The sequence below is a fragment of the Macaca fascicularis genome, chromosome 17 (assembly GCF_037993035.2).
Source record: "Macaca fascicularis isolate 582-1 chromosome 17, T2T-MFA8v1.1".
Taxonomy (NCBI): Eukaryota; Metazoa; Chordata; class Mammalia; order Primates; family Cercopithecidae; genus Macaca; species Macaca fascicularis.
The window spans coordinates 66,897,781-67,418,641 of NC_088391.1; the positions used below are offsets into that span (position 1 = coordinate 66,897,781).

General features: G+C 36.6%; 1 long non-coding RNA gene across 1 annotated transcript; it reads left to right on the top strand.

The window, feature by feature from the left end:
- The first annotated feature begins 7,682 nt into the window (after positions 1-7,682).
- LOC123569744 (uncharacterized) lies at positions 7,683-413,153 on the top strand. The gene is made up of 5 exons (XR_006693529.2): positions 7,683-7,764; positions 390,252-390,307; positions 393,306-393,361; positions 400,153-400,227; positions 412,316-413,153. It is a non-coding gene; the product is annotated as an uncharacterized lncRNA (long non-coding RNA).
- The last annotated feature ends 107,708 nt before the right edge of the window (positions 413,154-520,861 follow it).

Here is a 520,861-nt window from a genome sequence, read left to right on the forward strand (position 1 = left end):
TTGTCCAAACCACAGTCTGTGTCTTCTGGGTATGGAACACAATGTTACCCACATGGATCTGAAATTTTCAACATATTCTTTAAAAAACCCTAAGATCAACAAGGGAGTGCAAATAAAACTGTATGTAACTCATACTTTCAGTATTACTAGGAAAAAAACAACAAAAATCAAATGACCTGTAAGCAAAAAAAAAATAAATATCAAATCCCAACAGACGTACCAATAGAGCTTCAGTGGTGACTTCAGCTAGTGTATGCAGAGAGCAGAGTCTGAAGAGACTCCATAAAACTGATGAGAAAAACAGAGCACATGCATAAAGTACAAAATTCATTGCCAGGAAGAAAAAGTCTAACATTAATGCCTAAATACTGAACTCATATATTTGGGATTTGGCAGTTCACAGCACCAGCTATAAGGAAAGGGCTTGAAAGTGAATGAGGCCATAGGTGACAACCTGAAAGGGTCGTTGTTTTTGGAGAACAAGGAAAGGTAATGGAGAAAGGGTGGTGGCCCCTTAAAGATGTTGAAGAGGGTAAGAAATGAACTTAAAGGGGAAATTAAGGATCCTGTAGAAGGAAAGGAGAAGGATGCACCAACCTTTATTCTTCCCTAATCACCACCATCACTGATACTTCCACTTGAATAGCACCAAGGAGAAAAATTATGATTATCCCCATAGCTGTTGAAAAAGCCCTTGATGTAATTAAATACCTACATAATCCTAAAGCTACTTTCTTAATTAGAAGCAGGGAAAGAGAGGCATTTCCACTAATAACAGGAAAAAGCAAAGAATGTCCACTGTCTCCACTACTATTTACCATATTGGAGGTTGTACTTAATGCAATCAGGCAAAAGAAATCGATTAGAGCAGGGGTCCCCAACCCCAGGCCACAGACTGCTACCAGTCCATGGCCTATTAGGAACTGGGCTGCACAGCAGGAGGTAAGTGGAGGGCGAGCGAGCACTACTACCTGATATGGTTTGGCTGTGTCCCCACCCAAATCTTGTCTTGAATTCCTACATATTCTGGGAGGGACCTGGTAGGAGGTAATTAAGTCATAGGAGTAGGTCTTTCCCATGCTGTTCTCATGACAGTGAATATGTCTCGCAAGTTCTGATGGTTTCGTAAGTGTGAGTTTCCCTGCAGAAGTTCTCTTTTCTTGTCTGCTGCCATGTAAGACATGCCTTTAACCTTCTGCCATGATTGTAAGTCCTCCCTAGCCATGTGGAAATGTAAGTGCATTAAACCTCTTTCTTTGGTAAGTTGCCCAGTCTCGGGTATGAATTTATCAGCAGCATGAAAATGGACTAATATGGCACCTGAGTTCTGCTTCCTGTCAGATCAGCAGTGGTATTAGATTCTTATGGAAGTGAACCCTATTGTGAACTGTACAGGCAAGAGACCTAGGTTGTATGATCCTTATGAGAATTTAATGCTTGATGATCTGACGTAGAACAGTTTTATCCTGAAATCTTCCCCCCCAGCCATCCATGGAAAAATTGTCTTCTATAGAACTGGTCCCTCATGCCAAAAAGGTTGAGGACTACTGAATTAGAGGCATAGGATTGAAAAAAAAAAAAACCTACCAAAATTATCTCTATTTGAAGATGAAATAGTATACCTGAAAAACTTTGCAGAATCAAAATAGATCTAACTCAAACAATAAAAGAACTCAGCACAGTAGCTAGATATAAAATTAACAAGCAAAAATCAATAGCATACATGTACACAAACAACCAGAAGTTATAAAAAGAAAATTCCATTTATGATAGTGAAGAGGAAATAATATATGTAAGAATAAATTTAACAAGTGTTCATAACATCTATGAAATACTCCTGAATGTTTCAAAAGTAGGCTTGAACAAATGGAAAGACATCCTATGTTCTTGGTTAGGATGCCTTAATATTATTAAGATGTCAGTTCTCTCTAAAAGATTACTTATACATTATTGTAATCCCAATAAAAATGCCAGTAAGTTTTTCTTTCTTTCCTGGAGCTAGACATGTTGGTACTGAAGTTCTCCTGATGATTAACTTCGTGCCAACTTAACTGGGTTAAGGGATACCCAGACAGCTGGTAAAACATTTCTGGGTTTGTCAGTGAGGGTGTTTCCAGAAGAGATTAGAATTTGAATCAGTGGACTGAGTAAATAGCCCTCTTCCCCACCCACAATGTGGGCCAATATCAATCTGTTGAGGATCCAGACAGAACAAAAAAGCAGAGGAAAAATGATTTCACTTTCTCTTCTTAAGCTGGGACATCCGTCTTTTCCTGCTTTCAGACATTGGGGTTCCTGGTTCTTGGGTCTTTTGACTGCAGAAGTTACACCAAAGGCTCTCATTTCTCAGGCTTACAGACTCGAACTGAGTTACACATTTGGTTCCCCTGGTTCTCAGGACTTTGGACTCAGGCTGAATGACCCCGCCAGCTTTCCTGCTTCCCCAGCTTGCAGACAGCTGATTGTGGGACTTCTTTGGCCTCCATAATCTTGTTAGCCAATGTCCGTAATAAATCCCTTCTTATTTATGTATATATGTATATATCCTATTGGTTCTACTTCTTTGGAAACCCTAATACAGTTCATGTGAAAGTTAACACGAATAGGAAGACATTGAAAATTAAGATCTATAATTAAATCAGTATGTGGTATTGGCACATAAATAGACCAGTGGAATGCAACTCTGGAAATAAAACCAACCTCAGGTGAAAATTATTTGAAAAAGATGTATATCAAATCACTGGTACAAAAATGAACTTTAAAAATAACTGATGTTAAGACAAACAGATAACCACTTGAAAAAGAATAAATTTAGATTAATTTCTCATAACACATATGAGTATAACGTCAAAAGGTAAAGTTGAAAGAAGTAATTATTTTGCAGCCATTATACTAAAAACTGATTCAAATAAGAATTTTCAGTGAGTGTTAAAACTCGGGAGGAAAGTTTAATAAAGAGTAGGATATTTGCCTAGTCTCAGTTGTCTCCTCACAGAATGCCCATGTTGCAGCTATACTGTGCTGAAACTGGACAACAGATTGACTTGGTAATTAAAATTAACACTAATTAGTGGCAGATGGACATCCTGTGCCTCCAGATACATTGTTCTGAGAAGGATAAAACATAATCTATGGAGTATTCAAACTAAGGATGCTCCATTTACTCAGGAGGAAATAACAGTCAAACCCCAATTGAGTAACTCTCCATAAAATACTATATTCTTCAATAATGTCCATGTTGTGAAAGACAAAGGACAAGGAAATGTTCTGGATTGAAAGAGGCTAGAAAGACATGACAACAGATTTGATATGTGATCTTAAATTAGATTTTGTGCTGGAGGAAAAAAGTGTTATACATTATTGGATCAATGAATAAAATTGGAAAAAGGAATGTATATTAAAGTATTGCATAAATATAAAATTTTCTGAATTTGATAATCATCTGATGATGTAAGGTAATTTTCTTGTTTTTAGGAAATACATATTTAAGTATCAAGCTTAAAAAGGGGCATGATGTATGGATCACTTTCAAATGGTTTAGAAAAAGTAAATTATACACATAAATATTTATACTTTAGCTCTCAGTAAGAATGATAAAGCATGTGTGGCAAAATATTAAAATTTGGTAGATCTAGATAGGAGATAAACAGAAGTTCTCTTTACTACTCTTAAAACTTTTTTGTAAGTTTGAAATTATTTCAAAACAAAAAGTTAAAATACACACATGTAAAATTTTGAAAAAGTTTATTCCATGGGTATTCTATTGTATTCCACACGAGGTAGAAAATGAGACAGAAAAGGGAAGAAACTGTTACCCTCCAAGAATACGCTGGAGTTTCAGGAAGGAGCAGAGATAAGTGTGGATCCCAGCTGTCCTTTCAAATGTAAACCCTGAAACACCAAAATCCAACTAAAATGAAAGAAAAAGAAATGCAAAAGGCAATAATATAAAGACAAAGAGAAGAGAGAGGAAAGTACAGCATTAAGACTCTGAAAATTGGAAAGCACATAGTGCAGTGGTAACGGATTCAACAGACCAGAGAAAGCTGTCAGTGAGGGACTAAGATGCAAGTAGATTCTTGTGGCAGAGCCACAGAAATTCCCAGGAATTGAAGGAATGAGCCACCACTGAAAGTGGGGGTCATGGGGGCCACAGAGAGGCTATATACAGTAAGATTGGTTGAATGTCTGCATAAGAAGCATTTTAGAGACACAGGATTCCTATTTCACTCCTCAGAGCTGCCTGACTGCTTCTGCCTTACCCAAACAGAAGACTGAATGCTCTCTGGAGATGTTGTATAAGAGGAACTCAGGGACTGGGGACTCCCGGCGTACCTGAACTTTAGGTAGTCATACTAAAAGTAAAGGATATATTGAAAGTGTATACACTGAGTGATAATATCCCATTTAAGTTATTCCACTTGCCTCTGAGAAACCAGACAGCCATGTTTATATACTTAAGGCAGGACATTGGGATTTTCTTCTGGGGAAACTAGCTCAAGAAGACTTATAAGTACTGATAATAAGTGTGCCTGGAAATTGCTCCAGCCCAGTAATTTTGAAATTAGGATGACAGTTGATACGCTTGGACTATGCATCTACTTTTTAGGGCTTTATGAAGAGTTTTTAATACAAAAAAGTACAAAAGGAAAAGGTTTTAGAGGTAAAAGAGACGATATATAAAATGTAACAAAACTTCAAAAAATATCCTGAGATAGGGAAAAGAAGACGTTGTCTTCACGGAGTAAAGACTGGGTGCAATAAAAAGAAACAGAAAAAGGACTTTTGGAGACTGAAAATATGACAAATAAAAAGTTCAAAACATTTGGATAATAAAGTTGATACAATTTCCCCCAAAGAATAAGACAAACAGGTAGAAAATTGATAGAAGATGTAAAAGGTTAGTGGAAGAGGTCAAATATCCAGATAAAGAGAGTTTCAGAAAGACTGAGGAGGAAATAAGGTAGAAAATTGTCAAGAGAACAATTAACTTTTATTTCTAGAACCAAAGACATGAGTTTCCAGCCCGAGAAAATTACCTGAGTATTCAAGAGAATGAATGTCACCCCCTGCAAAGAAGGGAAAAATATACGTGTGCATTACCATGAAATTTCAGAGCATATGGAATAAAGAGAAGATTATAAACACTTTCAAATGTTAAAAATTGTGTTCAAGGGATGTAACTGAAAGCCATTGGATATCTGCATAATATCAGTCACAGGTAGAAGACAAGTCAGGTTTACCCTCTTTATTGTAAAGTGGGCATAAAATATTGTTTTGAGAATTAAATGAGAAAAACATGTAAAGTGTTAGTATACCTGCCATTACATGGGTTATTACTTCTAAAGGGTGATTAACATTTACATGTTAGAATCATGTCTTACCGGACTGCATGTTTTCCTCAGTGCCAACCAACATACAGGGCTTGGCACGTATTAATACTCACTATGCGTTGCATCCAGTAGGAAGCACCCAATTGCAATGGTGCAACTGATGGCTGTAGTGAATTTCCATAGAAGAGGTAGAAACACTCCTTCCTGGTTTTATGTGGTAGACTAAAGAGCCTTGGGCTGGAGCTCTGTTTATTTTGTGCGTAGTCCTGCTAGAAAAGTCGCAGTGGAGTCTCTGGTCAAAGAAGTAGTGGGAAGTGAATTTTTGAAACTCCATGCTGGTGGAGTTTTGCATTCTGGTGCTGCTATGCATGGAGTTGGCAAAGTTTGTCCTTTGGTGCTCCTAAAAAGAAAGTATATGTACATTCACAATAGCAAACAGATTTAAAGGTCAACTTATTTATTTGGACAATTTAATATAATCCTTCCTTTTAGTTTGTATACACATGCCATGATTAGTATTCAATATCTTCCGGGTACTTCCAGTCAACATAAAAAGGGAAGAAAAAGCAATAAGCTATATAAGGAAGAAATAGATTTTTATCACATATGACATGAAAATTAACTATTTTTATTAAGTTGATAAAATGACATTTTATTATAGATGACATGAAAAGGCCACTAGAAAGAGATTTTAATGGAGATACAAGATTAACGTGTAAAAACCAATAGCATTCTCTTACATCAGAAATAAATTATTAGAAAATATAATTACAAAATTCTAGCTCACAGTACAAAATGCTTGGCAATAATACTCCAAAAGTTCAAGATCTTTTGCTGGGGAAGTCTGTTAGGCTGCATGACCTGGTTCACTGCAGGAAAAAAAAAAACAACGAAGGTCATAGCAAATTGTAGTTCGGTTTCTGCAGAGGTTCTAGCAACTCTTCGAAGTTGAGCATTGACACCCAGGAGGCTTCCAGTTTCATACATGGACTGCTCCCTACAGTATTTTGAAACCGTAGTGCTCCCTTGCTGTGGAAAACTACTTAGTGGTATTAAGTGTCTGTAGCTCTCAAAATCCCACTTCAGAGAACCATGTATGAACCAGAGTCAGCCATCACCAGAACCCAACCATGCTGGCTGCGTGATCTTAGACTTCCAATCTAGAATTGTAAGAAATAGATTTTGATTGTTTATAAGCCATCTAGTCTATCATAAATTATTATAGCAGCTTAAATGAACTTAAAACACTTAACACCTGAGTGTTTGCTCAATTTCTGTAGTCAAAGAATGCAAATTAAAACACTGAGATACTACAATGTTTTACCTGTGGTACTGTCTAAATAAAGAATAGAAGAAAGTATGGAACAAGGCTCCCTCCACACTGTTGAATGGAATAGAAATGGGTACCACAGGTTTGGTAAGAAATCGGGCAAGAATATAGAAATTTAAAATGTGCTTATTTGTTGATCCTACAGTGACACTTCACACAAAAGTATATTTGTAAAAGGATAATTGCAGAATTATTTGAGTTCCATTTTGAGTTCATGTGAAATCAAAATAATATGTATATCAATAGGAAATTGTTTAAGTTATGGCATATATACATATATATGTATTTGTGCATATGTGTCTATATGTACATATGTCCCCAAAATAGTGCACAGCCGTTAATAAGAACATGGTTGCTCTGTATGTTCCTGTATAGAGATTGCCTTCAATGTACATGAAAGTAAAAAGTATTACTTATATGTAAAAATCATACATTTTAAAAACTTATATTTAAATAATTTACTTATAAATTATCAATAAAATGGAGTATTATGTAGAGAATTATCCAAATTTTCTAGTTTACAGTTCAGACAATGAGACAAAACTAACAAATGGAGAACAATCAACATGAAACTGTCAGAGGAGTAGCTCTTCATGTTTTTTTCCCATTCCTGGAGACATCAGGCTACATTAGAGGTAACAGTGTTTGAACTACATTTGAGTCCCAGGGCTAGCTGGAAAACCCTTTCTTCTCATAACTTATTTCACAGCTACTGTGTCATTGACCTTGCGTTAGAACCAGTAAATCAGAGAACGCCTTACGTGCTCCAAAGTTGCATTAAGATTAAGGCATTTAGCATATGGAAAGGTTGATGCAGCTGCAGATTTCTTCAGTACAAAGATGACACTGAAGGATGGCTGTGTCTCATTAGGTAGGATCTGAAGAACTTTACATTTTCTTTCAGGTCCAGGAATACAAATGCTGATATGATGCTATTCAGATCCTTAAGGCAAGGCAAAATTCTGATTGGAGCAGAACACTTCAGAAATATTTTTCAGCGTATACTGAGAAGTTGCTCTGTGACAGATGATATGCTGAGCAGCTGGGAAGCAAAGATGAGGAAGACATGACCCTGTCCTGGAAAAGCTTCTTGACTTGAAGGTAGGGAAAGATCTGACGGCATTTTTATATTTTCTGCATCTACTGCAGACAACAATGTCCTGTACATCTGGCCAAAGGCCAATCTCTAGTAGGCTAATTTCTCTATGCTGGTGAGATGAGCAAAACACATGAAATCTCAGTTGACAAATAATTCAAGCAGGTTAATCACTCCATGCTCATGTTACCCGACTTGGTCTCCTTGAAAGTCATTTCCTTGGGTTTGGGCTAAAGGCTGTTTGTTTTACTGACCTCAGTGACTCACTCTGGGATTGGCTAGTTTAGATTCTAAGAATGCTCAGTTTTCTTCTTTTCAAAACGAAATCTTCTCAATATCTATTAAAGAACTAAAATGTTATTTTAAGTGCGATAATCAATAAGCCTGAAGAATAATGTTTGGAGTGTTTATGATTGCTCTGAATGACTTGTATTTCCAAAATGTGCTCCTATGGAAAAAAATACTTTTAATTTGGATGCTTAATATTTACAAGCTGCAAAAGGATTCAGAATCATATTTCTACGGTAACTGATGAAAAACCCCATTGTAATAATGATTTGTTTAATTTCCATTCATAATTCAGCCACCATACTGTAATTCTACAGTTGCATTTATCTTCCCTGTGTACTCTTGCTCCAGTTTGTTTCTTCTCCTGTTTTCTACCCTACTGCTGCTAAAGGCATTATATGCTCTCCCTCTTATCAGCAAGAATGTGAACATTTGAAGCCTCTTTCTTTGGCTCCTCCCTTTCTTTTACCTCTATATCTGGTCATTATTCAAATCATATCTTGCCATTTGCCTTCACCAAATATATTATTTTATATTTTCTCAGTAAGAAAAACCAGTTTTAAATTATCTACATGACTTTGCAAATAAAGACTACATCTCCTAGTATTTCCATATAGCTAGACGTGTTTATGTGTTTTAGTTGTGAACAATGAGATGTAAGTGGAAATGCTATTCAGAAGCTTCCAGGAAGCTTCTTAGAAGACAGTGTGGGCACCATTTGCCATTGTCTTTTTCTACTACATGCTCCCTGACTGGAGCCAAAGCAGTCATTTTGAGACATGAGGCAACATGTTAATAAGCATAGTGGAACAGCAAGGTGGGAGAATGGTTGCTGGCCAGTGGAAAGCTGACATACCAGCCCCGAACTGCTGAATTCTGCATTTCTTTCATATGAGATATAAATACATTTGTCTTTAAAAATCAGTTTTAAGTTCTCTGTTACATGAATCAAATCTAGTCCTGATTAATACTCTTTCCTTATTCTTTTGTCCCATTCTTGCTGCTCTCACTGTCGTTATTAATGCCACAGGAAGTTGGAAAGCAGTGGAATGCAGGCGATATGATGAAGGCTTAGCAGCACAGGCTTTGGAGTAATTTCTTATTTCAGTCTTTGCTCTATGTGTAAGTTTACCTCTCTGTGCCTTAGTTTCCTCATTGCTAAATGGAGATGTCATACATTTATTGTCAGGAATAAATGGGATAATGCATATTAAAAAATAATATGTATAGTGCCTGGTGGTAAGAGCTCTATGAAGGGTAGCTCCCTTAATATTATCATCTTGTTTAGTTTGACTTAAGGGAGAGATAGTCGAACAAATGCCACTGAACACAATATACTGATTGAATGGTTTAGTAAATATTAACCTGCCCTTCACCCTCTTCTCAGCTTAATCATTTTTATAGTTATACTGAAATTTTATATTTGGCATGTTTATATTTACATTTAAACTAAGCTGTCCAAATTTATAGGCCATGCTAAATTATAGACTTGTACTAACCGTGCTGTACACATTATTGATGTGGCATATTTCTCAATCTTTTTCTGGGATGATCTTTTATACCATCTTCTTCTGCAGTGGAGCATCTTGTACCCAAGTCTTATATTATCTTCTATAATATTAACCATACATGGAGGTTTATTCTGCTTCTATAATATTTACCAAATCTGGAGGTTTATCCTCTACTTTTTCTTTATGTACATATAGGCCTGTGAAACAGAATGTTCTTCAGCAACAGCCTTATTCCCAGATTAAAATACTCAGCCCAACACTTATATCAGATCTCACACTTTCTCTTCTCTTTTCAAAGATCTTTTCAAAATTAAAAAAAAAACCTTTATCCCAATAGTGTTCATGACATAGCTGAAATATGCAACATTGCTGAACAGTCTAATTTTTTTTTTTTGGACACAGGGTCTTGCTCCATCACCCAGGCTGGAGTGCAGTGGTGCTTTCTCAGCTCACTGCAGCTTGATCTTCTGGGTTCAAACAATTCTCCCACCTCAGCCTCCCAGGTAGTGGGGACCATAGGTGTGTGCCACCTCAACTGGCTATTTTTTCTTTTTTCTTTTTTGTAGGGATAGGCTTTGTCATGTTGCCCAGGCTGGTCTTGAACTCCCGAGCTCAAGCAGTCCACCCGCTTTGGCCTCCCAAAGTGCTGGAATTACAGGCATGAGCCATTGTGCCCAGCCAATAGACTTATTCTTAACAGCAATTTATTAAAACTTATTCAATTATATTTTAAATATTATTTAAAATATGAAAGTCCCTGACAAAAATCTCTCCTCAAGAAACGATGTGCTGTAACTAAGCTCACAAATAGGCAAAGTTTTGTTTTTGTAAGGATTTAATTTAATTTTAAATTAAATTTATTTTAATTTAAATTTTGTTTAATAATAAATTTTACTTTAATTTAAATTTTGTTATCTTTTTATGGATTTATGGGATACAAATGTAGTTTTGTCACATGGATATATTGCATAGTAGTAAAGTCTGGGCTTTTAGTGTAACCATCACCTGAATAGTGTACGTTGTACCAATTAGGCAATTTCTCATCTCTCATCTCCATCTTGGTCTCTCACCTTTCAATCTCTAATGTCTATTATTCTACTTTCTATGCCCCCATGTGTACACATTATTCAGTTCCCACTTAGAACATGCAGTATTTGACTTTCTGTGTCCGAGTTATTTCCCTTAAGATAATGGTCTTGAGTTCCGTCTATGTTGTTGCAAAAGACATAATTTAGTTCTTTTTTATGGCTGAGTTATATTCCATGGTGTGTGTGTATATGGTGTGTGTGTGTGTATATATATATATACATATATACACACATATATATATATACATACATATATATATATACACACACACACACACATATATACACACACACACAACCAAATTTTCTTTTTATAATTGTTGATGGACATTTAGGTTAATTTCATATTATTTTTATTTTGAATTCAGCTATAACTCACAATTACAATGATCGGTGGCCCAACATCTGGAGTAGATTTCACCATTACTCTAGTCCAAGTGCTCTGCTTTTCTGCTTTTCTCATTTTACTTCCTAAGTCCTGCACATTGCTGTGAAGAACTTAAGTCATTCTCTTACTCAAAACTTTGGCTCACACAGTCGTCTTCTCCTTCGCTGTCTCTTTGTTATAGTCTTTATTCTTCCAGATAAATTGCATCAACAAACACCATTAAACCTGCCTGATACCTGCAGTCAAAAGTGATATTACAGTATTCCATAATATTTTCCTTGGGCAAAACACCAAAAGCCAATCTTTTAAAAATTATTATATTTTGCCCCCAAATTTTTAACATTCTTATTTATAATAGCTAAAACTGAACAGGAGTAGGCTGGGCCCCTTCCCAGGCCTCTGCTATGTTGAGTGTTTTGTTTTTGTTTTTCTTAAGTTAATAAGGAAAGTGGTGGGACAGGAGGTAAGAAAGCAAAGACCCAATGATTTGAGCAGAGGCAAAACCATGAACAAAAAAATTGGAGGAGTCAGAGAAAGAAATTGAAGTTGGAGTTGACCTAAAGTTTAACTCGTACTGGATTAGTGACTAAGTGAGTTAAACCAGCAAAGCTAAGGAAGTTGATGGTGGGTCTTAGGAAATCACTGATTTCTAGCCAAAGTTCATGGTTTTCTGTTATGGGCTGATGGGATCAGTGGAAACTGAATGGTGGAATTGCCGGGATGGGAGAAGTAGAAACACAATAGGATGGATTCAGTTTGTATTTTTAAGTGGCCTTTAAAATATTTTTCCATTTTTTTTAAAAGCAAGGTGGGTGGTATGACATTATTAGAAGGAGAGGCAGATGGTGTCACTAATTTGGATTGTTTCCCAAATGGTGCCTCTTGGCTCTGCTGCTTGGATTTTGGATCGTGTTCTGTGTGTCTTGGCTGGCCAGCAGCCTCTTCAGGTAATAAGGTGGAAGTGCGACTCAGCAGTGAGTTAGAAGTGGAAGCCCTTATTGCTGTGGAATAGGGGAAATATGCATCATTAGCATCCTGAAAGTGGGATTTGAGCCAAGCTAATTATGAGTTCTGCAAACTGCAAGTTCTGGATGTCCCTGCAGAGCTACGCTGTGTATTACATTAGGAAATTTTCATAGGCCAACTGAGTTTCTACTGAAGGCATAGCTAAAGGCTCTGTGGTAGACATCTTACCTCCTGGGAGCTCTTGCTTTCCTCTATTAGTATTGTGGTATCCTGGTGTATTCGTGTGTATGTGTGTGTGTATGTATGTATGTGTGTATGTAGCTCTTTTAATACAGGATTTCCTGTGTCAAAAGAATCCTTTCCCCTAAGTCTTCCTCATCTCCCACTGAGAATCTCATAATATTCTCCTAATTAATGTATTTCTAGTTCCGGCCTCACTTCTCTGCCTGAAAAACTTCCTTTGTTATATTCTGTGGAACAGTCCACTGGTGATAAATTATCTTAGTTTTAGTCTAATTTTTTTAAATGTCGTCTTTATTTTTTTATGTATAGAATTCCATGTTGGAAGTTTTAGCACTTTCTAGTTTCTATTGTTTTGTTTCAAAATCAGTCCTAGGGAATGAATTACTTCTCCTTTTAAGACAGTATGTCAATTTTCTTTTCCTGTGGCTGCTTTTAAGAATTCATCTTTGTCTTTGGTTTACAGCAGTTTTACAGGTATACACCTAGGTATGCTTCTCTTTGTGTTGATATAGTTTGTAGTTTGTAGGATTTCTTGAAACTGTGTCTTGGTTTTTAAAAATCGTTTCTATCCAGTTCTTCCTCTCCCCTCCCCTCCTTTTCTTTCTTGGACTTCAATACATACATGTTACACTTGTCCTGTAAGCTTTTCATTTATTGTATTATTTTTCTGTTCTTGTCTCTCAATGCTTCAAACTATGTGTTTTTATGTCTTATTTATTTTCCACTTGACTTATTCTCTTTTCAACTCTGTCTAATGTGCTATGAAACAATTCACTATCGTTATTAATTTAAAAATGCTAGCATTTTTATTTGTCTCTTATTTATTACTTTTAGTTTACCACCACCAACCTCAGTCTTTTTGAGACAGAGTCTTGCTCTGTTGCCAGGCTGGAGTGCAGTGGCGTGATCTCAGCTTACTGCAACCTCCACCTCCTGGTTCAAGCGATTCTCCTGCCTCAGCCCCCCAAGTAGCTGGGACTACAGATGTGTACCACCACACCCAGCTAATTTTTGTATTTTTAGTAGAGATAGGGTTTCACCATGTTGGACAGGCTGGTCTCGATCTCTTGACCTCATGATGTGCCCACCTTGGCCTCCCAAAATGCTGGGATTACAGGCATGAGACACCGTGCCCAGCCAGTCTTTTCTTTCCATTTTCTTTCTTTCTCTTTTTTTTTTTTTGGTAAAACAGGGTCTCACTTTGTCACCCAGGCTGGAGTGCAGTGGTGCAATCATTGCTCACCGTAGTCTTGACTTACTGGGCACAAGCTATCCTTTTACCTCAATCTCCCAAGTAGCTGGGACTATAGGTATACGCCACCACACCTGGCTAATTGTTTTTTCTTTTCATAGGGGCAATCTCCCTATGTGCCTAAACTGGTCTCGAACTCCTGGACTCAAGCTATCTTCCAGCCTTGGCCTCTCAAAATGCTGGGTTACAAGTGCCTCCCACCATGCCCAGCCAACATCAGTCTTGTTTTTTATTCTTTGACTGGGGTAACGATATTTAAAATCTATGTCTGATAGCTCCATTATTTGGGTCTTCTTTGAGTCTGTTCCTATTGTTTGTGTGAGTTTCTCTTAGTTTGCAGTCACATTGCTTTGTTTACTCATGGACCCGGCCATTTCTGATTGAATGCTGAATATTGTATCTATAATTTGTAATTAATTTTGAAATCTTAAATAATGGTATCATCCTCCAGAAATAACTTATATTTGTTTCTGAAAGAACACTAGAGTGCTTTAGCAACTTTCTTTCTTTCTTTCTTTCTTTTTTTTTTTTTTTGAGGTGGAGTCTCGCTCTGTTGCCCAGGCTGGAGTGTGGTGGCTCAGTCTCGGCTCACTGCAAGCTTCGCCCTTCAGGTTCAAGCAATTCTCCTGCCTCAGCCTCCCAAGTAGCTGGAATTACAGGCGCCCACCACCACGCCTAGCTAATTTTTGTATTTTTAGTAGAGATGAGGTTTCACCATATTGGCCAGGCTGATCTCGAACACCTGACCTCAGGTGATCCGCCTACCTTGGTCTCCCAAAGTGCTGGGATTACAGGCATGACCCACTGCGCCCAGCCAGTAACTTTACTTTCAGCACCTCTTCTCAAATCGGCCAATATGCTTGTAGATACCTGGCCTCAAATGCCAGGCTCAACAACCTGGGTTTATTTCTTTATCCAGATAGTCCTCACTAACTTAGCACTCTGATGCCTTTAAGCAATTTTTTGGTTTAATATTTCTGGTTGAGCAAGAGAGTTGGCCTACACTACTCAGTCTATCATTGCCAGAAGTAGATATATAAATGATTAATCAATTAATAAAATTATAAATTAATTACAAATTGCATTAAATTCATGAAAATTTCATTAAATACTAAAAAGGGGAGAACACAAACTTGTTATTGGTGAACAGGAAACATCAAGAAACATTTCTGGAATATTTCCAGCTCTACTTCTAATCTATTTCCAGCTCTAATCTAAACTATTATTTACCAATAGTTTATAGAGGGGTTACTAGTAATTTTGATTATTCTGAGAAGGTATATACATGATATTAATTATTGTATTTATCCATCCCCTTACGTGTTCTTTCTTGCTATATGTGATTTTCTTGATAAAACTGTGTCTCCAATCCTAATTACAAAAAAGTTTTTGATTACTTATTGACAACTTTCTGTCTCAAAGTAATATTTGTGAATTAAAATGACTTCATTAGTTATCGTCAATTATTAGAAGTACGGGGAGGGCATTTGGCTGAAATTTAAATAGACCCATGAAGTTAGTTATTATACTCTCTTAGAACTCCTCTTTCTACTCTGGGAGACAAGCCATTTAAATGACAAAGCGTTCTTGGAAGAAAAGCTCTAGACTGTTCCTAATTGGCTAGAGCCCTATATGTAGAGTTTAGAAATACGCAGACAAGACATTACCAACATGGCGGAGTAAGAGATACCAGCCATGGCTGAAGGATTCGGATAGGCCTGCTCAAAAATCCATGTTTCAAGGAGGTACAATATGATTCTTGAGAGAAAAATCACATGTGTGTACAGATAATTGCAGTAGAATGGACCAGAATAAACAATAATTCCAACTGTAGTGCAGGGCTGCACTTGACCACCCTCTGATGCAGCACCCCAGATTGCTCACCTCCTTATAGAAATGACAAGATCCTGATGGATGGGCATCCAAGTCTCTCTACTGTGGAATCCTCTTCAAGGCTGAATATTTGGAGAAGAAAGTGTTTCTTTATGACCGAGAACCTTGTGAAAACTGGAGGTCTGACAGCAGACGATGGAAAGTCCAAGGAATTGGCATTAGAAAGAGAAAATAATGCACATCCTGCACATATATCCCATAACTTAAATTTAAATAAGAAAGTGTGAGGTTCCTTTGTTCAGCTTTAATTATTTGAGGACTTTAGTTATGACCTGATACTGGGCAGAGCCTGGGGAATATTAGTGTTACAAGTGAACATCCCTGATGACATTCAGATACGGGGGAGGGTAATCCTTGGAGAAGTCTGGGCTTTTTGCAAACCAAATGAGTGGTGATTCAAAACATCTATGCATACTGGCCGAAGAAGCTTGAACCCTTTATAGTGCAGGAGAATATTAAAAACAAAATTATCCGTTTGAAAGATACTTCAGCCACTTTTAGCTTCTGCAAATGTGTCGAATACAGACAATTCACTATGATTTTCAACCTGTCTTTTATAAGCAGCTTCTTTAATTTCCATGAGCTGTTGTTTATTAGAGGAGGAGATTATTGACATTTGGAGTTTTCTCAAGGATCAGATTTTTGTTTGACTACTTAGATGCTATTTCTTCTGAGTAAAATGTATATTGGTAAACTTTGTGAGCTGAGAAATTTATGCAGTCCTTTTGGCAAGAAACTGCACATGTGGGTGTACGTTTGTTCTGTTTCCTCCAGTGGGTGTGAGGTCATAGCAAGTGACCAAAGGCCACTGGAATGGCTCATCCATAGGGTCAAAGGACTGAGGTCTATGCAGGAAGTAGTCTTCCTGGGATGTGGAAAGGAACCTATTACCTATTGGCTATCTGTAACCTATCTTGATCTTCTCGAATCCTGTTTTTATTATCAGTGACACAAGCAAATATTTATATAGAACACGACACAATTACAGTCATTTTGCAGGTAAAATTGGAACTCCCCTTTTTTTTTTTTTTTTTTTTTTTTTTTTTTTTTTTGAGACGGAGTCTTGCTCTGTCGCCCGGGCTGGAGTGCAGTGGCCGGATCTCAGCTCACTGCAAGCTCCGCCTCCCGGGTTTACGCCGTTCTCCTGCCTCAGCCTCCCGAGTAGCTGGGACTACAGGCGCCCGCCACCTCGCCCGGCTAGTTTTTTTGTATTTTTTAGTAGAGACGGGGTTTCACCGTGTTAGCCGGGATCGTCTCTCGATCTCCTGGCCTCGTGATCCGCCCGTCTCGGCCTCCCAAAGTGCTGGGATTACAGGCTTGAGCCACCGCGCCCGGCCGGAACTCCCCTTTTTATGCCTCAGAAAGTAAGTGTTGATACATCACTAACTTTATTCTTTAATTATAAAGAATATGCCTGAAACGTACAGTGCTTCAGCCCTAGATACAGAAGTCAGATAATGATACACTCATGGCAGATTTAAGGGGTAAAGCTGAGGAGTGAAACCACCAAGATGATGACCAGCAGCTTCCAGGGCACAACACCCATGGTGCCAGGAAGAGCAGTATGGAGAGCTGACAGTGAAATGCTAAAGAAGGGGTTGTGTTGTGTCCCACAAGGCTCTGGAGTTATCCGGGTCATAACCCCACTGCTCCTCCTTAAGAACTCATGCTTATTGCAAAACATTTCAATTCTGCAAGGCTTAGTTCCCTCATTTGCAATATTGGGATACTATGAGGACTTTTGTGTTATTATTAAATAATATATCCAAAGTGTTTATTGTCTACTACACAGAATAATTTATATAATAAAAATAGCAAATAATTAATTTGATTAACATAAAGACTTCCCTAAAAATTAATCTTCTAAGAAGGAAAGAGAAAATACAATCATCCTTAATTAAGTATCTCAGGATAAGGAGGAGGGAGAAAGAAATTGTGTGAGGGAAGTCAGTCTGGATAAGATCAATATGTCGATGTGTATTACATGATCTGTAAGGAATAGAATATCAGAATTTTTTGGTGGAATCTTGAGTCAGAACTAGAACCTGTTAACTTTAACTTCTTACAGACAATTAGTATCCTGGGAGAAAAATTATGGTGATAGAGATAAATAACATGAAGGCGGTGACCAAGAAGCACCTAGGGATGTGCCAAATTATTCCACTGTCTCAAATAAAAAATGGCAGATGTAATAGATGACCCCTGGTAAAAGCGGATGATCTGAAAATGCAATATGAAAGAATAAGATTTCCCCAAAAGTGCTAAGAATTAATGCTCTTGAATATTTTCTTTTCCTGATGCAACCATATTTGTAAATGTAAATAAGTTCTTATTTTGTAAAAAATGTGTTTACCGACAAACATTTGCATGAGGTGAGCTAGGGCTTTCAATGGAGGGCAGGATACAGCATCTGCTATGAAGAAACATGTAGGGAGCATAAGTCATTTTACACCCAACAGGGCATTTCTGTGGAGCTATACTTATCTGATAAAGCTATAAACATAACCAGATGAGGAATGCTATTTTCATGCATGGAAACACAATCTAACTTCATACTAATTCAAAGTTCGCATGTTATCTGTTTTCTGATTTAGAGTTTTGTCCAAAAGCAATACAATTTTGATCTGACCATATTTTAAAGGCATGAGAACATCCATCTGGGACAGTTTTTCTGATTTTCATCCTGCAACATGGAATAGAATGTCTGATAACAGAAGACACTATATAGATATGTGGTCATTTTGCTGTAAAAGACCATCTGCCTACCTCTGTACAACATGGTTGAAGAAGCATAAAATGAAGACTCAAATCCCTTTATACTCTTGAAGACCAGATGCCTTTATGACATGACTGATGGGTGGGGTAAATTCATCCCAGTTCCCATCCGGCGGGTAGACACTAGGTAATAGGCAAAAGAGCCAGCTGCCAAGAATCCAAAACACCATTGCGTTTTAGAATTTCTGCATAGCATTTTATTCAAATTCAGCAGGAAGCTGAAACTTTTTAGATAAATGATTTTATGAGGAACCGTAGAGAAATGTGACTGTCAGACAAAATGTAGTTGTTTGGTATGTTACACTAACTATGGCTACTCTTTAAAAATGCTATATTCTTGAATTTTGGAATAAGTTCAATGCTGCTTTTCTTGGAAAAGCATGGACTTGGTGTTAAATGTAATGCAGTGGACCAAGAGTTCAAGAGTGAACCACTTTAATCCTGCTTCCAGAGATGGTGTGCTCTGTAACCTTGGGCAATACATTTAACCTGCATAGAGAAAAGGAAAGTGTTCTAAAGCAGTTCCCTCCAAGACAGAATAATTTTACAATGCTTGACAGGGTGTTGGGTGCAATGAAAATTAATAATAACAATGATTGTTCTTCAAAGACATTGCTGAAGTGTTTTAATATCCTGTCCAATTAGAGAAAATATGAGAAATGAGTCTCTCTGATTCTCATGTTTGGCTGGAAATCTTGGCTGGCTGTTGGGACAATCTGTTACTGCTGGCTGTTGCTCTGGGGGTGGGTTAATGCCAGCCATTCAGATGCTCACTAAAATCTGTATTCTTGTGGAATGGTGATTTTCTGCTTCCAGTGATCAGCTTGTGACTCTTTGTAGCAAAGCAAAAAAGACTCATTTTCCACCCTTCAGCCTTGCTGGAGTCTCGGGCCTGCAGCTCAGACTCCCTGTACTTCTTCAAGCTCATTAGTCAGTTCATAGCCATATGTCTTTGTTCCATTAACCCACTCGATTGGACACTCCACAGTTATTTTCTGTGTTTGTTCTGGTAAATTATGTGCCACTGCTGTTATGCACTCTGAGGTACACGCTGTTCTAATGACAGCTCCTTCAGAAAAGATCTGGATGGAGAATACCTCTGTGTGAATCTGAAGCTGTGGCAATTTGGTCCTTGGCTGAGAGGGGCATGGAGGGAGGGTTTGAATAAGGGCAATCCTTGATTTTGCTATAGGATGAGTGTGACGATGGAAAAGTATCATTCTTCATTGACCAGTGGATCAGATGAGAATACAGGGAAGCATAAGAGAAAATCAAATGGAGGCTACAGCCATTTTCTGGCCTTGGAAGAAAAATAATTGCACAAACGAGAGTGGTAACTTGCGAATAGTTAGCAGTAAGAGTGTAAGTTTCCTCTCTTCCTTTTCTCTAACTTAATCTGTCCAGTCCACCTCATGGGTGAGCACCCTAAACGCTATGCATGCTGCTTGGATAGGATAAAAAGAAATTGATAAAACCAGCCTGTAGTTCCCTGGATGGCTTGATATGACTGGGGATGCTAGCAACCTTCCTAAGGAGAGAAGGCAGCCTACTTGGGGGCAGGGCTCTATTGGATTTTTCTGCTCATTCTCCAGACACTGTGGAAGACTTTTAGGAAGTGCTGGGGGATGAGAGTACCTGAAGGTAGTGCGTGCTGCCTCGAGACAGAGAAAGTGACAGTGGCTGGATGTGAAGAAGTGAAGAGATGTATACTCTCTCCTACTTATTTATGTATTCAGTTTTTTAATAAATATGCATTTATGGATATGTATTTTATTCTGTGGGTCTTAGTTCAATGTTACCATTTATTTTGCTGCTCTGATTTCTCTATTTTGACTATTAGGAGTCCCTTTAGATTGCTCGCTGTGTCTAGAATCGATTGTATTTTCTCTGCCCCAGTCCTGGGATCAACCACTTCTCTAAAACATCCTGATTTCTTTTATTAGAGAATGGTGTTTGGAAACCAAGATCTGAGGGCCAGGTATATTTGTTGCTGTTAAGATATCATTGCTTCTTTGTCCTTTCAGTGGACAAAACTAGGAAATATATATATGTATACTAAGTCATGCATACACATGCATCTGTATTTAGTTCTGTATCTGTCTGTACATGTATTGAAATTCATGTTTATACCTTTACCTCTCATCCCAATCCAACAAAATTGAGTCCTTTTTCCTTTTCTTATTTGTAACTTCCTTTCCTGTCAGTAAGAAATTTGACTAGCAGTGCTGATAATATACTTACTGATTTGTTCAATCCTAGTATACATATAAAGTAGTTTCAGAATTGCTAATTTATGCCTCTGTGAGAAACACATTTACTAACTAGATTACAGTATTTGTGTATAGGTTTTTTTTTGTCTTTTGGATCTAGACTTACTTTGATAAAACATTTGTTTCCTCTCAAATTTAGTTTTCAAGGTGACCTTCTCCAGTATCAGCTACAGTGAGATAATTATCGCATAGACTTTTGGTGGCACAGGTTATCACTGGCACACAGCAATGTGCACACTGGCTACAGATAACAAAGATACTTGTAATAGGAAGGAAAAAAGTTTCACCTATGTTTACTTTTTCTTAATTGGAAGTATATACTTTGTTATAACTTTGTGGGTTTTTTTTTTTTTGTCCAGTATCAGCTCATAAATCATATTTCTTTGAAGTCTCAGAGCAACATACTAAATTTTTACAGGAAGCCCATACTATCAACACACATTTTAGATTCCAATTATAAGATTAATAAAATGACCCAAAAATTCACTGCAACTACCCCTTTGAATGGAACTCAGCTCCTTGGGAGTGTTTCCTAATAGTGGATATTAATCTATACTATATCTCTACATCTATGTTATGTGATACCTCTTCCTACAAGTTATTTTTACAATTTAGAAACTATAAGACTGGTTTTTTCCTAAGCAGCATTTGTTTTTCAAATCCAAACAATATACAGGCAATTCTGGAAAATCTGTTAAAAAAATTGAAGAACACAATGACATTTATACCTATTAAGACAAATTTTAGGTAATAAGAATGAATAAAGGCAATTCACTTATTCAATATGTATTGAGTCCCTACTCTATGCTAGGTGCTGAGAAAAAAGTTGTAATTAAAATAGACAAAAATCTGTCTTCATGGTATTCGTATTCCAGTGGGAGAAAGATGGGCAATAACGAAGTATATAGCGTAGTGTTATTGGAAGGCAGTAAGTGATATAGAGCAAAGAAAGCAGGGAAGGTGGACAGGGAAAGCTAGGGCCTGGGTTGAGTTATGAACTTAATTAGGGTGGTCAGGGAAGTTATTGAAACAGTGACACTTGGGTATTTGAAAGATGGGAGGGAAGAAGCCATGGGGAATCTGGGCAAACAATCATCATAAACATCTCAAGGTAGGAATATGTCTCAATGAGCATCACAGAGGTCAGAGTGGCTGGAGTGGAATGAATTATAGGGAATATTAAGAGATGAAGTTGGAAATGCAGTGAGGTGAGGTGCAGGGGCAAATGATGAGAAGAAGGGTGAAGGGAATGTCTTGAAACCATTGCACAGCTGTCGCTTTTACTTTATTTGCAAAGGCAAGCCACTGGGGGGTTTTGATCAGATGCTAGATGTGATCAAGATCTTGTTATTGCCAAATAACTACAACTGTCCCACAAACTCAATTGCATGCATCTCACCGAATACTATCTCTTATTTTCCCGATTTACATTATCCAGAACCCCAACTTCGATGATCCTTTGATCCAACCAGGACCTCCAGTTCATTGATCTCAGTCTTTCCTTGTTCCTTATCCGTTGATGTCCTCTCCCTACTTGTTAGTTTGGTAAAATCCTATCGTCAGTCATTATGATCACTCAGTTGACTACATCTGAAAGTCTCTTACCCTTCTTTTTTATTTTTCTCTGTGTTTGCTTGGCAAAATCACAAGGCTGATTCAGTTCAAGTCTTCACATTCCACGCCTGCACTCGTGCAACTAAATGTAGCTGGAGGGAAAAACACATCTTCCTGGACTGGTCTGACTTTAAATTAGTAAGAATGAACCTCAAATGCACTCAATGTCACCAGGCATTTGTAAGAGGGTTTTTTGGGCTAGTCTGATTTTAAATCAGTGATAATGAACCTCAAATGCACTCAGTGTCACCAGGCATTTGTAAGAGGCTTTATACTCCCAGGAGTTATCATTCACCCTCCTCTTTTCCTAGATGATTTACTATCTTCTTGTTTTGCCTTAAACTTGAAACACATTACCCCCATCTTTCCCTCCTTGCTTTCCACCTTACTAAATTGATTAGAAAATCAGAAGAGACCCTCCATAGACTTTTGCATCCATCTATCCACCACCAGTATCTGCCACATCTTGTGTTCTTGCCTGTAGCCACAGGGAAACTTTAATGCCCCAGCCTAAAGTCAAAGCCAATCTGTCCACATTGTTGACTGGATCCCATTTTGCATCACTCCTTCCATCCCACAAAAATCAATCTTTTTACTCACACAACTGGATCATACTCATTAATATGCTATTGTTTCTTTCATTAAAAAATTTTATAAAACCACCTTCCTTCAACTTCTCTTCCCTCCCCAGTCCATTACTTCTCTCTGCTTTGCAGCACAATTCTATAAAAATTTGGTTCTGGCCAGGCCCGGTGGCTCACGCCTGTAATATCAGCACTTTGGGAGGCCAAGGCGGGTGGATCACCTGAGGTTTGGAGTTCAAGACCAGCCTGACCAACATGGAGAAACCCTGTTGCTACTGAAAATATAAAATTAGCTGGGCATGGTGGCACATGCCTATAATCCCAGCTACTCGGGAGGCTGAGGCAGGAGAATTGCTTGATCCCAGTAGGTGGAGGTTGCAGTGAGCTGAGATCAAACCATTGCACCCCAGCCTGGGCAACAAGAGTGAAACTCTGTCTGAAAAACAAACAAAACAAACAAAAAAACAAACAAAAAACCCTTGTCTCTGCTAATTGACCCCATATTCTCCCTTCCATTCCGTCTTGCATTTATCTCAATCAGGCCTTACATTTTTCTTAGTCATGCTATTAAAGTTGCTCTTGTCAAGGCCTTAAGGTCATATTATTTAATTCACTGCTGAATTCTCAGCTTCGTATTACTTGGCCTTTCAGCAGGATTGGTTAACAGTTGATCATTTACTCCTCTCTTCACTTGGCTTCCAGGACACCATACTCACCTGGTTGTTTTCTTATCTTTTTGATGGCTCTTCCTCAGGCTCCTTGGCTGATTCCTTCGCTTTCCCTCTACCCTAATAATAAAGACCCCTGAGGCTTAGTTCATGATTCTCTTATTTATTAATCGTTACTTTCTTGATCTCACCCATTTCATAGCCTTAAGTACTCTCTATATGTCAACGACTCCCAAATGTACATTTTGAACACATACCTTTCTCTCACATCTCACCTTCATCCATTAGAACATTATTTTGGCTCCACTTTCAGAATATATTCAGCATTTTCATTGCTAACTACTAATCACCACCCCTAGTACCATCACCTTGATCCGTAGCCATCAGCATCTCCCACCTGAATTACTGTAGCCTCAGAGTTGGTCTTTTTGATTCAATCCCCCTACACGTTCTGTCAGCTTAATGGACAGCAGATGAAATGAGAATAGACTCTAAGAGGTGGACAGGTAGAAGCAGAAAAATCTGAAGAGAGGTCAGATAAACGTGTTGAGTGAGGGTCAGATTCTGGAAACATTTTGACATTTTGAAGGCAGATTCAACAAGATTTGTGGATAAGAGAAGTCAAGAATGCCTTCGAGGTCTTTGGCTGAGCAATTGAAAGCATGGAATGTGGTGAAAGAGGTGGGATCCCACACTGCTAATTAATATTTAAATTTTATAATTTTTGAAAAGCATCATGAAAATCTGTATCATGAGCCTTTAAATATTCATACTTTTTGAACCACCGGTCCTATTTTGATGGTTTTCAAAAAATGCAAAAGACTTTCTTTACATTATGGTCATTACAATGTTTACAATAGTACAACAATAGCTTAAAAATATGTACAATATAACAGTAATTGAAAACAAAGTAATGATATCCTCATTATGATTAGAAAAATGCAAAATGTTTACAATTTTACAAGTGAATAAGTCAATCAGAATTTGCAAAACTAAAACAAACGTAAAAGCAATGAAAAAGCTATTTTTGAATAAAAATATTCATGTTTTGGAAAGCTTTTTTATATTTATGAGGAAATTATGTTTGAAGTATAATTGTGTCACCTTTATTCTAGACAATAGATGTATCCTTTAATGACACTTTTCTTATAAGACATTTACCTTTGTCAAGTCATGAAAAGTTTAACGATTTCTTATGTAGATTTTCAAAGATTTTTAATGGCATTTTATAAATAAGCTCCCGCAGACTTCTACTTAAGAGTTCTGTTTCACCTCAACACACTCATACATGAATGTAAAACCAAGGGATTAGACTTCAAAGCCCTGCTCTGTCACTCATTCCTTGTGTAGTTTTGGTTGAGGCAGGTAACTTAAGTCTCTGTTTTTTCCATTTGCAAAATGCAGATAGTGATCTCACTTCTTTCTACTTGACAAGGTGGTTGTGAATATAAAATACAATAATATGTCTGAAAATGCTTTGAAAACTATATATCACTACAGAAATGTGAGGGATTATGTTAATTTAGTTTGATATTATTTCTGCTTCGGCTTGAAGATGATATCCTTAGGTCTTTGTCATCATCTTCGGATTCTAAAAGTGATGCTTCCCTTTGAATACCAGTCAGTTATATTTAAAGAACTAAGCAATAGTAGAAAATGATCTTTTTAAAATCAGTGTGAAATTAAAAGAGGTTAATAAATCACATGCTTGTCTCATAAAGATTACTAAAAGATCATAATATGGGGCATAATAATCTTCTTATGTCTTTTCGAAGCACATTTTTAACTTGAAAAGATAAATTTAGCAAAAGTTAAATGAAAGTTTAAGAGCTTCAAAAAAAAAAAAAAAAAAGGGACATAGCAGGACATTCAGAGTCACCTTGCCTATTTTTTGAATAGGTCTTTCTGAGCAGGTGAAATATGAAATTAATTTATTAATAAAAGATGAGAAATAATCCATCTGGCCAGCAGTATATAGGAAAGTGTCCCATACATATAATCTCAGAGTAGATCTATCCAGGATAGGATCTTCTCATTAAGCCCCAGTACTTTTGTGAGGAGAAAGACTCATGAAAACAGTAATCCAGGTAGGATGGAAAAAATGAGTAAAATATCAGTTTTAAAATGAAAATAGCTGGGAGTATGGCTGTCCTAAGAGAAGTAGATTTATGCAGCACGTGTTCAACAATTACAAACAATAGCCAGATGAAAGAGTTTATTGGTCTGCAAGAAATCTTTGCATTCTCTCCAAAGCTGCATATATGTTATGGGTGATAAAATTCATCAGGATAAAAATAGAATGCATTGTAAATTGAGAGAAGCCAATTATTATTTTTGAAAGGATAACACAAATTTGCCCCAAATTTATAGCTACTGCTGCAAAAGCTATACAATAAAAGCAATGTGATTATACAGTAGTTTAGCTAAAAACAAATCATCTGATGCCAGAGTAAATGGGCAGAAATGAACTGCAAATGGGAATTGGATTTGGCCCAGAGCCAAACTGGTCTGTGAAAAAAGGGGAGGAAGGCATGCTTTAAGGAGTTTTTCTCCACTCCAGACTACAGCTCTTATTCCTTCCTTAATTATGTGCATCTAACTTTCTCTGCAATGGTTTCTGAGCAAACGAAATATATCTGCCAAGAAAGTAGGTGACTTGACCTCTTTGAATCTCACATATAAAATGAAAAAGTAGACGATATCAGAAATCCTTTCCAACTCTTAAAAAAGTTTTGTTTACTTCTAGCACTCTTGCCATCTAGCTTTATATACCAACTTTAGGAGGGCTGCCTTCCAGGATTTTTATTAGAGGCTGTTAAGTTGATAGTTCTGTGGGATTATTTATTGCCTTTTAATATTTTAGCTTTCTTCTTTATTATCTCTTGTGTTGGCTCATTTATGCCTCTTAGCCTAAATCTTCTTTTCCTTGGCCTAATCCCTCATTTTGCTGGGAAATATTCCTCAGCAGGGCCCTGGTGAAAAAAAAATGTGTGGAGGAAAAAACTGAGTTCTTGCATATCTGACAATGACTGTATTCACCCCTCATTCTGAGTTGATTAATTTCAGAAATCTAGGCTGAAATGCATTTGTCTGTCAGAGTTTTGAAAGCATTTCTTTGCAGTCTTTTCACTGCTCTATTGCCATCTGCTTCTTGTTTGCAAGCATTTTTTTTCTCTCTCAAAGCTTTCAAGATCTCTTTATCCCCAGAGTGCTACAGGGTGCTTTTTAAAAGTTTATTTATTTAGTTTTTTTTTTTTTTTTATTATTGTGCCTATTCAATCTGGACATTCATTCTCTTCAGTTCGTCGAAACTTATTATGTACCTTGCAACTTTCTCCCCACAGTTCTGTCTGGTCTCTCTGGAACACCTACAGATTAGGTGATAGGCCTCCTGGACTGATTCTCTAATTTTCCAATCTTCTGTCTTCCATTTCCCACCTCTGTTGCCTTGTTTTACTTTCTGGGATGTTCCCCTCAACTTTATTTTCCAAGTCTGCCATTGAATTCTTTATTTCTGCCATCTCTTTGTTCATATCCAAGAACTCTCTTTTGTTCTCTGAACGTTCTCTTTCAGAATCTCCTGTTTTTTCTTTTTTTCACAAATGCACTGTATCTTTTCATTTCTCTGAAGACCTCAATTTAATTTTTATATGCTGTATATTTTCTTCGTATTTTTTCTGTTCTTTTGAGCCTCTCATAACTATTCATTTGTCATGGTCCTTCTCGTTCATATTGGAGGCTTTCCTAAAGGGTCGAGGGAACCTTGGGTATCTGTTCCTATTTAAGACAGAGGCCTTCAAAACTGAGTGGAAGCTCTTTGTATATTTGGTGGAATTGATTAAGGGTTGTTTTGTGACTGCGTGGAACCGTTCATTCCCCTGAGGGATTAAAAATGGCCAGTTGGTGTGAGGACCCTCGCTTGACCAGCTGGCGGTTTCCTCAGGAGGAGTCTCTCTAACTTCTGATTGGGCATGGGGACAGGGTACACTGGGACAGATGTGGTGGCCGGCTGTCCCTCGGAGCTGAATCAGAGGAAGGAGGCTGGGTGGCAGGAAGGGCTCTCATTGTTCAAATCTGTTTGAAGAATGACGTTCCCCTCTCAGTTGCTCCTAGTATGTCCTGAGTCCCTGGGATTGACCCACAGTCCCTGCCTAAGTAAAAGAGGCAGCTGGACAGTGTCCGATGCTCTTTCCACAGATTTTCAATAAACTGTCTTCAATCTTTCTTCCATATCTATCTTCAAAAGCATCTTTTGTCTCTAATTCTTGAATTGTTTTTAATGCTTAATGGCGTGGATTTTCATGATAATTCTTCAGCTTGCTTAAGTCAGATGTTTTCCAAATCTTGTTGGCATCTCTTCACTTCTGTCATCTTCTCTTTTTTGTGTTTGTTTATTTTTCTATTTTCTATCATTTTTGTAGAGTGCTTTATGGGGCAACAGAGTAAATCTGCGTGTGTTTTCCTTTTATGTTGAAGCATAAATCACACAAATTCTAGATGATGAGACAAGTAAATAAACAATCTACCTCCTAGATCTCAGCAATTAGCTCAATAGAAGCAGATTTTTCTCTATGTAATTGCCTAAGTGGGTGTTCCTGCTTTTTGTACATCTTTCCTCTTTGTGAGAATCCAGGGACATGGTCACCTTCCACTTTATGGCTCATCTATCCCCTGGGGACTCCTGGTCTTTTGTATCAAGCTGGCTAAAGTAAAAGTAAACACTGGGAATCTATACTGGCTTCTTCAAAACCTCAGCCTGCAATCACAGGCATTGTTTCTTTTCCCACCCACTGATTAAAAACCGGTCACGTGGCCACATAAAAGGGAAATGTTGGCTGCAAGGGGAACACAGTGTTTTGCCTGCCAATTAACCATCTTCTTCAGAGCCTTCGCCTCTGGCTACCAAACATTTTTGGTACCTTTTTTTCTACATATAGCAGATTTACTTCCTTCTCTAGGAAGATTACCCCAATTTCCAATTTTCTTTTTTTATCTGTCTTATAATTCAGTATCTTTGACAATATCAATCACCTTCATCAGATCCAGAGGTGGCTCCCCAATACCTGATGTTACCTTATCTCCTAACACCACATTATATACTCACATATATAGCATGTACAGTGGCTGAGTGCAGCCACCTACTTCAGACAAGGGAGAACTGGTAAACACAGTAATTTCTGCAACAACAATGGGATCCTTTTGGGCAGGATTCAGCCAAAAGAGGAAGTTCCCGATTTAGGTACTCACCCTTAAGTTTGGGCAGAACTCTTGTTTATTCCTCTCCATGGCCACCAGCACCATCCTCTTGTGTATTATCTCCCAGGGCACTCTTGAAAATCAATATTGGTGAGCATACTATACTTTGTATTTGCTCAAGGCACCAGCCAGTTTCCAGTCATTCAAGTTTGAGTCGGCAGTGGGGGTAATGGTGGTGGTGGGGAATTCCCATAAGCTGTTTGAAAGCCTTAACAGTCTAAGGCTGTTTGATGATATGCTTGTGGTTTCTTTGACCAAGCATCCGCTTTTGTTTGTTTCTAAACAATTCCATTGCCAGGAATTCTCCCCACTTCCCTAAGTACTTTCCTCAATATAGCTCTGTAATACCCATTATTTCTTTGATTCTTAGGGCTTAAGCCTTTTTCACCTTGTAATGGTGGCTATCTGGAACCTGTCTGCAATGACAGTTTTGGATTACAAGGCAACACCCCTAATTAACTGTTTTTCATAAGGCTAAACTCTGTTCAATTGAAAAGTCTTAACAGGTTTTTGTTTTTCAAAGTCCTTTTAAATGTTATCTTCTGCCTTTTGAGGTTTGGAAGTTCTCAGTACTCAGATTTTATAAACTTCCCTGCCCCTTGCCTTCCAAAACAGCCAATTCTTGTCTGAACTCATCTCTTTCTTCCAACGACTTGCTAAATCCAGGGATTGTCATCCAACACAGTATCTGCTGTGTTGCTGCTTTTTAAACCTCTTTTGAAAGCAAATTCTGTGCTGGTTAAGCTATCTGCTGTGATAAAGGGACCTCCAAATTTTAGTGGCTTAACACAAGTAGAAATTCATTTCTCATTTATGAAATTGTTCTTGGCTGGTGATGACTTTTCTCCATGAGGTATTTAAGAATCCCTGGCTCCTTCCATTGGTTCAGCCCATTCTCTGGAGTCAGCCAGCAGACATGCAAGAGCACATGGAAAAGGCGCATCTGCTTCATAAATGTCTGTGAGAGAGCAACACACACATTTCCACTTACCCTCTGTTGGTAAGAACCAGAGATGAGGCCCCATGTAGATAGATGTGAGTGCTCCTGATAAATGGCTTTGCCCCTGCTTGTCTGCAGCAGCTCCATAATGTGGAAGGGTAGGGAAGATATTTGGTAAGTGGCTGGCTGTCTCTACCACATTCATGGAGAAGAAGCAGAGAAAAACTATCTGCCACATTGAGATATTTTTCTATCATTTGATTTCAGTTCTGGTATCAAAAAATTTCAATTTCAGAATTCTTTCTTTTTTAAAAAAATTTTTTTAAAATTATTATACTTTAAGTTCTAGGGTACATGTGCACAATGTGCAGGTTTGTTACATATGTATACTTGTGCCATGTTGCTGTGCTGCACCCATCCACTTGTCAGCACCCATCAACTCATCATTTACATCAGGTATAACTCCCAATGCAATTCTTCCCCCCTCCCCCCTTCCCATAATAGGCCCTGGTGTGTGATGTTCCCCTTCCCGAGTCCAAGTGGTCTCATTGTTCAGTTCCCACCTATGAATGAGAACATGCGGTGTTTGGTTTTCTGTTCTTGCGATAGTTTGCTGAGAATGATGGTTTCCAGCTGCATCCATGTCCCTACAAAGGATACAAACTCATCCTTTTTTATGGCTGCATAGTATTCCACGGCATATATGTGCCACATTTTCTTAATCCAGTCTGTCACTGATGGGCATTTGGGTTGTTGATTCCAAGTCTTTGCTATTGTGAATAGTGCCGCAATGAATATATGTGTGTATGTGTCTTTATAGCAGCATGATTTATAATTCTTTGGGTATACACCCAGTAATGGGATGGCTGGGTCATATGGTACATCTAGTTCTAGATCCTTGAGGAATTGCCATACTATTTTCCATAATGGTTGAACTAGTTTGGTGGTATAGTGGTGAGCATAGCTGCCTTGCAGAATTCTTTCTATCTTCAAAAGACTTCACACTTTACTGGCACCAAGAAAGATGTTTTCCTGTCTACACTGTCACCTCTGACTCTCTGGTTCAAGGGATTCTCCTGCCTCAGCCTCCTGAATGATTGGGATTACAGGCACGCACTACCACACCCAGCTAATTTTTGTATTTTTATTGATTTTTATTGGAGACGGGGTTTTGTCATGTTGGCCAGGATGGTCTCGATCTGCTGACCTCATTATCCTCCAGTCTCGGCATCCCAAAGTGCTGGGATTACAGGCGTGAGCCACAGCACCTGGCCTTTCCTTTCTATTAAAAAAAAATATATATATATTTGTGTTGCCTAACTCAATAAGAACTTTTGTTTTCTTTTTTTTCTCCTATTGTATTAGTTGTAAATGAAGTGATTTGTTTTAATGCTGGAAAACTCAGTCATAGATAGTGTTCTTCAGATCTTCAGCTCCTGATACTTCCTCCTTTCTTTGGGAATTGTTTCTATAATATATGATCTGACCTTTGACCTCAGTTAATTGAGCTAGGACTGGGATTTCATACAAACTGGGCCACATATTCTCTTTGAAAAGATGAAAATATAAAAACAGTGAGGCTTTGTGACTGATTCATTAGAGCTGAATCACTTTAGTGGTAGTTTTCTAGCAACAAACCTGTCCTTGAAATCCTGCACTGAGATTCCCAGAGGTACCTTAATTCCTTTTTTTCCTAAATCTTTTTTGTTCAATTTCTTCTGCAACATCTTGAGAAATTGCAGCATTCTTTCAATAGATTCTAACTACACTTCATCTAGGCAGAGTCAGTGTCTGTTGTCCAACTGCAACCAAAAGACACTTAATTAGTACCCCAGGGAAGGCAGATTTATTGTGTTATTTTCAATATCTCTTCAATATCCTTTGACGTTTTGAAGATTTTTTTCTCAATAATTATGTTAATGGCTTAGATTGAAGGCCTTATCCTCTGGCGTATAAGTCTTTTTAAAGTCCAAGAAATGATTTCTTAGACCTAGATAAACGTCGTCAGCCACTATAACCATTCAGTTGGTTATAAGCCAGGTTCTCCAGAAACACAAGCTGCTGCAAAGAGTAGCACTCTAGGAAGTGGCACTCTAGGAAGATGAAATGACCATTTCAGGCAAATGTGCCTCTCTTTCACAAGAGCCTCTTTCCATCTGACAAGCATGATGGTGCCTTTCAACCTAGACAAATCAGCAGTTTCCAGCATTGTCTACTTGATTTGTAGATGAGCTTGTTTGCATTTCATGAAACTCTGATTTGACTTGTCCTGTGAAGAAGAACAGGCATAGCACAGTGAGATGCAGAATGTGGGCAGGACTGCTTATCTGCCTTGGAGGTTCACAGTGGGGTGATGTTCTTTTGGGCTGCTTTCTTCTAAGTAGGGTGAAGCTCACTCATTTTCTGCCTTTTTGTCAATAACACAGTGGTCATAGGAAAATATATGTAACAACAGTTTTCCAGGATACTGGCATTATTGAGAATAAATATCTTACTCAAGGTCATGTAGTAGGTAAGTGATAGAAATGAAATTGTAATTCTCATCTGCAAGATTTCAGAGCTAAATTTTAAGATACCTCTATAGGCAACCTTTTTTTGTTTTTTGTTTTTTTTTTGTAAAGCTATTTTTTTTTTTTTTTTTGCAGAGATGGAATTTCACTGTGTTGACCATACTGGTCTTGAACTCTTGATCTCAAGCTGGTTTTTGATAGATGATGCCACCATTTTCTAAAATAAAAAATGTAGTAAGAGAAGCAGGATTTGTCAAGGAACATAAAGGGTTTGGGTATTTAAAGGTGATTTTGATAATCTTCTGCGTCATCCATTTGGACATAGTGTACAAACAATGACTTTACCAACTTGAAGTTCAGAGGTAAATTCAGAAATAGAGAAATCCTCATCTAGATATTGATAAGACAACGATGGTAGGCAAGATAATCCAAGATAAGTGTGTGCAGAAGACATAGTGGAATAAAGATAGAGGTCTGGGAAGTACAGTCTTGAAGGGGTAGATAGCACAATGTAGCTGACAATCAGAGATGGACAGAGTGAAGGACACGAGGAGGAAGAAATGCTACCAAAGGCAAAGAGAATCAATAGTTTCAATGAGAACATGGTAACTAGTGTAGAATACAACTGAGAGGATCAGTAAGATAGGACTGAGAAAAGTCTTCAGGATTTGGCAGTATGAAGGCCATAATACTAGGCACTGCAATTCAATGACATGAGTCTCAAAGAAATTAAGATTTTTACAGGAGAGTGAAAGAGCGTCATTAATGAGAGAGTGCCCCTGACCTTGAAAAATGTAAGATGTGCAAAATAAATTGTAGTTGAGAAGACTGGAGGCAAAATGGTAGAGAGAAGGAGAGTTTGTTTGCTTGGGAATAGAGATTCTAGGTGGCATAGGAGAAGTTTTGGTAGTGGGAACTTGGGAAAATTGATTATGGAAGAGCAAGCAGGCATTAGTATGGGGAAGAGATACGTAAAATATCAATGCCTGGAGGGGCTTACATCTCAGGGATCAATAATGTTAGGGATGTTTATCATCCTGGGATTAATGTTGCAAGGTTATTCACAGCAGTTTACTCTTGGGTTGGGTGAAGTAGAAGGTGGGGAAGGAAGTCTTACCTCTCTGGAATGTGTCAATTCTTTGAACTAGTACTACAAATGCCATCAAAATTTGATTTGTGCCTCATTTTCATTTCCTGGTTTTACTTTAAGCTTACAACAATAACTCCAGGAAGAGCAGGAATTACGTTTTTTGGTTGTTTTGATTTGTAGTCAGAAATACTGAAGTTCAGGGCAGTCAAATGCTTGATGTAAGGTCATGCAGCTTGGGCAAGAGCTGGGACATAATGTAAAGATTTGGACTCAGAGTACAGTGTTTTTCTCCTAGTGCAGCATGGAAGCTATTCCATGAATTGGATGTTAAAAGTAAAATCTCTACATCGTATATTCTGAGTGAGACTGGGAGGAAAAGGAGACTTTCCTACAAAGGGATCACAACATCATGTAGTAAAAGTTTCCTAAAAGGCAATTGGCCTTTATATGAAAACATGATTATTTACCCAGAACTTTTATTATCAGAGGTTTGTATGAAGATTTACATATAATCTTAATATAATGTCTATATAATGTACCATGTATATATAATGGAGATATATATGTATATAAATCTATATTTATATATATTTCTACTTTAAAATTTTTTCCACACAAGTTATTACATATAGTTTATATATATTTTTAAAATAGACTTCATACTTCAGAGAAATTTTAGGTTTACTGCAAATTTGAGCAGAAAGTACAGAGCATTCCCAGACACCACCTCCTCCCAACACATACAACTTCCCTCACAGTTAACATCCCACACCAGAGTGGCACATTTGTTACAATGAATGAACCAACATTGACAAATCATTATCACACAAAGTCACACAATGTTTATAACAATGTTAGGGTTCACTTTTGGTAATGAGCATTTTATGGGCTTTGATAAATGTGTAATGACATGCATCCATCATGATAGTATCATACAGAATAATTTCACTGTCCTCAATAATGGATATTTTAGTGCTATTTATCATAGGAAAAATTTTAAAACAATCTAAACATAGAACATTGGGTGATAGGGTACATATTTTATTATTTGACATAATATGCAGCCATTAAAAAGACAATTAACAGAATATCTGGTAACATGAGAACACATTTTAAATATGTTATTAAATGAAAAAGGAATCAGGTTGTGAAATAATTATATACAATATCAGTTTTTTTACACATACATACATACATACAAACATAGTTTAGACAAAAGACTGGAAATACATATATCAAAGTGGAAAAGACTATTATAATAAGTCTATAATAAATAGTTTCACTAAAAATGTTTTGATGTTTTGGATTATTTAAGAGAGAATCTAAAAGTGGGGTGACTGAGTTAAAGGGAATGACAACTTTATCCTTATGTTTATTTAGTATTTTTTATTTTCTTTCCAATTGGATTGTATATTCCTTGACAATAAGTCCAAATCTTATTCATGGATGAGTTATTTTCATCATTGAAAGAGTAGCTTATATGTAGTAGATATAAGGGCCATTGCTTCAATTTTCTCCAGGTTGGCTTCACTTCTCCATAGAGGTAATTGACAATTTACATCTGTATTATTGGTGTCTGGTCTATAATAGATGCTCAAAACCTGTTGAATGAATGAATGATCCTAGCTAAAGACTACGTTCAAGATATGTTTACTGTGATCAGGACCATGAGCCTATGACCCTTCTCTTCAACTTGATTGCTTCTAGGAGCCAGGTGGATATGTTGAGCCCGGTAAAACTTTAGGGGATGGGCTGTTTCTTTACATTTCCTCTCTTGATGTTTGCCTGAGTTAGCTGGTCATCGCCATGAATTCATTTACTATGGGGCTGGCCAAAAGATTTGAATTTAGACTTAGGAAAAAGTAAAGGTCCTGCATTAGATTCTGGGCTGGGCTGTGGTCACTAAGCCATCTTTTACCAGAAAGCTCTGTACAATTATGCTCCACAAAATGACCTTATGCACCTTATATGATGATGGTCCCATAAGTTTATAAGACCGTATTTTCACTGTACCTTTAATATGCTTAGATATGTTTAGATACATGAATACTTACCATTAAATCATTGCCTACAGTATTCAGGACAGTTACGTGCTTTATAGGTTTGCAGCCTAGGAGCAATAGGTTACACCATATAGCCTAGGGGTGAGGTAGACTATACCATCTAGGTTGGTGTAAGTATACTCTGATGTTTGCATAATGATGAAATCACCCAACAACACATTTCTCCAGATTTGTCCCTGTTGCTAGGTAACACATGCCTAAATTAGGGAATTAGGCTTTGACTCAAGTTATGACAAAATGGTATTTTTTTCACATTGGTCACTGCCTGTGTCTGTGTTTCTATATCTCTTAGGAAGCATGAGGAGAGAGTAGAGATTTTGTGGGTGCAAGATCAAGGCATTGTTGGGCATTGGTTGCAGTAGCATAAATCTCATTTCTAACAGAAATCATGGAAAAACACTATTGGATTTAATATATTTGAATACAGACAAATTTAGGATAGGAGTAAGTCAGACATCACTGTGAATCTGTTTGGAGGGTTATCTAGGGTATATGCAGACGTAAGCAAAATTTATTTTAGAACCAGTTTTGTTTTACCATGTTTTGGAGAATATCCAAGTTCGACAGAAAAACAAAATGCTGAACTAAATTAGTGCTGAAATTGAACAGTTTATATGTCAATTACCATCAAAATAATGCTTCAGCCTGTTTCCATTTTAATTCTTCCACTGGTGGCATAAAACTTGATGTCGTGGTTCTCCTCCAATGCACTCCTTTGAATATGGTCTTGCAAACTCTGGATGGCTTTGTCTTTTCATGAAATTTCACATACTACGGAGTTTGCTTCAGCATGGATTGCTTTGCTGTTTATTACATCAATAGTAAAAGAAAACATATTTCTCTTAGAAGGATTGCCACCTTTTTGCACTCTAGTTTATATAAAGAGTAGATTGGGAAAGATAAAAACAGGACGTGCCGCAGAGGATTGGCCTGTTTTACCTCCCGTGACTTCCCCTTCTGCTATCTGTAGCTTGGCTGGCCCCTCAATTTTAGTAGTGAAGAAGTGCAGTGTGTGCTAGGCAAGGGGACTTTGAAAGCAGATCTACAAGAGCTAAGAAATGAACTTGATCATGTGAGGAGGAGGACAAAGAGACTGAAGAAGGAAAAATGTGATGTTTTGAAGAAAATTGTGTTTTTCTCTCTGTCTCTCTCTCTGCTAAAGGTGTGAAAATATCCTTCTTATACTGAAGCTTCAAGAAGGGTATGGCAAAAAGGAAAATACTAGTGAGGTAATGTTCAATTTTGACTATTAAATTTAACGTTTTTGAAAATGTTATCAACACTGAAAATTCTGATCAAATTTCCTTTTTTTTGATACAGGAATTTTCTTGCTTCCACTTTTACAACAATGTTTAAGATGCTTATTGACCATTTCTCTTCAAAAGTATTGAGAGTTTTTTTTTTTTTTTTTTTTTTTACCAATAATCAACAATTAAAGATAGATTACATGTTTTTTTCTCTTAGATGCTGTTTTGGTATTACAACAAATTCTGAAATCTGTGATGGTTACCAAAGAAGGAACAGAGGAATTGTAATTGTTCCTTTGTTACACAATCCCCAGTGCATAAGAATTTTAGCATAAACATGCAGATACTGTTTTGATTATCTGTACATATTTAGAAGTGTACATATTTAGAAGACCATATAGAGTAAATCCAACTCTCTTCTGCAATATAAGCTAAGTGATATTTCTAAATGAATTTAATATATTTTAAAAATTGACACATTTCATTTTGTTCACTAATAAAGCACCAAGAGGAGCATATTTGTGTGTGACTCTGTGTGTGTGTGGGGGGTAGGGGAGAGGTTTTTCATAAGTGCAGAGTTAATGGATTTCTCTTTATTTTCAATTTAAATGCTAACTAGTTAAAAATCTAAATGAACCGAGAAAAAATTAGTACAATTAGACCCTGAGACAAAGTTTTATAGAATCCTCCTTCCTTTGCCACCAATATCTTTAGTTAATTAAATTTAACCCAGCAAACTTTTGCTGGGGCATAACATGTGCAATGTGCCTTGGCTAGAAGCTAAGCACAAAGCCAGCTTTCAATGTGTGCACTCTCAAATTAAGATTGCTGCCAGATTTGTATAAAATCAACTTTTCATTTGATTCATTGCTTCTGGAAGTCTTAAGTAGCATATCTCTATCTATTGGATCTACTGCCCAGGTTACAGTTAGAGTATAGTTAGAATATAATACATAACAAAAACTAAACATTTCTTATTTAATAATTTGGATTGACTCGGTTAGTAATTTGGAATTTCCATTGTAAAGTGAAGTATTATATCTTCCAAAAGAAAGGAAAGAAAGCCTAAAATAATCTGTGTCAACCTCTTGGCTCAATCATTCTGACTGATGAAAAAAATATTTTGACTACTTACTTCAGTGAAAGTCATCTAGTAACTTGACATTTGTGTATTAAACAAGTATTTTTGAACATTTACTAAGTACATAATAATGCTGGACACTGCAGATAAAATTAGAAATGGTATCAACAGAACCTTGAGGAAGTATTTAATCACGAAAACTTGCTTGAAATTCATATTAAATTTGCCAAGTATCAGTGAGATTCTAATAATAAACAATGCTCTAAAACATTTATGTAGTTTTGTAAATTAGTCCTTTTACATGAGTCTAGCCTAAGAATAGCTATTGCCTACGTTTGAAAATTGAGGAATTCTTCAGATATCTCTTTGTATATATCTGTGATTGTCTTACCAAGAATCATAGTCCACTATTAAAACCAGATTACTTCTCACTATTAGTTTAATTTCACAAATATGTACTGGACACCAATTATTTACCAGCCACTGTGTTAGACATCAGGGTACTCAGGAATTACTTAAGAGTCCAAGAAAATTATTGAATTTTGAGAGTCCTTAAATTGATCATATGCCCCATGAGAGGATATAATTACTTTCATTTGAGAGCAAGAAGGAGGTAGGGGTTCTGCCATGGTTGTTAGGAGGATAACAGAAAGCCAGAGAGGGAGTTTTTAGATCCCAAAGGAAATGTGGCAAAGTCTCCCATTTTGTTTAATACAGTGACTTCATATGCGATATTTATGAGTCCAATAATCTGCAAATTAAAGAACCTGTAAACAAAAAAAACCTTCTCCTACCTTTGGCAGTTCTGATATGGATTATAAACTTTTTATATCAACTAATTTAAAAAAAGCAATATAATTGACTATTATCAAAAAGCTCAATAACAATGACAATTGCCTCTTAACATTATACCATCACTAAATTTTATCTGTAATAATAGACTACTAGAGGTAAAATTATTCATATATAGACTATTAGAGGTAAAATTAATCATATTCATTACATTTGACTTTGAATTTATAGTTGATTTGTAACAGTAAGGTCATTTTTACATCATTTCCATTTGTTTCTTCAAACTCTGTTGCATAACTTCCAATTCATCAGTTCCAATTCATAACTTCCAAGACATCAGTTCCATATATATAAAAAATGGAAAGTCATGCATTTTTCAATAGCAATGCAGCTATATTAGGTATTCTGACTTTGGTTGTTTACATTCTAAGAAAACTTATCAATTTCTCTGAATTGTCTCAGCCAAATTGAAAAGTCTTAAAGTATTAAAAACAAGACACCAAAAAAAAAAAAAATAAATAATCCCGTCTTATATTGAAGCTTCAGGTTTCAAACTAATATGTTTGGGCTTCTTTTCTTTTCTTTTTCCCCAGAATTTTATTTAATTATTTATTTTTTTAATTATACTTTAAGTTCTAGGGTACATGTGCACAACGTGCAGGTTTGTTACATATGTATACATGTGCCATGTTGGTGTGCTGCTGCACTCATTAACTCATCAATTACATTAGGTATATCTCCTAATGCTATTCCTCCCCCCTCCCCCCTCCCCACTCCCCACAATAGGCCCCGGTGTGTGATGTTCCCCTTCCTGAGTCCGAGTGATCTCATTATTCAATTCCCACCTCTGAGTGAGAACATGCAGTGTTTGGTTTTCTGTTCTTGTGATAGTTTGCTGAGAATGATGGTTTCCAGCTGCATCCATGTCCCTACAAAGGGCACAAACTCATCCCTTTTTATGGCTGCATAGTATTCCATGGTGTATATGTGCCACATTTTCTTAATCCAGTCTGTCACTGATGGACATTTGGGTTGATTCCAAGTCTTTGCTATTGTGAATAGTGCTGCAATAAACATACGTGTGCATGTGTCTTTATAGCAGTTTGACTTGTAATCCTTTGGGTATATACCCAGTAATGGGATGGCTGGGTCAAATGGTATTTCTAGTTCTAGATCTTTGAGGGATCGTCACACTTTTTTCCACAATGGTTGAACTAGTTTACAGTCCCACCAACGGTGTAAAAGTGTTCCTATTTCTCCACATCCTCTCCAGCACCTGTTGTTTCCTGACTTTTTAATGATTGCCATTCTAACTGGTGTGAGATGGCATCTCATTGTGGTTTTGATTTGCATTTCTCTGATGGCAAATGATGATGAGCATTTTTTCACGTGTCTGTTGGCTGTATAAATGTCTTCTTTTGAGAAATGTCTGTTCATATTCTTTGCCCACTTTTTGATGAGGTTGTTTGTTTTTTTCTTGTACATCTGAGTTCTTTGTAGGTTCTGGATATTAGCCCTTTGTCAGATGAGTAGATTGCAAAAATGTTCTTCCATTCTGTAGGTTGCCTGTTCACTCTGATGGTAGTTTCTTTTGCTGTGCAGAAGCTCTTTAGTTTAATTAGATCCCATTTGTCAGTTTTGGCTTTTGTTGCCATTGCTTTTGGTGTTTTAGACATGAAGACCTTGCCCATGCCTATGTCCTGAATGGTATTACCTAGGTTTTCTTCTAGGGTTTTTATGGTTTTAGGTCTAACATTTAAGTCTCTAATCCATCTTGAATTAATTTTCATATAAGGAGTAAGGAAAGGATCCAGTTTCAACTTTCTACTTATGGCTAGCCAATTTTCCCAGCACCATTTATTAAATAGGGAATCCTTTCCCCATTTCTTGTTTTTCTCAGGTTTGTCAAAGATCAGATGGCTGTAGATGTGTGGTATTATTTCTGAGGGCTCTGTTCTGTTCCATTGGTCTATATCTCTGTTTTGGTACCAGTACCATGCTGTTTTGGTTACTATAGCCTTGTAATATAGTTTGAAGTCAGGTAGCGTGATGCCTCCAGCTTTGTTCTTTTGACTTAGGATTGTCTTGGCAATGCAGGATCTTTTTTGGTTCCATATGAACTTTAAAGCAGTTTTTTCCAATTCTGTGAAGAAACACATTGGTAGCTTGATGGGGATGGCACTGAATCTAGAAATCACCTTGAGCAGTATGGCCATTTTCACGATATTGATTCTTCCTGTTGATGAGCATGGTATGTTCTTCCATTTGTTTGTGCCCTCTTTTATTTCACTGAGCAGTGGTTTGTAGTTCTCCTTGAAGGGTTCCTTTACATCCCTTGTAAGTTGGATTCCTAGGTATTTTATTCTCTTTGAAGCCACTGTGAATGGGAGTTCATTCCTGATTTGGCTCTCTGTTTGTCTGTTACTGGTGTATAAGAATGCTTGTGATTTTTGCACATTAATTTTGTATGCTGAGACTTTGCTGAAGTTACTTATCAGCTTAAGGAGATTTTGGGCTGAGACAATGGGGTTTTCTAAATATACAATCATGTCATCTGCAAAGTGGACAATTTGACTTCCTCTTTTCCTAATTGAATACCCTTTATTTATTTCTCTTGCCTGATTGCCCTAGCCAGAACTTCCAACACTATGTTGAATAGGAGTGGTGAGAGAGGGCATCCCTGTCTTGTGCCAGTTTTCAAAGGGAATGCTTCCAGTTTTGCCCATTCAGTATGATATTGGCTGTGGGTTTGTCATAAATAGCTCTTATTATTTTGAGATACGTTCCATCAATACCGAATTTACTGAGAATTTTTAGCATGAAGGGCTGTTGAATTATGTCAAAGGCCTTTTCTGCATCTATTGAGATAATCATGTGGGTTTTGTCTTTGGGTCTGGGTTTATATGCTGGATTACATTTATTGATTTGCATATGGTGAACTGGCCGTACATCCCAGGGATGAAGCCCATTTGATCATGGTGGATAAGATTTTTGATGTGCTGCTGGATTCGGTTTGCTAGTATTTTGTTGAGGCTTTTTGCTTCGATGTTCATCAGGGATATTGGTCTAAAATTCTCTTTTTTTGTTGTATCTCTGCCAGGCTTTGGTATCAGGATGATGTTGGCCTCATAAAATGAGTTAGGGAGGATTCCCTCTTTTTCTATTGATTGGAATAGTTTCAGAAGGAATGGTACCAGCTCCTCCTTGTAACTCTGGTAGAATTTGGCTCTGAATCCGTTGGGTCCTGGACTTTTTTTTTGTTCGTAGGCTATTAATTATTGCCTCAATTTCAGAGCCTGCTATTTGTCTATTCAGGGATTCAACTTCTCCCTGGTTTAGTCTTGGGAGAGGGTATGTGTCCAGGAAATTATCCATTTCTTTTAGGTTTTCTAGTTTATTTGCATAGAGGTGTTTATAGTATTCTCTGATGGTAGTTTGTATTTCTGTGGGATCGGTGGTGATGTCTCCTTTATCATTTTTTATTTGGTCTATTTGATTCTTCTCTCTTTTCTTCTTTGTTAGTCTTGCTAGTGGTCTATCAATTTTGTTGATCTTTTCAAAAAACCAGCTCCTGGATTCATTGATTTTTTGGAGGGTTTTTTGTGTCTCTATCTCCTTTAGTTCTGCTCTGATCTTAGTTATTTCTTGCCTTCTGCTAGCTTTCGAATGTGTTTGCTCTTGCTTCTCTAGTTCTTTTAATTGTGATGTTAGGGTGTCAATTTTAGGTCTTTCCTGCTTTCTCTTGTGGGCATTTAGTGCTATAAATTTCCCTCTACACACTGCTTTAAATGTGTCCCAGAGATTCTGGTATGTTGTATCTTTGTTCTCATTGGTTTCAAAGAACATCTTTATTTCTGCCTTCATTTTGTTATGTGCCCAGTAGTCATTCAGGAGCAAGTTGTTCAGTTTCCATGTAGTTGAGTGATCTTGATTGAGTTTCTTAGTCCTGAGTTCTAGTTTGATTGCACTGTGGTCTGAGAGACAGTTTGTTATAATTTCTGTTCTTGTACATTTGCTGAGGAGTGCTTTACTTCCAATTATGTGGTCAATTTTGGAATAAGTGTGATGTGGTGCTGAGAAGAATGTATATTCTGTTGATTTGGGGTGGAGAGTTCTGTAGATGTCTATTAGGTCTTCTTGGTGCAGAGTTCAATTCCTGGATATCCTTGTTAACTTTCTGTCTTGTTGTTTTGTCTAATGTTGAAGTGGGGTGTTGAAGTCTCCCATTATTATTGTATGGGAGTCTAAGTCTCTTTGTAAGTCTCTAAGGACTTGCTTTATGTATCTGGGTGCTCCTGTATTGGGTGTATATATATTTAGGATAGTTAGTTCTTGTTGAATTGATCCCTTCACCATTATGTAATGGCCTTCTTTGTCTCTTTTGATCTTTGATGGTTTAAAGTCTGTTTTATCAGAGACTAGGATTGCAACCCCTGCCTTTTTGTGTTTTCCGTTTGCTTGGTAGATCTTCCTCCATCCCCTTATTTTGAGCCTATGTGTGTCTCTGCATGTGAGATGGGTCTCCTGAATACAGCAAACTGAGGGGTCTTGACTCTATCCAATTTGCCACTCTGGGTCTTTTAATTGGACTATTTAGTCCATTTACATTTAAGGTTAGTATTGTTGTGTGTGAACTTGATCCTGTCATTATGATATTAGCTGGTTATTTTGCTCACTAGTTGATGCAGTTTCTTCCTAGCTTAAATCGTCTTTACATTTTGGCATGTTTTTGCAATGGCTGGTACTCGTTGTTCCTTTCCATGTTTAGTGCTTCCTTCAGGATCTCTTCTAGGGCAGGCCTGGTGGTGACAAAATCTCTCAGCATTTACTTGTCTGTAAAGGATTTTATCTCTCCTTCACTTATGAAACTTAGTTTGGCTGGATATGAAATTCTAGGTTGAAAATTCTTTCCTTTAAGAATGTTGAATATTGGCCCCCACTCTGTTCTGGCTTGTAGTGTTTCTGCCGAGAGATCTGCTGTTAGTCTGATGGGCTTCCCTTTGTGGGTAACCCGACCTTTCTCTCTGGCTGCCCTTAAGATTTTTTCCTTCATTTCAACTTTGGTGAATCTGGCAATTATGTGTCTTGGAGTTGCTCTTCTCGAGGAGTATCTTTGTGGCATTCTCTGTATTTCCTGAATTTGAATGTTGGCCTGCCTTGCTAGATTGGGGAAGTTCTCCTGGATAATATTCTGCAGGGTGTTTTCCAAGTTGGTTCCATTCTCCTCGTCACTTTCAGGCACACCGATCAGATGTAGATTTGGTCTTTTCACATGATCCCATATTTCTTGGAGGCTTTGTTCATTTCTTTTTACTCTTTTTTCTCTACACTTCTCTTCTCGCTTCATTTCATTTATTTGATCTTCAATCACTGATACTCTTTCTTCCAGTTGATCGAGTCAGTTACTGAAGCTTGTATATTTGTCATGTAGTTCTTGTGTCATGGTTTTCATCTCTATCAGTTCGTTTATGGACTTCACTGCATTGGTTATTCTAGGTATCCATTCTTCCATTCTGTTTTCAAGGTTTTTAGTTTCTTTGAGCTGGTTACGTAGTTCCCTCTTTAGCTCTGAGAAGTTTGATCGACCGAAGTCGTCTTCTCTCAACTCATCAAAGTCATTCTCCATCCAGCTTTGTTCCATTGCTGGTGATGAGCTGTGTTCCTTTGGAGCGGGAGATGTCCTCTGATTTTTTGAATTTCCAGCTTCTCTAAACTGCTTTTTCCCCATCTTTGTGGTTTTATCTGCCTTTGGTCTTTGATGATGGTGACATACTGATGGGGTTTTGGTGTGGGTGTCCTTTCTGTTTGTTAGTTTTCCTTCTACCAGTCAGGACCCTCAGCTGCAGGTCTCTTGGAGATTGCTTGAGGTCCACTCCAGACCCTGTTTGCCTGGGTATCAGCAGCAGAGGCTGCAGAAGACAGAATATTGCTGAACAGAGAGTGTTGCTGTCTGATTCTTGCTCTGAAAGCGTTGTCTCAGAGGTACCCAGCCATGTGAGGTGTGAGGTGTCGGTCTGCACCTAGTAGGGGATGTCTCCCAGTTAGTCTACTCAGGGGTCAGGGACCCACTTGAGCAGGCAGTCTGTCTGTTCTCAGATCTCATCCTCCATGCTGGGAGAACCACTGCTCTTTCACAGCTGTCAGACAGGGACATTTACATCTGCAGAGGTTTCTGTTGCTTTTTGTTTAGCTATGCCCTGTCCCTAGAGGTGGAGTCTACAGAGGCAGGGAGGCCTCCTTGAGCTGGCTTTTCTTAAAAGAAAAATAAATCTGGACATATATGTGTGAGACCACCACACGTAAGTTTTTCTCCTATTGGGTGACTAACATGCATTTTATTTGCTCATTAAATATGAATTTGCATTGTAGATGTTAATGATTCTGAGGAAGTTGTTAAGACCTAACAGGTCAATGATCCATAATTCTTAAATTTCTTAAACACGTATTTGCATAATTTACCTTTCAAAAATTTCATAAATGAATATTTATAGGATAGACTAGGGTTTCATGTTTTATTGCCAATTCTATGCTTCATAGTATAGAAGCCACATTAATTTATCAGTTCTTGCATATAGCTCTGGGGACGTTTGTGACTGTAGTAAATTTTTCATTAGTCAGAAGTCAGCTAGCTGGAAAACTTCAAATATTTAGATTCTCCAACTTATGGGCATGTTGTACATAATAATTTTATAAGAGGTGAGTCAATAAATATGTATTTTATACCTAGTTACCTGATATGTGCTAAGCACTGTGTTGGAAACTGTAGATGCAAAATAAATAAGGCGTTGACTCTCCCTTTGCCAAACTGTCATTTAGTTGGCAAGTACAATAGATGAACTGATAATTATAATACAGTTTTATTTTCTAAAATCTATTTAGGAGAAAAGCGCATATCTTAAGTAAATATATTAAAATAAGATCTTTATTTAAAAATTGGTTTCTAAGGTATGTTCTAACATCACAAAAGCTTTTGCCCTTTTCTGGACACTTATGTATGTCCAACTATCATACTCCATTGTGAAAATTGCCGTTCAGAGCAGTGACCTGAAATTGCAGTAGAAGTCTGACACAATGTGTATTCTCTTTCATTGATTGTTGTGAGCATGCTCACTTTTTTTTTTCATACTTTTTTCACGTGTCTTCAGAGTTTAAAGCATAGCTTAATTGCTGTGGTGTTTAGATCAAATCACTTAAATTCAATTCAACAGAGTATAGTGTGGTTCTGATTAACTTAGTTCAACTTCCCGTGGTCTACAGTAGGCAGCATTTGTCTTCAGTTCTTTGTCAGTTTCTTATTTTATGAATTGTCCTCATAATACGTTTATGTTTAATTTAGGCAACCATTGACCTTGTTATTCTTTACAAATGTTCAGTTTTTGTGGAATTTTCTTTATTAAGACAGTGTTCTAGAAATTCTTTTTATAACCCTACATCTTTCTTAAAACTATATACTCATATTCCTGTATACCTTTAAATATATGTAAATGTGAATGTACTCTATTTATTAATATGTTCATATAACTGTTAAGATTATATTGATATAATTTTGAAGGATAAGTATGCAAATATGTGTTTAAATATATTTCTATATATGTATGAATATGTTTATAGTAGATTATACATATATATATATATCAGAGACTTTGAAGAGACCACATTATGGTCAACATAATTTAAAATTATTCATTGGTTTCTTGATAATCCAACAATTTTACTTACTTACAAATACAGAACTTCTTTGTCCTGTTTCCTCCCTACCTTCACTCTATTTTCAAATTCTAGTTCTAAGCAGTGGAATCTTCCAGTGTCTTAATTTGATGATGGATAATTTCCTGTTTAACAAATGCTATTGTAATAACTTTAATTTCAAACCATGTTAAGTAGGTACTGTTCAATACACCTCAGCAAATGTTGTTCTATTGTCCTTCCTTTAGTAAGCAAAGTACCATAGATGTGGGGTTTTTAAATGTAATTTAGGTGAGTAAGCCTCTGTGTCTTTATCTGTGAATATATGTAAAGAAAGACACCCTAGGAAGCTCCAGGAAATGTGCTGATATTCCCTTTCTCCATTCCAGAATTTTAAATTCTGTGTCTGCACATTTTTGACTTATAAGTGACAGGTTGAAAACATCAGGATTGAGAAGACTCTCAAGAGGAATAAGGCACTGATGTGAAGGTGTCATCAGAAGATTTAAATTATAAATCCATGCTCCTCTCCTGGTTTCCAACAACTTAGAGAGAGAATGTGTTAGATGGTGGAATTATCAGTAGAGGGCAGAACTGAGGAGTTTCCTGAGTGGGACTGGGAGTACGGGGTATAAAACCCAAGTTTTAACTGGTGTGAGATGGTATCTCATTGTGGTTTTGATTTGCATTTCTCTGATGGCCAGTGATGATGAGCATTTTTTCATGTGTCTGTTGGCTGTATGAATGTCTTCTTTTGAGAAATGTCTGTTCATATCCTTTGCCCACTTTTTGATGGGGTTGTTTGTTTTTTTCTTGTAAATTTATTTGAGTTCTTTGTAGGTTCTGGATATTAGCCCTTTGTCAGATGAGTAGATTGCAAAAATTTTCTCCCATTCTGTAGGTTGCCTGTTCACTCTGATAGAATGGCAATCATTAAAAAGTCAGGAAACAACAGGTGCTGGAGAGGATGTGGAGAAATAGGAACACTTTTACACTGTTGGTGGGATTGTAAACTAGTTCAACCATTATGGAAAACAGTATGGCGATTCCTCAAGGATCTAGAACTAGATGTACCATATGACCCAGCCATCCCATTACTGGGTATATACCCAAAGGATTATAAATTATGCTGCTATAAAGACACATGCACACGTATGTTTATTGCAGCACTATTCACAATAGCAAAGACTTGGAATCAACCCAAATGTCCATCAGTGACAGATTGGATTAAGAAAATGTGGCACATATACACCATGGAATACTATGCAGCCATAAAAAAGGATGAGTTTGAGTCCTTTGTAGGGACTTGGATGCAGCTGGAATCCATCATTCTTAGCAAACTATCACAAGAACAGAAAACCAAACACCGCATGTTCTCACTCAGGTGGGAACTGAACAATGAGATCACTCGGACTCAGGAAGGGGAACATCACACACCGGGTCCTATAATGGGGAGGGGTGAGGGGGGAGGGATTGCACTGGGAGTTATACCTGATGTAAATGACGAGTTGATGGGTGCAGCACAGCAACATGGCACAAGTATACATATGTAACAAACCTGCACGTTATGCACATGTACCCTACAACTTAAAGTATAATAATAATAAATAAATTAAAAAAAAAAAAAAGAATAAACAATGAACATAAAAAAAAAAAAAAACCCAAGTTTTATGACTAGCCAAGGCCAGGTTAGATTTTTGACATCTGCCTCCTTCATTTTCCTGACTGTCCAGAGATATTATGAAAAGCATTGCTGTTTTCTATGAAAAATTCACACAGACCTGCTGCCTGAGATTTTCTTTCTTATTGCATCCTGCAATATTTACCTCCATTTTTTCCTATTACTTTCACATTCTAATCTAGAGATGATGAGACTTTGGCAGTGGCTTCAGTGACACCTTCTAATCTTCTTTTGTCACTCTTGAAGCTGTTATTTCAAGATTATTTTATTCACCTGCCATTCACCCTCTCATCTAAATTTCAATTTGTTTCCGTGTTTTTAGTGCACCATTTTTTGGGAAAGCGTTTATGAGAGATCTCAAATACTCAGTATATGAAATTTCCTTTGGATTAAAAACTTTTAGGTTGTTTACGTATTCCTCACCCCATCCTCCCAAAACCATCATGACCAAGAAGGCACGTGACAACAAAAGAATAAGCCTAAGAAGTAAAAACAACCATGACCCAGGATCTAACTGAAGATCACTTATTGCATTTCATTATCATGTCTCTTTATTCTCCTTCTATTTGAAATAGTTCCTTTGTCTTTTTTTTTTTTTTTTTTTTTTTTTTTTTACGACTGTGACATTTTTAACGAATACAACTGTTCTGTAGCATATACCTGAAACTGGGTTTGTCTGATTTTTCTTCACAATTATACTTAGGTTATACATTTTAATTTGTCGGCGGCGGGGGGACAGGGATAACACAGAAGTGATGTTGTCTTTCTCAAGGCATTAGGCACATGACGTTGCTACATTTCACTTTGGATGATAATGTTGTTAAGATGATTTCTGCCAAGTTTCTCCACTGTAAAGTTACTATTTTTCTCTGTATAATTTTACAGTATTTTGTAGAGCATACATTGTCTATGTAAATATCCTGTTTGTCATTAAACTTTCACCTACTGATTTGAGTGCCCAAGTGGATAACCTTAGAATCAAGACTATTCATTAGATAATGTTATTGTAATGTTCATTTTCTGATGTTGATAAGTTGTACTGATTTATCTGAGAGAATGTCCTTTTTAAGGAAATAATGAAACATTTAGAATCAAATGTACAAATGTATGATTACTAATTGTATTAGACTAAAAGAGGCAAACAGGTTACAGTGATGGAGGATCATGAGAAAAATCCACTTATATAGAGTTCTCATGAAAAGTCTTCCTAAGAAGGTGATATGTAAGCCAAGTTCAGCAAGAGACTGAACAATTTAGCCAAATACAAGAGAGTTGAAGGAGGATGTGTGGAGACCTTATAAGAAAGTGATCTTGGTGGGCTCAAGAAAGCAAAAACCATGAACATTACTGAGGGAGGCCACAAAGGGGAGGCAAGGGGCAAGTCATGAAGGACTGTGTAGGCTTCAGTAAGGAATTCGGATTTTATTCTAAGTGCAACAGAAAGGTGATGAAGCAGGGGAATGTCCTCATCTAATTTCCGTTTTATGAAATTTTTTATTTTATGCAAAATAGATTTGAGGAGACATAGTACTAGGGAGACTGGCAGAAAACTGTTTTGGAGATAGAAGACATTGTTTTGGAATGAAATGTGGACTTGAAGATGAAGACAACTGAGTGGATTCAAGACATATTTTGGGGGTAGGACTATGAGAAATTTATTAATGTATATCTCAGTTTAGGGAACTGGTGAAGGGGAAAGAAAATAACTCCCAGATTTCCGATTTAACAATGGTAGAGAACAGAGACATTTTATGAAATGGTGCAGACTGAGAGTGGAAAAGCTGAAGTTTGATTTTGTGCATATTAAATATGAGATGTCATGAGAGAGTCAAATGGAGAAATAGGCACTGAAATATGTGACTTTGGAGTTCAGAATATAGTGTTGGCAAGGGAGTCAATGGCAATGGTGATGGTATCTAAAGACATTGAAATAGAAGAACGGTGAGATAAAGAGAATCAAGGCTTTGAAGATCCCTGCATTTGGTGGGAGGTCTAATAGAAGAGGAGGAGACTGCAAAGAGACAAAAAAAAAAAAAAAAAAAAAAAGGAGAGAAAGATGGGATGCCATTCACATAGCTAGTGAATCCAAAGAGGAGAGTGTGCCAAGAAAAAGAAATTCAATTGTTTTGAAATGTATGGATAATTTGAACAAGAGAAGATTTAAAATGTGATTGGCCAAATGGAAGTCACTGGTGATCTTGGCAAAAATAAAATAGAGGAATGTGTAGATAATTCATTTATCTGTAAGTCAAGCATACTATGGGAAGTGAAAAAGTGGAGACAGCATGTGCAGACTAATATTTTTAGGTATTTGACAGTAATGGGAAAAAAGGAATAGAATTAGAATTGTGTGTGTTATAGATAGCATTATATCAGGTTTGCGTATTGATATGAACAATCCATTGGGAATGGTGAAAATGATGAGGTAGAAAAGAGAAGGAAGGTCTGAAGCTTTTGAGATGATTAGAAGTATTGGGATCGCTGGCACTGGTATTTGATAGGGTGAGGAGCACTTCCTAGAATTTAAAACCTAGATTATACCCAGGGAAGAGCCTGGCAATTTGAAGCTAGTAAAGAATATACAAAACATTCTTGAACTAATGGGATAGTAAGCCAACTAGAGAAATTTGTTCTTTGTGATCACCATTTCCAAAGGAAATCTGTGTACTATAATTTTTCTATGTTCTGCTTTTCAGATATCATGTATTGAAGTCAAATAGTTTAGAACAACAATTTAAAGTGTATATGTGGATCAGGAGTATTGATATCATCTAGAAGCTTGTTAGAAGTATATACTCTCAATCAGATTCTGCATATTAATATATGAATAGACGTTCAAATTTTAGAAGCAATTTTCAACATCTCCTAGTGTTGTGGTTTTCTCCAGAGAGTTGAGCAGGTGTGTCTCATCATACTTTGGATTTATTACATACTTGCTTTAACCTTGGGTAGGCTGCTTAATTTCTCTGTGTTACATTTCTTATATGGCAAATAGGGCTAATGATCGTTGGGTAGTTCCTACCTGATAATATTGCTGTGAAATTAAGTTAGATAACATGGAAAACAATGACTGCCATGAAGAAAATTCTGAAATAATGACTATCAGCATCATTGTTATCATGCAGCTAGGTGACTCTGGTGGTTTATGCAGAAAGCTCATCGGCAGTAAGAGGAAAGGCAGCAAACAGGACAGAGGTTTAATGGATTATTTGTATGAGTGTTGAATTTTCCATGAATGGCAAAGGGAGTTGAGGTGTGTAGAGCTAATACAAGAAGTAAACCAGAGGATAGTGCATAGTTGACAGCATGATGGAGAAAGGATCACATATGCAGATTGTGTGAACTGAAAGGAGCAGTGGGAAACATCACAAATCAAGAAATAAGTGTCTGGACATATCATTTGGAGAGCAGCAATGAGGGCCCCCTTCCCATCTATGAGCCCAGAGGAGTTTGGGTCCTTGCACTGCCTCTTACCAGGCATGATGATGTTACGTCTGTCACTGAAGTTCTTTGAACTTCGGTACTTTAACCTGTGGATGCTATGGTGAATATCCTCCATTTTCAAGGTAGGCTGGCTCCCACAGTGCTCTGTTAATACCATGAGTATAACATTGATTGTGAGATATGTAATTATGTTTTCTTATCTGTCTCTAGAACAAGAGCTCCTGAAAAACAAAAATCTATTTCATACTAATTGCTAATAATTGAGTACTCAAGTTTCTTAACAGCACCAAGCCTCAAAAATGCAAGCTAATGCTGAGTATTGAAAAAGATAGAAACTTGACTAATTCATTAAATGAAACAAATATTTGATTAAGGTAGCACATCCACAAAAGAGCTGATTAAACCAATATAGTGTAAATAATATTTACTGAATTTAACAGCATATTTAAAAATATTCACTACAAAAGATTTATTCTGAATGCAATGATAGTTTTACATCAGGAAATCTATTAATATAATTCATAATATCACTATCCCCACTAAAAACAAAGCAGTTTATGTAAGAGCTATAACTGTAAATAAAAAAGCAAATTAGAATTTGAACCAAAATGACTATACGTAATTGGAAATTTCAAGAGAGTACATTCTTAGCAATAAGGAAGGAATGCAAGATAATAGACACAAAATAATATAAAAAATACACCATTTAGAAATAATATTCAGTTAAAAGGTAAAATAGAAAACATGTCCATGGCAATAACAATGAAAAATCTTAAATAACTAAAAATAACTCTGATGAGAAATGTGCAGGAGCCATTGAAGTAAACTATAAAATTTTATTAAGAAAGATAAAAATTTAAGTAAATGGAGAAACATGATTTTCTGAATAGGAAAAAATGTTATTAATTCTTTCAAATACTTTATAGTTGTAAATGATTCTAATAAGAATTATAAAAGGGTTTTAAAGTTTTTAAAATAATTATTATTATACATATGCGGGAGAGAGTATGATGAAAGCATAGCTTAGGAAAACTGGGGGGAATAACTTATTTCTGACCCATGTCAACATTTTCTGCTTCTGAAAGAGTTCTGACATAGTGGTTTGGTATGAGAATCAGAAAATAAATAAATGGAATAAACTTTATAGCTTTAAACAAATGATAGCATATAAATAAGGGAGACTATATTCGTAGTGGCTGGTTTATGCAATGCTAACATTAACCCTAAAACCCGATGGCTTAAGACAAATAGGTTTATTACTTCCTCAGCTATGTTTCCTGAGGGACAACAGGGAGCTCTGCTCCACACAGTCACTCAGGATTCCAGTTTGATGTAGGTTCCACCAATCTGTGACTGTATGATCTGAAATATCCCCAGTCACTTATAGAGTGGAGAGAAGAACAGGAGGGTCCCACTGTAGCTCCTGAACACTTATATTCAGAAGTAAAATGTGTGACTTCCACTTCAACCAGTCACATGCCCTCACCACATTGCACAAGAGTGAAAAAGAAGAGCAGAATAAGAGATTAGTGAGAATGAGTAATTTCTACTCCACCTGCATTGTCATAATAATATAAGTACTAACTATTGGCTTAACCAGCACATATGATAGCAGAAGTGTGGGTGGCGCAAAGCTGGGGAAGTGCAGAAATGCTCAATTCTCATTTACTGTAATAAGAGGCCAATAAAATGAATACATCAAGTAATAGCAGTTATAAGCACATTATTTTTGAAAAATGGGGACAAATATCAGAAGAAACTATTAAAAGTTGAAAGTGATTGCCTATGGGGATAAGGTAAAATGAGTAGACGGCATGAAGCAGGGGATGGCTGTAGAGATTTTGTGTTAAAAATTATTTGAATTTTGATTATGTGCATGCATCACTTGGATAAAACTAAAAATTAAAGTGAGAAAGGGATAGAGTTATTCAGAGTTGGGAGTATGATAAACACATTTTGATTCTAATGTCATATATTACATTAAGTAAATTCCAGTGAGGTTTGAGTTAAATGTAAAATATATAACTATCAATGTAAAGGAAAATAAGTATTAAATGGATCCTGCAATGAGGAGAAGCATTCAGACATAAAACTTTGAGCAAAATAATAAATGAAAAGACAGATAATCCTGACTATAGAAAATTGTACAAAAACACAGTAATTTAAAGACAAAAATCGAGAATGTATTTACAATATATTTATGTAAATATATTTCTTATTATATAATTTTAAAAATCATTATGAAGGATAAACATCCCTTCAGAAAAATGTTCAGGGATCTCAAATAGGTAAATTTAAGGAGAAGACATATTAACAAGACATGTATGAAAAATTTGAAACTCACTTGTAAATAATGAATATTAAAATAAGATACTATTTTGACCACTCAAATTGAAAAACATTGACAAGACTGCTTAATGCTAGCACAAATGTAGTGAGATAAGAACTTTCATATATGCAAAAATTTTCTCCCATTCTGTCGGTTGCCTGTTCACTCTGATGGTAGTTTCTTTTGCTGTGCAGAAGCTCTTTAGTTTAATGAGATCCCATTTGTCAATTTTGGCTTTTGCTGCCGTTGCTTTTGGTGTTTTAGACATGAAGTCTTTGCCCATGCCTATGTCCTGAATGGTACTACCTAGGTTTTCCTCTAGGGTTTTATGGTATTAGGTCTAACATTTAAGTCTCTAATCCATCTTGAATTAATTTTCATATAAGGAGTAAGGAAAGGATCCAGTTTCAACTTTCTACTTATGGCTAGCCAATTTTCCCAGCACCATTTATTAAATAGGGAATCCTTTCCCCATTTCTTGTTTCTCTCAGGTTTGTCAAAGATCAGATGGCTGTAGATGTGTGGTATTATTTCTGAGGACTCTGTTCTGTTCCATTGGTCTATATCTCTGTTTTGGTACCAGTACCATGCTGTTTTGGTTACTGTAGCCTTGTAGTATAGTTTGAAGACAGGTAGCGTGAAGCCTCTGACAAAGGGCTAATATCCAGAACCTACAAAGAACTCAAACAAATTTACAAGAAAAAAACAACCCCATCAAAAAGTGGGCAAAGGATATGAACAGACATTTCTCAAAAGAAGACATTCAGACAGCCAACAGACACATGAAAAAATGCTCATCATCACTGGCCATCAGAGAAATGCAAATCAAAACCACAATGAGATGCCATCTCACACCAGTTAGAATGGCAATCATTAAAAAGTCAGGAAACAACAGGTGCTGGAGAGGATGTGGAGAAATAGGAACACTTTTACACTGTTGGTGGGATTGTAAACTAGTTTCACCATTATGGAAAACAGTATGGCGATTCCTCAAGGATCTAGAACTAGATGTACCATATGACCCAGCCATCCCATTACTGGGTATATACCCAAAGGATTATAAATCATGCTGCTATAAAGACACATTGCACACGTATGTTTATTGCAGCACTATTCACAATAGCAAAGACTTGGAATCAACCGAAATGTCCATCAGTGACAGACTGGATTAAGAAAATGTGGCACATATACACCATGGAATACTATGCAGCCATAAAAAGGGATGAGTTTGTGTCCTTTGTAGGGACATGGATGCAGCTGGAAACCATCATTCTTAGCAAACTATCACAAGAACAGAAAACCAAACACCTCATGTTCTCACTCATAGGTGGGAACTGAACAATGAGATCACTTGGACTCGGGAAGGGGAACATCACACACCGGGGACTATCATGGGGAGGGGGAAGAGGGGAGGGATTGCATTGGGAGTTATACCTGATGTAAATGACGAGTTGACGGGGCTGACAAGTTGATGGGTGCAGCACAGCAACATGGCACAAGTATACATATGTAACAAACCTGCACATTATGCACATGTACCCTAGAACTTAAAGTATAAAAAAAAAAAAGAAAAAACTTTCATATATGATTGCTGAGTGAAAACTGGAATTTTTTTTTTTGGGGAACATTATCAGCATTTATCAAGAGCCTTAAAATAATTTACTTCAAAGATTATGGTTAAAGATAGTGGAATAAGGCTGAATAACAATATCTCTTTTTGTACTTTCAGGCAAAACTCAGAGAAAAGTTTGCCTATAGCAGCAATACATGTAAAAAGATACTTTGTTAACCACCATTCTACTCTATACGTCTATGAGTTTGACTTTATAGATTTCACTTATATGTGAAAATTTATCTCTAGTTAACAGGGGCTGGAAGGTGGAGGGTAGTTGAGGAAAGGGGATGCAGTTAGGTAGAAGGAATCAGTTCTGGTAATCAATTCCATAGCATGGTGACTATAGTTAATAATAATGTATTATATACTTCAGAATAGCTGACGAAGGGATTTTAAATGTTATCAACACAAAGAAATAATAAATATTTAAGGTTATATATATATATGTTAATTAGCCTACTTTGATTATTCCACAAAGTATACTTGTATCAAAACATCACATTGTACCTCCCATATATATACACACACACACACTCATTATTTGTCAATTAAAAATAAAACAATGCTTTTTGTACTAAGCTTTGAAATAGATGAATCTAAATGATTGTAGCATAGCTTGGGGAAACTCTTACTAACACCCTGCCCTCAAATAGGCACACAGTTTCAGAATGGGAATATAAAAATAGACAAAATCTTAAGAATTTTCAAGGATATAACTGAATTTGGAGAAAAGTAGGCCATAAATACAAACAAATTATCAACAGATGTTTAGTCCTCTAAACAAACAACAAACAACCCCAACTAGAATAACATGAATCAGTTCAATAAAATGAGACTATTAAGACAAAGCAACACATTATTAAATGAGATGAAAATGTTCATTGAATGGGATGAAAATGTATGTCAAAGAGTCCAGGAAATAAAATGATAACCAAACTGATACTAGTACCATAAACAAAATAGAAAAAGTGAGAAACTAATGGACAATATACGTTGAATAAATAGACAATTGGATACTGGCTGATGTAGGGGAAGTCTGAAGATAATCACAGTGAATACAGAGAAAAATGCCAAAACCATTATGTTAACTAGAGAAGATGGTGGCAAGAGGACACACAAATATCCATTGTGAAAATAAATGACTTATTTCTAAAGTAGAGAACTGTAAGAATGCATTCCTAGACATATAAGTTCCCTGAAATGAAGGAAGAATTGGATCTACATGTCATTTACACCTTCATTTAGAAAAACTTTAAAGACTTTTGTTTAAGCTATTGAACTTCAAGAATAAGCAATAATATTTTAGGATTAAAAAAATCCCAAAAAATGGGAGCAAGAATTGAACTGGTTTCTGTTTCTACATATCAACACTCAGTGGTGAAAGATAACGTGGGAATGTCCACAGCATTCCAAAGGAAAGAAAGTTAGACCTAAAAAAGTTGCATTATATGCAAATGTTTTTCAATTTCAAGGAAACTTAAAGCTAATCTTAAAAATGAATGAGTCAATAACTCAAATTCCAGCCACTTATCTTGAAGTAATTGGAGTTATTCATAATCTCATAGGGTAATTTACAGCAGAGATAAAGTTTAGATGTGGTTGGCAGTTAATATTATTGAAACACAAAAGTCATTTTAAAACACAGGTAAAAGGTAGGAGACTAAAGCATACGTCTCGGATGATCCCAGGTTTACAAAATATTTTTATGAAGTCTGGAGTGAAATATTGCAAATACTAGTGGTTATGTCTGCTGGAATGGGAAGTGAAGCTTAGTATGGTGATTTCAAAATTTCTTCATTAGTGTATTTTCATTTTGAAATGTCTATGATGAATATGGCTTAAAATTATAGAAATTCAAATATTCAATTAAAATTTGGATGCAAGTAGTCCTATTTGCATATTCAAGATGTAACACTAGATTACAAATTCAAAGGTTGGGATGGGTGACTCCCCAATGATTTTAAACTTCAACAAATATGTACTACATATCTCTAGTCCTGTGGTAGGTTCTAGGCCTATAAGATGGATCCTTTCTCTTTAGTGTGCTTCATTTGAGGAGGAGCACATGTATAAATAGTAATTACCAGAAAATGTAGTAAATACATAATAGAAGGTATGAGGTGCGGTCGGTTACCAGAGAGAGGGCTGCTGTGCCCTCTGGTCACTCTCCATTACACCATGTGTCATATGATCAAACCTAGACCCTCCCCGTGGCTCTCTATCCTCTTGATGACTCTTCTGGTCTAGGTTACCATCATAGTTCATCTAGATGACCAGCCTGCTCCTGGCTTGCAACTCATCAGTTTTCCTCTACAAATCATGGAGGAAGATCTTTCAAAATTGCAAAATATTCATGTAACTTCTCTGTTTAAACTTTAGCTATTTCTGATTAAAGCTTGAAAATGCCTTCCTACTGAATAAGACCCTCTGTAATCTCCGCTCCCTATAAACCTCTCCATGCATCTCTCTTGCCTGTTGTTTCTCACTCAGACTGTACTCTAGCATATTGTCTGCTTTTTTTTGTTTTTTGGTTCCCCGAATGTGCCCATAGTGGGTTGAATAGTGACACCCTCCTGTAGCCCTGCAGCTGCCAAAACAACAAAACAAAACAAAAACAGATAAGTGCACCTGACCTTATTTGGAAAAAAGCCTTTACAGATGTAATTAAGAATCTTAAGAGGAGATCATCCTGGGTGAGGACGGACAATAAATCCAATGAGAAGTGGTCTTAGAAAGGAAGGGAAGAAGACATAAGAGGAGAAGGTGATGTGAAGATGGAGGGTAGAAATTGAAGTGATACATTTGCAAGAAAAGAAACGCCAGGAATTGCCAGCAGTCACCAGAAGCTACAAGATGCATGGAAGGAATTCTCCCTCGGAGCCTCTAGAAGGAACACACACTTCTGACACCTTGATTTCTGACTTCTGGCCTCCATAATTATGAGGGGATACATTTCTATCATTTTTTTTTTTTTTTTTGAGACGGAGTCTCGCTCTGTGGCCCAGGCTGGAGCGAGCGGCATCATCTTAAGCCACTAAGTTTGTTATAATTTGTTGTGGGAGCCCTAAGAAACAAATACAGCGCTGCTACGTCATTTTGCCTCAGGGGAAAAGGACACACTTAGTTTCCTTCTCATTATCCTTTGCTTAGTTAAACTCTCATCTTTCATGTATCAGCTTGTTATTTCTTCTGGAAAACCTTCCCTATATCCCAGACTGTTACATCTTCCATGGTATCCTATAGCTCTTTTGTAATGAAACTCACTCATTTTATATAATTATTTTGATGCCTCGCCTTGTGTGTATATGTTCCTTGTTTATTTCAGTATCCTGTAGAAACTAGTAAAGTGCTTGGCACATAGCCACTTAATAAATATTCATTGCTTAACAGAGGAGGAGAGGGGATGGCATTTGAAAAAGTTAGTAGGATTTAGCTAGAAGCAAAACGGGATTTTATAGAAGAAAGGGATCTTGCAAAGATATGCAGGAATGAAAACTTATGGTCCAATGAGGAAGTGAGTTTAGAATAAACTATCTGGAGAGTTGGGGGACGACAAGAATATAACATTCATTCGGGTTAGAGTATGAAGGGTTGGGTCTCCCACGCTAAAGCAATAGCACTTTATCTTCTTTTGTTTGAGACGGAGTCTCGCTCTTTTGTCAGGCTGGAGTGCAGTGGCGCGATCTTGGCTCACTGCAACCTCCACCTCCAGGGTTCAAGAGGTTCTCCTGCCTCAGCCTCCCAAGTGGCTGGGACTATAGGCATGCGCCACCGCACCCAGCTAATTTTTGTATTTTTAGTAGAGGCGGGGTTTCACCATGTCGGCCAGGATAGTCTTGATCTCTTGACTTCGTGATCCGCCTGCCTCGGTCTCCCAAAGTGAGCACTTTGTCTTTAAGGCCAGGACTTAGGAACTTGAGTTCTTATAGGTGCTATTAAAGAGTGAAGTGTACAAAGTACTTCATTTTCTTCTTAATTATGCTCTGAGAACAAACAACCATAATAAACACCATAATAAATAGCATCTGACTGGGAGGACAAAAGACAGTCATGGAAAGTGTGGTAACCCAGGGAGCATGTGCTCTGTTTATAGGCAGCAGGGTTTTCAGTTTCTGCCTATTGTTTCTATGTGGGAATGTCGGCACAGTGTTGTCAGATATTATAATTTTTTTTGCAAAAGAATCCACAAACCTAAAATTTTATATAAAAAGAACTGGCTTGTAAATTTGGACAACCATTTCATTTTTAAAAAAGAGTGTGCATACCAATGCTGAGAGGACCTAACAAAATGTATCTGTAAACTGAATATAATTTGAGGAACAAAAGTTTGTGACCCCTTTTAATCAATTGGAAGAATAAATATCTATGAGGAAACTGCACTAATATTCTCTGTCTGGGTCTATGTAGGTCTGGCCACTCATCAAAGGGTAGGAAAGCAATGACAAGTGATTAATAACAAAATTGTTATATAATGTGAACGACATTCTATCTTTGATGATTCAGGAGGCATTTTAGGGTCTTGTGAGGCTCCAGAGTTATAACGATGATAACCAATTTTGGTTGTGTTATAGAACAGAAGTGCTCTTGCCCTCAGTATAAAATGTGAATTAACAGAATGTGATAACATTAATTTTTTATTCACTAATTCAAAAATATATTTATTGAGTGCATTCTGAATGCCAAGCACAGGAGAGAGCACTGATAAATACAGCAAAAATCTCTGCCCTCAAACGACCTTCATTTGATAACACTTTTCTAAATGTATGGAGTCATCATTTCTATATACTTCACCACACAGTCACATGCTTTAAAATAACATTGGTTCCTTCAAGTGCTCCTGTTTAGAAGGATAATTGCATTCTACTGGTCTTTCATTAGCTTTCTCTAATGGTGTTCTTGTTTCCTGTGCTCAATTTATTGGCTTGTGTTGATTAGAATTCCAGAAATATCCTTGAATATACTACAATTTTATAAATAAAATTATTGGTTGCATTTTTATTTATTTTTCATTCATTCAACACATATTTATTGAGTATCTACTACATGCCAGGACTTAGGTACATGGAATCCTAGAAATTTCACAGTCAACAAAATAGACATGGTCCTTATAAGGCTTTCCATTTAATATGGGAGATGGATATTCAATGGATAATTATACAGTTAGACATTTTGTTACAATTTTATTTATCTTTAAGTGCTCAGGAAGTATTTTATTATTTCCACAGGTTTTTGGGGAACGGGTGGTATTTTGTTACATGAGTAAGTTCTTCAGTGATTTGTGGGATTTTGGTGCACCCATCATCTAAGCAGTATACACTGAACCCAATTTGTAGTCTTATCCCTTACCCCCCTCTTACCCTCTCCCCCGAGTCCCCAAAGTCCATTGTAATTTATGAATAGCTTTTGTGAGGTGGACTATAGCTACATGTGACTGTTGGAATTTTTTTACTCTATTTGACAAGCTATTAATGCCAAATTGACTTATAAAACCTTCGAATTAAAAAGGAAGTAATAAATACTTTACATAAACGTTTTCTTTAATAGGTCTAAAATGAAATAATTATTACTGGGGGCATAATCGGACAAAATAGTGAACATGGGGCAGGAATAATGGATATATTCTTTATCTGTTTATAGAAACTTCAGGTTTAAAGAAAATTTTTCAAATCAGTTAAAGGGAGAAATTCTCTAGAATTATTTCAACATCCTTATATAGTTTGTTCAGTCTTTAGAGGATAAATATGAACAAAAAGTAATGCTCATAACTCTGTAAGATATATAAATAATCAAGAAATGTCAAGAGATGACATGGTGACTAGGTAAACTGAATTCAGAAACAGTTTGGATAGCTTGGATCAGCAGGTGTATAAATGGGTAAATATCTCCATCAAGTTCTCCGTAGTATCTGATAAAAAGACAAGGGAGTTAGCTAAGAAGGCAGGCCTGGAGCTAGTGTGGTGGCAAGAGATAAGGAAAGAAGCAAGACAAAAGAAAGTAATAGAAGACACATTCCAAAATGTCATGTGGAAATGAGAAGCACCAGGTCCTTGCCTCACCTCTTCCCACTCCTTCCCAGAAGCAATTATTCTAAATGCTTAGCTGTTTTTGCTAACATTACTGCCAATACTTATTAACAGTAAACTCACTTCTGTTTATTGATTTATCAGTTTTAGATAATAGCTAATATTTTTTATTTTGGCAGGTGAGAAACTTGGTTTCTTATCCAACTTCTCTCCTCCCATCCCATATACATATTTGGTTAAATTAGTAGCTGGTGTTTATATTATGGATGGTTCAGTTTATTATTGAGCCAGTTGGTTTGCTGTGATCTTCTGTTTTCTTTTCCTGAGAGTTAATATTTGAATTTTTCATTTGTATATGTTTCAGTGTTCTCTGGTATTAATCTATCTCCTACTCAAAAAATTTGATAAAACCAAACATAAAATTGTCAGTTGTGTTTTTTTTTTTTTTCTTGACAATCCCTCTAGAGTCTGCTAGCTTCCTGCCTCAATCTTGGTAACCAATCTCTTTGTCTCTTGGTCTACTGCCCAGATAGTATCTTAGTATTTCTGTTTATTGTTTCCTGGATCTCATGTCTTTTTTTCTTAGATTTTTACCCTTGTTTTGCTGGAACACATCCTCTTGTAACTTCCAAAAAAGTCAGACAGTTGATGGAAACTTTTGGTTTAAAGGATATGGAATAATCTCTTCATTTATTAATTCAGCAATATTTTTGAGCACTAGCACTGTGCCTGGTATTCAATCATTTCTCAGAAAAACTGATCTTATTAAGACATAAAGTAGATCATGCCACTGCTTTGCTTAAAACCCTTCAGATTTTTCCTTTTTTCCTTATCAATAAATTCCAAGCTGGTTCCCAATGTCCTGCATGACTTGCCTCCACTTCCCTGGCCACTCTTATTTTATGCCACTCTCTTTCGCTTTCATCCCATGCTCTAGTCACTCTGGACATCTTTTGGTTCCAGGAGCATACCTGTCTCTTTAGTACAACAGGGCCTTTTCCATTGCCTGAGTGGCTCTTTTCCTGGATCTTTGCATGATTGGGTCCTCATTATATAAGATTTGGCTTAAATGTTATCTTCTAACAAAGGCCTTCTCTAAATGCCCTCTCTAAAAAGTCTCTCGCCTTTTTTAATCTCTATCAGAGTATCTTATTTATTTCCTTTCTGGCAATAATAAGTATTTTCATAAATACCTTGATTTATTTACTTTAGTATTGCTATCTCTCCTGTTAGAATGTAAACTTGATGAGTCTTCTCCCTGATGCATTCCATGAGGCCAGCACCATCCTGATACCAAAACTTGGCAGAGACACAACAAAAAAGGAAAACTTCACGCTAATTCCCTTGATGAACATACATGCAAAAATCCTCAAAGAATGCTAGCCACCTGAGTCCAGCAGCACATTAAAAAGGCAATCCATCATGATCAAATAGACTTTATTACTGGGATGTAAGGTTAGTTCAACATACACAAGCAATAAATGTTATTAATTGCATAAACAGAACTAAAGACAAAAACTCACATGATCATCTCAATGGATGCAGAAAAGGCTTTCAATAAAATTCAACATTTCTTCATGTTAAAAACTCTTAAAGAACTAGGCATTGACGGAACACACTTCGAAATATGGGAGCCATCTCTGGCAAACCCACTACCAACATCATACCAAATGGGCAAAAGATGAAAGCATCTTCCTTGAGAACTGACACAAGACAAAGATACCCTCTCTCACTACTTCTATTTAACATAGTACTGGAAGTCCTAACCAGAGCAATCAGGCAAGGGAACGAAATAAAAAAAAGCATCCAAATAGGAAGAGAGAAACTCAAACTATTTCTGTGTCTAGATGACATGATTCGATAGTTAAAAAACCCCATAGTCTATGCCCAAAAGCTCCTAGATCTGATAAACAACTTCAGCAAAGTTTCAGGTACAAAATTAATGCACAAACTAGTAACATTTCTACACACCAAAAATGTCCAAGCTGAAAACCAAATCAAGAACTTAATCCCATTCACAATAGCCACAAAAAGAATAAAATACACAGGAATACAGCTAACCAGGGAGGTGAAAGATCTCTACAGCAGTACTTACAAAATACTGCTTAAAGAAATCAGAGATTACACAAATGGAAAAACATTCCATTCTCATGGACAGGAAGACTCAATATTGTTAAAATGGCCATATTATTGTTCAAAACAATTTGCACATTCAATACTATTCCTGTAAAACTACCAATGACATTCTTCACAGAGTCAGAAAAAACTAGCTGAAAATTCACATGGCACCAAAAAGACTGAGTAGCCATGGCAATCCTAAGCAAAAAGAGCTAAGTGGAGGCATCACTTTATCCAGACTATACTATAGGACTATAATAACCAAAACAGCATGGTACTGGTACAAAAATAGATACATAGACCAATGGAAGAGACTACAGAGCCCAGAAATAATGCTGCACAACTATGACCATGTGATCTTCGACAAAGCTGAAAAAACAAGCAATGGGAAAAGGACTCTCTTCAATAAATGGTGCTGGGATAACTGGCTGATCACATATGGAAGATTGAAACTGGACCCTTACACCATATAAAAAATCAACTCAAGATGGTTAGATGAAAAACTTAAAAGTAAAACCTAAAGCTATAAAAACTCTGGAAGATAACCAAGGAAATAGCATTCTGGACATAAGCCCTAGCAAAGGTATCATGACAAAGATGCCAAAAATAGTTGCAACAAAAACAAAAATTGACAAATGGGATCTAATTAAATGGGATCTAATTAAACTAAAGAGCTTCTGCACAGCAAAAAAACTATCAACAGAGTAAACAGACAACAGAATGGGAGAAAGTAGTTTCAAATCACACATCTAGCAAAGGTCTAATATCTGGAATCTATAAGGAACTTAAACAATTGAACAAGCCAAAAACAATCCCATTAAAAAGTGGACAAAGGACATGAAGACACACTTTTCAAAGGAGACATACACGCAGCCAACAAGCATATGAAAAAATGTTCAGCATCACTAATCATCATAGAAATGCAAGTTGAAACCACAATGAGATACCATCTCACACTGGTCCGAATGGCTGTTATTAAAAAGTTAAAAAAAAAATAACAGATACTGGTGATATTGTGGAGAAAAGGGAATGGTTATAAATTACTAGCGGGAATGTAAATTAGTTCAGTCATTGTGGAAAGAAGTTTGGTGATTTTTTAAAGGACTTAGAGCTACCATTCAACGCAGCAATCCCATTATTGAGTATTCACCCAAAGGAATATAAATCATTCTACCATAAAGACACATGCATGCATATGTTCATCACAGCACAATAGCAAAGACATGGAGTCAACCTAGATGCCCATCAATAGTAGACTAGATAAAGAAAATGTGGTACATATACATCATGGAACACTACATAGCCATAAAAAAGAACAAGATTATGTCCTTTGCAGCAGTTTGGATGGACCTGGAGGCCATTATCCAAAGCAAACTAACACAGGAACAGAAAACCAAATACTACATGGTCTCACTTATAAGTGGGAGCTAAACATTGAGTATATATGGACACAAAGAAGGGAACAAGAGACACTGGGCCTACTTGAGGGCAGAGAGTGGGAGGAGGGCGAGGATTGAAAAACTACCTATTGGGTACTATGCTTATTACATGGATGATGAAATCTGTACACCAAAACCCTGTGACACACATTTTAACTATATAAGAACCTGAACATGTACCCCCTCAACCTAAAATAAAAGTTAAATAAATAAATAAATAAAAACTATCACCTTTTCTTTGCACTATTTTTAAAAAATTAATTCTGGTTATGGTAACAATGTGGATTGTTCCTGAACTTTATTCTATGCAAATGATATATTTGTTTATCCTTGTATCCTTGCATTAATACCATATTGTCTTGGTTATTAGTGTTTTATATAAGCCTTGCTATTTTGTGATTTAAGTTTAATTTTCTTCTCATTCTCCTCCCCATTTTCTTCCCATCTCTCCTCCTTCTTCTCCTTAGCCTTTTTTCCTTCATGTTCCTCTTTCAAGATTATCATGGCTATTCCTGACTCATTGCATTTCTACATAAATTTTATAATCTCATCAGTTTCCACCAAAATTTCTGGAAATTTTATTGGAACGATCGAATTTGTAAAACAATTTGGAAATAACGGCTTTATAAAATAAAGTCTCTAGGTCTATTGATGTGGGATATCCCTCTGTTCATGTAGGTCTAATTTTTCTTATGTATGTCTTTAATGTTTTATGGTTTTCTGAATGTATGTTTTGCATAATTTTCTTCTGTGTATTCCAGATAATCTCATGTTGGATGCCATTGTAAACAGTTTTTAACATTTAATTTAAAAATTAAAAAATTTAAATATATTTTAAAGTTTAATTTTTAAATATCTAATTATCACTATATAATTTATTTGTTTCTTTTAACTATCATGTACTATATTTGCTGGCTCTTTCTACTGGCTAGAAGGTACCCTCCTTACGTTCTAACTATATAACTACAATAAAGTAAGAGACTATTTGTCTGTTTTGGTTTACTCATGTATCCCAGTGCATAAAATAGTGCCCCATGTTTAGTAAGCAGTCAACACATATTTTTTGAATAAATAATAAATTATTGAATAGATAAATCAATGAATAGTGTATTTAGCAGTTAGGAGCGCAGATTGTGGAGTCTAACTGGATTCAAATCTGGCCATTATCCTTACTAAATTAACTGAGTATGCAAACACACACACACATAAATTTATATTTATAATTGTATCTGACACATCTCAAGCACCTGGCAACAATCTTTTGAGATAAGTATTATCTTTGTTGACATTTTATGATGAGTAGATTGAAACTTACAGTGTTGAATTGGTAAGAGGCACACAGTAAATGGCAGAGCTGGGATACAAATTCAGTTCCATTTGACAATAAATTTAATGCTCATACTTTTCTTCATGCTTTATGATACTTTGAAATTTTATTTTCTTATTTCTCTTATGTTTGCTTTAAATCTTGTTACATTGACCAGAAATTTCAGCTCTAATGACAATGGTAATGAGGCACCCCTGATTACTATAGGGAGTTTGGGCTATTCAAGCAAAAACCTCAAATGTCATTGTTAATTACTATGTTGATTTGAAGCATTCATTCTTCATAAGATTTCAGGCCTATCTTCTTCCAGAATTTTAATTAAATCAACAAAGTTTAATTTTACTAACTATATTATTTAAATGATCTTAGAAGGATAAATAAGGTAGTCAATGTGAATACCTGTTTAATCTTATGAAGAAAACTGCTCATAAATTGTAGGTACCGTAATATAGTGATGATCTGAGGTGTGCCTATTGCTATAATATCAGGGATACTTTGATGTAAACTTCAGTTTTAACTATATACAGTAATTCCCAAATGCTATTTGCATTTCCATTTTTGTTGATAGTACCCTGAAGTGCAATGGATTCTGTACAGTCATTGGCTCTATTAATCTTGCTTCATTCAATGATTATTTCTGAAAGTTACCTGTAGATGCTCTGAATTTTCTCTTTAAACTATCTGTAAACAATGACAGTTTTATGTTTCCTTTCTAATTCTTTGTACTTCTCATTCCTTTCTCTTGCTTTACTGTATTGACTAGGGCAGTGGTTCCCAACCTTTTTGGCAACAGGGATGAGCTTCATGGAAGACAGTTTTTCCACTGACTGGTGTTGGGAGATGGTCTCGATATGATTCAACTGCATTGCATTTATTGTACACTTTATCTCTATTGTTATTACATTGTAATACATGATGAAATATTTATACAACTCATAATGTAGAATCAGTGGGAGTTCTGAGCTTGTTTTCCTGTAAGTAGCCAGTCCCATCTGGGGTGATGGGAGATAGTGACACCCGAAGTGTGTTGCTTATGTCCAGTCTACTCCATAATCTCATTTTGGTTGCTGTCACTGCCAAAAACCCTGCATCACAAACACAGGATGTTGGAAATTGAAGCAGAGTTTTCAGTGCTTTTGTGACAATCTCACAATATTCCGCCTTGACTTTCATCCAGAACGTATGGAGATTTGAAGTTGTCTCAAACATACTTTTAAGGTTACCATCATTTGTGATCTCAAGCAGTTAATCCTCTGCTAGTACAGACAAAGTCGATTCACCTGGATTAGTCACAAATTGATTGTGGATCCCTTCCCTCTCAGTTCAGGGGTCTTTGGTGGTTGGCAAGTAATGCTCAAACTCTTTTGAAAACTGAGACAGGTGATCATGCACCAGCTGTGGGAAAGAAGGCCCTGGGTCCATCTCTTTCAAAATCTCTGCTAATGTTTGAAACATGTCAGAAATCCCAATATTCACTTGTCGCTTCCATAATCCCAGTTTGGTTTTGAATGCAGCCACTTTATCTGCCAACTTGAACACAATTGTCATTCTCCCCTGAAGTGACAGGTTGAGTTTCTTGAGCAGGTTGAATATATCACGCAAGTAAGCAAATTTTGTGACTCATTCTTTGCCACTAAAATCTGCTGCCAGTAGTGACTGTTTTTCTAAAAGAAATCTCTGGAGTTGCTCTTGTAACTAAAAGACTCTGCCCAATGATTTACCTTTAGAAAACTATCTCACTTCTGTGTATAAGAGAAAACATGTGTGCTCTGTGTCCATTTCCTCACAGAGCTGAGTGAACGGATGTGAGTTAAGGGCGTGTACTTTAATGTGGTTGATAGTTTAATCACATCCTGCAAAATGTTAAGTTCAGATGATGTTTTTGGCTAGCCAGCATTTCTCTATGGATCACACAGTAGGTAGAGTCACATTCAGAAGCCATCTCTTTGACCCAAGTAGTGAAACCAGAAAGCCCTCTAGTTATGGCAGCCTCTCCGTGTATGCATATACTCACACAAATTGACCAGTTCAGTTTTCCTGATATGTCATTCAAAGACTGGAATAGTTCAGCTGTGGTGTTGGTTGGCAACAAAAGCGCACATAACATATCCTCATGCACACCCTCCTGAAAAATATATTGCAGAAAACAAGCATTGTTGCCTTGTCAACATCAGTAGACTCATCAACCTGGATTGCATACCATGGTGGCTCATTAATCCTCTTTACTGACGGTGCCTCAATATCCTCTGCTACTTCATCAGTTTGTCTAGTTATGGTACTAGCCAAAAGGGGAAGGCGTGTCACTTTTGAAGGGCATCCTCTCCTAGAAATTCACGACAAATGTTCTTAGCAGCAGGCAGGATCAACTCTTCACTAATGCTAAAGGGCTTCTTAGCTTAGCAGTGTGGTTAGCCACTAAGAATGATGGTTTCAGTGTAGACACATTTGATGAAGTGGTGGCCTTCAATAATTGTTTCTGTTCTTTGTGTTCACTTTTCTTTACTTAAACAAACAAACAAAAAACTCCAAAGGCTTGTGTTTTAATGCAGGGTGATTGGTCTCCACGTGGCAAAGCAGTTTTGAAGATTTCATGGCTTTGTTGGATAGCCGGTCACTACATATTAGACAAAGTGAGCTTGGAGAATGTGAACACTTGTTGCAGTGAACACATAATTCAAGTAGGACTCTTGGTATTTTCTGTTAAATGCAGATTTGCTTGGATTGGCAGTCTCAGAGTCTTCTGCTGGCTCATCATTGGGTCTTTCCCCGTTTTTAAAGAAGCTCTCCAGGGCGTTTTGTCCTCATTTTGGTAAGCTTGTGGGCTTACCAAAACTGTGACTGAGACAAGTGTGCAGTGTGGGAAAGAGGTGTGAATGGAAGTGGTAAATAAAATAATGTGCGGGCTGCATGCAGACTAAAATAAGTGCTGGATTCTGATTTAAAGCCTGTGACCAGATGCAGCTGTACAATTGACGTACATCAACTCACTTTCCACCATAAAGCCTGCTACAACTTCACCTCTACCTCAGATCATCAGGCATTAGATTCTCATGAGTGCACAACGTGGATTCCTTGCATGTGTAGTGCAATAGGGTTTGCACTCCTGCGATAATCAAATGCCGCCACTGATCTGATAAGGAGGAGTCAGAGCTCAGGTGGTAATGTGAGCAATGGGGAGCAGCTGTGCATACAGATGAAACTTCCCTTGCTCATCCACTGCTCACCTCTTGCTATGTGGCCTGGTTCTGGTAGTGGCTGCTACCAATCTGTGGCCCAGGGGTTGGGGTCTCCTGAACTAGGATGTCCAGAACAGTGTTAAGTAGAAGTGGTAACAGATTGTTTTCTCTGTCTCAGGGGAATAATATTCAATTGAATATAAACTTTGCTTAATATTTTAAAACTAGTTTGCTGAGTATTTATAATAAATGAGAAGTTAATGTTATCAGTGTTATTTTCAGCCTCTATAAAGATATTTTTCTCTTGATTTTATTAATGTGAATTATACTAATTGATTTTAAATGATTAAATCAAATCATACTTGTTCGTAACACATTATCATTTTTCTATATATCATTGTATTTAGAATACTAAGCTTTTGTTAAGAGATTGTATCTTCATGGGGGATATTGATCTTTTTCTTATTTTTTCATTTCAAGGAGTAATGCTAGAAAAGAAAGAGAATAAAGGGAAAGATAGAGAAAGCAGTTGAGGTATACTTTATAAATAAACAGAAGGAGCCACTCAGGGGAGTATTAACTGCCTATCATTCAGGCAAGGAAAAGTCCATTCCACGCCCTAGCTGTCGTTAGTCCATCACTGGTCCTCTGGTACCTTCTGGCCAAACAAGAATATGAGGCTGGATGAAAAAGATAAAATACTTCTCCTTTTCAAAAAATCTTTTTTCTACCCATGATGTTTAGGGGTATTGGAACAACTCTTACAAATCAAGGTCACATCCAAACCCCATAATTAGGTCGTTTTCTTCTTCCATCCTTAAATAGCTATGTTGAGAAGAAATTTAAATTTTTACATATTTAAATTTAATTTACATGTACTCAAAGGGTAATTTTGTTATATATGTAACACCCTTACTCTTAAATTTCTGAGACATTCATTAGCATTTTCAATAACTTATTCTTAGAAAGTCTTGTTTTGCCAAAAGTTGGAATTTATTTCAAAAGGTTTCAGTGTATTTTAGAAGTTTTACCTACAGGAGCTGAGTATGTCATAAACATGGTAAACATGCCACTCCCCATTCCTACACAGTGCTGTAGTGATGTATTGCCAATCAAGTTGTCATGTGCAACTCTTGAGACATGTTGTATATTATGTCCACTTTGTGGATGAGCATGTAGCCAAACAGATTTGAGTTAACACCATATAGAGTCACCCCTTTCCATTGCTGCAAAGAAGAGTTAAGCAAAGCTGAGAACCAGGAGCCTCTGTTTGAGCAGTTGCCAAATCTTGTCTTCTATGTATATTTTTAAGATTCTAAACTCTTTTATTAAAGAGTCATTAATTTTTTTCAATTTAAAATTACCCTCTTTATTTTACTAATTCTGGCCTTCAATAACAGGATGAAAATAACATCAAAGAAAACTGTAATGACCTGAGCAAAAAATTAAAAAAAAATTTCCTTCTTTTAATGACATTTTTTAAAGCAGTGAATAATGCTATTTTTTGTGTCACCAAGGGCACAGAAAACTCAAGTAATGGGCTGTATTTTCACCTAAGCAAAGTTCTTTTCTTCCTTCCCAGAGGGTACTTCATTGTTCCAAATAAAGTAAACATAGAATAAAGTTGTTATTGATTTATTTCATTTTCTTAGGGAAGCAAACAATCTGAAACTCTGCTACCTTGAAAAAATGACTGTAACTTGTGATCAGAAGTTATCACAATTTTTAACACCAGTGACCACAAATTAGGAAACTTGGGCAGCCTGTTAGGCTGACTGGGGTTTTGCCAGCCACCTGCAGCCTCACAGAATACCGGAACTCCTGGTCAGTATCTTTCTCTCCTTTGTTCTCAAAGTCTACTCCCATTCCCCTGACACCACAATAAACATTTGATGTTGAAAGTGTATCAAGGTTTGCAGAATATGTACTATTGTTTTGAGTAACTGTATTTTCAATGGACTTGATTGAAATTGTATTTTTTATTTATAAAAAAGATTGTTTTATGATGCCATACGGAAACCTACTTCACTACTTTTAACAGCTCCCTTAAGATGTTTTTGAACCAGGTTGCTTCCAATTCTTTGCTACCACAAATAGTACCACAATGAACATCCTGGTACCTGAGGCCTTATGGAGTTCTGTGATAATTTCTTTAGAACATATGCACTCAGAACTGAAAAGACTGGTTAAAGTATGCTTAAAATGATTAAAGTGGTGCCACTTTGTTCTCTAGAAGGGCCATACTTTACAATGCTATGATGTACTCATAAAGGTTCCCATATCCCACATCCTTGGCTAAATTTGGCTTTATCAAGCCAATATAATTATGCCAGCACAATAGGCATAAAATGTTTTTTCACTATTGCATTTCTCTTATTTATTTGCATTTCTCTGATTAATAATAATTCTGAGCACCTCTTTACATGCTTATTTTCTGTCCTCTATTGTGTTTATTTTCTTTGCATGTTTTTCTAAAGTTCTCAGTAAATTTGCAGGAGTTCTTCCTATCTCTCATAAGATATCACCAATATTTTCTCCCATTTCAATAACATTATTAACACAGTGACCAACAAACAGAATATGTGGTTTAAATAAATTATGGTAAAATACACAGAAAAATTTGGCCATCTTAACCACTTTTGTGTGTACAGTTCAGTAGTGTGAAGCACATTCACATTGTTGTACACCAATTTCCAGAACGTTTTTCATCTTTCAAACCTGAAACTTTATACCAGAAAACAGCAATTCTCTCTTTTCCCTTCCCTCTAGCTCCTGGCAACCACCATTTTACTTTCTATGCTTTGATCTTGGTACCTCATATAAGCAAAATCACATAGTATATGTATTTTTGTGGCTGGTCACAGAAAGCTTTAACAATCAAATCAGTGCATTTGGCCTTAGTGATTGTATATTTGAAATTTTAAGAGGCCCTTTCTCTTTCTTAGGTCACAAAGATTCTCCAACATCTGTTCTGAAATAATAAAAGCTACATCTATGACAATTTTACAAAGATACCTTATAGTTTGACATTACTCATTTAGATCTTTATTTCATCTACAGTCTATCTTCAAATGCTGTATGTGTGGTTTTACTCAGGCATCCAGTTTTATTTTATCCAAATAGTGAGCCAGTTTTCCCAATATTATCTATTGAACAATCCTTTCTTTTACTATTATTTGTGATCCTACCTATATTACTTCCATATCCATTGTCTTATCCGTAACTTGCATTTTGTTCCATTGGTCTATCCATCTGTTCCTGCAACAAAACTATGTTGCTTTATTTAAAAAAAAGACTATTCATGTACCTTTATTGTTCCAAATAAATCTCATAGTAAGTTTACCAAGTTTCTCAAAACATTTAATTAGAATTTTGCTTAGGGTTGCTTTAAATGTGTAAGTGAATTTCAGTCATTGTATTCAAGTGTGTGAGATGTCTTTTCATTAATCAGCTGATCTTCTATACCTTACCGTTTGCTAGCATTTTAACATTTTCTCCATATTGCCATAGTCCATTTGGGCTACTATAACAAAATACCAAAAGCTGGGTAGCTTATAAGTAATAGAAGTTTGTTTCTCACAGTTTTGGAGGCAGGGAAGTCCGAGATCAAGATGGTGGCAGGTATGGCATTTGTGGAGCGCCTGCCCTCTGGTTTAAAGATGGTGTCTTTATACTGTAACCTGAACTGACGGCAGGAGCTAGGGATCTCTCCGGGACTTCTTTTATAAGGGTACCATTTCTATCTATGAGGGTTCTGCCCTCATGACCTAATCACCTCCAAAATGTCCCACCTAATAATGCTATTACCTTGAGGATTAGGATTTTAATGCATGCATTTTGCAGGGACACAAACATTCAGATCACAGCAGGGATTTTTATAAATTCTTGTTAAAATTCTTAAATACATTGTAGATTTTATTGCAAGAGTCGGTATTCAATTTTAAATGTTCTTTTCTATTTGATTATTACAGGTGTTTAGAAAATTAGTTTTTGTATGTTCCACTAACCCCTCTGTATTGAACCTGTTGTGTGTATTGTAGCTGGACACTACCTGAAAGACTTAGTGACCAATCGGACTAAATGAAGGGATTAAATTGATCTGAGTGTCTCAAGGTATAGATGGTACTGGATGCCTCCTGTGTACTGCTGCACATGTTTTCTGCCTCATTTCTGATTCCAGCCAATAGTTCTAGATAGAGTTAGACCAATTTCATGTTGACAACATGTCCATTTCTAGTCATTTGTTTCCTGCCCTGGAACATCTCTGACTTAGGGGATGAGATGACTATGATAACTCACCTAACACTCACAATGGGCAACTCAGAGCTGCTGGAGGACAATTTTGAGGTACATTTGATGGCTCCACAGTTGACTGAACACCAGTTATCCACATTGGTTAGCAATTTAGTAACACATCGTTGTATAGGCTTGTCCCTCTTCTCTTTTTCACCTTTTGTTGTAGACAGGGTTCTTTAGAGAAATACAATCAATAGGAGATAAGATAAATATTATAATATGTGTATACATATACCTACATATATATCATACGTATATATATACATGATATGCATCTTATGTGTATATAAATTTAACTCCTATTATATATGATATAAATATATGATACTATATATCATATGCTGTATATCATATATCTATATCATATATAATATGTCTAATATTGTATATATGCACAAGGTGTACATTTGGTGGCTTCACAGTTGGAGCCATCAATGGTGGAGCCACCAAGTGTACCTCAAAATTGTCTTAATAATATATTGTGTGTGTGTGTGTATATATGTATGTGTGTGTGTGTATATATATATATATATATATGAAATTGTCTCATGCAGTTATGGAGTCGAACAAATCCCAGGGCGAGGCAGCAAGCTGAAGACCTAGAAGAGCTGAAGGCTGGCAGGTTTGAGACCCAGGAAAAGCTGATATTTCTGAGTCTAAAGGCAGGAAAAGCTGCTGTCCCAGTTCAAGACAGTCAAGCGGGAGGGATTCTCTCTTACCTGTGAAAGTGTCAGCCCTTTTCTTCTACTCAGGCCTTCAACTGTTTGGATGAGACTCATTCACATTAGGGAGGGCAACCTGCTTTACTCAGTCTACTGAATTAAGTGTTAATCTCATCAAAAACATCCTCATAGAAATGCACATATTTGACCAAATATCTGGGTACCTCATGGTCCAGTCAAGTTGACAATAAAAGTAACCTCCTTGGTCCTTCACTTCTTCTTGGCATCACCTATGAAGTAATTCACCTGCATGCCATCCTTGTTTGAGGCTCTAGCTTTCAAGCAGCATTTGAACTCAAGACATCCATACAGTATTTAATATGCAAAGTAAGGCTTTGATTACATGGATGCTAATACTGGGCTCTGCAAGAGATGTTTATGATTGTCAAAATTACTGAGTCATTGAGCAATAATAAAATAATGTTGTATATGCATATATATATATTTTTTTTCCTACTTTTCTTCCAACATCCTTTTAGATATTGCTGTATGTGAAATAAAATTCTTGCATTTTCTAGTCATCAAACCCATGGATACCCTTTTTTAAAGGAAAAGGTAACACCCAAGAACATTTCCAATTTCTGCAATCACCCCTTTTGCAAAACAAAAAACATTGGAGAAGTCATTATAATGTGAGGAGAGGAAGAAAACATCAAATTCTTTGCTCTAAGTTGACATGCTGAGCTTGGCTAAATTTATCCTAAGAATAGCTGCAAAATGCTGGTTGCTAATAGGACCCATCATTACCATTAATGGTCGGAACAGTCACATTTGCTTTTATTAACTGAATGAAAGAAAGACTGTTAACATTTTTGAATAACTCAACTTGGTCTAAAGATTAAAAGCACTGTACTATTTAACATGTTTGCAATAGATAAAAGTTTATTTTTCCTAATTAACAGTAACTGTATATACATTGTTTTACCTTCATAGGAATTTTAAAAAGAAACATAATTTTCTGATCTTGTATTGCCCCATTACTTCAAGACTGCTAACAAGTGATATTTATCATATGGTGAAAATACTGCAATACATGGAAAAAGGATTACATTTTGCTCTTGCATACACTTGACCTTTTAAGCTGCCTATCAATTGGAGAGATTTTTAGCTCTTAGCAATACTGACAGCCCTTTTTGTAGCTGACTGCTGGGAGATGTAGCAATCATTGACACCAGTTAACCTCTGACATTTCCTTTATATCATGCAGTGTTATTGTCTGTTGGTTGAAGGCAATTTATTTCCACTTCCAGACTCTTGGTTTTACTCAATCATGCTTATACAGTGGTATTTAGAATGAAAAGAAGGAAGCTGTGCTAGGTTCTGCTAAAGTTTAGATTTGCCTTGAAAATTTCTGAAGATGCCATGTACAAATTGATGTTTTTATGCCACTGAATAGTTTACTCAAAGATGAGATAGTAGGAGCACCTTTAGTGTTAACCAGAGGGTGATAGCCAGTTGCCACTTTCTTTTGCTCTGGTGTCTCTGAGGTGTAGTGGATTTTTTTTTTTCCTAGTAGAAGTTTCTAAGAATGGCTAACAAATCTCTGAAATTAAATTTTATTCTGTAAATGATCAGAAACTCATTGAGATGATATCAGGCCCAAGTTGCATTCTTCACAGATAATGGAAAACGAAATAAATCTTTAAAGTGATGAAACCCCCCCTAGGCCAGTCTTGTTGAAAGCCTATTTAAATCTAATTTAGATTTGATTAAAAGTAAAAGCAAGCAGTGTGACTCCTAAAAATTTAGTCTAAACCTACTATCATTTGATTCATTAGTAGTTGTCTGTTATACAGTTGCTAATTATTAAATGTTGTCAAGAATTTTTATGTTTGCAATTTTTATGAGCAGTTTTTGAAGATGAATGATAAAAGGGGTAGTAGGAAACATACAGGTTCTTGGGTCAAATCTGGATTGAAGTTTTGACCCTGTAATTTATCATCGGTGTGAACTGGGGTATATGATTTAATTTTTTTTTTTTTTTTGAGACGTAGTTTCGCTCTTGTTGCCCAGGCTGAAGTGCAATGGCACAATCTCGGCTCACCGCAACCTCTGCCTCTCGGGATTTAATTTTTTACGGTCTCACCATGTTGCCCAGGCTGATCTTGAGCTCCTGGCCTCAAGCAATCTTCCCGCCTCAGCCTCCCAAATCAAGAGGATTGCAGGTGCAAGCCACCATGCCCAGCTAATGATTTAAAAAACTAAGTAAAAATTACTAAAAGTCATTGCATATTTATGATTACTCTTTAAAAACTTTTATAAACTTACAAAAGTAAGCAGAATGTTGTTTATGGGTATATCAGTATACAGTAAAACTATAATATGGTTTTAGTTTCTACCTCTGTAGAAAGGGTATTAAAATACATATTTTACAGGATCTCTGTCAAGATAATTTATGGAAAATAGCTGGCACAAAGTAGTTACCCAAGTATTAGTAGCCATTCTTAGATTTATCATTTCAAGTTAACCAGATCCTATGTGTCTTGGGGGCCCTGCAGAGCTGAGTGAGAGGCAGAATGATCTCCCTGTTGCATTTTTGTCATGGATGCCAATTCTATAATTACTTGTATTCTCCCTACTCAGGGTCATTTCTCTACTTAGATGAAGGATATCCACACTTTCAGACAGTAATCTGGACTAAAGCACCATAAACCAAGTTCATAGGCATCATTCTAGCAAGTGTAAAATTCTTTAATGTTTGGTTTATAGCATCAAAAAAAGATTTGAATATTTTTAGCTGCTATCTTTGTAAATGATCTCTTTATATATTAGTCATTATGAAGCTCTCTCTACTTTTTCATTTTTAAATAATTTATGTGTTTATTCTTTGTGTAATGGCTCTTACCAGCAAGAGTATAAAGAATGATCATGAAACATACACTTATGTAGCTATCATGGAGCTTAAAAAATATAAAACAGTAACAATGTATCTGAAGTTTCCTGTGTTATTCCTCAGTCTCTCATTCTTCAAGTTTACTTTGGTTCTAATTTTTGGGTGGATGATTATTGTGCCTTTATAAAAATAGTTTTACTATATACTGATATACCCATAAACAACATTCTGCTTACTTTTGTAAGTTTATAAAAGTTTTTAAAAAGTAATCATATGCAATGACTTTTAGCAATTTTTATTTATTTTTTAAATCATTAGCTGGGCATGGTGGCTTGTACCTGCAATCCTCTTGATTTGGGAAGCTGAGGATTGTTTCAGGCAGGAGTTCAAGACCAGCCTGGGTAATATACACCCTATCACTGAAAGATTAAAAATAAATAAATACAATCATTGAAATAGTTAAGATAATTTTTTAATCTTTTAATTTGATGAATTACATTAAGTGATTTTTTAATGTTAATCCAAACTTGCAGATACTTACATAAATGCAATTGATGCATGATATATTATCTTCTATGTGAATTGTTGGGTTTGATTTGCTCATATTTTGTTTAGAATTTTTATTTTAATATTAATGGCTTATGTTGACTCAAATTTTCTTTCTTACACACTTCTTGTCTGTTTTCAAAATCAAAGATGTATATTGCCCTCTTCAAAGGAGACAGAGAGTGCTGCCACTTTTTCTCTTCTCTGGAACCGTTTGTATAAATTGGATTTACTTTTCATTAAGGTTTGATTGAATTCCCCTGCAAAACCATGTTTTATTTGCGGAAGATATTTAATGACTGCTTCAATTGATGTAATAAATATAGACCTTTTCAGGTGGACCTAATTTTTATAAAGATATTTTCATAATATTTTCTAGGAATTTGTCTATTTTATCTAAGCTTTCAAATTTACTGTCATAAAGTCATTAATAATATTTTCTTATGTTTAACCTGCTTAATCTATAGCTCTAGTTACTTTCTTATTTCTAATACTTATTTAAAATTATATTTATCTTTTACCAAAGTTAAGCCAGTTTATGACTTCATTGAGGCTGTCTTTAAGTTTTTGTCTTCTGCTTTTATTAATGTTGGCCTTTATCATTTTTATTTCATTCCTTCACCTATTTGGGTTCAATCTATATTCTTTTTCTGATTTTTTAGGTTTGATATTTATTTCATTAATTTGTAGCATGTCTTGTTTTCTATTTTAAGTAACTAAGGCTATGAATTTTCCTTTATATGCCATTCTTCAAACTTATATATGCAGTATATTTTGCTTATAAGTATTTTCTAATATCTATATTCTTTTTTTAACCCACAAGCTATTAAGAGGTATGCTTTTTCTACCCTTAACGTAGGAAATTTTGAGGTTGTGTTTTGTTGGTCTCTAACGTAACTACATTGAGGTCAGAAAACATGCTCTGTATATGAGTAATTCTTAGAATGTCTTCGAGAATTGGTTTATGGCACATGGAGTTTTCCTAATGTCCTAGGTATGATGAAAAGTATGTGATTTTTCCAATTTTACAATACAGTATTCTGCCTTTGTCCCTTGAATTAAGCTTAATTGTGTAAAAAGTTTTGCTTTTTTTTTTTTTCCTGCTTAATCTATTAGTGACTGAATGAGGTAAGTAAAATTATTCCATTTTTATACTGGACTTGTTATGTTTTCTTTGTAGTTTGCTCACTTTGTGCTTAATACATTTTGAAGCTAGGTTTATATACTCATGAGTTTAGAACTGTTATATATTTTTGGAAGATAAATTTGTATTAATATGTAATGATCCTTTTAATCACTAGCAATATCCACATTTTAAATGTCTATTTTGTCTCATCTTAATATAGCTTTAGCAGTTTTTGTATGACTAATGTTGGTTAGGCATTTTTTTAAGTTTGCTTTCAATCTTGCTGTATATTTATGTTTTAGGTTGGTGGCATACAAATAACATATTGGGCTTGATAATCTCTACATTTTAACTTGAAATTTTAATCCATATATATTGATTTGGATTACTTATTGTAATTATCAGATTAATTATTACTTATTACACTCCTTTTGACATTTTTTCCCCCGAATTATTTATTTGGTTTTATTTATTTTGTTATTCTCCTCTCCTTGCTCCACCAACACTAACTAATGTGGATATTACTTTATTTCCAATCTTTAAATAGATACTCTAAAAATTTTAACATGCATTTTAAACAGCTCTATTGAGATATAACTTGCGTATCATCCAATTCATCCTATAAAACGTACAATGGTTTTTAGTATACTCACGGAATTATGCAACCATCACAACCATCATGTTTACACTATTTTCATCACCCTCCAAAGAAACCCTACATCCATTTTAGTTAGTAGTCACTCTGCCCCCACCAGCAGTAAGCCAAAACTAAGATAGACTTGATTATTCTGGACATTTTAAATGGAATACAATATGGTTTCTTTCAAGACTGACTCCTTTCACTTTGTGTAATACTTACAAGGTTTATCCATGTTGTAGCTTTTATCAGTATTTCGTCACGTCTTATGACTGAATAATGTTCCATTGTATGATTATGCTATGTGCCATTTTTCCATTCATCAGTACCTGGACATTTGGGTTGTTTATGTTTTAGCTATTATTAATAGCGCTGTCATGTACTAGTATTTGTGTGGACTTATGTCTTCATTTCTCATGTGTATGTATATATATATATGAGAAGAATTGCAAATCATATGGTAATTATTTAACTTGTTGAGAACTGTCAAACTGTTTTTTAGGTTAGCATTTTTTTCAATGACTAATGATGTTAGGCATCTTTTTACATGCTTATTGGCCATTTGTATATTGTCTTTGGAACAATGTCTATTCAGATCTTTCACTCATTTTAAAATTGGGCTATTTGTCTTTTTATTTTTGAGTCATAAAAGTTCTTTATATATTCTGAATACAAGCTCCTTGTCACATAAATGTTTGCAAACACATTTTCCTATTGTAGGTTTTCTTTTCACCTACTTGATGGTGTCCTTTAATGCATAAAAGTTTTATTTTGATTGAGTTCAATTTATCTAAATTTTCTTTTGAAGCATAGAGGTGGTATCTTACAACTGTAATAGTTGTTAGTTTAGGATCTGGGAATTTAGTATTCTGGACATATTCCTTTTGTTCAAGACACAACAATTATTAGGAATAAAACCAAATAAATAAATCATGCTCCCTGTGTCTTAGTAGTTTACAACCCACCTAGGTAGAAATATATTTGGAGTTAAAACATTAAATAAGATGTACACATATTTAACCTTTTAGTATTGGCTTCAGAATCTTGAAAGTTACTTATTAAAGTCCTTACCACCACCAGTCCTAATTAATAGTTTATTTACATCTAGTTCTGGACCTGCCTGAATGTTTTTCAGAGTTATGTTACCTAATTAAAAAACATCTACTTTAGCTTTTTGATAGTAAAAGAAATGGCAGATTATATTTGCATTACCAAGAAGTTCACAGTATCAAGCTTTGAATTTTATGACTTGGTTAAAACAACAGCAAAATTGGCTGATTTTATTTTCACCGTTTTCTAATTTCAAAATTCATTTCTGATAGCATTCTAATGTCAAACAAGATGCTGAAGCGTAGGAGTAGCCAAAAGATAAAGATTCAGAGAAGTGCCTAATCTGGAGAGATAATTTTTATCTAAACAGGCCCAGGGATATTTTTGGAGAGCTGAAAAGAATAGCTTCATAGGATAGTTCTGCCAAGCCTGAATGGAGATATTTCCTTTTGCCACTCTGTGTGTTTGTGCGTGTGTGTGTGTGTGTGTGTGTGCTTCCAAATTAAATGATTTCCAAAGCTAGGCTGGCCCTTGGGAAGATAATCAGCCCCTGCTAGCCCAGAGTTGGAGGAACATGGGACAGTTGGGTGCAGTTCCACCCAGCAAGAGTTATTAGATATGCTAGAAACCAGGGGCATGGAGATAAAAAAAGAAAACACATTTTTCTTCCTCTAAGCTGAATTAGTAGAGTAGAAAAAAGAGGCACTCAAAAACCCCCAACTTTACTGCTTTGATAAGTGCTGCAGAATCTTCCTCTGGTTTGCTAAGACAGCCTTATAGAAAATAACATAATCATGAGAGTGGCATCCTGTCATATCTGACGGACTGTGTTGGTTAGATGCAAGTCTTAGGCTCTGCCTGAACACAAGGAGAGGAGATTATACAAGGGCATGGCTCATTGGGGTGTGTCCACCCCAGTGGGAAATGCAGTTTCTGGTTGCTTAGGCTCTGTGATGCACATATTGGAAGAATTGTTAAGAGAGCCTATCTGTTGTGCCTCCACCCTTGTGTTTCAGGATAGGCTAGTGATCCAGTGTGGCTGAAGCCTATGACCTCTAGGGATGTTTCACTATGAATAAAGCTGGAGAGGTAGGTAGGAGCCCAAATACAAATAAAGTGTCTGGTATATCACAGTAAGGAGTAAGGGGAGCCTGTGAACTCTTAAAGCAAGGAAACCACGAAAACTCGAATTTTGGAAATATTTGGAAAGAAAGTGTATTGGGTTTTTAGTGCTATGCAGTAAGTTACCCTGTACTTAGCAGTGTAAAACAATGAACATTTAATAGCTCACAGTTCTGTAGATCAGAAGTTTATATGGGGTCCTCATTCTACCCATTGGAGCCTTAAGTAACAGACTGGTTACTAAATGGCCTTTGAAGTTCATGTATTAGCATATCCTGATATCTGAAGGGGATTTTAAGAAGACAATAAAAACATTTTTGTATACTACTGAGCTCAGGCTCCATATGGGCAATCACATACAACTTTCTACAAATGGTATGCAGTATATATCTATATTAGTTCTAAGTCTGTGTCACTAAGTAGTTGGTGTTTACCTCTAATCTCGGTAGCTGAGAAGCAGTCTTTGATCTCCTAAATTGAGTTCCCCCCTGCTTCCCTGCTCTTCCTTTCAGCTGTTAGTACTGGAAAGTCAGATTCTTGGTTCCTGGCCCTCATTCCCGAGTTATGATCTTTACTTCTGCATTTGCTCAAAACACCATCTTTAACCACCAAGTCTAACGGGTTCCTTTGCTACGTCCAGTGTGTTTTGCAAAGTCATAGCTCCCACTTTATGTCTAAAGACCATTTTCCTTTTTTGTTACACTCTGTAACTCAATAGTGATGGTTTTTGCTTTTAAACTAAGGAACATTGGCTATACCTGGAAACACACTCCATAAAGTGAAATGAACTTGACAATTGAGACAAGGAATAGAAAAATGATTTCGACAAATATATATTGTTTTACTTATTTCTAGAAGTCCTTTTTATTCTCAGTCTGCTTATTTCACATAGCCTCTTTTTGTGTGCTCATCTTTGTGATAACAAAGGAAATACCTTTATTTATTTGTATGTCATACATGGCCCTTCTGCAAATCTATTGTTCCTACCAACCGTTACCTACAATGGCTTGCGCTGTGACCTTAGATTTATCTGTGAACATATTGGTTCTGGGGCTCTAACTCAAGCTAGCTGTTGTTTAAATTGTATGTGCTTCTGCTGTTACAGATGGCTACCAACTTGTAACTGCATTTGTCTGCTTTGAGGATATTGGCTCAGTAGGTGAGAACCAGGCTGTGTTCCTCATCTGTCTGCTAGTCCAAGATTCTGAATTCCAACAGGGTCTCTACTTTGCCTTAGTTCAGATCCTTGTTCACTTTCTTTTCTTTTCTTTTTTTTTTTTTTTTTGGTGGTGGTGGGGGGTGTATTTCTGGTGAAAGCTATGATTCTTGTGCAGTGAGAGGGGTCCTTTAGTATCTCGATGGACATAACGCTGTATCGGAATCAGGCCTTGGATCACGCAGACCCAAAGCAATGATTACATTTCATTTGTGATACTATTAAAGATTTTTTCCTGGCTGCAATAACTCAAAATATTTTACTTATTTCCCACTTCATGCACATTGATTTTTTTGGGTAATGGTAGCAGAAAATACGTGATTACCAGAGGAACGTCGATTAAGGCATTGAGGTTAGTGAAGCTTCTGAAAGTAGAAGGAGGAATGTACATTTTATTTTACTTTTATAAGACATAGGCTAGTAGTGCAGAACAGGAACACTTCCTATTCATTGGTAACAACAAAGGCCTTTTATTTATGGCAAATTACATTCCTAGAAAAGTGTTTTAATGGAATTATTTTGACTCTGATTTTCTGTAATAATGCTATATGAAAAATAATACCTCAGATTTGATATTTAAAAATGTCCTTCAATAATGTATTGATAGGCATCTAATAGAGTGAGGATAGAATTTGTTTTCTCCTCTATTGTGATTTTCTGAACATCTTGTATATTCTTAAAGTAATTGTGTACAAGAATTAGTCTCTGAGGGCACAAACTATATTTTATTCATTTTTATATCTTTATATGCTTTGTATTCCTTGATCCAGTGCCTGGCATACAATAGTTATGCAATAATTATTTGCTAAATAAAAAGCCAAAGAAATATCTGGTTAGAAAAACTTTCTGCAAAAATAAAGCTTATGATTAAAAAGGAGGGAATTAGCACTAAGACATTTTTCTTAAGCAACAAAATTATCATTACATTACTCCTTTTGTATCTTTAGTCATTGTAGCTTTGATTATGAATAGAAAATGAATCTCAAATTGAATTATGAGTGACTAGAAATGTTCTTAGGGAGAAGTAGAAAAAGTTTTTAAAATTCAACCAGAGCTGTACAAATAAATAATTCATTATATAAAAACAGAAAAAAAGAATGTTGAGACACTTTCTTAACATAAATTTAAGTTATCTCATTAAAAAGTTTTGGTCAGTGGAGAGAGAACTGAGAGCTGAACCAAATATTAGTTGTGGAGCTTTAATCATATCTCAGAAATCAAGAATTTTGTTTGTGTAATTATTAGGGACCTGTGAAGCATTTTTGAAATTCCTGGGGTGTTCATAGTCTTGTTATTTTCTTGTTTTGTGTCAGTGGAAAGGTCTTTGAAATTTTCTGCTGTGAAGAAAATTGACTCAATTGCTGTCAGTTTTCTGTATTTTTGCCTCTCATATTCACCTACACACACTGAAGCACACAATCTGTTAACAAAGTGCCCCCTCGAGTCCCTATGTTGTGTGTTTTCAGAACGTGCTTTCTGCACAAAGAATGTAATTTCTTAGACTACTTCTTTGAAGGGAAGAATAATGATGCCCGGTGTGGGGAAACATGGTTAAATGTGGTTTTCTTTTTGAAGATAAATGTGTTACTAGACAGGTACATAGCTGCTGCTGGAATTAAGTCGCTGGACCAATAAGGATGATTATTAATTCTTATTTTCTTAAACAATTCTTAAAAATTGAGTTCTTGATGTTTTGCTGATGTGATGTGAGGTGGTTAGAACTGTGTACAATTCTTGTACAAAATTCACATTCACTCTATCTGAACTTAGATACCACCCCCTGAAATTCTTGAAGATTCCATCTTGCAAGAATGTGGCCATGTTAATTTTATTTTCCAAGATTAATATACTCTGCTAAATAAGTTATCTTGGTCAAATATTATTTATTTTTTGTGCCTCTTTAAGCTCTTTCATCATTTTTCACCTTCAATTCATAGAATCTAAGAGTTGGAAGGAATATAGATCACATAATCCAGATTCCCAGAAAATGCAACCCTGGCTCCATCACAACTCTGACAACTTCTGCTTTACACAGTAACAAAAATACTCAGTCCATTCAATGGAAAGTTAGTATTAGTAATTTAAAAATATAACTAAGCTTGAACTTTAACCTGCCCTTCCTCCACTGCCGCCTCTTTATTCTGGTTGTGCTTTGTGTTCTGAGTCTGTTAGTCAAATTCTTAGCTTTATATAATCATCGAATTCTATTACTCATACCCATATATTCACATATTGTTGGTTCTACTGACTTTCAGTTTTCATAAAATAATGTAAGTCAAGGTGTTCTATAAAGTGTAAAGTGATCATTTAATGTAAGTTATTGTTTAACTTATCAATATAGAATAAGCTATCACCCTTGTTTAAACCTAGGTTTATCCTTTTTATGAGTTTTGGGTTTCCGTGCTCTCTATCCTCTTAGTTTCTTGAAACAGATGAGTAATTATTACTTTTGCTGTTTGTCCTTTAGATCAAAGGACTCCAATTCTTGTCAGTAGTATGTGAAGGAATTAAATGAGTCAATAGGGTTTTGGTTTACTGATAGATTTAGTCTCCGAATCTAAGTCACATTTATCAAGATATAAGCATAGTATTAATATATTGTCCATTTTTTTGCCCCATTTTTTCCCAATTATTTATTTGAATTCTAAAAATAGAAAAAGGAAGATTTGGAAAAAATACTATAGTTTAATTCTCAAAATCTTTGAGTCAGGCGCGGTGGCTCACGCCTGTAATCCCAGCACTTTGGGAGGCTGAGGTGGGTGGATCACCTGAGGTCAGGAGTTCAAGACCAGCCTGGCCAACATGATGAACCCCTGTCTCTACTAAAAGTACAAAAATTATCTGGGCATCGTGGCAGGCACTTGTAATCCCAGCTACTCGGGATGCTGAGGCATGAGAATCACTTGAACCCGGGAGGCAGATGTTGCAGTGAGCAGAGATCGTGCCACTAAACTCCAGCCTAGGGGATAGAGCGAGACTCTGTCTCCAAAAACAAAACAAAACAAAACACCCAAAAAGAAACTTTGTTACGTAGGTATTTTTATTTCCATTTCACAGATGAGGAAACTAACTTTCAGAGAAGCTTCTAAATTTGCCCAAGTTCACATGTCTAAAAAGTGGACTATAAAAATATCTTGACAAATAAAAAAGGAATAGTAATATACCTAGAAAGTCTATGAAACAACCAAAACATAAAAGGAAATGTAACCAAGTCTCATATTTTAATCTATCCTTGGTAAAAAAGCAAGGCTATAAAGATTATAAAGCTATGAGTGATTCTTCATTTAAATACCAACTTGATAATTATATCCAGAAGAGTCCTGAAAATAAGTGAGAAGAGGTAGAAGAATGCCGTCTTCAACGCTGAACTCCATAAAGGCTTCAGGACACAGAGAAAATAATGATAATAATACTCATTAAATCATAAAACTGTACAGTACTAACAAATACTAATACAAATAAATATTTGTGTTTTTATAATTTACAAATTTATTTTTAATATATTCATTTACTTATCAAATTAACCATGCTACAGAAATATGAGAAATTAAGATAGATGAATCAAAACTCATCAAATATTGCATGTGTGATTCTTTTGGTTTGTTTTTCTGAGATACGATCTCACTCTGTCTTTCAGGCTAGAGTGCAGTGGGCATGATCAAGGCTCACTGCAGCCTCAACTTCCTGGGCTCAAGCAACACTCCCGCCTCAGCTCCCCTAGTAGCTGAGACTACAGATGCATGCCACCATGCTCAGCTAATATATTTTTTTAATTTTAGTAGAGATTAGATCTTGCTATATTGCCCAGGCTGGGCATTTGTGTGTCTTGATATAGAAATGCATGTTCACAGTCATATTCCCACAGCCTATAGGGAAGACATTCTAGTGACTGTTAGCAAGGGTACATGTTGGGAAGAGCTAGAAAATAATTCAAGATGATTTTCAAACAAATTTCAGGGAGTCTGATAGACTATCTTCATTCTTTATAATAAAAATATGTGTATATTATATCATAGCAATAGGAAGAACCTGCTCATTTTAGTAGAATGAGTGAATTTGAAGTCAGGAGGTTTGGTTTCTGATCTTAACTCATTCTTTAAGTGACAGACAGTTCAATTCTTTGGTCATTATTTTTTCATCTGTAAAATAAGGGTTTGGGTAAGATCAGTGGTTCTTAGCTGGGAGTGCACTGCCCTTCTCAAGGTGTGTTAGGAACTTTGGCTGTGTTTTTCTGTGAAGACACTCAAGAAGTTTGTCTGTGGCTTGGGGAACATTGACTTTTGGTGTCAAATGCCATGTAGAGCTTTCTGTGTGACTTAATGCTAATCATGTCCACTTGTTCAGGGGCTACTTGTCTTCATTAATTTACTTACTGAAGGAGGAAACTACAGAACAGATTTTAATTAGGAAAATGCTATTTTTTTTCTATCTAACTTTAAAGGTAGGCAGATTTCTTTACAGTAATGCCTGAAAACTCAAATGCCTGAAAAGGGAAGGAAAGACATCGTGTGCCTACACCGTAGGGCATTCCAGTGACTCATAAGAAAAGAGCTAAAGCAAACAGGTCCAAATTCCTAAAATTAGTGCTGCCTGGATAATCTCAAGAGACCAAGATACCAGGTCCTCCCATCACGTTAGACCTAAATGATCAACTCTCTGTTCTTATTTTGTTTTGTGAATAAACCAAACTATTCAGCCTTCATATAACCTCCCTTTGGAGAAATTCAAAAGTATCTTCAAGCATCATTAACTTTCACTTGGGTTTGCCAAGCAAAATTGTTTACCAAGAATTACACATTCGACTTATACTCTTAATGGACGGTTTAAGCTTCACCTGAAGATGCTGTAAAATTTTCAGGAAGTGAGACAAGGTGCACTTCATAAAATGAGATATTTTTCTCCACTTTGTGATTATTGCTGGAGTTCACAAATCCTAATGGTATCTGAGTTTGGAATGTTTCTTGTGCTTTCAGTTCTTTCTGAAGTACATCAAACAGAAATAATAAAGGCACTCCAGCATTGCCCTGGCTTGCTGGAATATTTCTTAAGAAATTTTGGTTGTTAAACATTGCTTCCCCAACTTTGGAGAAGAAAAAGTGATTTAGGATAAGTCAAACATCTACCCTAGGTAGAAATTTGTGTGAACCAAAACATCAACTTCTAGGAACCTTACCCTTTGCTAGTTATATCATTTTAGGTCTCAGATGCCTACTGGATCAATATAACTCAGTGGAGAAGTGGCCATTTTGCCTGTGAGAGTTGAGAAAATAAAATTTCACAGACTTAAAATGATTGGTCAGGGATAGAGTGTAAAATACCTAAAAGGGAAAGTGAAATTCTAAAAACCCTGTACCCTATTAGGTTTTGTATAATGCAGATAAAGAGCAATAGACAATCACGGTGTCATTGGTTTTACTTTTAGATAACTTGAAATGCAAGTAGGAAAATCAGATTTCTCTTTAGTTTTAGAAGTGAGTGTTTCTTGCAATGACTTGAAGAGGTTTCTTATAGGTTTTCTGAAATTATACCTGAAAAATAGGATGAAAACAATGATTTAGCAGTAATGGTTTCTCTCAGTTGTATCTATACTCAATCATATGCAACATAGAATGCCCTGGTACCCAGGAAAGTACCATCCATTTGTCACCACAGTGGAAGGTGAACAGGGCAGTCCTTGGGCAAAAATAGTAGAGCACAGACAGTAAGATTTTTAAAAAGGCATCTTAAACTTCGCTTCATATATTGGGAGGATTTTGCTTAAAACTCACATTCTCTGCATTGTGGAAGCTCACTCATCTTCTATAAGAATACCCAGAGGTGTCCCTACACATGTGCTCCTAATTGGTTATTTTCAATTTAATGTGAAGGAGTGAGAGTTAACATATTTCTTTTTTCTGTAGGGCATTTGTATTTGTAACTTTCTCAAAACCTTGGTTCTAACATTAGGATGTGAACACCATTGAAGCAGGGGATATTTCTTAGGTTTTGTTCTCAGTCTGCCTCAGAGCTCTGCATGTAGCTGGTGCTCAAAAGCACTTGCTGAGTGATCTTGAATTTGAGATTAAATTATTCAGAGATCGAACCTCTGTCTCTCAGTAATCTGGTTTAGCCGCCTTAGGAATTGAGTGAAGAACAGAAAAGTTGAGGTGGACCATTTTAAATGACTTTGCAACTAGATAAGGTGAAATCAGTTCTATAAATTGTAAGTTAAATTTCTATTTGTTGTGCCACACTGTGTTTTATTGAGATAGGGAAGAAAAGTGGGTGCTGACTGCTGGTGAATGTCCCTCCACGCCTGTAATCCCAGCACTTTGGGAGGCTGAGGTGGGCAGATAACTTGAAGTCAGGAGTATGAGACCAGCCTGGCCAACATGGTGAAGCCCCGTCTCTATTAAAAATACAAAAACTTAGCCAGGCACAGTGGTGTGTGTCTGTAGTCCCAGCTACTCAGGAGGCTGAGGCATGAGAATCACTTGAACCCAGGAGGTGGAGGCTGTAGAGAGCCAAGATCAGGCCACTGCATCACAGCCTGGGCGAAAGTGAGACCCTGTCTCAAAAAATAAAATAAAATACAACAAAATACAACAAAATAAAAGAAAGAATATTCCTCCAGTCTCAGTGCTTCTTGATCTTGTGCCAGAGAGCCTATGCTATGGGCAGATAGAGAGCACAGTGCTGAGATATCCCACATCTAATCTGTTGTGTGGGTCACTGACATTCCACCCCACTCTGGAAACCTGCAGATGTCCTAGGTGAGAAACTCCCCTCTGCTGCTTATTCTTGGCGTCTCCCTCGCACCTCTTAGCATGTTCTCCCTTTTCATCCACAGTCTCTTACTTCTCTGCTCTTGTGAGGCTCAGGCCTTCCCTCCTAATGTCTCCCTTTCCTTTCTTCTGCTCAAGTTCCCAGGGCTGGGAAACAAGAACATGATCTCATTGCCAAGTATATATCATATGTTCTGTATCTCTCTATCTCACCATAGACTGCAAAACTTTTGGCACTAATTATCTCATTTGGATATTATATTATGGTAATTTCAATTCCTTGAACACTGACTTTCAGAGAAATTTATGAATTTTCATCCTCATATCACAAACTTGCAAGATCAGGAATTTTATTAATTATTGAGGAAATCTGGACAGAGAAGGGTTGCTGGTTAAACCCCCAATCCCTTAGATGTTACATGATTATTCAGTTATTTTTAGCCCACAGACTTTGCTCCTCCCTTAGACTAAATAGAAGAGGCATTGTTGAGAACATTAAAAAGAAAGATATGAGGAAATTGGTTCTGTTTCTAGCAAAGAGTTTTATTCTGCAGATCAAAGGAATGGAATTAATTGATTTTTAATCTGAGTTACTTAAATTGTGCTAGATAAGTTCAGAATGTTTATAAAAAGCAGAAATGTTTTCTCTTCAGAAACTTGCCATTAATTATAAGGAAAAGTGACTGAGTGGTCTGTCTCTCAGTTCACATTTTGTTTCCTCTTCCTTCCTTCATGCTCCGTGCCAGCTCATCTGGTCGGTGAGGCAGGGTTTCTGTGTCCGCATCACATTGCCCTGGTGTCACCTTCCTAGTTCTCTCATGCTCACTCATCCTCCCACAGTTACGTGATCCCACAGAGGCCCTGTTGAGTTAATGGAAACCAAAGACTCCCAGGAAACTGGAAGCCATGGGGTTCATCTGACCTTGCATGTGTTTTGTTTAGCCCACATATCACATTATTTAAAAATCATGAGCCAGTACTTAAATACTAAGAGAGTTTCCATAGAAGTCCTGATTTCTAGATGGTTTTTAAAAAACGGTGCGCACTGGTAACAGAGCTGGAAATGAGTATCTACTGACTACTTTATTCTAGACACATTCTTTCCAATTGGCCATAGTCTCTACCGTATTTTGTTTCTGACTCTGAGACTAAGCATCCATTTGCAGTATGGCAAGTGAGTAAGATGACACTGGAATATTAGAATTCTACTAGATCCACTCCACTCTACCCGTTACCCTATTGAGATCAAAGTCCGCAAACTCTGCCATAACAATCTCTACCTCTGGGAAAAAACAGTTGATTGGTGCTGTCATATATTTGCCTAAGAAGAACCTCTGAAATGTTGTTTCATTCTCAGGTAACACAGTAATTTGGTGTATTAGTCTCTTTTGCATTGCTATAAAGAGATACCCGGAGCTGGGTAATTTACAAGGAAAAGAGGTTTATTTGTCACATGATTCTGCAGACTGTACAAGAAGCATGGTGCTGGCAACTGCCTGGCCTCTGGTTAGGCCTCAAGAAGCTTTGACTCATAGCAGAGGCTGGGGACCCTGTGTGCCACACAGTAAGAGAGGGAGCAAGAGAGAGAGGAGGAGGTGCTAGGCTCTTTTTAAACAACCAATTATCACATGAATGAATACAGCCAGAACGTACTTATTGCAAGGACAGTACCAAGACCATGGGATCCACGCCTAAGACCAAAACATCTCCCACTAGGCCTGCCTCCAGCATTGGAGATCACATTTCAACTTGAGATTCGGAGGGGTAAAAATACAAACTATATTGCCTGGTGAACTTCACTAACAGAAAAGTCATTTTTCAGGAAAAGTTTTTTTTTTTTTTTGATTTGGAGTCTCACTCTGTCCCCCAGGCTGGAGTGCATTGGTACAATCTCACCTCACTGCAACCTCTGCCCCTTGGGTTCAGGTGATTCTCCTGCCTTAACTTCTCTAGTAGCTGGGATTACAGCTGCATGCCACCACATCCAGCTAGTTTTTGTATTTTCAGTAGAGATGAAGTTTAACCATGTTGGCCAGGCTGGTCTCGAACTCCTGACCTCAAGTGATCAACCTGCCTCGGCCTCCCAAAGTGCTGGGATTACAAGTGTGAGCCATGGCACCCAGCCACGAATAGTATTTGATGCCACTCTGTATGTTAATGATGCAAGATCAAATCTCTAAAGAGCAAGGTTTGCCTCAGAGATGCGTATTCCATCTGTTTCCCACAACCTCTAAATTTCCGAAACCTCTGTAGCGGCCCAGGAAGGGATTTGAGGATCCTCCTCACATTTATGGTTAAGAACCTGGCTCAAAGTGACACAGTTGCCAAGAGGCCAAACCAGTATTTAAACTCAGGCATTGAGGCTCTAAATCACTATGCTTGGAGTTCCATAGATACTTGTTAAATGGATAAATAAATCTGTAAAATGAGGCCTCATACTATCTATTTCATATGGCTATAAAGATTAAGTTAGAACACCAGACATTTGAGACTCACCCTGATTTTTTTCTCCTTGTCACTCATCAGTAATCAATTTTGCTTTCATGATATACCTCAGACCTCACCATTCCCTCCACTAGCACAGTGGCCACCTGAGTCCAAGCTGTTACCACTTCTCCTATTGGACTGACCAATAGCATCTTAACTTGTCTCCCTGCCTCCACTTTTGTGCCCTCTACAGTCTGCTTTCCACATTGCAGCCATAGTGCCCTTTTACTGACATCTTATAAATAAGATCTTCTCCTTCCTCTGCTAAAAAACCTTCACTCCTTTCTTAGTGCCCTGAGGACAAATAACTGTGAGCAGCGTGGACTTGGCCTGCCATTGCTGGTGTCCATGCTTGCACAGCTCTGTGCTCCCTGAACCCACAATCCCAACCACGCTGGCCCTTCACTTCTTCCATAGCTGCCCTTTCTGTTTCAGGGACTTCTCAAGTATTGCTTGGAATATTCTTACTGTTACCCTTTCTTTGGCTTACTTAAATTGATCTTTTTCAAATTTCCTTAGAGAGATTTTTCATCATCCTTAATTTAGTTTTTTGGTTTTCCTTCATGTGACATTTCACTCTTTATAGCTGTATAATTATTTATGCCACTATTTTGTTGTTAACCTTCTGAACAGAGACATATCTCTGTTGCTAACTATTAGTGCCCAGCATTAAGCATGTACTGTGTCCATCATAAGTATTTGTTCAGTTGAATTGTCTAAGATATGTGCAAGGAAAGAAGAGCAGAAAGCATAGATGTGGGTAAGGGACCGCTGCACAGACTCAGATGTTTTCCTTCAGATGGAGATGTAGTCTTGCTAATTCTGATTTCGGTTCAAGGTTCGAGAGTGCCCCAGAATGATATGAGCTCTGACTAGAAAAGATTGTGGCATAGCAGAATTGGGTAATTTCTTGGGCTGTGCACATGTCCTTGCAAATGCAGGGAAGTAGTTACTTTTGAGGAAATACAGCTGAGTTCCTGTGGGATGAGATGGAGAGGCTGAGAGTGCTAAATCAAGGCTGACTCTTGTTTCTGGGTTTTCTCACTCATTCTTCATAATTCCTTGACATAGGCAATATTATCCTCATTTTATATTTTGGGCTACATGTGCAGCATTTCCGGCAGCTTTGTTCTCCGCTAGAGAATCTACAGCTAGAGAAGGGCTTACTGATCTGGACTGTCTTTTTGTGTGTTCACCTCACTTCTGAGAAGTGTGTGTTCCTCCAGCTAATTACTATGAGAACTCAACCTGCAGGGTGTAGGAGGGAGCAAAGGAGAAGAGTAGGACTGTCTCTTCCAGCTATTTTGTAACCCATGTGAAACATTAAAGTATATTTTAAAAAATCTAAAAACTGTTATCTGAGATATAGTAAAAGTTTAAAAGGTAGTTATAAGTACCAGGTTGTACACTTGCCAGAGTAATGGTACCCTAGTCTTAGAGAAAGCACTTACTAAAATATGTGTCATAAAATTGCTTTTCATTTTCCTGGTACATAGAGCTGAGAGGCATTAGGTGTCTCTGAACCTTGACGTTTCCTCTCTGTTCTTGTGGCACATTATAATTTATCCTGTCAGCATGCCCCAGATTATTGCTGACTGATTTTGGTTGCATGCATACAATAGATGGAGTGGAAATTTGAAGCTTAGTCTCTTCAGAATTATGGACTCCATGACTCCTACAAGGCTCCTAGTAAGTTTCTTGAGTTGTCTGAAAGTCTTTCAAAGTGAATGGGTAGATTTCGTTAAGAAAACAACATACAATGTCAAGAACAGTAGAAGACACTATTGTTTACTGATAAAAAGAAACTAGCTTCAGCAGCAGTTAAAGGAACAGGTTCAGAAACAGTTATGTGACCATGAAAGATAAATACAACTACTAAGATTTAAGTTGTGTGAAATCTAAGAAAGTTCATAATAAAATGAGTGATTCTTCAATGGTGATAAAAGTTCATAATAAAATGAGTGATTCTTCAATCATGAAAGATTCATGATTCTTTCAATGGTATTTATGAGTGAAACAGAAGTTTCCAGTCTCACTATTTTTCTATGCATGTGAAATTTTTGAAATGATCATTTTCATATGCTATAGCTCCTTAAATTGGTTTGGATATATGTGTGTACACATGGGCACACACACACCCACACATATAAAATGTGGTTTCCACATCCATGATTCTGCCAGCTGTTGATGAAAAATATTAGGGAAGAAAACAATACAAATAATAAAAAAATAAAAAATGATATAAATTTAAAAATGCAATATAACAACTATTTACATAGCATTTGTATTGTATTAAGTATCAAAAGTAATCTAGAGGTGACTTAAAGTATACAAGTGGATGCGTTTAAATTATATGCAAATACCATGCCATTTTATACCAAGGACTTGAGCACTGAGGATTTTGGTATCTCGTGGGTCCTAGAACCAATCCCCTCCCTAATAGATACTGAGGGATAACTGTATGTATATGTATATGTACACACGTAATAACTGATTTCTGTCCAGACATCTTACACATATGATGACACAATCTGAATGTAAATCTTCAATGGACTTCGTTACCCTTGCTTTCTTTGTTCACTGAGCAGAATGCAATAAGCCAATATGTATAAATAGCACCAGCGTAGTCTTCATTTAGTCATCTAGGTGAAATGGGAAAAGTTCCCCATCCCCCTTTCAGGGTGTTTGACGGGGTGTGGCTCGCTTCTTCAGTGCCATGCTGCTCATACTTCTAGAGGGAGCCTGCAGATGGGCAGGTTGTGGGGCTCCGACTCCACAGCACTATCTAGTGGCGAATGTTTTACAGCCGAAGCCCCAGTGGGCCGGTGTTACAGTGTGCTCTTTCAGTTCTGCCGTCTGCGCGCGGCTTGTGTTAGCTCAGTTAGACCCTTTGCCTCACCGCAAGGATAGAGGGCTTTCTGTATCCCGGGTTCTTGACTCTGACTCGGTGTGGCTTGGAGAATGAATGTCAATTATTGACAGTGGAAACTCTCAGCAGATGGATGGGGACCCAGAAGGGGGATGGAGCGGGAAGGTGGTTTTCCTCTGGAGTTGGCCGCTGAGCAGCTGGACTCTCCTCTGACCGACTCAGCCAGATTCCAGTCCTTGTTCCACAGGTCAAAGGCCTGCCGGCATCTGCTGGTGCCTGTCCGTGTGTTCTTCCGGTCTTCTCCACCTCCAGCCGCCTGTGTGCTCTTCTGCCAGTGTCTTCCTCTCAACGACCCGCTGCTTGTGTTTCTGCCTGCTAGGGTGTTGGAATTTTATGGGCACAGGATGGGTGCATGGCGGGCCAGGGTGGTCTTGGAAAATGCAACATCTGGACAGGAAAACAGAAATGCCTGTCCTCACCTAGGTCCCTGAGCACAGGCCCGGGGGGTGGAGCTCTAGCCAGGGACCTGCCTTTCTGTACCCAGCACTTCCCTGCCCTCCCTCTCATATTATAGGGACATCTTTATATACTGTTTATGAATATTCAGCATGCAAATTTCTTCATGATTCTTAAAAAATATTATGAAAGATAATAAAACCTAGGTGAGGGAGAAATGAAAGACGTTTTGTTTTTCAAAGAGATTCCTTTGCACAGTAACAAAATTGACTCAATCTTGATGTATTTTTTTCCTCACTGAATGCTTCTGTTAGTAAAGGGATTTCCAGGTTTTAAGTGATGTTCTTGGAAATCCGCAGTCTTCTTGGGAAATTATAAAAATGATAATAGGCTGAAATTAAAAGTTCAAAATAATTACGTGAGAAGGAAATATAGGAAAACAGAAGAATATGACAATCACATGTGGTTCTGAATAGTGTTATTCTCTGTCTACTTATCAAAAGGGCTTTTGTTATATTGAATAACACTTTACTCATGGGTCCATCTAAATTCTGACTAAGTTCAGGGAAAAAGTGAACTTTTATGCAGTACCCTTTATGGTGCACTATTTTGCTTTAGAGTTGTTACGAAAACAACTCTAAAACCCAGTTGTATCTTTTGAATTTTAACCTTATTCCCACTGAACCTGTAGCTTGTCCAGGCTTTGGCCAGCTGAGAATTGGAACTGGGTGTGGTGATATGTGAGTCCAGTTGTGCTGAACATGCTGTGGAAGATAGAAAAGAAATGAGGTGTGCTTCTTGCTCTGAAGAATCTCAAGATTTGATCATGAGAAATTTGTCTCATCTTTGTGCACACATGCCCTTGAGCTATCCTTGAAACAGGAATTATTTAGTTAGTGTTCACTAGGGAAGAAAGAACTGTGTTTCCATATTCTGAAAATCTCACAAATCATGAACTTATAGAATGTCAGAGCAGGAAGGGACATTATGAATCATTCTAATCTATCCCTTGAAGTGCCAATTAGGACAATAATTTCTTTGAAACATTATGAAGGAAAATTTTACAATTTTTTTGAAAAGGAAATTAGCAAGTTATCTAGGGTATTAATTTATTTTATGTGAGCCATTTTGAAGCAACCAAAATATGCAGGCCAATCTGAGTGGCAAGTACAGGTAGAGATTTTAATCAGAGGAAGTTGAGTCCTTGCCCCTGTTTTGTTGATTGTACAGGAAAGGAAAGTAGAGACTTAATCTTAGAGTGATATGAGTGTGAATTACATCTGTACATTTTCCAGAAAATTGTAGTCCATGAAATTTGACTAAAGGAATGGCATAATTGGTACATTAAATTAGGAAATTATAAGAGAAGTTGCATTTTATGTTATACACAAATTTAGAATCATCGCATTTTCCTGGAGCGAGAACTTTTAGCAAATCCAGGGTTGTGCTGTGCATAAGAATCTTATAATGTGGTGTTATTATCATTGTGCTGATAAGGAAAAGACATCTCAGAGAGGTTAAATAATTGTCAAGCTTGGAACTTCTAACGGACAGAGCCACCGTTTGAAAATAAATCTGCCTGATCTTCAAAGTCAGGGCTCAGCCCACTGACTAGAGTGAGTGCATTCCTAGCATCTAAAGGACAACATCTGGAAATAGCCTTTAGTGTGGCTGAAGACTCCCTACTTGCCCATTTTAGGGCTTCTAATTGCCCTGAAGCCCCTCAATCTTCTGAATGCCAGAGGGAAAAGATGACTTACTCACTACAGGTTTGATGGTAGTTTGAACTCTGATCTTCCTTACTGATCCGCCTGTTATTATTTTCTTTTTTAGAATCCTCAAACCCTTGTTCTAATTATGTTGCTATAGCCACACTCAATGGGAAAGATAAGATGGAGTGTGCTTACTCCATCGTACTCAGAAACAGATCTCCTGAATTTAAATATATTTATAAACAATAGAAGGAGGGAGAAATTGGGAAATGATCTGATCCAAATGTCTGCCTTTAGGTGGTAGCGTCCCAAGCCTTCCAGGCCACAGGCTTCTTTCTTCATAGAAATCTCTAGGGGAGGTGTTTTCATATCCTTCTTTCCTGTTTCCTTCCAGTGTTGAACCACCCTGATGGTCAGGAAATTATGTAAATGAGGGTAAAACCTGTTTCATGTATTGGGAAAGGAAATTCTCATTTAGTGACGTGTATTTCTTTCAATATATGTCACTGAATTTTGAGTCTCAATGTAGTTGAGAAACCAACATTTTGAAGAAGGGAGGAACATTCTGGTGGTTGACCTCGCCCTGCCCCCTGCACTGCCACATAGATGGCTCCAGTTCTTTCTCAATGTCAAGATGGCCAAGTTGATTTGGCTTGTCTTCGAAGATATTTGTAGTGATGCTCCAGTGACCTACTCTCTTAAAGAAATTTTCCTCACCCTGTTTTCAGTACCTAGCAGGGCAGAGGTCCAGAATGTGCTTCTAAACTTTAGATTAATTGTTTCAAGGCTACAGCCTTGATAAATGTGACACTTAATTTCAAGAAAGCTGGGAAATAACATTTTTAAAGAAAGAACACATGGACTTATGGAGGCTTCTTCAATGTCCTTTCAGATACAGACTCCATTCTAGAAACTTTGCCTGTTCTTTGGAAGTATCCTTACTCCAATTTTTCTGAATGCATAATGCATTATGTGTTTTCCTATTTCATTACAAATGTGTCCTTTGGACACTACATTTCTACTATTGGGGAAATCCATTGGTAGACCGAACTTATTTAATTTTCAGCTACTCTTATACCTCTGTATAGTTTCAGGTTCTTTCCTTCTCCTAGTTTAGTAATGCTTAGCAATTCCAGGGTTAATCATGTCAGTCGAAGCTGACTTGTCAACATGAAGAGAGTGATGGGGAAACAAATAGAAATGTGATTTGGTGTGACCACATGTGGAAATAACTTTAGCTTCAAGTGATGCACTGGTTACAATTTAATCTAATCTCCCAGCTTTGCTCTCTTCTTTGTCCTTATTCATTTTCACATCTTTCATCTTTTTGTTTGAGGGGAGTATTATCTACTATCTATGTATATGTGGGAAGGTGCTTATGCTTCTACAGTATCTGATTATTTTAATGATCAAGGCAAAAGCATGCATGATATTCTTTAGTTGTGCAGTGTAAAAGTAAGCATAAAAATAGTACATATCACAGAAAGGCAGTCCCTGTTGAACTGCTGCTTGTGAGCCTTTTCAAGAACAATGCGTACAAGCTGGAAATTGCCTGTCAAGTTATTTGTTCTGCTTGGACACTGCATGGAGTGATTAATATTTAAAACCTACTTTTGCTCACTTCTGTTTAATCTGAAGAGAGTGGACCTATGGAAAAATGAGGTTAAAACAAAATTTTGTTTTAGATCTCTACGGATAAGGAAGCATTTCTTCATTAAAGGGGGGCCAGAAAAGTCAGCCACTGATGGTGATGATGAAAATTTATTTCTTAAGATATTAAACCAAATTTCATATTTGCATGTGAAAAAGCTTTCTCCTTTCTGCACAGTGAGAGAAGTGGGGGAGGGGAAAGCTACTTGAACTGCTAAGTAGTATTTAGTCACTTGGTTCATTTACCAATCTTGAAAGCTAAATTGGGGGTGGAAGAGAAAACTCTTACATCTCATTACTAGGTAGCAGACGTTTTGAAACACTGTATAATTATAGCACTCAGGCCAAAAATATTCCTCAAAGGTGTCCTGAAGTATGTTGCCTCAAGTTAAGTAGTCTAGTTACAGACATAGTGATTGCTATACATTTTATGAGCAAGCCTCATACCTTGCTTAGGAACGAGTAGTTCCTTAGGAATGTGTAGATTCCTTAGGAACGTGTAGATGCTTGGTTTGGCACAGAAGAGTGGAGAAATGTACACAATGTGAAAGCTCATAACAAGATAGTATCTGACAGTCCACATCTCTTAGAAATGATACAGTGTTCATTTCTGCTTAATTGCATGAGAAAATGAGTGTCAAGTGTTGGATGTTGTGTTTCACCCAAGTTCATATGTTGAAGCTCTGCCCCTGTGTGATGGTATTTTGTGGTGAGCCCTTTGGGAGGTAATTAGGGCCAGATGAGATAATAAGGGTGGGGCCTCATTATGGGATTAGTGCCTTTATAAGACACTGAGAGATCAGAGCTTTCTCTCTTCCTGCCATGTGAGGATGCAGGAAGAAGGTGGGCATCTTCCCAAGCCAGGAAGAGAAACCTCACCAGGAATGGAATCTGCTTGCAACTTGATCTTGAATTTTCTCACCTCTAGAACTGTGAGATATAAATTTCTGTTGCTTAAGTCACTCAGTCTATGGTATTTGTTATGGCAACCAGATCTGACTACTGCAGTGAGTACAAAAGTGAAAATATAATAAAAATGTTTAAAATTACTACACCTTTGTTAGTTTCTGGCTTGACTGGAGTGTTACATATAAAGAAAGAAAATTGTAAGCTTTTAAAGCTGCTTAAATGAAACCTTAAAAATTCAGAGAAAACTAATTGATAGATGTTGAATTGTACATGATTGGAGACAACTGTTAAGCTTTTAACTTTCAAATAATATATCTGATAGTATAAAACCTCAAAGCAGTGTAGCATAAATTAATTTTCAAATTTAATTTTTTTCCTCAGAGTTTTGTATGAGATTTTTTATGGCATTTGATAACTTCCAATTACTTCACTAAAGACTGTTAAAAAAACTCTTACATTATTTCAACTGAAAGTGAAAGGGGAGAATGCCAGTCTTGAAATGTTTTATTTATATGAAATGATAGCAATGTATTTTACATATGTATAAAGAATGGATGGAAAGATGTATGGAATCAGAAACCGACAAATATCCTTTAAATCAACTTTCTATAGCAGCTTTACATTGCATTCATAATTGAAAAATGAAAGATTTTCAAGAAAAAATTAAAACATTTCTCAAGTCAATATTGACCCCCAAACTCAGTTTCATGTGCTCAAAGATATTTCCCTCCATTTTTTTAAAATGTGAAATCTTCTAAAGCTTCCAAACATTGCATCGAATTTTAATTCAGCTCAGATAACAGTGCATAGGGAGTATGATATGAGTTCTGTGTGAGTATTTTTTTATGGGCTCAGAAACAACCAATTTGAAGGACTTTTTTTCTGAAAGTTGAGTGATTCCCCAACAGATCACCTGATTTAATTATTGAGAAATATGAGCCAGACACTGACTTCTGGGGTGTGTGGGTGTGGGGGTGTGTGTGTGTGTGTGTAATTTCCAAATATGTGGGCACCTTATGTAGGTACACATAAGACTCAACAAGGCATCTTATTTTAAAAATCACTCAAAAATAAAATAACTTTATACAAAGTTGGAATATCAATCAAAAGCAAATACACAACAGAAGAACTATTCTGCTCCTATGTAAAGCCAAATGACCCTCCCATGCTCTGAATTTTATTCCATGTTTGCTGACTTGACTGCTATAATTTTAATTTCTCTGTCTTGCATCATCAACTTCTTTCTCTCTAATGAAACATTTCTATTAGCTTAAAAATGACATATTTCCTATCTTTGAAGAAAGTTCTTCCTGTTCTTCCTCTTTAGCTATTGATTAATTTCTCTGTTCTTTATGGAAAAGTTCCTTGAAGGAGCTTCATAAACCTACCACCTTGACTCCCTTATTTTCTTCTCTCTCTTTATTGTATTCCACTTAGACTTCTGCCTTCATCACTCTAACCATATTCATTATTGCTATCCATGGTTAATTCTAAATTCTTTTTTTTTTTAATTTTTTTAACTTTTTTTATTTTTATTTTTATTTTATTATTATTATTATTATACTTTAAGTTCTAGGGTACATGTGCATAACATGCAGGTTTGTTACATATGTATACTTGTGCCATGTTGCTGTGCTGCACCCATCAACTCGTCAGCACCCATCAACTCGTCATTTACATCAGGTATAACTCCCAATGCAATCCCTCCCCCCTCCCCCCTCCCCATGATAGGCCCGGTGTGTGATGTTCCCCTTCCCGAGTCCAAGTGATCTCATTGTTCAGTTCCCACCTATGAGTGAGAACATGCGGTGTTTGGTTTTCTGTTCTTGTGATAGTTTGCTAAGAATGATGGTTTCCAGCTGCATCCATGTCCCTACATTCTTAATTGATTTCTCAGAAACTTTTTTCTTTCTCCTAATTAGCATGTAAATTCTTTTTTCCAGCTTTATTGAGACATAATTGATAAATATTTATATTTAAAGTGTACTACTTGATGTTTTGATAGTCATATGCATAGCCAAATGACATCTCAATCAAGCAATTATAATTACCATTTTCTTTCCCTCTCTTTGTTTTTCTCTCTCTTTCTTCTTTCTTTCCCGAGAACACACAAAATCAACCCTTTTGGTAAATTTCAGGTGTGCAATACAGTATGGCTACCTATAGTTACCTTGTTATATATTAGATCTCAGATCTCCAGAACTTATTTATCTAGCATAACTAAAACTTGGTATCCTTCAACCAATAATACTGGTTATCTCCCCATTTCCCCTCTCCCCAAGGTCCTGGCAAGTTCCATTCTACTCTCTCTCAGAGGCTTCTGACATAATTATGTTTTTCTTCTTGAAAAATTATTCAGTTGGCTTCTAGGATAAGATCTCCTGAATTCCTTTTCTTTCACTCCTATGCTGGTCCTTTCTACTATTCCCATCTCTAACTGATGGAATGCCTCAGGGTTTAGTCCTTGACCAATTTTTTAAACTATTCTCACTTCCTAGGCAATTTCATCTACTCCGTGGCTTTAAATAATATCCATATGTTTCTGACTTCCACATTTTTATTTACAGATCTGATTTTTCCACAGAGCTTAGATTTATATATTTGACTTGCTATTCTACACCTCTATTTGGAGGTCAAACAGGAACATCAATCTTAATTTGCCTGAAACTAAGACCTTATATTCCCTCTCCAGACTGCTTCTCCTGTAGTCTTTCCCAAATCAAAATTTAGTATTTTATTTTTCTGTTGCTCAGGCAAAAAACATTGGGGACATCTTGACTGCTCCTCATTTCCCAAATATTTTCAAAACCTGTTGACTCCATTTTGAAAATACATCCTGACCCAAATCTGTTTCAGTCATTTGTTGTATGACACTAACTTAAGTCATTCAGATATTTATCTATAATTTGTTGTTTTTCCCAAAAAATATTTTATTTTTTAAAGCAGTTTTAGATTAACAGAAAAATTGACCAGAAACTATAGAAATTTCCCATATATTTTGTTCTTCTTTTTTTTTTTTATCTTTTCCATTTAGTTTAGGTCTTTGATACTTCTGAAATTTATTTTTGTACATGGTGTGAGGTTGAATTTTAATTTTTTTCTTTTGTCTTTTATATTTAGCAAGTTTTCAGTTGCCTTCAATCTGCCGCCAAGGCACTCATCTGTAACCAGTTTTTGAATGGTATTTTAGTGCTCTCATTACGTGATGATACTGCAAACATTAGGAATCCAGTCACAGAGCTAGCAGCTGGCTTGTTTCAGTTTCTGGTTGTGAGGCTGTATCTTTGTTACCCTGTCGCCTGAGGCATGAGTGAACATGAGTCTTGTCCCCTATCTTATGCAAAACCCTTTTAGTCCTCATTGATCCCTAGGAATGCAATCCCCATAACCACCATTGACAGCAGGACATGAAACCTGGACATGAGGTCCACTATTCTTGTTTTGTATCCAATCTGCTGAAATGTCCAATTTTGTCTCCTCCTTTTTAATCTCTTTTTATTTTATCTATTTTTGTTGCTTGTTGCAAGCAGAAAAGTTGGGTGAAGTCAGGAACTCAGAGCTATCTAGATTGAAAGTCAAAGATGATCCTTTGGCAATGGCCTTTGACAACAATGCTTTAATCTAACAATTAGTTTCAAAGATGACGTTTCCAGTACCTAAGGTAGACTGATAATGTATTGTGAGCCAGAAATAAACTTACATGTCTTGGAGAGATGTAGACAGCATCTCTCCAATCTCATCAAGAGTGCTTGAGAGTACTTGGCTGATTTGAGAGAGAGAAAGAAGGTAACATTTTCTTCTACAACTAGTGTTTTCATATATGTCCTTGAAAATGTTCTTAATGATATAAAAATGACCTCGGGATAAATGACTTTGGATTGAATCTTAGTGCATTACTTCTGTGACACAATAGCAGTGGCAGGGTTTTGATCCCTAATAATTTTATTTCTAAAATATCAGTTAAAATGTATGGAACAGCAGCTCTGTGTGGTAGATGTTTTCAAATGTTACATATTTCATCCTCCTTTTGTAGGGGAATTTCAAAGAATTATGTTACTTTCTCAGTTTGGAGTAGTCTGGATTTGACCTACAAATTTCCCTTTATTTCACCTTACTGTATTTTCATAGATGAGAACAAAAAGCAGTGGGCTCTACAACAAAGGATGCCTAATTAGGCTGATAGTAATTTCTTTTCCATTTGATTTAGTGTTCACTTATAAATCTTGGCTGTTAACATTCCAATGTTTTCATTCATATGAATGAATAGTGCTGAGTGTCTGCACTATACTAGACATGGGGCTACGAGGTCAATTAAGACATGGTAATTTACAGTAAATTAGACAATCATTCTTCCCTTTGAACATGGCTAATAAGAGTGAAATGTTTTATATCTGGCAGTAAAATGTATACATGTTTTCATCCTTGGACCATTTACAAGATATATTTACCTACTATTTTATATATAATTGGCTAATGGCTTAGTGAACAGATAAAAACCCTTTAAGGCCTATACTTCCCACTGGACATCATTTTCAAGAAAATAGAAAACAAGTTTTTAGGTGACATGAAAGGTCTATATTAAGAATATTTTTGTAATCTTGTCAGAACAAAATTCTGCACTTGCAAATAAGATGCTACAACCAGCACCCAAAATGCTCTATAGCCATATATATATATATACACACACACACACACATATATATAAAATATATAAATATATATTTATGTATATGATGCATCTTAAATACTAAAACAAATAGCATACAGAGTCATAATTTTCCCCTTTCTACTTGTGAGTGCCTTTGAGGTACAGAGTATGCCTTACTTGTCTTTTTTTTTTTTTTTTAACTGGACCTTGGCACCTGGTTGATACTCAAAACATATGTATAGAATTTTTTGAATGGATATTTAATGTCATTGGTTGAATGGATTAACTGGAAGGAAGATGGGTGAATAAATTGATGTCTGTATTCACATACAACCCTTTATAAGATATCTAACACTTCACTGTGTGTCTTTAGGGCGGGGGGCGGGGAAAAACAACCCTGACAGTTTCTTTGGGGCATGTACTTTATATCTGGCTTCTTTTGTCCTCAGGTTGTGGAAGTGTGGAGCCACAGATAAATGCCAACTTCCTCTTTTGTATCTGGCTGCCAGGCAATTTCTATTACAATTTGAAAGGATCTTCCAAAGTTCATATTTTTCTGGATTTATCTGCTTAACTCATTGCTTAGATAAATAGGTTGTCAACTAGAGCTTGAAGCTATTTTCTTGGACATACCACTGCAGTGGTACTTGCTATAACATGAACTACATGCTATAGAGTGAGTTTTTCTTAAATTGTTCGATGAATATACATGATAAAGGGTTGTGTAACTTTCCACCTATGAGGAATTTTTTCATTGTATTTGTACATATTACTTAAACCTCAAAATAATCTGAAAAGAAGCTGGTTTCATTTTAAGTTTTCGATACGAAAATGAAACTCAGAGAGGTGAGGTGATGTGTTTACTGCCATTTATTTCACCAGTCATGCCAGACACTCTCCTGGGTGGGAAGGATTCAGTAATAATAGAGAAAATCATTGCCTTCAAGGAGTTTATAATTTTGGGGGGTGGGGAGGACAAGTGAAAAAGTGATTACTACTACAATAATCGGCACTATATTTAATGGATAAACAGAGTACCTTGAAAACACATAGAATGCACATTTCTATAAACAGATGGAAGTCAGTGGAACTTGAACCAAGTTTATGGTTTCAAGTCCAAAGCTTTTTCTACTGTAACAAGCCTTTTTCTCTTTTATCTCTGATTTTTTCTTACACACGTTGGAAGCCGGTTAACAAAGATTAGTATGTGAGAAATTCAACTTAAAATGAAGAGAAGAGCTGGGTCTTCACAATTCTCAACTTTTGGTATTAGAGACTTCTAGAGAGGCTTACAGAATGGAATGCAAGAGTTGGTTATGAGTGATTAGAGAGAGGGACCTCCTAGCAGCAATACTAACAATTGATTCCCAACTCCAGGCTTCCGCTGTCCCAAGCACTTGCTTAGGAAAACTTATCCAATCTTTCAACACACATACTAAATAGACACACAGATTTCATGATTAAGAAAGGGTGAGGTGCCTACTTCTAGCTCCTTAAATGTGGATAGCTGATTCTGATTCTTCCTATTTCTTAATTCACATCAACTTCTGATTAAACGAGGAAGACTTTTGATTTCTAGGATCTGTTGAATGGAAATAAAAAGTGAACGTACTGTGGAGTTTTTTGGTAACGAGTTTCAAAAATAGAATTTTAACTGGGGATTAATATTAGAACATTCCTGCATAACATTTGACCTTTGTGGCTTGGAGCACCAGAGCTTCTTTCTCGTGCATATTTCCATTTCTAATATCCTGAAGCTATTTCCTGTGTTTGTATTTCATAGTTCCCCCACTGTTTAGCTGTTTTGTCCATATACTCCCTCAAATGTGTGTTCTTTCATTATCACTTAGCAAACCAGAATCAAAGTCAGTTGCAGGGTAACTTAAATTCCAGTGATCAGTTCTCTAGTTTCCTGACCTCCAGACTTTTCCTCCTCAGTTTCCTCTATGTCTTCACTTTGTTTTCTGGAGTAGCTAATACTGTCTTCATAGATAAATATTCCCAGCTCCACTCATTTTATCTTCTACCCAATTCCCTGTATGCAGCTGTTGCAGTGATTTCTTCTCTTTCTATGATCTTCCCTTAAGTCATGCTCAAGTTTTTGTCATGTCTTAAGAATATGAACTGTTACCAAAATTGATAAATACTATAAAAGATTTTCAACTTTAATCAAATATGTATTACTTCACTTCTGAGTCTGTGGATTTTTTTTTACATAATATAAAAGTTACCTGATGTCATCCTTATCAAAGCTAAAATTTCACCATCAGTTTGTCAAAATCAATATAACATACAACAATTACTTGGTTTTTAGGGACAATTGTTTAAAACCAAGGCTATTTATTTAATAGTCTATGTATTTTTTATAACTTTATTGAGGTATAAGTTACATACTGTGAGACACATGTGTTAATAATAAAGTCAATGAGTTTTGGCAAATATGTAAATCCATTCAACTACCACAATAGTCAAGGGTTAGAACATCTTTATCACCTCCAGAGGACAGACTCGTGTCCCTTCACAGTCAAACATCATATTCTGAACCTCTGGTCAACTCTTTTTGCTGTAGTTTTATTTTTTCTAAAATATCATATAACTGGGATCATACAGTATGTGTCCTGTCGACTTCTTTCAGTTAGCATAATACTTTTGAGGTTTAATCGTGTATAGCAGTACTTTTCTCTTTATCGCTTATTTAGATTTCCTTGTTGGGCTTTTAGACATTGCGTTTATCCGTTCACCAGTTGATGAACATTTGGATTGTTTCATTCTTTACCTATTAGGAATAATGCTGCTATAAATATCTGTATAAAGGTCTTTTTGTGGATAAATGCTCTAATTTCTTTTGGGCAAATATCTATGAGTGGAATTACTAGTTCATATAGTAGATTTACATTTAACTTTGAAGAAATTGCCAAACTGATTTCCAAAGTGGCTATAACATTTTGCATTCCCACCAGCAATTTATAAGAGTTTCTGTTGCTTTACCTTGTCAACATTTGATACTGTCAGTCGACATAATTTTAGCTTTTTAGCTATATGTGCAGTGGTAGCTTATTGTGATTTTAAGTGGCATTTCCTTTACAATCAGTGATGTTGAGCATCTTTTCACTGGTGTTTTTGCCATTCATGTCTCTCTCTCTCTCTCTCTGTCAGTCTCTCTCTCTCTCTCTCTCTGTCAGTCTCTCTCTCTCTCTCTCTGAGGTATCCATTCAAATCATTTGCTCATTTTATTGAATTTCTTCCTTATTATTAAGTGTTCTTTCTATGTTCTGGATACATTTTGTCAGATATATGTTTTGTAAATATTTTCTACCAATCTGTATCTTTCTTAATAGTGCCTCTAGGTGAACAAAAGTTTTGATGAAGTCTACTTGATAATTTTTTTTCTTTTGTTGTTCAGGCTTTTAAAATTTTATCCAAAATGTGTTTGCGTATCTCAGGATAATAAAAACTATGTTTTATGTCTGCCTTTAGAAGTGTCACAGTGGTAATTGTTACATATGTGTCTCTTTCTCAATGTCTGTTGAGATTACCATACTGGTTTTTCATTTTATTTTGTTAACATTGTCTATTACGTGAATTGATTTTCAGATATAATCACTAATTTAATTTAATGCCCTTGCTTATAGAGGTCTAGTTTGATTTTTAATTTCTTCTTGAGACAGTTTTGGTAATTTTGTGCCTTTTAAGAAATTAAGAAAATAAACTTTTTGGTATAATTTGTTCATAATTTTCCCTTTTCATTCTGTTGATGTCTGTAGGATCTGCTATGAAGATTCCTCTTTCATTCTTGATTCTGATAATTTATATCTTCTCCCCTGTGGGGAGGAGCAATCTATAGGTGTCAATTACATCAAATTAGCTGACAGTGTTTTTCAAGTCTTCTATATCCTTACTGATATTTATTTTCCTCTCAACTTTATTGAAGTATAATTGACAAATGGAAATTGCATATATTCAAGCTGTGTACAATGGGATGATTTGATGTATATGTACATTGTGAAATAATTATCACAATCAGTACATTCATCATCACAAATAGTTATCTCTTTTTTTGTATGTGTTTGGTGAGGATACTTAAGATCTATATTTTAGCAAATTTCAAATAAACAATACAGTTGATTATTAACAGTAATTATTAACTATAGTCACCATGCTGTACATTATATCTGTTGATCTTTGGTATGTTTAAAAATTATTTACTGAGAAGTATTAAAATCTCTACATATAATTGCTGATTTATTTTTTCAATTTTGTCAGTTTTTACTTTATATGTTAAATGCTTATGCATTTAAAGTTGTTAAACCTTACTGCTGTTTCTTGTAGACAGCATATACTGATATTGCTTTACAATTCAATATCCAGTGTATCTGATACTGCTTTTTTGTTTTACTACTTCTATTTTTTGTTTTGTAGCTTTCTTTATAGTTATAAACACATCTTCTCAGTAATTATACACGCACATACACGCACACATGTGGAAATAGGGGCAATATTAACCCACACATATAATTGATTTATTTTAGAACAGTCTTGCAAATCATTTCAGCAAAGGGTGGTGGTGCAAAGCATTGTTCTAGTATTTTAAAGAATAAAAATAGTAAAAAACACAGTATTAGTCCTTAGAAAATTTTCTGTATAAACATAATTATTCAGGAAAAAAATGTGGTAGGTATAAAAAAGGAGTACAAAGAAAGCATATTGGATACTCAGCAGATATAGTAGGAATTTGAGATATAGGTAAGGATTTCATTAAAGTGATGGCTTTTGAATAGCTAGGCTATGATGGGTGGATAAAAGTTTGAGGGGTGAAGATGGAGGCGATTGACTTGCCAGCCAGAGAAAACAACATGAGAAAAGCCAGACAGGAAGAAAAAAACAGATAACACTGTGTAGAGAAGCTTGCTTCAATAAATATTTGTTGAGTGAATAAAATTTTAATGTCCAATTTATAAAGTGAGTGTTAATAAGGCAAGTATTTTAAGTGGATTTGTAGTTAGACTGTTAAGAAGAAGTTTGAAAAAAAATAATACCCTAGAAGAAATAAACATGTTCCTCAGCATGGAAGTTTTAAGGAATTTTGTAGTTTGCTTTATAGTTAGAAACATGTCTTTTCAGTAATTACATGGTGACTAATTTTATTTTAAAGCTCAACACTTCACTTGAAATGTATTTGATTCTGCAGATCGAGTATAGACTGAGAAGTGTTGGATAGAAAGCTAAGTATGAGTTATAACAATAAGCAAATAATGAAATCTACTTGGAGTTCTTTCCTTTTATTTAAACAAATAATCAGCCTGTATGATTTTAGTGGCATTCATTCCTCTTTCTTCTTTCCTTTCAAAAGCATTTACTTAAACGAGACTTTTCCCTCATCTCTCCCTTGATCACCTTGGAGACTCAAGCTAACACACTGACTCTTCACAAACATGGCCTGTTTCTTCTTCCTGTCGTTAATAATACCGGGTGGAGTGTATTATAATAAATACAACCGAGGGCCAGGCGCGGTGGCTCATGCCTGTAATCCCAGCACTGTGGGAGGCCGAGGAGGGCGATCATCTGAGGTCAGGAGTTCAAGACCAGCCTGGCCAACATGATGAAACCCCATCTCTAATAAAAATACAATAAAGTAACTGGGTGTGGTGGCGGGTGCCTGTAATCCTAGCTACTCAGGAGGCTGAGGCAGGAGAATCACTTGAACCCGGGAGGCGGAGGTTGCAGTGAGCCGAGATCACGTCATTGCACTCTAGCCTGGGCAATAAGAGTGAAACTCGGTCTCAAAAAAAAAGTTAAAATAAATATAAACATACATACATACAACAGAAAGAATCTCAAATCGCTACCTGCTCATGCAGCTCCTTGCCTGTCTGAAGGGCCTCCCTGATCCACTCCTCCTTTCTTGCCTCATAACTGCTTTATATCTTTCAAGGTTGAGTTTATCTTCTTGGAAAGCTTTCCTTGGCATCCCACCTCAATCAGAATTAGATATCCCTTCTTTGTGCCTTTTATTATAGTGCTTATATGGAAAATGTTGAATTATGTATTTAGTTTCCACCATTAAATTGTGAGAAACTCAAGGGCAGAAATGTAGTTTTACTTGTCTCTGCATAACTTGTTCTTGGATCTCCTAGGTGCTTAATACAATTTGGTTAAAATAATAAAACATAGCAAACTTATTGCATTGATAATTTTCTTTCTTGCCTTTTATGTTATTCTTCCTTTCAGTCCAGTAGCACACATTATAATGCCATATCTGCTTCTGGAAACTGAGGTTCCATACGTATTTCACAACCCTGTGTTTGTGCCTTTATATATCAGCCCGTGATGACCTTATCCTACATCTCCAAAGACCTAAAGCTAAACATCCTTCTAGCTCAAGTGCAGAGGATTTCTTTATCAGAAATACTTCTCTGAAATCCCCAACAAAGTAGTTTTACTTTTCTGAATTTCCATGATGATTTTTCTATACAACTTTCATGATATCTTCCATTTCCTGGATCCTATGTAGAGGCAGAATTTATATTTCATATACTTTGTATTCCCAAAGAGATATGAGGTATCCTTGCAAGGAACACCTACTCAAGATGCATTCCATGGTCTTTTATTGAGCAATGACTATTTGTCAGGCACTGTGTTGACTGTAAACTATTCAATAAATATTTACTCAACAAATGGTTCACTCATCAGTTCCTTTGGAGGAAAACTTCAGAGTAACATGATGTGGATGAAAATGTATTTGGAGGCAGAAAAATAAAAGGAAATGAGTCATAAATATATCTTCTGGTAAATTACAGAATTTCATGAAACCATTTGTAACCTTGCTTTGTTTATGAAAATCTCCACAAAATCCTAGCCAGCAGTTAGATTCTAAAAGCAGTTTGAAAAAATGATACCCTAGAAGGAATGAATGTTTTCCTCAGCATGGAAGGAGTTTTAAAGGGTTTTGTAGTTCGCTCTATAGTTATAAACATGTCTTTTCAGTAATTACACAGTGACTAATTTTATATTAAAGCTGAACACTTAACTTGAAATGTATTTGGTTCTTCAGATCAAGTATAGACTAGGAAGCTTTGAATGGAAAGCTAAGTGTGAGTTGTAACAATAAAAAATGAAATCTGGTTGGAGTTCTTTCCTTTTATTTAAACAAATAATCTGTATGGTTTTAGTCATATTCACTCCCTTTTTCTTATTTCCTTTCAAAAGCATTTACTTAAATCAAACCTTTCCCTCATCTCTCCCTCGGTCACCTTGGAGACTCAAACTCACACACTAACTCTTACTTTCATAAACTCTTTCTGGTTCTTATTCCTGGCAAAGCAGAATGCATTTGACCAACTTAACAAGGCGCATCCATATGGGCTCTGTTTCCACAGCAAAGGGCTTTCATGTTAATTTTCACCAGGATATTTGAAGTGTGCAGCTCTACTCACCCTCCAAGGTAACTGCTAGGGCATCTGAGTCCAATCTACTTCCAGGCTGAACAAGCAAGGCTCTAGAGAAAATGATCATTTGGAGGTCAATTTACTTTGGTATACCAATAATGATGCTCTTACCAGTAGTTGTTGAAGGAATGGTGGTATACTGGCTGGCACAAGTCTTCACTTACTGACTTTATCCTTGTTTTCAAGGAGAGACTATAAAAGCACTTTCTGTATAGTGCAATGCTTCTCCAGGTACAGTGAATAGACACTTTACTGTTTTCCTATTTACTTGTCTAATATTTAGCTAATGTGTACTTCTTCTGTTTTCTCCACTGAGGCTTCTTTCTTCTAACATTCCCCTCAAAAATGAAATAAATATCCTATATCAAGTATCTACTGTTTTCCTTTTGGCTGATTGCTGGTTTTCTCTACTTGGAAGCTAATTTTAAAGAGGCAGGGAGCATGGATGAAATGTTCTCTGAGCTTTTCAGTGCTGACAAAATAGGGGTGCCAGCACCTTGTTGATAGTTTTATCTCCTATACATCTGAAAAACTCCATTGTCAGGTAAGTGAACTACAAAGTAAAATAACTGCTTCAGTGCTGCATGAGGAGGCCACCTGATGCAAACGGAAACCTTCACAAAGAGAATGTAAGTCCAGAACAGGGGGCTTGTGCAGAGAAAGTGTTCAGTGAATGTTTGCTGAATAAATGAATAAATAATGAGAGAATGAGAGCTAACACTGCTGAATACACACGATGGCCATTCATATTTTATAACAGAATCCAGGACTGTAAATATCATTAACATCTGGTAGACTGTATCCTGCTTAGGTTAATATGGTCTCAGCCACAGTGGTTTGGAGAAATAACTTGTTCCAAACATGTGGCCAACTGGGAATATGATTCTCAGGAAAAAGCTAGTCTGTGACTTTGGATCTCCTTTAAAATTTTCTTTAAAAATGATTCTATGTTATGTTTATTATTGTAAACATCTCTTATTTTTTTTCACAAGCAGATGAGAAATATAATTAATTACATGATGTAAAGAAACACTGCCTTCCAAGGTTGGCCCCAGAGAATCTTGTCGTAGGGATGTGAGCTTCACACAAAGCTCTCGCCACCCCTCTGGGCATTGTTTGCTATCCCCATTACAGTTTCCAGGGGTGCAGCTTGTTCTCCAACCTGCTGGTCCAACTTTTATTCTTGTTTTACTGGAGTTTAACTGAGGTTGAGTGCTTTTCTATATTGATTCCAAAAAATCAGGAATAAAAAGGAAAACAATCATAGGAAATACAAGAAGTTTGGATAATCCAGAAGATTTGCATCTTGCTGTTTGCATTGCATATTGGCAAACTTTTTCTATAAAGGGGCAGGTAGTAAGTATTTCAGGCTTGTGGACCATACCGTCTCTTTCACCACTGCTCAACTTTGTAGTGGTAGTGTGAAAGCAGCCATAGATAATATGCAGATAAGCCACTGAATTCCAGTAAAGCTTTAGAAAGACAGGCAGAGCCAAATCTGGCCTGCAGGCCAATAGTTTGCCCACCCCTGCTCTAGTCTGACAGACCTAATCTATTCCCCTCAGGTAAAATATATTCATGACAAGTTCCTTCCCTTACTAACACCGTCATCTGAGCATGCCCCTTTGGACACTTGCCTCTCTCAACCTCCAGACGGATGAGAGAGGTTAAGGATGATGATACCTTGAACGTTTTTTTTGGTCTGCGGTCCTACCTCTTCCTTCTCTTTGTTAAGTCCAAAATATTATAATATGGTCAGTTATAATGCAATAATTGCAACATCATCATAAGATGCAAACTCATCTAATTACTAACCAGAGACTCATTTCCTCATGAAATTTTTAGAAACATAATAAAATTATTCTTGTTTCTATTGGGACTGTTGTTTATTCACAGCAGAGAAGGCACATAGGGGCCTATGTTTGCTTTGTGTTTCCCAGTGAATCCTGCATAATGCAGAAACAGTTTCCTGCTCATGTCAAAGGCATGTATTGGTACAAAGTCCTGAAAGGAGCTCAATGAAGGATGGGAGAATGGAGTTATCTACATCACCTCCACAAATATTCTACCTACATTCCCACATCAGCTGTTACTGGGACGTTTGTACAAAATATTACTCCTAAAAAGATCTCTCCTTCAGCAGAATAAATCGCAAAGCCCATTTTGCTTCTGCTATCATTCCAAATGAAGATTCTGGGTCAATTTGGATGAGGTCCTTCTTATTCCTCCCTGTGGTTTTTGAAGTTCAGAGTATAACTGGACCGCGGTGATGCTCAGATAACTTGTAGGATAGTTCCTGCAGCTGGTTCATGTATACTGATCTAATTCCAGACAGGCAGTCATTGGGTTAGCTCATAAGATGATGCTCTTCATCAATGGCATGCCCTAACAGGGCAGCCTTTGATCTGCCCTCCTGACATTGTCTCTTGGATCTGTATATCATACATTATCTCTTAAATATGCATGTCTGATGTTCCCTATGTCCCATTGAGAAATCTCCTTCATTGTCATTTTTGGGGGTACTTCCTCACTCTGCCACTAACAGTGCTCCAGGTTCATCTTTTATATTTACTGCCCCCCAATCCTAGAAGTGACCATTTCTACAAAGAACAATGGCTTCTTTTATTTGACAATGTGGCTGTATTTCACAAGCTCTGGATGCAAGATGTGACAAATAGCATTTTTCATATAAGATTACAAGAAGGCGGACTCTCTTTTAAGATCTTCTGTTGAGCAATGTCTTTTCGACACCTTTCTTCAGCATCCAGGGAGTGTTGGGAGGAAGCTGTGCATTCACAAATTTTAAGGAGTTTCACAGGAAGCACCATCATTGTTGAGACAGGGCCCTTGCCAATGGAACACTTCTCACAGCTGCTTATGAATAAAACCAAAGGAAGGACTGTAAGCTTGGATTCTCTGCAAGCTGCTTCTACCATTGGCCTCAGCATTTAGCATGGTCACAGGTATGACAGCTGGTGGTGAGAGCTGCTTTACGAGACAACTTAGAATTGGAGTCTTTACTCACCTGACAAAGGGCTAATATCCAGAACCTACAAAGAACTCAAACAAATTTACCAGAAAAAAAAAAAAACCATCAAAAAGTGGGCAAAGGATATGAACAGACAGTTCTCAAAAGAAGACATTTAAGCAGTCAACAGACAAATGTTTATCATCACTAGCCATCAGAGAAATGCAAATCAAAACCACAATGAGGTACCATCTCACACCAGTTAGAATGGCAATCATTAAAAAGTCAGGAAACAACAGGTGCTGGAGAGGATGTGGAGAAATAGGAAAACTTTTACACTGTCGGTGGGACTGTAAACTAGTTCAACCATTGTGGAAGACAGTGTGGAGATTCCTCAAGGATCTAGAACTAGAAATACGATTTGACCCAGCCATCCCATTACTGGGTATATACCCAAAGGATTGTAAATCATGCTGCTGTAAAGACACGTGCACATGTGTGTTTATTGCAGCACTATTCACAATAGCAAAGACTTGGAACCAACCCAAATGTCCATCAATGACAGACTGGATTAAGAAAATGTGGCACATATATACCACAGAATACTATGCAGCCATAAAAAAGGGTGAGTTCGTATCCTTTGTAGGGACATGGATGCAGCTGGAAACTATCGTTCTCAGCAAACTATCACAAGGACAGAAAACCAAACACTGCATGTTCTCACTGATAGGTAGGAATTGAACAATGAGAACACTTGGACACAGGAAGGGGAACATCATACACCGGGGCCTGTTGTGGGATGGGGGAAGGGGGGAGGGATAGCATTAGGAGAAATACCTAATGTAAACGACGAGTTAATGGGTGCAGGACACCAATATGGCACATGTATATGTATGCAACAAACCTGCACATTGTGCACATGTACCCTAGAACTTAAAGTATATATATAAAAAAGAATTGGATTCTTTAAATTGAAGTGCTAAGTGAGCCTGCATTTTATATACCTATTGCCTATTTTGAGCTTTTTGTAACCTAGAAAGGATAGAACTTATGATTGAATTCAGCCTCCTGATTTGGTGGTTACTATGGTGATTAGGGTGGGGCTGCAGGAATGAAAGAAATGATCAGTATAATATGAAGAAGACTTGGGGACTTATTACATATAGGATAAATGGGAAAGGAAAGAATAAAAAACAAGAGGTTTCTTGTTAAAAGTGGTTAGTGATACTGTAATAAAAATAGGGACATTGGATATTGATGCAGGTGCCTACCAGAAGGTTGGAAATGTGCATCAGAAACTCAGAAAAGAAAATCTGGGTGAATGGATTCAGGAGCCATTTTCACAGACATCATAATGAATTATTTTCTTCCATGGGTCTGACACGTGCCTTGAAAATTGTAGTATGTGTGCTGTGAATACTAATATATGGATGCAGTTTTCTTCAAAAAGGGATAATGGGTTGAATATGAAGTTACCTCTAAAGAATCCAACTCAGTTTATTCACTCATGTTCTTTTAGGATATATGAATGTTAAAATCAAGATCTAAATAACAACAAAAAAAGACTAGTTTGATAAACTGCCAGACTACAAAGTTATGAGCATGTGCTCTATGCTAATATGAGAATCGTTGTGATTATAGGAACTCTTAGTAAATTGCATGTTTTAAAAAATATAAATTTCTATTCCTTGAGAAATGTGAAAGTTATTTTAAGGTTATATTTGTATATCACTTATAAACTATTTTCCCTGAATGATGTAATTCATATTTTGGGTTACGTTTTCATTTTATTTAAGAGATAGCAGTAGTTAACACTTTATAACTGCAACCATCAGTGTTTCTGGTACAATGAATGAATTAAGGGCTGTAGTTACAACTGTGCTAATTGTTCATGTAAGTTACAATCACTACGAACTGTGGAGAACCCAGTAAAGTCTTTTCTGTATCATATGTTTGAAATGTTGGAGGGCAGTTTTAATATGAGTATACAAAGGGAGATAACTGAAAATTGAAGTTAGGAATTTTACTTCTTTAAAGGACATTAACAATTAGGTCCTATATTCATGGGAAGGAAGTTTCAAGACGGCTTTTATTTTTCTGTAAGGCATCCCTGAACAGGAACATGAATGTGGTTTAATTAAGTCTATTGAACCCACAATATAGAGAAACTAATAGATCTCTATTCTTTTTGTGCCCATAATCACTATCTCTGTCATGTCACTTTCTGCCTATTGGTGATGGCACAGAGATGTGAAAAATATTTGACTGTTGCTTCCTTTTCTGGATCTATGGTAGACATAGTCAAATGCTCATTGGAATTCTGATGGTCCCTGTTGTGGATTCAGAATTCTTCTCGACACAATGATCTAAATGATTGTAATTGAAATATACAATATAACCTATAACTCTCTTGTGCAAGAAGAAACAGAAACCTGTAGGAATATTGACTATTTCTACTCTGTAGAAAACTTTGTAGATTCGGAAACTTTCAGTTAGACCCATCAAAGACAGGAATGTTTAAGAAACAGGTGGGTTCTCAGTGCAAACATTTGTTGATTGCACTTTGGTTCAATTATGGTAATTTATCTTTGTGCTACTGAGTACTCCTCTTTAAATATCAGCACATTAGAATTGGTAGTTTAATGGGTTTTTGAAAAAAAATCTTGTTAATCAGCTTTGTATCATTGCCATTTTTGGCAGAGTCCTATTCACATCAGTTTTTGTCATGCTGCCTTCCGGTGCAATGAGTTGGCCTTAAATAAGACCATATCTTCAACCCAGGACAAAATCAGTCAGAATTTCTCAGTACATTAATTACAGTTTGCACATCAATGAAATAGTAAACTGTAAGAAAAGTAGGGAAGAAAAAATAGTAACTTGGTGGTGTTCTCCACTGTATAGACTCAACACCTTTTCTTCTCCACCTCAAACCAAGGATGGACTCTGGCTTTGACTGGGACAGACCTGAGGCACAGTGCCAACAGGATCTAGGAGATTCTGTCTTTCCAAATGTGAATCAGTGTAAACCTGTGGTCAGATGACCTGGGCTTCAGCTCTAGTCTTGATCTTACTATTAACAAGCTTTTACATGCTTCAATTCCATTATCTATAAAATAAAAGTTATATAAATTATTATCTAGAATAGGTAATTCTACTTCTGAGTTCCTCTTGCCTTTTTTCTGCTATTTTCTCTTGGATGGTCCCTAAGCTCTGAAGTGTGGAGAGCTCCCCAGGCCTGAAACTGAAGGATGATATGAAGCTTTTCCCTGCCCTTCCTTCATATTCAATACAACATAACTGACATGTTATGTTTCCTTTTCCACCTGAAAGCCATGGGAAAGATAAATGTCAATAGAGAAAAGACAAACATGAAAGAGCAAATTTCCGAAAACTGAGAAATAAGCATGAACAAAAAATTTATAGAAGAAGAAGTATATGTGAGCATACATGTGGGATTGTGTCGAAGCTCACTAGCCATCAAGGTAATACCAATTTATAATCAATATCATTGATAAAGCACCTCAGTGATGTGTATTTTTTAAAATGTTAGTAATACTTAATGCTTCCAGGGTAAAAATTGTTAGAATCTTTTTATGAAAAATAATTTAGCAACATGTACCAAGAACCCCTTGAACACATTGTTTTCCCCTTTAAGATTTATTTCAAGAATCTATTTAGAAAGTTGAATATTTCTGTAAAAATGTGTTATTAGTAAGAGTGGAAAACTGGAAGCAACATAAATATGAAACAGACAGTTAAATACATTATTGCACATCAATGGAATGCCAAGATTATTGCACACCAATGGAATGCCATATGATATGGTCATTTACCATGAGCTATTAAATAATAATAAGTATTAACTTACAAAATAATTGTGTAATATCTACCAGAAGCATATTGTCATTTCAGTTATGTAAGAGTGTGTGTGTGTGTGTGTGTGTGCATGCATATGTGCATGTGTGTGTATATGGAACATCATGTACCTGTGTATGTAAGTACATGTACATGTGTATGTAAGTATGTGTGTGTGCGTGCATATGTGCATGTGTGTACATAAACATCAATCACTGTTAAGGAATTAAAAGTTCTCTCCTGAAAACTATAACATTTATATTATAAACAGTTTATAAATTAATATTTATAATTTCTAAGTAAAATTTTTATTTTTAAATTGGTAATATATCAAATTATGATGTGCTAAAGAATTTCAGTAAACATATTTTGTCAGATGTTTTTCTAATTTCAAACCATTCTAGCATAAATTGCAGTTTGTTACTACCAGTGATGAATTAAGAAAGATATTAAGGAGAAGGGAGGACATCTAAAATGTAAATAAAAATTTATATTTCTGCCTGACAAAAAAAGTAAAGATCACAAAAAGATACTCTTCATATTTTCCACTCTGGTTTTCTCTCTGGGAGTGAATCATTTTGCCAGCAACATTCAACAGTCAATTGCAATGTCCTTTAGTTGTTAAAGTAGCATACAGTATGCCTGGCATAATCATTTAGAAGGATTAATATTCTCTCACATAGTTTCTTTGGAGGAACATAAATATTACTTTAAGCGTGTCGACTTTCCCTTAATTTCTAATATGAATATTTAAAATTAAAAGTATTAATACTTTTCAGTCAAAACTACCCTAATATTGGAAAATTTCATAACTAGTTAAATTCTTAAAAGCAAATGTTTGTTACTTTGTGTTGATTTCTAATTGAGCTTGCATTTGAAACTTAGATGTCTTTGACAACATGCTCCTATTAACTCCTATTACAAGTCAATTGGATGTCTTCACCCCATACCATTTTCAATTGTATGGATTTGCTTATTCTGAGTTTACAGTGACTCATTTTTAACTCCAGACCAAACAAAACAAAGAACACTGTAGATCTAAACTATAGTAACCCAATCTTGAAAATATTAAAAATACACAAACCAGATGGCAACCCTCCAGGGTACATTATCTGCCACAGATATCAGGGTAGAAATTCCCTTTCATAAGCAGACTGTTTAATAACACGCATTTTCTAGACCTCCACAGAAACGCCTGCATTTCAGTGAAATTGACTCGAGGCCAATTATGAAGGGTCCTGACCCAAACCATAGGAAATTAAAAATGGATTAGCCAATCTGTAACAAACAGAAGAGCTCATTAAATTAATATTAGTATAAAAACTATACACAGTACCATCCATGAAATACGTATTGCCTTATGAAGACATCATTTACCTCATTGTCATTTTAATAACAGTGTGTTTTGAACAGTTGATACATATTGGATGTGAATGTTTTAGTCTAATAAGAAACTTATTAAAGAACCCAGGTGCTGCAATAAATCCATAAGGTAGCTAGAGGATATTTCAAGACTTTTGGGCTCTCTTTAAGCAGGTGAAGTTTTCTCTTCCCCATTTGTTAGTGTCTAAAACAAGATTACATGCTGAGTCTCTTGCAAAATTCAAACAGGGAGTGGCATGAAATTTTGCCTCCTGATTGAATTTTTTTTCAGACACACCAAATTACCTCAACTAGATCTCAAGTTCCTCTTTGTGAGTGAGCAGCAGTCTTGTAAGTCAGTGAGCCCTGGATGCTATCTGAGGATTATTTGTTCTACCAGTGTTTGTTAGTTTGCTTCCTTTTGTGGGTCTGTAGTTATTCATTGGGTTTCTGTTTGCTGTGATATAAAGGACTGTAACATAAAACTACTCATCCTGTCTGTTGGTGCAATTCAAACACAATGGGAAAATGCAACCTCCCTTTACTCTGCTGAAATATTTTTAAAAAATCAATTTGTACTACATCAGCAATATGATGTTCACATATATTTATAAGAAAGCAAGGCTTGTTCAAATTTCTTTTATTTTTACAATAGGCTATGAATATATCTTTTGGTAATTCAGTAATTGTTTCTTTAATATTTTATGTAATGAATGTTTATTGTAACAAGCTTAAAAGAAGAAAAAATTCCGAATGTCTTTCTGTTTTCCTGCCTTGCAATATATAATGAGCATTTTCACACCTTTTAAATAGTTTTGTGCTGCCGGGCGCGGTGGCTCACGCCTGTAATCCCAGCACTTTGGGAGGCCGAGGCGGGCGGATCACAAGGTCAGGAGATCGAGACCACGGTGAAACCCCGTCTCTATTAAAAAATACAAAAAATTAGCCGGGCGTGGTGGCGGGCGCCTGTAGTCCCAGCTACTCGGGAGGCTGAGGCAGGAGAATCGCGTGAACCCGGGAGGCGGAGCTTGCAGTGAGCTGAGATCGCGCCACTGCACTCCAGCCTGGCCACAGAGCGAGACTCCATCTCAAAAAAAAAAAAAAAAAAAAACAAAAGCTAGTTTTGTGACAGTACCATTGATGCTGCATAGTATTGTATAGTATGTGTGTTCTTTATTTTATTTAGACATTTCTCTGTTAATAAATATGTAGGTTGTTTGTATTTATTTTTGGAATTATTAAATAAAATTTTGGTACTTATATCGTTCTTTGTTTCTATTTTAAATTCCTAAAGGAGATATTTATGGGTTAAAAGCTCTGAAAATTTCAACATTTAAAAAACTGCTGGGTTTATGGAAAGGCTCTGGAAACTTATACTATCATCACAGTATGTTAAGAGTGACAGCCATACCATTTCCATGCCAAAATTGTATATGCTATTAAAATATTACTAGTATTTATTAATAACTTTTGCTTAATTTTTGCAATTTTTTTGATTTATAAGAGTTTATATTCTATTAGCATAGTTATGGTGACCATTTTTCTCCTTGGTTTTCCCTGGAATATTATGTTAGCTTTTTATATGTTTAAATTAATTTTTTAGTAGTTAAATCTATTTATTTTTTGTATTTGTTTGTTTTTGTAGAATAATTTTATGACTTGAAAGCTCTGAACTCTTCAGATACCACTTTTTCATGATTTTAATATTTGATTATCTCTTTAATACATATGCAATTTATTCTGATGTGTTTTATGATGTCGGTAGAATATTGTTTTTTTTCAATAGTAAATTTTCCTAACATTCCTAACACCTTTTGCTGAATAGTCCATGTTATGTTTTTTACTCAAAACTTTTAAATAATTATTGAACAATTTTAATCATTTTTCTGTAAACTAAGTTGAATGTTTCTGAGTAGTCTGATGAAACCTGATGCCAGATAGAAGAAAACAAAAATACTGTAACTTAAAGAACTGTGTAAGTTGGCACTCCATAGGTTACCTTTGTCTTTTCCTATGTTTATTCTTCTGCTACTTAATGTATTTATTGATAAATCTAATTTTTAGGTAACTTTAAAATTAAGAACCTTCAGTATATTTACTTTTCTTGAGAGAAAACAAACTTCTCCTTAAATCATTTCTAATTGTTGACTCTTTTCTCCCAGATATAAAAACACTCAATTGTGTACTTTTAGCCTTATTCTTTTTGTCTTTGTGACATATTTGATCAATACCACTTGCAAAGGCCTTTACTATGTGTACATCCAGTTAATCCAACCAGCCATTTGAGGAGTTGCTCTAGAGATGATTTTATAGATTTGAAAGAATTCCTTCTTTTAACCTATTCTGCGATTAGATGGATATCAGAAATGGTGCTTCCAGTAAAACATCATCCTTAAACAGCATGACAATCAGGGATTTTTTTAAAATGACAGAATACATATTGTTTTTAAAATACATATTTTTGTTTATTAATAAGCTATTTTGGACCATTTTCATGCAACCCCTTTTTTCTTTTTGAACTGAGAATTTAATAGAGGTGAAGGAGCAATTGTCTATCAAGTTATAGTTTTTCTTTGCATAGAACTCTGAAAAGCAGAAAAAGTCAAATCACTGATTAGGAATAGTGTGAGGCGAAAAGAGTAAGCATTTTAGGAAGCAATTGAAGTCAAAAGATTGAAAAACTATAAATTAGAAGAAAGCCTGAGGGTGATTAGGTCAGTATTCTTGTCATAGGGACATAGTTTTCTTCGTTGTCTTTAATAAAATGTTTCTCAGTGATTCGAAATGAGACAAAAAAATAGGGCTATGAAATTTTTCTAATTTTTTATTCCTCTTTAAAATATGGAGTTTGAAAGGTTTAGAAAGGAAAGTTTTAAAAACTGGTAGGTAGAAATAACATGGAGGTTTTTGCCTATGATATTTTCCCCTCAATAGTGCTGAATTTAGAGATAGGCACCACTTAAGCAATGCACATTTGACTGAAGCAATTCAACCCATTTGACCTATTTTAGAAGGTAGTTCTGGAATCTGTGGATTATCACATTTTCCTCTTGTCAAGGTTGAGATTTCAGTTAGATTCAACTAATGCTTTCTGTTGGGCATAAGAACAAGTAAAGAGAGGACACTTAAGAGCAAAGATGTCTGGTTTCTTGGACTCCTTACGTAAATAACAACAACATTCATTGAATGTTTATTATGTACCAGGAACCATTCTAACTATGCATGTTTATACATGTATATATAATTATAAACAGTTTATAATTAAACTGTATATATAATTTATATAAAAATTCAGTTAATATTTATCACTGTCCTATGAAGTAGATACTATTAATATCTCCATCTAACATGTGAGAAAAGGAGGCTTACAGAGTTAAGTAACTTGTCCAGGGTAATGCAGCTGACAGTGTTATTTGATTAAACAAAAGCTGCAGCCTTCCAATAAAATATATGAACAGTAAAAGGAGAAACGAACTGTATTGAGAAAATAGGTTTTGAATAAAATATTTGTAAGAACTCCCAGTTAGTCAACTTTATGTCTCTGATTATAATTCTTAGTGAATACTGATTTTAGGGGTGGGATACGTGGGAATGAAATGACCAGTGAGAGACCTTAAAGCTCTCAATATTTCTAGGTGAATATTCTCTCAGTGAATAGGAATTCCATCATCAAGCCTGAAAAAGTAAATTTTAATATGTTATTGAAACAATAACTTTTGAAATTCAGTGTTTTAAATATCTATTTTATTTTAGTTTGTATTTCCTCAACATCCTACATTGCTGTTAGTTTCATTAGGACCTGAAACAACTGCACTGTCTTTTATAATGATGCTCTGTTTTTGTAATGATGCTCAAGAGGAAATATATGTCTTCAGCTATTGACATTTGGTCATTGCCAAGGTTCATATCTGCATTTCAGACATCATCCTTTTCTCTGTCTCCTTTTGATATTTTAGAAAAATTGCATTTACCCACATCTCCACATTTTGACCAAAAAGAAAAGGAGAGACAAATATAAAATGTGTATCAAGGTCAAGTTTGGGGGAAGGAATTTTACTTATTAGAGGTAAACAGAAAGATTTTCTTCACTAGCTAGTATTACATAGAGCAATATTGTCCTATAAAAGACTTGGAAATATATTGATAATGGGGCTTTTACTTACTTTTTTAGCATAAAACTATAGATTTTTAAAAAACAAGAGTTATCTTCAATGGAACCTCATTTTTCTGTTTACTTTTTCTTTCTTTCTTTTTTTTTCCTGGTAACAAGGATTTGCTTGTTCTTCAGAAATTGAGCCAGAAGAGCAGTTTTCAGTTAATTGGATCTTAAGCCCCTACCACCAAGCTTAGCAATAATACATCCTTGATATTCTGAATATAAATATGCCACTTGACATATGTTGTCAATTCTATGGCAGCAAATAAAATGATATAATAATTATTGTTGGTATCTTTTCAATTTTACAATTATGATATATGATTAATAAAGTAAAATGTGAATTAATGTTGTATAGTTACATAAGACCAAAATAGATACATCAACCAAAATAGATACTGACTTTTTTATTCTATATACTTCTATATTTAAATATAAACTGTTAAATAAATTCAAACAATACATATACACTAAAAATATAGTTTTATTTTACTCATCCCCTTCACGTTATCCATTCATTGCCTAGCAGGGCTACTATAAAAGAATACCAATAGACCAGATGTCTTAAACAATAAACATTTATTTCTCACTGTTTTGGAGGCCAGAAGCCTGAAATCATGGTGCCAGCATGGATGGGTTCTGGTGAAGGCACTATTTCAGGTTTCTCATTGTATCCTCACATGGAGGAAAGAGGGTGAGAGAGCTCTCTGGGATTTCTTTAATAAGGACACTAATCCCATTAACGGGAGCTCTATCCTCATAACCTCATCATCTTCTAAGGCTCTTCTCCATAATACCATTCTCTTGGGGGTTAGGATTGCAACATACGAATTTGGGGGTGACACATTCAGTCCATAACAGAATGTACCTTTCTAGAACGTTTTCATGGCATAAACATATAGATAGAGATGTAAATATAAATATGTTTAATAGCTCTATAGATCTTGTATTAAGAAAACACAAGATCATACTGTATTTTTCTGCAAATTGTTTTTTATTACTTAAAAATTATCTTGATAATTGAGAATATACATATATATTTCAAGTGCTAGCTTTTCTTTTTATAGATTGACATTGTTAATTAAAGTTTTCCTTTCTGTCGTGGACATCTCCATATGCACAGACCCTATGAGAATTTGGGAGAATTCTCTGTTCTCACAGATCCTGTGGAGAAGCATAAATGAAAATGGAAGCTGGAGCAGAATCAGTGCTACAGAGGACTAAAGAGATGGTGAAGCACAGATTTTGTAGAGATGCACTCTCGTTTCATACTTTAGCAACTGTTATTCCTTTCTCTTCATATGCTGTTAAATCATAACCTGTCTCCTGCTCTAGTTTCTTCCAGACACGTTCCATAAAATAGTTGGTCAATTATTATAGGCTGCAGTAATTTTAATAATGCTTCTCGTTTGTCAGAGGACTGCCACAAATCCCAAATCATCTGTTAGTCTTTACCCTTTAACATTCTTTAACATTTCCCAGAAGGCAACTCAAGCTATGATAAGCCTTGCATTTTAACATTCAACCTGATGCATTTTCTTTTTTTCCCCTTTGAAAGAGGTCCAACATTATTACTTCCATGCTTTTCATATCTGTTAGTGTCAATATTGTTTGCCAGAAACAAAGTAAATGGCAGAAAGAGAGGTCACAGCTGAGTAAACAACACTTGTTACAGAATATACTGAACACTGGATAAAATGGTAGAGTAGTCTGGCTGAGGCATTTAGAGCTTTGGCTGAGATTTTCAATAGAATGTGCTTTGCCAAGTTCTCATTGACTAGGAACTCAAGGCATAGAGAAAATATAAATGCACGTTTGTTGACAGAGACATATTGTTTGTTGTAAAGGATTGTGATACATGTCATATGCCTGTGTTTATATATTATGTATTAGTAAAATACTTCAGAGATAAAATAAGTGTTGTGTGGGCATGGCCAGTGGATTATATATTCATACATATCTTTGTGTGCACATGTAGACATGTGTGTAGCACAGACTTCTAAGACTGGAAATGCTGGGGAAGAGATGTTGAAGGACTTACCAAACCAGAACTTCAAATAGAAACTAATCTTTTCAATGCTCACTTCATTACATCTATGTAACATACCAACAATATTCTGATGAAATCATCCAACATTTCAGGGAATGTATAGAAGTGTACAGTTTAAATCTTAACCTTCAAAGATATTATCCTTTAAATGCGGAAGATAAACACTTTACATTTAAAAACTTTAGATAAAAAAATAAGTATTTTTAGGTGGCATTGACTATGAAATTATAAATGTAAGAGTATGAAAAGTCAAAGGCTCTGAAATCAAACAAATTTTCTCTAAAATTTTAAATTTACAGAGGAGGTGGGGCTAGCTTGTTACAGACCAGCTCTACAAGAGACTATCCAGAAAATCTAGACAAAATTAAAAAATGTCTGTCAAAAAGGATTAGAGAGCTACCAAGAAGGATTGAGGAGCCAAGAGCTCCAAAGAAGAAAGGGGTAAAATTAAACTGACATTTGGTACCACTTTTTCTCGTCAAAGCACCTGCCCATTCTAAAGGAGGTTACTGAGATGATTAGAAGCTGAGCAAAACTGTTAGTCTCAGAAGGTTACAGGGTCAGAAACTAGAGTCCAAGGACTACCACAAAGGAGGGCCTAATATACTCTCAAGGCTTCCACTTGGTATTCCTGGAGGACTATACCCTTGGAGTAAGAGTGACCATCTTGGTCTGTTCAGGCTGCTATAACAAAATACCACAGATTGGGCAGCTTATAAACAACAAAAATTTATTTGTTATGCCCTGGAGGCTGGGAAGTGCAGGATCAAGGGTGCCGATAGAGCAGTGTCTCCTGAGGGCATGCTTCCTGGTTCACAGCCGTTTTGCTGTGTCCTCACATGGTGGAAGGGGGTAGAGATCTTTAGGGTTTCTTTTATAAGGGCACTAACCCGCCTCATGAGGGCTCTGCCCTCATCCTCTAATCACTTTCCAAAGTCTCACCTCTTAATACTATCACCTTGGCAATTAGGATTTCAACATATGACATTTTGGGGACACAAAATTTTGACTATAGTAGTCACCTTTCACAAAGAGCAGCTTTCACAAAGCATGAAGCTTTGCTTTGAAGCAACTCAGTAATAGATTAATTATGTTTTGACCATAACAGCCTTCCAGATATCTCATCTAGAGACTCAAATTAACTCTACGATATTTCATATAAAATCCTGACTTTCAAATTACCAAGAATGGAAGGAAATGACATTGCATAGCTAAAATGTAAGGGAAAATAGATGGAAAATAGACACAGATCTACAGGACATCCAGACATTCACAAAAATGAACAAGGACTTTAAGATGATTGTGAGCTCCAGTTATTGCAATCACCACCATTTAATACGGTACAGATATTTGCTTTCTTGGCTACTTTCACAAGTTCCTATTACTTGCCTGGATGCTTTTAAGCTATTTCAGTTTACTTCCCTTGCTTAATTTAGGTGTTCTTTCTGTTTTGAACTGCTCTTCTTTGTACCTTTTGTATGCATGTTGATAAATCGGTAAACCTCATATGAAGATACCTTTCTGTGAACTGCCAGTTTATCTCCCTTGCTCAATTCTTCATTTCTCAGGACTCTCAGATAACTCTTCCTTCTGAACTTATAATCCTCCTTCCCTCCATTAAAAGTAAGAGTGGCAGGAACCTAAAGGAAGATATATAACTCAACCATTTAAGTTGGAAAGTGTCTAGGACATTTTCTGCTGAATTCGGGTGTCATACATAAAACTACACAAAAGTGGAAATTGGGGATCTCAGACCCTTCATCAATTTGGCATTTCTTGGTAATAACCTTGTCTTATTTGGACACTGAACTCCAGCCCCTTTACACAGCTGGGAATTAAGGCAGGTGATCTTCTCCTGCAGGCCATGGCCTGGCACACCTTCTCTGTTCTTCTGAATTCATCTCCAGTGAGAACTGTGGGGATTTAGTTGAGGACCTATGGTGCCTGCTCGTGAATGGCTGAAATCATCTCCTCAAGGAGAGCAACATGCTGCTCCTACTTATATAAGAATTATAGGTAACTGAGGCTTATTTTAAAATGTCCACGAACCAGAGATAACTTATTATTTAGAGATCTACTGGCTAGAAGGGGATATCCAAAGTCACCTTTGTAAGAGAAAACATGAAGTTGACATATTTTTACTGTTTATCTAACATGCTTTTCTCTTTTAGTATAGTATTAGCCATGCCCCACCCTCATTTCTATCCCCTTACCACTGTAGAGAAGGGGTCAATGAAGATACCTTGTCTTTATGGTCAAAGGAGTAGGCATCTAATTCAGGGTGGGCCAAAACTGAGCCAGTTAGAGACTCCTTTATAGATACATCCATCCATCCTCTTTTCTCCTCTACCCATGCCCCCCACCTCCTCCCCCCCACCGCCCCCACCTAACACACCCCACTGAAACAGGGAGAGGTAACAGTGAGTTTCTTTTCTTTGTTCTGGGACTGATAAGTAAAATTGTCTATGGTAATACATTGCCCTCTATTCATCTTATGGAAGTGATCAAAACTCACAGATAGAGAATAAATGCCAAAACTCATATATAAACACCAAATGAAGAGATAGGCATGTTAATTTGCTTGACTGTAGTAATCATTGACTTTGTATACCAAAACATCATGTTATACACTTCAAATTTATAAAAAATTTATGAGAAAAGGTTACAAAGATACAAAGAACTGTAGTAATCGTTGCTTGACTGTAGTAATCATTGACTGTGTATATCAAAACATCATGTTATACACTTCAAATTTATAAAAAATTTATGAGAAAATGTTACAAAGATACAAAGAAAACCTAAAACATATATAGATACAAGGAGAGAGAGAGACCATTTCGTCATTTCACCTCTGAATCTAGGCTTGACTCTTTAGTCATGTCAGGTTTTAGTTGCCTTTTTGTCACTTGCACTGAGAGAGTACTTAGCCCAAATATAAGAGTGGATGGCAATTATCCAAAATGGAGAGGCTCCTTGAATATTTGCAACATTTAAAAAGCTAATGAAATGTGAAGCAGCTCTAACACAGCTTCATGGAGAGTTGGATTTTAGGATTTTATCATGATCCTGCTAACTTAGAATATATGATGCTTATAAAATATGATGTATATTCTTTACAAGTAAAATCTTAAAATTATTTTTCTTGTTCCTTTTAACGAAGGAGAATTCAGAATAAAAATGGAACTCAAGAAATACATTCTTTCAGCATGCCTTAGAATTAGGTATCAAACAATGAATTTATGTTAGGAGGGTTTTATGATTGAAAAAAAAACACATAATAGGGATTATTTTAAATATTTTTGAAGCATTAATATTTATTTGTATTCTATTATACTTAATATTTAAGACAAATGAAGCTGAATTTCTTTAGAAATATTGTACAGTTGAAAAGTTTACCATCACACTGGACTTTTTCTCATTATTTGGAAATAGTGGAATTCTACTTTAATATATTTCAATACTTTTCTTTGCTTCTGAGGTGGAATGTTTTAATATCCCACAGATCTTATGTATATGGTATTTGAAAATGCAATCTTGACTGAAACGACTATCTGAAACTATGCAAGGTAATATTTATTCATTTATTTTGTAAGTTCAAGAAATGTCATGCTAGAGGTGGAGTAAGATGGACGAATAGAAGACTCCACAGGTAATCCTACCCTCCTCCCGCAACCTGCAGGGACACCAAATTTCACAACTACCTACACAAAAAAGCACCCTCATAAGAATGAACAACCAGACCACCAATGTGATACCATTGAGTCTGCAAGAACCGCAGCATAACTGGGCTTGGAGTGTCTCCTAAAGCAGACATGGCTTAAATCATAACACATAAGTCCTTCCAAATATCTGGAAAGCTTTCCCAAGAAGGACAGGTACAAACATGCCCAAGCTGCAAAGACTGCGATAAATACCTAACTCTTCATTGCCCAGACATTGATGAACATACACAAGCACCAGGAAACATGACTGCACCCAATACACTAAATAAGGCAGCAGAGAACAATCCTGGAGAAACAGATATGTAATATTTTAGATAGAGAATTGAATATAGCTGTTTGAAGAAACTCAATGAAATTTGATATAACACAGAGCAGGAATTCAGAATTCTATCAGATAAATTTAATAAAGAGATTGAAATAATTAAAAAGAATCAAGCAGAAATTCTGGAATTGAAAAATGCTGTTGAACATAATGAAGAATGCATCAGAGTCTCTTAATAGTAGAATTGATCAAGCAGAAGAAAGAAAGAATGAGCTTGAAGACAGGCTGATGATTGACAGTACTCAGAGGAGACAAGAAAAAAGATTAAAAAGCAATGAAGCATGCCTACAAGATCTAGGAAATAGCCTCAGAAGAGTAAATCTAAGAGTTACTGGCTTTACTGAGGAGATAGAGAAAGAGATAGGGATAGAAAGTTTATTAAAAGAGTTAATAACAGAGAATTTCCCAAACCTAGAGAAAGGTATCAATATGCAATTACAAGAAGACTATAGAAAACCAAGCAGATTTATCCCAAAGAAGAATGCCTCAAGGCATTTAATAATGAAACTCCCAAGGGTCAAGGATAAAGTAAAGATCATAAAAGCGGCAAGAGAAAGGAAACAAATAACATACAATGGAGTTCCAGTACATCTGGCAGCAGACTTTTCAGTAAACCCTATAGGCCAGGAGAGAGTGGTGTGACATAAAGTGCTGAAGAAAAAAACAAAAAAACTTTTACTCTAGTACATTCAGAAAAGAAAAAAAAAAAATCTCTCAAACATGAAGGGAAAATAATGACGGTCCCAGACATACAAAAGCTGAGAGATTTCATCAACACCAGAACTGTACTACAAGAAATGTAGTTGCATCAGAAAGAAAAAAAAACATTATCGAGCAATAAGACACCATCAGAAGTTTAAAAACTTACTGGTGATAGTACACAGAAAAAAGTTCCAGAATATTCTAACACTGTGTTATGTAAACTACTCTCATCTTAAGTAGAAAGTTAAATGATAAATGAATGAAAATAATTACAACATTTCAAGACATAGACAATACAATAAATGGAAATTGAAACAAAAAAGTTAAAAACTAGGAGGATGAAGTTAAAGTTTAGGGGTTGGCCGGGCGCGGTGGCTCAAGCCTGTAATCCCAGCACTTTGGGAGGCTGAGACGGGCGGATCACGAGGTCAGGAGATCGAGACCATCCTGGCTAACATGGTGAAACCCTGTCTCTACTAAAAATACAAAAAACTAGCCGGGCGAGGTGGCGGGCGCCTGTAGTCCCAGCTACTTGGGAGGCTGAGGCAGGAGAATGGCGTAAACCCGGGAGGCGGAGCTTACAGCGAGCTGAGATCCAGCCACTGCACTCCAGCCTGGGCGACAGAGCGAGACTCTGTCTCAAAAAAAAAAAAAAAAAATAAATAAATAAATAAAAAAATAAAGTTTAGGGGTTTCATTAGCTATCATTTTGCTTGTTTGTTTGTTTATGCAAGCAGTGTTTAGTTGTTATCAGCTTAAGATAATGAGTTATAAGATAGTATTTGCAAGCCTCATGGCAACCTCAAATCAAAAAATTGATACACAAAAAAATTATATAATATATATATTTAATATATATAATAAATTATGCCACCAGAGAAAATCACCTTCACTAAAAGAAGATAGAGAGGAAGGAAAGTAGGAAGAGAAGACCACAAAATAACCAGAAAACAAAGAAAATGGCAGGAGTTAGTCCTAACTTATCACTAATAACACTGAATGTAAATGTACTAAATTCTCCAATTGGAAGATTCAGAGTGGTACAATGGATAAAAAACAAGACCCAATAATCTATAAGAAACACACTGCACCTAAAAGACACACAAAGATGGAAATAAAAGGTTGGAAGAAGATATTCCATACAAATGGAAACCAAAAAGGAGCAGGAGTAATCATACTTATATCACACAAAATAGATTTTTAGAAAAAAACTACAAAAAGGGACAAAGTTATTATAGAGGGATCAATTCAGCAAGATGGTATAACACTGATAAATATATATGTACCCAATACTGAGCACCTAGATATATAAAGCAAATATTAATGCTAAAGAGAGACCCCCAATATAATAAGTGCTGGAGACTTCAACAGCCCACTTTCAGAATTGGACAGATCTCCCAGACAGGAAATCAACAAAGAAATATTAGACTTATTTTACAGTATAAACCAAATTGAACAAATATATGTTTACAAAGCATTTTGTTGAATAGCTGCAGAATATGCATTCCTCTCCTCAGCACATGGATCATTCTAAAGGATAGAACATATGTTAGATCACAAAATGAGTCTTAAAACATTTAAAAAATTGAAATAATATCAAGCACCTATCTTTTTTTTTCATTTTTTTTTTAAATTATTATACTTTGAGTTCTAGGGTACATGTGCATAACGTGCAGGTTTGTTACATATGTATACTTGTGCCATGTTGGTGTGCTGCAGCCATCAACTCGTCAGCACCCATCAACTCTTCATTCACATCAGGTATAACTCCCAATGCAATCCCTCCCCCCTCCCCCTCCCCCCTCCCCCCTTCCCATGATAGGCCCCAGTGTGTGATGTTCCCCTTCCCGAGTCCAAGTGATCTCATTGTTCAGTTCCCACCTATAAGTGAGAACATGCGGTGTTTGGTTTTCTGTTCTTGTGATAGTTTGCTAAGAATGATGGTTTCCAGCTGCATCCATGTCCCTACAAAGGACAAAAACTCATCCTTTTTTCTGGCTGCATAGTATTCCATGGTGTATATGTGCCACATTTTCTTAATCCAGTGTGTCACTGATGGACATTTGGGTTGATTCCAAGTCTTTGCTATTGTGAATAGTGCTGCAATAAACATACGTGTGCATGTGTCTTTATAGCAGCATGGTTTATAATCCTTTGGGTATATACCCAGTAATGGGATGGCTGGGTCATATGGTACATCTAGTTCTAGATCCTTGAGAAATCGCCATACTGTTTTCCATAATGGTTGAACTAGTTTACAATCCCACCAACAGTGTAAAAGTCAAGCACCTATCTTAACCACAATGGAATAAAACTACAGATCAGTAATAGTAACAATTTTGGAAAATGTACAGACATGTGCAAATTAAACAATATGCTTCTGAATGACCTGTGAGCCAATGAAAAAATTGAGAAAAAAATTTTAAAAATTTCTTGAAATAAATGGTAGTGAAAACACAAGATACCAAAATCTACGGGATGCAGCAAAAGCAGTACTAAGAGGGAGGTTTATAGCTATAAGCACCTCCATCAAAAAAGAAGAAAAATTTCGGCCGGGCGCGGTGGCTCAAGCCTGTAATCCCAGCACTTTGGGAGGCCGAGGCGGGCGGATCACAAGGTCAGGAGATCGAGACCACAGTGAAACCCCGTCTCTACTAAAAATACAAAAAATTAGCCGGGCGTGGTGGCGGGCACCTGTAGTCCTAGCTACTCAGGAGGCTGAGGCAGGAGAATGGCGTGAACCCAGGAGGCGGAGCTTGCAGTGAGCCGAGATCGCGCCACTGCACTCCAGCCTGGGCAACAGCGTGAGACTCTGTCTCAAAAAAAAAAAAAAAAAAAAAAAAAAAAAAAAAAAAAAAAAGAAGAAAAATTTCAAACAAACAACCTAACCATATATCTTAAATAACTAGGAAACCAAAACCAAAATTAGCAAAAGAAAGAAATGATAGTGAAAAGAAATACATGAAATTGAAAGGAAGAAAACAATACAAAAGATGAATGGAAAAACAAGGTGGGTTTTTTAAAAGTTAAAAACATTGACTAACCTTTAGTTAGGTTAAGAAAAAAAAAAAAAAAAAAAGCTGGGCGCAGTGGCTCACGCCTGTAATCCCCAGCACTTTGGGAGGCCGAGGCCGGCAGATCACGGGGTCAGGAGATCGAGACCATTCTGGCTAACACGATGAAACCCCATCTCTAGTAAAAATACAAAGAAATTAGCCAGGCGTGGTGGCGGACGCCTGTAGTCCCAGCTACTCCGGAGGCTGAGGCAGGAGAATGACGTGAACCTGGGAGGCAGAGCTTGCGGTGACCCGAGACCATGCCACTGCACTCCAGCCTGGGTGACAAAGCCAGACTCTGTCTCAAAAAAAAAAAAAAAAAAAAAAAAAAAACAGTGAAGACCCAAATATATAAAGGTGGGCCGGGCATGGTGGCTCAAGCCTGTAATCTCAGCACTTTGGGAGGCCGAGCTGGGTGGATCACGAGGTCAGGAGATCGAGACCATGCTGGCTAACATGGTGAAACCCTGTCTCTACTGAAAAAAAAAAAAAATACAAAAAACTAGCCGGGCGAGGTGGTGGGCGCCTGTAGTCCCAGCTACTCGGGAGGCTGAGGCAGGAGAATGGCCTAAACCCAGGAGACGGAGCTTTCAATGAGCTGAGATCCAGCCACTGCACTCCAGCCTGGGCGACAGAGCGAGACTCCATCTCAAAAAAAAAAAAACGCTCAATAAATTCGGTATTGATGGAACATATCTCAAAATAATAAGAGCTATTTATGACAAACCCACAGCCAATATCATAATGAATGGGCAAAAACTGGAAAAATTCCCTTTGAAAACTGGCACAAGACAGGGATGCCCTCTCTCACCACTCCTATTCAACATAGTGTTGGAAGTTCTGGCCAGGGCAACAGGCAAAAGAAAGAAATCAAGGGTATTCAGTTAGGAAAAGAAGAAGTCAAATTGTCCCTGTTTGCAGATGACATGATTGTATATTTAGAAAACCCCATTGTCTCAGCCCAAAATCTCCTTAAGCTGATAAGCAACTTCAGCAAAGTCTCAGGATACAAAATTAATGTGCAAAAATCACAAGCATTTTATACACCAGTAACAGACAAACAGAGAGCCAAATCAGGAATGAACTTCCATTCACAATTGCTTCAAAGAGAATCAAATACCTAGGAATCCAACTGACAAGGGATGTAAAGGACCTCTTCAAGGAGAACTACAAACCACTGCTCAGTGAAATCAAAGAGGACACAAACAAATGGAAGAACATACCATGCTCATGGATAGGAAGAATCAATATCGTGAAAATGGCCATACTGCCCAAGGTAATTTATAGATTCAATGCCATCCCCATCAAGCTACCAATGAGTTTCTTCACACAATTGGAAAAAACTGCTTTAAAGTTCATATGGAACCAAAAAAGAGCCCACATCTCCAAGACAATCCTAAGTCAATAGAACAAAGCTGGAGGCATCACGCTACCTGACTTCAAACTATACTACAAGGCTACAGTAACCAAAACACAGCATGGTACTGGTACCAAAACAGAGATATAGACCAATGGAACAGAACAGAGTCCTCAGAAATAATACCACACATCTACAGCCATCTGATCTTTGACAAACCTGAGAGAAACAAGAAATGGGGAAAGGATTCCCTATTTAATAAATGGTGCTGGGAAAATTGGCTAGCCATAAGTAGAAAGCTGAAACTGGATCCTTTCCTTACTCCTTATACGAAAATTAATTCAAGATGGATTAGAGACTTAAATGTTAGACCTAATACCATAAAAATCCTAGAGGAAAACCTAGGTAATACCATTCAGGACATAGGCATGGGCAAAGACTTCATGTCTAAAACACCAAAAGCAACGGCAGCAAAAGCCAAAATTGACAAATGGGATCTCATTAAATTAAAGAGCTTCTGCACAGCAAAACAAACTACTATCAGAGTGAACAGGCAACCTACAGAATGGGAGAAAATTTTTGCAATCTACTCATCTGACAAAGGGCTAATATCCAGAACCTACAAAGAACTCAAACAAATTTACAAGAAAAAAACAAACAACCCCATCAAAAAGTGGGCAAAGGATATGAACAGACATTTCTCAAAAGAAGACATTCATACAGCCAACAGACACATGAAAAAATGCTCATCATCACTGGCCATCAGAGAAATGCAAATCAAAACCACAATGAGATACCATCTCACACCAGTTAGAATGGCGATCATTAAAAAGTCAGGAAACAACAGGTGCTGGAGAGGATGTGGAGAAATAGGAACACTTTTACACTGTTGGTGGGATTGTAAACTAGTTCAACCATTATGGAAAACAGTATGGCGATTCCTCAAGGATCTAGAACTAGATGTACCATATGACCCAGCCATCCCATTACTGGGTATATACCCAAAGGATTATAAATTATGCTGCTATAAAGACACATGCACACGTATGTTTATTGCGGCACTATTCACAATAGCAAAGACTTGGAATCAACCCAAATGTCCATCAGTGACAGATTGGATTAAGAAAATGTGGCACATATACACCATGGAATACTATGCAGCCATCAAAAAGGATGAGTTTGCGTCCTTTGTAGGGACATGGATGCAGCTGGAAACCATCATTCTTAGCAAACTATCACAAGAACAGAAAACCAAACACCGCATGTTCTCACTCATAGGTGGGAACTGAACAATGAGATCACTTGGACTCAGGAAGGGGAACATCACACACAGGGGCCTATCATGGGGAGGGGGGAGGGGGGAGGGATTGCATTGGGAGTTATACCTGATGTAAATGATGAGTTGATGGGTGCAGCACAGCAACATGGCACAAGTATACATATGTAACAAACCTGCACGTTATGCACATGTACCCTACAACTTAAAGTATAATAATAATAAATAAAAAAACAAAAACAAAAACAAAAACAAAAAAAAAACAGAGGTGAAAAAGGAGACATTACAACTGATACTGCAGAAATTCAAAGGATCATTAGTGGCTACTATGAACAGCTATATACCAATAAATTAGAAAAATCTAGAAGAAATGGATAAATTCCTAGAACATACAACCTACCAAGTCTGAACCATAAAGAAATCTGAAGCCTGAACAGATCAATAACAAATAATGAGACCAAAACCATAATAAAAATTCTCTAGTAAAGAAAAGCCCAGGACCTGATAGCTTCACTGATTAATTCTACCAAACATTTAAATAACAAATACCAAATCCTACTCAAACTATTTCAAAAAATAGAGGAAGAGGGGATACTTTGAAACACATTCTATGAGGCCAGTATTACCCTGATACCAAAACCAAATAAGGACACAGCAAAACACGAAAACGAAGGCCAATGTCTCTGATGAATACTGATTAATATTTTCTATTCTTAACATAATGGAGAACCCAGAAGTAAATCCATACATCTACAAGTGAGGTCATTTTTGACAAAGGTACCAAGAACAATCACTGGGGAAAGGACAGTCTCTTCAATAAATGTTGCTAGGTAAACTGGATATCTATGTGCAGAAGAATGACACTAGACCCCCATCTGCAGCACATACAAAAATCAATTAAAATGGATTAAAGACCGAAATCTTAAACCTTGAACTATAAAACTAGTAAAAGAAAGGGTTGGGAAAAATTTCCAGGACATTGACCTGGGCAAAGATTTCTTTTTTCTTTTCTTTTTTTTTTTTTTTGAGACGGAGTCTTGCTCTGTCCCCCAGGCTGGAGCGCAGTGGCCGGATCTCAGCTCACTGCAAGCTCCGCCTCCCGGGTTCAGGCCATTCTCCTGCCTCAGCCTCCCGAGTAGCTGGGACTACAGGCGCCCGCCGCCTCACCCGGCTAGTTTTTTGTATTTTTTAGTAGAGACGGGGTTTCACCGTTTTAGCCAGGATGGTCTCGATCTCCTGACCTCGTGATCCGCCCGTCTCGGCCTCCCAAAGTGCTAGGATTACAGGCTTGAGCCACCACGCCCGGCCAGATTTCTTTAATAATATGCCACAAGTGACCAGGTGCAGTGCTCACACCTGTAATTCCAGCACTTTGGGAGGCCGAGGCAGGCAGATCCCAAGGTCAGGAGATTAAGATCATCCTGGCTAACACAGCAAAAACCCATCTCTACTAAAAAGTACAAAAAGTTAGCTGGGCCTGGTGGCGGGTGCCTGTAGTCCCAGCTACTTGGGAGGCTGAAGCAGGAGAATGGCGTGAACCTGGGAGGCGGTGCTTGGTGAGGCGAAGATCACCACTGCACTCCAGCCTGGGAGACAGAGTGAGACTCTGACTCAAAAAAATAAACAACAACAACAAACAAACAACAAAAAACAAAACAAAACACAGGCAATCCAAGTAAAAATGGACAAATAGAATCACATCAAGTTAAAAACCTCTGTACAGCAAAAGAAACAACAAAATGAAGAGAAAACCCACACAGTGGAAGAAAATATTTGCAGGCTATTCATCTGACAAGAGATTAATATCCATAATACATATGAATCTCAATGCTATAGAAAAAAATCTAATAATTAAAAATGGACAAAAAACCTGAATAGACATTTCTCAAAAAGGACATATAAATGTCAAACACGTATATGAAAAGGTGCTCAGCATCATTGATCATGAGAGAAATGTACCTCAAAACTGCAGTGAGGTAACATTTTACTGCAGTTAAAATGGCTTATATCTAAAAGGCAATAATAAATGCTGACGAGGATGTGTAGAACAGGGAACCTCCACCCGTAGCAGCACAACCACTATGAAGAACAGTTTGAAGGTTCCTCAGAAAACTAAAAATAGAGCGACCGTATTATCCAGCAATGAAACTGCCAAGTACATACCTAAAATAAAGGAAATCAGTATATCACAGAGATATCTACACTCCTGTATTTATTGCAAAACTGTTCACAATAGCCAAGATTTGGAAGCAATATAAATATCAATCAACAGATGTGTGGATAAAGAAAATGTGGTACATATACACAATGGAATACTATTCAGCTATAAGAAAGAATGAGATTCTGCCATTTGCAACAACATGGATGGAAATGTAGGTCATTATGTTAAGCGAAATAAGCCAGGCACAGAAAGATAAACTTCACATGTTCTCACTTATTTTTGGGAGCTAAAAATTAAAACGATTGAACTCATGGAGATAGTAAAAGGATGATTACCAGAGGCTGGGAAAGGTAGTTGGAGGGATTGGGGGGTTGGGGGGAAGTCTAATGGTTAATGTGTACAAAAAATAGAATGAATGAGACCTAGTATTTTCTAGCACAACAGAGTGACTATAGTTAAAAATAATTTAATTGTACATTTTAAAAACTAAAAGATTATGATTAGATTGTTTGTAACACAAAGGACAAATGCTTGGTTTGATGCATACCCCAATTACACTGATGTGATTATTACACATTGTATACCTGTATCAAAATATCTCATGTAACCCATAAGTATATACAACTACTCTGTACTCACAAAAATTATAAATTAAAGAAATGGCATATTAATTTATTTAGAACTCAGGTAAAAATCCCTATAGATACTAAAACAAGTTTGGGGAGTTCCTTACCAAGTTTGGAGGATATGTTTCCAAAATTAATTATATGTAATAATCCTATTATAAGGAATAGTTTGAACTTGAATATATGAGTTTTGGTTCACCATGAACATAATGGTAAATACTAATGCTCTTGACTTATAATGGGGCTATATCACAATAATCCATCATAAACTGAAAATATTTTTGACTTAAAATTTTTCTTTTTACTTACAATGTGTTTGCCTGCACATACTCATTGTAAGTTGAAGAGTTTACTAAATGGCATATTACTTTTGCATAGTCGTAAAGTCAAAAAATTATAAGTCAAACGATAAGTCAGGGACCATCTGTATCAGTTATTGTGTAATAGGTCGATGATCTCTATTGCTCTTCAGATGTATAAGTTTATTTATCTCCATTTTAAATTTCACACTGGTCTGTTTTTGAGGTGTTTACTTTTATAATTTTCTGTCTTCTTCCTCTTTTGCAAAATCTCATCTTCACTTCTTACTGCTGTCAGTATGCTAGCTTTTAGTTATCTCTCATTTCCCTCTTCTTGTCTCTCTTCTTTGCCTTCTTTCTCTCCTCCCATTATTCTGTAGGTATCACATAAACTTGCTAATATCTATTTTTGCTACTCATTTTAGTCTTTTTGGGTAACTTGCTGATTCTGTAAATTGAGACTCACAGATAATGATCCCTGAATAAATGAAGGGGCCACTTTACTTTTAATAATGAAAAATCCTGTTACCTGTTTTCAGATAGCTATAACTGTCATTAGAAGACTCAGATAATGTTGAAAAATCTATTCAGATCAGTCAAAAAAGAGTATTTCAGCACAATATACAAATAGAAGACATTCTCAGTATTTATTAAATAAAGGAAGACTTTTGGAAAGTTTTTTTTCTCTTTCTTTTTACTTTTGGTTTGAAAGGACCTAAAAGTAAGGACTTGTTTATTACATTTGTTTTTAAAACGCTAAGAGCACATGAACATTTTCCCTAAGCGGAATGATGAATAATTCAACAACAAAGGAGAGAGGTTTATAGAATTTATAAAATTGCAAAGCCAAAGGATAACATAATCTAGAAATACACCAAGGGAAAACTAAAATGACAAATTTGGTTCATCACCACCTTGCAAATGTAAAGTTTTAGTGAATATTTGACTTCATTTTTCTAAAATACAAATAGTGTTTTAGTTAGCTGAAGACATTGACATATGGAAGGTGTTTGAGAATTTATGCCAGTTGAATAATTATTTAATAAATCAATGAACAAGTTATTGTTGGACATTCACTATGTGCACAGCATGTCCCAGGTGGTGTGGGGGAAGTGTTTATCAAGTCATATCATGCTGTTGCTATACTCATGGGATATTCTAATATCAGATTACAACTGTTTTCTGCCCAAAAAAAAGTACCTTGTGTTAAAATGACTTCCATGTATTTTTTTTCCCTCAATTTCTAAATGGGCTACTAGAGATAGTTGTAGGAAACAGGAAGGTGGTAAGGCAATGTAGCAAAAGACAAATATTTTTTCTAAAATGTGTCTGATAAAGAGAGGCCTCAGCTGGGCATGGTGGCTCATGTCTGTAATCCCAACACTTTGGGAAGCTGAGGCGGGTGAATTACCTGAGGTCGGGAGTTCAAGACCAGTCTGACAAACATGGAGAAACCCCATCTCTACTAAAAATACAAAAATTAGCTGGCTGTGGTAGCACATGCCTGTAATCCCAGCTACTTGGGAGGCTGAGGCTGGAGAATCACTTGAACCAGAGAGGCAGAGGTTGTGGTGAGCAGAGATCATGCCATTGCACTCCAGCCTGGGCAACAAGAGTGAAACTGTCTCAAAAAAAAAAAAAAAAAAAAAAAAATTCTCTGTAGAACAAGAGGTTGAACTACAGATGGTCAGAGAGAACCTAGAGGATTTTTGGATTTGCCTTAAGGGGATTCAAACTGGTAAATGTCTTATTCTTTGTAACATTAGGGAAATGGTGATGGCAGATGGTTTGAATGTGTCCCTCAACGTTGAAGGAAACTTAATCACTAATGCAACAGTGTTGGGAAGTGGGAACCAATAAGAGGTGATTAGGTCATGAGGGCTCTGCCCTTGTGAATGGATTAATGTTGTCATTGCAGGACTGGGTTAGTTATCATGAGAGTGGCTTTCTTATAAAAGTGAATTTATCCTTCTCTTCTTCATTCATTCTTGCTTTCTTTTGCTCTTCTACCTTCCACCATGGGATGACACAGCACAAAGGCCCTTGGCAGATGCCAGTACCATATTCTGGAACTTTCCAGCCTCTATAACCATGAGCAACTAAATTTCTGTTCATTGTAAATTACCCAGTTTGTGGTATCCTGTTACAGCAACACAAAGTGCACCAAGACAGCAGGATTACAAAAATAAACAAAAGAAATTATTTTACATCTGCTCTCTTTTTGTTCCTGATTGTATTTGCTTGGCCTCTCAAATGAAGGCACATACTTGTAGTCAGAAGAAGAAGGGGAGTTCTCTGCAAGAACAACCTGTACTGATCAATACAGGTTCAAAGAGTTTGATGTTCTTATAGGCTCTTCCAGGTAGCAAAAAAATGTGATTAATAATAAGTATAGGAAAATGATATTTGGTTATGTTTCCAGCAATATCAAATAGATTAAATATCCTAAAATAGTCTTGATGCAGAATAAATGGAAATGTTGAATGAAATATAATCTGCCTTCTTTAAATACATAACTCGGCTAGGAAGAACTATGGGAGATTAATAGTATATACGATAAAGAGCAACTTGCTACTCTACACGGAAACTGAATCTAGACTGTTCTGTGGGATTTGGGGAAGTATGGTAGATTTTAGCAACCAAAGTAAATGGTTGTAATGAGTAGTAATGGCTACATGGGAGTGTCTATTAGTCCATTTTCATGCTGCTGATAAAGACATACCTGAGACTGGGAAATTTATAAAAGAAAGAGGTTTAATTGGACTTAACAGTTCCACATGGCTGGGGAAGCCTCACGATAACGAAGGCAAGGAGGAGCAAATCATGTCTTACATGGATGTCAGCAGCAAAGAGACAACTTGTGCAGGGGAACTCCTCTTTTTAAAACCACCAGATTTTGAGACTTATTCACTATCACGAGAACAGCATGGGAAAGACCTCCCTCCATGATTCCATTACCTCCCACCAGGTCCCTCTGACAACACATGGGAATTCAAGATGAGATTTGGGTGGGATTACAACCAAACCATATCAGAGTGGGAGGGAGATAAGGTTTTGAATTCTTATAAAAATGAGAGTTCAAATTGAGATCTTCAAAAATGCTAGGATCCTTAAGAAACAACATCTTTTATACAAAACATCTTCTGACACTGGCTAAGGAAGATGACAGTCAAGTTTGCCTGTTTTGACTGAGATGACTGTTTGACTTGCCTGCTTTGACTCATGTGAATTTGAACTTGGAACTTTTGTATCCCGGTGATCTTATCAAAAGATAAAAATTAAAAATGATTCTTAAATTGCCATACTCATGGGACCCCTAGCAGAAGCAAATGCAAAAGAAATCTGAAGAACTCACTTCAACTCAGGCCCTGCAAGTTTTATGTACAAAATTTCATCAAACATGAGTTTACAGACCAAAATTAAAAAATACAAAAGGAAACAGGGATCCATTAGCCATAGCAATTATATACTGCAGATAGCATGTTTAGAACATCAAGGATTTCAAATAATGGGTATTATTAGATATCAATTATAAACTATGTTTAAAATAATAAAAATGAACATAGATTTAATAAAAGCAAAATATGAAACAAACAAAATACCAGCAGAACACCTCCAGATTTCAAAAATAATAATGTAGCCTCATAGGAATATCGACACCATTTTTATAGTATAATCAAATGTGCGTATATTGACTTCTGTGTCTAACAATTAAGGAATAGACACATTTTTGTTATGTTGATATGATGTATCACATTGATTGATTTACATATGTTTAACCATCCTTGTATCCCTGAGATAAATCCAACTTAGTAATCATGAATGATTTTTGGAATGTTGTGTTGAAGTTAGTTTGCTAGTATTTTGTTTAGGATTTTTGCATCAATATTGCTCATATATATTGGCCTTAGTTTTCTTGTTTTGCTGTGTCATTGTTTGGTTTTGGCATCAGGGTAACATTGGCTTTATAGAATGTTTTTGGACATATCTACTCCTCCTCTATTTGGGGGAATAGTGTGAGTAGGATTGGTTTCAGTTATTTAAATGTTTGGTAGAATTCAGCAGTGAGGCTGTCATGTGCCACACTTTTGTTGTTGTTGGGATACATTTTTTAAGGGCTTTATCTCATTACTTGATACTGATCTGTTCAGGTTTTGCATTTCTTTATGGTTCAATCTTGGTAGGTTGTATGTGTATAGAAATTTATTCATTTCTTCTAGAATTTCCGATTCTTTGGCATGTAATTTCTCATATTAGTCTCTAACAATCCTTTGAATTTTTGTGGTAGTGTTTGTAATGTCTCCTTCTTCATCTCTGATTTTATTTATTTGGGTTGTCTCTCTTTTTTTTAAGTTAGTCTGGCTAAAGTATTCACAATTTGGTTTACCTTTTCAAAAATCAACTTTTCATTTCATTATATTTTTCTGCTTCCAATTTCATTTCTTTTTGCTCTGACCTTTATTGTTTCTTTTTTTCTACTAATTTTGGGTTTGGTGTGCTCTTGCTCTTCCAGTTCTTTAAGACGTATCATCAAGTTGTTTGTTTAATTTTTTTTTCTTTTTTGATGTAGATGCTTATTGCTGTATGTATTCCTCTTGGTGTTGCTTTTGCCGTATGCCATTGGTTTTGGTATGTTTTGGTTTCATTATCATTAGTTTCAATAAATTTTAAAATTTTATGATTTCTTCATTGATCAGCTGGTCATTCAGGAGTGTATTGTTTAATTTCCATGTGTTTGTATAGTTTTCAACAATACTTTTACTTTTCTTCATAGTTTTATTGCATTGTGGTAAAAGAAGACATTTGATATAACTTCAATATTCTTTGGATTTTTTATGACTTGTTTTGTAACCTAACATATGGTCTATCCTTGAGAATGATCTATATGTTAAGAAAAAACACGTGTGTTCTGTAGCTGTTGGATGAAATTTTCTGTAAGTATCTATTAGGTCCATTTGGCTTATATTGCAGATTAAGTCTAATATTTCACTGTTGATTTTCTGTCTGAATGTTTTGTCCAATGCTGCCAGTGGGGTGTTGAAGTCCCCAGCTCTTACTGTATTGGAGTCTATTTCTCTTTTTAACTCTAATAATATTTGATTTGTATACCTGAGTGCTCCAGTATTGGGTGCATATATACCTACAATTGCTTTATTTTCTTGCTGAATTGACCCTTTTATTATTATATGATAATCTTTGTGGCTTTTTTAACAGTTTATGTCTTGAAATCTATTTTGTCTTCTACGGTATTTTGGCTTCCATTTGCATGGACTTTTCCCATCCTTTTATTTTTAATTTATGCATATCTACAGGTGAATTGTATTTCTCATAGGTAACAGATTGTTAGCTCGTTTTTTTGAAAAATCTATTCATCTACTCTGTGTATTTTTGTTGATTAGTTTAGTACATTTACATTCAATTATATTATTTTCCAGTTGTTTTGTTGTCTTCTTTATTTTCTTGTCTTCCTTTTAGTGAACATTATTTTCTGTGGTGGTATTTTTAAATTTCTTGCTGTTTTTTTTTTCTTGTATATTTATTTTCAGTTTATTTTTCTTTCCAACTTTTATTTTAGGTCCAAGGGATACATGTGTAGGTTTCTTGTATGGGTAAATTGCATGTCACAGGTGTTTGATGTACAGATTATTTCATCATCCAAGTAATAAGCATAGTACCCAATAGGAAGTTTTTTTTATTCTCACCCTTCTCCCATGCTCTTTACTCTCCTGTGTACTCACATTAAGTGGAGGAAAGGAGTCTCTCCTAGAGCTGTAATCTTCACTGCCTGGGGTTGGAGGAGAGGTGACATAAGCACTTCCTTGGCTGATCCAACTGGTTTCTCACTAGGTTGTAGTCCTTGTAGCCTAGCCAGCCTTCATTGTTATTTAGGACCCCAGAGCATTTCAGCACAGGACAGCTGGGCTTGTCAGAACACAGGCGCTGACCATTGATGGGTTTGATTATTTGTCCTGGCTAGGGCAGGTCTAACTGCTCCCTCTGAGGGTGCCAGTCAGTTTCTGCCCCATGTTGCTTTCTGCTGTGACAGGCAGGACTGAGTTCTAATGCAAAGGTCCACAAACTGCACTCTCCATCCCCACCACTGTCGTTGCTGGGGGATGGAGAAGGGGTGGTGTCGGCAATTCAAGGGTGTCTTCTTCCCCTTTCCGTGCCTCTTTCCTTGATCGAGGTTTAAATCAATGTACTGTCATCACTTAAATTCGGGTTCTTACAAAGGCACTTTCATGTGTGGATGGTTGCTCAGTTTGGTGTTCCTGCCATAGAGCAATAACTGGAGGGTTCTATTCAGCCATCTTGCTCTATCTCCTCTGGTTTTTTTTTCTGATTTATCAATTTAATAATGCTTCTATTGAAACAATTTTAGGAATAGTTGTTTCAATAATGCCTCAGTTTGTTCATCTGTTTTCTTTTTATTTCTACTTAGTATTTATTTATTTATTTATTTATTTTTAGATGAAGTCTCGCTATGTAGCCCAGGCTAGAGTGCATCAGTGTGATCTCGGTTAACTGCGGCCCCCACCTCCCAGATTCAAGTGATTCTCCTGCCTCGGCCTCCTGAGTAGCTAGAATTAGCCACTGCACTAAACTAATTTTTTGTATTTTTTTACATAGTTTCACCATATTGGTTAGGCTGGTCTTGAACTCCTGACCTCAAGAGCAATTTATTCTTTAGTAAATCATTTAACATTATCACAATGGTACTTTTAAAACATTTTATTTTTGTCATGTACCGTTATAAGATTGGTCCATAGATTTGGTTTACTACTTGAAAGATTTGCTTATAGTTTCAGAATTTCATTAAATGCTCAAAGAGCTAGCTCTTAGACTTATTAATTTTGCTATGTAATATGTATATTTCTGTTGTAGTTTTAGCAATTATTTCTCCTGTTTTATATTAGGATTGACTATAGTAGATACACAAAAGATTAAAAGTCAGGAATCAAAGCATAATACTTGAGAACATCACCTAGTAACAAAGGAAGACAGTAAGAGAGGAAGAAAGGAAGAAAGGGTCTACAATCAACTAGAAAACAAGGAACAAAATGGCAGTCATAAGACCTAGCCTATCAAGAATTACTTTGAATGAAATTGGATTAAATTCTCTAATCAAAAGACATAGACAAGTTGAATGGATACTGATATGGTTTAGCTTTGTGACCCCACCCAAATCTCATCTTGTAGCTCCCATACTTCCCACATGTTGTGGTATCCAGTGGGAGATGATTGAATCTTGGGGATGGGTGTTTTCTTTTTTTTTTGTTTTCTGATTATAAAAATCATGTTTATTATTATTATTATTTTTTCTATTATACTTTAAGTTCTAGGGTACATGTGCATAATGTGCAGGTTTGTTACATATGTATACTTGTGCCATGTTGCTGTGCTGCACCCATCAACTCATCAGCACCCATCAACTCGTCATTTACATCAGGTATAACTCCCAATGCCATCCCTCCCCGCTCCCCCCACATAATAGGCCCTGGTGTGTGATGTTTCCCTTCCTGAGTCCAAGTGATCTCATTGTTCAATTCCCACCTATGAGTGAGAACATGCAGCGTTTGGTTTTCTGTTCTTGTGATAGTTTGCTGAGAATGATGGTTTCTAGCTGCATCCATGTCCCTACAAAGGATACAAACTCATCCTTTTTCATGGCTGCATAGTATTCCATGGTGTATATGTGCCACATTTTCTTAATCCAGTCTGTCACTGATGGACATTTGGGTTGATTCCAAGTCTTTGCTGTTGTGAATAGTGCTGCAATGAACATATGTGTGCATGTGTCTTTATAGCAGCATGATTTATAATCCTTTGGGTATATACCCAGTAATGGGATGGCTGGGTCATATTCATATTCTAGTTCTAGATCCTTGAGGAATTGCCATACTGTTTTCCATAATGGTTGAACTAGTTTACAATCCCACCAACAGTGCAAAAGTGTTCTTATTTCTCCACCAGGGGATGGGTGTTTTCTGTGCTGTTCTCGTGATAGTGAATGGGTCTCATGAGATCTGTGGTTTTTAAGAGCAGGAGTTTCTCTGCACAAGCTCTTTCTTTGCCTGCTGCCATCCACATAAGACCTGATTTGCTCCTCCTTGCCTTCCACCATGATTGTGAGGCCTCTCCAGTCATGTGGAACTGTAAGTCTATTAAACTTCTTTCTTTTGTAAATTGCCCAATCTCAGGTACGTCTTTATCAGCGGTGTGAAAATGGACATATAGTAAATTGGTACCAGGATAGTGGGGTGTTGCTAAAAGATACTTGAAAATGTGGAAATGATCTTGGAACTGGGTAAGTGGCAGAGGTTGGAACAGTTTGGAGGGCTCAAAAGAAGACAGGAAAATGTGGGAAAGTTTGGACCTTCCTAAAGACTTGTTGAATGACTCTGCTGAAAATGCTGATAGTGATAGGGACAATAAAGTCTAGGCAGAGGTGGTCTCAGATGAAAATGAGAAACTTGTTGGGAACTGGAGCAAAGGTGACTCTTGTTATGTTTTAGTAAAGAAACTGGCAGCATTTTGCCCCTGCCCTAGAGATTTGTGGAATTTTGAACTTGAAAGAGATGATTTAGAATATCTGGTAGAAGAAATTTCTAAGTGGCAAAGCATTCAAGAGATGACCTGGGTGCTGTTAAAGGCATTCAGTTTTATCAGGAAAGCAGAACATAAAATTTGGAAAATTTGGAGCCTGACAATGCAGTAGAAAATAAAATACCATTTTCTGAGGAGAAATCAAGCTGGCTGCAGAAATTTGCAGAAGTAATGAGGAGCCAAATGTTAATCCTCAAGACGATGAGGAAAATGTCTCCTGGGCATGCCGGAAGTCTTCATGGCAACCCCTCCCATCACAGGCCCAGAGGCCTAGGAGGAAAAAATAGTTTCATGGTCCAGGCCCAGGGACTCTGCACTGTGTGCAGTCTAGGGACTTGATGCCCTGTGTCCCAGATGCTCCAGCTGTGACTAAAAGGGGCCAAGGTACAGCTCGGGCTGTGGCTTCAGAGGGTGCAAGCCCAAAGCCTTGGCAGCTTCCAGGTTGTGTTGAGCTGCAGGTGCACAGAAGTCAAGAACTAAGGTTTGGGAACCTCCATCTAGATTTCAGAGGATAAATGGAAATGCCTATATGTCCAGGCAAAAGTATGCTGCAGAGGCAGGGTCCTCATGGAGAATCTCTGCTATGGCAGTGCAGAAGGAAAATGTGGGCTAGAAGCCCCAACACAGAGTCCCTACTGGGGTACCACCTAGCAGAGCTGTGAGAAGAGGACCACCATCCTTCAGACCCCAGAATGGTAGACCCACTGACACCTTGCACCATGCACCTGGAAAAGCCACAGACACTCAATGCCAGCCCATGAAGGCAGCTGAGAGGGAGGTGGTACCCTGCAAGCCACAGGGGCACAGATGCCCAAAACTATGGAAACCTGCCTCTTGCATCAGCATGACCTGGATGTGTGAGACATGGAGTCAAAGGAGATCATTTTGGAGCTTTAAGATTTGACTGCCCTGCTGGATTCTGGACTTGTGTGGGACGTGTATACCCTTTGTTTTGGCCAATCTCTCCCATTTGGAATGGCTGCATTTACCCAATGACTGTACCTCCATTGTATCTAGGAAGTAAGTAACTTGCTTTTGATTTTACAGGCTTATAGGCAGAAGGGACTTGCCTTGTCTAAGATGAGACTTTGGACTGTAGACTTCTGAATTAATTCTGAAATGAGTTAAGACTTTGGGAGACTGTTGGAAAGGCATGATTCATTTTGAAATGTGAAGATATGAGATTTGGGAGGAGCCAGGATGGAATGATATGGTTTGGCTCTGTGTCCCCACACAAATCTCATCTTGTAGCTCCCATAATTCCCAAGTGTTGTGTGAGGGACCCCATGGGAGATGACTGAATCATGGGGGTGGGTTTTTCCCATGCTCTTTTGTAATAGTGAACGGGTCTCACAAGATCTGATGGTTTTAAAAACAGGAGTTTCTGTGCACAAGCTTTCTTTGCCTGCTGCCATCCATGTAAGATGTGACTTGCTTCCTTCTTTCCTTCCACCACGATTGTTAGGCCTTCTAGCCATGTGGAATGCTAAGTCCAGTAAACCTCTTTCTCTTGTAAATTGCACAGTCTTGGGTATGTCTTTTATCAGCAGCATGAAAATGGACCAATACAGATATTTTTTAAAAGATCCAGGCTTCTTAAAAGAGACTTCAACTGTGAGGATGCTCATAGAATGAAAGTGAAGAAATGCAAAAATATATTCCATGCAAATAGAAACCGAAAGACAGCATGGGTAGCTATACTTAGATAAAGTAGAATTTACATCAAAAACTGTAAAAAGAGACACAAAAAGGTTAGTACATGATGATAAAGTTGTCAATTCCTCAGGAAGATATAACAATTATAAGTTTTATATAAAATTATAAATGGAATAGATAATAATTCTCCCAGTACCTAACATTGGAGCACCTAAGTACATAAACCAATATTACTAGGTCTAAAGTAAAATATAGTCTGTAATACAATAATAGCAAGGAACTTTAAAATCTTACTTTTAGCTATGGACAGATTATCAAGACAGAAAATCAATAAGGAAACATTGAACTTAAACTATACTTTTGAAATGGACCTAACAGAGATTTACAGAACATTCCATCTAACAGTACCAGAACCCATATTCTTTTCAAGAGCAGATGAATTATTCTCCAGGATATATCATATGCTAGGCCACAAAACAAATCTTAACACATTTAATAAGTTTAAAATCATATCAAGTATTTTTTCAAAATACAATTATATAGATTCAGGTCAATAACAAGAGTAATTTCAAAAAATTCACAAATACATGCAAATTAAACAACATGCTCCCAAACAACCAATGGATCAAAGAATAAATTAAAAGGGAAATTATATTATTTAATGTAACTGAATATCCTGAACACTGGGTCGGGTGTGTGAGAGGAAAAAAGACCCCATTATCTCTTGTCAAAGTCATGGTGCTAGGACTGCCTCTCTTATACAAAGATAGCACCTTGTTCCAGGGGTCTGAAGACTACCTGTGACCTCTATCAGGGCTTGTGCTTACATTGGCATGCAGGCCTCCCTGGTCTGGCTCCACCCAGCTTCCCCACTCCCTCCTATGCAAAAGGTAGGACCCAGGCCCTTGAGTACTCTAGGGCACAACCCACTACCAGGAACCCTGGAGGACTTCTTGAGGTATGAACAAAGATAAAGTATAAACCCTATTGCTACTCCATCAGGTGACTCTTAGCTGCAAGCGCCACCTACGTAACCCAACACAAAATCTGCTGACACAAGTGCAGAGCACTTGGGAGTGAGATAGGCTTCTTGAGAACTCTGCTACCACCACTGCCCACACAACTCTGGCTTCTTAGAAGGTAGTGAGCCCACTCACTTTCCAGTATACTACTACTACTACTGCAACTGACATTTGAGAAAGCCACCACACTAACCATGAAACCTATACAGAGTTTTTACTACTGAATACAACCAGAAGCAAAACCAAATGGCTCTATCCAACATATATCATTATCACATCCTTAAGAAAAAAGTCCCACCCTGCGTTGGTCCATTTGTGTGGTTATAAAGGAATATCTGAGACTGGGTGATTTATTCAGAAAATAGGTTTTCTTTGCCTTACAGTTCTAAAGGCTGTACAGAAGTGCAGTCTTGGCAAATGCTTCTGGTGAGGGCCTCAGGAATCTTTCACAAATATTGGTAGGTAAAGGGAGCAGGAACATCATATGACAAGAGAGGGAGCAAGGTGTGGGGAGGTGCCACATTCTTTTAAACAACAAGCTGTTATGTGGATTACCACAGTGAGAACTCACTTATCACTGGGATGGCACCAAGCCATTCTTAAGAGATCCACCTTATGACCTGGACATCTCCTACTCTCCATCCCCTCCAACATTGGCAGTCACATTTCAACATGAGATTTGAAAGAGACACATATTCAAACTATATCACACCCCGATAAATTAAGCTGACTGTTTCTTCAGATGTGAAGAAATAAGCATAATAATTCTGAACACATGAAAAAGCAAGGTGTTATGAAATCCCCAAAGGAAGACAATAATCTCTAGCAATGGATCCTACTAAAAAGAAATGTTTGAAATGTTATGTAGGGAATTCAAAATATTAATTTTAAAGAAGCTCAATGAGAGATAAATCTGAAAAAATAATACAAAGTCAGAAAATCAGTTCAGGATATGAATGAGAAATTTACCAAGGAGATAGATATCTTTAAAAGCTAAAATAATAAACAGAACTTTTGGAAATAAAAAAAATTGATTGGAAGAATTACAATATACTGCTGAAAGCTTCAACAATAACCTAGACCAAGTGGAAGAGAGTATCTGAAACATCGAATATATGTCTTTTAAATGTATTCAGTCAGACGATTTTTTTTTTTGAGATGGAGTCTCGCTCTGTTGCCCAGGTTGGAGAGCAATGGAAAGATCTTGGCTCACTGCAAGCTCCACCTCCATGCCATTCTCCTGCCTCAGCCTCCCGAGTAACTGGGACTACAGGTGTCCACCACCACCCCTGGCTAAATTTTTGTATTTTTAGTAGAGATGGGGTTTCACTGTGTTAGCCAGGATGATCTTGATCTCCTGACCTCGTGATCTGCCCACCTCAGCCTCCCAAAGTGCTGGGATTACAGGCGTGAACCATCACGCCTGGCCCCAAAATTATTTTAAAAGAATAAAAAAGAATGAACAAAGCCTTAGAGAAGTATGGGACTGCATAAAGCAATGTAACTTACGAATCATTGGTATTCTCAAGGGAGAAGAGAAAGCAAAATGTTTAGAAAATCTGTTTAAGGAAATAATTGACAAAAGATTTCACTGGTCTAGCAAGGTATTTGAATATCTAGATACAAAAGGCCCAACAAATATTAGGAAAATACATTGCAAGATGAAATTCACCATTACATATAGTCATAGACTTTCTAAAATCGAAAGAAAAAGCCCCTTAAAATCAGCAAGAGAAAAGCATTTAGTTCCTATAAAGGAAACCAAATTAAGCTAACATTGTGATTCTCAGCAGAAGCCTTAGAAGCCAGAAGAGAGTTGTGCCCTATTTTCAAGGTGCTTAAGGAAAAACAAAAACAAAAACAAAACCCAAACAACTGGCAATCACAATTTTTATATCTTGCCAGAGTAACTTTCATAAATGAAAGAGAAATAGTCTTTTTCAGACAAGCAAACATTGAAGGAATTTGTCATCCCTAGTGTGGCTCTACAAGAAATGTTCCAAGGAGTTCTAAACATGGGAACAAAACGTTAGTATTCTCCATGCTAAAAATACATGAGAGTACAAAACTCACAGGTCTTACAAAACTACTATACAAGGGACGAACAGAAAAAAATATCAAATGGCAACAAGACAGAACTCCACCAAACCATAAAGACAAGCAAGCAGAGAGAAAAAAGAAAAAAAAAATCAAGAATCTAAGAATCCACAAAACAACTAGATAGCAACGAACATTATGATGCATACAAAACCTCACATATCAATATTAAGGTTGAACATAAATGGATTAAACGCTCCACTTAAAGTATAGATTGGCAGAATGAATAACAAGTGAACCAACTGTATGCTGCTGTGGTGTTATATGTATATGTACAGGTTTTTGTCCACAGTTCATGGCTCATAACTCCCATAACCCTTGTTTCAATCTTTTGTTATAATGCTGGGTGTGTTAAGCTTCTGGGTTAGGCTTCAGGAAATAGTATCTCTCTTTTTCCTGTCTGACTTTACCTGCTGCAAGACAGGACTCCATTCTTCCCTTGCCTTTCTGATTGTGGGTCATAAGACCCACCTCAGAAGGTTCCCACCCTATACCTAGGTAAGGAATGCTGATGTCATGAAGCTTCTATAAAAACCCAAGATTACTGGGTTGGAGAGTTTTCAGAGAAGTGGAGATGTGGAATTTCCTGGAGGGTGGCACATCCAGAGGGGGCATGGATCCCTTTCCTCATACTTTGTCCTGTGTATCTTATATATGTATCATTTATAATATTCTTTAAAATGAACTGCTAAACATAAATAAGTGTTCCCCTGAGTTCTGTGAGATGATTCACCAAATTAATTAAACCCAAAGAGGGAATCATGGAAGTCCCAATTTGAAACTAATCAGTTAGAAATTCTGGAGGACTGGACTTGTGAGTGGTGTTGGTGGAAAGGGGCAGTTTCAGGAACTGAGCCCTTACTCTGTGGGATCTGGCACTCTCTCCAGGTACATTATGCAAGAATTGAATTTGTGGAAAACCAGCTGGTGTCTGCTTCTTGGTGGTTGCAGGAAAACCCTCACACATTTGGTCACTGAAATCTTAGGGTTTATGATTCTTGTTGCTGTGGTGTGAGAGCAGTGGGAAAACATGCTTTGAGAGAGTTTTCCTTAAACAGCTGCTTACAAAAAACTCACAATGACACTTACAGGCTGAAGGTGAAGGGTTGAAAAAAATATTCCACACAAATGGAAATAAAAAGTGAACAGGAATAACTACAATCAGATCAAACAGACTTTAAAACAACAAAATTAACAGTAAAACAATAAAAAGAAGGTCATTATATAATGATGGTCAGTACGAGAGGATATAACAATTATAAATCTATATGCACCCAACACTGTAGCACCTAGATTTATAAAACAAATATTACTAGAGCTAAATAAATGGACACCAATAAAATAATAGTGGAGAACTTTAATACCCTAATCTGTACATTAGACAGATCATTGAGAGAGAAAATCAGCAAAGAACCTTGAGACTTAACTTGAATTCTAGACCCAATAGACCTAACAGATATTTACAAAACATTATATTGAAGAAATAAAGAAAATATATTCTTCTCATCAATGCATGGAACATTATCCAAGGTAGATCACATGTTAGGCCACAAAACATGACTCAATAAATTTTTAAAAATAAAAATTATATCAAATATCTTCTCAGACCACAGCAGAATAAAACTAGAAATTAATGCCAATATAATCTCTTGAAACTATACAAATACCTGGAAATTAACACGCTCCTGAATGATCTTTGGATCAATGATGAATTTAAGGTGAAAATGTCAATGTCTTTTGAAATGAGGCTGAGCACGGTGGCTCACGCGGATCACGAGGTCAGGAGATCGAGACCATCCTGGCTAATACGGTGAAACACCATCTCCCCATCTCTACTAAAAATACAAAAAATTAGCCAGGCATGGTGGCAGGTGCCTGTAGTCCCAGCTACTCGGAAGGCTGAGGCAGAAGAATGGCTTGAACCTGGGAGGTGGAGCTTGCAGTGAGCCGAGATCATGCCACTGCACTCCATCCAGCCTGGGTGACAGAGTGAGACTCCATCTCAAAAAAAAAAAAAAAAAAAAAAAAACTTTTGAAATGAATATAATTGGAGACACAACATATCAAAACCTCTAGACACCATAAAGGCAGTGAAAGAGGGAAGTTTATAACATTAAATGTTAACTTCAAAAAAGAGAACTATTATAAATTAACAACCTAATGTCACACCTCAATGAACTAGAAAAACAAGAACAAACTAAACCCAAATCTAGCAGAAGAAAATAAATAACATATATTAGAGCAGAACTAAATGACATTGAGCCAAAAAATACAAAAGATCAATGAATGAAAAGATGGTTATTTGAAAAAACGAAATTGATAAACTGCTACCTAGACTAACCAAGGAAAGAAGAGAGGAGATCCAAATAAAAATAATCAGAAGTGAAAAAGGAGACATTACAACGAATCCCACAGAAATTAAAAAAAACCCAAAAAACAAAAACCAGATACTACTATGAAGAACTATGCACTCATAAACTAGAATACCTAGAGAATATAGATAAATTTCTGGAAACATACAACCTCCCAAGATTGAACCGATATAAATTGAAATCCTGAACATACCAACAATGAACAGTGAAAGTGAATTAGTAATAAAAAAAAATTTTCCCCAAAAAAAGCACAGGACCTGAGAGATTCACAGCCAAATTCTACCAAACCTATAAAAAGGAACTGTACCAATTCTCCTGAAACTGTTCCAAAAAAAATGAGGAGGGAACCCTCCCTAAATCATTCTACAAAGCCAGGATCCCACAATATGGCCTCTACATACCAATATTTCTGATGAACATTGATGCAAAAATCCTCAACAAAATACTAGCATATTGAATCCAATAGCACATAAAAAAGACTAAATCATGATAAATGAGTTTGATTCCAGGGATGAAAGGATGGTTCAGTATGGGAAAATCAATAAATTTTACTTATTACGTAGAGGATTATAGCAACCATATGAATATCTCAATGGATGTGGAAAAAGCATTTCATAAAATTCAGCATTGCATCATGATAATCCTCAATAAACCAGGCATAGAAGGAACATATTTCAAAATAATAAAGTTCATATATGAGAAACCAAAACCTTCATGCAGAATGGGGAAAAGCTGAAAGTAATCCCCCTTAAAAAGAAATGGAACAAGACAAGAATGTTCACTCTCCCTTTTCCTATTCAACAGAGTACTGGAAGTCCTAACCACAGCAATCAGTCAAGAGAGAGGAATAAATGGCATCTAAATTGAAAAAGAGGAAGTCAAATTATCTCTATTCATCAATTTTATGATCTAGAAAACCCTAAAGACTCCTCTATAAATCTCTTACATTTGATAAATGGATTCAGTAAAGTTTCAGGATACAAAATCAGTGTACAAAAATAAGTAGCATTTCTCTTTACCAATAGCCATCAAGCTGGGAACCAAATCGAGAAGGCAATCCTATTTACAATAGTGATCAGAAAAATAGAATATCTAGGAATACATTTAACCAAGGAAATGAAAGTCCTCTATAAGGAAAACTGCAAAACATTGAATAAAGAAATTGTTGATAACACGAATGGAAAACATACCACATTTATGGATCAGGAGGATTAATATTGTTAAAATGACCATACTACCTAGAGCAGTCTACAGGTTCAATGCAATTCCTATCAAAATACCAATGTCATTCTTCCCAGAAATGGAAAAACCAATCCTAAAATTTACATGGAACCAAATGAATAGCCAAAGCAATCCTATGCAAAAAGAACAAAACTGGAAGTATCCCATTACCTGACTTCAAATTATATTACAAAGCTACAATAACTAAAACATCATGGTATTGGTATAAAAATAGACATGTAGATCAATGGAACAGAACAGAGAACCCAGAAATGAAGGTACATATTTACAGCCAACTGATTTTTGACGAAGTTGACAAAAATACACAACAGGAAAGGACACACTTTTCAATAAATGGTGCTGTGTAAATTGGATTGCTATATGCAGACAAAAATGAAATTGAACTATCTCTGAGCATATACAAAAATCAACTTAAGATGGATGAAAGGCTTAAATGTAAGACCTGTAACTACTAAAATACTAGAAGTAAACCTAGAGAAAACTTCTGGGCATTGTTATAGACAAAGAATTTATGACTAAGATGTCAAAAGTACAAATGACAAAAAACAAAAATAGACAAATGGTATTTAATTAAACTAAAAATCTGCATTGCTGAAAGAAATAATAGAAATGATGAGTTTTAAATAATAGAAAAGAAATAACAGAGTTTGAAGTGGGTAACACGATGCCTCCAGCTTTGTTCTTTTGCTTAGGATTGTCTTGGCTATTTGGGCTTCTTTTTGGGTCCATATCAATATTAAAATAGATTTTTCTAATTCTGTGAAGAATGTCAATGTTAGTTTAATGGGAATAGCATTGAATCTACAAATTACTTTGGGCAGATAACCTGCAGAATGGAAGAAAATATTTGCAAATGATGCGTCCAACACGGGACTGATATCCCGAATTTATAAGAAATTCAAACAACAAAAACAACCCCATTAAAAAATGGGCAAAGAACATGAACAGACTTTTTTTTTGAAAGAAGACATATGAATGCCAAAAAAGCATATAAAAATGCTCAACATCACTAATCATCAGAGAAGCACAAATTAAAATAACAATGAAATATTATCTTATGCCAGTCCGAATGGCTACTACCAAAAAGTGAAAAAGGAACAGATGCTAACATTGATGCACAGAAAAAAGAATGCTTATCCACTTTTTGTGAGAATGTAAACTAGTCCAACTTCTGTGTAAAATCTTATGGAGATTTCTCAAGTGAATATAGAACTATCATTCAATCAAGTAATTTCACCACTGTATACCTACCTAAAGGGAAGAAAATTATTACATAAAAAATATACTTGGATTTGCATGTTTATTGGAGAACTATTCACAATAGCAAAGACATAAAGTCAGCTGTGTCCAACAACGGATGATTGTATAACGAAAATATGGTACCTGTACTATGCTAATTTGGTTACTGTAGCCTTGTAGTATAGTTTGAAGCTGGGTAGTGTGATGCCTCCAGCTTTGTTCTTTTTGTTTAGGATTGTCTGGCTATTTAGGCTCCATTTTGGTTCCATATGAATTTAAAATATGTTTTTCTAATTCTGTGAAGAATGTCAATGGTAGTTTAACGGGAATACAATCGAATCTTTAAATTACTTGGAGCAGTATGTTCATCTTCACGATATTGATTCTTCCTATCCATGAGTATGGAATTTTTTTTATTGGTTTGCGTCCTCTTCTTCTTTGATTCCTTTGAGCAGTGATTTGTATTTCTCCTTGAAGGGTCCTTCACATCCCTTGTTCGCTGTATTCCTAGGTATTTTATTCTTTTGTAGCAATTGTGAATGGGAGTTCACTCGTGATTTGGCTCTCTGCTTGCCTGTTGTTGTAAAGGAATGCTTCTGATTCTTGAACATTGATTTTGTATCCTGAGGCTTTGCTGAAGTTGCTTATCAGCTTAAGAAGCTTTTTGGCTGAGACAACGGTTTATATATATATATATATATATAGGATCATATCATCTGCAAACAAAGATAGTTTGATTTTCTCTCTTCTTATTTAAAAATGCTTTATTTCCTTCTCTTGCCTAATTGCCCTGGCCAGAACATCTAATATTATGTTGAATAGGAGTGATGAGCACAAGAGCCTTGTGCCAGATTCCAAGGGGAATGCTTCTAGCTTTTGTTCATTCATTATGATATTGGCGGTAGGTTTGTTATAAATGGCTCTTGTTTTGAGGTATGTTCCTTCAATACCTAGTTTATTGGGAGTTTTTAAGATGAATGGATGGTGAATTTTATCAAAGGTCTTTTCTACATCTATTCAGATAATCATATGATGTTTCTCTTTGGGTCTGGTACAAGAACAGACACATAGACCAATGGAAAAGAATAGAGAACTCAGAAATAAGATAGCACACCTACAACCATCTGATCTTGGACAAAACTGACAAGAATAAGCAATGAGGAAAGGATTCCCTATTTAATAAATGGTGCTGGGAAAACTGGCTGGCCATAGGCAGAAAACTGAAACTGGACCCCTTCTTTACATCTTATACAAAAATAAACTCAAGATGGCTTAAAGACTTAAATGTAAAACCCAAAGCCATGAAAACCCTAGAAGAAAACCTAAGCAATACCATTCAGGACATAGGCATGGACAAAGATTTCATGATGAAAATGCCAAAAGCAATTGCAAGAAAAGCTAAAATTGACAAATGAGATATAATTAAAGAGCTGATGCACAGCAAAATAAAATATTGATGTTCATCAGGGATATTGGTCTAAAATTCTCTTTTTTTGTTGTGTCTCTGCCAGGCTTTGGTATCAGGATGATGTGGGCGTCATAAAATGAGTTAGGGAGGATTCCCTCTTTTTCTATTGATTGGAATAGTTTCAGAAGGAATGGTACCAGCTCCTCCTTGTACCTCTGGTAGAATTCAGCTGTGAATCCATCTGGTCCTGGACTTTTTTTGGTTGGTAGGCTATTAATTATTGCCTCAATTTCAGAGCCTGCTATTGGTCTATTCAGGGATTCAACTTCTTCCTGGTTTAGTCTTGGAAGAGTGTAAGTGTCCAGGAAATTATCCATTTCTTCTAGATTTTCCAGTTTATTTGCGTAGAGGTGTTTATAGTATTCTCTGATGGTAGTTTGTATTTCTGTGGGGTCAGTGGTGATATCCCCTTTATCATTTTTTATTGCGTCAATTTGATTCTTCTCTTTTTCTTCTTTATTAGTCTTGCTAGCGGTCTGTCAATTTTGTTGATCTTTTCAAAAAACCAACTCCTGGATTCATTGATTTTTTGGAGGGTTTTTTGTGTCTCTATCTCCTTAAGTTCTGCTCTGATCTTAGTTATTTCTTGCCTTCTGCTAAAATCCTCAATAAAATACTGGCAAACCGGATTCAGCAACACATCAAAAAGCTTATACACCATGATCAAGTGGGCTTCATCCCTGGGATGCAGGCTGGTTCAACATTCGCAAATCAATAAACATAATCCAGCATATAAACAGAACCAAAGACAAGAACCACATGATTATCTCAATTGATGCAGAAAAGGCTTTTGACAAAATTCAACAGCCCTTCATGCTAAAAATGCTCAATAAATTCGGTATTGATGGAACGTACATCAAAATAATAAGAGCTATTTATGAAAAACCCACAGCCAATATCATACTGAATGGGCAAAAACTGGAAACATTCCCTTTGAAAACTGGCACAAGACAGGGATGCCCTCTCTCACCACTCCTATTCAACATAGTGTTGGAAGTTCTGGCTAGGGCAATCAGGCAAGAGAAAGAAATCAAGGGTATTCAGTTAGGAAAAGAAGAAGTCAAATTGTCCCTGTTTGCAGATGACATGATTGTATATTTAGAAAACCCCATTGTTTCAGCCCAAAATCTCCTTAAGCTGATAAGCAACTTCAGCAAAGTCTCAGGATACAAAATTAATGTGCAAAAATCACAAGCATTCTTATACACCAGTAACAGACAAACAGAGAGCCAAATCAGGAATGAACTTCCATTCACAATTGCTTCAAAGAGAATCAAATACCTAGGAATCCAACTTACAAGGGATGTAAAGGACCTCTTCAAGGAGAACTACAAACCACTGCTCAGTGAAATCAAAGAGGACACAAACAAATGGAAGAACATACCATGCTCATGGATAGGAAGAATCAATATTGTGAAAATGGCCATACTGCCCAAGGTAATTTATAGATTCAATGCCATCCCCATCAAGCTACCAACGAGTTTCTTCACAGAATTGGAAAAAACTGCTTTAAAGTTCATATGGAACCAAAAAAGAGCCTGCATCTCCAAGACAATCCTAAGTCAAAAGAACAAAGCTGGAGGCATCACGCTACCTGACTTCATACTATACTACAAGGCTACAGTAACCAAAACAGCATGGTACCGGTACCAAAACAGAGATATAGACCAATGGAACAGAACAGAGTCCTCAGAAATAATACCACACATCTACAGCCATGTGATCTTTGACAAACCTGAGAGAAACAAGAAATGGGGAAAAGATTCCCTATTTAATAAATGGTGTTGGGAAAACTGGCTAGCCATTAGTAGAAAGCTGAAACTGGATCCTTTCCTTACTCCTTATACGAAAATTAATTCAAGATGGATTAGAGACTTAAATGTTAGACCTAATACCATAAAAATCCTAGAGGAAAACCTAGGTAGTACCATTCAGGACATAGGCATGGGCAAAGACTTCATGTCTAAAACACCAAAAGCAATGGCAGCAAAAGCCAAAATTGACAAATGGGATCTCATTAAATTAAAGAGCTTCTGCACAGCAAAAGAAACTACCATCAGAGTGAACAGGCAACCTACAGAATGGGAGAAAATTCTTGCAGTCTACTCATCTGACAAAGGGCTAATATCCAGAACCTACAAAGAACTCAAACAAATTTACATGAAAAAAACAACCCCATCAAAAAGTGGGCAAAGGATATGAACAGACATTTCTCAAAAGAAGACATTCATACAGCCAACAGGCACATGAAAAAATGCTCATCATCACTGGCCATCAGAGAAATGCAAATCAAAACCACAATGAGATACCATCTCACACCAGTTAGAATGGCCATCATTAAAAAGTCAGGAAACAACAGGTGCTGGAGAGGATGTGGAGAAATAGGAACACTTTTACACTGTTGGTGGGATTGTAAACTAGTTCAACCATTATGGAAAACAGTATGGCGATTCCTCAAGGATCTAGAACTAGATGTACCATATGACCCAGCCATCCCATTACTGGGGATATACCCAAAGGATTATAAATCATGCTGCTATAAAGACACATGCACACGTATGTTTATTGCAGCACTATTCACAATAGCAAAGACTTGGAATCAACCCAAATGTCCATCAGTGACAGACTGGATTAAGAAAATGTGGCACATATACACCATGGAATACTATGCAGCCATCAAAAAGGATGAGTTTGTGTCCTTTGTAGGGACATGGATGCAGCTGGAAACCATCATTCTTAGCAAACTATCACAAGAACAGAAAACCAAACACCGCCATGTTCTCACTTATAGGTGGGAACTGAACAATGAGATCACTTGGACTCGGGAAGGGGAACATCACACACTGGGGCCTATCATGGGGAGGGGGGAGGGTGGAGGGATTGCATTGGGAGTTATACCTGATGTAAATGACGAGTTGATGGGTGCTGACGAGTTGATGGTTGCAGCACACCAACATGGCACAAGTATACATATGTAACAAACCTGCACGTTATGCACATGTACCCTAGAACTCAAAGTATAATAATAAAAAAAAGGAAAAAAGATATCATCAGAGTGAACAGGAAACCTCACAATGGGAGAAAATTTTTGCAATCTACCCATCTGAAAAAGGTCTAATATCCAGAATCTACAAGGAACTTAAATTTCCAAAAACAACAACAACAACAACAACAACAACAACAAAACCATCAAAAAGTGAGTAAAGTGTATGAACAGACACTTCTCAAAAGAATACATTTATGCAGCCAACAAACACATGAAAAAATGCTCAACATTTTTTCATTAGAGAAATGCAAATCAAAACCACAATGAGATACCAGCTCACGCCAGTCAGAATGGTGATAATTAAAAAGTCAAGAAGCAACAAATGCTGGTGAGATTGTGGAGAAATAGGAAAGCTTTTACACTATTGGTGGGAATGTAAATGACACGGTTTGACTGTGTCCCCAAACAAATCTCAACTTGAATTGTATCTCCAAAAATCCCCAGGCATTGTGGGAGGGACCAAGGGGGAGGTAATTGAATCATGGGGGCCAGTCTTTCCCGTGCCATTCTTGTGATAGTGAATACGTCTCATGTGATCTGATGGGTTTATCAAGGGTTTCCACTTTTGCTTCTTCCTCATTTTCTCTTGCTGCCACCATGTAAGAAGTGCCTTTTCCCTCCCATTATGATTCTGAGGCCTCCCCAGCCATGTGGAACTGTAAATACAATTAAACCTTTTTTTCTTTCCCATCTCAGGAATGTCTTTATCAACAGCATGAAAACGGACTATTACAGTAAATTAGTTTAACCATTGTGGAATACAGTGTGGCAATTCCTCAAGGACCTAGAACCAGAAATACCATTTGTCCCAGCAACCCCATTACTGTATATATACCCTAAGTAATATTAATCATTCTATGAAGACACATGCACATATGTTTGTTGTAGCATTGTTTACAACAGCAAAGACATGGAACTAACCCAAATTTCCATTAATAATAGACTGGATAATAGAAAATGTGATACATATACACCATGGAATACTATGCAGCCATAAAAAGGAATGAGATGATGTCCTTTGCAGCGGCATGGATAAAACTGGAAGCCATCATCATCAGCAAACTAACACAGGAACGGAAAACAAAACACCTCATGTTTTCATAAGAGGGAGTTGAACAATGAGAACACATGGACACAGGATGGCGAACAACACTCACTGGGGCCTGTCAGCGTTGGGGCGCAAGGGGAAGGAGAGCACCAGGACAAACAGCTAATGTATGTAGGCTTATAACCTAAATGACAAGTTGACAGGTGGAGCAAACCACCATGGCACGCATATACCTATGTAACAAACCTGCACGTTCTGCATATGTACCGCAGAACTTAAAATAAAAATTTAAAAAAGACATACATGTGGCCAACAAATGTTAAAAAACTCTCAATATCACAGACCATTAGAGAAATGCAAATCAAAACTACCTGTGATACTGTTGCATCCCAGTCAAAGTGGTTATTAAAAAGTTAAAATACAACAGATGCTGGTGAGGTTGCAGAGAAAAGGAACACCTTTACACTGCTAGTGGGAGTGCAAATTAGTTCAACCATTGTGGAAGACAGTGTGACAATTCCTCAAAGATCTGGAAACAGAAATACCATGTGACACAGCAATCTCATTACTGGGTATATACCCACAGGAATATAAATCATTTATAAAGATACCTGGACATGTATGTTAATTGCAGCACTATTTACAATAGGAAAGACACGGAATCAATCTAAATGCTCATCGATGATACACTGGATAAGGAAAACGTGGTACATACATACCATGGAATACTATGCAGCTATAAAAAGGAATGAGATAATGTCCTTTGCAGGGACATGGATGGAGTTAGAAGTCATTGTCCCCAGCAAACTAACACAGGAACAGAAAAACACTGGACGTTCTCACTTATAAGTGGGAGCTGAATGATGAGAACACATGGAAAGATGGGGTGGGGGAAAACACACTCTGGGTCCTATCAGGGTTTTGGGGACAGGGAGAGCATCAGGAAGAATAGCTAATTGATGCTATCTTAATACCTAGTTGAGGGGATGATCAGTGCAGCAGAGCCACATGCCACACATTTACCTATGTATCAAACCCACACATCCTGCACATGTACCCCTGAATTGAAAAGTTGAAGAAAAAAAAAAAGAAAATATGGCATATAAACAATGGAATACTATTCAGCACTAAAAAATAAATCATGCCATTTGCAGCAACACAGACGGAATTGGAAGCCGTTAACTTAAGTGAAACAACTCAGAAACATAAAGTCCAGTATCACATGTTCTACTTATAAGTAGGAGCTAAAAAAAAAAAGTGTACACATGGACATAGAGTGTGGACTGATAGACGTTGGAGACTCAGAAGGGTGGGAGAGTAGAAGAAAGTTGAAGGATGGGAAATTACTTAATGGGTGCAATGTACATTGTTTGGGTGATGGCTACTCTGAAAGCCCAGACTTCACCACTAGGCAATCTATGCATTGTGCAAAACTGTATTTGTACACCTCATATTTATACCAATGAAAGATGGGATATTGCTTTTCCACCTCTAACGAAAAAAGAATGAAAAAGCAAAACAAAAGGAAATGAGTAGAAGAAGTAAGAAAAATGTTGAGAGATTTGGTTTTCCCTACATATAGGGTGGGGTAAGCTATTTTAATAGAAATAAATATCAACAGTAATATTCACTTAATATAAATTTGTGTTTAGCATTGAATATTAAAGGGAAGAGCCTATATGAATTGTGAATACCAAGGCAACTGAAATTTGGGGTATCGGTATTACAAAGTAGCAAGAGTGACTCATTGCATGTAGTTTGAAAACTTCCATAAAGGTAATATAATACTAAGGAATGAATTTCAGTTGTGTTTGAATATTGGCAGCATTGTTGGGATAACTTTCCAAGGTTAGCAGTTCCAAATTGCAGATCATTAGTTCTGAGGGACAATAGCCAGTTAAGTCAGGCAAAACATTCCCGAATATACTCCCAGCACTTTGATGTGTAGTTCTTTGTTTGATATTTAGTTGCATATCTATTCTTCCCAACTGAATACTGAACAAAGTTGGGGTTTCTAATTTCTTCATATATTTGCCCATTGCCAGATACAGAGTAGATACTAAAATATAAATTTCTATTGAGTCATGGAAACATTTTTGATTATAGACTGGGCAGCCTGTGGAAGGGGACATATCCATGTAGGGAACTGTTTCATTCTTTTGCCTATAGCTTGAGTGGATCTGTCATTGTAAGAATTTATATTTTTGAATGGAAAGGAAGGAGAGCTCTGAATTTTGAAAGTGGAAAACCACTAGCCTGTTTATTGGTGCTTACATTAAAACTGACGTTTATCTTAAGAGTTTGAAAATTATTTTAATGGGTATCAGAATATTATTTTAACCATTAAAGAAATACTCTGAAGTGATTATATTTAAGCCAGGAAAGAAATCCAGACTCTAAAGCAATCATAAATTCACTTGAAGTTCACTGATAACTTAGATGGACAAAATGCTCGTGGAGAGATGTGAAGCTAAAAATGATATGATCCAAGCCTTCCAAGTTCTCACAAAGGAGTGGCAGGAATATACATGTAAGTGAATCCTCATGAAAATATGGGATAAGTTTAATAACATACAACGCAAGAGCGGTAGATGCATGAAGGAAACAATATCTATATGCTAGAATAATTATAGTCCCTTACCTTTGAATTATAATTTTATTGCATCATAAATATACTTTTTGTATATATACTTTTTACCAGTAAGGGCAACCAGGTGAACAATTTAAAGGCATCTTTTTCTTCTAGTAATGCACTGTCCACATGCATTATGCTTATAACTAGGCTCATAAAATTATTACTGATTAAACTTGTTATATGAATGTGTAACATTATATAAAATGTTTGGAAATAGAAAATTATTTTTATAATACATTTTTGGATGTTCTGTTAGAAATTCTACAGTTAGCTAAATAACTGCTTAATATTGTAAACCCTTTCATGTAATTTAACATTCTGCATTTTCCTGTGGTGATTCATTTCAAATTTTACCGTTTAGTCATGATCAGGTTACCTTGGATACCTAACATTAATTGAAAAGTGTGTCACTTTAGTATTGTCATTTTACCGAAGGTTCTTTTTTTATCTTCATTTGTACTGCAGTTTGAAATAGAACACAATAACTTATAAATTATTTACAAATGAACCCTAGGATTTCCTGGCCTTTAGAGATTGTAATAGTTGCCTGGAATCTGTAATCAGAGGGATTAAATCACAGTCCTTTTTCTTTGTTGTTAGACCATAAATGCTTTCCATTGTGTTGAATAATGTATGACTTGCTTTCATTTTCTGATGTTTATTTTTCTCTGTGAGAAATTTAGAGATTTTTAGTATAATTTTCAGTTTCCAGATGGAATTCTGTTAATATTTTTTTCTGGAAATTTAAAAAAGCTGAACTACTTAATTATGAGGCACTTGGCTACCTTCTTACCTGAAATTGCACTAGCTGCCATAAACATTGACAAAACTCAATTTCATATTTAAAGGAAAGTGGCTTGTAGTATTCCATACTTACAATGTTTGTGTTTTCCCACAAGAGAGCTCATATTCTAGTACAAAGTATTTTAAAAGTTTTTTGGCAGACGTGTGTGCGTGTGTATTTTATGATGAGGAATTCAATTATCAGGCAAACTATTTAATATTACATTCTTTAAAAGTAGGAACCATTTTAGACAAAAATTTTATATGACTTCTCATCCTAAATGATTTTCAGTGCTTGTTTCTTAGTCATTTAGTGAAGAAAAGAAGAAACACATAAATATCCTTTTAATTAGCTCTATTAAAGATAGTAAGAGTAATGAGCTTTATTTGTTGGATTATGAAATACTGAGGCTTTAAAAATTATTTAAGAAAAAAATTTAGGAGGGGGCGGAGCAAGATGGCCGAATAGGAACAGCTCCAGTCTCCAACTCCCAGCGCGAGCGACACAGAAGACCGGTGATTTCTGCATTTTCAACTGAGCCTCTGCTGCTGATACCCAGGCAAACAGGGTCTGGAGTGGACCTCAAGCAATCTCCAACAGACCTACAGCTGAGGGTCCTGACTGTTAGAAGGAAAACTATCAAACAGGAAGGACACCTACACCAAAACCCCATCAGTACATCACCATCATCAAAGACCAGAGGCAGATAAAACCACAAAGATGGGGAAAAAGCAGGGCAGCAAAGCTGGAAATTCAAAAAATAAGAGCGCATCTCCCCCGGCAAAGGAGCGCAGCTCATCGCCAGCAACGGATCAAAGCTGGACGGAGAATGACTTTGACGAGATGAGAGAAGAAGGCTTCAGTCCATCAAATTTCTCAGAGCTAAAGGAGGAATTACGTACCCAGCGCAAAGAAACTAAAAATCTTGAAAAAAAAGTGGAAGAATTGATGGCTAGAGTAATTAATGCAGAGAAGGTCCTAAACGAAATGAAAGAGATGAAAACCATGACACGAGAAATACGTGACAAATGCACAAGCTTCAGTAACCGACTCGATCAACTGGAAGAAAGAGTATCAGCGATTGAGGATCAAATGAATGAAATGAAGCGAGAAGAGAAACCAAAAGAACAAAGAAGAAAAAGAAATGAACAAAGCCTGCAAGAAGTATGGGATTATGTAAAAAGACCAAATCTACGTCTGATTGGGGTGCCTGAAAGTGAGGGGGAAAATGGAACCAAGTTGGAAAACACTCTTCAGGATATCATCCAGGAGAACTTCCCCAACCTAGTAGGGCAGGCCAACATTCAAATCCAGGAAATACAGAGAACGCCACAAAGATACTCCTCGAGAAGAGCAACTCCAAGACACATAATTGCCAGATTCACCAAAGTTGAAATGAAGGAAAAAATCTTAAGGGCAGCCAGAGAGAAAGGTCGGGTTACCCACAAAGGGAAGCCCATCAGACTAACAGCAGATCTATTGGCAGAAACTCTCCAAGCCAGAAGAGAGTGGGGGCCAATATTCAACATTCTTAAAGAATTTTAAACCCAGAATTTCATATCCAGCCAAACTAAGTTTCATAAGTGAAGGAGAAATACAATCCTTTACAGATAAGCAAATGCTTAGAGATTTTGTCACCACTAGGCCTGCCTTACAAGAGACCCTGAAGGAAGCACTCAACATGGAAAGGAACAACCGGTACCAGCCATTGCAAAAACATGCCAAAATGTAAAGACCATCGAGGCTAGGAAGAAACTGCATCAACTAACGAGCAAAATAACCAGTTAATATCATAATGGCAGGATCAAGTTCACACATAACAATCTTAACCTTAAATGTAAATGGACTAAATGCTCCAATTAAAAGACACAGACTGGCAAACTGGATCAAGAGTCAAGACCCATCAGTCTGCTGTATTCAGGAGACCCATCTCACACGCAGAGACATACATAGGCTCAAAATAAAGGGATGGAGGAAGATTTACCAAGCAAATGGAGAACAAAAAAAAGCGGGGGTTGCAATACTAGTCTCTGATAAAACAGACTTTAAACCATCAAAGATCAAAAGAGACAAAGAAGGCCATTACATAATGGTAAAGGGATCAATTCAACAGGAAGAGCTAACTATCCTAAATATATATGCACCCAATACAGGAGCACCCAGATTCATAAAGCAAGTCCTTAGAGACTTACAAAGAGACTTAGACTCCTATGCAATAATAATGGGAGACTTCAACACTCCACTGTCAACATTAGACAGATCAACGAGACAGAAAGTTAACAAGGATATCCAGGAATTGAACTCATCTCTGCAGCAAGCAGACCTAATAGACATCTATAGAACTCTCCACCCCAAATCAACAGAATATACATTCTTCTCAGCACCACATCGTACTTACTCCAAAATCGACCACGTAATTGGAAGTAAAGCACTCCTCAGCAAATGTACAAGAACAGAAATTATAACAAACTGTCTCTCAGACCACAGTGCAATCAAACTAGAACTCAGGACTAAGAAACTCAATCAAAACCGCTCAACTACATGGAAACTGAACAACCTGCTCCTGAATGACTACTGGGTACATAACGAAATGAAGGCAGAAATAAAGATGTTCTTTGAAACCAATGAGAACAAAGATACAACATACCAGAATCTCTGGGACACATTTAAAGCAGTGTGTAGAGGGAAATTTATAGCACTAAATGCCCACAAGAGAAAGCAGGAAAGATCTAAAATTGACACTCCAACATCGCAATTAAAAGAACTAGAGAAGCAAGAGCAAACACATTCAAAAGCTAGCAGAAGGCTAGAAATAACTAAGATCAGAGCAGAACTGAAGGAGATAGAGACACAAAAAACTCTCCAAAAAATCAATGAATCCAGGAGTTGGTTTTTTGAAAAGATCAACAAAATTGACAGACCACTAGCAAGACTAATAAAGAAGAAAAGAGAGAAGAATCAAATCGACGCAATTAAAAATGATAAAGGGATAAATTAAAATGCAGGGATAAATTAAAAGGGATAAACGCAATTAAAAATGATAAAGAATCAAATCGACGCAATTAAAAATGTTGCGTAAACACCTCTACGCAAATAAACTGGAAAATCTAGAAGAAATGGATAATTTCCTGGACACTTACACTCTTCCAAGACTAAACCAGGAAGAAGTTGAATCCCTGAATAGACCAATAGCAGGCTCTGAAATTGAGACAATAATTAATAGCCTACCAACCAAAAAAAGTCCAGGACCAGATGGATTCACAGCTGAATTCTACCAGAGGTACAAGGAGGAGTTGGTACCATTCCTTCTGAAACTATTCCAATCAATAGAAAAAGAGGGAATCCTCCCTAACTCATTTTATGAGGCCAACATCATCCTGATACCAAAGCCTGGCAGAGACATAACAAAAAAAGAGAATTTTAGACCAATATCCCTGATGAACATCGATGCAAAAATCCTCAATAAAATACTGGCAAACCGGATTCAGCAACACATCAAAAAGCTTATCCACCATGATCAAGTGGGCTTCATCCCTGGGATGCAAGGCTGGTTCAACATTCGCAAATCAATAAACATAATCCAGCATATAAACAGAACCAAAGACAAGAACCACATGATTATCTCAATTGATGCAGAAAAGGCTTTTGACAAAATTCAACAGCCCTTCATGCTAAAAATGCTCAATAAATTCGGTATTGATGGAACATACCTCAAAATAATAAGAGCTATTTATGACAAACCCACAGGCAATATCATACTGAATGGGCAAAAACTGGAAACATTCCCTTTGAAAACTGGCACAAGACAGGGATGCCCTCTCTCACCACTCCTATTCAACATAGTGTTGGAAGTTCTGGCTAGGGCAATTAGGCAAGAGAAAGAAATCAAGGGTATTCAGTTAGGAAAAGAAGAAGTCAAACTGTCCCTGTTTGCAGATGACATGATTGTATATTTAGAAAACCCCATTGTCTCAGCCCAAAATCTCCTTAAGCTGATAAGCAACTTCAGCAAAGTCTCAGGATACAAAATTAATGTGCAAAAATCACAAGCATTCTTATACACCAGTAACAGACAAACAGAGAGCCAAATCAGGAATGAACTTCCATTCACAATTGCTTCAAAGAGAATCAAATACCTAGGAATCCAACTTACAAGGGATGTAAAGGACCTCTTCAAGGAGAACTACAAACCACTGCTCAGTGAAATCAAAGAGGACACAAACAAATGGAAGAACATACCATGCTCATGGATAGGAAGAATCAATATTGTGAAAATGGCCATACTGCCCAAGGTAATTTATAGATTCAGTGCCATCCCCATCAAGCTACCAATGAGTTTCTTCACAGAATTGGAAAAAACTGCTTTAAAGTTCATGTGGAACCAAAAAAGAGCCCGCATCTCCAAGACAATCCTAAGTCAAAAGAACAAAGCTGGAGGCATCACGCTACCTGACTTCAAACTATACTACAAGGCTACAGTAACCAAAACAGCATGGTACTGGTACCAAAACAGAGATATAGACCAATGGAACAGAACAGAGTCCTCAGAAATAATACCACACATCTACAGCCATCTGATCTTTGACAAACCTGAGAGAAACAAGAAATGGGGAAAGGATTCCCTATTTAATAAATGGTGCTGGGACAATTGGCTAGCCATAAGTAGAAAGCTGAAACTGGATCCTTTCCTTACTCCTTATACGAAAATTAATTCAAGATGGATTAGAGACTTAAATGTTAGACCTAATACCATAAAAATCCTAGAGGAAAACCTAGGTAGTACCATTCAGGACATAGGCATGGGCAAAGACTTCATGTCTAAAACACCAAAAGCAATGGCAGCAAAAGCCAAAATTGACAAATGGGATCTCATTAAATTAAAGAGCTTCTGCACAGCAAAAGAAACTACCATCAGAGTGAACAGGCAACCTACAGAATGGGAGAAAATTTTTGCAATCTACTCATCTAACAAAGGGCTAATCTCCCGAACCTACAAAGAACTCAAACAAATTTACAAGGAAAAAACAAACAACCCCATCAAAAAGTGGGCAAAGGATATGAACAGACATTTCTCAAAAGAAGACATTCATACAGCCAACAGACACATGAAAAAATGCTCATCATCACTGGCCATCAGAGAAATGCAAATCAAAACCACAATGAGATACCATCTCACACCAGTTAGAATGGCGATCATTTAAAAGTCAGGAAACAACAGGTGCTGGAGAGGATGTGGAGAAATAGGAACACTTTTACACTGTTGGTGGGATTGTAAACTAGTTCAACCATTATGGAAAACAGTATGGCGATTCCTCAAGGATCTAGAACTAGATGTACCATATGACCCAGCCATCCCATTACTGGGTATATACCCAAAGGATTATAAATCATGCTGCTATAAAGACACATGCACACGTATGTTTATTGCAGCACTATTCACAATAGCAAAGACTTGGAATCAACCCAAATGTCCATCAGTGACAGATTGGATTAAGAAAATGTGGCACATATACACCATGGAATACTATGCAGCCATAAAAAAGGATGAGTTTGCGTCCTTTGTAGGGACATGGATGCAGCTGGAAACCATCATTCTTAGCAAACTATCACAAGAACAGAAAACCAAACACCGCATGTTCTCACTCATAGGTGGGAACTGAACAATAAGATCACTTGGACTCAGGAAGGGGAACATCACACACAGGGGCCTATCATGGGATGGCGGGAGGGGGGAGGGATTGCATTGGGAGTTATACCTGATGTAAATGATGAGTTGATGGGTGCAGCACAGCAACATGGCACAAGTATACATATGTGACAAACCTGCACGTTATGCACCTGTACCCTACAACTTAAAGTATAATAATAATAAATAAGTTAAAAAAAAAAAAAGAAAAAAATTTAGGTCATTTAAGAAGTATCTACAATAGCATCACCCCCAATATTTTCCAAATAGGCTTATAAATCCAAGATTTTTATTATGTTACCACTAAGCAAAACTCATCAGCAATACCTGGGAGTTTGTGAGAAATGTAGAACGTCAGGTCAGATCCCAGATCTATTGATTTACAAGATACACTTGAACAATATTTCCAGGTAATCTGCATGCACGTTAATGTTTGAGAAGCATTGATTTATTTGGTAGTATTACATAAGACACATCCCTGAAAGAGAAAGCAAAATCTATAAAGGCCAGCCTCTTATGTAATACATATACATACTTGTTTTTTATATTATTTATTTATACTTGTTTTACATTAAAACAATAATTTTTTAAAGTCTTGGAAAATGAAAACACATTTATAGGTAGATGATTTAGAATCTTTGTCTATAATTTGAACATTTGGGTCATCTTAATACTGACATCCCTATTTTATTTTTTTAATTAAAATTAAAGTATACAGTGTGATGTTTTAATATACACATATAGACTGAAATAATTAGTAAAGTCAAGTGAATTAACATGTTTATCTCTTTATGTAGTTTTTTGTGGTAAAAGCACTTAATATCTACTCTCAGCAAATTTGATGTGTATAATAAAATATTATCTATACTACCCAGGCTGTACATTAGATTGTTAGAATTTATTCTACATAACTTAAACTTTTTACCCTTTGCCAACATCTCCCTATTTACCTCAACCCCTTAGCTCTGATAATCACCATTCTAATATCTGCTTCTATTAATTTGACTGTTTTTAGATTCCATTTACAAATAAGATCACACCATATTTTTCTTTTGTATCTGGCTTATTTCACTTAGCATAATGTCTTTTGGGTTCATCCATATTGTTGCAAATAGGATTTTCTTATTTTTTAAGGTTTATATAATTTCATATATATTAAAATTATATGTATCACATTTTCTTTATGCATTCATTTGTTGATAAACACATAGGTTGTTTCCATAATTTGGGTATTGTGAATAATGCTTCAATAAACATGGGAGTGCAGGTATCCTTTTGACATACTGACTTCATTTCCTTTGGTTATATACCCCGAAATGGAATTGCTGAATCATATGGTAGTTCTTTTATCAATTTTTGAAGGAGATGATTCTGTACTATTTTCCAGAATGGCTATACCAATAAACATATCCACCAATGGTGCACAAGTTTTCCCTTTTCTCCACATCCTCACCAACACTTATCTTTTTTAATTTTAATAATAACCTATCACATGTGATATCTTACTATAGTTTGATTTGCATTATCCTGATGATTGGTGGTGTTGAGCAGCTTTTCCTAAACCTATTGGCCATCTTTGTGTCTTCTTTGGATAAATATCTATTTAAGTCTGTTGCCCATATTCAAATTGAGTTCTTTGTTGTTTTGCTATTGAGTTGTATGTGTTACTTATATGTTTTAAATGTTAACCCCTTATCAGATAAATGGTTCGCAAATATTTTTCCAGCCCATAGGTTGCCTTTACATTGTGCTTATTGTTTCATTCATTGTGAAGAAGCTTTTAAATTTGGTATAGTTTCATGTATTTATTTTTGTTTTTGTCACCTGTGCTTTTGGTGTCATACCCCCAAAATTATTGCTAAGACCGATGCCAAGGAGCTTGTTCCCTGTGTTTTCTTTTAGGCATTTTACAGTTCAGGTCTTTAATACCTTTTGAGTTGATTTTTGTGTATGGCATATGATCAGGATCCAATTTCATTATTTTATGGTGAATGTCTAGTTTTCCCAGTACCATTTATTGAAGAGACAATCCTTTCCCCACTGTGTTCTTGGAATTTTGTTGAAAATTATTTGACTGTACATGCATGGTTTTGGGTTTGCTTTTTCTGTTTCATTGGTCTATGTGTCAATTTTAACCTCAATACCATGGTGTTTTGTATGTTATACCTTTGTGACATCATTGGAAATCAGGAAGTGTGATGCCTCCAGCTTTGCTAATCTTGCTAAAAATTGCTTTGGCTATTTAAGTCTTTTGTGGTTCTACATAAATTTTGGCACTTTTAAAATCTATTTTCATGAAACATGCCATTGGAATTTTGATAAGGATTGCACTGAATCTGTAGACTGCCTGGTGTATTAGTCAGTTTTCACACTGCTATAAAGAACTACCTGAGACTGGGTAATTAATAAATAAAAGAGGTTTAATTGACTGCAGGCTTAACAGGAGGTTAATTTTCCCAGAAACTGGGAATTTTCCCCAGAAACTGGGAGGTCTCAGGAAACTTACAATCATGGTGGAATGCGAAGGGGAATCAAAGACCTTCTTCACGTGGTGGCAGGACACAATGTGAAGGGGGGAACTGCTGCACAGTTTTAAACCCTGAGATCTCATGAGAACTCATTATCATGAGAACCCCTATAGTCCAATCACCTCCCACAAAGTCCTTCCCTTGACAGATGGGGATTACAATTCTAGAAGAGATTTGGGTGGAGACACATTCTGACCCTGAACCCTCCCAAATCTCATATCCTTCTCACGTTTCAAAACACAATCATGACTTCCCAACAGTTCCTGAAAGTCTGAACTCATTTTAGCATTACCCCAAAAGTACAAGTCCAAAGTCTCATCTGAGACAAGGCAAGTCCCTTCTACATATGAGCCTGTAAAATAAAGCACAAGTTAGTTACTTTTAAGATACAATGAGGGTACAGGCATTGGGTAAATGTTCTCATTCCATGGGGGATAGATTGGCCAAAACAAATAGGCTGCAGGTCCCATGCAAGTCCAAAACCTGACAGGGCACTCATTAAATCTTAAAGATCCAAAATAATCTCCTTTGAATCTGTGTCTCACATCCAGGGCATGCTGATGCAAGAAGGAGACTCCCAAGGCCTTGGGCAGCTCCACCCCTTTGCCTCTGTAGGGTACAGCCCCATGGCAGCTTTCATGGGGTGGCATTGATTGCCTACAGCTTTTCCAGGTACATGGTGCAAGCTGTGGGTGGATCTATTATTCTGGGGTCTAGAGGATGGCAGTCCTCTTTTCACAGCTCCACCAGGCAGTGCCCCAGTGAATACTCTGTGTGGGGGCTCCGACTCCACATTTCCCTTCCACACTGTCCTAGCACAGGTTCTCCACGAGGGCTCTGCCCCTGCAGCAAACTTCTGTGTGGACATCCAGATGTTTTCATACATCCTATGAAATCTAGGTGGAGGCTTCCAAAGCTCAACTTTTATATTCTCGGCACCTGGAGGTCCAACACCACATGGAAGCTGCCAAGGTTTTGGGCTTGCTCCCTCTGGAGTAACTGCATGTGCTGTAACCTGGGCCCTTTTAGCAATGGCTGGAGCTGGAGTGTCTGGGATGAAAGGCATCATGTTCTGAGGCTGCACAGAGCAGTGGGGGCACAGGGCCCTACCCATGAAACCATTAGTCCCTCCTAGGTCTCTCAGCCTGTGATGAGAGGGGTGCCTCCAAGATCTATGACATGCCCTGAAGACATTTTCCCCATTGTCTTGGTGATTAACATTTGGTTCCTCATTACTTCGGCAAATTTCTGTAGCCAGCTTGAATTTTCCCCAGAAAATAAGATTTTCTTTTCTACCACATGGTCAGGTTGTGAATTTTCCAAATTTTTATGCTCTGTTTCCCTTTTAAACATACGTTCCAATTTCAGGCCGTCTCTTTGTGAAAACATACAACCGTAGGCTTTCAGAAAAAGCCAAGTCAAATCTCGAATGCTTTGCTGCTTAGAAATTTCTTCTGCCAGATACCCCAAATCATTTCCCTCAAGTTCGAAGTTCCACAGATATCTTGGGCAGGGGCAAAATGATGCCAGTCTCTTTGCTAAAGCAGAACAAGAGTTACCTGTGCTCTAGTTCCCAAGAAGTTCCTCATCTCCATCTGAGATCATCTCAGCCTGGACTTCATTGTCCATCACTATTAGCATTTTGGTCAAAACCATTAAACAAATCTCTAGGAAGTTCCAAACTTTCCCACGTCTTCCTGTCTTTTTTTAAGTCCTCCAACCTATTGCAATCTCTCTCTGTTTCCCAGTTCCAAAGCTGCTTCCACATTTTCAGGTATCTTTATAGTAGTGCCCCACTTCTGTTGGTAACAATTTTCTGGATTAGTCAATTTTTACACTGCTATAAAGAACTACCTGAGACTGGGCAATTTAAAAAGAAATGAGGTTTAATTGACTCACAGTTATGCATGGCTGGCAAGGCCTCGGGAAACTTACAATAATGGTGGAAGGTGAAGGGGAAGCAAGGCATGTTTTACATGGTGGCAGGGGACAAACAGTCAGAGTGAAATTGCCGTACACTTTTAAACCATTAGATCTTGTAGAACTCACTCACTATTGTGAGAATAGCATGGGGGGAGCTGCCCTCATGATCCATTCACCTGCCACCAGGTCCCTCCCTTGACATGTGGGGATTACAATTTGAGATGAGATTTGGGTGGGGAAACAGCCAAACCATATCACCTGGATATTTTGGATATTTTAACAATAATAGTTATGATATTGACATGTTTTTATTGTCATTTTTCTCAAGAATTGGTCATATTGTCTTGGATCTTTGTATGTGCAACACATTTTAATTACATTTTAAATATTTTGCTGTGAGACTCTGGGTTGTGTTAAAAATCCTTTGGAGGACATGTGTGTGTGAGAGAGTGTGTGGGTATGTTGTGTTTTATTAGATAATCTACCAGGTCAGGTTTAGTATGTAAATTCTGTTTAGTCTTCTGTGGCCAATGGTTCCAATATAGTTTAAAGACTTTGTTATTTTGTTTTGGTCTATCCTGGACCTCAGGGTTTAGGGTGAGACTTGGGCATTGTTTTATATTATACATTATTTTAAAAAGATTTTTTATGCTAATTTGCATCTGTTCTGCATAAACAGTATGAGGGTTAGCCCAGAACTTGAGCCAGTTCACAGACGTAAGTAGAGAATCCTCTTCTCCAGTTATTCCTCCCCAGGAGTTTCTCTGTGGGTACATTTCTCCTGTCCTCTGGCTAAAAAGCTGACATTTCACTCAGAATTTTAGTTTCCTACACTTTCCTGTAGTTTGGTATGGCTTTAACCTTCAGGAAAAAATGGCAAGAAAAAAGAAAAATGTAGGAGGAATCCCCCCCTGCCCTACCCCTTTGGAACACAGGGCCTCTTGGTTCCTCTGGCCAAAAATGATCTTGGATTTTGATGTTGTTGCTGTTTTGGGTGTTCATGTTGCTCCAACAGCAGTGCAGCTTTGTGAGTAGGTAAGGCTTCCAATAGAGCTGGCAGAAAGAAGAATACAAAACAAACAAAAACACATGGTAGATTATCCCTACCCTTTGGTCCACAGAGGGCCTATTTCCCAAAGAAGAATTTATTTCAGAATTTTTATAATTTGTACCTGCTGTGCACTTTTGTACCCTATGCAGCCCTCCAAAAGATAAAGAGAGAAAAAAACAAAAATACTGTAACCTCACCTCCATACTGGTTGTTCTTTAAGTTTTGAACTACTTTTCAATTCTTTTGCTATTGTTGACTTTTCAGAGTCCTCATATAGTTGCTTTCCATATATTGCCTAGAGATCTTAGTTGTAATCATAGGAGGAGATGATTCAGTAGACTTACTTCATCTTGACAGAAACCAGAGGTCTGTGGGAATGTTTAAAATTTTTGAATAATTTTCTTAATACATATAAGGGAATATATATTTTCTATTTCTGTAACTTTGTTGATAGTTATTCCAGTGTTTTTGAACTTCTGAAATTTTTGTTGGGATGTCAATTGTAAGAATTTTTATTGTTCTGTTTTTTAAAAAATGTGTCCTTTATTTGGAACTTCTAAGATTTTCTCATTGGCTGGGCGTGGTGGCTCATGCCTGTAATCTCAGCACTTTGGGAGGCCAAGGCAGGTAAATCACTTGAGGTTAGGAGTTCCAGACCAGCCTGGCTAACATGGAGAAACCCAGTCTCTACTAAAAAATCATATAAAATTAACTAGGTGTGGTGACACATACCTGTAATACTAGCTACTTGGGAGGCCGAGGCAGTTTAATCAGTTGAACCTGGGAGGTGGAGGTTGCAGTGAGCCGAGATTATACCACTGTAGTCTAGCCTGGGTGATAGAGTAAGACTCTGTCTCAAAAAAAAAAAAAAAAAAAAGAAAGAAAAAAAAAGATTTTTCTCATTGTACCTTTTCCACAACAGTTCCATTGTTATATACTATATTTTTCTTTGTTATTAAGCTGTTTGGATTACATAGTATATCTCACATCTGTGGCCCTTTTTATTTTTTATTTTTGCGAAATTCTCAGAAATTACCTCTTCAACGGCTTTTGGTGTATACTCTATTTCCTCTCTTTTTTTCTGGATGTCAATTTCACATAGGTTAGACTATTTGCATTATATTATATGACTTTTAAGCTCTTTCTTTTCTTTTGTTTTTGTATCTGTTCTTTCTCTGAGTTTCAGACTGGATTTTTTCTAGGGACCTATCTTAAAGATTACCACTCCTTTTTTTGATAGTGTCACATCTGCTATGAAACTCATCGATTGAGTTCTAATTTTCAGCTGTTGTATTTTTATGTTTAAGAATTTTGATATAATTATTTTATGAATTACAGTTCTTTAGTAAAATTTTCCATGCTCTTTTTTGAATATATTTATTGTAGTTATTTGAATGTCTAATATTTAATAACTCTAAAAACTGAATAACTTCTTGGACCATTCTATTTTCTTTTTTCCATTTTATCAGATAATATGGTTTTATGGTAATTTTTAATTAAATACCAGTCACATGTATAGAAATTGTAAATTATCTGGATCATGCTATCTCTTCCTATAGATTATTTCGTTTAGAATTTTGATGGCTAAGAAATGGATCACCATTCTATATTTAGAATTGAATTGATTCAATCTTGACTTTCTGTATTTGTAGGTTCTGGTATCGGTATGTTTCTGATTCATAAATACTATAGTAGGGTGTTTTCCTTAATCCTTTCTTCCCCTCCCTCCCTCCCTCCCTCCCTCCCTCCCTCCCTCCCTCCCTCCCTCCCTCCCTCCCTTCCTTCCTTCCTTCCTTCCTTCCTTCCTTCCTTCCTTCCTTCCTTCCTTCCGAGTTTTGCTCTGTCACCCAGGCTGGAATGCAGTGATGCAATCTTGGCTCATTGAAACCTCCACCCCCTGGGCTCAAGCAATTCTCCTGCCTCAGCCTCCCCAGTAGCTGGGATTATAGGTGCTGGCCACCACATCCAGCTAATTTCTGTATTTTTAGTAGAGATGGGGTTCTCTATTTTTAGTAGCAATGGAGTTTCACCACGTTGGCCAGGCTGGTCTCAAACTCCTGACCTCAAGTGATCCACTAACCTTGGCCTCCCAAAGTGCTAGGATTACAGGCATGAGTCACCATGCCTGGTGTTCCTTTGTAATTTCTAACTTAAAGATGGAGTATTTAATTACATCATCTCACCTCGTTGGGCTCTGATTGCCAATACTTTTCCTTCCCAACCTACAGCCATACCTATAGCTCTGCTTATTTTTCAGCTTCTCAATTTCTGCTTTTGCAGTGAGAAGAAAAATAATATGGAACATCATTCTTTCAGTGAGTTTCCCTTTTCTTTTTAGCTGAGTTCTCCAGGTGCTGACTGCCATCATGGCTTCCTAATGTCTTCAAGGAGATAATTTTATATTTGATCCACCTCTCTTTTTCCTTGATGTGAGAATTCATCTACCATAAATTAGTCTGTCTCCTCCAGACACGGAAATTTTAGACAGGATTTTGCTCTTATACTTCTATTCTTATGTATTGCTCTATAGCAAACACATTGATGTGAACATACATATAATGGCAGATTTATGTCTATGGATATGTATGTGTATGTGTCATTGACATATTTTATGTTCTGATGCCAAAATTGGTTAGCTTACCTTTAACTTTTTATATATACTTTACACTTCACGAATCTAAAGCAATCAATGTCAAAACACTTGTCCTTTCAGCAGTTCTCCCTCAGCGGTCTCACGATCACATTTTTCCACATGAGCTTGGCAATAGGCTTAAAGACACACAGGCTTTAGGACACAATGGAGAAACTAATGCTCCAAAACTATTCACATGAGAGATACTATTCATCAAAAGTACTTTGATTTTGCATAGTGAAAATACCCAATATTTTTCACTTTAAATGATTCTATAAGTGCTAGTTGTTTTTTTTTTTAAATTATTATTTCTTAGACCTCTTCTTTGCTCATCACTTTCTGGTGATTGATGTGTAAGAAACAAGGACTTGCCTCTATAACATTCCATAGTTCTTTCTTGAGCAGAATATTTTAGGCCTAAAAAAAATGTGCTGGGGCTGGGTGTGGTGGCCCATGCCTGTAATCCCAGCACTTTGGAAGGCTGAGTCAGGCCGATCACCTGAGGTTGGGAGTTTGAGACCAGCCCGACCAACATGGAGAAACCCCGTTTCTACTAAAAGTACAAAATTAGCCAGGTGTGGTGGCGCATGCCTGTAATCCCAGCTACCTGGGAGGCTGAGGCAGGAGAATCACTTGAATTCGGGAGGTGGAGGTTGCAGTGAGCCAAGATGGGGGCATTGCATTCCAGCCTGGGCAGCAAGAGCAAACTCCATCACACACACACACACACACACACACACACACACAATTGTTGGAGCATCCATTCTGTACCTTTTCAATTTTGACCTTCCTGGCCCTGCACCGTACTGCAGTTACCAAACATTCTGGCATTCTATTTTATTTGTAATTTAATCAATCACAAACTCTATATGACACCCAAATCAGACATGAATTGTGCCCAGGAAAATGCCACATACCTGGACGTCATTGCATTTAGTCAGATGTTCTTTAAGCATTTAATTCAATCATTTGTCCCTAAAAATGTTGATGTTAAGAGATATGGGGAGTAAAGAGTCACACCCATGTTTTAGAATAAAGCAATGGTGTATCATTAGTCCTATTACAATTTCAACAGATTCTCCCAACTTTTTGTTTACATTAGATAAAATTGAATTGGAGAAATGAACATAATGGTAGTGTAGTGTTTGAGCATTACGCATCATATACTGGAAAAAATGCATTAAGTATTTTTGAAAGCATACCAAATATAAAAAATGAGTAACAACTTGTTTAAATATATTTGTCAGAGTAACTTTTTTAATATGCGTATCCTTTATGGGTATTTTCTCCAATGGTTATTTTTGATTTTATGTCTCCTACTCATAGCTGTGTCACTGTCAATTGGAATCAGTACATAAATTTAGTGTAAAGTTGTGCTTGTGTTGACAGAATACGTCTCTCATCAAAGTTTATGTTGTTAGGAAAATGCCACTTTTCTCACTGTTGAGAATTACACATAAGGATCTACATGCTACTTTGTTTTGAGGGTCACTGTGGAGAAAATATGTTTAGTGACATTTATTGTAGCAATAAAAAATTTCAAAGTGATGTACATATTTTGTATCAACTAGACTGGTTTAAGCATTGAAGAATCACTAGAAAGAGGGACAAAAGACTAGTAGAAGAAGGGTATTCTAGGAAAGTAGTGGAATTTGGAGGACAGAATTATGTTGTCAATAATTGATCTTCTGGCAAGACCAATCTTTCAGTTTGATCTATGCATGAAGGGGAGAGAGGAACTGTAATTAGACACTGAAAGAATGGTTGGTATGTATAAGCCTTGTGAAAATTACAAGTGCAAGAGTGCATTTTGTGAAAGTGTGAAAGTTAAGTGACTAAAAGAGAATTCTAGAAGAAATTCTCAAGTCATCAGGCAGCTTCCATGCCATGAGATTCGGTCACATACTTCAAGAGAGCAGCCTCCATGGTGGAAAATAGTACAATAGTAAAGAATGCCTTCAATTAATTTCAAGGACAATATGAAGAGAATGAGGCTGGAACAAAAATGAGGAAAAATAGTAGACCACTTGTGGTTTCTGGCATCTACAGTCTTGAACTCATTACCCTGTAGATTGTTTCTAGCCAGAACAATTTCAGCTGCAAGTGTAAAAACTATATCTGAATTAGTTCAAGGAAAAGTAGAAAAGTTCCTGGCTCACACAAGTGCAGGAAGGCAGGGTGTTTGGTTTCCAGTGAGCTCTCAAGAGACCTCTGTATCCAGGAACTGAAAAAGTTCCTGCTTTTCTACCCCTGTACACCCTTCTTCACCCTTGTCCCTACTTTCATATATTTACTATGATTGTTTTACATTTAGAAAATAATCTGTGAATGTTTTCTTAAATTTAGTGTGCATGTGCACACATACACTTCTTGTCCTTAGAAATCCCACTTTTGTGAAGCTATGCTACAGAAATAAATCAGTAGATAACAAAGAATATATAAATATATTCTTTAGATAGATAGGTAGATAGATAGATAGTACATTATAAGATGAGAGTATATGTATGCATGCTTTCATATGCCTAAAAACATCCCAGAAAGTTATGTGTAAAACTGTTAATAGAGCTACTCTGGGAAAGCAATGACTTGGTGTGGGGAAGAGGAGTATGTTTCTTTTTTATGTTCTATAGTCCTGCTTTGCTTAATTGTATTAAAACAAAAAGTATTTTTTTCTATCTTCTTGTGTAATTTTAAATTATAGCCTTTTACAAATGTGTAATGAAATTTTGAATTCCCTGTGTAATTAAAAATTGTATAAAAGAGGTCTAACAGAAAACATAAGAAAAGTAGTTTAAGATTTGAGCAGAATTTATAATTCAAAAACCTCATTGCATGAACATTTTTAGGTCAGTTTTTCACCAAATACATACAGTAAAAATGTCGATGTGTATTAAATAGCCTCACTGGTTGTCATGGTGACATTATCTAATTTGTTTCATATTTTCTGTTTAATCACTAATGCTACAGGAGACTTTCCTGTAGCTTGTTTGGCCTCTGGAAAGTGACTGACAAATTCATGGAGAGACAAACATATACACAAATAAAATATGACTGCTACTCCCTATTTTCTCTTCTTCCTTTTAGTCATTTTTGAAGCACTAGCTCGGTTCACAACCGACTGAAACATCAATAGCTTCCAAAAGTCTACTTTAGCATATCTTTTTTAAAGTGGGAAGCATACCATCTGGGCATTAGATGACTTGGTTTCTAGTCACAGTTCTTATACTTACACGGTGCCTATTATTTTATCATTTACCTGGAACTTGAGAGTCTACAAACTACTTTCAAGTAAACTATTATATTTAATCCTCATAAAAGCTCCGAGATTCATGATTCTATCACCCCCATTTTAAAGATAAGAGATCTCCAACAAGAAAGGTTAAATTACTTGCCCAAGGTGAGAGCAATTTATAACTGGAATTGCAAGAGAAATGACACAAACTTAGGTTTGTAGACTTCAAGCCCAAAGCTTGTTTCAAGATGTTATTGCCCAGTAGACCATCCCTTTTACAAACAACACTTAATATAACATATTAAAAAGTAATAGGGTGAGGCTGGGCACGGTGGCTCATGCCTGTAATCCCAGCACTTTGGGAGGCTGAGGTGGGCAGATCACCTGAGGTCAGGAGTTCAAGATGAGCCTGGCCAACATGGCGAAACCCCGTCTCTACTAAAAAATACAAAAAGTTAGCTGGGTGTGGTGGTGGGTACCTATAATCTCCTACTTGGGAGGCTGAGGCAAGGAGAATTGCTTGAACCCAGAGGGTGGAGGTTGTAGTGAGCTGAGATTGTGCCACTGCACTCCAGCCTGGGTGACAGAGCAAGATTCTCGTAATAGGGTGGATATGTACAATATTAATATAGATACTAAATAAGATAAAGATACAGATCAAGGTAGGTCAAGACAAGTATATCAAAAAGTACAGAGAATAATAAGGCACTGAAAGCACAAGCCCTGAGCTAGCTTCCTTTCCTTTTTCCTTTCCTTTCCCTTTTTTCTCTCTTTTCTTCTCTCTTCTCTTCTCTTTTCTTTTTTTGAGACAGAGTCTCCCTCTTCCACCCAGGCTGGAGTGCAGTGGCACGATCTCAGCTCACTGCCACCTCCGCCTCCCGAGTTCAAGCAGTACTGCCTCAGCTTCCCAAGTAGCTGGGACAACAAGGCACCTTCCACCATGCCCAGGTAATTTGTGTAATTTTAGTAGAGACAGAGTTTCACCATGTTGGCCAGACTTTCTTTTCTTTTCTTCTATTTTCCTCTTTTCTTTTCTTTCTTTCCCTCCCTTTCTTCTTTCCTTTCCTTTCCTTTCTCTTCTCTTTCTTTTTCCTTCCTTCTTCCCTCCCTCCCTCCCTTCCTTTCTTCCCTTTTTCTTCCCTTCCCTTTCCTTCTTTCCTTTCTCTCTCTCTCTTTCTTTTTAAATAAATATCAATATTTGAATAAAGAAAGGTTCTTTATTCAGGAATAGAAGGCTGTTTTCTTAACGTGAGAATATCTAAAACAAGAAGCTATGATTGCATTTAAAATTAAACAGTGAAACCATTCTCATTAAACTCTCATAGAAGACAAGTGTTTCTGTTATTGCTATTGTTGTCTAACATTGCCCTGGAAGATCTTGACCAGTGATTCTTAATTTCCTTGACCAATGATTCTCAGTTTTCTGGCATTGTGCATTCTAATAATATAGAACTTTTATAAATACAGTTATGCACTGCATAACAATGTTTTGGGCAACAAACCACATACACGATAGAGCTGAAAAACTCTGATTACCTAGTGATGTTGTAGTCATGCTAACATCATAGTACAGTGCATTACTCATGTAATGATAAATTGATAAGTTGTCAGTACAGTTGCAGGATACAAAATCAACATAGAAAATCAGTAATGTTTCTATGTACTAATAATTACTGGAAAAGAAAATTAAGAAAATCCCATTTTAAAAAGCAATAAAAAACTCAATACTCAAGTGTAAATTTAACCAAGGGGCTAAAAGACTTGTTTACTGAAAACTATAAAACACTGATGAAAGAAATTGAAGAAAACACAAATAAATGGAAAGATACCCTATGTTCAGGGATTGAAAGAATATTGTAAAAATGTTCATACTACCTAGCATGATCTACAGATTTAATGCAATCCCTATCAGAATTTTAAAGTATTTTTCAGAGAAATAGAAAATAATCCTATACAAAAAACTTGTATAAAACAGAAAAAGACGTTAAATAGTCAAAGCAATCTTGAGCAAATGAACAAACCTGGAGGCATTACAATACCTGACATCAAATATTCTACAAAACATAAAAACACACACATAGACCAATGGAAGAGACTATAGAGCCCAGAAATAAATTCATGTATTAATGATCAATTGGTTTTCAACAAAGAACTCATAATGGGGAGAAGGCAGTTTCTTCAATAAATAGCATTGAGACAACTGGATATCTACATGTAGAAGAAGGAAATTTAGACACTTGTCTCACCTTATATACAAAAATCAACTCAAACTGGACTAAAGACTTAAACATAATATCTGAAATTGTAAAAGTACCAGAAAAAAACTTAGAAGAAAAGCTCTGTGACATTCAGGCACTGATTTTTTTGAATGTGAACCCAAAGCACACTCAACGAAAGCAAAAACAGACAAATTGTAGAGCATCAAACTGAAAAGCTTCTGCAGAGCAAATAAGACAACTTACAAAATGAAGCAACAACTCACAGCATAGAAGATATTTGCAAACCATATATCTGACATGGGGTTAAGATCCAAAATATATAAGTAACTCAAATAACTCAATAGTAAGAAAACAACTTGATTAAAACATAGGCTAAAAGACTTAAACAGTAATTTCTTCAAAGAAGACATACAAATGGCCAATACATATGTGAAAAGATGCTTAGCATAACTAATTAGGGAAATGTAAATTAAACCACAATGACATGTAACCTCAGAGGCTTTTATCAAAAGCCAGGCTAATTTTTTTTTTTGTATTTTTAGTAGAGACAGTATTTCACCGTGTTAGCCAGGATGGTCTCGATCTCCTGACCTTGTGATCTGCCGCCTTGGCCTCCCAAAGTGCTGGGACTACAGGTGTGAGCCACCGCACCCGTCTGGGAACTCTTATATACTATAGATGAGAATGTGAATTAGTACAGCCCTTATGGAAAACAACACAGAGGCTTCTGAAAAAACTAAAAATAGAACTACCATGCAACTCATTTTTCATACTTCTAGGGATATGTCAAAAGGAACTGAAATTAATATGTAGAAGGGATATCTGCATTTCCATGTTAATTGCAGCAACATTCACAATAGCCAAATTATGGAAACAAACTAGGCGTCCATCAACAGATAAAACAGACAAAGAAAATGTGGTATATATACACAATGGAATAATAATTCAGCCTTAAAAAAATAGAGCAATCCTGTCATTTGCAACAATATGGATAAATCTGGAGGACATTATGCTAAATAAAATAAGCCAGGGACAGAAAGGCAAATACATGATCTCACTTATATGTGAAATGAAATAGAGATTAAAATGATGGTTATGAAGGGCTGGGCGAGTGGAAAGGTAGGGAACCCACAGTTGTTGATCAAAGATGACAAAGTTTCAGATACATGAGCAATAAATTTTGAGATCTATTACTTAGCAGGGTGGCTATAGTCAATAATAGCATGCAGTCCACCCTTCCCCTTCGTATATGTGGGTTCTGCATTCCTGGATTCAAACAACTGAGGATCAAACATATTCTGTAAAATATTGCATCTGTATTAAATAGGTTCAGACTTTTTTCTTTTCATTATTTCCTAAATGACACAATACAACAATTATTTACATAGAATTTACATTGTATTAGGTATTATAAGTAATATAGAGATGATTTAAAGTATATGGTAAGTACATAGGTTGTATGTAAATACTATACCTTTTACATTCTGGACTTGAGCATTTGTAAATTTTGATGTCTCTGAGAGGTTCTAGAACCAATCTCCCAAGGATATGGAGGGACAACTGTATTATATATTTCAAAATAACAAATAACTAAAAGGGTAAATTTCGAATGTCTCACCATAATAAAATGATAGGTAAGTGAGGCAATATGTTGAAAGTTGGGTGTAATCATGCCAATTTATATGCATATATCAAAAAATTTCATTGTACTTTATAAATCTATAGAATTATGATTTTTCAATCAAAATGATAACAAATTTTTTAAAGTAGGAGCACAGTGTTAGACTACCAGAAATATACAGAATAATAAAAAAAGACACTGGGTGAAATAATTTCAAAAATTTGTACACAATAATGCCTTGTTGCTATTAAATAGGATTTATTTTTCAAATAGAGCCTCAATTTCTAATACAGTATATACCAGTAATGAAGAGAATCAATGTGATTCAAGCAGAGACATTAAAATATTAAATTTTGAGAATAATGATTTACATAGCTTTGAAAATGGTGATTTCTAGTTTCTGAGGTTGAAGAACCTAGATGCCTCTATGTTGGATATACTTTTACATTTTTACCTTTGTGTTATGTAGTGATATTTTATTGAAATAGCAGTATATATTAGAGTTCATTCATTTTGCATGTATTGCTGCTATGTATTAATATTAAAAATGAAATATGTGCTTTTAGGGCATGCTATAGCATAAATTAGAAATCCTTCTAACTTATTATGTCTTGTATTATGTCTTGTATTTCATAGCTACCTATATAGAAATTAACTCAAATCTTGACTTCTTACTAAAATGTGGTACTCTATTTTATTTTTACAGGACCCTGAGTATGTTATGAATTTTTATTTACAAGAAAATTGTTGTTTTTTTATGTACCAATATTTACTGATATCTATGTGTTTTAATACACAGTCGATTCTCATTATTTGGGGAGTTATGTTCAACAAAGTCAGCTCAAACACTGAATTCATGAATACTGAAACAATGCTCCTAAGGGAAAAACAAGGCTAGGTGACTGTGAGCCTTTTGTCACAACATTCTCAGCAACAGGTCAATTCATAACTTTGTTGTATGTGTGTGTTTTTTTTTAAAGATACCTTATTAATATACATTGTTGATTCATTACCATTGAACTCATGGCCAACAGCACTATAACTCAAGCCTGAAGGAAGCGTATCTAACCCAGGTATTTTCTCAGTAAGGCATATCACAGCTTTCTTGCACTTAAGATGCTAGACAGCATTTCAGCATCATGCTTGGGATTATTTTAAACAGTGAAATAACCAATGAAAAGCACAAAAGTCCAAAAAGTAGGACTCAAGATAGACTGAGAAATTGATACTTGTTTACAGAATGAGAACTGGAACAAGAAAGTAGAACACCACTTTGCTCAAATTTAGCCGGTAACGTCCATATCCGGCAACTGAGACTTTTTGCTATTCTGTGCATGTCTGTTAAGACCAAGAAATCTACATGAATATTGATTTTAGTGTTAAAATAAATTTTAGCAAGTAGGCAAATTTGCAAATATGGAATCTGCAAATGAGGAGGATCAACTGTATTTCATTAAAGTATTTAGTGAAACATTACTGCATATTCAGAACACACCAACAACAAATTCATTCTTTCTTAAAAACGGAGGTGAAATTCTCAAAACATAAAATTAATCATTTAAAATTCAGGGGCATTTAGTACATTCACAGTGTTGTGCAACCATTGCCTTTATGTAGACCCCAAACATTTTCATCATCACAAAATAAAGCACTTTACTCATTAAGACTTCACTTCCCATTCCTCCCTTCCCCCAACTGTTGGCAACTAGTAATCTGCTTTTTCTATGAATTTACCAATTCTGGATGTTTCATACACATGGAATCATGTAGCATGTGGCCTTTTGTGTCTGACTGTTTTCATTTAGCATATTGTTTTTGAGGTTTATCCCATCTGTAGCATGTATCAGTACTCCGTTCCTTTTCATGGCTAATACCCTTCCATTGTAACAAATCCACTCTTAACTATCAATACATTATGCTAAAATATATTCATTTTTTTCAAAAAATTACTTTCCATTTATCAAAAACTCTTAGGATTCCATAAGAAAATGTGAATTTTTTTGAATTTAATTAATAGGACCTAGAAGAATAAGACATTAGTCAGAAGATTCCAGGTAGAAAAATCCTTTTAAAGAACAGAAGTTTTCAAAAACAGAAAAAAATATGTTTTGTGAGCAGTAATCCTCTGGAATTCTGTCCATTTTTCTTTCTTATTGGGAATTTTTAGTTGCTTAGTATTTTTTTCCCCATTTTGCTTTTTGGCTGCTTGGATGTGTGTGTGTTTTTTTTTCCCCCTAGGATTTTTATAGCTGATCTTCTAGCTTTACTGTCTTCAGTGTTTAAGTAATGTGACTTTTGAACTTTATCTGAAGTTCTACATGCTGAAATTATAAAACCAAAGGCCACACAAAAATTAAAAAGTGATTTCTAAAATTAAGGCTTTCGCATTAAATTTAATGGCCAAGTTTTTTTTTTTTCTAACAACTATTGGGTATCATGCTCACTGTCTGGGTAAAGGGATCATTCATACACCAAATCCCTATGACATGCAATTTACCCACACAACAAACCTGCACATGTACCCCTCATACCTAAAATAAAAGTTGAAAAAATATTTGGAGGTCAATTTATGTATAGTAAAATGTGTCTGTTTAAAATATACAGATTGATAAGCAATGACACAATTGAACAATGGTGCAAATATGTTTATGTAACCACCTCATTAATTAAGAGGCAAAACTTTCCATCACCTGAAAATGTTCCTTTGTAGCCAGCCTTACCTGCTCCCTCGCCCTCAATGTAAACTAATAAATAAAAGCCAAATTAAACAAGGCCAAAACATTTGGAAAACTACAAGTTCAAAGTAGAGATATATCATGGAGAAATGCTATGCTTTTACTTACATCTATAAAATTAACTGTTAGGAGAAATAGCAGTTTCAGTTATTAATGGTGGTATAAAATAGATATTTCTCCTCAAAAGTTTAGTAGGTTTTGTTGAACTTACAGTGATATTTCGAGAATAGGAATCAGCCAAGTATAATCACTAAAATTACTTGACTCAAACATCTGATCTATGAAATTGAATTCCTCTGCCATACACGAAGGTTAATATTAATGGATCACACATGGCTATATGTATAAATGGTGCCCCCTTCCTTACAACACACAAAAGAAAAGTAGATAAATTCCCTAATATAAGTTTGCCTCTTTGACTTGTTCAAGCAATGACCTGTCTGGGGTAAAAGTGATTAGTGAGGAAATAAGGAGAGGAACCTAAAAATTTATACCCAGTTTCATCCTCTGCGTGAAGAATAGCATAGATATTTTCCGATAGTTTGAATCACTACCCTCACATATACATCTATCCTGATTGTTCCCCCCCAGAAAAACTTTAAAAATATGTCACATTTCAAAATTTCTCATAAGTGGTTGGTTTTTTCTTGATGCAACATTGCTAAACATTTTGATGAGATTTTATAGAAATTCTCAGTGCTATAAATCAAACATTGCCTATGCTTTATTTATGTCCATGTATATGATATATATGGGCATATAATAAGCAATCAACAGACATTTCCAACAGCTGACTTTAATTGCAATATGCTACATGTCAGCAGCATTTGGAAAAATGCATTTTATCAAAGATAACTTGTTTAAAGACATCTTGAAAATGACAAAAACCATCCATCAAATTTCAGAAGCTGTGAATGTGAGTAATATTAATGGGGACTAGTGTTGACTCCTTCTCTTTTCCAGTAATCATTCTGCCATGCTTTTAGATAATTATTTGACATGAGGAGCATGAAAGAGATTTGGAGGACAGGTAATTGACACTGGTTATGAAGAGAGAAAAACCAAGCAAAAAGCCTATCTATGTGTGAGTGTTTGCACACATATATTCCTTGGTAGAACTGGGAAACAGACTAGTCTTACAAAATTCAAAATAACTTTTATACACTATTTAAAATGTAATAATGGCATGTTGAGTATAAGGTAGTTCAGATTCCATAATAGTGTGATTTCCTTTTTATAATATCCTTGAAAATCATCATTGACTCTCTCCTTGGACTATCAACTGAAGAAGGGAGAATCAACATGCTAAATGAACCCACTCCATCACTGGACAGTTTCAAACGTTAGAAGGTTCATTAGGTTTTTCTGTCTTTTAGACTTCATTTTGATTATCAGAGCAGTAAAACCAGATAGTCTCTTGTTTGACATCATTTTAAATATCTGACATAATTATTATAGCTCCCTTTGGGCTTCTTTTCTGCCCAATATGGTTCCCAGTTTCTTCAGTTGTTTCTCTTAAATAAAAATTCCCATATCCTTAATCTGGAGAGAATTTCTCAGAACATATTGTACTTTATGTCTTATAATAGGGTATTCAGAATTGAAAACGACGCTCTTATATGATGTAAACAGTTCAGAGAAGAGTGAAAGTCTTATCTACCATGATGTAGACACTACAGTTCGATCCATGTAGCCTAAAATTAAAGCAGCATTGTAGCAGCCATTACACTGTTGACTCATATAAACTTATGGTCAGCAAGACTTAGTTGAAGTGCCGGGAAACCAAGTAGCTTCCCTCTTTCCCTATACACTTAAAAGTGTATCCTGTTTTACACCCCTTAGATGGCTACTATCTAAAGAATGGAAAATAACAAATATAGCAAGGATGTGGAGAAATAGAAAATGTGTTATATACATTCAATGGAGTATTATCCAGCATTAAAAAGAAAGTGTTCTGACACATCCTACAACATGGATGAACCTTGAGGATGTTATGCTAAGTGAAATAAACCAGTCACAAGAAGACAAATCAGACTCAGAGAAGAGAAAGGAGAATTGTGGTTGGCAAGGGATGGCAGGATAAGGAAAGAAGAGTTAGTGTTTCAAGGGTATAGAGTTTCAGTTTTGCTAGATGAAACAGTTATAGAGCTATTTTACAACTATGTGAATATATTTAACACTATAGAACTCTACACATAAAAATGACTGTTAGGTGTTTTTTTACCATAGCAAAAAAGAAAATATTTATCTTGTTTCAGTATGTTTCAGATTGTTTAACTAATTTCCATAGCATTTATTGTATTACATATTCCTCCAAACATAATTCTTATTTTATAAATAATTTTTATGTCATAATAATTCATGAAAAAATTAGATAATAGAACAGAGACAGGGAGACTATCCTGTAGCATTCCATTGTAGGTATTCTGTCAGATTAAAACTAAGTAATTAATCAACAACCTTTGGGTATTATTCTTTAACAAATCAGGGCTCTACATATCAAATGCATCTTTTAAACCCATAATTTGCCATCTACAGTGATACCTGAGAAGACTTTATAAAATATTAGCTGAAGTTAAGGTAGCTTGACTTACCAATTTAATATAATGAAATGTTCATCAAAATATTCTCTAAAATATTGATACTACATCTGTTTAATCTTTTTAAAACTGACAGGAATTGAAAATAAGCTATAAGTTTAAATTGAGGGTCTAATTTTTAAAAGTTCCCATTGTTGCCTATCATCTATTGCCTATTGCTGCATAACAAATGACCCCAAAGTTTTGGAGGCTTTTAAAAGTAATTATTTCATTATATGTACCAACTTTGGACTCTGGAATTTGAGCAGAAGTTTGCTGGTGGTCCTTCTGTTCCATGTGGCATGGAGAGAGGTCATTCCATGAAATTTAGCTTGTCTAAAGGGTCCAAGAAGGCTTTACTCCCATAACTGGGACCTTGATGAGTAAGTCTGAACTTAGTTGGAACTGCTGACCAGAGTGCCAACACAGTCAATTTGTTGCTTGGTGTCCAGGGAAGTCAAATTTCTTACTTCTTCTTATGTGGCTCAGTGCTCCAGAGCAAGTATTTCAGTAAATTCCTTCTGCAATTAATTCATGCAACAACTGTTTATTAAGTACCCAGTATGTAGCAGGTATTGTGTTAGATACTGTAGGATGCAGAAACAAATACGATACACATAGTCCCTGCATACATGGAGCTTATAGTGAAGTGGGAAATAAGGTCATTCAACGAATAATGGAAGTTGGAAAAAAGGTTGGAAAGCATTGTAATAAAATATGTGCATATATGAAAATTGCTTCCAGCGGGTAGCTTCTTCCCCAGAACAAGTAAGGTTAGTATTAAAGAATAACATTCTATCAGACAAAATGTGTTTTATTCTTCTAACTGAGGTATAAGTGAGATACATTTGAAACTCACTTTTTGGTTATCTCTGGGAGATAAAAACAAATAGTAAAATATCTAAATACATTTTATATACTAATGATTGGTTTAAAATGACTTATTCTTTAATGTTTCCTCACAGTGCAATCCATTTTGCATTGCCCTTTTACTTATTTTTCAATTTTCCATTCTGATATTTCTTTTAAAGAGAAATATCAGATTGTTCAAAATCCTTAAATATAAACAGAACAACATAGCTCACCATAGTAAATGTAAAATTCCATAAGTAGATTAATATGATTATATATTGCAGACTCTTTTCAGCCTTTACATAATTTCATTTTTCATATGAATTTGTTTTTAACAAATAATTTGAAGCCAGTTTCAGGAAGGATGAAAGGTTGTAAAGAAAAATGTCAGACACTTAAGCTTCCTCCTTTCTTCATGCTGAGGCTGGTCTATCTTTCACTTCAGTCTATACATTGCCACACCTCTCATTGAAATAAAGAGCAAGATTAGAAGAGCTAATTTATTATTTGCTTGAGAGTAGTCTAGGATGGGAAGTGGAAAATTAGATACAGTTAATTTTCATTATCAGAAAGCCTAAAACATTAAACTTACTGTTGGTCTAGAAGAGGTATATACTATTAAGAAGTGGGTGACTTACTTAAAAGGGAAAAAAAAACTGCAAAGTCCTACATAAAAGGAAATAACACATCAAACATACATTTTCTTGATCTTGCTATATTTAGAAGTTAGTTTCTAGGCGGTTTTAAGGGTGTATATAAGATGCTCAATTTACAATAATATGTCATGTTCTAACTCTTCATTCCAAATGTTTCCTTTTATTAACAAACAGAGCTTTAACTTTTTATTTTGATATGTTTATAGGGCTAATTTTCTAGGAATTTAATGAAATATTACTATTGCAATTATTACTAATTATTAATATTGTGATAATTATTAGTAATGTAATAATACTATTATAACTATCTGCTTAGACAAAAATGTAACTTCTTTATCTAAGGGAGATAAGGAGAGTCAGAACCAAAGATCGGGTAAGTAGGTTATCTTTATAACATTTACCTAACAGAGGAGTTGCTTATTAACAATGTCTGGTTAAAGATACATTTTTTTTTCTCCCAGTCTGCAGATTTTTAGATAGCTGAAATTAAAACCTAGAGTTTTTAGAAAGTTTGACTTTTGCAGATTTTTTTCCTGGCAAATTCACTTAGGAACCATAGATCACCATGATAACTTAATACATAACATCTTTCTAATTTGCTAAGTCAAATCACTTGAATTATGTAAACCATTATGTTAATATAGTCAGAATGAGACTTCCCATACACAGGGAATAGTCAAAGCAGTTGCGAGTTAGTATAGCTCTCTTTAGCTCTTAAACTTTAACACTGGGGAAGTAGAATGAATTACATTATTCTCCATTAGGTAGTATAGCCTTGACCTCTCTATTATACAAAATGTTGATATAAATTCAGTAAGTTCATACTTAGCTTCCATAATCTATATTTAGTTATTAAAGAAAACATGAAATTTATAATGTAGGATGATGATATGAAGGTTGCAATTAAAAGATGTTATTTATTTTTAAAATTTATTTTTACTGTATTTTTTCATTTATTGATTGATTTTTACATTGACAAAATTGTATGTAATTCTTATAAACATGATGTTTTGAAGAATATATATATTGTGGAATGGCTAATTCTAGCTAATTGACATATACATTACTTCACACGGATATTATTTTTGTGGTGAGAATATTTAATCTACTTTCTTAGCATGTTTCAAGAATGCAGTATATTGTTATTAACTATGGTCACCATGTTGTACAAGTACTGTTGAATTTTTATAACATTTCAAGATAATATTTTAAATAAGTCAAAGAGAATACAGAGAATGTGATGGAAGCTCTCCTTCATAAATTCTACCTGCCAAGCTACTGGCTTGTAGACAATGACAGTGACTAGTGAGTCAATATTAATAAACACTAAATACTTCCTTGATGATTTCAATACTAGCTCATTAACTGAACTTTATGATATAATGGGAAGGGCACTTGAATTTTCTTTCAGTTCTTAAATGTCGAAGTGTGAGTCTGATGTTAAATACCCTTGGCACTTGTTATACATTCCTGCTAAAATATGACTTGAAAGTTGTTTGTAAATATAAATGCCATGTAAAATTATTTGGAGAGACTAATCCATCAAATGACCCAAAAATTACTGTGGAAGATTAACACATCAAAAACTAGCAACAAATATGTACCTTTTCCTTGATATCTGAATGGACATCTAGTAGAACTGTGAAATGGGCCACTTGTTTTTTAAGCACTCTGGTTTTCCCAGTCTCTGTTCGTGTTTAATTCTTAATGGAATCCACATACCTTTTCTACCCACTTGAAATTCTCTTTGCTATGTCAAAACTTGCTTTCACATAGCTCACAAACTTAGGCAGTCTCTGATTTTAATTGGAAGGAAAACCTCAAGTTAAATAAAATGAAATTAAAATCAGTACGTAAATAAGGATTTGGAGGAGTCTTTTATATGCTCTAAAATATTTCCGTGGAGGCAATGGTCTAATCTAATTTGCTGAAAGATGAAATATCCAGAAAAGACTTTATAGTGCAATATTGTCCCAGAAAGTACAGACGCCAACTACAACATTCAAGAACCAAGGAGATGACGTATAATATATATCACAAGCCTAGGTTTTCTGAAGAAGTTCTGGTTACACATATTCTTTTACTTTATTCCCTTAAGCACACTTCATCTTATAAGAATTTCATAAGGAACTGTGTTGTAATTTTAGTTTTTCATTTTGAAGGATATGTTCACTACTCACTTTGCTAAGTGGTTAGTTGGTCTTGATATCAAACAGTACCCAGAGGCCAAATGGCGACCCAATCCCATTCTAATAAAGAAAGTCTTTACAAACATACTTTTGTAATTACTTTTCACCTAATTAGCTATATCAAAGTAGCTGGCCATCATGGTCTAACAAGCTTCTTGCTGTATGACTGAATAACATCAGCTATAGTGAAGTAGATTACAATCAGTCATCACAATTTATACTGAATGTACTTAATTATAAACATTTTATCTATTCACGTTTTGTTATAGTAAACTTACCAGGTGAAAATTGAACTTTATGAATATTTGCTTAAGAAGATAAGAAGTATTATCTTTATTTTTACTTGACTTAGATTGAATGATATTCAACAGTCTTAGGCTACATGTGTGATGTATCATAAATTATTATTTTCAATGAAACATGTGGGCCCTCTAAAATATGGGTTATGATATCTAAAATATTTGATATTCTTACTATAAATTAATAAGAGGTATGCTTTAGAAGATTGCTCTCATTGCAATATATATCTCATATATGAAGGACAATATGCTGACCTATTAAGTGAAAATTTTTAAAAATTCTTGGATAAATAGCATTTCACTAGAACTTTTGATTAAAATTTTCAAAAGTGATCCTAAATAAAATGATGTATTCTATGTATACATTTTATCAATTAGAAGGATTGATTTAAGATGTATCAAAGATAGATTTAGTCAGTTTAATAATAGATGATTAACCAACAGAATCAATAAAGTTTATAAGGTAAAGTGAAGTCACTTTAGGTGAGTTGAGATATCTCTCTCCATGGTCTTAGGAGCATTTCACCTGGCTATGCATTGTTAAGTACAAAATTACAGAAGGACTCTCAGCAAAATGTAGTGATGAATAACTCATGATTAATGACGGTTTATGCTGCTAGATGGTCATTGGTAGGGTAAGACAAGGAATTTGGTAAAACTCCATATTTTCCATTATTTTGGTTAATAATATATAGAATGAAAGCCCAAGATAGTATTGAAATCTTTGTGAACCTAAGCTATGGACAATTTTTTTTTTCTACCTAGGGAATATTTGGCAGTGTATAAAGATAATTTTGGTTGTCACAACTGAGGGGAATGCAACCAGCATCTAGTAGGTAGATGCCAGGAATGCAGCTATGCTGGGACAGCTCCCTCGCAACATAGAATTATCCAGCCCCACGTCATTAGCACTGAGATTGAGAATCTCTGCTTTAGAGCTAACAGAGCCTTTTTAGAATGAGCAGAGAAACGAAAAAAGAAAATGAAACTAGGTGTCAAGATAGGAGTTTTCAGGAAAATCTGACTTTAAAGTACTGCATTTACAAAGTGAACCACTAGGGAGGATAGGCAGAGACGCTGAATTGCTGTCAGATATTAAATAGCCACTAGCAATGGAAATTCAAAGTCAATTGGAGAGGATAGATAGATACCAAGTAAAATCAAATTTGCCTTGAATATAAAATAATCACAAACTGTAAGATAGGGAAGTTCATAATTACATCTTGTCAGGGAAAAATAAAGTGCTTTGAAATTTTTTTTTGAAGAGAGACCTGTTTTTGTCATAGAGTTTAGAGGCAGAGACGTTTTGCCCTCACAAAAACCTAAGTAGAAGCATGACTTTATCTTACTATATTATTATTTTTTTAAATTATCATACTTTAAGATCTGGGATACATGTGCAGAACATGCAAGTTTGTTACATAGGTATACATGTGCCACAGTGGTTTGTTGCACCCATCAACCCGTCATCTACATTACGTATTTCTCCTAATGCTATCCTTCCCCTAGCCCTCCAACCACTGACAGGCCCCGGTGTCCCCTCCCTGTGTCCATGTGTTCTCATTGTTCAACTCCCACTTATGAGTGAGAACATGTGGTGTTTGGTTTTCTGTTCTTCTGTTAGTTTGCTGAGAATGGGGGTTTCCTGCTTCATTCATGTCCCTGCCAAGGACATGAACTTATCCTTTTATATGGCTGCATAGTATTCCATGGTATATATGTGCCACATTTTCTTTATCCAGTCTGTCATTGATGGGCATTTTGGTTGGTTCCAAGTCTTTGCTATTGTGAATAGTGCCACAATAAATATAAGTGTGCATGTGTCTTTATAGTAGAATGATTTATAATCCTTTGGGTATATACCCAGTAATGGGATTGCTGGGTCAAATGGTATCTCTGGTTCTAGATCTTTGAGGAATTGCCACACTGTCTTCCACAATAGTTGAACTAATTTACACTCTCACCAACAGTGTAAAAGCATTCCTACTTCTCCATATCCTCTCCAGCACCTATTGTTTCCTGACTTTTTAATGATCACCATTTTAACTGGTGTGAGATGTTATATCACTGTGATTTTGATTTGCATTTCTCTAATGACCAGTGATGATGAGCTTTTTTCCACATGTGTGTTGGCTGCATAAATATCTTTTTTTGAGAAGTATGTGTTCATATTCTTTGCTCACTTTATGATGGGGCTGGTTTTTTGTAAATTTGTTTATGTTCTTTGTAAATTCTGGATATTAGCCCTTTGTCAGATGGATAGATTGCAAACATTTTCTCCCATTCTGTAGGTTGCCTGTTAACTCTGATGATAGTTTCTTTTGCTGTGCAGAAGCTCTTTAGTTTAATTGATCCCACTTGTCAATTTTGGCTTTTGTTGCCATTGCTTTTGCTGTTTTAGTCATGAAGTCTTTGCCCATGCCTATGTCCTGAATGGTGTTGTCTAGGTTTTCTTCTAGGATTTTTATGACTTTAAGTCTTATGTTTAAGTCTTTAATCCACCTTAAGTTGATTTTTGTATAAGGTGTAAGGTTTGTTTTCTGCATATAGCTAGCTAGTTTTCCCAACACCATGTATTAAAATAGGGAATCTTTTCCCCATTGCTTGTTTTTGTTAGGTTTGTCCAAGATCAGATGGTTGTAGACATATTATTTCTGAGGCCTCTGTTATGTTCCCTTGGTCTATATATCTGTTTTGGTACCAGTACCATGCTGTTGTGGTTACTGTAGCCTTGTGGTATAGTTTGAAGTCAGGCAGCGTGATGTCTTAAGCTTTGTTCTTTTTGCGTAGGATTGTCTTGGCTCTGTAGGCTCTTTTTTGGTTCCATATGAAATTTAAAGTTTTTTTCTAATTCTGTGAAGAAAGTCAATGGTAGTTTGATGGGGTTTGCATTGAATATATAAATTATTTTGGGCAGCGTGGCCATTTTCATGATATTGATTCTTCCTATCCATGAGCATGAAATGTTTTGCCATTTGTTTCTGTCCTCTCTTATTTCCTTGAGCAGTATTGGTAGTTCTCCTTGAAGAGGTCCTTCACATCCCCTGTGAGTTGTATTCCTAGGTATTTTATTCTCTTTATAGCAATTGTGAATGGGAATTTACTCATGATTTGGCTCTCTATTATTGGTGTATAGCAATGCTTGTGATTTTTGCACATTGATTTTATATCCTGAGACTTTGCTGAAGTTGCTTATCAGCTTAAGGAGATTTTGAGCTGAGACAATGGGGTTTTCTTTCTTTTTTTTTTTTTTCCAAAGCAAGATAAGCACAATTTAATATGTATTTTTTCCAAAACTTCCCAAAATTACATGTAATATAGTATACCTAAACAATGGATAAAATAAAATTTTTAGTAACATCTGTTTACTAATTTTTCACATTATGGGTCTCCAGAATCTTTTTTTTTAATTCTTTTTTTTTTATTATTATTATACTTTAAGTTCTAGGGTACATGTGCATAACGTGCACGTTTGTTACATATGTATACTTGTGCCATGTTGCTGTGCTGCACCCATCAACTCGTCAGCACCCAACAACTCGTCATTTACATCAGGTATAACTCCCAATGCAATCCCTCCCCCCTCCCCCCTCCCCCTCCCCCCTCCCCATGATAGGCCCCGGTGTGTGATGTCCCCCTTCCCGAGTCCAAGTGATCTCATTGTTCAGTTCCCACCTATGAGTGAGAACATGCGGTGTTTGGTTTTCTGTTCTTGTGATAGTTTGCTAAGAATGATGGTTTCCAGCTGCATCTATGTCCCTACAAAGGACACAAACTCATCCTTTTTTATGGCTGCATAGTATTCCGTGGTGTATATGTGCCACATTTTCTTAATCCAGTCTGTCACTGATGGACATTTGGGTTGATTCCAAGTTTTTGCTATTGTGAATAGTGCTGTAATGAACATATGTGTGCATGTGTCTTTATAGCAGGGATGCCCTCTCTCACCACTCCTATTCAACATAGTGTTGGAAGTTCTGGCTAGGGCAATCAGGCAAGAGAAAGAAATCAAGGGTATTCAGTTAGGAAAAGAAGAAGTCAAATTGTCCCTCTTTGCAGATGACATGATTGTATATTTAGAAAACCCCATTGTCTCAGCCCAAAATCTCCTTAAGCTGATAAGCAACTTCAGCAAAGTCTCAGGATACAAAATTAATGTGCAAAAATCACAAGCATTCTTATACACCAGTAACAGACAAACGGACAATGGGGTTTTCTAAATATACAATCATGTCATCTGCAAACAGGACATATTGGTTGCTTCCAAGTTTTGTGAATTATTAACGAAGGTGCTATTAAACTTTGTGGTTATGCAACACGTGCAGACATACTTTTTCAATTCATTTCGGCAAATATCAAGGAGTATTTTTGCTGAATTGTACAGTTAGAGTATGTGTAGTCTTATAAGAAACTGCCAACTTATCATCCAAGTTGGCTGAACCACTTTGCATTCCCTTTAGCAATGAATGAGAGTTTCTATTGTTCCACATCCTCACCAGCATTTGGTATTATCTGTGTTTTGGATTTTAGCCATTTTAATAAGTGTGTAGTAGTATCTTGTTTTAAGTCATAATTCCTTAATGATGTATGATATTGAACATCTTTTCCATATGCTTACTTGATATTTGTATATCTTTGCTGAGTTGTATGCTATTTTAAAATTTATGTTCTTTGTTTTCATAATGCTGAGTTTTAAGTGATCTTTGTAGGTTTTGGGCAGTCCTTTATCATATAAGATTTTGGCAAATATCTTCTCTCAGTCTGTGACTTGTCCTCTCATTCTCTTGACATTGTCTATTACAAAGCAGAAGTTTTTAATTTTAATGAAATTCATTAATTTTTTCTTTTATGGATCATTCCATTGGTGTAAATCTAAAAAGTCATCAGCATACCCAAGATCAACTAGTTTTTCTCCTGTTATTTTCCAGGTATTTATGTTTTATAGTTTTGCATTTCATATTCAGGTATCTGTCCCATTTTGAGTTAATTTTTTGTGAAGAGTACAAGGTCTGTATCTAAATTCATTTTTTAACATGTGGATGTCTAGTTGTTCTAGCAACATTGGTTGAAAACTGTCTTTATTCCATTATATTGTCAAAAATCTGTATGCTCCATTGTCAGAAATCAGTTAACTAGAAAACTTGCAGTTCAAAAATGGCAGTATAGAGAAGCAAGCTGGTTTCACTCCCTCACATGAAAAACAAAAAACAATACACAGAACTGAAATTATCACCAGTAATATCCCGTAAGTCAAATATTAGGAGGAGACAGTTCTTAGGGCCACAGAGAAATGAAAAAACCTCAAGCAGATAATAAAAGAATTGCATATCCGTAACTGCAGTGCCCCCATCATAATCTGTCCAGCAACATATACGTGAAAAAGTTTCCCCCTAGTCATAGTTTCTACACTGGAAAAATGAGATTTAGGTGAATAGCCAGCTTTCTCACCACATTGGGATCCCTTGCAGGAGACTGTTTCTGTCTCAACTCATAGGAAGCCTTGGGAGTACCTGAAAGGAGAAATATACCTAAGGATAGTCAGAGATAAAGAGGGGAGTTAGAATTACCATCCTCAGCCCCACTCTGCTCTGTAACTCACATGAAGGAGATGCCAAATCAGTGGCTGTTCGGCAGCAGCATGCAATACAAAGTGTTCCATGGGGCCCCTGCACATGAACCCATTGCCAGCCTTCTCACACTACTGGATTAAACCCTTTTGGACTTCCCCTATTCCAAAGAGATGGCACTTTGATTTTTAACTACAACTGAGGCAAACCTGGGAATATGGCACCTTTTAGTGCCTAAAAGGAGGCAGGATCTTAGTGGGCGGGGGGGAAACTCTAAGGAAACATACCCAATAAAAACCAATATAAGCCAGATGAAGAAGACTGGAACAGACATCTATTTTTTCAATGCAAATATATAGCTGTATATACACAAAAAACAACAGCAAACACAGAACCATGACCTTCATAAATGGACAAAGCAAGGAACCAGTGACTGACTTCTAAGGAGACCATGATATGTAAACTTTCTGACCAAAAATTTGAACTAGCAGTTTTAAAGAAATTCAGTGATCTCCAAAATAACACAGAAAGCCATTTGGAAATTTATCAGAGAAACTTAACAAAGAGATTGAAATAATTAAAAAATCAAAAAGAAATATTTGAGCTGAGAAATATATATGCTGAACTGAAAAAATCATTAGAGGCCCTCAAAGCAGAATGGAATCAGTGAGGTCAAAGGCAGGCTGTTGGAAAGCACACAAAGGATAAAAATAGAACAAAAAGCAAAGGAATAAAGATTATAAGGTATAACAAATTACCTCAAAAGATCAAATCTGAGTATTATTAGTGTTCAAGAGGGCATTCAGCAGTAGTAAGGGGCATGGAGCTTATTCAAATAAATAATAACAGAAAACATTTCAAAACTTGAGAGAGGTAAATCCAGATACAGGAAGATCAGATAACACCAAACACATTTGACTCAAATAAGACTACTGCAAGACATATAACAGTTGAACTCTTAAAGTTCAAGGACAAAGAGAGAATCCTGAAAGGGGCAAGAGAAAAGAAACAAAGAACATATATTAAAAAAATACTCCATGCCTCAAGCCTGTAATCCCAGCACTTTGGGAGGCCGAGACGGGCGGATCACGAGGTCGGTAGATCGAGACCATCCTGGCTAACACGGTGAAACCCCGTCTCTACTAAAAAAATACAAAAAACTAGCCTGGCGAGGTGGCGGGCGCCTGTAGTCCCAGCTACTCGGGAGGCTGAGGCAGGAGAATGGCGTCAACCCGGGAGGCGGAGCTTGCAGTGAGCTGAGATCCGGCCACTGCACTCCAGCCTGGGCGGCAGAGCGAGACTCCATCTCAAAAGAAAAAAACAAAAAACAAAACAAAAAAATACTCCAGTTAGGCTGGCAACTGACTTCTTTACAGAAAACATATAGCCCAGGAGACAGTATGACATTTCCAAAGTCCTGAAAGAAAAAAGCTTGCCATTCAACAATACTGTATCCAGCAAAGCTATCCTTCAAATATAGAGATGAAGTCTTTCCCAGAAAAACAAGAGTTCGAGAATTTGCCACCACTGAACCTGTCTTATAATAAAGGTTCTTTGAATCTGAAACAAAAAAACACTAATATGCAAACATAAAACAACCGAAGGTATAAAACCTACTAGTAAAAGCAAGCATGTGGACAAATTGAGAATAATCTGTAATCGTGATGTGCAATCCACTCATAACATGTATGAAGCCCCAAAGACAAATCTATTATAAACAATAATAGCCACAGCAATCTGTTAAGAGATAGGCAATATAAAAATATGTAAATTGAAACAGCATAAAGTCAAAATGTGAGGAGATGGTATTAAAATATAGAGATTTTTGTGATTGGAGGTTGTCCACTGGATTCTACCTTGGTGCTGGTGCTTATGCCTGCCACTGTGGGATCTGTAGGTGAACCTTCCTGGTCTGACCCTGTCTGTCTTGCCACCCACCCCCTGAGAGAGGAGGGAGCTCAGACCACTGTGCACTCCACAAATCAGCCCATTCATGAGGCAACAGGGAGTATCTCCCAGTAAGCAAAGATCAAGTATGTACCCAGTTGTGTTGGCCACAGCTGGGTTTTACCTGTAAGCACTATTTACTGGCTTGTAGGTCAAACTGCACAGCCTAATACAAAGCTTGCTGACAGAAGTGCATAGGGCTATAGAGGCAAAGCCAAAAGACCCTACCCAACATTCTCTATAGCCACACACCTGAGGAAAGGAGGAGGGAAAGAAGGGAAAAAAAACCCTTGTAATATTATAGGGAAATAAAAAGAAAAACATCCTACTCACACATAAATAATTAGAAAAATTAGAAGTGCCAACATCTCCAGATAAGAAGAGACCAGCACAAGGATTCTGGCACCATGAAAAATCTGAGTGTAATGACATCACCAAAGGATCACACTCACTCCCCAGCAATGGGCCTTAGCCAAAATGGAAACTCAAATGATACAGATAAAGACTTCAAAATATGGATTGCAAGGAAGCTCAATGAGATCCAAGAAAATACTGAAAATAAACACAAAGAAACTTCTAAAGCAATCCTGGATATGAAGAGATAAATATCTTAAAAAGTAACCAGAACTTATGGAATTGAAAAACTCAAGGAATTTCAAAGCACAATGGAAAGCTTTATCAATGCACACTGGATCAAGCAGAAGAATTTCAGAGCTTAAAGACTGGTCTTTCAAACTAAGTCAGTCAAAAGCAAAAAAAATAAATAAATAATTTAAAAAAAATGAACAAAGTCTTTAATAAATATGGGATTATCTAAAGTGACAAAACCTGTGAATTATTGGCATTGATGAGAGAGAGGGAGAAACGGAAAACCCAGAAAACATGAGGGGATAATTCAAGAAAATTTTACCTAATCTCTCTACAGAGGTAGGCATCCAGATACAGGAACTCCAGATAACACCAGGGAAATACTATAAAAAAAATCACCAAGGAATATAGTCACCAGACCATCCAAGGTCAATGTCAAAGAAAAAATCTCAAAGGCAGCTAGAGAAAGGTCAGATCATGTACAAAGGGAATCCCTTAGGCTAACAGTGGATTTCTCAGGAGAATCCTTAAAAGCTAGGAAAGACTGAGGTTCTATTTTCAGCATTCTTAAGGAAAATAAATTCCAACCAAGAATTTCACATTCCATCAAACCAAGTTTCATAAGCAAAGAGAAATAAAATATTTTCCAGATAAGTATATGCTAAGGGAATCCACTACCACTAGACAAACCTTACAATAGAACATTGAGGGAGTTCTAAACATGGAAATGAAAGAATGCTACCTGCTACCACAAAAACACATGTAAGTGCATAGCCCACAGACGCTATAAAGCATCCACACAATAGAAGCTACTAAGCAACAAACCAACCATTTCATAAGATCAAAACCTCATATATTGATATTAGCCTTAAAAGTAAGTGGTCTACACACCCCCATTTGAAAGGCACAAAGTGACAAGTTAGGTTACAAAAATAAGAACCATCTGTCTGCTCTAAGAGACCCAGATCATACATAATGACACTTACAAGGCAATAAATAATGATAAAAGTTTCAATTCAACAAGGAGAATTAACTATTCTAAATATATATGTACCCAACATTGGAACACCCAGATTAATAAAACAAGTACTAGTAGACCTATGAAAAGACTTAGACACCTACACAATAAAATTGGGAGCCTTCAATATCCCACTGAAAGCATTTGACAGATCATTGAGGCGGAAAGCTAACAAAGAAATTATGGACTTACACTCCACTTTTGAGCAAATGAATCTAATGAATGTCTACAGAATACTCCACCCATCAAATACAGAATATATGTTTTTCTTCATCTGCACACAGAATATACTCAAATATTGACCACATGCTAGGCCATACAGTAAGCCTCAATAAATTCAGAATAATGAAAATTATACTAACCATTCTCTTAGGACACAGTGAAATAAAAATAGAAATCAATAGCAAGACGATCTCTCAAAAACACACAATTATATGGAAATTAAACAGCTTGCTCCTGAATGACTTTTGGGTAAATAATGAAATTAAGAGAGCCATAAAAATTTTCAATTAAAACAAAGACACAACATACTACAATCTCTGGGATGCAAAAAACCCAGTGTTAAGGGAATATTTATAGAGCTAAAAGCCTACTTGAGAAGTTATAAAGATCTAAAATTAATGATATGACATCACATCTAGAGGAACTAGGTTTCTAAATTTTGGAATTAATTCTGAAATTAAATTAGTAACAAAACCAGCCAACCAAAAAAAGCCCAGGCCAGATAGAATCACAGCCAAATTCTACCAGATGTAAAAAGAAAACCTAGTACCAATCCTACTGAAACTATTCAAAACATCCAAGGAGGAAGGACTCCATCGTAACTAATTCTGTGAAACCAACATCACCCTGATAACAAAACCTGGCAAAGAAACTATGAACAACAACAACAACAACAACAACTATAGGCCAATATCCCTGATGAACAAAAATGGAAAATTTCCCAACAATATACTAGCAAAACAAATCCAGTGGCACATTAAAAAGTTATTTTATCATGACCAACTAATCTTCATCCCTTGGATGCAAGATTGGTTCAACATACACCAATCAATAAATGTGATTCACCACATAAACAGTATTCTAAAACCATATGATAATCTCAGTTATGTGGAAAAAGTTTTGATGAAATCCAATATCCCTTCATGGAAAAAAAAAAAAAAAAACCTCTCAAGAAACGAGACATCAAAGGAACGTACCTCAAAAATAAAAGTCACCTATGACAAACCCACAGCCAACATCATATTGAATGGGCAAAAACTAGAACCATTTCCCATGGAGAACTGGAAGAAAACAAGGATGTCCATTCTCATAATGCCTATTCAATATGGTTTTGGAAGACTTTCCCAGAGCAATCAGGAAAAAAAAAAAAAAAAAAAAAAAAAAAAAAGGAAAAGTTGTCCAAATAGCAAAAGGAAGAGAAATATCTCTTTTTGCTGATGATATGATCCTGAACCCAGAAAACCCTAGAGACCTCACCAAAAGACTCCTGGAACTGATAAAGGACTTCAGAAAAGTTTTAGAATACAAAATCAGTGAACAAAAATCAGTAGCAATTTTGTACACCAATAACATTTAAGCTGAGAGCCAAATCAGGAACACAACCCCATTTACAACAGCCACAGCCACAGCCACAGCCACACATAGACATACAGAGACACACACACGATACCTAGAAATACATCTAACAAAGCAAAGAAAGATCTCACAAGGAGAACTGCAAACAAATACATCTAACAAAGCAAAGAAAGATCTCACAAGGAGAACTGCAAACACTGCTGAAAGAAATCATAGATGACACAAACAAATGTAAAAATATTTCATGCTTATGGATAGGAAGAATCAATATCCTTAAAATGGCTATACAGTCCAAATCAATCTACAGATTCAATGCTATTTCTATCAAGTTACCAATGTTGTCATGTTGGCAGAACTAAAAATTCTAAAATGCATATGGAACCAAAAAATAAAGACAAAGCAACCCTAAGCAAAACAAAGCCAGAGGCATCATATTACCTGACTTGAAACTATACTATAAGGCTACAGTAACCAAAACAGTATGGGATTGGTATAGAAACAGACACATAGACCAATGGAACAGAGTAGAAACTCAGAAATAAAGTTTCACATCTACAGCCATCTTATTTTTTGACAAAGTTGACAAAAATAATCAATGGGGGAAAAACTCTATTCAATAAATGGTGCTGGGATAGCTTGCTAGCCATATGTGGAAGAATGAAATTAGTTTACTACCTCTCACCATATATAAAAATTAACTCAAGATGGATTAAAGATTTGAATATAAACCTCAGTCTATAAGACTCCTAGAATGAAGCCTAGGAAACACCATTCTGGATATCAGCCTTGGGAAATAATTTATGATTAAGTCCTGAAAAACAATTACATTAAAAACAAAATTGAAAAGTGAAACCTGGTTAAATCAAAGAGCTTCTGCACATTAAAAGACACTATCAACAGAGCATATAGAAAATCTACAGAAAGGGAGAAAATATTTTCAAATTGTGCATCCAACAAAGGTCTAATATCCAGAATCTATAAGAAACTTAAACAATTGCATAAACAAAAACACATAACTACATTAAATGTGGGCAAAGTACATGAACAGAAACTTCCCAAAAGAAAACACACAAGTTGCCAACAAACATGAAAGAAATGCTCACCATCACAAATCATTAAACAAATGTAAATCAAAACCACAGTGAGATACCATCTCATCTAATAATAACCAGTCAGAATGGTTATTATTAAAGTAAAAAAAAAAAACAAATGTTGACGTGGATATGGAGAAAAGGGAATGCTTATACACTGTTGGTAGGAATGTAAATTAGTGGAGCCACTATGGAAATCAGTTTGGAGGTTTATAAAAGAACTTAATACAGAGCTACCATTTGACCCGACAATCCCATTACTGAGTACATATCAAGAAGAAAATGAATAACTCCATCAAAAAAACACATGCACTCATATGTTTATCACAGCAAAGATGGGGAATCAATGTAAGTGTTCATCAATGGTGGACCAGATAAAATGTGGCACATGTAAAGCATGGAATACTATACAACTATAAAAAGAATGAAATCGGGAGCAAGATGGCTGAATAGGAGCAGCTCCAGTCTCCAACTCCCAGCGCGAGCGACACAGAAGAAAGGTGATTTCTGCATTTTCAACTGAGGTACTGGGTTCATCTCACTGGGGAGTGCCGGACGATCGGTGCTGGTCAGCTGCTGCAGCCCAACCAGCAAGAGCTGAAGCAGGGCGAGGCACTGCCTCACCTGGGAAGCGCAAGGGGGAAGGGAGTCCCTTTTCCTAGCCAGGGGAACTGAGACACACAACACCTGGAAAATCGGGTAACTCCCACCCCAATACTGCGCTTTAAGCAAACAGGCACACCAGGAGATCATATCCCACACCTGGCCGGGAGGGTCCCACACCCACGGAGCCTCCCTCATTGCTAGCACAGCAGTCAGTGATCTACCAGCAAGGCAGCAGCGAGGCTGGGGGAGGGGCGCCCATCATTGCTGAGGCTTAAGTAGCTAAACAAAGCTGCTGGGAAGCTCGAACTGGGTGGAGCTCACAGCAGCTCAAGGAAACCTGCCTGTCTCTGTAGACTCCACCTCTGGGGACAGGGCACAGTAAACTAAACAAACGCAGCAGACACCTCTGCAGACGCAAACGACTCTGTCTGACAGCTTTGAAGAGAGCAGTGGATCTCCCAACACGGAGGTTGAGATCTGAGAAGGGACAGACTCCCTGCTCAAGTGGGTCCCTGACCCCTGAGTAGCCTAACTGGGAGACATCCCCCACTAGGGGCAGTCTGACACCCCACACCTCACAGGGAGGAGTACACCCCTGAGAGGAAGCTTCCAAAGCAAGAATCAGACAGGTACACTCGCTGTTCAGAAATATTCTATCTTCTGCAGCCTCTGCTGCTGATACCCAGGCAAACAGGGTCTGGAGTGGACCTCAAGCAATCTCCAACAGACCTACAGCTGAGGGTCCTGACTGTTAGAAGGAAAACTATCAAACAGGAAGGACACCTACACCAAAACCCCATCAGTACATCACCATCATCAAAGACCAGAGGCAGATAAAACCACAAAGATGGGGAAAAAGCAGGGCAGAAAAGCTGGAAATTCAAAAAAAAGAGCGCATCTCCCCCGGCAAAGGAGCGCAGCTCATTGCCAGCAACGGATCAAAGCTGGACGGAGAATGACTTTGACGAGATGAGAGAAGAAGGCTTCAGTCCATCAAATTTCTCAGAGCTAAAGGAAGAATTACGTACCCAGCGCAAAGAAACTAAAAATCTTGAAAAAAAAGTGGAAGAATTGATGGCTAGAGTAATTAATGCAGAGAAGGTCCTAAACGAAATGAAAGAGATGAAAACCATGACACGAGAAATACGTGACAAATGCACAAGCTTCAGTAACCGACTCGATCAACTGGAAGAAAGAGTATCTGCGATTGAGGATCAAATGAATGAAATGAAGCGAGAAGAGAAACCAAAAGAACAAAGAAGAAAAAGAAATGAACAAAGCCTGCAAGAAGTATGGGATTATGTAAAAAGACCAAATCTACGTCTGATTGGGGTGCCTGAAAGTGAGGGGGAAAATGGAACCAAGTTGGAAAACACTCTTCAGGATATCATCCAGGAGAACTTCCCCAACCTAGTAGGGCAGGCCAACATTCAAATCCAGGAAATACAGAGAACGCCACAAAGATACTCCTCGAGAAGAGCAACTCCAAGACACATAATTGCCAGATTCACCAAAGTTGAAATGAAGGAAAAAATCTTAAGGGCAGCCAGAGAGAAAGGTCGGGTTACCCACAAAGGGAAGCCCATCAGACTAACAGCAGATCTCTCGGCAGAAACTCTACAAGCCAGAAGAGAGTGGGGGCCAATATTCAACATTCTTAAAGAAAAGAATTTTAAACTCAGAATTTCATATCCAGCCAAACTAAGTTTCATAAGTGAAGGAGAAATACAATCCTTTACAGATAAGCAAATGCTTAGAGATTTTGTCACCACTAGGCCTGCCTTACAAGAGACCCTGAAGGAAGCACTAAACATGGAAAGGAACAACTGGTACCAGCCATTGCAAAAACATGCCAAAATGTAAAGACCATCGAGGCTAGGAAGAAACTGCATCAACTAACGAGCAAAATAACCAGTTAATATCATAATGGCAGGATCAAGTTCACACATAACAATGTTAACCTTAAATGTAAATGGACTAAATGCTCCAATTAAAAGACACAGACTGGCAAACTGGATCAAGAGTCAAGACCCATCAGTCTGCTGTATTCAGGAGACCCATCTCACACGCAGAGACATACATAGGCTCAAAATAAAGGGATGGAGGAAGATTTACCAAGCAAATGGAGAACAAAAAAAAGCAGGGGTTGCAATACTAGTCTCTGATAAAACAGACTTTAAACCACCAAAGATCAAAAGAGACAAAGAAGGCCATTACATAATGGTAAAGGGATCAATTCAACAGGAAGAGCTAACTATCCTAAATATATATGCACCCAATACAGGAGCACCCAGATTCATAAAGCAAGTCCTTAGAGACTTACAAAGAGACTTAGACTCCCATACAATAATAATGGGAGACTTCAACACTCCACTGTCAATATTAGACAGATCAACGAGACAGAAAGTTAACAAGGATATCCAGGAATTGAACTCATCTCTGCAGCAAGCAGACCTAATAGACATCTATAGAACTCTTCACCCCAAATCAACAGAATATACATTCTTCTCAGCACCACATCATACTTACTCCAAAATCGACCACGTAATTGGAAGTAAAGCACTCCTCAGCAAATGTACAAGAACAGAAATTATAACAAACTGTCTCTCAGACCACAGTGCAATCAAACTAGAACTCAGGACTAAGAAACTCAATCAAAACCGCTCAACTACATGGAAACTGAACAACCTGCTCCTGAATGACTACTGGGTACATAACGAAATGAAGGCAGAAATAAAGATGTTCTTTGAAACCAATGAGAACAAAGATACAACATACCAGAATCTCTGGGACACATTTAAAGCAGTGTGTAGAGGGAAATTTATAGCACTAAATGCCCACAAGAGAAAGCAGGAAAGATCTAAAATTGATACTCTAACATCGCAATTAAAAGAACTAGAGAAGCAAGAGCAAACACATTCGAAAGCTAGCAGAAGGCTAGAAATAACTAAGATCAGAGCAGAACTGAAGGAGATAGAGACACAAAAAACCCTCCAAAAAATCAATGAATCCAGGAGTTGGTTTTTTGAAAAGATCAACAAAATTGACAGACCACTAGCCAGACTAATAAAGAAGAAAAGAGAGAAGAATCAAATCGTCGCAATTAAAAATGATAAAGGGGATCTCACCACCGACCCCACAGAAATACAAACTACCATCAGAGAATACTATAAACACCTCTACGCAAATAAACTGGAAAATCTAGAAGAAATGGATAATTTCCTGGACACTTACACTCTTCCAAGACTAAACCAGGAAGAAGTTGAATCCCTGAATAGACCAATAGTAGGCTCTGAAATTGAGGCAATAATTAATAGCCTACCAACCAAAAAAAGTCCAGGACCAGATGGATTCACAGCTGAATTCTACCAGAGGTACAAGGAGGAGTGGTACCATTCCTTCTGAAACTATTCCAATCAATAGAAAAAGAGGGAATCCTCCCTAACTCATTTTATGAGGCCAACATCATCCTGATACCAAAGCCTGGCAAGGACACAACAAAAAAAGAGAATTTTAGACCAATATCCCTGATGAACATCGATGCAAAAATCCTCAATAAAATACTGGCAAACCGGATTCAGCAACACATCAAAAAGCTTATCCACCATGATCAAGTGGGCTTCATCCCTGGGATGCAAGGCTGGTTCAACATTCGCAAATCAATAAACATAATCCAGCATATAAACAGAACCAAAGACAAGAACCACATGATTATCTCAATTGATGCAGAAAAGGCTTTTGACAAAATTCAACAGCCCTTCATGCTAAAAACGCTCAATAAATTCGGTATTGATGGAACGTACCTCAAAATAATAAGAGCTATTTATGACAAACCCACAGCCAATATCATACTGAATGGGCAAAAACTGGAAAAATTCCCTTTGAAAACTGGCACAAGACAGGGATGCCCTCTCTCACCACTCCTATTCAACATAGTGTTGGAAGTTCTGGCTAGGGCAATTAGGCAAGAGAAAGAAATCAAGGGTATTCAGTTAGGAAAAGAAGAAGTCAAATTGTCCCTGTTTGCAGATGACATGATTGTATATTTAGAAAACCCCATTGTCTCAGCCCAAAATCTCCTTAAGCTGATAAGCAACTTCAGCAAAGTCTCAGGATACAAAATTAATGTGCAAAAATCACAAGCATTCTTATACACCAGTAACAGACAAACAGAGAGCCAAATCAGGAATGAACTTCCATCCACAATTGCTTCAAAGAGAATCAAATACCTAGGAATCCAACTTACAAGGGATGTAAAGGACCTCTTCAAGGAGAACTACAAACCACTGCTCAGTGAAATAAAAGAGGACACAAACAAATGGAAGAACATACCATGCTCATGGATAGGAAGAATCAATATCGTGAAAATGGCCATACTGCCCAAGGTAATTTATAGATTCAATGCCATCCCCATCAAGCTACCAATGAGTTTCTTCACAGAATTGGAAAAAACTGCTTTAAAGTTCATATGGAACCAAAAAAGAGCCCACATCTCCAAGACAATCCTAAGTCAAAAGAACAAAGCCGGAGGCATCACGCTACCTGACTTCAAACTATACTACAAGGCTACAGTAACCAAAACAGCATGGTACTGGTACCAAAACAGACATATAGACCAATGGAACAGAACAGAGTCCTCAGAAATAATACCACTCATCTACAGCCATGTGATCTTTGACAAACCTGAGAGAAACAAGAAATGGGGAAAGGATTCCCTATTTAATAAATGGTGCTGGGATAATTGGCTAGCCATAAGTAGAAAGCTGAAACTGGATCCTTTCCTTACTCCTTATACGAAAATTAATTCAAGATGGATTAGAGACTTAAATGTTAGACCTAATACCATAAAAATCCTAGAGGAAAACCTAGGTAGTACCATTCAGGACATAGGCATGGGCAAAGATTTCATGTCTAAAACACCAAAAGCAATGGCAGCAAAAGCCAAAATTGACAAATGGGATCTCATTAAACTAAAGAGCTTCTGCACAGCAAAAGAAACTACCATCAGAGTGAACAGGCAACCTACAGAATGGTAGAAAATTTTTGCAATCTACTCATCTGACAAAGGGCTAATATCCAGAACCTACAAAGAACTCAAACAAATTACAAGAAAAAAACAAACAACCCCATCAAAAAGTGGGCAAAGGATATGAACAGACATTTCTCAAAAGAAGACATTCATACAGCCAACAGACACATGAAAAAATGCTCATCATCACTGGCCATCAGAGAAATGCAAATCAAAACCACAATGAGATACCATCTCACACCAGTTAGAATGCCAATCATTAAAAAGTCAGGAAACAACAGGTGCTGGAGAGGATGTAGAGAAATAGGAACACTTTTACACTGTTGGTGGGATTGTAAACTAGTTCAACCATTATGGAAAACAGTATGGCGATTCCTTAAGGATCTAGAACTAGATGTACCATATGACCCAGCCATCCCATTACTGGGTATATACCCAAAGGATTATAAATCATGCTGCTATAAAGACACATGCACACGTATGTTTATTGCAGCACTATTCACAATAGCAAAGACTTGGAATCAACCCAAATGTCCATCAGTGACGGATTGGATTAAGAAAATGTGGCACATATACACCATGGAATACTATGCAGCCATCAAAAAGGATGAGTTTGAGTCCTTTGTAGGGACTTGGATGCAGCTGGAATCCATCATTCTTAGCAAACTATCACAAGAACAGAAAACCAAACACCGCATGTTCTCACTCATAGGTGGGAACTGAACAATGAGATCACTCGGACTCAGGAAGGGGAACATCACACACCGGGGCCTATCATGGGGAGGGGGGAGGGGGGAGGGATTGCATTGGGAGTTATACCTGATGTAAATGACGAGTTGATGGGTGCAGCACAGCAACATGGCACAAGTATACATATGTAACAAACCTGCACGTTATGCACATGTACCCTACAACTTAAAGTATAATAATAATAAATAAATTTAAAAAAAAAATAAATCATGTCCTTTGTGGCAACATGGATGAAGCTGAAGGCCATTATCCTAAGCAATTAACACAGAAACAGAAAACCAAATACTGCAATATATGGCTTGGCCATCACCTTATCCGAAATCTCATCTTGAATTGTATTTCCCATAATCCCCACGTGTCAAGTGTGGGTCCAGGTGAAGATAAGTGAATCATGTGGGTGGTTCCCTCATATTGTTCTCATGATAGTGAGTTCTCATGAGATCTGATGGTTTATAAGGGGTTTCCCCTTCACTTGGCTCTCATTATCTCTTGCCTGCTGCCATGTAAGATGTGCCTTTGCTCCTCCTTCACCCTCCACCATGATTGTGAGGACTCCCCAGTCATGTAGAACTGTGAGTTCATTAAATCTATTTTTCTTGATAAATTACCCGGTCTTGGGTATTTTCTTCATAGCAGCATGAGGATGAACTCATGCAGTGAATTGGTACCAGGAGTAGGGTGCTAATGTAAAGACACCTGAAAATGTGAAAGCAACTTTGGAACTGGGTAACACACAGAAGTTGGAACAGTTTGGAGGGCTCAGAAGAAGACAGAAAATATGTAGGAAAGTTTGGAAATTCCTAGAGACCTGTTGAATGGTTTTGACCTAAGTGCTGATAGTGATATGAGCAATGAATGTTGAGGTGGTCTCGGATGGCTTTGAGAAACTGGTTGGGACTGGAGCAAAGGTGACTCTTGCTATGCTTTAGCAAAGAGACTGGTGGCACTTTGCCCCTGCCCTAGCGATTTGTGGAACTTTGAACTTGAAAGAGATGATTTAGGGCATCTGGTGGAAACAAGCAGCAAAGTGTTCCAGACATGACTTGGGTGCTCTTAAAAGCATTCAGTTTTATTAACTCACAAAGATAAGGTTTGGAATTGGAACTTATGTTTAAAAGGGAAGCAGAACATAAAAGTTTGGAAAATGTGTAGTCTGATGATGCAATAGAAAAGAAAACTCATTTCTGAGGAGCAATTCAAGCAGGCTGCATAAATTTGCATAAGCCATGGGAAGCCAAATGTTAATTACCAAAACAATGGGGAAAGTGTCTCCAGGACATGTCATATACCTTCGTGGCAGCCCCTCACATCTCAGGCCCAGAGGCCTAGGAGGAAATAATGGTTTTGTGGACTGAGCCCAGGGCCCTTCTGCTATGTGTAGCCTAGGAACTTGGTGCCTTGCATCCCAGCCATTCCAGTCATGGATAAAAGGGGCCAAAGCAAGCTTGGGCCATGGCCTCAGAGGGTGCAAGCCCCAAGCCTTGACAACTTCCATGTGGTGTTCAGCCTGCAGGTGCACAAAAGTCAAGAAATGAGGTTTGGAAGCCTCTGCCTAGATTTCAGAAGATGAATGGAAATGCCTGGGTGTCCAGGAAGAAGTTTGTTGCAGGGGCAGGGCCCCTGATCCTGCCCTTAACATGTGGAAATTATTACAATTCAATATGAGATTTTTGTGGGGGCCCCTCACAAATCTCATGTCCTCCCATTTCAGAACACATTCATGCCTTTTCAATGGTCCCTCAAATCTTAACTCATTCCAGCATTAATCCCAAAGGTTAAGTCTAAAGTCTCATCTGAGACAGGGCAAGTCCCTTCTGCCTATGAGCCTGTAAAATCAAAAGCAAGTTAGTTACTTCCTCGATACAATGGGGGTACAGGTATTGGGTAAATACACCCATTCCAACTGGGAGAAATTGACCAAAACAAAGGGGCTACCAGCCTTATGCAAATCTGAAGTCCAGTGGGGCAGTCAAATCTTAAAGCTCCAAAATGATTATTTTTGACTCCATGTCTCACATCCAGGTCACACTGATGTAAGAGGTGGACTCCCATGGCCTTGGGTAGCTCTGCCCCTGTGGCTTTTCAGGGTACAGCCCTGCTCCTGGCTGCATTCATGGGCTGGTGCTGAGTGTTCCAGTCGGGACTCTACATAGGAACCCTCACCCCACATTTTCCTTCTGCACCGCCGTAGCATAGGTTCTTCAGGAAGCGAGGGAGCAAGAGTTTGAAAACTAACTTTTGAGTAGTGTGCTTAGTTCTTGGGTGATGGGATTAATCATAACCCCAAACCTCAGCAGCATGAAATTTATCCATGTAACAAAGTTGCACAGACACTCGCTGAATCTAAAACAAAAGTTGAAATTATAAAATAAAGAAAAAATATAAATAAATTTGGAATGGATTGCTTCAAAAAAGAAAACTGTCTCCTTAGAGAAGTTGCCATGACTGAAAAATATTACTAACTTCTTATTTATTCCACCAATTCACATATGATTGGATTGTAGGGACTTCCATAATGACTGTAAAACTGACTTATGCCAGCCTGATTCTAAAATGTTGATGTTATGTGAATCATACATGAGGGAGAGCTGGCGTACTTGCCATTTCAAAGACATTTATAAGGATTCTGAAAAGGAATGCTGTTCGCTACTGTACTGTTCATAATTTTTCTCTGCTTTGCAGGTTTTCACAGATGATTCGGTTAAAGTTTGTTGTGTATCAAATGAACTGAATGGATTAGCTTTTCTTGCTCCCAGAGTGGAAGATCATTATTTTCCATAGATAATTCAGTCATTAACCACCAGAATTGAAGGTTTTGCAACATTTCTGCTCCTCTCCATTGTTTTCTGGTTGAATAAATCATGATCATGACAAAAAAGAAAAATCTGAATAGATGTTTTTCAAAAGAAGACATACAAATGGCCAACTGATATAAAAAAGTTCCACATCTCTAATCATCAGTAAATCAAAACACAATGAGATGCCATCTCACCCCAATTTAAATGGCTTTTATCAAAAGGACAAGGACTAACAGATGCTGGCAAGGATGTGGAGAAGGGGGAATCCTTGTATACTGTTGGTGGGAATGTAAATTAGTAGAGCCACTATAGAAAACTGTATGGAGGTTCCTTAAAAAACCTAGAAATAAACTACCATGTCATCCAGCAATTCCATTAATATACCCCCCAAATTAATATATTGCATATGTAACTGCACTCCCATGTTTATGGCAGCACTATTCCTAATAGCCAAATAAGGAATCAGCCTACGTGCCTGTCAATAGATGAATGAATGAAGAAAATGTATATATACACAATGAAATACTATTCAGTTATAAAAAATAAAGTCCTATTATTTGCCACAAAAGTTAAAGGAACTGAAAGTCATTATGTTAATCAAAGTAAGCCAAGCACAGAAAGAAAAATATTGGACATTCTAATTCATATGTGGGAGCTAAATAAGTGAGTCTCATGAACATAGAGAAAATAGATCAGTGGTTACCAGAGATCAGGAAGATTAGGGGGAAGGGAGGATGAGGAGATGTTGATTAATGGGTACAAACATATACGTTCATAGAAGAAATTAGACCTAGTGTTTGATACATCAGTTGGGTGACTATAGTTTACGATAATCTATTGTATATTTTAAAAATATTTGAAAAGAATAATTTGAGTTTTTCTTGCATAAAGAAAATATGAATAATGAAGGTGATAAATACCCCAATTATACTGATCTTTACAAATTATATGAATATACTAAATTCACATATGCCCTGAAAATGTGTACATCTATTATGTATCAATTTAAAAATAAAGAGAAAAGTAGTGGACTATATTTATGTGGATCTATTTCTGGTCTTTCTGTTCTGTTCCATTGATCTGTTTGTTTGTTCTTTCACCAATGCCATACTCTCATGGTTACTGCAGCTTTATAGTAATTCTTAAAGTTTGGCAGTGCTATCCAATCTATAGATCAAGTTGAGAAGAATTGATATCTTAACAATGTTGAGTCTTTGTGTCCATGAAAATGGAATATCTCTCTATTTATTTAGTTTTATAATTTTCCTCGTATAGATCCTCACATATATCCATATTTTGTTAGCTTTATATCTATTTCATTTTATAAAGGTGCTAATGTACATTTAATTTCAAATTCCTCATTAGTTGATGTTATATGGGATACAGATTGACTTTTGTATACCAACCTTATATCCTGCAGCCTTGCTATAGTTGCTTATTAGATCCACGAGGGTTTTTTGGTTTTGTTTTGCAGCTTTTTTTGGGGGGGGGGTCAATTCTTTTTTAATATTTATTTATTTATTTATTTATTTATTTATTTATTTGAGACCTAGTCTTGCTCTATCACCCAGTCTGGAGTGCAGTGGAGCAATCTCTGCTCACTGCAACCTTCACCTCCTGGGTTCAAGTGATTCTCCTGCCTCAGCCTTCCGAGTAGTTGAGAGTACAGGTGCCCGCCCCATGCCTGGCTAATTTTTGTAGTTTAAGTAGAGACGGGGTTTCACCACACTGGCCAGGCTGGTCTCGAACTCCTGACCATGTGATCTGCCCGCCTTAGCCTCCCAAAATGTTGGGATTACAGGCGTGAGCCACTGTGCCCAGCCCTTTTTTGGTCCATTCTTTAGGACCTTCTACAGAAGAGATCCAAGAATGTTACTGATTTTTTAATTTTTTAGTTTGTTCAGCTTTTTACTTGCTGTTAGGATGGAGTCATTGTCATTTTTTTCCTTAAATGTTAAACTGATCAAACAGCTATTAGAGATATAATATTGCCATAAAATACAGATATTAGAATCAAATAAGAATAGAGCAGAAGGCCTAAGAGTTACTTAATAATTCGTACTTTCTTTTTTTCTTACTTTTCCCCCAAAGCCGTGTGTATGGATGGGCAATGTCAACTTGAATTGATGCAGGTGACAGGGAGCCAAGAGGGAGAAATGAAGGTGGAAATAGTATATGATTATTATGTTCATTAAAAAAACAGAGATTAGGTAGTGAATATTAGAAGACTGTTGCTAATAGAAAGTAAAACACTGTAGTTAAAAGACATTTATGCCATTCTAAGCAAAAATTGAACTGCAGAAAATAAGGAAGGGGCCTCTCTGATGTGCTGGCTAGGGGCCCAACAGAATATGCCTAACACTGGTAATGGAGCAACTGCAGCTTCAGGAAAAACAGAGTATTTTGCTATAGTCCAGGCCCCAGTCTTTCTGAGAGAGAGACACTAGATGACTTAGACATTAAGGAGACATAAACTTAGTTTTTAAGAAGGTTATCTTGTTAGAATCTGGAAAATTGATAAAATGTGAATTATTCACTCTGATTTATCAGGGACAGAACACTGTAAATCAAGACAGGAAACACTGGTAGGTTTAGTTTTTGAGTTTTGTGGGTATTTTTTTCTTATTTGTTGAAATACCATTCATTTAACAATGGATCCTTGCTGTTGCTGACCACTTTTTGTTTTTGCTATATTTCAGTAAATCAGTATAACCTCCAAGTATTGCCTTAACCAAAATTTAGTAGATTAAGTGAAAGTACCCGTGTCGTAACTTGTTCTAATCTTACATATTTGAGAACGAAAAATAATAAATACTAATGGATTTCTACTCAAAACTAAATATTGGTGTTATATACCTTATGGATACAATTTAACCTTTGAATTCAAAAGATATTTTGGGTTCATATTTTTAAAAGAAATTTTAAATAATCACCCAATTACATTTAAAGTCAGAAATGTACAGTGGTCAAGAGTTTGCTTTATGAGGTTGGATGGATATGGGCTTGAATCCCGATTCATGTTCTACTTTGCTTGAAGTCAGTAAGGCCATTGAATCATTCCAAGGCTCTGTTTTTTATTCTATACAATAGACATTGTATACGTGAAATAATTTTATTATTAGGGTTAAATGTAGTATATCATACAAAGTATTTAGTATGATTTCTTAATCATAGTAAGTTTTTAATAAATGGTATCTACCATCAGTAGTGATATCATTATAAGCATCATAATTAACAACATGACAATAATGAAGCTTAAGACTGACAATAATTAAGGTGATTCACACTGATTTCACGTCTACACATACATGTCATTCCAGCAAGCACCGGGGTTATGCATGTATGATCTGTCCATGTTGATGTTCAAATAATACAAAACTGTGCCACATTAAATTGCTTGGTAAATTCTCAAAAGACAAATTATAGCTGTAAAGAACAAAATATCTAGCAGCTACTTTAAGAAATGCAAATCTAATCATATTTACACTAATCAGGTTTACTGTCCTCTCATGACTTCTCACTGCACTTGAATAAAATCGAGACTCTTTAAAGTGCTCTTCAGTGTGCTACAAGATTTGGCTCCAGCCTCTCTTGGCTTTACTTCTTCCCTTTCCTCTTCTTCCTTCACTCACTCTGTTTACCAGACATACTCCTCTTTTGCTTGTTTCTTTGTTCTGGAAAATGCCCAGAGTTACCTTCATCAGGTCATTATTTGATTTTTTTCCTGGCACTTATGACTACTCAACACTGTCTTGCATGTGTGTGTGTTTGTGAATTTGTTTGTTTATTGTTGGTTTTCACCTGACTTGTGTAGTGGGAGCTTTACAAAACCAAAGGCAGTTGACATAATTCATACATGTTTGTGTAGAGGCTGAGAACATTGTCACATGGTAGAGCTCAATAAATAGTTTATGAATAATAAGTAAATGTATACATAATTATGCTGAGATGTGGTCAATTCATTTATACCTAATTTGGGTCCTAACCCAAAGAGATTTTCTCCCTTTTATTTTTAATCAAAACAACAACAAAAATAATAAAACAACCCTAAAGTCATAATTTATAAGCAGATTTATTTTTCTTTTCTATAACATTTTCTGTTTGGAACTTTATTTTAACATGCAAAGGAATTGCAAGATTATTGTAGGATAAAACCTACTTTATACATATTTCTTCATGCTTTTAAACTCAAATACCAAATATCTAAAAGTTAATCATGATGCCTTTTGTCAAGTCCAAATTGTTATGCATGGAAGCCTGGGGACAGGTCCTAACATAATTTTTCATAAAAGTAATCTCACAATAGTTTAAAAATGCAAAGCTTGAACCCTATTATGTTTTTTTCTCTTTAAAATACATGCAATTTTATACTAGATATAGTTGAGAGCATAGCAGCAGAACAAGTATTTCCATAAACTGGTCCACTTGAGGGGATTTTAGAGCTTGCTTTTCTACCTTTTCTATGTTGCTGGTTTCAGAGGGTCAAAAGATTCAGGGTTCAAAACAGTGATCTCCTGAGATTATGGATTTGTCACCATGGCAACAAGCAAACTAAATCAGTAAGCAAGGACAGGAGGAAAGATTGTCTCTCATTATTCACAGCAAGAAAGTTCAATAAAACTGTGCTCTTTTAGGCAGATTTATAATCCTATTGTAAAGGTGACTAATATTAGTTGTGAATTTCCTAATTTCTGATAGTTTCTGACCCTGACCTAAAAATGGAAATGTTTAGGTGCTAGAATATAAGTTTTGAGAAGGACTATTCGTCAACTGTTCTAAATTTCAATGTCACCCATTAATACCTATTTCTAACCTTAATATACAAATCATTCAGGATCAGAGTAAGTCTAATTGGAGGTTAATTACTATTCACCTATGTGAGTTGAAATATAAGAAGTGGAAGAGACATTTAAATTTGCAAACAAAAAACATCAGAAGTCAGAACAGTGTCTGACAAAACCTGCACTTTGAGGACTGAGTGAAGAACGCCCAGAAGTATAGTCACCTGTTTGGAGAATGTTTACTTACCTGAAACTAGGAGCAAAACAACTAGACTAGGATCTGGGAATTCTGCCTTCTCTTCATTACGAAGCCACCTGCTGGTTGATGTCAGGTCTGGGCTGCCTCATCAGGCACACAAGGAAGCAGAGTTGAGGTTGTGACATGGATGAAGTAGGAATACATACTGGTATCAGAGCTTTTAGGAGAGCATCTGTCACATTGTACTGTATGGCTATCTACATTTTGTCACCCAAGTCTTGATTGTGAGGTCCATGTGGGAGGAAATCAGGTATCATCTTTTTAATATTAAATAACTATTCACAATGCCTAGTACTTAAAAGTTGTTAAACAAATACATATTATGGACTAAATGAATAAATAAATTCCATCCTGGATTCAACCTTCTGTCCACTTCTGCCTAGTCTTTTGTCTTTGATAACCACATCCAGTAACAAGTTATTGAAGGATATGGATTGGCCTTTAATGAACCTAGTTCACAATGGATTGTTAAAACCGTTATTTTTCTTAACCCCCCCTTTCTGAATCTTACATACATAAGTTAATAATTATTTGAGGTGACAGTTGCCAAAGACGAATTGCACTAGGAAGTTAAACAGGCAAGGGAGACTTTATTCAAGACTATATAATAAGGGAGAGGGATTGAATTAAACTCTGCTGAAACAAAAGACAGAGAGTTGTTAAGAATGGGGATGAGCTGGTAGGAAAGAAATGGAGGATGTTAGGCGGCTGACTGGTTAATGTCATTAGGTCATCTGCATTTGTTCTTTGGCACCTATTAAAGTTAGATTCCTACTCTCCCACAGAGACTGGGAGATAGGGACACTATCTTTCTTGATGATTACACTCTAAATAGATGGTTCCCTGGTCCTTGAGAAAGGCATTCCTGGGTTGTAAAACTGGTAAGAGGTTGGGAGAAGCTTTATGTCTGAAAGGGGCAGAGGAAGAAATTACAGTAGTGTGTTTTCTAAAGTATATCCTCTAAGAAAAGGGAGGTCAGCGTCTATAGTTAAAAAAAAAATGTTTAAAGCTTAGTAAAGCTAAGTGGAATACCGACAGCACCTTGGTCACAGTGTAGATTATATTTTACTGCAGAATTTAGCCACACATCAAGAATTTCATTTCATTCATCTTGATTTTATTATTTTTTAAGTTACAAAGGATTTTGAAAAGTAACAATATGCTGAAATTTATTGTACGTACTTGAGTTCAGTTAGCATATACTCTCTTGCATTTTTATAGTTTTGTCTTTCCAACCTTTTTATTTTGTTGTTTCTCATTTTTAAAGAATTTCACCTTCTTCCAAAAGCAAAATCTTGATTACTGTTATTGTTTTTACCTGTAACTTCTTCAGCTTTGGTACACTGTTTTAGGAGCAGCAGGAGACAAATGACACTCAAAATTCCAGATACAGTTGCACCAAAATCTTATTCATGAGTTTGAATAATTCATTATGCATTAATTTAGAAACTTTCTGTTGAGAAATATATACATTCAAGACATTGTCTAAAGTGCCATGGGAAGTAAGAAGAGAGGCTTTATTACTCACTCCCTAGGACATTTCAACTTGGAAGATGATAAGGTGGCTCATGCCTGTAGTCCCAGCTACTCAAAAGGCTGATGCAGGAGGATTACTTGAGACCAGAATTTTGGGCTGTAACTTGCAATGCCGATTGGGTGTTTGCACTAAGTTCAGCATCAACATGGTAACTTCCCAGGTGTGGAGGACGACCAGGTTGCCTGGGGAGGGGTGAACTGACTCAGTTGGCGAATGGAGCGGTCAAAAGTCCTGTGATCAGTAGTTGGATTGTGCCTGTGAATAGCCACCGCACTGTAGCCTGGGAAGCTCAACAAAAGACTGACAGGTTTGTTCTGGAAGGAACTTGTTCCAGGTGTAGCAAATGTGTTAGGAGCAGGTATAGAGTAAGGAAAGTGCAGAACATTTTTGATATTTGCCAAGATTGTAAGTACAAAAGAAAATGTATTTAACCCCTTCGTTATGTTTTTTCAGCAATAAAAAGTTGAGATGTTATATGACATCAGTAAAAGTATCTTCTGTTAGTCTGTCAGACATGTAGACAGTCTTGAAGATGATTTGAAATAGGTCTTTATTTTTTCCCTCAAGGTGCCAATTGAGCCCATTTCAGATGGATACTGAATTTCTTTTTTCTTCTATATTCTATGTGTCTCCTGTGTCTCGGTTTTTAACTGATATCTTCCACCAAGTTGATGGTTCTTTTTTCTCTCAGGCTGTGTCCAGGTTTGTGCTGGGTCAACCTAGGATTATCTTTAAACCAGTAGAAATATTTGAGATAGGAAACAAAACTGGGGATGGGAAGAGTCATTACAGCTCATGTGAGAAGTAGACTTGGTTGAACAAAAAGTGTCACTTTTTGATTCTAGCCAAATGAAGAATTTACAGCCTAAAATTTTTGTTACTAAGATTGGCAATCTCTTAACGTGTAGTCTGTAATTCCAGGTCAGTATCTTAAGGTAAATGGACCTATCTTTACTTATTTCCCTTCCTCTGCTTATCTAAGCTTAGTTCAGATGAGAATTTCAGAAAAGGGCCATGCTATGCTTAACCTCAAGATGAGGATGGATATATAGGGAGGGGTCAGGGTAGGAGGAAGAAAAACGTTTCATAAGGAATTAGTATAACAACCAGCTGAGAAGACAGGTTGAGGGCAGCTGGTGGAGATCTCTGGCAGATCACATTTTCCTAAAATGACCACAATATTATTTGCAGTCTCCATGTTTCTAGAACCTTGCAATTTCCCATAAAGATGTGAATTCTACTTTCTATAGAATTTGGGTGGGTTCAAAACTGCTCCAGCTCATAGTGCAATACTGTGTAAGTGATGCTCTGTGATTTCTGAGGCTAGGTCATCAAAAGGCTAGAGCTTCTGTTTGACTGCCTTTTGATGGGGACTCTTGCCCTTGTAAGTCAGCCTCCATGCTGTGAGGAAGCCCAAACTAGCCCATGCAGAAAAACTACATAAAAAGGCCCATGTGGGAAGGACTAACCAACATCAGTTGCTAGACATGTGAGTAACTGAGCCTTCAGACACATATAGCGCCAAGCTTTCAAGTCTTCCAGATAAGATGAGACCCTTGGCACTGTGGAGCAAGACAAGTTATCTGCACTATGCCCTGTTCAAATTCCTGACCCAGGAATGCCTGAACATAATAAATGTTTTTTCACTGGCACTAAGTTTTGGGGGTAATCTGCTATGCACACAAACTAGGTCTATGAATGGCATATTAAGTCTGAACATTATTTGAAGTATTAAAAGTTTTGGAGACCAAGTGTGATGGCTTTTGCCTGTAATTCCAGCACTTTGGGAGACCGTGGTGGGCAGACTGCCTGAATTCAGGAGTTTGAAACTAACTGGGGCAACATAGTGAGAGCCTGTCTATACAAAAAAATCCTAGCTGGGCGTGGTGGTGCATGCCTGTAGTGCACCAGTTACTCAGGAGGCTGAGTCAGGAGGATCACTTGACCCAGGGAGGTCAAGGCTGCAGTCAGCCATGGTAGTGCCACTGCACTCCAAGTTTTTAGTAGAGGAAACATAACCTGAGTTATACTTAAGGATGTTAACTCTGATGACAAGACAACAGATACATTGAATGGGAAGGGAATGGAAAAGACTATGTTAGTAAAGGCCTAAAATTGAGTAGTGGCAGCAGTGAGAAATAAGAAGAAGTGGATGTGAATAATACTGTGAAATACAATCCACTATGTTTGAGTGCTAAATGAAAAAGGATTTATGAAACGGAAAAAAAGTCAAAGATAATTGAAATGTTTTGAAGATTCTTAAGGGAAGGTCCAGTTTGAATAAGCATAAGTATCTTGTTTAAGTATACTTCATTTAGTGTGTCAGTGCCACATCCAAGAGGCCTTCAGCAGCCATTGGAAATACGTAGTTGGACATACTTGACATGGAGCCAGTAAATGAAGATTATAGAAATAGATGAATAGAATGTCAAAAAGAAAGTTAATGAATAAAGGTGAAAGACACAATTAAAGGGGAAAAGGAAAAAAGGAAGTGGGAATTAAAATTGAAGGAAAAATACCTAAAATGTAGAAAGAATGAGTTGGAAGGCAATTTTTCATGATGCCAAGGAGAAATTTTTTTTTTCTTCTATGAAAAGTGGTCAGTCAATAGTGCTTAAGATGAGAATAAGGATTTCAAATTTGTGTGTAAACTTATAGGGTACATGTGTAATTTTGTTACATGGATAGATTTCATAGTAGTAAAGTCTGGACCTCTAGTGTATCCATCACCCAAATAATATACATTGTACCTATTATGTAATTTCTCATCCCTCACCCTCCTCCTATTCTCCTACCCTTCCGAATCCCCAATTTCTATAATTCCACTCACTTATATGTAGGAGCTAAACAATGTCCATATATACACATTTTTTATCTTCCACTTATATGTGAGAACATGATTTGTCTTTCTGTGTCTGCAACTTGTTTCACTTAAGATAATGGTCTCCAGCTCCATCCATGTTGCTGCAAAATACATGGTTTCATTATCTTTTATGATTGCATAGTATTCCATGATGTATATATACCACATGTTCTTTATCCAGTCATATATTGATGCACACTTAAGTTGATTCCATATCTTTGCTATTGTGAATAGTCCTGTGATAAACATGTGAGTGCAGGTGTCCTTTCGATGTAATGATTTCTTTCCCTTTGTATGGCTACTCAGTAGACGGATTGCTGAATAAAATGATAGTTCTATGTTTAGCTCCTTGAGAAGTCTTCATACTTTTAGGTTGTACTAATTTATATTCCCATCAACAGTATGTAAGTGTTCTATTTTTCTCTATATCCTTGCTGATATCTTTTATTTTTGTCTTTTTAATAACCATTCTGACTGATGTAAGATAATATCTCATTGTGGTTTTCATTTGTATTTCTCTGATAATTAGTGATTTTGAGCATTTTTTTTCACATGCTTATTGGCCATTTGTATGTCATCTTTGAAATCTGTCTATTCATGTCCTTTCCCCAGTTTGTAATGCGGTTATTTGGGTTTCATTTGTTGAATTCTTTGCGTTCCTTATAAATTCTGGTTATTAGTCCCTTGTCGGATGCATAGTTGCAAATATTTTCTCCCATTATACAGGATGTCTATCCACTTTGTAAATTATTTCTTTTGCTGTGCAGAAGCTTTTTAGTTTAATTATGTTCCATTAGTCTATTTTTGTTTCCATTGCCCATGCTTTTGATGTCTTAGGCATGAATTCTTTGCCTAGACCACTGTCCAGTAGAGTTTTCCTTAGGTTTTCTTCTAGTATTTTCAGAGTTTCAGGTCTTATATTCTAATATTTAATTCATCCTGAGTTGATTTTTGTACATGACAAGAGATGGGGTCCAGTTTTATTCTTCTGCATATGTTAATCCAATTTTCACAGCACAATTTACTAAAATAGTGTCCTTTCTTCTGTGTTTGTTCTTATCAATTTTGTCAAAAATCAGTTAGCTGTAAATATGTGGTTTTGTTTCAGGGTTCTCTCTTCTGTTCCATTAATCTACCATGCTATTTTGGTTACTATAGACTTTAATATAATTTGAAGTCAGGTAATGTGATACTGTCAGCTTTGTTCTTTTTGGTTAGGATAGCTTTGGCTAGAAAATGAAGATTTAGAAAGCCACTGCATTTTATTATTATTGGAAGACTTTATGGAGAGTAGCTTCAGGTAGGAACTTGGCAAAAAAGCAATCTTCAGGGATAGTGAGTGTTGTATAAAACTGGAAGGAGAAAAAATAGGCCCAGTGAAATTCCTTAGCAAAATAAAAAATAAAGGCAAATAATTGCTCAAAGATTGAAGGAATTCGAGCATTTTGAAGCAAAAACAGAAACAATACTGGGTTATTCTTTTTCAGGAGTTAGGAAGGAACCATATGAAGAGAATACATGGAGGGATATTCTTAAATGGAGAGGGGACACTTCTTTCTATTGAGTCAAAAAGAAAGCAGAAAAAAAGTAAGATAAATCTGAAAATCAAGAGTATATTTTTCTACGTTGTTCCTGACAGTATCAATATTGAATCCTTTTACTGGGAAATAATAACCTTGTCACTGAAGATGCATGAAATGTTCATTTGCCAGAGCAAAGGCTGTGACCTGCAGATTTGTGCAAATAAATAATAAATGGAGGACTCAATTTTAAGGATTTCTCTTTAGCCTTCCCCAAACTGTTCACTATTGTTGGTAGTTACTGTTGTTGTTGTTGTTGTTGTTGTTGTTGGTTTTGTTTTGCTTTTTGCTAAGGAGATGAGGGTCTCATTCTGTTGCACGGGCTGGAGTACAGTGGTGCAATTATGGCTCACTGAACCCTTGAACTTCTGGGCTGAGGCGATACTTCTGCCTTAGCCTCTCAAGCACTCAGGACTACATGTATGCACCACCATGCTCAGATAAGTTTTTTAATTTTTAAAACAGTTTTGGCCAGGCATGGTGGCTCACGCCTGTAATCCCAGCACTTTCAGAGGCCGAGACAAGCGGATAGCTTTGAGCTATTGAGTTTGAGACCAACCCGGACAACATGGCGAAATCCTGTCTCTACATAAAATACAAAAAGTAGCTGGGTGCTGGTGACTCACGCCTGTGGTCCCAGCTACTTGGAAGGCTGAGGCTGGAGAATGGCTTGAGCCCGGGAAGTGGAGGTTGCAACGAGCCAAGATAGCGCCACTGCACTCCAGCTTCGGCGACAGAGGGACACCCTGTGTCAAAACAACACAAAAATAAGTGGAGACAGGATTTTGCAATGTTGCCCAGGCTGGTCTCAAACTCCTAGCCTCAAGTGATTCTCCTGCCCTGGCCTCCCAAATTCTTGGGATTACAGACATGAGCCACAGTGCCCAGCCAGTGGTTATTGTTTTTTGACGTATTGTCACATTCGGTCAAGCATTGTATTTCAGCCTGGATTTGACAAAGTAATCATCTATGTGAGATAATTAAGGAAAACATTTGTATAATTTAAAAATATAAACACTTAAGAACTTCTGAAAAGTGCCTGATTGTGTTTGGCTTGTACTTCCCATATATCCATGAATCTCTCTGTGGCTATATATCTAACGACTCTGTGTGTGTCTCTGTCTCTGTCATCGCTGTTTGTCTCTATTTCCATCTCTGTCTCTATCTTTTTATCATTACTTCTTTGTAGGTTTGGAGCTGGTTCAGTTTCCAGTCTGCATTTAAGCCCTATTTAAAACTCCTTTTATTGAAAAAGTACTTGGATTAGCTAACAGTACAGATCTGACCCTATTTGTCTCCTGAGAAAGTCCCTTATTTGGAGGTCATTGGGAAATTCAATCAAAAATGTCATGGTTAAATTTTAATAGAAGGACACCAATCCCTATATATAACCCATCCATACAGCCATATATATATATGACTATTGTGACATTCCCCAAAGCAGGAAAATGGAGGCTTTAAGAAGAATAATGTTATGAATTTTTTATTCTTTTAATAAACTTATTAAAATGAAGTTTTAGTTTTTTTCTGTCCTTTTAAGATATCTATGAATGGAAGATGTTTACATAGTATATTGATAAAAAGCTTATCAAAAACAAAAATTAGGGATGAAAAATTCCAGGAGGCTGGAGTTCTAGAGTTCACATACAATTTGCAGTTATTACCCTTGTGGCAACTATACATAAAGATACAAATTGGGTTTCAAAAGTTCATAGGAAGTATTTATGAAGCCAAGATCAATTCTCTTGTTGCAGTTCCTGATTTACACAAGTGCACTTCAGAACAGCAGACAAGAGCACTTGTATTTTCCAATCATTTAAAGATCACTTTGTGAGCCCATATCCATGTAATACAGTGCTCCTGGTTATTAAATATCTGTACTGTCATTTGACCATATTTGTTAAACAGTTTTTAACTACTGTTTTCTTTTCCTACTTAAATAGTAGACTTTGTAAAGGAAAAGAAAATCTAGCATTTTTCCCTTTTGCATTGCAAATTAAAAATGAAAATGGTGACCCTGCTCTGAGCAATCACATTATTTTTCTTTCATCATGTCATTTCCTTCACTTTTTGAAAGTGTCAACTACCACTTGACTCTTCATGAAATCATCCGTGTACCTGTTATCTTGGAGTAAAAGGCTAAATATAAAATTTTATTTATTTCCTCCACAAATATTTTTAAAAGATGAAGAGCTTGATTTTGGCATTGTCCAAAATTGAATTTAATAATATCTGTGGAGATTTTTAAAACTCAAATTTAAAAATTGAGATTAAAAAAAAAAAACCAAAGACAATCATATTGGTGAAGATATGGGGAAACTAGAACTCTTGCACACTATTGGAGGAAATGCAAAATGGTGCAGCTGTTATTGAAAATAGTAATGAGTTTTTCTCAAAAATCTAAAAACACAACTGTCATGTGATCCAGTTCTTCCATTTATTGGTATATATCAAAACAAAAAGAAACCAATATATTAAAAAGATATTTGCATTTCCACGTTCATTGCAACACTCTTCACAATAGCCAAGATGTAGAAACAAGCTAAGTGTCCATCGACAGATAAATGGATAAAGAAAATGTGGTAATACATACAATGGAATACTCTTCTGTCTTTAAAAATAAGAAAATTCTGTAATACAAGACAACATGGATGAATACTGAGGATTTTTATGCTCTTTGTGAAATAAGTTGGTCACAAAAAGACAAATACTGCATGCTTCCACTGACGTAAGAGATCTAAAATAGTCAAATTTGTAGAATAAAAAAGTGGAATGGTAGTTACTAGGGGCTGGGTGGAGAGAAAAATTGGGAGTTACTAAATCAAGCATAAAGTTTCAGTTAAGATGAATAAGCCCTTGAGAGTTAAAAATAATGTATTGTACACTTAAAATTTTGTTGAAAGGGTAGATCTCATGTTAAGTGTTATCACGCTAAAATTTAAAACACAAAGTGAATAAAATATTTCACTCTCACTCTGGCTTTGAGGGTTCATACATGGAAACCAACGTGGATTCATTTTCACTATTCCAATTTCACATGTTTGTTGGTTCTTTGTAGTAACCTTAGCTTTGGAGGGGCAATTACATAGAATTGAATTTTTCTTTTTTTTTTTCATTATACTTTAAGTTCTAGGGTACATGTGCACAATGTGCAGGTTTGTTACATATGTATACATGTGCCATGTTGGTGTGCTGCACCCATTAACTCGTCATTTACATTAGCTATCTCTCCTAATGCTACCCCCGACTTCCCCCACCCCATGATAGGCCCTGGTGCATGATATTCCCCTTCCTGTGTCCCAGTGTTCTCATTGTTCAATTCCCACCTATGAGTGAGAACATGTAGTGTTTGGTTTTCTGTCCTTATGATAGTTTGCTCAGAATGATGGTTTCCAGCTGCATCCATGTCCCTACAAACGACATGAACTCATCCTTTTTTATGGCTGCATAGTATTCCATGGTGTATATATGTGCCACATTTTCTTAATCCAGTCTATCATTAATGGACATTTGGGTTGGTTCCAAGTCTTTGCTATTGTGAATAGTGCTGTATAAACATATGTGTGCATGTGTCCTTATAGTAGCGTAATTTATAATCCTTTGGGTATATACCCAGTAATGGGATGGCTGGGTCAAATGGTATTTCTAGTTCTAGATCCTTGAGGAATCGCCACACTGTCTTTCACAATGGTTGAAGTAGTTTATAGTGCCACCAACAGTGTAAAAGTGTTCCTATTTCTCCATGTCCTCTCCAGCACCTGTTGTTTCCTAACTTTTTAATGATCATCATCATTGGCCATCAGAGAAATGCAAATCAAAACCACAATGAGATACCATCTCACACCAGTTAGAATGGCGATCACTAGAATTGAATTTTTCTTTGTCATTAAACTGTCATTTCTCTTAAAGACTAATTTAAACAGAATCCTGACACTTTCAACCATAATTTAAACATTCATCTTGGAAACACTGAGCACCTGCTGCAAGGTAGGCTTTCAGCTAGGTATTGGGTATAAAGTGGAGAGCCCAACAGATGAGTTTCCCTCCCCCCTGTGTTCCTGCTATGAAGGAGGACACTGGCAATGGCCAAATAAACATGTAATTATATAATTACCACCTGCAATAAATACTACAAAGGGGAACAGCAGTGAATAATAGAAAATAATACTAGGCCACTTACTTATCCATAGGATAATGGCATAAAGTCTCTTCATAGAATCAGCGGAGACCTAAATGAAGAGTGAGTGAGGTGAAGAGGGAGAAGTGTGATATTCCAGGCAGAGTGAGCTGTGTCCCTGTGGACCTTGAGGTGGGAAACAGAACACCGTGTAGTTCTGGCACTAACAGGGTCCCAGTACAATGGACGAGAAGAGGGGAAGATGAGTTGGAAAAGCTGAGTTGGTAGGCAGAGGTCGAATGATGCAGGGGTTGGTAGTCCATGATACAGAGTCTGTTTGTTTTTGAAGTATAATGAGATAGTATTGGGAAAATGTGAATAGTGAAGTAGTATGATATAATTTATTTCTTTAAATGATTAGTTTGTAGGAGATAAGTGCTTTGAAGACAGAGGTAGGGAGTGCAGGAAAGCTTTCCTATTGAGCAGATAAGTCAGAAAGTATATCTTAGTTGTAATAAATATGGTTTGATTTGAGGAGCTATGAATATTGTATATATCAGCACTTTTGTTTTTTTGTGGATGTCATTTAAGTGACTTATATTTTGCTAGTTTTAAAATTTTGTGTTTAGTATCCATAAGGAGACTTATTTCCCATTTTCAGTTTATCTGAAAATCTGTAATTATAATGCCGTATATATACCTTAATCTGCTCCTAGAATAAATATTTATTAAGCACACACTATGTGCTAAGAATTGTGCAAAGATGAAGACATTTATAACTGCCATCCTCTCTCACTCTATCCCTATCTCATAACTTTGTCATTTTTGCCTTTGTGGGTCACTAAGCTATAAAATCACTAATCATTCATTATATACCTTCTTTATATATCTTATTCAAAAACATCTACTAAGGTAGAGTGTTCTTTAAGCTGCTGGGCTTGAGCTAATGTTATAAAAGAAAATACATGTTATTTCATACCTTATTTATTACAACCCAGAGTATTAAACAACAAGAAAACTGGAAAATAATTCTTAAAAGTTAAAAATCAGCATCTATATTTGCTGATTTCTAACTACATATAGCTGTATATATCTATATATATACACACACACACATATGTATCTATATCTAACATTACTATGTGTATATATTAAAAATATATATTGAGAGAGTGGTAGAGAGAAGGAACCCAATACACATATCCAAAAATGGTGTAAGTCCAATGTAATTCTTGAAATGGACAGAGTCTCTAAAATTAGTGTGCAGTTGTGCATCCTTAATGTTTTGATAGATTTCTATGCAAATTAGTTTCTTTTCTAATTTTGGAGATGCATGCACAAATATCTAGTTTACCATTTTTTATTTTGCATTGTCACAGATTATACAAGCTCTCATTAAAGTTCTATCCCTTTGTCCATTCAAAGAGCACATACAGTAACTCTTTAAAAAATGATTTTTTGAGGTTATTGCTCACAGTCTTGTTAAATGATGAAAATTCCCCACAGTAGTTACCAAGCACTTGAATTCTACAAGCAACCTTCTGAGTTTCTGAGATGATCTCTCTTCACTCTTCCCTCAATATTTCTAGATTCTCTCTGTTGCAAGTGCTGAAATCTATTATTTAGCAAAACAGAATAAATTGCTTGCATAAAATTATTTGTTCTTATGAAAGTTTTGTGTTGAATTTAGAAAAATCAGTCAGATAAAAGCAGTAAATATTGAGAACTTGTGATTAAAGATCTAGTCATATATTTAAATATTTGTCATAGTTATGAAAATGCCAGTGTTCCATTAGAGATATAGATGAACATTTTTCCCTATCTAGATGCAAATATGATCAATTTTAAAAATAAACCTATATAATATTGACAGTAAATATGTTACTTGCTTGAAAGTGAATTGATAATATATATATCCCTTTCATTAAGATAATGTTTCTTCATTGTTGAAAACACAGATAATGTATTATTAGTATTTATAGAATGGAAGGGGCTTAATAAAAGCTAAAACTAAAAGTATGTTATTCACATTTATTTTATCAAATATATAAATATCACTCCATTTTTCTGAATATGGTCCAGGGGAAAAATAATATAATACAACATGTGTTCTTGGTATGCTAGCATATTAATCTGAGAAGTGGTTCCTTTAAGTTATATAAATAAGGAAAGAAACTTATAACCAAATAAACAATACACAATTAAAAGTCACTTGCGGGGGGCGGAGCAAGATGGCCGAATAGGAACAGCTCCAGTCTCCAACTCCCAGCGCGAGCGACACAGAAGACCTGTGATTTCTGCATTTTCAACTGAGGTACTGGGTTCATCTCACTGGGGAGTGCCGGACGATCGGTGCTGGTCAGCTGCTGCAGCCCGACCAGCGAGAGCTGAAGCAGGGCGAGGCATTGCCTCACCTGGGAAGCGCAAGGGGGAAGGGAATCCCTTTTCCTAGCCAGGGGAACTGAGACATACAACACCTGGAAAATCGGGTAACTCCCACCCCAATACTGTGCTTTAAGCAAACAGGCACACCAGGAGATCATATCCCACACCTGGCCGGGAGGGTCCCACACCCACGGAGCCTCCCTCATTGCTAGCACAGCAGTCTGTGATCTACCAGCAAGGCAGCAGCGAGGCTGGGGGAGGGGCGCCCGCCATTGCTGAGGCTTAAGTAAGTAAACAAAGCTGCTGGGAAGCTCGAACTGGGTGGAGCTCACAGCAGCTCAAGGAAACCTGCCTGTCTCTGTAGACTCCACCTCTGGGGACAGGGCAATAACAAACACAGCCGAAACCTCTGCAGACGCAAACGACTCTGTCTGACAGCTTTGAAGAGAGCAGTGGATCTCCCAACACGGAGGTTGAGATCTGAGAAGGGACAGACTCCCTGCTCAAGTGGGTCCCTGACCCCTGAGTAGCCTAACTGGGAGACATCCCCCACTAGGGGCAGTCTGACACCCCACACCTCACAGGGTGGAGTACACCCCTGAGAGGAAGCTTCCAAAGCAAGAATCAGACAGGTACACTCGCTGTTCAGAAATATTCTATCTTCTGCAGCCTCTGCTGCTGATACCCAGGCAAACAGGGTCTGGAGTGGACCTCAAGCAATCTCCAACAGACCTACAGCTGAGGGTCCTGACTGTTAGAAGGAAAACTATCAAACAGGAAGGACACCTACACCAAAACCCCATCAGTACATCACCATCATCAAGACCAGAGGCAGATAAAACCACAAAGATGGGGAAAAAGCAGGGCAGAAAAGCTGGAAATTCAAAAAATAAGAGCGCATCTCCCCCTGCAAAGGAGCGCAGCTCATCGCCAGCAACGGATGAAAGCTGGACAGAGAATGACTTTGACGAGATGAGAGAAGAAGGCTTCAGTCCATCAAATTTCTCAGAGCTAAAGGAGGAATTACGTACCCAGCGCAAAGAAACTAAAAATCTTGAAAAAAAAGTGGAAGAATTGATGGCTAGAGTAATTATTGCAGAGAAGGTCCTAAACGAAATGAAAGAGATGAAAACCATGACACGAGAAATACGTGACAAATGCACAAGCTTCAGTAACCGATTCGATCAACTGGAAGAAAGAGTATCTGCGATTGAGGATCAAATGAATGAAATGAAGCGAGAAGAGAAACCAAAAGAACAAAGAAAAAGAAATGAACAAAGCCTGCAAGAAGTATGGGATTATGTAAAAAGACCAAATCTACGTCTGATTGGGGTGCCTGAAAGTGAGGGGGAAAATGGAACCAAGTTGGAAAACACTCTTCAGGATATCATCCAGGAGAACTTCCCCAACCTAGTAGGGCAGGCCAACATTCAAATCCAGGAAATACAGAGAACACCACAAAGATACTCCTCGAGAAGAGCAACTCCAAGACACATAATTGCCAGATTCACCAAAGTTGAAATGAAGGAAAAAAATCTTAAGGGCAGCCAGAGAGAAAGGTCGGGTTACCCACAAAGGGAAGCCCATCAGACTAACAGCAGATCTCTCGGCAGAAACTCTCCAAGCCAGAAGAGAGTGGGGGCCAATATTCAACATTCTTAAAGAAAAGAATTTTCAACCCAGAATTTCATATCCAGCCAAACTAAGTTTCATAAGTGAAGGAGAAATAAAATCCTTTACAGATAAGCAAATGCTTAGAGATTTTGTCACCACTAGGCCTGCCTTACAAGAGACCCTGAAGGAAGCACTAAACATGGAAAGGAACAACCAGTACCACACATTGCAAAAACATGCCAAAATGTAAAGACCATCGAGGCTAGGAAGAAACTGCATCAACTAACGAGCAAAATAACCAGTTAATATCATAATGGCAGGATCAAGTTCACACATAACAATCTTAACCTTAAATGTAAATGGACTAAATGCTCCAATTAAAAGACACAGACTGGCAAACTGGATCAAGAGTCAAGACCCATCAGTCTGCTGTATTCAGGAGACCCATCTCACACGCAGAGACATACATAGGCTCAAAATAAAGGGATGGAGGAAGATTTACCAAGCAAATGGAGAGCAAAAAAAAGCGGGGGTTGCAATACTAGTCTCTGATAAAACAGACTTTAAACCATCAAAGATCAAAAGAGACAAAGAAGGCCATTACATAATGGTAAAGGGATCAATTCAACAGGAAGAGCTAACTATCCTAAATATATATGCACCCAACACAGGAGCACCCAGATTCATAAAGCAAGTCCTTAGAGACTTACAAAGAGACTTAGACTCCCATACAATAATAATGGGAGACTTCAACACTCCACTGTCAACATTAGACAGATCAACGAGACAGAAAGTTAACAAGGATATCCAGGAATTGAACTCATCTCTGCAGCAAGCAGACCTAATAGACATCTATAGAACTCTCCACCCCAAATCAACAGAATATACATTCTTCTCAGCACCACATCGTACTTACTCCAAAATCGACCACGTAATTGGAAGTAAAGCACTCCTCAGCAAATGTACAAGAACAGAAATTATAACAAACTGTCTCTCAGACCACAGTGCAATCAAACTAGAACTCAGGACTAAGAAACTCAATCAAAACCACTCAACTACATGGAAACTGAACAACCGCTCCTGAATGACTACTGGGTACATAACGAAATGAAGGCAGAAATAAAGATGTTCTTTGAAACCAATGAGAACAAAGATACAACATACCAGAATCTCTGGGACACATTTAAAGCAGTGTGTAGAGGGAAATTTATAGCACTAAATGCCCACAAGAGAAAGCAGGAAAGATCTAAAATTGACACTCTAACATCGCAATTAAAAGAACTAGAGAAGCAAGAGCAAACACATTCGAAAGCTAGCACAAGGCAAGAAATAACTAAGATCAGAGCAGAACTGAAGGAGATAGAGACACAAAACCTCTCCAAAAAATCAATGAATCCAGGAGTTGGTTTTTTGAAAAGATCAACAAAATTGACAGACCACTAGCAAGACTAATAAAGAAGAAAAGAGAGAAGAATCAAATCGACGCAATTAAAAATGATAAAGGGGATATCACCACCGACCCCACAGAAATACAAACTACCATCAGAGAATACTATAAACACCTCTACGCAAATAAACTGGAAAATCTAGAAGAAATGGATAATTTCCTGGACACGTACACTCTTCCAAGACTAAACCAGGAAGAAGTTGAATCCCTGAATAGACCAATAGTAGGCTCTTAAATTGAGGCAATAATTAATAGCCTACCAACCAAAAAAAGTCCAGGACCAGATGGATTCACAGCTGAATTCTACCAGAGGTACAAGGAGGAGTTGGTACCATTCCTTCTGAAACTATTCCAATCAATAGAAAAAGAGGGAATCCTCCCTAACTCATTTTATGAGGCCAACATCATCCTGATACCAAAGCCTGGCAGAGACACAACAAAAAAAGAGAATTTTAGACCAATATCCCTGATGAACATCTATGCAAAAATCCTCAATAAAATACTGGCAAACCGGATTCAGCAACACATCAAAAAGCTTATCCACCATGATCAAGTGGGCTTCATCCCTGGGATGCAAGGCTGGTTCAACATTCGCAAATCAATAAACATAATCCAGCATATAAACAGAACCAAAGACAAGAATCACATGATTATCTCAATTGATGCAGAAAAGGCTTTTGACAAAATTCAACAGCCCTTCATGCTAAAAACGCTCAATAAATTCAGTATTGATGGAACGTACCTCAAAATAATAAGAGCTATTTATGACAAACCCACAGCCAATATCATACTGAATGGGCAAAAACTGGAAAAATTCCCTTTGAAAACTGGCACAAGACAGGGATGCCCTCTCTCACCACTCCTATTCAACATAGTGCTGGAAGTTCTGGCTAGGGCAATTAGGCAAGAGAAAGAAATCAAGGGTATTCAGTTAGGAAAAGAAGAAGTCAAACTGTCCCTGTTTGCAGATGACATGATTGTATATTTAGAAAACCCCATTGTCTCAGCCCAAAATCTCCTTAAGCTGATAAGCAACTTCAGCAAAGTCTCAGGATACAAAATTAATGTGCAAAAATCACAAGCATTCTTATACACCAGTAACAGACAAACAGAGAGCCAAATCAGGAATGAACTTCCATTCACAATTGCTTCAAAGAGAATAAAATACCTAGGAATCCAACTGACAAGGGATGTAAAGGACCTCTTCAAGGAGAACTACAAACCACTGCTCAGTGAAATCAAAGAGGACACAAACAAATGGAAGAACATACCATGCTCATGGATAGGAAGAATCAATATCGTGAAAATGGCCATACTGCCCAAGGTAATTTATAGATTCAGTGCCATCCCCATCAAGCTACCAATGAGTTTCTTCACAGAATTGGAGAAAACTGCTTTAAAGTTTATATGGAACCAAAAAAGAGCCCGCATCTCCAAGACAATCCTAAGTCAAAAGAACAAAGCTGGAGGCATCACGCTACCTGACTTCAAACTATACTACAAGGCTACAGTAACCAAAACAGCATGGTAACAGTACCAAAACAGAGATATAGACCAATGGAACAGAACAGAGTCCTCAGAAATAATACCACACATCTACAGCCATGTGATCTTTGACAAACCTGAGAGAAACAAGAAATGGGGAAAGGATTCCCTATTTAATAAATGGTGCTGGGAAAATTGGCTAGCCATAAGTAGAAAGCTGAAACTGGATCCTTTTCTTACTCCTTATACGAAAATTAATTCAAGATGGATTAGAGACTTAAATGTTAGACCTAATACCATAAAAATCCTAGAGGAAAACCTAGGTAGCACCATTCAGGACATAGGCATGGGCAAAGACTTCATGTCTAAAACACCAAAAGCAACGGCAGCAAAAGCCAAAATTGACAAATGGGATCTCATTAAACTAAAGAGCTTCTGCACAGCAAAAGAAACTACCATCAGAGTGAACAGGCAACCTACAGAATGGGAGAAAATTTTTGCAATCTACTCATCTGACAAAGGGCTAATATCCAGAACCTACAAAGAACTCAAAGAAAGTTACAAGAAAAAAACAAACAACCCCATCAAAAAGTGGGCAAAGTATATGAACAGACATTTCTCAAAAGAAGACATTCATACAGCCAACAGACACATGAGAAAATGCTCATCATCACTGGCCATCAGAGAAATGCAAATCAAAACCACAATGAGATACCATCTCACACCAGTTAGAATGGCGATCATTAAAAAGTCAGGAAACAACAGGTGCTGGAGAGGATGTGGAGAAATAGGAACACTTTTACACTGTTGGTGGGATTGTAAACTAGTTCAACCATTATGGAAAACAGTATGGCGATTCCTCAAGGATCTAGAACTAGATGTACCATATGACCCAGCCATCCCATTACTGGGTATATACCCAAAGGCTTCTAAATTATGCTGCTATAAAGACACATGCACACGTATGTTTATTGCAGCACTATTCACAATAGCAAAGACTTGGAATCAACCCAAATGTCCATCAGTGACAGATTGGATTAAGAAAATGTGGCACATATACACCATGGAATACTATGCAGCCATCAAAAAGGATGAGTTTGTGTCCTTTGTAGGGACATGGATGCAGCTGGAAACCATCATTCTTAGCAAACTATCACAAGAACAGAAAACCAAACACCGCATGTTCTCACTCATAGGTGGGAACTGAACAATGAGATCACTTGGACTCAGGAAGGGGAACATCACACACAGGGGCCTATCATGGGAAGGGGGGAGGGGGGAGGGATTGCATTGGGAGTTATACCTGATGTAAATGACGAGTTGATGGGTACAGCACACCAACATGGCACAAGTATACATATGTAACAAACCTGCACGTTATGCACATGTACCCTACAACTTAAAGTATAATAATAATAAATAAATTTAAAAAAAAAAGTCACTTGCCCATTGTTGTCATATGCATCAATTCAGTCATTAGTTTTACAAATACAAATATTAAAGACTGGATACTAATGAATATATGTAAAATTGACAATCCTATTGATTTCAAAACCAGGGAAAATATTTTTATTTGACAGAAGGGCTTACATTTGTTTAAATAAGTTAAGTTGCCTAACATAATTTGACTTCATGAAGTTAGTAAAATTTGAGCACCCACTGTGTACTGTCCTTTACAACAGATGTTACAGTTTTATCCCCTCTCACTTTCTGTCTCCTTCAGAGGCATTTTCCCAGGCACTACATACATTATTACCTCTGAAAATGTTGGTGGAAAGCGAAAAACTAGCAATCATGAGTGTAAGCACCGTGGTTCCTCTTTATCTGAAGAGTGCATCAAAGGGTTGTTTTTTCCTGATTATGCTGTAAAAGTTTAACACGTTTATTATTGATAATGAGGACAGTAGTAAAAATGCTTAGTGTTTGATCTATCATCTCAAAGTGATGCTTTCTAGATAATTGTAACTGCAATCTAGTGAATTAGTTCTTATGACAACCAAGGAACCTTTTATTATGCTTAGCCCCTCACTACTGCGTGCCACCTAATTAGCGGAATGTTTGAGGGTAACTTGCCCAGTCGGCAGCTGTCGGTGGATGATGCTGACAGGATCAGGTTGAAGAGCTAAACACTGAAGACCCGTCAGTGTAAAGGTCAGTGATTCCCAATGCTGGCTGCACGTGGGTACTTTTTACTCATACTGATGTTCAGGTTGGAAGCTCAGATTAATTCAAACGGAATGTGGGGCAGAGGGAGCCAGGACACAGGTGTTTCTAAAACTTCTCACAGGGGTTCCTAATGTGTAGACAGTGTTGAGAAGCTAGAGAGTGACTCTCTTTTAGGCAGAAAGAGAATTGTGTCACTGATTTCACTTGTGCTGTGGGCAGATTTTAGTTACAGGGCCTTTGACTTGAAGTACTTTCTTTCATTATGTCCTCAGTTCTTAAAGTGATTGGGAAACCAGCAGCATCAGCATCTGGGAACTAGATAGAAATGCAAGTTTTCCAGCCTGACACTGAACCTATTAAAACAGAAACTCTGGGGTTGGATCCCAGAATTCTGTGTTTTTAAAAAGGCTTCCAGGCAATTCTAATGTACATTAAAGTTTGAGAAACATTTTAGGCAAAGCCTAGGCTATTATGGATACATGGAATCTAACAATTATAGCTCTTCCCATTCATCATCCAGTTACATAGACGGCACCTTGTCAAGCAATCCAAGGCACGTGTTCCATGAACTTCTGTTCCTTCCTTGCCAGAATGAAGCAGTTGACTTAGAAGGCATTTAGAATAATAAAAGTGTTATCTAAGAATAATAAGTGACATGTCGTAAATATCCACATCCAAAAAATAAATGATCTTCGAAAGAATGTTCAGGAAATATGTATATCTATTCCTTTGTTATTATAATCACTGAAACAGAACGACCTCTCCCAAAGTCCTGAGTAGATTTACATAAGAAACTGCTTCTCTGTTAGTCAAAGTTAAACAGAGTAATAGATTTCCAGGTTTTCCTTTCCTGTCTGAGGGACAAAATTGGGATTAAGAAAACATATTTTATACTCAGCTATTGAATTAAATAAGACTTTCTAGAGCTGTAAGAATAATTAGATTTCCTATCACTACTAGATTTTGTCTTTCTCCCACTACTTAATCTGTTCCAGGAAACTGTAATTTATAATTTCTCTCTCCTCTGGAAGTTTGTGGTATTCTTCCAAAATTACTCTCATATCTGGTTGCTTTTCTTATATGAAATTTTTTTCCCAACACATTTCTACTGTCAACTCTTAATTTTCATGCAGGGTAGAACTCTCTTCTACTAAGTTTTGTTTTATCTTTTTGGTAAGCTATGGCCTTTCGTTGTTGTAGATCACAAGTCCCATCTCATCAAGTTTCAATAATATGTTTCTGTTCACGTGCACTTAAAGATCTTAATAGACATTTCTCAAGACAGACAAATGACCCACAGGTATATGAAAAAAATGCACATCACTAATCATCAGGGAAACACAAATCAAAACCACAAAAAGATACCATCTCTTCTCCGTTAAAGTAACTATTATCAAAAAAGTAGAAAAGAACATGTTGACAAGTATGCAAAGAGAAAGTGGAATGCTTGTACACTGTTATGGGAATGTAAATTAATACAGCCACTATGGAAAATAGTATGTAGTTCCTTAAAAAAAAACATAAAATAGAACTACCATATGATCCAGAAATCCCACTGCTAGGTATATATCCAAAAGAAAGAAAATCAGTGTATCAAAGAGATAGCTGCACTTCCATGTTTATTATAGCACTATTTACAAGAGCCAAGATATGGAATCAGCCTAAGTGTCCGTCAATGGATGAATGAATAAAGAAAATGTGGTACATATACACAATGGAATATCATGTAGCCAAAAAAGAGAATGAAATCCTATCATTTGCAGCAACATGGATGGAACTGGAGGAGACTGTGTTAAGTGAAATAAGTCAAGCACAGAAAGACAAGTATTGCATGTTCTCACTCATGTGGGAGCTAAAATAACAATCTCACGGAGGTAGAAAGTAGGATGGTTATCAGAGTTTGGGAAGAGTAAGGGCTAGGAGGGATGAAGAAAGATTGGTTAATATGCACCAAATACAGTTAGATTGAAGGAATAAGCTCTAGTGTTCAATAGCACAGTAGGGTGACTGTATAGTATGTATACATACTCTCTGTAATATACAGTTATATATAATAAAAATTTATAGTATATTTCAAAATAGATGGGAAAATTTGGAATGTTCCCAACACAAATAAATGATACATGCTTGATGTGATGGATATCCTAATTACCCTGATTTGATTATTGCAAGTTGTATGTATGTATCAAAAATATTTGTACCCCATAAATGTATAGAACTATGATGTATCAAAAAAACTACCATTTACATTAAAAAATTCACAATAAAATAAAGTAGAGACCAAAAATTTAGCTTGGGATTCAAATATTTGAATATAGACATCTGAATCTAAATACTAAAGAGTTAAATACCAAAGAGTTAAAAGTCTTATTCTGCTAGTGGAATCCAGAAATACAGGACTGGAAGGGACTTTGATTTCAGGTAGTACTGAAAACTATCTGTTTTGTGGCTTTTCTTTTCATGTAACTATCATTATTTTACCTAGCTTCATCACCATTCATCACCCAGTTACATAGAAGGCACCTGGTCAATTACTGATAAATTTTACACTAGTTATTTTTGTCTCTGTCCTTCAAACCACAGTTTAAATACCTTTCTCTCAAGGTGCTAATTATCCTTCCAGAAGTACATTGTTGGCAATACAATCCAGAATCTGAAAAGATGTGTTTGTCAATAAAAACAAGGTACACCTCTGTTCTCTCTCTACATCTATTATTAGGAAGAATCTTATCCTTCAAGTGGAGTGATAACATTACCAAATTTCCATCCTTTCTAAGTTTGACTTTTGAATTTTGGATGCTTGCCAAACTTCAGCTGGGCATCAGAGTCACCTGGAGGGCTTGTTAAACTTGGATTTGAACTTGGATCTATCTGAAAAACACAGATTGCTAGACTCACACCCAGAGTTTCTGATTCAGTAGGTTTACACAGGGGCTCAAGGAATTGCAGATCTAACAGATTCTCAGCTGATGCTGCTGACCACATTTTCAGTACCATTGTTAAGTTGTTCTGTCCTAATGAGATGAAAAACTAATGGTCTTCAAATATCAAAATTGCTCTCAAATCCACCCACTGTTGACCATTTCCATTTTCCACCTCCTGTCACTTATCCCCATTGTAGTCAGGCTGATTATCTTAAAATATGAACTATAAAGGATTTTTGAGCTTGGTTGTCCCTCTGCCCAAAACCTATTAGAATCGTTCCTTTGCTGCTAAGGTAAAAATCCATTTCCTCCCAACCCTCCAACATGGTCTGCCAGGCACAGCATAATCTACCTGCCATACTGTCCTCATTTCAAGCCCCAACCCCTATCTCTGGTCCTTTTAACTGAGCTCTTTCCATCTTGGGCCTTATCCAGTTGCTCATTTTCCAGGAATGCTTCTGTTAAAGCTGAGGCTGCTCAACTCCTACTCTTCAGGCTGCTCACCTCTGTCAGGGCTCCCACCCTAGTTCTGTGGTGAGTAATTCTCCTGGTTTGCCCATGACTGAGGGAGTTTTAGAAAGTGAGACATTCAGTGCTAAAATCAGGATGGCGTTGGGCAAACCAGGAAGATCGAGCATACTATCTATCTCCTAGCTTTCAATTTTATGTTTTCTTTACAGCACTTACATAATTTATAATTGTATATTTACTTGTGTGATTTTTTTGAGCGCTTGCCATCCTTATTACACTACAACTCCATAAGTGAAAATATGGAATCTATTTTTTCAACTCTTCTGTCTTCAGAGCCTAGCATTACATTTATCACAAAATACCTACTCAGTATTTACTGCTTTTGAAAAAGCTACATGTGTCATTGGTTACCTCTGCTACAAAGGGAAGTGGAGAATGCTGAATGTGAGTCATAAAACAATCTGCAATATTTGTCTTACCTTATAAAACATCTGTTATCAGAATATCTTGGAAATAACATTGTATACATTTCTCTCTTCCCATTGATCCCTAGACATTGCTAATGCGATTTGGTTGGCTTGAGCCCACCAATTCCATTTATGTCCCAAACTTTTCAGTTAAGAGAGGCTACAGCTAAAGTAAATACCCATTTCTCTGATCTAGTAAGTTGATACCCAATGACCTTTCTTAATAAAAATTAAAAATTAATAGTAAGTAGCATTGAGTGCTTATTATATATACCAAGTTCTGGGGCAAGCACTATACCTATGCCATCTCTTAAAAATGTACATCCAACTGGGTGCAGTGGCTCACGCCTGTAATCCCAGCACTTTGGGAGGCTGAGGCAGGCAGATCACCTGAGATCACAAGTTCAAGATCAGCCTGGCCAACGTGGTGAAACCCGGTCTCTACTAAAAATACAAAAATTAGCCGGGCCTCGTGGCACATGCCTGTTATCCCAGCTACTCAAGAGGCTGAGGCGGGAGAATCGCTTGAGTCCGGGAGGCAGAGGTTGTGGTGAGCCGAGATCGCGCCACTTCACTCCATCCTGGGTGAAAGAGTGAAACTCCATCTCAAAAAAAAAAATGTACCTCCTATGAAATCGGTATGTTTATTATCCTCATTTTGGCAAAAAAGAGAGAAAATAAGCATTATACCCAAATATATTAAGTGGTTAAGTCAGGATTCTAACTTGGACCTGTCTAATTCAAACAATTTCAGGCTTTTATGTATTCCTTTAACAGAAAATGGACAGGACTGACACCTTCTTTTTTATTTCCCTTTGTGTGTGTGTGTGTGTGTGTGTGTGTGTGTGTGTGTGTGTGTGTGTGTGTGTGTGTGTGTGTACTGACTCTTACCAATGGGATTTCCTTGTCTGGATTAGGGTAACTGAATAACTGGTCCGGATTAACTGTTACTGTCTTGAAAATTAACTGTACTATAGAAATTACCTTATTTAATCATCACAAATGAATTTTCCACCATTTACCTAATAATTTGTGATATTTTCCACTTTTTATCTCTGAAAGAATGAGGCAGAAAAAAAAGATAAGAAAATTTTCATAAGTTTTCCTAAAATTTTCGTACAGTTTTTAAATGATGAAGTCAGGATTGACATCAAGACTATTTGATTCCTAAAATATATGTGTAATTTACATCCTTTTTCTCAAATTCCCAAACTGACCATGAATTAAAGGTTCGTAGAAATATTTTTCAGGTGTCTTTTGCTTATTTTCTTATTACTTCACACAGCTGGATGCCAGTGTCTATGAAATATTTCCTCTTGTGAAAACCTAGAAATGTTGTTAGTAAAGACACCTCAGAGTATTCATTTTTACATACCACTTTCTCAGGCAGGATATTAACAAAGCTTGTAATGTTTTTATTCCTCTGGAGAAAAATCAACAGAACCTTTCCTCTTCCAAATGTCTCATAGTCAGAAAAATGTAACTGGAATTTGAGAAAGAGGTTGGTACTTCATCTTCAAGTATATATGACAGCCTTCTAGATAATAAGCATATCTTTACTATGTTTTATATCCCAAATGTATACAGGATTAGTTAATTAACTTTAATGGATGGGTTGAAATATACAATTGTCTCAGTCCCATGTTGTTACCTGAGACCAGATCTTGGTTATGTTCTCTTCTTACCCCTTACAAATTTGTAAAACTTCCTCCAGCTCTAACATGAATTTATTTGTATTTGCTTGTGGCTGTGAACTGTAGATTAAGATACTTTAGAAATACTTGGAAAAAATTTTTTTTCTAAAAAGGTAGAAAAGTAATGTGTGTGTATTTTCAGTTGTTTCTTATATCTTTATTGTATGAAGAACAGAAACTCTGGGATTTTAAAAATGATACAAATGTGTAATTCATCTAAATTAAATAAAATTCATCAAATAAAATATTCATTTAGCTAAAATTATCGATTTGATGTAATGACACATTAATTTTATGCTACCCCCATTTTCAGTATTTTTTTTCATTCACTTTCTTTTTCTCTGGACAAGTATTTAGAAAGTGATGTGAAGCAAATAAATGTTGCCAGTGTTTACAGTTGCAATCAAAATTCCAGAAAGAAAGAGGACTCTTTTTAACACATGGAAAGAGTGATCACATATGCCTGGGCTCAGGTGCACTTTCATTAAAGTCAGAGTTTCTTGCAAAGAGAGTGCTCTGCAATCTCAAATTGGGAGAAAACACTCTCCCTAGTAAGCAGTTCCTCTTAGTCACTGGCATGAGATTAAATAAAATAAACTTCTTCTTCCTTGTTCAGGGAAGGGAAACAAGAGTGAGACATATAGACAGTCAAAATTAAGTCATTTAGAAATAATTAGTTTTCTCACCTGGCATTTAGGCAATATTTTCAGTACTTAGTATTTAGGGTAATATTACCATCAAGGAAAAAAATGGCTAACTCTTACCACGGAAATTGCTCAAATATAGAATAGATGTTTAAATAACAAAGCATTTTTTTTCCAGTAGAAATTCCATTTGGCTATCGATTAGTCAGCAAAACTGCTTCTAGTTTTGACAGAAGTCATAAATGGTTGACTTTCATCTGGGTCTAACTGAGAATAGCTAATGTTGAAAAAGGAGGAGTCAAGGATTCAAATGAGCCTGGATTTACTTCAGCTTAAGGTTCGAATACTTCATCATTATAGAAAATTCAGAAAGAAGATGGATATTAAAGTCACTGCAGTTTGGATTGGGTATGGATATCTATGCTGCATTGGGATCTATTGCAAGAAGGATTACTCTCTCACATTGGCTAAGAATCAAATTAAGGAGTTAATATAAAATGATCTGCAGTTCAGAGAAAAGTTGGAGACAGAAAATAGAAATATTTTGATAAGTCTTACTGTAACTATTACTTGTGGAAACATGAGAGTATTTGCTCAAACATAAAGATATTTGCTCAAACATAAAGGTATTTGCTACACATTATTTTCTGACTAAAAGCAATTGCTTCTTAATAAAAATAGTGATATTTTAGAAACTTACTCTATTTTTTCTTTTATACTAGAAAATAACATTAAATAAAAATGTTAAATAACATTAAATAAAAATGTTAAACATTTTTATGTTAACTACCTATTGGTTTCTTAAAGCTGCATAACAAAGTACCAAAAACTGGCTGTCTTATAACAATAGAAAGGTATTGTATCACAGTTCTGGAAGCTAGATGTTCAAAATTAAGGTATCACTAGGGTTGGTTCCTTCAAAGGGTGGTGAAGGAGAATCTGTTCCATGCCTCTCTCCCAGCTTCTGGTGGTTTGCTGGCAATCCTGGACTTGTAGATGTATCACAAGGCAATCTATGCCCTCATCTTCGTTTAGCATTCTCCCTGTGTCTCTTTTACATCATCTTCCCTCTATGCATGTCTGTCTCTATGTCCAAACCTCCTCTCTTTATAATGACAACAATTGTATGGGATTAGGACTCATCCTAATTACCTCATTTTAAATTATTTCTGTAATGAGACTCTTTCCGAATAAAGTCACATTCTGAAGTACTAGGGATGAGAACTTCAGTGTTACCTTTTTCTTAAAGGGAACACAATTCAACTCATAGTGTATTACCAAGAAATTCATGTTTTAAGGAAAAGTGATTCCTAATGTTTTACATGGCCAGAAAAATTGGTTTGCAAATCTTATGCACTGAAACAATGCAAGTTCTTTACTTAGTGGGAGCTTTCTGAAACGATAAGCCCATGACACCTGAAATCTGCTGAAGTATAGTCATTAGTGATGCCGTGTACTTTGTTGACAGTGAAAATATTTCATTTCCTGAATAGTGTCTTTTCAAAAAGAGAGAGAAGCTGTAGAAACTCCATCACTACAGAAAACAAAATAGGCTTTTCCTCCTCTTACTTGTCTAAATTCAAAGACAGCAGGAAAGGGACTTCTTGCTCCCCAGTGCTGCTCCCTGCATTGCATTATTTTAGCCCTGCTCTCAACTACCTAACAAAAGACTTACTTGTTTGAAGTTCATACCTAAACTATCCTTTATTTTGCTATCCTCCATGGCCAGTGTTCATGTACCTCAATTATAACTACTATTAGCTCATAGTATTTTTTTCCACTCCCTTCCTGTTCTTGATACTAGAACTGTATTTGCTGGAACTATCAGACCTATGCACAATTCACTGTTCTTTCTACTCACCCTGCCCTACTTACACACATATTGGACCACATATATATATACCAATAGAGATATAACTGCTCATTCATGTATGTGGTCAGTATTCAACAAGTGTCAATTTCTTGCTCGAGATGATACTGGAAGGGTAGTTTGGAGATACCCTTGGGAAGTACCTTTGTACTGACTCGCTGTTTAATTCTGTCAGTGCTGTGAAACCAATAAAAAGGTTTTCAATCAAGTTACTAATTGAAACTTACAAATGTTAAACTGGAAGCAAGACATTGGAAGGATGGGAAGGAGACAAAAGCTAAAAGAAGTAGACAAATTAGGAAGGTATTGAAACGTCTAAAAGATAAATAAAGCACACCAAGGCAAGAGTGATGTCAGGAAAAATGCAAGGAACAAAATGGATTGTGAAATCCTTCAAGGTAAAAAATATAACGCAAAACATAGGACCTGGAAGTTAACTGGATATGTAAAGAAAATTATGAGGAGGAATCAACCTTGGCTTCTTATATGCTAGAGCAATAACATGCACACACACATCAAGAAAAGGGTCTGGCTTGGGGCACAGAAGGGACAATAAGTTCTGCTTTGGACTCTTGAAGTTTTAGGGACCTGTAGGTGAATGTTCAAATGGTAGACATATATTTGGGAATCAATCATGCAGAGGTGAAGCTCTGGAAATGGAAAGGCACATGATTAAAATACTACAAGCAGAAAAAGAATTTCAAGGGCAGAACCTTGAAGAATACATAATGTTTAGGATGGCAAGAAAAAACAAAATAACTGAAGAGTTTTTAAAAAGGTCGTTAGGAGAATGAAGCCAAATATAAGAAAATCTAGTGTGGAGGGATTCATGGCAAGGTGGCCAAGCATTTTTAAATTGACCAGGGACTGTTTCATTTTCATATTTACAGCACCCGGCAGAGCTTGAAAATAAGTATTCAACACATTCCTATTGAATCAACTATTTGGGGAAAGGAACTTGATAAAACTCTTAATATCTAAACATTGCAAGTCGCATGTAATCTGTATTATTCTGTCATCCAGTATTAGATTTAAAAATGATAATATTGCTGTCTTCTACTTCTTCCTTGGAAGCCACAATAATAGAGAGATCATTACATAGCTGGTAACCGCCAGTCCTTACGGCTGTGGTGCAATGTAGGGACTACATAGCCTGTTTTACACTCAAGGAGTTAGAGCTCAGGTACAGGCAGTGGGTAGTGAAACCAGGATTCCACTGGGTGCATCTGATACCAGAACCTGACTTCTTTGTTCATGCCATGTTATCAGCCCTAGAGTTAGAGAAAACCAACCTGTTCCTGTAACTATCTTTGAATAGTTGGACACCTTAGTCGTCTATTGTTCAAGCAAATCTTTTCCAGTAATTTAAAATATTCTCTGAAAATTTTGGTACAAAAAATTGGCACTATTATTGTTATCCTCATACATAAGCAACTTTTTAGAAAAACTGGGTGAAGAGTGTGAAAGTAATTTGATTTAATAATAATAGAAGATAACACTTATATCTTGTTTACTGTATGTCTAGTACCATCCTAAATGCTTTGCATATATCAATTGTAATAAAAATCTAATGAGATAAATATTATCTTTTCCATCTTGATGAAATTGATAGGTTAAGTAATTTGCTCAAAGTTACTCAGCTAGTTAGTGTCAAACAATCGTTTTGTGATGCAAATTAGTTTGAAAGACATTTAGGCAAATCTATGTAAACATGATTAATAAAAACAACGAACCAGAAAACCTTTACTAAAAATTAATTTGCTCTAAGTCTTTTCATATGTAAGTAATTATAAATTTCAAATGAATACATGAATGAAAGTATCAGTGTATCTTTGGAGATCAACAGATTCATTGAGTCATCAATGCATTCAATATCTAGTATAGCATTTGATCTCACGGGGACCTCAGTAGATATGGAAAGATAAGGTAGTATATCAGAGTTCACCCAGAAAAGCAGAACGATTAGGATGTCTACTTATCCCATCTCTATTGCTGTCTCCACCATCTCTATTCCATGTGTTTATATCTATATTTACATCTCCATCCATCCATCTATCTGCATCTATTACAAAGAACTGACTTATGCAATTATGACAGCTAAGTAAAGCAAGCTGAAACTCTGCATAGCGGGTGCTCGAGAAGGGAGGTCATGAGCAGGCTGGAACCCAGGGGCACAAGCTGACATTTGTTGTACACAGGCAAGAGTCTCAACCCAGGCAAGGCCTAAGTCCTCTTTGAAAGACCTTCCAAGTGAGTAAGCCTGGCTCACCTAGATTATCCAGGACAATTTATCTTCTGATAAAATGAAAGTCAACAATTTATCTTTTTGATAAAATGAAAGTCAACTGATTAGACATTTTCATCTCATCTTCAAAATCTGATCACAGCAGCACCTAGATTAGTGTTTGATTGAGTAACCAGGAGAAAGGATGTGCATGTTACAGAATGGCTTCTATTCCCTTTTTTTTCCTCCAACTCGGGAATGAATGTCTCTTGCAGCTCACCTTAACTGAAAATGACCTAAAAGGGAATTCTGGGAATTGCTGTTTAACTTAGCTAAGAGGACACATCAAAAGCCATCATAGGCAGGTGAGGTTGTCAGCATTATGGTCCATATTTTTCACATTTTGTTGCCTGGTGAAATTATTTAAAGAATAATCTATACAAAATATGGCTGATCAAACAAAAACATAAGAGTGACAAGATAAAGGTATAAAGGAGATTATAATTATAACATTTGACGTATTTTTCAGTATAAATAAAATAGTTCGATATGTTAGACATATATAATGACAAATAAGATATTTTGTACTATAATGAAAACAGTTCATATCTTAAACCTCAGTTCTTTTAAACAGAAGATATTGAGCTATCTCTTTCTGCTGTATATATCAAATTCATATTAACTGAAAAGAAAACTTCAATTAGTTAGCACGCTCTTTGAAACATTAAAACTTGCTTAGTAAAATTTGGGTTGACGGAGATTATAAGTGTGATTTTGGAAGGAGAAAATAAGATACAGATTAAGATAATTTTAATAAATACTATTTATTGCCAGTCCAACTATGCACCAGGAACTTATATTCATTATCATCAACCTTCATACCAACTAAAAGGTCTCTTAGCTGAGAAGTGGCTTATCTTGGATTTAACTCAGTTCTGACCCATTCTGTACTGTACATGCTGTAACTAGACTATATGCCTCTAAAAGTTATTTTTAGAAATCCATGTCACTTACCTATTGGTTACGTGTTTTGTTTTGTTTGTTTCCCTCTCACTTCTCTTAATACTTTTAAGGTGAACTTAATACTGTCTTACAGGATAGTTGATATTTTATGTCTTTTTCCTGACTGTGGAACATAAAGATTTTCTTTTCCTGGTCTAGGCCTCTTGGTCATTGGTGAATGAACAGGCAGAGGGCAGTTTGAGGGCAAGCGCTTCCTTCCAAGTGCCCCCAGATCCACTGTGTGTCCACCCCTAAGTCACCCACACTCTTTTCTCGGGGACTTGATTTTGATACTAAGTAATTTGCTCATTTGCTTTCTTAAACTGTTTAAGAGATATCTTGACATCCTTAACTGGTTAATTTATAAAATTACTAACTCCCAAGTTGAGTTATAACAATATTCTCACCCATAAATGTTACTCCAAGAAAATTTAAAAGCCTGACTACCCTCGTCTTAAAAAATAGCTCTATAAAATTATATATGACATTTAATTCCATTTCACACAATGCCTGTATTGAGAAAATGTGGTCTTCTAGATTAGCTGACTTTTTTATTAAATTTAAAACAAACGGAAAGGAATTTAATCAGCATTAATAAGTAGACTTTGAAAGAAAATGGGCATATGATTTGATTTGGAGTATAAGAGAAGACAAAAAAAAAAAAAAAAAAAACAATTAAACCCTAAAGTTAGAGTTGAAAATTTGTAGCAAATTACTAGATGTCAGAAAATTTATGATAGTATGAGAAGTGACCTACAGTGGTGGGGGCCAAGAGGAGAAGAAACCCAATAGGATATCCTGCCAGCATCCAGAGGCGCAAGAGGTTTATTACACATATTTGAAAGCCCTCTTACTCCCGTCTTTGACTTAACTACACTCTAAGCAATCAGCAGCCAGGTTTTATCTTGTTATTTATGATTTATGGGTATTCTTATATCCTTGAAATAATAAAGATTTCCAAGACCCAGGTTCTTTTCCCTGCCATGTCACCCATTCCTCTGTGTCCTTTGTCAGTCAATTCCCTTTGTCATTTCTGCATTTTCTCATTTAGAAGTGTGGAGACATGGTTGTTATATCCTCTTTCAGCATGATGATTAATGGGGTAATATGTTTAAAATCTGTTGGGCTCCTTGGAAACAAGGTACTACATATGCACAACATTTTATCTTTATTTATTTCCAGTTTGAGGGGAAATGAGGTGAAATGAACACAGCTGGGGCTTGGGTTGGAGTAAGAGTCGGGGTTGAAACTATCATTTGAAACTCTTACTTTGGTACAGAGTTTCTTTTCAAAGACCATGACAATGAGATCCTGAACATTTTTCTTCCCTAATTGATTATCTGTATGTGGTGATTTGCCCTGAAGCTCATTGTCATCTTGTAGTTTCCTTGTAGCATGTTAAGTTTGTGCTTTTCTTAGCAACTTACAGAAACTTTCTTATAGAAAATGGAAAACTATTATAAGTAAAAAGTGGCAAGATAAAGTATGCAAGATAGTTTTTATGAAAAACAATGGGAAAAAGTAGCTCTCATCAATCTATTCTTTCAAGGAATAACATTCAGATGTTAATGTCTGGACTTTTGAATTTGTAGATGTACCTAACAACACCAAAACAATTCCATTTCTGAGAATAGAGCCTAGGGGATGTTTCTACATGAATTACTGGTGTCAACAAAGATAGAGAATTTATAGGGAGGCCCCTCAAGACTGTCACCTTCAGCCCCAAGTGCTGGGGGACCTTTAGCAAACTTTAGAGCTAATGTTTTATTGAATGCTTACTATGTTCCCCACATTTACATGTATTATTTAATATTCACAACAATTCCTATTCCTTTATTTCCTTCATTTCCAACAATAGGTTAAATAACTTGCCTGATTTTTTACAACTATCAAGCAGAAGCCTGGATTGAAAGTTATCTGGTATAAATCCGTGCCTATCATTGTTACGTTTTACCATTTTTGAGAAGGAATTCAAAAGTTGATCCTATATTCAGTGAGCATATTTTCTTCATATGGTTATGTTACTAATTCCTCCACTAGGCTCCAAATTATTTTGAGGGCATTGAATGTAGCTTATTCTTCTTTGTGGGAAACTCAATCTCAAGCCCAATGTCAGTACATAGGAAGGATGTCTTCAATATACATCTGCAAAGGCGATATTGTTATCTCCTTGATGTAGGTGAGAATACTGAGGCTTTAAGATGTTAAGCAATGTGCCCACAGTTCTGTTGCAGCAAAGCCTCCTTCTGATTTCAGTCCCTAGCTCTTCCCAGGATGCTGCAGCCTCCTCTACTCTTTTTCCCTTTCTGTTGCAGGTTTCTAATTTTAGTTTTTGATCATACTGTAAGCTCTTTGCAGGGAAATTGAGGAAGGTGCAATGTTCTTTGAACCAATAGACATTTCTGGACTTCAACAAAGCACTAAGTAGGGATTTATTGAGTTACTACAAGGTACCAGGCATATTGCTAGATGAATTACCAACCTCATATAATCTAATCTTATTATTCCATGATGTGGTGACTATGGTACAATTTTATGGATGAAAAACCTAAGTCTGAGAGAAGTTAAATTACTCATCTAAGGTCAGGCAACCATTTAAACCCAGGTCAGCCTGATCCTGAAACCCACATTCATTCAACTACACCAAAAAAGGTGACACAGTATAGTCTCTCGCAAAGCTTTAATCTCATTTTATAATGAATGACTAAAACTATTTCTATTTTCCTTAAGAGAGAGAATGAGATTTTGCTGGATCCTTTTGTTGTTGTGAACGCTATTGTCAAAACAACACCTTCACTGAGATATTTTAATGTTATCACTACTTGTTAAAGAACTGAAGTGGAAAAGTCATTTTGAGCTTGTAATAGTAACAGTGGTTATTCAGAGAGGGCCAGAATTCTTGGTCTGCATTCTTTTGCCTTCTGCCAGGCTGCTATGACCATTCACACAGAGGACTTGTCAGGTCTATCATTAAGTCCCACCTTCTCACCAGCATCAGATAATAACTGGTTTTCATGTTTCTACCCACTGGCCTTCCTATTGCAAATCACTGACATTCTTCCTTTCAACAAGAGCCAGTAACTCCAGTCCCTTTCTGCCCTCTGCTTCATCTTTCTTTTCGTTTTATATAGAGAGACTTACCAACCGCAGTTAAAGAGAAACCTCCTGTCAGGATGTAAGCAGATGCCAACTCTGCTGCTGCTGCTGGCCAAAGGCTTAGGCCAGTGACAGTTGGGCTAGAATGAGATTCCAGGCACACCTGGGAGAGAAGCATGTTAGGGCACAGGGGTGATGATGACAAATTAAAATTACTGCTGAAGCAGAATGGAATAGCAGCTGGTTCATGGAATATGTCATTAATGTTCTAAAAAGAATCTAAAAGTATGCTTCAAAAATGTAATCTATTAAAACTTACACACTGAGAATTTATTTTTACGGTTGTCTTGCTGCAGAAGCAAGAGATGAGATGTCATGTTATCTGCCAGGTTGTGATAAACTTTCAAAATTTTGAATGTTTGCTTCCTTGATTTTGGATGTGGATTTGGGGTGTCAAACTTTATAAGTCAGAAAATAAAGAACCATTCTCACCTCTCAAAATGAATGCTCAAAGCTTCTTGTGCCAGACTCCAGGATCCCCACATATTCACCAGTGTTGGGGTAGGAGTTGGGTGGAGATGAGGAAACAGTTCTAACTCCTGCATCCCCTTATGACACAGCACTCAGAGCGTGCCTCCTGAGCCTGTATAAAGCCATAACTGCCCCCAGAGTCTGGCCAGGAACAGCTTCCCAGGTTGCTGGGTCTCCTGGCTAGGGACCTGGATTTGAGACTACTCTACAGAAAGTCTAGTAGGACTTTACTACTTGCTTAAGCTGGAGGGCTCTGGGGTGAGAAGAAGAAAAGTAATCCATCTCAGTTCTCCAGTGCTATATTTGGTCACACACCATGCCAAAACTGAACTGGGGTCTCTTATATGGAGTTCTTTTAAATCCTTCTTTCTGTCTAGAATGAAGAAGTGTCTGTTGAAACCAAGCCACGTTTTCTTGCCAATTCAATATAGCTAAAGCCAAATCATCTTCTCTTGTCCCCAACTTATGTGTTATGGGAAGTTTTCTCTGTCTTAGCTGTTCATCTGTAGAGATAATTCTATTTCCTAGTGCTTCACTCAGTCAAAAAATGTCATGCTAAGCCAGCCAGGTTTACACATATTCACAGCTATTCTAATGCCTTAGCACTAGCAGCCCGTCTCCAGAGAACCAGTTGGCCTTACTCCATGACTGACTCCAGACATGTGTTGGCGTCCAATTGCCTCCTCAACCCAGACATTTGGTGTGATGTTAAGAAGGCAGCCTCTAGAATTAACTGGCTGGTTTCAAATGCTACCCTGCCATTTACTAGTTGTGTGACTTTAGTAAAGTTACTTAAATTACCCTGGCACTTACTAGTTGTGTGACTTTAGTATAGTTACTTAAATTTTCTGAGCCCAGTCTCTCCAGTTTGAAAACAAAGATAATAATTTTCATCCCATAGGTCTTGGTGGTGGAGTGTGTTAGTCACTGTTGGGTACGATTGGTAGTACTCTGAATAGCAAACTGAACCCTGGCAGCCTGGGCTCCACCCTGCCAGGCATGTGTTATCTAAATAGCTGTTAAATTTTACCTTCAACAGCTTTATGACACTGAGCTGGGCAGATAAGAGAAAATGAGGCCAGCATACATCTTAACCAGGAGGACTTGTCAAGGGCTCATAAAAAACCCTAGCTATATGTATTAGTCCATTTTTGTGTCACTATGCCTGAAACTGGGTAATTTAGAAAGAAAGTAGGTTTAATTGGCTCATTGTTCTGCAGGATATAAAGGAAACATGGTGCCAGCATCTGCTTAGCTTCTGGTGAGGGTCTCAGGAAGCTCCCAATCATGGTGGAAGGCAAAGGGAGAGCAGGCAAGTCACATGGCAAGAGTGAGAGCAACAGAGAAGGGGTAGGTGAAACACTTTTTAAACAACCGGATCTTGTGTAAAGTCACTGAGCGGGAACTCACTGATTATTGAGGGGATGGTGCTAAGCCATTCATGAGGGATCCTCTTGACTCAAACACTTCCCACCAGGTCCCACCTCCAACACTGGGGATTACATGTCAACATGAGATTTGAAGGGGACAAACATTCAAACTATATCACTATGTCTACTCAATCAATCCAACATCCCATTCCTGAAAACATTTGGGAGAAATTACAGCCGCAAGGAGGATGTAGTACAAGGAGGATGTAGTACAAATGGGGATGTAGTACAAATGGGGATGAAGGAGGATGTAGTACAAATGGGGAGGATGTAGTACAAGGAGGATGTAGTACAAATAGGGATGAAGCTGAATAAATACTGTATTGCGACTATTACTAATGCTAGCTATTCTGCTTTATACACCCAGGTACCCAAGGCTGTTGCAGCCTTTGAAGCCCCGGTTCCATATTTATGCAGTTCAGCCTGTCCTCGGTCATTCAATGTACAGCCATTTATTTCCATAGAGTTCCTTTAAGATGGAAAGATGAAACTGTTAAGTCGACCATATGATTTCCAAGAATCAACAGTACATAATAGGCTCTTCTATTTAGTGTTACTGCCTCCCTCTAACATTTTCATGTTCACAACTGTGATTGGTTCATATTGAAATTTAAGGAGAATGAAGAATCAGTAAATTCAAATAGACAACTAAGTCCAGATCTTCTAAATTCAAATTGTATTTTGGGTCATCTGTGACATGTCTTTGACTTGTTTTTGTTTCTATAGCTGTAAATGGATAATCTACAATCAACTCTATAATTTTAAGGAATATAAACAAAGGACTATAAAGTGCTTTTAAAATTAAATTCTTTCCCACTTTAATTTTCAGGTTTCAGCACAATGTTGACACAAATAAGGCATTTAAATGGTTTGCTTCGTGAGTAAAATAATATCATGTGGGGTATGTAGTTTTTGGCTTACTCAGGAATTTCTAAGCGGAACAGAAAGAACCATTAATTGGGAGTCAGGAAACCTGGATTCTAGTCCCAGAATGACCTTGTGCTAATTGGAGACTTTCCTTTTTGGAGCTTTACTTTTCTTATTTTCCAATTGAAGGAGCTCATGCTCTCTAGTTACCCTTGTATTGCCAACACATTAATGATTTTATTTAATCAATTATGTAGCAGGATGATAGTATCGACAGTTCTCCCCAGAGATCTAGTAGAGGTTGAGTGTTTCAGAAGGCAGGAAGGGAAGGAAAAAAGGAGGAGGAGGGAGGAGAAAATGTGGAAGAAGAGGAGAAAACAGATATGAAGAGGGAGAAAGAAAAGGAAGGTTCCATTAAATGTCATGGGGCAGTGCCAACCCAAGTGTAATTCTGAAATAAGTAGGGCTTGTCTTGATAATTCTCACCATTTTTTTTATTCATCTAGTTCCCAGCTTCCATGTTTCTCTCTTTAGAGGTCTAGATGAGCAAAGCCTAGCTGATGATCTAATCTTCCCACCCTTTCAATATCTACTCTGACTCCAAAGTCTCCGTACTCTAAAATAAACTCTCTCTCTACTTTCCCAATCTAACCACCAATGCATCTGAACTCAGCTGCAAATTTGGAGAAACATAACGAATTAAAACCTAAATAAGAATGATTTAATTTTCAACCTCCCTTCAGATAGTCAGTTATGCTTTTTAAAAAAAGAGTTCTTGCAAACAGCATGTTAGGCAGAGAACAAAGTGAAGAGCAAAATCTAGGAGGTTTGGAGCAGAGTTACGTGACTACCACAACAGCCACCCAGGTCCCCTGAGATCCTGTTCCCCATGGCCATTTCCCAGAAGCTCCTCTGGCTTTCCTTAGCCTCTTCTCATCCTTCATAATCTGAACACAAAGGAGCTAGGAAGTCAGGATCTTATTACAACAGTGGTGTGTTGCCCTTGGGAAACCACAAATTCATCATGAACTAAATCAGTATATAAATAACCAAACATAACCCAACAGATGAATAAATAATGAACAGCTTCCATGGTGATGACACTAGGGGCTGTGCCTATGGTAGTGGAGGGAGCAGAGTGTGTGGCTTCTTTGCAAGTCAAGGAATACTTGGATGCATCAAACTGAGAGAAAAGAAGGCAACCAAAATTACCTGAAGTGGGGAGTAACACAAGTGATTTCTTGGACTATCTACTTTTAATCCAACGCCTATTTATTCTCAACTAGGTATTCAACTTCAGAGTGAGAAACAGGGAACCAGTGTTTTCTTACTTTATCATGCAGCTTTCCCTACAATTTCCAAATCCATCTCAGTAGGGGTGACTTAGGCCAGAATTGCTGTCAATGCTGCAACCATAAAACATGGACCCCAGCTCCCAGGCTACATTAGAGGGAAGATCTCTCCTTCTGTGCCCCTCCAAACCAATGACGAATACAGTAGCAGAGTTTTGCTGGAGACCAGGATTTTCCGGGACACTTGACTATTACCATAAGGCTTACGCAACAGACCTTGGTTACACAGGGGAAGTGTTGGTGCATCTTTAATGATTCAGCTAAAAGCCAACAACTTGAGGGCTGTGTTCTTCCAGAGCCTGAACATCCCCATCTGCTGTTCCAGAATGCAACTGGCTAAGTGGGACACCACATGCTGTTGTCTCTGTGAGTGTTCCCAGAGATGTTATTCCAGAAGCCTTTGTGTGTGTGCTGCCTGGTCATGTCCCTTGTCTATACAACAGGATATAAAACAAATAGTTCATCATCTAGTTTACTACTCTTAAAGTTTTTTAAACTCCCAAGAAAAATGTCCACTTACTGTTACAGAAAATCTCACAAACAATTTCCAGAAGTTTATGGCTGAAGATGGGTTCAATGGATCCTAGGACAAGAACCCTGATACAGTGAGCCATCCTTGCTTGAGACAGGCAGTGCTAGAGGTATCAGATGCCTCCATTGGAAGAACGTGTGGTGCTGAAGCAGGCACAATCTAGAGGGGTTACAAATACCATGAACATTCCATTGGCTTTGTCTTCTCATACCCTATCTAAAATAATACCTCTCTCTCTCCTTACAATTCCCTATTCTTTCACTATTTATTTGCTCTTCAAAACACTTACTACTACATGATAGGAAGGGCCTACAAAAAGTTGGAAAACCAGGGCTACATTTATTTTTTAAAGCATGTTGGCTATATCGTGTGATATTCTTAGTATGTTTTTCTCCAGTTCTTAAACACGTTTTCAGGTGATGTTTCTCTAAATGTAAAGCAACGGACCCATTTGCTCATTTTTAAAAGTACAATGAAATATTTTTCTCTATGTTTCTAGACTTTGGGGGGCAGTCTTTGGCATGTTTATTGTGTTGTTAGGTAATCCTTAGAACATCTCAGCAAGAGAAGAGAGATTAAAAAGTACATTAGTATGAATGCATGTCTATTTGATGTGATCATTAACATTAGTTATTACCTTCACAGATATGATTGGAATATACAATCTCAAGTCCCTTTAAGTCTTATTCTGCTAATCCCAGCAGGCTCTTGTGTCAACTAATACACAAAGGTCATTGTTCTCATTTTTAGAAGACTAACAGACTATAAAAACACAACACTGATTATGCTGCTAGGTCTGGAAAGACACAGCAGGAACAAAATCTTCTGCTTCATGAGAAGGGAGTAGGCTCTTTGCAACCATGTCTCTGCACCACTAGAATTTACTGAAGTTGCAGAGAAGCCAATCAAAATACCTTTGGATAGAAAACATTGTTGTGAATGCACATTCAGCTGTCTGTGGAATCCCCAAGATCCTCTCAAAGATGGTGGCCCAGTATTCCATCTCAGCTGAGAAATGACTCAGTCAACAAACTATTGATCACATATCTTGCTATTAGCAATGTGTTGGTGGAGTAACAGATAGGGAGGAACTGCTCTTCTTTCAGAGGTTAACTCTGAAAGTAGAGACAAGCTACTTCATTATAATATCAGCTAGAGGGTAATACAAACCAAAAAAGAATTCAGGCTAGTTTCTATTGCAATATAGAAGAGGGGAAGAAGAGTAAAGGAATACTAGCTGGAGAGGATACAGGAAGAGCTTGCTAATATCTAGCAGTATAATAAATACACAGAATATCTCAAATACGAAACAAATGACCAAATCCCTTGCTGCTAAGAGAAACCTTTAAATTGAACATTGAAAATGAGAAGAATTTGAATATGCAGTGATGGAGGAAAGTGTATTCTAGCTCCTGAGCAAAGCCATAATACAGACGATCCCCAGAGCTGTCAAGCACCATGTTCGTTTATTCACCAGTAAGCTGCTTGTCATTTCTGCTGTCCTGATTCTGCTTCAGACATCTCTCTCATAGGTTGGCCCCAGCTTGGCAATGGCAGCAGAGACCAAGGGAAATTCTTCATTAATGCAGTATGATGCTTCTAACTACTTTGCGGATAAATGGGGAAATAACAGGTTGATGAAGGCTCTACACTATCAAAGAAGCATAGCTTAGAATACTCTTCAGTGTAACATTTAGTTCTGGAGAAAATCTTGGAAACTCTGTGGTCAGGTAGGGAAATTAGCCACAACTAAAGCTGGTTTGCCTTTCAAGTGCTGGAATAAAGTAAGTAATGATTGAACTAGTCAGATGGAGATGACAGTTTCTCTGAAAAATGACTCTGGGATATTTGAATAAAAGCCAGTTTTCATCCACTGATGCTAAAGTGCAAAGAAGATTTCACAGGAAGAGCTCATACATGAAAAAAATTGACATGTTCAGGGAGTTCAGTTTCCAGAGATTATACTTTGAACACCAGAAGAAACAGAATGGGTTTCTGAAGGGGTGATAAACTGAAAAATAATCCAGAGTTTTGCTTTCTCTTAATCTTATTTGAAATTCAATATTACTCTTTTTTTTTGGAGGAAATATTTTATTATTATTATTTTTATCTTTCACTGCTGTTTATTCTTTTTATTATTATTATTATACTTTAAGTTCTAGGGTACACGTACACAATGTGCAGGTTTGTTACATATGTATACATGTGCCATGTTGGTGTACTACACCCATCAACTCATCAGCACCCATCAACTCGTCATTTACATCAGGTATAATTCCCAGTGCCATCCCTCCCCACTGCCTCCTCCCCATAATAGGCCCCAGTGTCTGATGTTCCCCTTCCCGTGTACAAGTGATCTCATTGTTCAATTCCCACCTATGAGTGAGAACATGTGGTGTTTGGTTTTCTGTTCTTGCCATAGTTTGCTGAGAATGATGGTTTCCAGCTGCATCCATGTCCCTACGAAGGACACGAACTCATCTTTTTTTACGGCTGCATAGTATTCCATGGTGTATATGTGCCACATTTTCCTAATCCAATCTGTCACTGATGGGCATTTGGGTTGATTCCAAGTCTTTGCTATTGTGAATAGTGCCACAATAAACATACATGTGCATGTGTCTTTATAGCAGCATGATTTATAATCCTTTGGGTATATACCCAGTAATGGAATGGCTGGGTCATATAGTATTTCTAGTTCTAGATCCTAGAGGAATCCCCACACTGTTTTCCACAATGGTTGAACCAGTTTACAGTCCCACCAACAGTGTAAAAGTGTTCCTATTTCTCCACATCCTCTCCAGCACCTGTTGTTTCCTGACTTTTTAATGATTGCCATTCTAACTGGTGTGGGATGGTATCTCATTGTGGTTTTGATTTGCATTTCTCTGATGGCCAGTGATGATAAGCATTTTTTCATGTGTCTGTTGGCTGTATGCATGTCTTCTTTTGAGAAATGTCTGTTCATATCCTTTGCCCACTTTTTGATGGGGTTGTTTGTTTTTTTCTTGTAAATTTGTTTGAGTTCTTTGTAGGTTCTGGATATTAGCCCTTTGTCAGATAAGTACATTGGAAAAATTTTCTCCCATTCTGTAGGTTGCCTATTCACTCTGATGGTAGTTTCTTTTGCTGTGCAGAAGCTCTTTAGTATAATTAGATCCCATTTGTCAATTTTGGCTTTTGTTGCTGTTGCTTTTGGTGTTTTAGACATGAAGTCCTTGCCCATGCCTATGTCCTGAATGGTATTACCTAGGTTTTCTTCTAGGGTTTTTATGGTATTAGGTCTAACATTTAAGTCTCTAATCCATCTTGAATTAATTTTCGTATAAGGAGTAAGGAAAGGATCCAGTTTCAGCTTTCTACTTATGGCTAGCCAATTTTCCCAGCACCATTTATTAAATAGGGAATCCTTTCCCCATTTCTTGTTTCTGTCAGGTTTGTCAAAGATCAGATGGCTGTAGATGTGTGGTATTATTTCTGAGGGCTCTGTTCTGTTTCATTGGTCTATATCTCTGTTTTGGTACCAGTACCATGCTGTTTTGGTTACTGTAGCCTTGCAGTATAGTTTGAAGTCAGGTGGCGTGATGCCTCCAGCTTTGTTCTTTTCACTTGGGATTTTCTTGGCAATGTGGGCTCTTTTTTGGTTCCATATGAACTTTAAAGCAGTTTTTCCAATTCTGTGAAGAAACTCATTGGTAGCTTCATGGAGATGGCATTTAATCTATGAATTACCTTGGGCAGTATGGCCATTTACACGATATTGATTCTTCCTATTGATGAGAATGGTATGTTCTTCCATTTGTTTGTGTCCTCTTTTATTTCACTGAGCAGTGGTTTGTAGTTCTCCTTGAAGAGGTCCTTTACATGCCTTGTAAGTTGGATTCCTAGGTATTTTATTCTCTTTGAAGCCATTGTGAATGGGAGTTCACTCATGATTTGGCTCTCTGTTTGTCTGTTATTGGTATATAAGAATGCTTGTGATTTTTGCACATTGATTTTGTATCCTGAGATTTTGCTGAAGTTGCTTATCAGCTTAAGGAGATTTTGGGCTGAGATGACGGGGTTTTGTAAATATACAATCATGTCATCTGCAAACAGGGACAATTTGACTTCTTTTCCTAACTGAATACCTTTATTTCTTTCTCTTGCCTGATTGCCCTGGCCAGAACTTCCAACACTATGTTGAATAGGAGTGGTGATAGAGGGCATCCCTGTCTTGTGCCAGTTATCAAAGGGAATGCTTCCAGTTTTTGCCCATTCAGTATTATATTGGCTGTGGGTTTGTCATAAATAGCTCTTATGATTTTGAGATACATTCCATCAATACCGAATTTATTGAGAGTTTTTAGCATGAAGGGCTGTTGAATTTTGTCAAAGGCCTTTTCTGCATCTATTGAGATAATCATGTGGTTTTTGTCTTTGGTTCTGTTTATATCCTGGATTACGTTTATTGATTTGCATATGTTGAACCAGCCTTGCATCCCAGGGATGAAGCCCACTTGATCATGGTGGATAAGCTTTTTGATGTGCTGCTGGATTCGGTTTACCAGTATTTTATTGAGGATTTTTGCATAGATGTTCATCAGGGATATTGGTCTAAAATTCCCTTTTTTTGTTGTGTCTCTGCCAGGCTTTGGTATCAGGATGATGTTGGCCTCATAAAACGAGTTAGGGAGGATTCCCTCTTTTTCTTTTTCTTTTTTTTTTTTTTTAAATTTATTTATTATTATTATACTTTAAGTTGTAGGGTACATGTGCATAATGTGCAGGTTTGTTACATATGTATACTTGTGCCATGTTGGTGTGCTGCACCCATCAACTCGTCATTTACATCAGGTATAACTCCCAATGCAATCCCTCCCCCCTCCCCCTCCCCCCTCCCCCCTCCCCATGATAGGCCCCGGTGTGTGATGTTCCCCTTCCTGAGTCCAAGTGATCTCATTGTTCAGTTCCCACCTATGAGTGAGAACATGCGGTGTTTGGTTTTCTGTTCTTGTGATAGTTTGCTAAGAATGATGGTTTCCAGCTGCATCCATGTCCCTACAAAGGACACAAACTCATCCTTTTTGATGGCTGCATAGTATTCCATGGTGTATATGTGCCACATTTTCTTAATCCAATCTGTCACTGATGGACATTTGGGTTGATTCCAAGTCTTTGCTATTGTGAATAGTGCTGCAATAAACATACGTGTGCATGTGTCTTTATAGCAGCATAATTTATAATCCTTTGGGTATATACCCAGTAATGGGATGGCTGGGTCATATGGTACATCTAGTTCTAGATCCTTGAGGAATCGCCATACTGTTTTCCATAATGGTTGAAGTAGTTTACAGTCCCACCAACAGTGTAAAAGTGTTCCTATTTCTCCACATCCTCTCCAGCACCTGTTGTTTCCTGACTTTTTAATGATCGCCATTCTAACTGGTGTGAGATGGTATCTCATTGTGGTTTTGATTTGCATTTCTCTGATGGCCAGTGATGATGAGCATTTTTTCATGTGTCTGTTGGCTGTCTGAATGTCTTCTTTTGAGAAATGTCTGTTCATATCCTTTTCCCACTTTTTGATGGGGTTGTTTGTTTTTTTCTTGTAAATTTGTTTGAGTTCTTTGTAGGTTCTGGATATTAGCCCTTTGTCAGATGAGTAGATTGCAAAAATTTTCTCCCATTCTGTAGGTTGCCTGTTCACTCTGATGGTAGTTTCTTTTGCTGTGCAGAAGCTCTTTAGTTTAATGAGACCCCATTTGTCAATTTTGGCTTTTGCTGCCGTTGCTTTTGGTGTTTTAGACATGAAGTCTTTGCCCATGCCTATGTCCTGAGTGGTACTACCTAGGTTTTCCTCTAGGGTTTTATGGTATTAGGTCTAACATTTAAGTCTCTAATCCATCTTGAATTAATTTTCGTATAAGGAGTAAGGAAAGGATCCAGTTTCAGCTTTCTACTTATGGCTAGCCAATTTTCCCAGCACCATTTATTAAATAGGGAATCCTTTCCCCATTTCTTGTTTCTCTCAGGTTTGTCAAAGATCAGATGGCTGTAGATGTGTGGTATTATTTCTGAGGACTCTGTTCTGTTCCATTGGTCTATATCTCTGTTTTGGTACCAGTACCATTCTGTTTTGGTTACTGTAGCCTTGTAGTATAGTTTGAAGTCAGGTAGCGTGATGCCTCCAGCTTTGTTCTTTTGACTTAGGGTTGTCTTGGAGATGCGGGCTCTTTTTTGGTTCCATATGAACTTTAAAGCTGTTTTTTCCAATTCTGTGAAGAAACTCATTGGTAGCTTGATGGGGATGGCATTGAATCTATAAATTACCTTGGGCAGTATGGCCATTTTCACGATATTGATTCTTCCTATCCATGAGCATGGTATGTTCTTCCATTTGTTTGTGTCCTCTTTTATTTCACTGAGCTGTGGTTTGTAGTTCTCCTTGAAGAGGTCCTTTACATGCCTTGTAAGTTGGATTCCTAGGTATTTTATTCTCTTTGAAGCAATTGTGAATGGAAGTTCATTCATGATTTGGCTCTCTGTTTGTCTGTTACTGGTGTATAAGAATGCTTGTGATTTTTGCACATTAATTTTGTATCCTGAGAATTTGCTGAAGTTGCTTATCAGCTTAAGGAGATTTTGGGCTGAGACAATGGGGTTTTCTAAATATACAATCCTGTCATCTGCAAACAGGGACAATTTGACTTCTTCTTTTCCTAACTGAATACCCTTGATTTCTTTCTCTTGCCTAATTGCCCTAGCCAGAACTTCCAACACTATTTTGAATAGGAGTGGTGAGAGAGGGCATCCCTGTCTTGTGCCAGTTTTCAAAGGGAATTTTTCCAGTTTTTGCCCATTCAGTATGATATTGGCTGTGGGTTTGTCATAAATAGCTCATTATTTTGAGGTACATTCCATCAATACCGAATTTATTGAGCGTTTTTAGCATGAAGGGCTGTTGAATTTTGTCAAAAGCCTTTTCTGCATCTATTGAGATAATTATGTGGTTCTTGTCTTTGGTTCTGTTTATATGCTGGATTATGTTTATTGATTTGCGAATGTTGAACCAGCCTTGCATCCCAGGGATGAAGCCCACTTGATCATGGTGGATAAGCTTTTTGATGTGTTGCTGAATCCGGTTTGCCAGTTTTTTATTGAGGATTTTTGCATCGATGTTCATCAGGGATATTGGTCTAAAATTCTCTTTTTTTGTTGTGTCTCTGCCAGGCTTTGGTATCAGGATGATGTTGGCCTCATAAAATGAGTTAGGGAGGATTTCCTCTTTTTCTATTGATTGGAATAGTTTCAGAAGGAATGGTACCAGCTCCTCCTTGTACCTGTGGTAGAATTCGGCTGTGAATCCACCTGGTCCCGGACTTTTTTTGGTTGGTAGGCTATTAATTATTGCCTCAATTTCAGGGCCTGCCATTGGTCTATTCAGCGATTCAACTTCTTCCTGGTTTAATCTTGAGAGAGTGTAAGTGTCCAGGAAATTATCCATTTCTTCTAGGTTTTCTAGTTTATTTGCATAGAGGTGTTTATAGTATTCTCTGATGGTAGTTTGTATTTCTGTGGGGTCGGTGGTGATATACCTTTTATCATTTTTTATTGCGTCTATTTGATTATTCTCTCTTTTCCTCTTTATTAGTCTTGCTATTGGTCTATCAATTTTGTTGGTCTTTTCAAAAAGTCAGCTCCTGGATTCATTGATTTTTTTGGAGGGTTTTTTTGTGTCTCTATCTCCTTCAGTTCTGCTCTGATCTTAGTTATTTCTTGCCTTCTGCTAGCTTTTGAATGTGTTTGCTCTTGCTTCTCTAGTTCTTTTAATTGTGATGTTAGGATGTCAATTTTAGATCTCTCCAGCTTTCTCTTGTGGGCATTTAGTGCTATATATTTCCCTCTATACATGCTTTAACTGTGTTCCAGAGATTCTGGTATGTAGTATCTTTGTTTTCATTGGTTTCAAAGAGCATCTTTATTTCTGCCTTCATTTCATTATATATCCAGTAGTCATTCAGGAGCAGGTTGTTCAGTTTCCATGTAGTTGAGCGGTTTTGATTGAGTTTCTTAGTCCTGAGTTCTAGTTTGATTGCACTGTGGTCTGAGAGACAGTTTGTTATAATTTCTGTTCTTTTACATTTGCTGAAGAGTGCTTTACTTCCAACTATGTGGTCGATTTTGGAATAAGTGTGATGGGGTGCTGAGAAGAATGTATATTCTGTTGATTTGGGGTGGAGAGTTCTTTAGATGTCTATTAGGTCCACTTAGTGCAGAGTTGAGTTCAATTCCTGGATATCCTTGTTAACTTTCTGTCTTATTGATCTGTCTAATGTTGACAGTGGGGTGTTGAAGTCTCCCATTATTATTGTATGGGAGTCTAAGTCTCTTTGTAAGTCTCTAAGGACTTGCTTTATGAATCTGGGTGCTCCTGTATTGGGTGCATATATATTTCGGATAGTTAGCTCTTCCTGTTGAATTGATCTCTTTACCATTATGTAATGTCCTTCTTTGTGTCTTTTGATCTTTGATGGTTTAAAGTCTGTTTTATCAGAGACTAGGATTGCAACCCCTGCTTTTTTTTGTTCTCCATTTGCTTGGTAGATCTTCCTCCATCCCTTTATTTTGAGCCTATGTATGTCTCTGCATGTGAGATGGGCTTCCTGAATACAGCAGACTGATGGGTCTTGACTCTTGATCCAATTTGCCAATCTGTGTCTTTTAATTGGACCATTTAGTCCATTTACATTTAAGATTAATATCGTTATGTGTGAACTTGATCTTGTCATTGTGATATTAGCTGGTTATTTTGCTTGTTAGTTGATGCAGTTTCTTCCTAGCCTAATTGGTCTTTACATTTTGGCATGTTTTTGCAATGGCTGGTACCGGTTGTTCCTTTCTATGTTTAGTGTTTCCTTCAGGGTTTCTTGTAGGGCAGGCCTGGTGGTGACAAAATCTCTAAGCATTTGCTTGTCTGTAAAGGATTTTATTTCTCCTTCACTTATGAAACTTAGTTTGGCTGGATATAAAATTCTGGGTTGAAAATTCTTTTCTTTAAGAATGTTGAATATTGGCCCCCACTCTCTTCTGGCTTGTAGAGTTTCTGCCGAGAGATCTGCTGTTAGTCTGAGGGGTTCCCTTTGTGGATAACCCGACCTTTCTCTCTGGCTGCCCTTAACATTTTTTCCTTCATTTCAACTTTGGTGAATCTGACAATTGTGTGTCTTGGAGTTGCTCTTTTCGAGAAGTATCTTTATGGCATTCTCTGTATTTCCTGAATTTGAATGTTGGCCTGCCTTGCTAGATTGGGGAAGTTCTCCTGGATAATATCCTGCAGAGTGTTTTCCAACTTGGTTCCATTTTCCCCCTTACTTTCAGGCACACTGATCAGGTGTAGATTTGGTCTTTTCACAAAATCCCATATTTCTTGGAGGCTTTGTTCATTTCTTTTTCCTCTTTTTTCTCTAGACTTTTCTTCTCACTTCATTTCATTCATTTGATCTTCTATCATTGATTCTCTTTCTTCCAGTTGATCAAGTCAGTTACTGAAGCTTGTGCATTTGTCATGTAGTTCTCGTGTCATGGTTTTCATCTCTATCAGTTCGTTTATGGCCTTCTCTGCATTGATTATTGTATTTATCCATTCTTCCATTCTTTTTTCAAGATTTTTAGTTTCTTTGCGCTGGGTACGTAATTCCTCCTTTAGCTCTGAGAAGTTTGGTCGACTGAAGCCTTCTTCTCTCAACTCATCAAAGTCATTCCCCGTCCAGCCTTGAGCCGTTGCTGGCAATGAGCTGCACTCCTTTGGAGGGGGAGATGTGCTCTGATTTTTAGAATTTCCAGCTTTTCTGCCCTGCTTTTCCCCCATCTTTATGGTTTTATCTGCCTTTGGTCTTTGATGATGGTGACATACTGATGGGGTTTTGGTGTGGGTGTCCTTTCTGTTTGTTAGTTTTCCTTCTACCAGTCAGGACCCTCAGCTGCAGGTCTGTTGGAGTTTGCTTGAGGTCCACTCCAGACCCTGTTTGCCTGGGTATCAGCAGCGGAGGCTGCAGAAGATAGAATATTGCTTAACAGTGAGTGTTGCTGTCTGATTCCTGCTCTGGAAACTTCGTCTCAGAGGTGTGCCCAGCCGTGTGAGGTGTGAGGTGTTGGTCTGCACCTCAGTTGAAAATGCAGAAATCACCCATCTTCTGTGTCGCTTGCACTGGGAACTGGAGGCTGGAGCTGTTCCTATTCGGCCATCTTGCTCAGGATCCAATATTACTCTTATTAAATGTGCTTGTGCTTTTAAACCTTCCAAAAAAACCCCCCAATTTCTATATAACTATATTTCAAGTGCACTTTCAGAAAAATGTAAACTTATATATGCATTCATAAATTTAATTACTGCATATGCATTTTTTTAAAGTGCAGGGTTATTTTGTTTTGTTTTGTTTTTGAGATGGAGTCTCGTCCTGTCACCTAGGCTGCAGTGCAATGGCCTGATATTGGCTCACTGCAACCTCCGCCCCCCAGTTCAAGCCATTCTCTTGCCTCCTCCTGAGTAGTTGGAATTACGGGCATGAGCCACCACGCCTTGCTAATTTTTTGTATCTTTAGTTAGAGATGGGGTTTCACCATGTTGGCCAGGCTGATCTCAAACTCCTGAGCTTGTGATCTGCCCCCCTTGGCCTACCAAAGTGCTAGGATTACAGATGTGACCCACTATGGCCGGCTGTTTTTCTTTCTCTCTGGATTTCACTATTACTTCATCTTCCTTCCATCCACATAACCCTCTACTCAAAGGAATCCTTGTGAATACCCACTATTTGTTATTCCATATTTTCTGCAAGCTCATGTTATAATTACATGTGTGCAAATGTACATGTACAGGAAGTTTTGCAATAGTTTGTTAAACATAAAAACCAGTATCATACCATTATACTTCTTTATACTATTTTTCCACTCACCTTTTCTTTGTGGAAGTCACTCCAAAACAAATGGTTTACCTCTCATTCATTGTTTTTAATGACTGCATTATGTTTTGTGATGTTGATATAAAATTCTAGGTTATCAGATTTTTGCTTTATTCTTTGAGGGAAAGTTTTTAAATATCACTGAATTAATTACTTTTTAAATGCCATCAAAATAATTATATTTCAAATGCAAACAAGGTAGGCTCATAAAAGCATGTTTTCACATCAACCATAAATACTGAAAACCTAATTAGACCTGTGGACATTATGAGAAGCCTGAGATTTCACTGCTCATACCCTTCCTCCTCCTATATAAGTAATTGAAGCCTTCAACTTCACCATCTGTGCAGGGGAAACTGAAAGATAAAGACTCTCTTTTAAATTAGCTATTCCCAATGAAACTGGATTTCAGCTGGCTGCCATTACATACTTATTCAATAAGAAAATTCTGTGTACTTGGCACTTACTTTTGAATACTGACAATTTTTGCCTCCAGCCTACTTACAACATTCTGTTCTCCTCATGTCTCTGTATTATACAAAGTGCAAAACCTCTTTTTTGTCCTCTTTTCCTGTCTAAGTTGACTTGGGCTGCTATGACAAGTTGTTATAGACTGTGTGGCACAAACAACAAATATTTATTTCTCACTGATTTGGAGGCTGGGAAGTTCAAGATCAAGGTGTCTGCAGATCCAGAGTCTGTTGAGGGCTTGTTTCCTGGTTTGTAAGTGGCTGTTATCTGGTTGCTTCTCACATGGCAGAGAGGAGAGAGCAAAAGCAAGGTCTTGTGCTGTTTCTCATAAGGGCACTGATCACACTCATGAGGGTTCCACCCTTGTGACCTGATTACCTTCCAAAGGCCCATCTCAAAACATCATTACATTGGGGATTAAGCTGCAGTATATGAATTTTAGAGGGACATAAACTTTTAATCCCTCGCACCTTCTATATTTCCATGTACTTTCAATCATTCCCCATCACTGAACTAATCCTCTCTCTCTGTACCATGCTTCCTGCAATTCCCTTTAATCCCATGCTTCCCAAATGTTCCCTGTCCCTTCATCTCACTTTCTCTGGCTCCTACTCCTCACCACAGGTTCCAACAGAAACCGCCTTTCTGAGTTTTATGCAGTTATTAAGTTGGAATTGTTAGGATAGAAATTTACTTGCTTTCCTTTTTTATGAGTTTACCAAATGTTTACATGCACTGTCTGTATTGTCTTACTCATCTGTGTGGACCCAGACCCAGCACAACAACAGGAGAGGTGGGGAGTGGGGATGGCTAATAAATATAAAAATATAGTTAGAATGAATAAGATCTAGTATTTGATAGTACAACAGGGTGACTAAATCAACCATAATTTATCATACATTTAAAAATAACTAAAGGAGCTCAAGCCTGTAATCCTAGCACTTTGGGGGCTGATGCAAGTGGATCACTTAAGCCCAGGAGTTCAAGACCAGCCTAGGTAACATGGTGAATCCCCATCTCTATAAAAAATAAACTAAAGTATAATTTGAATGTTTGTAACACAAATAAATGATAAATGCTTTAGGTGATGGATACCATATTTACCCTGAAGTGATTGTTACACATATGTGCCTGTATCAAAATATCTAATATACCCCATAAATACTACCTACTCATAAAAATTTAAAATTAAAAAAAAGCAAACAACAGTATCATTTCACAGAGAATATCCTGAGATGTGCTTTTGAAATCTTTGAAGTTCTGTTCTTTCACTCTTATTTTTACAAGGAAAATTCTGGCAATTAACAAAGTGTTCCATAGATTCTGGAATAGGAAAAGCTATTAAATCTTCTTGAGTGACTATTTCTCATAGCTTAAAATACAAGTCAGTGTGTGATTAGTTCCTATCACAGGAACAACTGCTCAAGCATACCCAGAGTATTTGAAAGGGCCCAAGAAAAGAAGATGGTACAACTTGCCTTGATAGTTATATTCTTTAATTAAACCTAATTAAAGGATTTGAGAAATAGTCTTATATTCTTTGTTTGGAAGACCAGAATATACCCTTGGCATAATTGGTACTATGGTTTCTCCTGGATCAGAAAGCAAGGGACTTTTCTTTCTTCTCATTATTTAATACCTATTATTGTTTGCCTTTCATGGCATCTCATCTTATTTTGAGCACAAACAAGCAAAAAAACAAAAGAACACAAAAACCCCAGAACAATCCTCTTTACAAGGAACAATCTTCTATATACTTTACTGAACTGTAAAGATGCAATTATCGTGTAAAAATGCCAGTATTACATTATCAGACTCTGGATTACCAGACTAAAAATCTGAATTAAAATGCAACTACAGAACAAGATTAAAATTTATATTAAGCATATACAAAGTTATTACATGTTTAGATCACATTTAATCACATGTTCAAGAACATTTTTATTGCAGAATGAGGTTTAGTGAACGTTGCCTTGATTTTTAATTGCTTTTTATTCAAATGCTGTTATTAGAAAATGATTGATTGCAAAGATAATTAGATATGTAAAATTCTTGGATGTTTTCTATTAATGGCTATTTTGACTGGTGATAGATTAGGGACCCTGGAGATAAGAATTCAGGCTTACCTTTGCCCTTACACTTTGTGATCTGAGGTCTCACATTCCTCAGATGCACGTATGAACATCTGTCAGTCTATTCTAGTTTTTCTAGGAATGTATAAGAAAAAGAACTCAACCAGGGATGTGACTTTCTGATAATCCATGATGCCCTTCTCTTCTCCTAAGCACTATCAATAAACATATCACACCTATTATGTGTTGAATAGCAGGGACTTGTCAGATCTCACTAGGGGTTAAACTCCATTCTCATGATTTTAGAAAAGCTGAGAATATGATATCGCTTATAATGATCTTTCCTGAGTACAGCTTCATGGCTGGTAACAGGTTCATGTCCTAAGACAGGCACAGTTCCACATGGAAAAGTTTAACAACTAGAGCTGTGAATGAACTTTATACTAACTGAGGGCAGTTCTACTCTGCAAATCAGGAATCAAACAGTCCCACTATCCCTGATATTAGGTACATATGGCAAGTCTCAATTTGAGGAAACATTTTCTTCAAAGTCTGTGACATTGGGGATGTTTTTTATTACATAGTTTTGAATTACTGTGATATATTGTTCAACACCCCCCCCCAAGCAAATACATAATTATTTATAAGGGTTTTATTTATATTTGAATTTTGCTACATTTTGGCTACTAAGCTTATAAGTAACGAGAGTTTGTATTTACCCACTACTAAAGAGTTGGATTGTAACTATATTAGTCCATTCCCACACTGCTAATAAAGACACGCCCAAGACAGGGTAATTCATAAAGAAAAATAGTTTCAATTGACTCACACTTCAGCGTGGCTGGGGAGACTTGAGAAAACTTACAATCATGCTGGAAGGGAAAGCAAACATGTCCCTCTTCACATGGTGGCAGCAAGAAGAAGTGCTGAGGAAAAGGGGAAAATCCCCTTATAAAACCATCAGATCTCATGAGAACTAACTCACTATCATGAGAAAACCATGAGGATAACTGCATAATTCAATTACCTCCTACTGGGTTCCTCCCATGACATGTGGGGATTATGGGAACTATAATTCAAGTTGGGATTTGGGTGAGGACACAGACAAACCATATCATTCCACCCCGGCCCCTCCCACATCTCATGTCCTCACATTTCAAAACACAATTATGCCCTTCCAAAAGTCCACCAAAGTCTTAACTCATTTCAGCATTAACCAAAAAGTCCAAGCCCGAAGTCTCATCTGAGACAAAGCAAGTCCCTTTTGCCTATGAGCCTGTTAAATCAAAAGCAAGTTAGTTACTTCCTAGATACAATGCGGGTGCAGGCATTGGGCAAATACACCCATTCCAAATGGGAGAAATTGGCCAAAACAAAGGGGCTATAGGCCCCAGGCAAGTCTGAAATCCAATAAGGCAGTCATTAAACCTTCAAGTTCCAAAATGATCTCCTTTGACATCATGTCTCACATCCAGGTCATGCTGATGCAAGAGGTAGACTCTCATGGCCTTGGAAAGTTCGACCCCTGTGGCTTTACAAGGTACAGTCCCCCTCCAAGCTGGTTTCACAACTGGCATTGAGTGTCTGTGGTTTTTCCGGGTGCACAGTGCAGGCTGTTAGTAGATATACCTTTCTGGGGTCTAGAAGACCGTGGCCCTATTCTCATAGCTCCACTATGCAGTGCCCCAGTGAGGACTCTGTGTGGAGGTTGCAACCCCACATTTGCCTTTCACACAGCCCTAGGAGAGGTTCTCCACGACGGCTTTGCCCCTGTAGCAGACCTCTGCCTGGACCTCCAGGCCTTTCCATACATCCTGTGAATTCTAGACAGAGGTTTCCAAACCTCATTTCTTGACTTCTGTGTACCTGCAGGCCCAGCATCACATGTAAGCCACCAAGGCCTGGGGCTTGTACCCTCTGAAGCAATGGCCTGAGCTGTACATTGGCCCCTGTTAGCCAAGGCTGGAGCTGAAGCAGCTGGGATGCAGGGCACCATGTCTGCAGGTTCCACAGATCTCCAGGGCAGGGGCAAAATGCTGCCAGTCTCTTTGCATAGCAAGAGTGATCTTTACTCCAGTTCCCAACAAGTTCCTCATCTCTACCTGAGACCACCTCAGTCTGGACTTCATTGTCTATATCACTATCGACATTTTGGTCAAAGTCATTCAACAAGTCTTTAGGAAGTTCTAAAGTTTCGCACGTTTTCCTGTCTTCTGAGCCCTCCAAATTGTTTCTTCCTCTGCCTGTTACCCAGTTCCAAAGTTGCTTCTACATTTTCAGGTACTCTTATAGCAGCATCCCAATCTACTGGTGCCAGTTTATTATATTTACTGTATCAATCCATTCTCAGGCTGCTAATAAAGACACCTGAGACTAGGTAATTTATAAAAGAAATAGGTTTAATTGACCCACAGTTCAGCATCACTGTGGAGGCCTCAGAAAACTTACAATCATTGAGGAAACTTACAATCATTGGGGTGTGTGTGTGTGTGTGTGTGTGTATGGTGTGTATATATATGGTATATATAGGGTATGTGAGATATAGATACACACTACATATATACACTATATATATACACACACTGTATATATACACACACACTATATATACACACACACTCATATATATACACACACACACATATATATACACACGCACACACACACACCATGTCTTTCTTCACAGGGTGGCAGGACAGAGAGGTATAAGCAAAACGGGGGGAAGCCCCTTATAAAACCATCAGATCTCATGAGAACTCACTCAGTGTCAGGAGAGCAGCATGAGGGTAACTGCTCCCATGATTCAGTTACCTCCCACTGAGTCCTTCCCACGACATATGGGAATTATGGGAACTACAATTCAAGATGAGATTTGGCTGGGGACACAACCAAATCATATCAGTAGCTCAAATTAATAGAAGCATGACTGCTGAAAAACTAGGCTGGGTCTCATACAACAGGCACCTCGTGCACTCTTTGCTCTTTTGATTCTTTAAAATGTCACTACTACCAGAGAAAGTTTTAAAATAGTTTCTATATAATCTACCTTTCTTGAGACAGTTCAACAATTAGCTTCAGTTCCAAATTTTACACCATAAAGATAAGCTAATAACTAAAAAATCAAACAACTCATAAATAAAAGTTGTGCTCCCTCTCACTACCATACTATATCACCTCCTTCTATAAATAATGCTTCTTTATTTTTTGCTCTGACGTGGGGCTGCTTCTCAGACCATTTTACTGTTTCCAACCCTCTTTCAGTTCATCCTTAGGTGCTAATTAAAATGGCAGGTGTTAAATTGATCATTAGCATGTTTCAGCTACTGTTCTGAGCAGAGAAGTCCCTCCAGTGATTCTTTGTTTCTCCCAACATAATCCCTCTTTCTCCAGACATTTTCTCTTCTTCTTTTCCCTGTAGTTTTAACTGCTTCTTACAGAAAAAGCAGATAACCTAGCATGCCTGCCCCAGCTGTTGTTCATTTATTTCTCAGGCTTATTCCCTCTGAGTAAATAATACAGTCAGATATTTTTCTTTTAGTAATGGACCAACATCTTATTTATTTTAAGTATTTTTGGGAAAAACAAAACAGAACAAACCTTTGTTAAATGTATGTTAAATGTATGTCACATACTCCTCATTCAAACTTCATAATATTCAAGTAGATAGCACACCCATGATAGATCTACTTAATTTTTTAAAAATATAATTACTTTTTTATTGTGGTAAGAACATTTAACTTGAGGCCTGCACTCTTAACAAATTTTTAAGTGCATGATACATTATTGTTAAGTACAGGCGCAGAGTTGTATAACAGATCCACAGAACTTATTCATTCTGTGTATTTGAAACTTTATACCAGTTGAATAGCAACCCCACATTTTCCCCTCCCTCTAGCCCCTAGGAGCCACCATTCTGTTCTCTGTTTCTATGAGTTTGACTATTTTAGGTAACTCATAAGTAAAATCATGCTGTTTTGTCCTTCTGTGTCTGGTTTAGTTCATTTAACATAATGTCTTCCAGTTCATCCATGTTGTAGAATGTGGCAGGATTTGCTTTTCTTAAGGCCGAATAATATTTCATTGTGATTGTGTATGTGTATGTATGTATATATGTGTGTGTGTATATATATGCACACACACACATATATATACACATATATACACATATATACATGTAGAACAGATTCATAGAACTTATTCATTCACATATATACATGTGTGTGTATATATACACACACATATACACACATAAATACACACACACATATATACACACACACATAAATGTATATATATACCACGCTTCTTTAATTAATCCATCTGTTGATGGACATTTAGATTGTTTCCATATCTTGACTACTGTGAATAATGCTGCAATGAACACTGGAGTGCAAATATCTCTTCAATATACTGGTTTCATCTCCTTTGGATATATATACCCCCAAAATGGGGTTACAGGGCAACATGATCGTTCTATTTTTCTTTTTTTTTTTTCTTTGATGGAATTCTACACTGTTTTCTCTCTCCACACTCATGCACTAGATGCTGCCAACCCACTTTCCACCTGTACTGTGTAAGGAGAAGTTGGTTTCAGTCTAGACAGAGAAGTTGGTTCCAGTCTATATAGACTGGGTTTGTCTGGCCACTGAAGGAGACAGGTGAATGGAGGTAAGAAATTGGAGAAAAAGAAAGAAATTGAAGGTCCTCTTCCTGCAGCTGATAAAGTAGATGGCTAAGGCATTCAATGTTTAACTACTCCTGTACTTCAAAGGACAAAATATTTTTCATGTTTGAATGATATTTCTGATTATCTTAGGGTAATGTCTCTCAAACTTCCCCACACATTGGAATTCCTCTGGGGTGTTCAAAATTTAGTGATGACATGTTTCACCTCCAGAGACTCTGACTTCATTTGGGACAAAATATTTTTCATGTTTGAATGATATTTCTGATTATCTTAGGGTAATGTCTCTCAAACTTCCCCACACATTGGAATTCCTCTGGGGTGTTCAAAATTTAGTGATGACGTGTTTCACCTCCAGAGACTCTGACTTCATTTGGGGTATGGTGTGGATTTTGGAATTCTTAAAGGTCTTTGGGAGAATCTAATCCGAAGCAAATGTTGAGAATTGTAGTTTGATCTCAGTTTTCCCTGCCACCCATGTGGAGCAGGAATCAGAACCAAAAATAAGACTTTGGCAGCTACTATCCCAGTGAGTTTCACATTGTACCTGGGTGTTGAAGGTCAAAGAGAGAGGTTCCAATTTCAGACTCTGCTATTAAGATGCAGTGACTCTGAGCCATGTCTAAATGTGATCCAATTGTTGTTTGGGTCTGACCAATCCGTTTTAGGAACAACACCTCCTCATATGGAGAGGAGCCCTAGGATGTAGAAAGGGCTCCGAAGTGCTCCTCCAACATCCTCTTGTGAGTTGGGAGTAAATGCAAGGTCCCATTCCTTAGGACCAAGACAGAAATCTGAGGAGAATAGCAATAGAAAGAGCATCTTCCCTCCCCTCAGTAGTCCTACTTCATGCATCAAATTTATTCATCAAACAAGCACATGTATGAGACCTATTAGTTAAGTAGTCCCATAGGCTATTTGCAGAGTGAAAGCAAGCTAAACGTACTACTAAAAGATGGATTCTTTCTTTCTGGACAGTCAGGGTAACTTGGATTATTTGAAGTAAGCAAGAAGTTTAGGCAATCCTTTCAGGATGGAAAAAGCCTTCTGTCTGTATCAAATGAGTTAGATTTGGGTAGCAATTTCATTGTCAACTAGTGTACTCCTTTCTTTAACAAATGTTAATTGAGCATGTCTTTCTGATGAGATACAGAGTTAGGAGTCCAGTCCTTGGAGCATCTACTGTCTTGTAGGTTGAGTAAATAATGTGGGGACATGTTGCAGATGCTGTGAAAGGTATTGAGGGGACATAAAGGAGGAAGGAATCACATTTAATAATAATTAACATATAGGGAATTATCATTTATTGAATATTATCATATCATGAAGCTGATGATCTTTCCATTCATATTTACAGAATAGAAAATTGAGATACAAAGAGTGTAGAAAACTTAAAGGAGTGGCACACAGCTTACTGTCACTGTAAATAAACCAAGGCTATTGTGCCCTCGAGCTGAGTTTATTCTTCAGCATTAGACTTCAGTGCCTGATCACGTATATATGGGCAAGTCTTCACGATGAGATAGTTCTTTTCCCCAGAAAAAAATAGGTGACAAGGGCAATCCAGGAAGAGAAAACTTCATGAGAAATACACAAGAGAGTCAAATAACTTTTTTGGGGATTGTCTGCAAGCAGTTATATATCAATTAAGTGGAGAGTTCCAGGTTGACGGCGTAGCAAGAAAATACAGCCAAGGGCCAGTTCATGATTATAAACAGTATATCATGCTACTAAAATTAGATTTAAACCTGTAGGTAATACAGATACCTTGAATAAATCTAACTAGGACAGAGCTTAATCCATTTTCTGTCATGCAACGATGAACTGCAGGGAGTTGAACATGGCAGCAGACAAATCAATAAGCACATTCCCGAATTAAGCTAGATTGTGAGGAGAGGCACTGAATTAAACTAGGAATAGTGGAGAGAAAGAGTGAAGATGGATAGAATATGTTAAAAAAATTAGAGTTTATGACTTAGACAATTCGTGACAAATCAGGTATGGGAGTAGAAAAAAGACAGGAGTTTAAAATTATTGAGTGGATGGCAGTGGTATTTACTCATTCATACATTCAGTGACATAACAAGTATTTTTCAAATGTTTTCATGTGACAGACACTGTACAAAGTGTTGGGATATGACACTGAACAGCCAAAGAAATCTCTGCCTTTAGGAGCTTCCATCCTAGAGAAGTGAAATAGCATATAACAAATAAATAGCTCAACTAGATGACAGTGACAAGTGCAATTAAACAACCAAATGGACTGATAAGAAAGTAAAAGGGATGTTATTTTAGTTGAGAAGGCAGAGATGAAGAAGGCCTATTTTGGAAAGGGATATTGGATTTGAAAAATGGGTAATAAGAACTCAGCCCTGTGAAGACACAGTGGAAGGGAATTGAAACAAAGGAAAGAGCAAAGACAAAAGCTTTGAGGTGGGACAGATGTCTTGGTACAGAAATAGAATTTATTTGAGAATGTTAAAGTATAGAAGAGAAAAGAAGGTAGAACATGATGAAGCTAGGTATGTATACAGGATCCAGATTATGCAGTCATCATGTAGCCAAAAATAAGTTTGGATTTTACTCTAATGACAATGAGAAAACTTTGGAGGTTTTTAAGCTGGGTAGTGACATGTTCCAATTTAAGAGAGCAGAGGGAGAGGAGATGCTAATTCTTGTCATGTTAGTTTAAATTAGTCACTAAGACATTCAGGAAGATATGCTTAATAGACAGTGGGGATTATGAGCCTGGGACAAGGGAGATTGGCCTGGACTATGGTATCAAATTTGGGAGTGATCACATAGATGCCAAAGAACCACGAATAGAATGAGAACAGAGCCAATAATGAGTCCTGGGGACACTGACATTTTGAGTGGATAGAGGGAGAGGTTATCTTGGGGAAGAATGCTGGCTCCCTACACAGTACTTGATCCAGATTAGACAGATAACTCAAAAGGGATTAATCAGAATTCTGTTCTAAGGTTGATATATTAAATTTTGTTATCTTCATTGATTTTATCATGTTAGAAAAATGTACGGCTTAAGCTGATGGCAGCTACAGTGTCTACATTTTAATCGTAACTTGCATGTCTAATAAAACCATGGATACATAAACAGAACTAAGAGATTGAGAAAAAGAACCTCAATGAAATTGTTTGACTATGAGATCCAGAAAAACCAAAGAAGGCCTAAATAAATGGAGACATATTTTGTATTTATATTTGAAAATTTCAGTATTATTAAGAAGTCTACTCTCTCCAAATCGATCTACGGATTCAATTAAACCCCAATCAAATTTCCACCAGACTTTTAAAAAAATACATAGATTAGCACATTGATTCTAAAATAGAAAGGACCTGGAATAACTAAGACAACTAGAAAAGAAGAGTAAAGTTGGAGGACCATTACAACTTAATTTCAAGAGTTATACTAAGTTACACTGATCACACAGTTTAGTATTGGAATAGAAACACACAAACACATAGACAGAATGAGAGCTTCACACATATAGATTCTCAACAAAAGTGTAAAAGTGAGGCAGGAGACTGGCAGGACTTGTTTTCTGGTTCATAACCCTGCCGACCAAAGGAAGATCTGGTCCAGATGAGATAAGGTGAAGAAAATAGGCAAAACGTGCGGATGGTAATGAGGGGGATCCCTGGCTACCCTCATTGCTCATTAGCATGGGACACTCCCACCAGCAACATGGCAGTTTACAGATATCATGGCAATGACCTGCAAGTTAAAACTACTTTCAATGGCAATAACCCAGAAATTGCTGCCACTTTCCTAGAAAGTTCTAAATGACTTTCCCCTCAATTTGCATTAATCTGCCCCTTAATTTACATGTAATTGAAAGTATGTATAAGTGAGCATAAAGACAGTTGCTAAGAGCCCATATGTTGCTGACTCTGGGGGCACTATTTATGTGTTAACCCTGCTCCACAAGTTTCAGTACTGTTAAATTAAAGATTCCTGTCCAACACTACTGGCTCACCCTTGAATTCTTTCCTGGGTGAAACAATTAATCTTTCCAGGCTAAGCCCCAGTTTGGGGGTTGCTTGTCCTGAATCAAAAGTGTTAAATGGAGAAAAGACAGTCTTTTCAAAGTCCATGATAGAATCATTGGAAAGCAATGCGCAGAAAAATGAACTTTGATATCTACCTTGAACTGTATGCTTATAGAGCTAAAGTTAAAACCTAAAACTTAACTACAATTATAAAATTTCCAGAAGACTCAGAGAAAACTCTTTTTGACTATAGGTTAGGCAAAAATTTCTTTAACAATTTCAACTTTTATTTTAGATTCAGGGAATACATGTGCAGATTTGTTACATGTTTTGCATGATGCTGGGGTTTGGGTATCCCGTCACCCACAGAGTGGGTATAGTACCTTATAGGTAGTTTTTCACCTCATGCCCCCTCCCTCTCTCTCAAGTGGTGAGAGAGGGTACCTTGTCTTGTTCCAGCTCCCAAGAGGAACGGCTTCAGCTTTTGCCCATTCGGCGTGATGCTGACTGTGGTTTTGTCATAGATGGCTCTTATTATTTTGAGGTATATTCCTTTGATGCCGAGTTTCTTGAGGATTTTTATCATGAAGCAATGTTAGATTTTATCAAAAGCATTTACTACATCTACTGAGATAATCATACGGTTTTTCCTTTTCATTCTGTTATATGGTGAATCACATTTAGTTTTTTGCATATGTTAAACCAGACTTGCAATGCAGGAATAAAACCTACTTGATCATAGTGTGTTAACTTTTTGATGTCCCACTAGATTCAGTTTGCTAGTATTTTGCTGACGATTTTCGCATCTGTGTTCATCAGGGATATTGACCTGAAGTCGTCTTTTTTGTGTGTGTCTCTGCCAGATTTTGCTATTATGTGGACCCTGGCTTTGTACAATGGGTTAAGGAGGAGCCCCTCCTCCTTAATTTTTTGGAATAGTTTCAGTAGGATTGGTACCAGTTCTTCTTTGTACATCTGGTAGAATCTGGCTGCGAATCCAACTGGTCCAGGGCTCTTTTTTTTAGGTGATAGATTTTTATTACGGATTCGTTTTTACAAAGTGTTACATTTTCTGTAGATTTTCTAGTTTGTATGCATACAAGTGCTTGTAATAGTCTCTGAGGACCTTTTGTATTTCTATAGGATTGATTGTAAAGTCATCTTTGTCATTTCTGGTTGTATTTATTTGGGTATTCTTATTTTCTTTGTTGGTCTAGCAAGATGTCCATCAGTCTTGTTTATTATTTTGAAGAACAAACTCTTGGTTTCACTGATAATTTGTATAAATTTTTGCATCTCAATTTCTTTTATTTTGTCTCTGATTTTAGTTATTGTTTTTTTCTTCTGCTAGCTTTGGGTTTGTTCTTTTTTTTCCTGGTTCCTCTAGATGAAATGTTATTTGAGATCTAAGTTCTTTATGAAGGTGTTTAGTACTACAAACATTCCCTCTAACACTACTTTAGGTGTATCCAAAATATTTTGGTAAGTTGTGTCTCTATTTTCATTAATTTCAAAAAATTTTGGATTTTGCCTGAATTTCCTTGTCGACCCAAGAGTTATTCAGGAGCAAGTTGTTTAATTTTAATATATTTGTGTAGTTTTGAGAGATCTTGTTATTTGCTTCTATTTTTATTGCACTGTGATCCAAGAGTTTGCTTAGTTTTTTTATTTTGATTTTTTTCTAATTTATTGAGACTTGCTTTATGACATAGCATGAGGTCAAGCTTCGAATATGTTCCTTGTGCAGATGAGAAGAAAGTATATTCTTTGGTTGTTGGGTGAAATAGTTTGTAGATATCCACTAGGTCCAACTGTACAATCCATCAAAACGTTAATCTCCATAAAAATAAAAAATCCTGCTTTGTTATAAAAAGACAAGTCAAAAATAGGGAGAAAAAATATTTGCAGACCATATATCTTATAAAGATATTTTTAATCCAGTCTACACAAATGGTTCTCAAAGCTCAACCATATGAAGTTCTTTTTAAAGATTTAAGCAGACATTCTACTCATTATAAATTAGTGTTTATTACTAGTCATCAAGAAAATGCAATTGAAAACAAATATAAGATGCTACTATATAAAAATTAGATTGGCTAAAATTAAAAAGACTAACGATAGTATTATTGATGAGGATGTGGGGCAATTTGAACTTTCATTCATTCATAATGGGAACAAAAAATGGTATAGCCACTATGGGAAATAGTTGCTAGTTTCCTAAAATATTTAAATATTTATCCACCATAAAAATCAGTCAGTTATCTCCTAAGCATTTACCCAAGAGAAGAGAAAGCATATATTCATAAAAAAGACTTGTATAAATAGTAGCTTTATTTGTAATAGCTCCAAACTGAGAAGAACCTAAAGATCCTTCAAGGGGTAAAAGGACAAAGAAATTATATCGACTTGGAAATAAAATGAATTAAATTATTGCTATAGATAACCTGGATAAATCTTAATATAATTATTATGATTTTTAAGAAACCAGAGAAAAAGGAATACATATTACGTGATACTAAATATAGGAAATGTAAACTAATCTATCATTCCAGAAAGCAGGTCAGTGGTTACCTGAGCACAAAGAAGAGAGGACAAAGGGAAGGAAGGGAAGAGAAGGATTAAAGAAAGACACGAAGAAGCTTTTGGGAGGTAATGGATGTTATTTTGATTATCGTTCAGTTTCATAGGTGCATTAGTCGGTTTTCATGCTGTTGATAAAGACATACCTGAGCCTGGGTAATTTATAGAAGAAAAGAGGTTTAATGGACTCACAGTTTCACATGGCTGGGGAGGCCTCACAATCATGGTGGAAGGTGGAAGGTGAAAGGCGCGTCTTACATGATGGCAGACAAGAGAGAATGCGAGCCAAGCAAATGGGGTTTCCCCTTACAAAACTGTCAGATCACATGAGACTTATTCACTACTATGAGAGAGAACAGTATGGGGGAGACTGCCCTCATGAGTCATTGCTCTCCCATCAGTTTCCTCCCACAACATGTGAGAATTATGGGAGCTACAATTCAAGATGAGATTTGGGTGGGGACACAACCAAATCATATGAATAGGTATATACATATGTAAAAGCTTATCAAATTAGACACCTTACATATGTGCAGTTGATATGTCAATTATCTCTCAATAAACCCATACTAATGATAATAATGTACTAATAAAGAATATTATGTTTTAATAATATTAATAGAGAGGCCATAAATCCTAACAAGAAGTAAATGAATTATATACTCTTTTTCAAAACAAGGTTTAAATTATATGTAATTTTAGGGGGATATATCAGAGTGTAAAAAATCACCTAAAAAGCAGCAATCTTGTCATATAGTTGAACCAAAAATCAATTGCTTGATAAATCTATAACCTCAGGTATTATGAAAAGGTTTTCTTTTTCTTAGGGTCTAGTAATATTCTGAAACCCTAGTATGGTATCAAAATAATATTTTTGAAACCCAGTCATAGAAGATAAAATAAAACTCTAAAGACATCCTCCCCCACCTACTTATAATAGAGAAAGGCAGGAAGGAAAAGAGTCAAGATGATAATGGTTGAAGTGTATCCTCATCAATTCAAGATCACCTGGTCCCCAGTTTTTCCCATGCTGTTGGAGAGCAGATAGGAAAAAGGTGACTATAAGGAGGTGGACACAACAAAGCTGTTCTTCATTTTCTCACCAGTTGCTCTACATAGTTATTAGCAAAGAGAGGAAGGTGAACGGGGTTATGTCAAGGAATATATGTTGTATTGGGTCAAATTTAACATCTCATATATTATGGTACTCATCTGCAAGTCTCTTGCTAACTTCAGGAAAGCTACTTTAATTTTTACTTGAAATGAAGTACCATTCAAATAAACTATGTTGGTTATCTAAAACAATTATACATCTTTTTAAGAATAGTTTTACTGGAAAAATGGTAAAAAGGAGAATGCAAAGAGTGCATACAACCATTTTGACCACAAAAGAACAACTAGAATTTCATTACTTGTAGGCTGCACAAATTCAGGGGAGTGAAAGGAATTATGTGGACTCATGTAATGACAAGATGGAAGTAAACTCAGGTGGAAACAAATAGACCAAGAGAAGAAGGAAATTTCCAGAGACTTCCAACAAGTCCCACAAGAAGTTAGGATGTTAGCAGGGAAATAAAGGAGACTGAAAGAATAAAAAGTTGTCTTTAGAGAATGGGATATTGAAGGTTAGGATTTCAAAGACGAAGAGGTTGTTGGGGTGAAATTGTCTGGAGAGTGGTTATGGCAATATGGTGCTGAAAAAGATAATAATGATAATGTTTATATTGCATTGTTCAGAGCACGACTCCAAGTTATTCACATACATCAACCCATCTAACCCTTCCAACAAACTTAGAAAGTAAGTACTGTTATCTTCTCTATCTTATCAATTAGCAGTAGATTTGCATACTTTACTGTTTTTTCTGAAGTTTTGAAAGTCAGTTTCCATTTGATGATACTCTGTGTGAGGACATGAGGAGAGTTTGGAAAGATGGAAATCTCAACTTTGTCTGTATCAACTTGTTCTCCAGTCTAGTCAAATGTCCTCAGTCCAGAAAAATCTTACCACACTCAGTTCTATCCCATTTTTTGGGAGGAAGCCATGAAGGAGAAATTTTAAAAATGAGAAGTTGGATATATCTTTATCCTACTGCAGTCATATTTTCACTTTGACATTAGTGGTCATAGATTTCATGCCCTTCTTGAAAGCTGATGTTTGCTCTTCTTGAAAACTGATGTTTGCTGTAATATGCTTGCCCTTCTGTTATGGCTATATTGTGCTGGGTATTATGGAAAACTTGAGGCTCTGTCTTTGAAACAATTAAATATTCTGTTGGTAGCAGATACGGCAGGATGAGTGCATGAAATATCCAGGGAAAATTCACAAATAAACAATGCATACCCTTGTTGCTACAGTTCCTTGACCAGCTTTTCCAACTATAAAATCTATTTTCTTACACAGAATAGCAATTTTGTGAATACATTCATTTTAGCATGCAAGAAACTCGAATCTTTCAAAATCTCTAGCTAAGCTTACAATTTTTGCACTTAAATGGTAATCTAACACTGCAGCTATACCACTAACAATACTTTGCATCATTTTAGGTTTGCATCGTCTCTTTCTAGTTCCAATTTACCTTCCCAGTCTGGCCTTCATTCTTCTGCTGTAGAAACAAAAACTGGTCTAGTTTTTTGCACCTGAAATTTCCAGCCTTTATATCTTAAACACTCTGAGCTGCATCTCGTTCAAATCTTACCCAGCCTTTCTGCTCAAATACCACAACCTCCTTAACTCTTCGTGGCTTATAATACCATTGGGAAGTGACCACTTCTCTGAATTTGGTCATTTATTTGTTCAAAAAACATTTAGTAAGTTATGTCACATACATTATATTAGAAATAAGCACAAATTACTACAGGAAATCTAAAAATTGTTTCTCTTAGGACTTGATGTAGGATAAAGCAGAGAGTGGATGAAGATAAGACTAGAAATGTAGAAATAAACAATATCATAAAGGATCTTATGCTCTCTGCTAAGGAATTTACATTTTTATCTTGTGTACTATTGCTGTAAAAATTTGTATTTTCAAAGGACTATGCTGTCTCATATTAAAATTACTGGAGTTTATGCCTTATTTTCCTCCTGAATTATAAGGTCCTTAAGGACAGAAACTGGGTCTTATTCATCATTATGTGTTCTACATGACTTTCAAAGCCCACCTAGATCATGCATTTTGTCAAATGGAGCACTACATCATATATTGAAATCCATAGAGACAACAGAGATCTATCTCCCTTGAGAATCTCACTGAAGCTTTGGCGAGCTAATGGGAACAATGGTTACGTAAACACTTGAAACTAATACATCCAAATGTGTGCGCATAGATTCTATGTAAATTTTGCTTAATGTCAAAACAAGGAAGTCCAGCAAACATGATTGGTACAAGTTTCCTTAGCAATGTGAACTTACCCATGTCACATATGCATAGGGTTTCCAACATTAGTGTACTAAAACGAGCCCTTAATAAGATAGTATTCAACCTAATGTTGCCATGAGAACTTGCCTTTCAAATTTTTGTAAATGTAGTTTTATCACAGAATCATTTACTGAAAGTTAAATTATTATTTTTCATAATACTTGCATATGGGGAGGGTATTTTCGAATTGTCATATAAACAGAACATCACTTACTCTCATAGTAACATCTAGAACAGAAATTAGAAGATTGACATTTTCTTTCTGTTTGGAAAATAAGGGGTAACGAAGTCATTATTAGAGTGGGAAAACTTCTGTCTCCATCTGTGCCTGGGACATGTGGTCTAAGCCTGAAGAGTGCATATTAATAATACCAGTCCTGATAGAAAGAACACTGCAAAAGAACAAAGTAATGTACAAAACCCTGTGCTCTTGTCTGTGTGGTGGAAGACACGTAGTAGGCTGGGTCAAACATTCACCAAGCACTTTGACTGAGTCTACTAGATAGGCTTATAATTATAGAGAAGTCTTAACTAGACACTGATGCTTGGGAGGGCATGAAAGATGAATTTTGGCAATGACTTCAGGATCCAACCTGCAATTAAACACTGTAGTCTGTGATTTCCTTGAGATACAGGAGTTTGGCTTCACACTACTTCCTCTGGGTGTATCTGCATCATTCAAAATGAAGTATTCTTTAAAAGGGCATAAAGAAAAACCACCAGGATAATAATTTCACACTTTTTTTTTGAAATAACTGATTACTGTGTTCAGTATAGGGAACTTCAAGTTAAAACAAATGTTGCACCTGAAGCCAATTAGAAACAAGACATAATCATTTTCTTACTATTTAAATGTAATTTTGAAAACCACAAAGGGGATATTTAGATGGCAATAAATGCGTCGTAAACTCTTTCCCTGAATACAAAGCAATCTGTTGTGTTAGAAGCAGGACTAGCAAAACAATTGAGATGCTGACAAGAGTAGCAGGCAAAATAAGGGCTTGTTTAGAGCAGAATATCTAAATCAATATTGTGTTTTAATCTAATTAACACATACTTTGATATTGTCAGGTAGGATTTATTAGTACAAAGCATAATAATTCTATCGGTCAAATTTGTAAGTAATGTTAAATAAAGGGCAGGTGAGCCTTGATAGTTACATGTACCTTTCTGTGGATTTGCCAAGTTCTCAAAAATTCAATGGTATCATATTGAATATTAAAAACAATGCCAGTTTGATAAGATACTAAAATAATGCTGTCCTCAAAAACTGATTGGCAAAAATGGACTTTATTTTCTAGTATCAGTGTGAATTAGGATGAGCTCATTCCTAGCCTACAGCTGGGAGTAACCTAGCCAAACCTTGGAAATGGACCACAATTGTCTACCAGGAGATTGTTAGAGGACCCCAAACCTGGCCAGAGAAGATGAACAAGGGCAGGTTCAGAGCCATAACTAAGCAGGGTTAGTGTGAGGTTCTCATACAAGGAAAGAGAGCCCATGGAAAGCTCTTGTTCCAATGGGAGTTTACAGGATGCCAACCAAGTAAACACAGCCTGTCCTAGTTTGGGTGCTATTTTAAAAAGCTTTGCTTACCTAGCTAGGGCACCAAGATAAGGACTCAATGTCCAGATTGGGCCCATCTGGTTAATATGACTACTTTAATTCTACCTAAAGGGAGTTCTTTTCATGTTAAATTTCATAGAGACACATATGAAAATAATTTAAAGAACCCAATCCATATTATGTAATATATTTATTTTTGTTTATATTTACATACAATATTCCCCTAAAACCTTGAGCTTTTTCCAGATACTTTAATGTAATATCCAGTTAACTACAGTGCAATTAGGTATCCCTAAGTCAGGAAGAAAGGGCAATAGTTAGATTTTTGAAGGCTCCTGAAAGACTGGGAGCTTTCATATTTACATTTCCTATTCTCAGCTTCAGGAGCTCCGTGCTAATAAAAGAGAGATGGGTAACTCTATTTCCAGGACCACTGTTGTTTCTGTTACTAATGATAGTTACACAAATCACCACAATCCTGAAAACAGGGAGAGACTCAGCTGCATAACTTCTGTGAGAATGGGTCCTCCTCTAAAAGTAGTGGGATTCATTTTAGAAGTATGACACTTATAAATTTGGGCTTATTATTCTGTGTTCCAATGAAGCTCAAATGTACTTGACCCTTCCTTCTATGAAAGCCCTTTCCTCTAAGGACACAGAGCTGCCTGATTGGAGATTCTAATGATCTCTTCTATCTGGGTAAGTTTTCCATGTTGAGCAGTTTAATGCCCACTCTATGTCCTTCCCCTCCCCCTATTCCCTAAAGGGAGTACCCTTGCTTGCTGGGCTTGGAACCACTAATGAGATATTGGTCAATATAATTAATTACGAAGCATAGAACTTAATTGCATTCTAACTAATCAGTGGGAATGCTTGCTATATATGTATATATGTGTATATATATGTATATATGTATATAAATACACACATTCAGACCCAGAGCAAGATACATACATATATATATATATGTATGTGTGTGTGTATATATATGTATGTATCTTGCTCTGGGTCTGAATATGTATATCAACATGGCATAGATATATGCTCATAATCAAATATTTTTTGTCTCTAAATATGCATCAAATGTTCTCAAGCTATAATGCCATTTATTTTATTAAAATGATTATTAGATAATACCTTATGAATAATAAGATTTTTATCAAGCAATATACTGTGAACTCTTGCTAGAGGCACAAGCATTGAATCCAGACTGACATCTAAAATATGACATGGCTAAATTACAGGCTCTTGAGAAATGGGGTGCAGGGTTTCATGCATAGCCTTGTTCTTATATCCTCTCCTTTGTCCCATTCAACTCTTTCTTTACAGTTTTTGCTCAGCTTGTCTTGTTTTTCAACATTTTGTTTGCTCAGGGTTGTCCCTAGGTAGAAATGTGAATTTAACCTTTTCCTTTGGCCCCCTTTTCCCTCCATTCTTACCTTCAATCAGTTCATCTGGATAACCTTAGTTCTCAGGCTGCCTTCACTGTAAGATCACCCAAGCTTGGTATATTGGAGCTCTGGCTATTGTCCAAGGCAACTGCTAATCTATTAAAAGTCACCCATTCTAGGCCAGGTGTGGTGGCTCATGTCTATAATCTCAACACTTTGGGAGGTTGAAGCTGGAGGATTACTTGAGCCCATGAGCTTGAGACCAGCCTAGATAACACAGGGAGACCCTCTCCCTATTTAAAAAAAAAAGAAGGCACCCATTCTAAATCCTATTCTCTCAGGGATCTGAATTCCTAGCAATCTGTGCTTCTGTGTCCTTGAGGACTTCTTTAATAGAAGCTTTCAGAAGAGCATGCCCTCAGTAAAAGAACTGAACTAAACAGTGAGAAGGACATGTAGGCAGAAATTTTTGTGTGTCATAAATACATATAACTAGCTGCATTTTTAAATAAGTAGCTCCCAGATGCCCTTCTGTCTCATCCATACAAAAATTGCTGCTCCTCTTTAAAGAATGTTTTAAAAATTGGTGCTTATTATTTTTTAAACCCCAAATTTATTTTTAAAATCTGTTTGTATTCCACAAAGCCCCTCTAGACCTCAGTTCCTTCCATGTGCTGAATGAAGAAAAGAACAAGGAAGCTGCTTAAAGGAATTATTTAGTCAATGAAAACCAATTCCACAGAATTTTGCACCTTGTGAACCTCCAAGCTGTTGTGCAGAGCACATAAAGATAATTCCTATTGAATTGCCATGTGTTTATGAATTTTTAGGTAACTTCTAGCCAGGCAAAAGAAAACCAGTGATGTGGGGGTGACATCACAACCTCCAAAAGCTCCAAACCAAACGATATTAAACTCTCCTTGGGCATGCTTACCATGACTCCACACTCCTGCCAATATATTGTCATCTTGATGATCTAATTAGTGGTTACAGTTTTTAGAAGAAATATCCAGTATCTATCAGAGCTACTTTAAATGAATTATTATGGTATATTCATATTTTATCCTAAGCACCATATTAACTGAAATTTATACGATAACTATATAGAATGGAGTTTTCATGTAACTATTATTATAGTATTAAAACAAAGATTTTCCGGCCAGGTGCACTGGCTCACGCCTATAATCCCAGCACTTTGAGAGGCCATGGTGGGTGGATCACGAGGTCAGGAGATCAAGACCATCCTGGCTAACACAGTGAAACTCCGTCTCTACTAAAAATAGAAATTAATTAGCCAGGCATGGTGGCGGGTGCCAGTAGTCCCAGCTACATGGGAGGCTGAGGTAGGAGAATGGCGTGAACCCGGGAGGCGGAGCTTGCAGTGAGCCCAGATTGCGCCACAGCACTCCAGCCTGGGCGACAGAGCAAGACTCTGACTAAAAAAAAAAAATGTTCTTTGCACCAAAGAATTGACTCTAGTAATATTTTAAAGCTGTCAGTGTTTGTTGATGGCAGTATGTTTTAATCACAACTCCAGAAATTTTATTACCTTTAATTTAGAAATTAGAATATGTATCTTTTGTTTGTGGATTGTATCAGTTGCTTATGTTTTAAGAACATAATTGCTGACTTAAAAAACTAATGAAAATGTGGAAACCTATCAACAGAATGCTTCTTCAAGCTATTGGTGCACATAAAGCAATAATCACATAAATAAAAAGAATCAAGCTGCTTTTTGAGAGTTAAATTCCTAACAAACATCTCTGGGGTATGATTAGTCATCTCCAGGAATAGACCAAAGTGTGTCTATAAATACGTGACTGAAAAGATTGGGAACCCAAAATTTCAATCAAGAGGATTAGGAATAGCAATCTTTGGGAGGCAAAACTTCATTGTGTCTTCAATTTGTTAAGTAGAAAACTAGTCAATATCACTGTGGAATTTGAAGAAAGACTTTCTGATCAGAAATAGGGTGGTCAATATAGCTGATAAAACAGGAACCTTGCTAAAGGCATAACGAGTATCAACTCATAGTAGTTGAAGCTCTTTCATGAAGGAAATCATTCAGGCTACATCAACTTAAGTCATGTAAATATTCAAATACCATAACTAACCCTTCTTCCTCTCATTCTACCTATTTTATTTTCCATATATCTTATTAATGCTCTAAACGCCAAGACAAGAATTTTTTCTTTCATTTATTCATCCTATGCAACAAATATTTATTGCCAAACTCTTCCATATTCTTTTCTGGATTACGAAAATAACCTCTACTTCATTTATCAGAATCTCTTTTTTCCATGATTTTGGCTTAGAGGCTACCAATGAGACAGATACTCATGTGATTTGGAAAAGGTAGAGAGGAAGAAGTCATTATTCTCCAGTGGCAGCAGTTTCCAGGAGCCTCACAGGTGCAGGGCAGAAGTAAAGTTCACAGGTGAGCTAGTAAGAGTGAGCCACTTTGGTGCTGCAGGCAGCCGATGCTGTTGTCAGTGACTTTACTAACCCCCACCCCCTCCAGCTCTTCTAATGTTGTATGCACTCTAATTTCTGTATTAAAATACTTCCTCTTTAGAATTTTTAGGGCAGCTTCTATGTTCTCTACCAAATCCTTACTGATATGAGTATGGTTTAAATTTTTTGGCTTTAAATGTATTATTTTTCAGGGAAAATTATATTAGTCTGGATGAATACTGCATATAACTAGGGCAGATTTTTCTCCCTAAAATACTCTCACTTTTAACAGTTGCTATAAAAACAAAGCTATATGTTGAAGAAAAGCAGACAAAAGTCTTTTTTATTTATTTTTTGTTTGTGGCTTTTACAAATCCCAGTTGATAAAGAATCATGTTATCTACAAATGGATAGTTTAACTTCCTCTCTTCCTATTTGAATGCCTTCATTTCTTTCTCTTGCCTAATTGCTCTGGCCAGGACTTCCAATACAATGTTAAATAGGAGTGGTGAGAGAGGGTACCTTGTCTTGTGGCAGTTTTCAAGGAGAATGCTTCCAGCTTTTGCCTATCCAACATGATGTTGTCCGTGGGTTTGTCAAAGATGGCTATTATTATTTTGAAGTACGTGCCTTCGATCCCTAGTTTACTGAGTGTTTTTAACATAAAGGAATGTTGAATTTTATCAAAAGCCTTTTCTGCATCTATTGAGATAATCATGTGGTTTTTGGTTTTAGTTCTGTTTATGTGACGAATCACATTTACTGATTTGTGTATGTTGATCCAACCTTGCATCCCAGGGATGAAGCCTACTTGATCATGGTGAATCAGCTTTTTGATGTACTAATGGATTCAGTTTGCTAGTATTTTGTTGAGGATTTTTGCATCTATGTTCATCAAGGGTTTGTCCGAAGTTTTCTTTTTTGTTGTATCTTTGCCAGGTTTTGTTATCAGCATGAGCTTGCCTCATAGAATGAGTTGGGGAGGAGTCCTTCCTCTTCAATTTTTTTTTTTTTTTTTGACAGAGTCTTGCTCTGTCACCCAGGCTGGAGTGCAATGGTGCAATCACAGCTCACTGCAACCTCCACTTCCTGGGTTCAAGTGATTCTCCTGCCTTAGCCTCCTGAGTAGCTGGGATTGCAGGTGTCTGTCAACACGCCTGGCTAATTTTTGTATTTTTAGTAGGGACAGGGTTTTACCATGTTGGTCAGGCTGGTCTCGAACTCCTGACCTCAGGTGATGCACCCACCTTGGCCTCCCAAAGTGCTGGGATTACAGGCGTGAGCCACCATGCCCAGCCCATTCTCTTCAATTTTATAGTAGTTTCAGTAGCAGTGGTACCAGTTCTTCTTTGTACATCTGGTAGAATGCAGTAGTTAATCCATCTGGTACTGGGCTTTATTTGCTTAGCAGGTTTTTGGGCTTTTTATTACTGATTCAATTTCTTAAGTGGTTATTGGCCTCTTCAGGGATTCAATTTCCTCCCTGGCTCAGTCTTTGGAGATTGCATGTGTCCAGAAATTTATCCATTTCTTCTAGATTTTATAATCTGTGTGCATAGACGTGTTCATAGTAGTCTCTGATTTTGTTTTTTTTTTTGTATTTCTGTGTGGTCAATAGTAATGTGTGTTTTTCATTTCTAATTGTGTTTATTTCTATTGTCTTTCTCTTTTTATTATTCTAGCTAGCAGTCTATCTTACCAACTCTTTAAAAACCTCCTGGATTCATTGATCTTTTGTATGGTTTTTGTGTCTCAATCTCCTTCATTTCAGCACTGATTTTGGTTATTTCTTGTCTTCTGCTTGCTTTGAGGTTAGTTTGCTCTTGCTTTCTCTAACTCTTCTAGTTGGGATGTTCAGTTGTTAATTTAAGATCTTTCTAAGTTTTTGATGTGAGTGTTTAGTGTTCTAAATTTCCCTCTTAACACTGCCTTAGCTGTGTCCCAGAGATTCTGGTATGTTGTATCTTTGTTCTCATTAGTTTCAAGGAATTTGTTGATTTCTACCTTAATTTCTTTATTTACCCAAAAGTCATTCAGGAGCAAGTTGTTTAATTTCCATGTAATTGTATGGTTTTGAGCCATTTTCTTAGTATTGATTTCTATTTTTATTGTGCTCTGGTCTGAGAGTATGGTTGGTATGATTTCAGTTTTTTGAATTTGCTGAGTATTGTTTTATGTTTAATTGTGTGTTGATTTTAGAGTGTGTGACATGTAGCAATGAGAAGAATGTATATTCTGTTGTTTTGGGGTGAAGAGTTCTATAGATATCTATTAGGTCTGTTTGGTCAAGTGTTGAGTTCAGGTCCTGAAAATCTTTGTCAATTTTCTGTCTCAATGATCCATCTAATACTGTCAGTGGGATGTTAAAGTCTTCCACTATTACCCCACAGTCTCTGCCCAAAAGCTACTTAATCTGATAAACAACTGTAGCAAAGTTTCAGGATGCATAGTTGATGTACAAAAAACACTAGAATTCCTATACACCAACAACATCCAAGCTGAGAGCCAAATCAGGAGCACAATACCATTCATAATTGCCACAAAAAGAATAAAATATCTACATGTAAATCTAACTAAGGAAGTGAAATATCTCTACAATGAGAATTACAAAACAATACTCAAAGAAGTCAGAGAGAATATAAACAAATAGAAAAACATTCCATTTTCATGGATAGGAAGAATCAATATCATTAAAATGACCATACTGCCCAAAGCAATTTACAGGTTCAATGCCATTTCTACAAAACCACCAAAAACATTCTTCACAGTACTAGAAAAAACTATTTTTAAATTCATATGGAACGAAAGATGAGCCCAAATAGCCATGACAATCTAAAGTTAAAAGAACAAAGCTGGAGGCATCAGGTTACCCAACTTGAAACTATGTTCTACAAATAGCGTGGTACTGGTACAGAAACAGACACATAGACCAATGGAACAGAATAGAGAGCCCAGTTATAATGCTGCATACCTACAAACATCTGACCTTTGACAAAGCTGACAAAAACAAGCAATGGAGAAAGCAGTATTCAATAAATGGTGCTGGGATAACTGGCTAGCCATTTGCAGAAGATTGATACTGGACCCCTTCCCTACACTATAAAGAAAAATGAACTCAAGATGGATTAAAGACTTAAATGTAAAACCTCAGACTATACCAACATTGGTTTGCATTTCTCTAATGACCAGTGATGATGAGCATTTTTTCATGTTTGTTGGTTGAATAAATGTCTTCTTTTGAGAAGTGTCTGTTCATGTCCTTTAATTTAGAAAAAAACATTCTGGACATAGCACCTTGCAAAGATTTCATGACAAAGACAACAAAAGTAATTGCAACAAAAACAAAGATTGACAAATGGGATCTAATTAAACTTAAGAGCTTCTGCAGAGCAAAAAGAAACTATCAACAGTAAATAGTTTTCCTACAGAATGGGAGAAAATATTTGCAAACTATGCATCCAACAAAGGTATAATATCCAGATTGGATAAGTAATGTAAACAAATTTATAAGCAAAAAACAAGCAACCTCACTAAAAAGTGGGCAAAGGACATGAACAAACATTTTCAAAAGATATACATGCAGCCAACAGGCATAAAAAATTATCAACATCACTAATCATTAGAGAAATGCAAATCAAAACCACAATGAGATGCCATCTCATAACAGTCAGAATTACTATTATTAAATAGTCAAAAAATAACAGATGTTGGTCAGGTTGCAGAGAAAAAGGAACACTTATACACTGCTGGTGGGAGTGTAAATTAGTTCATCCATTGTGCAAATTACTGTGGTGATTCCTCAAAGAACTTAGAATTGCCATTCAACCCAGCAATCCCATTATTGGGTATATAGCCAAAGTAATATAAATTGTTCTACCATAAAGACACGTGCCTGCGTACATTCAGCACAGCACTATTCGTAATAGCAAAGACAAGGAATTAACCTAAATGTTCATCAATGGTAGACAGGACAAATAAAATGTGATACCATACACACCATGGAATATTATGCAGCCAGCAAATGAATGAGATCTCATCCTTTACAGCAACCTGGATAGAGCCAAAGGCCATCCTCCTAAGCAAACAAATGCAGTAACACCAAAGCAAATGTGACATGTTCTCACAAGTAAGAGCTAAACAACGGGAACACATGAACAATATGAGGTGAACAATAGACACTGGGTCCTACTTGGAGTGGAGGGTGGGAGGAGGGAGAGGACCAGAAAAAGTACCTACCAGGTACTATGCTTGTTATCTGGGTGATGAAATAGTCTGTACACCAAACCCCGGGCCATGTAGTGTACCAATATAACAAACCTGCACATGTACCCCTGAACTGAAAATAAAAGTTAAAAATAAATAGATAGATACATACATAAAACCATACCAATTGAATCAAATTCATTCATGATGCTTAAAGGTTAGGGCAGATAAGGATACATTAAATTTAAAATGGTGTTTATTATACCCTCACCCATTTTTGTTTTAAAAAATTCTTTTAAAAGAAGTGAGAATATTCCCTTAAGTATGTTACTTGTGTAATTCTCTGCCACAAGTTACAGAGAAGTTTCTAGCATTCCAGAAATAATTTAATGGCTTCTCTTAAGAGTCCAGAATTCTCTATCAGGTATTTTTATCCTAAGCATGTCTTTATAATTTCAAGCTGTAAGTTGACTTTTTTTCCCATCACGTTCTAGGATTTGTCTATCCAGCTTGGAGGATTTTTTTGGTTTGTTTGTTTGTTTTGTTTTGGGGTGGGGGAGAGAAGTTTGAAATTTCAGTCTTTTTTTTTTTTTCCCCAGGGAAAATGGCAACATAATCAGACATCATTATTACTCTAGACTCATTTCCCATATTTAGAGATACCATAGATGGGATTAATGATGATCATTTAGGAAGAAAGGTTGAAGTAGACAAGATCTGATGAGGATGTGGTAATCAGAGTGTGCAGATGGGTAGAAATTCTACGGGAGAAAACGCCCCATTAGCAGCTTAGCAATTAAATTCATTTCTCTTAAGAGCAGATGTGGAACATTCCTTATTGCATATAGTGCATGTTTGAAAGAACATGTAGGGACAAGCAGTTGGGGACAGTTATTTTCTAAGTCATATATGAAAATAAACTAATTAATTGTGGAAGATCTATTTTGGATTTTTCATTTTGTTCAGAGAAGGCTTTAACTTTCATTCTCTTATAGCAGAGCTCTTGGGGTTGTTTTTTTAGCTTTCTCACTAAGATTAAAATCAGTTCTACCATTAAAGCCCTTTCCCCATCTGAACATACAAAGAAAGTAAGGAGCACAACCTTGCTGGTGTGGTTGACCAGATTATAAAGAAGGGGACCACAGGTCAGGAAAAGTCTTTGCTTATCATCAAAAGTCTCTTACTTTTTATTTCCGAGCTCTTTGAAAATGCTAAGTCAAAGTGTTAGGTTCATGCGACTTCCAAAATGTGTTGTGCTGAGATGAGCCAAGAACTCTTCCTGCTGTCATGTATATTCTCCAAACCAATCACTTGTCAGGTGTGTTGCCTACCATTTATTATGGCTCTCCATTATCACTTCTCTTCAGATGACTAAAAACAGCACCATTACTTACAGGCTCTCACATCCAGCTGGCCTCTATTCCAATTTAATGCTCCTGTTGGTCTGGATTTTAAACAGTCTTGTTTGTGATTTCTGAAGTCTATCAGTCTGAGGAGGAAAACTGTGACTGACGTGCAAATTGTGTACTGCATTATGCTTTGCATTATTCATTTTCATTATTCACACCATGGTGCATTTCTTGGCAGAAGCAGAGAATTTTGAAAAAGTACATTCCCAGTGGTGTGGGTGCTATTTGAAACATACAGTGATTTTCCTACTTTGATTTCATTAGGGTTCATCTAATTTATTTCCGGTTTGTGGTCCTGTTGACCTATGTGGGTTTACATAGCTAATAGTAAATATAAGGGGAAAAGAAAAAGAAAAAACTTTTTAGTGAATCTCAAAAAATAAGGAACTAGTTTCGAGACCACAGTGTGTTGTGACATGAGTTCCTTTCATTGATGAAAATAACATTGACTCCGGTACTCCAGTACTCAGTTAGTATTAGAGAATGGTTGACCAAAGGTCTGAGGTGTGAGAATGTTACATTGTGAGCAACTTTGCCTTCCTTGTGAGTTGTGGAATAATTTGGGGGCTAACCAATTTCCACGTGGAAATGTTCAAGCTTTCTGTTTTGCATTTCTTAACACCATTCTTCTGCTCTTCATTTTTGTGAAAATATTTTAGTTACAGACAAATTTCTTTTGGTTAAATGCTACAGATACCTTACCTGAATCAGTACCAGACACTAATTAAGGTGCAGAAGAATCAATGCTACACTTCTTTCTTCTGTTGCGGAATTTTATCTTGATGATTATTTCAGGATTGCCGTGGCCTCAAATCATCTATCTTTTTGTAGTTCCTTTTGATGTTTTAGCTTCAGTACAGAAAAGATCAATTTTCTGTCTTTGAGGGCTCATGTTTTCCTGGAGGTCACCTTAAACCACCTTTGGCTTTCACTTTAATCACAGCATACTTTCCTCTGTTCCTGGATTGCTTGTCCCTCTTTCCGCGAATATTTATCATCTGTCATATTATTGCCGAATTTTGTCTAGCTCATCATGTTTTCTCTTTGCCAAAAAAAGAGTATATCTGTATCCTCAATGGAAGGTACTGCACACAAGCATGTTTTCCACAGAAATCCAGATAGAAAATAAATGAGAGAAAATAAGTATTTCATTGAAGAAAACTAGCCTTACACGACTACCTTATGGGAGGTGATTTCATCAATGTAATGAAGATATTTTTGGTATGAACTATGAGCCTGGCATTGTGTTAGGTGCTGAAAAGCAGAGATAACTAAGGCACTATTTCTGCCATCATAGAGCATCGGATCACTGTGGTTCAACTTTTATGCAACAAAGGTTTGAGTCGCTTTTCAGTTGCCATGGTCCATCAGAATGAAGTTCCCCTAAGCTGAGAATGCTCAGTTGAGCCAAGTATGCAAACCACAGGTGGAACCTATGTGCTCAGACCAGGAATGGGATTGATTTAGGAAGTAGACACTATGTGATGGGTTATAAAGACCAATCAGATTCAGCCCTGGAGTCATCTTTTGGCAAGATCTAGTCAGAGTATGCCTCCTGGTATCACCCAATGGCAATATCCAATCAGGCTATGCCTCATTACCCACTGTTATAAAACCTGCCCCAACCACCAGCTTGGGGAGACGGGTTTGAACATTCCCTCCTATTTCCTTGCCACTCAGCTCACAATAAACTTTTCTTGCTGCAAAACCCCCATGCTTTGGTGTTTGGCTTTCTGCTGTGCATGGGCAAACAACAGACCCAGTCTTGTGTGCTAACTAAAGGAGAAAAACACCGAAATGGAGCAATCATGGAATATAATAGTTCTGCAGTAATATGTGTACTGAGAATAGAGTCTACTCTGTCTGACATCCCTTTAAGTGGATGGCCAATGGTAGTTTGAGACAATCACACCATAATTAGCCTAAAATATGAATATCCAAGGCCACATAAAATAACTACTCAGTTTCAGGTATAAATGACCTATGTACAACCTCTTTGCTTTTAATGACTATGAGGCATATTGGCATGTGATTTTTTTTTTTTTTTTTGTAGATGGAGTTGTGCTGTTTTTTGCCCAGGCTGGAGTGCAATGGCATGATCTTGGCTCACTGCAACCTCCACCTTCCAGGTTTAAGTGCGTCTCCTGCCTCAGCCTCCCAAGTAGCTGGGATTACAGGCACTTGCCACCATGCCCGGCTTTTTTTTTTTTTTTTTTTTTTTTTTTTTTAGTAGAGATGGGGTTTCACTGTGTTGGCCAGGCTGGTCTCAAACTCCTAACCTCAGGTAATCTGCCTGCCTCAACCTCCCAAAGTGCTGGAATTACAGGCGTGAGCCACTGCACCTGGCCCGGCATGTGATTTTTAAAATGACACTCTTCTTAAAAAGTTCATGGATTTAAACAAATTGATATTCTCATCTCTAAAGACTAACAGGTAAGAAACACTAATTGCATGTAATTGGAAGCGGAAAAAAAAAAAAAGTGGGCTATGAGAAGTGTTGAAGACCCAAGAAAATGAAGGCATGAAAGAGGCATTTCATTGTTTATCCTGTAAAGTGTATTGGCATAACATTTTTTTTTTTAAACTGCAACAACAAAACAGTGTCCACATTAGATCCTTTACTGACAGTAGATTTACATGAATGTGGCAGCTGAGATAGGAGGAAAAGAGAGGCTACAAAATTAAATAGATCTTTGTCTATTTTACAATTTTGCCTAGGGCCAACCCTGTTTCATAAATATAAATGACTTGGACTTCACTTCTTGTTGATTGAAAAAATTGCATTGTAATGTGACATTATTTACAAAATGGTGTAAATAGAGTAAGTGTTTATATAGTTGATAAAATTTCAACCTTACATGTGATATAAAACACACGTGTCATAAAAATAAATGCACAAAGTGATTCTGAGAAGGTAATTCTCCAAAATGCAGCAGTGATTACTTTTTATGTTTGGGATGGGGAGCTTTTTATTTTCTTCATTCAACTTTTATTTTCCTTGAATTCAAAAAAATTCATTCAGATGCAACATTATATACTAGGCATTGGCACTATTATCTGAATATATAAAATAAAGCCAAAGCATATGTAATTTTTCCCTCACCAACATATATCATTGTTTTTATTTCTTCCAAAAAGAAAAAAAAGGGGATACATGTGCAGAACATGCAGGTTTTTAACACAGGCATACGTGTGCCATGGTCGTTTGCTGCACCTACTGACCTGTCCTCTAAGTTCCCTCCCCTCACCTCCCACCCCAAAAAAGGAGTGTGTTGTTCCCCTCTCTGTCCATGTATTCTCAATGTTCAACTCCCACTTATGAGAACATGCAGTGTTTGGTTTATGTTCCTGTGTTAGTTTGCTAAGGATGATGACTTCCATCTCCATCCATGTCCCTGCAAAGGACACGATCTCCTTGCTTTTTGTAGCTGCATAGCATTCCATGGTGTATATGGACCACATTTTCTTTATCCAGTCTATCATTAATGGGCATTTGGGTTGGTTACAAGTCTTTGCTATTGTGAACAGTGCTGCAATAAACATATGTGTGCATGTGTCTTTATAGTAGAATGATTTATATTCCTTTGGTTATATACTCAGTAATGGGATTGCTGGGTCAAATGGTATTTCTTGTTTTAGATCCTTGAGGAATGGCCACACTGTCTTCCACAAAGGTTGAACTAATTTACATTCCCACCAACAGTGTAAAAGCGTTCCCATTTCTCCATAGCCTTGCCAGTTTCTACTGCTTCCCAACTTTTTAATAATCGCCATTCAGGTGTGAAATGGTATCTCATTGTGGTTTTGATTTGCATTTCTCTGATGATCAGTGATATTGAGCTTTTTTCTATATGACAAACATATATCATTTTTAACAACCAAGAATAACAATATAATTTGATAGATGGAAAAATAGAGCAATAATAATTTTTTTAAACTCAAAGAGATTTAATATAATCTGGGGACACTTAATAAATATTTGAAGGAGATCGAGACCATCCTGGCTAACACGGTGAAACCCTGTTTCTACTAAAAATACAAAAAATTAGCTGGGCGTGGTGGCGGCACCTGTAGTCCCAGCTACTCAGGAGGTTGAGGCAGGAGAATGGCGTGAACCCGGGAGGCGGAGCTTGCAGTGAGCTGAGATCGTGCCACTGCACTCCAGCCTGGGCGACAGAGGGAGACTCCGTCTCAAAAAAGGAAAAAAAAAAAAAAAAAAAAAAAAAAAAAATTGAGAGGCATTAGTCTGCCAGATGTTTAAAAACAGTCTCATATTGCATGGATATTGAACCCCTAGGAAATTAGAGTGAGTCTTTTAACGTGATAAACTCATTTCCCAATATTTTACCTATTTGTTTAGGTTGGAAATTCTTCTGTGATTAAACTATATTTCTATTTTCTTACGGGTATATACTGTCTCTTTTTCTCAGTTTTGCACTTCAGTTGGAAGTGGGAGGTAGGGGGCCTTGATAAATAGAGGTGAGCTGGAGAAAGTTCACATATATGACAAATTTTGTGAAGCAATTTATAAGGTTAATTTGAGTAATAGAAAACACAGGAGGAGGATTGAGTTGCATGTTACAACATGGCTGATAATGCAAAGATTAAATTAAAAAAACAGAACACTAGAAGCATGTTTAAAAATAAATTGTATATTAGAATTATTTCCCCAGGGAAGATATGTAGCTGTCAGTGCTAACAAACACTTTGAGAAACACCATAAAATAAATTTTTTAGTACGTTCTTCAGCAAAGTGTGTGTGTGTTGTGTGTGTATGTGATCACTTCAGATAAAAATCACAAAATTATGTGTTCAAGAATTTGTTTAACTCCTAGCATTACCAACTTTGTTAATATCAAATGTTTTGGAGTTATATGTTTCTTTCATTAAATGATAATGTGTGAATGAAGAAAAATGCATGGAATGATAAGCAGTGATAAGGAAATTTGCACTCAGCATCTAAGAAAGCAGTTCACTAATAAATTCAGGTTCAGCCTGAATATTTTTCTTACAAAATCTTTCCTGTAGTGAATACTTTGTAATCATCTAAAGCCATCACTTTTTGAAAATAAAGTGGACCAAGATTTTGGTTACAGAATGTCTTCTTCCTCTAAAGAACTTAGTTTTTATTTAAATTATTATTTTTAAATTATGTATTATTTGGTTTATTAATAAACATACATGTAGATCCTATGGATGTTGCCAGTAATGCTGTAGCAGCTTATAAACATACACACACAAACAAAATAGTAGTTTGTCTTTAGAGGACTTGTGGCTAGATTAATCTTATTTATGTACCGCTTCTTGGAGTAGAAATACTTTAAGCAAATTTCTGATATTCTACTACCACACAGGAATGCCTTTCCCTCTAAATTGAGTGGCAATCACATTTCTAAAGTTTACACTAACAATCAAGGCTCACAAGATACAACCAGAATATAATTTCTCCCCTATTACCAATTAAAACTACCCTGGGGGACTGTTTCTTAAAATTTTGGGGTGGTTCCATGACTTTTGGGATCTCTTGAAAAATCAGAGCTTATTACTTCAGTCACAGAAAAAGGAAAAAAAACTCAATTTAGTAATTAACATATATATTCCAGTGTGATAATTGAAACTCTGAACTTCACTGCAAGCTCAATTTTTACCCTGTTCTGAGCTAGAGCTTGTTTGAGTTGAACTGTTGCAAGGGAGAAAGAGGGCATGAGAAGTTTCTCTTCTAGGTTCTTTTATATTGCTCCTGACCCTACTTGTCCACTGTCTCAATGCCTCTAACTCCTTCGTGGTTGAAGGCTGGCAATAACAGATTTTACATGACCATGAATTTGGCACTGGATGTATTTGACCATGATTGATGTTTAAACTGAACCTTGTCCTTGTTGGTGGGCTTCTTGAGATTTCTCTCTTGGGCATCTCTGACTTCTGTGCTCTTGATATGTATAATGCCCTTTCTTTAGCAGGCATCCTGAGACCCCCTGAATCTTAATATTAAGCCAGTTTTTGCTGAGGTCTTCTTATCCTGCACAGGAAGTCCTACAAGTTACACATCTGGTTCGTGGATCTGTCCTTTGTGGAGATGCACATCTGGTCCTGGACCTGTCCTTGGTGGGGATACAATCATTCTCCACGTGGACTCCTCTGCTCCCATGCCACATATCTCTTCAGCCATCATCTCACCATAATCCAGACATCCATCCAGTACATCCTCAAAATTCAGGCAACACATCCCACATACTCAAGTGATTTCTTTGAAGACCACCTCACACTGTGTGAGATGAGAGAAAAGTTCTTTTAACTCTTCCCAATGGAGGTAGGCTGTGAATGCAAAACCCTTACAACTGTCTCCAAAATAAAACTTTCCTTAGTTTCCATCATCTTGTACTCCTCTGCTTTAGTTCTTTAATAGCCTTAAAGTGACTATAAGGGGCCATGATCAGAAAATTATTTTACAATCTCTTTTGAATGTCTTGTTTAAGGTGGCCTAGCATAGGAAGTTGTTGGTAGCTATTATCTTAAGGCCTCATTAACTGAGTCAGAAAGTTTTGAGTTTTGATATCCTGTTATGAATATATTTATACATATCATTATGTTATGAGCACATACATGTGTTATGTGTATGTGTGTATATGCTCTGTCTTTCACACATACACACAATTTGTGTTTGTATTAATACATTCTATTGTACAGGCATTTATGAAGATGCCTCTCAGTGTAAACCCTGTTAGGAACTGGTTATACAAAATGACTAAGACTTCTTAAGAATTACAGGCTGGCAGGATGATAAACATAAAAGCAGATAAATACATTACAAAGTGAGAAATACTGCTGGAAAGTTCTGTAACTACTTGAAGGACAAAGATTAGCCATGATGCATGGAGGATATGATAAAACAAGCATCATTAAACCAGTAACAGGTCAAGGTAAGGATCTTCAAGTTAATGGGCAGTAATTACAGCTCCACTCTCTAATAGCAGAGCATTCCTGGAACTACTAAAGAAGTGCACATGGAATCACTTTTGTTACTTTTGTGTCATTATATTGATCCAAAACTTAGGGTTTCCTGCTTGTATATCCTTCTTCTACCCAATTTAACTGTGCAATACACTGAGACTGTCTCTCTTGTTGTCTCTTACCAAAGAGAAGCCTGGCTTTAAGAAACCAGCCTAATCAGACAGCTGTATATGTTAATCAAGAATAATATTGTTCTCTAGAATACAATTTTTAGTAAAACTGTATTGTCGAGACAGCTTAGTTGAAGTCTCCACATAAAAACGTTTTGTTTTTCATCAAAATTCAGTAAAAAGGAAATCTGAATTGAGTGTCTTGTGACTTTGCAGATGAAAATCTGCAGACTCCAAGAAATTTACTCTTGAAAAATCAGTTCAATTGTAAGGAAAATGCTTACATATTGAGAATCTACTCAGAAACTGAGCAAAATTCAGGGTCAAATAATTCTCTTGAGTGAAGAAAACAGTGATTAAAAAAAGGGAGAGAAATATTGCTCAGTTTCTATTTGTTAATGAAAATGAGTTCATTTGTTTTTTTCAGATGCTTAAAAACATTGCTTTCCAGGAGTTTAAAAGAGAAATATTTTTCATTAACTGTACTACTTTAAGAAATATTGTACTTATCAAGTATAAATGCCACTGACTCTCTGAATTGTTTCTACATGCACATGTGTTGACTAATATTAACATTTTAATGTATGGTATTAATCTTTCATTAAGGATGTTAATACATTAACAATAAAAGTTAATGATTTTTATTGGGAAGGCAATTACCCTGGTTTAGATGGTAAAGACATGACGAATTTTCAGGCCATGTTTTCTTTTTAATTTTAAGAATAAATTTAGCATAATTAGTATCCTAACTTGAACTTGAACTAATGTGATGTCTGGAGACTTGATGGAGAACTCATAGGATTTTTCCAGATATTTTAAGGTTGACTGCAAATTAAAACCATATTTGTTTATGTAACCTAAAACTACCTCTTAATAGGAATTCCAAGAGGACAGTTTTAATAAACTTGAAATATGTGAGAGTTTAAGATACAAATATGAAACTTGAGAAACATGGGGCTTACAAACTTGGAACAAGCTGTTTTTAGCATCTTAACCTCTAACAGTATCTGCATGCCTTCATTAAAATGTCATACATCAGCATTTATACAGTTGTATACACAACTGAAACTAAGTCTATCAGGTTTTAATTTACAATTGAAAACATATTACAGCATATGAAATTTCTTTTCTCTATTAAATAAGAAATGCAGCAGAAAGTGATTACTGTGATACTTCATCATCTGCTCGTGCTGACCTGTCAGAGTCCTTTGTGCAGATTCTTAAAAAAAATTTTTTTATTATACTTTAAGTTTTGGGTTAAATGTGCAGAACATACAGTTTTGTTACATAGGTATGCACATGCCATGGTGGTGTGCTGCACCCATCAACCTGTCACCTACATTAGGTATTTCTCCTAATGTTATCCCTCCCCTAGTTCCCCACCCCCAACAGGCCCTGGTGTGTGATGTTCCCCTCCCTGTGTCTATGTGTTCTCACTGTTCAACTCCCACTTATGAATGAGAACACGCGGTGTTTGGTTTTCTGATCTTGTGATAGTTTGCTGAGAATGATAGTTTCCAGCTTCATCCATGTCCCTGCAAAGGACATGAACTCATCATTTTTTTTATGGCTGCATAGTATTCTATGGTGTATTTGTGCCACATTTTCTTAACCCAGTCTATCATTGATGGACACTTCTCAAAAGAAGACATTTATGCAGTCAAGAGACATATGAAAAAATGTTCATCATCATTGGTCATTAGAGAAATGCAAATCAAAACCACAATGAGATCCCATCTAACGCCAGTTAGATCATTAAAATGTCAGGAAACAACAGGTGCTGGAGAGGCTGTGGAAAAACAGGAATGCTTTTACACTGTTGGTGGGAGTGTAAATTAGTTCAACCATTGTGGAAGATAGTGTGGTGATTCCTCAAGTATCTAGAACTAGAAGATTCTTAAGGTAGCACACACTAAAGTGCTGTCCTCTGCTGTAGATGATGACATCATTGTTTGCTAAAGTGATATGATCTGATAAAATTCAACACAGCACTGATAGACCACCATAAAGAAATCTACCCCATCTCTAAGTGGAACAAGCCATGGCTACAATGATAAGGGAAAAGGCCACCCTTATCACTTGCCTACCATTGGCTGATAATTTAGCTTTTTTGTCTTAACTCTCTTTCTTTCTTTCTTTCTTTTTTATAATTAACTTTTTGTAAAGAAAAATTCAGAAAAAAAGATGGTAAGATTCTTTCAAATTATTTATCCACTTATTATTTGGTTATTTCTAAGTACTTAAAAGTTTCCTTATCCTCTCAAACTTACCTTAGCCTTTTAGTTTTGTATCATCTACCAAAAAGCCAAGTGTTAATTTTTATTCTCTTTTGATAGTTCTCCTACCACTGATCATTTTTGTGACTTTTTTCTCTTCTTTTGCGTACCATTGAAATGTCCATGTCATTCAGCATTCTTCCTTTAGTTCTTCCCTCCACCTCCACAGTTCTCTATATTTTCCCATATTGACTTTCTTTATCCTCATAACTACAACAGCTATGTCTATGCTATGGATATCCAAATATATTTTGCTATCATAACTATCTCTGCTGAATTCCAGTCCTTTTTATCTAACTGCCTATGAGACACCTCCATATTGGATATCCCATAGTCGCCTCATTAGAACAAATGTTAGGATGAAATATTTTTCTCTGTACTTGCTGTATGTGTATTGCCATTGTCCTTTAAGAGAGAACAAAGCTTCCTCCAGCCTGAGAACCACCATCCCTTTGATTAAGAAGGGATCCACTGAACCTTGAGTGCTCTTGTCAGTTCCTCCTCTGTCCCAACACTGACATCCTCCTTTACACTAATGATTCCTCTAATACATTGACTTCCATGTCTTTGACACTTTCCTCCAAAGATCTTGTCCTCTGTTCTGAGACATCCACTCCCATGATTAGTCTAGACCTTACCATCTATAATACGTCTCATGCTTCTAACTTTCTTTAGGACCCCAACTCCAAGGACTTCTCAAATCCTCCAGGATCTTTCCATAAACTATTGCTCCTGCTCCACTTTTCATTGCCTCCCCACCCTCCTCAAAAGTTCACTTCCCAGCTTACTCAGTTTAAGTTCCATGGGCAGTCATAACAATCATTTCTCATGTATACCCTCAACTTCTTCCTTTCCTTCCATGGTGTATTGGCAAACACAAACCCACACAAAAATATATGACCTTTAGCCGTGCGCCACCAACCCTCGCTAATTTTTTGTATTTTTAGTAGAGACAAGGTTTTGCCATGTTGGTCAGGCTGGTCTCAAACTCTTGACCACAGGTGATCCACCCGCCTCGGCCTCCCAAAGTGCTGGGATTACAGATGCGAGCCACTGCGCCTGGCCTGTGTGTACAGATTTTTAAACCCATGATGTCTAACCTCAAATATGCCTCCAGTGTTGCCTAAAAATTCCTCTCCATTTCCCCATAGTAGTCATACTCCCACTCTTAGAGATGAATAGTGCTTACCTTTTCTCTTTTTCTTTAAGCTTCACCACATTCTCCTCATTCTCGTTTTCAGCTGATAACTGCTTATTTAACAGAGAAAATACACGTGACCAGACAAAAATCTCTACTTTTTCTTTCAAACAAATCTAGAAACTTACCTGCATTTGTAACCAAATACTGAATATTTTTGGTTCTATTTCCACTTCACCAGCACCCAACTTCCTCACTGAATTCCTATTCCTACTTCTAGATATTGTGAGGTCTCAATCCTAATATCTCATTGCCTTACTAAGAGAAACAACATAGTGTTCTATATTATTCAGAGATGTGTGTTGTAATCATTCTGTCATCTGTTGAATTTTAGTCTTGAGAATATAAGTAATTATGAAAAACTACATTTGTTAGAATGTTTCTTTTTGAAAGAAGTGTTTGTTCAGTTAAAGTTGTAAACCCATGGTGGTGGAGTTAAAATATATGCACATATTCTTAGTTACTCCTCCTTTCAACAGGTGGAACTTGATTATTTCCCTTTGAGTGTGGGCTGTGCTTACTGACTTACATTTAATGAATAAAATGTGGCAGAAATGGCAGTGTAGTTCTGAAGACTGGATCATACAAGGCACTGTGGTTGTGGCTTTTCTCTCTCTGTTTCTCTGTCTGTCTCTCGCTCCTTCTCTCTTGGTTTACTTGCTATAAGGGAAGTTAGGTGCCAAGTCATGAGGATCTTTCTTACCATCAAAGGTCCACATGATAAGAAACTGGGGCCTTTGGTCAACATCTAGCAAAGAATTGAGGCTTCCAGCCACAGTGAGTGAGCATTCTTGGGACAGAGAATGAGTATTCTAGGGAAGCAGATTCTCCAGCTCCAGTCAAGCCTTCAGATGACTGCAGTCTTGGCCACCATCTTGACTCTATATTAATGTGAAACTCTACACCATAAATACTCATCTAATTCCTGGATCCCTGACTCTCAGAAACTGTGTGAGACAATAAATGTTTAATATTTTAATCTGCTACATTTTGAAGTAATTCCTAATGCAAAAAATAGATAAATAATACACCACATTATTTTTGTCATAGAGGTTTGATTGTGATTATAACCAGTGTAAAAATGTATCTCTTTACTACCATCTTACTGATCTCATAAAAAGTCAAACAGTAAAAAGATTATATATATTACCTTACATTTGAGAATATGTATAAAGCATTATTCTTTGCAAAATTATTTTATCAATAAAACAGACAATTTTTAATTGTCTGTTATAAAATGCCTTACAGAGTCTCTTCTATAGGGGTGAAAATATGAGGGAAAGACAAGAAGTGAAAATGAACATTATGCTTGCTGGGTAGGGTAGATGTCAGCCTCTCTAGAGTAAAAGGCAAAAAAAGAAGAAAAAGTCAAATAATTTGCCTTTAAGCAATTAGTTACTCAGAATTTTTTTAAAAAATACTACTTATAAGTTTACTTCATAGTTCACCTTAGATTACTTATAATTTCAATTGAATTCAAATCAAGATTTACTATTTTCCAGGAACTGGGCTAAAGATTTAAAGATAAGCAAGACTTGGACCATTTCCTGGAAGAGTCTAGTAGGGGAATGACAGCATCAGAATATAACGAATAAATGTATTCTATACTGTATATATGGCCAACTGGAGGCATCTTTATGATATATGCAGGCTAATTCTGGGCCATTACAATAGGCAACGCAACTGACAGGATAGAAAGCATATCTAAAAAGCAACTTGAAAGTCGATTCAGTGTCCTCCTGTTAAACTCATAGGAAATGATTCTTGTGGTTTCAAGGATATTATGAGGTTGCCCCTGGTGCCTTAAATATCAGTAATAATTCTCCCTTTAAACTCTTGGCATTCCATTCTTCATCCACAAAAACAGCTGAAGATGTGGTAGCAGAGAACAACAAATTGTCCTGTTGGCTCCTGTCATCACCTGATGACAGAAGAAGACCTGTCATATCGTGTTTATAAGCACTATTGATTCCTGCTGGTCATGCTGTTGTAGGACCATCTGAGTCCCCCCAAGGGAAAAAGTTTTTGAGGCCATCTCCTAGCAACAAGAAATGGAATAATTTAATACCAAGCATTTACTTTCTTTGCCTAAAATTCAACTTCATTATATCAGAAGAGAAACATGAGGGAAAGAAGGGGCAATGAAACAAAGTGAATGGAGAAGGAAAAGACAGTAAAAAGGAGGACTGGAAAGAAGTTTGCAGATGCTTGGGTTCAATATATAGGACAATTAGGGAAACATTTGAAATCTATTTCCTTAGGTAAATAACTCTTTCAGCCTCAACCAGAGCCAATTGGTGAAACCTTTGCCTTCCCTGAGACAGTTCTCTTCCCAGCAGTTCTTAGGGGGGCTCAGAAATTGTCCCTGAGGCAGGTGTCAACTGTGTCAGCTGCTTTCTTCATAGCTGTGAGCTGATAGTTCCACATCCTCCTGTTTCCACCACACAACTCTTTTCCAACCTACAGTTTTCTTTCCCTTTTGGAACTGCTAATGAAGCAGAGAAAGAGAAGCTGATGCTCAATGCTTCCCCTTGCAGAGCCTGTTTTAGGTACTGTGGTCTCTGTCACTGTGACCTGGGCAAAAGATATGAGGCTGCACCATATAGGACAGAGGATTCTATAGGAGCTTTGTGGCAGGCCCATTCTTATATGGCACTTGCACCCACTATGCTGCATGGAGGCCAAGAGAGGCATTGAGGTATAATTCCTTCATGCCGTTGTTCTGGTATGGTGGTCAGATTTGTCTGCTACAGCCTAACCTAGCTGTTCTCAAACTGGAACATATATTAGAATTACCTTCAGGGTTTGTTAGTACACAGACAGGTGGGTCCTGATCTCAGAGTTTCTGATTCAGTAGATCTGGGGCAGGCTCAGGAATCTGCATTTCTAAACAACTGCCTATGCAATGTTGATACTGTTTCTCTAGGCCTTTCTATAGAATCTCTCTCCTTAATAATCACTGGCCTAAGCCATAGTAATGAGCTTGCCATTGTCTAAGCTTCTGTTTAGTGACACTGCTGTTTTCTTCTATTTTCTTTCTACCAGAGGCCGAGACGTCCAGGGAATACTCCTATATTCTTCTTGGGACTTTTAATCTGTGTCGATGATGATTGCAATAATGGTGATAGTAATAAAACTTGCATTTGCTTGTTATGTGCTTATTTATTGATATGTGCCAGGCACTGTGGTAAAAGCCATATACACATACTATTTAGTTTTCACAGGAAAGCAAAAATAGAAATGGTTTTATTTTCTCCATATTATGGATGTTGAAACCAAGACTTAGAAAGGTTAGTACTTCTTAAGGTCAAAAAAAAAAAAAAAAAAAAAAACCCAACAAAAATTAGAGCAAGAAATTGAATACAGACCTGGCTTCAAAACTGTTTACAACGATCCTTAAAGATATGTTTATTTCTCTCTCTGGACAGTTAGGAGAATTCCCTTCTCTTATTCTATTTCCCTGTCCAGTCAATTAGTTAGCAAATATGTTCTAGGCACTGAGTTTGTTTCAGATGCTTTTCCAGTGCTGACAGCCTGGAACCAAACCAAGTGAATACAATTTTATGTACGATTAATGTTATGTAGAAAATAAGCAAGGCAGTCATAAGTGATGAAGGATCTACATAACTAGGTTGGTAAGTGAGCACCATCCTAAGGAATTCTGTCTGCAGCAGGCACTGAATTAATGAGAAGAAGGCAACAATGGGAAGTTCAGTGGTTAAGTCTTCCAAGCCAAAGGAAGAGCAAGTGTAAGAAGGCTGAGAAGGAAACGAGATTAGTGTGAACAAGGAACTCAGTGAACAATGGGGAGTGTGGAAGGAGATGAGGTTGGAAAGGCAAACACAGGCTAGATGATGCAGGATCTCATAGTCTAGAAGAAATAGTTTAGAAGTTTCCATTTTATTCTCCTTGCTATTAGTTATCAAAGAAGCTTCAGCAGGGTCTGATGTAATCTGATATATGTTTTGGGAAGATACTATATGGACAATGAACCATAGTCATGCTGGGGGGAGAAGGAGAAGAGAGAACAGTTGTGTGGCTGTTTCAGTTATCCAAGGCAACAGATGTTGGCAGTAGGAAAAATGAGAAGTGGTCAAAATCCTGGATATAATTTAGAGGTAGTTCCCAAAGGATTTATTGGTGAATTGAATGATGGAGTAGAAGGAGAATGAGAAATTACAGATAATTCTTAGGGGTTGGGCCTGAGCAACGGGTAAATGATGTTATTTGCTGAGATGGGGAAGGTAAGATAGAGAGCAGATTGGGGGTTGCAGGGGATTCTCAGAAGGGAGTGGAGGATAGTGTTTTGATATTTAGTTTGAGATATCCATTCAATGTCATAGTGGAGATCTCAAGTAAGGGGTGAATATGTGAATCTTGAACATGGGGAACAGATATAAAGGCTAGGGCCAACAGAAGCCAAATGAGATTAATGCCATGGTTAGGAAGGGATGTGTAGATGTAGGAGGATGAGGACTAAGGCACTCTGACCACTGTGCCCTTTGGCTTCATTATTTCATGCAAACTCCTACTATGCTTCTATTTTAGATGAAAAACAGAGACCTCAGAAAAAGAGGTAGCTTGACCTACAGTTTGTAATTGGCAGAGTAAGGATCTGAGCTTTGATGTTCAAAAATGCAGGTGGCTATGGTCTTAGCCACTGTTGTACAGTAGGAAGTATCATGAATGTGATGTCTAAGTACTAAATTTAAAACCTTTTTAAAATCATAAAATAAATATATTGTGTTTTAATATATTTAAAAATATATTTGGAAAAATGTACTAATGTTCTAAACAGTGAATACAGCATATTTTAATGTATTTTCACTTGATCCTTGATAAATCTAAGCAGGAATAAGAATTATATCATTTGGATCTCTAAGGATTTATCTTAAGAATTTGATAAACATCAAAGCCATGATTGCCGTTATCTTAAAATAACTTACTCAATTAGATTTAAGTGTGTGCAGAGGGGGCAGGGTATAGAAATGGGATCACTCTGCATGAATGATGCATAGCTTGGCTTGCTAACAAGAGCTATAAAGTAGGAATGGAGGGTGTCAGCATGCACACACACCATCACACAGCTGCTGCTTGCAAATTGGAAAGAAAAATATTACCAGGCGAGCATTAGCAAAGCTAAACCAGAATTTCAACATTGCCAAAACCCCAAAGAATCATCAGAGGGAAAAGGAGGAAATGAACCAAGAATGAAATATTTGAATATTTGAATGCAGCATTCTGTGCAAAAGACTGAATTCTTTAAAAGATTTATTTAAAATACCTAAAAATTGGAAACAAAATATTTTTATGAAATGCTCAGTTTAACCATGAAAGGCGTCTCTTTGCCTCAGGCAAAAATTCAAATTCTGTACATGTTCCATTATCACATAGTTTTTTCCTGGCCAAAATTGTTCATAAAAGCAGGGGTAGACAGATTTCTACAGTAATCACATTTTACTATTTAATATATTCAGAATGTCCCCCTAAGGCGCGGTCAGGAGAGAGGAAAATTTTCTGTCACTCGTGCATTTATTCCAAACAGACATCCTGAGTTCCAGTCCCCATTCTTCGTGACCAGCTGTGTAGACTTGAATAAAATCATTAACCAATCATTGGTTTCCCCATGTGAAAGGGGATAATAGTAACACCCATCTCATTGGCTTGTTAGGAGGATGAAGGTAAATAATTCCAGTGATTTGCTTTGTACCATGACTAGTACATAGTGACCACTCAACAAATGATGGCTATTGTTATTAGCCAGGGATCCTGCCCTCAAAGATACATGATCAAGTAGGAAAAGATAGTAAAATTCACATCCAATGCAGAGTAAAATAAGATAAAAGTATAAACAATGACGAAATTCAGAAAAGGAAGCAATCTCATTTATAATGGCAGGTGGATGAGGACATAATGAAGAATGTTGCAAAGAGAATGGAGAAGACAGCAAAAGATAGAGTGGAAAGAACATGTTCATCCTTGTCTGCCCATTGTAGTTGGACAGGGGTGGTGATTTGACTCAGCCATTGAGACCAAACAACTCCTAGAAGTTGGAACTCTAGTGTTCTCAGCATTCAAAATCCTGCAGCAGGACTAGAATGGAGAGAAAGTAATTCACCTGCTGTTTGATCTGAGAAGGCTTTTGCAAAGTTTGCTAGTTGGTATCATATCAGTGTTTTAATAAAATCATAGTATTTGTTTGTCAGGAAAGGGAGCAGGATTTCCTTCCCAGTTCTGTAAAATTATTCCCTTTTGGAGCACTGTTTCCTATGATCTTTTTTGAGATTTTTCTTTTGAAAATGACTTCATGTATTTATGAACTATCCTAGTTAATATCTTTAATCTTTAAGAGAAGATTTATTTTTTTCTTAATGAAATCCATCTGAACCAAATATTGATCATATCAACCACTATGATATTTTTGGTTAAAAATTGTTTTTCTAATAAACTGTGATCTTCTTTTTCTTTTTTTTTTTTTTTTACAACTTGCACATTATCTCTCAAGTCATTATGTTTGTTTGGACCGTGCATACTTTAGTATGCTAATTAACTCACCTAATACCATTACTTTATTGTCTTATTTTTAACATATTCCTATGGTGAGAAATTGATAGACATGACATAATTATCAGAGAATTAATATATGTAGAATGATACATCTCATGATTGTTACATGGGACTTCTTTGTGTTTCAGAAAATTTTTGCCAAAACCATGAAAGATCCCCTACTTGCTGCAAAGAGATCAGAGAATTAATATATGTAGAATGATACATCTCATGATTGTTACATGGGACTTCTTTGTGTTTCAGAAAATTTTTGCCAAAACCATGAAAGATCCCCTACTTGCTGCAAAGAGATAATGACCAGATTTTATCACGGCCAATTTGACCCAGTATCTGCATCTTCTATGCACCTTCTCATTGTTCCTGTTCTGTCCATTTCAGCTGGCTCCTTACAGACTATAGGACAGCTATAGTCCATAAGTCCCCTGACAGCTCCCCACAACTCACCAAAACATTTGTCTCTGTTCCAATCATCAGTTTCTAGTCTTAATGTGTTAATGTGGTAATGTATGTGACATACTGAATTTAGAATTAAAGATTTTAATATAAGAAAAGATGTGACACCACAATCACATTCAATTCCTTCAACAACCAACAAATCTATTACCATATTTTAAAGCAACAGAAGGTTAAAATTAGAAAAAGTTGAGTAAATCCTAAAGTGAGCAAGAATACTTTTGTCTGGGCTAGACTGATGAATGTTTTGTTCACATCTTTTAATCTAGCTTAGTGAGTCTCAGATTTCTAGAGTATGAGAATCACTATATATTATGGGTCATTTAAAGGATTTCCTAGGGTGATTTGAAGTAGATTTTATTTTGGTCTCATCTCTGATTTTAGAACTAATGTTCCCCTGCTTATCCCTCCCCCCAACTCTGCCCCCACACGCAATGTTTATCTCCACCTTGACTTCAAGTCTTTATAATGATATGCCTTAGAAGTGGGTCACATTCCTGAATCCTTCCCCCAAAGCTCTCTTTCCATTTACCACACTGTGAAACTGGTAACTTCTCATGCCAGTAACAACCCTCCTTGTCTCCTTTCATTTCCTTTCCCTGTTTATCACCTGCGACCTGGTCCGGGCCTCCGTTAAGTAGCCAGAGCCCTGCATCGATTTGCCTGTCAGTCTTTTTTCCCTGGGCCTGTATCATTGACCTCATCACCTGAGAGCTTCTCGTCTGACTCCCGATAAGGAAATACCACAACTCTTTGCCATGATCCACCTCTAGTAATTTTCTGAACCAACACGGTCTTGCCTACCCTTTCATTATTGTTAACACCAACAGATGTAGCACTGGAGCCAGTTTTGTCTGCTGAGTTTCAATAGCCCTACTGCTTTTGTCTTAACTGAGAATCCAATTTCCTACCTCTGTCTTATGGGCTTTTTGAAAGGAAAAAAAAAAAAAACGTGTATTACCCAATATGTGGATTAAATATAGTTAAGTTCTGAGTAATGAAAACTTCTTTGAGTGGTGCGGTAAAGAAGACACTGATTTTGGGTTCTAATTTAGACTTCAGATTATAACTTCACCACTGATTAGATTTGTGATTTTGGCAAGTAACCTAACTTGTTTCCACCTCGATGTCCTCATCTGTCAAGGGGTTATTGTGATGATTAAGTATGATCATGCATGCACGGTGCCTAGCAGTGCTTAGGGTTGCATGGTTTTATTTTCCAGTGTCTGTCAATAAATCTTAGGTCCCCTTCCCTCATTTCAGGATATGAAAAAAGAGGGGAAGTGATGCCACTTTCTTCTTGGGATCAGAATTCTCTTAATAAGTATGGATTTCAACTTGGAGTAGAATATGAACCTTTTTAGATCCCAGTTAGATTCCAATTAGGATAATTCAAATTTTCTTTTTGGTATCTAGAAGTATTTTCTCCAATAGTATATTCATCCCATCTTCTGAGTATAAAAGAGAATAGAAGCATAGTAACCACAAACAAGAAAAGCGTAGGCAAATATAATTAATAGGGTAGCGGAGAGCCAATGAGTTGGCTGAGAAAAAAGGCAAACATTTAGAGTTCATTTTCAAATTAACTATTATTTTCATACAAAAAGAGATAAGAAGTGTAATTCACAGGTAATTTGTAAAGTCAAGTCAGATTTTTAAGACACACCGGAAGTGGCAGTATGACTTTTATTGACTTTTTATTTTTCTTCCTTTTAGGAGATTTTATTTATTTGTGCTTCAGTAACTCAACAACTTATGTCCTGACTGCTTATATATTATGCATGGAATTGATTATATAGATTTACATATTAAGTAATATTCCATACGTAGGGAGAAAGGTTAAAAAGCCTATTGTGCACTGAAACTTATTTTTAAATTTGCAAATTAAATTATTAGTTTATCCTTATTCTTGTGAAGTCAATAAACATAATGAGAAAAGTACGTAAATAGACATATAGCAAGTTGCCGTTAGTCACACAGAATAACATAACAGAGCTGGAATCAAAACACGCATTTCTTAACGAAGGCAATGTAGGCAGCTGCCTACAGGGTGTAATTTGCTGATGAGACTTTTCTTCCTCAAAATATCTCTACTAAAATTTTATCACTTCTTTTGGTTAACAAATTAATCTTGAAAAATGTAAATATTCTAGAAGGGTTATGACAGCAAGCAAGCTAACAGGCATTAGAAAGGCAGAATCATAGAAGTAGAGGAGCTGAGAGTTGGGAGGGTTCTCTTACAGCATTTTCAATTCCTTACCCCATTTTTACAGCCCCTCTTTCTTATCTTGGAGAGGTGATCTTTCAGGTAAAATGCTCTCAGCAGGTCCCCTTCATTGGAGAGCAGACCACTCCACTGGTGGCCATCTCCTATGAGGCACAGTGACAAACTGCAAAATGCAGGTCCTTCAGTGTTGGAGAGACATGACTATTTATCTTGGTTCTATCCCATTCTGGCATGTAAACTTGAGCACGTATGACAAATTTTTAAGGCTTTAAATCATTCTTCTATAAAAAGACGATGAAATGCCAACCTCATGAAACTGTCGGGGCTAGTTGATTGAAACAATGTATACAATTGTCTGGTAAGACAACTGGTAAGGAGTCAAAACCAACATGCTTTTCCCTTCTCTCTTCATTTATCCAACGTGTCCCTCATAGTAACTTTACTAATTAGTTTCATTTCTGTCTTTGGAGCCTCAAAGAATAGGTTTAGTTCCTTCCTCTCTTTCTCTCACCTCTTTTTCTTCTGTTCTTTCCTTCTTTAAATTTTTTTTCCTTACTTGTATTTAACAAAGATATTGCTAATCTTTTTATTTGATCTATCAGTACCATAATGATAATAAAAAATAACACAGTAATTTTGACATAACTTGTTTTTGCAGAACCAATATTAATGCCCCTGATGACCAACATATTCTTAATAGCCACAATTCATCTGAAGATCATAGGTGATTTATATCAGAATTTGGCCTGATGTTAAAATGAGTTATTTTTTTTAGAAAATTTCCTTTCCTCTTTTACAAAATAGGGAGAGAACTTATATTTTTCCATTCATTTCATTATTTCATTTGACATAATTATTTAAATATCTAGATAGTTTTGCCTTTTATTGCTCTTTTCTTCATTCTATTTTATTACTTTATTGTTTCCAATGGGAAGATTTTTTTTTTCTCTTAGGTAGAGAAAAGTACAATTGTTTTGTCATCTTTTTATCATCTGCTAGCAGTAGACCATCTGTTCAAAACAGAGGTTTCTCCTTTTTAATTAATTTTATCGAAAACAGAGTTAAAATAAAGCTCTTTTAGCTTCTGCTAGTATTTTCAAGTCTTAGTTCATTCCAGATTTTAATATTGTGAGAGTGAACTCAGAGTATCACAACACTCCTGTGTATTCATTCTTGGGTATGGACTTCCCTTTTCCTCTTCTGTACTTGCATTTAAAGCATAATCCACATAAGCGAATGTCCTCTGTGCTACTTTGGCTTTCTCAGATACTACATCCATTTTTCCTCATATGCATTTGTATACTCAATAGTTAATAAGAAAAATTAACTTTAAATTCTCTCTTTAGAATTACAGCATCTTTCTGGGATCTAAACATGGGATCGTTTCTTCCTCTGATAGGCACCGAATTGTATAAATTAAGTTCTAGGTATGGTCATTTTGTTTAAGTCTCTTTCTCAAACTGGACTCTAATTCCATGAGGGCAGAAAACAAGACTCTTTTTCTTACCATAGTTTTCTCAGAAATCACACAGGGTCTAGCATACGAAAGATATTCAGTGAGAATTCATTGAATGTACTTGTTGAATAAATATTAGCTTTGTGTGTTTGCTTGCCCTGAGCTCGGGTGTTTGAGTCTTCTGCACACTGACAGCACTACACAGTAGATGGTTTCTTTGGTATGAATCAGAGAAAGGTTCAACAAACTGGCACCACAATTGTTTTCTTTCCCTCATTCTTCTCTTGCTAAATCTCTGTTTTCTTAAACCTCTACTCTCAGGACAAGGTCAAACTACACCTCTGTTTTACTTACATATTTATTTTCTCAACCCATGAATCATGTATCTCCAACCAAGCCCAAAGCAGCAAAATACAAAGCACATTCTCAGCTCATGTTTGACCAAAGGATTTCAGCCAAGGTCCAGTAATATAGTCCACCAGCCTCTGGGAATTTTTCAGAATGATGCAAATGTCACTGACAAAAGAATGCATCTGCAGCAGGCTGGACAGAGGAGAATAGGTGGCACTACCATGAGTGATTGACTTGGATGGACCACGTAAGGTTCTCTTGTTATTTTTTCCAGATTATTTTGAACCAGGAATAGTTTTAAAATGAATGAGGCACAAGTGAAGAAAAGTACTGCTGAATATAATTTTAAAGTTATTTCAATAGATTTCAAATAACTTTACTCATGTAGAAGAAATTGACATTTAATGCAGAAGAATTGGAGATGAAGTGAAGATTAAGCTGTTAACTTTTGAACTACATGTATTGTATTTAGGGTGTGGTTTGAACTTAAGACTATATTCAAGGATTGTCAAAAATAGTGAGATGAGCTTCCCATCATAAACATTATATTGACTGAAAACCCCCAAAATTACACAGTCGAGTTCCAATAAAAATATATCCTATGACCCAGGGGTAACAAGAAACTGGTGACTCCAAGGTCAGGGTCAAGAGGTTCTCAGCTGTGTTGAAGGCCCAGAGGCCAACTGAGGGACTGGTTTTGGGCTCCGTTAGCCCATGAAGGCCACTCTCCATGGTATACTCTCCTTATCCCTAAATCTTCAGGAAGATGTCTTCAAAAGTTACACATTTACCTTTGCTCTGCTACAGAGAATAGGGAAAACAATGCCTCCTCTCTGAGGGAAAGGCAGAACTATGGGGCTGTCTCCAGCAGAGGACAGTGTAGCACTGGGGTCAGCTGAACTATGACCGCCTTAGTAGACTGAAAACTGAGATGCAGCCACAGAGAAGACAAACTCACAGGTGACCATGGGCAGAGTGCAAGGCACCTTGAAAGGAGGATATATTCTCATAATTTTGCCATGTAGAGTTCATGCCATATTAGTAAAGAATGGAAGAAAGTTATTTCTTTATTTTGAAGTCACAAACAAGTGACACTTTTAACATGGGAGTCATATAACCCACAATGCTATACTAGAAAGAACCTCAGCATCCTTCTGCTTTATAGAGAGTGAACCTAAGTACCACAATGCTTCCTGTATGTGATCCAAAAGCAAATGCCATGACCCAGTGGTATGGTATGGCTGTATCCCCACCCAAATCTCTCATCTTGAATTGTGGCTCCCATAATTCCCATGTGTTGTGTGAGGTACCCGGTGGGAGATCATTGAATCATGGGGGTGCTTTCCCGCATAATATTCTCATGGTAGTAAGTTTCACGATATCTGATGATTTTAAAAGGGGAAACCCCTTTCTCCTAGTTCTCATTCTCTCTTGCCCAATGCCATGTAGGAAGTCCCTTTGCTCTTCCTTCATCTTCCACCATGAGTATGAGGCCTCCCCAGCATGTGGAACTGTGAGTCAATTAAACCTCTTTCCTTTCTAAATTACCCAGTCTTGGGTATGTCTTTATTAGCAGCATGAGAACAGACTAATACACCCAGGATTCTAGCTTCATGTCCAAAGTCATTTCTCCACATTGTGGGTTCTTCGAAACTAAATGTTTGATTGCAGGGATTCTATGGGGACTCAGTATAGCACATGAAGACACAGCGAGGCTTTGGGGCCAGCTAGCCTTAACTTAAATCCAGGACCTGCCCCTTGCTAAAAGTGACCCTGTGCCTCAGTTTCCTCATCTGTAAAAAGGGGGATAATCAATAATACCAAAGTCATATGGATATGGAAAAGGTTAAATGAGCTGATACATGTACAGTACTTAGATATGATAATATTTAGCATTTTCTGAACACATGATATTCATGAGTCATGATTTGGCTCCACCACAGCTTTCCTACCTCACTTCCCACTGTTTTCTCCCCCTACCACTCAGTGCTTTGCCAAGTTGAACTTCTTGTCATTTCCAGAAAACCTAGCTTTTTCATGCTCACGTGTCTTAATGCATGCTGTTTTCTCTGCTGGAAATGACTTTCTGCTTCCTTGTGCATATCTTATTCCTGAGGTAAAGTCCAGCTGGGTCCATCTTTACTTCATAGCCTTCCTCTAACCCTGTCTCCCACCCCCAATATCACAGTTAGGTGCTCTGGTCCACCCGTTCCTAGCCTCACCTCATAAACTCTCCATCAAGCACGTTCCAGATCAGATGGGGATGATGATGTTGTGTTTTTGGTTCAAAGGACTGTGATCTCCTTGAAGGTACGAACTATGTGTTAATCATTCTTGAAGAATTAGTATCTTGTTCTTCATTGTTTCCCAATAAACGCTTATTTTGTAAATGATAAATAAAGGCTGCCCAGAACACCTTTTCTAAATTGGTAACATTGAATCCACACACCTAAACACACACACGTGCGTGCATGCACACTGCCCCGTCCTTGCCTGAATTTTCTGCTCAGGATTGATTAGCATTTAACATATTATTATTTCTTCATCTTGTTTATTACAGTGACATATGTTTAAACTTAGAACTCTAATGGCAAGCAACACTTAAATTTTTCTTGTTGTTATTAATATCATTAGTTGCTCTGTCATTTTGAATGATGACAGTATTTGTTGTATTCACTGTCCTTGTAATTGTTATTACTATTATTATCATAATTATTATCACTGTGCTCTTGTTATTCTATATGATCAAAAGAGAGAAGATCATTCCTTGCTTTATGAAGTCCTGTTCTATGGAAGTACAATTGGTATATTTTGTTTGTAAATATCATTAACCTATTACTTTTTTACATATAGATTTCTCACTTTCAAGTGTATGATTTGGAAGAATGTGAGACTAGGAACCATATAACCCAGATTTTGCCAGCTATGTGACCTGGAGCAAGCTCCTTCGCTTATCTTTAAAATAAATGGTAGGGAAAATCCAGAGAATCTTTTGTGTGTTGACTCCTCTGTCCTGCTCCAAAGGCAGCTGTTGCTGTTACTACTGAGGCTGGCTGCAGCTGCAGTGTCCTTGTCATACTCTTACAGAGCAGCAAGTTTCCACTGGCCAGAGTTAGCATGCAAGCTGTAACCTACCAGTCGTTCTGGAATGACCCCTGATCCCTTCCTGTTTCGTCACTTGCTTTTTACAGATGAAGAACACAGAGACGTGTGTCCTTGTTTCCACTGTGCACAGAGGCTTCTCCTCACAAGTTCTCATTGGATTCTCCTAAAATATATTTTAGCTCAGTCATCACCCTAAAGCTGCCTGTATAGAACTTACCAGTCAGTGTGCTGCAGGACCGAAGGGCAATTTCACATGTATCTCCACTTCTGGTATATTACTCACTACAGGAAAAGAGTTTTCTGTTCTTGTTTTTATAGACCCAGAGGCATATCAGCTCCCTCATGGGCCATCGTGTGGTCAAGACAGTTTTCCTTATGGAAAAGCAATACGTGTGTGTGTTTCATCTTTCTCTACAAAGTCAGGGAAGATACTGGTTTTTGAAAAATCAAGCCTGTGTCATGGAGGTGAGAAGATGAGTGAGCTAATGCTTATGAAGTACTTTCCTTTGCCTTGGAAAAAAAATCAAAAGAATAACTCACTGAAACTCCTTCAATTGAGTAGACCTGTTCTGACCCACTCATCAGAGCTCAACCCCAGTACAGAGGTTCTTGAAAGCTTATTAAACAACTTACAATTTACCAGGGATTTGTCTCCATATTTGAAAATAGGGAATAGTGAGTTTTCTCTTTAGTTCTAAATGTGCATCCTTACAAGATTTCTTACTGTTTGGTGCAAATAATGAACGATAAGCGGAAATGGGAGGTATGGTATGGTCAGCCTGCAAGCCAGGAACATTAGCTGCCACCACCACCAACAAAACAATAAGCAAATATTTTACTTAACTTTCTTTCATGACAGAATAACTGTTTACTTCATGAGTCCAGAAAAATACAGCAAGGAAAGCTTCTCTTAAAAAAAACTTTGGGTAGCTTTGTAAAAATCTCTTACTGAGTCATAAACTGTTTACTGAATTCAATGAATCCTCACTTTTCCCTCAAATTAAATTTAGTGGGCACATCTGTGACATAATGTATTGTGATTACGCCTGACTGTGGAAATTATTTACAGAAAGCTTTTCACATCTCCTGGAGAGGCTGCCTCATGGAGAAACTATGTGAATTAGTTACAGCTTATAGATGCTAGAGGAGCACTAACTTATGAGTGTGATCATCATAGCTCTGGAGTTGGATGCTTGAAGCTCTGATGAGAAAAGTTCCCAAAGGGAGTTGTGGTCCCAGAGGAAACCCAATCTAAGATAGTTTTTGTCCTGTTCTACTTTATCCAGCTGAGTCACATGTAACTTCCTGGGTCTTCCTTCTACCATATTCCCCTTTCCAGTGTAAATAATTACAAACACAATTACTTGACTGTCAAAAGGCATTGTGATATTTACAATAAAGAGTCAAAAATTCCTGGAGGAAAAACTATCATCTCTCTCTCACACACACACACACACACACACAGCTCTATGCCTTATAATGACATTTTGGTCAATGACAGAATATATCTGATGGCAGTCCCATAACATTATAATGTAGCTGAAAAATTCCTATTACCTAGTAAGGTAAAAGCAATTGTAATGTGACGGCAACATATTACTGACATGTTTGAGGTGATATTGGTATAAACAAACCTACTGCACTGCTACTCCTATAAAAGTATAGCAGGTACAATTATGTAGAGTACATAATACTTGATAATAAATAGCTGTGTTACTGGTTAATGTACTTTATATATATATATGTAATATATATATATACACACACACATATACATACATACAAGTTTTTATTTTTTTATGGTGTATTCCTACTTATAAAGAAAAAGTTAACGGAGTAAGTTTATCCATCCAATGGTTTGCAGAGAAAGGAGAAGGAACACAGGTGGATAACTAGCAATAAAGGGTAACATGCTTGCAATTAGAGAACAAAGGCCTCTGAGTGCACAAGAGAAGGATAGATGCTGTTTTCATTTGAAAAAAAGAAAGAGGGAAGTTTAATAAAAAAGGTTACACTTGAGCTGGACCTTGGATAAAGAGTAGAATGCAATGGTAGAAATGGAATCAGGATTCTTTTTGCAGTGAACAGCAAGGATAAAGGTATGGAGACAGAAAACCTTCTATACATTGCGAACTTGTTCGGGTGAAATATAAGAATATTTGGAAATAAGACAGAATCATTGTTTTTAAAACTACCTTCATGTTTCCTTCCTGTAAGTTGGGGATAAAGATAATTGTGCCTAAGTCTCTTTGTAGATCTCTAAGGACTTGCTTTATGAATCTGGGTGCTCCTGTATTGGGTGCATATATATTTAGGATTGTTAGCTCTTCCTGTTGAACTGATCCCTTTACCGTTATGTAATGGCCTTCTTTGTCACTTCTGATCTTTGTTGGTTTAAAGCCTGTTTTATCAGAGACTAGGATTGCAACCTGGGCTTTATTATGCTTTCCATTTGCTTGGTAGATCTTCCTCCCTCCCTTTACTTTGAGCCTATGTGTATCTCTGCACGTGAGATGCAGGGTCTCCTGAATACAGCACACTAATGGGTCTTGACTCTTTATCCAATTTGCCAGTCTGTGTCTTTTAATTGGAGCATTTAGCCCATTTACATTTAAGTTTAATATTGTTATGTGTGAATTTGATCCTGTCGTTATGATATTAGCTGGTTATTTTGCTCGTTAGTTGATGCAGTTTTTTCCTAGTATCAATGGTCTTTACAATTTGGCATGTTTTTGCAGTGGCTGGTACCAGTTGGTCCTTTCCATGTTTATTGCTTCCTTCAGGAGCTCTTGTAAGGCAGGCCTGTTGGTGACCAAATCTCTCAGCATTTGCTTATCTGTAAAGGATTTTATTTCTTCTTCACTTATGAAATTTAGTTTGGCTGGATATGAAATTCTGGGTTGAAAATTCTTTTCTTTAAGAATGTTGAATACTGGTCCCCACTCTCTTCTGGCTTGTAGAGTTTCTACTGAGAGATCCGCTGTTAGTCTGATGGGCTTCCCTTTGTGGGTAACCCGACCTTTCTCTCTGGCTGCCCTTAACATTTTTCCTTCAATTCAACTTTGGTGAATCTGAAAATTACGTGTCTTGGACTTGTTCTTCTAGAGCAGTATCTTTGTGGCACTCTCTGTATTTCCTGAAAATTAATGTTGGCCTGCCTTGCTAGGTTGGGGAAGTTCTCCTGGGTGATATCCTGAAGAGTGTTTTCCAACTTGGTTCCATTCTCCCCGTCACTTTCAGGTACACCAATCAGACGTAGATTTGGTCTTTTCACATAATCCCATATTTCTTAGAGGCTTTGTTTGTTTCTTTTTACTCCTTTTTCTCTAAACTTCTCTTCTCATTTCATTTTCAATCAATCACTGATACTCTTTCTTCCAGTTGATCGAATCAGCTACTGAAGCTTCTGCATGAGTCACACAGTTCTCATGCCACGGTTTTCAGCTCTATCAGGTCATTTACGGTCTTTTCTATGCTGTTTATTCTAGACTCCCGCACAATAATAATGGGAAATTTTTAACACCTCACTGTCAAGATTAGACCAACGAGACAGAAAGTTAACAAGGATATCCAGGAATTAAACTCAGCTCTGCACCAAACAGACCTAATAGAGACCTACAGAACTCTCCACCCCAAATCAACAGAATATACAGTCTTCTCAACACCACATCACACTTCTTTCAAAATTGACCACATACTTGGAAGTAAAGCACTCCTCAGCAAATGTAAAAGAACAGAAACTATAATAAACTCTCTCAGACCACAGTGCAACCCAACTAGAACTCAGGATTAAGAAACTCATTCAAAACCACTCGACTACATGGAAATTGAACAACCTGCTCCTGAATGACTACTGGGTACATAACGAAATGAAACCAATGAGAACAAAGATACAACATACTAGAGTCTCTTGGACACATTTAAAGCCGTGTGTAGGGGGAAACTTATAGCACTAAATGCCCACAAGAGAAAGCAGGAAAGATCTAAATTTGACACCCTAACATCACAATTAAAAGAACTAGAGAAGCAAGAGCAAACACATTCAAAAGCTAGAAGAAGAGAAGAAATAACTAAGATCAGAGCCAAACTGAAGGAGATGGAGACACACACACACAAAAAAAGCCCTTCAAAAAATCAATGAATCCAGGAGCTGGTTTTTTGAAAAGATCAACAAAATTGATAGACCAGTAGCAAGACTAATAAAGAAGAAAAGAGAGAAGAATCAAATAGATGCAATAAAAAATGATAAAGGGGATATCACCACCGACCCCACAGAAATACAAACTACCATCAGAGAATACTATAAGCACCTCTACGCAAATAAACTAGAAAATCTAGAAGAAATGGATAAATTCCTGGACACATACACCCTCCCAAGACTAAACCAGGAAGAAGTTGAATCCCTGAATAGACCAATAATAGGCTCTGAAATTGAGGCAATAATTAATAGCCTACCAACCAAAAAAAGTCCAGGACCAGACAGATTCACAGCCGAAATCTACCAGAGGTACAAAGAGGAGCTGGTACCGTTCCTTCTGAAACTATTCCAATCAATAGAAAAAGAGGGCATCCTCCTTAACTCATTTTATGAGGCCAGCATCATCCTGATACCAAAGCCTGGCAGAGACACAACAAAAAAAGAGAATTTTAGACTAATATCCCTGATGAACATCAATGCAAAAATCCTCAATAAAATACTGGCAAACCGAATCCAGCAGTACATCAAAAGCTTATCCACCACGATCAAGTGGGCTTTATCCTGGGATGCAAGGCTGGTTCAACATATGCAAATCAACAAACGTAATCCAGCATATAAACAGAACCAAAAACAAAAGTCACATGATTATCTCAATAGATGCAGAAAAGTCCTTTGACAAAATCCAACAGCCTTCATGCTAACAACTCTCAATAAATTCGGTATTGATGGAACGTATCTCAAAATAATAAGAGCTATTTATGACAAACCCACAGCCAGTATCATACTGAATGGGCAAAAACTGGAAGCATTCCCTTTGAAAACTGGCACAAGACAGGGATGCCTTCTCTCACCAATTCTATTCAACATAGTGTTGGAAGTTCTGGCTTGGGCAATCAGGCAAGAGAAAGAAATAAAGGGTATTCAATTAGGAAAAGAAGAAGTCAAATTGTCCTTGTTTGCACATGACATGATTGTATATTTAAAATACCCCATTGTATCAGCCCAAAGTCTCCTTAAGCTGATAAGCAACTTCAGCAAAGTCTCAGGATATAAAATCAATGTGCAAAAATCACAAGCATTCTTATATACCAATAACAGACAAACAGAAAGTCAAATCATGAGTGAACTCCCATTCACAATAGCTTCAAAGAGAATAAAATACTTAGGAATCCAACTTACAAGGGATGTGAAGGACCTCTTCAAGGAGAACTACAAACCACTGCTCAGTGAAATAAAAGAGGACACAACAAATGGAAGAAGAATCAATATCATGAAAATGGCCATACTGCCCAAGGTAATTTGCAGATTCAATGCCATCCTCATCAAGCTACCAATGACTTTCTTCACAGAATTGGAAAAAACTACTTTAAAGTTCATATGGAACCAAAAAAGAGCCCGCATTGCCAAGACAATCCTAAGTAAAAAGAACAAAGCTGAAGGCATTGCACTACCTGACTTGAAACTATACTACAAGGCTACAGTAACCAAAACAGCATGGTACTGGTACCAAAACAGAGAGATAGACCAATGGAACAGAACAGAGTCCTCAGAAATAATACCACACATCTACAGCCATCTGATCTTTGACAAACCTGACAAAAACAAGACATAGGAAAGGATTCCCTATTTAATAAATGGTGCTGGGAAAACTGGCTAGCCACATGTAGAAAGCTGAAACTGGATCCCTTCCTTACTCCTTATATAAAAATTAATTCAAGATGGATTAAAGACTTAAATGGTACACCTAAAATGATAAAAACCCTAGAAGAAAACCTAGGCAATACCATTGAGGACATAGGCATGGACAAGTCTTCATGACTAAAACACCAAAAGCAATGACAACAAAAGCCAAAATTGACAAATGGGATCTAATTAAACCAAAGAGCTTCTGCACAGCAAAAGAAACTACCATCAGAGTGAACAGGCAACCTACAGAATGGGAGAAAATTTTTGCAATCTACTCATCTGACAAAGGGCTAATATCCAGAATCTACAAAGAACTTAAACATATTTACAAGAAAAAAATCAAACAACCCTATCAAAAAGTGGGTGAAGGATATGAACAGACACTTCTCAAAGGAAGACATTTATGCAGCCAACAGACACATAAAAAAATGCTCATCATCATTGGCCATGAGGGAAATGTAAATCAAAACCACAATGAGATACCATCTCACACCAGTTAGAATGGCAATCATTAAAATGTCAGGAAACAACAGGTGCTAGACAGGATATGGAGAAATAGGAACACTTTTACACTGTTGGTGGGACTGTAAACTAGTTCAATCATTGCAGAAGACAGTGTGGAGATTCCTCAAGGATCTAGAACTAGAAATACCATTTGACTCAGCTATCCCATTACTGGGCATATACCCAAAGGATTATAAATCATGCTGCTATAAAGACACATGCACACGTATGTTTATTGAGGCACTATTCACAAGAGCAAAGACTTGGAACCAACCCAAATGTCCATCAATGATAGACTTGATTAAGCAAATGTGGCACATATACACCATGGAATACCGTGCAGTCAGAAAAAGGGATGAGTTCATGTCCTTTGTAGGGACATGGATGCAGCTGGAAACCATCATTCTCAGCAAACTATTGCAAGGACAGAAAACCAAACACTGTATGTTCTCACTCATAGGTGGGAATTGAACAATGAGAACACTTGGACACAGGATGGGGAACATCACACACTGGGGCCTGTCTTGGGGTAGGAGGATGGGGAAGGGACAGCATTAGGAGATATGCCTAATGCAAATGATCAGTTAATGGGTGCAGCACACCAACATGGCACACGTATACATATGTAACAAACCTGCACATTGTGCACATGTACCCTAGAACTTAAAGTATAATAATAAAAAAAGATAATTGTGCCTATGTCATAAGGTTGTTATGAGGATCAAATGAGTTGATGCATGTAAATTGTTTGATTTCAAACACATACAAGCACTCAACAAATGAAAATAACATGAGGCTTTCTAAAGCCCTCCACTGCTACTGCATTGTTAATTTTTGTAACTCTTCCACAAAACTTGAAAGTACTTTCTCTGTTTATATGGAATTATAGTCAATCCACATCAATTAGATAACTCTTACTATGTTATTTTGTTCTGCTCTGTGTTTACTTAGTTGATCAATTGTGGTCTAGAACAGGAGTTGGCAGACAACAAAGAGTAGGTGAACACACCTGAAGCCTGTTTTTGTAAAGTTTTATTGGTACCCAGATATAAATGTTTATTTATATAATATCTCTGATAGAGTTGTATGTCTGTGACAGAAACTATATGGACATCAAAGTCTAAAATCTTTACTATCTGGCCTTTTATGGAAAAGTTTCCTGACCCCTGGTCTGGAGAGAAACAAAATTAAGTTTCTTGTTACTATTTATTTCAATCAATTTGTTTTTGTACTTACAGCAATTTTCAGTACTTGTATTTTGGTTCTATATTATCTCATGCTTAAAAATTCATTGTGACATTCACTTTTGATCATTTTTAAATGACAGTATTTATCCAAGTTATTTATATTTTGCAATAATATTTAACTTTGCCTGATGTCTGCATTGTCAATTGATTTCTTTGTTTGCATCTCTCAAGATGTATCTTCACTTGTACTTTTAGAGTCAACTTGTTATGGTTGCATCTTTTTCCATACCCTTTTTAAAATTTAATGTTATATAAGGTGAATTTATATCCTATTTACTTATAAATACTCTTCTTAATCTTAAGGTCTTCATTTTATTTTATGTTTTTCTTTGTAACTATCTTTTCCTCTATAAGATGCGTGTGCATGTATCTGTGTGTGACAGAGAGAGAGAAAGAATGTTAGGCTATAGCTGCAGACTGCAGAAACCACTCTAGATAGTTCAAATAGAAGGGGATTTACTACAAGCTTGTTCAATGGTTTGTGAAATTGTTGGTAGGGCTGGAAGAGCAGGCTTTGGGCAGAGTTCCTTGCTCCTAGGATTGCACTCAGCCATGATTGTGATTGAGAAACCTGTGATGATTTCTGCAGAGAAATACTGAAACACAAAGATGTGACCATGGCACTCACTTTGTCACAGTCAGGAAAACTGCCATTCCCATTGTGGCCAATGGTTTTTCCTGGGCCACATTGCTTCCACTGTGATCTCTATCTGAAAATGGATGCTTTGCACTCCACTTCCTTCTTACTCACTTCCACATTTCTCAATGAATGCATATGTTTAGTAGATTCTAAAACACCTCTGAAACCCTTGTACATGGAAGTCTGGGAAATGAAGATTTTAGCTGTTTTTTCTCTGCAATCAAGGGAGGCATCTAAAATAAATAAACGTTTAGCAAACCAATCCACCATATCCATCACTTTGTGTTCTTCCCTATTTTAAATAACATGCATGGCTTTGAATAATATATCTCATTTTAAATAGCACACATACGTATCTATTTCTTGACTTATAAATATTAATAGGAATCTATTATCCCTCAAGTATGAAACATTAAGTATGTCACTCACTCTATTTTCTCCAAAATAGAAAAAGATGAGGTAATGAGCTTACTTCCATTTTCCTGTTTCCCCCATTTTCTCATAATTTATATTAATCATATCACTATTTTTGAATGATCAAGGTTTATAGCACTTAAATTCTATAACTATAATTCACCCAGTGATTGGTATGAGTCATACATTTTTACAGATTTAATTATACTGACAGTCTTTCCATACTATGGCTTTTCCACCTCTGACTTTAATTGCAGATATCCTTGTTTGGCTGTATGTAATTAACAAATACGCCTACCTTGTGGCATATTTGTAAAAATTTAAAATAATGTATTAAATGTCTCATGTATGATAGGTGCTCAATAAAAGGCCATTTTATATGGCCTTACTCTTATTAATAAAAATAAAATGACAAAATTAATGTAAATAATATAAAGATACAATAGTATTCATAGCACATGGAAAATAATGAATTTTGTACTTAATTTTCTTTGAGCATTAATAATGTTAGATTTGAGGAGGAGGCAGAGCAAAATGGTAGAATAGAAGGCTGCACTGATCATTCCCTCTTGCATGGACAGCAATTTAACACCTATATACTAAAAGCACCTTCATAAGACCTCAAAATCAGGTAAGCACTCACAGTATCTGGTTTTAACTTCATATCACTGAAAGAGGCACTGAAGAGGTAGAAAAAACAGTCTCGAATTGCTGATGCCATCCCTCTCCCACCTCCAGCAGCAGTGGCATGGTGCAGAGTATTTCTGTGGTCTCGGGGAGGGAGAGTGCAGCAAATGGGAGGCAGTGAACTCAGTGCTGTTCTGTTATAACAGGAAGGAAAACCAGAACAAACTTAGCTGATGCCCATCCATGAAGAGAATATTTAAACCAGTCCTAGCCAGAGTGGAATCACTGATCACAGAGGTGGGAACCTGACTTCCCTCAAACCTCGCCACCACAGGCTAAAGTGCTCTGGGGCTGTAAATAAACTTGAAAGGCAGAGTAGGCCACAAGGACTGCAACTTTTAGGAGAGTCCTAGTGCTGAACTGGGCACAGAGACAGTAGACAGGGGTTAGGGGGTGGGCATGCTGAGACATCAGCCAGGACAGCCAAAGGAGTGCTGCCATCACCACGCCCCTAACTGTAGGAGGAACAGCTCACAGCTCTAAGAGATGTCCCTTCTTTCCGCTTGAGGATAGAAGAGGGAAGAGTGGAGAGGACATTTATCTTAAACATGGATAGTAGCTCAGCCACATCAGGATAGGACACTGGTCAGAATTAGGAGGCCCTCTTTCCAGCCCTAACTCTTTTGTGACATTACTAGACACATCCCCCTGGGCCAGAAGGGAACCTACTGCCTTGAAGGGAATGATCTAGTCCTGGCAGCATTTATCACCTGCTAACTGAAGAGCCCTTGGACCCCGAATAACCAGCAGCAATACTCAGGTACTGTGTTGAAGGCCTTGGGCGAGACTCGAGATTTGCTGGCATCAGAGGAGGCTCAGCAATTCCCAGCTGGCGTGGCTGCAGGAAGACACTCCTTCTGCTTGAGAAAAACACATGGAAGAGTAAAAGGAACTTTGTCTTGCACCTTAGGTACCAGCTCAGCCACAGGGAGTAAAACACCAAGCAAGTTCTTTGGGTCCCCAATTCTAGGACTTGGCCCTTGGATGGCATTTCTGGACCTGCTCTGGGCAGAGGGGAGCCCACTGCCCTGAAGGATGGGTTCCAGGCCAAGCAGCATTCACCATAAGCTGACAAAACAACCCTCATGCTTTAAGGGAAAATTGGCAGTAGTCTGGAAGTACCCTCCATGGGCCTGTGGTGGTGATGGCCACAAGGTGAGGCTCCTCTGCCTTTGGAAAGAGGAGGGAAGAGTGGGAAGGACTGTGTCTTCTGGTTTGAGTGCCAGCTCAACCACAGTACCTTAGCACAACAGGTATACTTCTAAGGTTTCTAACTCTAGTCTCTGGCTCCCGGACAGCACCCGTGGACCTGCCCAGGGCCTGGGGAACTTGCCACTCTGAAGGAAAGAATACAGGCCTGGCTGGCTTTGTCACCTAGTGAGTTTAGAGCCCCAGGGCCTTGAATGAACATAGGCAATGGCCAGGGAGTAGTTACACCAGGCCTTGGACAAGGTCCAGGGCTTTGCTTGCTTCAGGTCTGACCCAGCACAGACATAGAAGTGGTGGTCACAGGAGTGCTTGTGTCACTTAACTCTCAGCTTCTGATGACGCAGGACAGAGAGAGACCCCATTTGTTCGGGACAGAGTAAGGAAAGAGAACAAGAGTCTCTGCCTGGTAATCCAGTGAGGAGAGAAAGAGACAGGGGTGGAAAGTTTATTAAAAGGGATAATAACAGAATTTCCCAAATCTGCAGGAAGATATCAATATCCAAGTACAAGAAGGTTATAGAATACCAAGCAGATTTAACCCAAAGAAGACTATCTTAAGGCATTTAATAATCAAACTCCAAAGGTCAGGGATAAATAAAGAATCCGAAAAGCACCAAGAGAAAAGAAACAAAAAATATAAAATGGAGCTTCACTGGACTGGCAGCAGACTTCTCAGTGGCAACCTTACTGGCTAGGACAGAGTGGCATGATACATCAAAAGTGCTGAATAACAAAACAAAACAAAACAAAACATTTACCCTAGAATAGTATACCTGGCCAAAATACCCCTCAAACAAGGAAAAATAAAGACTCAAACAAAACCTGAGGGATTTCATCAACACCAGACCTGATCTACAAGAAATGCTAAAGAGAGTACTTCAATCAGAAAGAAAAGGATGTTAGTGAGCAATAAGTAGTCATCTGCAGCTACAAAATTCACTGATAATAGTAAGTATACAGAAAAAGAGAATATTGTAACACTGTAAGGGTAGTGTGTAAACTACTCTTATTCTAAGAAGAAAGACTAAACAATGAACCCATCAAAAATAATAATTATAATAAATTTTTGAGATATAGACAGCACAATACAACATAAATAGAAACAACAAAATGCTTAAAAGCCAGGTGAGGAAGTTAAGGCTTAGAGTTTTTGTCTTCTTTTTGCTTGTTTGTTTATACAGTGTTAAGTTGTTAGCAGCTTAAAATAATGGTATTTGCAAGCCTCATGGTAACCTCAAACCAAAAAACATATAACAGGCACATCAAAAATAAAAAGTGAGAAATATGCACATCACCAGACAAAATCACCTTCACTGAAAGGAAGACAGCAAGGAAAGAAAGAAGGAAAAGAAGACCATAAAACAACCAGAAAACAAAGAACAAAATGGCAGGAGTAAGTCTTTACTTATCAACAACAACAATGAGTGTAAATAGGCTAATCTCTCCAATCAAAAGCCACAGAAAGGCTGAATGGATTAAAAAACAGGACCCAGCGATCTGCTGTGTGCAAAAAACACATTTTACCTATAAAGACACACATAGACTGAATATAAAAGTATGGAAAAAGATATTCCATACCAATGGAATACAAAAAAAAAAAAAAGCAGGAGTAGCTATACTTATATCAGACAAAATATATTTCAAGACAAAAACCATAAGAAGAGACAAAGGTCCCTACAGAATGATAAAAGGGTCAATTCAGTAAGATAATATATAAGAATTTTAAATATATATGCACCCAACACTGGAGCACCCAGATATACACAAAGCAAATATTAGAGCAAAAGAGAGAGAGGTCCCAATAAAATAACTGGAGACTTCAACACCCCACGTTTAGCATTAAACAGATCATCTAGACAGAAAATCAAGAAGTAAACATCAGACTTTATCTGCACTATAGACCAAATGGAAATAATAGCTATTTACAGAACATCCCATCCAATGGCTACAGAATACACTTAATTTACTGCAGCACCTGGATCATTCTCAAGGATAGACCATATGTTAGGTCACAAAGTAAGTCTTAAAACATTCCAAAAAATTGCAATAATATCTTCTCCGATCACAGTGGAATAAAACTAGAGAGCAATAATGAGGAATTGTGGAAGCGATACAAATACATGGAAATTAAAGAATATGCTTCTGAATAACCAGTGTGTCAATGAAGAAATTAAGAAGGAAATTGAAACATTTCTTGAAACCAATGATAATGGAAACATAGCACACCAAAACCTAAGGGATACAGCAAAAGCAGTACTAAGAGGGAATTTTATAACTCTGAAAACCTACATCAAAAAAGAAGAAGAACTTCAAATAATCTTACAATGTATTTTAAAGAACTAGAAAAGCAAGAGCAACCCAAACAAAAATTTAGAAGAAAAGAAATAATCAAGGTCAGAGCAGAAATAAATAAATTTGAAATGAAAAGCCAAAAAATCAATAAAAATGTCTCTTCTTGGCCAGGCATGGGGACTCACACCTGTAATCCCAGAACTTTGGGAGGCCGAGGTGGGCATATCAAGAGGTCAGGAGATTAAGACCATTCTGACTAACATGGTGAAACCCCATCTCTACTAAAAAGTGAAAAATTAGCCAGTGTGGTGGCATGCACCTGTAATCCCAGCTAGTCGGGAGGCAAAGGCAGGAGAATCAAAAAAAAAAAAAAAGTCTCTTCTTGTCCTTTACCCACTTTTTAATGGGGTTGCTTGGTTTATTTTCATGTGAATTTGTTTATGGTCCTTATAGATGTTGGACATTAGACTTGTGTCCGATGCATAGTTTGCAAAATTTTTCTCCCATTCTGTAGGTTGTCTGTTTATCAATAGTTTCTTTTGCTGTGCAGAAGCTCTTTAAATTAGATCCCATTTGTCAGTTTTTGCTTTTGTTGCAATTGCTTTTGTTATCTTTGTCATATAATCTTTGCCAGGTCCTATGTCTAGGATAGTATTGCCTAGATTGTCTTCTAGGGTTTTTTTTTTTTAGTTTGGGGTTGTACATTTAAGTCTTTAATCCATCTTGAGTTAATTTTTGTATATGGAGTAAGGAAGGGGTTCAGTTTCAATCTTCTGCATATGGCTAGCCAGTTATCCCAGTATCATATATTGAATAGGAAGTATTTTCCCCATTGCTTGTTTTTGTCAGCTCTGTTGAAGATCAGATAGTTGTAGGTGTGTGGCCTTATTTCTGGGCTCTTAATTCTGTTCCACTGGTCTATGTGTCTGGTTTTGTAATGGTACCATGCTGTTTTGGTTACTGTAGCCTTGTAGTACAGTTTGAAGTCTGATAAAGTGATGCCTCCAACTTTGTTCTTTTTGTTTGGGATTTCCTTGTCTATTAGGGCTCTTTTTTTGGTTCTGTATGAGTTTTAAAATCATTTTTTCTAGTTCTGTGAAGAACGTCATTGGTAGTTTGATAGGAATAGAATTGAATCTACAAATTGCTTTGGGCAATATGGCCATTTTAACTATGTTGATTCTTCCTATGCATGAGCATGGAATGTTTTTTCATTTGTTTGTGTCCTCTCTGATTTCTTTGAGCAGTGTTTTGTAGTTTCATTGTAGAGATCTTTCACCTCCCTGGTTAGCTGTATTCCTAGGTATTTTATTCTTTTGGGGGCAGTTGTGAACAGGATTGCATTCCTGATTTGGCTCTTGCCTTGACTGTTGTTGGTGTATAGGAATGCTAGTGATTTTTGTACTTTTATTTTGTATCTTGAAACTTTGCTGAAGTTGTTTTTCAGCTTAAGGAACTCTCGGGCTGAGACTATGAAGTTTTCTAGATATAAAATCATGTCATCTGCAAACAGGAATAGTTTGACTTCCTCTCTTCCTATGTGGATGCCTTTTATTTCTTTCTCTTGCTTGATTGCTCTGGCTAGGACTTTCAATACTATGCTGAATTGGCATGGTGAGGGAGGGCATCCTTGTCTTGTGCCAGTTTTCAAGGGGAATGCTTTCAACCTTTGCCTTTTCAGTATGATGATGGCTATGGGTTTGTCATAGATGGCTCTTATTATTGTAAGGTATGCATGCAGCCAACAAGCATATGAAGCAAGCAAACAAACAAACATTTCCATTGATGCTGAAAAGCACTTAATAAAATTCAATATCCCTTTATATAAAAACTCTCAAAAAAAAAAACTCTATATAGAAGGAACATACCTCAACATAATTAAAGCCATATATGAAAGACTCACAGCTGGTATTATACTCAATGGGAGAAAACTGAAAGCCTTTCCTTTAAGATCTAGAACATGACAAGGATGGCCACTTTCATCACTGTTATTCAACATAGGACTTGTGGTTCTACCTAGATCAATTAGAAATAAAGGGCATCCATGCTGGAAAGGAAGAAGTCAAATTACTCTTTTTTGCAGATGGTTTAATCTTATATTTAGAAAAACATTAAGACTCCACCAAAAAAAAAAAACTATTAGAACTGATAAACAAATAAAGTTGAAGAATTTAAAATCAACATACAAAAATTAGTAGCATTTCTATATGACAACAGTAAAGTCTAAAACAGAACTTAAAAGGTAATCCCATTTACAATTAAAATTAAATACTGAGGAATTAACCAGGATCTGAAATATCTCTATAATGAAAACTATAAAACATTGATGAAAGAAGTTGAAGAGGACACCAAAAAAAAGGGAAAGATATTTCATGTTCATTGATTGGATGAATCAATATTGTTAAAATGTCTATACTACCCAAAGTAATCTACAGATTCAATGGACTCCCTATCAAAATACCAATGACATTTTTCACAGAAATAGAAAAAAAAAAAATCGTAAAATGTATATGGAACCACAAAAGACCCAGAAGAGCTTAAGCTATCTATCCCAAGCAAAAAGGACAAAATTGGTGGGATCACATTACCCGACTTCAGATTATACACTACAGAGCTCTAGTAGCCAAAACAGCATCATACTGGCATAAAAACAGACACATAATGGTTGAACTAGTTTACAATCCCACCAAGAGTGTAAAAGTGTTCCTATTTCTCCACATCCTCTCCAGCACCTGTTGTTTCCTGACTTTTTAATGATCGCCATTCTAACTGGTGTGAGATGGTATCTCATTGTGGTTTTGATTTGCATTTCTCTGATGGCCAGTGATGATGAGCATTTTTTCATGTGTCTGTTGGCTGTATGAATGCCTTCTTTTGAGAAATGTCTGTTCATATCCTTTGCCCACTTTTTGATGGGGTTGTTTGTTTTTTCAAGGATCTAGAACTAGATGTGCCATATGACCCAGCCATCCCATTACTGGGTATATACCCAAAGGATTATAAATCATGCTGCTATAAAGACACATGCACACGTATGTTTATTGCGGCACTATTCACAATAGCAAAGACTTGGAATCAACCCAAATGTCCATCAGTGACAGACTGGATTAAGAAGATGTGGCACATATACACCATGGAATACTATGCAGCCATCAAAAAGGATGAGTTTGTGTCCTTTGTAGGGACATGGATGCAGCTGGAAACCATCATTCTTAGCAAACTATCACAAGAACAGAAAACCAAACACCGCATGTTCTCACTCATAGGTGGGAACTGAACAATGAGATCACTTGGACTCGGGAAGGGGAACATCACACACTGGGGCCTATCATGGGGAGGGGGGAGGGGGGAGGAATTGCATTGGGAGTTATACCTGATGTAAATGATGAGTTGATGGGTGCTGACGAGTTGATGGCTGCAGCACAGCAACATGGCACAAGTATACATATGTAACAAACCTGCACGTTATGCACATGTACCCTAGAACTTAAAGTATAATAATAATAAAAAAAACAAAAAACAAAAAACAGACACATAGACCAATGGAACAGAACTGAGAACCCAGAAAGGAATCCACACACCCACACACCTTTATGAACTCATTTTCAACAAAGATGCCAAGAACATACACTGAGAAAAAAAAAAAAAAAGTCTGTTCAATAAATGGTGCTGGGAAAACTGGATATTCATACACAGAAAAATGAAACTAGACCCCTATATGTTCCCATATACAAAAATCAAATCAAATGTATTATATACTTAAACATAAGACCTCTACAGTATGAAACTACTACAAGAAAACTTTGGGGAAAGTCTTCAGGTCATTGGTCTGGGCAAAAATAGCACAGGCCATCAAAACAAAAATGCACAAATGGTGTCACGTAAAGTTAAAAAGCTTCACACAGCAAAGGAAACAATAAAGTGAAGAGACAACCTGTGGAATGGGAGAAAATACTTGTAAACTACTTGTTTGACAAAGGATTAATAACCAGAATACATAAGGAGCTCAAACAACTCTATAGGAAAAAAATCTAATAATCCGATTTTTTAAATGGGCAAAATATTTGAATAGACATTTCTCAAAAGGCGGCACACAAATGGCAAACAGGCATATGAAGAGGTGCTCAACATTATTGATCACTGGAGAAATGCAAATCAAAACTACAATAAGATTTCATCTGACTCCAGTTATAATGGCTTATATCCAAAAGAAAGGTGGGAACAGATGCTGGCAAGGATGTGGAGAAAAGGGAACCCCATCCACTGTTGATGGGAATGTAAATTAATACAACCACTTTGGAGAACAGCTTTGAGGTTCCTCAAAAAGCTAAAAACCTAGCTACCATATGATCTAACAATCCCACTGCTGGATGTACACCCAAAAGAAAGGAACTCAGTATATCGAAGAGAGTGATCTGCACTCCCATGTTTATTGCAGAACTGTTCACAATAGCCAAGATTTGGAAGCAACCTATGTGCCCATCAACAGATGAGTGGATGAAGGAAGTACCGTACATATATACCATGGAGTACTCTTCAGCCAGAAAAAAATAATGAGATCCTGTCACTTGCAACAATATGGATGGAACTAGAGATCATTATGTTAAGTGAAATAAGCCAGGCACAGAATAACAAACAGAATGTTCTCACTTATTTGTGGAATCTAAAAATCAAAACAATTGAATTCATGGAGATAGAGAGTAGAATCATGGTTACCAGAGGATGGGAAGGGTAGTGTGTCTGGAGTTGGGGGGGCTTTGGGGCAAGTTGGGGATTGTTAATAAGTACCAAAAAAATAGAAAGAATGAATAAGACCTAGTATTTGATAGCATGACAAGGTGACTATAGTCAATAATAACTCAATTGTATATTTTAAAGTAGCTGAAAGAGTACAATTGGATTGGTTGTCATACAAAGGATGAGTGCTTGAGGGAATGGATACCCTATTTCCAATGATGTGGTTATTACACATTGCCTGTCTGTATCAAAGTATCTCACACATGTGACAAATACATACATCTGCTAGGTATCTACAACAATAAAAAAGAAAAAAGAATTTACACACAATAAATAATGTTAGATTTGAGTATTTTCTATGATACTAAACTATATTATGACATTAAACTAGGTAAGATGTCTCAGGTTGTTTCCTGGCACAAGTTATCTAGGTTAAGGAGCCTCAGTTCAGCCATCTATAAATTGAAACAGCAGTGCTCAAAAGCCCTTCAGCTTCCTACAATTCTATATTGCATTTTCATGACTCTTGTTGGGTTACCTGTAACTATTTTTAGGATCTAAGTTTGCCTTCTTCCAGGTGCTCTGAATGTTCCTTGACATATTTTCTGTGCTGTCAGTTGATGTGTGTGACAGGGAATGTCAACTAATTCTAATATTAATCTAAAAAGGTTATTATTCAAAATAAATTTGTGACATGTTTATCAAAATCAAGAAGCAGTGATCCTTGTTTGTCTACAGTATAGGCGGGGCATGTCATTGCAGGTCTTTTGCAGTATGTAGAATAAAAAGCTGACATTATTTGTGTTCGAGTCCAAAGTAGCACTTTGGGAAACTCTGGAGCTATTTTAGATATTTATTTTTTAAAAAAAAATCAAATTTCACTGGACCTAGTGTGTGTGTGTGTGTGTGTGTGTAACTATTTGAGTACATTTTTTTCTTATGGCTTCCAATACCCTGAAAGGCTCATAAAAATGAGGAAGATTATAGAAATGAAAAATAAGAAATAAAGAAAAACCTCATGCATGACTATGGGTTATTTTATAATAATTGGTCAGTGATTGGAAGCTTCTGAAACCATGGTATGGAACATTAAATTGCAAGCTCGTACCCAAATATCGTAGTATCAATTTTCTGAAATATGACCCAAGAAAATTTAGAACACTTATGAAATAACATGGCATGATTTCCCAAAACATTCATATCACTGAAATTGGAGATGATATGGGAACATACCAGTGAAAGCAAAATACTAAGCTTTTGTGGGAAGACATTTTCGAGTCTGCAATGTGAAATTGAGAATTAAGAGGTGACTTTGCAGTGGCCAATTTTTAGAAAGAAGTTAATAATTGTGTCTGCATATTTCACGAAGTCTTTGTCTAGTGTCTGGAATTTGTGTTAGTTTAGTAACTATAAACAAAAACTAGCTGCTACTCACGCAGTTCTGACTTTGGAATTCTACAAAAGACAGTGCTACAGGAATCCATTTGCAAAATTTAAAAAGGAATCCCATAATTCTTGCAGAATAGTGGGTTTCGTGAATTGTTTGAGCACAAAGACACCACCATGCATGATCATAGCAACCCGCTCAGAAAAGTCTTGTCCCTGAGAAACAGTTAAACCTTAAAGAGTGTTGGATTCTTTTTTGTTGTTTTAACATCTGTAGCATCAGTATGATATTGAACTTAAAAGGAAAACAATTATTTGCATGTATGTTAGTACTGCACAAGCTCTTCCACCTATCAACTACATGAGTTTGGGAAAATCATTTCATTTCCCTAAGCTACTTACCGACATTATTTTGAGGTTTATAGAAGAAAATTCATAGGATGCAGGAAAACTCTACATATGTAACATTATTGTATTGCATTTTGGAAAAAAAAAGCATTAAGAATTATTTAAGCACATATCCACTAGTTAAAGTAAAAACTTTTTAAAGCAACATTTAAATCCAATGCAATGTCTTAAAATATAAGCACTACCAATTCTTATCATTGTTTTCTTAAATGTAGTTAACTTCTAATTATTAGCAGTGGATTGCCTACATAGCAATTTATCAACAGTAAAGCTTCATACCTTCAACAGAAGCATTGTGCTAGGATGTACTTTGATTACTTTATCAGTGTGATTTTAATTAAAAAGCAATGTTTAATGCTAGAGGGAAAATTGTTTGGGTTTTCTCTTTATGCTCCACTAAACTTAGAAAAAGATATTGAAGACACATTTCACTTTTTAATCCCATCTAAACATCCTAAACATTATGAGAAAAAGTGCAGCATCACAAGGAAAATTGTTTAATAGTATTATCTTGAATATTCACTGTTTGCAAATTTCAACAATTTAAGAAAAATGTTAACTTTACATATACAACAATATAATTTATGGGATTTGTTTCAGCATAACTCCGTGGAAGCTGGGAAGGTTACGTATGTGTGGATATATATGAAAAAACATTTGCAAGGCATTGTTGATTGTGGAAACTGAAGAGGTTCATTTTACTATTCTCTCTACTTTAAAATTTTTATGCGGAAATTTTAATACTAATATGCATAAAATGAGAAAAAAAGAAAATTATTAGGTGATTTGATGGCTTATAAATCCAATGGAAGAAAAGAAATCCTAAGAGTTAATGTGAAATACATTTCATCCAAATACGTTTTAAGAGCATTTCCTTTAGGAAAGTTTCAAAACATGAAAACTGAGAATTCATTTGGATTGTAGCATGGCCATGTTATGATCCTCTGATGCTTAATACTGAGTGTCAACTTGATTGGATTGAAGGATGCAAAGTATTGTTCCTGGGTGTGTCTGTGAGGGTTTAGCCAAAGGAGATTAACATTTGAGTCAGTGGACTGGGAAAGGCAGACCCACCCTCCATCTGGGTGGGCACAATTTAATCAGCTGCCAGCTCGGCCAGATTAAAAGCAGGCAGAAGAATGTGGAAAGACTAGACTGGTTGAGTCTTCTGGTCTCTATCTTTCTTCCATGCTGGATGCTTCCTGCCCTTGAACATTGGACTCCACGTTCTACCGCTTTGGGATTCAGACTGGCTTCCTTGCTCTTCAGCTTGCAGACCGCCTATCATGGGACCTCACCTTGTGATCCGTGTGAGCCAACACTCCTTAATAAACTTCCCTTTATGTCTACATCTGTCTTATTAGTTCTGTCCCTCCAGAGAACCCTGACTATGGCAGATGCCAACTAAATAGCTTGTCTCTATTATGGGAAAAACTAACAGTTCGTATTTCTTTTTATTTTTTTTTTAATTTTTTTATTTTTTAAAATTTATTTATTATTATTATACTTTAAGTTGTAGGGTACATGTGCATAACGTGCAGATTTGTTACATATGTATACTTGTGCCTTGTTGGTGTGCTGCACCCATCAACTTGTCATTTACATCAGGTATAACTCCCAATGCAATCCCTCCCCCCTCCCCCCTCCCCCCTCCCCATGATAGGCCCCGGTGTGTGATGTTCCCCTTCCTGAGTCCAAGTGATCTCATTGTTCAGTTCCCACCTATGAGTGAGAACATGCGGTGTTTGGTTTTCTGTTCTTGTGATAGTTTGCTAAGAATGATGGTTTCGGCTGGGCGCGGTGGCTCACGCCTGTAATCCCAGCACTTTGGGAGGCCGAGGCGGGCGGATCACAAGGTCAGGAGATCGAGACCATCCTGGCTAACACTGTGAAACCCCGTCTCTACTAAAAATGCAAAAAATTAGCCGGGCGAGGCGGCGGGCGCCTGTAGTCCCAGCTACTCGGGAGGCTGAGGCAGGAGAATGGCGTGAACCCAGGAGGCGGAGCTTGCAGTGAGCCGAGATCGCGCCACTGCACTCCCAGTCGCTGGGCGACTAAGCGAGACTCTGTTTCAAAAAAAAAAAAAAAAAAAAAAAAAGAATGATGGTTTCCAGCTGCATCCATGTCCCTACAAAGGACACAAACTCATCCTTTTTGATGGCTGCATAGTATTCCATGGTGTATATGTGCCACATTTTCTTAATCCAATCTGTCACTGATGGACATTTGGGTTGATTCCAAGTCTTTGCTATTGTGAATAGTGCCGCAATAAACATACGTGTGCATGTGTCTTTATAGCAGCTCGTATTTCATATTAAGTTCTCTGTCATTATACAATTATTTTATGTCATCCAGACACTAAAGTTATAAATACAGACTATCATATGTGAAAATAAAATTGTATAGATTATTTAGATGTTCCTAAACATTTCATGATTTGAAAAGCTATGCATAAATGTATCTATACTTCTACCAAACTTTAAAAAAATTCATCTATTTGATAATCTGAAGAAACAAATATAAAATATTTCTAGTTTAAATGACTATATACTGATTATTACATCTGCAAAAACAAGTGAAGAATTGACAAACATATCATTTGAAAAACTGGGTTTTTCGTATAAATTATCTAGATGGAATCTTTATGCTGACTCAATTCTCTGGATAAAACGAATTCTCCACTTTTTAAAAAAGCTTTTGTAAACAGTCTTCCTTAATTTTGTGTAATAAATCGAGCCCTTTCTAGCACTAAGCTCAGCTTAAAACAAGCACTGATTCCAAGTGAAAGTGTGGAATAATTTGGGAACATTTATTTTGCTGCCTTACATGTGTACAGACTGATCACACAATGACAAGGAGGTCAGGCTGCTTAATTCGATGCAAGAGTACTCACTGGGGCAAAACCTGGAGTCTGTTCCTGTCTGTAATACAGGTTTATGTTCAGTACAATGTTCATAGATCTTCCTGAAGTGAATCCCTCGTGATTGTTTTCCATGCCTTATTAGTTCTAAAACTTGTCCTACACATTAGTATTATCTAGACAAAACATACATACAATACCTTTGCTGACCACCAAAATGCAGAATACATAGAAAACTAAAGGAATATTATAATCTGGCTCTGCTTTTGTATCTGACATCATTCCTTTCTATTTTCAAACAAAGCATTTCTCCCACCTTAGGGTTTTAGCATTTGCAATTCTCTATCACATGTTTGCTTCTTAATCATCAGGTTTCAGCTCTATACTGTCCTCCTCTATAAGAGTTTTTTTTGACCATTCAATGTAAAACACATTCATCCAGTCCTTACCCAATCAATAATCAATGCATTCCCCTGTGCTTTCTTCATTGAATTTTTTTCCTAGTTAAAATTGTCTTGTTTAATTATTTTTATGTTTATTGCCTCTCTTCACTAGGATGTAAAACATAAGACATCTCCATGAGCACACAGGACAACTACTCTACTACTATTACTACTATTCCTCTTTCTTCCTCTTCCTCCTCCTCCTCTTCCTCTTCTTTCCTTCTCCTCTTTTTTCCAGACAGGGCCTCTCTCCCTGTCGACCAGACTGAAGTGCAGTGGCATAATCATAGCTCATTGCAACCTCGAACTCCTGGACCCAAGCAATTCTCCCTCCTCAGCTTCCTGAGTAGCTGGGATTATAGGCATGAGCACCTGTTTTTTATTTATTTGTTTGTTTTCACCACTGTGTTTAAAATACTGCCTGGCACATTACTAATGCTCAGAAAGAGTTTTTTGAATGAATAAATGAAAAATGAAAATCAATGAATGAATAAAGTTTATGTAGGGCTTGTTTTCTGAATCACAGTTAAATATAAACAAGATTTACCCATCAATAAAAATTATGACACTTTCATTAGAACAAGTTACTAAACAAGGCTCTAGATTAAATCAAACAAGGGCAAAGTTGTGTCATTTATCACATACAGTTTAACTATTCACTATTATATAACAGCAAAAGCTCAAGTACTTTATAATACACACGGTACTTTGAATTCTATTTGGCAGATTTAGAATCCAAATTATTGAGCATATATTCTTTATTTGCTCAAGAGATCAGACTAACAGGGCGCAATGTGAAGGGACAGCTGGAATTAAAACCTATCAGAGTAAATACAGAAAGGCAGCATTTTAAAACTTAAAATGGATTATATTTGAAGAATGAGGAAAGGATGACCCCATGGCTCAAATGTAGTAGACTTTTAAAAGGAGAGGTTGTCCTTGATGGTGCAGAAGGTTAAACACTACTAGAGAAAACCGTAGGCTAAACTGATGAGATCTGCTCTAATTTATATTATCTTATGTGAACTAACTCTAAGGTAGGTTGTTCTCTCTTTTCAGAGACTCTACTGGATACTTCAGAGATCCCCAAACACTGGTGATCTGTGACATGAAGTTCCACACAAGTGCATCTCTATTAACCATGCTGGCCAGTTGTTTCTCATCCTCCGTGTTGCTCCTCCAGATTTTTGGCTCAACAAAAATACCCTCCTTGTTTCATGGTTCTATCCATATGCTTTTTCTGACAATGTTACTTACTTCTTTTAGGAATGCTGCACTTGTCTTGCCCATTTCCCATTCTTCAAGTGTTTATATATCTCAACCAACTCTTTCACAATATTTGTTGATGTGGCCCCCTGAAAAAAAAAAAAAAAACTCTCCATATAGTGGAAAGTTTACTAAATCTGGGAGGAGTTTACCCCATTGCTTGACTCTGAATTCTGATATAAAATTCTTCATATTAGGCCAAATTCTTTATACTTACAGTTTTTCTAAATTGATTCCAGTTTTCTTTTGAAGCCTCTTCCATGTAAGATGCATTTGAATATTTTTAGTTATTTATTATGCCATTTCAAGTCTTCTCTTCTTCATTAAAGATAAACATCCTTAGTTCAAAGTAGTTTGATGCTGGCCCACCAAGCTGGCCTCAACCTCCTTCAACAGCACCATCAAAAGGACTCCTTCTATAGCATTTCCAGTCAAGAGTTCTGGTCTCTATTGAAATACTGGTTTGCTGGCCTATTCATCTAGAGTCTAACTCCCTGAATAGCAAATAGGCTGGACAAGCTACTTCCTAAGACCAGAGAATCCTGCTCATAAGATCAGGGACCTGCATTTATCAATGATAAACCCACCATGCATCCCATTCCTGTGAAAACTATATACCTTTCCCCAGGTTATCTTAAATGCACTGTGCGATGCTGGCATCTGCTGATCCAACTGCCCAGCATCTCTCTCCAATTCAAAACTGCACAATTCCTCTGGAACTTCATTTCATATTAAATATAACCCCATAGATACTCAAACTTTTTAGTAAACATTCCATCCACTTTATTTCATTAGCTGAAACCTGCTTCCTTTACTGTTGATACCTCCCTAAAAGTTGACATGATTCCATCATGTATTGTCCAACCTGGGATATTTTTGAGAGTAAATAGATAAACCATTGGTAATTATAATATGAGATTAGGGGTAAACTGGGACTGGGACTGCCCTGAACAAACCAGGATATATGTCCATAATAGTTTCCTGGGGCTGCCATAAGAAAGGACCACAAATAAGTGGTTTAAACAACAGAAATGTATTCACCTACAATTGAGGAAACTAGAAGTCTGCAGTCAAGATGTCAGCAGGTTTCCCTCCTTTCAGAGACTCTGGGGGAGAAGCAATCTCATGTCTCTCTCCTAGCTTCTTGTGGTTGCCAACAATCCCTTGCTGTTCCTTGACTTTTAGATACATCACTCTGATCTCTGCCCGTATCGTCACATTGCCTGCTTAACTGTGTCACTGTCTTCTCCTACTCTGCCTCTTATTAGGACTTACACTAAATGTCAGAGTCATTCTAATCCCATATTATCTTGTCTTGATCTTTAATTACATCTGCTAAGAGCCTTAGTCCAAATAAGGTTACATTGTGAAGTTCAGGTCGGCACGGATTTTTGAGGGACATGATTCAACACACCACAATGGTCAAACTACCTACAGGATGATGGTTCTTAGTCCATAGCTTTTGGAGTTGTGAGGTGCAGTTAACACATTCCCTCCCCGTGTCATTTCTATATTGTTCCTTCATCTTGTATTAAAATATCCCTCTTGATACTCATGTCAGTTGGTTAAGTCATATTCCTTTTTTTTTTTTTTTGCTTCAATCTTAGTCGAGTCCCTTCTTTTATCAAAACATATTTAAGTTCAACATTCATATGAATAAAGTCTAATACCCCAAAAAGTCATTCACTTGATAGTCTCTGTTCCATTGACCTTTACCCCAACTCTTTTTCAGGTTTCTATTCTGTGACTCATATTATAGATTATAAATTATAAAAATATTCATTTCAAAAATGGCTAAATGTCAGAAATTTCATACAGTTTAACAAAATAGAATTTGTCCTCAATTCTCTGCCTGATAAGGCTTGGATCTACGTCCCCACACAAATCTCATGTCAAATTGTAATCCCCAATGTTGGAGGTGGGGCCTGATGGGAGGTGACTGGATCATGGGGGCAGTTTCTCATGAATGGTTTAGTACCATCTCCTTGGTACTGCCCTCACAATCGTGAGTTCTCACATGGTCTGGTCATTTAAAAGTATGTAGCAACTCCCCCGTCTATCTCTTGCTCCTACTCCCACCATGTGAGAGGTCTCTCTCCTGCTTTGTCTTCCACTATAATTGGAAGCTTCCTCACACCTCCCCAAAAGTAGAAGCCACTATGCTTCCCATACAGCAGAACCATTAGCCAATTAAACCTCTTTTCTTTCTAAATTACCCAGTCATAGGTATTTCTTTATATCAGTGCAAGAAAGGACTAATAACAAAGGACTAATAACTTTACAGCAGTGCAAGAAGGACTGATAACACTGTCTCATTGTCCTTCTGTCATACTTTCCCCAAAACATCTCAATTGTGTGTCAAACTCATTGTTCCTTTTCTCTTGTCTCACACATGGTGTCTGGAAAATCCTACACTAAGGCAGATTGTTGCCACTTCATTTTAGTTTCCATAAATTATTGTGTTAGTGTTGCCTAGAGCTCTTCTTAGTGATCACTTGACTGGTTCTTCACAGTGACTATTTCAAACCTTCTCCACTCTGTTCCAAGTTCCTACTTCCCACACCATCCTTCACACTCATCATGCCACCTGTCCTCCTACTTTATAAAGGAAAACAAAGCCAACAGATGGAAAATTTCTTCATTTTCTGACGTTCTATTTTAACATTTTGCTGCATTTACATCTTATTTTCTCATTTCCATCCTACCACAATGGTATGAAATACTCCCACTTTTTATTTAAGAATAGTTTCTCTGCTTGCATTTTGCATACCATCCCTTTATCTTCAGGGATGCTCCTTCACTGATTATTTCCTGCGTACCACTCTCTTGTAGCTCCTACTTCAGGAAGCACTCCTATCAAATATTGAGAAAGCACTTACTATATTTTAGGTAACATGCAAAACACTGTGAAATTAATAACAAACAAGATATTCACTGCCACTGCCATCATGAAACTTATAATCCGTTTAACAAGAGACTAATTCAACAGACTACATTTTGTTTTCTTTTTGTGTGTGTGTGAGATGGAGTCTTTCTCTGTCACCCAGACTGAAGTGCAGTGGCATGATCTCAGTGGCTCACTGCAACCTCTGCTTTCCAGGTTTAAGTTGTTCTCCTGCCTCAGTCTCCCGAGTAGCTAGGATTACAGGTGCCCGCCACCATGCTCAGCTAATTGTATTTTTAATTGTAATTTGTACTTTTAGTAGAGATGGGGTTTCGCCATGCTGATCTCAAACTCTGACCTCAAGTGATCCACCCGCCTCAGCCTCCCTCCCAGTGCTGGGTTTACAGACGTGAGCCACTGTGCCCAGCCAACAGACTATATTTTCTATTCATCAAATATTTCCTCCCATTTATCTTTTAACTCTGATTAAGTTTTTGTCATACAAAAATCTTTTTGTCTTAATTTTATTTGTTTTCTATTTTTGCATAGTCAAAGTTTTCTCTCTTTAATTGCATGTAGATTTGAGACATAGTTAAAAAGACTTTTCTAACATCCAGGCTGTAGAGTAATTCTCTGCATTTTCTTCTAGTATTTTCATGGTTTTTTTCACAATTATATTTTCTGATAATTTTGAGTTTATTCTTTGTATGGTAAGGTATCAATCTATTTTTTTCCTACTCAATGAATATCCAGTTGATACAACCCCATTTCTTAAAAGGTCTATCTTTGCAGCTGTAATTTTTTATACTATCTTTATCAATTACTAAATTTTCACCTGTAGTTTAATCTATTACTAGACTTTCTATTCTATTCCATTGGTCAATCTGCCTATTTAGGTACCAGTTGCATGCTATTTAGAGAGGCTTTATAGCTTGTTTTAATAATATATCTTTTTCAATGCTTTCTTAGCTATTCCTGAATTATGAGTTTTAAAAATCAACTTGTGCAGATTAAAAAACTGATGATATTTTTGTTGGGATTAAATTAAATTTATTAACTTAGGGAGAGCTCATATTTTTCATAATTTTGAATTATTTTTATCCAAGAACAAGGGATATCTTTTTATTAGTTTCAAGGCTACTTTTGTACTTTTCAGGAGGGTTTTAACTTTTCTGTATATAGTTTTGCAATTTCTTGATAGCTAAATTTTTTTCTAAGTATTTTTATATTGCTACTGTTAATAGAATTTTTTTCTTTCATCATATCTTCAACCCAGTTATTGTTTGTATATGTAAGGTACTGGGTTTTGTGTGTAATTTTTTATCCTATTTCCTTACTAAATTATTTTATACTTTGGATTTATCATTGTTTCTCTGGGTTTTCCAGGTGCATTATCATATCATCTGCTAATAAATAAAGTTTTGCTGTTTTAATACTCATTTACTTACTTTTTACTGTTTTAATTGCATTGGCTGACACTTTGAATATAACATTACATAGAAGTGGATATTGTGATCATTCTTGTTCCCAACCATAATGGAAAAGCCTTTTGTGCTTCCTGATTAAGAAACTGGCTTTAGAATTATGTTTTTATAACATTGAAGAGTACCATCCATTTATAATTTCTTGAGTACTTTTATGATAAACAGATGTTGAATTTTCAGCATCAATGGAGATAAACATGTTTTTTCTTATGTCTGTTAATTTCTTGAATGTTATTATTAAATATTCTGATTAGTATTAAACCACATTTACATGCCTGGTATGAATCCCACCTCAACTTTGTATTAGTCTGTGCAGGCAGCCATAACCAAATACCATAGACTGAGTGGCTTAAACCACTCAGAAATATATTTCTCACAGTTCTGGGGACTGAGAAGTCCAAGATCAAGGTGCCAGCAAGGTAGATTTCATTCTGAAGTCTCTTCTCTTGGCATGTGGGCAGTCACGCTCTTCTTGTGTACTTACTTGACCTCTTCTTTGTGCACATGTGAAGAGACAATGATCTCTCTAGTGTCTCTTCTTATGAGGATACTAATCCTATGGGATCATGACTTCTACCCTTATGAACTCGTAAACCCGAATTATTTTTATAAAGATCCTATCTCCAAATACAGTCACATTGGGGATTAGAGCTCCAACATATGAATTTAGGGGACACAAACTTACATTCCATAATATTTTGCCCCTTCTCCCTCCCCCAAATTTATGTATTTATTGCATACAAAATACATTCATTTCACCATTCTGAAAAGATTTCACTCATTCCAGCATCAACTCTGAAGTCTAAATTCTTATCTGAATACCATTCATCTAAATAAGATATGGGTAAGACTGAAAGTACACTTCATCCTTAGGCAAAATTTGTCTCCTGTTGTGAACCTGTGAGAGCAGACATGCTGTGTGCTTCTAAAATACGAAGAAGGACAGGGCTAAGGCAAACATCCCCACACCAAAAGAGCTAAAGAAGGAAGGAAGGAAAGCTGACGGTTCCCAAGTAAGTCCAGAACTTAGCAAAGAAAATTGCATTAGATTTTAAGTCTTAAGAATAATTTTATTTGGTTCAATGCTCTGCCCTCCAGGCCTACTGGGGTGGCAGCATCAGCCTCATGGCTCTGTGGGGTGGCCTCATTTTGTTTTTCTAGGAGAGCCAGCTCTGCCCACAGGTCTCTCTTTGGTGGCCCTACTCTCTGTAGCCTCAAAAGAAACAGCCTTGCTCCATTGGCCTTTGGTGGGAGTGGCTGTCTTGATGATCTCTAAATCCCTTTAGGGCCATTCTTCCCTTTGCTTAAAGAATATCACACATTTATAGCCTGTATTAGTCTGTACTCACACTGCTAATTAAGACATACTCAAGAAAGGGTTATTTATAAAGGAAAGAGGTTTAATTGACTCACAGTTCCACATGGTTGCGGAGGCCTCATAATCATGGCTGAAGGCTAATGAGCAAAGTCACGTCTTATATGGCAGTAGGCAAGAGAGCTTGTGTAGGGGAGCTCCCTTTTATAAAACCATCAGATCTCATGAGACTTATTCACTATCAGGAGAACAGCAAGGGAAAAGACCTGCCTCTTGATTCAGTTACCACCCACTAGGTCCCTTCCTAAACATGTGGGAATTATGGGAGCTATAATTCAAGATGAGATTTGGGTGGGGACACAGTCAAACCATATCATAGCCAAATAACTCTATGGTTCAGTCTTGTAGAATCCAAGAAGTCTGGCAACCTTTCATTCAGTTTTGTTTTTTCTCTTCCCTATAATTCAAACTGTCAGTGTCTCTGCTGGTATAATCCTCTCTCTATTCCTGGACTCTTCTGAGTTGAATGATTAAGCTCATGAGTTGAATCCATGATCTATTCATCAAATGATTGTTCAGTCACAACCCTAGTGTTCTTTTAAGAACAAGATTTCTAATTTTTTTATGTAGATAGGCTATAAATTTTCCAAATCTGATTCCTTTTTACCCTAGCAGTATTTTCTCCAGTTGTCTCTCTCCTCTTGCCTTTTATTATAAGCAGTCAGGAGAAACCAAGCTAATCCTTGAACACTTTGCTTAGAAATCTCCTCAGCTAAATATCATATTTCACTGTGTGCATGTTCTTTGTTCTACAAAACATTTGAACACAGTTCAGCCAAGTTTTCTGTGACTTTATAACAAGGGCTGTCTTTTCTCCAGTTTCCAATAACTTTTTTTTTTCTGTCTGAAACCCCACCAGAATGACCTTTAATGTCCACATTTCTGCCAACATTCTATTCATGACTATGTATTCTTATTCTTATTCTTACTTTTTTAGACGGAGTCTCATTCTGTCACTGAGGCTGGAGTGCAGTGGCGTGATCTCAGCTCACTGCAAGCTCCACCTCCCAGATTCATGCCATTCTCCTGCCTCAGCCTCCTGAGTAGCCGGGACTACAGGTGCCTGCCATCACTCCCAGCTAATTTTTTGTATTTTTAGTAGAGACGGGGTTTCACTGTGTTAGCCAGGATGGTCTCGATCTCCTGATCTCGTGATCCGCCCTCCTTGGCCTCCCAAAGTGCTGGGATATTTATGTATTCTTTAAGAAGCTGGAAGTTTTCCCTCCAGCTCTCTTCTTTTCTTTCTGAGTCTTTATTGAAATCTCCTTTAACATTCATATTTCTTACCAACAGTCTCTTCTGTTATAAAATGCAATCCAGGCATTTTATAGCATACACCTCTTATCTCCTCCAGCCTCTACCTGTTACCTATTTCCAAGAGGCAGGAGAATTGAAATGCCTATTTCCAAACATCTATTTCCAAGGCCACTCTTACATTTTTAGGTATGTCCTATAGCACCACCCGAATTCTCTGTACCCAAATCTGTGTTAGTTTGCTCAGGCTGCCATAACAAAATATCACACATTGGGTAGCTGAAAAAAACATAATTGTTTTTTCTCACAGTTCTGGAGGCTGGGTAGTCCAACATCAAAATACCAGATAATTTGCTTCTGGGTAAAGGCTGTCTTCCTGTGAAAGCAGGAGTAAACTCTCTGGTGTCTCTTCTTATATGGACATTAATACTGCCAGACCAGGGCCTTACTCTTGTTATCTCATCTAACCTTAATTATCTCTTAAAAGCCTCATTCTGAAATACCATCATGTTGGGTGGTAGGGTTTCAACATGTGAATTTTAGGGGAACACAAACATTCAGCCCATAACAGACATGATGTATTACTGGTGGTATTGGAGTCTACTCTCTAATATTTCATTTTAAAACTGCAATACTTACAAGAAATAGTAGTCCATGATTTCCTTTGTTAACTATCTTTAACAGGTTATAGAACAATATCATTATTACTTCATAAATGAACTTAAATGTTTTTAATCATTTTTCATATTCTAACTTGTCTTTACAAGTTTGGAAGAATTAGTTGGTGAAGCCATTTATGATACTATTTTTCTAAAGTAATTCATTTACAACTGTTTTGCAACTATGAAAATGTATATCTTTAATTCTTCTAGACTTAATGGAGTTAATGTTCATAAACTAAATTTTTGTCTAAAGTTATTTATTTGTATAGAGATCTGCCTGTACTTCTAAATAGTGAAGTGACTGGGGACTGATCTAGATGTATTTATTCCAATTTTTAAAAATTAAGACTAAAGTCTAAATTTTGAATATTTTTGTATTCAGGTATCACAGAACATACATATTATGATATTATGTTTTTCATTGTTATAATCATTGTTTCTACCCATTTGCATCTCATTTATTATTTTTCTTTTATACAAGAATATGCCTTTACTGCTACCTAGTCAGGAGATTGACGACAGATTCCTCAAGGTCAAGAACCTGTCTTCTTTTCAGTATAATATACCATAGAGTACAAAACTCAATAATTTTCAGCAAATATATATTATTATAAAAAGCAATATGGATCATAATAGATGTTTGACATTTCATAATAATCTTCTAGCAAGAGCAAAAATTGACTTAAGAAAACATATCTTTGTATATAACTTGTAATAAAATCATAGCTATACAATTTTGTTAGACTCTGCACGTAACTCTAAATAATGTATTTAGAGAGTAGCAATTCTCAAGAAGTATGAATAAGAAATGATAATTTGGCATTTAAAAGAGTGAAAGTTTTATGCCATTAACCATAAACAAAGAAATATGTGAGAAGAAAAAAAAAATGTGCCAAAGGAAATATTTATGAACTAGTTGGAGTTCAAGGACAAGTACATTTAACATCTAAATGAAGTTCACTGGTTTTTGTATGTCCTTGAGAAAGATTGAATTTCACCTACTTTCACTCAATAAATGAATGGCAGTTTGGCTTTTTACAGAGTAGGATTCCAGGGATCCATTAAACCTTTCTAAATGTCATTAATGTTATGATCATGCATTTTTTTTTTTTTTTTAGAGGTAACCATGTCTTCAGGTTGGTCTTGTTAATGAATTTTTGCATTCTCTATTAGCATCATTATTGAACATGAAAACAAGGAAGAAGCATCACCATTAGAGTATCAAGTGAACAACACAGCACTTTTCTGAGTCACTGATCTGCTGTCAGCAATAAGCAGTCTATCAAGGGGAAAGTGACCTTCAGATAAACTTTACTTTATCTGTAATGTTTCATTGATTATAGGCTTCTTTTAGCATGGGATATAAAATGTAGATCCTGTCACTACAAATCATCATAAATAATTTCACATAGTATCATTTCTGAGCAAAATTTCATCTGAAAATAGTGAATGAAGTATGTATAAGAAAATATTCTTTTAGTCTAAGTTTGAATGGTCTATTTTCATAATTTTTATTTTACCTGCTGTATTTAAATAGTAACCAGACAGTTGAAACTAATATGCCATTAAATTTCAAATTTTCAGACACAATTTAATGCACAAAAATAAAACCTGCAAACTGATTCAGATTAATCAAGAATGACTGTTTCAAATGCAACAAATTATGTTGCACAAGCTTTTAAAAATGTTTATTTCAACATATTAGATTCTTTGCACTGCATTATTGTACCCTTTGGGTCAAGGAAAGGAAAGTTTTATGCATAGAATTAACTGCCATATGTATCTATAGAGTCATAGACACATGTATAACAGTAGGGATGACATGTGTTATGGTTTAGATATATCAATAAAACTTATTTAACAACCTACATTTTACATAGTATAAATATGAGAATAATTCTCTACATAGTTTATAAATAAATTCAATAGGTATTTCAAGTGTGTGATCTATTTACTTATGAATTCTGGGAGACATTTGAGAAGAAAATTATGATCTGCTTTTTTCTGAAATATTTTGTAATTGAAGCAAGTTTAGCATTAATTTGTCTTAGATTTTTTATATTTACAATTCTCACCTTTGCTTCGCATTTTTGGGCTTAGCCTGAGGCCAATCACAGTCTGAGTGTAGCTATGGATCATTAGGCTATGTCTGATGTGCACGGATTTTACTGGGCCAAAATGTCCCATTGGCTTTAGTTATTATATTGATTATAAGCTTCATTTAAATATTATTGATATATTTAGGTGATGTAGGTTTTTGATCTTTGACCTTTACACAATAGATAGTAATTGAAGACATTTGAATTCATATTTCTTTGCTTGTCATTAAAAAAAAAAGTAGCTTATTGGCTTAAATATACAAATATATTGGAACCTCACACTCCTCTAAGGCCAAATAGTGAAAATATTTTGGGTGAAAAAGTGTTGGCATTTCTAGCAGTAAAATCTTGATAGTCCATTATTATTAAAATTAAATTCTCTACTGCCCCCTGCAAAATAGAGGACATTATTCCCTATCTCAGTTCATGAATCAAGCTGGAATTCCTGTTGTCATGGTTGACAGCTCCTCTTTCCTCAAATTTTATTTTCACTAATTTGTGTCAATTCTTCCCGTCCAATGTCTTTCAAGTCATTCAACCCCATTCTTTCCTCACTTTTAAAAATATATTTCATCTTCAGGTTTCATGTGCAATTTCTGGGCCTTCATTTCTGATGCCATGAAAGAACATCATAATGCAAGGGTGGGAAGATGTCATTAGCATGGGAACATAGGAACAACTTTTAATCTGCTGTAGTTAATTAATATAAAATGTTTCATTAAATGTATGCCAAAAATTGATCATCGTACAGCATTGGGTCTTGGTATAATTGTTGAAAAATAATGTGGTCTATATTGTGTACTGGGTTGCCGTTTATTAAAAGATGATGTTAGTTCCTTTTACAACAAACCACATAAATTCTGCATTGCCTGTAGGATAAGGTTCGAACTTCTTGGAAAGCCATACAAATCTCAACAATATAATTTTGGCACATATATCTCCTAAAATGTGTGTGTATATATGAGTTATGAAGAGTTATGGGCCAGGTGCGGTGGCTCACACCTGTAATCCCAGAACTTTGGGAGGCTGAGACGGGTGGATCACCTGGGGTCAGCAGTTCGAGACCAGTCTGACCAACATGGTGAAACCCCATCTCTACTGAAAATACAAAATTAGCCAGGTGTGCTGGTGGGTGCCTGTAATCTCAGCTACTTGGGAGGCTGAGGCAGGAGAATCGCTTGAACCCAGGAGGCAGAGGTTGCAGTGAGCCGAGATCATGCCATTGCATTCCAGCCTGGGCAACAAGAGTAAAACTCCATCTCAAAAAAAAAAAAAAAAAAAAAAAAAGGTTATGAATTGTTGGAATAACTCTAGGCACATAAATACACATCTTGTAGGATTCATATACTATAGAACATCAATGTATGACAATTGGTTTTATTGACTATGAACTAGTAATTAATAGTCATTATAGAGCGGACTGCTGTCAATTTTACTTAAATCAGGATGTCTCTAAGAAGTCAAAATTGTACCATACCCACTTTGGCTCTGTTTCAAATGCACTGTGGGGAGGTGTCTATCTACAAGGTAATTAATAAAACATTTTATTTTCAATCTCAGTCTATTGTGGTCTTTATAAATTCCTGGTTTTAATCTGAGAGTTGTTATACATTTAAGTAATTTTAATAAAATGAGAAAAATGTGAAGACATTACCAAATAAAGGAGTCAAGCTAAATATTAGGGAAGATGGGAATGCAAGGGACATTATAAAAATACAATTGGCCCTTGAGCAACAGCAGGGTTAGGGTGCTGACCTCCTGCACAGCCAAAACCCTGCAGATAACTTTGAATCCCCCGGAACTTAACTACTAATAGCCTACTGTTGACTGGAAGCCTTATAGAAAACATTATCAATTAGTACTTATCTATTAGGTACTGTATTTGTACAGAAAAGTCAGCTGGAGAAAATAAATTGTTATTAAGAAAATTATAAGGAAGAGATAATATATTTACTCTCTGGTAAGTGGAAGTGTATTATTAAGGTCTTCATCGTCTTTGTCCTCACATTAGGTTAGGCTAAGGAGGAGAAGAAATGGGAAAGGTTGGTCTTGTCTCAAGAGTGGCAGAGGTGGAAGAAAATCCATGTATAATGAATCTGTGGAGTTCAAACCTGCGTTGTTCAACCTGTGTTACAGTATTATTATCGCCGTCTAAGGCATCCTGGCAGTATACAAAACTTGCTACCCTGTTTCCTAATTTCTATTTCCTCCCAACTATAATACTTTTCCCAATTCCAATGAAATACTTTCTTTTTCATAGTGCAAATGTTTTAAAAATTTGAGTAAATGAGACCTAATGTTAATTCAACTATTCAAATTAAAGAAAATTTATTGGACATTTATTATTTACACAGCAGTTTCAGTGCTAACAATTATAACTTTCTAACAACTCACAGTGTAATTGAAGAGATAGTTGCATAAATATTTCTGTACAATAAAGAAAGAGACTCATTCTCTTTCTGTGCTCCAAGACTTTCACCGAATGGCACTCTTGACCACCCAGTAGAAAGATCACTTTACCTGCTTCTGCTTCCTCCATTTTCTCTTTGAGTCAGAGTCTCGCTCTGTCACCCAGGCTGGAGTGCAGTGGCGCGATCTTGGCTCACTGCAACCTCCGCCTCCCAGGTTCATTCCATTCTCCTGCCTCTGCCTCCCGAGTAGCTGGGACTACAGGAACGCACCACCACCCCCGGCTAATTTTTTGTATTTTTAGTAGAGATGGGCTTTCACTGTGTTGGTCAGGATGGCCTGGATCTCCTGACGTTGTGATCTGCTCATGTTGGCCTCCCAAAGTGCTGGGATTACAGGTGTGAGCCACGGCACCTGGCCCATATTCTCTTTCAAAAGCAGTCACCAACCTTGGTGAATCATATTTTCCACCAATCATTTTTGCTCTTCCCTGGCATTTTCTACCTACCCACCTATCCACCTAAATTCATATATAAATTATTCTTATACCTTCACTATCTATATTTACCACATTATCATGTCTCATTGATTCTGTCTCCAAAATAATAAATCTTAAATGTGTCTACCACTATGGCAGTGACCAACTCTAAACAACACCAGAGTAGGCATTTTAAAAAGTATATTGAATCCTGTCTATTCCTAGCTTAAGCACAAATTTATCACTGTTATATGTAACACTCTGCATGATCTCAACTCATCCTTGATTCCTCCTACTAGCATATATTTACTGAGAGCCCAAGAATGCCAAGCTCAGTGCTGGATATACAATAGTGCAGAAGATGCATATGTTGTCTGGCTTTTAGCAATCTTGTATGCTGGTTGAGGATACAGAAACAAGCATGTTAGTAAACAAATCAATTATAATATATTTTGATGAATGCCATAAAGAAAACAAATTTGGTTCTAAACCATAATGGGATTAGGGAGCACGTATTAGATAGAGTAGCCAGTAAAACCAATGAGGAGGTTACTTAAGAAGAAAAGGCTTCGACTGAAGGAGCTAGCCACCGGAAGAGTGGGGACAAAGCATTTCAGCCACAGGGATCTGCATGTCTAAAATCCATGAAATGGGGACCAGAAAAAAGCCTGAGTGAAAAAATTAAAGTAATATAAAAGGTAGTAGAGAAGTGATAGAGAAGTAGGTAATGGCTTGTTGATTTGATTTGGCTGTGTCCCCACACAAATCTCATCTTGAATTTTAGTTTCCATAATGCCCACATGTCCTAGAAGGGACTAGGTGGAGATAATTGAATCATGGGGGCCGCTTCCCCCATCCTATTCTCATGATAGTGAGTTATCTCTCACGAGATCTGATGGTTTTATAAGAGGCCTCCCCTCTTTGCTGGGCACTCATTCTCCCTTCTGCTGCACTGTCAAGAGGTGCCTTCCAACATGATTAAGTTTTTTGAGGCCTGTCCAGCAACGCAGAAGCATGAGTCAATTAAACCTCTTTCCTTTATAATAAATTCCCAGTCTCAGGTATATCTTTATTAGCAGTGACAATGGACTAATGCACTTGTATTTGTTTGTTTGTTTTCATAAAAATTACACAAACTTACTGGCTTCAAACAACACACAGTTATTACCTAACTCACAGTATTTGTAGGGAAGGAGTCTGGACATAGATTAACTGGTGCTCAGCTCAGAATCACAGTCTCACAAGGCTGCAATCATGGTGTTGGTCAATGTCTTTTTTTCTGGAGCTTAGTTTACATGGTTATTGGCAGGTTTCATTTTCTTGTGCTTGTATAACTGAGGTATCCATTTTTCACTAGTTTCCAGCCAAGGTTCATTCTCAACTCTTACAGGTCATTCCAAGTTCCTTGCCACATGAACGTCTCACAGACCGCTTTATAACATGCTATCTGACTTCTTCGAAGCTAGCAGGAGAATCTCTTGCTCCTGTCTGCTATAATGTGATCTTATATAATGTAATTACACAGTGACATCTTTGCCAAATTCTATTGGTTGCAAACAAGTCACAGTTTTCATTGCACTCAAACAAAGAGGGTTGTGCAAAGACATGGCTCATTGGGGACCACCTTAGCATGCTTCTGCTGCAAGACTCAATCATGTAAGTCATAGTTAGGAATTTGGATTTATTCTGAGTGGAATGAGATGTGGAAGGCAAGGAAGAAAGATGGAAGGAAAATAGTTAATGAGGCTCAAATCATGTCCCAGGGAATTATGAGGAAAGGTGTACTTAATTCTATTTATTGACTCAGATATTTCTCGGAGAACATGGGCTCTAGGATAATAGGACTGGTGGATGAACACAGCAAGAGGTAACATCAGAGGAAGATAACACCTTTGCATAATCTGCAGGTAGATATGAGCAGGATGTGCTTGGGGAAGAGCAAGTAGCACACACTTATCAGAGTGCTCAGGAGGCACCAATTCAATAGTACGTAGAAACCCAATGGATTTGAAAGCAGTAGGTTATTTTATATGGTCTTAAATGGAATCTATATTATCAGATATCTTAGTTTGGAAAGTAAGCCTGGTGCTACCAATAGAGAGAATGAATTGGAGGAAGGATTTATCAGACCAGTTAAGGAGATCATTATTTTCAGAGAATTAACAAAATTTTTAATACATTTTGAAATCTTTGAACTGCACATCAAGCATCAGAATAAGTTTTTTTTTTAATGCCACATCCTCATTAGTAAATGGAATAAAACTTTGGTTTGTTTGCAGGGACTCCTCTGAAGGATGGAGGTTTTAACACACCTAGAAAGAACTAGATACTCTGCCTTTAATTAGCGAGTTTTATTTTTAGAACAAAGGAATTAGGGGTAAGGAATAAGGGTTTGTAATCTATGTGTCTACTAAGTAGAAAATTATTACTTCCATTGGAACTGGAATCCTGGTTCCTCTGTTTAATCTTTTCATCCCCAGTCCCTGACAACATACTAGATCCTTCAAAATTATTTTTAAATGGACAAATAAATGGTCACATCAAATAAATGTTATTATTATTGAAGCCTCTAGAGCACCACCTCTGTCCATCCCCTCTTTCCTGCTTTATTTTTAACCTCCTGATATCAAAAGACATCAGGAGATTTGAGGCATATTCTAATCTTAAAATCTCAATGCATTAATTTTTATCTTACTTTGTATTAAAATGAAGTTGTGTAGATTGTCTTATTCATAGACTCTATGTAATGTATCAGATACATTACAAGATGTATGGCAAACTTAAATTGCTTGAGTACTAATGATGATTACACAGAGATTTGCACTGTTTTTGAAATTAAAGTTAGATAATTCTTTATCTTAAAACTTCTATCGAATGCCATTCTGGGTTATGAATGACTATTCCCTGGGATATTAGTTCAGATGAAATAAGTGATAATTGTGAGAAAAGATAAAATAGAAGAAACCAATGTTTATTAGTGCATGACTAAATGTATGTTTGATATTTTCTTCAACACAAATATTTAAATATCCTTTCTGGAACTTTTAAAATAAATAGAATATTAGCATTTAGAATTATTTAGAATGCTTATGTGTTCTTGTTCATTGATTTTCATTATTTTTAAAGAAGGATAATGCTTTTTCCTTTTAAATAATTCTAGCAGGCCGGTTATAGTGGCTCATGCCTATCATCCAATGCTTTGGGAGGCTAAGGAAGGAGGATTGCTTGAGGTCATGAGTTCAAGACCAGCCTGGGCAACATAGTGACACCCTGTCTCTACAAAACTTAAAAATAAATAGCCAGGCATGATGACGCAGGTCCCAGCTACCATGGAGGCTGAGGTGGCAGGATCATTTGAACACAAGAAGTCGAGGCTGATGTAAACTGTGATCAGTGATCATGCCACTACATTTCAGCCTGGGTAACAGAGAGAGACCCTGTCTCAAACAAACAAATAAAAAAAATACAATCCTGTTCAATATACACAAGTCAATAAATATGATTCACCACATAAACAGATTAAAAGCAAAAACCATATAATCATCTCAATAGACTGAGAAAAAGCTATCGATAAAATCCAATATCTGTTCATGATAAAAACAATCAACAGACCAGTCATTGAAAGAACATACCTCAAAATGATAAGAGCCATCTATTGACAAACCCATAGTCAACATTACACTGAATGGGCAAAAGCTAGAATTATTCCTGTTGAGAACTGGAACAAGACAAGGGTGCCCATGCTCACCACCCCCAGTATTCAAGCTGGAAGTCCTAGCCAGAGCAGTCAGGCAAAAGAAATAAAAGGCATCCAAACAGGAAAAGAGGAGGTCAAACGATCTCTCTTCACTGACAACATGATTTTGTATTTAGAAAATGCTAAATAATCCACCAAAAGCCTTCTAGAATGGGTAAATGACTTCACTAAAGTTTCAGGATGCAAAGTCAATGTGCAAAAATCAGTAGCATTTCTATACACCAATAACATCCAGGTTGAGATTCAAATCAGGAACACAATCCTATTTGTAATAATGACATACACAAAAATGAAATACATAGCAATATAGCCAACCAAGGAGATGAAAGATCTCTACAAGGAGATCTGCAAAACGCTGCTGAAACAAATTAGAAATGACACAAATAAATGGAAAAACAATCCATGCTCGTGAATTGGAAGAATCAATATCATTAAAATGGCCATACTGCCCAAAGCAATGTACAGATTCAACACTCCTCCTATCAAACTACCAATGTCATTCTTCACAGAGTTAGAAATGCTCTTCTAAAATTCATATGGAACTGAAAAAGAACCCGAATAGCCAAAGCAATTCAAAACCAAAAAAAAAAAAAAAAAAAAAAAGACAAAGCCAGTGGCATCACACAACTCAACTTCAAATTATACTATAAGGCTACAATAACCAAAACAGCATGGTAATGGTACAAAAACAGACACATAGACCAATGGGACAAAATAGAGAACTCAAGAATAAAGCCACACACCTATCAATTATCTGATCTTTGACAAGGCCAACAGAAACAAGAATGGAGAAAGGACTTCTTATTCAATAAATGATACTGGGAAAATGAATACGTAGAATGCATTCATATGCAGAATGAAACTGGACCCTTACCTTTCACTATATACAAAAATTAAGATGGATTAAAGATTTAAACATAAGATTTCAAACTATAAAAATCCTAGAAGAAAACCTAGGAAATACTTCTTTTGATATTGGCCTTGGCTAACTTTTGGCTAAGTCCCCAAAAGCAATTGCAGAAAACCCCAAAATTGATAACCTAGAGAACTGGAGAAAATATAATGGAGATAGATGAGTTAATATGTGCAACCTGCTTAGAAAAGCACCTATCGCTTGGGAAATGCTGTATACAGATTAGCCATGACCAGTAAATTTTGGAAAAGAATAGCCTTTATTTTATTGTCTAAAGGAATTGTATATTTCAACAGGATACTGTATAGATTATGCAGTGAAGGAAAATACTTTGTTAGAAACCAGTAAAGAAGTAAAAATAGAAAAGAAACAGTTGATGCTTTTATGAATATTTATGTACCTAAAATTAATTTCTGTTGCTTTCACTAATGGAGGATTATTTGAAAGAGCAACTATTTCTTCTACCAAATTTGTTTTCTCAAAAGATTATAGCTATGTCTCTACTCTCTCCTTTATGATAAAGTCTGAGATTTTTTTTTTTTGGTTGGATTTTCTTAACGTATGTGTTTTGTTTGCTAAAATATTATCTCTTTTTACTTATTTTACCTGGACTATTTATAATCCTGTTTTAGGTTTGCATAGGCTTTTTTCTAACTCAGATATTTTTTTCTTAGACTATGTGTTTTAGTATTCCTTCTATTCCAAATATTCATATTTCTCACTCTTCTCAATCTTTCTCAAAATAATTACTTTTTTCAGTTTTCCCTGAACTTTTAAATTTGCCTTTAATAAGCAACAGTTTTTCATGTTATTTTTCTGATTTATGTATTTAGCTTTCCTTGGTTCATTGCGAATTTAAATTTAATATTTTATTATTAGTTTCCTTTTTGATTTTTCTTTATCTTTACTCTTCTCCTTTTAATTTTCTTATTTTCATTTCAGCTTATCTTTATTAACTTTCTGTTCATATTTCATTTAAATCATCATGTCTTCCTGTATTTGATGTAGCTGTCAAACTCTATACAGCATTTCTCCTCTAAAAAATGTAGTTATTACTTTGAACTTCTTTTCTAAATAATGTAGTTATATTGATTCTAATTATAAATAATGATTCTTCTTTTTTGTACTGCAGAAAAATTTTGTAGGCATAATCCCGCCCACCCCCCCACCCCGCGCACGCACACACACACACAGAGACACACAGACATACACTTAAATAAGTAAAGTCTATCCAGATTTGGCATTGCCAACAAACAGAAACCACAGGCCATAGATTGTTTTTGGCCCCACTTTTTATTTACTTAAGAATTACGGTCACACTGAACTATCTAAACAGATGTGCGGCTCCAAGCCAGTTACTATTGTGAATGGTAGTGTGTGTGTGTGTGTGTGTGTGTGTGTGTGTGTGTGTGTGTGTGTTTTCCCCAGCGGAGATCTGCTAGAGCCTCTCCTACCCTCATGATCTGATTACCCATCACTGTGACTATATGGTGTACATGAAAAAGTTTAGCCTTGTTTATTTTCTTGCCTTCTTGCCTCTGCTAATATCTAGAGCACTTGACCTCAAAGAGATATATTTACCAGAACTCATTACCTGAATACAAATAAAAAGAGAAATACTGACGGGAAATACAGATGAGGGGACCCAAAGTGCCGGAATTTCAAAACACAGCACTAAGAGTATTGACACCGCTGGCCAATACATTGATTAGCATGAGTCTTGAATGAGTAAGAAATGCACGATCAATTTACTTTTACATGGACAGCATATGATATTTCTGGCAGCATAGAAAAGATGAGTCACCACTTGAACATGGCAACTGATTTAAGTTGATCTTGTCAGTTGAAATTCTTTCCATATTACGAAAATACATTGCATGAAAATCTTACCTAATGGGGTTTAATGTGTGTTTGTATATTGATGTTGTTGCTATTTTTGTCTGTATATGTGCATTTTCAATGAAAAATAGGAGAGTCTCTGTTGGTGAGTGATCATCAGATACCACATTAAATCAGAAATAGAGACATTCATTTTAAGCAGGATAACAGGACTGCCACTACTCATATAAGCATTATAGTGAATCCTACTCACTATAAATATTATTTACCTGATCTGCATGAAAAGAAGGTCTTCATTTATCCTCTTATTCAGTTTAATTTAACAGATATAATTTTTTACTTCATCTTGTTTTGGTTCAGGGTGAAGGCAATAACTACAGTGAACTGTCTTTGCTTCATTAAGTGTATTTACTTATCACTTACGACTTTCTTTTTTAAAAAGCAGCCATGCAGAGCACAAGACTGTATTAGCTATCATAAAGGAAGAATTTTAAAAGTGCTTGCAAGAAACTATGCTCAGTCTTCTTTGACACGGTTTCAGTATCTACTGTTCTTGCTTCAGCTTTCCACATATAGGAATTTCTAGGTAGTATGGAAAAAGAAGAATAGCATTCCAGTTATTTTTGGCTTGTATGTAACTGAATTGCATACCAGCCAAAAAAAAAAGTGATTTCTGAATACCTTCTATAGCTATTCTGCCTTTTTCCTAGAAGAAGAAGGAGGAGGAAGAGGAAGAGACGGAGGAAAATTGAAAATTTTTGCCTTGCTCTTCCTGCTCCCACCTCAAATCCTAAAATAACAGTTCTACAGATGAGTAAGTCTTGGTACAAATGAGCCTCTGCATTACAGAATGAGAATCCTATGATAAATTTGGATAGAAAATGAGTTATATATTTTCTCTTATTTTACATTCAAAAAGAATACAATTTATTTTGTATTATTTGATGTGTAGAAAAATCTGTTTTTGTAAATCCACAAAGATCCTTTGTAAATTACTACACAAATCTTCACTGTTGCCTTATTTCCATATTTTTTATTTGGTTGGTTCAGAAGCACATCTTGCCTTTTCCTACATAAAGGTGCTAGTACATGAAGACTCTTTGAAGACAAATTATTAGTTAATCATATTAATACATTTGATTGGAAGAAATTCTATTTCTTTCCTTGCTTTCCAATACTGATTGACGGAAGTTATAAGATGTGCAGATGCTAATTAGAGATACTTTGCAAAGGCTGTGCATCAGACATGACTCATTTGTATGCTGAGAAAATCTGGATCAGTACTCTACTGATAGCACTAGACAGGTCATCAAGACAAAGTCAACAAAGAAACAATGGACTCAAACTATACCCTAGAAAAAATAGACTTAACAGATATTTACAGAACATTCTACCCAACAACTTCAGAATATACATTCTATTCATCAACACATGGAACTTTCTCCAAGACAGACTATATGATAGGCACAAAACAAGTCTCAAATTTAAGAAAATCTAAATTATATCAAGTAATTTCTCAGATCGCAATGGAATAAAATTGGAAATCAACTCCAAAAGGAACCCTCGAAACCATGCAAATACTTGGAAATTAAATAACCTGCTCCTGAATTGTCATTGCATCAACAATGAAATCAATTTGACAACTTTAAAAAATTCTTTGAACAGAGTAATAGTGACAAAACCTATAAAAAAAACCCTCTGGGATATAGCAAAAGCACTGCTAAGAGGAAAGTTCATAGAATTAAATGCCTACATCAAAAAATCTGAAAGAGCACAAATAGTCTAAAGTCACACCTCAAGAAACTAGAGAAATAAGAACAAACCATACCCAAATCCAGCAGAAGAAAAGAAATAACCAAGATCAGAGCAGAACTATATGAAATTAAAAAAATACAAAAGATAAATGAAAAGCTAGTTCCTGAAAAGATAAATAAAGTCGATAAACCATTAGTGAAAATAACCAAGAAAAAAAGAGAGTGGATCCAAATAATCTCAATTAGAAATGAAACAGGTGATATTACAACGGATACCACAGCAATACAAAAGATCATTTAAGGCTACTATGAATACCTTTACATGCATAAACTAGAAAACGTAGAGGAGATGGGTAAATTCCTGGAAATATACAACCCTCCTAGATTAAACCAGGAAAAAATAGAAACTCTGAACAAACCAATATCAAGCAGCAAGATTGAAATGGTAATTTAAAAGTTGCCAACAATAAACAAGTCCAGTACCAGATGGATTCATAGTTGAATTCTATCAGACATTCAAAGAAGAATTGGTACCAATCCTATTGACACTATTCCAAAAGATAAAGAGGGAATCCTCCTTAGAACTTTCTGTGAAGCCACTGTCACCCTAATACTAAAACCAGAATAGGATATAACAAAAAAAGAAAACTACAGACCAGTATCCCTGATGAACATAGACACACAAATCCTCAAAATACTAGCTAACTGAATCCAACAGTATATCAAAAAGATAATCCGCCGTGATCAACTGGGTTTCATTCCAGGGATGTGAGGATGGTTTAACATACATGAGTCAATAAATGTGATACACCACAGAAATGGTATTAAAAACAAAAACCACATGATCATCTCAATAGGTACAGAAAAAGCATTTGACAAAATTCAGCATCAGTTTATGATTAAAACCCTCAGCAACATTGGCATAGAAAGGACATATCTTAAGGGACAGAGTAAACAGACAACCCACAGAGTCAGAGAAAATTACAGCCATCGATACTTCTGACAAAGGACTAATATCCAGAATCTACAAGGAACTCAAATTAGCAAGAAAACAAGCAATCCCATCAAAAAGTGGGCTAAGGACATGAATAGACAGCACAAATAATATACAAATGGTCAACAAAAATATTTTTAAAAATTCCACATCATGAATGATCAAGGAAATGCAAATCAAAACCACAATGTGAAACCACAATCAAAACCTCACTCCTGCAAAAACAGCCATAATAAAAAAAATAGATGTTGATGTGGATGTGGTGAAAAGGGAACACTTTTACACCATTGGTGGGAATGGAAACTAGTACATCCACTATGGAAAACAGTGTGGAGATTTCTTAAGAAACAAAAAGTAGATCTACCATTTGATCCAGCAATCCCACTCCTGGGTATCTACCCAGAGCAAAAGAAGTCATTATATGAAAAAGATACTTGCACACACATTCGTAGCAGCACAATTCACAATTGCAAAAATGTGGAACGAGCCCAAATGACCATCAATCAACGAGGAGATAAAGAAAATGTGATGTGTGTGTGTGTGTGTGTGTGTGATGGAATACTACTCAGCCATAAAAGGAATGAAATAATGACATTTGCAGCAACCTGTATGGAATTGGAGACCATTATTCTAACTGAAGCAAGTCAGGAATGGAAAACCAAACATCGTATGTTCTCACTCATAAGTGGGAGCTAAGCTATGGGGATGTGAAGGCATAAGAATGATACAATGGACTTTGGGGACTCTGCGAAAAGGGTGGGGGTAGTGAGGGATAAAAGACTACACATCGGGTACACTGTACATTGCTTGGGAGACGGGTACACTGTACATTGCTTGGGAGATGGGTGCACTAAAATATCAGAAATCCCCACTAAAGAACTTACTCATGTAACCAAACACCACCTGTTCCCCAAAAACCTATTGAAAAGAAATAAGTAAATAAATAAATAAAAGAAATTTAAAAACGAAGAATTTGGGGACAGAATTGGGAACAAAATCTAGAATCTATGACATGTGTTTATTTTTATATAATATTTATTATTACAGAATTATAATTCTTAAGGCATTCTACTATTTAACTTTATATGAATTATATAAAATCGTTATGTTTTATATGAACTATATAAAACACTTGTATTTTATATGAACTATAAAAAATGTATTTTATATGAATTATATAGTTGTATTTTATATGAACTATATAAAATAGTTGAATTTTATATGAACTATATAAAATAGTTATGTTTTATATGCATTATATAAAATAGTTATGTTTTATATGAATTAATATAAAATAGCTATATTTTATAAAAATATTAGGAGCGTTTATGAAGCACTGAAGTAGACATGAGTATTTTCTGATGCTCTACTGCAGAGAAGGCAGAATTTTAATATTCTGGTAGTGTTTTCATTGTGACAGGTTGCCTCGAATCAGAGATGAAATCTTAGGACTCAGAAAGAATCTCAGGCTTTAGGGGTATCAAGATGTCAGTGTTAAAATGCTCATCTTCTACTGCTCACGCTTCCATTATCACAAAAAGGTTGAACTTAAGGACTGTAGGAGCACATATTTACTAAATTTTCTTCTAATGTACCTGCCAGAGAGATGACTGGAGGATTTTAGGATCCATTTTAAGACTCACTTTCTTCACGTGCATTCTAAAATTTAATTAGCCAACATATCTGCTGAATTGATGTGCCAAAATTCACGACTTGGGCCACTTGATTTTGACTTTTGTAAAGAGTCTCTGGGGGTAAGCAGTGTTAGAAACAGATACATTTAACTTGAATTTCTCTCTTATCTCCAGAAACAAGCCTCAGTAAATAGAAATAGAATTCAAGAAATGTGCTGAATAATGGTAAATGTGAATCAAACTATCACCTGCCAAGAAAGACCTTGTAATTAAATTAGTAGAAGTGACAGAATTTGTGGAGCTTAAATTTAAGCAATTACTGTGTGCTCAGTTTGCCAAACTCAGCACTCTACTTGGGCATCTCAGTTATTAGTCTTCGACCTAGGATGGTAGCATAAAAATTACCTCATCATTCAATTTGAAAAATCCGATTGACCTATCCATTTAGGTAGGATGACTCCTGCCTTAGGATTAACCATGGATGTCCCTTCTAAATAAGTTTTGACTGGGGTAACACCTTTAACTCATATATTTTTATACCACATTTAATTTCAAGGTATTTTGACGGGGGCAAAAGGATTCAGATCATATGTGTGACTAAATTTTTAAAAGCTAAGCATCGCCATAGGACTGTGACACTAGAGTTTCTAAGAGCAAAACAGAAATTATAGACTGACACTTCAAATATCTTCTCCTACAGCTCTGTATTTTATAACAGGTCAGGCTCTCTGGTATGAATGGGTCCTGGCTCTACCCTGCCTAGTCGGTGTCATTTGTGATGGCCCAACATCCCTAAGAACTTGCATACTTGTGGAACACAATGGGGGCTATTGCACTGTCTAGTAGGGGCAGCAGTATTGCCGACCTGGTTATCAACAGTTATTGAGATTTGATTCATCAGTGGATATGTGGGCTGGTAAGTGCAATATAGCTGGCAGGACACAATCCAGGCAGCTAGAAGGCAAGTCTGTGAACATTCTACCTTCTCCATTGACCCAACCTGAAACTTGTACGGTAGCCATTGGTGAATATACTGTTGATAGTATTCCATACTTTGAGAGATCTACAAGTGTTTTCAACCTTTGGTTTCTCTTTGGTGAGCAGGTTAGAATAGCCATATCTCCACTTCTTTTATTGAGTGTTTTGATTTCAGAGATTGATTCAAATGTAAACATGGAACTAGACTGACTACTTAGGCTGAGATTAGCGATCTTTTATTTTTTTGGCAGAGATCCTCTAGTGTCCCAGGTAATCCATTAGTACAATACTAGGAAATGCTTCTTGGGGTAGAACTTAAAAGGGACTTAAATGCACAGGCAATAAGGGAATGTGACTCAATTTCACTGTTCTCATCTGTGTCTAACAATCCAGATAAATACAGTTCTAGTATGGCCATACAGTGGATCTTCCAAAATTGGGGCTGAGCACAGGGCTTATCAATGTGGTACTAGCAGTTTCCCTGACTCTGACACCTCAGGGCAACCAAAAAGAGACAACTTCACATTTTCCCACTACTACCTATCCCTCTCCACTGAGCAGGAAAAAGGAAGAAGTAGATGTAATCAAAACACTTTTGGAAAGGTTGGAAATTTATTAGGATTTGACAGTGTAAATATGGGCATTCAATTCTCCAAATGTTTATGGTTTTTGTATATATGTTATTTTATAAATATATGGTTATATACATATGGTTTTGTATATATGTTATTTTACATACATGTTACATTACATTTATACTATAAGTTGTATATATGTTTTTTTCTCTAACTTTTACAGATCACTTTTAACCAGGAGCACTAACAAATTTATTAGAGGCCAGACGCAGTGGCTCATGCCTGTAATCTTAGCACTTTGGGAGGCTGAGGCAGGTGGATCACTTGAAGTCAGGAGGTCGAGACCAGCCTGGCCAACATGGTGAAACCCTGTCCCTACAAAAATACAAAAATTAGTCCAGTGTGGTGACACACACCTTAATCCCAACTACTCGGGAGGCTGAGGAAGAAGAATCTCCTGAACCTGGGAAGCAGAGGTAGCAGTGAGCCAAGATCGTACCATGTCACTCCAGTCTGAGCAACAGAGCAAGATTCTATTTGGTCTCAAAAAGAAAGAGAGAGAGAGAGAGAGAGAGAAAGAGAATGAAAGAAAGAAAAGAAAAGAAAGAGAGGGAAGGAAAGGAAGGAAGGAAGGAAAGAAAGATATTAGAGAACAAGAGGGAAGTACCATGTACAGAGTATTATAGGGAAAAGAACAGGGGGCCTAAAGGCCTGAGTCTACACTGACCAACACCTTGACCCAGGACAAAACCATTTACCTACTGATATCTTAGTGTCTCCATCTGCTAAATGTTTCAACTGGACAATAGCAGCAGCCATTGATACCTTTAAAAAATAGGTAATTCTATATTTGTGGCTTTGTTTTTCAACCAGCTTATTTTATTTCTTTCTAGGAGATAATAATCAAGGGTTTTAAGCATTTATTTAAAAAGTAGCCTTAAGTAAAGTATAATGAGCCTCTGCACAGCAAAGAAACTATAAACAGAGTAAACAATTTATGGAATGGGAGAAAATTTTTACAAACTATGCATTCAACAAAGGACAATATCCAAAATCCATTAGAAATTCAGACAAATAAACAAGAAAACAACCCAAATAACCTCATAGGCAATGGACATGAACAGACACTTCTCAAAAGAAAACATACAAGCAGCCAACAAACATGAAAAAATGCTCAACATGGTTAATCATCAGAGAGATGCAAATCAAAACCACAATGAGATACCATCTCACTCACACCAGTCAGAATGGCTATTATTAAAAAGTCAAAGTATGCAGATGCTGGTGAAGTTGAAAATAAAAGGGAACACTTTATACACTGTTGGTGGGAATGCAAATTAGTTCAGCTGCTGTGGAAAGCAGTCTGGAGATTTCTCAAAGAACTAAAAATAGAATTACCATTCAACCCAGCCATCCCATTACTGGGTATATACCCAAAGGAAAATAAATCATTCTACCAAAAAGACATATGTACTCCTGTGGTCATTGCAGCATTATTCACGAGAGCAAAGACATGGAATCCACCTAGATGCCCATCAGTGACAGACTGGATAAAGAAAATGTGCTACATATACACCACAGAATACTATGCAGCCATAAAAAGAATGAAAACATGGTCTTTGTAGCAACATGGATGCAGATTGAGGTCACCATCCTAAGTGAATTAATGCAGAAACAGAAAACCAAATAGCACATGTTCTCACCTACAAGTGGGAGTCAATTACTGGGTACACAGGGACACAGATCGGAAAATAGACACCAGAGGTTCCAAAAGAGGGAGAGAAAGAGGAGGCCAAAGGTTGAAAATCTACCCATCAAGTACTATGTTTGCAACTTGGGTGAACAGATCACTAGAAGCCCAAACCTCAGCATCATGTAATATACCCATATAACAAATCTGCACATGTACTCCCTGAATCTAAATAGGTGAAAGGAAAAAGCAGTACAGCAGCAGTAAATACCAAGATGTGCCACCTAGATTCTCCTTCAGGAGTAAAGTACATATTGCCACAGCTGCTGAGTGGGCCACTGGCATCCAGACCTCAGCTATCGACCCTCTTCTGAATTGCCTTTGCTGAGGAGCGCTATCTTGCCCAAGGTCATAACTCCTGGACACAAGAATGTAAAGGCTCCGCCTTCTCCCTTAATTCTTAAAAACTGTTAAGGACCACCCTTGATTCAACATTCCCCATGTGGTTGTCTAACGGCCTTCGTTGTGACTGCATCACAGCCCAACATCTTCCTCTGCCAAATCCTGCCTCTTTCTCTTCCTTGCCACAGGTGTTGATCCCAAGAATGCTTCCGAAGTATCCTCCTCCATGTTAAATTTCATCCTAGAGTGTGCTTCACTGATTGCCCAACTTGCAACAGAAAGTGATAATATCTCTGTTTTTTATTGGTTCGTGCACTACTCATCTAAGGTTCTAGGACAGTGATTTCTCTCATTTCCAATAATAAAATTCCTCTGATTGTCCTGGGGGAGTATTTTTTTACGTGCATTTTATAGTCTCTTAGGCAGCATAAACCCAAATGAAATAGCTGTCCACACTTTGTAGATTCATTAAATGCATTGACTACTCAAAAAAATTGAGCTGCTTATTTATGGTTTCCTTCAATAAATGTGGTTTTAAAATTCCTTGTTTGTGAATCATTTAAGTTCACTGAACGGAGTTTGATGGGTTATTTAAATTGAATGTTGTGGAGAGATGGTATTATTTTAACTGCTAGATGTTTTAGCCATTCTGTGAAATATATTTATTCATGGAAATAGCATAAGTTTTTATCTTGAAAAAGTGCATTCCAGCCTGGGAAACATGGTGAAACCTTGTCTCTACAAAATATAGAAAAATTAGCCAGACATGGTGGAGCCCCTGTCGTTCCAGCTACTTGGGGGGTAAGGGGGGAAGATCACTTGCACCCAGGAAGTTGAGGCTACAGTTAGCCATGTTCCCACCACCGCACTCCAGTCTGGGTAACCAAGTGAGAGACTCTGTCTCAAAAATAAATAAATAAATAATAAATAAATAAATAGATCCAGTATTAAAAAGAAAACTATTTCACTATTTTTACTTCAAAAATAGGACCTGAGAGGAGAACGATAGACATTGTCGAATAACGTTGGCTTACAATATTCAACGTTAAGTGAAAAGTGTGTAAAAAAGAACTGCAAAAAGATGGACTCTAAACAGAAGAGATAATTTCTCATTGAAAGTCTCTAAAGAACACTTTAGGGATTAACTCAATGGTATCTCAATATGAGAAAAGGGAAAAAATGGACCACTGAGGCATTCATTGTGAAAAAAATCAAATATTTTTATAAATAATATTTACCTATAATTTTAATTTTATATAACAAAAATGCAAATTTAGTATCAATTATCTAAACTAGGGATGGGGTAGTTTTCTGTTAATGCAAACATTAATATTGAGCTCACCCCACGAACCTGATTTCTGGAAGTCTGATATAATCCTTAGGTGTCAGATCTACTTATCTCAGTGGTCTAGGGAACAGGGCAGTTATACTCAGTTGGGAATTGATGAATTACAGGGAAACATAAGGATCAAATAAGCACAAACAAGACCAGCTTCATGGTCCACCTGCATTATTTTGTTGCAGTGAAATTTTGCATAGAAAATATGTTGTCCTGTATCACATTCCTAGGTTTCAGGAGCTCATGAATATGTATTATAAACCAAATGAAGAAAGAAATCATCTAAACATAAACAGAAAAAGTTAATGGAAACTAATATTCATTGCTTATCTGGCACAGTTCTAGATGCTTTTACCTTAATTAATATCCATAGACCCCATAAGAGGCTTAAATTATTGAGCATACTTTGCAAAGAAATTAAGAAATTAGTAACTTAGCCAACATCATACAGTTAATAAAAGCAGTCAGGATTCAAAGCAAGATGAGTGAGCCTCCAAAGTCAATTTAGATTTTTTTGTTTGTTTTTTAATTTTTTATTTCCATAGGGTTTTGGGAGGAATGAGTGGTATTTGGTTACATGAGTAATTTATTTAGTGGAGATTTGTGAGATTTTGGTGCACCCATCATCACTCGAGCAGTATACACTGAACCCAATTTGTAGCCTTTTATCCTCACCCCTATTTGGATTCTTACCATCATACCAGTAGGAATGATTATGTGCACCTGTGTACTATCCTGGGGTCTTCATGCCCCTCATAATCTTTCTCCTCTTCCTTGTTCTGCCCTTCCCTGCTACTTTTTGTGTATTTCATTTATTGGCTTATTTAATGAAGGCAAGGGATCTTAACTCCTTGTGAATAACAAGAATGTGTGAGGTAAGAAAGATGTGTAAGTTAATTGCTTCTTATTGTGAGAACAATACAGGTTCAGTATCCCTTATCCAAAATGGTTGGGAGCAGAATTGTTTTGGGTTTCATTTATTTTTGGATTTTGCAATATTTTCATAAACACAATGAGGTCTCTTGGGGATTGGACCTAGGTCTAAACAGAAAGTTCATTTAAGTTTTATACACACTTCATACACATAGTCTGAAGGTAAGTTTATACAATATTTTAAATAATTGTATGCATTAAAATGAAGTTTTTGCTATGTTTTGACTGTGACCTATCACATGAAGTCAGGTGTGGTACATTTCAAATTTGGGATTTTCAGATTAGGAATGCTTAACCTGTAGTGCTATTAAAAAAATTTAATGTCGACTCATCTAAGCTCCTCTGTCTTTTTCAAATAGCCAATAATTGAGTTATAGAGAACTATGTAACTTAAGCAAAGATTGAACTCATTATATAGGCTTGGTGTGCTTGTATAAATAAACCTATCACTAATAAAGTCATTTACCATATTTCTGGGATGACTGTATTATGAAAAATTTGTGCAGTTTTCAAGAGACTTAAAATTATTTTTAACAATCCAAAAGAAAAAAGAAAAACATGATGCATATAAGTCAATGGTTATTAACCATGATGAAGTTGTCTCGGATGGGACAGTTGGCAACGTCTGGAGACATTTTTGGTTCTTACAATTCTATAGGGTGCTATTAGCATCCAAACAACAGTATCTAGGGATGCTGTTATATATCTTACCATGCACAGGACAGCACTCTTATTGCTGATCTTGTCTAGAGTTTTGTGGTGGCATCTTGAATTTTGTGGCCAGGGCATGTAAGTCTCATGTATTCCACCGTGGTCTTGGTTCTGTTAAAGGTATTTTTAAAAAGGAACATAATACAGCACAATGGTGAAAAATAAGACTCTGGGATTTAAATGTCTGGGCCCAAATCATGGTTTTACCAATTCTAACCCTGGGTCCTTGGTTTACTTTTTTTTTTTTTTCTCTTTTTCTTTTTTTTTTTTTTTTGAGAGAGAGTCTCATTCTCTTGCCCAGGCTGGAATGCAGAGGTGTGATCTTGGCTCACTGCAACCTCTGCCTCCCAGGCTTAAGTGATTCCCCTGCCTCAGCCTTCCGAGTAGCTGGGATTACAGGTGCATGCCACCACACCCAGCTAATTTTTTGTATCTTTAGTAGAGATATGGTTTCGCCATGTTGACCAGGCTGGTCTCAAACTCCTGCCTCCCAGGAATGTCAGGTGACCGTCAGGCAGTTGTTAGTCTCTCTAAAATAAAAATTGGTTGTAGCTGGCACCAAGGAAAGGCAGGCTCCTAATAGACTGAAAACACCTGAAACTGGTGGTCAGCAACTTCCTGATAAGAGTTCAGGAGCTAGGTGAATGGGCTCAAGCAGGCACAGTAACAGACAAAAAACAGACTTCAACCTGTATATGACCTTCCTCTAGGAACACTCTATTGGTAAGGAAAAAATGTCTCAAATGAGCATGTGCACAACTTCAGTAAACACACTGTACATGCAGCCCCTCCTAAATGCTGTCAGGCCACTGCACATGTAGACAGCCCACCCCAAAGAAAAATAAAGGCAAAAGAAATGCAAACCTCTGAACCATGCCAATGTATAAAAACCCCAAGTCAAGAGCCATACAGTGCTCTTGGATCTCTGCTCTTGGATCTCTCAAGTTGCTCACTTGGTCCTCTTCCAAGAGTACATCACTTCCTTTCATTCCTGCTCTAAAACTTTTGAATAAACTTTCACTCCTGCTCTAAAACTTGCCTTGATCTCTCACTCTGTTTTATGCCTCTCTGCTGAATTCTTTCCTCCAAGGAGGCAAGAATTGAGTTGCTGCAGACCTGTATGGATTTGCTACTGCCTGCAAGAATACCTTGGAAATGGCAGACACTTTACGTTAGCATAGTGAAGTGGAAAGATGGATGTCATCCTGATCTGATGACAACATGGAGTTGCCACTTCAGCCCTAACCTGCCCACTTCCGGACCTTTTCTAAATGACAGAGAAAAATAACAATATTTTATTTCTCTTCAGCCACAATATTTGTGTTTAGTACAGCCAAGCTTTATTTTAACTGGTAAAATCACCTTTTCATGTGTCATTTTGGAACCCTTGAGAGCTAACTAACTTTCCTCAACCACACTCACTCTAACAAGGATTTGTACGTCTAGCAGACTTGCTTAATTTATAAATAGACTTTTAAGACCTTTATTTTCATTTTCCCTTATCTTCCACTTATACTTAAAGTTATTAACTTGGCTTTCAGCTTTAATTTCTGTAGTTCAAATTTTGCTAGTCATATGTGCAGATAAGCAGCCCACACTCTTGACTCACACCCAATAGAGAATGTTTGCTTAACAATGAAACATATTTTATTTTCACATGGAACTTCTCTAGCCATAAACTGGAAAGCTGGATGTCCTTGCTTTTGCAAACTGCTTGGTAACCACTATTCTGACCTTATTTGATTGAGACTATTTTTGGATGCCGAAAAATGTGTATTTGTGGTTCAAAGCTTAAACTGTTTTCAAAAACTTGTTCTCTGCTGCAGTTGCCAGAGTAAGTCATGGACAATTTCCAATAGGAGAGAACAAAGTGGTTCTTAATACTATTAACAATAATACAGAAATTAAATGGGAAATGAGTAAAATCAAAGTCTCATTTAAGTGACAGAAAAGTCTTCTGCTTCATGATCATCAAGTGTGAACCTGCACTGTGTAATACCCAATGAGTAGTGAGGAGGACAAAAAGGAATAAATGGATAGATAGATAGTAGAAACACATGGCTGTTGGTATTTTTTTTTTCTATTTTCAGGTTTCTTCCTGATGCTAGAAAGTCTAATGTAGAGTATTATTTGAGGAAGTTGTCAAATTCTATCTAACTTTTTAAAAGATATACACTATGTCTTCTGAAACATACATATATTATTATAGCAAATACTGTCAGTGCCCCACCTCTATTCCCATGTGTCTTATCAATTCAGAGGACTTTGTCTGGCCATCAGATTCTGTCCTGTCCTCAAGTGGAGCAGGCCAGAAATACATAGAAGCTAACTTCCTTCTGGCAGTAGGCCTCAGACAGTGAGTTACTGATGAAAGTTGGTGTGTAAATACCCCAGTTCTCTCTCCTGTTGCATGGGATAACTCTGAAACGCATCTTTTACACCCACTCTCAGAGATCCTCAATGTGATTAAACTGGCTTAGTAATGCATAATTTTAATAAAAGATGATCCTTTGTTGATGTATACATGTCAAGCATTATCTAATTTCAGACAATGTACCTATAATCATCTGCATGATTGGAAAGGAGCTCAAAGGAGTCCAAATGATTATTTTAATCATGTAGCTCCACAGGATCTATAATATACATTACCTCCTCTGCAGGTGCTTATCAGAGAGAAAATAACAAAATTCTTGAGGGAGAGGACCAATTTTTTTTTTTAATTCCTGAAGATCTTGCATTTACTAAATATGGAACAAATGTTTCCATGTCTTCTGTGTGTCAGATGCATTGCTACGAACTGGGGATATAGTGATGTCTTTGTTCTCATGAAGCTTACCACCTAAAATGAGATTAAGTGATCAGTAATAAAACATGTTTTAATTTAAAAATGCCATGTAAACTCTATTTATTTCCTGTGTACTCATCTTTGCAATAAAACCTGCCTCTGTATTAAGCCGGACTCTCGGACCAGACAGAGGTGGGTTTTATTGCAAAGAGGAATGCACAGGGAGCAAGTATAGTTATAATACAGAACCGTGTTTTGTTGTAATGTCATCAGCATACGTAAAAGTATATTATACAGAAACAATACAATTACGCATAGTACTGTGTTTTTTGAAGGATAATATGAGGAGTATTAGTTAAATCCATCTTAGAGGATCTCTCATAAAGACACAGGGTAATTTTTCTACTCTCTAATTAAAAGGGATACTTATGCTTGTCCTCATCAACTGGTTTGCTTTTAACTTATGGCTACTATGATCCTTCTATGTTTTCCTGTTTTATATTATAGTGTTTCACTCCCTCCAATATTTGTGGCTCTCACTCTGAAATTCATTGTACTTGTTCTTATTTTTCTCTTATTATGTTTCTCTTAGTTTTTAACATGAATTTGTCTTTATGTAGTGTCCGCATATTTTTAGGCTACTTCAAATCATTCCAGAATAAGATTGTATATAAGTAACTAATCAAAAATATGAAATGATTAAAACATCTCAAAGCAAAATGTTCCCAATTTTAATAATTTACACAGATACTATTTCATTAGATAATGTTTCACCTAATCTTTATATCAGAAATTATTAGAAAACCCATACCTTAGGTCATTGTTGTTAAATTTGAATAATTTAGAATGTGTTTCAAGTTTTAAAAGTTTTATATGCTGTGGATATAAGGTAATCACACAAAAATCAGTTTTTTCTGTACTTCATATATTAACCTCCTACTTATACAGTTTTCTGGGGATTTTATTTTAGCACTCATGGAAAGGTTTTTGATCATGCTTAAAGTTTAATATTGCTGCTGCAATAACATCTGTATTTACTTTGAGGAAAATAACAATCATCCAGCAATTGAAAGACTATACTATGCAAAGGATAACCAAGAACCTTCTCAGAGTTGCAGAGTGTTATGTGTTACTGAAAGAGAGGGACGTTTACCACAATTAAGTGAAGTCTTGAGATTTAGCAGCCTTGTGAATTTTTGGTGTATAAAATTACAAAGCTCCTTTTGTGGAAAGATGGTCACTCTCAAATTTATGTCCTTTGTTTACAGATTATGTATGACTGTAAAAACTCTTGAGTTATTTAGCCATTGAAATATTAACTTGAGATAGTCTAATTCTATGTGGTTCAAATTAGTTCGATGTGTTAGCTGGGTTGGATTTTTTGCTTTTGTTTTTGTTTTTTTTTGGGGGGGCTCATTTCTTATTTAATTAAATTCCCCAAAGTACACAAATGACAAAACTGACCCATTTATTTATCTAGAAGAAAATAACAGGGAATTATTCTTTTAAAATATAAAAGGCTGTAGACAATATCAAAGGTTTCAGGCACTTTATTTTCCCTAAGTATTTTAGCTTAATTTGATGCTTCACAGGTACATGACTTTCATATAAATATACCTCAGAATTGTTTAAACCAATTTTCTTCATTATTTCTGCTCTTGTCCTATCAAGGAACTTCTTTTTTTGTTGTTGTTGTTATATTTTATTTTATTTTTTTTCCTGGGTTTTTTTTTTTTTTATACTTTAAGTTCTAGGGTACATGTGCATAACGTGCAGGTCTGTTACATATGTATACTTGTGCCATGTTGGTGTGCTGCACCCATCAACTCATCAGCACCCATCAACTCATCCTTTACATCCGGTATAACTCCCAATGCAATCCCTCTCCCCTCCCCCCTACCCATAATAGGCCCCAGTGAGTGATGCTCCCCTTCCCAAGTCCAAGTGATCTCATCGTTCAGTTCCCACCTATGAGTGAGAACATGCGGTGTTTGGTTTTCTGTTCTTGCGATAGTTTGCTGAGAATGATGGTTTCCGGCTGCATCCATGTCCCTACAAAGGACACAAACTCATCCTTTTTTATGGCTGCATAGTATTCCATGGTGTATATGTGCCACATTTTCTTAATCCAGTCTGTCACTGATGGACATTTGGGTTGATTCCAAGTCTTTGCTATTGTGAATAGTGCCGCAATAAACATACGTGTGCATGTGTCTTTAGAGCAGCATGATTTATAATCCTTTGGGTATATACCCAGTAATGGGATGGCTGGGTCATATGGTACTTCTAGTTCTAGATCCTTGAGGAATCCCCATACTGTTTTCCATAATGGTTGAACTAGTTTACAATCCCAACAGTGTAAAAGTATTCCTATTTCTCCACATCCTCTCCAGCACCTGTTGTTTCCTGACTTTTTAATGACTGCCATTCTAACTAGTGTGAGATGGTATCTCATTGTGGTTTTGATTTGCATTTCTCTGATGGCCACTGATCTTAAACAAGACCCCTACTGAGACTTGAAAAGTCATTTAAAATGCCACCATGGTTCTGCATTATAAGACTCTGTACTCCATTCTCTCAGGATGTAAGAAGAAATAATATTATACCTGAAAATAACAACTATAATAGAAACGTTCTGCTTTTTTTAAACAACCCCTCCTACACCATAGTAATTCAAGTTTGTTAATACAAAAATATAAATAATAACGGATATGAAATTAATAAACAAATCCAGCTTGGACGAAGGTGATGGGCTGGTAGAGGACATAACTTGTTGACTGTGAAAGTGTTTGCTCCAAGTTTGAAAAATGAAGATTCCTTAAGAACTAAGTTTTTTGGTGGGCCTTGTGGTCACAGGCAAGCCTGCCCTTTTATTCTGTGTTCTGAAATGATGTGGAATTTTTTCTCCAAGGCTGTCATTCCAGTACTTTCCACAGGCAAGTAATTGAATATCCAAAAGCCTGGTACTGAAGAGCCAAGCTCAACATCCTCTCTTGGCTTCCATTCTATGGCTTTTTCTGCTGAATAAGGCCTGCTGAGAATGACTAGATTGTAGTTTATTATGTTGTCCTGATTATGAATCAGTGCAATTTACAAATGTTTTGCATTTGAAACCTAGAGTTGTTTTAGGCTCATTTGCTGACATATGTGAATTTGCTAGAAAGGGCCAGGATCAAATGACATTCACCATCTGTGGAGGGTATTATGTCTAGAGCTAAGAACTGGAAACATAAAAGGGGTTTGCAAAGTGAATTGAACCTGAGTCCCAAACAAAAGCAAATACATATTCTTGCAAAATGTGTTCAAAATCATTCAATTTTGAATTACATATATTCTTGGATTTAAAAGATTATTATAATGCATACACTAATGTCAACTTTTAAATCATAATATTGAGAACAATTTAGGCTTTCAGGATATGTTTCTGTATTAAGAGAAATTATTAGAAATTATGAAATAAATAAAAAATTCCAACATATCTTTTGTTCTCAAAGTAACCCACCCCCCTGTATATAGACAGAGAATGTTAAGTCCAAGTCTCATATTTCTATCAAAACCTATCTTCAAACGTATCTCCTATCATACTCCTTCTTGTAAATGTAAGTTATAGCTCATTACTTTCCCAAGGTTAAATATTTTAGAATTAAAGAACTTGTCTCCTTTATTTTACAAGGGGTTGGAAAGGGTGATGGAGGATGGGAGCAGAGGATGGGAGCATAGGACAGGAGGATTTGAAATAGCTACTCATAGTGAACATATACCAGACACTACTACAGAACTTGGGTCTGAAACAATGAACAATCAATAAGACAAAGTCTTTAATGACATTCATATTCCAATGGGAAAAACAGAAAATAAACAAATAAATATATTTCTCAGGTGGTGGCAAGAAACACCAAAAACAAACCAGGGTAGAGAAGTAGAAAATGATTTAGATTGCATACCAGATGATCAAGAAAGGACTTTCTACGGAAGTTATATTTGCCCAGGACTTGAATTAGGCAGCAGTTGAAACAAATAAACTGGGAAGAATAGAACACCAAGTGCAAAGCCTAGGGCTGGAGTGTGCTAAGTGCATTTGAAGAGTAACAAAGAGGCTAGAGTGGTCATTAATGAGAGTGCAATGGAGACACTAGCAAGAAAGAATATTACATGTGTAGCACTGGGCCTTTGGACAAAAGTAAGAACTCCGCAGGGTTATGTTTTTGGTATATATGGCAAAAAAATATGTGAAATAAAATTTGCCACTTTAACAAATTTTAAGCGTAAAGTTCAGTAGTTTTCAGTATATTCACATTGCTATGGAACAGACCTCCAGAACTTATTTATTTTGCAAAACTGAAACTCTATACTCACTTAACAACAACTCCGTTTTACCCCTCTCTCTAGATCCTGGTAACCATCATTCTGCTTTCTGTCTTGATGAACTTGACTATTGTATACACATAGAAGTGAAATCATATAGTATGCATCTATTTATTACTGGCTTAATGCACTTATGACACATCCATGTTGTAGCACGTGCCATTATTTCCTTCTTCTTTTAGGATGAATATTCTAGTGAGTGTGTATATCACACTTTGTGTAATCAACTCATTTTTCACTGAACATAAAATCTTACAATTTTTTGACTCCTGTTTTTGTATCACACTTTAAATCCATTTATATTTTTGCAGGCGTTGTATAACTTCTTTTTGTCAATATTACTCTAGAAATTTTTTCTTTTTTGTATTAAACTTCACTGTTTTTTTTTCTACCTTCTAAAACAACTGCTATTTGTTCTAATCTTGCGTCTATCACTGTTTCTGCCATTGCTTCCTCAATACATTCAGTCTCATTACTGGCATTCATCAGAGCTAAAGTAAATTATTATTTGTAAAGGTATTTATTTCATACCTTTCTTATCCAACTAACAGCCAGCACAAAATAGGCCTTAGAACAGGCATTACACACACACACACACACACACGACTACTGGGAATCTATGTACTTTTGCAGTTTTCTCTAATTTATAACCATCTCTCTGAGTTATAGTACAAATTCTTTTCTCCTCATAAAGGCTCAATAAAGAGAGAAAAAATGCTTTTTAGGGCAAAAGCAATATCACTAGGAATACCAATTAAAATGCAAATTAGCAACACATAATAGAATATACATCATTTTATAAATAAAGTAATATACAAGGCAAACCTATAAGTAGCAAAGAACTGTGTTGATGTATTAAATACCATCATCATTGATAGTGCCATAATGAAGATAAATACATTTATGGCAGATACAATAATTTAGAAAAGAGGACTAAAAAGTTCACATGAATAAAAGGATATTAAAGCATGTATTCAATTTTTGATGGGTAGGGTTGGAGGAAGGGCATTCTAGGTAGAGGAACAGCCTAAGCAAAAGCAGGAGATGGAAGGCAGACATGCAGACTCAAATTCTAATGAAATATATTAATTTAAAGCATACATAAATTAAGCGTTCTGTAGGGAAATGGTGGGGAAAAATTGTGTTCATGCTGTCTGATAGGTCAAGCTCGGGTGATTTTATCTGATTCAGTAGACAGGCAGTGGGATGATGTGGAAAGATTATGAGAAGACAAATAATACAATCTGAACTTTCCTCTATGAGGAATGATCTTGTAACAATGGCAGATTTCAGGGAGACAATGCCTACAGACTATGAAATCAGGCGAATGGTTATTTCCATAATCCTTAGTGCAGATAACAAATTGTAAAATGTGGCAAGTAGCAATGAGGATGAACTGTGAAGAAGGGATGGAAAGGAAATATATTTTAGAGGTATACTTAACCACTTTGGGTGGTTGGGTGACTATGAGGAATTCAGGAAAGGAACGGTGCTAGAAGATTCTAGGGGCTGGAGAGCATAGCAGAAACACACCATTAGGAGTTCGGAGGGATGTGGAAGGAGGAACAGCCAGTTGAGAAGAAAGTATCATGAATTTGATTTTCAACTTGTAATGATAACTTGTCGGTCTACATGAGTCATAGAAGACAAGCGAAACCTATGGGAAATCATTACGGTGGATTGATAGGTACATGGCTATAACTAATGTTCAGATAAGGGTGGGGTTTGGGGGTACAGTAGTGGCTACAGAAAGTACAAAATAATAAAAATATATTAAGCATGTACTGCTTATGAGGAACTAGGTAAACTATTCCATGCAATTTTTTTTTTTTTGAGAAAAAACATCTTTCACAATAGTTCCATGAAGTAGTCACTACTGGCTCAATTTTCTTGAAAAAGCAGCAGACATATTAAGTAACTTACCAAACATACATAGCTGGTAGGTGCCAGAACTTGTTAGGAGCCTGTTCCTCTGACTGCAGAGGTCATTTAGATTAGTGGCCAATCTCCTGCTTTTCCTTTAGCACTATTTCTTTCTATCCTGGTCTGTTTTGGTAATAATACAGTTTTTGAAATTATATTATTTTTGATGCTGAGAAACAACTTGGGATATGCATAGTTCTAAATACCCAGAACTAATAAAATTACATTGATCTGTAGCACATCGAATTCACTAAGAAAAGCAATTCCAGATACTTTTTCCAATTTAGCAGTAATTAGGTCTAGGGAGGCTCAGGAGTCCTGTGCTCTCACTATTTCTAGAAGATGCTGCTTGCACTGCTATGCTTCCAATTATATTTTGAAGATTGTTTTTATTACCATCCCAGGAAAGAGGCAATATAACCTTGTTTCCCTTCCATTATTCTAACCAGAATAAATCTGGATTTATTTAAAGAAAAACAAACCAACAAACTACTCAAATACTTCATACCAGAATATTTTTTGTTTCTAGGCATAAAAATGATGGTTGCTAAGGGATTCAAAGAAGTGAAAGGCAAAACGAGACAAAGGAGATTGAAATAATATTTGTCTGGTGACTCAGAACAAGATTGAAATAATATTTGTCTGGTGACTCAGAACAATATGCGGTTGCTTTTGCTTTCTTCTTTTCTCTTTTTTAAAATGAACTAGTGATATTTTCTAAACTTCTGAGTGAATATAAATACCACCATTGTGCTACTGACCTATTTATGTCCTCTAGATATTTCTAACTGAACAAAGACAGTTGAAACATTAAATTTTAAATATTTTCAATATTAGAAGAAACTCTCTTGCTTTTTTTTGTTTTTTGTTTTTTGTTTTTTTTTTTGAGATGGAAAACTGTCACTTGGAAAAAGGTGGGAAAATGTGCTTTGGTGTTACTACTGGAAACCTCCCCATTGGGATGTCTGATGAAGGCAAATGATGAAACTGTTAAAAATATAAGTCTATTTGGGGATTGGCACATGTTGGGTGCAATAATTAGTGAGTTGACCTGCAAGCACGCACAGCATCTAGTAACTATGATTTGGTAAGATAATAAACTTTTATTAGTACTTACATTTGGGGAAAATTGTAAACAGCTCCTTTCTAATGCACACTACTGTTAAGGTCTCACATGGAAGCCGGATGGGGACCTATAAGGGCCTTAACTCTTACTCAATGTGATGGCATCATTTAGCTTCAATTATTATTATTATTTTTTTGCTATTTACAAACAAGTGATTAGGTCAAATAATTACTTTTATCAGATTCAAAGCACTAGGAAATCAAACCATTTGTCTAAGATATCACTGGGTCAAGCTTTTCTTCAAATCAAGAAAGGAGTTATTTTCTTGTCAGAGGGAGACATATGAGAAATATTTTTATGCTCTTTAAAACTAAAAGCAGTAATTAGGGTTTGCAGTTGAAATATTCCCTACCCAGCTTCTTGTACCATATACATCTTATAATATGGTCATCAGGTAGCTGACCACAGTGGCAGACAGTTCTACAATTTTGTTTTTGAACGGAATTTCACATATGCAAATTTAGGAAGCGAACACTGTCCACTGGTGACCAGATAAATGAATTATGCGTTGTTGATTGAAAGCAAAACAGATTGATTATTTACGTGACGGTTTTAAAGATATCTTACATATTGGCAGAATTTAAGATTAGATAAGAACTAAGTTTCAAAAGCACCAAGAACTGCAAAAGAAATAAAATATTGTCATAAATAAGCACTATGACATAAAGCTCTCCAAAGCATAGGAAAGAGTAATGGCCTATGTTGGTTCTTTGCAGGACATACAGAATGGAAGAGATAAACGCTTGCTGACCATCAGGAAATGGACAAAATGGTGAGTGCTTTCAGTGGGAATAGCCTGGAAAATAATAGAGTTCCTTTCCCTTCAAATCCCAGTTTGCTCAGACATCTAGGTATGCATACGTAGAATTTTCTCATAATAATTCCTGATATTGAGAGAGCCCTGAGTACAATGTAAGTTCTCTGAGAGCCAGGACTGTCTCATTCATCAATGAGTTTCTAGCTTCTAATACATGTTCTAGCACATAGGCACATAACACATATTGGTGAATGAATAAATGATTTTTAGAAAGATCTTAAGTCTTCCTCTTCTCTACATACATCTTATTAGCAGACCTAATTAAAATGTGAACCATCTTGGGTTTCTGTCTTCATTGGAAGAGCCCATCTGGGCTCATCAATCTCATCCTCTTCACCAAACAACTTCAAGTCACATAGCATATGTTTAGTAATTTATCACCTTTACAAAATATAAAACTGTGCAAGGGAGTAGTTGCAGTGTAGAAAATTTCATTAACATAGCAAATTCAATCCTCCTACCCATCTTTTCAGCACTGCAAAAGAACAAATGAATGCCCAAATTCAAGAAATGATAGTATTTATATAATGCAACTATAATATTGCACTATTTATTATGGTATGACTGGAATAGCTCAGTTTACATATCCATTCAAATTGTTCAATATATTATGGGATAATTCAGAATAAGACTAAATTGTTCAGTGCTGAGTTTCCAAGTGTTAAAAAAAACAAATTGTGAGTGCCAAAAGTCAGAGATTTTTTAAAAGTATTCACAGCAACAATAATTCTGCCACATCAAATGCTTGAACATATACTGTTTTCATCAAGCCTTGAGCTCTATACTTATTTGAAAAATGTATTTATGAGCAAGAACCTGAAATGCTGAATGACAACATTTTTAATAATTTACTTTAGAACTTCTGATAATGCAGTTATCATTTTTTATATCTCCATATATTATTCAAGTGTGCATTCTGAATACCTTTAACAGAATGCAGTTTAGTCTGCCAGGAGGCATTTATACTGGCGATAGCATGGATGTGGGAGCAAAGCGGAGGGTGGACAAGGTCCAGCAATCAAGTACTGTCCATTTACCTTAATTGTCATATGTCCAGTTCACAGCTGTTGCCCTTGACATGTTTCTGAGAGAGGTTCTGTCTAATAGTGTATTTCAATGTGAATGAATGATACTATAATATTCACTAAATATGTATTTGATATGATCATTTATGGACTTATTAATTGAAACATGCACATTTCTAGATGCTGGGGCTATAGCAATGAATCATATAGGTAAATTTCCTACTCTTACAGAGATTACTTTGGAGAGATACAGATTAAAAAATTAGTATGTCAACTGATTAATAGATGTGATCAAAAATATAATAAGAGTCCTACAGAATGATATTGGTGTAACAAGGAAAGGCCCCTCTAAGAAGGTGGCAGAGACCTGAAGGATATCTGAGAGTGATTCATGCAGAGGAACCCGTGAGTGCAAAGGTGCAGCTGGGAGCCTGAGTGGCATGTGAACTTGACATAAAAGGAGCCAGTGTGGCGGCAGAGGTGAGAGGGAGAGGGAGAATGGCAGAGATGAGCAATAAGAAAAAAATATTCCAGGGAACTATATCACGTAATGCCTCTTAGGCCATGATGAAACCTTTCGGTCACATTCTGAGTGAGATGGGAGCCTTTGGAAGGTTTGAGTGGAGGGGTAAGGTGATCGATTTCACTTGCATTTTAAATGACCCACTCTGGGTAATACAGAGGGGTTGGACAGCAGGTAGAAAAGGGGATAGATTAGATTAGAGGGTTGCTGTAGAGATAATGAGATAGTTAAAATTCTGAATACATTTCGAAGACAGAACTGAGAGGCTATATTGATGGTTTGCTTGTGGGAAGAAAGAAAAAAAGTACAGTGGTAAGAATGACACCAAAATTTTTGACCAGAACAATTGAGAATGAAGAAAGCAATGCCATTAATTAAAGTGGAAACTCATAGAGGGGAAAAGATTTGGGGATAAAAGTAAAAATTTAGTTTTGGACATGGCACATTGAACTACTTATTATAAATTCAAACGGAGATGATAAGCAGAAATTATATAACCAATTTCAGAGTTCACTAAAGTGGTCACAACTGGAAATATAAACTTTGGGGTCATCAGGATGTAGACGGTGTTTAAAGCCAAGCTACCAAGCTAGGTCATCTAGGGAGGGAGAAGGAAATGCAGAAAGGAGCCCTGGAGCATTACCACATTGAGAGAATGACAGTAAAGAAGTTTCAAAGGAAGGAAAATTGTATGTTCCTTTCTCCTGTTTAACAGATACTGACTACTGGTCGACCAGTTTTTTTCTCAAAAGGAGGTCCTTGGACCATCTGCCTGAGAAACATCTGAGGTGCGCATTTGTTATGCGGATTTCTGGTTCCACCACTTACTAAATCAGAAACTCTGGGAAGGGCCCCAGTGCTTGTGTTTTCCCAAGTTTACCAGGTGAAACTTGAGCCTACTGAAGTTTGGAAATTAGTGGTTCCAAAATGTTTTATTCATAGCATGTCTAGAAAATGATACAACTTGTACAGCATATTGAGTAAATGGATAAAATGCTGATGTGGGCAGAAGGGATGGGCCTGGAGCCCTGGCTGCCCAGGCTCTCCTTAAAGTGTGAGGGGATCAAGATGCTGGTTGTACCTATAATCAATCTGGAGTCAAATGAGGGTGCTGTGGACACAATTTAAGTCTGTTACACATAAAATTAACTTTTTACAAAACTATTATGTTTATACATTTCTTCCAGTGCATATGGGGGTTACTGAAGTCATGGAATCAGGGATTAACCAATATCTTATTTAAAATATCTGTTTCAGTCACAAAGGCAAATATAAGATAACCTAAAATCCAAAGGAAATTTCATAGTCTAGAAATTCATAGTACTAAATTTTAGGAAAGAAAATTTAAAGGGTCTTTAGTTTCTATATCATTAATGAATTCTCTTTCTTGTTTTTCCTCACACAGGCGTTTAAAGACTAAACGTCTTGTTGAACAGCGAATTTTATGTATTTAAGCCTAAGGTAATATTAAGGTAACATTTCCTAAAACCTATTGAGTAAAATGTTAACGGTTCCGTAGTTGAGATACTGTGGGGCCTGCTATACTTCCTTGGTGGTTAACAATTCACACAATGTTATCAAGGAAAGAATTTAAAAATAAAAGAAACAAAAACAAAACCCAAAAAACAACACACACACACACACAACACAACTTATTATTCACCCCAATATACCCTAGATGTATTTAATCAAAACAACTATTTCTTTGAAAAAGTATTATTAACATCTTAAATGTTAATACTGTTTCTCAGAACCCAACATAAGAAATTCTGGCCTAGAAAATTGTTACAACATGACGTGTCAACAACTCCAAGACAGTTTAGTATAATCTGTATATTAGATAACTAACTAGAGCAAAATGATAATGAATGAGGTGATTAGAATTAAGAAACTCTCTGTAGCACACGAATCTTGCCAGTAAAGAAAAATGTGGTAGTGGGAAGGAAAAGATAGGGCAGCGGAAGAATAGAAATAGGGATGATGAACTTGTGCCTAAATTCTGAGAAATAAAAAAAAAAAGAAAATTGCTCACTCTATGGTGGGGTGTGTGTATGTATCTGAAAAGTATTGTGAAAGATCATTCATTAAGTTGATACTACGTACTGACATTGGAGATGAGAAACCAGTCAGAGGTCTCTCCCTGGAGGGTAATGTAACAATAAGCTGTTGCTGCATAAGAAACCACCCTCCAACTCAGTGGTTTAAAACAACAGCCATAAAATTAGATCATGATTCTGTGGGTATGGCACTTGGGCCAGGTACAGCTGAGTGATGCTACTGGTTTAGCTAGACTCATCATGTGTCTATGGTCAACTTCTGGTCCACTAGACAGCTCTTCTGAGTTTTCACCAACTGTATGCTGGGGCAGAGAAGGCTCGTAGGCCACATATCTTCCATCAACCAGGAGACTAGCCTGCTCTTGGTCATGTTGTTCACAGGGTTTCATTAGCAGCAGGAAAGGAAGGTCTCTTGAAGCACAGGCTATGAACTTGCACAACATCATTGCCACCAGATAGGTCAAAGAAAGCTCAAGGCCGGCCCTGATGTAAAGAATGCAGCAGTAGACTCCACCTCTTGAGGGGGTAAGCTAAAAAGCGGTGTGTTCTTTTCTGAAATCTACCCCAGCAGGTGATGGAAATGCACTGTGAAGACAGCTAGTGGAATGAGAAGGAAGACAGGAAACCAAGTTTGTAGAAGGGGCACAGATAGAAAGAGAAGTAAAGTAATGGAGTAATGTGAGGTCATATAGACCGGCAAGATTTGGTTACAGTGATCCTGTAGATTTCTCTGAAATCCAACCTTTGTAGACTAAGTAATAATGATTAATACTCTTGCCAAGTTTTCTAAAGTTTTCTTTAAATTATATATCATTAAATATTATCTCTCTAAACTATCTGTAGAATCCTTCTATACCAAGTGTACCCCATGTACCTATGCTCAGACAGAACTGCTCTCATACTTGATAGTGGCAACTTCAGAGTCAGGGGTAAAACTGACATTCATATGTCCAATAGATACAAATATCTTAGTTATAGACCTGGCATCTTACCAAATCTTTACACATAGCTTTTGTTAATATGTGGCAACATGTTCCAGGTGTTTTTAATTTAAAGTTAATAAAATTCTAGAGCTAAAACTGCAGATATTTTCAACAAATCCTGGGAAATGGAGAAAAATGGAGTAGATGGTTATAAATAAGCTTAAGATCTTACGTAATTTTCAGAGGGAGTTTATAGATACAGACTTGTCCTTTTAAAATACTCATTTTAATATGTAATACATATATAACAAGAATGAAATAAAACATATATAACAAGAACTTTTAATTCTCTGAAATTATATGCTGTTCCAAAAATTATGTGATGGACAATATCACTCTCATTCCAGTTTCCTTGTTCACTGTCTTCTCACTAGATGAACCACAATTACTGATGTCTTATGTATTCTTATAGAACTGTATATATATTTATCGTTTTTGTTTCCATCTTCATCTTCGTTACCTAAGAGATAACATACTACATCTACTGTTCTACACTGTAATTTTTCCTAATTCACGAGTTAAATCAATCTATAACATCAAGCTTCCTCATGTTTAAAAGTGCTGTATTTATCTCCAATTGCATACCAAAAATTAATCAGTCCTTTTTGGAAAGACAGTTATACTCTCCAATATTTTGTATTTACTCTCCAACATTTTCTATTTATAAGCCATGCTAAAATGAATGTTCTTTTAGATGTGGCTTTGTTAAAAATGCCAGTATATTTGTGAAAAGAATCACAGGACAGGAATTGCTAAGGTAAAGAAGAATGTATGCATTTGTCATTTTGACAAATAATGTTCAATTACTATTGATCGAGACATTTAGCTCTGCACAATTTGAAGATTATTTTGTTACAATTTACAAAATGCTTTCCTTTATGATTTTGAGCATTGTCTCATATTCAACTCAATATTATAAATTTCTCATTTCTTTCTTAACTTTGTAATTTTTTATTCATTTTCATACTCTATATTATGATTTATGGTTATTATTTTAATTATTTAGTCTACCTGGCATTTATCTTGTGTAAAGTGTAATGTAGAGACCTATTTTTTCAAGTCTACTCAGGTGTTCCAATCCATTTATTGACTAATATATATTTTTATTGATAATTAGAAATAGTATCTTTATTATCCTGATTCATTTTTGATGTTGTTTTCTTTCTTGTTCTTATTTTTTGATGCCTCTTCTATTTGTATTAGATATCAAACATTGATTTTTCCTAGGAGTAAATAGTTAAGTAGAGGAAAAAGTTGTCATAGTTTGGCCAGGTCGATGAGGAATGATCTAGGTAGGGAGTTGCCACTGAAAGGAAAAGACAGCATGAAGGAAGGCAGTATCTAAGAAAAGCTAGACAAAGAAGGTTATACATATATATATCTACATATCACATTATACCATGGATATCTATACATACATACATATATAGTGGAGAGAGAAAATGAAAGACATCTTTAAACCATACCTTTATGGGAAGGGAAATACACAGAAGGATTTAGGAATAATACAAAATCTATAAGCTCCCATAGGGATGGAAGATTAGGATGAGATTTATCCTTAGCATTGTGGTCTGCAGTAGTAGGCACAACAAATAGTACCTCCCTTTCCTACTCCAGTTATGAAGCAAAGTTTCTCCCTCCTTACTGATAGAGGCAAAATTAGAAGTCTGGACTGTGGGACTGTTAACAACAAAGAGGGCCTGCTAATCCTGAGCTCCAGAATTCTTTATATTTAACCACTTCATCAAGGCAGTGCAAGACTGGAGATGCTTCCCTCAAGAAGAGCTTGTTCTCCCTGGAGTGCAGCAAAACTGCCACTCACTGCAGGCATCTTGCTCCCTAGAGGAACAGAGATAGAGCAGAACAGAGCTGCTCCAGATGTTTCCAAACGGGAACATGGCTTCGGATAACTCAAGCAGAAGCAGAATCAATAAAAGGACAGTGAAAGGCAAGAAGGGTGTCAAAACCTTTCATCTAGGAAATCAGAAGGAGGAAAAGGTATTTCCTACAACATTAGATTTCTAGGCCTAATGAATGATGAGAGAAATGATCCCCGAAATAGAACAAGAAGTCATCCATTTCAAGCACACTAACCAACTAAATGCCTATTCCTATAGGTAAAGGCATAATCAGGTAGATGCTATTAGAAATTGTAAAATGAGCCAAGGTTTTGTTGTTATAAAAATGATAAAGTATTTATTAGGAATTTTTCAGAATAAATAGGTAAAAACACAGAATCACTCATTTACTGCCACTGGTCATAAAGAGGAAGAGTTGTCATAATCACTATTGTTATACAATTGTATCCCAAAAGAAATCTATAATGATTATATTCATAACAATTTAGAGATGAAAAATTTGCCCTGATTGCTTGTGGCTAGGTACCCCGCCACACACATACACATGCATGTGTTCCTATACACACTTATGCACACATATATGAGTACACACATACACACACAACTGATTTATTTAAAGTAACAGCAAAAACCACGATTACTTTTGCACCAGCCCAATAACTGAGGGAAAATGAGAATGCCCTGCACTCTAGTCAGTTACTAAATAATGTAAGCAGACACACAGAAGCCTTAGCTGGACTTTCCTCGTGCATTTATACTTTTCCTTAGTGTTTGAAATCTGCTTTTCAACTTCAAAACATTTTCTTGTTCATTTAAGGAGAGGCATTACAGAAGTATGATCTTTGAAAAGGTTAAGATTTTACTAACCTAATTCAGTACACCCACAAGGTAATGAGTAACTATTATCCATAATACTGACAAAGATATGAAATTTCTGAAAGTTTACTAAGCTTCAAATTAGAAACTGATGGCTTGCAATAGTATTTAAATGGCTGATTCCAGAAGTTAAAGGAAAAAAATGATTTTCAAATAATGACATAAGAAGTAAAAAGAGAATTCTCATTTAATTACTCTCATTTGTGCCATCTACTATTTAATTTCACTAAAATATTCAATAATGCTGAACTGAAGATCAGTTGGCTTCACTACAATATTGATAAATAAATTACTTCATTTTATTCTAAACTTTGGAATCCATGTCTTCATTACTTTAAACTGTAAAATTTGTAAAAGCCATATAAAGAAGTTAATTCACAGATAGCTGTATCACCACATTACATTTCCATTGCCATATCATAAATCAATAGATTTGTACTTGTGTAAATTGTAAGACACATATGTTTTCTGGATGTCTGCTTTAAATATATTTGTGTCCATGGTGTTGGAAATATTAGATGGAATATGTGAGTTCTTACTTTGTTGCTCATTTCTCTAATACTTCTAAAAGTACACTCTCCAGATTGGCAGTGTTGGCATTACATTATTAAAAGCGCAAATTCAAACCATCCCCCAGACCTGCTGAATTAGAAATTCTGGGGGTTAAGACCTGGAAATATACATTATAACAAGTCCTGCAGGAGAGACTGATGCATGTTAAAGAGTGATAACCGTAGTCCTATGTGAATCCATACTGTCCATTTCAAAATTCTCTCTCTGAGTCGCAAAAACTCAGATAAATGCATCTTAGAGATTCATAAGGACATGGCAGTGGAAAATTTGAGTGTCACATTGAATGTCTCTTTAGGTAAATAAATATATTGGTGGGAATTGTGTCAGTTTCTTAATCTGAAGAACGTAGGTTTGGGATTAAATTGTGTAGATATAATACAGGATGCAAGGATGCCTAACACAATTTACTACTTTGGAAGATGACTCTAATTTCTACTTCATAAGAGCAAGTCATATCTGCTGACACCTAATAAAAATACAACTTGTAAATATTAATCCTTTAATAAAGGCGATTCTTACTCCCCAAAGATGAATTGGTTCTCCAGTACTTTTTGAATAAATATTTGCAGGATTATCTTGTCTGGGGCCCTTAGGGAAGTGGTAGAAGCAAGGATGGGGTGTCATCAAAAAGCAGCTTTAGAAAGTCAAGAAACAACACATACTGGCAAGGTTGCAGAGAAATAGGAATGCTTTTACACTGTTGGTGGGAATGTTAATTAGTTCAACCATAGTGGAAGATGGTGTGGCAATTCCTCAAAGCTCTAGAACCAGAAATACCACTTGACCCACCAATCCCATTACTGGGTATATACCCAAAGGAATATAAAATGCATGCATGTGTATATTCATTGCAGCACTATTCACAATAGCAAAGACATAGAATCAACCCAAATGCCCATCAATAATAGACTGGATAAAGGAACTGTGGTACATATACATCATGGAATACTAGGTAGCCATAAAAATGTATGAGATCATGTCCTTTGCAGGGACATGAATGAAGCTGCAAGCCATTATCCTCAGCAAACTAATGCAGGAACAGAAAACCAAACATGGCATGTTCTCACCTATAAGTGGAAGCTGAACATTGAGAACACATGGACACAGGGAGGGGAACACCACACACCGGGGCCTGTGAGGGGAGGGAGAGCATTAGGAAAAATAGCTAATGCATGTTGGGCTTAATACCTAGGTGATGGGTTGATAGGTGCAGCAAACCACCATGGCACATGTTTACCTCTATAACAAACCTGCACATTCTGCACATGTACCCTGGAACTTAAAAATAAAAATAAAAATATATATACATATAAAATAAGTGTATATATCATGTTAGCTTTCTTCATTGAATGAAGCTGTGATTAATTCATCCAAAAATGCAGCCTTAAGCTCAGCCCAAAGCCTCCGGTCCTGAAATAAGCACCAAGGTTGTCATGTCCACAAAGATTCGTCCAACTAATAGTGCTTCTTGGAACTTGTCTTAGCCTCCTTTGTAGAACTAATATAATCCATCAAAGATAAGAATAATACATTGCAAATATTACTCCAAATTATCCTTTAATTTTATTTACATAGAAAACATTAATATGTTTCTTACGTCTATTTATATGACAAGCTTAAGCAAGTATTTTCTCCCTCCAAATTATTTAGTCATATGTATTTTCTTCCAGTGCTTTTATTTTTTCACTTAAATTTGTAATACAACTGACATTTGTTTTGCTATGATTATGAATTAGGAGTTCATCATTTCTTCTAAAGAACTCCACATCCCAAGATAATATAAAGTAAGAAAACTTGTTGGCTATCAAGGGAGGACTTGTGATTTGAAAATTGTAGAAAATTTTGTCATCTAATCTTATTTCCTATGATCTGCTTAACAGCATTTTGTCATTGTGTTTTTTCAGGGGACTGACTCAAAATTTACTGGTTAGCATGAGATACAAGAACCGACAGTTGACTAATTCTCACCTGTTTTTAAGGTAACCAGTTTCTTCTTGGATTTTAAACCTCTTAAAAGTTCTCAACTTTTTAAAAGTTGCACTGAGTTTTTCTTCTGATGAGATCCCAGGGAACTATTTGTTCCAAAGAGAGCTATAATTCTTCTGAATAAATGCAGCTCAAAACATAAAAAAAAACTTTGTTCCCTGGGTCCCTCTCTATTGCTCTTTGCTGTAAGTTGATACAAATGTATAGTCTCTTACTAAGACCAATTGCTTATTTTCTTTAGAACATGTTTCCTTTTGGGGAAACTGAACCTGTCTTTCTTTGAGGCAAAGTTCTGAGGCAAAGAAGCTCTGAGGGAAGAAGTTCTGAGGCAAACACAGCATCTCCATGCCTTCGTGGACTTACACATTCCATTTAGCTTTCCAAGTTGTTTGAGCTGATCTTTCCTTGTCAGACTTCGGCACTCCTCAGAGTGCTCTTCTGTAATCATAGAGTGGTATGTTGACTGCAATGCAGAGACTGTGGCCTGCTGGACTCCAAATAGAATTGCCCAACAGAGACTCAGTTCTAATTCTTACTGTGCCATTCATTAGCTTTCAATTCTTGCTAAAGCCCCTTAATCTTCCAGTATTTCAAGTTTTGCTGTAGCGAGTGATAATAATGCTGATGTGTTCTACCAAGAGGGTATTAGGATTAACTAATTAATGGTCACAAAGAGCCTTTTAAATAGAAAGTGCCAAATGTCTTTCCTGGTATAAAGTAAAATCATTTTGCCTGTCTTTTTATCTGCCTTTTCTTGTCAAACCGTCTTCTATCATCTGCCTTCAGAGTGCTTAGGCCATTTACTTTTCAATTCAGTTCCTTCCAAAAGACTTTAAACTACAAGCAAAACTACTTTAGTTCCAATTATAAATGGGACCCTACTTTTATAGCTCAATGCCTAGAGGACCTGAGTCATACAGTGCTTCTGATTCACCTTCACACTAGTGTTTAAAATAAAATCCATATATATAGCACAAGGGCATTTTAAAGGGTCAGATTCAAATTACCAGAAACTTCAGTTAAATAAAAAACATTTTCCTGGCAAATTAGTTGCCATGAGTCAAACAGGTTATACATTTGATTTTAAGAATATCCACACAAATTCAAAGATGTGTCATAGTCTGCTCAATCTTCTGTAGAGGTGTATCTGTGGACTAGATATTCACATAAAACCAGGGCACTATGAAAAGGGAAAGAAGGTCTGTTTGTCATACAGTTTATAGCTGATCGCTAATCACTTAATCAAAAAATCAGCCTTGTATCAAAACCAGGCTAACTGTGATATATGGTCACCATGTCCATACATTTACTGAAGGATAATCATTGACAACAGCCTGATGATACTGATTGAAGTTTCTCTGTTATTGACATAAAGAAAACATAAAAAGGTTTTCTGTCTGAGTTAATTGGTTAATTTCATTAGAATTCTTTGTTTACTGATCATTCTTTGGCCACATGGAGTCTTCATAATTCAGAGAGACATAGGGTAGTAATTAAATACAGCAATCATCTGTTTTCAAGGCATCAATTTGAGGTCTTCTGTTTTGTAATGATCCCTTCATATGCATGGCAATTTCAAAATCCTGCCCAGCAGGGACATGTGGTGGAAGGGAGTCTGAGCTGGCAGAGCACCTTTCAGAGTCTCAGAATGTCTGTGACCTTGACCTGGACTGCATTATCTTACCAAAGAATCACCCACTGCAGAAGGACTTGTAGTAGTACTAGCTAATAGCTGGCGCTGCCTCCCCTCTGGGACGCTCTGACTGACAAATCACAGCTCTGAGCTCCACAGCAAAGAAATAGCTGTTTCTCTGATTTTAGTGTGAGTAAAAATCACTAGTTTGTCTAAAATAAGTACTCTTGGGGCCCATCTCAGAGATGCTCGTGTAGTTAGCTTGCCAAGGGGCTATCCTGCATTGCTGGAAACATCCTTGGTATTTTCTGAAGCGCGTAGCTGTGGACCTCTCCTTCTAGGAATAGAACATTTTTTTCCAAATTGTAAACACAAAAGTTTGGACTATAACCCATCCATGGCTCATAAATATGATTATACCTGTATTTACACTGAAACACTTTGGACAATGATAACTGCAACTTGATAGGCTAAGTAAATCTAATATTTTTATGTAAAATAAGAAAGAGCAAGTAGAACCAGCTTTACTTAGGAAGAATTTTTTAAGTTAAAACCTTTAAAATTAGAAGCTTCACTTAAGAACCTTTTCTCCCAAAACCACACTTCTTAACATGCCTCAGGTTATTCTGAAAAAAAGTGGTTGATGGGCCTCAAACACACCCAGAAACACTATTCCTAAAAGTTAAAGTCGATTAGTTGACTATCACAAAGCTTTATATTTCATAAGAATGATTGTGTAGATTTATAAAAGGAATCCTAAACATTTAGAATATTTTTAATCCAATAAACTATAAGCAAACATAATTACAACTTATATCTTGGAATGTTTTACAATTTAATGGGGAAAATGGACCAAATGCAAAAAACAAGTGTAATTATGCAAATGACATTTTATTTCCCTGATTATTTAAAAAGTGTTTGCTATACACTATGGGATATTACTCAGCTTTAAAAATAAACTCCTGTAATTTTCAACAACATGAATGAACCTAGAGAACCCTGCTAAGTAAAATAAGCCAGAAATAAAATAACAATTACTGTATAATCTCACTTATATATGAAATCTACAAAAGTCACACTTACAGAAGCAAAGAGTAGAATGAAAAGAGAGAGTCACGGGGAGTTACTGGTCACTGCTACACAATTCAGTTATGCAAGATGAATGAGTTCTGCAGATTAAATGTACAGCATGGTGACTACTTACCATAGTAAATATCGTATTGTACACTCGAAATTTGTTAAGTAGATCTTAAATGTTCTCAACACACATTCATAGAAATTGTAGAAATTGTTACTATGTGAGGTGATGGGTGTGTTAATTAGGTTGAGTGAGGTAAACATTTCACAATGTATATGTACATGAAAATATCACGTTGTACACTTTAAACATATGCTTTTTTTTTTCAATCATACCTCAAGAAAGCTGGAGAATAAAGAGGAAGTATTTGAGAGCCATATGTGTCTCTGCACATATTCAATCTTCCCCATTAGATTGTAAAACATTTCAAGATATGTTGCTAGTATACTGGCTAACAGTAATAGCCAACAGTTATATGCTGGGTCTATGCTAAGTGGCATACATATAAAGTCATTTAGTAAGAGTTTGTTTTTATTAATTAGTTCCACAACTATTGATTTGACTTCTATGACATGGGACATATTATTCAAGGTGATTGTAATGACAACGAACAAAGTAGACAGCAATATAGACCTAACTTGAAACCTTAGTATTGACTTTTACAAGACAACTTATTAAGAGTTATAAATTGATCAAATTAGATGTGTTAATATTGATTTGAAAGAAGCATGCCTTAACTTAATTCCTCATTCATAGGCTTCTTTTTTTTCTTTTCCTTTTTTTTTTTTTGAGACAGAGTCTCATTCTGTCACCCAGGCTGGAGTGCAGTGGTGCAATCTTGACTCACTGCAACCTTCACCTCCCAGGTTCAAGTGATTCTCCTGCCTCAGCCTCCTGAGTAGCTGGAATTACAGGTGCCCACCACCATGCCCAGCTATTTTTAGTAGAGATGGGGTTTCACCATGTTGTCCAGCCTGGTCTCAAACTCCTGACCTCATGTGATCTGCCCACTTCAGCCTCCCAAAGTGCTGGGATTACAGGTGTAAGCTACCACACCCATCCGGTTCACTTTTCTAATTTAATCCTCATAAAATATGGTTAAAGCAAGAGGAGATGAATAAGTGATAGACATTTTGACAAGGATGAGGAATAAAGATCTTAAGAAAAAAGTGTTTTAAAGGAGAAGAGAGAACACCAAACTCCCTCTGTGTTCAATTATCAGAATCCTCCAAAGGCACAGTGTGAAAGCCATTACAAATTATTGCAATAAGCCAACAATAAAAGTATATTTTAGGATACCGAAACAACAATATATGAAAATAGCTGCAAAGGAATAGATATTATCTCTAACTTTCACAATCCCTGAGCTAAATTTTGCTTAAAGTTAAACAATCATAGTTATAGAAAAGCTTCATAATAGAACCTTAATTCAAATCAAAGAGCTGGTTATTTATAGTTATGAACTATCATAACTTAGTGACTAAACTAAGCCCCACTTATTTAAGGTACATTATGAAGATAAAGTAATACTGATTTTATATGATTCTTTTGAGTATTAAAAGGTGTAATATATTTAAAGTATTTAGCATTGTGTGAGGCACATAGTACTCAAGAAATATTAGCTAATGTTTTACTCAAGTCAAATCATTCAGTTTATTATTTCTTCGTTCTATTTTCTGTAATATGAGTGCAATATTGTCTTGTATAATACAGGTGTTGTGATGGTTTCATGGATATTTAGACCTTATGTCTGTTATCTTTAGACTTTAACTACAAAGGTTATATAACAAAAGCATTTTTTTATAATATAAGCAAAGGACTACAGAACTCGTTTCATAAAAATCACACTTATAATTGTGCGGGTTACCTTGCTCATTTCTTTTATATTGATCTAGGGTTGCCTATTAAGCATTCTCTTCCTCAGATTCTGTACTTTACTGACATACAATTGAGAAGTCTTCAATTGTAGAGGAGAAGAGAGCTGATGAATTGTTAAACCATTCCCCTTGTGGGAATAATGTCTTTGACTAAATACAAACACAAAGTTCAGAGAACAAGTGGGAAACCTTTGGCTGAGTTCCATTCCACAGATCTGCTTATGTCCCCGCCCCTCAACCCCCACCTATCCCACCCACTTGGTCCTGTATTTTGTTCTTTATTGTCTTGCTCTTTTATTACATATCATTAATATAAAAACTTTCAAAAATTCTTTGGAGAACTCAAGGGAAATGTTAAGCATTTAGGGTAGATGAGATCAGACTTTTCAAAGGCACAAATTTTGGTGAGGGTGAAACAGATGTTAGAACAAATGTTAAAGCCATATCTGTCCTCTGAGGCTACTCCCAAATGACCCTCTTCTTACCTGAGCTCACCAAAGCCACCCGTCCCACTTTCTGGGTGGCTCCCGAGGGCCATTTTACTGACCAGGAGCAAGCTAAGTGTCTCCCTCTTCTGCAGTGCAGCCTGTGGGAACTACAGCCAGGGACTATGAGGGTATCTTACCCTTGGCTTTTCCATCATGAAAATGCTTGATTCCGCTCATTGTTTGGCCACACGCATACTGAAACAATAGCATTTATTTTTTTCTATTTCCTACAAAAATCTCTAAAGAAAGGACTTATATTTAGTCACCCTCTATTTAGGTAAAAGTACTTGCTAATGTGATGAATGCTTCATCGTTTGGTATCTTTAATAGAATTGCCAGAACACAGACTGCAATGCCTTCAATTTTATCTTCAGTGATTGATTTGGAGAGGAAAAGTACTGATTCTGTTATCAGACAGGCTGAGGAGTAATGGGAGTAGTTCATGAGTGGCTTCACTTGCTTTTCCCCTTTGTGAGCACATAAAACTCAAAATTCCATATTTTCTACTTTCCTCCAGTAACAAGACAGTCATAGTCGAGTAGTAACCAGTTCTTAGAGTGGAAAATATAAACTGCAAAAAAGATTATGTTTTTTTGATAGCTGATGTTCTCACTATATTTAAATTCACACAACTGCACCAGGGATGAGATGCACGTGCGTGTGTGTGTGTGTGTGTAAATGACTATATATATTATCTATAAGTAGGGGCAGCTCTTGTTTGGTTCAGCACAGAGTGATTTTTCTGAAGGATATTTTAAAAAGAAGATTGTATATGTGAAGAAACAGTGTGACCATTATGCTCAAGTAAGCTTTTCAAAGATGTATGAATGGCATACATTCCCTTGTTTTGTTCTATTTTAAATCCGAGGTATACCTTTCAAAGTAAGAAGCTGGCATGAGATTTTGAATAGTAGCCAATATTGGTAAATATAAGTTGAAAATGGCATTCTCATAAACAAATGATTAAGGTGTATTCTGTACACCATTAGGGAAAGCGATTTGAAAGTAAACTCAAAAGCATTAAAAATATGCATAATTTATGATCGAATAACTACATTTCTAAGAACCCATGCTAATAAAATAATCAAGCATGTCAACAATTATTTTTGAGCAATGATGCTTGTTATTAATAATGTTAGAATATAAGAAATTTCTGAAGTATCCAAAGGTTAGAAAATTAGTCAATAAATTAATCATAATTATAACATTATGGTACCACTAAAATCATATTTGTTTTAGAAAGAAAACAAAGACAAAATATGCTTTATGGGTGTATGTATTTCCAAAAGATAACAAGAAAAAATGCCTAGGAGATAATGCCACTTAAGAAAAAAAGGTTTCAAAACTATAAATCAAATATTATACTTCTGAAATTATATATAATTCTGAAATATAAACTTCTGAAATCATTTCATATATATAAAATATATGAAAATAATAGAACACAGCAAACTCTTGATGTTCTATTCAATTACCTCTACATGGTAGCATTATTAGAGGCTTTAATTCCTCACAGATTTTTCTGTATTGTTTACAATTAGTCTGTATAATTGCTGGAATCTGGGGAAAATTTCATTTTTAAAATATCGAATTATTTCCCATCTGTTCCACTGTTCACCATACACTAATTCATACTGCTATTATTGCTATCTCTCAAATACGTCTTCCCTAAACTATACAAACTTAAGCTTCCCAAATGTTTCCATTAAATGTTTTACATTACCCTCAAATAATAAAGTCAAACTGCTGCAAAATATAAAACATTTACAAAGATTCACTCAGTGAAAAAGGTGCTTCATTCATATTGCCAGGAATAGACACAATTGTTAGAGAATGTGATTTAAAAAACTGAGAATTTTAAGGCATGTGAACCTTATTAAACAAGATGTTATCAATGTTAGTATTGAAGGAGTCACGAAAAGCTAGTGAGATCTCATTATTGGTCTGTCAGCTCTCAGCTGGAAAGATTCACAAGAATCTTCTAATGTTGTGGTCTCTATTTTGTCTTAACAAGAGCAATTCATTATTCATTTGAAGATATTTGAATAAGATTTTACAAATTATACTTACTCTTTTCGAATATTGTGTGGAAGGGCATCAAATCAACCTAATTTAAAAACATGCTTTTGTGCAAAGCATTAAGCTTAGTGCTCCAAATGTATTTTCATTCCAGGTAATTTTCATTATCATTATATATTATAATTGTGTAGAAGTGATCATGACATATTGGCATGCTGTTATCACTTTCAAAATCTAATAAATATTTCAGTTATTTTTCTCAAAAATTAAGTGTCAGGAATAGCATTATCTTAAACTGAGTCCTGATGGCATTTTAAGTAAGTAATGAATATGGGCAGAGAGAAAAAAGGGCATCAGGAAAAGGCCAAGAATATGGAAATACCTAAGGCAAAAGAGAAAAATTATTGAAGAGAGTTCTGCTGTAGGAAAAACCGGTTCTTGTCATGCCACAAGGAACTATTAGGTTTGCAGACACTTTGAAAGGTGAGAAGGACAGGGTTTATTGGGTGAAAAAAGGAAAAAAAGAGAAACAGGGACTCTCATCAAAGTGAGAGTCCTGCTTAGCTGGCTTTTTGCCCCACAGATTGAATCCCTGGTTACCACCCAGGAACAAGAGAGGCCAGGCTCCTCCCCACTGAAAATAGCATGAGCTTCCATGGCTCCACCCCTGTGCACAGGCCTCCCAGTGCACGGGCCAGTTGGAGGTTCTCTAGGGACCTTCCCCCTTTATACTTGCCTCAGTTCCAGATTGCAGAAACACAGTGAAAGGACAGTGGAGGAAAGAAGGGTGAAAAAAACACCAGCAGTGGGGTGGGAACTAGGAAGGTGTAGTATACCAGGCTTAGGAGTTCGGACTTCATCCATAGAGCTGTGGAAAAGCCATCAAAGAGAGCAGCAGAGTCACATGAATCAGAAATGCGTTATTTATTTATTTATTTATTTTGAGACAGTGTCTCGCTTGCTCTATTGCCCAGGCTGGAGTGCAGTGGCACGATCTGGACTCACTGCAACATCCGCCTTCCAGGTTCAAGCAATTCTCTTGCCTCAGTCTCCCAAGTAGTTGGGATTACAGACATGCACCACCACACCAGCTAATTTTTGTGTTTTTAGCAGAGATGGGGTTGCGCCTTGTTGGCCAGACTGATCTCGAACTCCTGATCTCAAGTGCTCCACCCGCCTCAGCCTTTCAAAGTGCTGGAATTACAGGCATGAGCCACCGCGCCTGGCCAGAAATGTTTTCTAGAATGATTACCTAGGCTTCCAGGTGGAAATGTATTGAATGATCATTTTAAGTAAACAAATGTTTATTGATCATCTACTCAGTACTATGCATATGATTGATACTGGGGATGAACTAGAAAAGGGGTGGGGCTGGGAATGGAGATGAAAAATGTTAAACAAACAAATATAAATGTGGTCAGTGTTGCCAGAGAGGATGCCTTAAGCTAATCTGGAAGACCTAACCCAGACTGGGAAGGGAGAGAAGGCACTGAAGGAAATGACTTTGAGCTGAGACCTTAGCTAGCTTTGCAGGGTCAGAGCAGAGGGTTGCGAAGACACATCAGGATGAGGGAGAGCACAAGACAGGAGAGAGCTTAGCAGGGTCAAGGAATTTAACAAAGTTAAATACACTGTAGTTTAGTGTAGAGAGCTTGGAGGAGACAAGGCATGGTGATGGATAAGGAGGGTGAAGCTTAAATATGCAGAGTGCTGCAAGTCAAGAACTGTGATCTTTATTCTAAGAGCAATGGAAAGCCTTTAACTCCAAAAACAGGGCAGTGACAAAATCTGATCTGCATTTTTGAATGGTCATTCTTAGAAACACTGTAAAAAACACATTGGTGAGTCAAGGGAGGCTAGTTAGGCAGCTGGTAAATCATTTCAAACGTAAGTTAGATAGAAGGAATAATTTCTAAAATCTGAAAGCCGAGTAGGGTGACTATAGTTAATCACAAAGTATTGTATGCTTCAAAATAGTTAGAAGTGAGGACTAGAAATGTTCCCAACACATAGAAATAGTAAACACTCCAGGTGTTGGATACCCTAAATTCCTTTGCTTAATCATGACACATTCTACACATGTAACAGGGTATCGCATGTACCCCATAAATATCTTCAAATATTATGTATCATTATAATTACCTCATTTATATATATATATAATATATATAAACATAAATATATATTATATATTATATATATCTGGTTACATATATAATATGTATATATGTAATAACAGATATATATATATAACATATTACTGTTATTATATATGTAATAACATATATATCTGGTTACATATATAATTATATATACTATATTATATATAGTATAGTTTTATATATAGTATAATTATATATATTTAAATATATGTGTGTATATATATTTAAAACTAAGTAACAGTGTTGTGAATAGTACGTGCAGTAATAGAAATAGAAAGAAGAGGACTAAGGCATTTTCATCCAGCACCCCCTCACCTAATGACTAAGACTCCATGCAGGAAGCCAAGCCTGTTCTTTATGAAATATAAACCTTATAGTCCCCTCTGGTGAGGCTGAGAGGCAGAGGCTTGACTCTTTGATGGTGACTCTACCATTTGTTTTCAAGATGGCTAATAAGCCAGATACCATGATGCCTTTTTAAATAATTCATTTAATAATATCTACTTCACCCCATTGTTACAAGGTTTCAGTGTGATAAATTATTTGAAAGTGCTTTGGAATCTATGATCATTTTATGATACACATTAAATGGTGAAATATAAAAACCCTAAACAGATATCCACTCATCAATATTTATTCATCAAGCCTTTTCTACGTGGTTGACATTGTGGGGGGTGGGAAAGACAGAAGAAATTTATAAACTTAGTGTGTTGTGATTTAAAGAGGTACTTCAGTGCAAATAAAATTAAGGGAACAATGAAAATAATAAGGTGGACCCAGACCTTAGGCTCCTGATTCTCTGTTTTAAGTCTGTGAGAACTGTGCTGAGCTAACCTTGTAAGACACTTCATCTTTTCTTGATTTGTTATTTGTAAGTGTTGATTGCCCTAGGGAGAGAATTATCATCTTGTGAGTGAACTTGGGAAGTTTCTGGTTGAGATTTTCCCAGCAGTTGGAACCCATATGATGACTGCATCTGTCCAATGTCATGGCCAGACCCTCATTGTTTATGTTTCATTATAATCAAATTAGGTAAACAGAACCTTAAAGGTTTACAGATAACAGAGATTCCAAGCTTTTAATTTCTATTTTCCTTCCTGTAATGGAAGAATCTGCTCATAGGAAAACACACCCAAATAGATTATATTCTTGGTCAAATCATTTTAATCTCATCTAAACTGCCTCTGGTTCCTTTCATATTTCTGCCACAGTCTTCCTGATCTAGACCAGGTTGTTAATGATCTCTTTCACTCACCCTTTATGAAAACACCACTTATTGTATTATCATTTATTCTATTGCTACCCTTAGATCTATGTTCCAAAAAATATAAAGGCCCAAGTTTCATGAAGTAAATAGATTTTAAGGAGAAAACTAAAGTACATTTTTAGTTTCTTAGCTTGTGAAATTAGACAATTTTTGAGTATAGTTGATTATACACACTTTTATTTAACATAAATTTTAAAGATTATGAAACCATACAGCTTATTATTGGTAGAAAAGGTATTGAGTATCTATATTTCCCATTATAATTTTATATGAAGAAAAAATAGAAGATATATATCTTAGTTGTAAGAAAATTCAAAAACATCCAAAAATTTCAATTTCCTTATCTTTACAATGGAAATAATAATATCAAGGGAAGAGGTTCTGAGGATTACAGAGGATATTATCCAGGAGAATAGTACTTTAGAAAGTAGAAAACACCATATAAATTTGTCATTGATAGGCAGCTTTTATCTAGATGCCTAAGTTTAATCAAGGATTTCAAAACATAAAGTTGACTGAAAAGTTCTGTTGAGTAAAATGCATACTTCATTCAGTCATAACTTTCACATCTGAAATTTAAGAAAATATATCCATTAATTTCATGAAAGAATGAATTTTAATAATTAGAATGCTTTTGAGATTTACTATTTTAAATGTAATGACACATTTGAAAACATTTTTCCTTTTGGAAATTAAGATTTTTCTCTGAACTTGAGATTACAATACACCAGTTTACTTATTCATTCATTCATTCATGCTTCCAATAATGTTTATTGCACAACTAATATATATCTAGATATAATAAGTTCTGGGGATAAAAAGAAATGAAGATGTCTTCTTTTCTATCATATATATGAAATATTATATATCATGTATATCATATCATATATATAATATATGATATATAAATTATATAATCAACATATATCATATATTAGTTTATATATCATATATGATTAATTTATATATATAATATATGATATATAATTATATATGTAATATATAATTATATGTAATTATATGTAGTATTATATCATATATTCTGTGCTACCACATAGCATTTTGATATACATACATGCGTAGTGAAATGATTACTGCAGTTATATAAATTAATATATCCATTATCTCACATATGTACCTTTTTTATGGTAAAAGTACTCAAATGCTAGTCTATGGCAAATTGCTCAGCTACCATAGAATATTATTAACCATAATCCTTGTGTTGTACATTAGAGATCTAGACTTATTCATTCTATATAACTGTAACTTTGTACTTTGTTTCTCCATTTCCCTCACCACCTCCAACCTGTAGTAAGTAATCAGCATTCTAGTCTTTGTTTCTATATATTCAAAGGTTTTTGTTTCTTTTTTTTTAGATTTCACTTATAAGTGTAAAATGCAGTATTTTTCTGTGTTGGCATATTTCACTTAGCATGATGTCCTCCAGATTCATCCATGTGTTCTCAAATGGTCAAATGGGATGGAAGCATCTCCTTTTTAAGGACTAAATATTAATTATATATATCCTGCACAATTTCTTTTTACATTCCTCTGCAGATGGATACTTAAATTGTTTCCATATCTTGGCTATTGTGAATAAGGCTGCAAAAAACATGGAGCACACATATCTCTACCAGGTGGTGAGTTCATTTCCTTTGGGTATGTACCCAGAAGTGGGGTTGCTGGTTCACATGGTTGTTCTATTTTTAATTTCTTTAGGAAACTTCGTATCATTTTCCCCAATGACTGCACTGATCTACACTTTCACCAGGGGTGTACAGGTTTCCCTTTTCTCATAACTCTTACCAGTACTTGTTATCTCTTTTCTTTTCGGTAATAGTCCTTCTAACACATGTGAGGTAATATCTTATTATGGTTTTGATTTGCATTTCCCTGATAATTAATAATATTGATCTTTTTATATACCTGTTACCCATTTTTATGACTTATTTTGAGAATGTCTATTTAGATTCTTCACACATTTTTAATCAGGTTCTTTCTTTTTTTTGTTTGTGTTTTGTTTTTTTTTTTTGCTATTGAGTTGTGTGTGTTCCTAATATATTTTAGATATTAACCTCATATGGTTTGCAAATACCGTCCCTCAACCCACTGGCTGCCTTCTAGTTTACTGATTGTTTTCTTTACTGTGCAGCAGTTTTTTAGTTTGATATAGTCCCACTATTTTATTTTGCTTTTGTTACCTGTGCTTTTAGTAAGATATCCAAAAATCTCTTAAACAAAATTCAAGACCATTATCAAGGAGCTTTTCCCCTGTTTTCTAAGAGTTTTATGGCTTCAAGGCTTATCTTTAGGTCTTTAATCCATTCTGAGTTGATTTTTTTCATGTGGTATAAGGGTTCATTTTCATTCTTTGCATATGAATATCCAGTTTTCCCTACACTGTTTATTGAAGAGACCATCCTTTCCCTATTGCATCTTCTTGGTGGCCTCATCAAAAATTAGTTAAACGCATACGCTTGGAATTATTTCTGGGCTTTTTATTCTGTTCTGTTGGTCTATGTGTTTGTTTTTAGGCCAGTACCATACTGTTCTAATTACTGTTGCTTTATGATATAATTTGAAATCAGGACGTGTGATGTCTCCAACTTTGTTTTTCTTTCTCAAGATTGTTTTGGCTGCTCAGTGTCTTTTGTGATTCCACAGAAATTTTAGATTCTTTTTATATCTATGAAAATGCCATTGGAATTTTGGTAGGGATTTCATTGAATGTGTATATTGTTTTGGGTAGCGTGCATGTGTTCCCAATATATTAGGGAAAACTAGCAATTTCAGTATACAATAGTAGACATTCATGCACAAAATGGGTAAACCAGTGATTATGATTCGCAGTACTAAGTGTTAAAGAGTTTTAAAAGTACCATGGATACACAAAAGATGTAATGAGATTATGTGAGAAAAGTATTATAGATTATAGGAGATATCATGGAGGTTTCATTTGAACTGAGTGTTATGGGTTGAATTGTGTCTCCTCACAATTCGTATGTTGAACTAACCCCTAGTACCTCAGAATGTGACCTCATTTGGAGATAGTACCTCATACAGATAATCAAGTTAAAATAGGATAATTAAGGTGGGATCATCCTAAGTAAATACGGCTGGTGTCCTTAGACAAAAAGAAATTTGGACACAGACACCCAACAGGGACCACACAATGTGAAGATGAAGGCTGATATCAGGGTAGTATTTCTCTATGCCAAAGATTGCCAGAAACCACCAGAAGCCAGGGGGGTGATATGCAACAGATTCTTCCTCACAGCCTGAAGAAGGAATAGACCCTACTGACACCTTGATCTCAGACTTCTATCTTCCACAACTGTTGGGCAATAAATACCTGTTGTTTAAGCCATTCATCTTGTAGTACTTTGTTATGACAGCCCAAACAAATTAATATGCTGGATCTTAAAAACATGAATAAGAGTTCATCTGTACTACAAAAGGAGGAGGCAAGAGGGGGATGTTTAAAACCAAAAGAGAGTCAGTGCAAAGACAGTGGGATAAAGAAGCAAAGGCCAACTATAAAACTGCAAGTAGTTCAGTGTGGAAGAACATGGGATTTGAGGGAAAGGCCAGCAGGAGAAAACCTTAGAAAGATGGTCAGGAGTCACCCTGTAAAAGCATAGTGCCATGCCATGAGATGTCATTATCAAAGTAATTATGAATGACCAAAGGCTTTTAAGCAGAGGGAACAGATGATGAGATGAATGTTTTAGAGAGATCGCTCACTTTTTTAGTTCCGTGAAGGATGGTTTGATGGGATAATACAGGAGATCCAGAGGTCATATAGGAACATTCTGAGATAGTTAGGTGAGAAATGGTGGTTGCTCAACTAAGGCAGTTCAAAGTAAGATAAATGAGTAGATTCAGAACATAGGGGGAATCAAAATTCAGTGACCAGCTGCTCAGCTGAGAGAGAGAGAGAGAGAGAGAGAGAGAGAGAGAGGGGAAGAGAGAATAAACTGTGATTTTTAGTAGTAGCAATGAAAAAGAAATAGAGATGAGAGATATTTCAAAAAAAGAGCTAAAAGACAAAAGGCATTTCTTTCTCCCAAAGGAAACTGACATGATCTCGATAAAACTATGAATGCTCTTGACTATTGATCTGCTTACTTTGGGCCTTTGTGGGAAGGCATTTTATTGTACTGTGATTCAAAAAGCACTTGGTGGGCACTGTTGCCTATTCAAGTACCACAAATTATATACAAGCAATTCTATAAACCGTATTTTCATTATATTTTATTGTACATATCAGACAGATACATATCCAGTTTGATGGCAAACAAATGTTCTCACATAAAAAAAGACTTTATAAACTGTACTGCATTTTGAGTATAAAAGATAAAATTCCTCTGGTAGCTAAATTGCAAAAAAGTTTTGCTATAAAACATTAATGTTTTTTCCCCAAACAAAGAAGAAGAAATACAAATCTTCTGGTGACACTCATGGAAAGCAACTTTATCATAAACTACTCACTCAATTTACTTTTTCTTGAAGCTTCAAAATGTGTATATCATTTGAATGTTAAAAAGGAAAGAGAATCCATATGGCTATTTCAGAAAGAAATTCCGAATTTCTCCATTGCAGAAAATTACAGGTACCCAAAGGGTACTTTTTGGTGTTTTTATCTTTTTTGTTACTAAGTACAATAGCTTGACAAACCAAGTGTCTTCTCTTTCCATTACAATCAATCAGCCCCTGTAGTTTGCATTTCCACTAAGTGATTTGTTGAGACTCTGGTTGTTGTTTTTTCTGTTTACAGTCAGGCTTTCACCCTGTTGCCTCAGCTGGAGTGCAGTGGCACAATCATAGTTCACTGCAGCCTCAAACTCTGGGCTCCAGTGATTCTCCTGCCTCAGCCTTCCAAGTGCTAGGACTACGGGTGCATGCTACCACACCCAACTGAGACTCTGGTTCTTTCACAGAGGATCTACAATGAAATTCTTCCTTTATGTCCTTTGATTGTAAAAAACTTTTCTCTAACGACCTCCACATTGCTTCCCTAAGCACCACCACAGAGATTAGCCTGTGCTATATCCTTGCCTACCCTTCCCCAGAACCTTTCTCTTACTTGTTCTTGCTTATTTTTCCCTCCCCATTTAGGAGCTAGTTTCACTTAAAAACCGTTTCTTCCAGGCACCAACTCCTGGCCTAATGCCTCTCCTATTCTGTGCCTCATAGAACCCTGTGAATGGTTGTGCCATTTTACTTCACCTGGTTTCACTGAAATTATCTAAATAGAGCCTCCACTCATAAAATAGGAAATCTTAAAGCAGGCTGATATATAGAACCTGAGACCAACTGTATTTTGTATCACAGCACTGGTCCTTTTAGCCAGTCTTTAAGACAAATCTACTAGTGAGAAATGCATTTAGTTTTCCTTTGCCTGAGAATGTTTTTATTACCCTTTTACTACTGGAAGATAGTTTTAGTGGATATAGAATTTGTGGTTGAATTTCTTTAATAGTTACAATATTGTGTTACTTCCTTTTATGTCTACCATGGATTCAGATAATGTGTCATTTCTTTTTGGCTTCTTTCAAGATCTTTTCTTTTTTTTTTTTTTAGTTTGAGAAGCTTAATTTTTTTTGTATTGGTATGGATGTCATCAACTTTATGAATCTATTGGTTTGTGTCTTCGGCCAAATTTGAGAAATTTCAGTCTTTATTTTCTTTCAAAAACTTTTTATCCCTTCTGTTTTTCTCCTCCCACTGGGATTCCAAGGATAAAAATGGTCAGTGCTTTGTTATTGTCTCACAGGTCCCCAAAGATCTGTCCATATTTTTCCAGCCTATGTTCTCTGTTGTTTAGATTGGATGAAATTTATTTTTTCTGTTTTCAAATTCAGAGCTTTGCTTCTGAAAGCTTCAGTAAGCTTTTATTAAATCTGTCCTCTATTTCAAACATTGAGATATATGTGGAAGTATTATAAAAACACAAAGGTAAATAAAAGATTACTTTCTATCTCTCATCACTCATTCTAAGCAGTTTCCAAAATAATGAGATAGATGTGTAAACTCACTATAATATAAGAGATTGTGAAGTAATGGCTTTTAAAAAGGGACAGACAGCACTGTCAAAGAGAATTGGAAAGAATGCTTATATCTGACTAGGCAGATTCAAGAAAACAATCTAAGACATGTTCTAAACATTGAATAAAAGATGAATGATTGGAGTAGAGCAAAGATATTCTCAGAATGAGAAAATGAAGAACATGACAACAAGGATACCTTATTTCAGCTGTTTCCTAATTACCAGAACATGAAGCCTTGCTCTGCTTACAAACCCCGGAGGTCTAACACTGAGTTTATCATCTCGCTCTCAACAACCCTCAAATGTGTTTCTTCCTCTTTTCTTTGAGTAATAGTCACAGACGCTTGGTTTAGAAACTTTGCATCCTGAGTGCAATTCACGTCTCTCTATCTTGCTTCTTATTCGTGTGATCCACAAAACCTTCCAGTTCATCGTTTCTCCAAAAAGTGTTTCCCTGATACCATTATTTCTTTCTCCTTCTTTAGTCCTAGTCCAGGCCCTTGTTACTGTGCATATAAAATAATGCACTTATTGCCCAAATATTTTATCTGACTCAATTTTGTCACTTTTCCAACATCTTGTTACTTAAGCCAGACTTATTTTTGAAAAATGGATAATATTATATCATTTTCCTCATCAGAACCTTTGTTAGTTTATTCATTTGTATATTCAACAAATGTTTAATTGCACACTATATACCAGGCATTGTGCATTAGATGTCTACTGAATAAAATCCAAATGCACTCACCAGTAAATGTCCTCTCACCCCAGACTTAGGCTCTGGATTCCATCTCTTCTGCCTTCTCCTGGTCTTTGTTCCCTTGATTTTCCCTGCTCCTAATTTCTGGGGATTTCTACTTAAATATACATAGATCTTCTCATCCAAAATATACACACACTACCTTCTTGAAAAATTAGTTTTCCTGTTTCTATTTTCTTCATGTAACTGCTCAGTTTTTCAAACCCTTCAGCACAGTATAGGCTTTTCAGTAGTGATGTGACATAATCATATTTGCATTTTATAAAGTATAGAAATGTACTCTGAAGAAGAGAGTGAATAGAAAAAAAGGGATGTAGGTCGTCAATTTAGGCAGCTATTACATTTGGCAAGTTACGTTTCCAAGCAAGAGTTGATGAGGATGTGAATTGGGGTAGTTGCCTGGGGGATGAACAAAGTGGATGGATTAAAAAGATTTGTAAAGACACAACTTAAAGAAATTAGGAACTGAATGGATATTGAAGAAAGGGAAAGAAATCATTAGAGACAACTTCCAGAATTATAGCACAAGCAACTCGTTGGAAAATAGTTTCAATTGCTAAGTTTTAAAACCCTAGAGAATGAGCAGGTTGAACTTTAGATATTATGTGTTAAGTTAGCAAGCATGTGGAATATCTCAAGGGTGATGTTAAGTAATATAGTATGTATCTGTGGATCTCAAACTTGGGATAGTTTGCATAGTTGATTGCAAAAATGGCCACAAATTACAGTCCTATCCATGACCTTTGATAGCATCTTTAGAGATTATGTATTTAGACCTTGGTAGCAACTGTAGATATTATGTATTAAGTTAGCAAGCATGTGAGACATCTCAAGGATGTTATGTAACATAGTATGTATTTGTGGATCCCAGATACTCTGCACAGTTGATTGCAAAAATGGCCACAAATTACAGTGCCATCCATGACTTTTGATAGCACCCGCCCATACTGACTTTAGGCTAGCACTGAGTTAGCCAGTGAGATATTACTAAGCATGATGTTATCAGAGGTGTGAAAAACACATGTACAAGAAAGTTGGCCTTCTTGCTACTCTGCTACTCTTGAGAACCTCACAATTGAGGTTCATCATATGATGAAACCCAGGCCAGCCTGCTAGATGATAAACCACTGCTTCAACCATCCCTACTGCTCTGACCCACAGCCTGTCAGACATGAGAATGAAGTGATTCTAGGTCCCCTGGACCGCTGAACTTCCTACTGACAACAAGCACAAGCCCTGCAGAATCAGCAGAACTAGCTCATATAAAAACAACCACCCAGGCCTTCAAAATTGTAAACTGAAAAAAATGAAAATTATTTTAAGCCAGTATATTTTGAGGTGATGTGTTATACAGTAAAAGTTAACTGACACAACCTACTGAGGATACAATAATAATAGTAGACAAGAAATGAAGAACTAATTATGTGCTAACACAGTGTAAAATACTTTACATTGATAAACTAAGCAACATAATTAAAACAACCTTTACATAAGTAAAAGTTTAAGGATTTCAAAATATGAAGATGAAGAGGTAAGTTATATAATTTAGAAAGTTTTAAGATATTAATGTTCAATGAAGAAGAGTTAAAGTATTTGCTCAAGGCTACTCAGCTATTACGTAGCAGAACTAGAAGCCCAAGGATATCTAGTTTAAAAACTTCATGAGCCTACAAATTGTTTGATTCCAGGAGTATATAGCTTTGGGTTTACTGAATACTCAAAACCTGTTGGTTATCTTTAAAATGTTACCTTAGTTCACATCATTTTAGACCTTTGGTAATTTTTCTCAGTCTCTGCCAAGGTATATTTTCTACCTTGATCTTCTTCTAAATACTAACTCTATACTTTATGCAAGCTTCATGGGCAGCAGGAAAAAATTATAACCTTCAGATAAAATTATAGGTATGAAATTTTCCACAAATAACAATAATTTACCATATCTTTTGACATTTTCCTATGAAACATAATATTCATGGAATTTAAAAGTTGCCAAATCAACAGGTTCTTCTAGTAAGAAAAACTTTTCATATTTGGTTTTTAAAAGTTTTTTTAGCAAGATGAGTGAAGCCAAAAAGTGCAAAATGAAGGCAATAACATCTGTGCAGTGCTATACTTTTAACTGCATAGTACTGTTTGCAATTGTTGACCTTGTATCAGTTCTCTCGCTACATTTCTTATCCGAGATCTACATGAATGCTCCAGTTAGAGTGTGCTTTAGGTTAAGGTAAGTAAAAGATGAATTAAGAAATGGTACGTCACCTGGGCACACTGGCTCACACCTGTAATCCCAGCACTTTGGGAGGCCGAGGCAAGCGGATCACCTGAAGTCAGAAGTTCGAGACCAGCCAGACCTACATGGGGAAACCCCGTCTTTACTAAAAATACAAAATTAGCTGGGCATGGTGGCGCATGCCTGTAATCCCAGCTATTCGGGAGGCTGAGGCAGGAGAATCGCTTGAACCCACAAGGCGGAGGTTGCAATGAGCTGAAATCGTGCCATTGCACTCCAGACTGGGCAATAAAGAGCAAAACTCCGTCTAAAAAAAAAGAAAGAAATAGTATGTTTTGGCAACAATCTATATGATTGCTAAGACATCACTGGAAATTTAATGATGGAGAATGTTTTAGCTTCCCATTGCTGCTGTAACAAATTATTACAAATTTAGTGCTTAAGCAAGACAAATGTTCTTTGGTTAGAAGTCCAGTGTGGGTCTCACTAGGCACCTTAGTCTACTAGAGATGTCATAATAAAATACCACAGACCATGCAGCTTAAACAGGAATTTCTTTTTCTTACAATTCTAGAGGCTAGAAAGTCCAAAAGCAAAGTTCTGGTCAGTTCAGTTTCAGGTGAGGACTCTCCACTTGGCTTGCAGATGGCCATCTTCTCATTGTGTCCTCACATGGTAGAGAGAGAGAGAATGCTCTGGTGTCTTTTTCACCTCTTATAAGTTCACTAGCCCTATTGAATTAGGGGCCCATGCTTGTGAGCTCATTTAACCTTTATTACCTACTCACAGGCCCTATTTCCAAATACAGTCATATTATCGGTTAGGATGTCAACATGTGACATTTAAGAGGGACACAAATATTTAGTTCATAACATTAGGGGAAAATCAAAGTGTCAGAAATGCTGCATTTCTTTCTGTAGACCACAGGGAATAATCCATTGTCTTTCCTTTTCCAGCTTCCGGAGGCTGCTCACATTCATTTGTTTGTGGCTCGTTCCATCTGGAAAGCCAGTAAGATCGTTTACTAGAGCTGCCATAACAAAGGACCATAGAATGGATGGCTGAAAATAACAGGAATTTATGGTCTGATAATCCTTTAGGCCAGAGGTCTGACATCAAGATGTTGGTAGGGTTGGCTCTTTCTGAGAGCCGAGAGGGAGAATCTATTCATGCCTCTCTCCTAGCTTCTGGGAGTTTGCAGGTATCTTTGTACTCCAGCTTTCAGATGCATCACTCCAATTCTCCACCTTCACATGGCGTTCTCCTTGTGTCACTCCACATCGTCTTCCCTCTGTGCATGTCTCTTTGTGTCCCAATTTCCCCTTTTTATATGGACACCAGTCACGTTACAGGAAGACCTATCCTGGTAACCTAATTTTAACTTGATTAGCTTTTAAAAGAGCCTATCTTCAATAACGCTCTATCCAGAGGTACGGGAGATCAGGAATTGAACATTTCTGTTTGGGGACACGTGTAATCCATAGAAGTCAGCAGTGGCCACTTGAGTCCTTCTCATATTGCATTACATCATCTCACTTCCTCTTCTGCCACGCTCTTCCACTTTCAAGGACCCTTGTGACTACACTAGGCCTACAAAGATAAGCCACAATGCAGGATAATCTCCCCATTTTAAGATCAGCTGATTAGCAACACAAATTCCATCTGCTACTTAAATTCGTCTTCGCCATGTAAGAGAACATATTCACAGGTTCCAGGAATTAGGATGTAGACACATTGGAAGGGCCATTTTTATGCCTACCACAGAGAGAAATGGTAATTTACCCAAAACTCTCAGAAGGAGTCCTAGATATGGCTTGAAGGAAGAGTTAGAAAATCTACTTATGTTTGGGAATGTGAACACGATGTGACTCTGTAGTGGGCATGTTTGCTAAGCTGCCTTCCAAGGAGAAAGGTTTCTGAGTTTTTGAATGACCTAAGTAAATTCAGTGCCAGAGTTAAAATATCCTGAATAAAGGAGTAGTTTTCCATTTCCACAGCATTCTTTCACATAACTTCCCCCAATCCTACATCAGCTTCATCAATCCTTCATAAAGAAGTTGATGAAGAGCATCAACTTCTTCCCTAAATAAATGCTCAACAGATCTTAAGCTTGGGTTTCAGAGCAGGGTTGCTATGCTATTTTGTGCACAAATGTGGATTGAAATGCTAAGAGTTCAATTTCAAGGAACAAGTTTTTGTTTTAGTACATAGATCCAGAAGAATCAGGTACTTTCTGTACCCTGCCCCATCCCTGAAAACATACACACATGCACTCACACACACACACACACACAGAGCTCATTGACGTTCTGTTGGTGAAACAAAGGAAATAAAGAAAAGGAATCCTTATAGTGTCCTCACTTAAAACCTGTTTTTCCTGAGTTAGGTGCATATTTAGAATTCTGGCATGGTTTTCTCCATATTCAAGCCCATTTTTACCTTCACTGAATACTTAGATTTTGCTTTATGGTTTTTAAATAAATTATACAGTTAATATTTATTTCTATTGTATAAATTTGCTGAGACCTCTTACATTCAATATGTAAATTCATTAAAGAAAGTGTACATTCCAATTCCCTGGACTAAAAGACCGAAGTGAATATCCTATTTGGTGTATCTGTCAAGAAAGAAGAATTAGGTAAAAACATTCTGAATTCTTTCAAAAATCTTCCCCAGGATCACAGTTAGTTGCTAGAAAGACTGGGTTTTCTTTGGAAATATAAAACAGATGGGAGAAATAAAACAGAGGTAAAAAGAAGGAGCAAGTATTTGAAAGAATATAAACAGGAAAGAATGAGAGAATTATGGAAATAAATGAAAGATGAGAAATCTATGAAGGCTCAGACATTAAGAGAATATATAGAGCAAGGTAAGACTCAGAAATCTAAGGAAATGGAAACAAGGGTATCTGGAGGAATCTAGAGAGTACTAAGGAAGTAAGTAATTATAAAAAGAGAGAATAGCCGATATAAAGATAAAGAGACAGCAGAAGAGGAATGCAAATATGAGCAAGAAGTGAAGAGGTAGAAAAGCAGAACCTGGTGGCTAAGAATTATTTTATTATTATTCTACGGAGTACATTTTCTTTCAATCCTAAGGGAAGAAGAAAGAGAATGTATGATTAGACTATGATAAAAAGTGAAGAGATGATGGCAGCCAGAGGGCCAGAAGCTTCTCAGGCCACTTGGAGGACACTACATTCTGACTTTCAACATTGACTGGAATTCATTCTTGCTAACACGAATCCAGGAATGATGAATCTCTGGGCGCTGCACAACAGCCCCAGATTCATAAATCACCCATAGACTTCGCACAAATGAGTTTTATAAATGATTCTCCAGGCATAGTAATCACAGGCGGTGGGAAAGGAAAATGAGCATCTCCTTTGCAGCAATTTTCCTCTGTGAAGTTGTCATCCTGTGACCAGAGTGCAGTCCCCTAAGAGGAGCTGCCTATGTAGCCACTACAAGTTTGCAAGGTTACTGGATCCTTAAGTGACTTCTAAAGGCTTCGCTACGTCATTTTCAAAGAATGCTGGGAGAAGTCAAAATTTCAATTTCAACATTGTTTAAAGATTGAATGATGTAAGCATTTAGGGGACAGGCCAAATTAATGAAATAAAATAAAAAGCTAAGCCTTGAATGTGTAATTATCCAATCAAGCGGCCTAGTGGTTTCCATCTAAATTTGGTGTTCTTCCTTATAGATTCTGACTCCATACAGGTACCCTCAATATGTGTGAATCTACCATCAATATTGTCTTTCAATCTTTCTCTATGAAAATATTCTCATTTGACTGTATTCTATGCAAATAACTTTATACAGATCAGGTCTTAGTACCCATATGTTTTGGAAAATTATTCCTTGCAACCCACAATCAGTCTTAGAGCTCTTGTAGCTAATATGAGTGATATTCATTTTAAAATGTGTACTATATTCCATTGCATGAAAAGGCCATAATTCATTTTACTAAGCATGTCTTGGTGTCATAAATACATATTTTATACAAAGGTATAAGTTGTATATTAGAATGTGTCTACTTTTTAACCTATTTTGTTTTTCTTAGCCTTTTGACTGTACTGAATTGTTACTTGAAACTATTTCATACTCTACAAAAATATTATATTACAAATAAAGACAATGTAAATAAAATTTCAGAGCTACAAAATAAAAACTATGGAATCATTAAAAAAAAGAATCTACAACTGAATAGTGATCTACATTACAGAATCTTCTTGTTCTCTTAGGATTGTGTCTGTGTGTGTGCATGTGTGTGTGTGTGTGTGTGTGTAGTCAAGATTCTACCTAGATCCAGGGTAATTTTTGAAATTATTTCTGATTTGCTTGCCACTAGGAAAGAAAGTCTCATGTTGCAAGCTACACATATTTCCAAAGTTCTCTCCTTTTCAAATATATACTTTCTCATTAAAATTTACAAGTAAAGCCATACTTTTTACTCTTCCGTCATTCAAATACCCAGACTGATGTAAAATGAAAACAAAGGGAGAGACTGCTGTGCCAAGCACTCTAGGATTATCTATCATGAAATCTTTTTTTATTGCTTACATACAAACTGAAAATTTAAAAATAAATTTTAAAAAATCTTTTCAGCATGTTTTTTTCTTTATCTTTATAGGTACCTGCAAACAGTAAAGAATGTACAGTCTTACGAAATGAGTCAAGATGCATGTTTGTGTTACACAAATGTTGGCATGTTTATTGCCTGTGTAGTGAATAGCAGTAGTTGGCTAGATGCATAGTTATCTTAGGGAGCAACAAGAAAGTTTAAAATCCAAAGAACTCAAAACAATTTAAAGCATTTTGAACTATGTTTTACCACTAGGTATGATTCTTATAACTGTGAGTCAAAGCATTGCATTTCCTGGAGCTAAGCCAACACAAAATAAAGTCTGAAACCCACAGCTGGGAGTCTCTTTAGAATGCCTTCTTTAAACATTGGTTTATGGAGGAGAAGTGCCAAGGAAAAAAATAAAAGTGGTGTGTGTGACAGAGAGAGAGAGAGAGAAAAGAAACAAGATCTCAAAGAAGTACCATAAGATCCAGATAGTCACATTGCCTCCAACCATTTTTGGTATAGTTATGAGTTTGGAGAAAAGAAATAATAATAATCTCAATCACTTGCCTGTCTTAACTCCAGCTTCAAATAATTACTTTTAATATGCTTCTTATTCGATTTCAAACAAACTGCTCTTGATAACTACCTCTAGAAATGTCTTAGTGTTTTCCTTTCTATTTCATAATGAAATGTTTTACCCACTCCAAGAGTGACACTGCAAACAGACATTGCTTCACTCAGATACATATGAAAAACAAAATCTGTGGAAGAGCTCCTAAGTGCTACCTTAATCCGTTTTTCCCCTCCTCTCCCTTCTTCTCCCCTCCTCTCCTCTCTCTCCCTTCACTCTTTCTTTCCCAACCTCCCTCTTTCCCTTCCTTCCTTTCTTCCTTCTTTCCATTAATCTGAAGTCCTGTGGTGAAAATAGCAAAAGATATAACTAGACTCTAGCATTAGGAGTATTTTCAGAGATCTTGAAACATGACACATAATTTTGAGGCTGAGCATAACTTTACTGTTTTTTTTAACTAATAGACTTTATGTTTTGAGAAATTTTAGTTTTAAGGAACTGTGAGCAGAAAGTACAAATAGTTTCCTTATACAACCCCCTACCCCAGTTTCCCTTATTATTAGCATCTTGTGTGGTACAATTGTTACAAATTATGAGCCAATATTGATGCATTATTATTAAATAAATTCCATAGTTTACGGTAGGGTTCACTCTTTGCGTTATTTTTATTACCAAAATATAAAGGATGGAGCCCTGATATTCCCAGAGGCCCTGGTTAGTAGAAGCAGAATTGCAGTAACACCACTGCCACGTGCCTGAAAGAATGGTTCTTGTGGGAGAAGATTTGAAGGAGCTAAAATGATGGCTAGGCAGACAGGAGAGGAGGGCTAATGAAACTGCTGAGTTCATGGTGGGACCTGAGGAGGGAGGCTGCCCATTAGTTACTCTGTATCATGATGCACCAGGCTCAGAACCAGCCTTTTGCTATGTAGTAGGTATAATTCGACTTAGTACTTTCTCTTGATCATATACTCCTCATAGAGTTGTTTTCTCCTCTACATTGACTGTGAGGAAGTCTATGAGGAAGATTATCAACCTCTGTTTGGTGAGTATTTTTAACTTTTCAAATGAAGTGATTATACAAAGACAAAAGCTCTGCACTTCGAATTTAGCTTCTCAACAAATCTATTAAAGTTATATTGAAGAATAAATTCAGTTTGTTTTAATTAAACAATTTTTTTAGCTATTAAAAACATTGATGCCCAAATAACTGCAGCCTCACTATACATAATATCTTTCACTAGGCCAATACTTACTGTTATTATCTAACTTTTGTGGAGTGCTGTGAGTACAGGGGATACTGGAAAAAGTATAGGAATAAGCCCCCAATGTTACATAGGCTTAAATTACTTTTGGGGGGCAAATATTAAAAATATAAAATTAGTTCTATTTATTATTGTTGTAAGTTGAATTGTGTCCCATTAAGCAAAAAGAAAAAAAAACCCACAACTGAAACCCCTGAAGTTGGAATGTGACTTTAGAGATGAAGTCTTTACAGAGGTCATCAAGTTAAAATAAGGTCACTGGGCGGAAGGTTAATCCAAAATGACTGGTGTCTTTAAAGAAAGGGAAAATGTGCACATGAAGACGTTGTGTAGAGGGAGGATGATGTGAGGACACAGGAAGAAGATGGCCCTGAAGCCAAGGACAGAAGAAGTCTGGAAGAGCCTTCCCTCACAGCCCTCAGTGGGAGTCAACCCTGTTAACACCGTGATTTCAAACTTCTAGTCTACGGAGGTGTGAGACAATACATTTCTTTTGTTTAAGCCACTGACTTTGTGGCATTTTGTTATGGTAGCCCTAGTGAAATGATACAATTATGCTAGTTTTTTTTTAATGGTTTTCTGTTTGTGTAATATGTAGAATTCTCATTTTCAACTTCAACTGTTTTGAACTGGTAAATAAATTTTAAGTTGTAACAGCAATTTTCACCCAAAGCACAATTTATAAAGCATGTATTGCCAGGTATACAAGAGGTATTTAATTTTTCTTTAGATGTATTTTTAAAAGGTTTTATGTACTCCTACAGGATTGCCACAAACATAAATAATGCCTGTAATTGTCTGGCACATAGAAATTCTCTATAAATATTAGGTAATATTATTTTTAAACGTGCTGTCCACAACAGTCTTCTGAGTGTTGTATATGGTAAAAGAGACTTTAGAGCAACAGGCTGTAAGACAGAGGAGCCAAAAGAGAGGCTTACATATTCCTCAAGCTGTCCACTCTCCTGAAAATACATTGTATCTTGAACAATTTATCTGAATAAAAACAACACGTGGTTCAAGAAAAGGTTTTGGGTAATAACTTGTTGATGTAAAAGACACATACAATGGAAAGTATTCACAAAGCACTAACGTACAATCTGTGATTCAGGTCTGTTTCCCCATCCCCCTGCCCCCAGCCAGTTCTTCTAAAGGAGTAGTAGGCTCATAACCTCTGAGCTTGTTTGAACCCTCGCTCTCCAGAGTTTCTGTTTACTTCCATTATTCCATGTAGAGCCATGTATCTACGGATTTTATGCCTACTTGGACACCAGATATTCTTGCCTCTCCCTTGGGGTAATGGTAACAATTGTTTGCACCAAAAAATGTAAATGGGCTGAACATGGTGGCTCATGCCTGTAATCCCAGCACCTTGGGAGGCCTAGGTGGGTGGATCACTTGAGGCCAGGAGTTCAAGACCACTCTGGACAACATGGTGAAACCTGGCTCTACTAAAAATGCAAAAATTAGCCAGGCATGGTGGCAGGTACCTGTAATCCCAGCTACTCGGGAGGCTGAGGCAGGAGAATCGCTTAAACCCGGGAGGTGGAAGTTGCAGTGAGCCTAGATCATGCCACTGTACTCCAACCTGGGTGACAGAGCAAGACATCATTTAAAAAAAAAAAAAAAAAAAAAAGGGAAATGATCTTGCTATCTTGTTGCAGTAGCAGAATCAGCTGAATCTGTTGGGCTAATAAAGACAAAAAAGAAGCCATTCTCATTCTTGTAATGCCTACATGCAATCTTCATTATCTAGATGAACAAAACTTCATCAACACCAGTTAGTAAGTCAACCTGCCCTCCAGGAGGCAGCCCCACTCATCTCAAGAGTCACACAGTCTTGGATTGGGTTCTCTTACTATGAGGAGGACGCTTTAAAACTCCAACCATAAACATCCACATCTACCAGATCAAGTCCATTTCTTCCTTTCTCTGGGGTATTGAATTTCAGAACTATAACTAAGTTGTATTTCAAGCTTTTGAGAGAAACCACAGTTGAATGTTTTGGCTTTGCTTGCTGGTTGACTTTTTTTATAAATTACCTCTGTCTTCCCAGACAAAACTATTCATTTAAATAATAAAGTGTGAACTTTGACTTCTGTTTAGCTGGTTTGTAAGATACAAGGCTCACCTTTCAATGTATTAAACAAAGTGCCTAAACCAGGCACTTTTTTTTAATCAATGTATACTCAAAATCTTTACTATTTTATTCTGATTAAAATCCCAGCTGAAGTAATTTTTATTCAAAAGACAAATTTTAATGCAGGGATTTTAAAGCCTGGTTCTGAGTTAGATAGATCCAGTGGAGTTAGTAAAAAATAATAATTCTCAGCCCTTCAAAGCTTTTGGGATCAGACTCTCAGGTTAGGTCATATATTTTTAATAACCTCACAAATGAGTCTAGTGCACTCAGCCTGACATAGGAACTGTAGACCATATGCAGTAAATTTTAGTATTAGTGGAACCTTGAAGTAATTTCAATAATAACTTCTAATGAGATAACTGCAATTTTTATGATTTAAAAATTTCTTAGCAATGATAAATCTCTAAAAAGCAGTTTAGTGTAGTGAACATAGATGGCCTTCGGGGTCAGATAAACCTTGACCAAGTAATTTAACTCCTCTAAGTTTCCTTGTATTTTAAGTGGGGATTGTAATAGTCTTGCAAGTAGAGTGGAGATGACGTGTACTGAATACCATTACAGTGCCAGGCACACACAGAATGCTCAACAAAGAATATCCATTACTGTAGAAGACAAGTAAAACCACTCCCCTAGGGGAAGAGTGTAACTTTTGAATCTTCCTAATTTTTTTCTGTATTACTTAAAAACAGCAGAAATTTAGGTGTCTAAACTTCATTGTTTTTTATTTCTACAGAAATGCCTTAATAGAATCCTCATATAACAAAACGTTCTTGATTTTTATCAAAGGGTACTAAAAGAAAGCCACACTATTACTTTTGCATCTTTGGCTAAATTGCTGAAAATATTGTTCACTGACCCTATATAAAGGTTTACCTATTGTTAAATACAAGGAAACATATTTTTCTAACATACCAGCATTCTTCCAATTATACATAATGATTATTACAGGATTTATTTTTTCTTTAAGCCATCACTGCCAAGAAAGTGATTCTGACCTAAATTTAATGCTTAACTACAATAATTCTTCTTGGATTATTTGCATTAGGTTCCTTTCTTTGACTTTACCCATCAACTCTATTTTTCTGTCCATATGATTCTTTCCTAGTTTTTTTTTTAATTTTATTTTAAAATAATCTTAAATAATGCAGGAAGTATGTAGGCATAAATGAATCAACTAATCAACCAAATTTCGTAGTCACCTATTTCAGTAATAATGCTGCATAACAAACCTTCCCAAAACGAACTATCCTATGACACAAACATTTATTTTGTCAAAACAAAACTTGCACTTGGTAAAGTGAAACAGGCAAGGAAGATTCCTCAAGACTATTTCAGCAGAAGAATGATTAATACTCAGTTTGAACCCAACTCCACTCAGACAAAGAGCTGGAGAATTTTTAAAGCAAGGGTATTTTGCAGGGGTTGAGGAGTAGATAGTAGCCTAAATATGCTTACTAATTGGCTTACCCAAAGGAAACCTAAACTTTCTTCAAAACAGGAGGTAGTTTTGCAACTTGGAGCAAAGTACCTGCTGAAGTTAGGCTCCTATCCTGCCACAGAACCTGGGAAACAGGGGTGCTACCTTCCTTCATGATTACATTTCAAAGAGAGGTTCCCAGGTCCTTGAGAAAGACATTCATGAGGCTTTTTAAGACGATTTACATTTCAAATGGGCAGAGAAAGAATTGACAAAGACAAATTTTAGAAAATAAATCCTTTAAGGGAAGGGAGGTCAGGGCCCCAGAAAAAGCCTATCTAAAGTTTAGAGAAGCTGAGAGGAAAGTTAAGGTCTTCTTAACTTACAGAGTCTGTGGTTGACTTGCTCTGCTGGTTAAGGCTGGGCTCACTCAGGCAGTTCTATTTAGGGCTACAACTTAGCTAAACTTGGCTCTGGAATGTGGCTTGCAGGTTGTTCAGCCTGGTGTCTATTTTTCTCAAAGTATATCACCAACATGAAAGAGTCAAACTGTACCATGCAATCAGTCTAAATCCACTAAGTGCATAATACCTGCCAGTGTGTCTGATCAACGCCAACAGGCTTGGTCAATGGGTATTGGTCTTAAATATCAAAGGGTTAGGGAAGTATATTCTGCCTTCAGTAACAGGGGAGGAATATGAATATTTGTTGAAAAATAATTCAAACTATCTCAGCACTCAACCATCCAACAGAAGTTAATAATTGGCTGGAGAAGTAGAAACCTCGGAATTAAAAAATATATATTGTTTACGTGGTCCAACCTCTTTCTCAGCCTCACTTCCATCCGAAGATAGGGGTAAGAAAAACAGACAAAAACACAACAAGGAAATATTACAGAAGAGACAAACGAAAATGAAGAGGAGGGCCTCCAGTCTTTCAAACTTTCTGAGGCACCACTTCAAATTCATAATGGCATAGTGGAAAAAAAATCTTCAAATAACTGAGTAGTCAGACACACACAGGGGGACTGCAGCAAGCCATAATTGGAGAAATTCAGAGAAGAGAAAACCCATTACCTTCATAAAAGAAAACATGAATCATTATCATCTGGTGAAGAATACAGATATGAAAACAGAAAACAGGTAACAACAATACAGTTTAATAATAGCATACTAGATTGGATGCTCTATGAAAATAATAAAAGGGAAATAGGAGGCAAATCTTTGACAAGTGCAGTTTTCAAGAAAGCAAGCACAAATTTTTTTTTTTTTAATGACGGCACAAAAAGAAGGATGTATATAAATATTGCTACTCAAAAATGTTTTAGCTCAGAAATCTTTCATATTTTAAAAATTACTGAGAACTCCAAAGAGTTTTTGTTTTGTGCATTATAATATTGATATTTAACATGGAAATTAAAAATAAAACTTTAAATGCTTATTAATTTATTGTAAACTAAAGTAAGCCATTATATATCCACATAAATAACATTTAATGAGCATAATTGTATTTAAAAATAAAATTTAATATAAAGAGAGGCATTATTTTTCATTTAAAAATGTCTACATGTCATTGCATTCTCATATCTCTGCATTCAATTTCTTATTTCAAAGTATTTGAAGAAAATGTGTTTTTTCAGATATGTTAATGTTGATGGAAAAGAAGGAATCTTTTAATAACTTTTTCAGATAATTATAATTTATTCTTCTTGATACTATAACAAAACTTGACAAGTGGTACCCTCTTAAAGGCTAATTGCAATACAGAATCTGAAATGATATCACTGAACTTTACATACTCTGTTACATTAAATTTAATTGATCACTCTTGCACTTTGAATAAACCTTTTATTCTGGCATGATTTTGCAATGTTATGCATTTGATCATTTGGAATAAGTTAGTTTATAGTTTTCATTTTACAATATGAAATAATCATATTTTTTATTGTTACTACCAATCTTATCAGAAGAGTCAAGTACTGGGAAGCACTCAAATTCATGGCAGCAAGATAAAAGTTTTCCAAGCTATTTTTTTTTCCTGAAACCTCAGAATTTATTATTGGCAACAAATTATGTGAGTTGTTTTATTCAGGTAACATGTTCATATTAAAAAAATGTAAATAGGTATGGCAGATACCCAAGACAACAGCTTTTCAGTTGCTCTTTAAGACAACAAAAACTTTTTGAAAGAAGTAGTCAGTTCAACTCACAACTCAAACAAATCCATGAATGATTTTCCCAAAGCTCATCATTCTTGACTATGCAATAGAACCACTTTGCACATACTTTTCATTTCATCACATGGATTGTTAAAAATGTGTGTATACCAACATAGAGAAACCCTGTCTCCACCAAAAATACAAAATTAGCCAGGCGTGGGGGTGCATGCCTGTAATCCCAGCTACTCGGGAGGCTGAGGCAGGAGAATGGCTTAAATCCAGGAGGTGGAGGTTTCAGTGAGCCAAGATCATGTCACTGCACTCCAGCCTGGGCAACAAGAGTTAAACCCTGTCTCAAAAAAAAAAAAAAAAAAAAAAAAAGGTTTGTATACAAGGGTTGAGATCTAATTAAATCAATGATATTTACTATCTAATCAAGGACATTCTTGATGGAATGTCCTTGAAGGAAATCCAGTTTCACTTCTTTCTTTTACTGTGAGTGCAGATGGTGAAGAATACAACAGCTAGCATAGCATTGGGTACGGCCTTGATTACTGCTAAGGTACTGAAATTTTACCCAGCATTGATTTGTTCCATTAGCACAAATGTCTACCTAGTACAAAAGGCAAATATCTTAGTATCATTATGAAAATAGATATGACCTCTTGGACCCAGCAAAAATGTCTCTCAAAGAGCACACATTGAAAACTAGGGATGAAAAAGATAAAATCATAGTGTAGAGTCTTAAATTTGTTTCTTTGTGTATTTTCTTTCTTTCCTCAGAATGCAAACTCCGGAAAACCAGTCGCGTTCCTATATTGTTTTTCTTGTATCTTAGCCCCTAATACTAGAGGCAGTATTCATACATAACTGAATATGTAGCTATCTATAATATCTATAGTGTTTATATATGTTAAGTGTTTATATATAAGTTAATGTATTTGTAAAGTTTCATGTTTTATGTATTCTGTCAATAATAGTTAAAATGAATTTTGATAAAACATGTTAGAAGAAAGAATATATTTTCTATATAAAGTTATCAAATTACTGCCATTTGCTATTTAAGATACAATTAAAGGATATGCAGCCGAAATACACAGGAAAAAATGTTTTAGGAATGTGTTATGTAATTATTTAATGAAAATATTGTTTTATTCTGATTTAATAGTTTTCAAGTTTGTATTTTTATTATCTTCTTATTCTAAACAATCATTTTTTGTACCTGATTTTGTATTCTTGTTGTAAAAAAACCTCCCCTCCCAACAGTATAAGCTTCAAGCCTTCAAAACCTAGATCCATTGCTGCATAAAGTAATATCTCACAAACAGTAAGTACTGTTCACTAAGTACTGATTAACTGAGTTAATGAATCTATTCAAGTCTTGTAGTAAAACCTAAATCCCTAATTGAGCTTTAAAAATTATAATTTGGAACAAGCAGTCAAAATAAGGGACAAATTATATAATGATGATGGATAACAAACAAAACCACTTTATATATTTCAGGAAGAATAATCTTTATGCTGAAAAGAAAAGATAAATATTGGAATGGGACAACTGACATCCAAGATAGGAATAGGAGATAAAGTGTAAAGAACAGAGTTGATCAACATATGCTGCAGTTTCAATCACGCACCCCCACCCCGCCCTCCACAAGGCCTGAAAGCCCTAACCTGCCATTGGCAACAGCTGTTGATATTTACGGACCAAATTCCCTCACTGGGAATCACCACTGATAAAATTTGCATTCTTCAGCTTTACCAAACCAAAGTCCATATGTATTCCACTACAACAAAGTATTTACCTCTGGGCATTGTATATTAGGAAACAAAGTGAAAAAAATTAGTAGAAATGATTGACAAGGAGAGTCAAGAAATTATCTCATATGAAAAAAGAATAGAGTACTTGAGTTTTAAGGAAAACATACATAAAATATATGGGAAAAGGCATTAATCAAGGATTAGCGAAATTCACATTAAACTACAGCAATAAATTCTGGAAGATCAAGGCCCCAAGTGAGATATGACCTACTCCCACCCTCCATACACCATGAAACATGTGATAGCCATTTTCATATACTGAATATGAATATCAAGAGAGAAAGAGAGTCTATTTATCTAGTCAAAGAAAAGACTCTAGTGACTAATTCACGGATTTAAAGGTCTGCAGTGTAGAAGAATTAGATTTATGTAACCTAGAGATTAGATTTTGAGCTATGGTAAAGAAGCTACAGAAAGACATAAGAAAAGGCATTTTAAAATTTCTCACTCTTTGTATTTGATTCTCTGATTTCAAAGTTAACATTAAAAGTATAGAGAAAAAATTTCAAACATCCTACATTACACAAAATGTTGATATTTTTGTATTTATTCTGTCTTTTCTTATAAATATTTAATTTACATTTTTTAAAAAAATGTGCTTATAAACCCATACTAGGTATGTTACTTGGTGGGAGAGTTTCAGTGACTACATGGAAGGTTGGGCCAGGTTATGCTGATAATCCTTACCAAACCTTACACTCCAGGGTTCTTTTTAATAAATTATAGTTTTTATTTCCTGCATTGCTAAATAGTACTATGAAAGTTTTAAGATAAAAGACCAATTAAAATAGAGGTGCAATTTTAACAGCCTTAGTTATTAAAAATTCTATCCTAATAATACACATATGCCTACATTCACTTGCACAAACACACACATATACACACACTCTCCTATATTTAATCAACAGTTATTATAGCACCTGATATTAAAGGCCAGTATGCTAGGAAGGTAAACAAGTGGAACTTTTCAATTGAGTTTCTATGTAGTGTCTCTGAGAAGTCAGATTGTTACAGATTTAAGAGAAACCTCTGTTACATGAGATGAAAATATTTTGGCACTACCACTTCCTGTGTTTGACAGTTCTCAAAGTGTGTTATCTAAGTGAATAGATTCAAGCTTCCTTTGAGGTGATTTTTCTTAACAGATATTTTCGGAGAGGTTCCAAGATGGCCAAATAGGAACAGCTCCAGTCTACAGCTCCCAGTGTGAGCAACACAGAAGACGGGTGATTTCTGCATTTCCAACTGAGGTACCGGGTTCATCTCACTGGGGCTTGTGGGACAGCGGGTGCAGCCTACGGAGTAGGGCGGGGCATAGCCTCACCCAGGAAGTGCAAGGAGTTGGGGAATTCCCTTTCCTAGCAAAGGGAAGCCATGACAGATAGTACCTGGAAAATCAGGACACTCCACTCTAATACTGCACTTTTCCAACAGCCTTAGCAAACGGCACACCAGGGGATTATATCCCGTGCCTGGCTCAGAGGGTCCCATGCCCACGGAGCCTCGCTCACTGCTAGCACAGCAGTCTGAGATCAAACTGCAAGGCTGCAGCAAGGCTGGAGAAGGGATATCCACCATTGCTGAGGCTTGAGTAGGTAAACAAAGTGACTGGGAAGCTGCAACTGGGTGGAGCCCACCGCAGCTCAAAGAGGCCCACCTGCCTCTGTAGACTCCACCTCTGGGGGCAGGGCATAGCTGAACAAAAGGCAGCAGAAACTTCTGCAGACTTAAATGTCCCTGTCTGACAGCTTTGAAGAGAGTAGTGGTTCTCCCAGCACAGAGTTTGAGATCTGAGAACCGACAGATTGTGTCCTTAAGTGGGTCTCTGAGCCCTGAGTAGCCTAAATGGGAGACACCTCCCAGTAGGGGCCATCTGACACCTCATACAGCCTTGTGCCCCTCTGAGACTAAGCTTCCAGAGGAAGGATAAGGCACCAACATTTGCCGTTCTGCAAAATTTGCTGTTCTGCAGCCTCTGCTGGTGATACCCAGGCAAACAGGCTCTGGAGTGTACCTCCAGCAAACTCCAACAGACCTGCAGCTGAGGGTCCTGACTGTTAGAAGGAAAACTAACAAACAGAAAGGACATACACAACAAAACCCCATCTCTACATCACCATCATCAAAGACCAGAGGTAGATAAAACCACAAAGATGGGGAGAAACCAGAGCAGAAAAACTGAAAATTCTAAAAATCAGAGGTCCTCTTATCCTCCAAAGGAACGCATCTCCTCACCAGCAATGGAACAAAACTCGATGGAGAATGACTTTGACCAGATGAGAGAAGAAGGCTTCAGACGATCAGTAATAACAAACTTCTCTGAGCTAAATAAGGATGTTCGAACCCATCACAAAGAAGCTAAAAACCTTTAAAGAATATTAGGTGAATGGCTAACTAGAATACACAATGTAGAGAAGTCCTTAAATGACCTGATGGAGCTGAAAACCATGGCACGAAAACTACGTGACACACGCACAAGCTTCTTAGCCGATTTGATCAAGTGGAAGAAAGGGTATCAGTGATTGAAGATCAAATGAATGAAAGGAAGTGAGAAGAGAAGTTTAGAGAAAAAAGAGTAAAAAGAAACAAAGTCTCCAAGAAATACGGGACTACGTGAAAAGAACAAATCTACATCTAATTGGTGTACCTGAAAGTGACGTTGAGAATGGAACCAAGCTGGAAAACACTCTTCAGGATATTATACAGGAGAACTTCCTCAACCTAGCAAGGCAGGCCAATGTTCAAATTCAGGAAATACAGAGAACACCAGAAAGATACTCCTCAAGAAGAACAACTCCAAGACACATAATTGTCAGATTCACTAAAGCTGAAATGAAGGAAAAAATGTTAAGGGCAGCCAGAGAGAAAGGTTGGGTTACCCACAAAGGGAAGCCCATCAGACTAACAGCAGATCTCTCGGCAGAAACTCTCCAAGCCAGAAGAGAGTGGGGGCCAATATTCAACATTCTTAAAGAAAAGAATTTTCAACCCAGAATTTCATATCCAGCCAAACTAAGTTTCATAAGTGAAGGAGAAATAAAATCCTTTACAGACAAGCAAATGCTTAGAGATTTTGTCACCACCAGGCCTGCCCTACAAGAGATCCTGAAGGAAGCACTAAACATGGAAAGGAACAACAACCGGTACTAGCCATTGCAAAAACATGCCAAAATGTAAAGAACATCTATGCTAGGAAGAAACTGCGTCAATTAACGAGCAAAATAATCAGCTAACATCATAATGACACGATCAAATTCACACATAACAATATTAACCTTAAATGTAAATGGGCTAAATAGCTCCAATTAAAAGACATAGACTGGCAAATTGGAATAAAGAGTCAAGACCCATCAGTGTGCTGTATTCAGGAAACTCATTTCATGTGAAGATACACACATAGGCTTAAAATAAAGGGAGAGAGGAAGATCTACCAAGCAAATGGAAAACAAAACAAAACAAAAAAAAAAGCGAGGGTTGCAATCCTAGTCTCTGATAAAACGGACTTTAAACCAACAAAGATCAAAAGAGATAAAGAAGGCCATTAAATAATGGCAAACAGTCAATTCCACAAGAAGAGCTAACTACCTTGAATATATATGCACCCAATACAGGAGCACCCAGATTCATAAAGCAAGTCCTTAGAGACTTACAAAGAGACTTTGACTCCCACACAATAATAATGGAAGACTTTAACACCCCACTGTCAACATTAGACAGATCAAGACAGAAAGTTAACAAGGATATCCAGGAATTGAACTCAGCTCTGCACCAAGCAGACCTAATAGACATCTATAGAACTCTCCACCCCAAATCAACAGAATATACAATCTTCTCAGCACTACATCACACTTATTCCAAAATTGACCACATAGTTGAAAGTAAAGCACTCCTCAGCAAATGTACAAGAACAGAAATTATATCAAACTGTCTGTCAGACCATAGTGCAATCAAACTAGAACTCAGGATTAAGAAACTCTCTCAAAACCTTTCAACTAAGTGGAAACTGAACAACCTGCTCCTGAATGACTACTGGGTATATAACGAAATGAAGGCAGAAATAAAGATGTTCTTTGAAACCAATGAGAACAAAGATACAACATACCAGAATCTCTGGGACACATTTAAAGCAGTGTGTAGAGGGAAATTTATAGCACTAAATGCCCACAAGAGAAAACAGAAAAGATCTAAAATTGACACCATAACATCACAATTAAAAGAACTAGAGAAGCAAGAGCAAACACATTCAAAAGCTAGCACAAGGCAAGAAATAAGTAAGATCAGAGCAGAACTGAAGGAGATAGAGACACAAAAAGCCCTTCAAAAAATCAATGGATCCAGAAACTGGTTTTTGAAATGATCAACAAAATTGATAGACCGCTAGCAAGACTAACAAAGAAGAAAAGAAAGAAGAATCAAATAAACACAATAAAAAATGATAAAGGAGATATCACCACCAATCTCACAGAAATGCAAAGTACCACCAGAGAATACTATAAACACCTCTCTGCAAACAAACTAGAAAATCTAGAAGAAATGGACAAATTCCTGGACACATACACCCTCCCAAGGCTAAACCAGTAAGGTGAATCCCTGAATAGACCAATAACAGGCTCTGAAATTGAGGCAATAAATAATAGCCTAGAAACCAAAAAAAGTCCAGGACCAGATGGATACACCGCCAAATTCTACCAAAGGTACAAGGAGGAGCTGGGTACCATTCCTTCTGAAATTATTCCATTCAATAGAAAAAGAGGGAATTCTCCCTAACTCATTTTATGAGGCCAACATCATCCTGATACCAAAGCCTGGCAGAGACACAACAGAAAAAGAGAATTTTAGACTAATATCCCTGATGAACATCTATGCAAAAATCCTCAATAAAATGTTGGCAAACCGAATCCAGCAGCACATCAAAAAGCTTATCCACCATGATCAAGTGGGCTTCATCCCTGGGATGCAAGGCTGGTTCAACATATGCAAATCAATAAACGTAATCCAGCATATAAACAGAACCAAAGACAAATGCCACATGATTATCTCAATAGATGCAGAAAAGGCCTTTGACAAAATTCAACAGCCCTTCATGATAAAAACTCTCAATAAATTCGGTATTGATGGGACGTATCTCAAAATAATAAGAGCTATTTATGACAAACCCACAGCCAATATCATACTGTATGGGCAAACACTGGAAACATTCCCTTTGAAAACTGGCACAAGACAAGGATGCCCTCTCTCACCACTCCTATTCAATATAGTATTGGAAGTTCTGGCCAGGACAATCAGGCAGGAGAAAGAAATAAAGATTATTCAATTAGGAAAAGAAGAAGTCGAATTGTCCCTGTTTGCAGACGACATGATTGTATATTTAGAAAACCCCATTGTATCAGCCCCCAATCTCCTTAAGCTGATAAGCAACTTCAGCAAAGTCTCAGGATACAAAATCAAAGTGCAAAAGTCACAAGCATTCCAGTACACCAGTAACAGACAGAGAGCCAAATCATGAGTGAACTCCCATTCACAATTGCTTCAAAGAGAATAAAATACCTAGGAATTCAACTTACAAGGGATGTAAAGGACCTCTTCAAGGAGAACTACAAACCACTGCTCAACGAAATAAAAGAGGACACAAACAAATGGAAAAACATTCCATGCTCATGGATAGGACGAATTAATATATCGTGAAAATGGTCATACTGCCCAAGGTAATTTATAGATTCAGTGCCATCCCCATCAAGCTACCAATGACTTTCTTCACAGAATTGGAAAAAACTAAAGTTCATATGGAACCACAAAAGAGCCCGCATGGACAAGACAATCCTAACAAAGCTGGAGGCATCACTCTACCTGACTTCAAACAATACTACAAGGCTACAGTAACCAAAACATCATGGTACCAAAACAGAGGTATAGACCAATGGAACACAATAGAGCCCTCAGAAATAATACTACACATCTACAACCATCGGATCTTTGACAAACCTGACCAAAACAAGAAATGGGGAAAGGATTCCCTATTTAATAAATGGTGCTGGGAAAACTGGCTAGCCATATGTAGAAAGTTGAAACTGAATCCCTTCCTTACACTTTATACAAAAATTAATTCAAGATGGATTAAAGACTTAAATGGTACACGTAAAACCATAAAAACCCTAGAAGAAAACCTAAGCAATATCATTCAGGACATAGGCATGGGCAAGGACTTCATGACTGAAACACCAAAAGCAATGGCAACATAAGCCAAAATTGACAAATGGGATCTAATTAAACTAAAGAGCTTATGCAAGACAAAAGAAACTACCATCAGAGTGAACAGGCAACCTACAGAATGGGAGAAAACTTTTACAATCTACCCATCTTACAAAGGGCTAATATCCAGAAATTACAAAGAACTTAAACAAATTTATAAGAATATATCAACCCCATCAAAAAGTGGGCAAAGGATATGAACAGACACTTCTCAAAAGAAGATATTTATGCAGCCACCAGACACATGAAAAAATGCTTATCATCACTGGCCATCAGAGAAATGCAAATCAAAACCATAATGAAATCATTAAAAAGTCAGGAAACAACAGGTGCTGGAGAGGATACGGAGAAATAGGAACACTTTACACTGTTGGTGGGACTGTAAACTAGTTCAACCATTGTGGAAGACAGTGTGGCGATTCCTCAAGGATCAAGAACTAGAAATACTATTTGACCCAGCCATCCCATTTCTGGGCATATACCCAAAGGTTTATAAATCATGCTGCTTCTATAAAGACACAAGCACATGTATGTTTATTGCGGCACTATTCACAAGAGCAAAGACTTGGAACCAACCCAAATGTCCATCAATGATAGACTGGATTAAGAAAATGTGGCACATATACACCATGGAATACTATGCAATCAAAAAAATAGGATGAGTTTATGTCCTTTGTAGGGACATGGATGAAACTGGAAACATCATTATGAGCAAACTATTGCAAGGACAGAAAACCAAACACCGCATGTTCTCACTCATAGGTGAAAATTGAACATTGGGAACACTTGCACATAGGGTGGCGAACATCACACATCGGGGCCTGTTGTGGGGTAGGGGGAGGGGAGGGACAGCATTAGGAGATATACCTAATGTAAACGACGAGTTAACAGGTGCAGCACACCAACATGGCACATGTATATGTATGTAACAAACCTGTACATTGTGCACATGTACCCTAGAACTTAAAGTATAATAACAAAAAAAGATATTCTCTACTTGTCCCATAGCAATGTCCACAACATACTTCTTCAGACTGCCACATATTTTTCTTTCTCTCTCAGCATATGAACTAATTCTTCACCCATCATTATAGCCATCATATTTATGAGTCATCATTAAATATGTTTTCAACTTTATAATATTTTATGTTTTTGTTAACTTAAAAATTCTCTTTCTAAATACCTTTTAAGTATATTTGAGGAAGAAAGTAATTTATGAACACTGCCTCCATTCCCTTCCTCCCCCCATCCCGTCTCACAAAATGAATCAGAGGCACAGATTACAACAGAAAACTGATAAATTCAGCTCTACAAACAAAACTTCCCTGAACAATTTAAAATTAGCTAAATGCTAATTCCATGACACTTGAAGGAAGAATGGATATGATTTGTCTGGACATTAATTTGTTCCACACTGTAGACTGATATTTTAAAGAATTATTTTAAAATGAATTCAATTGAACAAATGAAGGAGGCTTTCTTTGACTACTACAGCTATTTGCTCTTAAATTTTTCCTTTTCATTGATCCTACTGTATCTGCACCTACTATGTTTATTTCATTATAATTAATTTACTTTGAAACCTGGTAGGTATTACTCTGCAAGGCCCTGCAAGGATGCCTACTTGCTCCAAATACTGTGACTATTTCAATCAACACCAAAAATTTCAAGAAATTGCAATTTACTTTTTACCTGGAGGAAATTTTATAATGACAAATTTGGATTTGTAATTGTCTACATGGTATGTTGAGTGCTTTTTCTTATAAATCGCTTTTGCCTAAATATAGATTAAGGTTTTGAAAAACAATGAGTAACATTCCACACAATTATAATTAGAACAGTAAGTGTGCAAGAATATCTCTCTGGCAAGGAAGCAAATGAACTGTTGGAGAATCTGAATTTAGAAAATTTTTGCAGCTCAAAAATAGGAAAAATAATTTTTTGAGTCAGTCCTTACATCAAGTGCCATATTTTCTACATTAGGGCTTACATTTTTATTTGGGGGGCGGTTACATTGTTATTAGCCACAAGGTTGTTTCTGAATGTAAAATATTATACAGGGTTAGTACTGGCATAGCACCAAAATTCACATTCTAATCATACTTCTCTCATGGGCTTTGACCACATAATCTAACCATTCCAAGATTCATTATTTGTCAACTGAAATATATGTGAACTTTACTAGGTGACCTGTAAGGGTCCCTTTCCACTCTAATGTTACATGATTTTAAGAGGATGTGTCTCTCATAGATTAAATTGGACAAAAGTAGGCTGACAATAGTGATTGAATGACAGAAAAAAATTGAAGAGAGTGAGGATATGGAAAAGGAAACGTGAGAATAACAATCTGTATACTTAGAGAGGATTTTTTTTTTATTATACTTTAAGTTCTGGGGTACATGTGCAGAACGTGCAGGGTTGTTACATTGGTGTACCTGTGCCATGGTGGTTTGCTGCACCCATCAACCGGTCATGTACATTAGGTATTTCTCCTAATGCTATCCCTCCCCTAGCCCCCCAGCCCCTGACAGGCCCTGGTGTGTGATGTTCTCCTCATTGTCTCCATGTGTTCTCATTGTTCATCTCCCACTTATGAGTGAGAACATGCAGTGTTTGGTTTCTGTTCATAAAACCTTGAACTACTGCTTTAAAGTTCTTAGCAGAAAACAGAAAGAGATGCTCCTGTAACATCCCACACTTACCCAAATCATAGAATCTATCACAGTTTTTAACACAGTACAATAAACACTCAATGTTATAATTTGCTTTCCTTACCTCCTTTTTGTGTATAAGCTTCTTGGAATGGCGGGAAGGGGACCAGGAATGCAGAAGGTATTGCAGTTTCTTCATCATTGACTTCCGGACACTTAGTATCATGCTTGACACATAGTAATTGCTCTGTAAATATTTGTTGAATGTAAGATTTTCTCTCTTATCTTCTGTATTAGTATCATTTTAACTTCCTTTTTTTTTGGATACTGTATCAGGCATCACTGAACTGGGCACATCAACTCATTTACAGAGTCAGAGAAGCGATGAGCAAACTTCACCCTGTAGTCCAAATGTGCCCCACCATCTGTTTTTGTAAATAAAGTTTTATTGGCACACAGTCACATTCTTTTTTTTTTACATGCTGTCTAGCACTATTTTTGCCTTACAATGGCAAAGTTGATTCGTTGTGGCAAAGCCTAGTTAGCCTAAAAAGCAAGAAATATTTAATTGTTGGTCTAATAGGTAACTCAGAAAAAGGTTACTGATTCCCAGTCTGGAGTTGTAAAAAAAATATGACTAATTAAAATAAGATAACTTTAGTCAATATTAAAAGCCTATTGTCTTGTGAAGTTAGTTTTGTAAAGATCACAGTAAGTGTGTGTATTTAACAAAGAGGTTTCTTTTTCATCATTTGCAGGTCAAAACTTTAGCTTTCTTTGTATATAATCATGAAAATTTTATGTTAAAAAGTTCATAGTAATCATCTGGCCTAGGAAGGTCTATATCTTTCACACAAGTAATGCTTTTCATTCATCATTTAAAGAAATTTATTCTCTCTGGTTTCCATGATCTGCTGGCCGATAGCTGACCTGCACACCAGGACGCCCAGCAAGCTTTTCATTATCAGCATTCTCATGCTCAGTTTCTTATTACTTATCTCTCAAGTATGGTATATTTCATGATTAAAGAAGCTAAACAAAAATAACAGAGAAAGTTGGCATCACAAGTAGTCTATAATATCCAGAAGAAATAATTTTTTATTTTCTTGCTTGGAAATCACTAAGCAGGTGATAGAAACAACAAAATCCAATATGTGATACTTTTGTTTTTACATCTGGGAACATAGTAAAAGCAGCCCAAATTTTGTTGTACCAATTAAATGACTTAGATAGTGGTGCTTAGGAAGGTCAATAAAGACAATCTGTTACTTTTTTAAAAAAGTGAGGGAATGACATGCAGAGTCCCTGTGTGTAAGCCAGGACATCGGCCAAACTGGACTGGCTCTTATGCTCTGGGCTCCTTACATAAAATGTTAACTTGCACATAATAAATGCTGTGAGCTAACTAAGAGAGCAAGGATAAACATATGAAAATAAACATTTACAAACAAAAAAAATAGTCCACTGTTTACATTTCAGAGAAAAATACACAAAATAATTTTATTTTGAAAATTGTCTATAGTAGAAAGAGGACATATAAAATGACTCTCTGAATAAATACACATTTATGAATATCTTAGTAGGCCTACTGCTGAATCACTCTATGGATATCGTAAACAACAGTGTATGACTTATTCATGAGCATCTGAATAACTAAATTATTTAGAAAACAGAAAGGAGAGGAGCAATCTTAATGTTTTTAACAAGATAGTAAAACTATGAAGTTTATTTGCACCAGGAAATTTCTTATCTTTTGTGTGGGGGGTGGGAACAAGAGTGGGGGGGCTTCAGGTGTTTGAGAATAATTTGCAGGAGAATTCTTAGTATTAAATATCTAGCTGAAAATAACTTTTCTCAGTAAAATACTATTCACAAAATCCTTCATATTTCTGATCTTTCTTTTAATGAAGGACTCACATGCATTTATTCTACAAAAACTCAGTGTGTATTCTTTGTAGATAAAAATGTACAGATATGTAAAAATGTAAGGAATATTTACATGCATTCACTTTTGTGTTAGCTGTAAAAATATCTGTGAGAACATTCTCCACTATATCTCCCAGATCTAATTCCCAGTGACAGATATTTTCCTTGAGTTTAGGATAAAGATAAATTTGTCTTCACTGAGAAACATAATTTTCCTCCCATTATTTTACAAGGTTGGAGTAACGTTTTATGTTTCTCCCTTCCCTATGTCTCTTGGGAAACTCAAGGCTAAATATTATCATCAAATATAATAGCTGTATTTTTTTTCATCTGTTTGTCATGTTAGCTTTTATCTCTTTTTCAAACTTGATTTCTCCCTTGTTCTCCTACCCTCAATTTTGTCAAAAACTTAATTTTATTTTCCTGGCTTTACAGATGCTTTAAATCTCTTTTCTCTATTAAGAGAGTCAATGAGTATTGAACCTAGACAAGCATCGATCAAATACCTTTCTTGCGTATGTTATTTGTCAAGGAATTACTGTTTTCCACTCTGAGACTTCCTTTTCCTTATCGGCTAGATGAATGCCTGCCCATCCCTGAAGGCTGAGCTCAAGAAGTTCCCCTTCTGTGCTCCCTTCTCGCATCTAGAAAGCAGAGTTGATCACTTTGTAGCAGCACTGCACCTGCCTCTGTGGATTCACTCATCACACAGCATCTTTCTGTTTGCATCTGTCTGTATTTATAGATTATCAGCCTCTTTTGAATAATGGCTACATGTCTTTCACATTTCTATGACCAATATCTAGTCTCTGGTAGGTCAATACCAGACAAGCAGTAGGTATTAACCAATGTGTGTAGATGGTACAAATAAATTGATGAATTTTAAAATAATGAAAAAATGGAATATTTTGGAAGTGTTTATAATAGTAAATACATCGACTGGCAAGCATCCATTGTGTTCCCTCTGAATAACATCATACTATGAGTTATTGGGGACAGGAGGAGGACATAATAGTACTTGCTTGGCTAGGGATACAAAATTCCAATTTATGATATTTTCAAGAAGTTAATTGTCCTGAGAGGGTTAAAATTAAAATGAGTTTAAGTAGTTAAGTTTTGAAATGTGGAATGATCTTAACAATATGCATTCTCTGTTGGGTGGTAAAACTGATTAAGCAAGGATACGAAGACAAAACAACAAAAGTGGTTTATTTGAAGAATGGAAAGAAGATCTGTTTGAGAGACTGGAAAGGTGGGTGATAATTAAAGATCAGTGGACAATATGATTAAGTAGTAGTGTGGACGACCATTAGAGGGTAGGAGTCAGATTATGGCAATGCCTTAAGACTCAGATAGAGAAAGTTATATTTGATGTTAATGGAAAGCTGTTGTTCAGTTTTGAACAAGAGATTAACTTGATTAAAAAATCAATTAGTTGAGAATGGTATAAAGAGTATATTAGAGCATTATAAACTAGAGAGAGGGAGATTGTACAAGAGACATTAGAAATCCAGGTGTAGGAAGAAAGGGGCCAAGATTAGAGTGTTTACAACCCAAATTGAAGCAAAAATATTGATCTGGAAAATGTTTCAAGGCAAAAATCATGAGTCATATTAGATGATACGATGTGGGTGAAAAATAATCCTATTTAAAAGTCAAAACCTTACCATATAAATATTGAAAATTAATAAATTTGATATATACTATTCCAGTGTTAGCCTTGAATATCATAAATCAGTAAAGGAAATGTAATTTCCTGATGTTTGATGATGCTAGACATTAATCTTTTCCTGTAATAGTTTAACATGAAGGATAATTCGTACTCATTATTTTAATATTACTTGTAAAGCTGTAGTTTATAGACTTTGCAAGTGATTATAACAGAATTGTTCATCTATGCATAATATACCCATCCAAGAAAGAGTTTATGCTCATCTACTGGGGTTGCCATAACAAAATATTACATATGGGGAAACTTAACAGAAACTTATTTTCTCACAGTTCTAGATGGTGGAAGTTCGAGATCAACATGTTAGGAGGCATTATTTCTCCTGAGACTTCTCTCCTTTGTAGACGGTCTCTCCACTGTGTGTGCATGCACCCTTCGTGTCTCTTCCTTTTTTACAAGGACACAAGTCTATTGGATCCTCATTTTAACTTAACCTTCTCTTTAAAGACCTTCTCTTCCAATATCATTACACTATGAGGTACTGGGGATTGGGACTTCAACATATGAATTTTAAGTAGACAGCACTCAGCCAATAACAAGACTTATGGCAGATGTTTTAAACATAATATTTGATATAGCTGGGTTGTGTCCCCACCCAAATTTCATCTTGAATTGTAGCTCCCATAATTCCCATGTTTTGTGGGAGGGATCTCGTGGGAGATAACTGAATCACAGGGGTGGTTTTCCCCTATACTGTTCTCATGGTAGTAAATAAGTCTTATGAGAGCTGATGGTTATATAAGGGGAAACTCCTTTCAGTTGGCTTTCATTCTGTCTTTGCCAGCTGCCATGAAATATGTCCCTCTGCTCTTCCTTCATCTTCCACCATGACTGTGAGGCCTCCCCAGTCATTTGGAACTGTGAGTCAATCAAACCTCTTTTCTTTATAAATTACCCAGTCTCCAGTACGCAGCATGAAAATGGACTAATACACTAAATTGGTGCCAGTAGAGTGGAGTGCTGATGTTAAGATACTTGAAGATGTGGAAGGAACTTTGGAACTGGATAACGGGCAGAAGTTGGTACCATTTGGAGGGCTCAAAAGAAGATGGAAAAATGTAAGGAAGTTTGGAACTTCCTAGAGCCTTATTGAATGGCTTTGACCAAAATGCCGATAACTATGGACAATGAAATCCAGACTGAGGTAGTCTCAGATGGAGATAAGGAACTTGTTAGGGACTAGAGTAAACATGACTCTTGCTATGCTTTAGCAAAGGGACTGGTGGCATTTTGCTCCTGCCCCAGAGATTTGTGGAACTTGGAACTTGAGGGAAATGATTTAGAGTATCTGGTGGAAGATACTCTAGGGACTTGGTGCCCTGCCTCCCAGCAACTCTAGCCATGGCTAAAAGGGGCCAAGGTACAGCTTGGACTGTGTTCAGAGTGTGCAAGTGCCAAGTCTTCGAAGGTTCCAGGTGGTATTGAGCCTGCAGGTGCACAGAAGTCAAGAACTGAGGTTTAACCTCTGCCTAAATTTCAGAGGATGTATGGAAACACCTGGATGTCCAGGCAGAACTTTGCTGCAGGGGTGGGGCTCTCATGGAGAACCTCTACTAGGGCAGTGTAGCAGGAAAACATGGCATCAGAAGCCCCATACAGAGTCCCTACTGGGGCACTGCCTAGCGGAGCTGTGAGAAGAGGGCCACCGTCCTCCAGACCCCAGACAGGTAGATCCACCAACAGCTTGCACTGTGCACCTGGAAAAGCCACAGACACTCAACACCACCCCATGAAAGCAGCCAAGAAGGTGGCTGCACCCTGCAAAGCCACAGGGGCGGTGCTGCCCAAGACCATGGGAGTCCACCTCTTGCATCAGTGTGACGTGGATGTGAGACACGGAGTCAAAGGAGATAATTTTGGAGCTTCAAGATTTGACTGCCCCGCTGGATTTTGAACTTGCATGGGGCCTGTGGCCCCCGCATTTTGGCCAATTTCTCCCATTTGGAATGGCTATATTTACCCAAGGCATGTAACCCCATTGTATTTAGGAAGTAACTAACTTGCTTTTGATTTTACAGTCTCATAGGTGGAAGAGATTTGCCTTGTCTCAGATGAGACTTTAGATTGTGGATTTCTGAGTTGATACTGAAATGAGTTAAGACTTTGGGGGACTGTTGGGAAGGCATGATTGGTTTTGAAATGTGAGAGCATGAGATTTGGAGAGACCGGGGCAGAATGATATGGTTTGGCTCTGTGTCCCCACCCAAATCTCATCTTGAGTTTTAGCTCCCATAATTCCCACATGTTGTGGGAGGTATCTGGTGGGAGATAACTGAATCATGGGGGCAGTTTTCCCCATACTGTTCTCATGGTAGTGAATAAGTCTTATGAGAGCTGATGGTTTTATAAGGGAGAATCCTTTTTGCTTGGCTCTCATTCTCTCCCTTTGCTGGCTGCCATGAAAAACATCCCTTTCCAGCTGCATCCATGTCCCTACAAAGGACACAAACTCATCCTTTTTTATGGCTGCATAGTATTCCATGGTGTATATGTGCCACATTTTCTTAATCCAGTCTGTCACTGATGGAAATTTGGGTTGATTCCAAGTCTTTGCTATTGTGAATAGTGCCACAATAAACATACGTGTGCATGTGTCTTTATAGCAGCATGATTTATAATCCTTTGGGTAGATACCCAGTAATGGGATGGCTGGGACATATGGTACATCTAGTTCTAGATCCTTGAGGAATCTCCATACTGTTTTCCATAATGGTTGAACTAGTTTACAATCCCACCAACAGTGTAAAAGTGTTCCTATTTCTCCACATCCTCTCCAGCACTTGTTGTTTCCTGATTTTTTAATGATTGCCATTCTAACTGGTGTGAGATGGTATCTCATTGTGGTTTTGATTTGCATTTCTCTGATGGCCAGTGATGATGAGCATTTTTTCATGTGTCTGTTGGCTGTATGAATGTCTTCTTTTGAAAAATGTCTGTTCATATCCTTTGCCCACTTTTTGATGGAAACCATCATTCTTAGCAAACTATCACAAGAACAGACAACCAAACACCGCATGTTCTCACTCATAGGTGGGAACTGAACAATGAGATCACTTGGACTCGGGAAGGGGAACATCACACACTGGGGCCTATCACGGGGAGGGGGGAGGGGGGAGGGATTGCATTGGGAGTTATACCTGATGTAAATGACGAGTTGATGGGTGCTGACGAGTTGATTGGTGCAGCACACAAACATGGCACAAGTATACATATGTAACAAACCTGCACATTATGCACATGTACCCTAGAACTTAAAATATAATAATAATTAAAAAAAAAACATCCCTTTACTTTTCCTTTACTTTTCCTTTACTTTTCCTTTGTCTTCCACCATGATTGTGAGGCCTCCCCAGCCATTAGAACTGTGAGTCAATTAAACTTCTTTTCTTTGTAAATTACCTAGTCATGCATGTGCAGTGTGAAAATGGACTAATACAATAATCTATATTTTATTACTTCTTTGACGGTTCCAATAACTATTAAACATTTCTTTGTGTGATATAAAATTGCTTTCTAAAATCCAAAGAACTTCAGAAAATATGCTCATGTCCTTCATATAATTTTATTTTCCCTCTTCTGCATGAGCTAATAATTTAAGTTCCTTGACTTTACAAATTTTTGACCTCTAAATTGGCCCATATTTTATCTTCTCCTTTCTATAATAGCTAGAAAAATAAGTGGTCCCATGTACATATTTAGATTCTAATACTTTCCTGAAAATCTTTTACAAAAAATAGACTGCTTTCTTGATGTGTGAGTTTGGGATGTTACTTAATTTTTCTACACCTCAGTTTTCTACACTTTGAGGTAGAATAAAAATATTTATCTCATAAATTCTGTAAAAATCAACTAAAATCCTATGTGGGAAGATACATGTACAGGCTGTTTTCTCATTTTATGCCCTCACTCCCTCTTCTTAAATATAAGAATACAACCTGTTCTCAAGTAGGTCAAAATTCAGTAGCTCAAGATCTCTGTTAAAAGCATTGTTTACTGTACTGTGTTAGAGATTGTGATTTCACATAACTTTTAAGTTTTGTACGGTTGTTTGTTGCCTAATTAAATGTCCCAGATTTCTTTGTATTTTTAAAATGCCTTATATCTGTTTTTAATTTTTCTTCTATTGGTTGTGCCACATCAGTTTATCAGCCGTCACTTTTTATTAAAATCAGTGAAACTTCTTCTATCAGCCTCCCTCACTTTAATTTGCTGTTCCAAATAACCTGTGAGCTGGAAAATCACATAATCAAGGCTATTGGAATTTGAGCAGATGTAGGAGAGTAGGAGTTATCAAGTCTCAACCCTGGATTCTGGTCTATGCTGGGTTATTTTTATGTCAGTTAATCCTCATAACAGCCCAAGGAGGGGGGTACTATTATTACTGTCATTTTGCAGATGAGGACACTGAGACTTCAGGAAATAATTTACTGAAAGATAAATATGTAGGAAAGAGTAGAGTCAGCAGCTGAAATCAGATGTTCCAATGCCAGGTTCGATACCACTACACCATATACCCTGAAGTGAGATACTCCCGTAATGAAATCCTAAGGGCCCCAGGTTTGTTGCACCAGATTCATTTATTTACGATTTTGAATTATAGAACTTCTCTCAAAGATTTTAAGAACTGTTATTACATTTAATTACACATCATAACACTAGTTCTCTGCTAACTTATATATAATAAAATTTCATAAGGTAAAAATAATACTCAAGGAAATCTTGTTCAACAATAATCATAGAAAATGGCTGATGTTCATTGAGTGATGTGTCTCTGTTCTATGTTCTTTACCTTTACTTACATGTATCACCACATTCAATCTTCACCATTACCTGTGAGTTCACTACTGTTATTATAACTATTTTATAGGTAAAGAAACTGAGGTTTTGAGTAGTAATTTTCTACGATTCAAATCCAGTCAGATAAAACTAGTAGGAGAATCAAAACCAGAGAAGCTTCCTTTAGCACTCAGCACTGAAAACACAGAACATTTCAAAATGATACTCATTATTTATTAATGGTTTGGGTTCACTGAGCAAAACTATACCTTGCCTTGACAGAATTCAGTCTCAGGACCCCAGAAGTGATTATATAAGGCTGTGGGTCAAGCTAGAAGTCTAGGGGATGAAACCTACATATTTATTGGAATTTTATTAATAAGTAACCCAAATTAACAGATTTCTAATATTATCCCTAGAACTGTTGGTGAGGCCTAAATTTAACCCCTGTGCTTTCCCTATGGAAGAAGGCTTCCAAGGCTCAATGTGTTTTCTGCACTCTGTGGTTGCTTCCTGCAATAATTCTATCTTATTTTGTGGAGTTAGGGGAGTACCATCTCCATAACTACTCCCCTCTTCCCGTTTTGCTTTTAAGATCATCAAACATTTGAAACCTGGTGCACAGTCATCTTACCTTTTCCACTTTTTGCCTACATCATTGAGGACTCAAGTTCTCAACTGGAGCAGAATGGATGAATAAATAAAGGTTTCTTGATATTTACAAATTTAGTCATCCTAATCTTCACCAAACCAAACCAACACTTTTTTATTTGCCTGGAACTTTCTTACTTCCAATTTGTAACCATAGCTCACTACCTTCGCAATTGTGTTATTATCTTATGTCTACTATATTGGCTTCCTTTTTTCATAAAACCTAGCTCCATACTCTCCTTTTTCTCCAACGATATTCCCAGTCCCCAGCTGTTTCCTTTCACCTCATATCCTCAACCCATACTTCCCTCATTTTCTTCTCCATTCAATCTAGACCCTACAGACCAACATTCCATGCTTAAATTACCTCTGTCCCATCACTGACATCAGCTTCACAGAGTCCCTCCTCTGCTTTAATACCAACAGCTGTTTCCTTTCCTATTTCTTGACTGCAAACAGAGACAAGCTGAAAGCAACATAGCTGAGTACAATGACAAATGTACCATAATCATCCTCAGCCTTTGCTAAATGTTTTCTCCCATGCTTCACTATGGCCATTTTCAGATCTTCACTGTTACCTTCAAGCCTCCTGTTGACTTTCAGCAGTCACACTGTTTTCTTTTTCCAGAAAAAAAGAGAAGTCACTAGGAATGAATAACACATCCATCTTAATTTTCTTTTCTAATGTCTCAGAGAAAAAGATGTATCTATTCATAACCAGTCAGTTCTTCTACCTAGTTTGAGATTCACTTCCTCTCTCATAATCTTGCCCCATCAATAATCTAATTTGTCAACTAAATCTTCAACCTGTTTACAGAACTGAAAGCCACAGTCTATACAGTGGTGATTTCCCACCAAGCATCACTGTTTCCACCAGCAGTTTCCTCCAGATGAATGCTGTCTGTCATTGTTACTATCCTGAACCGAGTCTTCCAAAATGGCCAAAACCTCATGGCACCAAAACATCTATGTGCACAAGTGTATGTGTGTGTGTGTGTGCGCGTGTGTGTGTGTGAGTGTGAGAAGGGGGAAGAAAGTAAGGGACACATCTTAATTTTCTGCTTATTCCTTTTCTTTTGACCTCAAGGGGTATTTTAAACCAAAGATCAAACCCTTGAGTCCAAAGTTCTCATTTGCAACAGAAGTAAATAAATGGTAAAACTGCCATCAAGAAATAGGTGCTAATGTTTAGAACAGATAAATTGACCTAATAATTTTGCCACCCACTATACGTGTAAAAAACCTCATGCCTAGTTTAAATGTACAGTTTTCTAAATAAAAGTCTAAAAGGCCTCAAATATCTTGTATGTTTTGTTTTTATCATCAAATGCATTTATAAAGTAGACACATAAACTTTTACCAAATGTATTTTTTAAATGGTGGGATAAAGGAGTTATATAACTAGAAAATCTGGTTATAAATAAATAAATAAACCCACTCATGAGCACATGTCATTTTATGCTGAAATAAGTGTGCTAAAAGCAATAATGAATATGTGTAGCATGCTTAGAAATTCCCTGTAAAATATTTAAAAGTTTAAGAGTTGCCATACTGAACTCATTATAATCTGTCCATCAGAGAAAAAAGTTGGCGTTTTCTTTCACAGCCCTGGAAATGGTCATTTGCAGCAGAAATTTCATAATAGAAGCCTCGAGTAATAAAATAAAATTACCAATAAAATCATTCAGGGTGATTTTTTAGATGCTCTCATAGCTCCCTTGAATAGGAGCAGGGGTATAGGATGCATACAACTCAGAAAAACAGCACTTTCTTTCCTCTGGCTTAAGAATCAACACATAATTTTTATTTGGCTTCCTTCAAGTAAAACCAAGCATAAAACATAATAGTTATTAATGTCAGCAAAAAGCAGAGAAATCGATATTAAGTGACAAAAAGATTCTGATTTCTAGAACCACAAAGCAAGGGAGTTGAGAGTGACAAAATAAAATCAGAAAAGTATGTCGATGTGTATGTTGAGTGTGGGTAGTGCTTCCTTCGACAAGAATGCTCTAGAATTACAGTGGCAGGCAGCCTTCCAGCACTGAGGTTTGAAAGAGGTTACATCTTGAGAAGCTGCAAGCAGAACCGGATATCCCCCTATATATGCAAGACAAGAAAAAATGGCCTGGCCCATGAGCAAATTGTGAGTTAAATCCATTTCTGCCACTTGCAAAAAATTTCCTTCCATCTCTTTGCTTTTTATTCCAAATCCCAACTGCACTCTCCATTTCACTAGGAAATCTGGAAATCACTTTGGTTGAGGAAGGGTGGAAAGGACAGGAAGAACAGATATTAAACTTGGAGAGTATGTGGAGCATGGGCAAGGGAATCTGCTTATGGGGCGATGAGGAAGCCATCTAGAAACCAAGGCCCATTGAGGACCATGCTGCACCCCACCACCTTACTAGAAGCATCCCCAGCAACAAACAGGAGGTAAGGGGCACACACAGATGTGTCAAGGAGTATGTGAGCAGAAGGACAACTTACCAATGTGATCAAATATGCCCTTGGCCATTTCATCAAATGACACTGGCAAATGCTATCACCTCTCCTTCCGTGCATTTGTTAAAAAAAAAAAAAAAAAAGTGCTACACCCCCTTCCCAACAAATTAAACTGGGAACATGATTGATAACGTGCTTTTCATGATTGCAACTCAATTCGGAGGAAGTTTCCATATAAATAGAAGTTAAGGTTATTACGATTCCAGTTGCCCAGGTTTCATAATAAAGTTCAGAAATTTTGCTAGGAGCACTGGGGTAAGGTGGTTTTGAAAAGCGTCATGAATACTTCAGACTTCCCCTGGAGCAGGCTTTGGGAAATATTTTTACTTCTCTCTGTACTTTCTTCATTTTCCTGACACTAAAATGAACTTTGAAAATGATGGCATCTGCTGTCCCCTCATCAAAAGGTGGGGCTCCAGACCATCTGTGTGACATTTTGCTAAAATAAGGAAATTTGATTTTAAAATTTGTTGCTAAATGTTTAAAAAAAAAAATCCCCTGCAAAGGTTAAAACCATAGTGAGGGACATCCTGGTGACTAAAATTGGGCTTGTTCCTATTAGCAAAGGCCAGGGCCCGCAGCGGGGAAATATAGAGCCACCTTTGTTGAAAACATCCTGACTTTTTGTCATTGCTGGATTCCTATGGAGCAACAGGCATGTGTCCTGCTTTCAGTTACATGTTACCCTCTTCCGTGCTATCTTAATTTAATGATTGGTGAGGTCATTACAAAAAAAAAACTATTGAACTGAGTTGTGTTAATTATATCTTTTTTGAACCTAAAATCTATTTTAAAGATGTTAAAATAAAAATATATAATCCCTGGCTGTATGTTAGTGGGGTGTGTGTGTGTGTCATAGCTAGAAATAAAAGTAGAGCAACTTCTTTGAGCCATTCCCTGTGAGTAACTTAAAACCTGGGGAAAATAACTTCAGCTCTTTCTCACCTACTTTCTCTCTCTCCTTCTCAAGGTGCAGGAAGCTGCACAAGCTAGAAAACTGAGAATTTAGAATTCACGCTCTTGTGCATTTTTTGACGTCACTTTTATTTAGTGAAGGGCCTTTAGTCAGTACTGAAGAAACCCAGTTTCTGACTTTTCCTCAATATCTCCATCTGCTCAAAATAGAGATAAATGGGCCAGGTGCAGTGGCTCATGCCTGTAATCCCAGCACTTTGGGAGGCTAAGGTGGGTGGATCACGAGGTCAGGAGATCGAGATCATCCTGGCCAACATGGTGAAACCCTGTCTCTACTAAAAACACAAAAATTACCCAGCCATGGTGGTGTGCGTCTATAGTCCCAGCTACTCAGGAGGCTGAGGCAGGAGAATCGCTTGAACCCAGGAGGCAGAGGTTGTAGTGAGCCGAAGATCGTGCCACTGCACACCAGCCTGGGTGACAGAACAAGACTTTGTTCAAAAAAAAAAAAGTACAGAATGAAAAATCACGGAAATAGCATCATATGAAGACAACGTTGGTAAGATTAGCACAGTAGCCTTTAATGAAAGGCTTTCTGGCTTCATCCTTAACGGCATGGTAGTCTTCGATAGGAAATAATTTCCATGTTACAATGAGTAGAAGGGAAAATTAAACATATTGGTAGCATATCTTTGAGCAGAAATATCTCTAGGGATACAATCAACCTGCAGCCTTGTTACATGGGGAAAGGCAATGACATGTATTTCATCATCAAGGCATCTTTATAAAGCTGGAAAAATTTGGTTTCTGATCATGGAAGCCTCTCCCAAATAATCAGAATATTCTGTGAGGCTGTGAGTTATCCAGAGAGTTGCTAATCAAACATCCATTTCATTTTCAAGTTCTAAATTGGGAATTTCAACAAGGTTCAAATACCTGAACTGCTTTTCTTAGAAGTGTTCTCTTTTTTTGGAGCGTAGGAATTGTGATTGCTTACAGTCTCTTACAGTGATAAAATCAGCTTTGGTTTGAGGATTCCTATGGTAATAATATTAATCTATTTAATTTTAGTTGTATACAAATTATTTCATAGATCATGACATGAAAATTTTTTCAGAAAATGAATTAGAAACTTCTGGGTTTTTTAAAAGAATGATGGACTTATGTTCCTATCCCCTTCTGCTCTCTAAAATAACAAGAAGAACAAGAAACCGAAGTATAAACTTTCATTTCAATAAAATTGGAGGCATTGGTAACCAGAACTACATTAGTAACTAGAAAGACTGCCAACTGTAGTGAAGGTCAAATGGAGATGAGTGAAGATGCTGAGGAAGCACATCTGAAGCTAGAATTTCAAGCAATGGGCCAGAACACAGTTCTTCAGTGCAAGTTGCCCGCACTTAACTATGTGATCAGTGTTAATGTCAACGCTAACAGGAAAAGCTGATGCCATAGATCTCCTTAGAAAGGTGCAAGATTGCATATTTCTGTCCCTTGAAAAAACACAGCCTGAAATGAATCACAAGGAAACAATCAGACTGTATAAATCAAGGATGTTGTGGACATTCAGCAGAAATGAAGCGGACCACCACTGAAAATTTGGTTTGAAAGTTCAGATTGATGATGTAACATGTACATACCTAGAAGGTATAGAAAGGCATGAATAGGTTTATTACTCACATAATGAGACTTTCTGGACGAAATGAAGTGGCTCCCATGAATATGCAAAAATAGCTTGAGAGAGAGGACCAAGAGATGGCTTGGGATTTTTATTGTGGTTAGGAGGTGGGTTCAGAGTGAAGGTTGTGAAGGTTCCCGCACAAGGGCAGGAGCTTGCATAGTTTTGTCAACTTAAATAACAAACCAGGAGTGGATGTCTAAAAGAAAGGATATATATTTGAGAATAAAGCATTGCAATGGGAATATGTGTGCCATAGTAAACTATGTGCATATTCACGGAGGTAAAGGAAGCAAATGTTTTTAAAATAAAAATGAGGAGAATTAAATAATTGTTTTGAAATAATTATTCGTGGCTATAAGGATCAATAACAAGGATGATGCCAGTCCAAGGTTGGACAGGCAGCTGTTGGGCAGATGTCCTTGCAGAAGTATTTTTTGTGGAAGGTTGCAATGGCCTTTGTGCAAGGTTGTGTTTTCGGTCTTTTTTGTTATCAAAAAAATAAATGTTGAGCATTTTTCATGTGTCTGTTAGCTGTATAGATGTCTTCTTTTGAGAAGTGTCTGTCATATCCTTTGCCCACTTTTTGATGGGGCTGTTTGGTTTTTTTATTCTACATTTGCTTAAGTTCTTTGTAGATTCTGGATATTAGCCCTTTGTCAGATGGGTAGATTGTAAACATTTTCTCCCATTCTGTAAGTTGCCTGTTCACTCTGATGGTAGTTTATTTTGCTGTGCAGAAGCTCTTTAGCTTAATTAGATCCCATTTGTCAATTTTGGCTTTTATTGCCATTGCTTTTGGTGTTTTAGTCATAAAGTCCTTGCCCATGCCTATGTCCTGAATGGTATTGCCTAGGTTTTCTTCTATGCTTTTTATGGTTTTAGGTCTTTCAACATCACTGGCCATCAGAGAAATGCAAATCAAAACCACAATGAGATACCATCTTACACCAGTTAGAATGACAATCATTAAAAAGTCAGGAAACAACAAGTGCTGGAGAGGAGAAATAGGAATACTTTTACACTGTTGGTGGGACTGTAAACTAGTTCAACCACTGTGGAAGACAGTGTGGCAATTCCTCAAGGATCTAGAACTAGAAATACCATTTGATCCAGCCATCCCATTACTGGGATGCTATAAAGACACATGCACACATATGTTTATTGCGGCACTATTCACAATAGCAAAGACTTGGAACCAACCCAAATGTCCATCAATGATAAACTGGATTAAGAAAATGTGCCACATATATACCATGGAATACTATGCAGCCATAAAAATGGATGAGTTAATGTCCTTTATAGGGACATGGATGAAGCTGGAAACCATCATTCTGAGCAAACTATGGTAAGGACAGAAAACCAAACACCGCCTGTTCTCACTCATAGGCGGGAATTGAACAATGAGAACAGCTGGACACAGGGTGGGGAACAATACATACTGGGGCCTGTTGTGGGGTGGGGTAGAGGGTAGGGATAGCATTAGGAGATATACCCAATGTAAATGATGAGTTAATGGGTGCAGCACACAAACATGGCACATGTATACATATGTAACAAACCTGCATGTTGTGCACATGTACCCTAGAACTTAAAGTACAATAAAATACATTATTTTATTATTCATCAGGGTTTTCTTAACATTAATGACTCCATTTTGATTCTGACCACATTCACAGTTTAAAACTCCAACTGCACCATAAAGGAAACACTTGGGCTTTTTTGTCAGCTTGCCTAAGTGTAGGGCAGAAGGGGAAGAGGCAAGATGAGTCTCAAAAGTTGTCAGCAGTCAAAACATCAAAATGTAGAGTCAGACTCTTTCTTACAAAGGGGCATTTTACAGAAGCAATGCCTTATGCTCTTCCAAAATGTCAATATAAAGATGTGAAAGCATACAAATCTGCTCAATATTAAAGATGAAAGAGACATGAAAAATAAATTCAGTGTGTGATCTTGGATTGGAAGCTGGATCAGAAAAACATACTCTAAAATACATTATTGGGACTGTTGGTAAAGTTTGAATATAAATGATATAGTTATTATTTAGCAGGGTTAAATTTCCTCAACTGAATAATTCTATTTTGGTTGTTTCAGAGAATTTTTTTTCTTAAGCTATACATCAAGTATTTCTGAGTAAAGAATCATGAAGTTTGCAATTGGTTCAGTAAATGATAATTTTTATATATGTACATTACAAGCGTGTACATACTTTTAATGGAGAGAAAGAGAGAAAAATTATCTCAAATAGTAAATCTAGCAGAAGAGTATACATAAGGTTACTTTCTTGCAAATTTTCTCTGCCTTCAAATTTTTTACAAAATAAAAAGACTAAATAACAGAGGTAGTGTGAATTCTCTTTACTGGAAATAAAAGAGCAGAATTCATGGACTGACAGATGAAGGTTTCTTGGGCCCTTTGTGCCACTAAGGATACTGGAAAGGGTCTCCTAACTGAGGACACACATAGGAGATGATGTTTGCAGGGTGGAGGACAGAGACTAGGTTCAGAGCTGCTAATTTTTGTTGAATGTGGAGAAGACAAAAACAACTTATACCCTCACATACAGCCTGGATCAGGCTAAAAATATTTACTCTATGCCAGGAAACAAATATACCAATCCAGATGACCTGCTGGCCAATCTGAACACAAACATTTGGCAGTAGCCAGTCCAGGACAAATTTATCTCATGCAGTCAATATAAAGAAATCAACTAGAAGAAATAGATACATTCCTAGAAACATACAACATACACAGATCGAATCCAGAAAAAATAGCCTGAACAGAACAATAACAAGTAAAGAGATTAAATCAATAATTAAAAAAACCTCCCAACAAAGAAAAGTCTAGGGCCAGGTAGCTTCACAGGTGAATTCTACCAAACATTCAAAAAAGAATTGATAGCAATCCTAAATTCTTCCAAAAAAAAAGTAGAAAAGGGAACATCTCCAAATTTATTTTATGAGGCCAGTGTCACCCTGACACCAAAGCCAGACAAAGACATCGCAAGAAATTACAGGTCAATATCCTTGAACATAGATGCAAAAATCTTCAATAAAATACCAGCAAACCTAATCCAAAAGTACATTTCGAGGATTACACACAGTGACCAAGTAGAATTTATCCCTGGGAACCAAAGAATGGTTCAACAGATGCAATACAGTTTGCATCTGTGCATCTACCCAAATCCCCTGTGGGATTGTAATCCCCATTGTTGAAGGTGAGGCCTGGTGGGAAGTGACAGGATCATGGGGGCGGGTTTCACATGAATGGTTTGGTACCATCCCCGTGGTGCTGTTCTCAAGACAGTTGAGTTCTCACAAGATCTGATCTTTTAAGTGTGTAGCACCTCTCTCCCGCCTTGCTCCTGCTTTTGCCATATGACATGCAAACTCCCGCACCGCCCTCTGCCATGATTGTAAGCTTCCAGAGACACCCACAGAAGCAGATGCCTGTGTTATGCTTCCTGTGCAGCCTACGGAACCATGAGCCAATTAAACTCCTTTTCTTTATAAGTTACTTAGTCTCAGGTATTTTTTTTTATAGCAATCCATGAACCACCTAGTACAATATGCAAATCTATAAATGTGATACACTACATTAACAAAATGAAAGACGAAAACCACAATCGGCCGGGCGCGGTGGCTCACGCCTGTAATCCCAGCACTTTGGGAGGCCGAGGCGGGCGGATCACAAGGTCAGGAGATCGAGACCACGGTGAAACCCCGTCTCTACTAAAAATACAAAAAATTAGCCGGGCGCGGTTGTGGGCGCCTGTAGTCCCAGCTACTCGGGAGCCTGAGGCAGGAGAATGGCGTGAACCCGGGAGGCGGAGCTTGCAGTGAGCCGAGATCGCGCCACTGCACTCCAGCCTGGGCGACAGAGCGAGACTCCGTCTCAAAAAAACCACAAAAAAACAAAAAACCACAATCATCTCAATAGATGCAGAAAAGGCATTTGAAAACATCCAACATCCTTTCATGATAAAAAGTCTTGGCCAGGTGTGGTGGCTTACGGCCTGTAATCCTACCACTTTGGGAGGTCAAGGCGGGTGGATCACCTGAGGTTGGGAGTTTGAGACCAGTCTGGCCAACATGGCGAAACCCTGTCTCTACTAAAAATACAAATTTAGCCAGGCATGGTGGTGTGTGCCTGTAATCCCAGCTACTCAGGAGGCTGAGGCAGGAGAATCACTTGAACACCAGAGGTGGAGGTTGCAGGGAGCCGAGATTGTGCCATTGCACTCCAGCCTGGGCAACATGAGTGAAACTCCAACACAGAAAAAAAAAAATAGAAGGAATGTACCTCACATTAATGGACACATGATAAGCCCATAGCTAACATCATAATCAATAGGACAAAACTGAAAGCTTTTTTTCTACTAAGGGGAACAATGCAAGAATGCTCACTTGTACCACTTATGTGTAACATAGTACTAGAAGTCCTAGCTAGAGAATTAGGCAAAAATAAAAAAAAAGATAAAATAAACACCATCCAAGTAAGAAATAAAGAAGTAAAATTATCTCTGCAGATAACATAATACACGTAGAAAACCCTAAAACCTCAACAAAAACTGTTAGAATTAATACATTTAATACAATTGCAAGATATAAAATCAATATATAAAAATTATGGAATTTTTTTATACACTAAGAGTAAACTATCCAAAAAGCAAAAGAAAAGGATGTCATTTACAATAGCAACAAAAATAATAAAATACTTAAGCAAAAACTTACTGAAAGGGATGAAAGTCGTGTACACTGAAAACTATAAAACATTGATTAAGGAAATTAAAGACGACATAGATAAATGAGGATAACTCATGTTCATGGACTGGAAGAATTAAAATTGTTAAAATGTCCATATTACTCAAAGTGTTCCACAGATTCAATGCAACCTATCAAAATTCCAATGGCATTCTTTATGGAAACAGAAAAAAAAATCTTAAAATTCATATAAACCACAAAAGACCTCAAGTAGCCAAAGCAATCTTGAGGAAGAAGGAACAAGCTGGAGGCATCACACTTTATGATTTCAAAATATTTTACAGAGGTGCAGAAATCAAAACAGTATGGTACTGGCATAAACCAAACATATAGATCAATGGAACAAAATAGAGATGCCAGAAATATATCCAAACATTTACGGTCAACTGATCTTCCACCAGGGTGCCAAGAACACACAACAGGGAAAGGACCGTCTCTTCGATAAAGATGCTAGGAAAACTGAATACCCACATGCAGAAGAATAAAATTGTATCTTTATTTCACACTATATATAAAAAAAAATCAACTCAAAATGTATTAAAGGCAAATACAAGATCTGAAACTCTAAAACTACTAACAGGGGAAAAAATATTTTTGACATTGATTTGGTAAAGATATTTTGGCTATGACAGCAAAAGTACAGGAAAAAAGAGAATTGATAAGTGGAATGCCAACAAACTAAAATTGATAAGTACTATTCCAACAAACTAAAAAGCTTCTGCATACCAAAAGCAACAATCAACAGAGTGAAAAGGTAACCTAAGAAATGGGAAAAAATATTTGTAAAACATACAAGGAGTAAGTGTTAATATTCAAAATATACATGCAATTCAAACAACTGAATCAAAAAGAAAACTCAGTTAAAAATGAGGAAAAAAGCTGAATAGATATTTATCCAAAGAAGACATACAAATGGACAACAAATAAAAGGAAAAGTGCTCAAAATCACAAATCATCAGGAAAATGCAAGTCAAAATTACCATGAACTATCACCTCACATCTGTTAGAATGACCATTATCAAAATTACAAGGAATAAAAAGTGTTTGCAAGGGTGTGGAGAAAAGTGAACCCTTGCACACTGTTGGTGATGCTGTAAACTGATACAGTCATTATGGAAAACAGTACATAGATTCCTCAAAAAATTAAAAATTGAAGTACCAAATGATCCAGCAATCATCCACTTCTGGATGTATATCCAAAGGAAATGGAATTTGGATTTCAAAGAGATATCTTCCCCCTCCATTGTTCACTGTAGCATTCTTCACAATGGCCAATATATGGAAACAACTTAAATAACCATCAACAGATGGCTGGGTAAGGCAAATGTGCTATGTGTGTATATACGTACAGAGATACGTATTTATGTTTGTATATATAACGTTATTGAGGCTTACAAAGAATAAAATCCTGCCATTTTTAACAACATGGATGAACATGGAAGACATTATGCTAAGTGAAATAAGCCAGACACAGAAAGATAAATACTGTATGATCTCATTTACATGTAAAATCTAAATAGTCAAATTCATAGAAGAATAAAGTAGTATGTTGGTTGCCAGGGACCAGGGGCAGGGGGAAATGGTGAGATGTGGGTCAAAGAATCCAAGTTTCCAGTTGTGCAAGATGAATGAGTTCTGATCTAACATACAGGAGGGTGATTACAGTTGACAATATTATATTGTATACTTGAAATTTTCTAAGAGGGTAGATCTTAAATAGTCTTACCACACCCATAGGAAAGGAAAGAAAATGGTAACTCTGTGACGTGATAGACATATGAATTAGCTTTATGGTAATGATCATTTCAGAATGTATACATACATCAAAACATCAAGTTGTATACCTTAAATATATATAATTTCTATATGTCAATTAGACCTCAATAAAACTGAACTTTTTTTTTAAAAAAAGAAACCAACATATTATGCATCCAAAGACCAAATAATCAGTATTTTGAGGAACCTGTACTGTACAAATCTGAATAGTTTATACGTTTTTGAATCAATGCCTTCAGGCATGCTATGTCAAATTTCTTTTCCAGTTTCTTAAGGACACTTTGGGGGAAATTCCATTAATTTTCAGTCACTTTTGGTAATTAACTATCCAGCCCAATGTTAATATTTCAGTTGGACACTCTATTTAAAGCTTTCCCCCAATCCACTCAACATAGACCAGACCTGAGCTGGAGAAACCTGAAAGGACAAGAGGGGGGTGAAGAATATTCCTCTACTTCCCGTTTTTTCCCTGTCTTGTAGATCCAACTACTTCAGCACTGGAAGCAGACAGAAGGAAATACAGGAAAAGATGCTTATCCTTTATTATGACACTGTCATAATCCTCATTTATTTGTTGTGAGTCTTTTTTGACTAATACTGAGTGGCTGTAGATTTCCTTTGTGTCTCAAGAGCCTAAATGCTAGCCCACCCATAATAAACTATACATGAGGCTCTGGGAGAATCTACTTTGTGCTCAAGTCTGGCTTCCGCTCAACCTTTACCACTGTCTCCATAGTATATTTAATAGCACCTTGTTGCTGGGATCTCCTCAACCAAAAGAGGGCTGTCCTGGAGAGCTGATCATAGCCAAACAGCTCAAGCCTAGATACCCCCTAGAGTGCCCCGGACACACAGGATACTTTGTCTCCTTGCCACATCAAATAGAAAGAGAATAGGGTACTCTCCCACAAGTCCCTCCAACTCCATCATGTTCTTCTGATCCTCTTATCACTATTTAAGTAGGAGAAGAGCACTTGTGGTGCCTAAACAAATGACCAACTAGGAGTGTCAGGTTCCTTCCTGTAAGCACTCTCTGTCACATAATTATCTTCTAGCATTTCCTTAAAATTTGGCTTTGGGTTGGATTAGGAAATAGCTTCCTACCACCAATATAAGCTGGAGACTGTCTATGGCGATTTTTCATCTCCACATCCTTCTGGTTACAGAGAGAGAGACTGCAAATAACAAAAACTATATATGACTAAAATTAGGAAACAGAGGAGAAAGAATGCAGAAGGTAACATAAGTGTTATGTCGTCTTCATTGTGAAGAAACAGCAGATAAAAGACAGACATTTAAGTTGTTAAAGATAGAGATGTGAGTATATATATATATATATATGTAAAAAATAAACATACCAAGAAAATTGTCAATATAAAAATAATGTTAAATAGTGAAAAGAGGAAGGGAAGGAGAAGGTAATAAAATGTGCTTATTTTGTTAATGTTCATACTGCTTACAGAAATAGAAGTTTATGTACATGAAGTTATAGATATGCAAGTAATATCTGAAGTGTAATAAAAATAACATTCTAAATTACAAGCAGACAGATAGCAGATAAAGGAAACCATACCACCTAATAAAAGTTGAAAAACAAAAGAAACATAAAAACAGAACATTTAACATAATATATGAAGACTGATACAAAAAACTATATCATGTCAATTAATATAAGTGGGCTAAAACTTCGCTTTTTAAATGAGAAAAACAAAATCAAATACTTTTGGTTTACAGTCCATCTCCAGCCACCAACCTGTTGTGGGGTGGGGGTGGGGGGAGGGATAGCATTAGGAGATATACCTAATGTAAATGACGAGTTAATGGGTGCAGCACACCAACATGGCACATGTATACATAAGTAACAAACCTGCACGTTGTCCACATGTACCCTAGAACTTAAAATATAATAAAAATATATATATATATAAATTCATACCAAAAAAAGACACTCAGAAAAGTTGAAAATAAAAAGATGAGCAAAAACCAAACACAATAAAATAAAACAGGTGAATAGCACAAAAAAGCAATAATCACAATCTTATCATAAAAGATTGACAAAGTCACTTTATAATGATAAAGAGTACATTTCATAATGGAAATCAAATAATTATAAAATTTTCTTCTCCAAATAACAGTAATATAAAAATAGATTCAGCCACAATGATTAAAACACCATCTAAAAATATTAGCAATAGTAAAAATCTAATTTACCTCTCTCAATTCTTAAAAGTTAAAGTGAATAAACGTACATAAAGGGTGGGAGAGCTAAATAAACATAAGCATACTGTGATAATTACATACATAATTACGTATTTAACTCTGTGTCCTAAAAAAAGAACATCTTCTCAAGTGCTGGTGCAATATTTATAAAAATTGATCATATATTCAGGAACAATATAAGCATCATCAAATTCCAATACTCTGTGCTCACAAAACAGAAAACAAACTCACAAAACTGAATGTGAAAATAAACACTAAGAAAAAAACAAAAATGTTCCATATCAAAAGATTTGAGATCACTCAAAATCAATGTTAAAACTAGAAAAATCCATTGTTTTAAAAAGACACAATAATTTATCAAAATAAGTTTTAAAAAGACATGGAAAAACATTGAAAAAGAACCCAAGAAAAGTAGAAGAAAAATTAATAAAAGCAAAAAGAAATGTGTCAATTATCAAGCAGAAAGCAGTAGAACTAGTGAATATATTTAAAGACATGAATATTAAAAGAAAACCCAATAAAAGAAATATTTACCAAAAAGTTGTCAAAAAAGGGCTAGAGAACATACATAATACATAAGAAATAAGAATGGGGAACTAACTACCTAAAGATAGAACATTAAGATATTCCTGTGAGATGATTTTAATTGCACAAATAAGCTTGAAAATATGCAAGAAATAGAAAACCTTCCAGGTAATTATAACTTTCTTAACTGGCCAAAGATGAAATAGAGAATCTAAAAGAACAATACTGTATAAAAATTAGAGGATTGCTAGAGTGCCCTTTTCAAATGGATAGCCATGGAGAGTTACGAATGCTATTAAACTATTCTAATGCTGCTTAAACTGTTCTGGCACATATAAAAGGAAGAAATGTTTTCTACTTATTATTTGGTAAAATGAGCATAAAAGTGATAGTATTAAAACTTGAAAAACAGTCCTCCAAGGAAAAGTATTAGACAAATCTCAAATATAAACCGACATAATTTAAGAGCAAATATTAACTAATCAAAAGATACCTATTAGTTGAAAGAGAGGTACAACATGACCAGATGTGATTTGTGAAATAAATGTAAGTTTATTTTAACACTAAGAAGTGTGTTAATACAGTTTATCATGTTTCATGATATAAAGTTTTAAAATAACTTCCTTATATGTTGCTAAGACATTTAGAAAAATTGAACAATCTTAAAAACAAACCAAAAACCTCATTAAAATAGGACTGTCTCTGTACATCCCAAACAGATTGTCTCTCTCCCTCCCTCCCCTCACCTCTCTCTCTCTCTTATTTTCTCTCTTTCCTTTCTCCATAGGGAGACACAAGAAGCCTCTACAGGGGATCAAACATGTACCCTAAGAGATGTAAGAGATTAATTATGGGAGATGATTTGCATACATACATAACTTTAACCCAATAATGCAAGGTAATTAGCTCATCATAGCTTATCTCTAGTTGATTCTACTATGTAAAATAAGTTAAATATATCAATACTTTGGTGTTGAACTGGTAGGGCTGGTGTAAGGCAATTGAGTAAGACGTTTGATGGAAACACATCATTTGGAAGAAAATTATGAGACAAATACAAAAGTTTACTAATTACTGGTAGAGCTCACTCTTTTACAGTGCAGACTGGGGGAAACAGTATAGCATGAAATTGCTTTACACATCTGTCAAAAGCAAACTCAAATGATTATATTTGATTTCATGCTGTTTTAAACATTATTTCTTTCTTCTAGAATCATAATCTTATTGCTGTGACAGCATGATACCAGTTCCACTTTAATGTAATGTAAAAAATAAAGAATAATTTAAATGTTATCAAAACTGAGAAATTTTATTCAAATAATTCAATTAGACAGGAATGAAAAGAACAAGACACTAAATAATAAAAATATTATAGATGATGTCCACATACACAAGCAGTCGGTATGTGAGAATTCTTAGCATTATATGTTGCATAGAAAGATGTCATCTCTGAGTAGTATATAATGCATTTTAACATCATAATCACAGCTTAATAGTTTAATACAACTGTACACACTGTTAGAAATATATAGAGTAGCATTTCTTCTTTAAGATTTCTGTAGCACCAACTAATCCTCTTCTAGGCAAAGCTCTGATTCTAATTTATTTTTATCTAGAATTGAGAAACATAAAGCGGTGAGAAATATACTATGAAATGGAAATAAATGTGCTGGATTGCTAGAGGTGCAGATTTGGTGCCATATAAAGTGCTGAAGTGGGAAAGGAAGCCTTCACAGAGCATATAATGATGGATCTTTATCATCAAAGGAGAGTCAATCCTCTTTCAATAAGAGTCATCCATGCATCAGTCAGAGGGAAACAGAAGGGCATCATCAGGAAAGTGAGCAGAAGCATAGAGGTGTGAAATAGGCTGGCTTGTCACAGGCACTGCAGGTAGTTTTGTACAAGAAGAATAGAGTCTAAGAAATGATGCAGTGAAAGACAAGACGGAGGAGCAGATAAGAGTGAGAGGGTCTTTGGTGCCATACCAAGAATTATGAACTTCATTCAGAGTAAAATGTGTCATAAATGATTTTAAGCTGGATGAGACGTAGTATTAGGATTTAGAAGGTCAGTTTGATCATAGAATGAAGGATGGATAGCAGGAGTATGAGATTAGAGGAAAAATGGCCTGCCAGGAAATCATTCCAAGAAATGATGAATACCTGAACTAAGGCAAGAGAAGTTAAGGTGCAGAGAAAAACTCACATGTAGGTGATGTTGTGGATATGCAATCTATAGAACTTGGCAGCTGATGGAATATTAAGAGAATATTCTAAAGTGTAATCTAGATTTCTGTCTTGGGCGATTGGATGGATGAGGGTCTTCATTAATATCAGGAATAAGGTGGTTCTGGAGAAATCAGGTGAGTTTTTTCAGTCAAGTAATACGAAGGGTGTGAGACACCAGTGAGGAAGTTGGAGCTCAGTAGAGAGATGAGACTGTGAGAGAGATGTGTTTATTTCAAGACACAGATGGGAATCACACAGAATTTATCAATAAGTACTTTATAAATGACAAATGCTAGAGAACAGCATTATTGCTCTGAATGTTCAAAGTGTCATGATTGTCCTTGTCTAAATGTGTGTTCTTGGAAGTCTTCGTTGTGGGACTCATTTACTCCCTGTCCATGTCTCCGACTTTTATTTCTCCCAACTTCCCTTTTTGCATTCTGCTGCAGCCACACTGGCATTTATTTCAGCTTCTCAAGCAATATCTTGTTGGTTACAAAAATCCTCCCATTCTGTTTGCCTGGAATTGCCCATGTTTTCCACCCCCATCCACCAAACCAAACCTTTCACACGCCAACCCATTTTCATGCCCTCGGTGAAAGACACCTTACTTGATATTACAGTTCAGTGTAAGTTCTTCCACCTGGTTATTTCAAGTCCTCGATTATTTCATTCACCACATATATTTATTGATAAGAATTTACTTTTACAAATATCCTTCCTCTTATTAGACCAGACAATATACTGCATTAGGCAGGAGACTGCTCTGCTTTGTACAGTTTTATCTTGAAGCCTTAGAGCAGTTCTGGGCACATGAAAGCAATTCAAGAAATACTTTTACATAAAGGAATAAAGAAATGAGGAAATAATCATGAATCCAATCATTATAGAGGAGAAAAAGGTGCAGATCATGAAATTTTCCTGGCTTAATTCAGGTGTCCCTCTACCAAATAGCTAAATGCCTAATTTATAGATCTCCATTTTCCTCTGTGCAATAAATAGCCCAACATGTAGCCCTGCATGAAACTGGGAAAGACCCACAGGTTCTCCTAGGTTCAAATGCCAGATCTGAGATTTGGATTGTATGACCTTGAAGTAATCACTAATTTCTCCAAGTTTCAACTTTCTTATCTTCAAATAGTATAAATAATACATATCTCATGGGTTCAAGGTGTACGGTAAATGATAAAATGATATAATTCCTATCTAGATCCTGACTCTCAGGTACTAGGGGTGACTGGCATTCTGCACACACACCTGAAACAAATAAACTGCAACTTTCTATAACAGGTGACAGTGGTTTTTTTTCTAATTTTAAATATTAAAAATTACCAATAAAGGCAAAATTAGAGAAAATATGTGATGAATCACCATGTACCTACCAAGTAACTTCAATACATATCAGCTCACAGTAAAGGTGATTTCATCTATAACCCACCTACTTCACCTCTTTTAGATTATTTAAAGCAAATTTCAGATATGAACTCATTTTATACAAGTTTTTAGATATATGTATAAAACATGTTACAGTTTTAACATATCCACAATATCCCTTAATACTTAAAAATAACAAGGATTTCTTAATATATCAAATACTCAGTCAGGATGGTCAGTATTTAAATGTTCTCAGTTGTAATCACACCCACATATACGTAGCTATTGCTACTGGGTGTAGAATAGGGTTTCTTTATTATTTTTTTCTCTGCTTTATTGAGCTATAATTGACAAAATCATATATATTCAAGATGTACCACATACTATTGTGTAATGATTATCATAATTGAATTAATGCATCCATCAACACACATAGTTACCGTTTGTGTGTGTAGGGGAGTGAGACATAAAATATGCTCGCATCAATTTCAAGTACACAATACAGTATTATTAACTATAATCACCATGCTACACTATAGATCCCCAAACCATATTCATGTAACTAAAGGATTGTACACTTTGATCAACATCTCCCCATTTCACTCCCCTCTTGGCCTCTGAAAACCACCATTCTGTCTTCTTCCATGAGTTTGATTTTTATTTTAAGTTTTTATTTTTGTTTTTAATGATACAGATACATACTAGTTGTACATATTTATGAGGTACATGTGATATTTTGATACAAGCACACAATGTGTGATGGTAACGATCACATTAGGATAATTGCATTAATCAATTCTTTGTGTTTGGAACATTCTAATTCCACTCTTATTTTGAAATATACAATCAGTTGTTAATTATAGCCACCCTATTGTGCTACCAAAGACAATCTTATTCCTTCACTCTAACTGTATTTTTGTACCTGTTAACCCTCTCAACTATCCTTCCCACCCTCAGGTAACCATCATTCCACCCAGTATCTCCACGAGTCCAGTGTTTTTCTTTAGCTCCCACATGTTAGTGATAACATGCAATATTTGTCTTTCTGTGCCTGGCTTATTTTACTTAGCAAAGCATTCTTCAAGTTCATCCATATTGTCACTAATGACAGTATTTCCTTCTCTTTATGGCAGAATAATATTCCATTGTGTGTACATATACCAAAATATGTGTATCCACTCATTTGTTGACAGACACTTAGGTTGTTTCTGTCATCTTGGTTATTATGCAATGAACCTGGGAGTGCAAATATCTCTTTGAGATACTGATTTCATTTCCTTTAGACACATACCCAGAAATGGGATTGCTGGATCATATGGTAGTTCTATTTTTAACTTTTGGAAGAACCTCTATACTGTTTTTCATGACAGTTACTAATTTACAATTCCATCAACAGTGATCAAGAGTACTCTTTCCTACATGCCCTCACCAACACTTGTTATCTTTTGTCTTTTTATAATAATCATTCTAACAGCTGTGATGTGAGATCTCATCGTGGTTTTGATTTGCATTTCCCTGATGATTAGTGATGCTGAGAATTTTTAATATACTTGTTGGCCATCTATATATCTTCTTTGGAAAAGATATCCCTTAAGGTCCTTTGCCTATTTTTAAATCAGATTATTTATTGTAGGGTTTTGTTTGCTGTTTTTCACTTTCTTTGCCATTGAGTTGAATGAATTCTTTACACATTTTGGATTTCAACCCTTTCCTAGATACATGGTTTGCAGATATTTTCTTCCATTTCTTAGGTTGCCTTTTCACTCTGTTGATCATTTCCTTTGCTGTATAGAAGCTTTGTAGCTTGATTAAATCCTGTGTGTCTATTTTGCTTTTGTTTCCTGTGTTTTTGGCGTCATAGCCAAAATAACATTGAAATTTTTTAAAGGAGATTTTTCCCTGTGTATGTTCTAGGGGTTCTATGGCTAAAGGTCTTACATTCAAGTTTTCAGCTACAAGTAATTTTCATTACAAGTAATTTTCACTACCAGTAATTTTTTGTATATGGTATAAGGGTCCAATTGCATTCTTTTGCATGTGGTCATCCAATTTTCCCAACATAATTTATTAAAGAGACTATTCTTTCCCCATTGTATGTTCTTGGCGGTCTTGTCAAAGATTAATTGACTATAGAGGCTTATGTTTATTTCTGGGCTCTCTATTCAGTTCCATTGGTCTATGTGTCTCTTTTTATGCCAGAACCACACTGTTGTGATTATTATCAAGCAGTGTTTTTGTATTTGTATCTTTTCAAGTTAAAGGAACAGTGGCTTTCAGTTGAGGCACGAATCATCTTGACACGTCTTCACAGGGAAGAAACTGTAGTTTGAGTAAATAGCAGCCTCACTACACAGTTATACTTTGATCTCCTGTTTAGGCTCCTGACTGGCAGAAGCCAATTGGAAGCCCCAGAACGTGAAAATCCTGTTGATATATTTCATACAGGTCAATTACACAGAGTAAAGAGCAGGGTTAAAAGCAGGGAAAAATAGATCTATAGGGGCAAACATATTAGCATACCAGCAACCTATGCAACCCTTCCAGAATTTGCACCGACATGCAAATACATACACATATTTTCTTCTTCACAAAACTATTACTCATACATTGCAAACACTGTTCTGGACCTGTACATTAACACAATGAAGTACTCAAGGACTCATGGATTAAAGTGGGTCATGCGAATATATAAGAAGAAAGATGATGAAGTAGAATTTTTAAGAAATGGAAATAATGTGAAATTTCAGCTTCATCACCTCAATGAAATATGATTACTTTCTGCAAAAGACTATGTGAATTGGCTCTCTCTAAAACATTCCTGATTTCATTCTCTTTTTTCCTTTCTCTACTAGGAAGTCTGGAAAGCCCAAAATACTCACTTATCCAGACTCTCTTGCAGCTAGATATAGTCATGTATCATGAGTTTAGTCAGTGAGAGATAAGTAGCAGAAATTGAGTAAGAATTTTGATAAATTTTTTAAATAGAACAGGCAACTCTCACATCTATTTTTTAACATTTTTTTCTTTTCTCCTCCTCTTGCCTGGCCAGCTGATGCAATGCTTAGAGAGACAGCAAACATGTTGCATGCATTAGGATGAAAGCCTCCCACTGAGGGTAGTGGAGCTGAAAGAATGGAGGAGCCTGGGTTCTGAATGACATCCTTAAGCAATTCACCACACCTAAGCTGCCACCTCTTATTTTGAGGAAATAAAAGCCCTTATCTATTTAAGCTGGTGGTAGATCTACATTCTGTCACTTGAAGTGAAAAACGTAAAAACCTTTCTGGTTGATATGCTTGCTATTTTTCTTACTTTTAACAAGAACTGTCCATCAAAAGATAGGTTCTTGGCAGGTAGCCAGGGGACACTGGGATGCCTCCTAGGTTTTTTATTCTTTTGAGAATCTGTTGGTGTTCATTCTAGCCATCTGTATGTTAATACTATAGGAAGTGTGACAGAAGATGTTTTATTTACTCTGCATTCATTCCCTGAAATAAAGTTTTGTCTAGGCCCCAGAGGTCTCTCTTCTTATAGCAACTTTAACTATAGTAGTGATGTTTAAAATAGGTACTTCAGTTATCTCCCAAAGTCTAAAGAGATAGTTCTGCAAAGAAAATGCATCAGTACAATTCTCTATTTAAGGAAGTAAGGTTTCATATATGAAATTTTTATAAATCTTCCTTTAAAATGAGTTGTCACATGTCTTTTTGTCATCTTCTTTATGGATTTCTCTCAGTAAAATTAAAGGTGCAGTTCAGTAATCTAAGAAAGCCCATAGACTCAGTGGATAGCAATTCTAGATCTTTCTAATTCAGTTCCTCTTGTTCAGAGTCATCTGACATCTGGTTAAAGATGGTTCCTGAAATAAGTGGAATGCATTTTATATTTATCTTTAAAAGTATTATTTTAAAATAATTTAAAAATGTGCCTTAGAGTTGCTCAATTCTCAAAGCTAGAAATTTTATTCTCTCCTTTTTGCTTGCAGTATTGTTTATATCAGTTTTCATATCGGTAACTCTTTTTTATCTACCCTTTTTCTTTAAAATAAAGTGGCATAGAATAAAAACAGTACATACAGAGGCAAAGCACTCAATTTCTACCTTGGCCACAGGATGTCTGATCTTGACAGGGGATCTCAGGAATCCTACCTAGGCGAGGCATAGTACCAGCAATGTGGTTGGCGAGGGAGGACTGAATATTTATTGGCACAATACTTTATATTTACGTTGAAGATTCAATGAGGGGCTAAGCCCTCCCTATTTCTGCTTTGCCCACCATGGACCCTCCACATCTCCATTTCCTCATCTGTAAAACACAGAGGCTGACTTAAGCATGAGCATTTTAAAATTTGAATTCTTGACTGTCTATTATTTTATTCCCTAACTTCCATCATAGTTTCACCACTTGCATGCTTTTGATTGCAACACTTATTTTCCTGTTGTTGAGCTGCTACCCAGCTTTCTCTTCCATATATAGGTTCTACTAAGGCATTGCTATGCTAAAGCCATGCATTCCAGAAAGCTCATTTTACCTCATGTGTTAGTCTGTCTAGACTATTTATATTCTTTTAAATTGTTTTGTAATGTTGATGAGTTCTAGAGAAATTTGCCATATTAATACATTTCACAATGGCTCTACTGTATGGTTACCCAATTTTCAAGAGTAAAAAGTACTTTTAAAGTTATACACTATTAATATAATAAAACAACTATTTATTTAGCTTTTTCATGTACCAAAGACTATTTCCTGGTGGTCTGCATATATTATATTACTTAATGTTTCCATTATGAATATCCCTAGTCAGTAGATCTTACTCCTTTTGTGTGGGTGAAAAATCTCAGGTTTAGATGGGTTGACTACTTTATTCAAGGTCACATGGGTAGTCACTGGAATAATTCTGATTAAAGTCTGAATCTCTTTGGCTCCAAGTCTATGTCTTCAAACTCAGGGTTCTGCTGCCCACTAGACTACACCACTTTTTAATGCATACATCAGCTGGTATCCTTATAAATAAAGGGCAAATTTGGAAACAGATATTCACACCGGGAGAATGCCACGTGAAGATAAAAGTGTGTGTGAATAAGGGTAATGCTTCTACAAGCCAAGGAATGCCAAACATTGCCAGCAACCCACCATAAATGAGAGGAGAGCATGAAGCAGATTATCTCTCACAGCCCTCAGAAAGAACCACCCCTGCCAACACCTCGATCTTGGATTTCAGCCTGCAGAACTGTGAGACAATAGACTTCTGTTGTTTAAGGCACCCAGTTTGTGGTATTTTTCACAGCTGCCCTAACAAACTAAAATAGAAAGAATGTGTGTTTCTATAGATGGAATACAGTACCACATGTCCTTTACTGTGGTTTAATGAAAAATTCCTAAAATATCCCTTAGCTCTGAGAGTTTATCCCCTCTTCCCCAGACAAAGCTTTTTTTTTTTTTCTATCATTATCATACTTTTGCATTTTTAAGCTGGTGTTTGGGTTATTTAGCCATCTGGGCACCACAAAGATCAAGTTCATTCCAACTCAAATAGATACCACTGTTACGGCTTTCTAAGCCTCAAGAGGAAAAAGGCTAGAAAAAAACAAAGCAAAACAAAACAAAAAAAAACGTGTGTTCCCACAGTGACTTTTCCAAAGAACTTCACACTGATAAAGCGTCCGTCATTTTTTAAAATCTCTAGATGTGTGTGTGTGTGTGTGTATACACACATATATATATACACATATATATTTCATAAAGTCTAAGGGTAACTCCTCCTCTGGATAGACTGGAAAACTTGGACTTCTGTGGCCATCACTGCCATTAATATTCTCTTTGTTTCCTTGCTATTCCTATCTAGTTACTTGGTATGATGTCTGGCTACGACTATGGAGCTAAAGCCCTATCAGCTAGCCTTCTGCAATGTATAATTAGGACACTCATTTCCCTTTTAGATAGACGATGCATATTATGATTTACCACGCTTTCAGAAAGAGATAACAAGACTAACAAAATACCAACTTTTTTTTTTTTTTTTTTTTTTAAGACAAGTCTCACTCTGTTGCTCAGGCTAGAGTACAGTGGCACGATCTTGGCTCACTGCAATCTCCGCCTTCCCAGTTCAAGCGATTCTCCTGCCTCAGCCTCCTGAGTAGCTGAGATTACAAGCACCTGCTGCCACATCCAGCTAATTTTTGTATTTTAAGTAGAGATGGTGTTTCGCCATGTTGGCCAGGCTGGTCTCAAACTCCCAACCTTAGGTGATCCACCCACCTCAGCCTCCCAAAGTGCTGAGATTAAGATTACAGGTGAGAGCCACTGCACCCAGCCAACCCTTTTTTTGATTAGAAAACCGATGAAAGTATAATAGAGGTATGACTGATCGACTTACTGTAAAAGGCTGTTTGTCATATAAAAACAAAAATTCAACTGGACAAAATTAAACAGTCAAGGAAGATTAAATGCAAGGCTGGTGCAATAGGAGAGAGAGACCAGAACTTAGTCTGAGCTCAACTCTGCTGAAAGGAAGGACTGGAGAGTTTTTAAGAGCTGGGATAGAGAGCATTACAGGCCACCAGTGCTTGGTAATTGGCCTTACCCAAAGGAAAAGTACACCTTCTTGTATTCATGACAAGAGGTAGTTTAATAACTTGGAATGAGATGCCCTCTGAAGGTAGATTCCTACTGTCCCAGAGAAACTGAAAGCTAGGGCCATTACATTTCAAAGGAATGGCTTCAAAGTTCTTAAGAAAGATCGTCCAGCGATGGTTCAGGGTTGTAACACTGACAAGAAGTTTTTAGAAAGATTTACATCTCAAAGGAACAGAGAAAGATTTTATGATTACAAGTTCCTTATGTAAATGAACTAAGGAAGTCAGGGGCCTAAAGGCCAGAAGTATGTCTAAAGTTTAGTCAAGCTAAATATCAAGGCTCTCTTGGTCACCTGATAAGCATATGGGTAGAAAGTTCACAGCACAGGTTTAAAATCATAAAGTTGGCAATGCTAGGAGGCACTGAAGAAGATCACAAATGGAGCCCATATTAGGTACTTGAAATCAAGTCCAGATATGCTTATTTCAAATGTTCCATCATCTCTTTGGGCCTCAGAATCCTAATGTAGAAAATAAGTACCTGAGGTTATTTTCTGAACATCTTAGAGTTATAACCCTTCCTCTTTGCAGTGTAGTTAATTCTTTAGATCTAAATTTGAATATGAGTTCACAGGGCAAAATTCTAGACACCCTAGAATCAAGTGTTAGCTTATTGCTATGAAGTACCCGAGTAGCAGTTTGCCTTGATGCAACTTACCAGGCAATTGACAAATCTCTTGGGTGGATCAGTGTTTCCCAAATGAAGTTAGTGACTAAAATCAGTTGAGGATTTCAAAAAATACAAATTTTCAGACTCTGTCCCTGGCTATTTTGATTTTATAAATTTGAGGTTGTTTTAGAGAATCGAAGTTTTTGTAAAACATCCCAAATTACAAATTATCAGACATGTTTGGGAACTAGTGGATGAAGTTAACATTGTGGTGACAACATGTCACATGAGATAATTATGAGATCTGACGTAGAAATTGTTCCCCTCTGTTCTAGTTTCTATAGTGATTTTTTTACATCTTAGTGTTTATAGAATAAATTGCTTCACTAGTCAGTTCACTGGAGAAAAGCAAAGACACTTTATAAAATGTTCACTACTCGTAATTACTCCTACAGGCTTTCAGTTTCAGTCTAATATTGCCAAAATAGAATGTACTAAATAAACAAGAAAACTGGCCTATTACATTTGTTATAAATTCACTAATATCTTTTTAAGTGGGAGGAATGAGAGAATGGCTTTAACCCACCTCTCCAAGCCACCCGGCCTGAGGCCTTTGGTTTGGTGAATAAACAAAAATATGACAGCTTCAGAGAAGAGTAAGGCTTCCAGCGCCTTCCCACAGCCTGAATTCCATTAGCATGAGACTTCGAAACCACATCTGTTTTGCCTTATGAAATTCAAACAATTGTCTAACCTCTTGGCTCTTAAGTCAAATGTTCAAGGGCTCACATGACAACACTTTGTTGTATATAAAAATTTGTTAAATTTAAATTGTTTTTGCAAAAAGAGGAAAAGGAGGGAATAAATAAATAGCTGTAATGCATCTGGTTAGGATCTGCACAAGGTCACATTCTTTCCATGTCTCCAAAAGTTTGTTCTGTCACCCATCACTTCATTGGAGTTCCTGCAGGCAGCAAAATTATGCAGAAGTTCTGTGTATAGAGATACAGCGTCTGGAGCCTAGTCTGACTTCCCGTTTGGCTGGAGCTGAGCTAGTCCATGGATAGGCAGAAAGCAGCTGTAGGAATCTGTGTTTAGAGTAGGGCTGTTTAGTAGACACAAGGGAAACCCACAGGGACCTGTGACACATCTCTATTGCAATATGGCATGCTGTGCTGATTTGTTTGTCCAAGATTTAATTATAGATATTTAACAGGGTTGCATAAACAACAGAGAGATAGGAGAGAGAAGGAGGGAAGATTCAGGGGAAAAAATCAGTGGCTTATATTTTTGATCAGATATATTATGTGCCAGAATGATTGAATCTCTATCATGCTTTAATTTGAGAGAGAGAGAGTGTGTGTGTGTGTGTGTGTGTGTGTGTGTGTGTGTGTATACACACAGCAAAGGTCTATACAATCTTTAAGGTCTTAAAATTCCTTCAAGGAATTTTAAGGCCTTAAAGTTCCCCCTTCACCTTATAGAGGTTAAAGGTCTGTACAGACCTTTGGAAAACTTCAACTGCTTAAAACCAAAAAATCCAGGTATTTGAAGCATTATGATTTTTGAATTAATTATAAGAAAATAAATATTAATTTCATTTTATAGATATTTCCTTTATATTTGCCACTATATAAAATTTAATGCTAATAGACAAAGAAAAATGTACAGTTAAAATAGTTTAAAATGATCAATATTCAGCGAAACCTCAATCATAACAATGAGTTCAAGCTCACAAAACTTAGAAATTTAAGTTTTATAAGCCCATCTGATCTTAGCTAATGCTTATTGAACATTTGGTATATGTCAGGTGATACTCTAGATGCTTTATGTGGATTAATTTAACTCCCCTTGGCTGAGCACAGTGGCTCAGGCCTATAATCCCAGCATTTTGGGAGGCCAAGACGGGCGGATCACTTGAGGACAGGCGTTCGAGACCAGCCCGGCCAATATGGTAAAACGTTGTCTCTACTAAAAATACAAAAATTAGCCAGGTATGGTGGCGGGCACCTGTAATCCCAGCTACTCCAGAGGCTGAGGCAAGAGAATTGCTTGAACCCAGGAGGCAGAGGTTGCTGTGAGTCGCGATTGCGCCACTGCAATCCGGCCTGGGTGACAGAGCAAGACTCTGTCTCAAAATCAATCAATCAATTAATCAATCTCCCCTTGCATTGCATGACTATAGGATTATAAGCCATTTTATCAGTGAGGAAATCAAAGTTCAGAGTGGTCAATACCTTGAACAAGTTAAAAGCTCGCAAGTGATAAAGCTGGAATTCACTATCTAAGCTTTTAAACGCTTTCTGTCCCTATCCTGAATCTAGAGTCTGAGGTATGTATGTGTGGATTATGTAAATTAAAAACTTTTTAAGTATTTAAACTCAACCAGGCCACCCAGCGGAAAAAAATAAAAAATAAAAAAAAAAAAGTACTTGTTTTTACTTCATGCTCATAGCAACCAATACTGCTTTGACCTATATTTTGTCTACCCTGTTTCTTTTTTTTTTTTTTTTTTTTTTTGAGACGGAGTCTCGCGCTGTCACCCAGGCTGGAGTGCAGTGGCCGGATCTCAGCTCACTGCAAGCTCCGCCTCCCGGGTTCACGCCATTCTCCTGCCTCCGCCTCCCGAGTAGCTGGGACTACAGGCGTCCGCCACCTCGGCCGGCTAGTTTTTTTTTTTTGTATTTTTTAGTAGAGACGGGGTTTCACCGTGTTAACCAGGATGGTCTCGATCTCCTGACCTCGTGATCCGCCCGTCTCGGCCTCCCAAAGTGCTGGGATTACAGGCTTGAGCCACCGTGCCCGGCCTACCCTGTTTCTATTAATATCTATTGGAAGTGGTTGGTGATTTAAAAAACATACTTTTGTACAACAAAAGTTTTCTATGAAAAATTGCCAGGCAATGAATTTGATTACTTAGCAAGTGAACGAGTCAGATGGGGATGATCTAAATCACTGCATCCTAAATTAAAATGCAAACTAACATTAATGCCTAGTGTACCTGAAGTACAAAAAAAAAAGGAAGGGAAAAATTTTTATTAGGTAGACATTTCAGCTAGTTAATTGAGTTAGCTTTTTTTTAATCCATGGAGTTGCCTTGTTGAATTACTATTTGTGCTGGTGTGATATAAACACAGGCTGAATATTAGTATATAATAATAGCAAAAATTCTATGTAGCTCTAAACGTGTTAAACCACAATATAAAGATAAAAGGGCCCTTATGAGTCACTGAGCCCCACTCAATATAGGTACCCCCATCCCTGTAATGATGTATAGTCTAATATTCTCTCTAAACATGCAATGAAACTGAAGCTGAGTTTAAGCGCTTTACGGTTAGAAAGGTGTTAGGCCTCAGACTTCCCAATCTTAAACCCACTCTTTTTATTTCAATTATGTTCCCTCACAGTGGCCTCTGCTTTACTCTATTATAAAGTGGTTTATACTGTCAACTACCAAATGGCAACAAAACGTGAAAGGGGAAATTATCTACGTATCAAAAGAGATAGCAAGGTACAAATCAAAAGGACAACGTAAGTGGTATTAAAGAGTACTTAGATTGAATCCTGGATTCTCCATGATTTTACAACAATCCTCTCCTCCTGCCAAGCAGCGTGCATATCTCTGTGTGCATATAAACATATGACTCACACAACTAAGCTCCCGCCCTGCATCCAACCCGATTGTACACTCCCCATCCCCTTATGCAATTTAATTGCCTCTTTCATAGTCACAGTGAAGATATTTCCAAGATGTTTTGAATCTATATTTTATTCTCAGAGGAAGAAAAGAACCCTGGTCATAAGGATTCCCTGCCAGCAGGGCAAAGACAACAAGCAGACCCATGACAGGAAATACTAGGGTTGACCAGGTACACAGTGTGCATGGGCTGTGTCCCTAAAACTGTGCAAATAGTGAGGACAGGCTGCAGTACACAACAGCTCAGAATCTCAAAAATTTGGAATCCCTCATTCCTGCCCTACAAATTCCATCTGCTGAAGCTGTTCGCAATTTGCTAAAACTTTATTAAAGATAGTAAGTAATAAAAAGTGATGTAGTGAAGAAATGTAATCCCTCATACCCAACTCCCTATCATTATTAGAGTCTCCTTCAAGTTGATGGCTTTGATCATTGCTGATGCAGAACTACTGATGTGGGCGTGAAGGCTTAAATTGAGCTTGGTGTCATGTAGTTATTCTTTGTAGTCAAAGATGCTGCTGATGCTGGCATTGTTTCCTGCACTTTGCTTCTTAGCATTAGCTGTATTTACACATGACCTGATTTTTAGCAGAACTTGGATGCAATTTCCAGCATTGTTTGCATTAGCTTGTTACACTGGGAATTAATGACAACTTGAGTAATTGTCAGTTTTTAGAGAAAGGCATTTTGTAGCAATCATAGTTTCTAAAGCTACATTTTCCCTAGGGTCTATGTTGCAGTTTAGGTGTCATTAAGGGCATCATTTATATGCACAGGGAAGCTCATTAGCAATACTGGGGCTTTGTGATATTATTGGGTGCCTTCCTGTTCCCTGAGTACTCAGCCACTTTGGGAACAAAATCTATCACAAAGCTGGTGAGGCTATTCATTTCACTGTCCCCAGTTACTCTGGAAGCAAAGTGTTGTCTGTACCAATATATAACCTCCATCCAGCTTATATTCATTTTCTCTCCAACTGTCCTTTCGATATAGGTTTAGGAGTTTGTTTTTGCACAGAATACTATAGACAATTTAGTGGTTTTCCTTGTTCTGGCAATTAAAGTGCATGGTTATAAATTCCTCACCAAGGAGCTTCTTTAGAATACCTGAAAGGGGTTTCCTACACTTCCCCACTCATTCTAAAACTGACATAACTGGGTACCTACCAGAGTGGGTAGAGGAAGTCTGGGAAAAGAAACCAGCCAGAAGTTCCCAATGTCTGCACTGCTGCACTGTGGCCCTGGAGACCTGTTTTTATCCATCTGAGCTTTAGTTTCTTTGCCTATTAAACCTATGTATCCAACACCAACTTCATAGGATAATTGTAAGGATACAATTGAAAGACATATGTTAAAGTGCTTAGTGCAAAGAGAACATTTGAGAATTGATGCTAAATGATAATATTTAATAATGCTTTCAAAAGTTACAACCTAAATTTGCATACATTGTATTGATCCTCTATGCTCTTTGAGTGGGGTAGATATTATAATGATTTCAACATGAGTGTGGGAAAATAAAATTTAAAATCGGTAAAAAGGTTTGTGTATGTTCATAAGCACTCAAAACCAAGTCTTCTGACTGGGTCACCAGTCTCCACTGTAGTTGTAACTTTTCCTTGCTCAGTAGCTTATAGTATGTGTCACAACCTTTGCTCCTCCAAGCATATTGTTGTACCTTCCTGAGGTTTTCATTTAGGACCTTAATTATACTGAAACACACACAGCTGCCAAATCCTCAGGCTATATATTTAGAATATTTTGCTCAGGAAGACTTACGGATTTCACTAGAAGTCACCTTTTACCTTATTCCGGAAGACTTCACAAATCCAGAGAAAATTCCAGAACAACCCATAAAAGAAGATCCAAATCTAGCAAATCACAATTCCCAGAGCTGGGATAGCCATCTCTATGTTAAAAATATTTGTAGTGTATTCTGAGATAGTCAAAATTCAAAAGTCACCAGAGTAAACTGTCTCCTATGAATAACACGTTTTAAAAATCCTATTTCTTGCTAACTTTTTCGATTAAGAATGGGTAATGAGCAAATCTGAATGAAAATGCCGTAATTCATCCCAAATTCTTTTGAACTTCTACTACAGTTTATAGGATTATGAACTTTTATACGGTATACTCAGAGTAAAAATTGCCAGCTTATTTTTATATCTTTGGAAGTAGACAAATATAATTTTACAATGTGTCCCAGTTAAAGACCAAGAGACATTTAGACTTGTAAGACCAACTCACTCATAGCAGGATTCATTCGACCTGTTTTTAATTTTTTTCAGTTTCTTAAACAGCATTAAGATATAATTGACTTGAAATAAACTGACATTTAAAGTACACAATTTAATGAGTTTTCACACATATACACACCTGTGAAACCTTAATCATGATCAAAATAATAAACATGTTCATTATTTCTAAGCAAGATAATAAACATATATATCACTCCCCAAATTGCTCTTGTGAACTCTTGTAATCTCTCTATCCAAGGATTCTCCAAGTAGGATTCTCAGCCTCTCCTTCTCATTCAACCCACTTAGCCAGGATACCACAGATTTCCTCTTTGCCTTCTATACTTATAGATGAGTTCTGCTATTGTTAATACAAAATTTCATATAAATGGAAGCATACAGCATGTACTCATTTTTTGTCTGACTTCATTTACTCAGCATCATGTGCTACAATGTATATCAATAGTTCCTTTATTATATTGCTTAGTAGTGTTCCACTATAAAGCTATACCGCAATTTGATTATCCATTTATCTTCTGATGGATGTTTAGGTTGTTTTCAGGTTGGACCTATTACAGAGAAGGTTGCTATGAATATTTATATTCAAGTCTCTTACTGAACTTACGCTTTTGTTATTCTGGGTAAATAGTAGGGCAAGTCTGTCTGTGTACTCTACTCAATACTATGTGAATCATGAAGTTTTCCAGCCTGGCTTGTGAGAACGAGCACTGTTCCTGTAAGTTACGGGCATTGTTGTCTCTAATTCTTCTGAGTAGTTCTTTCTCTACTTAAAGTTTTTTCTCACATGTATGCACTGATTAGTATGGTACCGAAGAATCATGAGGGCCCTCTGTAGACCTCCAGAAATTTATCTCATTTCTGCGTCCCTTCCTTATAGAGTTACCATGCCACAAACTCTATCTGCCTTGTCTCCTTAGACACCCAGTTCTCTCTCTTCAATTCAGGTTGTCCACCAGGCTCTGCATGGACTTTCCTTCTCTGCTTGTGGCCTGCTGGTACAATTGCAAAGCTTACCTTGCTCATTTTCCATCTCTAAGGGATTCTTATCCTTCCTTGCCAGTGATGTTCAGTGTCTTGAAAAATACTGTTTCATTCTTTTTGTCTGTATCTTGGTTCGGTGGATGGTAAATCTGATCCCTGTTACTCCAGATTGAAAGCAGACATCTCTAATCTATTATTAGATTTTTGAATCAAACTTTGGGATATACAGGAATATTTTGCAAGTAACTTTTGTTTTCTTTTACGCTGTGGGAACAGGAAGAGAAATGGCAGGGATAAGATTGTAAATCTGAATAGAAAGCCCTGGGATTTCCCTTTCCAGTATTATAAGGCTGTTGTTATTTTCCTTTATGTTGTATGTTTCAAATGGACAGTGGAATTTAAGTTGTGGAAGACTTCACATGTTATAAAACTGAATGTAGCTACAGACTGTTTGGAAACAGGTAACACTAATGAGGACCTGGGAGAGACTGAAGACTTAGAAAGGTAGCTAACATCTACTATCACACCGCAGTGGCTCTGGGGGTTCTAACAGGGGTTAGAACCTGACTTATCACCAAACAAATGAAGAAATGCCATCCCAAAATCATAACTATGTTATTCCCTGCAACCTCAACACTTGCTGATGTTACTCTCCACAGTGCAAAATATATATATATATATATATATATATATATATAAATTTACAAATCAATAATTGTACAAACTGTGAAATATAGCAGTGATTTTGTTTGTTCTGTGACAGTGTAAAAAAGACTTTTTATTAAGATATAAATCAAATTATAACAAAACATGAACAAATGAAAGATAAATAGTTGATATTTTAATTGCATAACCTCTCCACATAAATCTGTTTATTCATGTCAACACTGCACAGCTTAGAAACACTTTGTGTTTGCTTTGCTCTTTTGATATTTGAATTTTTGTCTAGTTGGTTTGTAGTTATGATGTATTTTTCTAGGCATCTATAATTACTTGGAAACAAAACCAGAAACTTCCAATGGAAAACATAATACTAGAAAATTAGAACCCATGAAAAAGTAGTATGCATTTGAAATCATTGCTTTTGGAGTGAAAATGGATTTTGTGATGGAACTCTTGCAGATAAATGATCTTTTCACACAAAACACATTGAAGTAAATGGAAAAAACCTGACATTCAATGTTGACAGTATTTGTTTGCTAGGAAATAGTGCTCACTGTTAAAGGAATATGATGAATCTATTCCATTTGTAAAGAAAACTTTTTTTTAGTTGTTTGAAACCAGAAATATAAAAAGAAATGTTTGCATTTATGAGTTCACAGAATGATCTGAACAATTCTGTAAGCAGAAAAATAAAGCCATGTAGATAATAACATCCAAAATGATGCAGAAAGTATGAATCTATTGTTTCCATTAACGCGACTGAATGCGATACAATAACCCCTGGAATAATAGTGGTCTGGTTGTCAATTTGGATAAAATGCCTTCATAAAGCTTTAAAGGCTGTCTTAATTAAAGTGTCTTCACTTTCATTTTATCAGAGAGAGATGACTGACACTAACCTAAACAGAGTTATAAAGATGCATCTGCAGCAAATCAGGGTTAATTTTCACATAATTGAGTGGTCAGAAATATGATAATGTTGATAATGGGTAGATGTCTAATGGTTTCTCCAAAGTTTAGGAAGGCAGAGCAAAGACCTTTGTACATATAATGTCATAATTATCATGTAAAAGTAATTTAAATGAGTTTCTGTCAAAAAATTGAGGAGCTCCAAAATTGTGTGAATATTGAGAATTCTTTATACAACAGTATTCTGGTGTCTGCAAAATAACTGACAATAGTTCAATGCATTTATAAGCAATACATTGAGAAGGTTATGTGGTTCATAAAAGATAGGTTGAATTGCATGTTAGCATAGACTCTGTGAGCCCTGTCTAAGAAATTGCAGATAATATTGAAATACTAAAAGTGCTATCAAATGAATATCTCAGATATAAAGGTGACTGGTAAATGCAATGATTTGCTGAATTTGGTTTTCAAATTGAAAATTATTATTTCTCTAAAAAATTTTAGCACAAGTTCAGTACAAATATTAGGAAATTTCTTTCTGAGGGACTTCAAAGTAAAATTATGTATTTTTCTTTAAAGTGGAAATTTTGTACTGTTTAACACCTTTAAAAAATGGGGGGTGTTTCAAAACTTGACAGGTAGAAGAGGAAGTATACTTCCCTAAATTCCTTTTCTAAATCTAAAGAGTTTGAGAGTTAATAAAGAAACTGTGACATATACATGTGTGGAATGTTATTGACCCTTAAAAGAGAAGGAAACCCCGCCATTTGCAACAACATGAAAAAACCTAGAGAACATTGTGCTAAATGTAATAAGCCAGACACAAAAGGACAAATACTATAGGATCCCACTTACACAAGGGATCTAAAATATAAGCAGAGAGGAGAGGGTGGTTACCAAGGGCTGGGAGAGCAGGAAACAGGGAGGTGTTGGTCAAAGGGTACAATATTTTAGTTGTGCAAAATGAGTAAGTCTTAAAGATCTACTGTATAACATAGTGGCTGTAGTTAACAACACTGTATTTTATACTTAAAATTTTGGGCTGAGTGCAGTCGTTCATGCCTGTGATCTTAGCACCTTGGGAGGCCTAGGCGGGTAGATCATCTGAGCTCAGGAGTTTGAGACCAGCCTAGGCAGCATGGTGAAATGCTGTCTCTACTAAAAAAAAAAAAAAAAAAAAAAAAAAAAAAAAAAAAAAAAAAAAAAAAAGATTAACTGCGCATGGTGGCACACGCCTGTAAGACTCTGTCATAGTGAGACAGAGTCTCACAACAAGAAATAGTCACACTATTTCTTGCTCTTCTATTCTCTTCAAGTTTGAAGAAAAAAGGTAGCTAGCAGAAAGTAAAAAATACAGTAAGACTGATTAATAATCTTCTATTAAATTTTTTTTATCAGTTAGGGAGGTTTTGGGAAACTTTGAAGACAAGCTTATTGAGATCGAAAAAAAATGCTAAGAGGGTCGATCTTACGTTAAGTGTTATTATCACACAAAATAATAAAGAGTGCAGGAGGAAATATTTGGAGATGATAGATAGGTTTTTATGACATAGATTGTTATGATGGTTTCATGGGTATATACTTACCTCCAAACTCATCAAGTTGTATACATAATATATGTAAAGCTTTTCATACCTATCATACCTCAGTAAGCTAGTTTTTCTTTAAAATTTTTTCAAAAGAGAAAATATTTCTTTAAAATTTCACACTTTTTTCTACTTCATCAAAACAAATAATGTAACTCATATTTAGGTTTCAGAACTCTTTACATTGAATGAAAATGTAGTTTAAACAATGATCAAATCTGTACCAATGTTTTAAAAACTTAATACAAATAAGATTACACTTTATTGATTGATTGATGGAGATAGGGTCTTGCTCTGTTGCCCAGGCTGGAGTGCAGTGGCATGATCTTGGCTCACTGCAACCTCCTCCTCTTGGATTCAAGTGATTCTCCTGCCTCAGCCTTCTGAGTAGCTGGGATAACAGGTGCCCACCACCACTCCCGGCTAATTTTTCTATTTTTAGTAGAGACGGGGTTTCATCATGTTGGCATGGCTGGTCTCAAACTCCTGACCTCGAGTGATCCACCCACTTCAGCCTCCGAAAGTGCTGGGATTACAGGCATAAGCCACCACTCCCGGCCATATCTTTGATTTTTGAAGGAACCATGAAATGTTTGGTTTCATCACAGAACATGATCAATAATACTTTCTGCTTCTGAGAGCTATCACATATTGTGTTATTTTCACCAGTCTCTATATCAGCACCAAATGCTCATTTTCTACCTTCTCTCACGAAAAAAAAAAAAAAAAAAAAAAAAGCTTCCTAATACCGAGGAAGAAGACAGATTTAGTGTTTTGAAAATGAGGTTGTTGAACAGACATTGGTAAACAATTTATCTAGCCTGAAAGTCTTTTCATTCCTGGAGGAGAGGTTTCCAACTTCTGTTTGAACAGGGATAACATGGTACTTTTCAAAGCTCAACCATAAAAACTGTACATTCCATGACTTGATATATTACCCTATATAACTGTCCAACTTCTAATAATAAGTTTAAAATATTCTATGTCACTTTTGGAATTGTGTTATGCTCACTCTTTTGGGGATTACTGGAATTAACAGGTTGTTTTATGAAAATACTATTTTACTATCAAAATAATCAATTTGAAAAAGTTTTTTTGTTGTTGTTTTGTTTTTGTTTTTGATGGAGTTTTTGCTCTTGTCACCCAGGCTGGAGTGCAATGGCACGATCTCAGCTCACTGCAGCCTCTACCTCCTGGGTTCAAGCAATTCTCCTGCTTCAGTCTCCTGAGTACCTGGGATTATGGATGCATGCCACCACACCCAGCTAATTTTTGTACTTTTAGTAGAGACGGGGTTTCACCATGTCAGCCAGGCTGGTCTCAAGCTCCTTACCTCAGGAGATCCACCCACCTCGGCCTCCCAAAATGCTGGGATTACAGGCGTGAGCCAAAGCACCCAGCTAAAAAAGGATAACATGAAATTGTTCACGAAGCTACTTGCTTATTAGTGATTACAGACAAATATTTCATTATTTTTCTATATAACCTGTAATCTCAGTCCTAATTTAAAAATTTTTTTGAATTTATAAATGACAAATAATTATACAGATTTATGGGGTACAATATGATGTTTCAACACGTGTATACATAGTATAGTGATCACATCAGGGTAATTACCACATATATCGCCATAAATATGTATCATTTCTTTGTGATTACAACATTCAAAATCTTCTGTCTTAGCTGTCTTGAAATATATATCACATTACTATTTGCTATAGTCACCCTACTGTGTAATGGAACACCAGAACGTATTCTTCCTGTCTAAATGTAACTCTGCAGCTGCTGACCAGTCTCTCTCAGGCCTCCCCACCTTCTTTCCCAGCCTCTAGTGACCACTCTTCTCCTCTCTATTTCTATGAAATCAACTTTTTTAGATGACACATATGAGTGAGATCACGAAAGGTCTGTTTCCCTGTCCCTGGCTTATTTCACTTAACATAATGTCCTCCAGGCTCATCCATGTTGCAGCAAACAAAAGGATTTCATTCTGTTTTATGGCTGAATAGTATTCCAATGTAGGATATATACCACATTTTCCTTATTCATTCATCTGTAAATGGACATTTAGGTTGATTCTATATCTTGGCTATTGTGCATAGGGCTGCAGTGAACCTGGGTGTGCAGATGTGTCTTCAACACACTGATTGCAATAATGCCCAGCTTTTGGGCCAATAACTGGAATTTTGGCAGCACCAGGAATTTTCAAGTTCCTTATACCATCTGCCCTAGTGAGTACTGCCTTAGTTTCTGTTAGACTTTTAGGTCTAACATCTGATTTACGTAAGAAAAGCATGCACGGGGGAAATCTTTTCTATTCATAATCACAGATATCTCCACATGTGAAATGGTAAGGCAAAGACCAAGAAAAATGGGATATTTATAAAGTTAATAATTAGACATTTTGCTGTGAATTTGGGAAACATAATTGTTTTAAAATTGATCTTCTTTAATCACTTCTTATTTTTTAACCAGGTATTGAAAATTCAAAATCTATGTACCATACCTACATTTTCCCAACACACAGATTGAATTCACAAGATACCTTAGACTTCTCAAGCATAAAAATTACCAAAAATGGTTCTAAGTCTTGTTCTTTCTTATGTCCCCATTATAAAGTCCACTTCAAACAAATTTTACTTCATATTTTTATTTAAAAGGATATGTGACTTTTTTGTCATACACCTAAAGAAAAACTGTTTCAAAAAACTGTTTCACCATAATCATATAGTCCTTTTTGGTCGTATTGGGTTGAAATTTCTAATGCTGCTATTAAGCTGTAGATATTTTGTATGCCTTTATTTTCTACTTTTAAGAGTTGAGAAGGAAGTGGGGAGAGACTCATATTCTCCTCCGACTTCCAAGTCTCTGTTATCATAAAATATCCATCACTGATACAATAAACGGTGGATTTAGCCAGGCAAACAGTCAATTCTGTTGTAATTTGCCTTGGCAGGCATTAGTATTGTAAAAGGGTTTTTTGTTAGCTTGATAAAGGAATCTTCACATTTTTCTCTAACCTGCCCATACAGTTTCATTGTACAACACAAAGAGCTATACATAAATAAAGGACTTTTCTTAATACACAGTACATAAGACAGGAAAGTGCAGAAATGACTTTTTCCTGCTCCCGTTGGTACCCACAATCCCATTTTCCCAAACTTGGTCCCAAAGCATGCTCCTTTTCTGTGAATGGCATCTCCTTTCTTAAGCTGGAGGTTGTCAATAATGGCCTTTGTATGAAATGCTCTTTTTGTGTTGTGATTTGGCTAGGCCTCACCCTCTAATTTGATTCTTGTTTCAGAGTGAGGATTGGCAAACTATGGCTTGCAGGCCATATGTAGCCTGCCAACTATGTTTGTAAAGAGAGTTTTATGAGAACACAGGCATGGCTTTTTTATATGGCTGCTTTCTCACCACAACAGCAGAGTTAAAGAGTTGCTGTGTGGCCCTTAGAATAAAAGTTTGCCACCCCTTGTTCTAGTGTAAGAGAGAGGACTGGAAAGGTATTAGAAGAATAGAGTTGGCTTCCAGGGCTAGAGCAACACCTGGAACAACATCCACAGAATTCCACTGGGTCACATCCGGGCAGGCAGGCCTTGCTTCCCATGGGCTTCGCTACCCAGAGATGTCTGTACTACTGGTAGAGGTTTATTTCCTCTGAACACCTAGTCCACAGAGAAGAAGTTTAATTTTTATTCGCTTAAGGGTTTTATCTCATCAGAGAGTAAGAGATTCACTAAAAACTTGAAATTAAAACAATTTGAGCTTTTGCTGGAAGTGCTTTTTAACTTAAATACAAGCCTAAGCACAGGCAGTCTGAGTGTCTGAACCTAAACACATCAGCATGATTCTGATCCCTCCTTTCACAAGGTGACAAGATCGTAACAACATACCTTTAAAAGCTATGATCTTATACCTAGGCTAACACCTACTCCCTCTCTCCAAGGGACCCAATCTCAAAAAAAGTTAAGAAGTTTCTCAGAAACCTACTGAATACACCAGCAGTATTAAAGCAGATAGAATTCGAGAAAGAAAGCCAAGGCTTTTTGGTGGCAGAGAAACCAAGCCACACTTGAATTGTATGCATTTTCCCCTACTACCTGTAATTCTAGACTCCTTTTATGCATCAATTTGGCAAGTCATAAAGTTTAGAAACAAAAATACCCATTAAGCTAAGGGTATTAAACTTTAGTTCATGAAACAGTCTGGAAATCTCCTGGCCTTTTCAATTTACAAGCCAAGCAGTTCATAAATCTCTTATATTCCTCCAGAGCTAATTAAGAAGACCCAAATTGGTAATCCAAATCATTAATTCAGTTTGCCAGATGTTGGAAGTTTGTCCCACTTGTTGTTCTCTCTCTCGCTGTGTGTGTGTTTGTGAATGCACATACATACATTTTATATATGTATACATATATATATACACACACACACACAGTTTTTCCTGTTTAAACATAAACACTAAATATAGACAAATTTGGAGTATTCTGGAAAGATGGTGATGATATAGCTTTTAAATCTCCCTAAATTGAACCGAAAACCAGACAGCAATTAGACCAGAAATCCCAAAACCTACAGTCAACATATACAATAAAATTAGGTAAAAATGTCTCATCACCAATCCCCAAACTTGAGAAGATGGAGACAAATCGATGACAGCAATAAAACCCGCAAGGAATCAGCAACTGAGCATGAAGAGTCAGAGAGACGGTAACATGATTACAACTATGCTGAAAACTAAAGAACTGCCACTCCCCTAACACTGTAACAAACAACTACTCCCTGAAAACCACACAGTCAATCAGAGAAGACCAACTGAAACCGAGGCAGAGGTAGACAGGCATCAATTCATGACTGTGTTGGGGGCGCTCAAAAGGTCAGATGGCACTGGAGTTCTCTGGGCCCCTTAAACGCTGGAAACAAACTAAAGCTCCCTTTCAGGATAGTCTCCCTAAGAGAAACTGCTAGCAATATAATCTATATTGTGGAGAAATTACAAAAGGTAGAGTGGAAAAATAGTAGCGAAAAATAAAAAATTTCATCTAAAATTGGGAAAGAAGAAGCTGACATATTTCAGCAATTATAGTCATAATTTTAATTACCTTGAAAATGAATCCGAAGAAGGATCTCAAGAGCTGTGAAGATAGGAAAGCAATTCTAGTTTACCTTTCCTCCTAAAATTAAAGAAAATTACTCATCTAAATGAACAAAGGCAGATATTGCTGTTGAATCTTATACATTACTTTAGGAAAAAAGAAACTAAGGAGCAAAATAACCATTAAATAGACAGTGAAGGTAATCTAAAAAGAATACCCATTAAACAAGTGAAAAGACTAATATTTCACAAAGCATTAAGGAAAGTCTAAAAAAATAATATAATCAAGGAAAAAGCACCATAAACTAGAAACATTACTCAGAAATGAGGTGAATGAAGAAAAGGAACATTTGAAAAGGGGTGATTCCCTAGAAACACAGCCTGAGACAGAAATTTGGGTATATGTGATTGAGAATATATTCTTCAGTAAAAAGAAAAATCTATGAAGGAGTGAGGAAAGCTGGGTAGGAAAGAAGACCATGAGTAAGAATTTAGGCTTGATATTGTCCAAGGTGTGGTGGAGGAAGAGTGCCTTGGAGGATACGCACACTGCAGATTTGTCTCTATGTTTAGGCAAGAGGTCTAGTCTTTTAATACATAGTACATAAGAAAGTCTTCTGTACAAAAGACTGTGTATGTACTACAGTCTTTTATGAGTGAGCCATTAGCTGTTGGTCATATTCAAAGGAGGATGCTACCTCCCAGCAAGATGGGCCCCATCAGCTAAGAGCAATCCTCTGGAGAAAATGAGCAGTTGTTTTTTGGCAGCCAACACTCACAGCAGCTGGGGGATGAGTGTACCATCTTCTTAAAGGGCATCTAGTGTCTGCTATAAAGATAAATTTTAAGGAAATAATATCAGGTTGATTTCATTTTGTGACAGCAAAACTTAATACCAGAAGACAATGAAGTAACATATTTGAGATACTCAAAGAAATAAATTACTAAGATTCTATACCTAGCCAGGATGTCCTTCAAGTTTAAAGGTTCTAAACAAACTGTTATGAAGACAGAGAAATTTAAGGAGTATTTTTCCAATGAGCACTTCCTAGTTTATCTACTTGAGTGTGCATTTCATGAAATTAGAATCGCTAAAGGGATATCAATATTATATATATGTGGACAAAGTGGTCATATGCTCTAACAATGCAGATACAGTAACACTTTGCAAAATAAGGAGAATGTATGCACAAAGAACAAGGTCACCAACTGAGATTTTAAAATATATATTTTTCAAATTACATTGTAAAGAAAAAGGAAGATAGAAAAGAATTACTAGCTATTATCAATAATAATAATTGATATAATAACAAGGCAAAAAACAAACACAAAATCCTATAAAAGAGGAAAATAAAAGTAATATTCAAGCAAATAGACTAAAATGCAAATATGTGCCAATAGCCAGATGGATAGATAGGTAGAAGATAGATATTACAAACATATATTTGTACATGTATTGGTGTGTGTATGAATGTATGTCTACAAATGTATATACATGTATCAGTTTATTTATCTCTATATAAAATACTACTGTAGAACTGATATCAAACATTTTGATAGTATTAATCAATGTCAATTAACTTTGTTAAACTATTAAGAAAATATGCTTCGGCCGGGTGTGGTGGCTCAAGCCTGTAATCCCAGCACATTGGGAGGCCAAGGTAGGTGGATCACCTGAGGTCAGGAGTTCGAAACCAGCCTGACCAACATGGAGAAACCCCGTCTCTACTAAAAATGCAAAATTAGTTGGGCGTGGAGGCGCATGCCTGTAATTCCAGCTACTTGGGAGGCTGAGGCAGGAGAATCACTTGAACCCAGAAGGTGGAGGTTGTGGTGAGCCGAAATTGTGCCATTGCACTAAGGCCTGGGCAACAAGAGTGGAAGTCCGTCTTAAAAAAAAAAAAAAAAGAAGAAGAAGAAGAAAATATACTTCTGATAGGCTATGAAACAAAATGCAATACACTATATACAAGAGACATATTTAATGCAAAGAGAATCATAAGGGTTGAAAACACAAGATGGACAAATATATGCCAGGACAAAGGAAACACAGGGTCAGAGGGCCTTAATCTTACTATCAACGAGAATGCAGACCAAAAAAGAAAGCATTAAAAGAAACAAACAAACGGGACTCTTAGAATGAATATATTTGGATGGGCACTGTGGCTCATGCCTGTAATCCCAGCACTTTGAGAGGCCGAGGCAGGCAGATCATGAGTTCAGGAGATCAAGACCATCCTGGCTAACACAGTGAAACCCCGTCTCTACTAAAAATACAAAAAAAGTAGCCAGGCATGGTGGCGGGCTCCTGTAGTCCCAGCTACTCAGGAGGCTGAGGCAGGAGAATGGCGTGAACCCGGGAGGTGGAGCTCCCAGTGAGCTGAGATCGTGCCACTGCACTCCAGCCTGGGTGACAGAGCAAGACTCTGTGTCAAAAAAAAAAAAAAATAATAATAATAATAAAAAGATATATTCAAGAGTATTCAAGAGATATTCATATTTATGTAAATTATAATAGTACAACAATATACATCATAGCAGAAGATACAGCAGATGCAAGGAAACATACAAATATTTATCTCTCAATCCAAGACAATCCAGCTACTCTGGATTAGAAAAAAATAGTATACAGAAGATCTAAACAACATATTACCTAGAAACACATCAACTTATAAACCTTGAAGATAGAAAGTACGCATTTTAAAAAGGGCATGTAGCATTTGCAAATACTGACCTTTTCTTAGTACACATATAAAACCTAATAATTTCCAAAGAATTGAAATAATACAAATAAAATCAAATCAAGAAATAAAATTGGACTGCTATAGTCTGAATATTTGTATCTTCCAAAAATTTACATATGGGAACCTGATCCCCAGTGTGAGAGTATTAGAAGGTGGGGCTTTTGAGAGGTGATTAGATCATAAAGGCTGTGCCCTCACACATGAGATTAGTGGTCTTATAAAAGAGACCCCAGAGAGCAAGCTAGGCGCTGTGTCCATGTGAGGACACAAAGAAGGCACCATCTATGAGGAACAAGCTCTCACCAGACATTGAATCTTCTGGTACCTTGATCTTAGACTTCCCAGCCTCTAGACTGTAAGAAATAAATTTCTGATGTTTATAAGTCACCTGGTTTATGACATTTTTGCTATAACAGACTGAATAAATTAAGACAAGGTCTTTCCATACCAATAATTTAAAATATGCTGTTAAATAACAATAATGTCAAAATGTATAAAACTAAATTACAAAAACACTTGAAAATGAAAATAGTATCAGAATCTATGGAATATAGCTTAGTTATTTGAGTAAACTTAAAGCATTAAATATTTACATCAAAAAATTAAAATGTATAAATTAAATTCCAACTCAAAAACATAGAAAGACAATGATAGTAAACCAAAAGAAAGTGTACATCATGAACTATTAGGGAAAATGCAGAAATTAATTTTAGAAAATAGAAACAGTAGAAATAATTAACTTAAATTTTAATTCTTAAAAAAACATAATATATGACCATATATTTAAATAAGTTAATTTAAATAAGTAACTATACAAATAAACTTGCATACTTTGATAAACTAACGATTTTGTACAGAAATCCAACCTACCAAATCTGACCACAGTAGAGACAGAGATTCTAAACAGATAAATTGCAACAGAAAAAAAAATAGAGGAAATTTTACTGAACCTTTAAAAATCAGACAACCCTAATGCTACTTAAATTATTCCAGAGTGCAGAAAATAAAGAAAATCTTTCAAATTATTTATAAAGAGAGATCCTGAAAATGACTGAGAAAAAATTAGCCCAAACTCACTTATAAGAGCAATGCAAAAGGATTAAATTTAAATTATCAAACAGAATTAAATAGTTCATTTAAAAATGATACATTATGATCAAGCGAGTTGTATGTCAGAATTGCAGGGTCATAATAAGTTACCTAAGGCAACTTATTAATACTAATCATCATAGTTATAAGGCTTAAGAGAAAAAAACATTAACTATTGCCATAAAATCTGACAAGACTTGAAAAATTCAACTGTTGAAAGTGCCAATTAAGATAGTAATTAATGGATACTTCATTAACTGTCTCTTTATTATGCGTACATACATGCAAACACACACAACTATCATACATTTATACTTGTGTGTATGTATCTCAAAGCCAACTTGCCTGATAAAGTCAGGAAGAAGAAAAGAAAGGATGCTAACGATATCTACACTATCAGCCAACGTAACTGACAAGAAAACTGACTGACAGCATTGAAGCTATCAGCCAACATAACTGACAAGAAAATTAACTGCATTAAAATTGGAAATGAGGAGGTAGAACTAACTCAATGTTCCAAAGATATGATTAATATCTGGAAACTTCAAATAATCTATGGTAAGTTACTATAATTATATAAGATTTTAAATAAAATTGTATGTTATAAAATCATGGAACAGAAATGAATAACCTTTTATAAAAAAAAAAAACAAAACTCGTTAGAAGATATAATGAAAAATAAGACATCATTTAAGAGAGTTAATAAAAATTACCTAGGCAACAATCTAAAAATAATTAAAGCTTCTATTAATTACTCTGGAAATAATTTTTAAAATGGAGTTGAGACCAGGCAACGTGGCTTACACCTGTAATCCCAGCACTTTGGGAGGCCAAGGCTGGTAGATCACAAGGTGAGGAGTTCAAGACCAGCCTGACTAACATGGTGAAACCCCAGCTCTACCAAAAACACAAAAATTAGCCAGGCGTGGTGGCAGGCACCTGTAATTCTAGCTACTCACGAGGCTGAGGTAGGAGAATCACTTGAACTTGGGAGGCAGAGGTTGCCGTATGCTGAGGTCGCGCCACTGAAGTCCAGCCTGGGCGACAAAGCAAGACTCCATCAACAACAACAAAAAAAAAAAAAAAAAAAAAAAGAAAGAAAGAAAGAAAGAAAAAGGAGTCAAACCAAAGGAGGAGAAAAAGTCTCACTGGAGAATGCTCAGAAGGCAACTCATTATTTTGAAAACTGCTTAAAAAAATGGAATTGGTAATGAACAAACAGGAATTATTCAAGATCTATCCTGCCTTTTCTGTAAGCATTATCCCACTAGATAACCAAACAGTGGACAGAAAATGTTTAATTTTTTTAAAGTATACCACCTTAAAAATTAATCAAGTTGCTCTCCTGTACAAAGACAGTTTTCTCTTTCTGTTTTTCACATTTTCCTTTTATTTTTGGCTTTAAGATAAACTCTGGTAAGTGTAGGTATAGATCTTTGTGTTTATCCTAGTTGGAATTTATTGAGTTTTTAGCATATTAATATTTAAAAATCAAATCTGGGAAATGTTTGGCGTTATTTCTACTCCTTTCTCTCTCTTCTTCTTCTTCTAGAACTTCAACTATCCATATGTCGGTGTGTTTGATGATGTCCCCACAGGTTTATGAAATTTTGTTCACTTTTTCTTTCATCTCCAATCTTTTTCTCCCTGTTCTTTGAACTTCTATGGCTTTATATTCAATGTACTAACTCTTTTCTTCTGGCATCTCAAAATTGCTTCTGAGACCATTTGAGGCATCATATTCCTTGAGTCTAAAATTTGATTTTTATAGTTATAATTCCCTATTGAGATTCCCTATTTGTTCAGCCATTGTCATAGTTTCCTTTAATTATTGGAATATATTTATAATGGCTGCTTTGGAGTGTTTGCTAAATCCAACTTCTGGGCCCATCTGGGAGTCTATTTTTATTGGCTGTTCTCTTTGCCATTATTTCGTATATCTCACAATGTTTGTTTAAACAACAAACACTTTAGACAGTATCATGTAGCAGTCATGGATTTCTTTTTTATTTTTCTGAGAGTTGATTTTTTTACTATTCTTTTCTTATTCCTTCCTTTTGTTTTGTGTTGGTAACTTTCCTGGACTTAATTTTTGAGATCTTTGTCCTTACATTATTTGTCCACCGATATCTTTGCACAATTTTTAAAAATTCTTATTTACATTTTTTAAGCCTGATTTCCTATGAGCCACTCTTCGTCTGCATAGCAAAGTACTCAGCCAATGACTTGGGTAGAGTTTGTGTTTCAATACTTCATACTATTGTGGTCCTTTAGATCAGTCTGTGCGGATTCTTATAAGTGCATTAAACTGGTCCCTCAGCTCCAAGTATGATTTGGGTTTTTAACTCTCTAGAGTCTCCCTCATGTATATATGTAGTTTTCCAGTTTGCCTAAGGTGTATGAAGAGCCTATTTCAGCTTTTCCATGGCTCTCCCATTTCTAGATGTGAGACTACAACCAGACCTGTCAAAGCTGTGAGTTTTCCCACCAAATTTACCACATTTAGCAGACAAAGCTTGTCCTTCTAGCTTCTCTCTCCCTGGCAGCAAATATGCCACTTTTTATGGCCAAACCCACCCACGCTAGGAAGCTACACTTTTCCATGGCCGTGCTCCCTAAAAGAAGATGAGAGAAGTCCCAGGCAAGAACTCAAATTTCTAGCAGTTTTTAAAGAAATGGTGCTTCCAAATTTGTTTTCTACATGGTTGATTTTCAACAGCTGAAATTGTTGTTTTGATAATTTTGTTCAGTTTTTTTACTTCTTTTTGTTTGTTTTGCAAAGAGATGTGCAAATTTCCTTATGCTGCTATACAGAATTCACTAGTTTGTTGTTGTTGTGTTTGTTTATTTTCTTAAGACAGTGTCTTGCTTTGTCACTCAGGCTGGAGCGCAGTGTCACAATTTTGGCTCACTGCAACCTCCGCCTTTCAGGTTTGAGCAATTGTCCTGCCTCAGCCTCCTGAGTAGCTGGAATTACAGGTGCCTGCCACCAGGCTCGGTTTTCTATTTTTAGTAGAGATGGGGTTTCACCATGTTGGCCAGGCTGCTCTTGAACTCTTAACCTCAAGTTATCCATCTGCCTCAGACCCCTGAAGTGCTGGGATTACAGGTGTGAGCCACCACGCCTGTCCTGAATTCACTCGCTTTTTAAAAAATGATTGATCTTTTAGGTGTGATTATATTACGGTTACAATTTTTTAAAGTCTTATCAGCATAAAATACATACTGAAGTATTTATGATGAAATTATATCATACTGATACAGACTTTAAAATAATTTGTGTCTCAATGAACAGGTGGAGATATTGATGGAGCAAGACTGAATGTGAGATAATAATTACTGAATCATGGAACAACTGGAAATTGTTTGAAATGCATCATAATTGTCTCTAGTTTTGTATATTTTGAGATTATTTACTCAATAAAATGTTAAGAGAAATAATTAAATGCCAAGATTCCATTAGTTATACAAAGCATCAGGAATGAAACGAGACAAATAGAACTTATTCTAACACAGTATATTATAGTGAATTACTATGTAGGTAACTCAACTTCCCTTGACATATTAAATCTAACTCCTTCAAAAGGCAACCTGTTAGCCTATGATATGGCAATAATAATGTCTATCATCTCTATATTTGCTTTACCTCTTTATCAAAAACCATTATATCATAAACATGATAGCTTTGCATTTATCGAGGGCTTACTTGAGCCAGGTACTGTGTTTGGCATTTGGTATACACTGCCAATGGGCAATGCTTGGGGTTCAGAGTTTCTGATGGGCCTCTCACTGTTTCTTGCTCTTCTATTATCTTTAAGTTTGAAGAAAAAAGGTAGCAGAAAGTAAAAAACACAGTAAGTTTGATTAATAATCTTCTAGTAAATATTTTCTATCAGTTAAGGAGGTTTTGGGAAACTTTGAAGACAAGTGTGTTGAGATGGAAAAAAGTGTTTTGATATCACTAGAGTGATGTCCAAGGATAGATGCAACTCCATAACAGATTTCTGATCTATAGGTCTCTTCCAAAACAAAATCAAGGCCCCCCAGAAAAAAAATCTTCAGTGAAGAACAGATGCTCAAGGCTTACTCTACATGACCAGCATAATCCTGGGAAACTCTTAGTCCTGCAATGTAAGCCATGGTGTCCTGGTAATGATGTATAGACTGCATGTTAAGAAAACAATGAGCTGTTTGCTGACCTCAGGACATCTGGGTACTTTTAGCATCCATGGTAGGTTGGCAGTGGGACAATTTCTCACATAGATTTATGAGCCAGTTCAATTTTCGCCTCTCTCAAAAAAGATTCTGCTGCCTATCAAAGTTTTTTTTTGTTGGTTTTTGTTTTTGTTTTTTTTCTGAGATGGAGTTTTGCTCTTGTTGTCCAGGCTGGAGTGCAATGTCATGATATTAGTTCACTGCAACCTCCACTCCCGGGTTCAAGTGATTCTCTTGCCTCAGCCTCCCAAGTAGCTGAGATTACAGGCATGTGCCACCATGTGTGGCTAATTATGTATTTTTAGTAGAGACAGGGCTTCTCCATGGTAGTCAGGCTGGTGTCAAACTCCCGACCTCAGGTGATCCACCTACCTTGGCCTCCCAAAGTGCTGGGATTACAGGTGTGAGCCACCGTGCTCTGCCTTATCAAAGTTTTAAATCTTTCACAGGTGACTTTGAAAACAGACATCTTTGAAAATGTCTTTCTCTGCTTACACGGAACATGATTTATCAGTTTATATTGTTATCTTCATGTGAATATTTTGATTTCCAATTTGACAGCTCACATATTATGGAGCAATTTCTACATTATTACCTCCACTCATGTAGGCCTGGGGAGCTTGTCCATGATGAAGTACTCAGTTGAATGAGAAGATAGCTTTCAGCACCTGACAAGATACTTGGAAGGGATTATGCATAATGTGAATGGGAAAGAGAAGCAGGGAAAGGGCTAGTCTCATCTGATCTGGAAAAACAGAAACCAAATCTTAACCCAATAAGGTGACAGGGCTTGTCACATATCACTGAATGAACAAATACTTGCCAATGATGTTGAAGGTCAGTAATGTAAATTGTGGACTTCAAATGAGAAAACATCAGGTTGTTATGTGACAGTTTGAAAAAGCCCTCAATGTTTCTTTAATAATCAATCACCAAAAATATGAAACAAGCATAATCCTGTCTTTTAAAGCAGCAATAATTTATCTGAAACTGGTCACTTAAGGAAGACAAAGCATTACAGGGTCCAAAACTGGATATCCAGGCTAGATGAACTATCTTCAAACAAAATCCATACGGCAAAGGACAAAACTGAATTGAATACATACAAACCTCAGTCACATCAATCTTCAGCTGATCCAGAGACAGAGAACAGACAATTTTACAGTACTCTAAATTGTTTAAATATCATCTAGAAAGGATGTGTAAGACCAGTATCACAACTATGAAAACAGGTATTTAAGAAAAATTTTAAAAAGTTTGTATACTAATGTTACCCATTAAAACAATGAGTTAAAATATCACTTAAAGTTAATGAAGACAATATGAAAAGACTATAAAATCAATACAGAGAACCACATACGTGAGAGTAGCATTTTTCTTAAGATTATTGTCTTTAGTCAGAAATATAGCAAATTCAAAAATGACTTCAATGTATTAGGTTAGGCAATTTTTAAACTTAAAGGAAAAAATACAAAATCATGCAATATCATTTTAAATATAAAATGATTTCATAAATTATCTTTTAAACCACAGAATGAATAGTCAGTATCGGTAATGAGGAAATTCTTAATGATGTTAGTAAAAGCAGACACTTATTCACTTTAGACTGACATCTCAAGGCCCAAGCATTACTGATGTTTCTTTAGCATTTCTCAGATATGTCACGAAAGGAAGCTCTGAATAGCAGAGTGAGCACAATGTTAAAGACTGAGATAAATATGCTCAGGACTAAATCAATGTTTCCAGATCAAATAGTATTTCCAAGAAAAATATGAAGATGATTCAATTGATATAAATTCAAGCATATAAAGACAGGGCAAGATGCATAAGTCTAAATCTATGCTTAGGTATACATGATTCATATCATTTAAATTCATTTTTCCATAATAGATGTTTGTAATTCTAATGTAAAGTAACATCGGGCTTTAGATCGCTTTGCCAAAATTGTAAACCATCTCTGCTATGTACTGAGAACTAAATATAGAGCTATGCACAAAGGTATCAGACATTCCATCTGGCCCTCTGAAAGGCCCTATAATTCCTTGGGTCTTGCCCCACTACATGAAACAAAGAGGTTGGTGGAGGACTGGCCAAGGCGTTGTATGAAATTTCCTTCCTGTCAATCCCAGTTGGGAAGAGCTGCCAGAGCAGCAGCACTCACCAACCTTAAGAAATAGATAGGGCAGTGTAAACAGATAGATAGTGGTGAGGGTACACGCCCCCTTCATCACCAAACCATGAAAGGCAAGTAAATCTTTGATGTAGGAGGTTAACCAGCGAATGTTTGCTACCTCCATGAAGAAATTATGCTAGTCACTTCATATACAGGATTTCATTTTATTTAAACTAAATTAATAAGCCTTGTATCTTCTCAACTCTGCTTTATTAAACAATTCCTATTTTAAGTTCCAGCTTGGCAAACGTCTGATTCATGCTCCAATATCATACTGTTGAATGCTCTCTAAAAAGATCTTATGACTTATTTAGAAGGATGGATGAAACAACCCCCAACTATCTCTTTGGACAGTTTATGGGGCTTTTATAGTATATGAAAAACAAGCTGTACCCTTTTAACAAAAGGGAGATTTGAAAACTAAAAATCAATCAGAATCCTAGAACAGCCTCAGTGACATGAAAAGCCCTCAGAATCACAATGATGCCTCCCTTGTTAGCTGTCAGAACACCACCAAGTGTCATCTGAGAGTTGTTTCTCCTTTTCAAAAGAATGATGTTGAAACACAGCAGCATTACAAAGTGTTTAACAAAATTATTTCTTCTGAAAACTTTAATCATGAAGGAGTCAGAATTTCTTTCACCTTACCAAAATGAAAAAGAATCAGGATTCTTTTTTTTTTTAAGTTTTCCTTTCTTTGCCTTGCTGAGATCTGTAGAGGAAATGTCTCTGGGGAGAGAGAGAGACAGAGAAAGAAGAAAGTGGAGAGAAAAGGAGAGGGAGATGGAAAAGGGGAAGGAGTAGGGGGAGGGAGATGAGGAGGAAGAGAAGGAGAACTAGGAGGAAGAGGAGGAGGGGAGGCATGGGCAGGAAGACAAGGAGGAGGAGAAGGGGGAGGAGGAGGAGAAAAAGGGCGGAGGAGAAGGGCGGAGGAGAAGGGGAAGGAGGAGGAGAAGAAGCGGGGGAGGAGAAGAAGGGGGGAGGAGAAGAAGGGGGGGAGGAGAAGAAGGGGGGGAGGAGAAGAAGGGGGGGAGGAGAAGAAGGAGGGGAGGAGAAGGCAGAGGAGGAGAAGGGGGAGGAGAAGGAGGAGGAGGAGAAGGAGAAGCGAAAGGAGGAGAAGGAGGAGGAGAAGGGGGAGGAGAAGGGGGAGGAGAAGGGAAAGGAGGAGGGAAAGGAGGAGGAGAAGGGGGAGGAGAAGGGGGAGGAGAAAAGGGAGAAGGGGGAGGAGGAGGAGAAGGGGGAGGAGGAGGAGAAGGGGGACGAGGAGGAGGAGGAGAAGGGGGACGAGGAGGAGGAGAAGGGGGAGGAGGAGGAGGAGAAGGGGGAGGAGGAGGAGGAGAAGGGAGACGAGGAGGAGGAGAAGGGGGACGAGGAGGAGGAGAAGGGGGACGAGGAGGAGGGGAAGGGGGAGGAGGAGGAGAAGAGGGAGGAGAAGGAGGAGGAGAAGGGAGAGGAGGAGGAGGAGAAGGGAGAGGAGGAGGAGGAGAAGGGAGAGGAGGAGGAGGAGAAGGGAGAGGAGGAGGAGGAGGAGAGGAGGAGGAGGAGGAGAAGGGAGAGGAGGAGGAGGAGAAGGGAGAGGAGGAGGAGGAGGAGTGAGAGGAGGAGGAGAAGGAGAAGGGAGAGGGGGAGGAGGAGGAGAAGGGAGAGGAGGAGGAGGAGAAGGGAGAGGAGGAGGAGGAGGAGTGAGAGGAGGAGGAGAAGGAGAAGGGAGAGGAGGAGAAGAAGGAGAAGGGAGAGGAGGAGGAGAAGGAGAAGGGAGAGGAGGAGGAGGAGTGAGAGGAGGAGGAGAAGGAGAAGGGAGAGGAGGAGAAGAAGGAGAAGGGAGAGGAGGAGGAGAAGGAGAAGGGAGAGGAGGAGGAGAAGGAGAAGGGAGAGGAGGAGGAGAAGGGAGAGGAGGAGGAGAAGGGAGAGGAGGAGGAGAAGGGAGAGGAGGAGGAGAAGGGAGAGGAGGAGGAGGAAGAGCAACGCTATTTGGCTTCATACCCTGTCTGAAAAAGCACAGGAATTATTGGTCAAAGGTAATAGGAAGTATTAGCTAGTGTTTCCCAGCATTTCTGCCATCAAATATCCCCATGACAAATGAATGAACACAGGAAATAAAGTATGACTGAATTCTTCACAGTCAAGATTTGTGCACAAAATAACATTTGTATATAAACCATATCTTAATAGAACAAAAAATATCCATTTAGAGCTTCACAATGAGGGAAGGTTTTCAAAGATGCTTCTTGCTAATATGGAATCTATAAACATCTGTGAACTCAAGATGTTTGGGTTATTGATGTGGAGAGTGTCAGGTTCAGTCCACAGCATAGGAATCGTGTGGTCAGCTGCAAGCCCAGGATTACTAACTACTGTCCACAGTAGCTGGGAAAGTCATCCCAGGGAAAATTGAAGAGCATTGATCCATTTTGAAGCTGAGTCACAAACATCTGGAAACTGAAGACACAGATATCATTAAAACTGAGGTGTTCTTATGGAGTTTATTAAAACTTCCTTGCTGTGACATGAAAATAGAATTGGGCAGATCAAAATGCACATCAGCTTTTGCTTAAGTGCATCATAAAGAACCCCTTAGTCCATTCAAAAAATGTATTATGATTATATCTTCATATTATAATAAACAACTATGACATATTCCATTAGATTATTCTTGTTTCTTAAATATATGTCCATTATCCATGCTAAAAGATTTTTTTGAAAGTCTGTCACTCCTATAGAAAGATTATGCTTCTTTTTATTGGAAAACAAAAACAAAACAACAAAATATGTGTGTGTGTATATATATATGAAGATTTGTGTGCGTGTGTGTGTATCTTTACATTTCTCTTTATTGCTTGTCCAGGTTACTATTAATCACAGTAAAGATACAACATAATGATTTGGCTTCACTTTATCCATTATCACCAAATAAAGTTCTATTTTAAGTTCTGTTTTAATTTTAAGGTCCAATAAAATATGACTACTGTTATATAATATCTCATTTGTTTTCAGAAATAAAAAGTTTAAACAGTTGTTTTTGTTTTATCATAAAAATTCAAGGCATTTGACCTTGTTTCACTCACCCAAATTTACTGAAGAAAATTCATAGGCATTCCACAAACACCTTCCAATAAATTTCAAATTCTAAATTGGATTTTTCCTAAGGCATTTAGATATTTCTGTGTTCATTCTTAGAGGAAGAAAATGTTGAAATTTTTTTTAAAAGAATTTTGAAAGAAATAAAAATTTCATAAAGATTTTTCTACTCTGTTGGTTTGGAAGTAATTTTTGTTAGTGGTTACTCCAAAAATTACAATGCCTATGCTTAATTTATTAGTCTAATCTATACTAATCAATATTTTTATCTTCCTTTTTCAAAATACAAGGACATTAGCAAATGTAACTCCATGTGATAGCCATAGAAATATGTATCTCAGATTTCCTGCTGTGGGGAGCATAGATGACTTTCAGCCCCAGCTATGGCCTCTCTGGATCATTCACTGATTTCATACCAAGGCCACACTTCCGCTAGGCTACTACTATGCTTTGCCCAGACAGACCACAATAGGGGTTGTAGTGTCAGCCCATTCCTACGCAATGCAGAATTCCCTGATTGGGCAGCTCTTGCTTGAGAAGTCCTCATAGGCCTGGTTGAATCATTCTTAAATATTGCACGTGTTGCAGTCTGATAATCGTCTTATCCTGTAGTTTTTCCTCTTCACTTTTTATATGTGTCTGAATTATATTGTGGTCTGAAGGTTCTCCCCACCTTCTCTGATTGCTCCACTTTTTCTTTCATAGATGTTTTCCTTCATCAATCCCTTACATGTCTAATCCCATTCAATATCTGCTTCTTGAGGTCCCAAACTAACACAATTCACTTATTTACTTACTGATTATGTGACACTGTTGTTGGATAGATCATTTCTCTTTTTAATCTCGTGAGAAATTGCTATTCTTTTACACAACCAAGATGCATCTAGACAAAACCAATATTTACCGATTTTTTTTGTACTTTATTCCTTTTGCGTCTCAGTTCAGGTGAAACTGAACTGAGTTTCAGTTCAGGTGAAAACCTGAAATAATTTTTCTTCTGGAGGAATTTCCTTAGGATTCATTAGAATCCCCTAATTTTGGATTGAAATTGTTGATATTTTCAAAACTGAGTTTACGTGTATCAAACCCTATCTCTTTTAACTGCTTTTAGTATTTCTACCACTGTGCCTCACTAGGTGGCAATCTGAGAAATTTTTTCTCATTTACCTTCTAGCTTATGAATTTCCTTTTTACTTATTTCATATTGGCTGATATATTTAACCATTATATTTGTTAATATTTGCTTTATTTTTAAAATTTCTATTTTGAAGAAATCCTCTATAATGTTTTCTTGTTAGTTTTTCTAAGCTTGTTTTTATTCTTCTAATTTAGTGATCATTGTTTTATCGTTTTCTGATGTTTTCTTTGTTTGTTTGAGATGGAGCCTTATTCTGTCACCCAGGCGGGAGTGCAGCAGCACGATCTTGGCTCACTGCAGCCTCTGCCTCCCAGGTTCAAGCGATTCTCCTACTTCAGCCTCCAAAGTAGCTGGAATTATAGGCATGCCACCACACCCAGCTAATTTCTGTATTTTTAGTAGAGACAGGATTTCACCATGTTGGCCATACTGGTCTCAAACTCCTAGCCTCAAGTGATCTGCCCACCTCAGCCTCCCAAAGTGCTTGGATTACAGGCATGAGCCACTATACTCGGCCTGATATTTAAACATTTGAAGTCCTATGGGTCTGTTTCTGTTTTGTTGTTCCTGTTGATTTTCGCACATGGTGATTTTCTTCTTTGTGAATTCACAGCTTGAGGATTTTGGGCGGTAGAGGGTAAATCAGGAGATGTAAATGTAGGCTGTATATCCATAGGAAGGAATTCTGGTGATTACAACTTCTCAGTGATGACATCCCTTGCCTTGCATTCCAGTTGGCTCTGTTCAGTGTCAAACAATCTTTCATTCACTTCCAGGAGACCACCAATACCCAAATTCAAGTTCACAAGCTTTGGCAACATGTCATCAGCACAAAACCAGTCTCAGAAGCCCACTCAGAACCTGTCTGTGTTCCCACTTTTATTTAGATTTTGGCTTGATAATTTCTTACTCTATTGTCAGTTCTGCAATACTTTAAAAAGTACCTTAAAAATATATTCTATAAAACATCCAGAGTTGTTTTCAGTGGAGTACGTGGTCTGAATAATCTAGCTTCTCATATACCTGGAATGTGAACTTCTAACACAGCTTATAAAAGTAATATAGGAAGAGTTCCTTTTAGAAAAATATTCATAAAGTTTTTATAGACCTTTTGCATTAATTTTCTAGGTGCCTTAGAATGTTTGGCATGGGCCATACTGAGATTATCAAACAAAAGAGATTTGTTATTTTTAGTTGATTTTCCAAAAAAATTACCATTATGGGTACATAATTTATTATTTATATATTGAAGATAGAGTAATTCCTATACCATTGCTTACATCAGACAGAGCCATATCTGAATAGAGTGGGGATTATGTTTTTGGTTGTAGTCAATATTCCTATTTTTTAAGCTAGCATAATTGATTAATGAAAATATCTCAGTTATTTCACAAAAGACACACTAACAAACAAAACTTTGGCTCTGGATCCAATATACAATATGCTCAGATGAGCACAACTTTAAGCAAAATTTAAGATATACATGTGGACCCTCTCATAATACTGATAAGTCAGTATGAGTTGAGTGAACCCATGCTCATTGCATCAGTCCTGCTTATCAGATAGTAAATGAGGTAGCAATGAACCTTGCTCTATGTAGGTATATTCATAATCACCATTTGACATTTGATTGGGATTTATCCAGAAACTGAGTCTCAACAGAACAAGCTCGCTATTGATTTAGCAAGGAAAATGATCTGCGAGATGAGGGAAAACAGCAGAGGTTGGCCGGGTGCGGTGGCTCACGCCTGTAATCCCAGCACTTTGGGAGGCTGAGGCGGCCAGATCACCTAAGGTCAGCAGTTTGAGACCAGCCTGACCAACAAGGAGAAACCCCATTTCTACTAAAAATACAAAATTAGCCAGGCATGGTGGCCCATACCTGTAATCTCAGCTACTTGGGAGGCTGAGGCAGGAGAATCACTTGAACCGGGGAGGCAGAGGTTGCAGTGAGCCGATATCATGTCACTGCACTCCAGCGTGGGGGACAGAGCAAGACTCTGTCTCAAAAAACATTAAAAGAAAAACCAAATATATATGTGTATATATATATGTGTGTGTCTGTGTGTGTGTGTACCTTATAGAAGAACACAGATATGGAAAAGGAATCCAGTTAAAGTTCTGCAAAGAGATACAAGTGTTTTTGTTTTTAAAATTTCTGTGCAGGAGTAAAAGAAGTAGAATTGTTAAACTTGCAATCAGAAAGCTGAGGTGTACTTTTAGGCACATATGATACTCTTAGACAGAGGATGATGACCAAGTGTTCTCTTTATCTACAAAGCTATTTATGTTTGCAATGGTGCATGAGAGACACACACGAGAGAAATGCTATAACCAGAGTCTGCCTAGATTTTTACGAACAAAAATACTTCTCTCTCCTTTAGACCAGATACGTTTCCACCTAAAAACTTACAGCCATGAATTAGAATGAGTGAACCCCGGATCAGTGTCAAAAATCACAAAGTTTGCTGTGATATTTCTGAGGCCATGCAAAGAGACCTTCTAAGACAGCAAAGCTATGAAATGATGCTTTCAGATTCATTACTAAAGGATTTACGTTGCATTTAATAATGAGGTAAACAGAAACAACTTCCAATGTGGATTATATCAATTTTTATGTTGCTGACTTTAGGCAAATTACTTAACCTCTCTGGACTTTCACATTGTCATCTGACTATGTGATGAATAACACTTATCCCAAGGGTTTTCTGAAGGAGAAATAACAAAATGTATATGAAGATGCCTGTTGCATAGGGCATGCTACCATTAGATAGGATGTAAATTAAACTTCCAAAGACAGACATGATCATGAGAAATGCCAGAACATTTTAATAAGCTCAAATACTTTCATTAAAACAGACAGAGCAAGTAGGAAAATAAAGAAATGTCTTTATTTGGAAAACAGTCTCAACAAATTTAGATGAAAAAGTGCCACCCAGTCTCAGAGTACAAATCGGTAAGGACAAATACTCTGAGTGGGCATAACATCCATCAGAGGAGGAAGCAAAAGCTGGTTGGTTTTAAATCTCAATAGCTCAGGAATCCAGAAGGGCCAATACGTGCCCTGAATGGAGGAACTAAAAGAAGTAGAACTCTCAGCAAGGAGATCAAAGAAGAAACTGAGAAAGAAGAAAGCATAGACGCTATGGACACTTTGAAAGAATATTAATCAAAAACCGAAAAGCCCTGTGAGGCTTAATAATCTCACAGAAATGAGATTATTAAACAATAGGAGATAGGAAGGAGAGGTGACGAGGCTCAGAAAGGACTTAGAAGTGCGGGGAACTACCTAGGTTTTCCTCTAGGGTTTTTATGGTATTAGGTCTAACATTTAAGTCTCTAATCCATCTTGAATTAATTTTCGTATAAGGAGTAAGGAAAGGATCCAGTTTCAGCTTTCTACTTATGGCTAGCCAATTTTCCCAGCACCATTTATCAAATAGGGAATCCTTTCCCCATTTCTTGTTTCTCTCAGGTTTGTCAAAGATCAGATGGCTGTAGATGTGTGGTATTATTTCTGAGGACTCTGTTCTGTTCCATTGGTCTATATCTCTGTTTTGGTACCAGTACCATGCTGTTTTGGTTACTGTAGCCTTGTAGTATAGTTTGAAGTCAGGTAGCGTGATGCCTCCAGCTTTGTTCTTTTGACTTAGGATTGTCTTGGAGATGCGGGCTCTTTTTTGGTTCCATATGAACTTTAAAGTAGTTTTTTCCAATTCTGTGAAGAAACTCATTGGTAGCTTGATGGGGATGGCATTGAATCTATAAATTACCTTGGGCAGTATGGCCATTTTCACGATATTGATTCTTCCTATCCAGGAGCATGGTATGTTCTTCCATTTGTTTGTGTCCTCTTTGATTTCACTGAGCAGTGGTTTGTAGTTCTCCTTGAAGAGGTCCTTTACATCCCTTGTCAGTTGGATTCCTAGGTATTTGATTCTCTTTGAAGCAATTGTGAATGGAAGTTCATTCATGATTTGGCTCTCTGTTTGTCTGTTACTGGTGTATAAGAATGCTTGTGATTTTTGCACATTAATTTTGTATCCTGAGACTTTGCTGAAGTTGCTTATCAGCTTAAGGAGATTTTGGGCTGAGACAATGGGGTTTTCTAAATATACAATCATGTCATCTGCAAACAGGGACAATTTGACTTCTTCTTTTCCTAACTGAATACCCTTGATTTCTTTCTTTTGCCTGTTGCCCTAGCCAGAACTTCCAACACTATGTTGAATAGGAGTGGTGAGAGAGGGCATCCCTGTCTTGTGCCAGTTTTCAAAGGGAATTTTTCCAGTTTTTTCCCATTCAGTATGATATTGGCTGTGGGTTTGTCATAAATAGCTCTTATTATTTTGAGATATGTTCCATCAATACCGAATTTATTGAGCGTTTTTAGCATGAAGTGCTGTTGAATTTTGTCAAAAGCCTTTTCTGCATCTATTGAGATAATCATGTGGTTCTTGTCTTTGGTTCTGTTTATATGCTGGATTATGTTTATTGATTTGCGAATGTTGAACCAGCCTTGCATCCCAGTGATGAAGCCCACTTGATCATGGTGGATAAGCTTTTTGATGTGCTGCTGAATCCGGTTTGCCAGTATTTTATTGAGGATTTTTGCATCGATGTTCATCAGGGATATTGGTCTAAAATTCTCTTTTTTTGTTGTGTCTCTGCCAGGCTTTGGTATCAGGATGATGTTGGCCTCATAAAATGAGTTAGGGAGGATTCCCTCTTTTTCTATTGATTGGAATAGTTTCAGAAGGAATGGTACCAGCTCCTCCTTGTACCTCTGGTAGAATTCAGCTGTGAATCCATCTGGTCCTGGACTTTTTTTGGTTGGTAGGCTATTAATTATTGCCTCAATTTCAGAGCCTGCTATTGGTCTATTCAGCGATTCAACTTCTTCCTGGTTTAGTCTTGGAAGAGTGTAAGTGTCCAGGAAATTATCCATTTCTTCTTGATTTTCTAGTTTATTTGCGTAGAGGTGTTTATAGTATTCTCTGATGGTAGTTTGTATTTCTGTGGGGTCGGTGGTGATATCCCCTTTATCATTTTTTATTGCGTCTATTTGATTCTTCTCTCTTTTCCTCTTTATTAGTCTTGCTAGTGGTCTGTCAATTTTGTTGATCTTTTCAAAAAACCAACTCCTGGATTCATTGATTTTTTGGAGGGTTTTTTGTGTCTCTATTTCCTTCAGTTCTGCTCTGATCTTAGTTATTTCTTGCCTTCTGATACCATTCAGGACATAGGCATGGGCAAATACTTCATGTCTAAAACACCAAAAGCAACGGCAGCAAAAGCCAAAATTGACAAATGGGATCTCATTAAACTAAACAGCTTCTGCACAGCAAAAGAAACTACCATCAGAGTGAACAGGCAACCTACAGAATGGGAGAAAATTTTTGCAATACTCATCTGACAAAGGGCTAATATCCAGAACCTACAAAGAACTCAAGCAAATTTACAAGAAAAAGTCAAACAACCCCATCAAAAAGTGGGCAAAGGATATGAACAGACATTTCTCAAAAGAAGACATTCATACAGCCGACAGACACATGAAAAAATGCTCATCATCACTGGCCATCAGAGAAATGCAAATCAAAACCACAATGAGACACCATCTCACACCAGTTAGAATGGCGATCATTAAAAAGTCAGGAAACAACAGGTGCTGGAGAGGATGTGGAGAAATAGGAACACTTTTACACTGTTGGTGGGATTGTAAACTAGTTCAACCATTATGGAAAACAGTATGGAGATTCCTCAAGGATCTAGAACTAGATGTACCATATGACCCAGCCATCCCATTACTGGGTATATACCCAAAGGATTATAAATCATGCTGCTATAAAGACACATGCACACGTATGTTTATTGCGGCACTATTCACAATAGCAAAGACTTGGAATCAACCCAAATGTCCATCAGTGACAGACTGGATTAAGAAAATGTGGCACATATACACCATGGAATACTATGCAGCCATCAAAAAGGATGAGTTTGTGTCCTTTGTAGGGACATGGATGCAGCTGGAAACCATCATTCTTAGCAAACTATCACAAGAACAGCAAACCAAACACCGCATGTTCTCACTCATAGGTGGGAACTGAACAATGAGATCACTTGGACTCGGGAAGGGGGACATCACACACCGGGGCCTATCATGGGGAGGGGGGAAGGGGGAGGGATTGCATTGGGAGTTATACCTGATGTAAATGACGAGTTGATGGTTGCTGACAAGTTGATGGGTGCAGCACAGCAACATGGCACAAGTATACATATGTAACAAACCTGCACGTTATACACATGTACCCTAGAACTTAAAGTATAATAATAAAAAAAAAAAAAAAGAAGAAGTGCGGGGAAAAAAGGATGAGGAGGGGTACAGAAGGCAGGGGAGGAAGGAGAGGGAGATGAGGAGGGGGAGGAGGAGAAATTGCACTCAGCAGTAAGTAGCGTATAAACACAAAACAAAGCAAAAAACCTTAGAAACATTTCTCTGTGTTTCGAGTGGGAAGCCTGGAGGAAGGAAATGCAGGGCTGGCAGTGCACCTCCATATTTTCAGAAATCTAGGCTCTGTTTATTTTTATGTTCCACTAGTCTCAGGGATTGTCATCCACAAGGTCAAAGTCACATAGCTACTGATGCTTCAGCTTCTATCTTTTTTCTGGCTAAATAGGGAGGAAGAAGTGGCAATGGGATCCACACTAACTGAATTGTTCTTATTTTAAGAAGTTATTCCTGAAGACCAAGCCAACTTCTACTTACATCTCATTGGTCAGATATTGGCCATTTAATCACCATATTTTCAAAAGCATCTGGGCATGTAATTCTCTAACTGGTTTCATTGCTATCATCTCCCAACAAATTTGAGTTCTATTAATAAAGAAGGAAAGAATGAATAGGCAGCCAGTAGTCTGCCTCAATTCTCAACACACGTCAGTCCCCTTCTGAGGTGAGAATTTCAGGTCAGTGCATGACCGAGCAGCAGGTGCCAAATCCAGAAAGCGACTTATGTTTTGGACTTTTGCTGGAAACAACAAGTGTATCCTAAACTTCCAAAGCTGGTAAAGTAACCCTTGCTAGAAAAATAAATGTGCGTGAATTTGGACTTGAATGCTGAATTGAGTCAAGTTTGCTCCTAAGTCCCTGCCTATGTTCATTTTATCTCATTCTTAGCTTCCTTGGAGAAACAAGGGTACAATCAATCCCAGATCCAATAATTCAGGTTATTTAATCGCAAATTCACTTAATTCCCCAAACCAATACTTTCTGTGCTTTCATGATCACTTGTGGATATGCACAAGGCAGTGAGAAATTTGAGTTGTGTCATATGGATATTCCCAGCTGATGTCAAACAAGGACTATTGGTTTTAGCTCTCCTACTATCAACAAGTATTTTTTTTTTCCTGGTCTATTTACTGCCACTTTTCATATTTTTTGAGTTTTTTTTTTTTTTTTTTTTTTTGAGGGTGGTGATTCCGCCTTTTAAAATGGCCCCCAAGCATGGTCCTGAGGCTCTGTCTAGTGTTCCTAGGCACAAGCAGGTTGTGAGGTACCTCATGGAGAAAGTGCGTGTGTTAGAGAAGCTTCTTTCAGGCATGAGTTATATAGCTGTGAATTGTGAGTTCAATGTGAATTAATCAACAATATGTATTACATAAGATGTCCCTAAACAGAAACACACATAAAACAGGGCTATGTATCAATCGGTTGATGAAAATGAGATGTGCAGGACCTAATCTTGTATTTCTTCTAGAAGCAGGGTTCACTAATTCAGTGTTTGTAGCCACTTTATAGAAAACAAATACTACAATTAGTAAGAGTAGATGCATATCCCTACCTGTCCATGCTACGACTTTGTAGGGCTAATGCTCAGAGAAGCTTTCTCAGCCAGTCAGTAGACTGGGAGGAAATGTATTATGGTAAAATACTATTCAGTATCATATAAACGTAAGGAATTGGGGGAGATACAAAGATGACAAAAATCCACCCCCTGTCCTTTGAAAGTTTATAGTTTACTACATGGCATGGATACATTATAATGTAGACTGTGATAAAAGCTAAACTTTGAATCCAATAAACTTCTGCCTGCTTATCCAATTGGCAAAAGTAGGACTGGTACATTTCCTCCCATTTTTCTTTTAAAATTCAGATTAAAAAGATGACTTTAACCAAAACTGATATTTCTCCAAGGTTCCTATTACCAATGTTTATCCCTACAACTAGCAATGGGGCTTACTATTTAGGAAACATAATGCAAGTGACATATTTTGGTTCTTGGAATATTTCCCTGAGTGTATTTCAACAAAAGTAATATCTTTCCTTTGGTCTAGCTAAATTTTTGTTCTAGTATTATGTCTTTGATTTGTTCAAAGTCTTTTTAATTATGCCAGTATAACATCTCTTACTCCTTCATAGTTTTCCTTTTACAGTAATTATTTAGAATTTCCATTTGTTCCTGCCTCTTGTTTTTTAAATTATACTTTAAGTTCTGGGATACCTGTGTAGAATGTGCAGGTTTGTTACATAGGTATACACGTGCCTTCAAACTATACTACAAGGCTACAGTAACCAAAACAGCATGGTACTGGTATCAAAACAGATATATAGACTAACGGAACAGAACAGAGGCCTCAGAAATAACTCTTGCCTCTTCTTATCCTTCATCAATATATCTTCTCCAACACCAAGAGCTTATATTCCCTCAGCATATGAATCTAGTTATCCCAGTCATCAACTTATTACTTCAGATGTTGTTGCTCTTTGCAATTTAATCTTACTTAATTTTTTTTTTTTTCTTGAGACAGAGTCTCTCTCTGTTGCCCACGCTGGAATGCAGTGGTGCCATCTCAGCTCACTGCAACCTCTGCCTCCCGGTTTCAAGTGATTCTCCTGCCTCAGCCTTCTGAGTAGCTAGGATTACAGGTGTCTGCCACCACGCCCAGCAAGGATTTTTGTTTTTTGTTTTGTTTTGTTTTGTTTTGTTTTCAGTGGAGACAAGGTTTCATCAAGTTGGTCAGGCTGGTCTCAAACTCCTGACCTCAGGTGATCCGCCTGCCTCAGCCTCCCAAAGTGCTGAGATTATAGGTATGAGCCACCGCACCGGCCTTGGCAACTTAATGTTTTACCTAAACGAGGAAGATGTCGTAAGAAGGCCATGACTATGTGTCATGGTGAAGCACCTTAAATAGGAACTACAAATAATGACTGGAATGAATCCCCACTCATTTACCATTCACTTTTTAGCTGAACAACTGAATTAAAATGTTTTCTCACTTTTCTTCAGTGTTATTAAGAATTTAAAAGAATCATCCTACTTTGTGGGTAATTTTCATATTACAAGTGAAAGAAAATCTCTGAAAAAAAATCCAACATTGCTGTGTTTCAAAGGTTAACTGGACCAAGATAAAACTTACATCCAATGAGTAAGCTTTCGTTTTCTGAGATATGTTCTTTTATATGTCTTCTAATCACATGAATGTCTAACTAGAGAGGGCATTTATCTGTCATGAACAGTGTCTTATATTTTACCTAAAACACATTTGCTACTAAATAAAAATGACATCAGTGCAATGAAGACATAAACTGTGACCAAATTAGATGCCCTACTTTGCCTTAACTATTAGAGACATGAACCATGTGGCCTCTGATCAAATGTCTACATTGATAAAACAGAAGACTGCAGTTTCCTCAGACTGTCTCATTGACACACATATGAAAGAGTTCTCAGAGCTTTCAGCAGAAACAGACAAAGAACTCTAACACTGAGATTTCCCCTAGCTAACAGGATCAGTGGACTGAACATCCTTCCAATTGAATCATAAGAATTAGATCTCTGATTTTTAAAGAATACAATAACACTCCAGTTATTAAGCACTATTTGAACCATATGTTTATTCCACCTCTATGTCTCTTCTTCAGTGGCCAAGTTTCTAGCTGCTGTTGTCTCTTCCATAGGCTAGTTCACAGAAATGAGTTTCTCAAAATGGTATATTTAACCATTTTTTTCTACAAAAGATAAAACCATACTATGTTTTTCCCTATTTTCTTAAGCAGACATGGAGAATATCCTTGGAAATTTATGAATGTGATGACTGTTTGATACTGAAAGGCAAAAATGTACTAAATAATATATTTAATGTATCTGTTGCTCCTGTTCAGATTTGAGCCTGAGAGACTTAGTCTATACAGAGGAATTGCAGCACATTAAACAGAACTCACAGGAAATGTATCTTGACATTGAACACTCTGAAAATCTATTTAGCCCAACTCTTTTAAAATAACTTTTCTGAGCGCTCATACATGGAAAGCCTGAGGCAAAAAAAGGTAAGTTACAAAGAACTAAACATAATCCTTGTTCTTAAAGAAAGTAAATATAAAGTACAACCAAATATGTACAAAGATGTGAAAAAAGGGAAAAAAGAAAATATCAAAATAGGATTTAAAGATAGAATTTTAGGAGGAGGTGTGGGTTTTAAGCCCTATCCCAGTTGCTAACACTTTTAGGATGCACACCAGGTGGGTCCTGAATTGAGACTTCTCAATATTTCCCTAGAGGAAAGTTTGACCACAGACCCCAGATGAAGCCGAATCTGCAAATGGAGACCAGATGGCTCCCAATTCTGCTGCTGTGGCTCTTGCAGAAGAAAGGCAGAGAAAGATAGAAGAGATATCAATTAGGGAGTAAGTCAGTCATGTGTTTCTTCCATCTCTATTCCTTCTTCATTTGTCCAAGTTTCTAGTCACTATTGCCTCTTTACTGCTTCCTCTTGTCTTTCTTTTCAGGTGTTTTTTTTGTTTGTTTTGTTTTTTTGTTTTATTTTGTTTTCCTGTTTTCTTCTGTTTCCCATCTGGCTAATGAGTCTTCTCTAATTTCCTTTCCTTTTTCTTGTAAGTCTGCCTTCACAATGAAAATCTTAATTTTTCAGAACCTTTGAAGGCCACAAAACAAGCTTCTTTCCCATCCAGCAAAATCTTAAGTATATAGACTTATTGGTTCATCTCCATTCACATCAATTTTTTTTTTTTTTTCCTGTGAAACAGAAAATGTCTAGTTTTATCTCTCTGAGTGTTTGTGTTTGCAGGGGGCGCTGTCTAATGGAAAACTATATTACCATTGACATTCTATTTTAAAACAAAAGAGACTGGGTACAGTGGCTCACGCCTGTAATCCCAGGACTTTGGGAGGCCAAGGTGGGCGGATCATGAGGTCAGGAGTTTGAGACCAGCCTGGCCAACATGGAGAAACCCCATCTCTACTAAAGATACAAAAAATTAGCTGGGCGTGGTGGCACGCACCTGTAATCCCAGCTACTTGGGAGGCTGAGGGAGGAGAATCACTTGAGCCAAGACTGTGCCATTGCACTCCAGCCTGGGCATCAGGGCAAGATGCCGTCTCAAAAAAAAAAAAAAAAAAAAAAAGCAAAACTAAGAGAAATAAAGGTATATTTTACACTTGAGAGAATAGTTCACACTTAAACCTCTGCATTTTTTTACCTATGAAAATATTTCATTTTCTTGAAGATTAAAGCACACACGTCATTTTCACATATTTTAATAATAAAGTAATGAAGAAAAATTCACTCATGATGCCATTATTTAAAATCCACTATATTTTTATTTCAATTTTAAATAGGTTTTCTGTGATTAGCAATGAATTGCTTTTTTTATATCATTGTGATAAAACTACCAACATTTTGTAGGTTCCCTTTTTAACAGTTTTATTTAGGTATAGTAAATATACAATAAACTGTATATACTAGAAGTGTACAATTTGAAATATCTTGACAGATAAATACATTGCCAAGCCATCACCAGAATCAAATAATGAACATAGCATCACTCTCCAAAACTCCTCATACCCATTGTTACCTTCCAGATGATTCTCCTACCCTCCACCTATCCCAAGGAAACAACTGGTTGCTTTCTGTCGCAATAGATTATCATAAATTTTCTAGAATTTTATATAAAAATTATGCACGATGTGTTATTTTACTCAAAAATTCTACTAACTACACAGTATATTCTTACTTTGACTTTCATTCAAATTTCCCTAGTGGCTAAAGATATTGAGCATGTAATTTTTTGACATGGATGTCTTCTTGGGTGTAGCATCTGTGCAATTCTTTATCCATTTTGCACTGGGTTGCTTGCTTCTTTATTATTGAGTTTTGAAAGTTCTTTTTATATTCTAGATATAAGTCCTTTTATAGAACCAAAATCATACCAAACACACTCTTAGACCACAGAGCAATAAATATAGAAGTTGAGACTAAAAAAATTGCTCAAAATCATGCAGTTACATGGAAATTAAGCAACCTGCTCCTGTTGGTTTTTAAAAAATACATTAAAGTTATTATTTCTCTCTGTGTCTCTCTCAAGTTGTTCCAAATAGAAATCTGATGTCATGTTTTTCCCATTGTACCTAATTTTTATTTTCTCTGTTTTTAAGATTTTTCTCCTCATCATTGGCATTAAGAATTTTGATAATGATGCACTTTTGTGTATTTTTTTTAACCCTTCTTGTGCTTGAGGCTTATAGAGCTTCTTCAATCTATGCATTTACAGCTTTCATTGAATTTGGAAAATAATCAGTCTTTATTTAAATACATCCCCCCAAACATTTCTTTTCCTTTATAACTAGAATTTTATATATTCTTAACTGCTTCAATTTATTCCACATTTCATATTTTTCATGTGTTTGCATATAAAACTTACTATTCATATTTTTCAGTATTTTTCTCTGTGTGTTTAATTTTGGTGAGTTTCTGTGTTTTTAAGCTCAATAATGTTTTCTTCTATAATATCTAATCTGTCATTCATCCTAGTCAGTGTATTTCTCATGTCAGATATCACAGCTATCATTTCTAGAAGTTGAATTTAGGTTGTTTTAAAATACAGACAGTCCCCGACTTAGAATAGCTGGACTTAATGATTTTTTGACTTTACAATGGTTTACCACTGGGTTTACCACAAGTTAACTTAAGTTGAGGAGCCTCTCCACTTACAATGACTTAACATATGATTTCTTGACTTCGTGATAGGTTTATTGGGACATAACCCTATCACAAATTGAGGAGCATCTGAGTTTACAGTGGTTCAACTTACAATTTTTTAACTTTATGATGGGTTTATTAGGGTATTTAAGTAGTTTTGTTTTTTTTTTTTTTTTTTTTTCCTGAGAGGGAGTCTTGCTCTGTAGCCCAGGCTGGAGTGCAGTGGCGCGATCTCGGCTCACTGCAAGCTCCACCTCCTGGGTTCACGCCATTCTCCTGCCTCAGCCTCCCCAGTAGCTGGGACTACAGGTGCGTGCCACCATGCCCAGCTAATTTTTTTGTATTTTTAGTAGAGACGGGGTTTCACCGTGTTAGCCAGGATGTTTCTCGATTCTCCTGACCTCGTGACCCGCCTACCTCAGCCTCCCAAAGAACTGGGATTACAGGGTGAGCCACCGCGCCCAGCCTTAAGTACATTTTTGACATGTGTTTAACTGATTCTGAGTTTGTTAGGACATAATTCCACTGTAATTTGAGGAGCATCTATATATTATCTTCCATGTTTCTGTGTATCAAGTGAAATCTTTGTTCTAGTTTCTTGAACATTTGGAATACAGTCATAAGTATCTTAATATCCTTGTTTACTAATTCTAGTATCTGTATCATTTCTGGGTCAGTGTCAGTTGATTGATTTTTTTTCATTAACAGTTACATTTTCTTTTTATTTGGATGCCTGATAATGTCTGATTAGATGCCAGACATTGTGATTCACTCTTATTGTGGGTGTTTTGTTTTGTTTCTTTTTGTTTTTAATATTTCTATCAATATTTGTGAGATTTGTTCTGGGGTATCTTCAAGTTACTTGAACACAGTTTGATCCTTTTAAGCTGTGTTATGTAGGCCAGTACTACATTCAGTCTAGTATTTGTTTTTTCCCACTACTAATGTAAGATATTTCTTAGTATGCTAACTGAGCCACGAATTATACATTTCTCAAGTCTTGCTAGGAACGGATGCTGATCTTGGTCCTGCCAAATCTGAGTATGACTCTCTCTAATCCTTTCAGATGGTTCTTTCCTCCAGCTGTTAGTAGTTTCCTCACATGCGTGAGCTAAACAGCACTCAACTGAATACTGAAGGAGGACCACCTGTAAGCCTCCAAAGCTGCCTCTGTGCTGCTTTCACCTTTATGGTGCTCTGTCCAGTAAATGCCATCTGCCTTGGCTTCTGGAAACTCCCAGCTTGGTTTCCTCAACTCAAAAAACCTCCAGATTCTGCCTGGATT